Source organism: Drepanopeziza brunnea, assembly GCF_022702325.1.
Source record: "Drepanopeziza brunnea f. sp. 'multigermtubi' strain 214-2 chromosome Unknown ctg7, whole genome shotgun sequence".
Lineage (NCBI taxonomy): Eukaryota > Fungi > Ascomycota > Leotiomycetes > Helotiales > Drepanopezizaceae > Drepanopeziza > Drepanopeziza brunnea.
In genome coordinates, this window is record NW_027094070.1 from 791,155 (window position 1) to 1,348,501 (window position 557,347).

At 44.0% G+C, this 557,347-nt stretch overlaps 123 protein-coding genes across 128 annotated transcripts; 60 read left to right on the forward strand and 63 right to left on the reverse strand.

Annotated features, from left to right (window-relative positions):
* Positions 1-15,990: 15,990 nt before the first annotated feature.
* On the forward strand, positions 15,991-19,110 carry L3040_004703 (uncharacterized protein; the record flags this gene model as incomplete). The annotated part of the gene is made up of 3 exons (XM_007291161.1): positions 15,991-16,644; positions 16,731-17,305; positions 17,370-19,110. The coding sequence occupies 3 exons, from the start codon at positions 15,991-15,993 to the stop codon at positions 19,108-19,110; spliced, it is 2,970 nt and encodes a 989-aa protein (XP_007291223.1).
* Positions 19,111-19,925: 815 nt separating this feature from the next.
* Positions 19,926-20,369, reverse strand: L3040_004704 (uncharacterized protein; the record flags this gene model as incomplete). The annotated part of the gene is made up of 3 exons (XM_066156304.1): positions 19,926-20,137; positions 20,201-20,214; positions 20,311-20,369. The coding sequence occupies 3 exons, from the start codon at positions 20,367-20,369 to the stop codon at positions 19,926-19,928; spliced, it is 285 nt and encodes a 94-aa protein (XP_066011720.1).
* A 645-nt stretch (positions 20,370-21,014) lies between these two features.
* L3040_004705 (uncharacterized protein) lies at positions 21,015-21,769 on the reverse strand (the record flags this gene model as incomplete). Its single annotated transcript, XM_066156305.1, has 5 exons — positions 21,015-21,093; positions 21,140-21,333; positions 21,389-21,402; positions 21,490-21,701; positions 21,756-21,769. The coding sequence occupies 5 exons, from the start codon at positions 21,767-21,769 to the stop codon at positions 21,015-21,017; spliced, it is 513 nt and encodes a 170-aa protein (XP_066011721.1).
* Positions 21,770-22,875: 1,106 nt separating this feature from the next.
* On the reverse strand, positions 22,876-23,873 carry L3040_004706 (uncharacterized protein; the record flags this gene model as incomplete). Its single annotated transcript, XM_066156306.1, has 6 exons — positions 22,876-22,983; positions 23,066-23,129; positions 23,179-23,377; positions 23,523-23,594; positions 23,651-23,695; positions 23,768-23,873. 6 exons carry the CDS (start codon positions 23,871-23,873, stop codon positions 22,876-22,878), a joined length of 594 nt encoding a protein of 197 aa, XP_066011722.1.
* Positions 23,874-24,128: 255 nt separating this feature from the next.
* On the forward strand, positions 24,129-25,482 carry L3040_004707 (uncharacterized protein; the record flags this gene model as incomplete). The annotated part of the gene is made up of 3 exons (XM_066156307.1): positions 24,129-24,145; positions 24,206-24,329; positions 24,379-25,482. 3 exons carry the CDS (start codon positions 24,129-24,131, stop codon positions 25,480-25,482), a joined length of 1,245 nt encoding a protein of 414 aa, XP_066011723.1.
* A 388-nt stretch (positions 25,483-25,870) lies between these two features.
* Positions 25,871-26,542, forward strand: L3040_004708 (mitochondrial 37S ribosomal protein uS12m; the record flags this gene model as incomplete). The annotated part of the gene is made up of 3 exons (XM_007291157.1): positions 25,871-26,026; positions 26,093-26,386; positions 26,471-26,542. 3 exons carry the CDS (start codon positions 25,871-25,873, stop codon positions 26,540-26,542), a joined length of 522 nt encoding a protein of 173 aa, XP_007291219.1.
* A 610-nt stretch (positions 26,543-27,152) lies between these two features.
* L3040_004709 (uncharacterized protein) lies at positions 27,153-28,570 on the reverse strand (the record flags this gene model as incomplete). The annotated part of the gene is made up of 4 exons (XM_007291156.1): positions 27,153-27,220; positions 27,275-27,563; positions 27,616-28,446; positions 28,520-28,570. 4 exons carry the CDS (start codon positions 28,568-28,570, stop codon positions 27,153-27,155), a joined length of 1,239 nt encoding a protein of 412 aa, XP_007291218.1.
* Positions 28,571-29,297: 727 nt separating this feature from the next.
* On the forward strand, positions 29,298-31,996 carry L3040_004710 (uncharacterized protein; the record flags this gene model as incomplete). The annotated part of the gene is made up of 3 exons (XM_007291155.1): positions 29,298-29,470; positions 29,586-31,655; positions 31,708-31,996. 3 exons carry the CDS (start codon positions 29,298-29,300, stop codon positions 31,994-31,996), a joined length of 2,532 nt encoding a protein of 843 aa, XP_007291217.1.
* Positions 31,997-32,656: 660 nt separating this feature from the next.
* L3040_004711 (uncharacterized protein) lies at positions 32,657-33,564 on the reverse strand (the record flags this gene model as incomplete). Its single annotated transcript, XM_007291154.1, has 4 exons — positions 32,657-32,770; positions 32,853-33,050; positions 33,156-33,284; positions 33,385-33,564. The coding sequence occupies 4 exons, from the start codon at positions 33,562-33,564 to the stop codon at positions 32,657-32,659; spliced, it is 621 nt and encodes a 206-aa protein (XP_007291216.1).
* A 3,996-nt stretch (positions 33,565-37,560) lies between these two features.
* L3040_004712 (uncharacterized protein) lies at positions 37,561-40,415 on the reverse strand (the record flags this gene model as incomplete). The annotated part of the gene is made up of 5 exons (XM_066156308.1): positions 37,561-37,707; positions 37,851-38,021; positions 38,182-38,882; positions 39,774-39,781; positions 39,832-40,415. The coding sequence occupies 5 exons, from the start codon at positions 40,413-40,415 to the stop codon at positions 37,561-37,563; spliced, it is 1,611 nt and encodes a 536-aa protein (XP_066011724.1).
* Positions 40,416-41,797: 1,382 nt separating this feature from the next.
* Positions 41,798-43,007, forward strand: L3040_004713 (uncharacterized protein; the record flags this gene model as incomplete). The annotated part of the gene is made up of 6 exons (XM_066156309.1): positions 41,798-41,831; positions 42,099-42,144; positions 42,217-42,308; positions 42,457-42,509; positions 42,589-42,593; positions 42,770-43,007. The coding sequence occupies 6 exons, from the start codon at positions 41,798-41,800 to the stop codon at positions 43,005-43,007; spliced, it is 468 nt and encodes a 155-aa protein (XP_066011725.1).
* An 8,965-nt stretch (positions 43,008-51,972) lies between these two features.
* L3040_004714 (uncharacterized protein) lies at positions 51,973-55,245 on the reverse strand (the record flags this gene model as incomplete). Its single annotated transcript, XM_007291151.2, has 10 exons — positions 51,973-52,060; positions 52,111-52,164; positions 52,222-52,337; positions 52,387-52,473; positions 52,520-52,784; positions 52,932-53,019; positions 53,071-53,235; positions 53,287-53,546; positions 53,601-54,726; positions 54,774-55,245. The coding sequence occupies 10 exons, from the start codon at positions 55,243-55,245 to the stop codon at positions 51,973-51,975; spliced, it is 2,721 nt and encodes a 906-aa protein (XP_007291213.2).
* A 653-nt stretch (positions 55,246-55,898) lies between these two features.
* L3040_004715 (uncharacterized protein) lies at positions 55,899-57,467 on the forward strand (the record flags this gene model as incomplete). The annotated part of the gene is made up of 3 exons (XM_007291150.1): positions 55,899-56,406; positions 56,542-57,304; positions 57,356-57,467. 3 exons carry the CDS (start codon positions 55,899-55,901, stop codon positions 57,465-57,467), a joined length of 1,383 nt encoding a protein of 460 aa, XP_007291212.1.
* A 1,735-nt stretch (positions 57,468-59,202) lies between these two features.
* On the reverse strand, positions 59,203-60,940 carry L3040_004716 (uncharacterized protein; the record flags this gene model as incomplete). The annotated part of the gene is made up of 3 exons (XM_007291149.1): positions 59,203-60,609; positions 60,781-60,808; positions 60,855-60,940. The coding sequence occupies 3 exons, from the start codon at positions 60,938-60,940 to the stop codon at positions 59,203-59,205; spliced, it is 1,521 nt and encodes a 506-aa protein (XP_007291211.1).
* Positions 60,941-61,155: 215 nt separating this feature from the next.
* L3040_004717 (uncharacterized protein) lies at positions 61,156-62,169 on the forward strand (the record flags this gene model as incomplete). Its single annotated transcript, XM_007291148.1, has 1 exon — positions 61,156-62,169. The coding sequence occupies one exon, from the start codon at positions 61,156-61,158 to the stop codon at positions 62,167-62,169; it is 1,014 nt and encodes a 337-aa protein (XP_007291210.1).
* Positions 62,170-62,478: 309 nt separating this feature from the next.
* L3040_004718 (uncharacterized protein) lies at positions 62,479-64,518 on the reverse strand (the record flags this gene model as incomplete). The annotated part of the gene is made up of 4 exons (XM_066156310.1): positions 62,479-63,507; positions 63,604-64,009; positions 64,060-64,088; positions 64,480-64,518. 4 exons carry the CDS (start codon positions 64,516-64,518, stop codon positions 62,479-62,481), a joined length of 1,503 nt encoding a protein of 500 aa, XP_066011726.1.
* A 243-nt stretch (positions 64,519-64,761) lies between these two features.
* On the forward strand, positions 64,762-65,374 carry L3040_004719 (uncharacterized protein; the record flags this gene model as incomplete). The annotated part of the gene is made up of 3 exons (XM_007291146.1): positions 64,762-64,888; positions 64,971-65,272; positions 65,339-65,374. 3 exons carry the CDS (start codon positions 64,762-64,764, stop codon positions 65,372-65,374), a joined length of 465 nt encoding a protein of 154 aa, XP_007291208.1.
* Positions 65,375-66,269: 895 nt separating this feature from the next.
* On the reverse strand, positions 66,270-66,752 carry L3040_004720 (uncharacterized protein; the record flags this gene model as incomplete). The annotated part of the gene is made up of 1 exon (XM_007291145.1): positions 66,270-66,752. The coding sequence occupies one exon, from the start codon at positions 66,750-66,752 to the stop codon at positions 66,270-66,272; it is 483 nt and encodes a 160-aa protein (XP_007291207.1).
* A 474-nt stretch (positions 66,753-67,226) lies between these two features.
* L3040_004721 (uncharacterized protein) lies at positions 67,227-70,206 on the forward strand (the record flags this gene model as incomplete). Its single annotated transcript, XM_066156311.1, has 3 exons — positions 67,227-67,498; positions 67,545-70,026; positions 70,084-70,206. 3 exons carry the CDS (start codon positions 67,227-67,229, stop codon positions 70,204-70,206), a joined length of 2,877 nt encoding a protein of 958 aa, XP_066011727.1.
* A 1,512-nt stretch (positions 70,207-71,718) lies between these two features.
* On the forward strand, positions 71,719-73,433 carry L3040_004722 (uncharacterized protein; the record flags this gene model as incomplete). The annotated part of the gene is made up of 4 exons (XM_066156312.1): positions 71,719-72,037; positions 72,088-72,201; positions 72,258-72,390; positions 72,437-73,433. 4 exons carry the CDS (start codon positions 71,719-71,721, stop codon positions 73,431-73,433), a joined length of 1,563 nt encoding a protein of 520 aa, XP_066011728.1.
* A 2,010-nt stretch (positions 73,434-75,443) lies between these two features.
* Positions 75,444-75,842, forward strand: L3040_004723 (uncharacterized protein; the record flags this gene model as incomplete). Its single annotated transcript, XM_007291141.1, has 2 exons — positions 75,444-75,652; positions 75,707-75,842. The coding sequence occupies 2 exons, from the start codon at positions 75,444-75,446 to the stop codon at positions 75,840-75,842; spliced, it is 345 nt and encodes a 114-aa protein (XP_007291203.1).
* A 1,696-nt stretch (positions 75,843-77,538) lies between these two features.
* Positions 77,539-80,343, reverse strand: L3040_004724 (uncharacterized protein; the record flags this gene model as incomplete). Its single annotated transcript, XM_066156313.1, has 11 exons — positions 77,539-78,540; positions 78,590-78,746; positions 78,816-78,886; positions 78,933-78,947; positions 79,027-79,101; positions 79,147-79,228; positions 79,344-79,415; positions 79,469-79,731; positions 79,779-79,870; positions 79,924-80,099; positions 80,180-80,343. 11 exons carry the CDS (start codon positions 80,341-80,343, stop codon positions 77,539-77,541), a joined length of 2,169 nt encoding a protein of 722 aa, XP_066011729.1.
* A 720-nt stretch (positions 80,344-81,063) lies between these two features.
* L3040_004725 (uncharacterized protein) lies at positions 81,064-82,486 on the reverse strand (the record flags this gene model as incomplete). The annotated part of the gene is made up of 4 exons (XM_007291139.2): positions 81,064-81,087; positions 81,137-81,315; positions 81,368-81,393; positions 81,582-82,486. The coding sequence occupies 4 exons, from the start codon at positions 82,484-82,486 to the stop codon at positions 81,064-81,066; spliced, it is 1,134 nt and encodes a 377-aa protein (XP_007291201.2).
* Positions 82,487-82,704: 218 nt separating this feature from the next.
* L3040_004726 (uncharacterized protein) lies at positions 82,705-84,213 on the forward strand (the record flags this gene model as incomplete). The annotated part of the gene is made up of 3 exons (XM_066156314.1): positions 82,705-83,109; positions 83,163-84,047; positions 84,100-84,213. 3 exons carry the CDS (start codon positions 82,705-82,707, stop codon positions 84,211-84,213), a joined length of 1,404 nt encoding a protein of 467 aa, XP_066011730.1.
* Positions 84,214-85,297: 1,084 nt separating this feature from the next.
* L3040_004727 (uncharacterized protein) lies at positions 85,298-85,775 on the forward strand (the record flags this gene model as incomplete). Its single annotated transcript, XM_007291137.1, has 3 exons — positions 85,298-85,402; positions 85,453-85,514; positions 85,589-85,775. 3 exons carry the CDS (start codon positions 85,298-85,300, stop codon positions 85,773-85,775), a joined length of 354 nt encoding a protein of 117 aa, XP_007291199.1.
* Positions 85,776-86,750: 975 nt separating this feature from the next.
* On the reverse strand, positions 86,751-87,162 carry L3040_004728 (uncharacterized protein; the record flags this gene model as incomplete). Of its 2 annotated transcripts, none has more annotated exons than XM_066156316.1 (3): positions 86,751-86,804; positions 86,865-87,040; positions 87,111-87,162. In XM_066156316.1, 3 exons carry the CDS (start codon positions 87,160-87,162, stop codon positions 86,751-86,753), a joined length of 282 nt encoding a protein of 93 aa, XP_066011732.1. The 2 variants fall into 2 exon arrangements, with proteins under 2 accessions (XP_066011732.1, XP_066011731.1); XM_066156315.1 differs by having other exon boundaries at positions 87,102-87,162.
* A 3,023-nt stretch (positions 87,163-90,185) lies between these two features.
* L3040_004729 (uncharacterized protein) lies at positions 90,186-92,966 on the reverse strand (the record flags this gene model as incomplete). Its single annotated transcript, XM_007291135.1, has 1 exon — positions 90,186-92,966. The coding sequence occupies one exon, from the start codon at positions 92,964-92,966 to the stop codon at positions 90,186-90,188; it is 2,781 nt and encodes a 926-aa protein (XP_007291197.1).
* Positions 92,967-93,254: 288 nt separating this feature from the next.
* L3040_004730 (uncharacterized protein) lies at positions 93,255-94,409 on the forward strand (the record flags this gene model as incomplete). Its single annotated transcript, XM_007291134.1, has 1 exon — positions 93,255-94,409. The coding sequence occupies one exon, from the start codon at positions 93,255-93,257 to the stop codon at positions 94,407-94,409; it is 1,155 nt and encodes a 384-aa protein (XP_007291196.1).
* A 1,710-nt stretch (positions 94,410-96,119) lies between these two features.
* Positions 96,120-97,714, reverse strand: L3040_004731 (uncharacterized protein; the record flags this gene model as incomplete). The annotated part of the gene is made up of 2 exons (XM_007291133.2): positions 96,120-97,179; positions 97,443-97,714. The coding sequence occupies 2 exons, from the start codon at positions 97,712-97,714 to the stop codon at positions 96,120-96,122; spliced, it is 1,332 nt and encodes a 443-aa protein (XP_007291195.2).
* An 829-nt stretch (positions 97,715-98,543) lies between these two features.
* On the forward strand, positions 98,544-102,038 carry L3040_004732 (uncharacterized protein; the record flags this gene model as incomplete). The annotated part of the gene is made up of 1 exon (XM_007291132.1): positions 98,544-102,038. One exon carries the CDS (start codon positions 98,544-98,546, stop codon positions 102,036-102,038), a length of 3,495 nt encoding a protein of 1,164 aa, XP_007291194.1.
* Positions 102,039-104,000: 1,962 nt separating this feature from the next.
* On the reverse strand, positions 104,001-107,372 carry L3040_004733 (uncharacterized protein; the record flags this gene model as incomplete). Its single annotated transcript, XM_007291131.1, has 1 exon — positions 104,001-107,372. One exon carries the CDS (start codon positions 107,370-107,372, stop codon positions 104,001-104,003), a length of 3,372 nt encoding a protein of 1,123 aa, XP_007291193.1.
* Positions 107,373-107,809: 437 nt separating this feature from the next.
* L3040_004734 (uncharacterized protein) lies at positions 107,810-108,433 on the reverse strand (the record flags this gene model as incomplete). Its single annotated transcript, XM_007291130.1, has 1 exon — positions 107,810-108,433. One exon carries the CDS (start codon positions 108,431-108,433, stop codon positions 107,810-107,812), a length of 624 nt encoding a protein of 207 aa, XP_007291192.1.
* Positions 108,434-109,353: 920 nt separating this feature from the next.
* On the forward strand, positions 109,354-109,935 carry L3040_004735 (uncharacterized protein; the record flags this gene model as incomplete). Its single annotated transcript, XM_007291129.1, has 1 exon — positions 109,354-109,935. One exon carries the CDS (start codon positions 109,354-109,356, stop codon positions 109,933-109,935), a length of 582 nt encoding a protein of 193 aa, XP_007291191.1.
* A 1,374-nt stretch (positions 109,936-111,309) lies between these two features.
* L3040_004736 (uncharacterized protein) lies at positions 111,310-113,312 on the forward strand (the record flags this gene model as incomplete). The annotated part of the gene is made up of 5 exons (XM_066156317.1): positions 111,310-111,579; positions 111,640-111,772; positions 111,822-111,882; positions 112,143-112,277; positions 112,352-113,312. The coding sequence occupies 5 exons, from the start codon at positions 111,310-111,312 to the stop codon at positions 113,310-113,312; spliced, it is 1,560 nt and encodes a 519-aa protein (XP_066011733.1).
* Positions 113,313-113,576: 264 nt separating this feature from the next.
* Positions 113,577-117,157, reverse strand: L3040_004737 (uncharacterized protein; the record flags this gene model as incomplete). Its single annotated transcript, XM_066156318.1, has 9 exons — positions 113,577-113,648; positions 113,806-114,581; positions 114,763-114,942; positions 114,994-115,014; positions 116,122-116,298; positions 116,371-116,570; positions 116,827-116,860; positions 116,919-117,040; positions 117,102-117,157. 9 exons carry the CDS (start codon positions 117,155-117,157, stop codon positions 113,577-113,579), a joined length of 1,638 nt encoding a protein of 545 aa, XP_066011734.1.
* Positions 117,158-118,968: 1,811 nt separating this feature from the next.
* On the reverse strand, positions 118,969-119,366 carry L3040_004738 (uncharacterized protein; the record flags this gene model as incomplete). Its single annotated transcript, XM_007291125.1, has 3 exons — positions 118,969-119,072; positions 119,129-119,189; positions 119,268-119,366. The coding sequence occupies 3 exons, from the start codon at positions 119,364-119,366 to the stop codon at positions 118,969-118,971; spliced, it is 264 nt and encodes an 87-aa protein (XP_007291187.1).
* A 2,507-nt stretch (positions 119,367-121,873) lies between these two features.
* On the forward strand, positions 121,874-122,663 carry L3040_004739 (uncharacterized protein; the record flags this gene model as incomplete). The annotated part of the gene is made up of 3 exons (XM_007291124.1): positions 121,874-122,080; positions 122,194-122,411; positions 122,459-122,663. The coding sequence occupies 3 exons, from the start codon at positions 121,874-121,876 to the stop codon at positions 122,661-122,663; spliced, it is 630 nt and encodes a 209-aa protein (XP_007291186.1).
* A 749-nt stretch (positions 122,664-123,412) lies between these two features.
* Positions 123,413-125,018, forward strand: L3040_004740 (uncharacterized protein; the record flags this gene model as incomplete). Its single annotated transcript, XM_007291123.1, has 2 exons — positions 123,413-124,036; positions 124,086-125,018. 2 exons carry the CDS (start codon positions 123,413-123,415, stop codon positions 125,016-125,018), a joined length of 1,557 nt encoding a protein of 518 aa, XP_007291185.1.
* A 1,970-nt stretch (positions 125,019-126,988) lies between these two features.
* On the forward strand, positions 126,989-128,413 carry L3040_004741 (uncharacterized protein; the record flags this gene model as incomplete). Its single annotated transcript, XM_007291122.1, has 2 exons — positions 126,989-128,192; positions 128,289-128,413. 2 exons carry the CDS (start codon positions 126,989-126,991, stop codon positions 128,411-128,413), a joined length of 1,329 nt encoding a protein of 442 aa, XP_007291184.1.
* A 1,471-nt stretch (positions 128,414-129,884) lies between these two features.
* On the reverse strand, positions 129,885-131,499 carry L3040_004742 (uncharacterized protein; the record flags this gene model as incomplete). Its single annotated transcript, XM_066156319.1, has 4 exons — positions 129,885-130,381; positions 130,515-130,658; positions 130,767-131,115; positions 131,317-131,499. 4 exons carry the CDS (start codon positions 131,497-131,499, stop codon positions 129,885-129,887), a joined length of 1,173 nt encoding a protein of 390 aa, XP_066011735.1.
* An 847-nt stretch (positions 131,500-132,346) lies between these two features.
* Positions 132,347-135,182, forward strand: L3040_004743 (uncharacterized protein; the record flags this gene model as incomplete). 2 transcript variants are annotated; one of them, XM_066156321.1, is made up of 5 exons in its annotated part: positions 132,347-133,671; positions 133,727-134,337; positions 134,505-134,630; positions 134,991-135,040; positions 135,093-135,182. In XM_066156321.1, 5 exons carry the CDS (start codon positions 132,347-132,349, stop codon positions 135,180-135,182), a joined length of 2,202 nt encoding a protein of 733 aa, XP_066011737.1. The 2 variants fall into 2 exon arrangements, with proteins under 2 accessions (XP_066011737.1, XP_066011736.1); XM_066156320.1 differs by lacking the exon at positions 135,093-135,182 and adding an exon at positions 135,090-135,092.
* A 94-nt stretch (positions 135,183-135,276) lies between these two features.
* On the reverse strand, positions 135,277-137,716 carry L3040_004744 (uncharacterized protein; the record flags this gene model as incomplete). The annotated part of the gene is made up of 7 exons (XM_007291118.2): positions 135,277-135,313; positions 135,396-135,841; positions 136,071-136,135; positions 136,196-136,396; positions 136,772-137,037; positions 137,084-137,456; positions 137,509-137,716. The coding sequence occupies 7 exons, from the start codon at positions 137,714-137,716 to the stop codon at positions 135,277-135,279; spliced, it is 1,596 nt and encodes a 531-aa protein (XP_007291180.2).
* A 436-nt stretch (positions 137,717-138,152) lies between these two features.
* Positions 138,153-138,935, forward strand: L3040_004745 (uncharacterized protein; the record flags this gene model as incomplete). The annotated part of the gene is made up of 1 exon (XM_007291117.2): positions 138,153-138,935. One exon carries the CDS (start codon positions 138,153-138,155, stop codon positions 138,933-138,935), a length of 783 nt encoding a protein of 260 aa, XP_007291179.2.
* Positions 138,936-145,926: 6,991 nt separating this feature from the next.
* L3040_004746 (uncharacterized protein) lies at positions 145,927-148,728 on the reverse strand (the record flags this gene model as incomplete). The annotated part of the gene is made up of 4 exons (XM_007291116.1): positions 145,927-146,687; positions 146,736-148,204; positions 148,316-148,486; positions 148,559-148,728. 4 exons carry the CDS (start codon positions 148,726-148,728, stop codon positions 145,927-145,929), a joined length of 2,571 nt encoding a protein of 856 aa, XP_007291178.1.
* A 4,815-nt stretch (positions 148,729-153,543) lies between these two features.
* On the forward strand, positions 153,544-155,747 carry L3040_004747 (uncharacterized protein; the record flags this gene model as incomplete). Its single annotated transcript, XM_066156322.1, has 8 exons — positions 153,544-153,651; positions 153,713-153,935; positions 154,016-154,111; positions 154,197-154,367; positions 154,504-154,792; positions 154,846-155,185; positions 155,287-155,451; positions 155,580-155,747. 8 exons carry the CDS (start codon positions 153,544-153,546, stop codon positions 155,745-155,747), a joined length of 1,560 nt encoding a protein of 519 aa, XP_066011738.1.
* Positions 155,748-157,427: 1,680 nt separating this feature from the next.
* Positions 157,428-159,452, forward strand: L3040_004748 (uncharacterized protein; the record flags this gene model as incomplete). 2 transcript variants are annotated; one of them, XM_007291113.1, is made up of 1 exon in its annotated part: positions 157,428-159,452. In XM_007291113.1, the coding sequence occupies one exon, from the start codon at positions 157,428-157,430 to the stop codon at positions 159,450-159,452; it is 2,025 nt and encodes a 674-aa protein (XP_007291175.1). The 2 variants fall into 2 exon arrangements, with proteins under 2 accessions (XP_007291175.1, XP_066011739.1); XM_066156323.1 differs by having other exon boundaries at positions 157,920-159,452.
* Positions 159,453-159,810: 358 nt separating this feature from the next.
* L3040_004749 (uncharacterized protein) lies at positions 159,811-160,564 on the reverse strand (the record flags this gene model as incomplete). Its single annotated transcript, XM_007291112.1, has 3 exons — positions 159,811-160,330; positions 160,381-160,424; positions 160,484-160,564. The coding sequence occupies 3 exons, from the start codon at positions 160,562-160,564 to the stop codon at positions 159,811-159,813; spliced, it is 645 nt and encodes a 214-aa protein (XP_007291174.1).
* Positions 160,565-161,442: 878 nt separating this feature from the next.
* On the reverse strand, positions 161,443-161,886 carry L3040_004750 (uncharacterized protein; the record flags this gene model as incomplete). Its single annotated transcript, XM_066156324.1, has 1 exon — positions 161,443-161,886. The coding sequence occupies one exon, from the start codon at positions 161,884-161,886 to the stop codon at positions 161,443-161,445; it is 444 nt and encodes a 147-aa protein (XP_066011740.1).
* A 1,602-nt stretch (positions 161,887-163,488) lies between these two features.
* L3040_004751 (uncharacterized protein) lies at positions 163,489-163,849 on the reverse strand (the record flags this gene model as incomplete). The annotated part of the gene is made up of 2 exons (XM_066156325.1): positions 163,489-163,646; positions 163,723-163,849. 2 exons carry the CDS (start codon positions 163,847-163,849, stop codon positions 163,489-163,491), a joined length of 285 nt encoding a protein of 94 aa, XP_066011741.1.
* Positions 163,850-165,213: 1,364 nt separating this feature from the next.
* On the forward strand, positions 165,214-166,304 carry L3040_004752 (uncharacterized protein; the record flags this gene model as incomplete). The annotated part of the gene is made up of 5 exons (XM_007291110.2): positions 165,214-165,217; positions 165,275-165,417; positions 165,471-165,523; positions 165,580-165,634; positions 165,699-166,304. The coding sequence occupies 5 exons, from the start codon at positions 165,214-165,216 to the stop codon at positions 166,302-166,304; spliced, it is 861 nt and encodes a 286-aa protein (XP_007291172.2).
* Positions 166,305-166,696: 392 nt separating this feature from the next.
* On the reverse strand, positions 166,697-167,610 carry L3040_004753 (uncharacterized protein; the record flags this gene model as incomplete). The annotated part of the gene is made up of 3 exons (XM_007291109.1): positions 166,697-166,879; positions 166,977-167,229; positions 167,306-167,610. The coding sequence occupies 3 exons, from the start codon at positions 167,608-167,610 to the stop codon at positions 166,697-166,699; spliced, it is 741 nt and encodes a 246-aa protein (XP_007291171.1).
* A 21-nt stretch (positions 167,611-167,631) lies between these two features.
* L3040_004754 (uncharacterized protein) lies at positions 167,632-169,785 on the reverse strand (the record flags this gene model as incomplete). The annotated part of the gene is made up of 7 exons (XM_007291108.2): positions 167,632-167,650; positions 167,699-167,707; positions 168,206-168,341; positions 168,667-168,719; positions 168,910-169,138; positions 169,191-169,529; positions 169,587-169,785. 7 exons carry the CDS (start codon positions 169,783-169,785, stop codon positions 167,632-167,634), a joined length of 984 nt encoding a protein of 327 aa, XP_007291170.2.
* Positions 169,786-170,372: 587 nt separating this feature from the next.
* Positions 170,373-172,392, forward strand: L3040_004755 (uncharacterized protein; the record flags this gene model as incomplete). Its single annotated transcript, XM_007291107.1, has 2 exons — positions 170,373-170,756; positions 170,809-172,392. 2 exons carry the CDS (start codon positions 170,373-170,375, stop codon positions 172,390-172,392), a joined length of 1,968 nt encoding a protein of 655 aa, XP_007291169.1.
* A 1,586-nt stretch (positions 172,393-173,978) lies between these two features.
* L3040_004756 (uncharacterized protein) lies at positions 173,979-176,820 on the reverse strand (the record flags this gene model as incomplete). Its single annotated transcript, XM_007291106.2, has 2 exons — positions 173,979-176,488; positions 176,541-176,820. The coding sequence occupies 2 exons, from the start codon at positions 176,818-176,820 to the stop codon at positions 173,979-173,981; spliced, it is 2,790 nt and encodes a 929-aa protein (XP_007291168.2).
* A 2,349-nt stretch (positions 176,821-179,169) lies between these two features.
* On the forward strand, positions 179,170-180,124 carry L3040_004757 (uncharacterized protein; the record flags this gene model as incomplete). Its single annotated transcript, XM_007291105.2, has 4 exons — positions 179,170-179,212; positions 179,263-179,397; positions 179,490-179,570; positions 179,625-180,124. 4 exons carry the CDS (start codon positions 179,170-179,172, stop codon positions 180,122-180,124), a joined length of 759 nt encoding a protein of 252 aa, XP_007291167.2.
* A 579-nt stretch (positions 180,125-180,703) lies between these two features.
* Positions 180,704-183,126, forward strand: L3040_004758 (uncharacterized protein; the record flags this gene model as incomplete). The annotated part of the gene is made up of 2 exons (XM_066156326.1): positions 180,704-180,829; positions 180,877-183,126. The coding sequence occupies 2 exons, from the start codon at positions 180,704-180,706 to the stop codon at positions 183,124-183,126; spliced, it is 2,376 nt and encodes a 791-aa protein (XP_066011742.1).
* A 297-nt stretch (positions 183,127-183,423) lies between these two features.
* L3040_004759 (uncharacterized protein) lies at positions 183,424-184,371 on the forward strand (the record flags this gene model as incomplete). The annotated part of the gene is made up of 3 exons (XM_007291104.2): positions 183,424-183,629; positions 183,720-184,119; positions 184,171-184,371. The coding sequence occupies 3 exons, from the start codon at positions 183,424-183,426 to the stop codon at positions 184,369-184,371; spliced, it is 807 nt and encodes a 268-aa protein (XP_007291166.2).
* A 1,872-nt stretch (positions 184,372-186,243) lies between these two features.
* On the reverse strand, positions 186,244-189,487 carry L3040_004760 (uncharacterized protein; the record flags this gene model as incomplete). Its single annotated transcript, XM_007291103.2, has 6 exons — positions 186,244-187,693; positions 187,741-188,188; positions 188,238-188,735; positions 188,785-188,805; positions 188,944-188,956; positions 189,233-189,487. 6 exons carry the CDS (start codon positions 189,485-189,487, stop codon positions 186,244-186,246), a joined length of 2,685 nt encoding a protein of 894 aa, XP_007291165.2.
* Positions 189,488-189,761: 274 nt separating this feature from the next.
* On the forward strand, positions 189,762-191,260 carry L3040_004761 (uncharacterized protein; the record flags this gene model as incomplete). Its single annotated transcript, XM_007291102.1, has 4 exons — positions 189,762-189,790; positions 189,973-190,207; positions 190,263-190,713; positions 190,863-191,260. 4 exons carry the CDS (start codon positions 189,762-189,764, stop codon positions 191,258-191,260), a joined length of 1,113 nt encoding a protein of 370 aa, XP_007291164.1.
* Positions 191,261-191,437: 177 nt separating this feature from the next.
* L3040_004762 (uncharacterized protein) lies at positions 191,438-192,798 on the reverse strand (the record flags this gene model as incomplete). Its single annotated transcript, XM_007291101.1, has 4 exons — positions 191,438-191,689; positions 191,815-192,275; positions 192,394-192,521; positions 192,641-192,798. 4 exons carry the CDS (start codon positions 192,796-192,798, stop codon positions 191,438-191,440), a joined length of 999 nt encoding a protein of 332 aa, XP_007291163.1.
* A 2,168-nt stretch (positions 192,799-194,966) lies between these two features.
* On the reverse strand, positions 194,967-195,768 carry L3040_004763 (uncharacterized protein; the record flags this gene model as incomplete). The annotated part of the gene is made up of 2 exons (XM_007291100.2): positions 194,967-195,701; positions 195,766-195,768. 2 exons carry the CDS (start codon positions 195,766-195,768, stop codon positions 194,967-194,969), a joined length of 738 nt encoding a protein of 245 aa, XP_007291162.2.
* Positions 195,769-197,498: 1,730 nt separating this feature from the next.
* On the forward strand, positions 197,499-197,876 carry L3040_004764 (uncharacterized protein; the record flags this gene model as incomplete). The annotated part of the gene is made up of 1 exon (XM_007291099.2): positions 197,499-197,876. One exon carries the CDS (start codon positions 197,499-197,501, stop codon positions 197,874-197,876), a length of 378 nt encoding a protein of 125 aa, XP_007291161.2.
* Positions 197,877-202,792: 4,916 nt separating this feature from the next.
* Positions 202,793-204,173, reverse strand: L3040_004765 (uncharacterized protein; the record flags this gene model as incomplete). Its single annotated transcript, XM_066156327.1, has 4 exons — positions 202,793-202,828; positions 202,883-203,281; positions 203,333-203,859; positions 203,909-204,173. 4 exons carry the CDS (start codon positions 204,171-204,173, stop codon positions 202,793-202,795), a joined length of 1,227 nt encoding a protein of 408 aa, XP_066011743.1.
* Positions 204,174-205,057: 884 nt separating this feature from the next.
* On the reverse strand, positions 205,058-206,617 carry L3040_004766 (uncharacterized protein; the record flags this gene model as incomplete). The annotated part of the gene is made up of 5 exons (XM_007291097.1): positions 205,058-205,096; positions 205,148-205,594; positions 205,643-205,989; positions 206,039-206,408; positions 206,462-206,617. The coding sequence occupies 5 exons, from the start codon at positions 206,615-206,617 to the stop codon at positions 205,058-205,060; spliced, it is 1,359 nt and encodes a 452-aa protein (XP_007291159.1).
* Positions 206,618-207,322: 705 nt separating this feature from the next.
* L3040_004767 (uncharacterized protein) lies at positions 207,323-209,780 on the forward strand (the record flags this gene model as incomplete). The annotated part of the gene is made up of 5 exons (XM_066156328.1): positions 207,323-207,832; positions 207,880-208,458; positions 208,512-208,733; positions 208,783-209,465; positions 209,513-209,780. 5 exons carry the CDS (start codon positions 207,323-207,325, stop codon positions 209,778-209,780), a joined length of 2,262 nt encoding a protein of 753 aa, XP_066011744.1.
* Positions 209,781-211,589: 1,809 nt separating this feature from the next.
* Positions 211,590-212,796, forward strand: L3040_004768 (uncharacterized protein; the record flags this gene model as incomplete). The annotated part of the gene is made up of 5 exons (XM_007291095.1): positions 211,590-211,758; positions 211,833-211,906; positions 211,960-212,146; positions 212,198-212,310; positions 212,368-212,796. 5 exons carry the CDS (start codon positions 211,590-211,592, stop codon positions 212,794-212,796), a joined length of 972 nt encoding a protein of 323 aa, XP_007291157.1.
* A 6,107-nt stretch (positions 212,797-218,903) lies between these two features.
* On the forward strand, positions 218,904-221,233 carry L3040_004769 (uncharacterized protein; the record flags this gene model as incomplete). Its single annotated transcript, XM_007291094.1, has 8 exons — positions 218,904-219,218; positions 219,312-219,351; positions 219,449-219,516; positions 219,576-219,647; positions 219,733-219,998; positions 220,129-220,288; positions 220,392-221,057; positions 221,144-221,233. 8 exons carry the CDS (start codon positions 218,904-218,906, stop codon positions 221,231-221,233), a joined length of 1,677 nt encoding a protein of 558 aa, XP_007291156.1.
* A 1,580-nt stretch (positions 221,234-222,813) lies between these two features.
* On the reverse strand, positions 222,814-225,461 carry L3040_004770 (uncharacterized protein; the record flags this gene model as incomplete). Its single annotated transcript, XM_007291093.1, has 4 exons — positions 222,814-223,548; positions 223,597-224,119; positions 224,173-224,802; positions 224,866-225,461. The coding sequence occupies 4 exons, from the start codon at positions 225,459-225,461 to the stop codon at positions 222,814-222,816; spliced, it is 2,484 nt and encodes an 827-aa protein (XP_007291155.1).
* Positions 225,462-226,993: 1,532 nt separating this feature from the next.
* On the reverse strand, positions 226,994-228,110 carry L3040_004771 (uncharacterized protein; the record flags this gene model as incomplete). The annotated part of the gene is made up of 3 exons (XM_007291092.2): positions 226,994-227,746; positions 227,796-227,876; positions 227,925-228,110. 3 exons carry the CDS (start codon positions 228,108-228,110, stop codon positions 226,994-226,996), a joined length of 1,020 nt encoding a protein of 339 aa, XP_007291154.2.
* Positions 228,111-230,647: 2,537 nt separating this feature from the next.
* On the forward strand, positions 230,648-231,935 carry L3040_004772 (uncharacterized protein; the record flags this gene model as incomplete). Its single annotated transcript, XM_007291090.2, has 3 exons — positions 230,648-230,753; positions 230,823-230,992; positions 231,201-231,935. The coding sequence occupies 3 exons, from the start codon at positions 230,648-230,650 to the stop codon at positions 231,933-231,935; spliced, it is 1,011 nt and encodes a 336-aa protein (XP_007291152.2).
* A 1,612-nt stretch (positions 231,936-233,547) lies between these two features.
* L3040_004773 (uncharacterized protein) lies at positions 233,548-237,090 on the reverse strand (the record flags this gene model as incomplete). Its single annotated transcript, XM_007291089.1, has 3 exons — positions 233,548-233,847; positions 233,898-236,943; positions 236,996-237,090. The coding sequence occupies 3 exons, from the start codon at positions 237,088-237,090 to the stop codon at positions 233,548-233,550; spliced, it is 3,441 nt and encodes a 1,146-aa protein (XP_007291151.1).
* A 1,383-nt stretch (positions 237,091-238,473) lies between these two features.
* Positions 238,474-239,633, reverse strand: L3040_004774 (uncharacterized protein; the record flags this gene model as incomplete). Its single annotated transcript, XM_066156329.1, has 2 exons — positions 238,474-239,054; positions 239,108-239,633. The coding sequence occupies 2 exons, from the start codon at positions 239,631-239,633 to the stop codon at positions 238,474-238,476; spliced, it is 1,107 nt and encodes a 368-aa protein (XP_066011745.1).
* Positions 239,634-239,987: 354 nt separating this feature from the next.
* Positions 239,988-240,591, forward strand: L3040_004775 (uncharacterized protein; the record flags this gene model as incomplete). Its single annotated transcript, XM_007291087.1, has 2 exons — positions 239,988-240,045; positions 240,194-240,591. The coding sequence occupies 2 exons, from the start codon at positions 239,988-239,990 to the stop codon at positions 240,589-240,591; spliced, it is 456 nt and encodes a 151-aa protein (XP_007291149.1).
* A 271-nt stretch (positions 240,592-240,862) lies between these two features.
* On the reverse strand, positions 240,863-242,437 carry L3040_004776 (uncharacterized protein; the record flags this gene model as incomplete). The annotated part of the gene is made up of 5 exons (XM_007291086.1): positions 240,863-241,155; positions 241,208-241,474; positions 241,521-242,196; positions 242,246-242,353; positions 242,402-242,437. The coding sequence occupies 5 exons, from the start codon at positions 242,435-242,437 to the stop codon at positions 240,863-240,865; spliced, it is 1,380 nt and encodes a 459-aa protein (XP_007291148.1).
* A 583-nt stretch (positions 242,438-243,020) lies between these two features.
* L3040_004777 (uncharacterized protein) lies at positions 243,021-244,475 on the forward strand (the record flags this gene model as incomplete). The annotated part of the gene is made up of 1 exon (XM_007291085.2): positions 243,021-244,475. One exon carries the CDS (start codon positions 243,021-243,023, stop codon positions 244,473-244,475), a length of 1,455 nt encoding a protein of 484 aa, XP_007291147.2.
* A 2,108-nt stretch (positions 244,476-246,583) lies between these two features.
* L3040_004778 (uncharacterized protein) lies at positions 246,584-247,766 on the reverse strand (the record flags this gene model as incomplete). The annotated part of the gene is made up of 2 exons (XM_007291083.1): positions 246,584-247,640; positions 247,705-247,766. The coding sequence occupies 2 exons, from the start codon at positions 247,764-247,766 to the stop codon at positions 246,584-246,586; spliced, it is 1,119 nt and encodes a 372-aa protein (XP_007291145.1).
* Positions 247,767-248,738: 972 nt separating this feature from the next.
* On the forward strand, positions 248,739-250,737 carry L3040_004779 (uncharacterized protein; the record flags this gene model as incomplete). The annotated part of the gene is made up of 5 exons (XM_007291082.1): positions 248,739-249,094; positions 249,179-249,349; positions 249,408-249,686; positions 249,731-250,557; positions 250,607-250,737. The coding sequence occupies 5 exons, from the start codon at positions 248,739-248,741 to the stop codon at positions 250,735-250,737; spliced, it is 1,764 nt and encodes a 587-aa protein (XP_007291144.1).
* A 4,106-nt stretch (positions 250,738-254,843) lies between these two features.
* On the reverse strand, positions 254,844-256,212 carry L3040_004780 (uncharacterized protein; the record flags this gene model as incomplete). Its single annotated transcript, XM_007291081.1, has 3 exons — positions 254,844-255,539; positions 255,583-255,811; positions 255,992-256,212. The coding sequence occupies 3 exons, from the start codon at positions 256,210-256,212 to the stop codon at positions 254,844-254,846; spliced, it is 1,146 nt and encodes a 381-aa protein (XP_007291143.1).
* A 2,481-nt stretch (positions 256,213-258,693) lies between these two features.
* Positions 258,694-261,238, forward strand: L3040_004781 (uncharacterized protein; the record flags this gene model as incomplete). Its single annotated transcript, XM_066156331.1, has 5 exons — positions 258,694-259,129; positions 259,179-259,313; positions 259,361-259,466; positions 259,758-260,549; positions 260,611-261,238. 5 exons carry the CDS (start codon positions 258,694-258,696, stop codon positions 261,236-261,238), a joined length of 2,097 nt encoding a protein of 698 aa, XP_066011746.1.
* Positions 261,239-262,776: 1,538 nt separating this feature from the next.
* L3040_004782 (uncharacterized protein) lies at positions 262,777-263,508 on the reverse strand (the record flags this gene model as incomplete). The annotated part of the gene is made up of 1 exon (XM_007291079.1): positions 262,777-263,508. One exon carries the CDS (start codon positions 263,506-263,508, stop codon positions 262,777-262,779), a length of 732 nt encoding a protein of 243 aa, XP_007291141.1.
* A 330-nt stretch (positions 263,509-263,838) lies between these two features.
* L3040_004783 (uncharacterized protein) lies at positions 263,839-266,509 on the forward strand (the record flags this gene model as incomplete). Its single annotated transcript, XM_007291078.1, has 5 exons — positions 263,839-264,011; positions 264,058-264,434; positions 264,480-264,698; positions 264,747-265,996; positions 266,072-266,509. The coding sequence occupies 5 exons, from the start codon at positions 263,839-263,841 to the stop codon at positions 266,507-266,509; spliced, it is 2,457 nt and encodes an 818-aa protein (XP_007291140.1).
* A 305-nt stretch (positions 266,510-266,814) lies between these two features.
* Positions 266,815-267,773, reverse strand: L3040_004784 (uncharacterized protein; the record flags this gene model as incomplete). The annotated part of the gene is made up of 3 exons (XM_007291077.1): positions 266,815-267,502; positions 267,562-267,687; positions 267,754-267,773. 3 exons carry the CDS (start codon positions 267,771-267,773, stop codon positions 266,815-266,817), a joined length of 834 nt encoding a protein of 277 aa, XP_007291139.1.
* A 228-nt stretch (positions 267,774-268,001) lies between these two features.
* L3040_004785 (uncharacterized protein) lies at positions 268,002-269,007 on the forward strand (the record flags this gene model as incomplete). The annotated part of the gene is made up of 4 exons (XM_007291076.1): positions 268,002-268,106; positions 268,164-268,626; positions 268,687-268,826; positions 268,897-269,007. 4 exons carry the CDS (start codon positions 268,002-268,004, stop codon positions 269,005-269,007), a joined length of 819 nt encoding a protein of 272 aa, XP_007291138.1.
* A 1,119-nt stretch (positions 269,008-270,126) lies between these two features.
* On the forward strand, positions 270,127-270,924 carry L3040_004786 (uncharacterized protein; the record flags this gene model as incomplete). Its single annotated transcript, XM_066156333.1, has 3 exons — positions 270,127-270,512; positions 270,763-270,827; positions 270,881-270,924. 3 exons carry the CDS (start codon positions 270,127-270,129, stop codon positions 270,922-270,924), a joined length of 495 nt encoding a protein of 164 aa, XP_066011747.1.
* Positions 270,925-271,014: 90 nt separating this feature from the next.
* L3040_004787 (uncharacterized protein) lies at positions 271,015-272,306 on the reverse strand (the record flags this gene model as incomplete). Its single annotated transcript, XM_007291075.1, has 3 exons — positions 271,015-271,380; positions 271,434-272,016; positions 272,092-272,306. The coding sequence occupies 3 exons, from the start codon at positions 272,304-272,306 to the stop codon at positions 271,015-271,017; spliced, it is 1,164 nt and encodes a 387-aa protein (XP_007291137.1).
* Positions 272,307-274,986: 2,680 nt separating this feature from the next.
* L3040_004788 (uncharacterized protein) lies at positions 274,987-277,320 on the reverse strand (the record flags this gene model as incomplete). The annotated part of the gene is made up of 4 exons (XM_007291074.1): positions 274,987-275,895; positions 275,944-276,024; positions 276,072-276,197; positions 276,250-277,320. 4 exons carry the CDS (start codon positions 277,318-277,320, stop codon positions 274,987-274,989), a joined length of 2,187 nt encoding a protein of 728 aa, XP_007291136.1.
* Positions 277,321-283,254: 5,934 nt separating this feature from the next.
* On the reverse strand, positions 283,255-284,345 carry L3040_004789 (uncharacterized protein; the record flags this gene model as incomplete). The annotated part of the gene is made up of 4 exons (XM_007291072.1): positions 283,255-283,751; positions 283,796-284,019; positions 284,067-284,119; positions 284,169-284,345. The coding sequence occupies 4 exons, from the start codon at positions 284,343-284,345 to the stop codon at positions 283,255-283,257; spliced, it is 951 nt and encodes a 316-aa protein (XP_007291134.1).
* Positions 284,346-284,562: 217 nt separating this feature from the next.
* On the forward strand, positions 284,563-286,147 carry L3040_004790 (uncharacterized protein; the record flags this gene model as incomplete). Its single annotated transcript, XM_007291071.2, has 3 exons — positions 284,563-284,633; positions 284,705-285,193; positions 285,241-286,147. The coding sequence occupies 3 exons, from the start codon at positions 284,563-284,565 to the stop codon at positions 286,145-286,147; spliced, it is 1,467 nt and encodes a 488-aa protein (XP_007291133.2).
* A 564-nt stretch (positions 286,148-286,711) lies between these two features.
* Positions 286,712-289,636, forward strand: L3040_004791 (uncharacterized protein; the record flags this gene model as incomplete). The annotated part of the gene is made up of 2 exons (XM_066156334.1): positions 286,712-287,455; positions 287,507-289,636. 2 exons carry the CDS (start codon positions 286,712-286,714, stop codon positions 289,634-289,636), a joined length of 2,874 nt encoding a protein of 957 aa, XP_066011748.1.
* A 294-nt stretch (positions 289,637-289,930) lies between these two features.
* On the reverse strand, positions 289,931-291,358 carry L3040_004792 (uncharacterized protein; the record flags this gene model as incomplete). The annotated part of the gene is made up of 4 exons (XM_066156335.1): positions 289,931-289,960; positions 290,053-290,093; positions 290,142-291,073; positions 291,126-291,358. 4 exons carry the CDS (start codon positions 291,356-291,358, stop codon positions 289,931-289,933), a joined length of 1,236 nt encoding a protein of 411 aa, XP_066011749.1.
* Positions 291,359-291,925: 567 nt separating this feature from the next.
* Positions 291,926-292,475, forward strand: L3040_004793 (uncharacterized protein; the record flags this gene model as incomplete). The annotated part of the gene is made up of 2 exons (XM_007291069.2): positions 291,926-292,231; positions 292,302-292,475. 2 exons carry the CDS (start codon positions 291,926-291,928, stop codon positions 292,473-292,475), a joined length of 480 nt encoding a protein of 159 aa, XP_007291131.2.
* Positions 292,476-294,494: 2,019 nt separating this feature from the next.
* L3040_004794 (uncharacterized protein) lies at positions 294,495-295,704 on the reverse strand (the record flags this gene model as incomplete). Its single annotated transcript, XM_007291068.1, has 6 exons — positions 294,495-294,870; positions 294,975-295,042; positions 295,115-295,170; positions 295,226-295,443; positions 295,514-295,589; positions 295,644-295,704. 6 exons carry the CDS (start codon positions 295,702-295,704, stop codon positions 294,495-294,497), a joined length of 855 nt encoding a protein of 284 aa, XP_007291130.1.
* A 2,821-nt stretch (positions 295,705-298,525) lies between these two features.
* L3040_004795 (uncharacterized protein) lies at positions 298,526-300,539 on the forward strand (the record flags this gene model as incomplete). The annotated part of the gene is made up of 9 exons (XM_007291067.2): positions 298,526-298,617; positions 298,688-298,945; positions 298,998-299,472; positions 299,530-299,618; positions 299,860-299,873; positions 299,932-300,017; positions 300,155-300,199; positions 300,253-300,361; positions 300,490-300,539. 9 exons carry the CDS (start codon positions 298,526-298,528, stop codon positions 300,537-300,539), a joined length of 1,218 nt encoding a protein of 405 aa, XP_007291129.2.
* Positions 300,540-300,593: 54 nt separating this feature from the next.
* On the reverse strand, positions 300,594-302,568 carry L3040_004796 (uncharacterized protein; the record flags this gene model as incomplete). The annotated part of the gene is made up of 4 exons (XM_066156336.1): positions 300,594-301,270; positions 301,369-301,454; positions 301,504-302,355; positions 302,486-302,568. The coding sequence occupies 4 exons, from the start codon at positions 302,566-302,568 to the stop codon at positions 300,594-300,596; spliced, it is 1,698 nt and encodes a 565-aa protein (XP_066011750.1).
* Positions 302,569-303,979: 1,411 nt separating this feature from the next.
* On the reverse strand, positions 303,980-306,014 carry L3040_004797 (uncharacterized protein; the record flags this gene model as incomplete). Its single annotated transcript, XM_007291065.1, has 6 exons — positions 303,980-304,810; positions 304,862-305,302; positions 305,353-305,442; positions 305,500-305,713; positions 305,770-305,892; positions 305,953-306,014. The coding sequence occupies 6 exons, from the start codon at positions 306,012-306,014 to the stop codon at positions 303,980-303,982; spliced, it is 1,761 nt and encodes a 586-aa protein (XP_007291127.1).
* A 1,447-nt stretch (positions 306,015-307,461) lies between these two features.
* Positions 307,462-307,956, forward strand: L3040_004798 (uncharacterized protein; the record flags this gene model as incomplete). The annotated part of the gene is made up of 1 exon (XM_066156337.1): positions 307,462-307,956. One exon carries the CDS (start codon positions 307,462-307,464, stop codon positions 307,954-307,956), a length of 495 nt encoding a protein of 164 aa, XP_066011751.1.
* A 368-nt stretch (positions 307,957-308,324) lies between these two features.
* Positions 308,325-308,935, forward strand: L3040_004799 (uncharacterized protein; the record flags this gene model as incomplete). The annotated part of the gene is made up of 3 exons (XM_007291064.2): positions 308,325-308,446; positions 308,502-308,837; positions 308,893-308,935. The coding sequence occupies 3 exons, from the start codon at positions 308,325-308,327 to the stop codon at positions 308,933-308,935; spliced, it is 501 nt and encodes a 166-aa protein (XP_007291126.2).
* A 463-nt stretch (positions 308,936-309,398) lies between these two features.
* L3040_004800 (uncharacterized protein) lies at positions 309,399-312,608 on the forward strand (the record flags this gene model as incomplete). Its single annotated transcript, XM_007291063.1, has 10 exons — positions 309,399-309,509; positions 309,620-309,823; positions 309,928-310,087; positions 310,205-310,278; positions 310,386-310,445; positions 310,532-310,543; positions 310,662-310,832; positions 310,917-311,288; positions 311,339-311,996; positions 312,067-312,608. The coding sequence occupies 10 exons, from the start codon at positions 309,399-309,401 to the stop codon at positions 312,606-312,608; spliced, it is 2,364 nt and encodes a 787-aa protein (XP_007291125.1).
* Positions 312,609-393,405: 80,797 nt separating this feature from the next.
* L3040_004801 (uncharacterized protein) lies at positions 393,406-395,679 on the reverse strand (the record flags this gene model as incomplete). Its single annotated transcript, XM_007288516.2, has 6 exons — positions 393,406-394,262; positions 394,318-394,937; positions 395,002-395,104; positions 395,211-395,456; positions 395,544-395,581; positions 395,642-395,679. 6 exons carry the CDS (start codon positions 395,677-395,679, stop codon positions 393,406-393,408), a joined length of 1,902 nt encoding a protein of 633 aa, XP_007288578.2.
* A 477-nt stretch (positions 395,680-396,156) lies between these two features.
* Positions 396,157-400,218, reverse strand: L3040_004802 (uncharacterized protein; the record flags this gene model as incomplete). The annotated part of the gene is made up of 4 exons (XM_066156338.1): positions 396,157-396,655; positions 396,706-399,767; positions 399,814-400,115; positions 400,167-400,218. 4 exons carry the CDS (start codon positions 400,216-400,218, stop codon positions 396,157-396,159), a joined length of 3,915 nt encoding a protein of 1,304 aa, XP_066011752.1.
* A 1,008-nt stretch (positions 400,219-401,226) lies between these two features.
* Positions 401,227-404,102, forward strand: L3040_004803 (uncharacterized protein; the record flags this gene model as incomplete). The annotated part of the gene is made up of 6 exons (XM_007288517.1): positions 401,227-401,372; positions 401,440-401,467; positions 401,528-401,680; positions 401,732-401,914; positions 401,962-403,813; positions 403,888-404,102. The coding sequence occupies 6 exons, from the start codon at positions 401,227-401,229 to the stop codon at positions 404,100-404,102; spliced, it is 2,577 nt and encodes an 858-aa protein (XP_007288579.1).
* A 726-nt stretch (positions 404,103-404,828) lies between these two features.
* On the forward strand, positions 404,829-406,477 carry L3040_004804 (uncharacterized protein; the record flags this gene model as incomplete). Its single annotated transcript, XM_007288518.1, has 4 exons — positions 404,829-405,007; positions 405,060-405,590; positions 405,654-405,742; positions 405,798-406,477. The coding sequence occupies 4 exons, from the start codon at positions 404,829-404,831 to the stop codon at positions 406,475-406,477; spliced, it is 1,479 nt and encodes a 492-aa protein (XP_007288580.1).
* A 488-nt stretch (positions 406,478-406,965) lies between these two features.
* L3040_004805 (uncharacterized protein) lies at positions 406,966-407,597 on the forward strand (the record flags this gene model as incomplete). The annotated part of the gene is made up of 3 exons (XM_007288519.1): positions 406,966-407,010; positions 407,071-407,199; positions 407,298-407,597. 3 exons carry the CDS (start codon positions 406,966-406,968, stop codon positions 407,595-407,597), a joined length of 474 nt encoding a protein of 157 aa, XP_007288581.1.
* A 2,140-nt stretch (positions 407,598-409,737) lies between these two features.
* On the forward strand, positions 409,738-410,268 carry L3040_004806 (uncharacterized protein; the record flags this gene model as incomplete). Its single annotated transcript, XM_007288520.1, has 1 exon — positions 409,738-410,268. One exon carries the CDS (start codon positions 409,738-409,740, stop codon positions 410,266-410,268), a length of 531 nt encoding a protein of 176 aa, XP_007288582.1.
* Positions 410,269-412,631: 2,363 nt separating this feature from the next.
* Positions 412,632-415,170, reverse strand: L3040_004807 (uncharacterized protein; the record flags this gene model as incomplete). 2 transcript variants are annotated; one of them, XM_066156339.1, is made up of 5 exons in its annotated part: positions 412,632-413,538; positions 413,596-414,190; positions 414,238-414,250; positions 414,331-414,445; positions 415,115-415,170. In XM_066156339.1, the coding sequence occupies 5 exons, from the start codon at positions 415,168-415,170 to the stop codon at positions 412,632-412,634; spliced, it is 1,686 nt and encodes a 561-aa protein (XP_066011753.1). The 2 variants fall into 2 exon arrangements, with proteins under 2 accessions (XP_066011753.1, XP_007288583.2); XM_007288521.2 differs by lacking the exon at positions 414,238-414,250 and having other exon boundaries at positions 414,267-414,445.
* A 384-nt stretch (positions 415,171-415,554) lies between these two features.
* On the forward strand, positions 415,555-416,472 carry L3040_004808 (uncharacterized protein; the record flags this gene model as incomplete). The annotated part of the gene is made up of 4 exons (XM_007288522.2): positions 415,555-415,708; positions 415,797-415,855; positions 415,926-416,044; positions 416,178-416,472. 4 exons carry the CDS (start codon positions 415,555-415,557, stop codon positions 416,470-416,472), a joined length of 627 nt encoding a protein of 208 aa, XP_007288584.1.
* A 794-nt stretch (positions 416,473-417,266) lies between these two features.
* On the reverse strand, positions 417,267-418,265 carry L3040_004809 (uncharacterized protein; the record flags this gene model as incomplete). Its single annotated transcript, XM_007288523.1, has 1 exon — positions 417,267-418,265. The coding sequence occupies one exon, from the start codon at positions 418,263-418,265 to the stop codon at positions 417,267-417,269; it is 999 nt and encodes a 332-aa protein (XP_007288585.1).
* A 1,835-nt stretch (positions 418,266-420,100) lies between these two features.
* L3040_004810 (uncharacterized protein) lies at positions 420,101-421,792 on the reverse strand (the record flags this gene model as incomplete). Its single annotated transcript, XM_007288524.2, has 6 exons — positions 420,101-420,448; positions 420,506-420,929; positions 420,987-421,116; positions 421,212-421,395; positions 421,449-421,572; positions 421,716-421,792. 6 exons carry the CDS (start codon positions 421,790-421,792, stop codon positions 420,101-420,103), a joined length of 1,287 nt encoding a protein of 428 aa, XP_007288586.2.
* Positions 421,793-422,267: 475 nt separating this feature from the next.
* Positions 422,268-423,274, reverse strand: L3040_004811 (uncharacterized protein; the record flags this gene model as incomplete). Its single annotated transcript, XM_007288525.2, has 3 exons — positions 422,268-422,420; positions 422,514-422,601; positions 422,649-423,274. The coding sequence occupies 3 exons, from the start codon at positions 423,272-423,274 to the stop codon at positions 422,268-422,270; spliced, it is 867 nt and encodes a 288-aa protein (XP_007288587.1).
* Positions 423,275-423,583: 309 nt separating this feature from the next.
* On the forward strand, positions 423,584-425,555 carry L3040_004812 (uncharacterized protein; the record flags this gene model as incomplete). The annotated part of the gene is made up of 3 exons (XM_007288526.2): positions 423,584-424,148; positions 424,199-425,424; positions 425,478-425,555. The coding sequence occupies 3 exons, from the start codon at positions 423,584-423,586 to the stop codon at positions 425,553-425,555; spliced, it is 1,869 nt and encodes a 622-aa protein (XP_007288588.2).
* Positions 425,556-427,081: 1,526 nt separating this feature from the next.
* L3040_004813 (uncharacterized protein) lies at positions 427,082-429,098 on the forward strand (the record flags this gene model as incomplete). Its single annotated transcript, XM_066156340.1, has 3 exons — positions 427,082-427,174; positions 427,258-427,798; positions 427,861-429,098. The coding sequence occupies 3 exons, from the start codon at positions 427,082-427,084 to the stop codon at positions 429,096-429,098; spliced, it is 1,872 nt and encodes a 623-aa protein (XP_066011754.1).
* Positions 429,099-429,863: 765 nt separating this feature from the next.
* L3040_004814 (uncharacterized protein) lies at positions 429,864-432,978 on the forward strand (the record flags this gene model as incomplete). Its single annotated transcript, XM_007288528.1, has 4 exons — positions 429,864-431,214; positions 431,357-432,446; positions 432,520-432,837; positions 432,894-432,978. The coding sequence occupies 4 exons, from the start codon at positions 429,864-429,866 to the stop codon at positions 432,976-432,978; spliced, it is 2,844 nt and encodes a 947-aa protein (XP_007288590.1).
* An 841-nt stretch (positions 432,979-433,819) lies between these two features.
* Positions 433,820-434,926, reverse strand: L3040_004815 (uncharacterized protein; the record flags this gene model as incomplete). The annotated part of the gene is made up of 9 exons (XM_066156341.1): positions 433,820-433,885; positions 433,939-434,019; positions 434,070-434,150; positions 434,204-434,299; positions 434,354-434,434; positions 434,486-434,581; positions 434,635-434,715; positions 434,766-434,801; positions 434,855-434,926. The coding sequence occupies 9 exons, from the start codon at positions 434,924-434,926 to the stop codon at positions 433,820-433,822; spliced, it is 690 nt and encodes a 229-aa protein (XP_066011755.1).
* A 2,186-nt stretch (positions 434,927-437,112) lies between these two features.
* On the reverse strand, positions 437,113-438,113 carry L3040_004816 (uncharacterized protein; the record flags this gene model as incomplete). The annotated part of the gene is made up of 4 exons (XM_066156343.1): positions 437,113-437,186; positions 437,260-437,571; positions 437,633-437,740; positions 437,810-438,113. The coding sequence occupies 4 exons, from the start codon at positions 438,111-438,113 to the stop codon at positions 437,113-437,115; spliced, it is 798 nt and encodes a 265-aa protein (XP_066011756.1).
* A 681-nt stretch (positions 438,114-438,794) lies between these two features.
* L3040_004817 (uncharacterized protein) lies at positions 438,795-440,141 on the forward strand (the record flags this gene model as incomplete). The annotated part of the gene is made up of 3 exons (XM_007288531.2): positions 438,795-439,435; positions 439,549-439,944; positions 440,075-440,141. The coding sequence occupies 3 exons, from the start codon at positions 438,795-438,797 to the stop codon at positions 440,139-440,141; spliced, it is 1,104 nt and encodes a 367-aa protein (XP_007288593.2).
* Positions 440,142-465,158: 25,017 nt separating this feature from the next.
* On the reverse strand, positions 465,159-465,922 carry L3040_004818 (uncharacterized protein; the record flags this gene model as incomplete). Its single annotated transcript, XM_066156344.1, has 2 exons — positions 465,159-465,301; positions 465,427-465,922. 2 exons carry the CDS (start codon positions 465,920-465,922, stop codon positions 465,159-465,161), a joined length of 639 nt encoding a protein of 212 aa, XP_066011757.1.
* A 1,063-nt stretch (positions 465,923-466,985) lies between these two features.
* L3040_004819 (uncharacterized protein) lies at positions 466,986-468,426 on the reverse strand (the record flags this gene model as incomplete). The annotated part of the gene is made up of 3 exons (XM_007288533.2): positions 466,986-467,715; positions 467,770-468,169; positions 468,240-468,426. 3 exons carry the CDS (start codon positions 468,424-468,426, stop codon positions 466,986-466,988), a joined length of 1,317 nt encoding a protein of 438 aa, XP_007288595.2.
* A 681-nt stretch (positions 468,427-469,107) lies between these two features.
* L3040_004820 (uncharacterized protein) lies at positions 469,108-474,657 on the reverse strand (the record flags this gene model as incomplete). The annotated part of the gene is made up of 2 exons (XM_007288534.2): positions 469,108-473,322; positions 473,404-474,657. 2 exons carry the CDS (start codon positions 474,655-474,657, stop codon positions 469,108-469,110), a joined length of 5,469 nt encoding a protein of 1,822 aa, XP_007288596.2.
* A 657-nt stretch (positions 474,658-475,314) lies between these two features.
* Positions 475,315-476,823, forward strand: L3040_004821 (uncharacterized protein; the record flags this gene model as incomplete). Its single annotated transcript, XM_007288535.2, has 3 exons — positions 475,315-475,617; positions 475,671-476,345; positions 476,407-476,823. The coding sequence occupies 3 exons, from the start codon at positions 475,315-475,317 to the stop codon at positions 476,821-476,823; spliced, it is 1,395 nt and encodes a 464-aa protein (XP_007288597.2).
* Positions 476,824-478,330: 1,507 nt separating this feature from the next.
* On the reverse strand, positions 478,331-480,471 carry L3040_004822 (uncharacterized protein; the record flags this gene model as incomplete). Its single annotated transcript, XM_007288536.1, has 4 exons — positions 478,331-479,163; positions 479,214-480,079; positions 480,131-480,153; positions 480,199-480,471. The coding sequence occupies 4 exons, from the start codon at positions 480,469-480,471 to the stop codon at positions 478,331-478,333; spliced, it is 1,995 nt and encodes a 664-aa protein (XP_007288598.1).
* A 282-nt stretch (positions 480,472-480,753) lies between these two features.
* On the forward strand, positions 480,754-481,712 carry L3040_004823 (uncharacterized protein; the record flags this gene model as incomplete). 2 transcript variants are annotated; one of them, XM_066156346.1, is made up of 3 exons in its annotated part: positions 480,754-480,852; positions 480,918-481,399; positions 481,451-481,712. In XM_066156346.1, the coding sequence occupies 3 exons, from the start codon at positions 480,754-480,756 to the stop codon at positions 481,710-481,712; spliced, it is 843 nt and encodes a 280-aa protein (XP_066011759.1). The 2 variants fall into 2 exon arrangements, with proteins under 2 accessions (XP_066011759.1, XP_066011758.1); XM_066156345.1 differs by having other exon boundaries at positions 480,918-481,396.
* A 257-nt stretch (positions 481,713-481,969) lies between these two features.
* L3040_004824 (uncharacterized protein) lies at positions 481,970-483,241 on the reverse strand (the record flags this gene model as incomplete). The annotated part of the gene is made up of 2 exons (XM_007288538.2): positions 481,970-482,280; positions 483,049-483,241. The coding sequence occupies 2 exons, from the start codon at positions 483,239-483,241 to the stop codon at positions 481,970-481,972; spliced, it is 504 nt and encodes a 167-aa protein (XP_007288600.2).
* A 2,014-nt stretch (positions 483,242-485,255) lies between these two features.
* On the reverse strand, positions 485,256-486,661 carry L3040_004825 (uncharacterized protein; the record flags this gene model as incomplete). The annotated part of the gene is made up of 3 exons (XM_007288539.1): positions 485,256-485,954; positions 486,007-486,366; positions 486,425-486,661. 3 exons carry the CDS (start codon positions 486,659-486,661, stop codon positions 485,256-485,258), a joined length of 1,296 nt encoding a protein of 431 aa, XP_007288601.1.
* Between the last annotated feature and the right edge of the window lie 70,686 nt (positions 486,662-557,347).

Genomic DNA, 557,347 nt, shown 5'->3' on the forward strand with positions numbered 1-557,347 from the left:
ATTTAGTATTGATTTCTTTATTAAAAGTTAGTATCGAAGTCGAGAAAAGACGTATAGTTAGCAGAATAGCGAGGCCTCGAGTATTAAAAAAGTCACTTAATAAAGTGCGGTTAATACTTGTAATTAATCCTTTTTATTCGATTATAGATTCAGTTGTAAGGTCGATTGCAAGTTTAATTGTAAGCTCGATTGCAAGTGTAATAGCAAGTGCAAGTGCCGCCGGCGTAATAGTAAATACCGTTATTACTTTATTTTTAACGTGCTGCTTTTGCTTAAGTGCTATTTTCTTAGCTTCTTTAACTTTTTGTTCCGCGATGATCTTGTTTTTAGTATCTTTATAAATAAAAGTCTATAGCTTTAGCTCGTCTTTTTAGCTTAAAGCGTAGAAGATTGATACTTAAAAGATACTTTTAGCTAGTTTGATCTATATTTTACTTATTACGAAGTGTTTTCGGAGCTAGCGGCAGATCGATCGGTAAGCGTGTCTTTATATCTTAGTCGTTTATCTATTAAAATCTTATAAAAAGATTTCGAAAAAAGACTCTCTTTGCTTGCTATTGTACGTGTTTTTATAGCTTTTTAAATATATAGCGATATAGCTATTGATTGTAAAAGGGTTTATAACTTAAGCGGGGTCAATAAGGTCAAAGTTATATCCTTAAGTAAAAGGGTTGATCTAACATTTTAATCTTAATAGTATAAGTCTAGCTGATACGTTCGGTATGGCCGAATAGACGGACATATTAGCAGCGAATTCGTGTGTGAAAGAAGGAATTCGTAATAGTTGAAGGTAAGAAGGTGTAGTAGTAGATCTGCTAGCTTGTTAGCTAAAGAAACAGTTCTTTGAAAAAAGTAAGAATCGTGCTCGCAAAGAGTTGTCCGCTTCTTAGATCTTTCTCGCGCGTAATAGACGCAATCGATTCTTGTAAAAAGTTGTTCGATTTTCGATTCTTAGCCGAAAAACCGATAGTAAGTATCGTTAGTACAAAATGAAAAGCGAAGTTAATAAAAACTCTTTAGACTTAATCTTATCTCTTCTAGACCTTGCGAATCTGTGGTTTATTTAACTATTAATTAGTGTTGATACACAAGTGTTTGATAGTACTATCGGTTTAAGTATTAGTTGTGTTGTAGATGTTTAGTATTGTTATACTAGTAGTGGCGGTCCTTTAAAGGGACCGCGGGTGCACGTGCCACCTTCACGTGCTAAGTCCATTATTATCCTTATCGTTCCTTCCATTCCTATCCGCTGCATGCTTGTAAAGGCCGTTGTATTCCGACATATAAGCTTATTGCTTACTTAAAACCTTTTTAGCTTTTTAAATATAATAATAATGCTCGAGTGATTGCGATTAAGTACGACGCTAATATTAAACGATTCGTAAACCGTAGTTCACGAGTAAAAAATAGAGTTTTAAATTATTATTTAATGCTTTACGGCGTAAAGAGCTAGATCGGAAGCTTAGCTATTTAGCTTAAGAGCTACACTTACGATACAACCTTTAGAAAAACTATTAAATAAAAAGCTTTTAAACTTAAGTCGAAGACTTTAAATGCTTTTAAAAACATTGCGCTACGCTAACCTTTCGTTATAATTAACGATCTCGCTACTTTTATATTCGTTATTACGAAACAAAGTGTTTTCTTAAATATAAACGCTTTTTAGAATTCTTTTTACAAATAAGCGGTTTTCTTTAATAATTATACCGCTTTGCTAAACGATAATACTTTAAAAAATAAAATCAGTTTTGCAAAGTACGCTTACACGATCGTCTTAAAACGCATGCCGCTAATCTTTCGGTAAAGAGTTATTAATAAATTAAGCTAGCTTTTCGCCGTTATAATTTAGCTGAACTACGTCAGTTACGTATCGAAAGCTTTAATTAGAAAAATAAACTAAAACGAACTTCGAGTAGTAAAAGAATTGATCGCTATCTTTATTATATTTCGGACTTAGTTTTAAGAACACTTTATTAAGCATAAGAAGAAGTTGTTTTCGGCATTTAAAAAAAGATTTATTATTATTTTAAATGCTAAAGCTAAAACTTACGGAGCTAAGTCCTTTTTTAAAAGCAAAAGCCGCTAAGCTAACGACTTTATAAACGCCGATAAGTTAAAGGATTTTAAGAAAAGCATGCGACCGATTGAATTGTTTTTTAACGACTTCGATTCAAGTGTAAAGATCAATTTAAAAAGTACGAAATCCATTCGTGAACTACGGTTCACGAGCTAAATCGACGACTTTAAAGCATCGTCTTTTTAATCGGAATTTTTAAACCGCGCATTCGATAAGGTTATAAAAGCTTTAAATAATTTGCTTAAAGACGAAAACGACTTAATTAATAGCTTTAAACCTTATTCTAGCTTCGTTGATTTTCCGTCGGCTAAGTTCACATTTATCAACGATGCTATTAATAACAAGCGCAAGAACGACACGCGCTCTTTTACTTTTAAGAATGCTGCTGCTAGCACGTCATCGTTTAATGTTAGCTTTACTAAAAGAAAAAGACTTTTTTAATTTAAGAAAAACGAAAGAGTTAAAGACGTAAGCACGAAAAAAGACTATAAAGAAGCTGCTAAAGCGTAGTTTAAATGTTTAAAGTTTAAAAATAAAATACTCCCTTTTTTTTTTATACATTAGATTTTTCTTTCTTTTATACCCTTTTCTTTTTTCTTTTTTTGCTTAATAATAAGCGAAGGCGCTTACTTATTTTATAAAAGGACGGATATAAACACCTTGCTTAATAAGGTACTTGCTATAGCTACTAAAGCCACACTAAACGGACCTATCTTTTATAAAAGGGCACATATCTTTTAGCTAGAACAATTAACGAGCTTTCCACTTATCTTTTTTAGCACTTCCTTTAAGAGACTATGAGGTTTAGCTTCAGAGCCAGGCTTTTATACGGCACATCTTTTTAAGTGCTTCTACACTATCTTTAGCAATAAAGCTTACGTAAATGAAAACGAATTTATTTTAACGAGTAATATCTTTTATTAAGTGTCACAAAAGTGCAAGAGAGTGATAAAAGCAGTATTAGCTTTTAAGCTATACGCTATATCTTTAAGTATTAATATAGCTAGCTGCTATTATTATGTCGACGACCTTTACTTAAATCACAGCTTAGTTAAAGATCTTTAATTTCTTTATAATTATGTGTACTGACTTTTACTCGCTTTACGAGTGTATAATAAAGCTAAGAATTATTAAAGAGAAGCGCTTTATAATCGATATTATAGCTATTCGAAAGTCATACGAAAAGCAAGAGCTCTTTAAAGTACGTTAAATCGAAAGCAAATCTAACCTTGCTAACGCTATAACTAAAATCGAAGCTAATACCTCTTTGCAAGAGCTAGTTTTAACTAATACCTTAAAGGTGCAAGTAAACGGATAAGTAAAAAGGCCGTTATAAGAAAAAGAAAAATGAGTTTTAATAAAATGAGATTGTTTTTCTTTTATTTAATCACTTTCTTTTTTTTTTTCGGTCGATATAATAGTTAGCAAAGCATTGCTTGCTAAAAAAAGAGTTGCCGGTGTCGGTATCTTTATATCGACCTTAGCTAGCTAGTAGTAGTAGTTGAAGAAAGCTTACTCGTGAATTATAGTTTACGAGTCACTTAGCATGCCTCGCTTAGCATGTCAGCAGTTAAAAGACCCTTAACTTAACAAGTAAGCTTATTAGTTAGCTAATGCACGTAATTCCTTCTAATCATATAAAAGGAATCAGCTCCTTTGAGCTTTAAGGAGCAGACAGAATTCAGATACCTTATCAATCGAGTGTTTTGCAATTGCAAGTACTTTAACGACCTTACGAAGTTACGAATATATTCTTAATCGCTTAGAAGCAATCCAACACAAGCGATTAAGAATATATTCGTAACTTCGTAAGGTCGTCAAAGTACTTGCAATTGCAAAACACTCGGTTGATAAAGTATCTGAATTCTGTCTGCTCCCCAAGGCTCAAAGGAGCTGATTCCTTTTATATGATTAAAAGGAATCACGTGCACTAGCTAGCTAATAGGTTTACTTGTCAAGTTGGGAGTCCCTTGACTGCTAACATGCTAAGCGAGGCATGCCAAGTGGCCCGTGAACCCTGGTTCACGGGTGAGCTCCCCAACTACTACTACTACTAGCTAAGGTCGATATAGATATACCGACAATAAAGGCTTTTGTAATGCGGCGAAAACAAAAAGCATTCGAAAGTTAAGGGTCGTATTTGAATAAGTCTCGTAAGGCCGCTACAGCACACGTAATAGCCTTAGTTGCCGCTACAATTATATCTACACCATCGTTATTAAAGTTAGTTTTGCTTCTTTTTAAGCGAATGATTAAATGCTCGTAGTTGTCTTTAAAAGTGATATCTCTTTTTGTAAGTTTAATAGCTTCGAAAATTTTTGCGTCTTTTAAGTCGAAAGTATCGTACGTGAATTCCTCGCTTTTTAGCTAGCCTCCGTATGCTAGTTTAGCCGCAGCTTCTTAATTAAGCTTATTAATTTGCTCGTCGGAGAGTTTCTTTGTTTTTGTTTAAAACAAGAAAGTTAGAGTTTTTAAGAAGAGTTTCTTTATTATTAATTCAAGTAAAAAGGCTGCTTTGATTTTTTCGATCTCGATATTGCATCTTTTGATTCCGTTAAAGATCCGTAAGACCCGTAGACTATCGAAAACACTTACGTTTAAGCTTCGATCGATATGGATTGATCGTAAATAAGCTTTATATTAGCGCAAAGTCTTTGCTTTGCAGCGTGCTAGCATTCTATCGATGCTATAGCCTTGTCTTTTTGCCGTTAAGTATTCTTTTAAAGCTCGTTTTTATACGAAGAAAAGAGTAAGGCTATTCAAGCTATATTAATAAGTATATGCTTTCTTTATAAAGTTGTAAGTTTTTCGTAATGCAAGGTTTAATCCGTAATAGATAAACTTCGCATATTGTTCCGTAACTTTTTTTCTTAAAGCAATATGCTAATCTTTTAAAGGTTTTTTAAAGTTAAGAAGTCTTATAAATTTAAGCATATATTAATAACTTTTTCTTAATTAAAACGTAAAAGTGCGTCGGCTAATTTATTTTCTTTTTTAAGAATCTATTTTGCTTTTAGCTTAATGTTGTGTTTTATAGCGAGTAAAATTAATATTCGGAAGTTAACGTTAGCAAGGCTAGCTAAAGATTGTTTTTAAAAGCTTAAGAAAGTGATAAAGTTGTCGATATAAATTAATAGATATTAACTAATCCATTTAGTTCTTTATAACTTTAATACAGTTAAGACCGCTTTCATTTCGTAAATATTAATATCGAATAGAGTTTTAACGTTAAAAAAGGTTTGAAAAGCAAAAGTAGTATTAAAAGTGATCTTGTTAATAATATGTTTTTAAAGGATTTCGAAAAGGTATAAGAAATAGAATCTTTTTAAGCCGAAACTATATGCGTCGGTATAAAAGAAGTTTTAAATTCGTGATTCGTAAAAAAAAGTAACGCTATTAAAGTTTGTTATTAAAGTGTTTTATTATACGATATTAGCACGAATAGTAAAAAGGATTCTTGATTTCAAAAAGAAAGAAGTATTTAATAAAAAAGTAGCGATAAAGAACTATAATTGCTTGCAAAATACTTAATTTAATTATACCGCAAAAGCATATTAAAATAAAAAGCTAAAGAGCTCGCGAGCTGCTTTTAATGTAATAAAATAATAGGCTAAGAAACTAAAGGTCAAGCGCAATGCTTTTTTTAGTTTTTTTAATAATAAGCTTAAGTAAAAAGTGTTAGAGTTCACTTAATAGCTAAGTATAGCGATCTCGGTTCTTTGCTCGTTCTTTAAATCCTTTTTTAAAACTCTTAAAAGCAAGCATAACTTATCGTAGCAAATAATAAATCTTACGAGCTTATTAAAAATAGCTTCTGCTGCGCTAAACACTTAAATAAAGTCATTTAAATAGTAGAAAAAGCGCTTTTAATCAAAATAAAAGATCAATATCTAATAGAATCTTTTTTTAAAAAGGTTAAAGAAGAAAAGGAACGTCTTAAGACCGAAAAGAAAGCAGCGGTGTTTATAATATTAGCTTAAAAATTCGTACTTTAATAACTACTAATCATTAAAAGCTATAAGTATATTGCGAAAAGCGTCGGCTATGTCTTTTTTTATTATAAAAGCTCTTCGGCCAGCTTGAACTATCGATTGTAAGATCTCTTTGATCTTAATGTATTTAAAAGTTCCGAATTCGAAAGGTATATCGTCGTTGATTAAAGTCTTAAGAAAAGAAGAAAGGTCGGTAATTTAACGTAAGCTACTATCGGATTTTAAGTGGAAGCCTTAAAAAAAGCAAATAAAGAGAAGAGTATTGCTACACTTCTCGACTCGTAGTTTTTAAAGATCGTCTTTAATTCGTTTTGCGAAAATAGCGAAAGCGTCTTTTTCTTTTATCGAATTGTAATTAAAAGCGAGTATTTAAATGTCTCGTAGACCCGTATAGCTTAATAAAGCGCTGTAGCGTAAGATAAAGATTACGTAATATCGTAAGGCTTTTAAGCAAGGTTTTAAAAGCTCGTTTTAAGCTTCAAGTACGAAAAAAGAAAGGGATTTGATTAAAAAGAGCATAAAAGAATCGTAGATCAAGTATTTAAAAAGAGTATTTAAACGAATAAAAGCAAGAACGCAAAAGAAACGTTGTATGAAATTAGCTAAAGTTAAACTAACTGTTCTTTGACTTTCTATTGCTAACGTAATCTTTTAATCTTTTGCTTTAAAACTTTATTTTTTAATCGTAGTCTCTCTTTAAGACTTGTAAGATCTTTTGCACTTAAGGTTTTTGCAACCTTAAGGTTTGCTATCGTTTTCACAAGCTACAAACGGGTTGTTTATAACCGGGTCGAAAAGCTTAAGACTTAGTCTATTACTACCTCGAGTACTTCTATATCTTTCTTTTTGATTATTAACAATAAAAGATCGAAAAGAGAGCTATAAGCTTATGCGGACGTAGCTCTTATAAAACGACATGATGAATCTCTTAAGAAGTTCTCACTTAAAAGCAATATAAAAGGAGTTCGTATTAATGAGCTTCGTATAATAAGACATTGTGTTGCACAGTGTGGTCCTTGCCCCACGTGCTCCTCACGTGCTGCCAAGCTCCTTAAAGGCCACGTACCATACATGTACATATCTACAGTTGCTCCCGTGCTCCCTTGAATAGATCAGACACTTTTATCGCCATCTCTTAGACCTTGATCTGCTCCACCTACCTAGGTATACGCTATCTGTCACCATACATTGCTATAAGAAGTACGGCTTTAATCTAATCGTATATGTATACTAGCTGCAAAACTTCATTATAGAAGTCCGATTAAGCGTACCGTACGTTAAGAAACTCAACCTTATAAAAGCTAGAATCGATATCCGAGAACTTAAAAAACCTTTTAGACTAGATTAAAAAGGTATTGCCGAAATCCTTTAGTTTCTTAGCTAGTTTTTGCTTTTTGACCTTATTCTCTTTTAAGTCAATTACCTCTTTTTCTTCGTACTTAATAGAAGCTTTAAAAGTTAGTTTAAACAAGTTCACAGGCTTGAATTTGCCGAAGAAGATCTAAATTAAATACGACCGATCGATAGTATCAAAACGAAAGAGTATAGCTTTAACTACTTCGGTTAACTTGCCTTCGTTATCGTCCGCGGTAATTTCTACCGTAATAAAAATAGCGAGAAGAGCGGAAGCTCTAGTTAAAGTGATCTAATAAAGCTCTTCCGCTCTTTGTTCGTCTGCTATAGCTTTGTTTAATAAAATCTTTAATTCCGTCGCTTCTTTAGCGCTAAAAGCTATTATAATTAGTCGTTCAAGTGACTTTAAGACTCGATAGTTTAAAAAGAGTGATAAGGTTTTTATAATAAAAAGGTAATTGTTTAATAAGTTGCTTATCGTATTAAAAGACGAAGAGTATTCGCTTGAAGAGTCGTAGTTATTTAAGTAAAGAGAGTGTTTATAAGTGCTTGTAGCTTTGATCGATTGTTAGTATAATCCTCGTGCAATATCAAGAAGGTCTAGTATAGCAGAAAAGGGCCTCTTAAGTGGCTAGAAGCGTAGCGTAGCCGTAGAGTAGCAAGCGGTGAAAGGCAGTTATATAAAGAGAAAATGACTTCTAAGCAATCGATCGTTGCTGAAGACCTTTGACTCTGGGAAATTACCATTGTAATATAGCCTAAACTGACCAAAGACCTTTATCTTGTATCTTACCGATAGCCTTTCAAGGCATTGAAGGTTGTAGCCCGCTTCCTCTTTTGAGAGCATAAACACAAACATTTTACTACTGCTCGCTTATTTCACGGTTCACTTCTGCGGCGGAGATGTTACCGTGGGGAGGAAAAGGAGGGGGGGGGGGGGGTGGGGGGCGGGGGGAACCGGGGAAGAAAAAACGGATTAATTAATGGTTATTAATTACGGGCGTTGTACAGAACATAATGTGAAACGTGAGGTACGTCTCTCGTCCCTTTTGAAATTGCTCGTCGACCATCGATCGGAGAGAGCTGCGGAGGAAAGCCTGGCTTGTAAAGGAGGAGCCGTCTTTCAAACTTTTGTTCACGAGCAGAGCCGGGTCGAGAGGTGAGGCAGGCGGGCGGCAGCCAGGGACGGAAGCGGGAGCGGGAGCGGGAGCGTACGCGATATCGTAAGCGAGCCCCCCCCCCCCCCCCCCCCCCCCCCCCCCCTTTCTTTGGCAGGTCGCTGTCGCATTTTACCTGCGAAGAACTCCCGCAGTTCGATCCGCCGGCGGGTCGACCACCGGGTCCGGGTCAGCTTCTTCGGGAAGGGAGGGATACCTAGCTATTTCCCGTGGGCGGGGTCCCGAAAAAATCCCAGGCCGGCGCGACGGAGTGCCGGGAGCAGGTCGCGAGACGGATGCTGGATAGTATTTCGTGACCGCCGCCTCGGCTTCTTTCCGAGACCGTCGCGGCCGCGCTATAGCGACTGGGGGCCGGAAGAGCGGAGATTTCGTCGAGTGGCGGCATGGTGCCTATGCTATGATCGAGCCTGGCGAGATCGTCAGCGAGCGAGCGTGGCCTCTGTTGCGTTCCGGCCGCCCTCAGGAAGCACAATCTCGGCACAGACACCGACCCATACGACGCGATCGCCGCCGAAAGCAGCACACCGATGACCACAGCCCGTCAGCTCCAACCTGGGGGCACTCAGCCAGCTACCTACTGTAAGAACCCATATTGACTGTATCGCCGGGCCACACAATCCGAGCCCGAGCCGACCCTGCCGGAAAGCGACGAGGCCCGAGCCCGCGCGACCTTTCACCCTCTTGCGCGAAGCCGGTCAGCGCAGTCGCGGCTCCCAAGAGGCGGCTCGGCTTCGTGCCTGCCGAGAGCCCTTCCCGCGTCGGCTCGACTCCGCGCCGAAAACGGGGTACGCGCAATCCCAACTCGTGACGACGCCGCACGTCTGTATAGCGGCTGCGCCGAACCACGGTACCAAAGCCCGTGTCCTCAGGGTGGGAGGGATGGACAGGCGATCGCGGATATCACCCATCCATGGCGTCTGGAATTGGAACTGGAACTGGAACGGGAACGGGAACGGGAACTGGAACGCGCCGGGATGGCGACGAGCTTGTTGCGAGAGTCGCGCGGAAAGATGTGGTACAGTCACCTCCAACGGCTAATAATGTAATGAATGCATAGACTCTTATTTCGCGTCAGAACTCGTACGTTAAACAGCTTGAACTGTGTACAACTGGGAAACGAAATCTAGAAAGTATTTAATGAAAGGGAATAGCTCAATACCATAAGATGATTTTATCTGATACGAGTGTTTAAGAGAGTCAATCAGAGCAGAGGTGTAGAAAGTTGGCTTTCGTCTAGCTTTAGAAGAAGAACTCCTGAGAAAAGGAGCGACTTCCGCTTTTATCTTTTGCATCTAGATCTATTCACGAAGCAGATCTAAGCTGGACGGTGTAATCAACTAGTTCCCGAAGACAAAATTAACAAAATTAATAAGCTCCAGCTGAGGTTGATTTCCCCCCCTCGAAGTGTTGGCCCTTAGTTTTGGTGCGAAAAGGGGTTTTCTGCATTAGGAGTTGGCTAGTACTATAATAAATAGCATCGCTCACGCAGAGAGCTAGTAACTCGAAGCCGTGCTTGCAATGCGGTCTGAGCACAGAAAAAAGGCAATGGATCCTCGATATATCGTGTCTAGGAGCAAGATTCGATGCGAGACGTACTCCGAGAGATCCAGTCGCCCCGGTAAGAACTTGTATTTTCGGTCCACACACGTGTTGGTCAGCTATGGAAGGGTTGTTTGTAACTTGCGATGCATTGGCCCTATTTTGCAGCCTCGACTTCGACAGGATAGTGTGCATCGGAGATGAAGTACCACGAGGTCTTGCATTTGGGATCTCGTGGATTTGGCCGGTGACATACCACTTATTCGGTAGCGATATAGTTCGCTGGCGAGCGATGGGATAGAGATAAAGTCGAAGATAATATTTGAAGTCAGAGGCTGCCCAGAAATATTGATGTTCTTGCCGATTGTAGAACCGATTTGTATTGCTTGTAGGGAATCGACGCCAATTGAGAGCAGATCGGTTGTGTCTTCGAGTAGGATGGAAGTCGAAGAGAGGAGAACCTTCCTGATTTCAGCGTGTAGGAATCAGCATAGTTATAGCTTGATAAGGCACAGTTCCCGGGACGGTGCTTCCGCATTATCGAATATCTCCTCGATCCGGGCATGAACTTCGCGGTAGAAGGCAGGCCGGATAAGGCTACCTTTTGCCTGTCCGTGTATATCCCGTGTCATGGGGCAACATCATGATTATATCTGAACCTAGCTCAGCATAGGCTGGCATCAGCAGCTTATTGGCTTCAGCCAATAAAAGGGGAAGCATTAACATAATCTGATCGCCATTCCGATTCGAGCTTTGCTAATACCAAATGTAACTGCTTCGGACACGTACTTGCTATCACGGTCGTACTGATCGAATTTAATAGGCATGACTTTCGCTCCGATTATCAATACGACTGTGTCATCCAATCTAGCCAGATACTTCCATGCATCGAGTATCGTGAGATATAGGGTGAACAGGTCCTTGGTGGCATAGGAGCCATACAGCCTGTTTGACGGCAGTCCCTCAAGCCCAGCTAGTTCGTAGGCATTCGCACCCCTGGGCTCAAAGCGTATCAACAGCTTAAGTGCTGGCGGAAGACGAACATAGTCCCAAGCGAGATCTGGAGGGTCTCGTGCTGATGTCACGAGTCGGCCTTTCTTTATACTAATAGGGGGATTCAGCAAACATAAACCGTTGCGGTTCGCAATTGACTCACGTCCTACAGTGACTGACGAGATTGACGCCGTTCTGCACTAGCGGGTCAACCAAGCTCATCTGGACAAGCAGAGCCCCGGAACATTACGACCTCCAGTGCCGCCAGGGCCCGTATTCCATATTTACTCTCTCCGAGCAGCTTCAGCGCGTACGGATCCCCGTAGAAAACATGGACGTCGTATCGTTGGAAGATGTCCAATAGATATTGTTAGGTGAGAGGCAGGTCGGCGTTGTATATGTAGATCTGGTTCTTAAACTAAATCCGAGGAAGCGTTTCTTCATGGGATGAGTTTGCTCAACATCTATTCAATTCGTGACGCGAAGACGTTGAGCTGATAAAATGTATAATCGACGTACTCGGTTTCGGATAACGAATAGATTACGATAACCCACTACGCAATTCCGTTACGCAAAATCGTACCAGCTCGTCAATAGTGAGAGGGCTTCTTTACTCGGTACTCTATTCGTGGCCAAGTTGACCTGGGCTCGGGAGATTTTTATCTGCTTCTTGAAAGACGAAGCTTCTTCGCTTGGCGGCAGTTCCGTAGATACCACCTAGGGAGTTATGACTATGGAAAGTGTGGTGATATGCACCAGTGTCGTTCCTAAAAATGCTGATAGCTTTATTTTCAATGTACGAGGCTAATCAAATGTCTATTCGTCTATCTCCGTATGAGAAAATGCATCATCTTATGAATCGTCTGTGAAAGCACAAGCAACGTCAATAAACTTGGCAACAATTCGATCTTTGCCCAATCGGACGGGGTGAAGCTTTTTGGTAGGTACTTTGCTGCATGTCAATCCCCCCCCAGGCCGATCACCATTTCAAGTCTCGGAAAAGAAACCTCGGAAAAGGGACTAGGGGGCCTGGGCCAAGGCCACATGGAGAGATGCCGAATACAGCATCAGTTATCTTTATTGAGCGGTAAGAAATCCGATCCAAGATCTGTTCCAATTCCGTCGAGCCAATTAAGCGCCTGTCGGTTCCAGCAAGTGGCGCACGCATCGTGTGTATTACGAGATTCAGTTAGCCGGGCCACTCACGCAGAAATCAAACTCAGACCAGCCCATCGGCTCGCGCTGCGTCCTAAGCATCCCAAAGTCGTCCAGGATATCGCCGTATGAAGGGGCCGTGCTATTCAATGCTTGATTTGAAAGATAGCACTGCGAGTAATCTGTGCGTGGATAAAGAACGCTTCATGTCGAGCGTCGACAGGCGCCGACAACGGTAGTGGCGCTTCTTGGCCGGCCCCGTCGATGTCTGGGTTTCTCGCGACAGAGATAGGGTCGGGCGAGAAGCCAGACCTTCTTCCTCGTTTGTTCTTCTTCCAGACACAATTCTAGACTGCACCACGCAGTCGGAGGCATTTTCTAGTCCGATTATTGTGGGGGGGGAGGAGGGGGATTGGGCGTCTGGTATCTCGTCTCAGTACTGATAGATGGGTATAGACGTGGGAAAGGCTAAGAAAACCCTGAAATCAGAGATAGAGAAGGAGATGCGTGGAGGGTACTCACGATGGTGCATCGCCTCTCTCTTCAGCTCATCCAAGATGATGTTGTACTTCCTGAACGGCGAAGTCTCTGCGATCGTTTCTGCAATGGTAAGCTGAAATCGCTCTGCCTCCTGGAAACTCAGAGTGTCCGGATCCGGGCAGCGCTCTCTCCGTAGAGGGACGGCTCTGGCGGGAATGTGCTGGGAGCAAGCAGCACGTTGATGGAAGAAGGTAGGTGGAGAGAGAAAAGAGATCTGGTGCGGGATAGCCCACACAACACCACGTGCAACGATATATGTACGGATGTTGCACCTGGCAGACCAGCTGCAACCTTGTAACTCTCTCTTGTTCTCTTCAAAACGGCATACATACCTATTGATGATCAAAGTACAACAAATGGTACACCAGTCGACTTTCACGCCCTCGAGATTTCCCGAGAGCGTAGATATAAGAAATCGGTGCACGTGATGATGACATTGGCTCTCGCTTATCTACCGGTACCTACCTAGTAGGTACCTTTTCTGTTGAGGATACCCATTTCATAGGCACCTAACACCTAACACCTAACAAGGGGAGAACGAAACTGTAGACTACAGGTAGCTTTTCAAGCAAGAGTACGAGAGTATGCGAACGGTAGCTGTCGGTGTCACAGGTACCGAGTGAGAAGTACGAGTATAGGGTGGTACCAATTGTATTCGTGAAGTCTGAAGAGGCTCAACTGTACGAGCCGAGGGAGAGCTACCGGTATATGCTGATGCCTGGGCCGGCATACCTAGTTAAGCCACGTGACCTGGTACCTATATTTCCACGGATCGCGATGCCAAGCGGATGGCTTGAGCCAAGCCTTGGGATGGAATGCGATGTGCAACAAAAGCGTTGAAGGGTGTGTACGGAGCATGAGATGCGCTGAATGTGGGAGTGGCGAGTTGAGAGATCCGATGGGGAAAAAAGAGAAAACGTTAACGCACCGAGGGAGAGGAATCACCGTAGACGGCGGAGGGTTGGAGGGATCACGTGGGCTAGAGTACATATGCCTCTTAAAGCTTCTGATACGGGCAAAGAAATGATTGATTATCAGATGATGGATGGAAAACTGTCGAGCGTAGAAGAGATCAGTCAGCTAAATGTAATCAAGAAATATGTTTCGTACGGAGTATGCAGACGAACAATGCAATGCGAGACGATAAATATCAACGGCCCGATAAATCAAGCTGATCGGGTGAACGATTCACTACTGACTCGGATATCCGTCCCAGCTCAGCACTTGGAGCTCAGAGAGAACAGGGACCAGCTATAATGGCACGGCACGGCACAGGAGGGCTGAGCCAGAGCCGGAGCCAGAGCCAGAGCCAAAGCCAGAGTCAGAGCCACAGAGCCAGAGCCAGAGCCAGAGTCCTAGAGCCAAGAGCTAATCGTACCCCTGGTCGGAGTACTAGTCAGAGGCAGGAATGCGGTTCCTAGTACCCTTCAGTAATACGGTCAATTTTCAGTAATACGGTCAACTTTTTCGTGATTCTTCTTTTAATATATATATCTATTACAACTTTTAATAGAAAAATTATTTTTAAAATATAATATTATTCTTTGAGAATAAACCTACTCTAAGAAAAAATTTAGAAGCTAGTAGGATTTTAAAACGCGATTATATGTGTATATTAACCTCGTCGGCGGTATTTAAATAATTTTTAATTAAGTAAATAATTAAATAATTAAGCAACTACAAATAATTATAAGTAACCTTTTAAAAAATAATAATTGATAGCTTTTAATTTATATTCTTTTTCAGTTTTAATAGCTTAAAGCAATAATAGATCGATCGGTTAAAGGTTGTAATGAAATGAGCGGCTATTTGAGTAAAAATGCGAGGCTTTTAGAATGGTCGGCGCACTTTAAAATTTTAAAAAGTACGGCGAATACGCAGAAACCGATCGAGTTATTATTGCGTTAAGCTATTGAAAATAAGGCAGAATAAAGATTCGAAGCTGGCGATTACGATTTTTTAAAAGGTTACATGTAATTATTTGTAGTTGCTTAGTTATTCAGTAGTTCACTTAATTGAAAGTTATTTGAACAGCGCCGACGAGGTTAATATATAAATATAATCGCGATTTAAAATCTTATTAACTTTCAAATTCTGTATTAAAATAATTCTATTATTAAAGAATTATATTATATTTTAAAATTAATTTTTCTATTAAAAATTGTAATAGATATATATGTTAGAAGAAAAATCACGAAAAAATTGACCGTATTACTGAAAATTGACCGTATTACTGAAGGGTACTAGGAACCGCATTCCTGCCTCTGACTAGTACTCCGACCAGGGGTACGATTAGAGCTAGAGCTAGAGCTAGAGCTAGAGCTAGAGCTAGAGCTAGAGCTAGAGCTAGAGCCAGAGCCAGAGCCAAGAGCCAGAGCCAGAGCCAGAGCTAGGAAAATATCCATCCCGAGGGAAAGGAGAATTGGAATTGAAAGTCCCGGAAGTCCCGGAGATCTAGTTATCCAGATGTAAAGATATAAATGAATATAAATATAAATGAATATAAACGAACAGCCGCTGCCCACGACACGGACGAAGTGAAACAACCACCATGTACACAAGTGCACCCCTTGAATCACATGCAGGGTGCATGCCTACATCACGTGTCAGCCAATCCTTACACGGCTTTTCTAACCGCCGTCCGTTCCGTTCCGGCGATCGAGTAGCACAACGGACGCTTATCAATTCGATTCAATTCAGGGGCCGGACAGGGGGGGCGATAAAAGAGGGCTGGGCAGTTCTTCTTCATTGCTGGAACTCTTCTTTGAAAGTATGTAAGGGAGAAGCAACGACGAGCGACGCATGTTGGCCAATCAGCCAATCAGCCAATCAGCCAATCAGCCAATCAGATACGGATATTAGGGATATCCAGTTATCCATTAATTGTCGATAGAAGGAAGGGACGGAGTGTGATTAGCGAGGCCATGCTAAGACCACACCGGAACTCAATTCTCCTCTCCATCCATATTCCTGAATGTCCAACTTCGTCGACACCTGTTTTCTTCTTCCATTCTTCCTCGAATCGTCAGCTTTGACACGACACTCGCTTTCCAGCCTGTGACCCTATCCCTACCACGGCTATCTCATATTCGAGAAGAGGGAAGAAGAAAAACACCCCCCAACTTACCGAATCCACGAAAGAGAAGACACAAACAAAATCACCATGTCGACGCCTAACAACGAGAAGGAGCAATATTCTTCCCCGGCCTTCGCCCTCAATCGACCGGCCACCATCGACACCGATCGCTCGTCGGACGAAGATGGGACATTGCGAGGCCACGAAGCCGAGGACGAAGTCGACCGGAACCACCTGCGAGCTACCACAAGCCATGTCTCGGGCCGGCAGAAACTTGCGGATCTCAACTCTCCCAGGTCCATATCAGCACAAAGAGACCAGGCTCGCCGTTTAGACGATGACTTGGCAATGCTACAAGCGGAACGAGTTGTTTCCAACGCAGCAAATTCGGAAAATGACGTCAACCTAGGACGATCGAAGTCTATGGCTAGATCACGCTCAAGAAATGCGTCAGAACCCGTGGACGATTTCGATATCGATACCACCCCGATACACGAAAAGACGAAGATATACAAACCACCTGCTCACCCCACTACAAAGTTCGCCAGAGTATTCAAGAAAATTCACCAATCAGTGTTCTTTGTGCGCTGGTTCTTTTACATTGCGCCGGTGGCGGCGATTCTCTCGATTCCGATTGCTTTGGGTTTTGCCCAGTTCGACCGGGCTTCGGTTGGAGGTGTGGAGCTGGCTTGGTTTGGGATCTGGCTCATGACTGTCTGGCTGAACCTATGGCTCGGCAGGGTGAGAAAATCCCCCATTCTCCTAATTCTGAAAGCTCATTCATCACGTCCCATTCTCCCAACTCTGAAAGCTAACTCATCATGTAGCTGATCGCAATGTCTCTGCCTTACCCAATGGGTCTGATATCGAGCACTTTCACGAATAACAGCAAGAAATGGAGAGACCTAGGAAAGGCTCTCGAAGTCCCAGCTACCCTTTTCTTCTGGGCCCTGGCCGTCGAGATCTCATTCCTGCCCACCATGAAGAACCACCACTTGAACGGCGATAAGAGCACCAGGCCATGGGAGAAAACGGTCAACAAGCTCCTCATCACACTGCTTGTCGGACTGACTCTGAACTTTGTCGAGAAGATCATCATTCAATTGATCGCCATTAGCTTCCACCTCCGGACATACGCGGATCGCATCGAGGTGAACAAGTTCCAGATTTCGAGTTTGGTCAAGCTGTATGTGTTTTCCAAGGATAAGATTGCAATGGAGGACTCGGAATTTGAGGTTGATAGTTCCGGAATGGATGCTGGAACGCGAACTCCAATGCAATATGTCAATAAGGCCCAGAAGAATGCCCGTCAGGTCTTTAACCGGGTCGGAGACGTTGCAGGAAAGGTGGCGGGGGATTTTACGGGTAATGCTGTCAAGTCTAGTACCCATCCCCATCAGGTGTATGCTTTACGACATGGCCCCCATCCCCCATCCTCCATCATGTACCCGGCTAACCCACTCCAGTGTCCTTCAACTTCTGAACAGCACCAACGGATCCCAAGTCCTTGCTCGCCGTCTTTACCGCACCTTTGCGCAGGAGGACTCGGAAACAGTTCTTTCCGAGGACCTTCGCCCCGCGTTTGGCAACGATGATGAAGCCACTGCGGCCTTTTCCATGTTCGACAAGGACCTCAACGGTGATATCTCCATGGAAGAACTGGAAGCAGTCTGCGTCGAAATCGGCCGCGAGCGCAAAGCCATCACGGCCTCGCTCAAGGATCTCGACTCCGTGGTCTCTAAGCTCGACGACGTCTTCATGTTCATTGTGTTCATCATCACCATCATTGTGTTAGTTTCCATCATCTCGACTTCCGCGTCCGGGGTTTTGACCTCGGCGGGCTCGACCCTCCTCGCTCTTTCCTGGCTCTTCTCGGCCACCGCACAGGAATTCCTGCAATCCTGCATCTTCGTCTTCGTCAAGCACCCCTTCGATGTCGGAGACCGAGTGACTATCTATGGAAACACAGGGTCCCAGCTGAAAGGAGACGACTACTTCGTCAAAGAGATCGCCTTGCTATACACCGAGTTCAAGAAGATGGAAGGCCACGTCGTGCAAGCGCCCAACTCCTACCTCAACACGCTCTTCATCCTCAATCAGCGCCGCTCCGGCGGTCTCGCCGAAGCCGTCCCCGTCACCGTCAAGTTCGGCACCACGATCGACCAAATCGATACCCTTCGCGCCCGCCTTCTCGAATTCGTTGGCTCCGAAAACAGGGAATACCAACACAACATCCTGACCGAACTCCGCGAGGTCTACGAAGCGCACTCCATCACGCTCAACGTCATCTTCTTCTACAAGTCCAACTGGCAGAACGAGCTCCTGCGTTTGCAGCGCCGCAACAAGTTCATCTGCGCCCTGATGGTCACCATGAACGAGGTCGGGATGGAAGGACCCCGTATGCGACTCGCGGGAGCTAACGCAAATTTCCCCATGCACTTGTATGACGCGTACCCCCATAAAGAGCAGAACCCTGCCAACGACCCCCTCGTCCCCTCCGACCCTGGGCCGCGTTCTGGTTCTCTGGCGCGAGAGACCCATTTTGATGCTACTGCTCCTCAACAGCCTCAACGCCACACATCCATCCTTCGCAACAGAGCGGATTCCCAGGCTCGCCAGCGCGGAGAATCTATCGGCGCGATGAGCAAGCGTGTCGACTTCTCCCTCGGCGTATCCGCCATCTCTAGCGGAGCTGATTTCGGTGACGTCTACGAAGACCGTAAGCCTATCGTTCTTCCCCCCCGCATAACTACCACCGAGCCCCCTTCGACAACCCGCCATAGTCACGACCGTGGGAGCGAAGGTCACGGCCTCGACAGAATGTCCACGCACGAGTCAAGCAACAGTAACGTCCTGAGCACGGCCGGATCGAACAAGATCCACCGCAACCGCTTCTTCGGGCGTGGCCGTGGCAGGTTCGGCATGGCGGAAGACGGGACCCTGCTCGACGATCTAGAGGCAGCCGGCATGAGGGCTGTCGATGACTTGCCTGATATTCCCGAGACGAGTGGGGCAAACTCGGGGAACATGGCGGGACAGTTTAATCGCCAGGCCAACCAAACGGGCTCTGCGGGACGTATCGACCCTCGGACTGGCATGGTCAGCCCTCAAGCCGTTGCGAGGGATTCTGCGCACGAGAGAGGGGAATTGCCGACGGTGGGTAAGAGGCCGCAGAGGACAATGACAGAGATGTTTAAGAAGAGGTAGTTGAGGAGAGGGGGGTAAGGCAATAAGCGAGGAGACTCAGCTTGATGGGATGAGGGAGTAGATGCATAGATGGGCAGGTTATCTTCGGGGGTGGTTGACCAGCTGGCTGCGTATTTCCGGCAGGTGAAAAACGAATTTTTCTCTCCCTCCCAGTCAATGGATGGGGGAGGTTGGTATGTAGGTAGGAAAGGTGATGCGAGGTAATATACACACCTCAATTGGTGGTCCGTGCGCCCTAGCGCACCTTGTAGAGGTCCACCACACTCCCTATCTCTTGTCTCTACGGACTCAGCAGGCTTGCAAAACAGATACAGCATAGAATGAATAGAGTATTATAGGATAGCATGTCTCGACTGCTTTGTCGATGATATAGAGGATAGACTTATCAATAGAATAGAATAGAATTTTTTATATCGTATCTTTACTTCCTCTTCTTCCTCTTCTTCCTTTCTCTTCTTCTTCGTCCTTATTGGCGTTTTCTTCTTCTTTTTTCTTTTCTTTACTGCTTAAGATAATCTCGTGTAGGGGGATGGGTATTTGTTGTTTTCTATGTAAATAGATAGGTTGGTATAGAGATGGGTAGATGGGTAGATAGATGATGATTTGGAAGAGTAAATCACCTAATATATCCTCAACTTCCGATCCAAGCAAGGCCTCAAGCGTAAGCTTTCAGAAGATAGACATTTGTTAACCGTTATCAGAGGCTAGGCTTGTAGTCTGTGTCCTTAGCATGCTCGTCCTCTTATCTTCAATGTCTTATTTGTTCTTCCCGCGACTTTGCTCTAACCCGCTTGTTCATAAACGAAAACTTGGAATCAAAGTCTTTCCTCGTTATCATCTTCTTTTCTCTCGGCACTGCACTTCTCTGCCTTCTCAAAGAAGACACACATTTGCTGGGCCGAAATAAGGACAGCTCCGTGCGGGGGTGCCCCTTCCCAGTTCTTCTCGGGTGCGAAAGTCCGTAAAGGTATCCCGAGAAATCTGTTGAGAAAGGAAGTCGTTTCGCCGTTGCTGGTGCGGAATGGTTCTGCAGAGATCAATTATCTATTGTCCAGTGACATGGATAAACAACTCCAGATGTGTGATATACCTGTGGATCCATGACTGCCTTCGCAATTAGGCACTCATTCCCTTCTTCGTCCACCTCTGTCGCTGGCATCCGAATTGGCACCCGTGGTCACCTTGCCCTTGGGCCCATACTCTAGCTTTTTGGAGATGTGATCTGGTCGTCGACGGCGTTTGCGTGGACGAGCAGACATTGAGCTGCTGAAAGAGATGGGAAAAACGAAGAGGGAGAGGGAGACAAGAGGATGATGATGGTGCTTTAGGGCGAGTTAAGCTGCGGAGGAGTTGTCGTAACTAATTGCAGAAGGAGAGAAGGTTGGCAAAGAGCGGATGAACGACTCGGTTGGAAGACGTGAGCAGATAACCTTCCTGCTGACTAGCTACATGTAGTGCGTCACGGTATCACGTGGCTAGTTATGCCAGCTTCGCCCTGATGTTATGCTTAGGAGGGAGACATTCCGGGCAGTGGAATCTAACGTCGAAATGGAAACTAAAATGACAACAACTTCTCCGGAACTTTATATATTGCCTCCCACCACGCATCACCAACACACGCTTGTCCTTCTACACGGCACATCCATGACCGGACCGTCGTTCGCATCATCCTTTCTGCCCACCCAGTTCTCGTCGCCAAAGCGATCTGAATCGAGACTTGAGGCGACCAAGATTACGTTGCCCATGTACTTTCCACATTGCAGATTCGTCTTTCCGACAGGAGCACTCAAGGAAACCACGGTCTTCGGTGGGAAAAAGACTAACGCTTGGTTCGATATCACGGATTTTAGCGATCGTACGAAAGGCGAGGTGGAAATGATAAAGGGTATGAGGGACAGTACTCTCTACCTATCCAGGTTGATCAAGGATGAGATCGAGCTTCTGTATGATGGAGAAGAACGAGGGACCAAAGGAAAAGTGATGCTGTTAGGTTTCAGTCAGGGGTCGGCAATGGGCATGATGCTCCTACTGGGTGGCGAGTTGCAGCGTATGGGAGTCTCGCATGGCTTTGGTGGGTTTGTTGGGCTGAGTGGATGGCTCCCATTTCGGCGTCAAATCATGGACGCGATCCTGGACGGATCCCCAAAGACATCCACGGCAGAGGATATCGCTACCCACGGCGAGAGTGCGATGATCTTCGTCCGAAAATTGCTTGGTCTTGATCTTGCTGGCCAAGAATGGAGGCCGACGCCGAAGGCATTCGATGTGCCAATTTTACTTTGCCATGGAGAGCTTGATAGAAAAGTCAGACTGGAATGGGGAACGCAGCTAAGAGATGTTTTGCAGACGTTAGGAAATAATGTCAGCCTGAAGACTTACCACGAACTAGCTCATTGGTGGTCTGAAGATGAGATGAGAGACGTGGCAGAATTCCTGGATGAGAGGTGGCAGGGCAGAGAGGAAAGGGGCGAGTAGGCTCATAGTATTTAACGAGACTGCGTCGACATGTCTGCTCGGGACTGATCACATTGCGATCGGCAGCTGTTGAAGCTGTTTTCCTTGCGTAGAAGATGTAAAGGGTGAACTTGAGGCTAAGGTTTGATGGAGCCTCAGGATATTCTGTTCTCTCATCTCGGCTCTGCAACTAATCAGTGGCCATTTTCGCGGTTTCCCACGAGATTCCTCCTCGTGTCGCAACACACAAGCCACTGTCTTATAGCAAGACTATCGCGAAGAAGCGTCTCAAGTATTTGCATTGAGTTGTAGCGAAAGCAAATCGAAGTTTTATCAAAAAAACGGAATCGATATAATGCTTCGCAGCAAAACTGGTCGGTCTTTTTTTATATTACGGCTAGTAAAAGTAATATGATAATAGCTATTAGACGTACGCTACGTAATATGAAAAAAAAAAAAAAAAAACGAGGAGGGAAGAATTACAAAACAAGACCGAATGTATATGCATCCCTTAGAGCGGGATGTTTATATGACCTCGGCTGACTAATCCCACAACCAATCCCTGGAACCATGCCAAGACCTGCCAGGACCGTAACAGCTAGGTAGTTTACAAACGATATTTCTTATCGGGCTACGCCTACGAGATATTGCGAAACCAATTGCGATCCAAGAGCAGCATAAGGACTATTTCTACAATAACTTGGCTTTCAAGTTGGCTCGAGAGCAAGTGTTTCTTTTGGTTAATATAAATCCTTGAGAGAAACAAACCGATTACAGTTTGTTTCTCTCAAGGGCCGGCCTCGCGGATTAGCAGATGACCTTCAAAGAATTCGCCGCCAACACCTGGTCCGTCTGTTCCAGTTTCCGTCCACTTACAAACAAAAACTCAGATTCATACCTGTAGATAGTTTCAAATCAAGTCAGAAGAATAAAGAGCACCGCGTGAGCGGCCAAAGGTAATGCAAGGTAGTCTCCGTCTACGGTTTACCTTTATCGACGCCCTAGCATGCCCATCGGAGTCGACTAGCTTTCGAGAACAGGCTCTCCCGAAGATAAGAAATCACGACTGTAAATCTACCTTTCAAAGACCAAAAGGTAGGGTGCCGTTTGGAGTGACACTGCCCTATATCAAGATACATTGTAGCTGGCATATCATTGGCTGGGTTCTTTGAAGATTTGGGGTTTCCCGAATCGAGCAGGCTTCCATTTGGCCAGGACCTTATATTGAGACCCAGACTTCAGTCTATATTGTACACTTGCGCAACGCGCAGCCTGGATTCGATAGTTTCGCAAATTGCCTGCCAAGCTATATCAAAATAACTGGACTTCCAGCAGCTCATCCTCGGACGGACCATTTGCCATGCCGCAATAAATCCTCGAGGGAATGGGCAAACATGCGAAACAAAACAGACCGAGATCCTGCAGCAACTTTGTAATCAGCAGCGGACAGAACACCAGCTCCTTCGACCAAATATGAAGTTTGGAGCCGTAAGAAACATACAGCCGCCACGCCAATCCCAACGATGGTGATATCACCTATCAAGCCCTCATGGCGGTTTCGTCCGCTTTTCGTCACTACTCGAGCTTCCGAAACCCAGAATTGCTCCTACCAACCCCCCTGGTTTCGGTACCGGACATTCTCTCTTCCCTCTCTTTGCTCCCGCGTCCTCCGCATCATCACTGCTCTCCTCCGTCGCAGACCCATCCTTCAAACTTGCACCGTCGTCCCTGATCTCATCAATAGGGAACTTTCGCTTTCTCCGCCTCCTGCCCGACTGTGGATTTCCGTCATCTGCATATGCAACCCTCGGTGCTGGACATGGCAGCGCGTGTGGGAGGGCGACGACGAAGAAACTCGCAAAAAGAGTAGTTGCGAAGAGAGAGGAGGTGAGTCGGCTCCGCGGGTGCATATGAGGTGGCATAGAGCCGAATGGCTGAGAGAAGTAGATAAAGGTAACTTTGAAACCAGCCTGTCCTGCCGATGGAGGCGGCGACGACCTTAAGCTCGTGAAAAGTAGGCGATCGGTGCTCTGTTGCTTCGTCAATAAAAAAACGTACCAACTGCCCAAATTAATGTTTAGAATACCTATCGCGGCAATGGAGACGGGGAAAATTTCATGCCGTGGTGTTTCTGGTTGTAGATATTTTTAAAGGATGGAAATAGGATTGAGATGATGGCTCGGGTGTTGCGGTTGAAGCTTACCTATTAGACTAGCGCCGGGCCGTAGTGGAATGCCGATGCACGAGGCCAAAAGTTCCACGCCGATAAGTCCGTAAATACCATGAATCGAACTCACACGCAAACTCATTCCACAACTGCCTGATTTTTTTTCATCACCTTCGTTTGTCCATCTTCCGTCTTATACTTCGGTAGTGCAGGCCCGCAATCCAATTCAATCCGACATCTTGCAGCTGCAAGCCGACGTTCGTTGACCTGAACTAGGCCTCGATGCGCCGGGGGCTCTGTAAGCTTCAACCCAAGACCAGGGCATAGGATAGAGTCTTGCGCCACAACACTTCACAGGCGTCCGCCGACCCGCAGTGTTCATTCCAGCAAAGCCGAGATGAGTGACTTGGATAGGTAATGCAGACTGACACCAAGACGTTCCTTATCCGAAAGCATTCTCCTAACGCTCGACAGAGCGATTGCGCAATTGCGCGCATGCCGACCAATTCCAGAAGCACAAGTCCGAGAGCTATGCCACAAAGCAAGAGAGCTGCTGATCGAAGAAGGGAACGTTGTGACTGTGACAGCGCCAGTAACAGTATGGGTTCAAGTCGTATACAGGGAAAGCTGTACTGACGGCATCGCAGATATGTGGAGACATCCATGGCCAATTCCACGATTTGATGGAACTCTTCCGGGTCGGCGGTGATGTTCCAGATACGAACTACCTGTTCATGGGCGATTTCGTAGACCGCGGCTTCTACTCTCTCGAAACCTTCCTCCTCCTCTTGTGCCTCAAAGTCCGATATCCAGACCGAATGACCCTGATCCGAGGCAACCACGAGTCCAGACAGATCACAACAGTATACGGCTTCTATGATGAGTGTCTCAGGAAGTATGGAAGTGCAAATGTCTGGAGATATTGCTGTGAAGTCTTTGACTACCTGGCCCTAGGAGCTCTTGTTCTCGGAGCCTCCAGCAGCCTTGAGCCCTCGAAGCACAAGGTCGCCGGTAACAAATCGAACAGCCTTACTTCCACGCAGGAGATTATCGATCCTGATACAGAGATTGAGGTCTTGAATTCCGAAGGGGGTATCATAAGTAGCATTCCAAGACGAAAGGGGAACACCACATCACCAGCGAAAACAGGCCCACCAGGTTCAGGAGCTTCAGGGTTCAGCAGAGGGTCAACGGGAAATCCCAGCGGGGCCATACTTTGCGTTCATGGAGGTCTTTCGCCATTGATCGACACGATAGACAAGATCCGATTGTTGGACCGTAAGCAAGAAGTCCCGCATGAAGGGGCCATGTGTGATCTCCTCTGGTCAGATCCGGACGAGATCGATGGATGGGGCTTGTCGCCACGAGGGGCAGGATTTCTGTTCGGAGCCGATATCGTCAAAGTCTTCAATCACACAAACAACCTCTCCATGATTGCACGAGCCCATCAGTTGGTTATGGAGGGTTTCAAGGAAATGTTTGACAACAGTATCGTAACGGTCTGGTCAGCTCCAAATTACTGCTACAGATGCGGCAACGTAGCTGCAATCCTGGAGCTGGGCGAAGATGGCACCGGCGACGGTATCGTTCAACGAAGCAATGGGGATGTAAACAGGAGTGACGGTGGACTGAAGGAAAAGCAGAGGGTTCTGATGAGTGGTCCAGCCAGAAGATATCGGGTCTTCCAGGCGGCTCCACAAGACTCGAGGGGCATGCCAGCAAAGAAGCCTGTGGCTGATTATTTCCTTTAGTTACGATGCGATGACGGCGAAGGAATGCTGAGGGAAATGAATGATAGATGGCTCATGATTTCATATATGCAGAAAAGAGCATGGGCGCATGGTGTATTGGTGCTTCTAAAGCTCCAGAGTGTGTAAAATAACATGATTTTCAGGAAATCCAATATTCTTGTGCCCACTAAAGGTGTAGTTGGACTTGGAGCAGTAATGTCCTGATTCAATGCAGTATTGACCCTGACTGCCACTTGCGTTTTTCGGTATCGTATCATCTGAGCAGTCCAGCATTGAATTCACATTGGTAACTGGATCATTTGGATGAGTGTAGATCACATGACGCATATCTTGACTGCTCTCGAAAAGTCTCTGGGAGTCGTCAACGCGGAGCCCTTGGACAACAACGATGCCCACCACCACAACTGTCGTGCCAATGCTCCGCAGGATATTTACACCATCCGTACGGATGCCTATTCTCACGCCCTTCCCAACCCCTCCCTCTCTAAGCCGCCGCTTTTCTGCAACTCCAACCCCATTCGCAACCTACAACCAAGTCGCCAAGGTCAATATCTTCTCCTAATGTCTTTTTCCCCTTTCCTGCTACACATACTTACAAGAAGCAATGTAGGGCTGCCGCGTCGCCCAACGCGCACGAAAAGCCGTCTCCCCCGCCCTGCGCGATGTTAACGCCCCCGAACTGAAAGGCGTCTGCCTCAAAGTCGGCATCACCAAACCCAAGAAGCCCAACTCGGCAGAACGCAAGACGGCCAGGGTCCGATTGAGCACAGGGAGAGTGGTGACGTGTTATATCCCGGGGGAAGGTCATAATGTGCAGCAGCACTCGGTGGTGTTGGTTAGAGGGGGCAGGAGCCAGGACTGCCCGGGTGTGAGGTATCACTTGGTCAGAGGGGCTATGGATCTGGTGAGTCGGGAATATTGGGGAGAGAGAGGAGAGAGAGATTCAGTGAGGCGTGGATCGAATTGGGGCTAACAACGGGTCCTGTAGGGTGGTGTTGGGAACAGAGCGACGGCACGGTCGAAGTATGGGACGAAGAAGCCAAAGGCTGCTGCTACGTAGAGCGGGCGATGGGAGAGAGGCGGCGGGAGAGAATCCTGGTCATAAGAGGACAGGGCGAAGGCATTGATGGCGTTGTTGGAATCTCGAATGGGTCTGTATGTTCACATACTTGTACAAAAAGGAATGGGAATGAATAGGAATGGCTTGATAGAGAGCAATAGAGGCCAGACAAGTATTGCGTGAAGCGTCGCTTTGTGAATCAATTTTAGCCTTAGATTTGCATAAAATTCTTGATATCTTGTCAAGCCGTCACAGGGAGGAGGACCTCCTACTAAAATCGGTTGAATGGGGGGACGCGTCGTGGTAGAGAGGAAACCGGGTCAGGTGAGAGACAGACTCAAGCTCAGGCTGCTGCAAAAATAGCCCTGAAGACGACTGAGTGCAGAACAAGACCTAGCCAAGTAGATCAAGCAAATAGAACAAGCAAGCAGAACTCCAAAGCTAGTTTTCCTTAGCCCAAGGTATTCCAACCCCTGATATTTTCTACACACCCGTATATCATACAGAACACACCCAACGCCGCCGTTCCATGCCCGGGGATGAGTCCCTAGATCCACGTCTCTGAAGGAAAAAGAAGGCCCCTCTCTTTTTAATCATACACAAACGCTGCTTAATCTTGCTGGTTCTCATACCCCTCTGGCTTCTCCAAACCGTTTATGTCAAAGAATCGAGACGTGCCTAAGAACTTAGTGTTAGAGACGTTGTTGAGCGCGAGCCCGTGCAATTACTTACAGGAGTATCCTTTCCAGTCAAAGTTTTCCTTTGGATTGCAGTGGCATTTCAGCTCCAGTCTCGTCTTCTCCCCAGTAGGACAGTGAGTGAAAGGTACGTGATAGTATGCAATGTCATTGAAGAAATGAATTTCTTCTTTTTTCAACATCAGACCGGCGGCAATTGAATGGACCGGGGCATCACCCCATCGTTCGTAGAAAAATCCTCCGTCTTGGTCAAGAGTCTCGAAGTAGTCAATGTATGCCTTGGACCGGAGCCAGTCGAGGTTTCCAACTTCAAAGTTGGACCACTGTATAGTTGTGTTAGCCAAGCTGCAGCATAGACTCCGGCAAGTGGCTTACCATGTGGCAGTTATTGTAGGAATCTCCACCGTCATCACTCAGGAATCCCATGGAGTTTCCTTCTGCAATGTGTTCGGGGTGTGCCTTTATATACTTCTTGGTACTTTCCCAGAGGGTAGGGATGGTCTCTACGTATTCGTAAAGGCTGAGTACGAAACTGTACTTCTTCTTGTTGTCGGCCATGAACTTGAAGACATCATAATTGATGTCGCAGTACAGCTCAATGCTTGGCTCGACTCTCCAGTACCATTCGTAGTTGTTCATCAGGGGCTGACGAAAGAAGAAGCCAGACTCGAACCTGCACATGTGACGGTAACTGATAGAATCTCCATAGATGATCTTCCTCTCCGCCATATCCTCTCGAACCTTGCGAGCCCTGTCCTGGTCAATGTGTTCGGGGAATGACCAATGCTCCCTTGGGATCTCTCCATAGTGGGTTTTGCCTGAGCAAAGGGACGCTGTGACTTTCTTGAATGTGGCGTCGAAGGGCTTGTCATTCAGGAAGACCCAGTCGTAGTGGAACTTCCTATTAAACCTGTCTTCGACCTGACGGATGGATCGTGCGATCTCCCAAATGTCCGAATTTCGTGCCAAAGTGACAAATGTGGCATTCATCCGCGGTCCGTCTGCGGTTGCGTCTGGGAACCCTCCCGGTACATTGGGCGTGAATCCAGTCGCAGAAGGAGCAGCAGCACCTGCGTCTGCGTCTGCACTTCCGGGACCGGCTTTCGTAGGCGCATTACTGTATTCCTTTCCATTGCTCAAGAGATCATTCGTGCTCGGTAATCGTTGATCTGAGGAGGAGGATATGAAGTAAATGACCGTGAGCAACTACTGAGAGTGAGCATGTGCTTTGCAAGGCCAGCTGGCACACGGAGGTAGGAAAGGACAGGATGAGACGTACGAAGAAGGTGAAGAGAATATATCTCAGATATCTTGCGGTTCCTGTTGCCATATTTTAGAAGATGTGAATGACGACAATAAGGAAAATCGAGGACCCGTTGGGTTGGGTTTGGTTGAGTTGAGATGAGTTGTCGCTTCGTTTCGTAACCAAGAACGAGTCCGCAACCGGCGGTTGTGAGCTTGACCTGAAGCTGGTGAGCAGTAGAAGACCAAAGGGAGAGAAGTCGTAGAGAGTGAGCTCTCTGATCTCGAGTTGTGGACAGACTCGCCGCCCCGTGTATGCAGGGGTAAAAAGTATTGCTCAAGGGTGTGGCTTCGGCTGGGGGTGGGGGCGACTAGGCTAGATCGGGCTAGACCAGGCTAGACCAGGCTAGATCATTCTGCTTCAACATCTTCATTTACATTCACCACAACACCTATCTCTAGTTCGACCTCCACGTCTACATCCACATTTCTCAAACTCGAACTCGAAGTCGAACTCGAACTTGAACAGCTTTTGACCCTCGAGAAACCAAAAACGAACAAACAAACAAAAAATCCATACAGATATACACATACAAATACACCCACACATCAACACACACCTGAATTCCTCCTCGAATTGCGCTAAGCTCCGAAAACTCCCTACCCACCTACCTACCTATCCTACCTCCTACCTACCTACCTACCTACCTACCTACCTACCTACCTTGGTCTTACCTTTGCTTTCTTCCTCCCTCATGGGCCCTCCTCGCATCGAAGCATTCCCAAGATAACGCCACACCACGACGCTCGTGGCCATGTCTTTCTTCGGCTTTGACTCCTCCCTCCCCCGCCATCGCGATTACGATCAAGATCACGGCCACAATCGCAACCACAACCCCGTCCACAACCACAACACTGCCGCCCCGGGCTTCTCACAGGCTGCAGACCCATTTGCAGGCCTCTCTCGACATGAAGATGACGATGATGCGTGAGTTGGGCGCTCTCTCTTACACCTCCACCTCCACTTCCACTTCCACCTTCACCTCCCCCCTTCCCCCTCTCTTACCTCCCTCCTAGCGCTGATCAGGTGGCCTTCTCTGCAGACTCAACTTTGATGATACATATGATGGACTTGGGGACCAATTGGACGAGACGGATGATGCCTTCAACGACGATACCTTTGGTGGCGGTCCCTCGGAAGCAGCTCCTAAGCCTGTAGGCAAGGACTTTGATTTTTTCGGTCAAACTGCAAAAGTCTCGGACGCCATCAGCGAGGAGCAGGCGCGCTTCACTCGACAGCAGCCCATCTCGAAGGTGATCCCGAATCCTTCGGCACATGCGCAGCAACAGCAGAGACCGGTACGAACTGGCTACGAACGATATAATGAGCCGGAGTACGTCCCCGACATGCAGGTTGACGCCAATTTGTGGGGTGTTGCACCCAAACGTAATGCGCATGTCCCAGCTGCCGAATCTCTTCCAACCCCTGGCCTCGTTCCTGCTGGCCGAAAGATGATGAGTTTGGAGGAAGTTGAGGCGGCCATGCGAGCCCAGGTCAAGAAGCCAGCTCAAGCACAGCAGCAACAACAGTACCTAGCAACCAGCCCTGCTCAGCATCCACAACAATACATTCATCCTTCTCAACATTCTCAGCCGTACATTCCACAGCAGTCCCAGCCACAATTCCCTGTGCAAGCTCGTGGTCCTCAGCGCGACGGAACGAGCCCAGCGCCAGCTGGCCAGCCTGTTCACATTTCGCACCGATCGCAACAGCAGCCATCCGCGCAATCCGCTAATCAAGCAGGTCCATCCCCGCCGACCTACATCTTGCAAAACCCGAACCGTTTCCCTACTGAGCAAAACAGACCGCCCCAAGCTGGACGGAATCCCAGTCATCAGCAGCAACATGGCCACCAGTCGCGACACTCTGGTTCTCGGCACATTATTACTCACCCTGATCAATTCACTACCATGTCCGAGGAGGAGAGAGCTGTATTTCTTTTGGAGGAAGCCAAGAGAGCGAAGCGAAATCACAAGATATTTCTGCTTTCTCGGGATAATGGGCTGATGACCCCTCAAGACAAGAACTTCATTACCCGAATCCAATTACAACAGCTCGTCACGGCGACCGGCAATCCCAACGAGCACGGAACCGATTTTGGCCTGTCCGAGGATTTCTACTACCAAGTGCATAATCAGATTCGTGGAGGTCCCCGCCAACACCCTGGCCAACCGCTGAGCAACTTTGCGCAGACCTACCTTTTTCAGACTGGAGGTCGTCACGGTGGTATGCGCCGACAAGCTCGAGGTGGTGACAACCACATGCAGCGCATGGAGCAACAAGTCCAACGAGCTGTTGAAGCCGCCAAGAACAAGCCCAAAATCAAGCAGTTGGTCATTGAGGGAAGCTTGGGGAAGATCTCTTTCAGCAATGCTAAGACACCAAAGCCGCTCCTCAACATCAAGCGCACCGATAGCGGAACTGATGCAAACCGACCCGGAAGTTCTTATCGTGACCGCAAATCTCATCTTGCCGGCGTAAGCGGTAGCGACAGAAAGACTGTTCTGGCCGACATCGAGAGCGTTTACAACACTCTGATGAAAATGGAGGACCATGATCGGCACATTCCTCCACCGCTCAACGAGGATATCAACCCAGAACTTGTCGGGCTTCACATGAATTGGCAAGAAAAGGCTCAAAAGCTGAACAGTCAACTCTGGTTCCAACTGAAGGTTCATGAGCCTATTGGCGCCACCACCACTCATCCTTTCATCGCTTTTTTGTCGTTTGCTAAGGGCAAGAAGGCCATCCCCCGAGTCTTCCGACACGTCTCGCAAGAGCAACGCACCACTATTCTCACCATGATCGTCATTCACCTGGATCAACTTGATGTTGTTCGACATGCATTGCTGTTGCCAGGCGAGACCCAACTCAACGCTACGGTGCGCGAGAGCATCGACGTCTTCTCTTTGGCGGTGATGCCCCCTCTTTTCGGGTATCTCAACGAGGCGGGATTGGATATTGTTACAGGAGTTCTGGGACTCATTCTGAACATCAACGTTGACATGATTGCTCGGACGCGAATTGGTGTTAGTATGTTGACCATGATTTTGAGTCGGGCAGAGCTTATCAAGCAAGCTGGAAGTGTCGACGAACGAGAGTGGCAAGAATGGTAAGCTCCCACGTACTGAGCGCTTCAACGAACGTTTTCTAACCAGGAACAGGGTGGACAAGTATAACGCATTCTTCGATGCTCTCGAGCCATCCCTTCCCAGCATCTTCCCGGGCACTGTCAATACCGGCGAGGACATCTACGTGTGGCAATTCCTCGCGGCCATTGGCATCGGTGCGAGTCCTGAACAGCAGCAACGTCTTGTCATGGCTGTCAAGGATCGTGTCATGGAAACTGTCAACCTTGCCAAGACCCTCCCTCCAGCGATGTCGAGCCAGCGATTGGCAAACGTCAACCTCTTTATGCGTTCAATTGGATTGGATGTTGAGTTACTTGCGTGACGGAAACGATACGACGTGTTTATTTAAATTTACCAGCACTAAATTTTCGATTATTAGAGGATATCTCAAGGATCGAAAGGAGGGAATGGTCCGGGGGAGATATGATGGGCATACTTTGGCTTTCGGCATCAGCATTGCCTTGTTTCAGCGGAGCGATTACTGCAGAGGCTGAGCTTATGGATTGAGGACAGGGATGAAAGCGAGGGCTTACGATTTTGGCGGCTGGAAGCAGTATAATTTATGATCCGGTTCATTTCGGATGTGGTTGAGATGTGCTTCACTGTCTCTTATCAGACCGTGTGCCACTGGAAGGTGTGGCTGCGGGCTGGGGCCCGAAAAATGAACAACATGAAATGAACCCCTTTTTGGGCCAACACTTTTCATTTTGATTCTTAATCTAAACTTGTGTCTGTAAATTTTCCGCGGATTGCTGCGCCGCTGTTCTTCAAATTATTTCTTCCTTTGTATCGTCGATGGACAGACACTAAGTATTCTCTCGGCTATGAGGTTTTCTTGAGCGCTACTTCGTACATAAACACATCTCCGAAGGTAAAGGGTAGTCCCCTTCAAAAGTCCACCCAACCCTCCACCAATCTTTCCCATTGTTATCCTCATTGTCATCAGCCTTGCTGAGCCCACCCCTGTTCATGAACAGATCTTCTAGCAAGTATCCAGCATGCTAGCCAAAGCTTCCTTCTCCTCGTCCGTAATGGTCAAGTTGTAGGCTGACTTGACCTTCGTCCAGGATTTGGCGTAAGTGCAGTGGAATGAGACCTAAATTGACGCCAAGATTAGGCGTGATCAGCAGGTCTTCTTGAAATGAATCTAATCGGAGCATGAAATCAATGCTGCTTACCAACGGGGGCTTCCAGAACGCTTCCTCGCTGTCCTCCTTCTCCTCGTGGATGTCGTCGGTCACGACCCAGAGTTGGGGCTCGTTCAAATCGTTGGCCAACTTTTCCCTCTCCTGCGTCGTCCATTCTGAGGCACCGGACCTCCAGGCGTTGAGCAAGGGGACCATCTCATCAATTTCGACATCCAGTGGAAACGTCGACTGCAAAGAGCGGTTAGAAAAAAAACATTAAAAAGCTTGTACGACTACGACGACGATGACGACGACGACGATCAGGGGCAGACGGGGTAGTGGGGCTCTTCTTACGTTGATTCCGTCATACGGAGAGTACCATATCCCGGAGACCGGGGCACAGGCTTTGTTGACGACGACGTCGATCCCGTCACGCCGCAGGACCTCCTCCCTGGCGTTGCAATTCTCTACCACGGGATCCCACTAGATGGATGGATCGGGGATGTTAGCCATGGCAACTGGGTCCGCTTCTTAATTCCACGCATGGGGGGGGGGGGTAGTAAGGAGGGGGATTCTTGCGTACGAGAGGAAAGAGATCATCGTCGAAGCCATCTGCGGGACCCTGGGGTGCGACGACCAGCTGGTCGAGGAGCGTCTTTGCCGTCTCGGTGGTAGGGATATCCGGAGGTGCGTGAGGTTCGGGACGTTCCGAGAAGACGCCAGTTGACAGGAGGAGGGTGCTGAGGAGCGTGAGGGAAACCATGATGATGCTGGGCCGGCGTCGATTTATTAAGGTGAAGTAAATTTTCTAGTTTGGCTGGCTTTCGGGGGTTGGAGAGGAGGAGAGATGGGGGCGAGATGGGCGAGATTGACAGAGCAAACAGTATTCGAGGCGTGAAGGGAGAGCGGGCTTTTATATATCGTACATCCAATTCGTTCACACAGCCCCTGGCTATCGAATCTCGAAGATGTCGCTTTTCGTTGCTTTGCTTTGCTCTGCGCGTGCTCGGCTATGCTGAAAGGTCGTCACGTCTGGTTTGTTATCCCTCGAGAGAATTGCGTGCTGCGACTCTCTTCATAAAGTAATGGCTTCGTTGAAGGTTCCCACCGGCTTTGATAGATAGGTCGAGCGTCACCGGCATCCCGATTGTCCCCCCTGGACCCCGAGTCCCTGTTCGAAGGATCAGAAACATCATCGGGCACGTCAATCTTTGTTGCTCCCCCCGACCCACGTGCACGACTTGGCGCTTTCCAGACCTGCTCCTTTAGGTTGGCATTAGGAAGTGGTGGCGCGAGGAAGTACGTAGTATCGTGCCCTCCGAGATCTGCAACGTGAAACCGGCAAGGGTGGATATATATATATATATATAGATCTACATGTATGTTTGTTTACATATACGTGGTACGTGTAAGACTATAGGTATGCGACTATAGGTACAATCCTCTAGGTATATGGATACATGTGTAATATTATAGCTATATAGGTGTGCCTACCATCTTCTTTTCAAGAAGACGGATCTGAAACCTTCTCAAGTCAGTCAGCGCCCTGTCAAAGGCCGGATTCGGTATTTTTCACCGAACACAGGCTTGTTGTCTGGGTCGTCTGTTGTATTCGTGCCGAGATGAGCGAGTATAAATTGCGGTATCCTGACTGTACTACCGTACCGCTAAGGTACCTACGGCTTGTACCTTAAACGCTTGATCAATCCAGATTCCAGGATCGGAAACTCAATGCCACGTCGACCCTCCGTAAGTCGCAGAAACTCTCGAGCTATGAATCATTCTCTGGGTCGGCTCTGGTCCTCAACATCATCATCACGGGGTCCGTTTGGTCAGTTGGACCTTGGTCAGCTGGTCCTAAGTCAGTCGGTCCTTGGTCAGTTGGTCAGTTGCGGTCGGGAATTTAGGAGAATTTAGGTAATTGGCCTTCGAAACCCGAGCCCAGCGCTGCAAAGGTGGCTCGGCCGCTGAGGATTGAAAGCTTGGGATCAAAGCTTGGGATCGAAGCTTGGGATGAAGCTTAGGATTGGGGGCTGGCTTATACAGCTACCGGTGGGTTACATAAAACTAGAGGTTAATCAAGGTTCAGAGGATCATCTGAAAGAATTCGGGAGTTCAGGTTGGGTCAGGTTATCTTATCTACCGTTGACACTACTGAGTGCCAGCCGTTGAAGCGCCAAAAAAAACGAGAAAAAAAAAAAAAAAAGGGTCCCGGAAGCGATTTTCGGCAAAGAATCTACCTTTTCATCTTTAATTAAAGCATGGAATCCTTCGGGAATACAAGGCGATGGCCGTACACGTGGGCCGCTGAAAAAGACTTGGATCCCTCAAGTGGAAAGGAATCCGAGTCAAGCGCGGTTGTTTCATCCTGTCGATGACATATTAATATCTTTTCCTCTTTCTTCTTCATACGAGAAGTTTGTATGTATGTTGAAGATACCGGTATATTTTGCTGCCGCTGCCGCATACTACGTGATTGATAACCCAACGGTGGCAGCAGCTCTCTCGATCGTATCAAGATTATTCAAGATACCTCCTACCTACACACGACCAAATATACTCGTGTTAGGATTTCTAAGCCTCCCCCTCCTCCCCCCCCCCGTGCGTTCGTTGCATTGGCCTTCCTTCCTTTCCTTTCTTTTCCTTTCCTTTCTTTTCCTTTCCTTCCCAACGGATGCGATATCAAAAGTACTGATACCGGATTTTCGTATCGGTTCGATTCGCAACAGCCATCCTTCTCGAGAGAACCGCAGTCGGAGTCTAAAATGCCCACCTCGAGACGCGGATCAGGACGGACGGGCTCCTGGGCCGGTGAGAAGCGATCGACCGGAATTTCAGTCCGACGTTCCTCTATCTACAGAAAGATAGTATTGCCGCCGAGATACCGGAACGTGCTACCCAGAGAGAGATATCCAGACTCTCGCCACCTTCTTCGATCGCTCTACACCCAGTACCTGCCTATCTATGTTCGAGCCCGGGACCGGACACAGGTCCAACCTCTCTCAGTTGCAACTCCAACCGACGCAGCCGGTGTCTATCGATCCTTCGTTTGACTACGGTAGTTATGAAACAAAACGTCCGAGGTGGTCACCCCCTTCCCAAATTTCGGCTCTGACTCTTATCTCTCTCTATCTCGCGTATAGATTGTAGATTTACCCGCGTATCCCTCGCGTAATCCCTCAACCCGCGGCTCCGTCCTCGACTCCCGTCCAGTGTCATATCCGAAGCATGCATGACTTCCGAATCCTCCCTTTTTTTTTTTTTTTTTTTTTTTTTTTTCCGAAGAAGAACAAGAAGGAATCCCAAATTCAAGAATGCTGTCTATCACTACTAGGTACCTACCTACCCCTCCCTCCCGTCTTCTAAAGCCGGGTCGAGAAGTGCTTGCCAAAAAAAAAAAAAAAAAAAAAAAAAAAACCCCACTACTCTGCTCTTTGGGTTTTCCAAACCCGCAGGAGATCAGCCCCAACGAAGAAGCCCTGCAAATGCCATTCTACAACCCAGAGTCTAAGGATCTCAGGGGAAAAGATCGCGCCTCGCAACGACGACAAGTAGACGTGGTACCACGCATGGTAGGAAAGGGGGGCGCCCCCCGGCGGGTTTTCCTTCCGACAGCGTCAAGGAAAAGACAGAAGCAGATCCGTGAGGGTACATACATACACACACACACACATGGATGGGATCCACCAGTTTCCCGCCGCCGTGCGAGACATGCGGGCGTCGATCACTGGACTGGACTTGAACCTGACCGGACTTACGTGCATCACCGACCGGCAGACGAGGTCTGAGATGTTGCCAACAGTGAAGGAGGAGAGGTAGCGAGAGATGTAATATACGCTAGCCCAGTGCCCGTCTGGTATTGCAAGTGCGTGCCGGGGTGGCGTGAAGCCTGCTCAAACCAACAGACTCGGAACGGGTATGTATTATGGCTCGATCTGGGCTCTCTTGTCTTTTTTTTTTTTTTTTTTTTTTTTTTTTTTTTTTTTTTTCTTCATAGGGACGGATAGCCGAGCGAGAGGAGCTCCAGAGCGAGGAAGGCGATACTACCGGTACCTACCTACCTACCCGGTGGGTTCGGCATCGAGTAAGGCTGCTCGAGCAGGCTCTGGTTATGATCGGTCTAAATTAGTACATCTGATAAGCGAGGCGAGACGGGACGAGCGGAAAAGGAAATGGTAGGTGCGGCTCACCTGGACTCACTCTGATAGGGTACTCAATATATAGATTAATATATAAATTGATTCTACATTCAATAAAGTGGTCATGGAATCTAGAAACCCCCTGCTGTGTGGTTGGGCGAGTGCGAGGGAGGAGGTAGTCACGTGAGAACATCCCGTTCGGAGAATTTCATCTGCAACTTGTTTTACGTACTAGGTAATTACTACTGTATCCGGCTAGCAGCCCTGCCGCATCGACATCTACCGCACGCGTACCGATTATGCATTATCAAAACTTGGTCGCGCCTCCTTCTTCTCCCAAGACTCCTCGATGCGGTGTGATGATGTGCCGCTCTGTCTGCATCTTGGTCTCTTCTTACTTCCCCCGCCGGCTCATGATCTGCTCTCGAATGCGAAACGCCCCCCACTCAGCCACCCCAGCGCTATAGCCCGCGTGATATACAGATGCAACAGAATCAAAAGTCGAATACATGGTGGTATCTTGACGCAGCTAAGGACGAGGATATGGTACAAGAAGTGAAGGACTATTAACGGCTCTGTGCCGAGCAAAAAGGACCGCATGTACAGCGCCGAAATTCCACTCACGCTCCCCTGCGATCCGACCCGGGCTGTTCGAGAAGCCCGCCAATATCGACGCGGCCACTCCTATCATCCCTTCGGCGCGTAGGACACGATAGAAGCTCCCCTCGCTGGTCCCGGATAGGAGGCAGCTGGAAGCCATGCGAAAGCTGTGAAAGCTGTGGCTGTGGCTGTGGCTGTGGCTGTGGCTGTGGCTGTGGCTGTGGCTGTGGCGGTGGCTGGACCTGGACCTGGACCTGTGGCTGTGGCTGTGGCTGTGGCTGTGCCTGGACCGGCGCATGTGGCAGCTCACTCCGTGGCGTCTGGTAGGGAGCGGGGCCTTGGGGATAAGCAGACTGCGCAAAGGAGGCCCCCGGTCCCAGAGGACCGTTCGCCCTATAAACAGACATCTCATTGCGAGGGTCGCCGCTGAAGCCGGAAGTTGTTGATACAAAAGGCGACGCCCCAGGAGTTGGTTGGTAGCCTGGTTGAGGTGTTGGATGTCCATATTGGGCATCCCGAGAAGACGACTCGCGCGAATAGGGAGATGATGACGGTTGATGGTACATCTGTGGCGTGGATGGCAGAACCAGCAGGAGGACAATGAAATAAGTCGACTCTCTCTTCCCCAGTCCGAGGCGAACCTGGAATGTTCTTTGTTGCCCATCTGGAGCTTGGAACGTGAACATTTCCTGCCGATCGATCCTTAAGGACCCAATGTCTTCTGGTCCAAACCCGATAGTCTGGATGACGTGGTCCTCTTCGAATTTGGTAAGGTAGATGGGCGGGAGATAGTTTGGTTCCCTCCCCCGACGCTCCTCTTCGAGATCTTTCTGCAGGCACGCAACCTTGTTCCGGTCGTTGGCACTCACAAGGTCCTGCAGCCTTCTCGATTGGATGGACTGGACTCCAATCGTTTCACCAAAGCTCTGGGTCGTTTTGACGAACTGCATCTCCATGGTGAGATATGCACACGGCGGTTCGAAGCTAGAAGTCATCCTCGGTGGCACGGGCGCCCCATACATGTTCGCATCTGCAGAAGAGGCATGGTCCGTATATCTCGGCCCCATGGAACCGCCACCCATTAGCCCTCCGTGAGATTTCAGAACCCTATACGAGCCGGGTCTTTGAAGAGTATCGGTAAACGAAGCAGGGTCAGTCGAAGGGTACATGGACAGTGGACGTCTCATTGAATGGTCGACAGGTGGAGGATAGCCAGCACCCACAGCCTCATACCGAGGTTCTCGCTCATCGCGTAACCGTGGCCGGCCTCGTTTCTTGTGCTGCACATCGATGCACGTCTCTTCCTTTCCATTACTCAGACAACGGGAGCAAGGACGCTGAGCTGCAATCATACTTGTCAGCAGACCTCCACACAAGCGACTCGAAAGAAAATCAAAAAGAAAGGGGGTGCCAAAGTGATGATCTGCTGAACTCTCCCGGAGCGGCACACTAGTGCTGGATGCAGCATTCGAAGCAGTGGGAAAGACGCCGCCTGAGAATGCTCACCGTGTCAACCCTTAAAAGAGCCGGAGCAGACGGTAGGATGCGACATGGTCGTCCCAGGGCGTCTAAGGATACATATAATCCACATGTGACAACCTAAGTCGCTCTCGTCGTCGTAGAGGTGAAGCCGAGTCTTCTCTCGACCAGGATGCCCTCTGCTCGTGGGTGTTGATCAGCGAGAGAACAAGACGCTCGCTAGTCAGCCAGGTGTGGGATGGAACATGAGGAAATTCCAGGACCAGGGCAGCCCCTTTGGCCACAGGTACCCAAAACAATTGAAGCTAGGGATAGGAGTCCACCACGTTGTGTGCAAGCAGAACCTCACGTTCAGTGCCGGCCCAAGAGCAGCGGATGGGACGGACTTTGAAGAAAACATGCACTTGGCTCTGGCACAGGCACCATCACGGCCATGATCTCTCCCGCGACCTTCGGCTTGACAAGAATGCGATACTGCTTCGCAGTGCCCTAAGGCTACCATCGACTCTTGACTTGACACTGGCGCTATACGCACGATGGGGATCGTAAGCCGGAAGAAGTGCCAATAACAGCGCACGGCCATAGAACCTTTGTCGGAATTCCCATGGCTAATAAACATAAACAAGAGCCCGCTAGAACTTTCTAACCAAGACGGACATGCACCGCAGAACACGGTTCGCATCTCGGCATGGGGAGGAACAAAAACAAAAAACTGGCAAGCAGCGAAGAGAGACCATAGCTGAGACAGGCATACCATCACATCTGCGTAGGGTTAGTTCACTTGCAACACGTATCAGATGAGACATACATACCTGAGATGCGCCCTTTTACAAGGCACACACGCCGACGCGACATGGCCTTTGGTCTTTCTCTGCTGTTTGGGCGATTCAAATCCGGGCGCCTCCATTACTGGTTGCCTGTCGGGAGCTGGAAATTGTTGTAAAGCTTGCGGATGTGGTGCGTAGCCGTGATGCGGTTGCGGTTGTGGCGGTACTTGGGGAAGCGCCTGCTGGTATTGGGCCTGCGTAGGCCCCATCTGCTCTGGTCGATAATGCACTGGATAGAGCATCGAGGGCGGTTGTTCTGGCATGTAGCCTCTCAACGGTGACCCTCTCGATTCCATGTGATCCATTTGAGGTGTTTGCAGTCCCCGATAGACGTCCTGTCCACCCGACCCATAGCTTCCATGACCACGATCGCTGGATTCGAGGTTTCGTCTTGGTGGAAGCGGCGGAGATCCTGACATGGGCGGAGAGGGGTATGCCCTGGAACGAGCACTGTCGGACGCCGCTCTGGTCCAACTCAGATCAACAGAGCAGCGAGCCAGGTCTGACTTGTCTCGACGTTGGCCGAGTGATTTGTGTGAGGTATCGCGACGAGCTGTTGAGGGTGGCATGGAAATCTCAGCGCCCACTGGTTGTGGTTCCAGCCTGGAGCGCTCAAGTCGAGACTCGAAAAGATAGCGAGTGTTCACTTTCTGTTTCGAGGTTGTATCTTTTTTTCTTTTCTTTTCTTTTCTTTTGTTTTGTTTTCTTTGCTTTGCTTTTTTTTTTTTTTTTTCTTTTTCTTTCTGAGATATCAATATGTTCTGCCTAGGGGGTTAGGTAGTCCTAAAAGGGCACTGCTTTCATGACCTGCTGCTGCTTAGCCTACCACCGGGGAAGTTCAACGCTGTTCAATGCACCGACCTCTTCTTACTCCTTCTTCCTTTTCTTTCTTTGCTCTGATCTTTTATTCCTTTCTTTTCCCACTTCGAATTCGGAGAATCTGCACACAAGCTTGGTTGTCCGGGTGGATCCAGTGAACAGCGCAATGGCTCGCTTGGGATAAGGATCCTATTTCCCTTTTTCTCCTTTTTTTTTCCCCCCCCTCTGTGAATAAGGCCGTAACCAATGGTCGTCGACAGGGCGAATCACCTCTTCTTCTGATTGTCGGGAATGTCCAGGAAGACGAAGTGAATAGAGGCGAGAACGTACGAAAGCCCAATTGACCACGGGTCACGAACAAGCAGATGGACGATGGACGGCGGCCGGAGATTCAAGCGTGGCAATGTTCGCGAAGCACTGGACGGGGAGGTGCAGGAGCAGGAGGAGTAGGAGGAGGAGGAGGAGGAGGGTGTAGACGTATCGAATTTGAAGCGACGTTGCTATGGACACGTTCTGGGGGGGGGGGGAGGGGTCACAGGCTGAGTGAGGGCTGAGGATTGAGAGCTGAGGGCCGGCTGGTTTGCTGATTTGCTGGTTTGCTGGTTTGCCGATTTGCTGATTTGCCGATTTGCTGGTTTTCTGGTTTGCTGATATGCTGATTTGCTGCTAAGTATTCTACAGCGGCAATTTTCTTGGAGGGAGAGGGAGGGATGTTAGAAGTATGTATATTATTATACTGTAAGTACAGTAGGAATGTTGCAGGGGAAGGGGGAGTGGGAGGGGGAGGGGGAGGGGGAGGGGGGATGGGGAGGGGGAGGGATGCTGGTTGTTGGATGCTGGATGCTGGATGCTGGATGCTGGATGCTGGATGCTGGATGTTGGATGCTAAATCTGCTAAAGGCTAAATACTACAACTAAATACTAAATGCGACAGTAGTGTACCGTACCTAGATGCTGGATTGCTGCAAGGGCTTCCAGGCCTAGAAGTAGAGGGTCCGCCGTGTGGTGTGGTGCGGGCGTGGGCGTGGCCGTGGGCATGGGCCCGGCCTTGGGTCGTCGGAAAAACGTTGTTACGTGGCTGTTCTGGCAAGGGCAGCCGATCTGATCCACCAGCAGTCAATAAGTACAGAGTATGAATGCGATGTACTACTACTACTACCGTACTAGTAAATGCAATGCAATGCAATGCAGTCCGATGCGATCCGATACAATCCGATGCGACCAAATCTGGACGGAGATATTGCTTGCTTGCTTGCTTCCCTGCCTCCTGTTTTTCCGAACGAGCCCAGTCCAGTCAGTACACGATTATCATTCATCGATCCATCTCTCTATCCACTTTGATATCACGGCACGCTCTTGGGAATCTGTCAGTACAGTACTCTCGAAGTCCTCTCTGTCTGTCCTGCTCGAGATATTTCCACGGAAAGTTGCAGAGGGGGTCGAATCCAAGCGGGCGCCTGCATACTCCGTACATCCTACGTACGTACATGCAGCTGAGTACAAAAAGCCGGGCTGCGTGCATACCTATCTGTATACTAAGTGCATCTACAGAACTACGGACTTCAATCTTCATGCTACGAACGGCTTGGGCTGCAAGATGGGCTCTCCGCCATCCCAGCCTCCAATCGCTGGCTGTCTGCGTCGTGCGTCTTGTCTGCATCTCTCAAGTCCCCTCCGCCGCTCATACAACAACTACCGTCGTAGTCAGTAGTTAGTTGTCCATGCTTTGCTTTTCACTCACGATGCGCGGCTCAAAAGCCCTGACCTGACCATTCCTCGTCTGGAAAATAGATCAAGACATCGGTGCAGGTCTAAGCGAAGGAACTACAACTACCTGTAGGAAGGTTTGTCGGATCCATTCCCACGTTGGTACAGGCATTATCGATTTAAACTTCATTACCTCGTCTGATACTTATTAACCAGGGTCAGTCAGTCAGTCAGTCAGTCAGTCAGTCAATCAGTCAGTCAGTCAGTCAGTCAATCAATCAATCAATCAATCAATCAATCAATCAATCAATCAATCAATCAATCAATCAATCAATCAATCAATCAATCAATCAGTCAGTCAATCAGTCACGTCACGATTTGAGAAATCATTATGCAGTGCCATCATCGCAGACACCCGACAGTTGGGAGCTCGGACATCATCCACACCTTGCTTGATCTTGAGTCAGTCCGTCAGCTCCGCAGAGATATTGCGTTATGTTGATGGAGAGTACCTGGTCTTTTGCTCGCAGTTGAAACCTGCATCTGTCTGCAGCCTGCTGCTGGTGGACCCGGAGACCACGCGATGCAAGTTGCAACACACCACCGCACGGACGGACGTCCCCTATACTCCGTAGAAGACGGCGAAACTCTATCGGCTCTCTCTACCTGGGACATTGTCAAGGACGTGCGCTGCAGATGCGCGGCTGCAATACGACAAAAAAAAGTATCACACGGGGGATTTCTGGATTAAGATTCTGGATAAAGATATCTATTATCCGGGGCCCCGGGCGGGTAGGGTCGCGAGTGCGTGTCCAGAGCCTGTCGTCGGAAGTGGTCAGCGGTCGAGAATCACGGAAGGCCGATGGATATGACCGGAGATTCTCGTCATGCCTCCGCTTCCTGCCCGCCCTTGCGTTTCCTCCGTTAGTTGTATTAGGACTACGTATTTGGACTTGGGAGTCTGGAAATCTTATTACTCCTCCGTGCCATGTACGGTACGGCACGGGCAGGGTGGCTGGCAGTTGAACTCTGAAGACCCCTTGCGGTCGGCATTCGCTTAACCAAACACGCCGGGTAGCCGGAATGTTTTCTTTTTCACAGGATCTCTCTCTCTCTCTCGGTGTCTTTTTCTCTCTCTCTCTGTCTCTGTCTCTGTCTCTGTCTCTGTCTCTCTCTCATCGGCCGCTCTCTGACTTGGTATTTCTATTTCGAGCTCAGACACGCGCGAGAAAGTTTCTTTTGGGTAAACGAGCAAATCACAAGCTGATCCGAGCTTTCTATACGTACAGTAGTAAAAGTACTACTAGGTACTACGTACGTAGGTAGTACTTCAGCAGCAGTAACTCACTCACTCACTCACTCACTACCTGTCCGGCTTCATTCAGCCTTGCTTGCTGGCGGCAACCAGCCACGCCCGGGCCTTCGCTCTCGCGCAACGGCCGCGAAGTTTAAGTAAGAGCCAAACGATCATCGAGTCATCAAATCTCCTAAATAGATTAATTCGATCTTTCCCCTTCATCAAGATCGCACCGGCCGCCGCGGCCCTCGTCACGCGTACGGAATCCCTTCCTTCCCACCGCGTGTGGGTGTGGGTGTGCGTGGCATCCAGCGGAGCCTGGCTACCCGCCCGCCATTTATAGTAGTATCTATCTGACGGACGTCGGAAGTCTTGTGGAGACGATCATCCCTCGTCGGAAAAAAAAAAGAGAAAGAGAAAAAAAAAAGGATAAAGAAAAGAAGAAAAGAAGAAAAGAAAAAGAAAAGAGAGAGGGAAAAAAAAAAGAAAAAGATCAAAAGAAAAAAAAATCTCCTGCTCAAGGATGCACCCCGTCTACGACCACTACTTCTGGTTATGCCGGCGTGGCGCACTCGCGTCATCCGTACGTATTCTGCGACCGGCACGGTACGGTCGGTAGGGTTCGAGCGAGGTGAGAGGTGAGAGGTGTGAGATGAGAGCGAGAACGAGAGAGAGTGAGAGAGTGAGTGAGTGAGTGACAGAGAGAGAGAGAGAGAGTTTGTGAGTTTGTGAGTTTGTGAGTTTGTGAGTTTGTGAGTTTGTGAGTTTGTGAGTTTGTGAGTTTGCAGCGCCTGAACCGGGAATTACAACATGCAGAGCTGCGGGGAATGCATCGAGAGCGCACCGTGCGAGACAGCTGGCATTTTATCTGCTGCAGGGAAGGGGGGAGGAGGCGAGGAGGCGAGGAGGGGAGGAGGGGAGGGGAGGAGGGGAGGAGGAGGAGGGTCCGAGCATCCACCACGTACGTACCGGTAGTGTAGTAGGTACGTACTACGTATCTACAGTACGGTAGCGACCGACCGTATCTACTCGGTCCCGGGACCTACGTATCTGTGTGTGGCGTGGTGTGTGTGTGTGAGATTTGGCGATTTACGGAGCAGCAAAGTGCTAAGCACGCATCGTATCGTATCAAACTCCCGCGGCTTGATACAAAGGACGTAGTAGTAGTACTGTACTACGTACACGGCGCCGGCCGCGAAACGTTTACTTATTAATTTGCATCGCGGGTCGTGTCACGGAACGTGTTTGGGCGGTCACGGTCAGAAGAATCGTGAGAGCCGGCCGGACCGGGGGGGGGAGCTTGGCGATACGTGGGGCATGGGAAAAATGTGTCCAAAGGCCGCCATGCTTTTTTTTTTTTCCCTATCTAGCTTTTCGACGGCGATATACTTTACCCTGGACACGTCGGGGGGATTTTGGATTTTGGATTTTGGATTTTGGATTTTGGATTTTTTTTTTTTTTTTTCTTTTTTGGTCGTTCCTTTTTTTCTCTTTTTTTTCCTTTTGGTTTTTGGTTTTTGTCTTATTTTCCTTTCTTTGGGCTCTCTCTATCTAGGTTGCTCGCTAGTGCCGACACGATGCCCAGCAGCCTCGGCCGGGCAGCGTGTGGGAGGAGTTACCTACCTACTACTATCGGGCTTTGATACCGTATACCTACTACTACCGTACCTATCGAGATACCTACCGGTACCTACCACGTCGACGACGCCAAGGCTAGTGCATAAGTACGGAGTCGAAATGTGAACGGTGTGGCGCAAGGCTGGACGGGCGATGAGCGGCCCTGGTTAGGGTATTGGTTCGCGAATCCCATCTTCACTGCAGTCCGGCACAGCCTAGTGTTGTACCCGGAACATCGCCGCCTACATTTGAAGCTATTCCCACCTTCACATTCAGAGCATAGGGGCGAGAGGATGTGGTTGCAGCCTGATGGAACCACATGGGCGTTATCACCTCGTAGTCGTAGAGATGAGAAGGACGTACGTGGTACGTGGTGGACGAGACTGGGCGGCCAGTACTTCGGTCAGCCAACTTGCGATCCATGTATTTTCACTTTCTTTTTTTCCTTTTTTTTTTTTTTTTCTAAATCTTTTCTCTTCTTCTTCCTTTTCCCCCCCCGATCGTTCGATTTGACAAGTTTAAGATCATGCTTTTAATGTGATCCTGCCACGTGAGGTGGGTAGCCCCGCCCCTCTCGTGCACGTCCTCGATATATCCAATTATCCAAGCTGATATTATTGATTACACACTGATACTGTGGCAACCAGGCTCAGGAGAGGGGACCTCACAGGCAGAGATGGGCGGTCATTGGAACCGTCCACGGATCCTTTCCCTTCTCAGGAGACGGTCATTGGACTGCGTGAGATCAGCGCTGCTTTTAACCTCGGAATGGTTCACTTCCAAGACCGTGAAGCCAGAGAGAGACCCGTCCCTTGACCGTCCCCCCTCCCGGCCGTTCCCGTTCCAATCTTGAAGCTATACTTTCTCATGGGATGATCTAGTGATCGTCTGCAGCGAGGTATAATCTCGAATATCCTACTACTACTACTACGACCGGTACTACTCCGATCGCTGTAGAGATTTGATGCGCTTACTCTCTCTTGAAATAAGATTATCAGGGCGGATAAATCCGTGCGGAGATAGCTCCTCGGTCTCGCTACCACCTGACGAATATCAACGCTGTCGTCGATTACATGTTGATATCGATCGACTGAGCGAGATCCGACTGGTCCACCGCACGCAGGCTCTCGATCACTCGTGCAGGAGAATAGGGAAGGAGCAAGAGGGAGGGAGGATGCCATGGACCGAGATATGGTACTTGCTTACTAACATCAGCTTTCTGGCGAGGGGAGAGAGACGGACGTATATAAACGACGATCCAATCGGTGGAAATGGTCTGTCTGTCTCTGTTCAATGACAATCTCTTTCTAAAAAGAGGGCTCTTGTGAACGACAATCAAATTACTTGAATCGGTTCCGTGTCAGCTACGGTTCAAATCACTCGAACTGTCATCTATGAGATACAGTGTTGCGATCCATCCACATGTTCGTTTCCACGTCGCTCTCTCTGACTTGGACCTCTTGTCCCTTTCATCGGATATATGTTGCCGCTTGCTTAGGTACCAGGTTGGGTTTCTTTCATCCCGTCGAGGAACAGGTGGGATTTGAGTATCTTTTGCAGAACAACCTCGTCAACGCCCCGAGATGTTGCGTTGGTGAGCCGTTCGCTACTCCATCCTCTGACCAGCCAGCAGAGATTATCCATTTACTTTTTCCTGCCCCCTCCTCCTCTGCGTCTTGATCCGCCAGCCAGCCGTGCGAGATCCAAGCCACCGCTGCGCGGCCACGGCAAGCCCACCCGTTGAACCTACGGACGACACTTGGGCCTTGGCTCGCTCTGATCTGGTCTGGCTGCGTCGGTTGCTGGGTGTCAGTAGTCGCAAGAATCGTAGACCGGCGGCCGACCTGGAATCCAGCCCGTCCCTCGCTACGGTAATCAAGCGTACTCGGATCAGGACGAACGCAGCGACCAACGAGCGTTTCGATCTGCACCGAGAAAAGCGCAACGCTTTGGATTCTTCCGGCCTGGCTTGACGATGGTTGACATCTGCTGCTATCCCGCCGCCAGAGTTAGAACCTGCCCGCCTCCTCCCTCGCCAGACCGGCGTGGTGGCTGGCGATCGCTCAGCAGACATCACATTCCCCCCCGTGGGAGCTGCCACCCCAGCTCAAGGGTGCAACCAACTGTCGTGCTCTGCTTCCATCCGTACAGGATTTGGCAAGTCCGCAGGCCTTATGAGAAACCCATAGCGTTGTCTGCTCCCTCGCTCCGTCCCCCCTTCTCCGCTCCCGGTTTGGATTTCCGAGATCCACGGTCCGTTCTCCTCCTATTTCCCAGCTCGCTGAGAAACCTGCGCATCTTCAGGTACTTACCTACCTCTCGCGCCGTCTACAGACTCCTCAAGTCTAAAAGCACCAGACATGGATGCCGGTATCCTGTCCGCCCGTCCCGTGGACTGCGCCCATCACCGCGCGCCCGTGCTTGGCGCCGGCACTCGACTCGAGCATTCGAGACCTACCGGTAGTCCAGGCGCAAGCCTCGACCGAGACTCGCGCAAGTGTATAGAGGTGGTTGACACCTTTGGCACCTACGTTCCTTCCCTGCTACTCTCCCGTATTTCGGAGAGCTGTGCATAAATGCAGCGATCAAAGGGCCTCCTCGACTTTCCCGGTATATCATCCGTAGGGCCGAAGGCCCGATCATAGCCTCTCAACAAGACGACCGCACGCTCGTCGTCCCCTACCAGACTAGCGGCCATGGTCCTATCGACGATCTCTCGCCATTGCAAGTCGGGCGGCGTTAGGACTCGGAGACACAGCTCGGGAAGGACGAAATCCAAGTTCGGAAAGGGGATTCCTTTGTATATATATATATCTGTACATATCTGTGTATATCTGTATATATATTTATATATATATATACATATCTGTATATACATATATTCTCAAAGAGCCACCCCCTCACTCACTCCCACCCAACTCCCAGCTCAAGACGGCCTCAAGAAATTTCTATCTCATCTTATTCTCTTCTATTCTATCCTAGGAGCTCTTCCGCTTGCGTCATGCAGTATCAGGGAAGTGTGCGAGAAGAAAAGCAGCCCACCTCGGGCTCTCCAGGTTCTGTTTCCGAGGCGTTAGTCAGTTAGTTAGTTCGGTACTCAGTTAGTCCGTCAGTTAGTCCGTCAGCTACGGTAGTCAGTTAGTCATTTAGTCATTTAGTCAGCTTACCCCTTCCGCGGATCGCCGGCCTATCGCTCACTACCTCTCTCGAGGAAGGTAAGGTAAGGTAAGGTAACCTCCCTCTCTACTTAGTTGGTAAGCGAGCTCGTTCTCGTTCTCGTTCTCGTTCTCCATCCATCCATCCATCCAGCTAGCTAGCTATCCATCCATCCAGCTATCCATCCATCCATCCAGCTAGCCCTCCCCATACCTCCTCCACCTCGTCAATACCACGACCCCTCCCCGCCCCCCGATCGAACGAACCCAGCACCGCCGCACCGCCGCAACCAAGCCGCAGCCAGGTCTCGTTCTCGTCCTCGTCCTCGTCCTCGGGATCTTCGGCCGGCCAGAAAGATCTATCTATCCGTTCGTCCGTTCGTCTGTCTCTGTTCGTCCGTCCGTCCGTTCGTCTGTCCGTCCGTCTGTTCGTCCGTCTGTCTCTGTTCCCCGAACGCCCCCGAGACAGAGAGACAGATAGACAGACAGACAGACAGACAGACAGACGCTCGTAGGTAGGCGAAGGTAGGCTTGGATGCGGGCTTTTTTTATCTTCGCTTCTGTGCTGTGCTGTGCTGGTGAGGACTGGTGAGGACTGGTGAGGACTGGTGAGGACTGGTGAGGACTGGTGAGGGCTGGTGAGGACTGGTGAGGGCCAAACTAGAGGCGAGGTGGGAAGGAAAGGATTCTTTGCTTCTGCTTTTGCTTCTGCTTTTGTGGAGGAGGAGGGAGAGGGGGAGGGGGAGGGAGGGGGAGGGAGGGGGATGGGGAGGGGGATGGGGAGGGGGATGGAGATGGAGGGGGAGGGGGATGGAGATGGAGATGGGGAGGGGGATGGAGGGGGAGGGAGAGGGAGGATGGAGATGGGGATGGATGTATAAAGCGGGCGGGGGGGGGAGGGAGGGAGGGAGGGAGGGAGAGAGGGAGAGAGGGAGGGGGGCGCGCGTGTTGCTGGCTTGGGGTGGATAGGTAGAGAGGGGATAGGTAAAGAAGGGATAGGTAAAGAAGGGATAGGTAAAGAGAGGAAGGAAGGAAGAAACGCTTCGAACCCTTCATTTTTTTGCCAAGTTTTTTTTTTTTTTTTTTTTTTTTTTCCATATATATATATATATGTATATTTTTTTTTTCTCTTTTTTTTTTGCAAAAAAAAAATTAAAAAATCACTGTTCTTATTATTTTCCAGAAAGAAGAAGAAGAAAAGAAGAAAAGAAGAAGAAGAAAAAAAAAAAAAAAAAAAAAAAAAAGAACTAAACTGTGTTAAATTAAATTAAATCCCCTCCGCTCTTCGGCTCTTCATTTATATACATACATACAATGCAGCCCCATCATCCATCCATCCCATCTCGGCGTGCATTTATATGCCAAGAAAGAGAGAGAGAGAGAGAGAGAGAAGATATGACCTCCTTTTCTCGATACGTTTAAGACGGATAGATGGAGATTAGACGAGATCAGACGAGATCAGACGAGATCAGACGAGACCGGATCATATATATATATATGTATCTTAAAAAAAGACATCAACTCAACTGTTGCCCGGCGGTAGACTCATTTCCCCTTCCACTTCCCTTCACTTCCCCTTCCCACTTTCACTTCTCTTCCACTTCCCACTTCTCTTCCACTCACTCACCTCACCTCACCTCATCACTTCACTCACCTCATCAACCAACCAACCAACCAACCAACCAACTAATCAAACACATATAAAACAAGCAACACCAGGCAAGCCCCCCCCCCCCCCCCCCTCTCTCTCTCACGCGCACGCGCTGGGGGACAAGAAAAACTTCAGAAAAACCGCCGCCGCCGCCCGTCCGTGTGCAACGGTGCTAACGGTGCCAATAGTGAGGTGCCAACGGTGCTAACAGTGAGGTGTCAATAGTGTCAATAGTGCCAACGGTGCCAACAGTGAGGTGTTAACGGTGAGGTGTCAATAGTGCCAACGGTGAGGTGCCAACGGTGTCAATAGTGAGGTGTCAACGATGCCAACGGCGCTAACAGTGAGGTGTCAACGGTGTTAACGGCGCTAACAGTGAGGTGCCAAAGGTGGCAACGCCAAAAAAAAAAAAAAAAAAAAAAAAAAAAAAAAAAAAAAAAAAAAGAAAAGGAAAGAAAGAAAAAAGAAAGAAAGAGAGAAAGAAAGAAAAAAAAGGCGAGAGGCTGAATTTTTTTTTCATATCGTGTGAAGGAGAAGAAGAAGCGGGGAGGGAAAGGGAGGGAGGAGAGAGGGGAGAGAGAGAAGAAGGGAGGGAGAGGGAGGGAGAAGAGGGGAGGGGAAGGAGAGAGGTAGAGGTCGAGAGAGATTATATAAATTATGTAAATTATTTATATTTTTGTTTGGAGAGGGGGGGGGGGGGGTGGGGCGAGGGAGGAGAATCTTTCGCAGTGCAAGTAGGTAGGTAGGTAGGTAAGCAGGTAAGAAAGCAAAAGAAGTATCAACTTTGCCAAGCCAAAAATAAATAAATAAATAAATCCCTAATCAGACACGAGAAAAAACACGCCCCCTTGGAACTTTGCACAATAACCAAAGCTTGGTGGTCACAGACGGACGAGCGAGCGGAGGCGGGAAAGCCCTCTTCGGAGGTCTCTTTTGTCTTCAAGCACCTACAGGACAGGACAGGACAGGACAGGACAGCAACAACACCGAGCAACAACACCGAGCACCGAGCACCGAAGACAGATAGATGCAAACGCAAACGCAAATGCAACGCAAACGCAAACGCATGCTGTCAATCTATAACCTCCGTACCGGTACCGGTCCTTGCTGCGGTACCGGTACCGTGCATGTCCAATGCATGAACGCCGTCCCCCCCCCCCCCCCCCCCCCCCCCCCCCTCTCTCCCTCCCTCCCTGCCCTGGCAGTATACTCCTCTCGTCACGTACCATTCCCTCGAATGTTCATCTATGCACACACACACCCACACACCTAGCCGAGCCACCTTCGAAAACGCGTCTCGGTCCGTCGCCGGGCGTGGGCAAGCCAGGTCTGCCACCCACCAAAAGCCCCGGAGTGTCCCTCTGGCTGTGGCGCCCACATCATCGTCCGCTTCAGCTGCACCGCGAATCCCCAGTACGAGCCGGCCGTACCACAAGGAGGAATCTGGGGTGACAGTGCACCGACCGGTGTCGTGCATGCCAATGCAATGCGCACTGGCACCTGGCTGCATGAACCGAGGGGCCGAGCTTCTCTGGGGCCGTAAGCGAGAAATATAGGGGGTGGAGTGACCTATTGAAACAGTGACGAAGGCGGACATTTCTGATTCAGGGAGTCGGAAGGAGAGGAACAGTTCAGGCTAGAACATAACGGGCATCGTATTGAAAGAAGATCACATCAAAATGAGTGTAGCAGAGTGTAGCAGCACACACCAGAGCTAGGCCGTGATACCTATTCTCGGCCAAAACCCAATCGATTCCCCGCGACTATGCTGCGGTGGGCGAGAGGGAGAAAATCATGAGGGAAAACGCATAGTACTGCATTCGTGGGATCTTCAATGCTTGATCGAGAAGAATCACTACAGTTCCGGCCTGATCACATCCTTACAACCGACTTTCTATGCCCGCGAAATTTTGCTCTCCGGGCCAGTGAGCTCCTGGCCAGACGTGGTGCATAGCTTCCCAGATGTGACTGATGATGGAGTTAGTACTGCATCTTGACGGGAGGCCCGGGAAACTCACCTGACGTGGATGATCTCCAGCCCATCCTTGACCTCCTGTGGCAGGTCCTTGGCACTGCGAAGCGTTAGCTATCCTGTAATCAGCCAGATATCTTGCAGGAGAGATCCTTACTCTTTCTTGTTCTGAGCTGGTAGCAAAACCGTCTTGACGCCGGCACGGAGAGCACCAATCAGTTTCTCCTTGATTCCTCCGACCGCAGTCACACGGCCTCGAAGAGATATCTCGCCCTAGACGTGGTCAATTGAGCTCCCTGAACACGAGCCAGGCACGACTTACGGTCATAGCCATGGTTGGAGGTACAGCCTTGCCAGAAAACAGGGAAATGAGCGCAATGGTATGCGCCATCCCGGCTGAAGGGCCATCCTGACAGTCGTGAGCAGGTGAATACGACTTGGGCATGGAAAAATACCTTGGGGATTGCCCCCGATGGACAGTGGACATGTATACTTCGGTTCTTCATGATGTTCTCAGAAGGATCGGCCGTCAGACCAAGCTCGTAAGCATGAGCCTTGACCCAGCTAAGTGCTACCTCAACGCTCTCTTTCAGAACGTCACCCAGCTTCCCTGTGAGCTGCACACTTCCGCTACCCGGCATGTCGGCGACTTCGATGAAAAGTATGCTGCCGTTTCCACCTGAGCTGTAGGCCACGAGACCCGTCACGATTCCTGGACGACTGACCGCAACCTGTTAGCATTTGCTCCGCCACATCATAAACTCGGAGATTTTGTATCTCCTGTCTTGCATCTCGCGCGGTTGCCCGCGGTATTGGGTACACGACGTCGGAACACGAGTTTAGGGATCATCGGACGAGGGGTATTACCTTGTCTTCTCAGCAATCTCCTCATCATACTTTTCGATTCCGAGAATTTCCTCGATGTCGTCCACCGTTAGTTGAGGTTTGTATTTCTCTGCAATAGTGTTTAGTTTGCAAATCCATTTCACAGCATGGAAGGATTTACCGGTGTGCCCAGCATCTTTAGCTTCAGCATACTCTACGGCCTTGGCACGACACACCGAGCCAATCTCCCGTTCGAGGTTTCTGACGCCTGATTCTCGCGTGTATGACTCGATTATCTTGGACACAACTTCGCTGTTAAACTCAACCTGTCCATCCCCGAGACCATCTGTGCAAAGTTAGTATGGGACCGGTGTGTGAAGGAGGACCACCAGCTTACTTGTCCGAATTTGTTTTGGGATCAAGTGTTGTAGAGCGATATGGCGTTTCTCGAGAGTAGTGTAGCCCGAAAGAGATATTGTTTCCATGCGGTCCAACAAGGGAGGAGGAATTGTATCCAAACTGTTCGCAGTTGCGATGAAGATAACCTTGCTGAGATCTATAGGGATATTGACGTAGTGATCTGTGAAGGTGTGATTTTGCTCAGGGTCCAACACTTCGAGCATAGCCGCCGAAGGGTCGCCGTGAAAATTCGACGTGCTGTATAAACTATCAGCCTTGCAGGGAAATCGGGCAAGCAAAAGCACAACTCACCCAACTTTATCGATTTCATCCAGAAGGAGAACAGGGTTTGCCACGCCGACCTTCTTCAGACCTTGCACAATGAGGCCAGGCATTGCCGCCACATACGTTCTCCGGTGGCCTCGTATCTCTGCCTCGTCTCGCACGCCCCCAAGAGAGATACGATGGAACTTTCTTCCAAGAGCTGTGGCCACGGACTTGGCCAAACTCGTCTTTCCCACACCTGGAGGACCAACCAAAAGCAAGATTGGTGACTTGTCAATCATCCGCTTGCTCTTCAAAATCTCAACTTTTCCATTAGCCTTCTCATCTTCTGCCTTTGTGATTTCCGCATTGACGTTTTCATTGATGGCTTGCTTGAGTTTCAGAACGGCCAGGTACTCAAGCAGGCGCTTCTTTACCTTTTCAAGGCCATAATGGTCATCATCTAACTGCTTTCTGGCTCTTGTCAAGGTCTCCACGCCGAGTTGATCTTCTGTCGTGACAGACCAAGGAATTTCCGTCAGGTTTTCCAAATAGTTACGAGTGACTTGGTATTCTGCTTGAGCGGGAGACATCTTCTTTAAACGCTTGAGTTCTCGATCAGCGACCTTTGCAGCTTCCGGGCTCATTTTGGCATCCTCGATCTTCTTCTTCAGCTCTTCTATCTCGTTTGGCTCCTGCTCATCATCACCGCCACCCATACCAGGAAGTTGCGGTAATGCCATCCCATTTGTACCGGCTCGCCGTCTTTGATTGTTGATTCGATTCATCTGATCTAGATCCATATTCCCAGGAAGGTTCGTACTGGTGAAAGTTGCAATGCTGACGTTGTTCTTGATGTTACCGACCTGGCGTTGGAGAAGCGCAATAGCTTTTTCCAAACGGTCCTTGACGTCCACAGCAGCCAGTACCTCCAGTTTTTCCTCAGAAGAAGCATCGACTATATTTGCCATAAAGTCTGCCAGGACGCCCCCATCCTGTAGACCCTTTCGTGCAATGTATAATTCGAGCCGGCGAGCGAGAACAGGGGAAAGACCCGAGGAGCCAGTAGTTCGCGGTAGCAAGGAGGAGAGTCGGAGTAGCGTCATTAGCTCACGGGAGAGCTGCTTGAGATGGGCGAAAAGCCCCTGCATCGCCACATCTTCGAGAGAGATGACTACGAAGATGTCAGCACTTCTCCAGAACTTTGCATAGTATCCATACCTTCGTCGTGTTCATATGTAACTTGGGCCTCGAAGAAAGGTTTCTCCTGCGAAATCCTGTCGATTCGAATTCTGGCCATTCCCTCAACCAGCAAGGCAAACTCTCCAGTACCCCGTCCCTCAACGCCTGATATCTTTGCCGCAACTCCATATCCAAACAAATCCTGTTTGGTAGCACGCCCAGGATCGATATCGAGGCGTTCTTTCGGGGGCGGATTTTTGTCGTCTCCAGCGATCAACCTCTGCCCATGATTCGATAATAGAGGGGAGTTGAGCGGGACGCAAGCTATATTGACATTATCGAGTCGTTGGGCAAGTGTCTTCGAAGCAGCTCGACTGTAGACATGAGAAAGTAGGGCCGGGATATCGGCTCTGTTGCCCGAGACTGGAATTCGGAGAACAATGCCAGGCAGTAGAACAGTGCCCTTGTGGAGTGGAATGAGAGGAAGCGTAGCCTTTTTGGGCGGTGCCATAATGTAGATTAGATAACTTGAGAGATGGATATTGGTATGTTGGAGTAAAAGATGGAAGGCTGGCTGAGAGGTTAGAAGATGGGTGGAAGCTGGTCGTGTTCTTGCTGTTGTCTTGGGAGGGATAAGGTGGCAAGGCGCTGATGCCGAGGTCATAAGTAAGTATACAAAGATAAGCCGACGAGCACGAGTCGACTGTAGTTACGGACCCAGGAATCCAATCAGATACCGTCCTCTGGACAATGGTGTAAGATGGATCTATTTACTTCTGTTGCTTGTTTTCCTATAAGCATTCTGGAGGACGAGATAGTTGGACGGGGAGTCGGTCATAAAGCACATCGCAGTCGTCGGTCTTCTTTGTATCTATGTATCCGTATTACCATAGCTAGTGACTACTCGGTATTTTCCATTTGGATATATCTAGGTAAAGGAAAAGCTAAGTTGCTGATCGGGACTCTCAGGCAGACCTGTGTGAATTTGAAGATAGCACACGATAATAGACAAGCAGACTTCGAGGTTCAAGCCACGTGATAAGTATAAACTCTTTCATGATTATATTACCGTGTACCAAAACCAACCTCTACAAGATATTATTCATCTAACTCGACTACCCAGATGTAGACAAGATAAACTTATAACGCTTCCTGTCCGCAAGCATGACTTCCAGCCTGACTCCAACCATCACTAAATCCTGGCTTCAGGATCTCAAGAGAAACGCTTCAAATGGAACAAGCTCTCTCAATTACTGGGCCGTGAACCAGTCGACCCTGATAACAACTTCTCAGCCGATCTTTTTCAGCCTCGGAACAGGCGCGCAGATCCTCGATGCAACCGTCTCCAAATGTGAAGCAACCAATCATGAACTCATCATCACGACCTGTTTTTGGGCCAAGTCATCGTCACAAGAAGCAATATCAGCTCTACTCATCAAGTTGTCTGCCAAAGCCATTGCCCAGAACCGTAAAATCCACGTCCGTATATGTTTCTCGTCCTATTCCATTACACAAAAGCTATTCCAGACATCATCACTGAGCGGGAAGATATACCCCCCATCAAGCTGGACAAATCTCTGGCTACCGTCTCCTGAGCAGTTGGCAGGTTTAGATATGGAAGTTAAGAGCGTTTTTGTACGGCCGTTCAGCGTCATGCACCCAAAGTTCATCCGTATGTTCATATCCTCTCCTGTTCTCCTCAATGTCATGGTCCTCGGCGTCCAAGAACCGCTTAGGGAGTTGAATATCCACAGACGTGGTCCCATGTGCATGAAAAATACTCGATACAGTGCTGAACGTTGAATAGTGGTCGACCGCAAACTAGTATTCATGCCCTCCTGCAACGTCAGCTGGGAAGCCTGGTTTGAGGGATGTATCGAGATGAAAGGCGGCATTGCAGAAAAGCTATTCGACTTTTGGGTCACCTTTTGGGCACAGGGGAAGACCTCTTTGCCCGCGTTCCTTCCCGATGAAGTTGAACCCGATCAGACATCGCACCCGGACCCAGGAAAGAATACACCCTCTCTCATAAAGCAGGCAGACTTCTCCCCTGAACTTATGACACCGCAAACAATCCTCCTCCCCTCGCCGCACCATCGCAACCCTCGCTTCCACTTCAACTTCACCACACCACCGCCCTGCCCGCCGACCCCTCTCAACCTCTTCCTCCTCCAGATATTCGCGCAAGCGAGACGGACAATCTTCATCCAGACACCAAACATAACTTCCGCGCCAGTAGTTGCAGCTCTTCATTCAGCACTCACTCGTGGTGTAGATGTGCACCTTGTAACCAGCAGAAAACTGATGATTCTCGAGCAACTCGTCACAGCTGGAACGATCACTGAATTCGAGATTTGGAAACTCCGACGATGGCATCGGAAGTTGCATGCAATGCATGCTAAGGGTGATGCAGAACTTGGGTCGCAGAGACCGGGTGGTTTGAGAGTAGGTTACTACCATGCCAGGGAAGGGGTCAGGGACAAAAATGAGCCAGTCAAGAGTCACTTAAAGCTTGTGATCGTGGACGAGGAAGTTACGGTGCAGGGCAGTGGGAATATGGATCGTGCTAGGTAGTATTTCCTGAACGGCCCCCTGGAATCGGTGCTAATTTTCTATGTTAGTTGGTATACCAGTCAAGAGCTTGGTGTCGCATTTTTCTCTGCGGATATCGCGACTATGACCCGCGATTGCGTGAATGAGGGTTTGATCGGGAGAGTCGATTATGTCTCCTAGCGGGAAGGAATCCGAAGGATCAAGCGGTAATCGATAGATGTAGTACTCTCCTCACTGTTGAGGATTTTCATCCAAGTGTTGATAGACCATAGGAGATTCCCGCAATCACAGATTGCAAAGCCACAACCCTCGCAAGTCTGCGTTAGCCTTGCGCAACTGCTTCAATTGCCGAATCACAGACAATCGGCAACTTCTATTTCGCGCTTTGTGGTAGAAGAATGCAGTAAACGGGCTATTTGCGACTACTTACAATAATCTCCCGGTAAAGTAAATACGTCGCGAGCTTTGATGAATGCAAGGAGCCGAAAGATGCCAGCTTCTCAATACTTTGTTTGATTACTTCAGCGCTCGACCTTCTTGCCCTCCTAGTGATAAGTCCATGCCGGGGCAGGCACCCCCGCGCCGACGTCAACAAAACCACTCGCTTACATAAACCAATTACATCTATTCATTCCAAAATCATTAAAAAGAACTGCGATGTGCAAAAAAAAAAAAAAAAAAAAAAAAAAAAAAAAAAAAAATTCATATCAATCAAGAAAAAATCAAGAAAAAATCAAGAAAAATCAAGAAAAATCAAGAAAAAATCAAGAGAAAATCAAGAAAGAAAAAAAACCCACTCTCTTACAGCCTTCTCCGCTTCCCTCGAATGTCAAATGAGATGTAGCCTATACAGGCTTCCGAAGCAACAACCAAAAGAGGTAGCCAAACTTCAAGAAGAACATCATCACACGTCGCTGCAAGCAGCCACGATGATTACTTTCTTCCTACCTTCTTCCTACTTTCTTCCTACTTTCTAGACCTGCGCTAAGCTGAGCTGAGCTAAGCTGCAGACGCGAAATGGCACAAACCACGACGAGTAAGGATCATCCTAACGAACATCCATCCACACAGACAAAAAAATAAAAAATAAACCGAGCTCCATCTTCCCCAGAAACTCAGCAGGCGGGATGGCTGACGTGAGAGGCGAGAGCCAATCTTTAAGATCAGACTGGACGAACGACAGGATCGATTCGGTTAGGCCCTCGGAATCCGAGATGCGAAAAAGAGAAACGAACCCCCCCCCCCCAAAAAAAACTCTGCGGAGTTACCTACGTGTGATATATAGAGCCCCGTATTGCTGCTATAAGGACTCCGAGTGATTTTTTTTCCTTGAAAATTTGTTTTTCCTAGTTCCAAAATAAGTTCTTTTGCTCAAAGATGTCTTCTCTCTTACCCCCCCCCTTTTTTTTTCTCTAGTTGTTTTCTTCTTCAATTTGAAAAGGATTAGAACCAAAATTTTGCTTTATTTTTTGCACAGGCTATTGATATTGAACATACTCTCTCCTCAAGCGTAGGAGTGCGAACATCATGCCATTCCCAAAGCAAGAGCCGACAGATTACCAGACAAGATAGAATGGGTTGCAGACGATAACACCCGTAAGTACAATGCTGTCAGTCCAATTTACTCCCCTTTCCCTTACCATCTCCCGACTCCAAATGTGATATGCATCTTACTCCGTATCCCCCCGTTTCCGTGACATGCCACTCTCGAACTCCCCGTACTCAGGACGAACCACTCACACCCAACGCCAAGCTACTTCAAGATCCCCTTCGATGGTGGAAAGAACTGCGAAAATATTCAGGGTGCGTAGGATGTGGTTTCTAAACCAGCACGAATTCGGGATTTGTTCTCGAAACAATGCCGTTGGCCTCTACACACCCTGAATGTATAGTCGGAGCGATAGATAATTTGAGCCTACCAAGCCCAGGACCGTGAGCTTGCAGCAAATACCGGTGGCTTCCACTGTATCAAATCAGGATTGATGACTCTCTTCGGCTTCGTCTTCTGCTTCTCCTTCATGGCCTCGTGACGTTTGATGAGATGCGTCGGAAGAATGATCTTGTGCTCGCCCTTGTGATACACCTGCATCTGCAGAGCTTGCAACGTACTCTCGACATCCTGAGCCGTCATAGCCAGCGTGTTGGCTAGACTGTCGATGCTAACCTTCTCGTCTTTCGCATTATGAGCGAGTAACACTTCGACCAGGTTCTCGGTCCAATATTGTCGGTATGAGAGGAGACCAAGATCGGACAGGGGTTTTTCGGGAGAGCCAAGCTTGTTCTCAATGCTAGAGAGTTCGTAGGAGAACTGAATGAGAAGGCGACCGTAACCCTTTCTTTGGAACTGGGGGAGGGTTAGAATACAAGCGACGTTATATCCGTCAACGCTCTCCTTTTCCTTAGAGAAGTACCCAACCAGGTGGTAACCTTTCTCGTCTCTGGCCGCCATGGCGTAGAACAGGAAGGGGTCGACATCATAGTAAAGGGTCTTGTGATCGAGGAACATCTTGGACAGCAGACATAGGTTTCGGCACCATTTGCGTTGACGACGGCCGTCGATCTCGAAGAAAGATACGTAGTCGTCCCGGTATATCTCGTTTCCAGGAGGGTGTTGCAGGGTACACTTGTGTCGATGGCGAGTAAATGACTTGGCATCGGCAAAGTAGCATAGGCAGAACTCGCAAATGTACATGACATCTTCTTGAGTAAAGGCTTCCGGATACGGCGAGAAGTACCAAGGGAAGAGGTCGTATTTACCGAATTGGACTTTCGAGATGTTCCGAATACGCGAGATCTCGGCTTGGTTCTGAGTCATGGAGCCTCCAACTCGAAGTTTCTCAATCTCCTCCTCTCGGCTGTAATGCTCTGCTGGGTCTGCTTTCGCTGATACGGCTTCTCGTACGGCTTCGTCGACGTCCATGGCATCATTGTCTTCAGCACCTGGCGTGTTGTCCAGATCGAGTTCGAGAGTAAGCTTCTCTTCTCCCTCCGGATCAGGTGTCGCTTTCTGCGAATCTGGAAGCTCTCCCCACGGCCGGTGATTGCTACTGGTTTCTGAAGCTACAGAGGCCTCCCGCGTCCTAGTAGGTCGCTTCTGGCCTCTCTTTTGGGAAACTGTCTTCCTCGCGACAGGAGCAGCAGCTTTCTTCGTTTCCTTGGGCTTCTCGGGATTTGGCCACTCCACATCTTGTGTGAAGTCGACGCGAGCCACGGGAACCCACTCATCAAGACGCTTGTTGAAGTTATCGAAATTGCAGTAGAATTGTCGACCACTTTTGGTTTCCTTGATACTCAATATTTCTGCTTTCCGAGGTCTGCCATCCTATTTCTGAGTCAGTGAAGGGGGTTCGTGTACATGTCAGTGGCGATATGGCAAAATAAGAAAATCATCTCGAAAATCAAAATCGAGACCCAGAAAAAGATTTCAAAAGGGCAATTTGCTCCATAAGTCATTGAGGAGTGAGCTGAATGGTGTGGAGCGGTTAATACTGACTTTCACCACCATGGCAATACAGCCGATCCTGTCATTGTCAGTGAAGCACATGCGACCACGGGTCTTCAACCTACTTCAAAGAATCCACCGTCGCCCTACTCTTCATCCGTGGCGCTGGAGGTCCCGCAGCATTGTCTTTATCCTGCGAGCCACCCGCCATTGATAGAAAGAATAATTACTTGATTGAAAATAATTCTTACGCGTTTGATTTGAGGTTGACGCGCCGATGTCCTACGAACGAGGGTTGGGGGGGCTCTAGCGCCGGATATCTGAGGCTGCCGCCAAAATTTCTTTTTTAGGAACGCGAACTGAGGCGGCTCCACAGACTCACTTCCCCCCCACCAGACCTGGTTCGTGAGCCACGGACATCACGAAATGGCACCAGAACTATCGAGCAATTGGAAGAAGCTACAGGCGACATTAAACGCGGAGTCTCAGGCCAGTGCGGAAAGGAAGAGGAAGGCGGTGCCGACGGAGCGACAACTGAATACTCTCGCGAAGCGCCGCAGACTAGAGGGCAAGCCAGTCAAGGTGGCAACAGGCGTCAAGCAGAGCATCGTCAAGATCAAAGAGAAGAAGGAGAAGAAGAATAAGATGGGCAGTGCAGTCAGCGCGGAGGAGGCGGTGCCATCGCCACGACCGTCAGAGGAGCCAGATGCATCCGCGCCATCTGCATCACTTGCTCTCTGGGCGGAGGATAACGACATTTCAGCCAAGGATCTCGCCGAAGCATACGGAGGAAGCCTGAAAGATACTACGATCAAGGGCACGATGCCGGATATCATCAACGGAGGGTTGATTGAGGGTGTAGAGATTGGCAAATACGTCGGGATTGACTGCGAGATGGTCGGCGTGGGCGAAGGGGGCATTCGGTCAGTCTTGGCCAGAGTCAGTATCGTCAACTTCCACGGCACGCAGGTCTACGATTCTTTTGTGAAGCCGAAGGAGCTTGTCACAGATTGGAGGACGCCTTTCAGTGGTGTGTCCCCAAAGAACATGCCGACGGCAAGGGATTTCGACCAGGTCCAGAAGGAGATCGCCGCGATACTGAAGGGCACGATTTTGGTTGGGCATGCGATACAGAACGATTTGGCAGCAATCATGCTGGGCCATCCGAGACGGGATATTCGGGATACGTCGAAGTTCTCCGGGTTTAGGAAGTACAATAATGGAAGGGCACCGAGCTTGAAGAAGCTGGCCAAGGAGCTTCTGGGAGTAGATATTCAAGGAGGGGAACATTCCAGTATTGAGGATGCCCGTGCTACTATGCTTCTCTTCAGACGTCACAAGCATGCCTTTGATATGGAGCATGCCCAGAAGTATCCCACGGCGAATCCGGCATCCAACAAGGCGAATACACAGAAGAAGAAGAAAAAAGGGAAGCGTTGAATCATACGAGTATGAAATCAGGTACAAATGCAGGATCGGAAAGTTGGTCCAATACCGTAGGATAAGGAGCCGTTCTACCTCTTCGAAGTGAGATATAATCTTTTATATCTGCTTCTTGCCGCCGGACCAAGGTCGGGACCTGCGAGGTCTACAACAGCAATTGCTCTACGATACCAATCAAGGTCAAAATCAGGTCTTCCAGACTCCACGCTCGAATCGCATGCACGCTTGCCCGCGGCCAAAGTCACAGCCGACGTTGATAACACCTACCTCTCTACCCTCACCCCCTAGATCCAATCCAGAGCCTCACTACAAAGGAATGCCCTCCATAGTCTCCAGACCGCCTTCCCGCGATACCGTAATTATCGCGTCACCCAAGGTCTTGGTCCGGAACCCAGCTTCGCAGTAGACGAAATAGTAGATCCACTTTCTGCGGAATACTTCAACCTCCTTCTCACCCATATTATCATGCTCGTTCATCAACGCTGGCCTGATCCGTGACTCGAAGTTCCTCAGGAACTCTTCCCGCCACAGCCGCAGCGTCTTCGCGTAGTGACCCCCAATGTTCTCAATTTTTTCGACCACAAGCGTGCCGTCCGACCCCTTGCTGATATTTTCCACCAGCTGGCTGATCGATGGTAGATGACCGCCCGGGAAAATGTACTTGCGGATGAAATCCTCTCCTTTCGCATACGCTTCATACCGCCCTTCTGGCATAGTGATGCATTGGAAGACGGCAATACCATCCTTCTTCAGAAGTCGGTGTATGCACGAGAAATACGTCTCCAGGTACTCTGCTCCCACGGCTTCCAACATCTCAATGGAGACGACTTTATCATAAAGCACTTTCGGAGTCGGGAGAGCTCGGTAGTCCATCAAGAGAATCTCGATCTTGTCGGACATTCCCGCCGCAGCGATCCTCTTCTCGGCCAGTGCCTTTTGCTCAATCGATAAAGTCAAGGTAGTAACTCTGCATCCTGTCTTTCTCACCGCCTCCATTGCGAAAGATCCCCAGCCGGTACCAATCTCCAGAACGTGGTCCGTGGACTTGATTCGTGCGCCATCGATGAATCGGTTCAGTTTGGTCATCTGTGCCGCTTCGAGAGATTCCTCTTCTGTGTCTGCGCTCGACACAAGCTTCCAAATGGGACAAGAGTAAGTCATGTCTGGCGATAGGAACGCGGCGAACATTTCGTTACTAATATCATAATGTGCTTGTATATTCAGCAGAGAGTTGGATAAAGTGTTGGTACTTCTGGCCAGCCCAGTGATGGTTGCTGCGATTGAGGACGTCAACGTCGTCGCATTAGCTAGCTGGCTGCGGTTGAGGATGAACAGCTGTGTGAAAATGTCAGCGATAACCCGTCGATGTCTCCTTGTCCTAAAGAAGGAAGGATGGAACTTCAGGCGGGCGGTCTCGGAAAATCCACATACCTCAAAGAAGCTCGTCAGATCCTCGCACTCGAAGTCCCCCAGCATATACGACTCGGCGAACCCCATATCGGCAAACAAGAACAGCCGAACCCAGAACGTCTCCCTCTTCACCACCAGTTCGACGTTGCGAACTCCTCCGGCCTTCTTCGCTGCACCGTTGACTCCATTAGTGCCATTGGACTTCTTGTGGTGCTCCTTTGCGAGCTTCTGCCCATAGGTAGTTTTCTGCCCAGTCGTCTCGTCGAGTATAGTCAATTGGCCAATCTCAATCTTCTTCAGGAGGGAGGTAACGGCAGCTTTCGAGACGGAGAGCGCGGGGCCCCAAGTCACTCCCCCGAGGGCACCGCGAAGCAAGTCAGCGCCTTGCACCAATGGTGTTGTGACGGCTGCGGGGAGGTAGGACGTCCTATTCAATGGTCAGATATGAAATGTCACCAGAGTAGCTGGAGCATGTACATTTCGAGAGTTGTAGCAGCTTCGTACTTCTATTATTTGCTATCGCAGGACCGGGGGTATCTATTTACTACCCACACAGAGCAGACAGGCGAGAGGAGAATGGACAACGACAGCGACCGTGACAGCGACAACGACAGTGACAGCGATCTATACAACAACAGGCAATGGAGAAGGGATGACGGGAAAGTCGAGTCCGAGGATGGAATCTTTCTACTGCGCAGTCGCAGTCGCACTCCGGAACCCTACCAATCAATGAATGACGCTGACGAAAGTCTAATGGGGACCAGGAAGGGCTGGTGTTTTGTTTGTCCGGACCCAGAAAATGTGTATGTAATCTACAGGGATCTTTTTTGCTTTTTAGCAGCCGCACCGGGCACCCCAACTACTGTGGTACCAGTACGGTACTGTACCAGTACGTACTGTTACCGCTTCCCCTGCACGCTTGGCCTGGGTGGGCATAGATCCGATTCCGATCGCATCTCCCGCCCCGCAGCGCTGATCTGGGCGGTGAGAGAAGATGGCAGATGGCAGATGGCAGATGGCAGTCAATTAGTCAGTCAGTCAGTCAGTCAGTCCGTCACGTCGCGTCTCCTGCAACGCGTGAAGCCGACCTCCCTTCCACCGAAAAGCCCTTCCCTCCCCCATTCTCTCCTCACCTCGCCTAGACAACAGAGCCCTGTGAAAAGAAAAAAAAAGAGAAAAATGCTCGCCCTCGAGAAAAGCGAATCCCATCGCGGCAAATGCTGTCCCAACGTGTTGCCCTGCAGAATCAACCACAACGGCGCAGTCAACACCGCGAAAAGATACTGGAATCCGACTTCACAGCCTGGTATCTCCTCTCCTCTCCTCACCCGCCCGTCCGCCCCGCTCCGCCCCTCCTCTAATCCTACTAACAACACGAACTCCCACAGATGGGAAAAGGGTGGCCTACTTCCGCGGTCGCAAACTCCACGGCAAGACCCTCACACTCCCGGAGAACTACCGCGGCGTTGTGGTATCTACCACAGAGCGCGTGTTACCACAGGAGACCCCGGGAGGAGAGGAGCAAGGAGATGAGCCGGAGGGAGAACGAGAGGAGGAGCCGGAAGTGAAGATTCTGGAGGAGCAGTCTGGCTTTCAGGAGATGGTGGTCTGGGGACATGAGGTGCTGCCGGATGGGACGGCGGATCCGTATGTAAGGGGTGTGGAGGAATGGATTGGGTTCGCGGAACAGGTGAGTTGATGGGTGGCCGTTGGGTGGGAAGATGGGGGAAAGGTGGGACGCTGACGTGGGTAGTAGATACATTCGTATGATGAGGTTGTAAAGAAGAGTTGAAAGTTTGGGATTCGATTGGGGTGAGGCGTTTGGGCATGGTGAAGCGCTGAGCATTGTCGACAGGTAAATAAAAATACGGGCTTGCATTGAAAACAGAATACAAAGATATACTCCTTCTTCGTCCGTCCTCATAGCAAAAAAATAACGAAAAAGGTGATTCAAAAATTGTATACATAAAACAAAGTAAAGCTGCAAAACTCAACTGGAAACTCATTTCTTATGAGGTTCCAGTTTACAAACCTAATTGAATAGGTTTTCCGATGATAGTTGTTGCATATGGGCTTTATGGTCTCACGAGAATCTACACCAACTGGACAGGAACCTAGAGCATAAGCCGTTGAGCCACCACCTCGAGTTCCCGCCAGTTGATGGAAGACCAGCGCGAAATATTTTATACAAAGTAAACGAAAGTTTTTTTGAGCGGGAAGTTGAAGCGAGCAGGAAATCTCGAAAATAGTTCTTTATGATAAGTCAGCTCTTTTTTTTAAAGGACACCCTCGAATCATAAATCCTGAAGCTATAAGCTCTTGTAGTGCTTTATGTTATTTTGAAATTGACTTGTCATCGCTAGGAGTTGCTTATCTGATCAGGAAGGTCCACACACACCCTCTCTCTACCTATCTATACCCCTTGCCTAGCCAGCTCAATTTCAATTCCCATCCACGAGGACTCGCGATCCGCAATGCCTCACCTCCATATTATGGCCCTCGCCTCGGGACTCTATAGCAGTTGGCCACATGTGCTCTATACTCTATTCAACTGCTCTCGGGATCGTTTTGGTGTTCCCCTCGAGCTCCCGACCGAGCCTCATGCTGTGCCTAATCCTACAAAAAAGCAAGACGGCGATTTTGATCAACAACAATCACCGTCTTCGGCTACTTCAGCAGCAACCCGCTCAACAGCCAGACTCTTCCTCCTTGGCCCAATCCTTCTGCTCCTTCAGAAACGCCCTCTTCATCTCCTGGTAGCCCTCATGCTCCTTACACCTTTCCCACACCTCTCGAAAAATCCGACTCGCCTCCTCCTTCTCGCTCTTCCCCGCGTGTCCCTCGCTTCGCTCATTCTTCACTCCCTTCTCCTTCCCCCCAGCAGCATACTTCCTCCCTCCCTTGTAATTCGCGTACCGCTTGGACCGCGTCATGCCCATCTGGATGAACTTGCGCGTCATGTCCATTCCGACGAAGTCGTCGTGGTCGTAGAATTCTAGGAGCTTGGTCCACAGAGTTTGGGAAGAGGTGCGCGCGATGGGGACGGTGCGGAAGCGCCAGAGGGGGAGGATATGGGACTTGTACGGTTCGAAGGTCAGGACGCCTTGTTCGCCACGGCCGATGCGGTAGGTCATGAGCTGTGACTTTGGGGGCTTGGTGAAGCCCTCCATATTTCAAGTAAAGTTGTTCAAAATCAAAGGATGGAAGAAATATATAAGTATGATAATCGCAACTAGAAATCTTGAGAGGAGGGATCGATGACGTCGAAAGAATCAAATAGTCGGCAAGATATGTTCCTCTCGTTCTCAATTGAACGCAATAATGCATGCGTCCGTCTTACTCACAGCCTACCCGAATAAGAAATAGATGGCTTTCTACAAGCCTCAGAAGGGTACTACAGGAAATTTCCGATGTGAATTTGTTCCTGTGTTTTGATTTAGACGAGATGGCCAATGCAAGTCACTCAACCCCTTTTTCGCGAAAACCACTTTATTACGGTGGCCGTAATCCTTCGACGCGTCAATTCTCGTTTTGTGACGCGAATCGTATTTTGGTTCTGCCTCCTCAGCCCAAACAATCCTCCCGAAACCTCCTCGAAGTCAACACCAACGTCACCACCATATCAACTCTAGCAATCGCACAAAATGGCTTCAGTCATGATGTCCGACGCCATATCTGATATCGGCATGTCGAGCAGAATCGGGACCCCAAAACGACCCTTTCAGAGAGACTCTTCACTCAGACCAAGGGGCCCGCCCTCTGAGAGTGTCGCGCCTCAGAGCGACATTGAGGGATTCGCAGATGATCAGGTACCGCAAGGAACTGGCCGACCAAGGCCCAAGGATCGGCCAGTCCCTCGTGTCGAGGATGCGGTCGGACAGATTGTCCAGGACAACTTTGAAGATTTCCTGGAGGGGTAGGCAGCGCTCGTAACAATCGCAACATCCTACTGACATGCCCAGGTTCATTGAAGAGCCGTCTGCATCCGGAGCGCCTCCATCAAGTGCTATCACGACAGATAAATACTACATAGCGCAGATCCACGGCTTGAGAACATACCAGCTCTCTACGCTCTATGTCGACTTCAACCATGTCTCCCAGTTCAAGGGCGGTGGGCTCGCAGATGGAATTGTAGCGGAATACTACAGATTCTTGCCTTTCCTGACCAAGGCTCTACACAACATGATCGCCAAATACGAGCCACGATACTTCCGGGATCATCGTCAGCCCACAGCCTCCAGTAACCAAACTTCCTCCGGTGCCAGTAATGCTGCCTCTGCAAGCCAATCCGACTTTCAAGGAAGCAAGACCACCAACCAGCAAACCGATAAACTCTTTGCTTTGGCATTCTATAATTTGCCCCTCGTTTCTCGAGTTCGTCACTTGAGAACTGCCAACATTGGACAACTTCTGTCAATTTCTGGCACCGTCACGAGAACTTCCGAAGTTAGACCAGAGCTGTCCCTCGCAACCTTCACTTGCGAGTCCTGCCGAAACACCATTCCCAATATCGAGCAGACATTTCGATATACCGAGCCCACTCAATGCCCGAACGTGACCTGCAATAATCGTCTAGCATGGAGACTGGACATCAGACAGAGCACCTTCGTGGATTGGCAAAAAGTCCGAGTCCAAGAGAACAGTTCCGAGATACCTACAGGCAGTATGCCTCGAACAATAGATATTATCCTACGAGGAGAGATTGTGGACCGAGCAAAAGCTGGTGAGAAGTGTATCTTCACCGGCGCTTTGATCGTGGTTCCAGATGTCAGCCAACTCGGTCTTCCCGGTACACGCGCAACAGCTGTACGAGAGAATCCAAATAGATCCGGAGATGATAGTGGAGTGTCAGGTCTCAAAGCACTTGGTGTTCGAGATCTTACCTACAGACTTGCTTTCTTGGCCTGTATGGTCACTCCAGACACCTCTACCACTGGATCGGCTGTAAGCCAACAGTTGAACGGCCAATCGAGCAATATTCTCGCATCTCTCAACCAAACTGCCCCCATAGACCCTAACGAACCTGGGGACCATGCCCAGGAGGCTGTTTTGGCATCGATGACCCAAGCTGAAATTGAGGACCTTCGTAAGATGGTTCACACTGATCACATCTACTCTCGACTTGTCAACTCCCTCGCACCCACAGTCTATGGGCACGAGATTGTCAAGAAGGGTCTTCTCCTTCAGCTTATGGGTGGTCTAAGCAAGACGACTCCAGAGGGAATGTCACTACGCGGTGATATCAACATCTGCATCGTTGGTGATCCATCAACGTCGAAATCTCAATTCTTGAAGTATATTTGCTCCTTCTTACCTCGCGCTGTTTACACATCTGGAAAGGCCTCCTCCGCAGCTGGTCTTACAGCTGCGGTCGTCAAGGATGAAGAGACGGGCGAGTTCACTATCGAGGCTGGTGCTTTGATGTTGGCAGACAATGGTATCTGTGCTATCGACGAATTTGACAAGATGGATATTGCCGATCAGGTAGCCATCCACGAAGCTATGGAACAGCAGACCATCTCTATTGCCAAAGCTGGAATTCAGGCTACTTTGAACGCCAGAACATCTATTTTGGCGGCCGCAAATCCGGTCGGGGGCCGGTACAACCGAAAGACCACGCTCCGAGCCAATATCAACATGTCTGCTCCCATCATGTCCCGTTTTGATCTCTTCTTTGTTATTCTGGACGAGTGTAATGAGAGCGTAGACAGACATTTGGCTGAGCATATTGTTGGCATTCATCAAATGCGTGATGAGGCCATCCAACCCGAATTCACTACCGAACAGCTTCAACGATATATCCGATTCGCAAAGACGTTCAAGCCCGAGTTTACGCCAGAAGCCAGAGAGATCCTTGTACAAAAATACAAAGAGCTTAGAAGCGACGACGCTCAGGGCGGTATCGGCAGAAACAGCTACAGGATCACAGTCCGTCAACTTGAGTCTATGATACGATTGTCCGAGGCTATTGCCAAAGCCAACTGTGTCGAGGAAATCACCCCAAGCATGGTCATCGAGGCATTCAACCTCCTCCGCCAGAGTATCATTTCGGTTGAGAAGGACGATGTTGATGTTGATGAGGATGACGAGGAAGTCTTGGGTCCCAACGGTGCCAGCCGCCGAGACACTGATGGCGATTCTCCCATGGGAGACGGAAATGACGAGGAGGATGGGGATGATGGGCCAGATGGTGGCGCAGGAGCCAGCGGCGCCACACCAGCTCCCGATAAACCCAAGGCGAAGATCTCCTACGACAAGTACATCAGCGTCGTCAACCTGTTGGTCCAGAGAGTCAACGAAGACGAGATGACTCAAGGAGAGGGTGTTGCCGGGGATACTCTCGTCGAATGGTATCTAGAGCAGAAGGAGGATGAGTTGGCAGGCGAGGAAGATTACCACGCCGAGATGGCACTGACGAAGAAGATCATCAAGAGAATGGTGAAGGTATGTGGCAATTCTTTCCCAGTACCACCGATCCAACCTGCTAATCAAATCGCGCAGGAGAATATTCTGATGGCTATCCGTGGCCAAGGCTTAGTTGGTGAGGGTGGCGAGGGTAGCTCGAGTGCTGCAGAGAAGATCGTCTACGTCCTTCACCCGAATTGCGCGGTCGAAGAGTACTAGGTAAAATGTGACGGGTGATGTTCTACGAAATCATGTTGGGGGCACGACTTGATGCGTGGGGGGGGGGGGGGGGGGGGGGGGGGGGGGGGGTTGGAAAGGATACCATGCTTTGTGGACGGGTGTTTGGCGTTACTTAATTTAGAGACTTTGTTGCCTACGTCTATCTACTATGAATACTTGATGAAAGCCTTGAAAAAACAACCGGCCTACGCTCAAAGTCAAGAGGTCTGTCTGTCTTGTCTCGTAGCCAGACGAAGAAGATTCGAAGTTTCTTGCGTCTTCAACCTCAACCCAGCTCTTTTATCATGGTATCAAACATGGCGATCCGACCAGTCAGTCCGTCAGTTCTACAAAGCACTTATTGATTCTAGGGGACTAAAAAAAAAAAAAAAACCCCCCCCCCCCCCCCCCCCCCCGGCGCGAAGAAAGTCGTCGACGACTCTCTCCTCACCTTGGTTATCGGGAGGAGATCGGGAGAGAGAGGGCCTCGCCTCCAAAAACACACGCACACACACACACACACACACGCACACACACACACGCACACACACGCACCGTGTCCATCGCTCTTTCTCGGTTCCTAGGGCTGTGTTGATTGGGCTGGGATTTGCCCTGCCCTGCCCTGCCCTGCCCTGCCCTGCAACGCCAACGGTCCACGCGTTATACTATTTGTTGCGTTGCGTTGCAACAGCCACCCACCGTGCCGTACCAGCGTACCACCGTACCGTACCACCCACCGCAACGGTATGTATAACCTATACCTCTGACGCGTGGGGGACATGCAGGGAGGGGGTCACGCGCCGTTTGGAAGAGAAGAAAGAAGGAGAGGAGGAGGAGGAGGAGGAGGAGGAGGAGGAGGAAGATGAAGAAGAAGAAGCGCGGATGCAGATGCAAGTGTGGCTGGCTCGGTTCGCTATGCCACTATGCAGGTTGCCGATGGGTGGTGGTGGCGGCTGTCACTGGACGGACGCGTTTTCGTTTCTTGGATTTTTGGCACCCTCTTTTTTTTTCTTAGATGATGGATGCCTCACACGCATACACACCCACCAGCAACTCTCAAGCTCAACAAGGAGAGGAAATGTTTCAGCAGCAGCAGCAGCCTGACCGATCATCGCCGGATCGCCCACCATCGTCGGGAAAGTCCTTTGGATTCGGGCACGAGAAGTGCAGCAGCAGCAGTCGCAAGTGACGTGTCGAGAAGTCTGCTCAATCATTCGGTGGGGGTATCAGCAGATAGCACGGCAATGGGGGGGAGGCGGTCCTTCCTTATCTCGTGTTACCCAGCCTCTGCGTGGTTTTCTTTTTTCGCTGGGTTGTCGCTTCTGCCTCATATTCTCTCGCGTGTCAATATACTGAGGCATGCAAAAGAAGGACGTATGTAAATGGCATTCTTGCCCTCGAGGGGGAAAAAAATAATAATAAAGCTCTGTCCCTTTCTCGCTCGCTCTCATCTTCCTCTGTCGTTCGTTCTCCTCTTTTCGCACCTCCAAAGTGAAGCGCGCCTTGGTCAAGATGTTCAGAGAACTCAAGAGGAGGGTTTCCGATATGCCCGAGGAGCTCAAGAGTAGGGTCTCCGGGGTGCCAGACAGAAGGTCGGCTCTGGTCCCTGCGGCTTTGATTATGACGTTGAGCTCTCTGGGCGCGATTTTGCATTCCAGCGCTCATGTGTACCTGATTGAGCAAGCTATATGCAGGGACTACTATGCGTCACTGGAGAATATCGGGATGGGGGGTGGAAGCCTCATCGACGAGACGATTTGCAAGATTCCGAATATCCAGTCGAAGGTTGCTTCGACGTATGGGATCTACAAGATGCTCACATACGTTCCGGGTGAGTCCAGCGTGTACGGTTCAGATGTCAAGCAGCTAAGCAACATGCAGCATTGTTCCTGGCGGGTCCGTATGGTAAGATTGGGAGGGTGATAGGGAAGAAGCCGGTTTTGATCTTGAACATGGGAAGCCTGGGATTTTCGGGGATCTTCTTCGCTGCTGTTTGTAAGTGGATGACCCCTGAAAAGGAAATGCTGTACCGCTTACTGACTGTGCGTCAGGCTATTATCACCAGGTGTTTGACGTAAGATGGATCTATACAACGCCTCTGTTCGACGTCCTTGGTGGCGGATGGATAATTCGGTCGTCGTTTACCTACGCCTATGTTTCAGAGAGTGTCGACCAAGATGAATTGTAGGAAGGTTTCCGCTTGTGGGATTCTGTCACTGACTGATGTCAGGAGCCACGTCTTTTACAAGCTGAGCGCTTCACAGATGCTTATATCGTTCGTGGGCCTATGGCTGAGCTCTTTCCTTCTGCGGCAGAATGTCTGGCTGCAAATCTTTGTCGGCTTCGTCACCCTCATTATCGCCATTCCGGTCTGCTTCATGTTCCCAAATTCGGGGAAAGCGTCGACCCAGCCGGAGACAAAATCGAACTTCTCGAGCAGTGAGTTCCAGCAATCCACGGAAACTTCGTCCCTTATCAGCCCTGCCGGTACCCCACTAGTCCCCCTAGCCATCGAACCCGAAGGGGGGACAGTCTGGATCGTGCTGAGCGGCCTGACAGCAAGCACAACACATTCTCTAGAACTTTTCCGAGAAATGCTGTACTCCTCGCCTCTCTCTCGGACAACGCTCTTGGCATTCTTTTCGTTCAGAGCAGGCACTAGCATTGACGTGATTCTCAAGCAATGGCCATGTATCACGCATGGCTGGGTCATTGCTCAGGTGAACGCCATCAACGCCTATGAGATGTCGGTGGCTTCCGTCATTCTCCTGACGCTGCCCGCCATCTCCCGTCGATTGCTCCAACCCCGCTTCGGAGGCTCAGTCTTGGATGTCGATCTCTATGTTACGAAGATATGCACTTTGGGGCATGTTTTCGGTGTTATCTGGATGGGGTTTGCACCAGGCAGGGTTGGATACATTCTCGCTATCACTCTATGGAATCTGTCGTATGGCATGACGGATGCGTTAAGAAGCTATGTGACGGGGGTAATCAGAAACAAGGAGGAGGTTGAGCAGTTGTATTTGGGGATTGGAATGGCCGAGATGATGGCCGGCATAATAGCTTCGGCAGCTTGGGCTGGTGTCTTTGCGAAAGTTGTCGGGAGCGGTTATTTGTTGACCAGGTTGCCGTTTATAGGGAGTGCGATTGTATTTGTCGGCTGTTTTACCTGTGTGTGGGCATTGGGTCGGTTCGACGACAGACGGAAGGGAAACGAGCAGGTCTAGCGAGTTTGAACTCGATCGGCTGGAGCATTTGAGCGAACGGGGCGTCTTTTGCTTTGCACAACAAGATCAGCGGTTGTATACTGGGCAAAGAGCAGAGTGCGTTTCGAGGGTTCAGATACTACCAAGTGGTTTCGGATTGTTTTTGGGAGTCTAGAACGGAGGTTTCGTTTTGTACAGTACGTTATCATTATCTGTTGCCAGCTCCAAGATCGCGTTCGCCGCCAACCCCTGTGCCATCAAAAGTACTATGACCAGGCGCTACTATATTGTGCCGGTGTTTTTTGAGCCTCTTCTCCGTACAGCCTTCTAAATGAATCGTTCGTGCTCGGGAGATTTCGTTATTCCGATATTGGACGTCGTTCACACGCCGCCACCTACCCAGAATGACCAATTAGCCTCACCCGATTGATATTCTGATATTCGAATGGCGGATCGAGCTCTTACCACTCCTTCCCGGCGCCACTGAATAGTTGTAGTTCTCTTTTGTGCTGGTCTTCTTCGCGGCCTCACTCCTCGCCAGGACGGCTTTCCATTTCAACCCTATGAAAAGAGCGCCGGCCCCTATGGCGGTTATGACGAGAGGGCCTTTCTGACGCCTGGAACCGGACATGGCCATCAGCAATCGACTCTTCTGGAATGCTCCCCAAGGTCAAGCGGCTCCTGTGTAGCTTCATCACTGTTTGACATACGAGGAAAACGGCCGCTGTGGAGGCATATTGCCTTTCGTTCCTATCCAGACCCTTCCCGATGACTGTAGTATGTGTGCCGGGAATCTCTCCTAGAGCCCGAGATGCTTTCGCAGATTTCGAATATATACGTCTGAGGGCTGGCCGTGTGGTTGTTTAGGGATGTTGAGCTATGTGTGGCTGAAGAGTCGAGGAAAGCTTTCCCCACACTCTTGAAGGAGATCCCGTATACCGTATAAAGGTTGGGCGCTAACCACAAAGAGGGGGACGTTGCCGAACCCCTTTTCATACCCGAGACTCATCATATACCTACTCCAAGACCACCGGTGCTCATCGCATCTCATACTCTAGCTGGAGTACATGGCTAACTTGTTTGCTTCGGCTGGTCTGCTCGTTTTTCCAATGTCCCAATGGACAATAGATGGTAGGCGACGAGTCCTCACTAGTGAACCCTCGGGTGTCGTCGTATGGCCTCTGCCTTCTCTTGCTCGTTTCAATCAACGTCGTCGTTCTGCTGGCTAGTAACCGCGCGTACGTGTTGTTGTTCTTGTTCCTCATCCAAGAGCCGCCTTGTGGCATTACTATGATTGAGTCTGCTCCTTCGATGTTACATCAATGATTGTCGTATGATGCAATGCCACCGCTATTTGCAATAGCGGCCTAAGCAGATATCGTACACCTGTTGGATGTCGTTTTTCATCGGTACCGTTCCGTCTCGTGGAGGCTCGTCTAGCTCCATAAAGTGACGTTGAATTTAAGAGCGATTAGTTTATTACACACGTGACCGGTACGGAATGATCCATAGTCCTTATATTTTCCCAGTCTTTATGTACGGAGTGGTATTGTATTGTAGTTGAGATCAAGGGCATCTCTATAAATGCTCTTGCATTTCTTGGTTCGTTTCATTCAGATTTGAAGAATGGGACTTATTGAAAATGCCCTTTGGTTCGCCTCAAATTCATGCGCCCGTGCAATGCATCCCGGCACTGCAATCTTTTGTCAGCACCTCCGCCTTCTTGTTATTTCTAGGTGCACTTTTGAGGTTATCGTTGATAGGTTTCTAGTCATAGGTTTTCCAGCTCTATTGCCTAATTAGCAAGGGTCTTTTCTATTTTGCACCTTCTGTTACAGTGTACGGCTGACAGCTTCCCCAATAGCCGTAAGGACGTGGAACTGTCACATTTCTCACGCCTGAAAATTTTTTTGAAATTCGCTTGCAATGCTCTAATTTCTCCTTCATCCTGTATGTTCCCATGTCAAGGATCCTCCGGAGCAAATAAGCCTTTCAGTTGCCATATCTTTACGAACCTCAGCCCCTGTCATCATGCCTCGCAGCACTGTACATTTCGATTTACAATCCACAAGCTCTATGAATTTACCTTTGACGGTTGCCTCAAAATCATCAACACGTACGAAGAATGACCAAAAGTGGGATGCTTATAAGCATGATATCTACCGCTTTTACGTAGAGGAGGACAAGACTCTAGATGCAACCATACAGATGATTGAAGCAAATAGTGGCTTCAAAGCAAGGTCGGTTGATATCCTTCAAGTCTATACTGTGACTTACTAAGTCTGATCCTACAGCTCAAGAAAGTGGAAGATGAAGCTGAAGGAATGGAGATTCGAGAAGAACTTATCCAAGCACGACATGGAATTAATCATCGCCAAAGCTCTCAAAAGATCGAGGGAAGAGAGCAAGGATACAGTATTCTTTCACTGATCAAGCCAGATACGTCCAGAGCGAATTGAAAGTTTCAAGAACAGGAAGAAGGCAACTGGAAACCACAGCTCACCTTCCAGATCCGGTGAAGAAATGCTCCGTACATTTTATCGCAACATAACTTAACACTCTACTCCTGGCAATAGACACGCCGGAGAACGTATCGTACCGCACACCGAGCCCGGAATGCTTTCCGGACAACTTAGCCGACGACATTTCCGAGATCAGCTTGAATTTCAAAAATAGGTGATTTTCATTCTGCCTCTTATTGCTGCTACCAAGTCCTCGAGTAGTGTCAATGTGGAGCTTGTCAACGCAGCATAGAGCCTAGCGAAATGGATGTTGTGCCGGTAGATTTTCAGCCCCTGACACCTGAGCGCCGGCTGAACTACTTCCTAGAGCTTGATGGTTGGGCGGTAATATCCCGCTACGACAGAAGTGGTCGGGAGTCCAGCTGAGAAAGATCTCGTTGGTAGCCTGCTCTTGTCCCAACCCTACCCCGAGGGGGTTTTCTATGACACACCCCACGGGTTGTGATCGAAGTTTTTGCCTTTTTTTTTTCTCCAAGATTTTTTTTCCAGATTTATGTTTTTTTTTTGGGGGGGGGGGGGGGTTGGGGTGAACAAACCCCAAGCAAGTTAAGCGAGATACAGCTGCTATTAAGATGCTTGCATGTATTTATTTTTATCGTTCTCGATCGCCCATAGACGGACAGACCATGGACTATCTTGATCTTCAAAAAGTGTACCATAACATGCTTTCAAAACCCCGTGGAACCAAAAGTTCACCGGGAGTAGAATACCAGGCGAGATGCCGTCAGGACCATTCGAAGAGGCCCCAGAAACAAACAAGATGTATCAAGAAGCCAGGAAAAGCCATCACTTTTCTCACTTCAACCACCCACCTATCCATCTACATCACTCCATATCTGCACCCGTCACGTACAACCACCACTTGCCACTTCCGAAATATATGGCGTGTTCGTCGAGCCTCAATCCTTCCCACTATGTAACAATAACAAACAACATGGCTTATATTAGTCACGTCAACACTCAGCTCGCTGCTCCTGCATGTCGATCTTCACTCCCTCCCTCTCGCTACTCCGCCCGATAGGCGCACCACACGTAAAATGCATTGCGCAATTTCACGCTTGACTGTGGTCTGATATCAAAGTCCTTTTCAGCTTTGCGTGAGATATTGAAGTCGATGAAACAGCCTCGAACTCGCTTCCGCCCCCTGTATTTAAGCGAGCGTCGGGAGCGACAGTGAGCACGAGAGGGCCTCATATATGTCCACCATGCTACCCGCGAGATCTAAGACACCTACCTACATGACACGTGTGCTCCGGGTGCCTTGGGGATCCGCGGACATATCTCAAGTCGCGAAAAGTACGAGCGCCGGCTATTGTCAAGGCCGCGCCCAGGTGACACGATGGCCCACTTCTTTCAATTAATGATCGCTCGAAACTCCGGAGACGTGGATGACATTATAGCCACTATAGGTAGTTCTGTGATTACTCAAGATGCGTACTTGTTGAAGCTCATTGCTCATAGCCGTTCCGTTCCCCGCCTGTCAAGATGCCATCCAGCCTAATCCAAGCTCCATAGCGCCTCTCTAAGCTTTTTTTTATAGCTGATGATCGATATATATTTATATACATAATATCGTGTAGCGTCCACCACCATATTGACTCGCCTTATGGCTTGGCTGATAATGCGGCTACACGAGCCTGATCCAGAACCACTTCTGCCCTTTGAATTAAATTGTCCAGTGTTATTAGCCAATTCAGCATATTATCGCCGTGTACACTTAGAACAAAGGCTCGAAGTTTCGTTAGCGTACCATGCCCCCGGGTCGCCTGTGTATATGTATCTTGGTCTAACGGTAGCTCGCTTTGAATCACCCTCACCGCGGCGTCTGCGAACAGGGAGCAATCGGGCGAGGTGATGGTTGGTGCAACGGCAGCCTTGAACGCTTCGATATCTCCTGCATCCTTCAGTCTGTTGGCGGCGGAAAGGCAATCAGTTTCGGACTGGTGGCCTGGCACGAGGCTTTTCATGATAGGATGGTACAGGAGCATACGGCAGAACTCGAGATCGAGGATGGACTGCTCGAAAGCAGCCGTCTTCGTGTAATCGATGTCTGAAAAGGCCAGGCTGTAGCATCCCCTCGCGTAGATTCTGGCACCCCGGTTCCAGCGCAACAAGTCGTCGTGGCGATCTTGGCCCCTGAGCTCGTGCGGTAGCGCAAGGAAGCTGTTGATCTGACTGAGGTGTTTCGCCGAGGCGGCCTTCAGAAATGCATCAATCTTGTCCAGAGCGTCAGCTCTCGCAGCTCGATTCTTACCACTGAGCGTATACTCTAAGGTGTCCATCACCGTGCTCAGAAATCCTCGCAGCGTTACGCTTGTGAGCCAGAACGCTTCTTCCCAAACGGCATTGTCCAGCATCGCTTTCCCGAATCGGAAGTTCTCGAGCTCTTCGAGGCTCATCCTGTGACCTGAGGCTTTGAAATACTCGTTGAGTTTTCGTCTGAACTCGCTCAATCGCACATCGGGCTCCTGGATCCTTGCTAAGTATTTCACCGCGACCCCTCTCACTCGGTTGTTAGGCCCTAGCCCAGAATGGGTGACTTGAGCTCCCTCAGCCAAAGTCCGGGCATGCAGACCTGACATTCCCAACATCCCGATGCTCACTCTCTGGGAAGAGTCAGTATATCTTCGAGTTGGGGGGAAAAAGTTTACTGACCCAAAAGCTCTCCTGTTGAATGTTTTCGAAGAATTCGGCTTTTATAGGGAAGTAGGTTTGGATATTAGAGAGTGGGGGGTTTATCAAGATGGTCTGGGTTGTTCTCTCGCAGTGATCGAGGCTTATAATTTCGGTGCTGAGCCAATAGCCGAGGGGACTACGATGATCGAGGAATGAGTGTTTAGACGGAGACGGACAGAGGAGACAAATGAAAGAGAGACGTTACCATAAAAAAGTACCCCGTAGCATGAGCCCACTAACACCGCCAAACACCTCACGCTCCATCACATACCCTAACTTTGTACTGTCAGACTCCTCATTATATGGGAAAAGTACTACTGACCTCCGCGAGCGGTTCCTGTTGGTCATAAAATCGAGATTAGTTATGTGTGCAAGGCCGTCGATATGTGGTGATCATAGCCGGTACATCCACTTACATTCTTAAAGTAAGGCTCGTTTTTCTCAAGCAGCTGGCCAGGATACTCTAAGCAGTATCCGTACCATACAGCGTGCTACCTCGTTATTAGCCGGGTAGATGATGAAGATGAATTACTCACGCAGATTTCATGAAGAAGGACGCTTGCGAAGTTCCATTCACAACCCATTCGTTCGGCATCAGACAGATCATTCCTCAGAAGACTGAGTAGCAGGGGTGTCAGCAATTGCCATAATCCGGGGAGATGACCAGAGGTATCAGAGCCTCAGAGGTACCGGGAAGATTAAGAGCGAAACGAAGGGCGCTCTCAATACCTACGGTTCTGCCAAATTGTAACCCAAAAAGATGGAGACTGTCCTGCTGTTGAACAACTGCGTCACTCCTATTTGACTGTGGCATTATCAGCTCCGGTCGGTCATTGCAAGAGACTTCAAGACACATACCTGAACTCCCAAGCCGGGATATTGTTCCAAGGATCAATCGATTGGTGTTTGAATCCAAACGTAAGCTCACCAGAGCCCATCAAATTCTCCAGAATTCGATCAAGTCGCTGTCTCGTCAAACTTTGAAGTGCCTCGTCGAATGGAACCTTTGGTGTGAAAGACCACATGTTATCAAGCTCTACGAACGCTGGGTCGAAGAAATCTCCTCTGTGTATCCTCTCGATGGGAATTTTCGTTTTCCCCGGAGCTAGAAGAGCAGCGAACTGGACGGTCAGTGGAAGGAAATTCCATATTCAATGTGAGGGCTTACCCATGCTAATAGATGAACACTCGCGAGGACCCTAGTGGCGATTTGTAGGCTGGGATAAATTGCCTTCCATACAATCTCATTGTCCGCGATCCCTAGCGTTTTCCAATCAGGCTTGCATTGAATTGTCTGTATACATTGTGCTTACAGTCGCCAGAGAGCCCTGGCCAGTCAGGAAGAGCATACAGGTTCAGTCTCTCATGTTCTGGGGACGGAGTCTTCTCCCACCTCGACTTAGCGAAAATAGGATGGATGCCGTTCAAAAGCGTGCTTCTCTTGAGAGGTCGAGTTGTGATAACATCCATGCTTGACAGTTCGCGGGTACTGAGAAATGAATCAGCAGGTGATCGTTCTTGGACAGGACAAGAAGAGGTTAATCGCATAAAGATGCGCTTGAAACCTACGTAAAGCCATGTAGCAGTCTGCGCTGATACTCTTCATATCTCGCGTTATCCGCCGCCTCGGGCGGGAGCGGGCTCGAAAAACCTATGGAAGGGAACTTTGATGCTATAGGAGTTAACCCGGATCTCCCGTCTGCGAAAACCCCAAATTTGGGTGGCAATGCCATCTTGCCTCACTGCGGCCTGGTATTGAGAGTTGCTGTGCGAGATGCAAGGTCACAATGGCTCGCGAAAAACAAAAGGAAGTTATCTGCAGCACAAGCTAACTGACACATGCATTTGTTCCTATGGGATATTATTTTCTCTTTGTCAGAATGCAAAACATCGATAGGTAGCAATTCCGAACGCAGACGGAAGTAAACCCGGATATAGACTAGCCTTAAATGCCGCTGCTTAACCGGAAGTCAAGGTATCAAACAGAAGAAGCATTAGTATTTTCACAATATTGATTAATACTTTGAAACTGATGGTCTCAAGATGCTATATCCGCACCGTTGACCAGCATATGGAAAAAACTTACAGCCTATATCAAACATCTGTCTTTGACGCATGCTAGCATAGGATTGCTTGCTTGCCTTGAACAAACATATAGCTGCAGTGGCCAATGTAAAACATAAGGAAGTTGGCTCTCACCATAATACCTTCTAGCCAAAACGCAATTGAAAATCCCCCCCCCCCCCCCCCCCCCCCCCCCCCCCCCCCTTCCATTCCTCTCCTCCCTCCAACATCAAGCGTCTCCAAAAATGACATTACCAGGCAAAGATTCAGGAATACGGCTTTTGTCTTCACTATAAAAAAGGAAACGACAAGTAATCCAAACAAAGTTGTACCGGGTTTAAGCCAGAGGGTTCCGATCCAAAGATCATCAATCCAAATTTGCAGAACAGCTATTTCTGGGAAACGATCGGTGCCTAAGCAGGAATGAGTGCTGGCAAATTTCACGGGCACTGGTGGAAGTACTTGCTTGACCAAGACCGAGATCAAAAACAACCATCCGAAATTAAAGGCTGATCTTGACAGATTTTCGAAGAAAAGTTCTCGCAGCGATATGGTCACCTTGGACCAAGGTCTGGAGACGATCGCAGTTTGGCGAGGGCGAATAATGGAACGCTGTGAAGATACAGAGCGGCATGTGCACACTTTGACAAGCGTTAGTATGGCGGAGATCTAAAAGAAGGCCAGTGAACTTGCCAAAGCTATCATGCAGCCGCAAAAGACTATCTAGAAGGCTTTCAGTCAACCGAGTCATTAGGCTGCTAGAATCCCTCAAACGAGGTAGGATGCCCTCGCAGATTGGCCAAAAATTGAATTCATAGCTGTGCTGGCCAGGAAATCCATTCAGATATTTGAATTCTAGAAGATCTTGCTCAAGACCCTCTTGACTTGCTCTGGCTGATCCTCTGACCTCTTCTTGGTCGCTACTTGTGTCTGTTTGAAATGCCGTGGCCGTTCTCCGCCTTTTTTTAAATCAATAGCAGCTCCCTCGCTCGTGGCTTCATCCAGATTCTTCCTTCGCTTCGCAGCCTTCTTCGATTCTATAGTCTCCAACATCTTCGCTCTTTCCACGTTCTGCACGAATTCCTTATTCTCCTTCGTCGTCTTGCTGATTTCTGCCCTCATTCTGCTCGCCCTCTCTGCGTTTTCGGAGGCAATCTGCTCGGTCAGATTATTCCACTTGAAGCCCTTCAGATACAGCAGGTTCCAGACGTCATCGTGGTAATATGTGCCCTTCTTTCCTCCGATGGTCTTTGCATTCAAAAGCTCGCAAACATGCTTCGCATGGACTTTGCTCACGAATTCTACCCATCCGTCCACGAACGACCGCTTCTTGTTCCCTCCGTTGCGTACTCGGCGGGTATGAGAGGCGGGATCCTCAGGCGTCATAAAAATGCGATTGATAGGGCCGTACGGCTCGAGGAGTGATCGAAGCTTTTGGGGTTTCATGAACGGCGGTATTCTGGATAGATAGACAACGCCAGATTTTTTGATAGCTGCTGCTGTTGCAACAAGGTTCTTTTTGGTGAGGGGCTTCGATACGCCGGGAAGCTCTGCAAAATCATCCTCCGTACGATGCTTATCCTTCTTCTCCTTCACTAGACCTGCATTTTTCGATTCCTCTTCCTGAAGCTCCTGGTCGGAATCGTCGTCCTCTTGTCCATCTTCGCTTGCAGCACTGTCGACCTTCCTACGCTTTGGACCCCTCCCGCCCTTCTTCAGATCTTCAAGTTCTGAGTCATAACCATGGCTCTGGTCATTGTCGCTCTCGCCAGCGCTGGCATTGAGAAACTCGTTGTGCGTGCGCGTCGACATTTCGTGGGATGCTGATGAAATTGAAAGTCGCGGACGGATAAATCCAGAGAGCTTTTGACTCGGTTCCTTCCTCAGACTAGCTAGTCCCACTTTTCTTCACCGCCCGAGAGGCCGGGCACTACTCGGTGATCTGGCGGGGAGGAAAGTGGGGGTAAGGCCGATACATCCCACCATATTATTCTTTATATACTTTCTCCCTCTACTTCAACCTCTTTAAAATGTCTCTTGAAACGATCACCACCATATCCCCAGTTACTAACAAGCCAATCCTGACCAGAAATGGGCTCTCGGCCTCGGATCTCGAGCTGCTTCCGCAAGTGGCAACCGAGGCGTTCCTGAGCTTCAGCAAGACCACCCTCGCGGAGAGGCAGGCAATTGTTAAGAAGGCTCTCGAACTCTTGGGCGACAGGCAAGATGAGTTGGCAAAGGAGCTTACGGAGCAAATGGGACGACCAATTGCATATACTGCCAAGGAAGTGTCGACTGCCGTGAAGAGAGGAGAATATCTCTTAAAGATCAGTGAAGACACTCTGAAGGACACAGAGGGCGAAGCAGAGAAGGGCTTCAAGAGATTCATCAGAAAAGTTCCCGTTGGCCCTGTTCTTATTCTTTTTGCATGGAACGCGAGTCATCCTCTGATAGCTTTGCTAGATCACTGGCTAACGAACTCCAACAGTACCCATATCTAATTCTGGTCAACTCCCTCATACCTGCTCTCCTTGCTGGAAATTCTGTCATCCTCAAGCCTTCGCCACAAACTCCGACCATCGTCGAGCATATATCCTCCATATTCTCAGAAGCTGGCCTGCCTTCAAATGTTATACAGTACTTCCACTGCGGATCTCCCACAACAATCGAGACAATCGTCAGAGACCCCAAGATTGCCTTGATCTGCTTCACCGGATCAGTAGCAGGTGGTATTGCCGTCCAGAAAGCCGCGGCAGACCGCGTTGTAAACGTTGGCCTGGAGCTTGGGGGTAAGGATCCTGCATACATCAGGTCTGATGTGGATGTTGCGTGGGCGGCCGAAGAAATTGTCGATGGTGCAATCTTCAACTCGGGCCAAAGTTGCTGCAGTTTGGAGCGTATCTATGTCGATGAAAAAATCCATGACGAGTTCGTCGAAGCTGTCCAGAAGGTTCTTGAGGGGTACAAACTCGGCGATCCCTTCGACAAGGAGACTCATGTCGGACCTGTGGTCTCAAAACGATCAAAGGACGCAATCGAAGCCCATATTAAGGATGCACTGGACAAGGGTGCGAAGGATGCTACTCCGGAAAATGAGTCGTTCTCATCTACCCCGCCTGAGGGTAACTACGTCAAGCCAACGCTCTTGACGAACGTTACTCACGATATGATCGTTATGACCGAAGAGACATTTGGTCCTGTGATTCCAGTTATGAAGGTGAAGAGCGAATCAGAGGCTATCAAGTTGATGAACGACAGTGATTTTGGTCTCACCGCCTCTATATGGACCAAAGATACCGACAAGGGGGCTGAATTAGCGGAGGAAGTTGATGCAGGGACTGTCTTCGTCAACAGATGCGATTATCCAAGCCCGGTAAGACTAAAAATTCTCCTTGTCACGATTCACAGGGCTGACTTGCACGCAGGATCTGGCTTGGACAGGCTGGAAAAACTCTGGAAAGGGTGTTACGCTGAGCAAGTTTGGTTTCGACCAATTTGTCAAGCTGAAGAGTTTCCACGTCAAAACCTACCCAAAGTAGACGAAAGATCCTCGCCAATATCTCCCGCCAACCAGATTACCCCGTAACACCAGGCATCGGGAGTGCTACACATCGGCGCTGATATTGCTAATGGAGCATGGAATTAGTTTCGTGTTGATTTGCCTCGTTGGACGTGTAATTGCGGCACGAGTTGGCTTTGAGCCTTTCAATTAACGAATTTAAATATTAGAGATCTTCAGAGAGCTTCCAAATCCTTTGGTTGCACATAGGGATACGGGGAATGCTGACCCCTGGCTCGCTTAGAGATTCGAATGCGATTCGTCCAATTAAACGCCATCCCTTAACTCACGAGAGGACACGCCTTACAGCAAGAGATGAGAATCAGGACATTGTTGTACAAGATAAGCTTCGTCCCGTCAGCCTGGGTTTCAATTACATTCTTCCTCAACCCTTCCCGCGACCCCCTGCCGCCGGTATTTTGGGAGTCCAAATAACGTCTCGCAGTCCACAAGACAATTGACAGGCTCTCCTAAACCCTGGCTGTCCATAATACTGGAGTTTAGGCCTTAAACACCACAAGTCTCCTCGTATGAGGTGACGATGTCAGCATTCCATGTCTCAAGTGAGCTTCATCAGCTATGGCAACCCGTCTCTGGGCACTCGTCTCTGGGCGCAAGGAGTATTACAGATCGTAATATCCGTTGCTCCGCGACTTCAAAGAATAGCAAGGCTAGCGCCACAGTTTCCTTTGTATTGTGTCACAGACTCACGCTAATTTCAGGATCTCGATATCGCGTTGCCCCTAGCAGCAAGTTTCCATCTCGCTCAGAATTCTCTACACATGCCCATATGCATGTATATATGTGCCAGGCATTCCCGCACTAAGATGAGTATGTTTTTTTCCAGCAGTGCGGCTTAAAAACTTGCAATCACAATCTTTTCTGGCGGTCTCCTTTATTCTGTCTTTCCCTCCTTAGTATATCTGTCTTTCCGTCATTCGTTTCATCAGCCAGCGTCTTTTGTCCTGTTTTGATGTAGTACTATCTTCTTCGACCACTGCCTTTAAAAACATACCAAATCCGAATCTATAATTTTGCGAGCATCGTCATAGTCACGCTACGATATGGATTCCTTTCCAAGAGTTCACACCTTCTTCTCCAGCATTAGCAACCGCTGTCTCCGCATGCTCTGCTTGAAAGCCCACCCACCCTCTAAACCGATCGAAATCGTACGTCAGTTCTTCTGCCTACCCTCCAAATTATACTTATAAGATCCCAGAGTGCACCATTCAACTTCAAAGAAGGCCCCGCAATGCAATTCCCCGGCTACAGCGAAGACGAGTAAGCTTAGAATGCCCCGCCGCTGCTCGTATTTGTTCACACCCACCATCTGATCTTCTGACGTTGCAGCGCAGCATCTCCCTCATGCGCGAGAAAGCGCTCGCCTCCACCGCAATAGTCGAAGATGGAATATTTGACTCTGCGACGAGGAAGGTGGTGCCTGGGACATGGGGAGGAAGTTCTAGCTGTGAGCTCGTGGAGAGAGCGGTGTTTAACCCAAGGAGGGTCAGCAAAGGGGTGTTTACACTGAGTGAGGGATAGGGTAGGTGGAGGGTTGAGGCAGAAAGGCGTATCTATTTGGCTTGGGAGTGTAAGATTGGATGCTTCAGGGTTCGGAGTTGAAAAAGATTGGATAAAATTGGATATGGGGTGGACGAAGCCGTCGTGCCCTCTCTAAATCTGGGCGGAGTTGGATCTTGGCTTCAGACTGTTTGATTCATTATTTAGGAATCGGATCTGGGTGATGAGGATGATTATTTAATGGCTAAAAAGCCGAACAACTAAGAATATTGTCGCAAAGACATGGAGCAATCTAGGATGTGTTATTTAGAGTATTAATCTATATGTCTCCTTCAAAGTGAATGCTGTATGATAGCCTGAGGAGAGAAAGCTTTTTGAAAGCCATTGGCTAAACTGGCTTTCATATTTTATAATACCACGTAACCAACCAGGCCTTAAGTTCGGACTAATATGCCACGCCAGGCCGAATACTCAGCAAGCTAGGCTGCATATATCCATCATCCCAAGCAGGCGATAACCAACCGAGTGCAATATTCATTCTCCCAATGTGAAAATTCCCAGATACCGTCCTTAAGAGGCAGGAACGACATGAAATGAAAAAAGTTGGCATTTATCTTAGGTAAGAATAGCTTGGGACTATTGTCAGCCTCTAAATTCATATCAATGCGCAGATTGGATGTCCTTTCGTCAAATCAGGCAAGTAGTGTTGTTTATTCTCAAGTCGAATATTCTGACTTCATCTCCCTTTTGATTTTCCCCTCTCTCCTGAAACTCACCAGTCCCTTTTCCTGAGAACACAGTTCGACAAGGAGAGAGAGCGAACAAGAAAGCTGGGAAGAGAAAGTTGTCGCCTGGCGAATCGCGAATCACAACGGAAGAAACGGAGCCATATTTGAAGCCGCGGAGAACGAATCTTCATTCATTCGTATGTGTATTCCGATTCCCAAAAGCACAATTGGTATCTTGTCCCCCAAACGCCGCCTGAAAATCCATCACCTACCCCCAAAGCCAAAGACTTCCACAGCCCATAAATGCGTCCTGAGCACCCTTCTAGTAAGTAGCACTTCAAGTCAGATCCGATCTCACGATAAGAAGGGGGATGGTACGTACCTTGAAGGGGCGCCTATTCGGGGCGGGCTTAGGCCTATCCATCCGATCCTCTCCTCCTCCAGCACCTATTCCTCCACTCTCTCCCCTCGGGCCGTCATCACTCAACAGGAGCTCCATGTTGCGGCGAATGGTAGCCAGTTGCTTGGCGGTCACCTCCTGAATGAGACGAGCAGGAGCTGCAGAGAGAGTTAGCATTATCCTCCCTGAGATCGATATCTGAAATAGAGAATTTCTTGCCGTCAGTACCCTTGCTGGCAGTGCTAGGAGTGGCGTCTTGGGCATTGGCTGGGGAGGGCATGTTGTTGGTTTAGGATGTGTGTGGAAGGAAATCTTGGGTTTTTGTGTTGTTCGTGGGCTGTTTGAGGAAAGTGTAAAGTAGTGAGGGAGGAGGAAGAGATCGAAAACGAGAATTTGGGAGTGGATGAGAAGGGAATACCTGGTGGCGCCTTGGCCGGGGTGGCGGGGCGAGCGACAACGGGAGCGACAGGAGCGGCAGCGGAAGGAGGTGGTGGTGTTGGAGGACCAGCACGAGGGGCAGTGGATGCTGCGGGGCAATAAGCCAGCCGGCAAGCTTCGTCTGCTTCAACCCATCGAGGCCTGAGTCTTGAAAATTCGTCAAGGCTACGATAGATTAGCTTAGATCGAAGATAAATGGTCAAAAGATTGTGATCTATCGATGTTCAATCCAAGAGCACTCACGGTTTTTTTTTTTCCAAGAGGCATTGTTGATCGTTGTTGTTGGTTGTTCTTGGTTGTGGAGATCGAAAGCTTCGTTTGAAGAGATCGAAATCTTTGTCAACTGATGATGCCAAGGAGAAAACATCAGAGTCAGTCGGGTGTTTATGTAGTCGGAGAGCAGCTTCCTAAGCGAGATTTCGGTAAAGTCAAACTAAGCTATTGTGATTATGTCATTAAATAATATTATTGAATATGATAGCCAAACACGTTGAAGCCATTTAAAGAACAATCTCTAAATTCACTCATCACTCAAGGTCCGGAAGGCTCTCGTTCAGAGCTACACGACCTTTGTTGACATTCTTAATTAGCCGAGCGGCGATTTCAGGGGTCGAGAATAGTGCGAGTATCTAAGAGCAAGGAATTGCGGGCTTCAGAATCAAGCACTCTGGAGTCAACGCTTTCAAATCCAAAAAGGGATCTTGCTAACCAGTATATAAAAAGGGACATATTGGAATAGGAATCTTATGGTCGCTTACCGACCACGGGATCGTATGCCCGAAGCTTAGCCGAGCATACCAACTTTTTATACGAACTTTAACCTAATAGAACAGATCATCAATCAATTTTATTATCAACTAAAAAACCATTTCACTCGATTCATCAGTGTATATATGTATACTTATCAACCACCTAACTGAGTGATTCCAACAGGACAGGAGGTACTCAAGCTAGCAGGGATATCTATGGCATGACAGTTCCCAGCCACAAAAGCAAAGCATAAATCAGACATACAAAGCAATTTACAAAGCAGCTTTAAAGATCAGTTATTGGACTTCACTGCAACCAGAATATAATTCTCATCTATTACTACAGATCGGCATTTGGACAAGCTTGCTCGTACCTGGTCCTGGGAAATGACGCCTTACCCAGCTAATACCGAGCACACATTAAGGTGTCTTGTTACCACTCAATCATCAGTAAGATCGACGAAATCATAATACGTCGTCTTGGTCTCCACCAGTGTACTCACTCGCTTCTCGTCTTTGGAACCTAGGCGGCTGTGATCTTGAAGAACATCATGAATCGCATGCAAACCTTCAAATGCTTCATACACAGTTGAACAAAAACCTTGTGGGAAAAATGGGAAAGATTAGCGAGTACAATAGTCGCTTCTCGCGGTATCATTAGCTTAAAAGATCAAACAAGGATAGTTGTATAAAGTTTTCCGCTAACACATTGATCTTAGCCGTATCGAAGAGGTTTCAAGAGGCAATCTTGAAAAGAATAAACTATACCTGCGAGGCTCGCTAAAGCCTTGATCCTTGCCATGTCGAAGAGGCCTCGAAAAAGGGGAAATTGTAGATCTCAAAAAGCAGCCCCAAGAGAAAGAAACTCGAAGTTGAACAATCGTCAACTTATTGAAAGAGGCGCGTAGAGATTTTCGGGGAGAATAATTGTAGCAGCGATAGTTGAAGATTTCGTCAACAAAGGTTGCAACGATAAAAAAGAGCGCTGATCGCAATCGACCTTGTTATAGCGAACCGAGATGAAATGGAATCGATAAAAGAAGGTTAAAAGCGTAGAGCTCAGAAAAGCGTAGAGCTGGATAGAGGCTACATTCATCTAATCGATAAAGATCAAAAAACGAAGATCGAGCTGGGTAAGGAGGAAAGAAGAACTGATGTCTGGAGGCCTCCTTCTATATTGTGAATCGTGCCTTGCCCGAAGCAGGACAGAACAATCTATTTATACTGCTGACGTTTGTTCCATCAAGCAGTTTTCCAACATCTAATAGAGCTGCCAAGATCGACTCCACCGCCTCCAAGCGCAGGATCCACTTCCATATTGGCATCTGTTTTCCAACACAACTATGTTTGCAGCATCGACAAGAGCATTGGTGGCATTATGCGAGTCCACGTACTCCAGAATGTCGAAGGTAGCACAGCGAGGTGCATACGTTACAGCTATAGCAATTACAATCAGTACGTGCAACGCATTGATTTCGGCTTGTAGGAGGAGATTCCATCGCAGTTTCGAAAGCACACATTCTTGTTAAATGAGATGCTTGGTCCGTCTGCTGACCTCGTTCGTGACCTGATTCTACATTCTCATCGAGTGCCTTGTAGAGATATGATTGCCACCGTGAGAAAATTACGACGGCATTGGTCGATATCTTCTTGGACGCAGCCAGCATATGACTGAGAGCATTCACTGGTCTCTTTACAGTGTGCGTTGATCGGGCAGCGAGTGTGGATGGCATGTCCTCCTCGAACTCTGGGTGAGACCGTTTCTGGGGGTAAGGGCGCGGCTTGATACCCAACAGCATGGATTGCGGCAGGTACTATATCCCTACCTCGTTTACCTATACTCTCCTCTTCCTGTGGATTAAGCTTCTTTCACCAGAGGCCTTCTCGCTGCTGGCTGGCTTTGAGAGCTCTTTCTGGGATCGGTGAAACGCCCTCCTGTGGAATTTGGTTTTTGATCTCCATTAGAGTACAAAAGTTCTTCCACCAATGCCATGTCATATACGGTGGTGGTGGAAATCCAAGTCTTCTGATCACGATTTGCTGCAGCTTAGAGGACATAGCAGATTCTGGATTGGATGGGTATCTGACATTTGATAGCATCTAGTGATGGGCCAACTCAGCCAATATTGAACTCGCTCGATACCGACATGTGTTCCTTCATCTTCTTCTTCATCATCCTGGCAGCATCATTACCGTTGACACTTGGCAAATCCCTATCCAGCTTCTTCTGCTTCCGTACCCGCTCTCCCTCAGGAGCCTTGTCCTCCACCTCTCCTCTCTTGGCTTTCCTCGCAGCCACACTTCTGTCGGCCTTGGTCATCTTTGCAGGTCTTAATCCAGGTACTTTGATGCTACCGGGCTTGTCCCGCAAAGCGAATGCTTTGGCCAAATGTCCCAGATGCAGAGTCTGCATGTTGAAAAATTTGCGCTCGCTAGCTACGTGCGTTGCATAGGCACGAATATGACTCTGGTACCCGCGACGCGCCATCTCCAGGTATTTCGGCGAATCCTGGGCCCAGCGTTCGATGTCTAATTGCCATTCCGTGGCACGTTCTTCCCAATCGTTCCCAATTCCGCCAAATCCTTTCTGTAGCAGGTCTGTCGAAGTGTTATGTGTCAGGGATTTCTTGCCGTTTCGGTATCCAGATGCGAGTACTTCGACGTATTCTTCTTCTTCACCAGGCATGAGGAAGATGAGGGCTCGTCCGTCCTTTCCAGCTCTTGCTGTTCTACCAACACGATGGAGATGGTCATCTGCGCTGAAGGGAGGATCATATTCTATGACATAGTCGACGTTCGGTAGATCCAGACCTCGAGAGGCGACATCAGTACAGATCAAGACGCAGGGTTCCGAAGATTCGGTGAATGCTTTGAGGGTTGCTGTTCGGATGTTCTGTGCCAAGGAGCCATGGAGTTTGTGTAAAACAACAAAGTTGGTTTTACTTGAGATTTCTGTACCGAGAGCGATAGTGTCTTTGGTGAGATCGTTTCTAGTGATCGTCGGAGGCTTGACTGCTGTCTCTCCATCCTCAGGTGATAATTCGAGGGGGCGACTGAAGAGTGAAAAATGAAAATCGACCGAATCTGCGCAGGATATGAATACAATCGCCTTCATCACAGAACCTCGTCTAGCAAAGGCTCGCTTCAGGATGGCGGTCAATGTAACTAGTCGCAGCTTGGCTGGCACGACAGCGTAAGCCTGCTTAAGTTGTGCAGGAGCCGAGAACTTCTTGTCGTCTGCTTCGACCCCGGCTTGTTTGTCCTTGGCGGCCTCTTCTTCAGAGGGATCCGCCTGAATGTGCACGGCGTCCTTCAAACTGATCTCTCCCAATCTTTGAACGTTCATCTTCATCGTGGCGGAGCAGAGGACGGTGATTCTTCGCTTGGGCAGTTTGGCGAGGTCCAGGGTATGTCTCTTGTTCACGACAAGCTCACTCTTCCCGATCTTCTCAACAATTCCCTTGATTTCCTCTTCGAATCCCAATTCCATGAGTCTATCACCCTCATCCAATACCAACCACCTGACTTTACTCACATTCAGGACTTCGGTGTTGTCCAAATGGTCTGCCAGTCGACCAGGTGTCGCAATCAAGATGTTTACACCTTTCCGTAACCGAGCCTTCTCCGACTGCTTGCTCTCTCCTCCAATGACAGTCGTACTCACGATCCATGGAGCACATCGGAGGATCTTTTCCAGAACTGTTGCAATCTGCTTGCACAATTCCCTGGTAGGTGCAAGGACCACGGCAAAAAGACCAGAATCTCTATGTACCTGCGTATCCTTAGTGCTCATGCCCATAATCCGCTCAACAATTGGTAAAAGATATGCCAGGGTCTTTCCAGAACCAGTCTCAGCTTGTATGAATGCATCGCTGTCATCTTTGAGCATTTGAGTGATCGATGCTTTCTGGATCGCTGTTGGTGCCTTCATGTCCATTTTCGTTGACAGATGAGCTGCTAATCTTATTGATAGTCCCAGGGCCGTAAACGTAGCCATCTCTGGAGTGAGCGGCGCATTAGAAGGCTTTGCTGGCTCTGCCTCTTCGTCGGGTGCCTCAAATGCTGTCTTTCCAGAAGGATTGAACGAGAACAAGGACGAAATGATTTGAGTGGGCTTCCCACCACCTCCAGTATTAGCTTTTCCAGGTACAAATGCCGGCTGATAGTCATCCTCGAATTTAGTGGTCTTTTTCGTTCCGAGGTTAATGCTTCCGGGTGGCAGTTTTCCAGACACAAATGCAGGCCGTGTCTCTTCTCGCACCGTGGCTTCGCGTCTTTGTGCAGGTCTCGTGTCGTCCTGGAAAGAAACAGATCTCTTGCCGCCAGTTTTTATACTCCCGGGAGGTAGTTTTCCAGCAACGAAGGCAGGTCTTGAATCGTCCTGGAAATATGTAGATTTCTTCCCGCCAGTACTTATACTTCCGGGAGGTAGTTTTCCAGCTACGAAAGCAGGTCGAGTATCCTCTTTCGTCCATCCTGCCTTTTTTCCACCACCATTGATGCTTCCAGGAGGCAATTTACCAGCCACAAATCCAGACCGGTAATCTTCCTGGGAAGACGCCCTCCTGTTTTCTATGCTCGTAGATGGTGCCTTTCCGGGGCCGAGCGCAACACTGTTCGCACTGTTCGACTTTTCTCCAGTGTCGTGGTCAACTCGTTGCCGTTTCGGTGGCCTTGGTGCTGCTCCCGGGCCGATGTACTCCTCCACCGCAACATCATGCCGTTTCTCCTGGAACAACTCCCTATCGGCAGGATTCGTTGATCGCGCCAGTGCCCTCTTCTGTGTAATTTTCTTCGCTGCCAGTCGATCCCTCCATCTCCCTCCTTGGAAGACCTGTTTAGGGATCAGGGGCGCATCCCCGAGGTCGAAGTTCATGATCATACCATCGTCCGCCATTGTTGCTGATTTCTGTTTGTGGATGTCGCTGAAAGTCGCTTCAAAAAAAAAAGTTCAAAACATCCAATGTCGCGACTAAAGATTATCCGTCCCCCGCAGCGAGCGCTAGCCGGATTAACTTTCGGCTGTGAACCGCAGCGACACTACCGGTAGATAACATCACAGGCTTATATGTGCGCCCTAGATACCAACACAGATGGATATTCGAAAAGATGGAATCTAGAGGGGCAGCTGAATTGAGTCGTGGAAAACTTGTCCCCAATTCTGACGAAAATACGAACCGTAATCATGGGGCTCCCAGCTGCCCAACGATTTGTACCTCTCTTTGAGCGAAGAGTAGCTCCCTCGAAATTTATATTCAGCACTTCCCGAGCTTTCTCTGCCACTGCCGCTGGGCAGGCGCGAAAGAGCGACCAAGTAATACCTAACACATCTATCAAAGTCTTCCGCGAGATACCAGCCCTTCGACAATGGCGCTCCAAACAGCTGCACGAGTACAGGTCCGTTGGTCTTGTGCCCACCATGGGAGCTCTTCACGAAGGCCACCTCTCCCTCATCCGGCTAGCAGCTAAAGAGAATTCGGCTGTGGTGGTCAGCATATACGTCAACCCGACCCAGTTTGGTGTGCACGAGGATTTGGACAGCTATCCCAAGACGTGGGAGAAGGATACGGAGATGCTGCGAGACTTGGATAGAGAGCTGGCTGCGGATGGTGGGAATTTGGGGAAGATCGCAGCAGTGTTTGCGCCGACGACGGAGGAAATGTATCCCAGTGGGCCACCGAGCCAGGAAGTGGATGGGAAGGGGAGCTTCGTTACCATCACACCTGTTGGGGAGGTGCTGGAGGGCGCTAGCCGGCCTACCTTCTTTAGAGGGGTTGCTACGGTCTGCATGAAGCTTTTCAACATTGTCACGCCTGAGAAAGTGTACTTTGGTCAAAAGGATATACAGCAGACAGCAGTTATCAAGAAGATGGTCAAGGATTTCCGGATGGATACGCAGGTTATTGTCGGAGAGACGAAAAGAGAGCCTGACGGGTTGGCGTTGAGCTCGAGAAATGTATATCTCGGAGTTAGAAGGAGGGAAGCCGGCACGGTACTCTCACATGCCTTGAGAGTAGCCGAGAGAGCGTATTCATCAGGGTCACGCAGAAGACGCGATATCTTGGATTCGGCAAACAAGTTGGTTGAATCGCGATTGGAAGAGCAGCTCCACATGGGGCCCGAGAAGCAGGTCAAATTTGAGATCGACTACATCTCGTTGGCTGATCCTGATACCATGCAGGAGCTGGACGAAGTGGACGACACCAAGGGGGCTATTCTCAGCGGAGCTGTGAAGATGCTGCCTGTCGAGTCCCCGCAGGCAGGGGAAGATATCGGCTTAGCTGGTGGTCCACCCGTGAGGTTGATTGATAACATCGTCCTCAAACCTGTAAAAGTATAACCATCGTCGGAATACAACCCCAAGAGCATCTCGGAGGCGGCGCCGGATCTCAACCACCCGTTCTGTTAGCATTTTCGACTGATTCATGAATTTTTGGACCCAAAGTAGCTTGATTGCGCTGCAATCGTTCACAGTATTTGGGGTATCTTTGCTACGACTTGTACCTTTCCTTCTTGCTTCAACTCTTCCTCTTCTTCTTCGTCTCCTTCTTTTTTCTTCATTCACCCAACTTTTTTCATCTTTTCAGAGAATAAATAAATGTTCTCCTGCCCGCCACTCACTCACTGATCATCCTGTACATACCCCAGTCGCAGCCCTGCGAAAGCTCCATCGACTTGAATGCAGAAAGCGCAAGAGTCATTAGCCCTTAATCGTGTACTTCCTCCCCCTTCTCCTTGCGCCAAGGAAAACCCCCCCCCCCGGCATTGTCATGCATGAATTTCGGGCTCTCCTCTGCTGACTCCTGAGGTTATCAAGCGGAGGATTCCGACGACGGTCCGTAACGCATCAGAGGGGTAAGCTCATCAATTGTTCACTAGAGCTCATCCGTAGTTCGCGTCAATCTCCACCTTTATTAAGGACAACCCCCATGTTTACTACAAGCACACTAGCCTCGCTTGATCACGTGTCGCTTAGAATTGTATCATGAAATACAATTTAAAGGTGAATGAATAAGTCACGTGTGAAGTATTAGTTTTTCACATCGCAATCGTATTACTAATTTAATTATTACTCGGACGGAATCTGTCAAGTAGGTTATTAGTTGTAATGACTGAATATGCGTTGCATATAAGGGAGTCGATAAGAATAGAAAGTTAAAAGTTTAGATTTAAAAAATTTACGCGAACTATGGATGAGCTCTAGTGTACAATGGATGAGGTTGTTCCTGTAACGTAACGCATCGCATCGCATCGCATCGTCGGGGTATCTATCCACAGCGCAGCCAGGTAGATAGATAGATAGATGGATAGGTAGGTAGGTAAGCCGCTTTCCTCATCATCAAGGCAAGGCAAGGTTACTCGTCGACTCGCTTAGGTGGGCCTCTCTCCCCTCCTACCATCCTTTCGAGCCGACGATTATACCGTAGAATTGGCGTCACCTACCTGACTGACCGTGCTGCTCGAGTGGATACAGACGGACTGGGTAGTCAGTCATGTTTTCGTCAACATGCTGTAGGAATCTCCCGCTCGGAACTTTCTCGGCAGGCTTCTCTTCTCCGTAGGCGGGCGGTCCTGGACATACATGCATAGAGAGGGGATGGATGGATGGATGAATAACAATTGAGCTACGACAGGGGATGATGATGAGAATGTAGATGTTGGCAGCGTGGTGGAGATCCCTATTTATGTATGTACACGTGAATCGTGTATCGGTGGGAAGATACCTAGTACGGGGTGTGGGAAGTCACTGGTGACGTGGAAGCAGCGAAGCCTGTGGAGTCTTCGTGGTATTTACTGTACTCGGAGCCTGGCTGATCCACGGGTTGGTCGTGTTTGGCTTCCCCGTGAGGTGGGTGGTGCGACGAAGGGGGTTATGGGTTTAGCCTGCTCGATAGGTATGAACGCGTGAAGAGTTTCTTTAGGGGGGTTTTTTTTCCTGTTCGAAATGATTGACGGTCGATCAAAGCATCTCGTCCGGACAACACGCGATGCAATCTCCAATGCATTGTTTCCTCGCTAAACCTTTGCCCGACTGAGGAGATATTACTCGCTAGAACGTCCCATACGACTTTGCATCCTCCTCTCTCGCCCCCTCCAACTCCCCCTTCGCTTTCAATAGCTTCACATTCCCCTTTCCCTGCACTTTCCACCGCTCCAAGAACGCCGTCAGTTCCCCTATCGTTGCCTCGTCATCACGCACCAACAACACAATCGCATCATACCCCCCCGCACCAGGCACCACACCCCCAATCACCCCCCCGACGGCCTTCGTAACAGCATTCAGCAGCTCCGTCTGCTCGTCCGGCTCAATCGGTACCCCGCTCGCCAGACTCATATCCTTGATCAGCGCTCTGATGGCCACAAAATCCTCCTGGAGCTCGATCACACAGCCCTTGCCCAGCTGCTCCGCTAACAGATCATTGCAGCCTTGCAGATCATCCCACAGCATCTTGGCGTCGGCGGGCTGCGATGTCCGCCACTCCAGGACCTTCTTGACCATGGACACGGTTTGGGAGCCGCAGTCGACGTCGCACATCACGAGGGCCATGCCCGGGGGGATCGCGACGCCGTTCTTGGAGATCTCCGTGTCCCATTTCTGGGGGCCGGTGTCGTCGACGATGTTTTGAAGACGGGTTGCGAAGCCCGGAGACTTGGGCTCGCCAAGGGAGGAGAGGATGGAGGGTGAAAAGCGGCGGTAGATGCAGGTTCCGTAAACGGCGGCTGCGACGTCGAAGCCGGAGCCAACTTTGCCTTGGGCAGCGCAGTGGGCGGCCTGGGCGAGATTGTGAAGTTTGGAGCGGCTGGAGGGGATGGAAAGGGTGAAGGAGGGAATATAGTGGGTGAGGAGGGCGCCGGTGAAGGCTGTCACGAGAGCGGCGGAGGAACCGAGACCGGTTTTGTGGGCATCTTGGAGGCGGACAGCGAAGTCAGTGAAGGGGGAGGAAGGGAGAGTTGAGTTGGATGTATTGGAGTAGTAGTCATTGTCGGCGAGGATGGTGATATTGGTGGGTCTAAGGGTTGCGTTTGGGAGGAGCGTCGAGATGTATGTTAGAGCGTAGACGAGGGCGGTCTCAACGAAGGGGTTGCGGGAGAGGGGGATTGAGGAGTTGCTGTGACATGTCAGAGTGATATTGAGGGTAAGATGATCTTGTTAAAGAACAGACGACTAAATCGGAACGGATATAAGTATCGGAGCAACCGAGCAGCCAAAAGCGAAAGAAAACAAACCAATCTCTGGACAACCTCGCTTTTCCATGCCAGTTCCACGTGATACAGAGCTCGGGGTCGGGGGTAATAAGAAAAAAAAAAAAAAAAAAAAAAAAAAAAAAAAAAAAAACCAGGAAACAGTCCGTAGACCTATCTGTATACCTACCCTTGCAACTGGGTAACTTCAACCCCACACTGATCTCCGACTAGACGATAGCCATAATCCCATGTGGCCTCCCGGAACTGCGGACTCTGCACTACAATCTTCGCGAGCTCGACGCCCGAGCCCGTCACGATATCCTGGACCACGACGTGAATGCGGGCGCTAAGGCCAAACACCAGACCGGTGTATTCGCGATCTAGGACGAGGTATCCGCCTGCGAGAAGGACTTTGCCTGGCGCGGAAACGGCTGTGGGAAGAGTAACGGTCGACGACATGGTTTGGGTTGTCTAGTGTGAAGGACTCGGCTCGCACGGGTTTTTGGCCTGACTTTGAGCTGGCTGGTGGTTCCGGTAGGTACCTAGCGTGGGTGGATGAGTGGAGTGAGAATAGTAGGAGACTGGGGGTAGTTGTAGTAAGTTAATAAGCGCGAGTTGGGGCTGGCTGGCGTCTGGACCAGTACAGCCGGGTGGATCTGATAAGGAAAGTATGCCTGTTGATCCCGCTTTCCCCGACTGGATCCAGCGACGCAGATCAGAGTTCCACTTTTCCTTTTTGGAAATGATGACTGTTAGATGTTTTGCCTTGCTCCATAGAAAAACTCTCTTATCCCGTCGCATCTGCCTTCGACTCCTTTTTTTTCCGTGACGCACACCATCTCGAGGCATCGCGCCAATAATCAACTTTAATATTCCTCTCCATTCCTTCCATCATCAAATTCTTCCAAGCCCTCGACCTTTTCGACATCTTCGACATCTTCGACACTTTCGACATCTTCGGCATCTTCGGCATCTTCGACATCTTCGACCTCTTCGATATCTTCGACCTCCACAACCGCCATAACCTCCACGACTCCCTCTCACCCTCGAGTCCAGTCTAATACAACTAACTGTACAGCTGTCACCAAGCTCCTCGCCGTCGACACCTCCCCTCAATTCAATTAAGCGCGTTTGTTTGACGGCCTGGCTGTCAGATGAACCTGCACTCGCCGATTTAATTGAGATTTAATGTCAGTCCCTCCATCTCTACCTCCCAGTGCCAGAGCTGACCTCGCTCGCCCCCCTACAGTCTCCTCTCAGCCAAGTTCGAGAGGTCCACCGTCACTAAATGCCAGTTTATTCGCAATTCGCAGCGACTCTTGCACGTCAAGGTCCGAAAACCATCACTCACGGTTACGCGCAGTCCTTCGTCGCCGCCACTCATCCCCAACTCTACGCTACCTCCAACCGTCCCGGCTTCGGTCTTCGTCGTCACCCCAGCAAAGCCGGATATTTCGTCCCATACACCTTTCAAAATGCTTTCCACACCAGCTCAAAGCTGTCGACTGCTACCCAAGTCGTGCGTCACGAGAAGCGCGATGGAGGTCTAGATGCATACTTCGAGGCTTGGAGGAAGCACCATGTCCCTGGTGAGCCCGAGAAGGAGTGGGCTCAATTTCAGTTCCCCAAGCTCATCGAGTGGAAACCACTGATCGAGGTTGATGGAGAGGGTCGAAGCAATGTTCAGACGGATGCCGTTGCAGAGGCCCCGCAGACTGTCGAGAGATCGTACAGTGCCAGCGCGGTGGATGACTACAACAAGTTGGCCGCCGAAGAGGAGGCTGCCCTGGCTAAGATCGATGCTGCGATTGAGAAGGAGATCAAGTCGCGCAATGACCAGGCCATCTTTGAGGCCGAGTTGAGCGTTGTCGCCACTCGGGTGCCTACACCACCACGAACCTCGTCTCCCGCTCTCTCCTCCAACGAGTCTCTTAGATCCCCTAGCACCTCGGTGACCACCCTCAGCACCGCTTCCGAGCTCCAATCCCAGAGCTATGCAGAGCACCTCTCGAAGCTGTCCAAGGATCGACGATACAATGAAATCCCAGCAGTCTTTGAGGCGATGCTCGTGGCCAACATCCAACCTAATGCTACAGCCTACAATGCACTCCTCGATGCGGCTGCCCATCTCCCAGCTGAGAGAATCCAAGTCGTACCGAAGGCCCTTGATGTCTATTCTGACATGCTTCGACGCAAGGTCCTCCCCAACACGGCCACCTACAACAATCTGATCAACCTGATCTCTTGCCGGTCTATCGAGGTTTCTTCGCTGAGACAGTCTCTGGAAGAGAAGCGTGCTCGTTTCGGTGGTATGGAGGAGGCTGGCAAGTTCATGTTCGCTTCTAGCGAATTTGAGTTTGCCATTCTCGCCGAGGACGATCGCCTAGATCTTGCCGTGCGCATGTTTGAGGCTTCCATCACCCTACGCACCGATCGATCGTACCCAGCCGAGACGTACCACAACCTAATCACGGCATGCTCAGAGGTCGGTAAGATTCCAGAGATGATCAGATTTTACCAGCATATGGAAGCAAGCAAGGTTACCCCACTCGCTGGCACTTTTGCGCCTATGATTCAAGGATTCACCCAAGTTGGCGATCTGCGCAGCGCAGTTGAGTGTTATGACGAGTACAAGCAGCTCGCCATCAAGAACGACGAAGGTGAGATCGATCTTAGTGACAGACAGGACGCTCAAGTCTACGCCGCACTTGTCAAGGCATACGTCAAGTCCGACAGAATGGAGGGAGCTGTCCAATTCTACCACCGTATCCTCGAGGCCTACCCCGATAAGGTCACTGAGTTTGGAGATTGCGTCATCAACGAAGGTCTCGTTCAAGGTTTATTGGACAAGGGACTCTTCTCAGAGGCATTTGGCTGGGCTGAAGCTCTCAGTGGATCTACGAAGAACCATGCCATGGGCAAGATTGCCAGTGCGGCAGCTGACCAGGGTGACAGAGCTGTTGCGGTAGCTGCCTTTTCCCAGATCACTGTGAACACAGCTACTCCAATTATGGCCATGTTGGCCCTCAGCATCCGCCAGGGTGATGTCGCATCAGCTCAGAGATACTGGCAATACTTGTCGGCCTCCGACATGCGTGTCACATCGAGCTTCATTGAGCCCGCTGCCATGTATGCTGTTGCAATGATTGGATCTGGCCAGGTGCTTGAAGGGCTCGTACAATCCGAGCAGATGTTCAGCCGAATCCGCTCCTCGGTCGAGCCCACACAGCATCTCCACGATGAGATTGAAGAGGGCGTGGAATTTGTCAATAGATTCATGTCAACTCACGGTATCATGGATCCTCGCCTCATCGAGGCAACTGTCTACCAACAGCTCCCACCGTTTGTACCAGCATACGAGGATACGTTTGACCCTTACTCTGCTTCGACCGACTTCAAGGGCTCTGCTCTGATCGCTGATGAGCTTGAGAAGAGTACCAACGGTCGCGGTAAGGCTTCCCGTCTCAATGAGGCTCTCGGTCGTTTCAGAAACATCCGCCGTGCTGGGCGCCACCCCCGCTACATCACCTACGCCAAGCTCATCTCTGCCGCTGCCAGAGAGGAACGCATGAACCTCGTTCTCGACGTCCTTGGTATGGCTAGATCCGATGTCCCGCTTCTTCTGCAATATCCCGTCGTGCGCTATGGCTGGGTCTCGATTCTCGATGCTATGGTTGGAGCTTGCCTGACTCTCGGCAACCGCACTCTCGCTGCCCAGCACCACCAGGAGCTCCTTGACATGGGCGCTGCACCATCCGCCAATACTTTCGGCCTGTATATCACCACAATGAAGGAGTCGACCAAGACCTTCGATGAGGCCACTGAGGCCGTCAAGATCTTCCACCGTGCCCAGTCTGAGGGTGTCGAGCCATCTTCTTTCCTGTACAACGCTCTCATCGGCAAACTCGGAAAGGCTCGACGTATCGATGACTGCCTCTTCTACTTTGCTGAGATGCGCGCTCTTGGTATCCGACCTACCAGCGTCACCTACGGCACGATCGTTAACGCTCTCTGCCGTGTCAGCGACGAGAAATTTGCCGAGGAGTTGTTCGACGAAATGGAGTCGATGCCAAACTACAGGGCTCGGCCTGCACCCTATAACAGCTTGATGCAGTTCTTCTTGACCACCAAGCGTGACAAGAGCAAGGTTCTGGCATATTACGAGCGCATGAAGAGTAAGGGGATCCAACCAACCAACCACACCTACAAGCTTCTCGTCGACACGCACGCCACTCTTGAGCCAGTCAATATGCCTGCTGCTGAAGCTGTCCTCGACGTCATCCGAAGCACTGGTCAACGCCCCGAGGCTGTTCATTACTCGTCCTTGATCCACGCCAAGGGATGTGTCTTGCACGACATGGAGGGAGCCAAGGCTGTCTTTGATTCAGTTATGTCCGACTCCTCCGTGCGTCCCCAGGCCTGTCTCTACCAAGCACTTTTCGAGTCTATGGTTGCCAACCACCGAGTGGTCGATACCGAGCCTCTCCTTCGCGAGATGTCTCGCCGAGGTGTCGACATGACTCCATACATCGCCAATACTCTCATTCACGGATGGGCCAATGAGCTCAATATTGACAAGGCAAAGCACGTCTTCGCCTCCGTCAGCCGCGAGATGAGAGAGCCAAGCACTTACGAAGCCATGACCCGCGCCTATCTTGCCGTCGAAGACAGACTCGGCGCCAAGGTCGTCGTTCAGGAAATGCTAGGTCGAGGATACCCTGGAGCCGTCTCCAACAAGATTCTCGAGTTGCTCGGAGGTGGCCACGCTGAGAATGCCGCCTAGATCTCTCCTTTGGATGGAAGTTTTTTGCATGCCTTTTCCACCTTTCAGTTGTCTATACAATGCATAGATGATTGGCCTTTTACATTTTTCCTTTGTCACATTGATACCCGTGCCTTTTTGCACACTTTTGAGATTGCGGATTGGGGGGTATCAGGGTGGTGGGGGTTAATTGATGACCTGATTCAATATTCTAGCTGATCTACAAGTGCTCTGTTGCGTTCTATCAACATTGAGCGGGCGTTTGGAGTTATAATAGAGAGTATGCCAGCACGGGGTATGTTTGGAGGTTTCCATGTAGGAAACAAAGAAGGAAAGATAAATCTCAACTCCTCATCTAGCAACGGATGGATGGCTTGTCGGTCATAAAGATTGATCTGATGGACGCGTCTTGCGGCTAGCTCAAGATTGTATAATTTTAGAGCAAATAGATACCGGCCAGAATGGCGTGGTACATCTAAACCAGTTAGTACTTGCGCATCCTGGCCTTTTGATGTGCTCGCTGGGGGCCTTCATCGAACGACCCCTACTCGTTTACCTACAACGTCTTTTACCACAAGGCTTCACTGCCTAACCTCACCTGCTCATTTCCCTAAACAAGTCCGACCCAAGGAAGGACCCACTCATCCACCCTATCAGTTTCAAAGCTTGACTGAATCACCTACCCTTACTTCCTCTAACCTACTCCTCTACTGAACAAGGTCATGCATGATGTCCTGAATAAATCCTATTGAGAGACGGACCCTCCCTCTCTCTCAGGAGTTTTTTTTTTTTTTTTTTTTTTTTTTTCTTTGCTGAAGATATGGCTTGATTACCAGATCCTTATCGCTATCCTATGTTCATTGATTCGATTCCTTGGATGATGGGGGATTTGGATTGGATTTGGTTTGGATTGGATTTGGATTGGATTGGATTGATGACTGGGTGAGTGGCTGGGTGAGTGGCTGTGAGGCGAGCAAGAAAAAGGAGAAGAAGAAGATGAAGAAGAAGAACGAGAAGAAGAACGAGAAGAAGAACGAGAAGAAGAACGAGAAGAAGAACGAGGTGATGATAAACAGGCACGGCAGCGTAGCATAGCATAGCATATCCAGCTTGTCAAGCACGGAACAGCAGCGCGGGTAGCACGGAACAGGCAGGCAGGCAGGTTGGTTGGATTGGATTGGATGGGATGGGTTTGATTGGATGTACTTGGGCAACGAACGCAACGCGACGCAACGCAACGCAACGGGGGAAGCAGGCTATGGAGGGAGTAGGGTTGGAAAGCTAGATAGGGCGATGGAGAGGTGGAGATGGAGAGGTGGAGGGATGGGTATGGGTATGGGTATGTGTATGGGTGTGCACGCGTGATTTATCTCTTTCTCTCTCTTTCTCTTCTCACTCTCTCTCTCGGTCTATTCCATGATATCTTCTCTTTTTTTAAAAAAATAAATCATGCGATCGATCTGTTTTTTTTTTAAAGAGGGAGGGAGAGAAGGTGTGAGAGAGAGCAGGTGAGAGTGAGGAGGGGGGGAGAGAGAGAGAGAGAGAGAGAAAAAATAAATCAAAATTCAACATCTAAGAAAAAGAAGGATAATAATATGATAGATATTATAATTATGTGATACTAACAAAGACCCCCCCTTTCCCCCATCCGCCCTCCCCAAAAAAAAAGAATCAAAGAAAGAAAACAAGAATTCAAAGAAACGATACTATGATAAGACGAGATGTAGGTGAGTAGCAGATTGATTGATTGATTGATTGCTTGACTGATGATTGATTTGTTACTCTCTTTAGCTGTGCTCAGAAAAAGGCTCTGGAAAGTGTTCAAACAGAGACAGAACAGAATATATATGCATATTTGCGAAAAACTAAATCAGCTAGGGCCAACGCCAACGCCAACGCTTGGTATTGCGCCCAAGGCCCAAGGCTCAATATCAGCAAAGCAAAGTCGGATTGATACATACACACAGCAGCCATGATGCCACTTCACTCATCTTCATCTTCATCGTCATGTTCAAAATAGTGCGATTTTAATGCCGTCTCGCTCTTCCGCGCAGCCTGCCTCCTCGGGGTCCTGCGAGGGGCAGCATCGGTAGCCTTGGCCCGCGAGATTGCATGCCTGCGTTTCTTCTGGGGCGGCTCTTCTTCTTCTTCCGATTCCCCCTCGTCCAGAGGGGGCGGCGAGGAGAGATCGTCGGTCTCGTAATTCTCCAAGTCGTGCATCTGCTGCTTCTGCTTCTGCTTCCCCTTGCCGGCAGGCTTTTGCAACGCAAGGGGGCGCTTGGCGATCGGCTTTGTTGCCGTTTTGCTGCTGCTGGATCCAGCTGCTGGCCGTCCCCGCTTCTTCGGTGCTGGAGTAGTCGCCTTCTCATCTCCCGTACCAGCATCGTCTCCTGAGGCGGCGCCTCCTTTCGAACTGATCTCGAGTGACTGCGGCGTGGCATATGCCTGGCCAGCCTTTGGTCTTTGCTCATAGTTCTCGACAACAAATCCACCACCTGATTCCTCATCCTCGTCCTCACGAGTAACAGGAAAGAAGCTTTCTCTTTGCGGCGGCTCTGTCTCCTCAGCATCAAAACCCTCCGGCAAAAACCCACCGGCCATATCCTCATCATCCCGATCCATAATCTGCTCCTGGGCTTCCGCTTCGCGATCATCGGCAGTCTGCTTCTTCTCTCTCGTCCACGGATTCAAAACATCGGCTTCCTCATCAGCATCTCCAAACTCCCCTCGGACTCTCTCCACAATCCGCAGTCCCATCAACATCTTCCTCCATGTATGCAAGACCATCTTCCGTGACTTCTCGTCCTCTTTCCTTACACGCTCAGCCTCTTCTTTGTGCCACTCTTCCATGATCGTATCGTGGTGCTCCTCAGCGACTACGACACCCGAGATGATCGGCACTGCCATTCTGTGGCCAAATTCAAAACCAACGACAGCTTCCGCATAGTCAATTTCAAGCCTCTTACAGATCTTGACAGTAGCCCGCAGTGGGATGTGTACTGCTCCTGCTGGAAGCATGCTATCAACATATAAATCAATATTACCGAAAGCGTTTTTGGGGATGACTCCATTCTCGATAGGGGGCGGAATGATCCAGTCCGTTTGCTCCCGAGAATACAGGCCCTGCAATACCTTCTCTCCACTTGCATGTTCTGCTTCAGCGAGCTCACGTCTCCGATTCGTAGTCGCAGCTCGATACGGGACCCGCTTCAAAGGCTGTTCCCCCTCTTTCGGGGCCCGACCCTCCTTATGCCAGGTCTCTATCGTCTTACAATTGACCACATCTTTCCGCCGAAAGACTTTTTCTTCCGTGCTCGCTTCCCCTTTGCCCTTCACAGTAAACATCTTGACGTGCTGTGCTTCAGGGAGCAGGGCTTCTTCCCTCTTTAAATGTCGTTCAAGGACGAAATCTGGCGAAGATTTGTAGTACTGTAACGTCTCTTTACCTTCTTCGACCTCTTTCCTTTCCGCCTTCACAGGTTTGAGATCAGCCGCTTCTTCATCATCGTCGACTTCGGTTCGTGGACACTTCTTTGATCCTCGGACGTAGCCACTCATGACTTGCTTGAACCAATCCTTCTGCTCGTAACGTTTGACTTTGCCATGTCGGTTGTATACGGGGACCTTTTCGACAGGCAACCGGAATCCTTTCGTTCTGCCCGGCCAGACATGACGCTTGAGATACCGAGTAGTGACATCCTTTGCCGTTCCGTCCGGAGAATGCCCGATGATGTAAGCTGTGACCTGCTTCGCTTTCTCTGATTTCGCACCGCGGGTCTCGAATTTCTCGACGAGTTGTTGGTTGTAAGCGCATACGTGGAGGACGACCGGATCAACAGGTGTGTACGTGTTGGTCACTGGTGATAAAACTTCCGTCCAATAATGAGGATGCGGCAAGTCCGTATCATATGCCAGATCTGGTCGTTTCGCCGGCCTGCGTCTTGGCGTGACATCTTCCACTCCATCACTGTCCACGTCCAGATCTTCAGAGTCCGAAAGATCTATTGGCGCCTCTTTGACGCCACTATCTCGGGATGGCTTGCCAGGCCTTGGGGTAGGCTTTTGTAGCTTCGTCGGCTTGGCTGGACCCTTTCCTTTGTTTGCAGGTCTGCAAGATTCATCTTCTCCGCTGGAGCTAGTGTCATCTTCGGGATCGTGATCGGCAATATCGACGGGTTTCTTGGTTTTCTTGACCTTCAAAACTCGAGGATTCTTCTCCATCGCCTCCTCCACCTGACTCCATCCAAATCCCAGTGGCTGCAGACTTGCCACTAGGCGAGCTTCGATTCCCAGACCTCTCAATAAACCAGTAAATAGCTGAGAGCTAACATCGCGACTACCCTCCATCGCTTCTGCACACTTCCGGAATTCCTTGAGGTTTCGTATCCGTTCGCCGTGTCGCTCCGGATCGTGCTCATCTTCCTTGAAGCTCTTGGTCTCCTCGTCTAATCTCTGAAGCGACATGTATCCCAGCTTTCTCAAACCAGGTGCCTGGATACTGAATCGAGTTCTCCAATACTTCATCAAATGTTTCATCAGCGTGAAGAGTGGATCGCCCGCACTCATGTTGACCGTCCCTTCAGCCAGTCTCCCAGCAGGTTCACCCCAATCCCTCTGACTTCTCGGATCAGCCTTCTTGCCCTTCGCAGCCTTAGCTTTCCCCTTCCCCTTCCCTCCTGTCGACTGCACATCCTCCCTCGAGGCAAGCCCACTATCACGCCTCCACTTCTCCACAGCCTGCGCTTCACGAGGCGACAGCTGCTTCACCAGAATCTCCTGCAGCTCCTTGTCGCAACACCACGCATTGCGTAGGGCATTGTGGAACATCAGCGCTTGCACATGCATCTGGTGCGTCGCAACTCGAATCCCCCTCTCGATCTTACTCGGTCCCTTCTTGGAGCCCAGCGGATTCGTGATCGAAACCCGGTCGTCCTTGTGCAGCACCAATTCGAGATCGCCCGAGGGTTCGGGGCCGGCGGATCTGGGTATGGGATTTGTTTCCACATCCTCGAATTCCATATCCTCCTCGTCATCTTCGTCGTCGTCGTCGTCGTCGCCCTCCTCCTCGTTGGGCCTCTGCCGTTTCGCAACAGGCACATCTTCGAATTCTGGCTCCGAGAGCGAGGAAAGAGAGCTTTCGTCGTCTTCGTCACCGGCTGCCAGTTTCTCGAGGATTGCTTTCTTGTGCGTGGCACTTCTCTTTGAACCAGTTCCCGCGTCTAGGTCGTCGAAGAGGGTGGGTTTTCGGGGAGTGGTGGTTTTGGACTTGGCCTTGCCCCTCGCCGGCGCGGGATTTGAGGGTCCGGCTTCTAGTGATTCTGATCGCAGACGTTTGCGGGGGAGGAACGGGGGCATCTTGTCACACAATAAACGCGGTGGTTCATGAATTGGCGGAACGACGCGTTGAAGTGTGTGTATTGGGACGAGTGTCGCGTTGGGAAAAAAAAAAAAAACACCTGCATCCATGCTCCTCCATGAGATCATCGGTGGCTCTTTACTCTACTTTAGCGTCAGGGACGAGCTTGAGGCTGGTGAATTGTGAAACCCTCATTTTTGGTTTGCATACAGTAATTAAGGTCATGGTGGATTTCCAGCCCCATGTCCGACGGATGTTTCAAGACCTTGTAAACCCCTCTAAAAAGTATTGGCAAGACAGCAGCTATGCGGGTAGGTTGTCGTGGATTAAATGGGCGTCTACTCGTCGGCATCTAAACACATTTTCGTCTTCTCTACTTATGGGATATCATCTAACCTCAACGCCATGCCAAAATTCCAATACACATCCCGGCCCTTCATCTACTGGCATCGGCCGTCGTCACATCGTGTCCATGCCTCTTTCTCCACTCCCTCACTCCCTTCTCCATCTCCCGATTCGACACTCCATCCCTCACCAGATACATCGTTACCCCCAGGCTCTCCACATTCCTATTCCGCGCCTCATCATCAAAAAACAGCATATCCTCGTATGGCAGCCCCGTCGCCTCCTGCAGCTTGTTGAAATGCGTAATCTTGTTTCCGGGGTAGATCTCCAGGTGGTCAAAGAACTCAATCGCCTTCGTCTTCTTGCCCTCCGCGTCCGCCACATGTAGAAGCCGCAGCATCTCTCGTCCTAGATCCGGGGCGGACGTACGGGATGCGGCGGCGACTGTGATGCCGGCCGATCGGAGGGAGGAGAGGATGGAGGGGACGTCGGAGTAGAAGGCGAAGGAGTCGCCGTGACGGTCTCTCACAGACTCATGGGTCGGCGCTGCTTTCAGCGGGGGGGTAACGTGGGTATCTACCCAGAATGGCCAGAGAGTGTAGTCAAGATCGAAGACTATGAGTTTGGGGAGGGCGCCTTCCGAGAAGCTGGATGGAGGGCCTGGATTTGAGTGTGCAGAGGAGGGGTCTGCGGATTTGCTGGGTTTCCTGACCATCGTGGATAGCAGAAGGAGGATAGCGAGGGAGTGGGATTTCGTCGTGGGTGTTGTTGTTGTTGTTGTTGTAATGCGGTGTGAGTAATAGGAAGCAGATACAACATTTCTGATAACCTTACTTACGAGTATTTCACGGTAGGGAAGCTGTACGTCACTCCTTCGTCCGGTGTTTTGGCAGGGGTGGGTAGAGGGATGGAGGACGGAGTTAGGTAGAAACGGCCTTTACTTACTGTACTTACGGTACTTACGGTACTTACTGTACTGACTGATCTTACGGTACTTATTGTACTTATTGTACTTACTGATCTTCTTGTACTTACTGATCTTACTGTACTTACTGTTCTTACTGTACCAAATTACCGCAGGGTCATGCAGGGTTGTCGCGTTGGGTATTTATCCGAACTTTTAGGCGTCAGCATTTCGTCCGTGTTGGTGTCAGTGCCCTTGGTTCCAATCTACTCTAAACCAAAAAGAAAAAAAAAAGAAAAAAAAAAGAAAGAAAAAATTATATATACTACTATATATAAAAAAGCAAAAGAAAAAGCAAGAGCTAAAGCAAAAGCAAGAGCTAAAGCAAAAGCAAGAGCAAAAGCAAAAGCAAAATTAAAAGTAAAAGTGAAAGTGAAAATACAAATACAAATACAAATAAAAATAAAAATATCGCCATTCCAGGTTAGAGTCAATATAAACCAACATCCATCCCCGCCACGTGCGGTCCAGGCTTCTTTTCTTTTTCTTCTTCTTCTTCCGCTGATACGCACATACGGAGTACAACCCTCCACCGCAGACCACAGAAAGCAATCGAGAGAAACGTCTTGTATCACTTGCGTATCCTACCATCTCCTCCCTATCCCTACCTGTCCACCATTTCTACGCAGGAATTCGAATTCCCCGATTCCACCTCACTTGCACACTCCACCATGCTCGATTCGCTCACCATCTTGGCCATGGCCGCTGAAGCCGTCCAGCGGTCGGAGAGCCTGGAGATGGATCGAGAATTCATCGTTCGCAGACCTCGAACCTCCGACGTTCCTCTTCTCGCAGACGTCGAACGCTCTGCAGCTCAGCTTTTTCGCAATACCGATTTCGAGGCGTACGCTGATGGTGCCACCCTCGACCCGTACGTCCTCGCCAGTCTGGCAAACGCAGGCTATCTCTGGGTCGCAGCAGACAGATTCGACCATCCCATTGGATTCCTGGGGGGCAACTATCTGAATGGCCATTTCCACATAATCGAGCTCTCCGTGGCAAAATCCTACCAGGGGCGTGGCATCGGCAGCGCGTTAATGTCCACTATGGTGCAGCAGATTCGACTCGAAGGCTACAGATCCATCACCTTGACGACATTCAAAGACCTGCCATGGAGCGGATGGTACGCACGCATGGGATTCGCCGAGGTGAAGGCACAGGAGATGGGGAGAGATTATGAGAGACTGGTCGAGCGCGAGGCACAGCATGGGCTCGATCCAAAACGGCGCTCGCTGATGCGCAGAGTGTTCTGAGTGCACCATCTGCACCACGGGAACTGCGCCTGTACACAAACCAATGTTCCCTGGCTCCTTGACTCCCGACGTATCGGAAGTGAGCCACGTGAGCTTTTCCGTACTCCGAGATGCAAGACGGAGACGTACGATGTGTTTCAAGGAAGCAGACATGGACAATCTCCGATATATTATCCGGTTGTGCGCGAGACGCAACCATTGTGTGGTCATGTACGATCTGCGAATCTGAGAGGCCTGGCTGCTGTGGAACTTGATCGTGTCCTGACAGCAGCGTGGAGGATGCTTTTCATTCTGGCTACCGGCAGCAGGAAAGAAGACCCCGTCCAAATACCTCGAAGCTTTTCCCAGGGCAGCTATTGTCCAGAGTCGATGCAAGAACGAGCGGCCAAGGCAGTGCGGTGTTGCGCGACCCAGCTAACAGTCATACGAGGAAACGCGGTGGTCACTTTGCAAAGTTGTAACGTAGAAAGGTGACGGAAGCTCTCCTGTCTCGGCGGAAGAAGTAGATTCGCTCATTCGCTCTCATTTTGTATAACGACCTATTATGTAAGGATTCAATGTCATGTTGTATAACGACCTATTATGTAAGGAGTTGGACAAGAATGAAACGCCGCGGCGCCTTATCAGCACCGAGCGCGATATCCCTCGTCCTTGACATTTCCCGAATGTTTTCTTTTTTATCGTTCGTCGCTTAGCTGAATTGATATCAGATTGATCAGTCAGATTGTTCGTCTGAACTTTCTCATCCTCCTCCAGTAAGCTTTCGGGATTCTACCCACAGTCTTGATCTTGAGACGGATGGCTCCGATGTACGTACTGTACGTACTGTAACGGCAGGGGTAACACATGGCAGCAGCTGCACCTCTGGACCAGAATCTTTCATCGGACAGCTGCAGCATCTTGCTTTGTTGAAGTATCGTAAGTATCTCGGCTCTGCTCCTATCGATCCCGGTAGGTATACTCTCTCTCCTTGGCATGCGACTGTATCTTTGGCAATCGCAGCGACAATCGTTCACGACCCTAGCTTCGTTCCCGGCTTCCCAGATCCCAGATCCCGCCATGTACGTAGAGTGCATCGGCATGCGTGGCTAGCATGGATATCTTGATATATATACTGGAGTCACGGCCGAGCGTTGTCCCGTTTTGTCCTTCTGTTTTGGTTCCCCTTCGCAAGGACGTTGCTCGGCGCGCTATTGTTTTCTTTTTCTCGGCTGAGTATATAGATATCGTACGCGAGGCCAGCCCAATTCCTCGTATATACGCCTTGCTCCAGATCGACAGAACGATCTCTTCTCTTCGGTAACTGCCCTCCGAATCGCCGCCTCGACCCAAATCGCTCTTCAAAGCATGAGGACCTTCTCTGAGAGAAAGACAATGCCTTCCTTCGACTCCGAGAAACGCATCATGCCACCCAACGACGACGCGCCTCACGTCTTGAATATCAACGAGTCTGGCCACATCCAAGAGCTCGAGCGTAACTTCTCCCTCTTCTCGATATGTGCCGTCGGCATCGTCACAGGAAATACGTGGGCTGCTCTCGGTGGCTCGATCGTCGTTGCCATCTACAATGGCGGACCGCCTGGCGTCCTGTACGAGTTCATCGCTGTGTCGATCTTCTACTGGTTGATTGCGGCGTCGCTTGCTGCAAGTATTTACTTTCTGGAGTAACGGGCAGACCTTCGGTACTAACACTTGAGCGGATAGGAATTGGCGAGTTCCATGCCGAGTAGTGCTGGTGTTTATCACTGGGCTTCTATCACTCCGGGTCCCAAGTATGGCCGTATCTGTGGATGGTTCGCTGGGTGGTGGAATACATTTGCTTGGATGTGCGGTACTGGTTAGCTTATCAGATCCCATGATGTTGGGATAGGGCTAATCTATCTAAGCCACCATGGCGAGTATCAGCGGCCAGATCGTGATTGCGATGTACGGTCTCTATCATCCCGAGTAAGTTGGTCGGAGCATAGCCAATTCTTGCTGTTTGACTGTGGATCCTGCTCCCGAGGCTTCTCTCGAGACACCAAAAGCGAATATTTGCTGACTTGCCACTTGAGATATGTGATGGAGAGATGGCACGTATTCATTGCCTATCTGATTATCACCTGGTCAGTCCGTCTTGCTATTCACTTCGGCAAGCGAGGATATTTCACCCTGGCAGACTTATCCTCGCTCCCAATCGACAAGTAGTACGCTGACATGCTGGATAGGTCCTGCTGCTCCGTTGTGCTCTTCGCCAACAAAGCGCTTCCAATGATCAACCAGATCGGCCTGTTCTTCATTCTTGCGGGCGTGATCATTACGATCATAGTCTGTGCTGTCTTGCCGGCCAGTGCTGGAACCGGGTGAGTGGTATTTCGGACTCCTTTGTCTAGATGAGCAGTCTTGTCGGTTGGCCAATCTCTGACTCTCATCGTAGACATGCATCCTCATCCTTCGTCTGGGCCGACTGGTCCAACCAGACCGGATACTCTAGCAATGGTTTCGTCTTCTGTCTTGGAATGCTCAATGGCGCCTACGCTGTGGGAACACCTGACTGTGTCTCCCACCTCGCAGAAGAGATCCCAAACCCAAAACGCAATGTCCCGTTCGCAATAGCAGCACAAATGGTAACTGGCTTCGTCACCACCTTCTGCTACGCCATTACCATCTTCTACGCCATTTCAAACCTCGACGACGTCCTCGCAGCGACCTCCTTCCCCCTCGCAATCATTTACCGCCAAGCTACAACCACCAAAGCCGGTACGATGGGACTCCTCTTCCTCATCCTCATCCCTATCATCTGCTGCTGCATTGGAACCTTCATCACAGCCGGCCGCTGTCTCTGGACCATCGCGCGCGATGAGGCAGTTCCCTGCTCAGGCACTTTCAGCAAGATCTCCCCGCGGTTCAAGAACCCTTTCAACGCTACCGTCTTCTGCGCCGTCTTCTGCACCATTCTCGGACTCATCTACGTCGGTTCCTCCACGGCTTTCAACGCCTTCGTCGGATCCTTCGTAGTGTTGACTACGCTGTCATACCTCGCGGCCATCCTCCCATTCATCCTCACCCGCCGCTTCTCTCGCGAGTCCGCTCCGCCGGGTCCATGTATCAGTAACATCTCCCCAGGGCCTTACCAGATGGGCCACTACCTCGGCTACGCCGTCAACACCATCGCGTGCTCGTACATCGCCGTGTTCGTGGTGATATACTGCTTCCCGTTCTCGCTCCCCGTTACCGCGGTCAACATGAACTACGCGTGCGTGATCGCAGGCTCGCTGACGATCTTCGCAGGCGTGTGGTGGCTGGCTCAGGGCAGGGCCTACGTCGGGCCCCGGGCGCTTTTGCACGAGGATAAGGGCATCTCGCTGGTCGTCCTTGGACGAGAACAAGCCGGCTGATCCGATCCGCCGGAGAACCACGTCCGAGACCTCGGCCTCACGGTTCCTGCTGTCGGTGACGCTGGATCGAGAAGAGCTGGCTCAACCTTGTCGCGATTTGTTCGTCTTGTGAATACTAAGCAGGCTGGTAAAAGTAACGTAAAATGTAATATAGCGAGAAACGCGCCCGAAGGAAGAAGAAGAAAAAAAACACCACTTTTATTTTCTGCTAGCTACCCGCTCGATTATGCAATGTATGTGATCCCTCACTCTCTCTCTCTCTCTCTACCACGGAATGACAGCCCCATTATACGATACGAACGATCCCGAAGTCGTCTTCTTCGTAGCCTTGTCAATCTAGCACCCAAGTCAGCACAAACTCCTCTCTTCTCCTCTCCTCTCCTCTCCTCTCCTCTCCTCTCCATCCCATCCCATCCCATCCCATCCCCCCCCTCCTTCTTCTCCTTCTACCGCATGTAACAAGAGAGAAAGAACAAAACAAAACAAAACATACCTGCTCCATCACCCCCCTAGCACTCTCCTCCACCCCCATCGGCGGCTCCAGCACGCCCACACTATCGGCAAACACCTGCCCACTCCCCGTCTTGACCCAGCCCGGGTGAACCGCCAGCGTCACAACAGCGTCCTCCTCAAAATGGACCTTGCGGATAAAGTAGTTCGCCGCCGCCTTGCTGATCCCGTACGCTAGACTCGGGGCCGCGCCCCTGTCCTCCTGCTCCTCCATCGATCCGATGCTGCCCAGCGAGCTGCTGATCAGCACGAACTTCTTTTCGTGGGGTCCTGCTGCTGCCGTTGCCGTTGCTGCCGTTGCCCCTCGGCCATGATCGGTGTTCGAATCGGTATCCGCATCGGTATCCGCATCGGTATCCGCATCGGTATCCGCATCAGTATCCGCATCGGTGTTCGCGCCCGTCAGCATACCATACAGCGTCTGGAACAGCAGGATAGGGCCGAGCGTGTTCACGTCAAAATGCACGCGCAGCTCCGCGGCGCGGGTGCTCAAGGCGGAGGCGAAGTCCAGGGCGACGCCCGCGTTGGCGATGACGACGTCGACGCTCGTGACGCCCACGACGGTCAGCTCCACGAGGAACTGCGCGAGGGAGCCCGGCGCCGTGGAGGTGAAGTCGAGCGCCTGGATGACGAGGCGGCTGCTCGCCGCGGTGGGGAGCGCGCGCAGGGCGGAGGCGGAGGTGTTGGGCTTGCGGACGGTGCCGATGACAAGGGTGTTGGGTCGGAGGAGGAGGATTCGCGTTAGTGCGAGGCCGATTCCTAGAGGTTTCGGGGGGGAGGTGGTAAGTCTGCGTTCTGGAATTGGGGTTCTGGTGGGGGTTCGGGGGGAGGGAAGGGGGGAGTTTTTGGAAATGAGGTGGGAAACAGAAAGGGGCCCATAATGACAAGCGAATGTAAACAAACAAACGATGCGTCGAAATGGGGGTTTGGGCGCCTATACCTCTGTTTGCGCCAGTGATCAGGTACGTGATATCTCCCGACATCCCGCTCCGTTTCCTCGCAGGTGAGAGAGTCAAGGGCGTTGGTGCTAGAGCGTTGACGAAGTGAAATGGTTCCCAGGAGAGGAAAAGTTTCGTGGTGGGGTGCGCGCGCGCGCGAGAGACAGAGAGAGAGAGGATGCCTCAGGGAGAAAAAATTAGTGCAGGCTCCTGGGTGTTTTTGTTTTGCGTACCGAGAATGTTTCCGCTTGTTGCTAAGTGTTGGCAGGTTCTTGTATTAGCCGCTGTGGCATGCGTGGGCTTCGGGGGGTTGGATGTTTGTATGCTATGCGGTTGTGGAATCAGGGGCGGTGAGGGAGGAGGGAGAGGGAGAGGGAGAAGAGGGAGAGGGAGAAAAGATTCACCTTTTTAGGAAAGTGGTCAGCTGATCGGCCTCAGTCGCTCAACCCATTCCACTCTTCTGACCCAGCTGCGTAGCTTCACACGTAGTGTCAGGTGGGTGAACGGGCAGCGAAATCTGCACCCTGAGGTGAATGGAGAGAGACGTGGAAGCGTGAAGGATTGCCCGGCGGGCAGAAAAATGGTTTGGTTACAGAGCTAACATGGATGGCTCCCCCCGTCCCAAAACAAGACCCGAGGACTCTCTAGGTAGATAGCGTAATAGTTACATGTTGAAAATCCAGCTTTCAATAGTTGGAAGCACGTCGTCAGCCTTTCCATTCTGCGGCTCAGAAAATATGCCGACTCGTTTTTTTTCAGCCCCGGTACTTCGTCTCTGCTGTACTCTTTCTGATGATCCTCCTCTACACCCATGCTGATAATTGGGTTGCTTCATACATCCCTGGAGGAGGATACGGCGGTCTGCTTACTTGCTTGCTTGCTTGCAAGGACAACTCATCTCGATGTAATATATTTACGAGCCACGGCTGCTAGTACTGTATCCAGTCTTTCGGCCTTGGACGACTGAGAATGATGGGTATTCAAAGCCGCGAGGTCTACTTAGGGCTGGTTCGTAAGCCCGCCGATGTACCTTCCAGCGAACCGGTAGCCTGGTACGGTCTCAGGATGACGAGAGGAAATGATAGCTTCGTTCAAAAGACAGCGGTCAGAGTTAGTCGATGGCTAGACTCACAGAACCCACCCGAAGAAGAGACCTCACGTCTTCCCGTATTATTCCAGTGTATCTGTCACCGCCCTTGAGAATGATGTTAGATCATTCCTGCCTGGGTAGCTGCTTGGATCCGGGTACGGGGATATGTATTTACCGTTGAATTTTACTTGAAAGCACTTCGTTTTTAAAGCCCAAGCCACGGTGACGCAGAACGACGTTCTGTACTCTCTCGATTCTCTCTCCAATGTACAGTACAGAAATACAACAACAATCTCCACCGCCCATTCTTTGATCAGCAAGAGCGAAAACCATGTCCCTGGCATCGACGCGCACTCCTCCTTTCCTTCCTCCACAATTTCCTCGATCTCCTTGACTTCAACAGAATATGTAGCGGCCGGCCGCTGGGCCTCCTGAGTTCTGGATATGTCTGAGCAACACAGGAGGTCAGCAATAGTCCAGTCTCTATAAATCTGTGCATGACCAGGAGTAGAATACGTACTAGCCGTCGCGGATGGGACGGGTCGTGGGGTAGCGACTAGATAAGGCGGTGGTGCACTCTCGGATCGAAATCTCTGCTTGTTTGCAGTCCATAACGGCATTCCAGGAGGAGTGGGCTCAATCTCCCTATTCTTTCCAGTCGTGAGTCTGTCTGACCATGCTCTGGTTTTCGAACCAGTCTTCCGGGTCGTCCATTTCGGCCTTTATCTCCTCGTTGACCAATACAAAAGTTCTCTCGTCTTTGTAAAGTCCAGTTTCAACGATCCGCTCTGCGCCCTCGGTCGTCTAAAAGCTCTGCATAAACTTCCACTCTGACATGTAAGCCGTCTTGAAACGGCCATCTATAGAGCCGGGAGGTCTAGGAAGCCCTCGACGCCGAGGAGTTTCTGCCCAGCGTGGGCCCGGCAGTCAATATTTAAGGATGGATCGGATCGTGCGAGAGCGTTTGTTGTAGTACCACATTCCCTCTCCGGTGAAGAGGAGACTCTTAGCTGGTTCGAAAGTCAGATTGCGCCGAGACATATAGCTCGACGCATTCCTTCCTCTCACCCAGATAGTCGTAAGTCATGAAACCCTCTGGTAGCCTTCCCTGGTGGAGTAGTATCACCATTGGACTGTCCTCTGGAAGGAGAGTCCAGTCGAAGTCTCCGAACATGGCTCTGAAGCCCTTGCTGACGGGTATCGGGATCTAGCTCGAGCCGGAGCCGGACCCAGAGTCGGACTCGGGCTCACGAGATCCTGCTCAACAGACGTTTATCGGGCTTTCCATGGTTGTAGTGAGGTGACATGATGTTCTGAGGACTGGAGGAGATCAGGGCTCGGAGGATTTGAGGGGGTAGAGTGACAAGTCGTTAGTTAACCCCAGGTCGCCGCCTTCCATTCCTAGTTTAAGCGAAGTAAGGATATATATAGGGAAAGGGGGCGCTATTAAGTACTAATAAAAAGAAAGAGAGAAAGAAGGCTATTCGCCCACTAATATTAGCCTTCGGAGATGGTATATCAAAGTTTTAAGACGGTCTTGGAACGGCTCGGAGACGGTCTCTAAACGGTCGAGAAAATCCTCAAGACGGTCTCTGGCAAAAAAAGAGGGACTTAAACAAACAACGATCTATAGGAATAATCGCTTTCTCGTTAGCTACGAGAAGGTATGATGAGGCTAGCAGCTTCTCTAGGACGTGAAAGAAGAGTAGCCAAAAAGAAAGACAGATAGATGATATACGGAGATGCGAAAGGGTACGGTAAAGTATATCACCGCCTCCACCTCTGCTCTGCATACTGTAGCAGAATCGACAGCAGGATACTCACCACCCAAAACCAGCCCCGGCCGACCCGATCGCTGGCGCAGGCGGTAAGATAACTGGGCCTCTCCACCGCTGCAGATCTCGTCGCGAGAGAGGATCTCGTTTTTACATGTACGAAGCCAAGGCAGAGAGGGCTCAGACATCACGACGTGAGACACCACGAAAAGATCGCTTCCTTATTGTCTTTCGCGGTCCTTCAATACCGAAAGGAAGATTAGCTAAGAAGTCCTAGGACCGCGCAACTAAATAGTTGGTTTTGCCTCTTTCTATCGGTTCCCTATCATCGATCTCGTTCGCCTGACGGAGTGGACATGTCTCGCTTAGCGAAACATGCTTTTGAGAAAGCCCCAACTTTCTTGCCAAGGCTGTGTGTTATATGGCGAGAGCGTCACTCGCAGCTGTGCAGCTTAGCTTACTATCGTACTCTTTCCCACGATACGTCTTTGCGGTAACTGCATAGCTATCTATCTAGCTCCCCTCATCACCCCCTAGAACGCCCATCGAGCTACCTTCTCCTCCTCCTTCGTCCTTCTCCAATCTTATCCAAAGTAAATCATTGACTCACCATCAGCAACTGCCATACAGCTCCTCATTAAGAAAAAAGAAAACTACTACAGATTAGCTCTTGTCGTCTACATCCCCCATCCCAGCGGTATATATATTTCTCATGTCTTGAGTTTGCCAGTAAGCAAACGCATAATAACATTATGTTTACTTGCTTTTTCATCTCGGTTGTAGGTCGCTGTAAGGTAGGTAGGTTGGTAGGCTGTGTTGATTGATTGCCCCTCCTTCTAGAGCGAACGAATGATGCAAGTAAGGCTGGCATTTTCCGCCATCAATGCTTGGTTGGTTGGCTACCTTACCTAGGTAGGTACCGTGGGAATATTTGGACTCATCTTTGTACCACTAGGCCATGCATGACGAGAATAAAAATAGATCAAAAAAAATTGGAATGAGCTGCTTGGAACTGAGAATGCAAAGAACGAAATGAAACTCTTCCGTTTCAAAACCATGCTGAATCAAAGCCCAATGCATGAAGACGCTTTAACTTGAGCAGTTCGATAGAATCAACGAGCAAAGCTCAACAGCTGTGATCAGTAGGTCGGCAGATTCTAGCGGCGGCATGAGATTCATTGGGACATGTGAATCTGTCTGTCTGCCTGCCCGTCAACCAGTTCCTTCTTCCAAGAATGCAGACCGCGAATTTCTATTTTTCATCACCAAAGCATAGCCTGTTCCATGTACCGCTCCTGGTAACCAGGCCAACCCTCGAGATCATCAAGACGGTAGTTGTTCATCTACTTCTTGTAGACATTGCCGTTGGGAGCCGTGTAAGTCGCAGAACCCTTGCCATCGTTGTAGTAAGTGGAGGAGTTGCCGTTTTGGTAGTAGTAGGAACCATCTAGTTAGGATTAGAATGAGAATCAGTCAAAGAAGCCTTGCAAGAGGGGCTCGTACCGCTGTTCGAGTAGTGGTATGCCGATCCACCAGGTTGAGTGCGGGTGTCGTAGTTATTGCCCTATGAGAAGATAAGTTGTTGGTGTTCCTCGCAACGCGATATGGGGGGGGGGGGGGGGCGCATGGAAAGAAGCCTCACCTGACTGTTGGTACCGCTGCCCGTGATAGTGTAAGGGGTGTATGAGTTACCGTACGAGCCGGACGAGCCGGAAGATCCAGATTGACCCTTTCCAGACATGCTGTTGAAGTGCTGTTGTCACGGCGTGAAAATAGTGTAGGAATTGTGGTTGTGACGGGGGGCAGTTGATTTGAAGAAGAAACCCGGCGTAGACAGTGTGTATAAGAAGGAAGAAGGAGGGCAGGATTTCCTGGAGGCAGCAGACCCTTCATATACCGACGAAGTTCCTCGCTTAACTACCTATTCACTCCCAGTGTTTGCTGTCGGGTGAATTCGCGGTCCGGCAGGCCCAAAGCGCGTACCAAGTCGCGTGGGGGTTGCGACCCGTCACTTACTGGCATGATACCTGCTCTTTTCCTCTTTTCCTTCCGTTGATTGGCCTGCAGCTGGCCGGAGGAGCTCACCGCTCGAATACCAAAGTCTTGAAATGTCCAAGTAAACGCCCATCGTTACGCCGAGCTGACACGATGTCACGTTTCCCCGACGTAGGATGGGTCTAACCCTTCATGATGGTCCACTTTAGACACTTTAGACACCTTCGGTAATCTCCTCGGGGTTGGCAGAACTCAAAATCGTCTTCAGTTGCAGTCCGCAGACTCATACCTTGTTGAATGATATACCGTAATCGTCGGCTCGCTTAGGTGGGCCTCCTTTTATCCTTTCAGTCTTAGTCGGCATAACCGATTGCGGATCGGAAGCGAATGCGGATTTTTTCGAATATATTAGAAATTAAGAAATATTTATATAAATAATTAATCGTTTGTTATACCGTCTTTCGAAACATTTAAAATCGTATCATCCGATAAAACATTTAACTATCGATTATTATTTTCATTAGAATTTGATTCGTCTCTTACTTTACGCAACGAATCGTTTGAATCTCTATTACTATTAGAATTGAAGCTATCGCTATCGATATTAATACTAAGAAAAAGCATAATATTTTGCTTTAAAAAAAGGTCTCTAATAATATCGGTTGTAATCATTAGATCATTATCACCGAGAAAAGGTTTAAGTTGAGAAAGAGTTGGTCGAGGAATACCTTTTTTACAAGGCCGTAAAATTTAACGTTCAAAAAGTTATTGCATCCACTAAATCTCTTCCGAATCGAGAATTAAAATAAGTATTGAATCGTCGTTTTTAACAATTAAGCTTGCAGCGTTTTCGTATAATCTTTTTACGCTCGCGCTTAGCTTTGCGTAAATCGATTCCTTTACGATATTCAGCATCTTTATTTTAAATTTTATCGGTAATTTATTATTATTTTGCACCAGATTCAATTTTTTTTTTTTAGCTTGCTGCTCAATAGCAAGCTTTTCATCGATTTAAAACATCAAACTATCGATATATAAATACGTTTTCGGCTTACACTTAATAAAATACAATTGAATTATACGATTATAAATTAAAAAGTAATGTTATAAGTTATATTTTGTATATAATAACTAGCAATAAAAGAAAAATCCGCATTCGCTTCCGATCCGCAATCGCTTATGCCGACTAAGACTGAAAGGATAAAAGGAGGCCCACCTAAGCGAGCCGACGATTAGATATAGAGAGCTTTTGCGACTGCAGAGGTGGACAGAAAAGCTCACAACGATGCCTTTCCCAGCTTCCTTCTTCCACCAAGCGTGCGAACGAAAATCCGATTATCAAACGGACAGAGAGAGAGGTTTGTGAAGCGACTGCCTCTTCTCTATATATGTTGTTATAGCTGCCGGCCTTAGGATGTCTGTCGTGCTTCAAATGGCGCCTGAAGACTCCAGCCACACGTGGGCTGGGATATAGATGGGATCACTCATGCCACAGGTGGTAGAGTCTGAGTAGCTGCTATCAGCAGGTGAGGCTCCGATGTGTAAACCTTCCATGTTTGGGCAACATATTGAAACTGAACTAGGTAGCCTGCTCTACTCATTCTTGTTGGGCCTTCTGATAAGGAGCGGTAATGTATATATATATATAATCAAATATTGAATCGGGCGACGATGCTTCCATACGAGAGTGATCCTCGGGCAGAGGCCGAGACCGAGATAGAGAGTCACGAGGTTGAGGGTGCAGATGAGGGTGCAGGTGAAGGTGCAAGTGAAGGTGAATTCACGTTGTGTCGCTCCTGCCGATTCTCGTTGTTTCGATTTGTCCTTTCCCGATTTGGCCAGTCCACCTTGAAATGGCATCGAGCCTTCCCACCTTCGCACCATCTCTACTTTTCCTTTCGACCTTCCCACTTTCACACCTTTACACCTTTATACCTTCACACCTTCATACCTTCACACCTTCACACCTTCACACCTTCCTACCCTCCCGACCTGCTCACTTTCTACTTCCCGATCCCTTCAAGTTCACTTTCTCGTTCACGTCCGCGTCTTCTGAACCCTCAACAACATACTACAACACATCCAGGCTTTTGGAAAGAAGTCGTTACCCGACTACTTCTACTTCTACTTCCCCTTCCACTTCCCCTTCCCCTTCCCCTTCCCCTTCCCCTTCCCCTTCCCCCATTCATGTGATCGGGAAGCCACGCCACCCCACGCCAGGAAGTTCGAGAGAGAAGAAGCAACCGCAGCATCATGGCCACGACCATGTTCAGGTTCGAATACCAACTCGCCCAATACCTCCAACTCATCGAACTCGTCAGTCGATGCGTCTGTTTCTTTCTCGCCCTCGTTACCTTGATCCTAGCCATCATCATGTCGATCTACGCTGTCAAGTATGATCTTGAGGGAGATCCCGAAGCAAGTGGTAGCATGTTTCCTCCGCTCTTCACTTTCATCTTCGTATGTATCCATCCATCTACATCTACTTTGACCTCGACCTCGACCTCTACCTACCCGCCCCAGCAATGCTTGATTTATTATCATTGAGATGCGGTCCTTCTGATGATTTTCAGGTCTGCGTCTCTCTACTACTCAACTCCGAGCAAATCATGTCGCGCGCCGCCTGCTACAGTACCTCTCGCCTCAAGAGGCTGCATCCTGTCTTCGTCGTAGCCATTGACCTCATGTGCGCGCTGGGCCTGCTCTTCTCCGCCTACATTGTCATTCCGCCTGTTGATTTCATGCGTTTTCCGCTGATCGGTGCTACAATTTGGGTCTCTACGGCTCTTGCGTAAGTCGTGCCTCCTTGATTGCTGGAGAGTGCTGACACGGAAGCAGAGCTACGCATTTGTTCGCGTCGGTCTTTGCTTGCATCGAATGCGACAAGAAGAGGTTGGCCTACAGAGAGCAGAGACGACAAGAGTTCCTCAGGGTAGGTAGATTGAGGGCATTGAGGTCGGCCCGTATGCGAACCGATCTGCAAAACGAGCTCGCGGCCCGTATACAACACGAGCTCCAGGTGCAGGACGATCTTTCACACTGATAAGATGGGGCGGAGTGGATGGAAAATTTACGTTCGTGTATTGTATGTTGCACCGAATGGTATTCTCGAAGATAGAAGTTTTGCACATCGAATTCTCTACCAATCGAACATTTGACGGTATCCAGAAGTAAATTCTTTGTCACTTTTGAATTTTATCTAGCATAGCATTGTTTATGCTAGCCTAGTATAAAACATTATTGTAGGGAAATAACTACGTACCTATAGACGGAACAGAGAGTACTAGGTATCCTGAGGGAAGAAAAATAACACCGGAGATATCGATTGCACAAATCCGGGGGGATCGATACAAAGGGGTCCGTATAGAAGCCCCATGAGCAAGCCAAAAAGCAAAAATGAGGTGGGTAAAGTACCTAGTCACGAGGCATCGTGGCTAGTTGGCGCTAAGTAAGCAAGAAGTGGGGTGTCCGCCTTCAGTACTTACACGCTCTTACACTCCGTATACATTCGCACGCCCGCATACTTATCACGTCCAGTCAAAAATTAATATCTTCAATTCTTGTCGTCAGACAGCAGGACTGTTTCTTGTGACACGACCTAAGAGCAATTAAAGGTCGTCCCAACGCCTGCCTACCACGCGTGGCTCATTCAGGCGCGCCCAGAATATCTCCAGCCACCGGCTTTGACCGCATCGCATTATTCTACACGTCCTCCGCATACAGACGAAACCGACACGATACGGACCCGACGCAGATTCTTCTAGACATCGGCTTGGAGACTACGCTTTTCCGATGGAGATTCACCAAGTGGCTCTCGCCGCTCTCGACAAAATACCCCAAGCTATGAAGACAACGAGCACGAGTCATCGCGATATTGGGGCCAGTAGTAGAGTCGCATCAACGAGCGCGACGACGGCTGCCGGCATGCGCTCTTCCGCGGCGAACAAAGAGATTGTTGGCGACGCTGTCAACACCCCTGAAAGATCTCAAGCTCTAGGAGGAAGCGATAGATATATGCGGCTATCCGGGCAAGAAAGAGACGGTCCCAGTGGTGCGCAGCAGGCCCTGAAAGTAACAACATCGGGTGACAATTCCCAATCTACCACCGACGGTCACGAAACCACTTCGACCCCACCAACTTCGGCATCTGATGGCTTCTCTTCGCAGAGCACTAATCCAGACGGGCAGCTATGTCATCTATCACAGCTGTCGCAGCTAGCAGCGACGCAACAACCACTCGGCAATGCATCTTCGACGCGACCGATGCTCTCGATAGCTCAGACAGCAGGCCAGAAGAGGACTGCGGATGGGCAGGTTAAGCCTCTATCTGTATCGCCTGAAATTCCCAAGGCGCGTGGACATTCCAGGAATACTAGCGCTATCAGCAACGCATCTTCTGTTAGCAGGATTGGGGAGGTAAGACACACGCAATGCCCACCGCAACCCATCCACTGACACTCTCAAGCTTTCTTCTGAACTCCGAACGCGTCTCTCATATGCAATGGTCAAAGTCAACAAAGGATGGCAGTCCAATTCAATCGATGAGGTCGAGTCTCTTGCTTCCCAGGCTGGCTCTCCAACGTCATCTACATCTACCTTGCCTAGTCGTCGCGCTTTCATCACCTCCCCTCGTGCTGCGATTGCGACTTTACAGGCTCAGTCGAGCAATTCCAGCAAAATGTCGCAAGACTTCGACCTTTACCCCAGGGGCGAACCACCTTCTTCCCAAACTTACGAATCGTTCTGGCGCAGCCATTCGACACCCAACTATACTGCCCAGCCGCAAATTTCTCGCGCACCTATAATCTCGCCTCCTCCCTCGAAAGCCTTGGGACCCCCCGCCGATATCCGTCCTGCTGTACACTCGCGCCGATCTGGAACACCGAAATACAGTAAACCGCCGAACATGCCAGGTCACGGATCAAATTCTCCCTACAACGGTACTCCTGCTCCCCGGACACCACTTCGTACGGATGGCAGGGATCATACGATCATCCAGACGCCTGTCCAAAAGACCATCCAAGAACAAGCCGCTATCGAGACCTTGATTTTCATGAGCAGCCCAGGGAACTCGGGCAATATGGGCCACACGTTTCCTCCGCCTAGAATCCAAGGATCACCGCAACAAAGCCCCCTCCGGTCCGAGTTCAGTGCACATAATCGCGCTCCGCACGCAAGAAGAGTCGAGTTTGATCCGGCGGTGCCCAATGTGAGCGCAGGTCGCAGTGAAGTTGCAGAGTACAGGAGCAAGATCAGAAGCCAAGGGGTGAGCCAGAGCGAGGCAAAGAGTGAGGAGATGAACCGATTCTTGGACGAGATGCGGGATTCCAGTAGTGATGAAGAGGATATACCCCTCAACTATTCCAGTCCAAGGAGAATTGCTCCAGGAAGAGTCTAGCTTGGTGGACGGCGTTTCTCCAAGTACATACATAGGGACCACACAGGGACGATTACATATACGGGGACGAATTCACGGCATCTACATACGGAGTTGTTGCTTGTATCTCTAGTGTCACGGAGCTTTTGGGCGTCATGGGGACACCCTTCTCGCCCTCGGAGACTTGTGATCAACGATCTCTTTCTCGTCCATCGAGGGCTGAACGTGGACTTTAGGAGTTCTTATGGGATAGGATGGGTTGGCATGGGACGGGACGGGATGGGACGGAATAGGTGCATCTTCTGCTGGTGGTATCGCGTGATACCTGTGGATTTTGGGGATTAATGACTGTATCCTGGATAACATCTAGGCGTTACATTCTCTGGCACACTAGATGCACATGCAGTCTTACAGCACACACATTGACGTTGCTCTTATCTTGCTTCAGCACCGATCTCATCTTGGTAGGAATCTTAGCCAAGGTTACCTATCTTTCCATCCAGCCTCGCGCGAGCAAGTTAAGTAACAAGTCGTTCCTGAAGGGCAATGCCGATCTGATCACGGCTTCTCCCTAGGCCGCGGGCACGACCGACGTCACGCGAAGCAAAACAACGACAAGGTCAAAGGGTCAAAGTTCTTACGAACCGACGATTCGCAATGCGACGGATGGCCACATTCCGAGCTAGTTTCGGAGACATGCTGTGCGCGCTCTACCGCTCTCACTGTTTATGCCAACCCACGTCCAGCCTTAAGCCGTCCCTTCATCGATCGGTACGATGGATGGCCCGTCCGATGTCCTGGTTTGGTTTGGCTGGGATACTCGCTCGTATGGACGTCGCGATTTGATGATGTTCATGATCTGCGCGCGCAATGAGACAATAACTGCTACAGCAAAGAGAGGGATTTGGCAAGAGCAAGCCTTTTTTTTTTTTTTTTTTCCCTCCCCCTCCCCTGGGTCGATCATATCAGCTCGGCCAGCCGCCGATCGATCAGTCACGTCTCTACTCAATCAGAGCGGCCTCCTAGTCGACGCCAAAGCTCCCGAACACTTGACACGGATGTTCCGTTCGCCTCTTTTCCAAGGAGAAACGCGTGTTTCAATCCGTCAATATCTCAGACGGACCAGCCAGGGCTCGGACCGAGGCACCAACAATATCATACAAGCTCACAAGCGAGACTTGAGACTTTGAACTTTGGACTTGGCTTTCAGCCTCAGATCTGCATTGCATGTACAGCCACAGCGGCAGCCACAGCTACAGCTACAGCTACAGCTACAGCCACAGATGGGCCCTTGGGTGGACGACGAACTCACTTCCGGCTCCTGGTACTTGTCATCTCAACTCCATCTCGGAATGCCCTGATTCCTTCCTTCATGCCCTCGTGCCCTCATGCCATCACCCAGCCCCAAACATGTCCCCCCTTCGTGCATGTTCCGCGGATACAAACTGACCGGTGGACATGTCGACAATGTCTACAGACAGACAGAGACGAGCTTGTCTGTCGGTCCCTCCCCTCCTACCTTCTTGCCACACCCTATGTCTGAGCTCTGCAACTCACACGTTTTACCCTTTCGAGGCCATCCTATCGAAACCCTTCCAAGACTTAATGCGTAAAACATCTTCTGCATTTCTCCTTCCAGCCGCGTAATCAGGTGTAGGTGCACCTCTTTTCCTATTTCGATTCCTTGTCTTCTTCCTCTATAACTATCATCATCTCTTTGCCCATTCATATTTTTACTCCTGCATCTTTGTTTCTGCATCTCTATTCTCCTCTTGTTTCTTTTCGCCATTTCTGGGGCGGGTATCCATTCTCATATATATTTACATATTAATATTGTGCTGGGCATCTATTTTTCTTTTGTTTTCTTCCTCGCCCAATCTTAACTGCATCTATTCATTCATTCATTCCTTCTTTGAAGCAGACGGAATCTTCGAGCTCGACCCCTAATTTCTTGATTCTACCACCTGGTGTGGATTTTACAAACTCTCACGATGCTTTCCGTAGTAGCACTTCAGACGCTCCTCCTCCTCGGCCTGGTCACACTCGCCCTCGCCGCCCCGTCGCCCATACAGAAGCGCAGCTTCAAGGTCGTTCGTGTACCCAATCCCGTATTTAATGGTCGCAGTCCCGGTGCAGGTACCAGGGCGCTCATCAAGGCGCACAGAAAGTATGGCGTGGCACTTCCTCAGGGCCTGGTCGATGCCATGAACGCCGCCAGCGCTGCGAACGCCCCCGCAACTGCAGATACCCTCACGAACTCGGCTATCGCCCTTGATGCCACCAAGAACAATGCTGCCGCCGCCGCACCAGCAGCCACCAACGCCACCGGCGCAGGAAACGGCCTCGTCACCGCGACCCCCGAGGCGGGTGATGTGGAGTACCTCTCTCCCATCATGGTCGGTGGCCAGACCATGAACATGGATTTCGACACGGGATCTTCTGATCTCTGGATGTTCAACACGCAACTCAATCCTCAGTCCCAGACTGGTCACACCAACTTCGACCCCAGCAAGTCCGCCACCTTCCAGCCGATGGCCGGCGCGTCGTGGCTGATCTCCTACGGTGACGGATCCGGAGCCGCTGGCAATGTCGGAACGGACACGGTCAACATTGGAGGTGCAACCGTCACCAACCAAGCCGTCGAGCTCGCGACCGCCGTCTCTTCCTCGTTCGTCAGGGACATGAACTCCAACGGACTCGTCGGCCTCGCCTACTCCAAGCTGAACACCGTGCAGCCCGCGCCGCAAAAGACCTTCTTCGACAACGCCATGCCCTCCCTCGCCATGCCCGTCTTCACCGCCGATCTCCGCAAGGCCTCCGTCGGATCCTACGAGTTCGGCAACATTGACGAAACCAAGTACAACGGCACCCTCAGCTGGGCCGCCGTCAACACCACCAACGGCTTCTGGCAATTCTCCTCCAGCAAGTTCGCCGTCGGCACCGGTGCCCCCATGGACATGCCCGGCGGACAGGCCATCGCCGACACCGGAACCACCCTCATGCTCGCCAGCGCGCCCATCGTCAACGCCTACTACAGCCAGGTCCCAGGCGCCGCCAACAACCAGACCGTGGGAGGCGTCACGTTCCCCTGCAACACGCAACTGCCCGATCTGATGGTCGACGTCGGAGGAAACTACATGGCCAAGGTCAAGGGAAGCGACATCAACTTTGCCCCTGTTGACGCTGCCGGAACAAGTACGTGTGATTCGAATCCTCCCCACCTCCCCACCTCCCTTCTCCTTTCCCATTCTTGCGGTTTCCCTCATGCTAACCACCCTCTTCCTGCTGCAGCTTGCTTCGGTGGTCTCCAGGGCATCAACAGCGACCTCCAGATCTACGGAGACATCATGTTCAAGTCTCAATTCGTCGCCTTCAACGGAGGCAACAACTCCCTCGGCATGGCCCCTCACCAGTAGAGTGAAGTAGCGTAGCGTAGAGTTAGAGTACAGTACAGTAGAGTAGAGTACAGCACCGCCGCATAATCAATAACAGACCCGGAGTTCCTATTCTCTCTCTCTCTCTCTCTTTTTCCTTTTTTTTTCCTTTTTTCTTTTTTCCTTTTTTCTTTTTTCCTTTTTTCTTCTTTCCTTCTTTCTTTTTTCCTTTCCTTCCCTTTCCCTCTGCTCTTTGCGTCGTCATGCTAGCGAGGCGAGGCGAGAGATATATTTGGGGGGCCTGGGGGGGGAGGGGGTGGGGGAACGGGGGGGACGTCATCATTGGGGAGGTTGGAGGTGGTAATGTCTACTCTGGGTACGAATCCACGACGGAAGCGTTGCTGCTGCTGTGTTTTTTGCTTGCCCCTGTATAAAATCTCTTTTTTTTTTTTTTTCTCCTTTCTTTCTTTCTTTTCTTTTCCCATCATCATCAGCATCATCATCATCATCATCATCACACCTAGACAGGGGGAAAAAGGAAAAAAAGAAAAAGAAAAAGAAAACAGAAAACAGAAAACAAAACACAAAAAACATACATACATATATACACAGAAAGGCATTGCCTTGAGTGGGATGGATAATGGGGCTCTAATATATTAATCTGTAATCTGACTACATACATAAAATAAGAATACATCGAAATTTTTCAAAAATATTTGGCAGCCTTTTCTTCATCTTTTTTTTTTATCTTTTCTTTTCTTTTCTTTTCTTTTCTTTTCTTCTTTCTTTTCTTTCCTTCTTTTCAGTCAGCCACTCACACGCGTGCGACAATCTCCGCCTCGGGCTGAAACTTGCCACCAAGACCGGCCGCGAGTGATACCGGTACCGTACAGTATCACGTCCTCAGTGAGACGATAATACTGTATCAAGTCATGTCACGACCATTCATTCGATCTACGAATCGTTGCGAACGGGTGAAACAGCGCCCGAGCCCCGGATCCCAAACAAAACAACCAATACAACGATGATGATGATGATAATGATGATGATGATGATGATGATTCCAAAACAGAAACAGAGGCAGGCAAGTGCTTTCTTTCTTTCCCTCAAAAAAAAGAAAAGAAAAGGGGGGGGGGCCTGCTTCAGCCCCTCGATCCAATCCAATCCGTACAAGAAACACGAAGCAATCACTTCAAACACACCTCATCCATCTTTCTACCCTCGCCGGGACAGTAATAATAATTTATGAACAAACACAGGCGCAAAGCGCAAAGATGGTGCTTTCCTTTCCTTTTCCTTTTCCTCAAATAAAGCAGAAGAAATAGTAAAGAAAGAAAGGGCTGAAGAGAGACAGCCCACCAGCACCAACGCCCAATGATCCCTCTCTCCGGCTGTAATCCAAACACGACCATGAAAAATGAGAATGGAAAGGAAAAGGGATGCTCTGCTGGTAGGTACAGTTCGTAGCCGACCGAAATACCCCCCCATAAAAGTACCTACCCCATCACCCGAGCTAGTTAGTACATAAGTTACTCATTCCGCAGCGGGCGCGCGATCGGGGATTCTTTTTCTCCCTGTCGCCGGTTCCAGTCTGGCGTCGTCTCTTCGCATTCGGACCCTCCTCCAGCCCCAGCACCAGCCCATGCCCAAGCCCATGCCCAAGCCCAAGCCCAAGCCCAAGACCGGCCGGGCTCTCGGTAGCAGCCTTTCTCTTCGCCGTACGCCGAGCCACGGGCAACGCTGCGCCCCGGAAATCCCGCAGCTTTGGCATGTCGTACGGGATGTCATCCTCGGTATCGTCGTCGTCGTCTGAGTCGGCCTCCATGCCTCTCAGCAACTCATCAATGTTCATTGCCGCGTAGTTACCAGGTGAGCCGGTCCGTTCCTGACCGCGTGAGGGCGAGGCAACGGAGCTGTGGGCTTTGCGTGGGGACGGGGGATATTCTCTTCTGCTTCGCCTTTTGCTGCTCATCCGACCCTCGTGGTGGGGGGGATCCGTATCGAGATCTACTTGATGGGGGGAGTCAGCAACTCTCTCACCATGGGCATGGTTTCGGTAGAGCGCAAAGGTCGGATGTCCCCTGAAATTCCAAATAGGGACGGACGGCCAAAGAAGGAAAAAGGGGGTTTCGTCGATACGTACCGTGGTCGAGGTAGTTGTAGTCCAAGTCGTAGATCGGCTCCTCCCGCTCTACGTTGGACCGTCCCCCATCGTCCTCGGTCCAGTAATCCTTCCAGGTGATATCAAGTCCACGGGAAGGGTCGTGGGGTAGCTTCAAGGGGCTGCCTAAATAGCATGACAGTCAGCAAGAGCCTCAAGAATTATGTCCGTCTCGAGATAAGACATATCACCAGAAACCGCAGGATAATCAAAGTGAGCCCCTCCGATACGTACGGTTAATAGTCTGGTGGTCTTTCAACTCGACCGCTTTGCCCTTGCCCTTGACGTCTCTATTCTCAATGGCGTCCCTCTTCTCAATACCCATCAACGCGTAGTCCATCTCCCGGTGTTTGACAAGCCTGGCTGCATCATTCTCGCCACTGATCATGCTGTTTCTGCCGACACCAACCAAATCGGCACTTTGTGGACATTGAGACACAATGGTATCCTTCGCCTTGGCGCGGACGTTTCCAGAGCGTACAGACAGGCCGGCCTGCTTCATTGGAATCAGATATTCCAGCTGGCTTTGACCAGAGACGGAAGGAAGATCAGATGACAAGTAAGGCCAATCCGCGAAGACGGTCTACTCAGCAGATTAGCTCGTTCGTTCGTCCGCTATCTTTTTTGCACATCACACCCCGGGAAAATCGTAGGACTGTCTTGTCTGTCTTGTCTGTCCCACACTCTTTCTGATCTCTGGTTGAAATTTGGCTACAAGTACTTGCAGGATTTGGGATCGGCAGCTGGGGGGGGGGGGGGGGGGGGGGGGCGGGGAAATACTGACCTCGTCACAGGAGTAGATTGAAGACGGAGATGCCGGGCGCGAAGATGCAAAGTCAGTGCCGTAAGCTGGGTGATAGATGGGATGCGAGCTTGTCAATCCGGCCAAAGAGGACTGGCCGTTGTTGTACGATGCAGGGCGCAGCAGTAGTCCGTATTCCCGGTCCGGGCTATCGAACTGATTCATATTGATAATGCGTATCAATGTTGAAGAGATGTGATACCCTTGTGTTTGATATTCGTGGATGAGAATAGAATGAGGGCGGGGGGGGGGGGGGGGGTTGTTAATATGGTAGCTAGCGGTGAATGTTGTTGTGCTTGTAACTGGGAAGCCGTGGTGAGAAAATGAAAGATCGGCTGCGGATATGGAGAGGAAGGAAGGAGCTGCTGAGATATTGACACAAAGATTAGCCAGCTCTTGGCTTGGGAAGGTGCTACGTAACTACTTTGTTAAGGACTCGGCTGCCATATTGGTTGACGGTACTTCCAATTTGGTCAGCCATATGGTGGGGCCTGTCTGGTTTGTTTACAATCAGAAGCTTAAGCGAAACCTTGTGCGGATGGGCAGAGGAAGGACCAGGCAGATAATTATTTCAGGTCATGGAGAACTATTGCCGCACAGATTTTGTCTCTAGACGTATTTTGGATTATAAAGCGACAGAAACTGAACTACTCATCGAATAGAATATTTATACGAGACTACAGAATATCAAGGGTGGTAGAAGGGGCTAGCGAGACGTATCTCTCTAAATGCCAAGCCCGAGTACGATATATATCCTATTGCTTTTTAGGATGAGTTCGTCTAGAGTATTTATAACCGCTTCTTAAAAGCTGCGCATAGGGAACCTGAACCCCTATTTAAACTTTCTTATTCACCCACTTGGCAAGTTTCCTACAACATCAATCTGGGGTTCTCGTTCTCCTCAGCAAGCTTCGAAACACACCCTCACCACTCAAACGAGACTACTTGACAAAAAATAGCTCCGCTTCCTCTACACCTTATTCCAAGGCCAACCCACCCCCGAGATCCAATCATGGCAGGCAGCGCCCCGAAATGGACGGAGGAGCAGATCGCTTTCATTATGGCGCAGAGCATTGCGGGAACCAAGAACTCAGAGATCGAGAACAAGGTGAAAGAGAGATGGGCAGAGAGAGCAGTAGGAAAAGGGGCAATCGCGGGCTTGATCAGGCGTCAAAACAAACCCAAAGCCAATACCGGACGCTCTCGAGAGAGCTCAGTCGCTGCCTCGTTGCGATCTGAAGCCCGGGAGTCCACCAAGGCTACCAAGCCGCAGCCACAAGATATCTCACCTTCACTTCCAGAGGCACCACAAGTTCAGGATCCGGCTTCAGCCAGCACATCCCCGGCCACCGCGCGATTCTCGAAATCGAACTCTGGAACCTCACCAGAAGTTTTGAAGGCACATGATACTCCAGAGACTCCTGATGCCTCGCCCCAGCTCCCTCCCAAATCACACCCACGATCTCCCCCAATTCCTGGACTTGACAATCGTCAAATTGAAGTCAATAGCAGCCCAGTATCTAGCCTGCCTTCTTCCCCGGTTGTCCAAAGAACTACGAGTCCAGCTCCTGAGGCCGAAAGATACGGAGCCGAGAACCGAGCGAGCAGTACTTCCCCATCGTTACCTCCTCTGTCTTTCACAATCCCCTCAATTTCAGTCACAGGTGCTGCCACAAGAGAGCTTATCGACGAGGAAGCCGAAGCCGACATCAAGGAGCTTTCGTTAGCAGCACCACCTCACGAAGTCCCTGAATCAGCCCAGCCACCATACGATTCCCTGGTCCCAGGATCGGTGAATCCAAGCCTGTCACGCGAAGTTGATTCCCAAGCCACCGTACCAAATTCACCTGTCAGCGCGAACGAGCCAAAAAAGGAGGCTATCTCTAGCGCCGAGACAGCTGCCCCCACCATCGTCGAGGAAACCTCACCAGCACCACTCCCTGCTGCTCTCGAGGAGACAGACCGAGAGATTGCTGACTCCTTCATCGAAGACTCATCGGTCAACATACAAGCAGAGCTTCCCGAGCCAGAGCAGCCTGCTGAAGAAGAGCGAGCATCAAAGAGAGTCAAGACCAGCCACGAGCCGAACGAGTTCGAGATTGACATCGAAGCAGAGATCGAACAGCCCGAGTCTACCGACAAGATGGAAGTTGAGACCAAGATGACCCAAGCTTCAGACCTCTCTCCTCAAGCCACTGCCTCCACCACCGTCCCTGACCTCCGCACCACCACCAAAAACAACCAAACGACCCGATCCCCATTCCCGTTCTCACCCCCAAAGATGATTGTTCCGCAGGCAACCCCCATCATGCCAGTGGTGGGCGGCACCCTCTTCGAGTAAGCCACCCACCACCTCTTCTTGACAATCAACTAGCTAACAAAGCAACCACAGCTCCCTCGGGTCGGAGATCGTCCACTTCATCGTGGGCCCCAAGCGAAAAGACTGCCCAATCCACACCAACCTCCTCACCCAAGCCTCCCCTTCCTTCAGCCAGCTCCTGGAACTCCAGACTCCCGTCCCAGGCCGCGCCGAGTACGCCCTTCCAGACTCCGACTCTGACGCCGTCGCCTTCGTCTTCAACTACCTCTACCGCCAAGCCGTCGACCTCTTCCCCGGCATCAACTCCCCCGGCACTCTCGGGCAGCGAGGATCCGACGACGACGACGACCACCACCACGGCTACGACGGCTACGCCAATTTCACCACCGCCGTGGCAAGAGCGATCGAAGTCTACATCCTCGCTGACACGCTCAGAATGGTGCACCTCGCCGATACGGTGATTACCGCCTTGGGAGAGGCCTACCGCCAAGGCAAGACCTACCCAGCCGCCGCCGACATCGCCCTGGTCTACGCTCGCTCCCCCGCCGGATCCCGCCTCCGCAAGTTCATGGCCCGCTGCTACCAGGTGCTCGCCGATTTCGAAGACGCCGATATCGAGACCGCTGGCTGGTCGCCCACCGAAGTCCACCGACTGATTTCCGAGGTCCCGGAGCTGTTTGTCGGTAAGCATGAGCGGCCCATACTCGATAGAAACAACCCCCCTCCCCCTTCCCCCCTCCCCCCTCCCACCTTTTTCTTTCCCTTTCCTAGTGTCCCAGGTGTATTTTTACTCCTTGATATATCCCCAACACATCCAACAGCGAACGATGGCTAACCTCGCGACCACCAGACTGGAGAGCTTTGAACCGCAAGAGCAAGGCCTTGGAGTCGACGGAGCTGAGCGCCGATTTGGTGTGTGCGTATCATCTTCACGGACCGGATGCGGAGTGCGAGTTCAAGGGCTTGGTTTTTAACGGTATGTTGGAGTCCAGATGATGACTGGGATGGTGACTGATGCTGCGCGTTAGACATGGGGCGATAAGCATGGCCATTACCGCATCTTCTGCTAAGCTTGATCATGGCGTTCAGGGTGACTGGATGGATGGATATGCTTCGCAGGATAGAGCGGCATTGTGTCTCTCGCGAAGCCCCGGACACTATTCGGTTCTTCGGATATGGACAGACTGGTAGTTTACTTCTTTTCAATCTCCTGCAGCTCCTTGCTTCGGAGAAATGAGTCTCGGATCAGTCGCTTGACTGAGCATAAGATCGCGGCAGAAAGTATAGAATTTCAAAATAATGCACATATTTCCCCTTCTTAACTCTTCAAATTCAGCTGTCCACTTCGACCATGAATCAACATTAGCGAGAAACGGCATGGAGTCAGTAAGTGTCGGAAACTTCCAATGCTGAGTTTGATTTTCTTATTACGCAGTAGAGTCCCCGTCTACAGGGCACATCTCAAAAGACACCAATCATCCGCCCGGCTCATCAAACCGCTCTTATTAAAATAGAGCCGTGCGGGTAAGCAGGAGCTGAGAGTATCGTATCGTACGCAAAACATGAACAAGAACCACCAAAAACAGATGCGCCAAAGAAAGCCGGGTATTTCATCTCCAAATCTACTTCTTCGGAGGGTACTTGTTCTTGAAGAGGTATCTATGACAGGTCAGATGCCCTTCTCTTCTCTCAAAACTCATACTTATGATCCAAAGTGAGGAGGGAATCTGTGCAGACTTACTGGCTCAAGAAGTAGTCCCCAGTAGCAAACAAACCAACAACACCAGCCCAGGCACCAGCCACCTTCCACGTCAACTCTCCAGCAGCATACTTTCTGTACGCACCAAAGCCCAACCCAGCGCTCAAAGCAACAACTGCAACAGCATTTCCAATGTAAACCGGGTTGTCCCTATTGGCCTCCAAGTTGCTTCGGGCCTTCTTCGCCTTAGCCTTGGCCTCCTTCTCTGCCTTCTCAGCCTTTGCCTTGGAAGCTGCGTAAGCCTCCTTCGCGCGTGCCTCGATGACCTCGGCTTCGTGCTCGATGCGGTCTCGTTGGGTCTCTGTTTTAATTGTCTGCGAGGCGAAGTCTGATGGGACTGTGTGTACGGACTCGGTGTCTACATCGATGAGGGAGACTTCAACTGGGGAATCAGTGTGCTCGAGCTCAGGAATGGCGGGGGCACGCTTCTATCGTTGGATATTAACATTTGTCTTAAGGTGGTTCATGTGGCCGTATCTGCCGATATTATCGGGTCTCTTGATGTCGGGGTATAATGAGTTGCGCCCTTAGTCCATGCAAAGGAAGTTATCCAGCTTTATTGCATCTGCTCTTCTCGGCGATGCGACGTCGATAAGATCAGACACGGCCCTGGCAGATTATGCATGGCTACTCAATTGACAAGTGAACTGAACGTACCTCCTCTGCCGTTTGTGAGGGGCCACTGGCTGCTGCTGCTGCGTAGCTCATGATTACTATGTTGTCTAGGTATTGCGAGCAGAGGTCAGCAAAACAAGTGATTGCATTCGCGAGTTGAAGCTTACAGTAAGGAGAAGGCTTTGAAGAAAGTAGGGGATGAGGTTGTTGATGAAAGAAAGTGATCTGGTGAGGTTGAACGGGAGGAGTGGGTTGAGACCCAGGAGAACGAATCCTGCAAGTTCTTGTGGCTGGAGACTGAGAGACTTGCACCAGAACGGAAAGCTGGGCGCCTGACGTAGGCGGCTCCCAGAATAGTGGATCTGCATCTGTGCTCAAGTGTCAAAAAAAAAGTATATTTATATTTGTATTCAACGATTTACTGCGATATCTAAATTGCATTTTTATATTTTGATGTTTTCTTCGTATCAGGAGCGAAAGTCTTTGACAATATATGGGTATCCATCCACATTTCACTGGGAATAAATCAGAATAACCAATGAATATCCCTAAGGATCAGCCAGCTAGCTGTACGGCATGAATGATCAGGGACGAAGATCTTCAAGTACAGAACTCATATCATAGGAGCTTGTTATTCCTAATGTACAGTTGCATACAGTACTCCCTCCGTATGCCTCAAGTGTATATTACATGTCCAAAGCTAGCATCCCATCAATTCGATGGTGAAGCCGTGTTTGACACACTCGCAGCTGTTAACTTGCCGCTGTCATGATGTGACTCCTCCGCTGGCTTGTTCTGCTCAGCTTGCTTTGCGACCGCCGGCTTCTTCCCTTCGGCAGGTTGCGCAGCGCTGTTCTCAGAGGCTTGGGTCGAAGGACTTTTCGAAGGCTCTTCTCCGGATTCAGCAATGCTTTCTCGAGCCCGGATCTCCTCCTCAACTTCATCCTCGTCATCCTCCATCTCGGACCCATACTCCTCAGGGTGCTTTCGGAAACAGTCTTGCATGCCCCTACACAGAGTCAATAGAATCCTAGGTATCACTCCCAGTTACTCACTTGAACTTCTCTATGCACTCTACTCCCTTGGGCTCTTCAGTCGAGTACACAAAGCAGCTGAACGCCGCCTTGAACTCCTCACCGCAGGTTCCGTGTGCCATTCCTCCCAAGCAAGGACAATCCCAATTGATCTCCCCCGTTTCTGGATTGAAAGCCCCTTGTTGACCCGCCTCCTCTTCCAAATCCTCCAATTCCTGCTCTCCGTCCGCCTCTCCCTCAGTCGTAGTAGTCCCCTCAGCAAGCCGTTGCTTGTTCTCCTCTTCTGCAATCACTTGGGCTTGTCTCCGTCTCTTCTCTTCCACTATCGCATCGACCGTCGGCTGTTTCGACTCCTGAACATTTTGTATCGACTCATCAAGCTTGTGGATAGACGCTGCGAGCCCAATCAGCTCATCTAATCATATTATACCCAACCTTCAACCTACCTTCCGGCTCCTCCTCAAACAGACTGCTCGTATTATAATAGTACACTCCCGCACCCGCCAATGCCCATCTCACAGCACTGCTCTTCCAGCCCCTTGACTTTTGCGCTGGTGGCGCCGTGCTTAAAAATCGTCTTGCCGGGCTTCGTGTAAGAGTCGTTCTGGAGGATGCGATACGCCGGGGCGCTTCTCGGAGCGCCGACTTGAACATTCCGGATAGATTCGCAGTCGAGTGCAGAGATTCAGCGAGCGTATAATTGGACAAAGGAAATGTTTGTGGTGGTCATTAGAGCTTAGAGCGAGGATGTGTTTTGTAAGCGTCGGGATTTTTTTTCTCCCCAAGATGGATCTAGCCACGTGATACGATTAGGATCTCGGCCTCCTAGTAACCGACTTCCTATTGTCCCACTGTAACACTTATCGATGAGATAATTAGACTCATTCTTGCCTTTGTATTTAGATCCCTTCTTGTCTTTTGCATTTAAATTTCCTCATCTTCATAGTCGTCGTTCATTTTGCCCAGAATTCCCTAGACTCTGTCGAAATGGCATAAACTCAACCCCATCTTCAAGTTTCTTCCCACAACATCCCCAGAGATATCTTAGTCTTGGCTCCCTCCTACCTACCACAACGTACTACTCTCCCCAATGGCTATGGACCCAGTGACCTCCTGGCAACCAGCAGATATCTTCTCTGCCACCCCCAAGAACCACAAACCCTTCGCCATCATCATCCTAAATCAAGCCCTGGGTCTACCAGCCTCCGTCTACGCCCGTCTCTGGGCGAGCTCCATTTTCAAAGTCGCCGCCGACGGTGGCGCGAATTGCCTGCACGATCTGAACGCCAAAAATGGAACAGACCTCAGTGTCGATGCCGTAATAGGTGATCTGGACTCGCTACTTCCTGAGGTCAGGAAACACTGGGAGGAGATGAGCATCCCGGTGATTCATGACCCGGACCAGTATTCAACCGACTTCGGGAAAGCTGTCAAGTATATCCGATCCTCGCCTGATCGAGCGGCTATAGATATCGTGGTTATTGGCGGCCTAGGAGGGCGTGTAGACCAAGGCATGGCTACGCTCTCCCACTTATACACCTTTCAAAAAGAGCCAACTTATGTCTCTGGACGGATGTATCTACTATCCAGCGAAAGCATCACCTTCGTTTTGAAAACGGGTAAGCACCGGATTAAGGTCAAGGAAAGGTACGAGGGGATTGAATTGGGGAGGCACGTGGGCATTATTCCGCTGAAAGAGCCGAGTGTGATAAGTACGCAGGGACTGAGATGGGATGTTAATGAATGGGGGACGGAGTTCGGGGGACAGATGAGTACGAGTAATCATGTCAAGGAGGATGAGGTGGAAGTGCAGACGACGAAGGATGTGTTGTTCACCATTGACTTGGATACACCGAACGCGAGTCTAGCTTAGATTTAGTAGGTTGCTATGTATCCAGACTGCTGAAGCACTTGGCTGGTATTCTACAGGATACTACACATAGATAAATAGATGGATATGTTTCATCGGTCTTATGAGCAACTGACAATCTGCCTCAGCTTACGAGACCGAAATAGGAGGCCTTAGACGAGAGAGAGAGAGAGAAAGAGAGAGAGAGAGAGAGAGAGCATACAAGATCAATGATGTGATACGAAGATAGCTAGGCAAGGGCAGGCCCGAGACTTGAGCTAGAGACGCGGAGAAACCAACCCAGACCGTAACAGCAGTGATAGCTATCCTACACCACGCTCATACAGAGTTCCGTAGATGTTTACCCAACAGACATACCTGCAGTATGACATGGCAGTCTTGCGTCGAGATGCATAAGATAGCGTTATACGTTTGCGAGGCTAAGCGATTCTTCCTTGTCTTCGGAGTTCCTACCGTTGATCGCGCTCAAATCTTAGATTCCGACTCTCGTACTTTGATTTTCAAGTTTCCTGCACTTTGTTCGTCGCATAGAAGGGTTCGATTCAGCATTGTATAGACCAATCGGGTTGGTGGTATTCATTTGGTCTGCAAACCCCTGGTAATTAATTGATTTAACTCCTCCCGTCGACGATCAAGAGTGAAGATTCTGACGATGGTCCCAAAGGCTTCGTAATCTGCCCGGTACAAGATACGATATGAAAACTCTGATCTAATCGCTTTCCTGAAGCGAATCAGTTGAAACCTGGCAGCCCGAGCAAGTCTAAACAGTAGCAGTGGTCCAAAATCCCAAACTGGGCGAATTAGAACTCAAGGGGTATGGCTGGTAAAAAAAAAGGTAGGATCAACTAGTAGCGGAAATCGTGGACAGATATTCGAATCCCTTCGATGTCTCCGATGTAGAGATGTATTCAGAAGGGGTGAGGGCTCGTTGATATATTATAATATATTATAATACAGCTCATCAATTATTGTGCGCTAAGCACCATATGCTTACCAAAAGCTGTTGGAAATACATCTCTAAATCAATATTAGAACACTCCCCTTTTCTACACCGCTCCGACCATCACCCTACGCATCGTCAGTATATAAGGAAATGATCTTCATCCAAGGGGCCCTCACCAGTTTGAAAGGATATGTTTATCGATCGCGTTCAACGCCCGGATTAAGCGAGCGCTAGCGCGAGCAATGGATGAGCTCCGGTAAACAATCGGAAAGGTTGTCCCTGGCCCAGGGACGTGTTCAGCTGAGTGAATTGGCGAGAAAGACACGTAAATATCTGCAAACAAACCTGCCAAGGTTACAATTACTACTCAAGAAAAGTTAGGAGATCCGGCTAACAGAAAATGCAAGATCTGCGTAGTGATTTCCTGTCGTCTCGTTGAATCATAGGTTAGAACTTGCCGATCCCAAACCTCACAGATTTTCAAGGTTTGCTTTGACAGGAATCTCGCGTAGGTGTACTAAGTGTATAGAGAAGCGGAATCCTAGCGAAAATGATCCGCCCATTGATAACAGAATCGAAGATGATAGCAATAGGCTCCCTACAGGTCGTTAGTTTTCCCTTGGCAACAGGTAATCGCTGAGCACCCGCGAAAGCATACTTCTATCATCCGGCTAGAAGTATCCAAACACTTTAGTCTCTCTTCCATCTTCCTTATGCAAGTATGTTACAGAAAGAGAAACACATATTCCAGCGACCTCAACTGCGCAATGCAATAGAACCTATTCGTCATCTCAAAGGCTCAACTTCCTGAAATGTTTGAGATTAGATGCAGGTATAAATGTAGAAGCGGGAGTAAAAGTAAAAATGACCGCGAGGCTTCCTTCCTAGTCAAGAGACAACTACGGGGTCTTGGTAAGTGAATATTGAAGGGATTTGTCAAAACCTCTTGTAGGGCTACTTGAGGAAGATGAACTTGTTCTCGGTTCAGAAAAACAAAGAGAAAAACATGTATTCACCAGAACGATTCTTGCTCACAGCTGCGGGCTGCCTTGATTACCCCAGCCCTACCGCTCTCTTATTCATACTTAATCAAGTATTAGGCGAAATTCAATACAGTGACCTAATTATCCATCTCAAAGCAAGATATTCCATCTGAGAAGCAATACCGGAGTCAGCGTCTCTCCTATATATTTCCTTCTTCGCCGAAGACTGATTCCTCAATCGAGTCGCCAACTCGCTGTATCAGCGCCTTGGTGCCTCGCCACCTGGCAAGGGGAGTATTTATGAGTCTCAACCTTTCAAGTTGGGGAGGATTCTAGAGTAAGAAGGACACCGTCTCTGCTACCCCTCTTATGGTCTGATAATATTGGCCGGCAATGAGACGTGCATACAATCTCCCTGATCGAATTTTCTTCCAAATGAAAGAAGAATGTAAAGAGAGGGAGGTATCTGCTAGGTAAGCTATAAACTAAATGTTGGCAGCTTAGTGGTGACAGCCAATGGGATCTTGGCAGTAATCAGAACGGATGCGTGCGTAAGTATCGTAGTGTCTTGATAGTAATGGTGTAAGAACTTCAGGGTTTTTCTTAAGAAGTTAAGTAGCTAATAATAGTATTATTATTATTGTTACTGTTGTTACTGTCGTTGGTATTTTTTGGCTATTTCTTTTGGCTGTTGTTTGACTGGGAATCAAAAGGACTATAGGTTCGGTCCTTGCATGTAGCACTACTTTTATGTAAAAGAAGGAACGCCTTGTGTAAAGAGGATGATATTTTCAAGTTCTCCTTGGTAGGAGAAATCTATGTACCCCTTTAGCGCGCACGTGCGCCTGGGAGGCCTGATGGCCTCAGACCATTACAGTTAGTTACTTTTTCGAATTTAACAGCTATCGCAAGTATTCAAAAGAAAAAAATACTAGTCATCTAATGCAACTGAAACTTCGAGTTGATAATTAATTCAAGCTATTTATAGCTACTAAAGCGCGTCAACATGTTATCGTGTTTGTTGTTTGCAAATAATTATTAGATAAAACGTTTTGATTTTGCGAAGCATGTGGTTTTTTAAGGAGTACTAAAGCCAGGTATCCCTGAGCTATAGAATCCAGAACGCTGATCAAATTCTCTAAAACTATGAATAAAGATGATGAACTTCAAAGTAAAAGACGTGGTGAAAGAATGATGCAATACTATTCCATGAGCAGTCCTTCTCTGCCGTTCCTTTTCCATCGTATTCTCCCTCCAGAGATCCCTCTCCTTCTCTCTCTCTCCGCCTCTTCTCGCTCGCCTTCTTATACCATATTTCTCGCCTGGCGAACTATAAGTACTGTTAGTTAATAGGTGAGTAATATTAGAAAACTCGATAAGAATTGGCCATGGTATTGCCTAGTGAGCCATGTAAGGCTCCGGTTTAGTAATGGTTATAATAAAATAGAAAGGACCGATAGCACTGTATCAGCCACCGATATGACTTATTTTGAATGCGTTATATACTTTGCCAAAAAGAGGAGCTTTAAAGTAAGATTTATAATGGTGGTGTTAAGTATTAAGTATTATGAAAGTAGTGTTAGTAGCGATAGTCATAACAGTGATAGTGGGCAGAGGATCGCTAAAGGGGAAAGGAAAAGGAAAGGAAAGCAAGACTAATCAAGTACTATACTCGGAATAGAATATAAATCAAGACAGAAGAAGCCAGCCTGCCTACTTACTGCTTCGACCAGGTCACAATGGCTAGTCCGGGTCACAATAACCACTACACTTGCACGCGTAAATGAGCTGCTACTGCCATCCTGATTGTGGTCGGGGGGAGGATAAGGAGGAGAAGAAGAAGGAGTAGGGCTCACCGTCTTTATATACAATCCATGAATACATACCTAGCCTTAGTCTCCTGTGAATTCCAAGAACTCAATTACAACGAGTAAACGCCTAGGAGTTGCAGTCGCATCTGGAGGTACGTACCTACCTACGTACCCCTTTACGGCCCTTAATATTGCCTCAGAGGCGTCAAAGGTTTTGGCTCTTATTTATTTTCTTTGCTTACTCCCTCTTCCCGCCCTCATCTTTAGTCCTGTAGTCCCCAGCGCTTACAATGGGGATCAAAACTGCGCAGCCTTCTGGTGCAGGCCCTGCCCTAGAGCACAGCTTTAAATCGTGCACAGTCTTCCGTCAGTCGCCTACTCGCGTCTCCTTTAAGCTTGGAAAACCTAGAGGAACAGGCTTACCCCCTGCTGGCCAGAAGTATAGATAAGCCTGCTCGATTCGAACCGGTGACTACGAGTAGGAGAGAAGACAACACTTCCGGACGATGATAGCAATGATGGACTGACAACTTCTCCTCCTCGCTCTTTTACTAGAGCAAGCCTACACAAGAGGTACGCATTCCTTCCCAGAGAAGAATAAATCCTCTCTTGGGCTGTTCATGCACGCAGCACTGCTACCAGCTAAGTAGACCCAAAAAACCCCTCCTCGACTGGATCCGAATTCCTCTCCTCTTATTCTCAAGTTGTGCATGGAACGCATGGAATGGTTTCTCTTATGACTAGAACCGGAGAGTGTTAATTTATGCATTCTCCAACAATGTGAGATCTAGAGCAATACTTCCTTCCACACGTCAATACGCAGCACACTCAAAAATCTATCCACCATTCACCGAAACGCCAAGGAATTTCCCAGTCTTTACTTACCGGTACTGTACCACCTGCAGCTTCACCAGTACAGCATGAAGTCTTACCGAATATCCCGAAAAAAAAGGTACTTATCATTAACATAAAAGCCAAGGCCGAAACACACAGAGAGAGATCGTCAGGAAACCGAATCAAGAGCCCGATCACACTTACGGCGAGATCTTGCTCTGGCCCGATAATTCAATAGCAGTCAGTAGGTATGACCATACTGGACCTCAGTCCGAAACACATGACAGCATCTTCCGAATCCGAATCCAATTGAAAGCTACCATGAAGCGTGCGTTCCGCAAGAGGATTATATAATATATATATATATATATTTATATTGGCAGCGAGAAGAATAAATGACAGTATCAAAGCCCAGGAAACTCTTGACAGCGGAATGACGCACAAGGAGTACCCTTATAGGAAACACATACTTCTCTTTCGACGGCGCGAGATGATCGTATCCTTTCTATACCGTCACCTCATACGTGAGTGCCGCATCTATCTACGCTTCGATCAGAGTGATTGATCAGAGGTCTAGAACCCTACCCGATTCGTCTTATGCTACTGTATAGAAGTAGCTCAAAGAGAGATGAGGAAGTGAGCAGCTCCTTTTCATTCCTTTCCCGTCCCCCCCGCACCCTCTCCTTTTTTTTCCTCCTCTTTCTTCTTCTTGTTTTGTTGGAAAAGTAAACGGCATCACAAAACGAAGACTTCATCATGAGAAACAAAACAAAACAAAACGGATTACTAAATAGGAAAGCTCGCGATTCCAAGAGAAAGACCACAGGCTGACGATCGATCGTAGGAGGGAACGCTCAGAAGAACCGAACTGGGATAAGGGAGGGAACTACCGCTAACCTCCCCTCCGTATACAGTATCAGTGTATATATACCAAAGACAGGGATGGGATCCAGGTATCTTGCCACCCTTCTGCGTATACCTGTTTATCATCTACACGTGACGCTCGGCTCGGTTGGCCCCACTACCATGGAAGTCAACTTGAGCAGCGAAATAGTAAAATTGGAAATACTACTACTACCTACCTACCCCTCCAACCCCCCCTTCACATCCAAAGTAAATACAGTAACAAAAACAAGAATTTGAATAATCCCATTCCCAACAATCAAATCTTAGCAAGTCCCATCTCCCCCCCCCCCCCCCCCCCCCAACCCCTCCCTTCACATCCAAAGTAAATACAGTAACAAAAACAAGAATGAAAACAATCCCATTCCCAACAATCAAATCTCAGCAAGTCCCATCTCCCCCTCCCCTCCCTCCCCCCAAAACCCCCTTCACATGCAAAGTAAATACAGTAACAAAAACAAGAATTTAAATAATCCCATTCCCAACAATCAAATCTCAGCAAGTTCACTCCCCCCCCACAAGGCCCCCCCCCACAAGGCAAATCAAACCAAACCATCGCTCACCCCACCTCACCCTCCCTCACCTCCCTCACCCTCCCTTACCTCCTTCACTTAACCTAACCTAACCTACCTAAATTAATCGTAGCTCCACCATCCACTTTCTAACCCCATCCAAGCCCCCCCTTTCCCCCCTTAAAAACACTCTCTCTAATCCAATCCAATCCACTCCCCCATAAAAAAAAAAAAAAAAAAAAAAAAAAAAAAAAACAGCGAACCTTTATCAACTACATCAGATCACAAATCACCTTCTTATTTCTAATATATATACACATATACACATATATACATATATACATATTTATTTATATATATATACAAAATAGTAAATATATAAACACATACATACATAAACAATCTCGCCACCCTATCCATCTGATCCCGATGGGCTTCATCTACACCCATCTGTCTATATCTTTATCTGTATATACCTACCTATCTATATCTTTATATATATATACCTATCTATATCTTTACATATATACCTATATATATATACAGTTTAATGTATAGTTCGCCCTAGAGGTTGCTTCATCAGATACGCCGTTAGCCGAAAGAAATCTTGCCGAAGCGAAAAGCAAAGAGAGACAACGAAAAAGGAATTGAGGGTGCAGGGGGATTCAAATAGAAAAGTCGGCATATCGTTTCATTCATTTCCAATTCAACACTACTCTATGGGTATCTACGTTTCCGCCTTAGCCAAACTCGCAAGTATTTCTGTCCTTCCATATCAAGTGCGCTCAGCCGTCTCGAGCGATGCATCCATGCAAGCACGCATCCATTCATCTAAGCCAAATGGGCCATCGCGCAAAAACATTATGAAATCCATCAACTCCCATTCCGTCGGAAAGGTATTGGAGTGCAGGGATCCTCAATTAAGTAAACAGCGAACTGATATTCACCATCCTCTTCTCTCTGACTACTTTCGAGTTTTGGTACGTAAAGTCAAAGAGACCCTGCAGATCAGTAGTAGATCTTCGGGCTCCACAGAGGTGGTCTCGCGCCCTCGGAATCCCACGACAGCTTGTTCTTCTCATCGAGCATGCACCCCTCGTCCGTGATCGGAATGACCTTCGCCGTGTGCGAGATCTCCTGTCTGGAAATCCCAGACTGATCCCGCGGTATCCACAAGAGAGGAGTGGGAGAAGTGACCGAAGGGGGGTGGTACGCGTTGTTGGCGACCGTTTCCTCGTACAAGTTGTCCGGGTCCAGGAGACCGTGGGGCACCAGGCGGCGGAGCGTCGCGTAGTCGGAGTAGATGTGCGGCTTCAGGAACTTGGAGATGAAGTTGGGCTCCTTCTGCGCTGCTGAACCTTCGGTAATATCTCCTCTCTTCTCCCTGTCTGCCGATGCAGGGTTGGCAGCTTCGATGGATCCACGGAGGAACTCTTCTTCGGCTTCGAGGGACTTGGGAAGGTTGTAGAGGAGGGGGCCGAGAGCCTGGTTCAGCGAGAAGTGGAAGAGGACGGTGAAGACGAGGAGTATGACCATCAGGATGAGTGGGCCAATGGTGGTGGCGATCGAGAAGAGACCGATCAGGCTGATCTCGGCAAGGTAGACGCCGGTGAGGAGTTGTTGAAGTGCACGGGGGTATATTAGACCCTTGGTGTCAATCTGGGAGTCGGTGACGAACAGGATGTTGTAACGGAAGGCGAGGTAGAAGAGGGACATGCCGATGGTAGCAAAGCCGAGAACCAAAGGTGCAATGCAGGAGTAGACGATACCTGAAGGATTGTTAGACCATACTCGACAACTCTTGGCATATTCCTTACCAATAACGGCAATGTTAGTGAACACTGGCAGGGTGCTTCCCCATGAAATGGCGCTGAGACCGGACCACTTGGTGTACATCTTTCGAGGGGTATTCGCGAGAAACTTGTAGATCAGGGTGAAGATGACGAAGCCTACGACTTGAGACAGGACGCTCGCGGCAACCGTCAGACCTTGAACGATAAAGTACGAGATGTAGAAATTTGATGCCGTTGGAATGCGCTCGGCGAGTAGAGAAGTGATGCTGCCGGGGTCATTCTGGAGTTGCTTGATTAGCGCAGAAGCAGATGCAGCGAGCGTGACGACCAAGAACACCTGAATGACCTGGAACATGAAGTAGGCATTCTGGGTGAAGAGTTCGACACGGGATGTGGATGGCTCTCCTGCGAGTTTTCCGCATATGCGCATCACGACCGGAACCAAGGACATGAGGATAGCGAGCAACACCGAGGGCAACAGTCCGCTGATGACACCCATAATCACGGTGGGGATATCGTCCAGCCATTGCAGCCACGAGTAGGACTTGAGGTACGTTATATTCGAGACGAGACCGACAAAGGCAACGGGGATGGCCCAGAAGATGATCATGGCGGTGATGAATCCGATCACTACAATCCGGCGAATGACCTTCTGCCACCAGGGAAAAGCCAAGGACTTCCAGATCACTTCGTTGGGGTTGACGCCGATGTATCGTGGAGACATGTGCAGAGCCTGGTGGTGGGAAAGGGTTTGGAAAGCCGCCTGAGCATCGGATTGGCGGGCAAACTCGATAAAGACACCTCCCACCGCCTCCGTCTCGCCAGCCAGGTACGCAGCTTGCGCCGCATCGACCTCGGGGATCAGAGCCTCCAGCCGGGATCGGCACCAGTCGATAGTGTCGACCTTCTTTCCCACCAAGCCGAACTTGCCAAGCTTGTGAGTGGGTCGCTTCTTCTGCGGAAGCCAGCGTGCCGCAATAGATCCCGACTCGGCATCTAGAGGTGTTTCGAGGAGTTCCTCCTCAGGGTTTGGTGCACCGTTCTTGAGCGCCTTCAATCTCTCGGCGTTAGCGAGCTTAATAAGCTTGATTTCCGCAGCCTCGAGCATATAGGCGACCTTGTCACGTTCCTCCACCAGTTCATCCACGGCCGTGGTGTCGGCCGTGATCCAGATATTCTTAACCGAGTCCCCGAAGACCTTGCGGAGCCTCGCCTGGTCCAGGTAGGGCTCCGGGACGGAAGTAAACAGCACCGTCCGGGCCGAGATGCGATTCGCATAGACTGGCGAGAGGAGGAAGGCCTGGCGCAGATTGATGTAGAAGATGCTTTCGCGCGTCACCAGGAAGAGGACAAAGCCAAAGAAAGCCCATGCGGCGAAGCAGTGAGCGAAGTACTTGTATTTTCCATTGCTCGCGTTCTTGTCGACGTTGCTCATGGAAAGCTTGTCCAGCTGCTCACCTCCTGCCCCACCAGTGATATTAATGGGGAACAAGCTGTGTCGCGAGTCAGCGAGTCAGTCAGTTAGCGAGTCAGTCAGGACTCAAGAGTCCAAAACCGGTTCGGCTGTTTCTGGAGTGGGTGGTGGTGGAGGAGGTGGTACGTACATCGGCCAAGTGATGCAAGAGCCCACGAACATGATAAGCACCGTCATGCGCAGGAATCGAAGAAAGAGGTAGGCATCGAGGGATTGATGTTGGAGAGCGTAAATGTCGGGGATCTTCCAAAAGGCGCGGAACCAATTCAACAGTCCGTTTGGCAGCGGGGCAGTGCGTTCCCTGATGGTGTCAGTGGTTGATTTTCTCATCAAATGCAAAGGTATGCTAGATATACGCATTGAAGATACATACTCCTCACGCAGAGTCCCGAGGTAGGTCCTGGGGGCGTAGAATCGACGCTGGGTCTTTCGCAACACCAAAAAGATGAGGAAGTAGACAGCAGCGATGACGGCGGTTGGCACGAGGGTAGCCACCAGACCCGAGAGGGAGACATTGTCGACGTTTTGGTCGGGAGTGCTCATGCTTGCGGAGGGTGAGGAGGATGAGATGGGTGAGGAGGGTGAGATGAGGTGAGGTGAGGTGAGGTGAAGATATCTCCTTTCAATCTCGAGAAATCGAGAAGTAAGAGCCCGGAGAGGTGGACTTGCAGAAAAAGGGAAGAGCAGAGAACGAAGGGAATTATGTAGGTGGATCGTGGTGGCTGATGATGCCAAGGGGGCAGGGGGGCAGGGGGAAGGACGTGGATGGGGAAGGGATGAGAACGCGCGGGCCAGGTGCTGTCTGTCCCCCGTTGCCCCTTGATAAAGTTGGATGGGAAGGTGCGACTGACAGAATGATTGGATGGTTAAATGGTTGGATAGCTACATGATTGGATGGCTAAATGATTGGATAGTTAAATGGTGAAATGATTGGAAAAATGGTTAAATGATTGGATTATTGGATCACTGTACTCTATCTCTGGCACTCCACCACCGAGGCCCCCCCCCATTGACCAATCGGCAGCATGTCGGCACCCGCTCGCTTCAGGACGATGGGCTGACAGCAAGTCTTGGAGAAGCTTGGCCGGCCAACGCAAATAAATCTTAATTACTGCCAGATTCCGTACACCAGAGACATATGAACATGTGTGTGTCTATATATAATCAACTCCAACAAGGAGGACGAGGTGAATCTCGAAATCAGGGAAAAAGCGAGAGAAAAGATTCATCACGGCCGTTCCGCTGTCTTGCCCCGGACCCGGACCCGGGACCTGGGACCTGGGACCTGGGACCTGGGACCATCCGTCGAAGACCAACGCTAGGTGTGGCTTCAGCCACCGCTATACAGAAAAGAGGTCCACCTAAGAGTGGGAAAAGAAGAAGAATCTTCGTCGAAGAGATGCGGAAAGTCTATATACTTCTTACGTGCGGTATCTAGTGCGACTAGGAAATGGTGACGTAATTAATATCGGTGCTTCCTTCTACGAACTCTCTGCTATAAATACCAGAGAACTCCGCAAGTTGACGCACCACAGTACTACCTAGGTACGTAGTAAGTACTGTACAGCCCTACGGAGTACTACTACTACTAGTAGTAATTACCGCCTGAGGGTCCGAGGGTGGCTCAAAACTTCAAATCTCCACTTTAAACCCCCTGGCTTCTCAGCCCTCGGGCCTCGGGCGGTAAGAATGTACGTAGTACTACGTGCTACTACTTACTACCGGTAGTGCTGAGTAAAGGGCAAGGAGCGTACGTAATCCCGAAGCGAGCTCGGGTGTTTTACTTCTACAGTACTACTTACCAACAACGTACGATCGATACGCGTAAGAGTAATGCGTACGTTTTCAAAAGGCTTGCTTATTTGTATCGTTTGAAGTTCAGAATAACAGTATCTCTCTGATCTTCCATTTTTAATCCATCTCGTTGCGGTCACTTAAACGTGACCTCTATCCACATTAATCATCCTTAATAACGTGATCCAATCTAATTTTGGATTAGCGAAAGGGATATGCCAAAGAAGGCGACGTGCTCCATAAGCCAAGTTTATAGTTCAAGTTTTCGAAACCTTGGCAACCGGAGATCGAGAGTAATCGGATAGCTTTTTAATGAGGAGGCCTCTCAAGCTCTTGGTACAAGAGACCTTCTCAATTTGATAACGTGATCATTAGCACTCAAATTCGTGCTTAGGTATCTTGTCTGCTAAGTAGTATCCTGTAAGATTTGTAAACAATGATAGCGGAGGCAATAGTAAGAGGGAGCTGGGTGCGAGTACAAGCCACATTCCTTAACTGGAACTCGGGTGTTCAAGGCGTTTTTCGAAGGCATGGCTTCTACCTATTATTAAACAGGATTTGTAGTAGTAGTAGTAGTAGTAGTATTGTTTTAACGCCTGCTGCGAGTCTGAAAAAGGAGTCCGACTTACCACCTCCCTAAGGCTATAATGGCGTGCCGGCATTAGGTCCCACCTATAAGCAGGAACAACCTCATCCATAGTACACTAGAAGCACTCCGCAGAAGCAGGTGGTATCCTAACTAATTGAATAGTTTTTTAAATACAAAGTCTATCTACACCGATAAAGTAAAAACCCGTAAGAAAAAGACCAAATCGATATAAAGTCTCGGGTCTCTGACCCCGCGGTATTGCAGCTTTAATACTACGTATATCTTAGTGCTTTTTGTTAATAGCAGATTTGGTTAAGAAAGTGTTAATTGCTGCGGTCGCTTCTTATTGCGATTAGTTATCAGCAGCTCGACACACCGTCTTTCCGACCATTTAATCGAATATCCGATTAAGATCCTTTTTTCTTTTTCTTTTATTGTTCGGCTTTTTGTATTCATGATCGATTATAGTTGTAAGTGTCCTCGGGCCAGCCTCTACTAAAAGTTTCTCTACCGTATAGCAATCCCGAGAGTCTCGAAAGCTAGGCCGCCACCGTATCTACTTCGTTTTTTTAGCGTTTTTATATAAATCGATCGTAAATACCGCTTATCGTGTCGAGGTCGAGAAAAAAGGGTCGAATTTAATCGTTAGATAAAGTCATCGAGCTGGTCGGTAAGATCGGGTTCGAGTTATATACGAAAAAGTATATTGTAATACTTATTCCGTATCTTTAACCGTCGTTCGTTCCGTCGGCAGATACGAAAAATACGGCTAGCATCAGAGTGCATCGCCTCGATTACCTTTCGAAAAAAGTACGTTTTCTAATCGGCTTTACGAATATTATTAAGATTATCGCAAGTTCGTAGCTAGCGCTACGTACAAGCTCAGAAATCCGTCTTCGCTGGCCAACAGGATTTGTAGGAACTCGCCATTAAAGGGGAAAGTATTCCACAAGCTGTAAAAACGATATCCTCAATCATTATCAATTGATATTCAAGAAGTATAATAGTTGACGCGATCAATCGTGCAGTTGATACGCGTTAAGATACCGGGAAAAGGAGCGGGGATAGTCACAAGTCGCGGGCGCTGTTATTTAAGATTCTGCCGCTTGCTGTTAATCATCGAGAATCACGTGGCAATCACGCTGTACTCTGTACGTCATTTTAAAGTTCTGCTACCCGTTACCACGCGCACTGTTTAACTAAGCAATCAATCACGTTCGCTTGAAAAGTTTATTTGCACTTTCTTATAATACCTAACCTAGCTCCGATGCAATCACAACAACAGCGATAACAACAACGATAACAACAACGGTAACAGCAGCAACGATAATAACGACAACAACAACGATAATAAAAGCGATACTAATAACAACAACAATTGTAACGATAATTATAACAATAACAAAAATAACAATAACAATAACAGCGATAATGACAACACCAATAACAGCAACAATAACAGCGATTACAACAACGATAATGCCACAAACAACAACAACAACAACAACAACAACAACAACAACAACAACAACAACAACAATAACAAGGTTACAGAGATTCAATCTCGATTGCTCTCTGCTGACCATTGCACAAGCAAGATAAGCACGAGGTATCCATACTCGCTTTGCATTAGTGATTCACATAAGGCTCGCAACGGAGACTCCATTAATTCTGCTCGGTTGGTTATCACGTCTCTCACACTTGGCTCTCTCTCTCTGTCTGCATTTCCTCGTCTTCACTCGCCTCGCTCACAAGAATCTTGATCTTCTTTTCACCTACCTTTGTACCTATTTCCTACTCTTTTTTATGCCAAGCATCTTCTCAGTCTCCTGGTATTCTGGGCACTCCGTTCATGCATACGTCGTACATATCTTCAATCCGCGAAATCCGAACAAAAAGACACCACGCAATGATTTTTTTCTTCAAGCACGTGTATACTTTTCGCGCCTGGTGTAGGTGTATTTTCGTTGCTTCGACAGTTCTTTGGGATCGAGAAATCTCTTGTTGATAGGGAGGCTTCAAAAGTCAGAGGGAGTACCGTAATACTCTTGGTTGCAAGGTCATCCATCGGCTCCTGCGGAATCTCTCGTGTTTTGAGACAGCTTGCGATCTTCTATGACGACCTCAATTCCTCTTCAATCGTCTGATTGTACGGTGTATACTCCGCATATGCTACCGTCTTCTCTTGGTACTGCGTTTTGCTTGCATGCATGGTGCTCCTCAGCACGCGAGCCTGGATCTTCAAAGGGGAATTATCGCAGCGATGTTTAGCCCAGGTGAGTAGACTACGTATGCCTCCGCGATACTGCACGCAAAAGCAACTTCCCCCGCTGTCATGCGTATCCTACCCACTCTCCCTTTCGTATTTTTTTCGTATTTCTGTCGTATTTTTGTCGTATTCTTTTCGTTTTTTTTTCTCGTATTTTTTTCGTATTCTTTTCGTATTCTCTCGTATTTATTTCGTATTCTTCTCGTATTATTTTCGTGTTCTTTTAGCAAGCCAGCAACTCGTTGACAATATACTGCACGAAAAGCAATACCCACCGCTGCTACTGTATCCCCCCTTTTAATACATGGGGAAAGTAGAATTTGGCATGGGCTCTTACTAGGGCTTAAACCAATCAACCAAGGAGTAGTATTTGGGGAGGGGAATAGTATCATGCGTCTATCCACTCTCCCTTTCGTATTCTTCTCGTATTCCTTCGGCAAGCGCGCCAATCGTCAACAGCACGTCCGAACGTAGGGTATCGATCCACAGATCGCCTGTGATAGAACGGTGGCCAACGAATGTGTGAAAGATAGCAGCCGACAGCTTGCCTTATTGGCGCACGATTGACTCTTGGGGCTGATCCGAAGTCATAACACAATGTAGTTGAATACATATCTGAGGAAGAAACCCGCCTTCCATCCTCGCCATCAGCTCTTTTTTTTTTCTTTTTTGGTCAAGCTGGATCATGTCTTCGGCGACCTCAAACATGACTTCTTGGGCAACCTCAAACATCATGTCTTCAGCGACCTTGATCATGGACAACATCAGGGACAACTGCAGCGTATCCGGACTGGTGGCGGGTACAGCAATCGCAGTAAGAGAACTCGGCAGAAGGGAAACCGATGCTCACATTACACTTGAGCTAACACGTCCAGTACATCTCCTACTCGCTCCTTACAGCACTCTACAATCTCACTCTCCACCCGCTTGCCAAATACCCAGGCTCCAAGCTCTACGGTGCTTTCTACTTCCCCGCCTATTGGGACATTTACCAGGGACACGACAGTGAGATATACAAGCAGCAGCACGAGAAGTACGGGCCCCTTGTGCGCGTGAGGCCCAACAGGTTGTCTTTCAGCACCGCGCAAGCTACCAAAGGTAACCCATGAGCCTGCGAGCCACCATGTGCGGTGGCCCAGTAGAAGTTCGCTCGCTCGCTTACTGACCCACCACAACAGACATCTACCTTACAAGACATGCAAACAATTACACGCTCGCCAAGGACCCCGATTTATTCTCCGAACCGATCGAAGGCACCCCCAGTACGCTTGCAAGTAAGTAGAGCCCAAAGCCCAAGAGGCTTAACGGTCTATTCTTCCTCTCTGTTTGCCTTATTGAAATCATGTGTGTGATTTTCAGATGTCGATGCCCAGAATCACAAGAGACAGCGACGCGTGATAAGTCATGCCTTCTCAACGGCGGCGCTACGGGATCAGGAAGATATTGTGCACCGGTATACCGATATGCTCATCTCGCGCTTGCACGAAAAGGTCACCGGTCCGGAGAAGGGAAAGGTGGAAATATCTCTCTGTAAGTCCTGCCCCCCCCCTCGAAAGATTCCCCCTCCACGCATCGCTGGACGTGGGCTGTCTAGCTGTGCATTGCAATTCTCAGTGACCCCCTTTCATTATCTGCCCGGGTTACTTTCTGAGTCGACCTCCCCCAGGGTTCAACTTCATGGCATTCGACATCATCGGCGACCTAGCATTTGCCGATCAGTCTCACTCCCTCGAGACAGGCGAGAACAGCTCGTGGATGACAGCCTTATACGAAAACCTCTCAGCTTCCATGTTCCTCCGCGTCTGCAGAGCGTACCCGCTTGCCCACTTCGTCGTGCAGTCCATCATGAAACTAAGCCCCGCCGTCGCGTCAATAATCTTGAAGGTCAAAGACGATTCGACGAGCAAAATGATGAAGCGGTTTGAATCAGATACAGATAGGAAGGACTTTACTAGGTGCCTATATCCCATCATCCTGTTCTCTTCGGGGTATAAAGCTTACCAAAAAGTCATTTCTTGAAACACAACAATGGGCACATGACAGTCGCCGAGCTCACCGCGAACGCTGATTTCTTTATGATTGCCGGCTCGGAAACCACCGCAACCCTCCTCAGCGGCATGTTGTACCTCCTCACACAGAACCCCACAGCATTTAAAAAGCTGCGTGAAGAGATCGATGCCAACTTTACGAGCATGAGCGAAATGTCTTTCGTCAAGGAATCTCAGCTACCATACCTGCACGCCTGCACTGAAGAAGCGTTGCGATGCTACCCCCCGGTCCCCCTCGATCTCCCACGTGTAACGCCCCCCCAGGGGGCGGTCATCGACGGCATCCACGTACCAGGAAACGTGAGTATCAAAATAAACATTCAAAATGATTCCCCCCCCCCCCCCCCCACCCCACAAGAGAACACACACACACACACACCTCCCTCTAACGCGAAGACCAGATGTCCGTGGGAATCCACCATCTGAGCACGTTCCACTCGGCTCGGAACTTCAAGAACCCAATGGAATTCCACCCGGAGCGCTGGCTCGGCGACAAGGAATACGCGGGCGACGAGCTGGCTGTGCTGCAGCCCTTTTCGATCGGTCCGCGCAACTGCCTGGGGAAGGTAAGAGTTTTTTCTGTTCTTCTTTATTCTCCTTCTTTTGCTCTCGCCGATCCGCTTCCCACGGCCTCACACAGGCAGCAGTCGCAGTCGCAAGTCGCAAGTCGCAGCAGCTAACAGGAGCCGAAAAGGGCCTCGCCTACGCGGAAGTCAGAAGCATCATGACGCGCTTGTTGTGGAATTTTGACGTTGAGCTTTTGCCCGAGTCCAAGAACTGGATGGTGGGTCAGAAGTCGTTTGGTCTGTGGAAGAAGGGCCCGTTGTGGGTGAAGTTGTCGGTCAGAAAAGATCGACGATGAAGGGAAGACGAGTATAGATGGGGGTTTGGGTTTGGGTTTGGGTTGGTTTATTACTCTACCTACTTACTCTGGGTCTCGTTTGGTTCAACACCAAAGTTATACGTACAACCTGGCTGCCAAACTCAGGTTGTACAAACCCTTACCTTACAGGGAGGTAAGGGGTTTGTTAGATCGGTCAGCTAGTCATCCTATAACAATCACTTTTTCAAAGACGGTCCCAAGGCCCCGGAGATTGGCGTAGTCAGTCAGTAGATATCACTTCAGGTTTGTGTAAAAAAAATTTCTCTTCAGATTCGAATGAATTCCGAAAATATACGATTTAAAGCTGTTCGATTCGTAACACTCCCTCACTCACTGATTTTACGAAGAAGAAGGTCTAATTAATAACCGTCTCTCTCTCCTAAGAAAACAGGGTCAGAGAGAGGACTATTGAAATAACCATAGCCCCTTTTACTTGCTAAAACCTGATAATTCAAAAACAACGTTCTGGTTTCCGTCAAGATAGATAATCTTCGGTTACCTTGAATTTAATTCGAAAGAATTGACCGACTTGCTGTAGCAAGTCGGCACCCACCAAGGCGAGACAGTACTACTACACCACCTATCAAACAATAACTACTAATATAAACAATAATATATATATATATATATATATATGCCCGTACCAAGCATTACTTTATAAACGTATATTAAGAATATAAAGATACCTTTAATTGTGATGACCCGATATATTAAAACATAATGAGAATATGTCTAAAAACTGTTCCAAATAATTCAATTTTACTTTGTCTGCTTTGAATATATTCATGACCACAACCTCAGTTTTTTTAGAAGAAAAAAAAAACGTCCCATAAATCGAAAATAAATAATCTAATATAACATGTTACAAAAGGTACTAATGATTAAATAGAAGTTGACAATGATGCACGTGTTCCTTCAAGAGGTTTTAGTAGAAAGTCCGATTTTCGTGTTCCTCGCTCGTTCTAGTATTTACACGGCAATTCTAACATACCGTATACCTACCTAGGTATACGGTTGGATTTGGAGGTCTTGGCTAGCGAACAACTTTATCCGTATAATCTGACTGTACGGATGACAGGCAGAGAGATCAAAGGTGGTTTGATTGATTGATTTGTACAGGCTGTACGGATTTGTATGGGATAGGGTGGCGAAACGGGTTGTACGGTACAGTATAACCAAGGTTTAGTATAACAATCGATTGTGACTAAGGCTGAAACCTAACAAACAATAAACACCGAACGAGCGAGCACCCTCCGTAGGTAGGTTCCGTATGATACAGGCAAGGGTTGCTGTACAACCTCGGTGCTGATTGAACCGAACGAGCACTTTCTTACTGTAAGCGCGCGCGCGAGTGAGAGAGGGGGTGGAGAACAATAGCCTGCATTCCAATTGTCTCACTTGTTTGCGATTGAGGGAAGGATTGATTGTTGTTGTTGCATTCCTCGTCAAGGGTCCCTACATTCCTCAGCCTGTCAACAAGGAGCAGAGGCCAAAGGATCGCTCTCCAAACTTGATTGAACAATACCCCCGATTTCTCCAATTTTTTCCATGTCCCGATTTCCTGTTCCCGAGTTCTGATTTTTTTTTTTCGTTCCGCAGACATACAAGAAGCCATCATCGACCTACCAGTCGACTGGAAGGAAGAATCGCATTGACACCATGGCTCACCATGCTCACCACCATGCTCACCACCATGCTCACCACGCGCAGCCCGATGGCCCCCTGCCTTTGGGCATGACACAAGATGAAGCCCAGAGGGCGGCCGCAGCGCAGAGGCAGAACCCGGCCCAGCTGGGCAACCCACCATCCGGCCCCCTTGACTGGATCGGCCCAACAAGGTGGGCGCCGACGTACCGCTCCATCTTCACCAAGATGGGCTCGAACGACACGATCGTCGTCCCGCTCATCGGGCACGTCAACTGCAGCTACCTCTCGACGCGCGGTATCGTGCCGTCCCTGCTGGACCTCAAGAAGCACGCGCAGTCGCTCGTAATCCTCATCAAGCAGATCACCGTGTCCAGCCAGCAGGGCATCATCGACAACGCCAACAGCCCGGGCGTCGCGGGCGCCTTCCCGTTCAACGACGCCGAGACCTTCGACTTCCTCAACGACCTGACCCGGGCGTACGAGGGCCCGAAGAATCCGGCCTTCATGCGGAGCCACCAGCTCCCGCTGACGTCGCTGGTCAACCTCCTCGAGCAGACGGAGCAGACGGGCGGCCCCGTGCTGCTGCCGAACGGGGACAGCTATGTCAATCCCGAGCTGGCGTGGGTGCAGAACATCTGTCCCATGCACGAGGCGCCGCCTACGGAAGTCATGGGACCCGGCCTGCCGTACTCGACCGTCGAGGCGTTGATCGACCACGCGAACGAGGTGCTGGAGCGGCTCGACCACGAGTACTCTGCCAAGGGCGGCCTGTTGGGCATCCTGCCTCCCAAGGAGGAGAAGGAGAATCGCGCCTTGGCCGAGACGACGCTTCTCGGGCAGATGGTCCTGTACATGCAGCGCCTAGTCCAGCGCCTGCATGATCTAGAGCGGCTGTATGCCAACGCGCAGGACTGTCTCGCGACCGAGGCCGTAGCAGTACACCAGGCGCTCAGCACGCTTGGTCCCGACGGCCGGCAACCCCGGGAAATGGTGTACCCACAGGACCGCTTTGTGCTTGTCAACGCCGGCGAGGAAGTCTGGAAATACCTGACAGACCAGTTCGACGCCCAGGACACAATGGAAGAGACTGTCGCGCAACATTACCGACGCAAAGGCGCTGCCGCAGAGTCATTGTGGCGCACCGGTGAAGCCGGCAAGATCTACTCGAGAGGCATCACGGCCATTGATATCAACACACGGTACTACCGCCTGCGCGAAGATCCGCTCAAGACCATCTTCGTCATCCCCGCTCATGGTAAGCACCCTGGTGTGAGCGCTACCCGCAAGATGGAGAAGGATCCAACAGTCGTCAGCGTCGTGAAGCCCGTATGGCCGGAACGAGCCAGCCAGTGGGAGATGAACCACAGGCAAGAGCTGGCGCAGGCTCGCCTTGACAGAGATGCCCTCAGGAACTTGCAGGCAACAACCGACCAACTGATAAGGGAGAGGGATGCTGCCGTAGGGAGCAAAGCCATCGCAGTTGCCAAGGCCCGTGACATAGAGAAGACGCTCCACAATGCAATGGAAGACCCCAATACGAACCTGAAGCAGTGTCAAGAGGCTCTGACGAATCTCAAGGTCCAAGAGACGAGACTAGCCGAGGAACGGAAGCAGCTCGATGAGCAAAAGCATCTCTTCGAAGAACAGAAAAAAGCCCACGCCAGGTTGGAAAAACAACTCAACGAGACGGCGAAGCAGCAGGATGCGGCGGCAAAGAGAGCCCAGGACGAGGCTGCAACGAGGGCGGAGAATCTGAGACGGATGGATAGGGAGGCAGCCGCGTCGGGTCACGCGCTAACAGAAAAGCTTCAAGCGCTATGGTGCAAGCAGCTCCAGGAAGTGGCTGAGATGAAGGCCCATCTGAGTAAGAAGGGGGTGGCCTTCAATACCAATGAGACATTAGACCCTCTCACACCAAGAGACGATGCTTTCATTACCCAGCAGATCAAGGACATAGTTGCAGCACAGAAAGCAGAAGACGAGCAACGAAACAGAGGAACTGACGACGCCAGAGACTCTCAGATGGGCGGGACTTGATTGTTGTTGATGTTCAAGGCAAGTGACTGGAGTTGGCTGGCTTGCTCGGGTTTGTTTTGGTGTTTGTCAGCTCTGACAGGAGGCTGATTTGGAGACATACCTTTATTTAATTTTTTATAATTCTTGCTGTTTGGATGTTCCATTAGTATTTCAATTACCACCAGAATCATCATTGCAAAGTTTTTCGGGTCTGCAATCGGTGATACTGACCTTCGAGCCAAAATTATATCGCTGTATTAGGAGATAAAAAATTTTGAAGCATCGAGGCCTCATGCGCGTATAAATTTGATACTCCAAACAGACCTAAACCCTTTGCAAACGCCACTGACCTTTGAAGAACCCGAGCAGATCACCCGCTTTAACCAATGGGCTTCGCCTTCTTCTTCTTCTTTTTCTCCCCGCCCTTCTGAAAGTCCCTCCAGCTACCGATCCGCTGCTCCCTCGTACTCTCCCAGTCCTGCTCATGTTCCCTCTTGCGCTTCCGCGCCTCGAGCTCCTCATCCTGCTTCTTCTGCTCGCGGCCCTCCTCCTGCATCTGCGCCTTGACCTGTCGGCGTCTCCTATGCTCGTTATCAATCAGCACCATCTTGGTTTTCTCCCGCCAGTCCTTCGCAAACTCGGCCGTCTTGAGCTCGGGGCTGTCCACCGTCCACTTATTCTCGCGGATAAGGAGCATGCGTGCGTCAGCGATGGCTTCATCGAGGCGCTCGCGGTGCTTCTCGTCCATCAATTCCGTCTGCGCCTTTTTCAATCGGTCGAAGGCCTCCGGAGCCTGCGCATTCTTGGTTTTGTCCGGATGGATTAGGAGGGATTTGGTGCGGTAGCATTTCTTGATGTCGGATTCGGGCACACCAGGTTGGAGGTCGAGGACTGCGTAGCTGTGAGCTGGTTAGCAGGGTGGCGGGTGCCCGTTTGAGGGTATACATACGCATCTAGACGGAAAGCTTTTAAAATTCGATCAATCTCAGCATCCTGTGAGGAGGGGGGGAATCAGTAAATGTGGATGGTAAGGCTGTCGTGGGTAGACTCACTTTCAGGTACTCTTTCTCTTCAGACTCTAGAGCTTCAAGTGCGTCGATATCATCGTCAGCTTTCACAGGCTTGGTAGTCATGGCTCACCAATTATTCCACAAAAGAATAATCTTCCTTTCGATGTTGTGCGATTGTGATTGAGCAATGCTCGTGAGAATGGTGGCGAAGACAGGTCAACGGCCGGGCGAGATGCGCGTGGTTGGGCTTGTTGGTCACGTGGTCTGGTCAAATATAGCTTGCTAGCGCGTATAGAATATTGCGGCTTCGTCGAGTAAGCAAGTGATGCATGCTTAAAGATGAATTGTTCATTGTTTAGTTATAGCAAAGAGTAGGGTGCTGGGTAGTAGCGAGCTAGAGAAAAATGCATACGGTCACTTCTAACACCAAGTCTCCTACAGCGCTGCTATGTAGCGCCTGTTACCGACGAAAATTACCCTCTCCTGTCTGAGTAAAATATTGAATCTGAGCTTTCTTTGAGATTGTAACTAATTTTATTGTTACGGGCGAACACTATGGTATGATCATTAACTATAGCATAATTAATATAGGAGTGGATTTTCCGGAGACCTCTCTGAATTGTGAGTATCACAAAACGATATGTTCTCATTTCACGAAATTATGATAGTGGCCAATTTTTCATAGCTCACTGTATCACCTTTTGTAGACAAGATTGATCTAACTTGTATCTGAGGTTAAGATTTTTCTAGTCATTTTTTTTTCTGCGACCTCGCTTAACTGTTTACATATATCCGAAACAACTCCCCAAACAGGTTACAGTATGCCATCTCTCTATACCACCTTCAGCCACTCTAGGCTGCCTTCTAACGAAATTTTCTATCGAATGATAAAATGACTTATTGCCAGATCAATCCCGAGAGGAGCAATCGGACTTCGCAAGCTTATTGCTGCTCGAATGGTTCCCCTTCCGAATTGAACAGGAAGTATTTTGGCTTCCAGTCTAGCTCCGAGCGAAATCAGGAGCAAATATTTCAGTGACATTATGAACGGTCTGTTTACAGACAAGGGTGATGGCACTATCACAAATAGCCAACTCAGGAATGGCCACTAAAGCTTGAATGGTCATCCAAGCTTCTTTCAGCAGAGGTGATGGGAAGCCGCCATTTACAATTCCGCTTGCCAAGCCGAATTTCCACTTCTCGAAGTCGGCGTTGGTACCTGGTGTGATATTATCGATATACTCTTTGATATGTGCTGGGGCGTGGTATCTATGGCCGTCAGCCATTGAAATATAATCAGCCTCGTGGTTGAATGTACTGATCGCAAGCCACTGTCTTTTCGGCAGCAATATCAGCAGATACCAGCCACTCGTGAGCGGTTTCAACAGCACCCTGAGAAGGTACAGAAATATCTGCAAACTCCTCAGCATAAAAGTGTTGGTCATACCTCTTAGAAGTGGGGTGTGAGCTGATAGCTGGCCAGAACCCTCTGGCGTAAATTGAACTTGGGTGAAGCATACACTTTCTGACTTCCATCGAAAAATCTTGACTATTATCCAGAATGCTCTGGGTCATACCAGGAATATAGGTCGCAGCTTCGACCCGGCCTATCACCAACCAGGATTTGGGGATATGAACACGATTCTCATATAAAAAATGGCTGGAAGCAGAAAGAGTTGCTGCGGAATATGCGGTGTGGGCTCACACTTACAAGAGAAAGAGTTGTAAGAGTCGCATGGTGGGGATGCTGAAATTAAGGATCTGTGCCCACCTCAGAGGAGAAAAGAACTAGCTTGAGATATCATACTCAAGGATTGTTGATGTGAGAGCCACCAGAACGGTAACTACGGTATGATGTCGGTATCAATGTCCAAGGGCTACATTAGTATAAGTAACTAAGAGAGTAGGCTGTGCTTGAAAAGGATGTGGAACTCGTCCGAGGTTGTCAATTTTCGACTGCCCTTGGCTAGAATGAATCTAGGACGTACAGCTGCGATTTTCTCGGCCAAGAGAAGCTGTCTAAAGGAAACTACCGAAGAGTAAATCCGAATTCGTACATGCTATCTTGAGTCAGATGCCGAGTGAGAGCAGCGCAGATCTCGAAGCCTGAATCCAAACCCGCCAGCCACTCACCGCTATAGGCTTCAACTGGAGCAGTTCTTATTTCGTGGCTGCAAAGCTTGTGTGCGAATTGGCCGGTATTTGAAAGGGAAAGCAAGCTGATGAAGCTTTTTTTATATTAGAATGTTGAGGCAGGGCGTCGAAATTGGCAAGGCTTGATATGCTTGGGAGGGGAAAAGGCGCGCACAGTATTAACGACCCAGGCTAAACTCGACGGAATGATGTCTCTCTCCGGGCCCCTCCCCGCAGAATGGTGTCGAGGTGATATGGCTTACTGTAGATTATCTGCCGGAGACGAGCTACGAAAAATAGAAGTAAAGAGGGAAATGGAAGAGCTCGATTTGGCAATAAAACAGCCCAGATGTCTGGAAATTCCCGTAGAATAGACAGATAATGCAAGACTAGAATCACTCCATCGTCCTAGGAGGAGCAAAGAACGCTTTCCGTAGCAGGATACTTGGTTTGGATTTGAATTCGAGAATCGAAGAGCGTCCAAAAGAATATTCACGAGATAGGATAGAGGCGTTCAGATCTTGGCTCCATAAACACATGGGACTCAGCTCCTCAAGATGAGCACGGCTGCCTAGCTTATAACAACTCATCTTAAAGATTATCTGAGCCCTAAAAAATAGTGAGAAAGACCTCGCTCGACGTCACTAACTAGATATGAATGAATATTTCCTAGGAATCAAGCCATCCGATGCCAATCGCACGTCACGACACCAAACATTCGCACCCTCAGAGTCACGAACATTTCCAATCAGGCAAGTTAAAGACTTAATGACAACGGACTCAAGGGAGCTCATAACAATGACTACTGGCAGGCTGTACCGATTGTTATCACTCCTCTCACGGTATCCTCTCATTTTCGTAAAGCCAGCATTTCGCGATGTCGCAAACGGACTGTTGCATGGTGCTCCCGACTTTCAGCATATGAAGTCCACATTGGATTGAATACATTCCCCCAGAGTGTTGAACGGACTTCCATCCCAGCACGTAGAACCAGGTGCGTTGAGGCAACAGTAGATGAAAGGCCGCTCGAGGGATCGAGGGCAATTTGAGGTCTCGTGGCAACAAGTGAGTGCTAGAAACAGCCATGCCATTAGCCCATGTTTCCTGAAGACGACTGTACGGAGGAGAAGATAATTTAGGTTTTTTACTTTTGTGAAAGCCTCGTGGAAGATGGACTGGTGTAGAGATAGCGATGGAAACAGCGTTCTGCGCTGCTAGAATGGCCATCATCAATGTTTGGAAGATGCTCGATTTGGGAGCCATTTGGCGGGTCATCGTTGGCCTATGTTACCGCAGTATCTTGCTGCTTGGAGAGCCTGAGGACGAGATTTATACGTAGGGTTCCCCTTTAGATCAGAAGGAGGCTGATACCTCCTGAGCGCGGGTAAATATATGCCGATGAATCCTCGCAGCTCGCAATATCAGCAGGCAGAAAGAATTTATACGCTAAGGGGGAGTCTGTCTCCAAGTTTAATAGGAATACCACAAAAGCAATAATTTCAAAACACAGCCTTTCAACTCCTGCAAGGCTCGACTAGAGAACGAAGTGTTATTGTTGCCTACAAATGCACCTTCATCTACTACATACAAGGCTGCTATAAATCTGCATGTGCAGGAATAGATTGGACCTGCACTCTGGTACTTCGTTATCCTTTCGTTGCAGGAGGAGATAGCTGATCTCGTGCGATGCAAAAGCATGTCGTATTTCTTCCGTCTTGGGACTGAGCCGACCAAGCCGATATTGAAAGATGCCCAGGAGGTCCAGACAATAAACAAGTACAGGCCCGTGTACTCGAGAAAGGCGGACGGAATTCTGTTCTTGGGGTGACCTTGGGGAATTCCTCGACGGCTGGGGACATGAAACGAAACGGCTATGTGCTATTCCTTTGCAAGTACCGTGGCACTTGTGGCACATTGATGGAGGTGACGATCCGAGACCCAGCGTCGCTTGCTGGGTTGACTAGAGCGTATTTTATAGTGCAAATTTTTAAAGGAGAAGGTATCGGAAATGGCGTGATGTTGATTCAACTCGTCAGCATTGCCTATCGAATTCAAACCGAAGAGTAAAAAGGGACTTGGTTTCAACTAGAGTCCGGAGAGAAATGTATGGTTGCAAGTATTGGAGAGCAATGGCACTCCAAACAAATAAATAGGCTATGAGACGGCTACTTCACCTAGACTTGCAAGCCATAAGTCCTTCAAATTGCCGGATGTGCCATCGGCGAGGATGTACCAAAGAATTCTGGACCATGGAGCACGATATACAGGCGAGTCGAACAAAGTGCGTAATGGTCGCCAATGTGAAGATCTCAAGCTGAGAACGAAGAGGCTGATGTCGTTGAAATGACTACGAGGCGAGCTATAGCCTCATACCTGTGGTGGGGATAGATTTGCAAGGAAACAGATCGCGATTAAAAATATCATGAATACTGTAGAGGAATTGTTTGAATACTATAAAAAAACGGGACATATCCCATTCCATATCCGAAACAAAATATAAACTACCAGAGATTGTCATAGTCATGTGACTATAATCTAGTTACCAACCTCTTTACGCGCTGTTGACGCGTCTCGCGTCGGGTCGTCCTTCAGCAAGTCAGCACATAAACAGCCCTCAACATCACAACCAACCAGCAACCATGTGTATGTCCAACGTGTCCAAATCCCGAGGCTAAGTCGAAAAACACTGATAAGGAATAGCAAACTATGGATACAGTGGTGCTGGCAGCGGTGGCGGCGGCGGATACTCCACGACCTCGTACGGCGCACAAGGCGGGGCCGATGGAGGAGGATTCATGGGAGGTTCACAACAAGGGAGTCAGGAAAGTCCAGGAGGAAATAAGGTATGCTAAAACCCATATGCTTAGTAGCACATTCATTCTGACAATCTGCCGAGACCTACGGAAAAGATACATTACGTCCAGTCACCATCAAGCAGATCATCGATGCGTAAGGAGCCTTCCTCGACACGAAAAAAAAAACCCCCTCGACTAACACCATAACAGCCAGCAACCCCATCCCGACAGCGACTTTAAGATAGACGGCTCAGAGGTAACCCAAGTACGCCCCCCTCTCTGCCGACTCCCCGAAAAAAAGTAAAGTGTAGCTAGCTAACACCACCCAGCTAACATTCATCGGCCAAATCAACCAAATCTCGTCGCAAGCGACCAACACGACATACAAGCTCGACGACGGCACGGGTCTAATCGAAGTTAAGCAATGGGTCGACAGCGACGCCGATCCGGACGCCGCGAAAGATTTCCCCAAGGAGGGCGAGTACCTGCGCGTCTGGGGCCGCCTGAAGGCGTTCAACAACAAGCGCCATGTTGGCGCACACATGATTCGCCCCGTCAAGGACTTCAACGAGGTTAGCTACCACCTGCTCGAGGCCACGGCCGTACACCTGTATTTCACACGTGGCCCGCCAGAGTTGAATGGAGTGAAGAGCGAGGGCGGCAATGGCATGTTTGTGGATAGCAACGCGGGCGCCAACGGGGCAATGGGCGGCCAGACGAAGAAGCTGCCGCCCAAGATGACCTCCATTGCGAAGAGGGTCTATGAGGTGCTGAAGAACTCTCCGCAAAATAATGAAGGGATGCACGTTCATCTTATTGCGTCGCAGCTGGGGGTCAATCCGAACGAGGTCTTCAAGGCGGGTGATGAGCTGCTTGGCGAGGGAGCGATATACACGACGGTGGATGATGAGACGTGGGCCGTGCTGGAATATTAGAGGAGTGGATCTGGGCATATGGCGTTTGGGGAAGGGGCCTTGGTAGGCATGTGCAGATGTTTGTGGGTAGATGTTTATGGGTAGGTGCCCGTCAGTACCCAAAATCATGAGAACTATGAAATATTCAGAACGTTTACGAATTGCATTGCGATGTTTACCATAGTGTTGCTATGAATCCACCCATGTACGAAAGCTCACTCAAAGAACCCAAAGCGAAAGAAAATCAAGCTGCAAAGAATGCCCAAATCCGCAACTCAAGCTTATGTATCCAATCTGATCCTCCTCATCAAAAATCCAAATAGCCCTCAAAATCGCGACCCGTCACCCATCTTTCATCACTCATAACCGCCGGTCCATGTTGATAGAGAGATTTCCTGGTTTCCACGATCTGCTCAATCCTTCATTCCATCCACCATACTGCCCCTCGGCTCCCGAACCATAATGTGCAACTTGATAGGCTCAGGGCCACGCTTGAGCTCGATATCCGAATGATGCACGAACCCGTATCTGCGGTAGTAAGGCAGGTTGCTCGCAGCGGAGGACTCCAGGTAAGTGGCGCGGTTCTCACCGTCGGCCTGGGATTATCATTATACTTAGCAATTGCTTTTCGCGTCCGTGTCTGTTTGGAATTCGGGAAAGGAGCTGAGATCAAAGGAGGGTGAGGAGACGTACGATGACCGTCATATGCTCGATCAACTTCCTCGCGTATCCCTTCCCCCGGGCGCTTGGCTTAGAGCCTAGGTAGACGAGGTAGTAGGAGTCGTCGTCGCGGTCACCCATGACGGCGTGCTTGGTGTCGTGGAGCAGCGGGAGGAACTCATCGTAGAATCGCTTCTTACCTTCGGAGGAGAGTTTGTACCAGAGGCGCCACATGCCGGATCGGAGGATGGTCCAGAGGTCATCCATGTTATTTCCTGGCGGCATCCTAGTTGCTTCTGCATGAGTTGTATGTTCTTACAGCGGATGTGTCTGGTAAGAAAGAGACTGGTACAGAGACGTACCAGAGCGCAACAGCGTCGTAGTCTGGCCCAATGGTCGTCACGATGCCTTTGTAGCAATGAGCTGCAGTGATGTAGCGCAAGATATCACAATGCAAATTGTACTTGAACTCTTCTGAGTAAGCATTCATGTCCGGGGTATCAATGAAGTACCTAGCCACTTCATCGACAGCAAAAGCTTCAGCGAGAGACTTTGCGGCCTGCTCGTACTCAGCGATACCAACGACTCGGACTTCCTCGCTTGATGCAGGAGAGAGACTACGCTTCTTCTCGAGAAGGACGGTGGAATTATTGTTATTCTGCGCCATGACTGCGGTTTGAATTGACTATCAAGTGGGACGGAAGTTTCTCCAGACCATTAACGGCTGAAGTGGTTGACAGATGGGATCTACGCACATGGTTTGGCTGGTCTCGTTAAATCACCTGTATGCTGTTTAGAGAGCTGCGTTCTCGACACTGTTTCGTATCGAGAAGGAAATCGTAGGCAGTTGAGACTTTGGCGTACGTCAACCGACATCAACGTTGAGTTTCTGGGGTCCTGGGGAGATTGGGGAATGGATGGGGATTGATCTGTCGGACGAGAGTTGACTTGTAGATCAGACGAGGGAGTGAAGAATGGTATTTCTCGAAGTAGAGCAGTGGAGCCGAACTACAGTCGTTTGCTTCTGGATGAGTTTGTGAAGAGCAGATGGGAGCTTTTCGCAAGTAGTGCAGAAGTAGTGGTGGTGGTAGTGGTGGAAGAGAGCGATGGGGCCAGGGCTTTATGTAAACAGATTCGCGACCCTATCGAGGGATGGGAGGAAAGGAGGATAAGAAGGATCTCGCCTGTTGTCTGACAGCCCCACCAAAGACGCCAGACCAGACCCAGGATGGCTTCTCCTCGTATCCCACCGTCCAACCAACCACAGACATCCCACGCATCCCGCAGATACGTAGTAGATACTGTAAATCCGTCCCGAGACCCTTTGTGACTTGGCAAACCGATCATCTCCCTTGCGCCTGGGCACTTGCACGTCATGCGGAACCGAATTGGCCAATACTGTACTCGAATTAATTGATCAACAAAGTATCTTCGAATGCCTAACAAGGTGCAAGTGCACGTTGGAGTGGGGAGTACGGTATTGTCTGGGGAGTGGGGTTTGAGAGGCCTCGGCTGGACATTCTTGTTGCGGTTTAGCAGAGATCTTTGGGGTTGGACCCCTGGAAGAAACAAGAATCAAGCATCCCGCGACCGTTGTGCTGCTCCGTTGGACCGTAGGGAGGTGAGACCGATCGATAGCAGGTTATGCAGAATTCCAGAAATGACAATGGAAATAACATAATGATTAACGGTGATAGAAGGGGAGGGGAAGAGGAAGACCAACCTGACAACTTGTTTTGAACCGCCTCGAGAACGAGAAAGAGCCACCCATTCAACCTAGTCAGTGGGAGTGTTTGCAAAGCTCGTGTATTGAGTCTGTCTGCGGGGTATATCGCCTGTCCTCCAAATCAATCTGAGGCAATCCTCTCCGGTGCGAGGCTTCAAGAACCCCTCCCAATCTCCAAAGCCTACCCCGCACTGCCAACGCCTTGTGTGCCGGAAACGGAGTTAAAAGCAGCATGATTACATGCGTCGGATCTCGGTTTCGTTCAAGTATTTCTCCAATCCCTCGTCTAGATGCTCCCACCACTCAAACAACAACGAATTGCAGATGAGTTTGAACCACGGCGTAAATTTCAGAGTAGGATCCTCGAACATTGACTTCAAATTCGCCGCAGAAACGTACTTGGTATCTCGGACTTCGTTCATATTGGGCTTCATGTCGACATCGGCTTTGATGAAGAGGATATAGTCAACTGGAATTCTGGAGTTAGTTTTTACCATCTACAGATCATCTTGGCGACTTACTCTCGTGCTCGCCCCATTTGCCATCACTCGGCGCCTTGTAATGAATCCTAGTCAAGAACTTGAATTTCTCGAAAGGAACCTGGGCCGCTGGGATACCAAGTTCGTGATCAAGTTTGCGAATCGCCGCGTTCTTCACACCTGAGACAGCCTCCTCCAGTTCGACACCACCTTCACCTGGGATCCCAAGAGGGTGAGAGCAGCATGTGTTCGTCCACATATCTGGAAAAGTAATCTTTTCGGTAGCGCGCTGTTGCAAAAGTAATTCATTGTTGGAGTTAAAGAGGAAGACCGAGAATGCGCGATGGAGAAGACCTTTATCAATGTTGGTCATGAGATGGCCTGGGAGTATTAGTGAACGAGTAACAAAAGCTCAAAAGTCCAAGATAAAGGACGTACAAATCTTCTTGCTCAAATTTCCAATAGGCTTGTCATTCTCGTCGAGGACAATGCACACCTCATCCATCAACCTGATCTGCTCAGCATCGTGACCATCGAGCTCCGCAGAACTCGTGTCGATGTCGGGGAACAGGCGCAAGATACTTTGCGCGGTGATGGGCTCGGGCTCGGGCTGGGAAATGGTGGTTGTAGTCGACATTGCGAGGGGAGAAGGGATGCAGAGGTCTTAAGTCTTCGTTGCGATGCGTTGCGTTGTGTTGGGTTTTTCCTTGCGGGCTGACTGCTCACAAGATCCTTCTTTCACACGTGGACTGAACTGGCCGACAAAGCAGCCGCGGGGTCGCTTATTGGAAGGGGGTGTGTTTCTAGTAGGAAGTGCCCCTCATTTATAGGCAGGTACTTGTGTTATACCTACCGGTATACTGGTACTTACTATCACCGGGATTCCCTAAGAAATAAAGATCCAAGATGACCTAGATATCAACCACTGTGAAGGTTGGTGTTCATAAATTTAGTTCTCGAATGAGATTCAATCTCCCTCCGACCATAGGTACTACTCTGTCCAGCGCAGAGTATCCACTCGGGCAGTTACTGTACGTAGGTAGTTGTACCCCTCCATCAAGCTACCGGTAGTTCAAATCTGCACGGCTGCTATCCGGAAGGGGAAAAAAAAAACCCCCCTCCCCGAAAAAGTTTTGGCAAGATCTAAGTGACAGCTTCGAGAGCAACCCACCACCGACTGCAACACATACACAGTATTTCTACAACACATCGCACTCCGCAACTATGGGCAAATCCAAGCCCAGAATTCGGAAGAAGAACCGCTCGGATCCAACCGCGAAGCCCATCGCAGATCCCGAGCTTGCTGCCATCCGTGACCAACGCATCCTTCCCGTCCTCAAGGACCTGCAAAGTCCCGACTTGAAGACCAGATCTTCTGCTGCCCGTGCGATTACGACCATCATCGAAGACCAGAAGTTCAGGAAGCTGTTACTAAGAGAACAGGTCGTGCGCATCCTTTTGGAGCAAACCCTGACGGACTCGAACCTGGAGACCAGAACAGATGGATGGGGCATTCTGCGGAACCTGAGTCTGGAGGAAGAGGCAGACTTTTGCATACATCTTTATAGACAGGATATCTTGACAGCAATCGAGGGTGTCGTCAAGACGGTAAGATACTAGGGCTCTCTTGTCAATGTCTCACATACTTACAGACATTCAGATTATCGACACAATCGAGAACAAGGAGGTCCCCTTCGATAAACTCCCAGCTGCCCAGCAGGAACTTCTCTGGAATCTCACGGCCTCAATCGTCAGCCTTGTGACTTCCCTCGCCGAGTCGCAGGACGAGATTGCCGAAGCAATTTCAAAGCTTTCTACAATCATAAATTCCTTATTCAGTGTCTTGGCTTTCAAGACCACCCCCACCAAAATTCAGAATGGGGTTCTCTCGTGCCTTGCTGCTTTGACGGAGGACAACAAGCTACTCGATAAACTAATTGTGGACAAAAGCTGGTTTGGGGAACTCGTTGGAATTGCGGAAGGTAGAGGCATTAATTCAATTGCGGCTTGCGCTGTGCTTCACAACATTTTCGTTACGATGGAGTGGTTCGACCACAACACACCAATCGAACGCGCCTCGGACGCTATGCTGATTCCTATCCTGGTTGAGTATATGGCACATGTCAAGCCACAGAAGCCCGAAACTAACGGGAATGTGGAGCCGTCGTCGCCCGATCAGGTCCTCGTATTGGCTTTAGAAGTCACCGCTTCTATCGCCACCAGCCTTCAGGAAGCTTTAGAACATGCAAGCCGGAACGAGAAAGAATTCAAAGGTTTCGACGACTCGGTGAATGGCGACATGGACGAGATGAATCTGGGGGACGATGATGCAGACGTCAAAGAGAAATATCCGGATGATGAGATGACCGTTGATGAGATTGAGGCCGAGATGGAGATGGTACTTGGAGATGGGTCCGATAACGATGACCTGCCCCTTGAAGAGGTCACGCTCAATCTTTTAGTCACCCAAGCTGCACCCAAGCTGGTTGCTGTAGCAGGCCTCTTTGATGGTCCAGTCCGGGAGCATGCCCTGTCGGCACTGAACAACGCAGCATGGACTATCTCAAGTATCGACTTCTCCCCGAGACATTTAAGTGGCCTTCAATCTTGTTGGGCTTCCTGCGCTCGACTCATTTGGAAAGATGTCATTTCTCCTGTACTGGCGTCCAACACCGCAGACATCGAGCTCGCTTCGACTATCACAAGCTTAGCATGGGCTGTCTCTCGTAGCGTCAAGGGCACTGTTCCTCTCCAGCCGGAAGAACATAGAAAGTTTATGGCACTGTATGAAGCATCAAAGAGCCTGAACGGAGTTTCGAATGGCGAACCGAAGTCAGAAGAAGAAACCGATGCATTTCAAGGCTTGGGTGTCAAATGCATCGGGGTTTTGGGAACTCTCGCTCTTCATCCTGCGCCTGTCGAGCGTAATCAAGAAGTTGGAGTATTTCTCCTCACAGTTCTCTCAGGTCTGCCTGATATACCTGCTGCCGATGCAGTAGAGGCTCTAAACCAGATTTTTGACATCTACTCCGACAAGGCCTACTCATTCGATGAGCCTGTCTACTGGGGCAACGATTTTTCGAAGCACCTCGAGGATGTCCAACCAAAGGCCAAGAAATTATTCAAATCTATTGACAAGCGAAAGTTTGGCGAGTTACGTTCAAGAGCTGATGAAGCTATTCTCAATCTCAACCGATTCCTTATCTACAAGAGAAAGGAGAGAGCGAATAAAAATCTCGATTGATCGTTGTGTGAAGGCTTTTGTGGATTTGGAAAGTGTTCGTTGGAGTATGGATGGGAAAAATGATACCAGATCTGGAGGGCCCATTAAACTAGAGCAGAGTGGTCGACGCGCATTTTCGACCTTGCATGATTGACGAAGCATTATGAAAACCAGGATTGCTGCACGAACCTAATTTAATTGAAAGCTGACCTCCGGCATCAACAAGGCGCATAGTTTAAGTTGAGGCTGTGCGTGATCCATGGGCTCTGAATTTTACAACCTGTGCCTGAACTTATGGCCATCAAGAGTTCCCCATGGTCGCCACTCGAATTCGGGGCATTGGAATATCTCTGAGCCCAGAGCTGCGCCTTCTTGATTTAATATATCTCTTCCAGTACCCGCCGTGCTTTTATTCAGCTTTATAGCAGCCAGTTCGTTACTTGCTCCTTCTTTTAAAAAGCCTTGAAGCTCTCCAAGAGTATTGTTAGGATGGAGTCATCTGAGCATCTCAAATCCCTTTCTGAGTTCTATATTTTAACTGCTTCGAGTTTAAATCTTCATCGGGCGGCTGTCAGGATTCATGACTGTGCCTACTATTCTGTTTCCATCTCGTGAGCCCTGCTTTATCAATGAGGTCGTCATTTACATGGCGGGGGGCAAGCCTCAGGGTATCAAATGCACATAATACATAGTACATAGTGGAATGGAGAACCTGGCATTTGGTGGTTGGAAAGCCAGTGAGTGGCGTTTGTTATTTCAATGCCACTCCGGCATTGTAGTGTCTGTAAGCAAACGTGGACTGCCTCCACTTTCCATCGATTTTGCTATTCCTGTTATTGCATTCGTTTGTGCGCGGGCAAATCTGTCTAATGATTCAGTGGAAGTATTCTTTCTTTCCTTCCTGGGCGCATTGCTCGTTCGACCGTAGAGTCTTGGTCCTTTTTTTCTTTTTCTCTTCGAGCATGTCTTCGCCAGTGTACCGATATCAGCTTTCATCGGTATTGCGCATCATGCAACCACGCAAACACCGGCCCATGGATGTTTGGAGTACAATGAGGTAACTTTTGATGCCACTGGATTCTATTCTTGACGCGGCCGGGAAGGGAAGCAACATTTCCGAGTTACATCGTCGCACGCCGGAACTGGATGGCGTACGGGCCGCTGTCCGTTGAGCCAGGTCCGAGTCCCACGATCTCGAAGATGCACAACTGCACACATTACTAGAGGTGCGGATCGGGATAGTACAGCTGGTGGACTGGGTGGGGGCAGGCTGTTTGGGCGTAGATTGGTGGGGCTGCAGTTTGGTTGGCGTCAAGGCTGTCGGTCGTGCAAAGGATGTCTACAATAGGGGAGCTCGCTTCGCTGGGATGATGACAAGGATAGAGGTACACAGTACTCCTTTTGGCAACATGGCTTTCTGAATTACTGCATCCTCTTTAGACGTAGCTGCTTCTGGCTCACACACACTTCAGAGTACGTAGACTTTTGTCCCAGCACAACATTCAGATATCAACATCTTCCATTAAAAGCATTAGACCAGATAAAGAAAGGGACGATACTCGAGGAGAGGGTATCGGCAAGAAAGGCAACCTCTCAAATCGACCCGGCTACCTCTTACCGCCCCTCTTCCCCTTCCCCACAGGTCGCGCATTCTTCGCCCTCTTCCGCTCCGCCACCTGTCTCTCCTTATGAATATCGCCCGAGCTCTTAATTTCGCTCTTTCCAACCCCATCCTTGAACACACCGATCCTCTTCTCCTTCGCCTCTGCCACCCTCTTCTTCCTTACATGGAAATCATCACGGTAGCGATCCGCCTCCTTCGGCGCTTTCTCCTGCTTGTGCTTGTACCTCGTCCCAAAGCCTCTGCCCACAGCACCCGCACCCTCCCGCTCCGCTTCTCCCGTACGTGGTAGGCGGTCTACTTTATGCGCTTTGCGCCATCTGTCAAAGCGTCCGCTCTGGAAACTGGCTGCGATTTTCTGCCCGCTCTCACCACGTATCATTTTCTTTCCCTTAGATCCGTCTTCGTCGTTAGCGCGGGCGACGTATTTACTGTTCTTTTTATCCCAACGCATGCCCTTTGCTCTAGACGGCTCGGCAAAACTCTTGGCACCGTCGTCGTTCGCGAGGTCCATCGTCAAACCTCGTGCTGCTTCGACAAAGTTGGAGTTCTGCGACGCGGTGTTGTAGGAGCCGGAGTGTACACCGTAGCCACGCTCTTCGGCTACGTTGAGATTCTTGGGCGTGTATGACATGAAATTCTCGGCGTCTTTGTAGGATAGCGTGCGGCCTTTACCTTTCTGAGAGGCTTTTGAGAAAGTCATTTCAAGGTCGGCTTCAGAGGCATCGGACATGTTATCCTTGCCGCCACCAGTTACTGTTACTTCCATATCATCGTCGTCGTTGTCTTCGTCTAATTGGACCGCGATATCAAAATTGGCCGAGCACTCCATATCGGTATCTCCTGCGGCCTCAGCCTTCGCAGCTGCTTTCTCGTCCTCTTCTTTTTGTCTCCTTGGGACAATCTTTTCTCTGCGATGTCGCATCATCTCGGCTGCCTCGCCATGTCCTGCTTTCCCTCTGGTTCCGATCTCGAAGACTGTTTCCGCAGGTCGGAAACCACTGATACGTGCAAGCATATCGATTCGGGCTTGCTCGGTAGACGTTGTCTCGTTATTGAACAGGGGGTGCAATTGCATCCATCCCTTCGATGCCACTACTTCCTTTGCTCTGTTCGCACTTTCGCTCGATGCCGAATTCCTCGTCCTGATGTACTGCTTCTCTCCCTTCACAGCCACACCCCGCAGAGCACTGAGATCATCGTCGTCTCCAAGCAGTTTGGTGATCCATTCCGAGGTGGCTTCAAGCTTATCTCGGAAAAGGGCTCCAACAATCACGTCTTCCGCGTAATTTGGCGTGTCTCCACTGTCTCGACCTAACAGCAGCCGCTTTCCGAGGAACAATTGTAAATCGAGTAGGTACGGCGCATCCGTATCTCTGACAAGACTATAAGACCAACCTCGCTTACCTGCTCTTGCTGTACGACCAACACGATGAACAAATATCTTTGGCTGAGGCGGGAAGTCATAATTGATGACATTGGCCAAAACCGGGATATCTATACCTCTGGCAGCGACATCCGTCACAACCAAGATATTACTCCTTCCTGTCCTGAAATCTTCAACTTGCTGGTTTCGTGCCGTCTGGTCCAGAGATCCATATGCGTGAGAAACGGCAAATCCAGAGAGACGTAGAAGTGAAGTGATATAGTCGACATGATGCTTGGTAGCGGCAAAAATAATCGTTGAGTGCTCTGTAGGCTTTTGTCTTGGGTTGGGTCCGTCGCGCTTCCGCTTCTTATTGTTCAGATCTTCAGCTGCCTTTATGGCGGCATCGGGTAGTCCAGTAGGCATCTTTATCAAATCATTTAAGATATGAAGCAATGCACCTTCCTTCTCCGCACTCTTGATACTGAAAAATGCGCTCTGAAGATCCGGGGAGACCTTGCTTTCGGCGTCAAGACGAACGAGTGTGGGTTCCTGCAGACCAGCCCTTGCAAATTCCACTAATGACTTCGGTAGTGTGGCGGAGAACAGAAGTGTCTGTCTAGATGTCGGTAAGGCGTGGAGGATTTCGGTGAGCTGGGCAGCGAAACCCATTTCGAAGAGTCGGTCGGCTTCATCAAATACCACATATTTGACAGATGATAAATCCAAGGACATCTCAACCTGCAAATGCAGAAATCGACCTGGTGTGGCAATGACGATATCTGGGTTCCCAGCCATAAATCCGAACTGCTCCTCCAAACTGTCTCCACCGACCAACAAGACGCATTTAAGATCAGTGCCTCTGCTGAATTCCTTGACAACCTTCAGTGTCTGTAGCGCCAATTCTCGAGATGGCGACATGATGATAGCCCTAGCTCCTACTTTGACACTATGCGACTTCAATCTTTCAATCATTGGGATCACGAAAGCGGCGGTCTTTCCGGAACCAGTTCTAGCCATACCCACAACATCTTTGTGGTCGAGGACGAGGGGAATGGTTTTTCGTTGAATTGGTGTAGGTACAGAGAATCCCTTTCTGCTGATAGCTTTGAGCAGATGGGAATTCAATCCTGTCAAATGTCAGGTACTGTCTTTAACTGGTCCCATTTTCATTATTTTTACCCATTGCTTGGAAGCCACCACCCTTCTTTACGCTGTTGCCCTTGACATTTGAAGATTTTCTATTCGAAGCAGCTTGCTTTGCGGCAATAAAAGCCTCGTCTCCTTCTCCATCGCTTTCCAGGTCCAGGTCCAAGATTCCGCCCGCGTCGAGTGTACCCAAATCCTTGCTGCTCGGGAGCACAAAGTCCTCCTCGTCGCTGCCAATATCATCTTGAAATAACGATTTCGTAATATCGAATTCGTTTTCTGACGCGGCAGGGGAAGGGGCGCGGTGAGGCATCGCGTTGGCAGCCGATTTCGTCGGGTCGAGGTGGGATGAATGTATCTATCTGCGCACCTTATCGACCATTTCACTTTTTTCTCCATGCCTCCGCGCTAATAAGTTTAGCGCATAACCTTATTATCTGCCAGCCTTCACCGACGCATGGTGATTTTCCCAAATACCCACGTCTCACTCACAATGCGCATCCACCTCGACAACGCATATTCCTCCGATGAATTGATTCGCAAATAATACAAGAAAACCAAGTGGAATTACGCACGCGATATCTTTCAAATGCCAAATTAGGCCAGCATCAGGGGATCGGAAACCCGCAAGCCACAGGAAGATCGTCTTTGGACTAACATAGAAGGGGGCTTCATCAGAAAATAAAGAGCTTGAATGCACCCCAGAGTCTATATCCAAAGAGCTAGAAGCCTCAGGTGTTCCTCTACATCTTATTTTGAGTCCACTTGTGTGTCAGATCGCCGCGATTACAGCAGATGGACTTCGTCCCTATGTCTATAGCACTCGGATTGGCAACCGGACCACCTCTTTTTTTGAAAATCTATCCTTCTAATATCTTTATCATATGTATTGTTGCAATTTCTGTCTTTTTAAATGTCCTCCTCACATTATTTGTTTTGTCGTATTATGTCGAGGGCTTACAATTGAAAAAAGGACATCTTTCTCTAATCTGTTGTTGTGCCAGTGCTCCCCTTGCTTTCACAGCCAGGGCAGGGGTCAATGATGAGGATGTGTAAAAACGTAAATCAATATTCTCATGTGTTTGTGGAGCAGCTTGCAGTGGCGAATCTAGTTTTCGGCTATTTTGTCGACAGATCAACGTCCCGTCAACTACCACTGCTCCTTGGCCTGCTGGAGGAGCTACGGCCATGCTTTGCGGAGGAATCTCGCTTCCGATCCTTATTGCAATAAGTATACGTCAGGGACTGTCTGCAGTTGTTGCTTAGACTGTTGGCTTGGCTGTCTTATTTGATACAGCATTGGAAGACGAGATAGGCCAGGCAATGTAGTACAAGGCTGCTGCAACCTGTATCGGATCATTGGCTGGACTGCTCCTCGGAGGTGCAGTTTATGCTCATTCTGGATGCTACTCTGTGTTTGCAATTGGTTCCGCAAGAGTCGGATTGGATACCTCGTTCCGATTGTTGATGATTAAGAGAAGTGTTTTTCGGCAATGGGCCGTGGAAGATTCACTGAACGAAGAATCAACCCCCCAGCCTCTGGACGAAGTACGGCCTGCACCAGTATTGGACGAGTCTACCACATTAGAGAAGACAAAAGCCACGGAAACTATAAATGTGCCTCCTCTGACTAGCTGGATCAGAAGACTTCCGCCTGTCATACTGCTTGGGATTCCTCGGCTTGATGTAGCACTTTTCGGCTGCCTTGTTGACTCCACATTTTTAGCATCATTCGATCCAGTACTCCCAATTCATATCAAAGATACATTCAGATGGAACTCGGCTAGGGTTGGTTTGATCTTCTTCTGCCTGGTCATCCATCGTCTGTATTCCCCGCTGGTTGGAACAATCTCAGATGGGTATAGCTCGCGAGATCTCACGACTATGAGCCTCCTGGTTTGCATTCTCTTTTGGGTTTCCTCACGTCTCGTTACTTACAACTCCATCGGCCAGAACCTCCTTCTGTGCGCTCTCCTTGTTCGCTGGGATTGCCGAATGGCGTTTTTGCGACTACGACTTTTGTTTGAACCGGCGAGAGGATTATGCTGAAGGGTGAGGAGAAACGTGATGGCACAATAAATGATAATTTAAATGATGATAAACTGCTCCATTCAACTCCACGTAATGATACAGGAAGGCCAGCGAGCACTACTTACTTCACCACGTTGCCAATCCAAGCTTCTTGATTATTCAGAAACAAAATTTTATAGTTTTCGAAAATAAAGCCTCGGTTAGTTGATTTCCCCACTTTTGACCTCAACCTCCAAGGTCAAAGCCTAGTCAAATTTTGCATCAAAGTAGCAGGCGTGAACATGATTTTTTTCCTGTTTAGGTTGGTTGGAGCGGTTTCGTCGCTCTATCCATATCCCTCACAATACCCCAGCTTGAGTATACCAGAAGATGGTGAGTATTTTTCACGTTCTTTCGCCATCTTCATCACATTTTATTCATTGATATGCGATTAGCATCATCCATATATTTCTTAACCAATATTCTTTTCTGACTGATAGTAGCGGCGATGATCCCGATTGCCCCTCATGGTGCAAATTATATTATGTCCAATGACGATGGCTGGGCTGAGATAAACATTCGAACGCTATACCAGCAGCTGAGGTCTTATAATGAACGGATGAGTCTGATGAGCCAAGGCTCAGATAACTCGATGGTTGTGCTCTCCGCTCCCGCACTGAACAGATCAGGTACAGGTGCGTCTACTGGTCTCATCATAAGAGTTCAGCAACTAACATATATTCAGGCTCCCTGAACGGTACCGCAAAACCGGTTGAGCACGGATGTGAATTCAAAAGTTGCTCCCCTGGGAGCCCAGCTATAGGATTCAACTCATCGGATCCACATCTGAACTACGTTAATTCTTTCCCCGTGACAGCAGGTATGTGCTAATCTCTAATTTGCGCCAAACGGCGAGATTCCTTCGGTAAGGGAGGGGTCTCTCCTGTATAAACCGTGCTAACAACACCAAAGTGTCATACGGAATATTGACGCTGGCTCCCAAGTTCTTTGGCGGGCCACCGGACTTGGCTATCCTAGGTCCCAACGTTGGATGTTCGTATTCCCCTGGCCACTTAAATCATATTTACGTGCTTACTGTAGTCACAGCAAACCTTGACGTTCAAATTCCCTTCTCTGGCACGGTCGGTTCTGCGGTTGCTGCCACCAATCTCGGAGTTCCAGCAATTGCTTTCCATGGTCGTACCGGCTCTCACACAGCATGGAACTTCCGGCCTGTACCCAGGTACCCCAGATTATATGCAAAATACGCAGTCAATATTATCGCTACCTTGACACAATCAAAGAAGCCATACCTTCCGACGGGCGTCTGGCTCAACGTCAACTTTCCATCCGTCGAGCCTGGAAAGTGTAACGAGAACAATGCCAAGTACGTCTTAAGTAGAATTTATCCTGCTATCCCGGTTTTGGATCCTCCGGATGTGACTACTTGCGGCAGTAATCGTTTGCCACTGGAAAGGACGGTTGTGGATACCGATGGCTGCTATGTATCCATCAGTGTTGGCAATAAGAACAAGCTGGATGCCAATAGGGACGCTCAGGAGGCGGTGTTGAATAGGCTGTCAAAGATTTTGAGCTGTCTGCCTTGAGATTCAGTGATGGGACGATGTTCGTGCAGTGGGGTTCTGTTCTTTTCGCGCGATAGATATCCTTGGATGACAGTTGCCGTTAATGTCCATTCTTGCGTTGTTATAATGTTCTGTAAACTCGCTCTGCCAATAAGGAGGAGCCGCCATAGCTCCCTGACTTAAGATCACAAATCTTCGCAACCAATATTAGGGAAGAAGAGCTCCGAGCAAGTGTCGCTCGCAATTATAAGACTTGCGAAAATGATCATGATGATCGAAGGCCAGATCAGGCCGAACATGACGCCTACACCAACGCGTCAAAGCGTATATCCATGAACATATTTCCAAGTCTCTCTTTTTTTTTCTCTTTTTTTTTTTCTTTGCAAAGATATGCGAGAGGTAAGTAGGATTGGCTATGGTGCCTTTGTAGGTAGATCCAGTCTTCTCGCTGTCGCAAAAGTTGGGAAGGAAGTGATGAGTTGGGGCCGGGGGCAATTAGAAGCGGCCGCTAGTACATGACTAAGTAAGTGCTTGTACCGCTTCCTTGCTCAAAATTTATTTTCGATCCTCACGAATTTTAGAACCCAACACAACCAAACCATGGCTTCGCAGGCAGACAGGCGCAATCCCAAACCTCCGAAAAAGGCCAAGCATGTTTCCAGGACCCTCAAGAGAAAACGAGATGTCGACGAGCACCAGACGTTGGGGAAAGCAATTGAAGAACTGGTAGGCTCCCCCATACCGTCTCTGGGCGCAAATATTGACGACCCCAGGATCCCAAAGCTGAAGTAAAGGAATTTTCCAACTTGCCTCTATCCAAACCCACGTCCTCTGGTCTCGAAGTTTCTCATTTCAAAACTCTCACCGACATCCAATCGAAAGCCGTGCCACTTGCGCTGAAAGGCAAAGATATCCTTGGCGCGGCGAAAACAGGCAGTGGAAAGACGTTGGCATTTCTGATACCGGTTCTGGAGAACTTGTATAGGCAAAAATGGACGGAGATGGATGGGTTAGGTGCCTTGATCATTTCGCCAACTCGAGAACTTGCGACACAGATCTTCCAAGTGCTGCGAAAGATCGGTCGCAATCATTCTTTCTCCGCCGGGTTGATCATTGGAGGACGAAGTCTGCAGGAGGAGCGGGAGCGCTTGGGACGGATGAACATACTCGTGTGTACCCCCGGAAGAATATTGCAACACATGGACCAAACGGCGGATTTTGATGTGAGCCATCTGCAAATGCTAGTCCTGGACGAAGCCGACCGGATAATGGATATGGGCTTCCAGAGAGACGTGGATGCTATTGTCGAACATTTACCGAAAGAGAGGCAGACTATGCTTTTCAGTGCGACTCAGACGAAGAAGGTCTCTGATCTAGCAAGATTAAGCTTGAGGGACCCGGAATATGTGGCAGTTCATGAAGCAGCCACAAGTGCGACTCCGACGACATTACAGCAATACGTTGTCGTTACACCTTTGGCTGAGAAGCTCAATACGTTGTTCAGTTTCATTAGAAATAATCTCAAGGCCAAGATCATCGTGTTCATGTCGTCTGGGAAGCAGGTTCGATTTATCTATGAAAGCTTCCGACACATGCAACCTGGTATCCCGCTTCTACATCTTCACGGCCGCCAAAAGCAATCAGCTAGACTCGATATCACATCAAAATTCTCGTCATCCAAGAACTCGTGCATCTTCGCAACGGATGTAGTTGCCAGAGGTCTTGATTTCCCTGCTGTCGATTGGGTAATTCAATTGGATTGTCCCGAAGATGCTGATACTTACATTCATCGGGTGGGCAGAACGGCTCGTTATGAGAGAGCTGGTAAGGCGGTGTTGTTCCTCGACCCGAGTGAAGAAGAAGGAATGCTCAAGCGACTCGAACACAAAAAAGTACCGATTCAAAAAACCAAACCTCGGCAAAAGCTGCAACAGAGCATCAAGAATCAGCTACAAGACATGTGCTTCAAATATCCGGAAATCAAGTACCTCGGACAAAAAGCGTTCACGAGTTATGCGAAGTCAATATATCTGCAAAAGGACAAGGAGACCTTCAAGATAAATGAGTACGACCTGGAAGGCTTTGCGGACAGCATGGGTCTTCCTGGGGCTCCAAAGATCAAATTTCAGAAAGGCAACGATACGAAGGATCTCAAGAACGCGCCCAGAAGAGCACTTTCGAGCGATGATGATAGCGAAGAGGAGGGAGCAAAGGCTCCCAAAAAGGGAGAGGTGCGGACCAAGTATGACCGAATGTTTGAGCGTCGCAACCAAGATGTTCTTTCTGGCCATTACTCGAAGATGATCGCGGATGACGGTCTAAACGACGAAGATGGGCTTCAAGATGCAGATGAGGATCACGATTTCTTGTCCGTCAAGAGAGTGGTTCCGGTCGATGATGAGAGCTCGCATGGAGGGGATGTCGCAGTCTCAGGGCCCGCGGCAAGAGTTATTGAAGGCATTGGCAAGCAGCCGATTGTGATCGATTCCAAACGAAGAGAGAAGATGTTGAAGTCCAAGAAGCAACTACTGAAGCTCAAGGAGAAGGGTACGAGGATGGTGTTTGACGACGATGGTAATGCCCATCAGCTGTACGAACTTCAAGACGAGGACGACTTCCGAAAACGTGGAACAGCTCAGGAGCAGAGAATGAAATTTTTGGAGGAAGAATCTGCAAGAGTCCGTGAGGCTGATCTTGACGACAAGCAGCTCGCGAAGCAAAAGAAGAGAGAGAAGCGGGAGAAGAGAAAGGCAAGGGAGGCTGCGGAGCAAGCCGGATCAGACGATGAGGCTCCTGAGCTCGTCAACGAAGACGATGACCACGATCCGATGGCCCTCTTGGCTTCATTGCCAATTGCTGGCGAGGACAACGAACGTCCTGCGAAGAGGCCCAAGAAGTGGTTCGAGGACGACTCTGGGGACGAGAAGAAGGTTGCTAAGCGACAGGGTCGCGTTATTGAAGCCGATGATGAGCCAGAAACACTGGAAGATTTGGAGGCTCTTGCAGCGGGTCTTCTCAAGTGACCTTTGCAAACAAGACGCAGAAGCCGTAGAAATTATAACTTTTTGATACCCCTCTATCTGAGACCCTTATCTTAGGAACCCTTGCCAATAACTTGGCCCCCCGAACCCGAACCTCTCGAGCCCCCTCTATGAACCCCACCTGCTGCATTTTGCCGCGCTAGAATTGGCCACCAAGTCCGAGACCGAGACCGAGCCGGCTTCAACCTTATGCTGACAAGCCCCTCCACCTCACAACGCCAAAATGAGTCCCTTCTCTTACTTTGCACGCAGCAAGACACATGGATTGCAGTGATCGAGATGCCACTGCGTGCACCAGAGGATTCCGGTGACATTACGCCCACCGTCAACGGGCACAATGAGAGCATCCTACCGATCTGCGCCAGGCTTGCAGCCCGTGTGAATGCCTTCCTGGAGACCGAGGCGCCAACTCCTCTGTTAAAAGCGGTACAGGAGCAAACCAGAGTCGCTCTAGGAGTTATAAGTACGGCCTTGGAACGATACAGGTAACTTATGCCTTGGCCGAAGCCCTCTGCAACTCCAGCAGCTGTGTCCAGATCTAGACATCTCGTGCTGACTCGCGCCAATGGTACCAGTTTAGAAGAAATCTCCCTCTCTTACAATGGGGGCAAAGACTGCCTTGTCCTGCTGATCCTCCTCCTCTGCGCCCTTGCAACTTACAAAAAGAGCCCCCTCCCGAAAGCGCTCGCGACCGTGTACATTATCTCTCCACATCCCTTCGTGGAAGTCGACACCTTCGTAGACGAGTCTGTCGCCGAATATAACCTGGGTCTGGCCCGGTATGCTATGCCGATGAAGCAGGCCTTTGAAAAATACTTAGAGGAGAATAAGAGGGTGAAGGCTATACTGGTGGGAACTAGACGGACAGATCCACATGGACAGTGCTTGACGCATTTCGATGAGACAGATTCTGGATGGCCGAGCTTTATGAGGGTTCATCCTGTGATAGATTGGCATTACACGGAGATCTGGGCTGTAAGTGTTATCGGAAGTCTTGGGATTTTGGGACAGCCTAACTTTTAACAGTTCATTCGACATATGCAGATTCCTTACTGTCCATTATATGACCAAGGATACACCTCTTTAGGAGGAACCACTGATACCCACCCCAACCCAGCATTGAAGGCAGAAGAAGGCCAACCAAGCGAGGGCAAAGTAGCCGTGTTCAAACCCGCATACGAGTTGATGGAGGATAATGCTGAACGGTTAGGGAGGGATTGGAAGTGACGGCACATCCGCATCACAGAGTTTATCTGTCGTCTACTTGTTGGCTAGGTGTTTTACATATTTCTCCCCACGGCCGAGTTTGCTGATGTCAAATGGAATGAATGGCGTTTGATACCAGTATATTGGCCCCTATTTCACTGCTCGTCGGAACATTTGAATCAAGACTTGGCCTCGAGCCCTCAAAGCCCTCGGAGCCCTCGGATTTCCGGCAATCGTGTGCTGAAGTATCAGCAGACCATGACCGGCGACTTGATGTCTACGTCTTTGCCAGGCTCATGGCTCGTTTCAACATCCTAGTTGTCCAAATGAGACAAATTCTCTGATCTGTGGCACTTTTGCTATTGTCCCAGACCATGTTGTTGTTCAACGGTAGGGGAAGTCCGAACGGACACTGTCACCTAGGTTGTGCTGTGGCAGAGTATCGAGGTGTCTGTATTGCCGAGTCCCATCTTACTCGAGAATCCATAAGGATCAACAGATCATTCTCCTAGAGAAGTATACCCTCCTTCATCGAGCCTTCCATGGTGTTGCCAATCACTCATATCATTAGAGATGTATTTAAGATATTTGTCCACGAAGTCGTTGGCGCGTCATATTATATGCTACTTTTTTCCTCTTTTCAGCCCACCAAGAACCTTTCCTTCGTCTGAGAGTGTCGAGGATCACACTCCTTGATCCATCCCGAGTCGGTGAAAGCAGGTCAAGAATTTAGGGGAGGGGGGGGGGTATAGGTACTGGCTCGTAACTAACTATATCTATCAGATACGGGCTCCTCGCTACCAGGTCAATTCTGCCTGCTTGCCTGCTTGCCGCCACGGAGATACGAAGATAACCCAAAACATGTATTCCCCCCAGGCGAGGTTACGGTAGCTAGGCAGGTAGGAGATGCGCCTAGGACGGAAATGTCTTCCTTTTAGGTGCGCCTCGTGAGTGAGTCCCGCGCGAGGATCAGGAACGGTCGGGTCGGGATTACAGTTCCTTCCATCCTTCCACATCCCCCCTCAAAGAGCTCAAGAAGCGTATTGCGTGCACATCAAAGGGGGGAGTAACGAGCGTCGGAATTTCAAACAAAGATCCATCTCACCATCGAACTCGAAGAATGGGAGAGAAAGGAAAGAGACAAAGAAAATGTAGAAGAGAAGAAGAAAGAAAGAAGGGAAGAAAGAGAGAGAAAGAAAATCCACCTCGGTCTCTTACGGGGGAGCCCCTCGATCCCTCACGCTTAATCACTGCTACATCCTTTGCTCTTTGGATTTGCCCCATGCCATGTCTCGTATACCGGCCAGAATCGTGGGAGGGAGGCTGGTGGGAGGGGGGGGGACCGGGGGATTTTGAATATCTTTCCATTCATCAAGTCGACCACCTGTCGTTTTGGTTAAAAGAGTAGGCTTTAGAGTGACCTTATAGGTTTACCTGTGTGTGTATGTACCTATACTTAAGATTTCGCGGCATGGGCATGGCAGCCTGGGCGAGAGAGGGAAGGACGAGGAATGTGCTTGCTCATAAGAAGGGACAGATTGAAGATCACGAGTAGCAACTGGAGAGTCATGGTATATTTCAAAAGCAAGCACTGCATTCATCTCAACTCTAAGATTGCCATCCTGTCTGTATACACGCAACGGGGGTATTCCCTTCCCAAGTTCCCACCCCAACGCCATTTTCACAATGATCGACAGGCTGAACCTCAGATCCACAAACACCACTTCGCAGTACTGAAAATAAGGAAAAAAAGAGAAAAAAAAACATTTCCGTATCCATCCACGCATACTTCTATCCCTGACTATGCTGATCCTGATTTGATGCTTCTATCAATAGAGGCCAGGAGTAGCGAGAGCGTCACCATGGACACCGCAGAGGCAAGTAATGCTTCTTTCAGGAGAGTCCAGGAGTAGCCACAATGGGACCATGGACGCGGACGCGGTAGAGGCAAGTGTAGTCAACAGTCTCTGCACCCCAGTTGTTCTTGCTACGGACGATGATCCTGTTGGTGTGCGCTCCCAGAGATTTCATGTCCAGCTGCACAGCGAAAGCTTGAATGTTCTGCCGAGTCTCGATATCGTAAGTCCAGGTGCCGATAAGGACGAAGCCAAGGCGTTGGATAACGTCAGCTTGGTCTGGGAAGATGGCGTCGGACATCTTCTTGACAGCTTTGTAGAGATCAGGATCGGAAATCCAGGCGAGAAGTTCCATATCTTTGGGTGCAGCACCGGGTTCCAGAGAGGCGGTCGGAGAGATGTGCTCGACGACGACTTGTTCGGCGTAGATGCTGCTGCCCATGATGACTCCGAGACTGGTACCAAAGCCGTCAAGACCCTTTGCGGGGGAACACCAGCAGTCGCCGTGCTCTTCCCACTTGATGAGGGCGGTATCAGGACTGTTGGGGGCGGGGATGGGGTTACCAATGAAACGTTTCGCGATTTTCATTGGGAGCCATACGTTATGGCTGGGGAACATGTAATTGGGTGATGTAACAGTAATATCGACGATGGCACCTGTTCCTTTTGAGAAGTGGTTGATGCGAGTGAGGCCGTAGTTGACATTGCTCTTCAGGTTAGCAGACGCTAGAGCATCGATTTGGCCACTGGAGATGAAGTTCTTGAGGACTTCGTTAGCGATGACCGCTGACTTATCCTTGAACTCATGTTGAAGTTTGCTGATCTGGCGAGTTGCCTGGTGTAGCTTCTTCGTGAGATCACTCATCTCGGATCTAATTTCAGATTTGTTGTCTTCCCAATTGAGGCGAACAAGATCCAAGACTTCAGACTTGGAGATGACTTGATTTTGCTTCAGGAGCTCAGGGAACTGACGAACAAGTTCGCTGTCACGGAGTTTGATGATCTCAGCTTCATTTTGCTGGCTCCACTTCTCCCACAGCTTCTTGGCCTGGAATTCGGGCATCTCGCTGTGGCCGCCGGATTGTTTACCAACCGACTCGGCTTGGTCACGGAGTAAGGAGTCTTTGGAGCGGACCTTGTCCTGTAGAGCTTGCCAGAAGTTGTCAGGGAGGATTGCTTTGCCGAACCTATCCTTCTTGACGACAAGGTTGTCGGGAAGCATATCTTGGATGGCCTCCAGAGCCTTGGGATCAAGATCGGATGGGCGGGTCGAGAGTCGGCCAACCTTCCACTCGAGATCGCTCAATCTCCGGTTGATAGCTTGTACGTCCGTGGGCTTGTACCACTCACGTGGATTGCCGACCTTGTATCCCAGATTGGAAAGTGACTCTGGCATGCTAACGCCTAGGCCAGACAGAGCACCCCTGGAGGTCAGGGATAAGCACAGGACCGCTACGAGAGCAGGAATGAGGTAATAAAGAAGGTTCCTTCGCATTTGTAAGTGAGGGTCTGTATTCGGAGAGAGAAGACTTACTTGAAAACATGTTCCAAGAGAGGGCCAAGGAAACGGGTACCCTTGACGTTGTCAATCCAGTTCAGGTACGATTGTCCGTTCCTGGCGCGAGCCGCGTGGAGACGACCATTTGCAAGGTTAGCTCTGGCGATCTCCATGACGCGCTCCTGCTCAGCAGCAGCATTGATATCATCCATGGAGTTAGGTGGGAGGTCTTCATGCTCATCATCCTCATCATCCTCATCATCCTCTGGCTCATCGAGCTCCTCAATCGGGTTGAGTTCATTCTCAAGCTCAGAGGGCTCAGAGGACTCCACCCCTGCAAAGTTGAAGATGCCCTCCTCGTGAACATAGCTCTTGTCTCTGGCAGCTTCCTCCTCCGCGGCGGCGGCGGCAGCGGCGGCGGCGGCCTCGACTTCCTTGGAGGTCCTCTTGGTCGACTTGGCACGAGAGACTCGGCTACTCGCCCCTGAAGAGTTGTTAGTACAGTAGACGCGACAGGGTTTTGATGGACTTACTGCTGTTGGCCTTGGCGGGCTCAACTTGCTCACCAATGATTTGTTCAATAGTGCGGTTCGTTATGGGTCCGTCTCGTGCCGGGGGTGGGACGGTGTTGCTGCCATACGCAGTGCTCTGGCGGGCTCCAATGGCTGGGAGGGAATTTGGTGAGCCAGCGAGTAGCGATCGCGCTGCTCTTCTGGCGGAAGTTCTTGGAGTTGGGGGAATGTTGGCAGTGGAGACGGATGGAGAAGGGGCACCAGTGCTGCTGACAGCTCTGCTAGCGCCACGGGTGGATCGTCGAGTCGACATGATTTTCCTTAGTGGAAGTCGAAGTGGTGTAGAGTAAGATTGGGAGAAAGTATCGAGATGGTTTCCTTTTGCTGGAAGCCGAGATGTGGGAGGCGGGCAGTAGTGCGGGTGTTGATGATCGGATGGTATGTCGAAACCAGAGAGCTCGGAGAAAGCGCTGGAGTGAGACTCTGGACTTGCGGGACGAAAGTTGTGTTCTTGGAGTTCTAGTAGGTGTTAGCTGCATCCAGTAATGTGATGGATGGGGAAGCTGACTCTTGAATGAGGTCTTCGTTGCTGTTGTGTCGAGTATTTGCGTCAGCGGTTGAAGGTTGCAAGAAATTTGGGGGAAAGAAAAGAGACGAGTTGAAGAAGAAGAGCGTTTCTGAAATAATTCGCAGGGTGCGCTACTGGGATCAGCGAGAGCTGACTTACTATTGTGCTGGAGCTGGTATTGTGGTAGTGAAGCTATTCGCAATCATTCACCGAGGACAATAGCAAGCAAGCGCTCTCTAGGCTGCCCCCAACACAAGCACAATATCAAGCACAATTGCAAGACTACGCGTCTGTATGTGTAGCCCACTCAATTATGACTTCGGAACGATTATCGAGAGTTTGTGCGCAATGGGGGTTGGGTGGGAGCTGGGTCTGGCGCAAAGTTGGATGGGATGATATGTATATCCTCGACTCGACTCGACCGACTCGACGCGGATGCGCGACAAACAAAGACTCGGGATGGGACAATAGGAGGCCATTTAATGCTTGCGGTGAGTGGCTGCTCCCGGAGTAGCAACCTGAGCTGGGTAAGTTCTGAATTCCTCAAAGAACACAATAGGGCATGGTCGGGCATTGGTTCCTGTTTACATTCCAGGCCGGGAGCAGGACGTTGGAAAGCTCTGGCCTTTGTCGCGAACGAGCGAACGCGACGGAAGGTGGAGTGTGAGGTGCACGGTGCGGTGGCTGGCTGGACGGATGACATAATCGTGGCGAGGGGGTGTGGCTCTAGGCGTGGCTGGAGGTGTGGCTGAGTCAGCAGACATGAGGCGCAAATAGGGTATTGGAATCGGAATCGATTCCGCTGCTATACTTACCGGTACTTTACTTACCTACTTTACCTACTTTACCGGTATTACTGACTTGGCCTGTCTCTCGGTCTTTCTTAATTCCGACCCGCTATCTCCCCTCCTAAAGTAAAACCACAACGCCAACCTTCTCTTCCCGCCCGCCTCCCAGCCCACCCACATCCCGAGAACATGGTCGTCGGAACCGTATTGATCACCGGGTGAGTTGGGAATGTTCGTTGTTTTTTCTATCATTGTGTTGTCTCCTTGGAACTGCGGCCCAGGGTTGCAACGCAGTCCCTCGTAGGTAGCAAGAGAGTTTGCGAGGTGCCTTGCTACCCCGCGATACTTAAATAAAAGCTGCCGGTGCAGATAGATGCAAGCTGATGCTTGAAATCCACAGAGGTACCGGATACATTGGCTCCTTCACCACGCTCGCGCTTCTCCAACACGGGTACCATGTCGTGGTTGTCGACAGCCTATACAACTCTTCCAAGGTGTCTCTGGACCGCATCGAGCTCCTCTGCGGAAAACGACCCGATTTCTACCAGGTCGATGTCACCGATGAGGAGGCCTTGGACAAGGTGTTTGCAGCTCACCCCCACATCGACAGTGTGATCCATTTCGCCGCTCTCAAGGTTTGCTCAAAGCTTCGTCCAACTCTGCAGGCGCATGCATAGCTGACCGATCCAGGCTGTTGGCGAATCCAGTGAGATCCCAGTCGAATATTACCGCGTGAACGTTGGCGGAACCATCGCTCTTCTCCGCTGCATGATCAAGCACGATGTTCCCAACTTCGTCTTCTCCTCCTCTGCCACAGTTTACGGCGATGCGACTCGAGTGCCGAACATGATTCCCATCCCTGAACACTGCCCGATCGGCGCGACGAACCCATATGGAAGAACGAAGAGTATGATCGAGGATATCGTTACAGACCACATCAACTCTCAGCGCGCGAAGGCAAAAAAGGAGGGAAAGTCGTTTGAGAGGTGGAATGGAGCTTTGTTGAGATACTTCAACCCTTGTGGCTCTCATCCCAGTGGAATCATGGGTGAAGATCCACAAGGTATACCATTCAACTTGTTGCCATTGTTGGGCCAGGTTGCCACTGGGCAAAGAGAGAAGCTGATGGTGTTTGGTGATGGTAAGCGCTTTCCCTTCCCTCAGGGTTTCTGGCTTCAGACTGGAGTTGTTTGTCAAGAATGGAGCATTCTCTCAGCTAGAGAGGGAGGTTCCGCTTTCAAGCGCGAGGTGTTGCCTATGGAATAAAGTAGCAGTTGACTGAAAACCCAGACTACCCCTCAAGAGACGGCACCGCAATCCGCGACTACATTCACGTCGTCGACCTCGCAAAGGGCCACCTGGCAGCGCTTAACCACCTTCGGGAGACCAACCCCGGCGTCCGCGCCTGGAACCTGGGCTCTGGCCGCGGCTGCACCGTCTTCGAGATGATCAACGCCTTTCAGAAAGTCGTCGGTCACCCCTTGAAATACGACGTCGTAGCAAGACGCGCAGGTGACGTGCTGGACCTGACGGCCAATCCGGCGCGTGCGAACAAGGAGTTGGCGTGGAAGACGGAGCTAACGCTCGAGGATGCATGCGAGGATCTGTGGAGGTGGGTGAGCAATAATCCGAAGGGGTATCGTCAGGATCCACCCGAGGCGTTGCTGGCTGCTCTCAAGGAGAAGTAAGTTAAGCTTGATGGGCGGGTGTCATATTTGCGTACTTTGCATCATAGACAAAAAGAGAAAATGGCGGCTCGAGAAAGATACCTTGCGAATGAGATAATCTCACAATTTTCACTTCATTTCATCATGTTCAGTAGCGACATTCACGTGTCATTCAGCTTTCCTACGCTTCACCAAAATCTACGGCCTCAACAACAACTTTCCCGTCGTCTTCCTCCCTTCCAGATCCGTATGCGCTCGCGCTACCTCCTCCAGCGGATACGTCTCGTGCACCCGGACATTCATTCCATACTTGGCAATGAAGTCAAACAGCTCCGCAGTGTACTTCTCGTACTCCTCGCGCGTGTGGATGTAGTTGAACACCGTTGGCCTCAATACGGCGACGTTCTTGCCGGACAGCTTGCTGATGGCGAATGGGGGCACGGCGCCGGACTACGTCTCACGTCAGCGTGGGGTGTGTTTTGTGTCGGTTTGTTTACTTCGCTGTAAGCGAGAAATGGAGAGCAGAGGAGAACAGGAAGGTAAGAGTAGTGAGAGAATGGGGGAGGGAAACGTACCGAGTTGCCGTAGGAGACCACGGTCCCCTTCCTCGCGACAACCTCCAGATCATTCTCAAACTGATCCTTCCCCGTACTGTCGTACACAACCCTGACGCCCTCCCCGCCGGTGATCTCTCTCACCTTCCCCACCAGATCCTTCTCCTCCTTGTAGTTCAGCATGAACTCCGCGCCGTTGGCCTTCGCCAGCTCGATCTTCTCCGCCGTGCTCGCTGTCCCGATCGTCCTCGCGCCGACGGCCTTCAGGAGCTGGCACAGCCACAGCCCGACGCCGCCCGCGGCCGCGTGTACGAGCACCCAGTCCCCTTTCTGGACGAGGTACGCTTCCCGGATCAGAGTCAGAGCCGTCAGGCCCTGGAGTAGGGACGCGGTCGCGATGCCGGGGGCGATGGAGGAGGGGATCAGGTGTGTTTTGGAGGCCGGGGCGCAGGTGTATTCCGCGTAGGCGGAGGTACCGAGCCCTGGGAAGAGAGGGGGTTGGTCAGCATGTACGTTTTTTTTTTTTTAAGACTTGGGGTGGTGCAGGTGTTAGAAGTGGAGTGGAGTGGAGAGCTGAGACTGGGAATGGTGAGGCCGTACAGACGACGCGGTCGCCGACCTTGAAGTCCTGGAGATCACCTGAGGGCCCGAGGGACACGATGTGGCCCTCTGCTTCGCGGCCGAGGATTTGCGGGTTCGCGGAGGGATAGAGGCCGGTGCGGAAATAGCTGGTGTGGATTGTCAGTAGGGTTTCAGTTGATCTCTTTCTCTGTTCATTTTTCGGAGTTCTGGATACTGCTGGACTATTAAACTCGGGGGGGGGGGGGGGAGAGAAAGGGAGACACACGTGTCGATGTAGTTTACACCGATGAAATCGTTCTTCACCAGCACCTCCCCGGCTTTGGGCGTAGGGACTGGCAAGTCGGTTTTATACTGCAGCACTTCCACGCCGCCTGTCTTCTCCATCAAGACGCCCTTCATGGTCTTGGGGATCGAGGTCGCCATGGTTCTTGGCCCTTGGAAGTGCTTGTGTAGCTGTGAGAGACGGATCGAGGGCTGAGCTCTGGCGAAGAGACGGAGGGGCATGCGGCTCAAATACGGAGCAGGAAGGACTCAATTCGATTTTGTAATTGCGGAAACAAAAGATACGACGGGAAGGTGTTATGACCAACCAAACCAAAAAAAAAAATATTGGCCGACCCCTCCTCAGTACTAATAAGCTCAACCCGACGACGCCTGTGCAAGGATCGCCAGGTGCGGAACGGTTCCCTGACCGGATCCCGCCCTACGCTGAATAATCATGTGGGTTGGAAGGTGATCGGTACAGCAATCAGTACGAATTCCTGTTTTGAGAATTTAGATTTGCGTAAGTAGCGCGATTACCTGTACGGAGTGCGCGGTAGGGCCATGATGATTTAGCCCGCAGAATACAACGTCGTAGGACGGAAGCGAAGCATGTTGATACTTAGTCATCATTTCCTGCCAAGCGGCCACTTCTCTTTGCCATGCACTCATTTACTCTGTATACCAGAGAGTACGAGAGTAGTAGTAGTAGTAGTAGTAATAGTAGTAGTATTGTTTTAACGTCTATAGCGGCTCAAAATGAGTCCGACTTACGACCTCTTTACGGGTACCGGTATACCGACGTGCCACGAACAGCTAGAAAACTAACAGTACAAGAAGCATATAGCGTAAAGGCAAGATCTTGGATATCGAGAGCAGCGTCGTTTCCTTTTACCAAAACGGTGTGCTTACAGCTTCTTACCGAAAGCCGATTGAAACCCAAAAGCAGAGCATTGCGTCGCTCTGGGATTCCCGCGGTGAGTCCAAAGTCTCTTCGATAAGCTCCGAATGATAGATAGGTACCTAGGGTTGAGCTCTCACCGACTTCGGTTATTTTGTTTTAGCGCACATGTACCTACTACGTAGGTATAACCGAATCCCAGATCCCAAGAACTCTTCCGACGAGCTCTCACCGGCCTCAATCCCGTCTCATCGCCTCATATTCTAAATCGTGCGAGGTAGAAAGTCAACCCTTCATCTCGCCGCGATCTCTTCCGTCCTTCTAGAACCGTGTGTTCATTCTGATCTTTCCTCGCGGGTTCGGCCCGTCCGGAGGAGATATAACGTCGGTAGGAGCGTGTAAGAAAGGTTCCCTTTGACGAGCGAGGTGGTCGCGTACGTAATGAAGCAGTATACCGTAAGCGTGAGAGAAAAAAACGTAGTCAAAGGTCGTTGAAGAGCGAGGCGAGGCGTCGAGTTGTAATCGTAATAGCGGAGGTTTGTTTGAGATGCAGAACCTCGATAGCTCGACACACCGACTTATATCGGGTTCGAATATATGGTAGACGAAAAAAATGCATTAAGGTTTCGTCTATTTCGTCTTTTTAAACCGTCTATCGTTCCGTCGGCAGGTACGATAAATATGGCTAGCATCGTGTGCACTGGCCGAGCATCCAGAACATGGCTTCACGACTTCACGGCTTCACGACTTTTACGCGCGAAGATATACCAGGAAAGCGCAACCCCTCCCTCCCGCCCTGGATCCAATCTCTCCACAGGCAGGATGGATCAAGTAAGGATGTAGCTATCATAATCCTGTGGACTCTCCTGCTAGACCTGGCAGGAGCCGTGGGCGAAGGGGTTAAGTGCAGGCTCTCTCACATCGGATATCTTCGTGTGGGCTGGCTGGCTATTCGAGGACCGGTTGTTCAAGAGGGGAAAGGATGGCCTTTTGAGGGGAAAAGGAAATAGGAGGGGGGTGGGGGGGATATTGTGTTGAGCTTGGGGGCTGGGTGTTGAGGTTGGTATTGAGCTTGAGCTTGATGGAGTGTTGTGTGTGCATGTGGTTGGCAAAGAGGGAACAGAGAAGGGAGAGAAGGGAGAGAAGGCGGAGAAGGCGGAGAGAGAAGAGAGAGAGAGACCATGCCATGAACTGTATGTGTACAAGAAAACTTGTGATGCAATGAAAGATGTGGTGCGATGCAGACGAGGAATTCTCATCTACGCAGTATGATGATTTGTAAAGCAGATTCCGTGGTATTTGCCCAACCACTGACCCCCGAACGCCCTGCTATAACGCACATGGCCAAAAAAATACACACCTATTCTCCTCTTCTCCTCTATCCTGCTCGCAAGTTTCACCTATCCCCATCCACCTCCCCACGACTGCATCACCGCAAGTAATGCAGCACCAGCCAACAGAACCCAAAGAAGATCAGCACACCCGCCCAGAAGATCCACTTATCCTGCTTCGCTCTCCGCTCAATCATGCGTATCGTATCACCGCTAACCCCGAGCGTGTTGGCGACGCTGTACAGCCTTCGCTGCGTGCCCTTGAGCATCTCCCTCTGCTGTCCCAGATCGCCCAGCACGGCCTGGCCCCGGGCCAGGTACTCGTCCAGCGCCGTGTGCGTGTTGGCGAAGAAGTTCTGCTCCCGCAGCGCGTGGTCCTCCCGCGCCTGGTCCCCGGACTGCATGCTCAGACTGCTCTGCCCGCCGTGTGCCGGCGCCCAGGGCGAGGCGACATTCGCACTGGCCGAGACGGCGGCGTTGGAGTACGGGTTGTCGGGCGTGGCGGTATGGTGCGGGCGCCGGCCGAGCAGCTCCTGCCTGTTCACGCTGTTTTGCACATCATCGTTCTGCAGCTTCAGCTCCTTGAACTCTTCCCGGAAGGACTGCAGCTCGGCGCGGAAGGACCTGAGGCGCTCTTCGGCCTTTTCTTTCTTGGAGGGGTTGAGTTCCGTCTTGAGGAGGTCGGCGTAGGAGTCGAGGGTACGCGAGAACGAGGTCAGGGAGGCGGAGATCTGGCCCAGGAAGGAGGGAGAGAGCGGTTGGCCTGCTGCGTGCGAGGAGAGGTCGCGTTTGAGAGAGGTGGATTGCTTGAGGGCGGTGTTGAAGAGGGTATTCTGGATTGCGGGTGAGCTGGGTTGGACGGGGCAAGTAGTTCTGTTATATCCAGGTGCTGCATACCATCTTGAAAGCCGAAGCCGACACGTGGCGAGTGGAGTGGTGCGGGAATGGCAGGTTGGGACGGAGGGTTTGCTATCTGATCTCTGTCTGTCTGTTCCTCTTGCGACGACGGAGTACGGAGGAGTGTTGGTGGGGGGTTTGAAAGGCAGAGAGGATGCAGGTTGTCGGTTGCAGGTTGTCGGTTGCAGGTCGCAGGTTGCAGTGTTGAATCCACGACGATGACTCTATTTTCCGTATAATGCCATCGATATGAGAGGACAACCCTGGCCAGCCCAGCCCAGGCCAGGCTGGTGCGTGTGCTTGTGCTTGTGCTTGTGCTTGTCCGGAGCTCTCGACTTCTTCTGTCACCCTCGCAGTCTCAGCCTCTCACCAACGTGGCTCGAAGGCGGCTGAACATCGGGACAGCCACACGGGGAGGAGAGGAGAGGAGAGGAGAGCGGCGCTTGATGACTACGGTACGGTACTATAGCCGTATCAATCCAGACTCAGATTCGTAGTACCCGTAGTATCAGAGTCTCAGAGTCACAGAATCACAGTTGCACACGGGGTACGCAGTCTATTGAGTAGCTAGTAGTATATGCTATATATGCCATATATGCCATATGCTGGGAGGCCCGATGTCTTGGGGTCTGGACTAGCAAGTCAAGTCAAGTCAAGTCAAGTCAAGTTTCCACGCCAAAGCCGAAAAGCATGCAGAGTCCCCACCCCACGTCTGTCCCCTGCAGCCTCTCTCGCTCGCTCTCTCCACGCTCACGCTCATGCTTACCTTTGCCCTCACCCTCACCCTCACCCTCACCCTCACATGCCAGAACCCTTCACTTCCCCATCTCCTCTCGCCTCTCTCCTCCCTCTCCTCTCCTCACAACTTACATCGCTCACCTCCCCTGACGAAAATCCCAATCGAAAAAAATAAAATAAATAATTAATAAAAAAATTCAAAATTACACCAACAAATAAAACAACCCAACCTCTACCGAGAACCCTTCCCATCAACTACCTACAGAACAGAACACAACACAACAGACCAGACCAGAGCAGATACCTTCCCTACCTACCTATACCACCTCCGCCCTATCCAATACTCAAAGCTTCCCCGACAGCATCGACATAACCTGCACTCGGTCACTCAATTGCGTCGCTTCGCTCCCTTCCTTGGCCTCTACGTGTGGCATCCTATTCTCCGTATCTCTTTTCACTCACCGAGCTGAGCTCTTCCTGTTGCGCTGCGCTTCCACCACACCTCGCCAACCTTCATCTCGCCCATCAGCTATACATCAATCACCCAACTGTGGAATCAGCGTGCTCTGCTGTCTTCCCAATTGCGCCCGGCATTCATCTCTCCTGCACAGGATCTCCCGAACGGACAAAAGTGCCACGACCGATCACCGATACCATCTCGTGCGCACCATTCAGCCTCCCCCGACAAAAGGCAGCTCAACTCCCCGAGGAATGATAGCATTGACCGCAAGTCATTGTGCGTCTTCTCTCCCGAAACTCTCTCAAATCCTACTGACCAGGATCTGAAAGCCGCCCTACTGCCCTGATCTCCCAAGATGCCGACCATCACCTCGAACTACATCCTCCCCGCCATTTTCCTCAACCCCGCCGTCATCCTCCACCTCATCAACACCTTCCTCTCACATATCATCCCTCCTCCACCTTCCATATCGCACTCCCCTCACCCGTTCTTTGAGAGCCTCGGGCCCCTCCGCAACGCCGCCGTACAACTCGACATGCACGCCGACGACCAGCTGTGCTGGAGCTATACAGCCCTCATGGTCCTGGTGCAGATCCTGGCCTTTGGCCGCGTCAACGACAACAGGGTTCGGAGGAACGTTGCCAAGGCCGCGATCCTGGAGCGCGAGAGGATCAGGAAGGAGAAGACGGACGAGGACCGGAAAACCGCGGCGCTGAAGGGGCCCGGACTCGCGAGTGGGGGCCTGGATGGCACTTGCGACGTCTCTACCGAGCCCAAACCCAAGGTCAACGGTGCGGCGGAGGCTGGCGCGAAGCGAGAAGCGCCGACGGCGCAACACCGGAAATCAGACTCTGAAAGCGGAACATCAGGCGGTAACCTGTCTGAGACGAGTGAGGAGGAGCAGATCCACTAGGCGGGGTGCGGGAGGGCGGGTGTACTATACCAGTTTGCTTCGATGGGGGACCAGTCCGGCGGATAGATTGGATTGGGCGAGAGAGAAAAGCTGGACAGCATGGCGTTCATTGGGTGTTTCCAGGCGTGATTGGCAATTCGTACAGTACCGGAGGGAGTATTGGAATTCCGCCTACGGGCATGGGTAGGAGTGAGCACTACAGGCAATGAGAGGGGGCATTCCACGTCCAGAGGATACGGCTAGAGGGTGCTTCTGGAGCCATGTGACAAATTCAGAGACAGCGAGCAACGGCACCCTCCGAGTGGAGCGGCAGCAGCATTTCCCAATTGCAGTGCAGATGAGGATGAGAGAGGAGAGAGCACGCAAGCCGGAATGAACCCAGAGACGGGATAAGCTCATGAGAGGCTATACTAACGCCTTTGATTGAGATTCCGTATAAGCCATACAACATGTAACACCACCACATCGGGACAGAGCTCTCAAGGTAGGTAAGGTAAAGCCAGGGCCTCGCTACGCGTGCGTCCCCGGCATTAGTGACTGCTTTCCTGGAAGGGGGTATATACATACCAAGGTATGTATGTACGTATGTAAGGTACGTATGTACGTATGTATATATGTATATATGTATGTATATATATATGTATATATGTATGTATGTACGTATGTATATATGTATGTACGTACGTATATATCCATCAACCTCCCAGGTCCACAGGCCACAGTTTTCCACCGCTTTGAATGTGTGAACGTATCAAAGCTATTTCCTTCCTTCTCTTTTGTGCTTCACACCCGGGAACGGAGGTGGGTGGGTGGGTAGGTGGGTGGGTAGGTGGGTAGGTGAGTAGGTGGGTGGGTAAGTGGGTAAGTGGGTAGGTGGGTGGTTAGTTAGTTACTCGCATAGACTTCAATCGCTTCGTTCGTTCGTTCGTTCGTTCGTTCGTTCGTTCGTTTGTTTGTTTGTTTATAGAGGTAGGTAGGTAGGTATGTAGGTATGTAGGTAGTTGTATATAGTCAATCCACCAATCTGGTTTGATATCGTGCTTAGGTAGGTAAGGTAGGTAATTGGTTAGTTGGGTAGGTAGTTGCTTAGATGCTAGTTGCTAGTTGCTAGTTGCTAGTTGATTAATTTTCTTTCTTTCTTTCTTTCTTTCTTTCTTTCTTTCTTTCTTTCTTTCTTTCTTTCTTTCTTTCTTTCTTTCTTTCTTGGTTGGGATAAGGTTAAAGTGGTTGGTTGGTGGGTTGGTTGGTTGGTTGGTTGGTTGGTTGGTTGGTTGGTTGGTTGGTTGGTTAGTTGAATAGATTAGATAGATCACAGGGCACTCTCTCTTTTTCTTCCGTCGTGGAGGGGTATGATATGTTGGTAGTGGTGGTATCATTCATGGGTGGACTTTTTCAGAGGATGATTGATGGAGTTTGGATCGGGATGGGATGGGGGATAGATAGGTGTTTTTTTTTTTTTTTTTTTTTTTTTTTGGTGTCGTTTTTGGCGCTTGGCGTGTTGGCTCTTGGGTTCTTTGGGGTTTGGGGTTGGAGGTTGGAGGTTGGAGGTTTGGAGGTTGGAGTCTGGAGTCTGGAGGTTATTGGGCTTTGGGCTTTGGTTTGGAGAAGGGAAGGGAGAGGGCGAGGCGGGGGCGGGAAAGGGGAATGAAATGAGAGAGGGTTCTCTGGTAGTTTGAGAGAGGTAAATTTTGAGATGGGGATTAGTGAATGGTGGAATGGGGTTGGGAAAGTGGGTTGGGAAAGTAGGTATCGAGCATGGGATTCTTGATGACTACCTCTAGGTGTTGCTTTTGGGTGTGTACGAAGTAGGTAGGAGGTAGGTTGTGGATTGTGGATTGTAGAGGCTTTTTTTTTTTTCATACCTTTACGGGACGGCGGGATGGGCGGCTTTTGCTTGGTTTCATTTGTGGCTAGAACTAGGTGCGTGGCTTGGGTATAAAGAGAGGTCGGTTACGAAAATATATATACATATGTTTAGTAATTTCGTGACTTGAGGATAGATAAAGAACGATGTTTTAGATGAGGTTTCTAAAAAAAAAAAAAAAAAAAAAAAGACGAGCTTTCGAGTCTTCAGTACGATGCATATGAGATGCTGAAAGGGATTTTAATAATCAATCGCTTTACTGACTTTGAAGCCCTACCGTCTTTAAAAGAAATAAATGAACTAAGCGAGCGTTATCTTCGACGCTCAGTCAGAGGATAAAATCTTACTCCTTAGCCTTTCCGATATCTGCTCTTGTTGCCAGCTCGAGCTTCACCGGAACTAAAGGTTCCTGTAACCGGCGATACTAAAGACGAAGGCGAGGAAGACGATACTCCATCCGAGACCAGATGATCTTGAGCAGAGATCAAAAAAACGGGAGATCCTGCAATTCTGAACTGATCAAGCGCTAGCTAGCATTGCTAAGATCGAGAAGCGAGAAACGACATTGTGATTTGTTACGGCTTTTCGAAAGGGTGCGGTGGTACCTATTTTGAAGAACAGGCGGGCAGCTAACCGGCCGTTTGATCGAAATTGGTGATATTGCGGTCGGTCTGGTCACATCTACTCCGTCACATCTGCTCCTATAATCTTTTCGCTACCGATATTTTTGCGGCGAGAGATCGGACTCGCCGTGAGGACTTGCCGCTCTTACTACAGCAAATATGAAATTGTAAGGTGGCGTTTGGTGATATCGAGGAAGCGTGAAATAGATACTCGAAGAAAAAAAAAAAAAAACCCCTGAAATTGAAGATCTTGGAATTGATTTTAGCTATGAAATCGATGCCTCTTGCGATTTCATTTTCGATTGCGTTCTGATGACATCTCTTTCAGATCTAGTTTCGAAGGTCCATTTATGGTAAATCGCAACGCTGAGGATCGTTCATCCTACTTTATCTTAGTACGAAATAACTATTCGCAGCATGATCTAAGTATGTGAAACAGGAAAAAGCGCGATTATTGTAGTTCAGATAAAAGAGTAGGACCTTTGAGAGATGAGCAAACAAATCAAAAACTTGCGGACTCCATACTTTTCGTCGATCGCGGCTGAGAGCTGGTATACTGAATATCAGGGTCCGTATGCATTCAAATCATCACGCCGAGATGTAGTGAGAAGAAAGGAGAATTAAGGAGTAGAATGGTATTATCTGTGTAAGATTTCGATTTGTGGTTGTTACGCGGTTGAAAAGTGATAGTTGAATGTCTGATGTTGATTTTGATGTTCTCGCTTAAGTGGCCAACAGCAGTTGCCTGGTACTGTACGTTGGGCTACAGTCCCAGGCGAGGAGGAGGAGGCTTCGTGACATTATCGCGAATCTGATATTGCGAAGACTTCGCTAATGCATATAGGCGGGAGCGATGGTCTTGATGCATAGGGCCACCGATCGACTTCTTGTAAGGATATTTTTGAAAAGTGTACGGAAGAGATGGTGTAGAAATCGTGCTGCACAAAGAGCAAACCCTTTTTGGGCATGCATTTGCACAAGCAAAAGGCTGCAGTCGAAGAACCTTAACCCTAAGCCACGATAAAGCAGCTTCTAGCGGCGCCGCGCTCGAGCATACATCGTTGGAGGTGTATCGCGGCAATACCAGATCCTGGGATAGGATTGACCGGCCGTGCCGCGCACTTGCAGGAAGATATGATATGTGTACTTCGCTATGACTTAGAGCATTATGGTCAATTAAATGTAGTACAATTGCTTCGCGGTGGATTGAACTGAGCCTATTTCACATAGACCTCGATATTGATCGTGTGGAGTCAATAGCCCCAACGCCCACTTTGTCGAGCTTATGCGGTACCGATAGTGCTACGCAGATCGGCAGGTCAATGAACGCTATCTCCCGAAACCGTCCGTCCCCCTTACTACCCTCTTAGCTATGGCGTTGACTTTATAATAGTATCTAGGATAACTCAGTACGTTCACTCGGCTTCGAAATCCATTCATTTGGATGGCTAGCTAGCCAGCTAAACCAGCAACCAAAAGCTGCAGCTCACGATTGATCTTGTGTCAAGACATTATCGGAACGTGGTCAGACGCTCCTGCCTGATTGAGAGACGGCGAGTAGGTCGGCTGCGTTGCCACTCAAGTCCTCCGCTAACCTTTGAATTTTTTAATTCCCAGTTACGGAAGTACTCCCGTGCATGAAGAACGAGCCTCTATTCGTCTAGGTGGGGGCTTTGAGGTCGCTTGGTCATATTAAAGAGCCCAAGATGGGTTGGAGGGGGGGGTTCTTTCTTTTTTTTTTTGCTGCGGCGGTTTTATCGAGCACCGCAATACAAATGGTAAGCACACAGCTCTTATAGAGGCATATCTTTACAATATCAAGGAGCAGAGGTCGGTCGCGAGGTCTGTCAATGGCTCGCTCGGGTTGGCATCCGCATCTCCTCCTTGAGTCCTCTTGATTTGACCTGCGCCCTCGAGCCCCCCAGCTAATGTACCGGCTGTAGCAATGCTATCAAGACCTTGGATTGCCTGCGTTCTACAAGTGCGGTACGCTTCAACTTCATAACGTCCTTATCCCGACCCGGGTGGAGCAGCTAGCAATTCTATATATGTGTAGTTTGGATTGCTTCACTAAATTTTATGGAAGATAAAAATTATCTTATATTTTTCTTGTGGAAGTGCAGAAATTCAAAATCTATCCTGCAACGTTCTTACCTCCTTGGCAATAGCTTTGCGCAGAGCTACCTGCAAACCAACCCGCAAATCTCACCTAAAAATCTTGCTAAAGACCTCTACTATTCAACGGAAGAAATCTCGTCAGTAACGGAGGCATTAAAACCATGAATTTACTTTTCTCTAGCCAGGTGCGTTCCACTAGAACCATCCGTCACGCCTGAAATTTTCGTTGCTGATATTAAAATAAGCCTGGTGATGTGACAACGTTACGGCAAATATCTGCTAGCTCCAGCTCTTCATTGCCAATGATTCCATCACACCCTCTGCATACCTACCTTCCTCTCCTTCCACTGCCGAAAAACATCGTCAGAATTATGCTCACCTCCCGAGGTAAAAAAACTTACATTGAAAGCAACCTGCACATCGCGAAAAAAAGGCTCCCCAACGATCCAAACATCTGCCAGTCCGTTGCCACCCACTGCGTTCACAGATCCCGCTTCACTTCCAGTAAAGGCCGTTCCGACACCCATCCTGGACTCAATGACGATACCTATGCAGTAGCCACTACCAATTGCCTGACGACCCAGTGAGAATCTTCCTCTTAGCGAGTATGTACCCGTATCTCTCTTCCCTTTCAAGACCTGGACGTTCCCTTGTTCAAATTCGAAGTGTATCTTTGGACGATTGAAACAAGGATAAGCGTAAAATTGGTCATATGGAGCCGGTAATTGTTTGCTTCCCGAGATCGAAGAGTAGAACACGCGAGCTGCGAGAGGGGGAGCCACGATGAAAGGCGTGTTGACCTGCTGCGTGTAAGACTCCGGAATACTTGTGAAATCAAGGTGTTCACTGACGTCTAAGATAATAGGCTGATTCTCCAGTACTTTGATGCCATCCAACCATATTCCTCGCATCAAGAGCTGCCACCAACCTTCAGCCCCCTGAACATTCATCCACCTCCATTCCTTGCCCGGGATATCTGCCGCCTCTGTCTTGACTGTGTCTCTTCCAGACTGGTCGGGTTCTCCTGGATTGCGCATCTCGCTCGTCTCTTTCTCAATTCGTCTTTCCGAGGCTCCTGAAGTCCCTCCAATGCTAAAGATGCCTTCTTTGCCATTGATCAGCAGTAACGACCAGACAGGAGTGTCGATTACGTCCTGGCTCAGCAACTGTTGGAGGAGCCCTACAGTCCTCGTCTGGCTTAATGATGCGGCGGGTGCAAGTCCCAGGTACGCTCCCGATGGTAGCAGCGCTCGAATCCACTGCTTTGCGGGCCTGCAATGTGCGAAGGAGATCGCAGTTATCCGATGAACAGTAGGTAAGTGAATGATATCTGTGGGCTCCCGACAAGTCGGAAAAGCGATTGGCGCTTCGGAATCTACTGCACATTATCAGCATGATTCCCAGAAGCCTAACAGAGCTCGGCTCACCATAGGTCTTGCTGTTGAAGTCCAAAAACCAGCTGCCTTTCGAAGAACTCGTACTGAGTACCCACCAATCCGCCGTCAACATATCAAGGTCCATGTCTACTGCCTGGGCAGGGTCTCCTATATTCAGGTTCGCGAACCAATTGCCTTCTCTTCCTACCTCTCCTAGTAGTATCGAGCTGGCCTGTGTCCCACGGATGCGCTTCGGTTTGCGTACGATCTTGTTGCCATTGAAATCGCGCGTCGTAGCATTGAAGCGTGCCTCCATGACTTTGAGTTCTTCAAGCAGGTACGTCAAATTCGCTGTGTCTGGTGCTGGGAATCTACCCGAGCGGCGTGAGATTTTGTAGTGTATTGGCGATAGTGCGGGAGCTGGCGTTATTGATGCAGCTTCTACTGCTGATACGAAGACCAGCCATGTGAGAATTGTTTTTACTAAGCGGAAGCAAGCCATTGCTGATGGGAATGTTGATTGTCGAGCGAAGGCCAGGAAAGAAAGAATACCACGGAGGGCAATCATTTTTTTTTCTTTCAAATGCATAATAGAAGACCCCGAGTTTCCGACCCTCTCATGGAAGGAGCAGCTGTTCTGAGCAGGATTCGATCTCGTAGCCCGGATAGGAAAGAACGATCTGGAATGCGTTGACAAAGAGCTAAGAAAAATCAGAAACCAGAACACAAAGAGTGAGCGCCTAAAGAAGGCTGATTGCATTTGAAACAGATACCACAGATATTCTTGCACATCGAGCAGATCTGAACGCAGATGGAAACTCAGATTATGAGTCTTTCACATCACGTGGGAGAAGTAATGCAATTGACGGCCTGTGAACATCCCACGACGTTGGACAGACAAGCCAGCGCTTTTGACTTTTGGTATTCCCAAGGCATTACTAAGGACCCGTCAACATCAACATATTTTCCAAGCACCCACACTGGACGCTCTCTATGCTCATTTACGCCGCCTTGAACCCAGAACCGATGAAAAAGCAAAATAAAATCGTGTTCCTACTCATTGACAGAGAAGCCCATCTGGAAATGAAGAGGTACCCAAGGAATTATAGGCATATCAAGTAGAAGGGTATTTTTACACAAGAACCCAAACAATCCACGTGGTTAAAACTCATCAGTCGTAATGCAGGAGCCAGGCAAGTCTCATCTCCTCCGTACTGCGAGGTTCAGACAGTCCAGTACCTAGGAAGAGTCAGGAACTATGACATCGAGAGGGATCAAAAGAGGACTTACTCCTTCCGGAATAATACCCTGGTTGTAGAGATGCTTGCTGATACCTTTGACCAGCTCCATTTGCTCCTGCGGAGTTAAACCATTGATCGCGCTTTCGATGACACCTCCAAGCGACACCTTATAGACTGCGATGAAGCTATGGTAATACATGTATGCGAAGAATCCCATGATGAATTGACAGTCCATGCGATCAGTGATTCCACCGTGACCAGGGATCGAGTCACCGAAGTCCTTGATCTTGAAAGTACGTTTGAGGCCCGAGGCGAAGAAACCACCGAAGGGAGCAATCAGGGAGGCAAATGTTCCGAAGACCAAGATGTGGACTTGCATGGGGGCCATGGAGAAAGACTTGAAGAAAGGAAACCAGATTGGTAGGTGGTAGAGGCTTGGAAGGAAGACGGGATTTGGTGTGCATTGAAGGCCGGTCCAGATGTTTGCTCCCAGATCCTAGGGAAATTTAGCGAGCCGCCCTATCGTGACTTGCCTACTACTCACATTTACAGGACAGATAAAATACTTGTATCTCATCAGGACATTGGTCATGCCAACACCAAAAATTATTGTTAAAATCCAAGCACCAACAAATCCTTCAACTGTCTTCTTGGGTGACAGCTTAATGAGCTGCGTTCGGCCAAAAGTAATTCCGCAGATGTATGCAAAGATGTCGTTGCAGATAACCAAGGAGACGGGCAGAAAGAACCAAATCATTCCCTCGAAGACGTTGTTCATGATGAAATGTGCCTGCACCACAATGAGGTAGAGGGCCATATGGGTCCAAGCGAACTGTGTAAACTGAAATCGGTAGTGCCCAGCTTGTAAGGAAGCAACGAAGAATACAAATCCTAGGATATGTTAGTACCTTTCTGGTTGTGCCCTTGACAATGGAATTACCTATAACGTAGAGCATGAAACTTATGAATCGGTGATGGGTCGCAAACGGCAGAAGCACCTTGTCGACCAGTACGATATGCTTGAAATAGTAAATCACACTCTCCCCGTATAAGAAGTACATTGTCGTTGCCAACCAGTACCAATTCAGGGCCTTTGTGAATTTTAACCTTCGCGCTCGACTGGGGACATTGGCAATCGCAATGACCTCCTTGAAAGAGACGATCTGCACTGCCGTTACAATAGCAATAATGTAAATATGGCCCATGAACATCGCCCCGAAAAACGCGCCGATCATAACGAATGTCCATATCGATCGAGTGATAAAGGTCGCCTTCTTCTTCTCGTACTCGGACACCGGGGGCTCCTGGGACTTGCAGAGAAGTCAGTTGGATATCGCATGACCTGCAGACTTGGATTCCTTACATCTAGCGTGCCATCATTGCCGGTCTTGGACTGGGTAGGAGAGCCTGGCTCTGATGCAGCTTCACTGATATCCGAGAAGCTGCTTCTTCTCCCGTCCATCCCGGAACTGTGACCATTTCGGTGGTTGAACTTGATGCTGCGGCGTGGTTTCGCCATCGTACCTGTCTGTATCTGATAGGACGTCGAGTGCGATAGTCCCCTTTCTTCCGCTTGGTCGGAGGTTGTGTAATTTTGCTGCCGAGGCGCGAATGCTTTCTATGCCCCGGGCGTAGTCATGAAGTTGCTGCGACGTATCGTGAGTCTCGTATGCCGGAACTGACCTAGGTTGATCAGACTTTGACGAAGGGTTTGGTTTGGGTCGAGTTGTCGAGAAGTCGCTGGCGTTGGTGTTGGCGTCGTGAAAGTGGAAAGGCTGGTCGGGGCCAGTGACGTTGACGTAAGTACCTATCCTATTTGGAGAGCTTGGTAATTCGTTTATTAGGGGCGGCCCATTACAGGTTTTCTCCGTGGGCACAAGATTCGGCCGGGTTGTGGAAAATAAAAAAGATAATTTTAATTAAAGAACGCACGGATGTGATTGGATTTCAAGAAGGAAAATCCTACATATTTTAGTAGTACACATTGAATATCGGCTTACTTGGTTCAGTTGTCATCGTCGTCTGATGACCCCCGGCAAAGTTTAAAGAAACAATCGGGAGTGCTGATCTTCCGGGCCCGAAGGCGGTGGCAGAAAACGCGTCGCCAAACCAAACGTCGCGGTCGATTCAACTCAGCTTGAAGTTTCTACACCAAGCCCGGGCCCTTTGTCTATGACCACCGATAGAGCCCGCCGCCAATGCAATGCTATGAGTATCCCACGGTATGGCAGGGTACGACGATGGCGATAGCTTCTTCGGTGACGATGATCTCGACGCCTTGCCAGAAGATGCGCTTGAAGAGCTAGAGAACAATGCCATCCAGTTTACACAAGCCCAAGCCCAGACCCAGGCCCCACGATACCAACCTCCTCCTTCCTCCGACTATGGTGACGAGTTTGATGATGAAGATCTGGACGATGCCATTGTAGTTGACGAGTCTCGAAGTACGCCCGCCTTGACCCATTACCCCCATCGAAGCATCCCGGGCCAAGCGTCCCAGCGAGAACATCTGCGCCCCTTTCCGCACGGTAATACGAATCACATCTTGGCCAATCGACAATGCCCGATTCCTCCTACTGATTCCAATCAACCTCTGCCCAGCCATCCCGTTCGATCCCACACGCAGTCTCGAGCTGCGGTTCCTGAGGATGATTCCCTGCGAGTCGAGCAAGGAAGCGCTGCCCAAACGGAAGCCAACTCGGAAGTGGAACGACTAAAGCGGATGGTCGAGGAGGTTCGAAACCCCACCCACTGTTCTTAGAATTTTCTAAACTTCTGTAGTTGAGGAAAGAAACAAACAGTCTCAAGAATGAAGTCAACGCTAAAGCCGGAGAAATTTCTATCGTAAGAAGCAAACACGAGACCACGGTCAAGGAATACGAGCGAGAAATCGCAGCGCAACGCAAGCTAGGCGAGGAAAAACTGGCAAAGCAACAAAAGGCTCTGGAGGCCGCCCGGATCGCCGAGAAGAATGCTGCCACCGAGAGAGACTTCATCAAACGGGATTTGGCCGAGGAGACCGAGAGGGTACGGAAGCTGAACAAAGCAAGGGAAGTGGAGAGGAAAGTAAGCGATTTGACGACGACTCCAAAAAAGAAAAAGGCTCTCCCCCATCGAGATGGATTCGATGATGATGAGATGGATATCTTGTCACCATCTAGGATATCCCCATCGAAGTTTCAGAAACGAAATACTCCATCCAAGCCAGGAAAAAGGAAACGCAAAACTGTCGAAAGTCCGGCCGGTGCTTTACATGTTATCCATCCAGAGGAGTCTTCATCCACGGACCCGGGTCAACAGGCCCCCGTACTTGACGAAGCTCTAATAGCAAGATTAGCAGTCCAAGATGAAAGATTCGATGTATGCTCTCCCATCATCTCCATGTGTCCTACTTGGCTAATTCGATATTGCAGTTTCTTGGAATTATGCTAGATCATCGCATCGACGGCAAGAACTTGCGCACCTTCGAGGAACTAGGCAAGCATGCATATCCATCTGCTCCCAGCGAGTCATTTCAGTCTATCATACTATGCAAAGTTCCATCTCTGGGATTTAAGAAGCTATCTAAAGATCTTGAAATCGATTTTTGCGAGCTTCTTATCTCTATGTGGACCAGATGTATGGACGAGGAATACGTAAGTTAATATGGCTCTCGTGCAAGGCGAACCTAACCGGTGCTCATAGTACGAACCGATGTATTTATTCATGGCTATGTTGACGTCTGCTTTGGAGCTCAACACATCGTCAATTGCTCCCTTCATCATCGACACATTGCTACCAATCACTCAGCGAACTGCTGACCGCGTTGCTATCCCTCGATTCAACAGGACAGCATACGACGATAGGATCGATTGCACTACGTGTATGTCTCTCATGTATCTCGCCGCTCAAGGCTGCATGTCCAGCCAGGAACATATACTTCGCTTCTGGAAGCTGATGCGCTGGGACCTCGTCCTATTTATGCTCAGTCCTAACCAGGGCCCAACGGATGTCGAGTTGATGCTGGATCTCTTGTCAACGAGTATTATGAAAGACAGCTTCGGAGCATTCCCCGGCGATGAAACAATGCATAATCAGCCAGGTTATATCATCGATCGAATCTCTTTCTGCTTCACCGAGATACCGAGAAAGGTTGTTCTTGCCACCAAATGGGAAGCTCCGAACAAGCCAATTATTGGCGAAAAGTGGGCTGCTAGTGATATATCGCATCTGCAGATTCGATCTCTCCTTCTTCTTATTGGAATGACCCGTTCTCCCTACGCCAGTAACGCTCTGGCCGCTCATCAGCATCTGCTTGGGAAGCTAGTGTCTCTCATAAGCGACGAAATGGATAGTCTGTACGATTATCAATCTGGCCGTGAAGACAGGTAAGATTCTTCAACGTGACCAAGTCGCTGAACTAATACAGTCTCAGTGCCCGAATTGTGACGCTAGCTACGCGACTGCTGTATTATATTGTAACGAAGTACGAAAATCTCGACCTTCAGAAGAAACTATCCACCATACCTGGCGGCTGCCAGAAATACCTCCTCTGCCTCTCCAGGCTAAACTTCTCAGAAGACGACCTCGTCCTGGAATCCGGTATCGAGCCCGACGTCGCGGGTCTTGCCTTTGAGCTACTCGGTTTACGTGTCACACTCGAAGAAGGCGACGCTATCCATGACGCCTTCTCAAGCTCGTGAATTCTGATTGTACATAATGTGTAAAATGGGGCCTCTGGACAGGCAGGCGATCGCATTCGGGTTTCCCCACGTGGGCTCTGCGGCATTTCTGCTAGGTGCCATATAGCATTAGATAGAGTACGCAAGTCCCCTTTCCCAGACAAGTTTCATCACTGCATATACAGACCAAAAATCTATCATATCCTTTTTGACATCATCGTTAGTCACATCTTCCTTTTCTCTATTTCGACTGCGCTCTTAAAGAAGACACTATAATACCCTTGACATCCTATCGATTGCACATATCTCCACTACCGTTGTTCCTCCAAGGTAGTAATCTTGGTTCGCTAGTTAAGCAAAGTCTTTGTTAAAAGCTGGCTGAACTACATGCGTCGCTAGTTAGTTTTTTTTTCTTTGGTGTCTCCGGGCATGTCTCCGGCTCGTATGTAGGCTGTTGAGGGTCCGCTCTGAAAGTCCGAGCGATTCGACGCCGTATACCTTCACAGTACGCATCAAGTGTTCCTGTCTCAGCGCCCGCCGCGCCTACTTTTTCTAGCGAGATCGCCAAGGCCGATACGCAAATAGAGCGAACACCTCTCGCCACTGTGTAAGCAAGTTAAGCGCTTTCTCAGCAAGGAGGAAACCCCAAACCTCGTATACTTGATGGGTTTGCGAGCCCAACGCTCGTCGTATAGCTCACAACTTATCCGAAGTCGAAGGAAGCAGACACTGAAAAAAAAAATAGTGCGGGAACTGTTTTAGAGTTCCCGAATGTCCAAAACGGCGCAATGCGCTACGCGGGCCCGGGAGGGTCCTTGCGAGCGCTTGCCTAACCCGGCAAAGGGCATTCCGATTTCGATTTTGGGGATTGCTGCTTTGGGAAGTCGCAGGGATATGGGTAACTAGGTAGGTGCTGACTCGATGTTTATTCATTGTTTTGGTGTCGAGTTTTATTTACGAGGAAAACCGACTGTGAAAACTCGGTGGTGTCCTCGCGACCTCCCCAGAATGCGTTTATCGCTGTCGATGCTCTTTCAATTCGGAAATGTCTCCGTGTATACTGCACCAAGATAAAACGATGATCGGATAAGAAATCGGCTTCCCTACCTTTCCTACAAGCAACATCCCTCTACCGAACGCACTGCCCTTGGCGCCTAGCCCCCGCTATGTTGGTCACGTGTATATCTGAATTCGGTAGACTTCAGAGTTGCGAACTTGCGATGAACTCTATTATACAAGCTATATACCGTACAAAATGCAGTAAAGTACCTACGGTACAGCCACAAGAGGAAGCGAGCACGGTAGCCAACTCACCAGCTTCAACTCCCGATACCATGATCCCCAACCTGGGTGTCCTTCTAGGACCTCGACTCTCTTCTCCCCTTCACTGACAAATGAAGGCCCGAATTAAAGCAAAGAGATTCGAGCTGGTCAGATCCAGCCAGTGATACGGAGAAGGCCGACATTGCAACAAGCATGAAAGCATGAAACATGTGGTGCTCCATCTCGACACGCCGCCAAGAAGAGTTCCGTTGACGAAGAAGATAGGCGACTCGGCTGGGTGAAACCCAAACGCTCCTCAAACAATACCTTAATCCGACTTCGACTTTGACCTCTTCATACTCTGGAAAAATGCCAGAGTCTCATCCTTTATCTTGCTTGCCATTCCCGCTGCCCCATTTCCCCCCGAAGTTCTACACCTAAGATAACGCCGGCATCATCTTGAGATTCGCTGCTACACGAAAAGCCCTGGACGGACAGCTGGATCCTGGCCTGCCGACATATTGACCTCTGCATTCGAATTGCGCTGGAGGGCACGAGATCGACAAGATGACGACGCGGGATAAAGGCGACGGTGTGGAGTTGTCCGTATTGCAAAAGCAAGAGTCGGCCCAGAGCCAGACAGTGAAAGGGAAGGCGCAGCCCGATGTCGAGGAGATGCAGTACGAGTTCAAGGACTTCAAATGGAAGGACCCGTTCACGAAGAAGAAATATATTCGTGCGTGAGCCCGGGCTGACCGCCCTCCCGGCGCAGCGAGGGGAGTGCAAGCAATGCTAAATATGTCTTCGCAGCCCACTGGATCTTCGCTGTCTTGCTCAGCGTGCTTATCGCGCTCGTCACCATTAACCACACCAAGATTGTCGAGGTTTGTGCTGGGCCTGGCGAGATTATGAGGGGGTCACTTGCTGATCTTAGCAGGCGTTACGGCCAGCATCGTTCAAACTCAAGGAGATGCCCGGCGGCTTTATCATTCCGATCATCATCCTCATCATTATTTCGTTCCCCCCCCTCTTCGGCCACGAGATCATCGGTCTGCTCGTGGGGGTTGTTTGGGGACTCTGGGTAGGATTTGCCATTGTTGCCGTTGGAACATTTCTCGGTGAAGGTAGGCCAACCTTCCGACCCGCTTACCGAGAGTGGTTGCTGATCCTGGTAGTCGGAACCTGGTATGCTTTCAAGTATGCTTTCCGGAGAAAGGCCATGAAGCTCGAGAAGACGAACATCACGTACGGCGCCCTGGCCCGGTTGGCGCGCGACGGAGGATTCTGGGTACGTATCACCGATCCTCTTGGGCCAGAACGGCGACGTTGACCCGTGACCATCTAGATCATCCTGCTGATCCGGTTCTCGGTCATCCCGACCCATATCTCCACGGCCGTCTTCTCGACCACCGATGTCAAGTTCTGGCATTTCGCGATGGCTACCTTCCTCACCTCCCCCAAACAGATCACCATCGTCTACGTTGGAGTGCTCTTGACGCAGGAGAGACAGGATCCGTTGGTCAACGGCCTCGTGCTCGTGGGTACCCTCGCGGTCACTCTGGTAGCTGGCGTCTACATATACATCCGGATGCGCAACATCAAGAAAGACATGCGAGAACAGCAGGAGGCCAAGCTGGCCGAGAAGAAGAACGAACAGGAGCGACAGGCGCAACTGGAGCGACAGGCTCAAGAACCGCAAAAATACCAACCGCCGCAGCAATATCCGCCGCAGGAGGTCGATCAGTATCGACCCACGGAGCCTGCGTCTTTCTGATCTCGGGAGCGATCGATGGCAGCGGAGCGAGGCTCGTGGTCTGTTGTGACCCCCCGTCTGGGATTCTCTCTGCTGTATTGTGTATTGTGCCACCCCGGCTCCCGGCTGCTTCTTGTTATTTCGCGGGGGGTCGTTGGCTGGAGCCTGGGGCGGGAACAAACGTGGGCTGTGCCTGGCACGTCGAGACGATATTATTGCCTGGTCGCAACGGCGGGGTCCGAAGATCGTCGGAGGGGTATGAGAACGGAACGGAATAGACCGACATGTGTTCTCAGAGATACCCACTAGGGTCTGCATCACGGCGTTGATTACGGAGTTTTTTTGGATTTTTTTGGGGGTTTTTTTTTTGTATTTTTATCTTTTTGTATTTTTTCTACTTTTTTATTATCGGATACGGCGGACCGGGACAGGACTGGGAAAATCTATGGCCGAACCAGAAGTATTACTTAGATATTTGGATGCAAATCGAAGAGAAAAAGGGGGGGGGGGGGGAGGGGTTTATTGAACCTCGACGGAAGTTTTCTACCTTAACCCACCTTAATAGAGCACGTGCTGTACAGTAGCCCTGGCTCTCACTCTTTTCGCTCTTTTACCTCTTTCCTCTCCTCTCGCCACACCGGGGGGGCTTGCCCATTCGAAGCCCTAAAAGCCCGTGCAAGCACGTGTACCGGTATGCATGCGTGCATGCGTGCATGCTTTGCATGGCATGCACTGTCTGTGTCTGTCCACATGACCCCAGCCGCGCGACGATACTTACCACACCATACTACATTATATCCGAAGGCGTCACGTCACGTCATTCCCATCTCTCGCTCCTTTGTTCTCCCCAGCCACGTTGGCGATTGCGGGGAAAGGGGAAAGGGGACCGATAAGTACCGGTACTGGTACAATAGTAAGCACGTAGTAAGCACGTCATTTAATTACTACGGAACTACCTAACTACTATTACTGGTATAGTATTGACTACCGACCGGTACATTTGCCCCCATTCCATTCCATCCCTATCCCTATCCCGCTCCATTCCAGAGTGGGGCAGGCGAAGGAGGAAGGGGAAAGGGGAAAGGGGGAAGGGGAAAGGGGAGACTTGGGTTGGGTGTCTCAGATGCGATGCGATGCGATGCGACGCGACGTGACGAGGAAGGAGCTGGGAACAGCTCAGCTGAGAGAAGAAGAAGAAGAAGAAGAAGAAGAAGAAGAAGAAGAAGAAGAAGAAGAAGCCTTTGGCTTTTGGCATTTGGCCTTTGGCATTTGACTCGATCGCGCGACGGCGGGATGTAGTAGTACATACCTACTGGTACATTCATCCATAGGTATGTAGTAATAACTATCCCTCGCCCCTCCTCCCTTCCCTCTCAGCGCGTAGGGACCTACGTACGTAGTGAATCCAGTAAGTAAATCCAGTAATAGTGGGCCTTGACGTCGCAACTTTTGGGGCCCTTCCCTAAAATGGGCGAAAAAATTATGTCTCGCGAAAAAATTATGTCCCGCTTCAACGCCAAAAATCGCGGGGAACGTAGACACTTCAATAACACTTCAACACAACATTTTCCATCAAACATTGACTTACGTACCCAAATAAAAATAGGCAAAAAACGCGCGCGCGCTCTTGCACCTCCTGATCCTAATTCTGAATACCAGAAGCTCTTAAAAGCTTCTTAATATAAGCGAATACAGCTAGCATTCGAATGGCTCTTCGAAAACCCTTTCGAAACACTTTTTACTGCGAGTCGCATTTATATAATAGAAAAGCCTAATACTTTAAAGCGAAGATAGAATAAGTATCAAGCTAAATAAGCTCGATTAAAAGAAAGGAAAGCGCTATAAGTAAAGAGGCCTATAGTTCTATCAGCAGCATAGCACAAAGCTGTTTTAATCTACGCCGCAGATCAAGCAACTAAAAGAAGGAAAGGAGCTATTAAGCGTATGCTTTATCGATGTATTTGCTACCTTAAAATACAAGAAAATAAGCTAGAACCTTCTTAGCGTTAGTTTCAATCTTGATTGAGAAATATAATAGAACTCTATGCTATACGAACCAAACCAATCGCATCTCATCGCGTCGATATGCATATCGAGAAATCTCTTTCTAATTAGTTCCATATCGAGCTTGTTTTTGCTATCCAGTTTTGCGGAATTAGGCTTAAAGATAAGCATAGAATCGCAAATATAAATGAGAAAGGCGCGCGGATTTGTATGCCGGCTAGAAAAGAAGTTATCGTACTTATCGGAATCAAAGAGATATATATAAAAATCTATAAAAATCGATTATCCGTAACTGTAATCGAAGCTATTCTTGCCGATAGAAAAGCTATTCCTCTAATGATTATTATGCTCGGAAAGCAAATTATAGCGTCTTGGTTTTCCGAAAAGATAATTAGATATAAAGTTGTCATTATTTCCGAATCCGATTATACAAACGATAAGATTATTATAAAGTGGCTTAAGCACTTTATTAAGTATACCGATCAAGGACTCGATAAATCGTAAATAATATTATTACTTAATAGTTAGCTTTGCTACGAAGCTTCAAATTTCATTTTATTAGCTAAACAAAATCGTATATAGCTTATTAAATTCTCTTTTTATTAAACTTATCTTTTACAACTTTTCGATATCGGCTGCTTTCGTATTTAGAAACATAATCAATAATATACTATTATAAATGCTATTCGAAGCTTCGAAGCTAAATATATTATCTCATCGTTTATACGAGACCTTTTTTAAATTCGCGAGCAAACCTTTACAACTCGGAATATCAAATACGCTTTTCGAGATGCAAAAATGTAGCCGATCAGCTTTTCTTAAATTCAACGCAAATTGAAAGAGTATAATAAAAAGAGTAAAAAAGAAGCGGGATTGCATATACTCGAGTACGGAGAAACGTTTGATTTTAAAAAAGATAAATATTCTTTTTCAATCGATAAGCAACCTAACGAATTACCTTTTCTTGCGCTACCTCGACCTTTTTAATCTTTTCAAGATTGTGTAAAGCAATTCGACGATTTAAACGATAAGATTAAAATAGCTCTTTCTTCTCTTAACCGCTAACGCTTCGATATCGCGAAACAAAGTATCGAGACTTAATTGTTACGAAGAAGCTTTAATTAAGCAGAACTCGATAAAAATCAAAAGCTTTAGCGCGATACATATCGAAAAAAGCTAATTAAAAGGTCGAGTTTGCAAACGGAAAAGAATATACTAGCTTTTAAAGCATTCGAAAAAGTTAAGGCTATAAAAATAAAAAAGCAAGAAGCTAGTCTTAAGATAGCGAACGCTAAACTTAAGTTAGCAACGATTAAAATTCGAAACGATCGTTATAATCAAAGAGTTCTTAATCGGAAAGCCGAAAAAGAGCGAAAGAAATAGTTAAACGAAGCGTATAAGCAATAAGGTCGAAAGATTCTTATACACATTCCACCCGAACGAGAAGTCCTTATTCGAGACCGCGAAAAGCAACCTATAATAAAAGAACTAAAAGCTGATAATATTAATCTGATTTCTTTTCGAAACGCAATTGCAAACGAAGAAGCTGCGTTAAAAAAAGTTCAAAAAAGAAATCTTATTATATTCGCGGACCCTTCGTATTCAATCGATCTTTAAATCCTTACAAAAGAAAAACGCTTTCGAATTAGACAAAACCTATTATCTTGCATTCAAATTAGCGATAACGACGAAAATAAAAGATTAAATACTTTACCTTCGTCTCTTTTAGCAAAAATGATGCTTATTAGATAAGAAGAGCCTAAAAAAGAGCTTAAAGAGAAAGAAGATTCGATGTCGATTCGATCTATAGCATCTTTTAATTCAATTTAAAGGATACGCGGTGAAATAATTTTTTCGTAGCTTAATTAAAAATAAATAACATTATTAAATATATATATATATATATTATTGCAACGTTATGAGCAATGTTATAAGCAATATAAGTGTCTACGTTCCCCGCGATTTTTAGCGTTAAAGCGGGACATAATTTTTTCGCGGGACATAATTTTTTCGCCCACTTTAGGGAAGGGCCCTAAAAGTTGCGACGTCAAGGCCCACTATTAAGTAAATCCAGTAAGTAGATCCAGTAAGTAAATCCAGTAAGTAAATCCAGTAAGTATGTACAGTACGTACGCACGCACGTAAAGAATACCTACTTAGGAGGGAGCTTTCCGATTCCCGATCCAGACCCCCACCCCCGATTCCCGATCCGGATCCGGATCCGGATCCCAGAACCAGGGCTCTGGGAGAGATCACCGATTCTCCACTGCGCGGGGACGGGTGGAGAAGGGGAAGGAGGGCATTTAAGGTACCGTACCGTACAGTAAGGTACCGTTACAGTAAGGTACGTAAGGTAAGGTAAGGCAGGGTAAGGTAAGGCAGGGTAGAGAAGAGAAGAGAAAAGGGTGGTCTAGGTAAGGTAGCGTACCGTACCGTACCGTAGCGTAGTCCGAGACCCGAGCCGAGAGACTTGGGGGGTTTTTTAAGTGGAGCTTTTTTTTTTTTTGACGTCGCTTCGTGGAGTGGATAGATATAGGTGGTGTATGTACCGGTAGGTGTGTGTCTATATATATATATATGTGTGTGTGTGTGTGTGTGTGTGTGTGTTGGATACCTAGGTATGTGTATAAATAACGTCGAAAGCGATCCCCGCTGGGAGCGTCACGTCTTTTCTTTTCTTTTCTTTTCTTTTCACGTCGTACGAGGAGGACGAGGAGGACGAGGAGGACGAGGAGGACGCTGTCAGGTATTCCGAGGAACGAAGAAATATGTAGACGAGACCACCTGGTTGGCGTCCCGGCTCGTTGCTGGTGCGACTGGCTTGTGTGACCCGTCGGGTCCGGGCTGGTATGAGGGGGGGTGAGGTGAGGTGAGGTGAGGTGAGGTGAGGTGGGGTGTGACATCCCTCTCACCCTTTGGATGCCCTCCCGGGTGCAGCTTGTAGAGAGAGAGGTGAAGAAGGTGAAGCTGAAGCTGAAAGTAAACTCAGCGCGCACGCAGACAAGCAAAGCAAGCAAGTACCCGATGGATATCCATCTATCCATCCATCTATCTATCTACCTCCACAAATGGAACCCAAGTGCGTAAGGGCGAAACCAAACAAACTTGGGCAATGGCAAAAGTGAACCGCACAGTCGTCCATCACCGATTCCCATTCCCCAATCCCCAATCCCCAATTACCGGCAGAGTGACCGAGCTGTACGACACGACTGAAACCGTGGGTAGGTGAGGTCACGCTGTGTACACGTCGGTTGCCTGCGTACCGGGACCGAAGATCTGATATATATGTATATGTATATATATCGCGACCTGGGTGAAGGAAGTCCCAAGCGGCTCTCTGATGAGTTCGTTCGCGGGGATGAGAGAGGGGGAAAAAAAAAGGGGTGCTTCTGGGTGACTTTCCATGCTATGTTGGATAGACCAGGTCAAGTGATAAGGAGATCGGATTGATTGAGTATCTGTGAGTAACACGCGCTAGAACGAAGGCCGAATGAGAGATAGGGAGAGAGACAGAGACAGAGACAGAGACAGACGGGTAACACCGACTGATGTTCGCAGGATCTTCTCAATCTCCGGGTAGATGAGGATGGGCGATCCGCGTTCAGATAGCAGAGTCGGAGCAAGTAGTAGAAAAACAAAACGTGGTGCGAATCCGAATCCAACGTAAGCCGCAAGCGTACGGGACATGTCTGGCTTCTCGAAGACCGAATGTCTGTCACCTTGGCCATCGAGTCTGGACCATTCACCATTCGCCATTCACCATTGATCGCGGATTGACCTTGACCAGAAAATCTGTTCAGAGTCACAAGACGCAACCGGTGACACAGAGCTAGTCCAAGTCGCCGGCTCGCTTTCCTTTTCTTTGTTGTTCTCGGGATACAAGTAGCGTAGCCCGGCCGGCGCGTCACGTCCCGCTTCTGTTTTTCCCTCTCCACTCCCTCTCCTGCAACTTCAACTTCAACTTCAACCTCGACCTCGACCTCCATCTCAAGATCGATCTTAAAACATCCCACGACAGATCCCGACAAAACCCGACACAGTATAATACAAGACAATAGATCCTCCTTAACTGACCTTCACACCCTACGAAAAAACCCCGTCCGCGCAGAGACGCACCGTCGCAAATGGCGCTTGGTAACCTGGTCGGCACGGCCGACGTGGGCAGAATTGAAGCTCCGGTCACCATGAAGGCCTACCTGATGTGCGCTTTCGCCTCGTTCGGTGGCATCTTCTTCGGTTTCGATTCTGGCTACATCTCTGGTGTCATGGGCATGAAGTACTTCATCAACCTGTACACCGGTATCCCCATTCCCCTCCCTGGCGCATCGCAGGCCGAGAAGGATGCTTTCACTCTCCCCGCATGGAAAAAGTCCTTGATCACCTCGATTCTCTCTGCGGGTACATTCTTTGGGGCTCTGATTGCTGGTGACCTGGCCGATGTAAGTGCTCGCTCTACCCGTTCCGTCGCGCACACGCCGATGCGTCCACGTTCGTAACCTTGGAGACTAAACATGTTTGCTGACTCTCTGTAGTGGATTGGTCGTCGGGCCACCATCATCGCGGGCTGTCTTGGTATGTAGTTGAAGAGCTCATTCCTTCCTATTCCAGAATGTCTTAATTCGCCCTCCAATCGGGTCTAGGCGGTGACTGACCATCTGGTGTCCGACAGTCTTTATCGTCGGTGTTATCCTTCAAACTGCCTCTACTGGTCTCGGTCTCTTGGTTGCTGGTCGTCTCGTATGTACAAACCATCAGCCGCTTCGACCCATGTTAAATGAGGACTGATTTTTGTGAAGGTCGCAGGATTTGGTGTCGGTTTCGTATCAGCTATCATCATTCTTTACATGAGTGAGATCGCTCCAAAGAAGGTAGGGGATAGATATCCATACCCCGAGAATGCGGGGTATTTCCCTACTTTTTTGATTGCGCCGTTGCTGATCACTACTTTCCCAGGTTCGCGGTGCCATCGTCTCCGGTTATCAGTTCTGCATCACCATCGGAATCCTTCTCGCATCTTGCGTTGACTACGCGACTCAAGAGCGACTCGACACCGGCTCCTACCGCATTCCGATCGCAATCCAGATGTTATGGGCCATCATCCTCGCCATTGGTCTCTTCCTCCTGCCCGAGTCGCCCAGATACTATGTGAAGAAGGGTAACCTTGATCGCGCTAGCCATGTCCTGGGCCGTCTTCGTGGTCAACCCGAGGGATCAGAGTTGTAAGAAAATTCGGGCTACAACCCCATCTCTTTTCTTTCCAGCGTCTCATGAGTATTCTGCGCTGCTCCTGAATTACCCCCAGAGACACTCGGATATGAAAGAACATCTGCTGACTGCTCGACCATCCAGTATTCAACAGGAGCTGGCTGAGATTGTTGCAAATTTCGAGTATGAGCAGTCGGTAATTCCACAAGGCGGATATTTCAAGACCTGGATGTCCTGCTTCACCGGCGGCCTTCGCATGCCCTCCTCCAACCTGCGCCGAGTCATTCTCGGCACCTCCCTTCAGGTAAGCTTTCGCTGCTCGAAGCCCCAGTGGGATGCTGCCCTCTACGGCTTTGCAGCCCCGTGAAACTTCCGAGGAAGCCCGCGTGCTGACTTTTCTTGGGTAGATGATGCAACAGTGGACTGGCATCAACTTCATCTTCTACTTCGGCACCACGTTCTTCCAACAGCTTGGCACGATCAGCAACCCCTTCTTGATCGGCCTCATCACCACTCTCGTCAACGTCTGCTCCACTCCCATCTCCTTCTGGACTATTGAGAGATTCGGCCGTCGTACAATCATGATCTGGGGTGCCTTGGGCATGCTGATCTGCGAGTTCATTGTCGCCATTGTAGGTGTCACCGCCGGTCGCGAGAGCCAGAACAACCAGAGTGCCGTCTCCGCCCAGATCGCCTTCATCTGCATCTACATCTTCTTCTTCGCCACCACATGGGGTCCAGGAGCATGGGTGCTGATCGGCGAGATCTTCCCACTTCCAATCCGCTCTCGTGGTGTTGCGCTCTCGACCGCTAGCAACTGGCTCTGGAACTGCATCATCGCCGTCATCACCCCGTACATGGTCGGAAAACAGAAGGGCGAGGCCAACCTGGGCTCTCGCGTCTTCTTCGTCTGGGGTTCCCTCTGCACCGCCTGCTTCTTCTACGCCTACTTCCTCATCCCCGAGACCAAGGGTCTCTCCCTCGAACAGGTCGACCGCATGCTCGAGGAGACCACCCCTCCCCAATCCGCCAAATGGGTCCCCCACGACACCTGGGCATCTCGCGCCGGCAACGTACGTATCAACCACCCTGCTGAAACCCAAAGAAACACGCCCCAAAAGAGAACATAACTAACTTGCAAAAATAAAACCAAAAACAGGTCGACAGAGAGAAGATCCCTGCCCACGGCAACGTAAGCAAGGTCGACCACAGCGAGCATCTCGATGACGAGACCTCTTCTATCGTCTAAATCTGCGACTTTTGCGAACCCGCGGTCCTTCTAGTAACTGTACGGGCTGTCCCCCCCCCCCACTGGGACTCAGCATGAAACGAAGGCTTGTGCATACGAGTATATGAACGGATGGATGGATGATGGATCGAAAGACGGATAGCTAGTAGGCTAGTATCACTTCAATAGTAGTCGCTTTCTGCTGTAATCTTTTCTGTGCCCTCCCCCTCCTGCAGTGAGGTAGATGTGTGTGTGTGTATGTGTATCTGTCCTGTCCTGTCCTGTTCTGCTCTGCTCTGTTCTGTGACCACCACTGGTGATATTACGCGAAATGGACAAAAAAAAAAAAAAAAAAAAAAAAAAACCTGACACTTCAAGACATGAATAATGGCGATGGCATGCATGCATGCACGCAACTTTCGATACGATACGATACAATACAAACGAGACGAAAAAGAGATCGAAACAGAGATAAAACCACACCCATCAAAACCCACCACCACATAGGAATCGCCTGATGGGATATAAGTAGGTAGGTAGGTAGGCACCAAGCAAAGTAGACGACGACGACGAAAAAAAGGAAAGGAAAGGAAAAGAAAAGAGAGTGTTTGAGACAGGGAAAAGTCTATCGTGGTGAGAATTAGTAAGTAGGTAGGGCGCGAGAGATGGCTTTTCGATGGTGACGTATATATATAGGTATATATAGTAGGTAAGGTAGTATTATATAGGTAGTGCTAAACCCAGACGATCCGATCCGATCCGATCCGACCGGGTCCGGGTTTGGGTCCGGGGCCGGGGCCGAGGCCAGGTGCACACTTCTACAGTACAAGTAGTACCGCCTGGGACGTACCGGTAGTAGGTAGGTACCGTAGGTAGCTATCCGCTAGGTAAGGTCGGTGCTAGGCTTGATGATACGATCGATGATAAATAATACGATCGATAATGAATAATACGATCGATAATAAATAATACGATTGATAATAAATAATACGATCGATTATAATAATGACAACAAGTATCTAGGAAAGCCGTGAGTAATCCGATTAAGTAAGTAAGAGAGAGACAGTGAGAGAGAGACAGTAAGAGAGAGACAGTAAGAGAGAGACAGTAAGAGAGAGACAGCAAGAGAGAGAGAGAGAGAGAGAGAGGGCTTCACTAGCGTCCATGGATAAGTGAGCAAGTGAGTACCGGTATGTACGCACATACGCACATACGTACACACGTACACACTGACTGACTACTGACTACCTAACATTTGTTCTGCAGCTCTTCGTTGTCTTGCCATCCTTTCTAATGGGGAAGGCTCCAACCTTCGAGTCTACCGTCTCCAGATTTGAGGTTGATGAACATGTGCAGGTACAAGCCGGGTAAGGTCTATTTATCTATCTATGTATCGATCGATCATTCATTCACTCGGAAGAGGAATTCTATCTCATCTCATGTCATCTCCATGAAACGCCGCGCAGGCATCCAATCGTCGCTGCCAAAAAATGCACCCAAAAAAAAAAAAACAGCGCGCCCAAAAAGATGACCCATTCCGTATATATGAGCCGACCGAATACACCCATGTCCAGCCACGAACTCTAGTCTATCCTCCGCCCTCACTCACCACCGGTAGAATGGGCATACCCACCACCAAAATCGCCTCCGGAACCCATTTCCGTCAGCCTCAACGCCTCGCCGACATCCGAGACGAAGTGATCCTTGCCGCCGCACAGCTCCAGGATGCCGCTCCGGCGGAACAGCTCGTAGATGGGCGTCCCTTCCGCGGGCCCACGGGAAAAGAAGACTCGCACGCCGCGGTCTCGGTATTTGCGGACGATCTCTTCGAGGACCTGCGTTCCGGAGCCGTCGAGCCCGGTGACACCGTGGATGTCGAAGATGACGTTCTTGTTGTGCTCCGGGGAGCGCACGCGAGGTAGAGCTGGGTGAGCACTCGTCGTCCCGTAAAGCTCAAGCCGTCGGAGACGATTCTTCAGTTCTCCAGTGTTGGCGAATGTCAAGGGCTCCGGAATCTTAACTATCAAGCAGCCTTCGATGAACTCCAAGTGATCCTCAGGCTTGTCTTCGGCGTTTTCGAAGCGGTTTGTTCCTGGTATCCTGCCCAGGATCTGGATGCGTGGTCGGGTGCTGTGCTTGATGACGGAAAGGAGGGACAGCCCTACTCCGATTGCCATCCCCAAGGTAAGAGAGTAGAAGATTGTTGCTGCGAAGATAATGATCATCAGGCCAAGCTCCGTGTATCCCCGGATCTTGATGAAGAACATGATATCATGTGGAGCTTCTTCTATAAGAGACCATGCTACGACAGTGATCATAGAGCTTAGAACAGCTTTCTGTTACAGCTGTCAGTCGAGCCGATATAAAGATCGAGGACAACTTACGGGAAGGTAGTGAAATGCCGGTAGCAGAAACAAGACACACAGAACAGTGATTATGCTCAGAAAAACGCTGCTCATCGGCGTCTTGCCTCCGGTACTCGCATTCACTTTACTTCTTCCGTAGCCACCAAAGGCAGGAAGAGCACCGAAGCATCCACCAACCAGGTTCGCAACACCCAACGCAACAAGCTCGCGATTAGCACTCAATGCGATTCCCTGAATCCCATCCTTTCCATCCCCACCGCCGAGACTCTTAGCAGCTACGGACGATTCGAAGAAGCCGAGCATGGCGATTAGAAATGAAGTTGACATTGCTTCTTGGATATGTTTCATGTGAGAGATCTGGAATGGCCATCTGAAAGTGAACGGACTCCCAGCAATCGTTTTGACCTCCCCCAGGATCTCGAGTCCCTTCTCGTCCCATCGCAATTGCCAGGTCAAGACCGCTGCACACACAACGACAAGAAAGCGATCTGGGAAGTACGCAACGTTAGGGTAGCGAGGTTGCATTCGCTTCTTCATTTCTCTGCATTTTGTCAGCGTCATGGTCTGCAGAGCTCACCAGGAGTTTTAGCGGACCTGAAAATCATGATAATCAAGAAGCTCACACCTGCAACAGTCGCGGTGATCTTAGAGGCATGCTGGAAGTTTCCGAACAGAAATTCCAGTTTGGCCACACTGCTGCCGTGACTTACGCCACTCTCCTCTGCCAGATCCGCCAACCCCAACTCTGGGATGAGCTGGTCCGCCATAATGACAAATCCAATGGCGGAAATAAAGCCTCTCAAGAAAGGCCTACTCAGAACACTGTCCAGGAATCCCAACCGGGTGAGGCCAGCGATGAAAATCATTGCTCCGGCCAGTCCCGTCACAACTCCCGCAATCCTGGCATGTATTTCGTCGTCGTCCTCTGGTGTTTTCCCACTATCCACACTGGACCTTACTACGGTGCCGACCAAAAGACTACCAGCCGCCTCAGGACCAACCACCATCTGTGGACAGCTACCAAGTATCGCATATATGAAGGGATTGAAGACGAACGAGTATAATCCATTGATCGGCGGTATGTGGGCAAGATTCGCAGCATACGAAAGGGCCATAGGCAAGTAGAAAGATGCCATGGTGAGGGCAGCCACAAGATCCCCCTGCAGATGCACCCATCTGTATTGTGGGATCCAGGCAAAGAAGGGAACATAATAAGTCAGGTACCTGTGGAGGCGCGGAGATCAGCAGATATTTCGAGGAATACCAATGATTCTCCACCAGACGTACATCGTTTTTGTATTCGTGATTCCATGCCGCTCAGCCAGATAACTCGTCGTGCTCATTTTCTTGTTCGGCCTCATGACAGCAAACATGCTCCTGTATGCCCCTCCGGCGCCCTCTCCAGAGTCCGTTCTCCTCGGAGGGGATCCTCCAAAGCCAAATCCACTGTTCGCGCTCCTCACGCTGTCCGCCCGGCTCTCGAGTCTGGGGGAGAACGTCCCATGGTTACATGGCTCGGTATGCGCAGGCGTGCTAGCTACGTACTCGAAAGGCTTCCTCAGGAGAGCCGTAGTCTCCGTTATGGCCTGGCTCCCAGTCTTATTTATACCCTGCGACTTGCCATCAAGGCTCTGCTCGTCCGCGTCAGGCTCGTAGTCGAGTTGCGAAGGGTAGGTGAGCGGCGATGTCACCGAGCTGGGCCCTGCCTTCCCGACATCCTGAGTATCGCCTGGATCTCGCACGCCTTCTGGCGACTGGGTCAATGTTGACGATTCCCGCAGACCGCTCGGTGTGGCCGGGGCATGGTGTTGAGACTGGCTGACCGAGGGGTGTCGAGAGGAGCTGCTCGAGGAGGCTTGAGGGGAAGTCGAGCTTCGAGACATGCTGCTGATATGGCAGGTCTAAGGTCTATTCGAGGAATGCATATACTCTGTCGACACATCGATCTGCAGACGGAAGCATACAGAGGGCCGTTCTGGGAGGGTTTCACAGCGTCGGGTTCTTGGTCCTTCGTATTGAGCTGGTTTGCTTGTTCTGAGGTGCCAAGAGGCATAACATTATAATGCCTGCGGACGATCATGAAAGGTAATATCCTAATATCGACGGCGAGGTTGAAATATTATCATTACATACCAGCACACTTTGTCTTCGCCGGGATAATACTGAGAGTCGAGTTGCCCAGCTGCCACAAGATGAGACGGGAATGGTCGTGTGGGTGACCAATAAGTGCATGTCTTGATGCATCAACAAAAGCTTATTTGCTTTAGTGCAGCTGTATGAGCATGGCTGCATGAGCTTCCCTTACGAAGTCTATATATATACTATATATATACTCTTTTCATTCCAGAAGCGACTGTCGATATGCAACTACGAAGCAATATGCGAAATTTGAAATAAATGATTACAAAACTTCTCAACGTTTGAGCGGTTCTGACGCAGATATCAGTGACACCGGCATTGCGCAGCTGATCGTCGGTTGCCTTAAACTTAATTCGAGAAAAATTGATCCGACTCGCCACGTCGGGATTTTTCACAAATCAGATCTGAGGTAACCGACGATTACTAGCATAGACTTTTGGAACCGGGTCCGGGCCAAAGCCAATGAGAGTATCTAGCGGTATCCGCAAGCCATATCAGAAGAGGAGTGTGACCAGTACTGAAAGTGGAGTGCACCATGGTGACTTAGACATACTACGTAGCTGCTATCATTAATCCGAAGCGGAATATCTACATCACACCTAGGACACTCACTTGGCTTTGGACTCTCCATTAGACGGCAAACTTGCGCACAAGCATCACAATAACGAGGGCAGTTGAAACTCTAGGAGTTCGACGCGACTGCTACTAAGAAAATAATCCAAAATGTTTTCAAAGGCGGCTTTGAGGAGAGGAACTCAAGGTACAGCTTTGGGTAAGTTTCATCGGGGTTAAGAGAGCCAGAGGAGAATAAATGCTTGCGGACAGATCCCTTGTGATTAGCGACTTTGAGTGTGAAATATACAATCATCTCAAGTATAGTCTCAGCTAGGGCCTCATACGCGGCGAGACTTGACAAGATGAAGATGGTCATTATTAGAGGTACCCAGTGATAGCCGTGGCAATTCGGGACTTGACTTACTGAAGCAGAGGAAGATCTGATCCAGGCTTGAAGCGCTAGCCACGCGCGGAGCTTTATTGAGGAAAGGGATTCAAATACCGATTACGAAGAAGACTGGTCTTACGTGGTTTGATGGATGGATGCAGTTCAGGTTCTAAGAATGCAGAGGCGGTTGTGATCCTCTCAGACCCCCTCCCCCCCGCCAAAAAAACCGGTACTTGAGAAGGCATGTATTCAATGGAAAAGGTGCCGAGATACAAGCATGACAATTATACAATAGTTTCCACCAAATATGGTCCCCGCTAGCTCTCTATACAATCACTCCACCATAACCAGGCCCTTTTCAGCAGGAACATGTTCTTTGAAGACAGTGTGAGCCTTGTACCACGCATGATCTGTACCCAAAACCCGCACCGATGTACACGATTCAAAGTCAGAGATAGCACCGACGACAGTAGTGACAGGAACCAGGACGGAACTAGCCACATATTCGATGATCGACTTCCAAGTCTTCTTGAGGATAGCCCGTTCCGCCAGCAGGCTTCTAGATCCGCTCAGCTTCTTGTAGAATTCCTTATCGGGCTCTGAGCTTATGCTAATGTCCAGGAACTTGACTCCGAGGGCAGTCCAGGTGTCCGAATGGCCACCTGTATGCATTAGCGCATAGGCGCATCCAATGCTAGTGATGCAAAATCTGTCTGCAGCAGAATTGAAGTAGAAGGGAGTTGTGAGTCTGCCGGAGCGAAACACCTTGTACGACTTGAGAGAGATCTCACGGCATTCCTTGTTGACGTGAAGTATGGCTGGTGGTGGGCTTGAGACCTTGCACCAAGCTTGGGTATTGCGCTCGGTGGAGGATGATTCGTTGCGGCGATCGCGGGCGGTGGTGATACCCGTGTGGGAGACTTCGACATCCGAACCGTCTTCGATGAGAAATTTCAAGATCATGGCGCGAAGCTCCACTGGCAATTTGCGGAAGCGCTGGAAGGCCACTGCTGGGGCCACAAAGCACTCTTCAGTCTCGGGAGTCGAAGCATCTTGAGCGGGACTTTGGGTAATAGTTTCCGGGAACTGAGATGTGTGTTAGAGCTGAGAGACACAACGACTACCGGCTACTTACTGCTGGCAAAACAGAATCTGGGTCTGCCAGAATTTCCGAGGCAAGTTCAGACGGGACAGTCTTTATGATAGTTGCTGGCGACTTTGCCATGTTAGAAAGAGACTTGCGAAGGATTTGGTTATGACCTACTCTTAGCGACAGGGGAATGAACCTAGTACGCACTGGCGACGGACTTGGGCTGATGGATAGGATGGAATTGCATCGAGCGCGGGCTGACAGCGTATTGGGACTTCTGGATTGCAGAGGAACGAATTGAGTACGTCTCGGGGGGGTGCAAGGGACAGCCTGGGGTTGCGTAGTCGTGGGAGTGGTCATGTTGAGGTTTTTCGAGACCTGCTCGAATCGTCAGAATTGAGGTCCACAGAGAGCATTCAGTCACTTACAGTTGGTAGTACAGAAGTAGCTGATTTAATAAGGGAACAATTGGTCGGGGCCGCTGGGAGAGAGAGCAAAGCAGTGCGTAGTTCGCGGTGAAGATGGTTTGTCGTCGGTTGCGTTGAAGAAATTTTCGAATGGAAGAAAAAACTTCATGAAGAAGATATACTAGTGTTGTGCGCTAATACTGTATACGAGTATGATAGTTCAAGGACAGCGAGGTGAATTTTGGCGGTGGCTGGGGGTTAAAGTTGAAGTCGTCGCCATCTCGCGAAGACATTCACTCCGCGGGTTAATTAGGCTGGTTGGCGACGAGCGCAGCCGATCACCTTTCAGACCTTCCAACGACTCAGCTCGCCTAGAGGAGAAAGACGGAGATACGCATAGATGACAGTGTCAGCAGCCAGGACGTACCTTCCGCTTTCGGGCAGGGAGGTACATACATCGTACTGTACATCGAACACGCGAGAGCCTCCTACAACATAGTCACGGGCAAAGCTCTAGCCGACTAAATCTCGGATACTATGACCGTTTTAACGAGGATCAGATTGCCGGAGTGTGCAATTTGCTTCAATATCCTCCAAAACGCAGGATGACAGCAACTTTGTCTGAAATATGGGAGACCAAGTTAAAATCACACTTATCCCTATGCAATTATATTAGACTGTGAGGAACAAACTGTCATCATACTTTGAGCGTGGATGCTCAGTATCTCTACCTATACCCAACCCATTCCAAACCTCCGGGCAGCCGACTGTATATGGGCTGCGCATGTAGGCATATATATACACCCTCAAAACCTCAGAGGGCACGTGGACTAGCATTCATGTGGGCCCAGGGGAACAGAAGAAGATCGAGAAATCAGATCATGCCCCCCACGGACAACACAGTGTATAACATAGTGTATAGTTCTTCTGAAGCAAGCTGTCAATCGCTGTGCACTAAGAAGGTACCAGGGACTGAACTCACCAGCAAACAGCAATAGCAAACAGCAAACAGCGGCATGGCATGCATAATTAGTGCAGGCGGCCAATACCGAAAGCTCGTTTCCATATCAGCCTGCATTGTCCACGCCGATAGATTTGGTCCCTTCAAGGGCCCTGATCCAGGTATGCCTCGATACCAACATTCTATATATACTGTAAGGGAAACATGCTTTCCGATCTTGCTGAATGTTCCAGCTTGGAGGTTCATTGGGTAATGGCATCAACCTTTCCCGCGAGCGGGTGATGCTAATTATTCTTTGAAACTAAGGCAATCGCCGGTTTCCAGAGTATGATACGTAATATTTCCTGGTCACATCAGATTCTATAGAAGACACACTTTGAAAGCCAAAGATTAGTGTGCAGTGATCACAAAGGACCAGGTACATTTGAGGTATGAGCAGAGATCACCTTTCTCCCATGTTTGATATGATAATCTGACTGGTCAAGTAACCAAGCCCATGATCGAGAACACAGGTAACCCTAACAGTCCACAGGCCATCGTTTCCTGGATTTGGGCTTAACCAGATTTTTGGTTCGATGAGCGAATGTTCGCAGATGGCAACATTAATGGTGAAGTGAAGATCGTGGTACCCGACGATGCAGAGGACGAGAGCGGCAGTACGACGAGTCCACTCGGGTACGGGCTCTGGGGCTACGAGCCTTTGGTGAGCTTTCTCCAAGACAAGTATCTTCAGCCATTGCTCGTCAACGAAAAGCAGGTAGGTTCAGCTGTGGCACAATCTCTCAGCTGAGTCCATCGTATTCTGACTCTTCATCCAGCGAGAGGAAGCCCGAGCATGTTGGCGTCATAGATAAATGCGTTCCATGGTGAAGCGTCACAGGTAGACCGACTATAAATAACCAGAAGGTAGAGCTGTCAATCTTTCTGGCATTGCATTGCATTGCCCTGTAGACCATGACATTTCTTCCCGGGTGATTTGGTTTGATTGCCCAGACGTCTGTCCAGACACGTGATATAATCCCGCCAAGTCACGTGGTGTGGCCCAGCCCCACGGAGCTACCTTGCTCCATTTGCGAACGTGAAATTTTCTTCTCTGACCGCACAACCTCTTCTTCACTTCTCTTCGCGACTCTCAGTCAATACAACACAGCTTAATTTTGCGCAATGACACAGGTAGGTGCTGGCCACGGCTCTTGCAAGTGCGAATGCCTCTTCCTCGATCCAATGTGATGTCGAACGATATCGCAGGCCAGCAAGATGCTCCCACTTTCGCATGCTCATCATCATCGACCGGGTGCTCGGCCTAATTCCATCCTCTACCTACTTGCAATTAGCCTGTCGCCTTCTCTTCCCTTCTCCTCCCCATCTTCCCCATCTTCCCCGCCTTCTTACCTCATTCCATCCGAACCAGCCACTAACCCTCCCTACCTACTCGTTCACTCATTCGCATTGTACCGGATTGTACTCGAGACTCTCACATTGCAGCCCTCCCTCCCATTCTGCCTCATTCATTCACTACCACGACAATCATGAGGTCGAACACCATACGCTCTGCACTGCATTTCCAGCGCAGGGCCTACTCCGCAACAACGGGCAGACGAGCACAATGGGGCTTCATAGGCCTGGGGCAAATGGGTACGTGAAACAAAACGCGCCCGCGACTCTCCGAATAGCCTCAGTTCTAACCAACAATGACCACAACAGGCTACAACATGGCCCGGAACCTGCAAGCCAAGCTCCCACCCTCCGATACCCTTCGAGTCTACGACATCAACAGTGTGTCAGTCGAGAAGTTTGCAAATGATACAAAGGCGTTATCGGGTGGAGCTTCAGTTCACGTTGCGGCCAATGCCCGAGAAGCTGCTGAGCATTCTGTGAGTGTCTGGGACACACCCAATTCCTCTTATCAATCTTTATATGATGAGTTTGTCCACCCATGATCTAAGTTGGGGTCACTCGTCTTGGGTGATCTTTTCATGATTTTAATATTTATACAACAAAGCCAATCCTCTGATACTTCTCCACTCAATTCAACTGTTATCTCAAGTCGTCGTACTGGCCGAGACTAACGGCATTCTCAAGGCAACAACGATCACTGTTCTGCCCGATTCCGTACATGTAAACAATGTTATGGGCCAGATCCTCAAGCCCCCGCTCTCCGAGTCTGTCGTCGCCAACCCCGATCGTCTATTCATCGATTGCTCTACAATTGATCCATCCTCGTCACGAGAAGTTGCCAACGCCTTCCACGCCACACAGCAGGGAAAGTTCGTTGATGCACCCATGTCTGGAGGCGTGGTAGGAGCTGAGGCTGGTACTCTCACTTTCATGCTTGGCGCAGCTGACTCGATGATCTCTCGAGTCGAGCCAGTTCTAATGATGATGGGTAGAAAGGTTGTACATTGCGGACCGCAAAGTGCTGGCTTGTCTGCAAAGCTGGCAAATAACTATCTTCTAGCTATCAACAACATCGCTACGGCAGAGGCCATGAATCTCGGCATGAAATGGGGTCTGGATCCCAAAGTACTAAGCAACTTGATCAACATCAGCACTGGAAAGTGCTGGCCAAGTGAGGTCAATAACCCCGTCAAGGGTGTCGTGGATGGGGCTCCTTCATCCCGAGATTACAGCGGTGGCTTTGGTGTGCATTTGATGAGAAAGGATCTCAACCTAGCAATCACTGCTGCTGCTGAGGCTGGTGCAAGACTAGAGCTCGGTAACAGAGCGAAGGAGGTCTATGAGGCAGCCGAGCAGCAGGAGGATTGCAAGGGAAGAGACTTCTCTGTCATATACAGATATCTTGGCGGGGCAGAATAGGCCGCTCGCCTCTTGCTTGTATCTGCGGAATAGCGTTGGACTTACGTAGCGATAGCAGGCCGTGTTGCATGATAGATAAAGCGGGCTTTACTCAGCCAATGTGACGACCATAATATTTCCTCGATCGGAATCGAAGGTCAGGCTTAAAACTGGCCGGGCTTTGTTATTTCTAGCCCGCTTCGTCAAATTATAATTGCCTCTACCTGGAGTTAGGCGGTTTGCATCAAATCAAATCGCATATAGTGTTCGCCATTCACGCGAATCTACTACAATATCCTGAATTATCATCAGCGATCCAGATATTTCAGATATTTCAGATATTTCAGATATTTCAGATATTTCAGATATTTCAGATATTTCAGATATTTCAGATATTTCAGATATTTCAGATCTCAGTGATATCCTAAAGGTAGAAGAGGCTGGCAGCCTCACTATTACTTGCGACTGGCTCAGCTTCATCCAGGCACTTGTTCTCTGCACCTCATATGAAATTCCCTGGAGTATAGTATAGTAAGTCGGCCTTTACCATTCCAGTCCTCAGGTTAGGTATTCATTCGATTGTGAAAAGCCAGTTCATGAGCCAGATAAAACAGCAGGCAGTGAACGAATGAATGATCGCGCCGCGCAGCATTTACCTGCGTCGATCCGAGGCCCACAGCGAGAGAAAGGGAAAGAGAAAGAAGATAGATACAGCGACATCTAGAAAGATAGAAAAGCATGCATTAAAACGAAAGGAAGCATCACTCGCCTACCGTAACAGATGGTATCTATCTATCTATTATTATTCCCTTGTGAATAAATATCTCTGTTTCAAAATCAAAATCAAAATCAAAATCAAAATCAAAATCAAAATCAGGATCAGGATCAGCATTAAAATCAGTCCTCCCTCCTCACTCACTACACCAGCGTACTCCTGAGCTTTCATTCATTCATTCATTCATTCATTCATTCCTTCATTCGCCTCGCCTCTCCTCCCCTCCCCTCCCCTCACCTTGCTAGTCAGTACCGGTATAGCAATAACCTGCCTCCGTCATGCGGCGAATGCACGCAGAGGGATACCGGTATATATATATAATCGACGCGGGCGGGCTTCTCTTTCTAGGACGGGGGGTTTTTCTTTCTTTGCGGGTTTTGGCTGGGTTGGATCACCTCTACGCTTTTGGTGGGTGGGGGGAGGGGAGGAGGGCTTTCTTTGGTTCTTCTTCGTTTTCGCTGGATTTTTACCTAGTCGGGAGGAAGTAAGTCGCTTGCTTGGCTTTGTTTTTTTTTGTTTGGCTGTACTGGGGCTGGGTTTCGGTTGCTGTTGCTGGTTGGTGATTCTTGAGATTGGGAGAGTGCAGTAGTACCTAGGTCGGGAGAGAGAATGTTGGAAGCGGTGGATCTGAAGTAGTAGTAGAATAAAGCTCAGCAGTAGTCATGATTTGGATTCTGGAAGTAATTGTACATTGATCAATGTCAAGTCCTATAACCCCGTTCCATGCACTCACTGTATGCATGCAGAGCCCCAGAACGCCGATGGAATTTCTGTCGCTCACACAAAATCATCATCATATTTCATTTGTCATTTGGTATCGTTAACAACCACCATCTATTCATTACCCCCAGGAGATTTTTAATGCAGACGCTTCAGATTCTCGACAACATCGCGGATAGCTTCGACGGTGTATCCCAGCCCCTCACAGATCTGCTGCTGCATATCTTCGCTCTCGTCTAGGAATCGCTCTATCAGCTCGCCGTCTACGAAGCGGTAGGGTTCTTCGGTGGTGCGCTCGGCGCTCTTGAATGAGCGGTAGGTCTTAAAGTCGAGCCTGCCGAGTGTGTCAACGCATTCTGTTATATTTTCTTGCAGTCGCAAGAGGAGGTCTTGGGAGCCGTCAAGGATGGTCGAAAAGAGGTAGATTGAACCCTCGGTCTGTGTTTAAGTTAGTACGGTGAGAAGTTTGGTAGGGTAAGGAAACGTACAGTTGCCAGGAATGCCTTGGGTACAACCATGGCAGTTGGCGAAGGGTCTATCGCAATCTTGCGTATCATATTGACCTGCTCCCCGAGATTCATCTCTCCAGTGATCCGCAACCTCTGTTTATCTTCAAGTGTTATACCATCAATATTGCGCTGCAGTACCAACAAGTTCCCGTGATGATCACTCTCCAGCCATGAATTGTCGCCGATGTCCGTCACGGCGGTCCCCCAGCATGTTTGATAGTCTCTTGCTACCTGTTCCAGTTTATCCGGCATACCCTCTTTCCCCGGGGTATATTGCACTATCGATACAGATTGCATCATATCAGTTATAGCGATGATATTTTCCGTAATAGCAATGTCTATTGGGACAGTAGAGCTGCGGAAAGTGGCTAATTTTTTGAATTCGCCTGCCTTCTCCGTTATTTCGACGTACTTGAACATGGCGACAGTCTTGTTGAGTACCGCAACAATCTTGCCGTCAAGCATAGCAACACGTCGGCAGGCACATTTGAGATTCAGCGAGGCGACAAGATAGGGGTTCTTCTTTGGATCAATCCCGAATACAAGAATCCGACCCTTGATATTGGGGTCGGCAGATTCCTCATCAAGGAAGCTGGTGCCGACGATGAATCGCTCTGCAAGATCCTCGCGGGCGTTGAGAACCTCGGTGCGTATGATATATTCGATGAGTTCTGTTCCATTCTCGTCGTCGAGGGGAACCGGGTTGCCGACCTCGGCGAACTTCACGTCTTCGACAAGGGAGAATGTACTGGTGTATCTCTCTTCTTTATCCGCCATAGTGCGTTCGATGCAGCCAATTCCGAATGCTCGTTCCGCACCAGAGTAGGCTATTCTTCTCACCGTCTTCCCTATATGCACTGTTCGCACATGAGTTTGTCTCTCGTCGTCGATCTTGGAGATCTTTAAGGATCGCTGGGTAGCCACAACGAGGGAGCCTGGATATTCCTCGCTGTTGAAGGGACATGCACATTTAGCGTCGTCCGCCGTCACTGCTGAGTAGACGATTCGGCCTTCCGAGGCGTAAATCAGGGTAGGATGCTCGCAAGTAGCCAAGACATTGTTAAGTCCACCTTCTCGAGGTAACAGATGAAACTTAGCATGCTCCGTTCCAAGAACGAGGCTTTTTCTACCTGAGAGGGAAAAGGTCGATTTATCCACGTTGAAGGTCAAGACAACTCCATCTTCCATTGCGACAAATAGTGTTGGCCCGGCCGCAACCGCTGGAAGAAGCTGAGCCAATATAATATGCCTTGGAATGGAGGCGTTGTTCTTTCGTCGGAGATCCTCTGATAAGATGATTTCCAGGTTGCTGAGATTGAGAATCGAGATTGAGCCAGACTTCCAAAATCCGACGACTCCAATGTCAGAGAGGTTTCTTGGTACGTACACGCACGCAACTTGGTCTGCAGCCTCCAGAGGCTGAACTGCAACTTCCTTCAACCCTTGTCCAATGTCCAACGACACAAGAGTAGTGCCGCTTACCGAAACCAAGACGTAACTGTCATTCGCAGAAGCGTCCGTGATGTATTCTCCGGCGGGAGGCGTCCATTTCGCGGCCACGTATGACGGGCCAGGTCCCAAAATTTTGACGGAGCTTTCAGTAACTTGCAACATCATGCCATTTGAAAGACCTGATGCTAGCAAAGTCTGGCAATTCAGTTCTAGGCCTCTGAACTCAGCAACCTCCTCAATCTCTCCAAGGAATGTAAACACGCGAGTTTCTGTTGGCAATGAGACGACTAGAATGTCATCGAAATGTGTACCTGCAGTAGATCGCATAGAATAGACATCTCGAATATCCCCTATCTCGTCAACGAGGATGCCGATGTCTTCTAAACCCACACCACTCCGTACGCTTCTGAGACTCCCGCTTTGGAATGCGCCGCTGCCAGTAACCAAACGAGTCTGTCCCGTGGAGTACTCATTTGATTGACTCTCCCCCTCCCGGTTTCCCATGTCCATAACGGCAAGATCGAGGATAGGAGCTATATTTTGCATCGTCTGAATGATCGTGATATAGTGATCTTTGCGGTCGAGGTCGACTCTGATGACCTGTGATTCTGCTTCATGTGAACCAACAAAGAAGACGCCGTCGCCCAAATTGACCATCGTGGTAGCTTTTGAAATCGTACCCAGAAGCATCAGATCCATTCCCATCACTTCTCCGTCATGATTGCTTAATATGGAGAGGAGGTGAAGATTGCCATAGTCATCCCCAAGAAGGTACCGTTGGTCGTCGACTTTGACCCATGCAACGAAAATCGCCGCGTCATTTAACGGATAATCGAAAGCCGCTTTGCTCTCGTCATCCAGATATGTAAACTTCGTCTCGCCTACAACAACAACCCCACCAAGATGCGCCTTGGCCACTGTTGAATTGCGTACAATGTATCTCTTCTGGCCGGCATTCTTGGGAATCGGAATAAGATGACTAGCACCAGGGTCCAAGTCTGAAATTTCGTTTTCCCGATCCTTACTAGGATCGAATCTCGACAATGTGCCTTTTTCGTCCACCAATCTGTACGTCGCCATCCGAACCTCGCCCCCACTCCCATCCTCGAACAATAAGGCGATTTTGGGTTGTTGCGTCTCAGTGTATAGAAAAGTCGTCGCCCGCACCCTCAATTCGGTGATTCTCACCTGTTCGGGCTTGTCGAGGACATCCTCCCTGCCTTTTCGCGGCCTCAGAGGCTTGAAACAACTCAAGATTCCTTCAAAGAGCTCCAGCACCACATACTTCCCTGCAGGATCAACCAGGACCAAGTCCCGGCTCTGGGAATCGATCATGTGCCTCTCCGACACATCCACAAAGTTCTGTCTTGTTTCCAACGCTTGGGTCTCTTGATTGTAGGCAAGGGTGAAGTACTGGAAGCGGGAGGTGCCCACGAAGAGCTGGTCGGCGCTGTGGGCGATCTCAGGGCGAATTTTTGCGAGCATGGTGATGGTCCCGTAGATTGGTTTGGACGTAAGCATCGTAAGACTGCCATGTTCTCCGGATTGCCATATCTCTATCCGGTTTCCTCTCCTGCCAATAATTCAGTGGTTGAGGTTGGAGAGTTGGATTCGAGCGTACTTACCCAAGCACGAGGCATTCTTGATCCTCACTCACCAAGCACAGCTTCACCGCGTGCCGTACGCTGCTGGGCCGATGTATTGGGGCCAGATAGGACATTGTACAGCAGGTCAAATGATGTGAGAAATTGTTGCAGGAGTGATAGGTTCAACTGCAGGAAAACGAGCGATGAGGCCCCAATCCAAAGTTACTGAGTAGCCGCGGTCGCGTCTTCCTTATCGAGCTCCCATCTTTCGGAGTTAAGATCTGATAAGCCGAACAAACCATACGGCTCATATATACAGCTTCACCAGCACTTCCCCACGATTGCATCCCATAATCTATCGATCGTACAACCGTCATCGTCTGCACTACCTATCATCGTACCCGCTAGATCTCGAATCCCTATCCAGGTAGCAGCTTCATAACAACCCCCCGACTAGGACACTCTGCGGAATTCCTCAAATCGTCTGCACCAATACCTACCGGTATGCGACTGCAATCGCAAGCGCCCTCCAAGCCTCCGCTACCATCCCCGAAGATCTGGCCGTCATATCAACCCAATTAAGTCAACTTACAAACCAAGTCTTGCATAAGCAGATGGTGATCATGATAGAGCAGAACAAGACCTTTGAAAAGAGGAAGACATAAAGCTAGATAACTGCTAGATAACTAGCAGCAAAGTCGGAATGACTTGCAGCAAAGTACTACTCTTCGATTCGATATAATATACCGGTAGGGCTATCTCCCCCTTCTATCCCTTACGTTATATCATCTCGAATCGTACTGCAAACTTTCTATTGACGCAATACCGGTATACCACGCAGGTCTATTAATATCAACGCTTGTTTCTGCAACGCGAAATTAAAGAAGAGCACAGACCAAGTCCGCGAATTAGTGCATACAACAACAAGTAGCCTCCCTATCCCGAACTTCCCTAATACACCGGCAGCCTTAAATGGCTTGATATGCAAGTCAAAATGCATATATATCTTTCTCTCACCGAGACGGCCGTTATGATACTTTGCAACGCGTTCTGTTACTAATCGATTGGTTTCTAATAAGGCCGGCCCAGAAAGCGCTCCGAGAAAGCCTCGGCATCCTAACTCCCATTAGGTGGCAACGCACAAGGTACGAAAGACAGACATATTTCTGATCTGAGGGCGAACATTGGGTTGAGGCCCGAACGTTTGACGCCCGCATAAGTAGAATTTGATACGTGGTGGAATAGTTCCAGAAAGATGGACGGTCTTTGACTGAAGTCCTAAGTAAACACATCCGACTACCTTTATTGTTCCGTAGCAACTGCCTACAGGGAGGGAACGTCCTGAGAAATGCAATCGCGAATATCATTCCGATGATCGTACATACATAAATCGCTCATGAAGTCTAATCTGGGTATTTTCCAGCTCCAAGTGATGCGGGGTATCTTTTGTTTTTCCGGCCCGAAAATGCAGAAAGGAAAACCCGTCCCAAGTTTATCTCAAACTCCATATCCCGGCCTCAGCCGATTGGGAGAGATCCGTCTTCAGCCTCACTGTCAGTGTCAGATAACGAGGGGTCAGACATGGCGTCCAAATCATCGCTCTCAGCTTCATCTGCCTCAGTAGCCTTCTCCTTGCCTTTTCCCTTTGCCTTCTTCAGCTTCTGGTTCCTGGATAGCTTGGCTGCGTCGTTCGGCGCACTGATTGCGTTCATGTACTCGGCGTTATTTAAGGTGCTGGATAACCTAGGTACTTTATCGAGCAGTTCTTCGTCAATCTCAGTTCCGCCAGCGCCCACGAACAAATTGGCGTTGTAGCCAATCCATGTTTCTTCAGCGTCCTCGTCAACAAATCGGTGGCTCTTCCAAGCCTCTGATTGCGCATCCTGAATCCTCTTGTCCATGCTTTCGGTCGTTGCTTCCTCGCCATCGATAGTTGATTTGACAGTCATATGCACGACACGAGCTTCAGGCGCAGTTCGAGCTCCCAATGCTGCGTCACGTCCTCGGATTGCTCGCTCTTGCTCGGATTGTGCGTCAATGTGATGGAATTGAGGGCGCATCTGGACAACGTTGTCGACTGGCGTGAGATGCAGCTGGTCTGAGCAATCTTAATTAATATATAGATACTGAGCATAGGCAGTGCTAACTTACCATTCAAGAACGTCCCGATCATATACTGTGGTGTTGTTTCTTCGTTCGAGATAGCTTGGCCTCCCAAAGTCTGCTTCACCAGGACCTGTTCCCTCTGAATGGCATTCTCAAAATCCTCCAGAATCTGATCTTGAACTGCTCGCACATCCTCAATTACTCTCGCTCCTCTGCCTCTTCCTCCCGGTGGTGGTGCGCCTCCAATGCCAAATCCACCTGGCAAGCCATGACTCCCAGCTCCCTTGGTCTCCGCGCTTTTCTTTATAGCACTTCCCCACGTTGCACCTTTTCGCTGGTCGTAATTGTTGCGCACATCCATCGGGACATCCAACTCGACCATGCCCGCTTTTGGCTTTATACGCATCTTCAGAGGCTCGGCGGCGTTCTTCTTGCTGTAATTCTGCCTGGCGTCGCGATTGGGGAATTGAAGGACATACATCTGCTTGTCTGCAGAGAGGTAGGGCTTGATGAAGACCTCATATGAGGCCTTGATCGGATCCGGGTCATTCTCCATATCGACGTCCTCCATGCTGTTATCCAGTGGGGTCGAAGCTGCAGCAGAAGCCAAAGATGCAGATCCCAAAAATTACTTTCCAGGTTCTTAACGGTCACCTGAGCTCCATAATCGAGGGGTAAATCGACTAGTCCGTTTTCAGACTAGCCGAGTCATTTTGACTTAGCTTGGTTTGCTCAGCCACAGGTGACGAGTTCGAGACAGTCAGGCGAAAGAGTTCCATTCACGAGACTAGCCGACCTGAACTTTTCTTTAATACTACTAAAATAGACACTCAGCATCCGCCGTTCTTTGCCCTCTTCATACTTCAAAAAAAACAAGACAAAATATCTACTGCAAATCAGAACAGAAAGCAAACCTACATACAGGATGTGTTCCCCAGATATCTTCCTCGGTTTGATCGCAATCCTCTTCCCGCCTCTTGCTGGTAAGGACTTGACTTCGCCCCTTTGAGGGGATCATCCTTCTTCATTCAAGTTCAAGTTTTCTGAAGCAGATACCCTCGATGGAGAGCATCTGTTTGAGGATTTGAAGACGGCTCTCTTTTGATATTAAACATGGCTAACAACATACAGTTTGGGTCAAGACAGGCCTTTGTTCCGCCGACTCCCTCATCAACATCTGCCTCTGTATGCTAGGCTTTGTTCCCGGGCTCCTTCACGCCTGGTATATCATCGCCAAGTTCCCCGAACATAACTACGAATCCATACCCGCGGATCAAGAGTCCGGGAGAGTGACCTACATCGTTGTTGACGGCCATGGAGCTCGCCGCGCAGTCAAGCCCAACGCGAGACTCCAGCAGGGACACAGTGGCGGGTACGGCACTTCGGCTCCTATGGCCCCTCCGGTCCACCAGGATCAGATTACCGGCACCTGGAACAATAGTGCCGCAGAAGGAAGTAGTGGAGGTGCGGTTCCGCCTTCCTATGCTGAGGCTGTGAAGGGAGACCACAAGATCCAGACGAGAGACTAGAGAATCTTTTCTAGAGTGTGAGCAAATTGTACATAGGGGGTGTGACAGAACAGGAAACGCATCGAAACCGCTGCGGCATGTGGTACGAATCGCCGGATGACCTTGGGTGGGAAGCAAAGGAGTTCTGGATTTTATCTGTATTTGGCTGAGAGCAGAAACTAAGCTCGTCTTGAGACCTGTCATGATTATTCTGAAACGTGAAGATTTGAAGTAATGGCACCTAAAATAAGTTCTCCAACAACCGTGTAAGACTTCGCCATATTCATTATCATTAACCTATCAGACTAAGTGAAGCCTCTGGCCAGGATCCCCAAATAAATGGTCTGTCCGTAATCTTGGTATTCATCGGAGCTAGCACCTTGATTCTGCTTCTCTTCTCATCCACTTCCGTAACGAAAATGAACCCCATCACACTTGCATCCCGAATCGTATCCTGAGAGTCGGTCGTTGATGCATAGAGAATAGCCAGCGTACAGTAGAGCATCGAGGCATTTGGGTCGACTTTCTCGTAGATTTGCTTCTCTCCTTCCTCCTCGCCACCAGGCATGAAAGACTGGGCATCCGCTGTGACATATTAGGAAAGTCAGTGGTGGAGGTGGGGGGGATTGGTGCGTACCTCCTAGAATCTTGTAGATGAAAAGATCGGCGAAATTGAGTTGTTGGGTGTGAGGGCTCAATGTCGTCTTCAGGTCGCCGAAGAAGTACTCCTTCAATGCTGCTTCTCGAACTTGCTGCATGAAAGACTCGTCTCTATCAACACAGCCACCGGACTTGTCAAGCTTGACGAGAGTAATTGACTCGTTGCTAGATGTCTTGTAGGTAGAGAAGCGGCGTTGCATTTCGCTATGTAGTCTCTCTGAACCAATGACCAGAATCACGTTCACTGTTGTTATCAGTAACTGCCCAGTCAGATTCCAGAAAGAACTGACCTGAAAACTCGGAAACAATATGCGATATCAAGTCATAGCCTCCCTTCCCTTGGCTTATTACCCCAGGGGTATCAAGAATCATTCCCGTCGACTTGATAACCGGGTCCTCAGAAAACCTGCTCATCGCCGCCAATGCCAGCCTCGAAACCATTGTCTTATACAGCTTCGAATTATCCTCCGGATTTGGCATCCCATAGTAATAGCACAACGGCAGCTTCACCGGTACAGGGTTTGATGTACTCGTCGGACTGCTCCCCCAGCCCTGCTCCACGTCAATAATCGAAGCAAACGGCGTCGCTGTCAGCGTCCCAGCTATAGACAGCAACCCCTCCTTCGAATCCGTGTTTATGACCATCGGTTGTCTGCCCATTCTTATCGCATATGCCGTCAGCAACTTCACCAAACTCGTCTTCCCAGCATCCGTCGGCCCTACGATCAGCACCCTAGGCCCATCCCGTCCATCGCGCTCAGCCTCATCCCGTAGCTTCTCAAGTGCGAAATGTGTGTTCGCGTATTGTATCAATGGCGTCTCTTCCGCGGTGTATTCCTCGCAGGAACCAGTGACTTCGATTTGGCAGCCGTGCCATGTGAAAATGGCAGCTTTGATGCCCCGGAATGTGTAGATGTGGTTCAAGGCGAGCTCTGTTCCAAAGATCTCGGCGGTGCCTGAAATGATCTAATCTGGATCAGTTTTGTCTTGCAATTATTTTTTCGGTTGATCTGACCCTGACGCTAATTTTCTGCTCGATTGCGACTTCAAAGCGCCATTCTGAGTTCTGGTCGAGGTTGTGAAAGACCGGGTTTAGCTTGGTTGCTGGCGCAGACAATGCAGCCTGTTCTTGTTAGATTTCATATTAATCAGGAAATAATGCGATACTCACTGCAGGTACAGCTTGTCCTAAGCCGGGAATCGACATTGTGTTGTTCTGTAGAGGTTGGCCTCGTCGTCGACAGCAGCCTTTCGAGGTCAAACTAGACAAGGATGAAGCTTCAGCCTTGTGGGGCTTCAAGTATTGACTTTCACACTCAACGCTTGATCCACTGTATAATGCGACGTCACACATAGCGTCTTCAACGCTCGTGTACCTGTATGTTGCAATAATGATGTCTGACAAAGATACTGAACACGACAAAATCCATTCATCGCGGATTACCTATATCCCTTTACGAGAAACTCTCATCAAAGCTGGAGTCCTTCAGCCGAGATCTGCCAACATACCCAAAAAGTCATTACAAGGGGACACGAATATCAAATCAGAGGATCCTACTTCACCAGAGCCATACTTGAAGAAGAGGAAGACTGAATTTTTGAATGGCTACCAGTCCCTGCCTCTCACTGGGTATCCATCGGACAAGCCAAGACAAGCTCTTCCAGCAGGTTTGAGTGCGCTACCATTGGGGTCCACCGAGAGCCCCAAATCTTTGGCTCCTCAGCTACCATACTATCGGGTCCCATTTGGAAAAAAAGTACCAACAGATGTGAGATTACTATCTACCAAAATGATACCACGAGCTCCCATTCCATCTTTCACACCGCTCCAACGAATATCGAGCCGTTTCGTCTCCAGTGTAGACCTGGAATCCTCCGAGTTATTTGATGTGCCACCACCCCGTTCTACCCGATGGAATGTTCAAGGCGTGTATGATGTGACCTCGGTTGTGGATGGGTATGTTGATACCGCAGGTTTCTCTCTTAGGCTGTTCTACTATAATCTTGGAGACCAAAGCCAACTATTTGCCAAATTTGCCTTCGACAAACTTGAAGGCATGATGCGGCTCTGTCCCTATGAAGCGGTATCAACGTCCGGAGTCAAGCTTGAGCTTGAGGAATTCGAAAAAGCGTGTGACCTACCGCGGCAGATGGAACCAAGCCCACTTAGACGTTCTTGGTGGATGAGGTGGAGAGCCAAGGACGGGGGAATGCGACTTGGTGAACTTGTTGGTGGGCTTCCAGACCTAAACTACGAGTTCAGCTTCGAGGAAGAGGAGGGGTCCGCCTCGAAAGACAACATAGGTTTAAGAATACTTTTTGTCATGGTCTACAATGAGAATCACTTCGTCTTCCGGGGTAAGAAAGTGGCGAATTTAGAAGATGAGACTGCTCCATCTCGATGGGAGCAGAGAGCATTGTGGAATAGCCTCTGGAACTGGGAATGGGACCCTGTACCCGATTCATGGTCCGATTCATCGTCCGATTCAGACGAGGATTTTGTTGCTCGACTGAGAAGAGGAGGGAGTTCTATTCGGGAGAACAAGAGTAAGATCAAGAGGACGATCAAAACCAAAATTCCCACCGGACCTTCCGGATTGAGTTCAGCCTCCACTCCAATAAACAAGCACATCGAGTTGCCTCCACTAGGAGCCTTCGATGTGACAGGAATTTGGCAGATCGAAGCACAGCATTTGCGAAGCCATCTGGGGATAAGTGACAAGGACGGAAATAGAGGTTGCATGTACATTACGGTAAAGATGGCAAACAATCCTCGACATCACAAAATAGGCCGTCAGCTATGGGCTGATTTTCGTCTCGGCCCAAGAGTATGCGGGGTCATGCGGTTCTGTCCCCGGCCAAATTCAGAGGAGGAACAGCGCATCACGCTTCCCCTCAAAGAATTCGAGAAAGCCTGTGTTCTTGAATCTGCCTGCTGGCCTGGACCTTCCCCGGAAGGTAAGGGAGAGTGGTATATGCGATGGAGAGGTGTGTATAAGAGCCGGGAAATCAGTCGTGACCAGGCAGATTACCGAGTCTCCTTTAAGAAGGACGATGATGGGAAGGTCAAGATGAGAGGAGTCATCGAACTTGACTCGTTGATGTTTCCATGGACAGCCGAGAGACTATTCGCAGCGATGCCACCTGCGCGTAACGAGCCGAGTGTTACCAAGACCTGGAGTGAAGCTCGGCCAGAGCACGACAGGATTCTATCCCGAAGTGAGTGGTTCACAGGACTAGTATAGGTAGTTGGTGGGCTTGTGATTTTGAGGGTCTATTGGCTCTTTTAGTCCTTTAAGTGTAGTAGTATGAATCTGGATATGTTTACTTGATTTTGAGTAGATTGGTCGGTACTCTTATCTCGACGCTGTCTGGATATTCATTCATGGAGTTTGAGGTGGGTTTGATATGATATAGTAGGCTGGTATTCGGGATCTTTGGAAAGTCGGTACTTCCTTCTGGCAGCAATTTCGGTACAAAAACCACAAGTCCATCGCCGTAGTCCTCTTCACGACTCGAGATTTATCCAGACTCGAGACTAACCGCTGGATACACGAGGGGATGCTGGACTATACACAGTTGCGATGTATAAAATCACGAATGAATACCGAAAGTTGCCTGGAGTCCGCCAAGGCAAAGAACTTCTCTGAAAAACGACTATACAAGCTGTTTAGCTCCATTGTGTAATGCAGATTGTATCTAATTTATCATGAAAGTATGCAGACTCATCAATGAAAAATGGGAATGTTCAATAGTCGGATACGGATATTGCACCTCCATGCTGCGCGTTTCGAGCTGAATGAAGCCCTCGGAATAAGATCACCAAGGCTCATCCGGGAAATATTCGAATTACAGATGCCTGTTTTTGCGCAGTTCAATGTTCATTCGATTGGATTCTTGGCTATAGAGTCGCGTAGTACCCGGAGCAATCTGGGATAGTTTCGTCGACATAGGGTCACTTCTAGTCGAGGTGAAGATGGTAGAGTTTCGCTAACGAATGAACAATACCGATATATTCCGGCGTTCTTTGCATATCTGCCCAGCAACACCCAGCAATCTATTGAAACGTGAATTATTGAAAGCTTCCGTACAGCCAGCGCATTGTAACTTTCAATAACCATCGCTCGTACATGTCAGTAATCGAATATCGTTTCCAAGCACATGATTCAAAGATTGATTTATTTCTGGCACCAATGGCATGGCCGGTGCCGCCAAGCTTTGCTGACTTCCGCGCCCGCCCCCCTAAGCTGCATCAGAGCCATTCCATAAGTTCGTCACAAGTTGAAAAGTATACCTACCGTATATCCCTCACCAAAGTGTCTCGGCCTAGCAAGAGCGCAGCCGAAGCGCCTACACGTAGGTAACATCAGATGCACTCCAGCCGAAATCAGCCAGCATGCCGAGAAGACGACGACAAAAGCTCAGTGCTCACACATCAACGCTCCCAAGGAGACAGCGCAAAGAAGAACTAGCAAAGAAAGAAACAAAGTCTTGCTGAAGGAGTCGCATCGACGTGCAAAAATTCTAATACTCCGAATGAGGTCTAGAGCTGGAATGTTGCCGGTCGCTACCTGCTCGCTTGTACAAATAAACACGATCCGGTACAGTAAAAAATATGCCTCTGGATGATCCCTTGGCCTATATCACAAGCGATATTTTATTCACATTCGTGCCACCTCCGGCCCCCGAAATCCGAAGTGCATCCATCCATCATACAATTATCTCCCAGGAAGGCATTCTCCCAGGTTCGGGATCTGTACCCTCCGCGAATCCGAGGCAACTTGTGAGCTGGACGACAAGGCCCACGGCCCCTTACAGAACCGAAAACAACAGAGCCGATATAGCAAATATGTCAGGCGAATGGTTTCCCGTGCTTCATAAGGCCAATTCTCCGGGTGGTGAACTCTTCGGTTTTAGGAAGCTTGCGTTTCTGGATGACGGTGTGCTTGTATGGCCTATTGCTACGATTCCTGGCGTCCGAAAAGTGGCTCTTTTTGGTGGAAGCTTTGAGGTCAATTCCGGTAGCCAGGATCGAACAAGGTGGTGACTTTTGCACTTTTACTGCCGTGATCACAGGAGGAGCGACTCACTTCTTCAGAGCCCGTAGAGAAATCTGTCGCTGGTGACCCTGTGGAAAACATGGCACGTTCAGAGTCTTGAAGAAAAGAGAAAACATCGTGTAAAATTTCGCTCTAGTAGCTGCTCCCAATGCTCCCAGTGGGTATCCATGGCACATTTCCCTTTGAACTCCAAAATCCCGGTATTTCATATGCATATCCCCATTCCATCCCAGCCCCATCCCAGCCCCTCCTATCCGTAGGCCCGATGTCGGGCTCTTCGCAGCGAAGGCCGCTCAAGCGTCCGCAATGCTCTGCAAGATGCGAGCAACGCTCCTCACGCCCGTCAGCGAGTTCTCGTCCGGGCCCCGCCCAGGCGTCCACTCAGCATGCGCAAAGTCGATGACGTTCACAACGTATATCTTCGGTCCCAGGACCTCATCTTCGTCGTCGTCCTCGGACGTCTCACCATCGCCGTTTGTCAGTTTTGGTGGAGTCTGGCTGGCCTCTTCCATGGCGTTTCTGAGAGCTGCTCCGTCGCCTTCGTAAACGAACAGGAGACTGGCGGAGAACATGCGGCTCTCTTGGCTTTCCAGCACGGCTTGAACTCGCTTCACGTCTGTGAGCAGAGCTTGCGCAATTAACTTGCCCAGTTCTTCGTCCACGCCTGCTCCTGGCGAGAACAAATAATTCCTGAATGCATCCTCCACGTTGGATGTCTGGACCGAAACCCTTCCGTAATTCTTATTAAATACTTTGTACCCTTCCTTGTCGATATCATTGCCTGTAGCTCCCTCACCCTGCCAGACCCGCATGCCAGCTATTCTGAAACCGAGATCTTTATGTGTCGTCTCCGCGGTGATCTTGTCGAAGCGTATGCGCTTCTCTTCGGCGGCATCATCAGCCCATAAGCGCACGCCCAATTTAACATCCAAGATGTTTGGCCGGACAAAACCATGGGCGGCGTTCTCGAGCACCACGGCTTGGTTCGTCACTATCTTCTTGCTGGGTTTGGCTGGCGCAACAGGCTCAGCTGCATGTTTGGCAATCATAGCCGCCTCTGCCTTGTCCAGCGCCTCCTCATTCCGCTCGTAGATGGCAGCATTTTCTATGCTTGTCCCATTATGGTGCTCGTAGTGCTCGGCTACGGGATGTTTGGCCAGCAGGGCAGCACCTGCTTGCTCTATCGTCGTGCCGTTGGAGTGTTCGTCGAGGGTCAAGGTGCCCATGTACGTAGGCATAAACTGGGCGAATTCAGGATGTTCTGCTACGGAGGCTTCGTAGAAGGCTATCTCAGCCTGGGTGCAAGGCTTGATGAAGAGCTCACCGTCAACATCGCTGAGCGTTCCGTCACTGCGCAAATGATCAGCAGGGACTCTCGCGAAGGGGAGGGGGGTGGATTGTTTGTGCGACGTACTGTCCCGCGACGGCATAGTTGTAGTCGATCAGCTCTGCGTGGGAAGGTAGGGGCTTTGCCATTTTGCGGACTGGATTGAGATGGGACCTGCTACGACTCTATCATGATGAGAGAGAGAAGGGGGGGGGGTATTAATAAATAGTAAAGGACGTAAGGAAGTGTAGAAGAGTAGAAGGGTACAAGTCAGGGCGCGGGTAACAGGATTCACCCTGGGCGGGGTGATTGTTATCGCGGCTTCACGCGCAGGGCGGGCGGGACTCTTAGAAGTATGCACTGCGGAAAAGAAATTGACTGCAACTCAGCCACTTTTTCATGCGACGGACTGTGAGCAACACCAAGCCGTTTGCCTCTACTACATCTGCATCCGCATTCACAGCCGTAGTGGTTCATCATTATCAAGTCAAGGATCGGATTGGAATCCGCAAGACAGCAATCAAAAGGTGAGAAGCCGAGAAGCCGCCAACGCAGCCGCCTATAGCTACGGTATAGGAAGGATAGGAGAGAATAGCTAGCTATAGCTTCGCAAAGCTACAAACCAACAAACAATCAGACCACGTAATAACAGGATCTCTCTTTTTTACTGATTCTATCCTTTCTCTCTCTCTATCTCTCTCTCTCTATCTCTCTCTCTCTATCTCTCTCTCTCTCTCTCCTCATTCCTCTCGCATTCAATTATCTGCCAAGCCCTCACTCAATTCATTACCTTCAACCTTCACTTGTCCTATCTGTCTCTCCCTTTCCACGCGCATCATTTCATTCACCATTCACCATTCACCATTCACCATTCACACCACTTGGAAGATCCGAAGCCATCTATAACAAACCTCCCTTCTGATCATCATCATCTCTCCATCTTCTCACTCACATCTACAACCTCCCCCTACCTACCTACTTACCCATCTGCACAGCCTTACTTCACGGTACTACACCACTTCCACATCATCTCCCTCTCACAAATTTCTATCAACTTGATACAGCGGCTGACCCAACGCCCGTCTGACCGGACCAGACCAGCCCAGACCGGACCAGCCATCATGTCGAGCCCTCCAGACCAGGACCAGCACCAGCACCAGGCGACTTCGCTCTCCAAGGCAGTTAGCCAGATTGACTTGAACGCCGCCCTCAACGCCGTGCAAGCTGAGGCTGCTACCGGCCTGCGTTACACCCAGGATACCCTTCTTGCCCTGCGCCCCAAGACCAAAGATGAAAAGAGAGCTGAGGTCGAACACGTGGAAGTTGCTGCCCTTTCGTCACCTGATGGAGATCAAGGGATCATGACCCCTCCGTACAGGGACTCTCCCGCGCCCCCTCCTCCAACTCCGGCTACGCCTCTCAGCAACGGAGCAGAGCCTGTCGCCAGTACGGATGTCGCTGGAGCCAAGAGCACAAGGTCAGTTAGTCGGATCTCGAGAATCTGTCTGATCCCCTTCAACATATCCCATGAACGGCTGCTGATGATCTTGACCTACTACAGCGTGGCTGTCGGAGTTGAAGCTCCAAAGAAGAAGAAGAAGAAGGGTGGTAGTGGAAAAAACAAAAAAGCACCTGTCACCGGCTTTGAGGAATTCTACGCGGATCCTCCCATCACACCCGCCGAGCAAGAGGAGGAGGAGGATCTTTACGAGTGGTCACGCCCAGTTCCAGAGTACGTGCATAGCCAGTAGATATGTCATAGACGTGAGTGACAACGCTGACTTGGCTAGGCGTATCGAAACCGCCATTCAACGGTATCGAGGTCGTCGTAAGCTTGATGAGCATCGCTCCAACATATTGACCAAGTATTTGATGCTCGGAGGTGTTGAAGCTACTGCCAAGGCCTTTACTGGTGGTCTTGACAAGGAGACGATTGAAAACTCGACAGCCGCGGAGATTGCTGCCATTCAGGCAAGTGATTATGTTCAGGCCGGCACTAAGAATTCGAAGTACTACGACGGATCCGATGATTGGGTTGTCGATTTCGAGGGGGTCGCCAAGGGCTTTTTGTAAGTATCGTCTTCTGGTCACAATTCCGGCTGACATCTCCTAGTTCCCACAGAGTCCCTCGCATATTTCCCCTCGACTGTGAGAAAGATATCATGGCCATTACGAATGTCATCCGCAATTTTCTCAACTACATTCTGCAACACGAAGTCGTCCCAGAGTTTACCAAAGACATCATGGCTGCTCGAGCTCTCTGCGATCTTGCTGAACAGGAACTCTGGGCAATTCACGTGCTCAATTTCAAGCTCCCAGGTGATTTTGGCATTGCGGCCTCAACCCTGTACGGTGGTCGATTTAAGGGCCTCTGCTTGGAAAACGAGGGGTGGGTAAAGGAGGACCCAAATTTTGCCGAGATGATGAGCTTGAACCAAGGCTTCAGCGACGAGAAGGCCTCGCGGATCTTCATGACCAGCGTTGCTTTTGCCGGTGATGATGAACTCTTCGTGAAGACATCGGAAGGAAACCTCCGCATTGTCAAGACCGAAGTCAAGTTTCTCGAGGCCATCAAGATCAAACGCGCTTCTGTCGAGAGCATTGAAACATACGCGGGTGTCACTGACCACGAGGGCAAGCCTGGTAAGATCAAGCCACTGGGTAGCATCTGGTACAAGGCATGGGAGGGACCTGGGTTTGACGACGAGGATCTAACGGATGAGGAGATCGAGGCCGCAAAGATCGCACTGGCGACCGCACCTGTCGAGAAGTTCTGGCTCGAGGACGATATATTACAAGACTGCTTCGAGGGTATGAAAATTGAGGCTACCGTTCATGAGCTTAACACCGGCCTCAAGTTCATTGATTCGTTCAAAGGTGTCTTCTGTTCGTTCCACACCATTCTTCCTAACGAAAAGCTGGTTGGCTGGAAGGAGCCAGGTAAGTCACGGTCCTCGGGACCCTTTGGATCAATACTGATTCATGAAAGTTCCCAACACTCGCCCCCCGCCAACAGTTGACGACCCCGAGCTCGAGGAGCGCGCGATGGAAGCTATCATGGAGGACGATCTCAAGCACGAGGAGAAGGAGTTCGCGAAGGGATTCGAGGGCAAGAAGTAAACACGCAGCCTGGTCTCTTCAGAGGTGGATCTTGGCTGTTCTATTTGCTGCTGCGGTTGTGTCTTGGGCGTCTCTGGTTTGGTGTCTGCTTCCATCTTGCACTTCGCTCATATACCCCCTTGAACTTTATTCTCTTCGATGGATCTGGCCCCTAGCAAAGCATTGCAAGGCATTGTATGGTGATTTCTGGCGCTGGTAGGAAAAGCGGTTTGAAAATCTCCGTTCTGGGACACTCAAAGGGAGAAGGCGTTGTCTCGTTCCTGTCTCCCACCAACGATCATGCAAACTCTTTGTTCTCCCCATTCCGTCCCGTGTGTCTACTGAGCTCATCTGTCTGTGCTATGTATCGCTCGCTTGAGACTCACCCGCGCAATGCAAGAACAGGAATTCAAACCCGGGGCGTTTTGAATAACGAAGCATTCGATATCCTTTCCGTTCCTTCCCTTTTCGCCAGGCCGAGCGAGCCCCACCCCCAGTCAGCATCGTGACGCTTAGCCATTTATATATATATATATATATAAGGTATATATATACGCGTCTAACAACACAACTCATGTCTCTTATGCGGCTAACCAACGACTCCCATTCTCCGGGTATCCACGGTTTTCTAGGGGAGACATTCCGGGGGCAGACAGACATCTAGCAGGAAGATATTCTCATGTCCGAGAAAACGCGATCCAGGCCGCGACTTTTTTTTTTTTTTTTTTTTTTTTTTTTTTTTCACGAAACTTTTTACCAAGGCCGAAGAATACCACCATGAAGGGAAAAAGCGATGCGAAGCAAGACAGACCCACATTTTTGCCTTGCTCGATCTATTTATTGATTTATTTAGTTATTTATTTATCCATTCATCGGCTGCCACTGGTGAAGAGGGGGGGGGGGGGGGTAAGAGCCCCCGCAGAAGGAAACCGTTCGTCGATAGCGGCAGTGTCGCTCTCGCGAAGGTGGCTGACGCGGTGATTGATTACACAGAGGTCGCGATGCGCGGTTTGTAGAGTCGGTGGATGGGGATATGTGTATGTGTGAGGCATGATTGGTTGGGACTTTCTTTCTTTCCTGTCGTTGCGATTGTGTTGATTGAAGCTGCTGGGGAGGGATTCGGTGCGGTGGGCGAGAGGGGAGAGGGAGAGTGGTAGGTGAGACCGTGTAGGTCGGGCAGGCAGGCAGGCGGGCAGGCAGGCAGGCGGGCAGAAGAGTACCTACCGGTACCTATGAGTCGATCTACCTGCTTGCTGCCAAGCCAGGAAGGGAACAGATACGCTACAAGCTAGCTACGGCAGTCAAGAGGACTTGGACGCTGCGCGATGGGAATATGGCGCGTAGCTCACGGCGTGACTTGTCTGGTCTCGTTTCGTCTTTTCTCTCTCTCTCTCTCTCTCTCTCTCTCTCTCTCTCTCTCTCTCTCTCTCAGGGTTAGTTGTTACTACCGAAAACCCTCCCCGCCGCCCACCGTCCCCTAGCAGTGACTGACTTACCGGCAGAAGAGATAGTCGAGCTAAAGGGAGGCCGGCCCTGGATGGATGGCAGCGGCAGGACGAGCAGAGCAGACAACACGAACGCGTCGCTCGGGGGATAGCATCTCGGGAAGGGCCGCCCCAACGAACGGACTCTTCCTCGCCGCTTCAGGATCCCGGGGTTGGGAATCTGCTGTCGGTAGATCGCTGGCCGAGAGCGTCGCGGTGGGGGAGCGTCGGCCTCGGAACGGCTGGCTGCTGACGCGCCGAACCTTTTTTGTCGTTTGCGCACCGGAAATCTCGACGACCGTAGGCTTTGAGAGGTACATAAAGAGTTACACACCTGTTGAATGACAGGGAGGGGATTGGAAGTCGAAGACGATTGCGGTTTTTGTCTTTCGTGATTTGAGAGAGGTGATCAATAGACGGTTGGCCTTCGCTGAACTTTAGAAGAAGTCTTCAGGAAAAAAAGAAAAGAAAAGAAAAGAAAAAAAAAGAGCGACTTCAGCTTCATCTTTTGGATCTAGGACTATTCCAAAGCAGATTCAAGCTCGACGGTACTAATCAACTACTTCCCCGAGGACAGAACTAATGAACACCGGCTGATGTTGATCTTCTCGGAAGTGTTGGCCCTTGGTCTTGGTGCGAAAAGTGGTTTTGTACTACTACATCAGCAGTTAGTTACCTACTACCACCTAGTACTGTGTCTGCGCCAAACGTTATCCTTGCATCTTGAACATAAGTACGGTAGGCAAGTGAGTTAAAAGGCAGGTTCCCCCCCTCCCGACTACGGTAGGTATTGCAACGCGTCGGGAACATCACTGCGATGCTGCTATTACCGTAGTGAAAGAAACCACCCGTGACGGGAACGGCCGAAAGGAGACAGTGCCTGCAGCGAGGAGACGGTCCCTCTGTTGATCTGCTCGTGCCTTCGTCCCAGGCCGACAGATACTACTTCTAGGAAGGGGTCCAGGCTCGGCTTCGACCGCGACCAGAAGAGAACGCAGAACCGTACGTGTGGCGATGGAAATGTGCCCGCCCGGCCGGTGGGTGCTCTCAGGACGTCTTTCAGCGACGGTGTACCGTCCGCGATCGAGCGTCTGTCTGTCTGTCTGTCTGTCTGTCTGTCTGTCTGTCCACACGGCGATTTCTCGTCTTCGTAGGGACGGGCCGCTGACATCAAGGCAGACAGACGGCACGCAGGAAACGACGACGATGTCAACAGCGAGCCTCCTTTCTCTCGAGGGAGCTACCTACCTAGCTGGTTCCGAGGGCTTCACACCACGGAAGATGAAGTACGGTAGGTAGGTACTGATTAGCTCGAGGGAGCGTGCGCAAACTGCTCTTATCCCAGGTTCCATGGCGACACCCACTTGACCCTGAGACTTTCCGTATCGACACATTTAAGCTTTCGGACGGGCGCTTGTACGAAGTACTACTAAGTACTATAGAAGGTAGTGGTACTACGTAGCTTTTCCAAACATGCTCGTCCGAAGTAATTATCGATCCTGACCTCTCCGCTACGGTAAAGGAGTAAACTCCTCACCGCCCCGTCCTCGATCTCGTCGACGAGCAGGTCATCAAACCATACTGTACTGTACCAGGCACGCGTCGGCTTGTTGCCATGTACGTAGTACTTACGCAGTACTGGTACCGAGGAGAAGGTGGCTCGATTTTCATTCGGCGCCAGCGGCAGGCACGATAAAGACAGAGGGCGGTGGGCGGTGGGCCCTGCTGTGTTGGGCTAACCGAGCCCCCTGGATCCAACCAGCAGTCAGGCCTCAAGGGTACTACTTACTACTACTACTACCGGTACTACTCCTACTCCTACTCCTACTACGACTACTACTACTACTACTACTACTACTACTACTACTATGTACCTCCGCTCCTAGCTCCTGCTTGCTTGCTTACTTACTTACTTACTTACTTACTTACTTACTCGCCCATCCCCAACCCCTACCCGGGCAGCAAAGAATGCGAAAGACGGACGCTGGACGCTGGACGCCATCCAAAGCCACAGCCACAGCCACAGCCACAGCCACAGCCACAGCCACAGCGGCGTAGCAGACGCAGCGATGCAGAGACGGGGGCGGTAACGCGAGAGAGTTGAGCCGACGAGAAGGTGATGAGCGCCGTCTGAAGCAGCGAGGTTAGCGCGCGACGGGCTCGCTCACCGCTACAGTAGTACGGTACAGTAGTACGGTAACTTACAGTAGGTAGGTACCTAGGTAGGTGCAAGTACCGTACGGGAGGTAGGTATGAGGGAGCTCCTTGTCTGATTCTGCTTGTGGTGTCTTGATAGGTGAGTACGTAGTAAGTAAGTAGAAACCGATGGGGTGCGTGCGGATCTACGTCTATGCATCTGTATGGATTTATATGCATCGATATGCATCTGTATGCATCTACTACGTACTATATATGCATCGATATGCACGAGGCCAGGCAGTGAGTGGGCGGGTGGGCGCCCGGCGTGCATCCGCCAGACCGAGGCTGGTGGCCTTGATGAACGACCCTGGGTCGTTGAAAAGACAGACGCGCGGGAAATAAAAGACCTCGACACCCGGCGTTCGGGCCACTCATCATCGGTCAACAAATACTACGTACGATCGCCGCATTGCGCATGCGCAGCCAGGCTCAGGTCAATTTAATTTAATAGATGTCCCACAGGCTGACCTTCCCGTCCTTACTCCCAGCAGCGAGCCAGTGCGCCGTTTGAGCCTTCCACAGCCTCTCCTCTTTCACGGTCAGGGCACCTTCCCTCCGGGCTAAATCCATGCTTTCTTCCCCCGTATCCTTCTCCCTCACAGCCTCAGACTCCACGTCGGAAAATGCGACTGAGTAACACCCTTCCTTATGCCACTTCAGCACCGCCAGCTCCTTGAATGCCTTCACAGAGTAGACTCGAACTCTCGAGTCCCACCCCGCAGTCGCAAACACCTTCCCGTCATTGCGGATCACCAGACCCTGCTGGCCAGAATGCCTTGTTTGGAGAGTCTTCAAGGGCATATTCTCGACAGCCATCGTGATCTTTTCGGCTGCACAAGGGATAGGGTGTTGGGCGATAATGGCGTCGGCGGAGGACGTGAGGTAGAAATCTTTCGCAGAAGAGACATCGAGGGAGAGAATGGGTTGCGCGTGAGCTTGGGATATGTAGAGAGGTTTCCATGTTGCTTCTGAGAACTGAGAGACTGTTGTGTGGCCGCTTTCGTAGCCGGCCACGACGGTCAGAAGGCCTGTCTGGGCATGTTCGAAGATTGATACAGCCATCACCATGCCGCCCTTCAGAGACGGAGGATTGGGTACCATGTGGATGCGTTTGGAGGACGGTAAGTGGAAGATATCAACCTGGTCGTGTCAGAAGAGGTCAGCTGGGTGGGTAGGAACGTACGGTCTCGGAGCTGAGCGTGTTGGGTACCGCTAGTAAAAGTTCTGCATCGGATCTTAGTAGGGACCATTGGGCGAACGAGCAGAAGTTCATGGTGTTGACGTAGAGGACGTGAAGAAGCCATGGTTCTTTGCGTGGTACGGGTGGTGTTTCGACGGGGAGGACTTTGCTCATGGATTCTTCGTCTTCTTCAGAGAGTTTCCATACAATGAGCTTGTTGTCTTTGCCGTGTCTGTGATGGTGTCAGAATGTTTGCAAGACTTGAGACATGGTTGGAAGGACATGTCGGAAGGGCAATAAAGACAACTCGGTATCGAAGCGGAGTTGCAAGCTTCCAGAGAGATATAAGTGAAGACAAAGGCATCCGCTCGGAAATACACCCGGCAAAGGGACTCAATATGTAAGTACTGACGTGATAATCTTTTCGGACCCCCAAGCCCGGACCGCAAGAACGGCAGCCCCATGAGCTCTCCAGACAGCAGTCGGTCTCTTGGTCGCCAGACTCCAGATCACAATCCATCCATCCGCGTCAGCAGTCACGAGCCGGCGGTTGTATCGTATGAAAGCTGTGGAGTGGATTTGAGAGACGTGGCCACGCAGGATGTAAGCTGGCTGAGCCGGAGGCAAGCTCATTTTGCAGCAAGCAGCTGGGGAAGCTGCTTTCCGTATCGAGAAATATTTACCGTGTTCGGGGTGGCGTTGATGGCGGCTCTTGAAGGGGGGCTTAGTTGGGATGATATGTACTGTATGGTAGGTAGGAAGGTAGATAGGCAATAAGTTATTGAGGATTCGGACTTCATATGCCCGAACACCATGATCATGATTGCGAGTGATACACTATCTATATTTATATATGTATATATATAAGTATTGCTGTGAGGAAAACCTCAAGCAGAGATTCGCTCTATAGGTAAGCTAAGGTAAGGAAGGTATGGTAAGGTGAACAAGTATAAGAGCTGCAAATGAAGCCAAAAACACCGGCCAGAGGTTCCTTATCCTTATCCTTATCCTTATCCTTATCCTTATCTATCATTACCATATCAACACGTGACCATACCACAATTCAAGTTTAGTACAATCGTGACCCCACCGATTATTTCCATTTGTAACTGGATCATCTCGTTGACTTCCCCGCCGCAGGACACCTGAACCCTGGAAAACAGACAAGCAATGAAGCTTTGACGAGCTGGCTATGCAGAGCAGACGACATCGAGTCGACGTTGTTGGGTATTTCCCGGGCCGCTCATGACATCTTCGTTACTTTTCCCCAGAACGGGAACCTCCGGGGCGCACCGCGATAGCCACAACCACAACCACAACCACAGCGACAGCGACAGCGACTGCAACTGCAACTGCAGGAGGCGTAGGTAGGCAGCCGTTGGCGTTGCTGGATCTCACAATCTCACAACCACACAACCACACAACCACAACCGCGCTGCCCATCTCGAAGGCTTCCTGCAGCTGACTATCAAATCAAGTCACAAGCGGCTACCCGTCGCAGTCTCAACACTTTCTCCTCGTGGTCCGCATCTCTCTCCCCTTACGGTTCCCGCTGCAGATATTGTATGTCTCTGGCCGGCGAGGGAGCCTTTCTTACCGCGTCGCTTTGTATCAACGGGTTGGGGGTTTCAGGAGCTATGGCACCCGGACCCAGTACATAACATAGGTTGGTAGGGCAGGTACTGATAGCATGATTGACCAGCTATAGCTGTGCTATGGTGTGCTATGCCATAAGGAGTACAAAAGGGTCACTGCCGGGCCGCACATTGTCCCTGCCATATTGCTAGGTCGTCCCGGTTGCCTGTCGAAGCAAAGGCTTCTTGATCTGGCTGCGGGCTTAGGGGTCCGGATGAATGTTGATTGAATGCGATATAGTATCTGCTGTCTGGAATAGACAGCAGGGGAGAGTATTGATCGTTTATTTTTAGGGGCGCCTGGACAATTGAGTTGACGGCCCAAATCCTACCTGGTCGTATGTTCTGGGGTAGTGCAGCCGAGACGAGCAGCCAAGAATGATAAGAAAACTAATCGGATTCAGAGTCGCTTATACCTGTGGCAAGCGTTGGTTGGTAACGGGCACTCCTCTTGAATCCGAGTCGCAACAAGGTGTTATAGATGATATTCTGCTTGTTTTCTCCTTCTATCTCGCTTCTTCAAGTCTTGCCGAGGGGAGGTGGGTCGCACCAGATGGATGGATGGATGGATGCATGCATGCATGGATGGATAGATGGATGGGTGGATGGATGGATGGATGGATGGATGGACAGATGGATTGTAGCAAGAGTACAAAAAGACTTACTTAGCGATGCATCGGTCCGACATGATATTCAATTGCATGGTTTACTGTTACCCATCCATCTTGGGACCTCGTGGCAAAGGCAAAGAAAGGTAATGGCGGGCAAAGAGAGGGCACCCGGTTAGGTTTAGTAGCTACTACTACATTTTTCTGGGACGTCGTAGTACAGTATTTATTTACTACTACCTGGCCGGAGTTGCAGCGGCGAGTACTCATCATCACCGTACGGAGTACAACCTACGGACACCTACCCACGACCGTGACAACACCACCCACCATCCGACAATCTTCTCGCTTTACCTTTATTGTCTCTACTCTACTCGGCACAACAACGAAGCCTCTTGAGACTTGAACAGAGCTAGTAGTAGCTTACTCTGGTCCACAGAGTATATCGGCATTGAGCCAAAGCTTTAACTGCAGATGCCACGACCACTACCACACTCCTGCCACACCAGCTTGATTTGTTCGTGGTCGCCGGGAAGGTTTCAGTTGTCGAGAGTCGGTCTCGGTCTCGGTCTCGTCCTCCTCGCTCGTCGTAAGGCAGGGTGGGCAGGGTAGGGTAGGGTGGGCTAGGGTGGGGCTAGGGTAGGCTAGGGTGGGCTAGGGTAGGCTAGGGTAGGCTTGGGTAACCAGGGTAATCAGGGTAATCAGGTTACTTCAACCGTCCATCGGATCGTCGACTCTCCGCGTTCCATCTCTCTCGGCAACCTGAGCTTTGCTCATCCTGCACCCCCATCCCCCCCATCCCCCCCCATCATCCATTCTTTATTTACAATCTACCTTGACACTAGAAGCCCAAATGGGAGTGCCAATGTCTGATGCAAGGACCCAAAGCATCTACCACCACCTCCGCCAGCAAGGTCCTCACTGTCATCGCGCAGGGCCTTTATACAGTAGTGGCCGTCTTCGATAGCCAAGCCTACCTCGCGCTTGGAATCAAGGGAATCGGCTACCCTTTCCAACATCAACAACAACATTTACCCTTTTACTTGGCTGCTACTGCTTCAGAACTCACGCGGAGCGTGGACCGGCAACTCTCTCTACCGCTCTCTTCCGACAGATATACCTCGCAAACTTCACCTCTGTATCCACAACAAAACACGCAGCATACACAGAGAACATACTCGATGACGGCTCTCAAGTCGTCAGAGCTCACGGAGGATGGAGGGCCTATCCAGCCGGCTGCCAACAAGCCGAAGAGAGTCAGGACGGGATGTCTCACCTGCAGAGAGCGCCATTTGAAGTGCGATGAAGGTCGGTACATGCCCGCAGATGCTCGTACGCCCGCTAATCCTGTCAATAGGTTACTCTGCGAAAAATAAAGGCTGTGCGAACTGTCGCAAATCGAGTCGGACATGTAAAAGGGGGGTACGCCTCAATTTTATAGATACCCAGGTTCAAGACCCGCCGATAATACCACCGACAGCGGATTGGAAAGGTCATATTTGTCACGCCAGTCGACCTTCAATTGCTGATTGAATTTAGTCAAATTCCAAGATGAGAGCAGAGAAATCGCGTCCGAGTACCAAGGAGGCCTGCGCCGATACGCCCACCTCGACCGGACGATTACACCCCCTCAAGAGCCATCACAGTACCCAGTTCGAGCTATGGCTAACAACAACTCTTTGCCTCCTATACAATCCACAGGACCATATTCAGAAAATGGACCAAGTGCCTCCCATTCGACCCACTCAACCCATTCAACGCACTCAACACATTCAACCCATTCAACCCATTCAGCCCATTCAACCCACTCAACCCACTCAACCCATTCGAGACCACCCAGCCACCACCGTTCCGTCGCTGGCAGCGAGTCATTTCTGGCGCCGCCACCATCTAGTTACAGTAATCCCGAGCCACCAATCCCTAATGAAACCCGCAGATATCTCAGTTCGCCAGAGGAGGTTCTCTTCATGCAAGTTTTTGTTGAGGAGGTCGGTCTATGGATGGACAGCATGGATGACCAGAAGCACTTCTCGAGAATCCTTCCTTTCCATGCTCTCTCAGAATCCATGTTGCTCAACGCTTTTCTTGCATGTGGTGCTCGTCACTTGACCTTGGTTAACCCGATGTACCACGAAGATAAGGCGCTCTATTACTACGATACGGCAACCACCCAGCTCCTAAAGTCTTTGCAAAACCCGGACCGAGATACCGTCTGCTGCGCGACAACGGCAGTCATCTTGAACGTCTACGAGATCATGTCAGAGCGAGCAATGCAGCGCATGAATCACATTGCTGGTGCGCGAGCTTTGATCAAGGAGTGTGGATGGAATGCGAGAAGCACAGGAATTGGTGCAGCATGTTTCTGGTTGAATGTGGGCATGGAACTTCTGAGCTGTCTTCATTTCAACTGGCAAGTGGCGTGGGAGCCAGATCAATGGGGCTTAGACATGAACCTTCAAGCAGAGACAGAATCCGGAAAGGAGGAGATCTGGGTACACCGAATGCTCTACATCGTTGGAAAGATAGCGAATTTCCGCGCTTCTGTACCACGATTCCAGGAGGCATCACCGCATGATGAGCAAGTCAGACTCCAGACCAGGTTTTCAGAGTGGAAAAGATGGAAGGACCTGTGCGACCGCTGGAATGCCAATGTGCCGAGAACGATGCAGCCGATGGGATTCTTACATCCTCCACAGACCACCTCGAAATCCGCCTTTCCGGAAGTCTGGTAAGTACCAACAACAATGGTCTTTTTTGCTTTTCTGTAGAAGCAAGCTGACAATACTCAGGCTGATCAAACGTGCTACAATCGTGGGTCGCTTGTTCTACCACACTGCCATGTGCCTGTTGGCACAGATTAACCCGCTGATGTCCACGGACACGGAAGAGATGAACCACATGCAGATGCATCATGCTCATCTGATCTGTGGGATCGTTGCGCACGTGAAGGATAGGGGCGTTGCCAGTGTTGCACTTAGGTCTCTCGCGATCGCGGCCGAGTGTCTCGTCCACCGCCGCGAGCAGGAGGAGGTCCTTGAGATCTTCGAGAAGATCCGCAAGGAAACCGGCTGGAAAGTCGGATTCATCAGCACCGATTTGAAAAAGAAATGGGGGTTCCCGAGCGACGATCTACAGCAATCACCAATGGCTCCACAGAGCAGCAACTCCCTCGGCCAGTTCTTCCATAACACACAAGCACCGGCCACGAGCAGACCCCCGGCGCCACCTCCATCACGACCTGCGCTGCCAAGTGGAATCTTGAACCCGCTGCTTGCCAAGGCTGATTTCTCGCTGCCGAATCACCCCTATCAGCAGTATTACCAACCGCCTAACCAGATCGTGCACCATTCTCAGAACCACTTCGGCCCACCACCTCCGCAACACAACAACAACCACTATCCTCCACCCTATGCTTGAGAGCTCGAGTTTCAGAATCTACAATATACACACTTGGCTTTTCAGGCGAAGCTTGCGTGATTCTATGAACATAAGTTGAAGTTCATACTAGACAGGCACGAAATGATGGGGCTTCAACTCGCCGACCCCATATATTCAAGTAAAATAGATATCAGCTTGGGTTCTAAAATTTTACCTGAAATTAACCCGCATTTTCGGGACTCGAGCTAGAGAAGGCGGGTCGGGGAGACCGGACAACGACACTATCAAAGGATGAACGATGACTTTCGTGTTGAGCGTTGCGTCGCTTGCACTTTCTGGATCTGTGCACATGGCGAGCATTGCATTTATTTTGGATTAGGAGACAAAAAATGGGGCATTTGCTGAGCATGGCGTTATGGCGTTCACATTAGAACAAGATAATTTCTTGGAGAGGAACGCCGAAGCATAAGGGGTTTTTTTGTCTTGGACTTTATATCCGCAGTTGGTTGGGGCGGGGTGGCGGGCTACTGAACCGGCGTTAAGGGGGGCATATGGCTAGATCTGGTGCGGAAAATTTTGCCCAGAAAGGTAGATATGACTAGCTGGGCTTTTGGGAGAAGGGAGGAGCTAGGGCTTGGAAAGTGAATGAATGATACCGTTCTGTGCGTGGCATACTGCAAAGAAGATAGCAATCGGGTACCTGTGGTGAGTAAGTATGCTCTTTGAAATTTGCTGCCTCATATATGTCATGTGTCGTTGTACTACGTCGCAGGCGTAAGTATTACCCCTCGAGGGTAGGGAAAACAGGGGGTTTAAAGTGGAAACTAAACTTTTAAGGCACCCTCGAGGGGTAATACTTAGGCCTGTACCGTGGTATCTTTGCCATCTCGTGAAGGGCGATAGATGTGCTTGCTCGGTGGGAGAAAGGTCGTGGGGGGGGGGAGGGCGGAGGTGGGGGTTTAGCGGGCCCTGAGTTGAAGGGGTTATCTTTAAAGTTGGCACTGGCGGGGGGTTTTTTTTTTTTCAAAAAAAAAAAAAATTAAGCGAGAAGCGGGTGAACGGTACGATGTCTGGCTTCTCGGAGAGAGAGAAAACGCCTGGCTGTGTAGGTGGAATGGTTTTTTGCATTTTGTTTACCATCAGGTGCAAGCGAGTTATCTGCGGCTGACCCGGTGTGGGTGGAATGGTTTTTTGCATTTTGTTTACCATCAGGTGCAAGCGAGTTATCTGCGGCTGACCCGGTAGACCTCTTGCTGGCCTGCTGCTGCTGCTGCTGCTGCTGCTTCTGCGTCGTCTTTTCTTGGCATTTGCGCGCACGGTATCCATAGTTCCGATGTCTGGTCTTGGTGGCTGTGAAGTGCTGCGTTGACACAGGTGTAGCTTCTGAGATGTTTCGTCCGTCCTTCTCTCAGCCTAGGAGTCCCAAGCTTCCCAGCTTCCACCTGAGTATACAGCAAAGCTGTGTACTGTCGGGTCAGAGCATATCTTGTAGCTCCTTCTGACCACTTCCTGGACACTGGAGTTTCGTATACTCTTTTTGGGTGTTCGCTCGAGCTGTAGCCCCAGGTAGATACCCTTCAAAGATCCTTCCGGAAATGCAACTTGAACTTCTTACTCGCCCGAACCGCGGCCCGGAATTGAAATTCCTCTCCATGCAATTCAAAGACCAGATCTCTATCTGGATCCTCCTCCTCGCCTCCAGCCTGTTCCTCATCTCCCGCGCCAGACTTCTCGTCGACATCTCTGTTCCTCGCCGGCCTCGGCACCGAGAACCTGAATATCGTATGCTCCTTTGGCAACATCTTCACCACGTCCCTCTTCGTAACCACCTCAAAAGTGCCCCTCGAGTCCCTGATCACTATCCCCTTCGTGCCTACCCTCCCCACACACCTGCTCCTCACAACCTCCACCTCAGCCCCATGGAAATCGGCACTAGACAGCTTTGCAGCTGCTGCAGGCGTAACCTCCCGCATGATACCGTCCTCCCACAGGAGTTCCTGGATATAGCCTATCCACATCTTATGCAGCGGCTCGTAGATGGCGTATTTCTGCTGCAACTTGGGGACATCGTAGAGACATAGACTTCGTTTTTGGCGCGCAGATAGGGGGGCCGGCTTCAACTTCTTCCTCCGTGAGAGCTTCTGCTGGCGGGCCAGTCGGCGGGCTTGCTGCCCTGTGGTCGTGAAGGATTCGGTGGGTTTGAGGTGCAGAGGGCGCGTCTTTACTTTCTCGGTGAAGATTCTGCTTGTGGTATCGGGGGAGTGAGCTCGTTTCAGGAGATCGCGCGCAATGTTCTGTTTGTCTGACATGGCGAGGCTGTCGCCACTGCCTCTCCGGAGAGTGTTGCGAATCCGGGTGCGGATTGAGATGGTTGTGCTGGGGAGTGCGACAGGAAGCTGCAGGGAGCTTTTCACAAAAGCTTACCTACGGTGTTGTTGACTCCACGCTAAAGTCGGCTGAGCTCCGGCTAACCCCAGATTTTCAGACTTCCACCGAGGCTGCGCTCCCAACTGTCACAGCCCAAGACTTGATGCGTGCCCCACCAACGTATACCATGAGATTACTACTCAAACCACTCGCTCGAAGAACTGACCTCTGACCCTGCAAGTATATTCAACTCGGAACGGGAAATAGAAACAATGGTAGACTCGCAGAACGCCTCTGGCTCAAGAGCCTCGGCACCAGACTTGGATATTCTGGGGGACCAAGTTACGCTGCACCCGAGTGGCTATATCGAGCCCCCCGACTCGCAGAAAGATGGAGACCGGAACCTGGTGGAAAACATGGCGAGGTTTAGATCGAGTCCTCTAGAGTACGTACGCTTTCGTTCCGTTCAGAATGGTATTGACAGCTTTTAGATTCCTAAGAGAAGTCTCCCTTCACGTTTCCGGGACTGGGTGGCGTGCCTACAACAACTTCATCGGACAGCCAATCTTCTATTCTGGGTTCTCGGAAGCCATGACACAAGCTGTCCTCTCCACCCCTATCTTGCAAAAGCGCATAATGGAGTTGGCGGAGAAGAGAATCGCGGTTGAGGAGAAGGAAGGATTGTTGAATAAGGATGATCCGCTGTACGCAGGCAAAAGGACGCAGAGGAAATTGGTCATTGTGCAAAGTTTGCAAGACCTAAGTGAGAAATGGACTGGAGATATGATCTGTAAGATGGAGAGCAAGCCATTCATCAGGTCGGCATACTATATGTGCACCCAGCTTCTGACGAGGGCATATCACCAGGGTGAGTATTGCGACAGTGCTGATTGAGCCATGCTTATATAACCAGGTATACATGTCTCAAGTGAGGAGGTTATTCGACTGCGGACGGTAGCGGAAAAGGCGGAGAAGAATAAGCAGAGCATTATTTTTCTACCTTGCCACCGTTCGCATGTTGACTATGTCTCGATGCATTTAATTTGCTATCGTCTCGGTCTGGGCCTTCCCACAGTTGTGGCCGGTGACAACTTGAACTTCCCCGTCGTAGGGAGCTTTCTGCAGCATGCTGGTGTGTACTGGAAGCAAATCTTTGGGCTCTAATACTGAAGGTTTACAGGAGCAATGTGGATCAGACGGAGCTTTGGCGACGACATTCTCTATACAACTTTGGTCCAGTCATACATTGACACTCTCCTCCAAGGAGGCTTCAACTTCGAATGTTTCATCGAAGGTGGAAGATCGAGAACCGGCAAACTGTTACCTCCGAAATTCGGAATTCTGAGCTTCATTTTAGACAGTATCCTTTCCGGTCGAGTAGAAGACACAATTATCTGCCCAGTAAGTACGCAGTACGACAAGGTTATTGAGACGGAAGGATATGTCACAGAACTGCTGGGAATGCCGAAGAAGAAGGAGAATCTGGCAGACTTTCTGTCAGCATCTTCGGTGTTATCTTTGCAACTTGGACGGGTTGATATTAGATTCCACGAGCCATGGAGTCTACGAGAATTCATCCAGAATCAACAGTCTCGGACTACGGCTATTCCTAAAGGAATCGATATGAAGAGCACTATTGATCCCGCTACGAAACAGAAATTGCTTCGAACGCTGGGCTACAAAGTTCTTTCGGATATCAATGCCGTATCTGTGGTCATGCCGACTGCCCTGATAGGCACTGTGCTCTTGACCTTGAGAGGGAGAGGCGTTGGGCAGTCTGAGCTGGTCAGGAGAGTTGAGTGGCTCAGCGATCGAGTACGGTCCAAAGGTGGACGAGTCGCTCATTTCGGCAAGACACCAACGTCCGCAGTCATTGACCGTGCTCTGGGTGTCTTGGGCAAAGATCTTGTGGGTCGCGTAGAGGGCTTGCCTGAGCCAACATATTACGCTGTCGATCGATTCCAGCTGTCTTTCTACCGAAATATGACCATTCATCTCTTCATCACGGAAGCTTTGGTCAGCGCCGCCATGTATACTCGTGTCAAGCGCGGAGGTGGTCCTGACAATCAGAAAATCTCACATGAGGCCCTGCGAGAACAAGTCTTGTTCCTATCGCAACTTTTCAGGGCAGAATTTATCTACCCTACCGAAGGGCTTGAAGTGAATCTAGACAAGACTCTCAAGGGGCTGGAGAGTGACAAAGTTGTTGCCCTGGACTGGGATGACAGGGGCAACATCATTGCTGTCGGTCTAGCAGAGGAAGAGCGTGCTGCAGGCCGCGAGAACTTTGATTTCTACTGCTTCTTGATCTGGCCATTCGTTGAAGCGTTTTGGCTCGGTGCTGTAGCATTAATGGGATACACTCCGCCGCTAAATTACAAAGGAGACGGATGGCTAGATGTCAAGAAGTGCCAGGATAGTGCACAGCTTGTAAGTCTTCCTCATCATCATGCCATGCCATGTCATGTAGATTCCCCCACTAACATACACGTACGTGTTGTTTAGCTTGGCAAAACCCTGTACCACCAAGGCGACCTCTCCTACTTCGAAGCCGTCAACAAGGAAACGCTCAAGAACGCCTGGGTCCGCCTGGAGGAAGAGGGCATCGTCATCGTGGCCAAGAGCCGCGACCCCAAGATCCTGCCTCGCTCCAAGCTCGCGCCCGACTGGACCCCGGACCGCAACTCGGACACCGGCCACATCGTCGCCCAGGGCCGGCTGTGGGATTTCATCGAGAGGATCGCACAGTCGAGGCGGGAGGGCAAGAATCGACGGGATGGCGCCACGGTCTCGACGCGCGTGCTGGGCTTGACGGAGAGAATTGCGCAAAAACTCTTTGATGAGGCGGCTGGGGAGATGCTGAGCGAGGAGGATCGGACGGACTTGGGGAGGAAGCAGCAGAAGAAGAGGAGGCAGGCGATGCATGCGAGGGCGCATCTGTAGTAATCTAATATTCTTTAATTTGTTGGATGGGCATTGGCAATATGAATTGGACTAGACTGGGGGCTTAGAATCTATGAAGGGGAGGGGCCGGGGGGATGGGGGGGTTTTTAGAGATACCAGGGGGGAAAACAATGTACACGGGCTTTGGGAGACATTTGGAGCAGTCCTACCTTGATTTTCTATTGCTTATTGTTTATTCGATCCTCGCTTATCTTTATCGTGTCCGTCTTCGGCCGCTGGAAGGCTGGGAGGGCAGTGGTATATACGTAAAAAAAAATATGTGGTGCTTCAGAGTACCCATCAGCTCACTTCACCACAATCCCATACCTCTCATACGGAAAGGCCTCCAAACTAGGCAAATAGTCAGCCCAGCCATCTCCCACCTCGCCCACAAGATGCATATCCACCTCCCCCGCCTGGCCCGTCTGACCCGCCAGCACCTCCCCCTCCCTCCCCTGGAACTCGCGGTACAGCTCCGGATGCGGACACCACACCACGCGCATGCCGGCCCTCCTGCCGGCCTCCACGCCCGGCACCGAGTCCTCAAACACGAGACACTCCTCGGGCCGGATCTCCTCCTCGCCGGCCGGCCGCGTGGCGTTGACGTCCGCCAGGGCCAGGAGGTAGATGTCCGGACTCGGCTTCCCCCGGCCGGGAGCGATGCGCGCGTCGTCGCCTAGGACGCGCCGCTCGGCTGGGAAGACGTGCATGAGGTCCTGCTCGAGGTGGCGCGTCTTGAGCGCGAACGTGTGCTGGTGGCTGCTCGTCGCTAGCGCTAGGTGCAGCTGCCGCCGCGGGGGGGTGGTCGTCGTGGCCGTGTGCAGGTTTCGGAGGAGGACCGGGACGCCGGGTAGGGGGGCGCAGGTTGGGAAGAGGCTTTGCTGGAGGGCGTGCACTTCCGAGGCGTACTGGGCGCGCGGGATGGGGAGCTGGGCCCATTCGTGTAGGACGTCGCCGGCGGCTGGGCCGGGCCGGCCTTGGAGTTTGGCTTTCCTGGAAGGGGGGGCGGTTAGGAGGGGAAATGGAAGGAAGGGGAGGCGAGGGTTATGTACAAGGACCATGGGATGTTGGGTCTTCCGTATTTGTTCAGGATGGTATTGGTACTGATTGTGTATTTGTCCTCCGAGTCGATGAGGAGGCCGTCCATGTCGAAGAGACAGGCCCTTACGGGTGGGAAGCTGTATACTGGTGTTAGCACTGCTCTGGGGAGGCATCTCGGATAGGGGGAATGGGGAAGGCCACACTCAGTCTTCGGCTTTGCCATATCTGGAGTCGTTGACGTTTGCAACGTAGGTATCAACAAGAGGTAGGTGAGTAAGTGAAGTGTGGGGGAGGGGTAGATAGATCTCGAAACTCGACTCCCACCCCACTACGGTGACCTGAATGAAGCTCAGGGTCGGAGGTCAAAGAAGCTCAAACGGAAGTAATTCCGCAACATCTACGTATTTGCACCCTCGACCCAGCCAGACGCAACATCGTTTGCAAGCTCAACATGTCGTCCAGAACAGAGCGGTTCCAGCGCAAAGGTCGGGACAAGGCAGATGTGAAGGCGGAGGAGCCCGAGGAGGTGATCCGGTTCTCTGCCGAGGAAGAGGCTGTACGTACTGTTGTATTGGTGGTGAGTGGATCTGGGACAGCTGCTAACCCGGACCAGGCTCTTGTCGAGGAATCGAATACCGTGAAGAAGGAAGCCAACGAGCTGTTTGCCAAGTCGGATTGGAAGGAGGCGATCACGACGTACGATAAAGCGCTCGCGACATGCCCGAATTACCTGGACTACGAGATTGCGGTACTGAAGAGTAATGTGGCGGCGTGTCACTTGAAGCTGGAGGATTGGAAGGAGGCTGTCAAGGCTGCTTCTGCGGCGCTGGATGGACTCGATAGGCTTCAAGGAAGGGGGAGGGCGGAGGGTAGCGACGGCAAAGAGGAGGTGGAGGCCGAGGCAGAGGAGGCTGATGAGGAGATTATTAGTGAAGGTGCTATGAAGGCGGAGGATACGTCTGCTAAGGGGAAGAGACAGGCGGATATTGAAAGGATTAGGGGGAAGGCATTGATGAGGAGGGCAAGGGCTAGGAGTGAGCTGGGCGGGTGGTCGAGTTTGCAAGGGGCCGAGGAGGGTGAGTTTTTTTATGGTTGGATGTTATGGCAGAGGTCTGTCTGGCTAACGGGTGCCACAGATTACCAGACGCTAGAGAAAATGACCAACCTGACGGCGGCGGACAGGAAGCTGGTACAGAGGATGTTGGTGCAGCTTCCGCCGAGGACGAAAGCTGCGCAGGAAAAGGAGATGGGGGAGATGATGGGCAAGTTGAAGGAGGTAGGTGCTCTCATAGATAAATACATCGGGACATTGGGACTTTGGACCAACACTGACTCGACTTGAATAGCTTGGGAATGGTATCCTGAAGCCTTTTGGCTTGTCGACTGATAACTTTCAGATGCAGAAAGATCCAGCTTCAGGCGGGTACAGCATGAACTTCAACCAAGGAGGCAAATAGCGCCCTGTCTTCGGAGGAACAATACCCTGGTTCTCTAAACTCAAGCAATGCAATAAGTCGTCAATGTGGTGGTGCTCTGAAGATGGTCCAGCGTCTCCCGTCTCCCGGATTCCTATCCAATCACCCGTTCTGGTCTCTGACACGTAACGATGTCAACACACGTAGCGATGTCAACACACGTAGCGATGCCAACACACACGTAGCGATGTCAACATACAATTACTAAAATACCCACCAGGATTCTCCCATGCCCTCCATCTGCCCCTCATTGTGATTGTGAACAACAAACCGACCCCGCCATACTACTTAAGCGACAGCCATTCCCCAATCCCGAATGCCCAATCCCTGCCTTTACTGTAAGTACATCGGCCCCCACGCTGCATCCCGGACCTACCGCAGAAGCAACCACAGGTGGGTCACTGGCAGCGGGAACTCCCTTTACTGTATGGCAACAAACTACATCCTCTCCGCTCTTTTGATTGGACAAGACAGACACCATCCGGATGGGGCCGAGATGCCAAGCGGCGGATCAGATGACCCCCACCAAATCCTTCCGTATAGTAATCACTCACCCATGTTATCCAACTATAAACAACAACCGCTACTTTTTCCCCTCCGTACACTATTTTCACATCAGTTCACCAATTCACTTATCTATCAACCACTTCAGAGGACATACGTTGTACATTCCATTCGTGCACTATCTCCTGTCTCCTTACATATTTTAGTCGTACTTACATATATGGATATCCGAAATCCTACGCGCCCAACGCAAATACCACCGCCACCCCGCGCCTCGGCTACCAGACGAGATCCAGAAACTTCCACACAGGCATCACCACAGACCCAGCCAAACAACCACATTCGACACTCGAGATAGAGAAAGAGAGAGAGAAGACGAGATTAAAGAAATAGACACCCGATCGCAAATTGCAAATACCCAGAAGAGAACACCCGCACACCACGATTCACCGCCTCGGCCAAAAAAAGAAACATTTATATATATATATATATATTTATATTTGTATATATATATTTATATATATTTACATATATAAATTATTATTAAAACTCATGTCCATCCTCACCATCGCCCCGACGACGACGCCAGCATCCAACATGGCCTCTTCCTCCTCCTCCTCCTCCCACTCATCCACCTCCGTCCGCTCCCCAGCACGGAACCACTCCTCCCCACACCTCGCCTGGACAGCCCACCGCCTCCTCAGCAGCACGACCCTCTCCCTCCTCCTGAGAGCCTACCTGCTCTCCCTCGCTCTCCTCCGCAGCTCCCTCCACGCCGCCCTCTACGCCGCCGCGCTGGGTCTGTGTACCGCGCGCGTCGCCCTCGCCACGGCCTGGACGGCGACGGAGAGCCTCCGGCGGAGGGTCTTCTTCGAGGTCATGGTCTTCCTGCTCGGCGGCGGCCAGGGCGTCTTCCTGGTGCTGTTTTGGCCCGGCTGGGTTTTGCTGACGGGGCTGGGCGTTGCGTTGTGGACTGTTTATGGGTGACTTGGTTGGCTCGCTCTACCCGATTGAGAAAATGGGGAAGAAACTATCGCAGCTCACTCAAACTGTGTGGACGGACCGCACCGTGAGACTTCAGTCACGTTTTTGCTTCTTGGGTATGCGCTTGGTTCACGGTACGCCTGGCACCGCAGCGCAAATCAAATTTGAAAAGAAAAAAAAAAAAAGAAAAAAAAAAGCGTATGGATGCGCTGGAACCTATGCATTGGGAATCTAGCTATTCCTTTCTAGAGACTTGGATTTGGGAGGATTGGTGCCAGAAATTAGGGATACACCCACGCAAGAATCTTCGACAGGTAAGTTTGTGACCAAAATCTTGGTGCCCGGGTATCTAGCTGAGACTTCCTAGAGCCACCTTTTTTTTTTCTTTTTTTTTTCCTCCGCAAAGGATGACTGACATGTTGTCAAAAGCGGCATACACGCAAAGATGACAATATGCAATGCGGGACGGCTATCTGGCTGGGCAGGCAAACCAAGAGAAAATCAAGAGAAGAAGAACGCATTACCACCACGGTCTCGCTTGATCTCTTTCTGGTAGTCCTTCTCCGGGTCGAATTGCTGCCACACGCTGGCGGGATAGATGTGCTTGTTCCGTTCATACCACCGGCGATCGACGACTTTGGTTATGGTTGGATCGTCTTTGTGGCCTTCGAGGTCTGAGTTGTTGACAGGCTCGTTGGGAGAAGCCTTGGGTTTTGTTGACGGGTTGGAAAGGGGGTTGTAATTGTCGAGGTCTTGGGGTTCGGAAGACGCTATTCCGGTCGTTGGAGGATCGGGGGAATAGTCGAAGAGGAGAGAGCCGTTGGGACCTTTGTTCTTGTTGATAATGAAGTAGTAGAAATCGTAGTGCTGCATACAATATCAGCTTGTGTCCATCTGTTGCCTCCAGATTCAGTACTCACATGGGGAATAATCAAGCTCCCTCTCACCAGCATCAGATCGTCCACTCCAATCTTTGCCCACTCCCTACTGCTGTTGACCTTCTCACCCACCCCCAACTCTGCACCCACTTTGCGACTGCGATCCAAGAACACCCAGATGAAATCCCCTTTCTTGATCCTGCATACCCCGCCCGGAATATTCGTGCCGTCGTAAAAGACAAACGGGATCGCAATCTCCGTCATCTTGACCGCCTCCTGCAGCACCATAAACTCCTTCCTCAAGCTCTCCCTCGTCTGCGCCTCTCGCAGCAGCGCACCCTTCGTCAACGCCTTGGCCACGACACCCACCTTCGCATTAGCCCCCATCTTCTTCTTCTTCTTCGTCTCCTTCTCCTTCACCGATCCTTCGCTCGGCGTCCCCGATCGCGGAGACGCAGATGTCGATGCCGCAGTCGCAGTCGCAGTCGCAGTGGCGTCACCACCCTCCTCCCCCTCCTGCTCCTCGTCCTCCTCATCCCCAAAAGATAATTTCGGTGCGCCGCCTCTAGCTTTCTTCTCCTGCTTCTTCTTCTTCTTCAGGGGTGGCTCGGTGGGCGTGGATGCGCTGTACTATGCCCATCAGTCCTATCCCCTCGTCGTCCGCGCCTCATCTCCAAGGGGAGGGTGGGTGGTGACTCACCCGTCGCTGGTGGGCGTTGCGCGCGCGCTCACGGCCCCCAAGATCGCATCTTGCACGTCCCGCTCCTTCTGCTCGAGGGCTTCGGCGCGCCGCTTGCGGTAGTCGGAGAGGTTCACCAGGCCGACGGTCTGCGTGCTGAGGAGGTCTTCGGCCGTCTTGGTTTGCGATGTGAAGCGCGGGTTGGGCGTCGCTGCGCCGGATGCGGGGTTCGGCATCTTGGCTACTGATGGAGGTTGATGAGATGAGGTTGTTGGTTGTTGTTGTTGAGGTTGGTGGTTTGCGCAGCTTCAAATCGGTTCTGGGTGGATAAATAAATGTCTGATGGCGTAGGTAAAGACTGAGCTAGCAGGGGTCTTTGCAGCGAGGCTGAATGGGAATAGGGGGTTGCAGCTCGTAAGCGAGGAGCCCCACCGAAAGTCAACAAGTAAACAAAGCCCCCAACCCCTCCGATTTGCACAATCGATTCGACTACGATAACTATTGTGCCCCATCACACCTAAGTATTCCAGAAATCTTCAGAGGGCTCGACGATTTAAACTTGTAGGCAAAAATACCTACCTCATTACAATGTTGTGGCATTCGTCCCGGCTTCCGAAAAAATTCTATAAACAGAAGCGAACTTGCCGTAGCCAGCCTCGTCAAGCCAGCCAGCCAAACAAACAAAACACAACCCGTTTCTTAGCCGTCAAGAAGCTTGTCTGTCAAGCCATCGGCCAAGACCACTGCCCGCTCTTCGTCATTCTATATCCTACCTACCTGCTACCTACCTACCCAGCAGTGAGTGAAGTCTGGGTGCAAGCTGCTAGCTTATTATTTGTAATAGCTGATTACTATACCGTCAATTTACCGTACTGCATGCACTCCGCCAGCCATTTCTGTAAAGGCCATGGAAGAAAGCTGCTGGCTGAATGGATCGAGAAGAGGGTGGTTATAACAGACGTTAAAATAGACGTACGTACCTCTGTGGGCTTTCCAGGATGTGGTTGATTGATACCAGAGCCCTGATATACCATCTCTCGCCCGAAAACAGCAGGTAATTTAGTAAGAGTTCCAACCCGGGGCCCCTGAGGGCTTACACTCATCCAGCTCTGAATTAAAATATATATGTATGTATATATACGTAGCATGTCCCCCATACGATCAGCTCTCGTAATCATTAATCCAAACCTTTACCCTCCTCCACATCTCATGTTATTCCTCATCGCCTGCTGCGGCTCTTACAGAGAGTATATAAGTATACCTCTATCTAGTCTAAGTTTCGAGATCATCAATACCGAAAATCCCATTCCCGTACCTGAGTCACTCAGCCCTTCGCTTCTCCCTTCTCCCTTCTTCTCGCTTCTCCCGCCCCACACACACAGAGAAGCAAACAAAAAAAATTATATCCACTCTATAGAAGCCAACTCCCACCTCCTCCTCCATCATCAACCTCGAGGAATGGCATGGTGGTTTAGTGGCTACAAAGCCTGCTGGCCGCTTCCAAGTACACAGGTTGTTGGTGAACGGAGAAACCTATTCGATTAGGTTTGTAGACTTGGAACCTCATACCATTCATACCCCATGAAATGATGAGTTTCCAGTTGAGTTTTGCTGGAATTTTCTGTTTTTTGATCCTTTTTTGGCCGGGGGGGGGGAGGGGGGAGGGAGGGAAGGTGTGGGGAGAGGTAATCTTTTCTTTTCCATTCTACTCTATCTGAAAGTGACCTTCCGCCGGCTAGCTATCAAGTAAGCTTAATCTATCTTCTCCTTAAAATGCCAGAGAAAAAAAGATCTTGCTAGATACAGTCCCTCTCCCTTCTCCTCCTCTTTTCTCCTCTTCGGACTCCTTGAACGGGTTATCTGCGACCTACACACACACCCGCACACATCGCGCACGGAGAGGAAGAGGGAGGAGGAGGAGGAGGAGGAGGAGGAAACCGAGAAGCATCGCTGTTTGAGTCCGCCACCTCGCCGCGCGGGCTTTCGCGCGGATGGAAGCAAATTGGGCGAGCCCGACTGGCGGACGCTGGTGAATTCGGTCGGGGACTACGTGCGAGATTTTGGATTTCGGACTTCCATGTCTGGTGGTGGTGTTTGCTGTCTATCTATCTAACTGTCTGCTTGTCTGTCTGTCTGTTTGTAGGTGTCACGAGAATCTTTGTCGCGTGGGAGATCGGTCTAGAAGAGAGGTGTCTGTTTGTATGTCTGTCTATCTGTCACTTGAAGACTGTGTCAAGTGTTCTCCAGAGGGAGGGTATCGTTTCCCGGACCAGGACAGACGGAGAGTATAGAGGAGGTGGATTGGATGTGGACGGGACTGGATTGTTTTAGATTAGTTTTCGGAGAGGGAGAAGATGAAGGGAGGGAGGGGTTATATATGTTCGGAACCGAATGAAAATGTTGTAGATAGAGAGAAGATACGAGTAATAATCGGCTCCCCCCCCTCTCTCTCTTCTGCTCGGGGGTTGAGGGGAAGTGGGTATTAAGATTATGTCGATGCGATGGATGCAGCTGCCAAAATATATAACAGCAAAGTTTCCGATGATGTTGGCTCTACAGAGAGGTTAGCTTTACAGAGACTGCGGCACATTCTCACCAAGGCCACTCGCTCACGAGCAGATCACAGACCGATTCTCAAAAATCAAGGAAATATGGCTTTCTTTCTCATTCGACTATCTATCGTGGCACTCTCTGTGCCCCGCCAAAATCCATTCGCAATGTATGCTCCAAGAGAAAATAGAGGAGGCCAAAATCTAAAGGGGGTATCATCGCACTCGCACGCTTCTCGAAAATAAAAAAGGGACCAGGCAGGACCAGACCGCCGTGAAACCAACCCATCCTATGAAAAACGCCCGCTTTGCCCAAATGCCAACCAAACTCCAAGTCATGCCATGCCTCCAAATTCCCAGCAATCATCTAACCACCCCAGATTCCGAATTGGTTCGGCTCCAGGCCCATCGCCTGGCGGGTTTCGTGTGGAAGTTGGTGCCCATAAAAGGCACGAGCACGGGGACTTGCCGTTTCCATGTTTGCAAGGTCACCTCGAGCTCTGGCCAAGGGCTCTAGCTTCTGCAGCGCCGGAAATCTCGTCAAGTGCATGCTGATCTGGCCCCCCCCAGATCTCGCGATCACTAGGTGACCATGACCATATTCATCACTGCTCAATTCGTGAGTGTGCCATTGGTTCCCAATCTTGTCTTCGTTATACGCATATGCGTACAATCGGAGGTCACCTAACTCGAGAGAATCGCCGTAGGTCCGAACAACACCAAGCGTGTCGCAAATCAGCTCTTTGTAGTGCTGATTGCCGTCGGTGATTTCCGGGGCAGGGGGGAGGAAGGAGTTGCCCATGCTGAGAGCAGGGTCGATCGGAGTGCCAAAGTTATTGCCCATGCGAACCGGCTGGTAGTTCGATGGGCGGCGGACCACGAGGCGACGTGCAGAGCCGCGTGTTGGAGTGCTTGTTGGAGTCACATACTCCTCCTTTATCTTGGTCGGGGTGCTGGCTGGAGTTTTCCTACGCTTGCTCGTAGGTGTTGCACCATCGACGTTGGTTCTCTTTCTTGTCGGAGTCTTCGGCGGCGGCATCGACGAATTTGGCTCCTTTTTGGCGGACTTCTTGGCCGACTTTTTGGCCGACTGAGGAAAGTTCTCATCGGCACCTCCAGCAGCCTCTATCTCTCGCTTGATTCTTGCATCCTCCGCGGCCTTCTCTCTGGCCATTGCATCCAGACGGTCTTGGTCGAGCCCAGCCTTCGCTGCTACACGACCAGCGAGGTTCTGCTTGTCCCGCCTTCCGTTAATGCGCGAGTTTCCGACTTTCATCTATTCAAGGTCAGACATGGTTCTCGAAGTGAGGGAAAATATGCTTACCCGAAGTTCGGAAATCGGGGCATTCACAAGACGGTTGCGGAATGGTGCATCCAGCACTTGCTTACACGCGGCTTTTGAGCACTATGAAAATCAGTAATCAACACTGGAAAATCAAGGGGAAGACCTACACCAATTGTGTCGATGACCGCGTTGAGGCGGTCATAAAAAGTTGGGTGGACATCGAACGACTCGAATTTGCCCTTGTGATGTGTCTCTACAAGGGACACGCCGTAAGAGGCAACTCTGCAGTCCTCCTGTTCCAGATATCAGCAACGGGAAATTGAAAGAGGAAAGACTGTGACTTACAAAGATGCCCCATGCTGCCATTTCCAGTGCCTCTGTTTTATAGAAGCCTCCAGCCATTCGATTCACAGCCTGGGCTGGTCGTCCGTTTTTGTTCGGCTTGTCCTTGATGATACCGTCTTTGGTAAACTTGAGGGCTTCATAGATGAGTCCTACTAAGTTTTGAATCTCAGTAGGATCAGTGGGACAGGTATCCACAAAGTCCTTGTCATTTCGTCTGTTCGCAATCTCAGAGTTGATTCGCTGGGCTGCTGCAGCATGGTATGCAGCCTCGCTGGTGATAGTGAGACGGTGTGAAGCCTGCTCGTTTTGAACGTTGCTCTCGTAGCGTGAGACCGCCAGTTTGGCGACACTTTCATCTTCGGTGTCTCCCTCGGAGGAGTTCGCACTGCCCTCCTGCTTGAATTCGTCGTACTCTTCAACTTCATCCTCATCCTCATAGTCCTCACCTTCAGTGTAAGGCACAACAGGACCGAAAGGGTTGTACTCAGTTTGAGTACTTTGGCGTCTTGGCAAATCCCCACGCATGGCTGGGTCACCATACTGGGGCGATTGCTGGGGCAGGCCATCTGCAGAGAAGGGGATTTCGAAGTTGGGTGATTGATGGGTGGCTTGAGGGTGGCCTCGATGACCAGAGGAGGAAGCATTTCGCTGGCTGAAATGCATGTCGACGCTGGGCTGGCGAAGATGGGCGTAGGCTCGGGGGGTTTGGGCATTATTGAAAGACTGGGTGTGTCCATGTTGGCCATTGGATTGCCCGCCTTGTTGAAAAGATCGACCATTATCAATACTGGCGCCGGTTTGATGGAAGGTGTTGGAAGGCTGATCCTTCCCATAAGCATGCTGCAAGGCTTGTGCAGCTTCCGCGTCGTAGAATTGACCACCTTGCGGATATTGGCCTTGAGCTCCGTATTGGAACTGATGGCCGGCATTGTCGTTGAAGACGTATTCTTCAGGGTGCATGGCGTGGCCCGAACCTCGATTGAAGCCCTCGTATCCAGGATGCATTGTTGGTGCCTGCGTCTGTTGTGGCCGGCCACCCTCAAAAGTCGTGTTTTGGATGTATTGAGACATCTTTACTTGCAAGAATGTCAGAAATACCCAGGCAAAGATTCTGGGGGCAAAACTTACATTTATCTTGCTGGTTTTCTTTTGGTTGGTTGGTTGGTGGCTTGGAGAACGGGTTTTGGTGGGCTGGAGAGCGGTTTTTTGGTTGGCAGGAAGAGCGCTGTTGGAAAAGATGTGTTAGCTTTGCAGTGCACCTCGAGACCTAAAGAAGAATTGCTTGTGGAGGACGTAACGCGGAGGTGGAGGGGCTATATAGTAGCGAATAGGAAAAGGGGGAGGAAAAGCGGGAGCCGAGCTACAAAAATGCTCAAAACCACAAAGGTGAATTGAAGAGGACTTGGAAGGTGAATTTGTGGGTTCTAGAATTGCAACGATAGCCCGAGATATGAGATGATCAGCTTCATTCGCTTTGAGGTATGCGAAGATCGCGCTGCGCTACCCGCGTATCTTGGGTAAAAGCTTGTATGCAAGGACTCGGAGATGAAGGCTATTGGACGAGGATTGGAAGTAGGAGGTTCGAGGAGGTAGAGGTGTACGTACAGTCTGCTTGTGCGAGTTAGCTTCTGTTATGTCAAAGAAGTGTGTGTCAATGAATAAGACTGTGATGAGGCGCTTGAGACCAAAAAGGAAAGGGGAAGATAGGAAAAAGAGATCGATGAAGGATATAGAAGGGCTCTGGAAAACCCCGACCCTTTCAGCCTTGCCTTGGGAGGAGGCTATTGTGGAAACTTGAAGACCTGAACAAGCAGATTGTTGGGGCGAGATAGGAAATCGATCTTGAGTGCAAGGTAAAGCCGAACTGAAAGCAGAAGAAGCACTGCTCTTCGAGGGAGGTCTCAAGCAAGATAGACCACTTGCAAGTTCGCCTAGTCATGGGAGGAGACTCCAAAGATCTGAATTGTGTAAAGGGAATGTGCTGTGTAGATGCATGTGTATTGATGTATGATGAAGATAGATGAAAGGGGTAAGTAGAGAAGCACGTACTTGGAAGGTGTTGTTGTTGATGTTGTGTATGGATGAAGAAATGGAGGGAGAAGAGGCAGAGAGGGATGTTTATACCAGCTCAAGGAGGCACTAGTTCCTCACAACTGCCGCTAGTCTTAGCGACCCCGATTGGGAGAAGAGGTGAATAGGTCGGGTTTGGAGGCACTAGCTCCTCACAACTGCCGCTAGTCTTAGCGACCCCGATTGGGAGAAGAGGTGAATAGCTCGGGTTTGCGTATTCACCTCTCGACTCAATGATTCGGTGAATTGGAAACCAAAATCGAGGTCGGAGTGAATAGACAGGGAATCGGAGTGGAGCATTCAGGTTCAGACAATGGAGCAGGCAAGAGCTCCAGATGAAAACGGAGCCCACTTGGTCTCTCCTTTTCCACGCTGGAGATATGCTGCTTTCTTGCGAGACTTCAAAGGGGGGAAGGGGGAGAGATGATGCAGTTATTGACTTGCCACCGGTGCCAGGGGAGATCGAGCATAGAATGCCCGAGGAAGAGCTCGTACAAGGTCATGCAGAGGTAAACAAGAGCCTTCGGGCATGTGTAGAGAGAGTGCAGAGGGTGTAGAGGGTGCAAAAGTAGGAGAGCAGTGCTGAGGAGACATACCTTTGTCGATCTATCAAAAAGGAAGCTGTCTTGATCGAGCAAGAACCACCGGCGCGTGTACAAGATGGCAGATGTCTGGAAAGATTCGAAGTGAGGTAGTAGGTAGTACTGTACTTGATGGTAGTTGAGAAGAGGATGTTGTAGAATGAAGATGTTGTAGTTGAGGTTGAGTAGATGAGGTAGAAGTCGGGGAGGTTGTCGTGGAGAGGTCCTTATATGCGAATAGCGACGACAAGCTCGAGCCACTTCCATGGTTCCGCCGAGGGGGCTAGCGCTAGCGGCCTCCCAATGGAGCAGCTTCACCAATCTGGTGGTCGTCATTCTTTCGGGAGACTGGTCTTGAAGGTGATACCGAAAAATTGCTTCCAACGAAACCATCAACAGCTTGATCCACAGTCTTACGGTTTGGTTCCTCCACCACCAAGACACCATGCTTTGATCCCGTACAGGTCTATATAGAAAGATAGGTACGCAGACTTCGTCTTAAAGCGCTCACTCACAGAGCTTCACAGCTCCCCAGAAAGTACTGAACAAACCTCTAAAGCGGTATGCAACCTCGAGACCCCGAGCAACACCAACACAACCAACAACAACAACGAAGTATATGGCAGACTCGACTCGGACAAGTTATTCGGAGGACAGGAGGAACAACATAGCCAGAGGATGAGATCAAAGCTTCTAGCACCCCCTCAACAACCTCATACTTTTGCCCCCGCTTTCAAAGATCCTCAGTCATGGCCAAAATTGGGCGGACAGCCAGGGGTGATGAACAAGCGAAGTCCATGCCAAGCAAAACAACAGATCGCTGAGGTCTGCATGTACATACAACCCGACCCTCCACAAATATTCTTCTCTCCGCTACATATCTGCAGATAACTGAGGGAAAAAATCAACAGTCTTGACCACCACTAGCAGATCTTCCGATTAATCCTCAATTTTCGAGCTGATCAGCTGCAAAGGCCACGACCGAGCCGCGAGGCCGTCCTCGTACTGCAAGTCAAGCTCGACTGAAACGCCGTGAAGGCAATGGCTAGACTCAAAGCCATACCGGCGGATACTCCTCAATCTCAAAAACAACAAACAAGACAGCAAAAGTACCAAACGCAGGACCTTGAATCCCCGACACAGCACAGTCATATGACAGAGAAAAATTGGTCTCCGCACAGCTTCAACAAGAAATATGCAACACTTAATGCTCCTATCCAACTGCCTGCGGAGAGAACCAAGTCTCATGGCTGGAAATATTACCCCCCGAGTATTGTTGCCAGGTTACAATGAACCAATAGAGTTGGGCGAAACCGCCTCTTACAGAATTGCTGTACGGAAAACACAATACTCATTGCTCCTCAGTCCAGCTTTCCATGTCTCAATCCCTGAGACATAGTCCAGGCCTTTGCCACACACCCATGTGTGTCGGGCAAGATTGCCTAGTACAGAGGCTGGACACGCAGTATGCAGTACGCAATGATCTTCTCTTCAAAATCTGCCCAGTATTGAGCACTAACGTAAAGAAAATCAATCGTAGTACGAGCTATAATGATACCAGGGAGCGAGAACTCTCGATATAGAGTGAGCAAAAGGGAGTTTGCAATGCTTATTGCCCCCCCACCCTCTTCCATATAAATTGCTGCCAGCATTCAATCCAGGGCCATCGAGAACGGACACCAATTGCTTCTTGGGTTGGCTCCAATTGCTGGTTATTATGTTGCGGGAGGTTTAGATTAGGAATAAGCTCCTAGCAGTATTGCAGTCAGCAAATAACCCAGTCAATATATTGCATTCTGATTTCAAACAAACAATGTGCCTTCGTATATATATAATTAGCGCTCTTGTATAGTGCATGAAATTTTCTAGCCCTTTTTTAAAGCCCATCTCAGGTCCGCAACGTATTTGCTTTTATTGCAGCGTTTGTGATGGCACATACTCTACGTACCAATGCAGTCTACTTCCAGGGGGCTTTCTTGAAGGATCCAAAGTCGGGTTCAGGACAGTGTACTTGCTATAGGTGTACTCCAGTGACCTGTTACTCGGAGAATGAGACGTCGAAGTCGGGATGTGTCTGCAAGAGAAATCATGGAAAATGCCATCCTGGATCAGAAGTTCAAGAGGCTTCTGTCTGTATGATCATTGCGGAAGCAGTATTCGGGTCGCTCATACCATCGAGGCATCGAGGGAGGGAATGAGCTTCCACTGAAGTCTTGCACCCGAGTCTGTCATGAATAAGATCAGCGCAGTTCCATACAGTCTTCGTATACTTTGTCTTGTAGCTAGCACTCGAGGGATAAAATACCGTAAGTTGTACATCTCCCAAGCTCTCTTAAGCTGCCACTCTTTGACATTTTATTGTGTTCGTAGCAGGGAGATCTCGAGCTATTGAAGGAGGTGACTGCTATAGAGCCAGCAGAGTTTCAATTCTCCAAAGCCAGAGGATCCATGGAATAGTGAGTAACTCCTTCATTGCTTTTCGTTCGTCATATCTCACGCCATTGAATGCAAAACGGTCTTTGTAAAATGAACAAAAGGGCTTGGGGATACATCGTTTCCACTTAACAGAAGTCTGCTGCACTCCAATATCCTTTAAATGATCTTTCAATCTCTGTGAGCACATCAGGATGCCTCTTGTCATCTTCTAAACCTCGCTTAATTTCGATCAATCTCGTCTAGAAGGGGATATATGTAATCTAGAGATCTGAGCTCTAACAAGGTTTAGAGCGTGGTGAATGCGGCATCGAAACGCCAGCCAAACCCTATCGGATGTTCTTTAATTACGCTGTGAATTCACGAAATGCTGAGACTTCGACGCAAGGCGCCGTAGATGATCATGCAGCCCAGAGGGCAGTAAATCATTGGAGTGGTTGAAAGAGACCTTAAAAGACTTCTGAGGTCGCCAACAAGAGCGCATCCAGGTTACAACAAGACAATGAACTCCTTGATATGGGACGGTTTAAAGAGGTAAGCAGCAGAACACCTCTCTGCCATCTCTCCGCACCCTCTTCTGCTAATGTCGTCATCATCAGCTGAGCTCTTGGCATTGCCCAAAACCCCGTGACCTCGCGATGGTAGCTTGCGTATCCCATGCTTCCAAAGTCGGAAAGAGCTCTGAAGAGGGATATGGATTGTGATTTCGAAGGGATTCACGGGCACTTTGTGACATTGCGAGCAGTGCATATATATGAGCATGACTATTAGCTGATGATTGTCAAGAAGCTTCAAAATTCATTAAAGCTCAAGATCGGAATTGTGTATACCAGGCAGAAAGCTGAATGAATATATATGGATTCAATGTCCAGCAAATGTATATTCTTTTCCACTTTATTGTCCAATCAAGAATGTGACTAATAACCAGTGAAGAAAGCAATTGTACTTCTACAATGGACTCTGAGTTTCATATTGACAAGTACTCTTACTAGGAAGCACAATTCGAGTCTGTATTGAATTGGTCGATAGAGAATACCGCAATGACCAAACAATCAAATATCATCAATCAAGAAGAAGTAAGAAACAGGCAGATAGACAACATTCAATTTCACGAACGGAACGCAGAGGCATGATATTGCTTTCATTTACAGTTGCAAAGAACTCGCATGCGAGGAAAAAGCAGAAGCAAAATATGAAGCATGCAGTAACGATTATGAAGTCAAGGGTGTATTACTTACCTCTTACAAGTGATAAGTCTCGGCAAGTAGGCTACAAATTTCGACGTATGTGAAGGTTTGGCACCAACACAGCATTTAAAAGATAATGGATAGAGCGCATAACTAGGATCTCGGAGCTCGATTGAGGTGCTTGACGAGCCAGACAGATGCTTCTGTGTTGATTTGGTGAGCGTTAGCATTGGATCATACTGGTAGAGCGGTGAAATTTACCGATATGTCAATCAACGGTGACACGGGGGAACCGCAAAGATAGGTGAATGAATGACTGGTTGATTGTCTGCTGAACTCAGGGAGAAGCCCTCTACTTATACATCTGGAGAGGTTTTGACGCATGACAGGTCTATCATCTGATAACATCCGACGTATATTCGGGAGTCTGGGTCAGCAGTGCTGGTTCTTTGCGCTACCGGATATGACCCCGGAGTGTGTCCTGATTTGAGGGGCAGAAGGAAGAGAGGAAGTAAAATGCTCGCAGAAATATAAGATCTAATATCAAAAGCAGCCCAGTAGAAACAGCTGCGTTGACATCACTCATGGAGTATCATGATTCAAAATCATTACGCAAAACCAAAAGACATGGAAGGGAAATGCAGAAATGGTCATGTAGTTATGACCTGGTTGCCTAACGAGCCGACTCCAGACCCAATTTGCGATGCATCCGAAACGCCCCATGACTTTTAGAACTACCACCCGCCTCTCCTCCCGCCGCGTCCCCTCCCAAAGTTCCCACCACGATTCCTGTTGTCGGCGCCCTGATCATACCCATACTGATTCTGGCCCTGACCAAAACCCTGGCCCCCAAACCCCTGGTTCCCACCTTGCGCACCACCCGCAGCTCCCTGACCAAACATCGCAGAAGGATCACCCATTTGACTCGGATCCATACCCGCAGCCATCATAGCTTGCATCTGCTGCATCATCTCGGGTGTCATGCCCTCCATACCTGGCATACCTGGCATACCAGCCCCGCCCGCAGCTCCGGGGACCATACCCGGCATGCCCATCGACATCATCATCATATCTTCCATCATCTTCTTCTGGTTCGTAGAGCTGAATTCGGAGCGAATAGTTTCTTGCTTGCTTGCGTAAAGTGCCCATGTGAACTCGTCGAAGCCGTAGTTGAAGAAGTCGCTGACGTCTGTGCCAGGTCGGCGCCAAGGTTTGTCGTTCTCGTTCAGATCTGATATGTTAGCTGAGGACTGCACAGAGAAGAGATGAGCTGACCTTCGTCGATGTTGACTTGGGTGATTGGCTTCCCTGCAGGTTCATAGATGGGCTTCGCGTTGACATCAATCTTGGAAGTTGAGATGCCTGGGAGATCAGCACCTCCAGTGGGCAGCGCAGCGGTCTTTGTAGAGGATTCCTTTTTTACCACAGCAGGCTTCGTAACTACATCGCTCGAAGTCGTCCTTGTGTTGATATTTCGAATCTCGTTATATTTGGGCTGGCTACATCTGGTCAATCCTGTCCGGCAGTCTGAAGCGGATGAACATACGAAGGCGGGGGAGCTTTTAATCCATCTTTTCGCTCGGTGATGATATCTATGTCCTGATCCAGCATCAGTATTTGTCCTGCATATCTCAATACCTGCGCATACTGAATCGCTCCCATCCTCGTCCGCCTCGTCTTCCTCCTCGCCCTCCTCGAGATCTCCATCATCCTGCGCCGGCTTGGCAGTCGTTTGAGGGGTTTCTGCAGCTTTTTCGGGTTCTTGAGTAGTCTCCTCCCCCCCTTTCTCATCAGCATAGAAGTCATCATCTTCATCGACATCCATCTTGGCGGCTCTGTAGCACTCGTGTTGCGACAGGAAATGGAAGCTTTGGATTGACGTCGGAGCTGCAAGGTACTTGGCAAGCTTGCTCGCTTAGCGCATCTCCAAAATCCCAGCGACGCGTCTCCCCAAAAGCTAAGGTTCGAGGTCGCATTCCAACCAGCACCCACAAATTTCACCAGCCACTGAAGTTATACCATTGGAAGGCGCATAGAAGACTATGACCTTGGCTCGCACACAAAGTGGACCCGGCGGACTCAGCATCAATACCAACTCTGCCAATTCAATACCGTAAGCATCCCCGGACCGCGAGGACCAGGGGTCGCAAAGCTCGGGATCTGTAAATCTAACAGCAGACCTAGTGGCTCAGTTACAACATCTGCAACCGGCGGAATGTTTGCAGGCTCTACGACAACATCTGCTCCGCAGACGGGTGGGCTCTTTGGATCCGCAGCGGCGACGAGTGCACCAGCGGCAGGAGGATTATTTGGAGCAGCACCAGCTCCAGCGACAGGAGGATTGTTTGGAGGAGCAGGGACGGCTACTACTCAACCGCAAGCTGTAGGGGGACTCTTTGGATCGGCCGCGACGACGACACAACCGCAGACTGGGGGGTTATTTGGAACCGCGCAAACTCAGTCGACTGGGGGGCTATTTGGAAATGCCTCTTCTACGCAGCCAGCCCAGACGGGTGGACTGTTCGGGGCTTCAACTGCAGCATCCCAACCTCAGCAAGCTGGCGGCCTCTTTGGCGCAGCTGCTACGGCAGCTCCAGCTCAAAACAGTGCTTCTGGTGGTGGGCTTTTCGCTAGTCTAAATGCCAACCAGAACAAGCCAGCAGGATCTATGTTGTACGTGTATCAACTCCTTTGTTGGAATCTTAGCTAACGGAAAAAAGTGGCGGAAGCACAGCGCAAAATCAACAATCCCAAAACCAGCAACAGCCCAACTCTATGTCTAACCAAAATCAAGGCTCGGGTCTATTTGGTGCTCCCTTAGGCGGCGGACTCTCTCTAGGACAATCTACAAACCAACAACCTCAAACCGTGCCCGGAGTCCGAATCGATGCCAGCCAGATCCGAGGCACAACCCGTTTCAACGACCTCCATGACGAGCTGCAAAAGCAAATAACCCTCTTTGACAATGTCATCCAAGGGCAAATTAGACTCAAGGCCGACTGTGACGCCATTATGCCCGCGCACGACAACCAACTCGCCCAGATTCCCAACGATGTGGAGTTCTGTCGCCGGAAACTCATTGGAGTAGAGAACTCGCAAGATTCTGACGCACAAGCCATCTCCGTTGTCGGACGCTTCATCAAAGTCGATGCCGAGCACGCAAAGCTAAGCTTCAAAGCCATCGATAACTTGAAACTGCCTCCGCAATACCACAATCAAGGCGTTTGGGCGCAGAATTCTACTTCAAACAGCAACGGAGGAGCCGAGAACGGGGATTCGGATGCGCAGGATATCGTTAGCTTTTTTGCGAATACTGCTGATGAACTGGCTGCTACGCTCAACACCTACCATAAACACATTGTTGAAATAGAACAGCATCTGAGATCTGTGGAAGCCAACAGCGCGCAGCAAATCAATGCATTGGTAGCGAAGCGAAACGGCATGTCTACTGGCCAAGAAGACCACGAAGGCGAGCTATTCGGCGTACTGCGAGATTTCGAGGGCGGGCTGTTGAGTGTGGCCGGCAAGATTGGGGGGTCGAGAGAAGGTGTTAGAAGCTTGCAGCTAGGACAATTTCATTCTGGGCAGAGTGGGAGGACGAATGGTGCTAAAAATGGGTTGTATTGATTGGAAATGTTGAATGGAAGGGCAATCGGAGTCTGGTGTTCAGGCTGTCATACTGCATGAGAGCGAGGATGGGCGAGCATCTACCGTAGGTGTGGTAGAAATCACGCTTTTGATTATGCAGGTATCAATGAAAATTGAGATCGAGTGTACAAACTGACCCATCTGGACCTCGCATTTCCCTATTCATACCTCCGAGTCACTGTGTGCATCAACCCCTATATCCTGGCACGAACTTGCTGGGGACTGAATAGAGATAGGGATGATAGAAGTTTTGCACTTCTTAACTTGTTGCGTTAGTCTGCGCAATCGTTAATGACGATGTCGAGAGATATTCTGTGCTCTCTTGACGAGTTCCTGCCCTTCTCGGTTGTGACCCCCCACCGGACCACGTGTTCGAGTCGACAATTTCGCTTCTCTTCCATCTTCTATCTTCCTTCTCACATTTTCATCTCCATCTCTATTCCTATCTCTATCCCGATATTTCGCAGCTTCTTCCGCGACTTCTTCCGCAACTTCTGTATGATTAGACCCTCATTTAGGCCTCGTCCCCGACCACATGAACATATGCGGGAGGCCATGGATGATTCTTCCAAAATCCAGATGCTCGAGGCAGTCCCATACGCCATGGAGCGTTTCCTCGAGGCTCCATTGCCACAGGTCCTTTCGGCACCACCAGACATGCACCCACAATCAAGTGAGCACGAAGAGGATGAGCTCCCCCCACTGCTCTATGCTCGCCAGCATGGACTTTGTCGTGATTACCTCCAGGCTCCTCTGGGATGGTCTGATCTTCAGGACCTCCAGAGAAAAGCAGCTGGCGCCGTTTACGAGGATTCCAACCTTCCGCTCTTTAATTTTGGTGCGGAGCTTAAGATTGAAGAGCGCCTGACTTGCTCGAAGGAGGCAGCTGTGATTTTGTCGTGGGTCGCAAATGAGACCTTTGCAAAAGATGGCGACGCTCTCATCAACGCCCACTTCAACGCTCCCAGCAGCAACCGGATCCAAAAATTGGAACTTCCCCTGCTGAGGACTGACCACGAAACTGACTGTAGAGACTTTGCCAATAGAGAGGGATTCGAGATCAAGCTTCGCGATGTCAAACTTCCCCTGGAGGCCGTTAGGGATGAAGAGGGCCTTGACTGGACATCGAAGTTTGCGCATCTAGGTGCTGAGGTATCACAGGAGCTGAAGCAAGAGAGAATCGGCATTACCAGAGATACGATGAGTTTCCTGCAGCAATCCCTGGCCGTTTTCCTGACGGAAGACGACGAGAAGAGCCTGTGGGATACGCAGCAGACATACAAGAGGGTGAGTAATGCCCCCCAACCATGAAAACAATTGTTTACGGATTCTTTGCAGAAAACTATTTTCGAGCCTATCACCCCTCCACTTTCGCCATTGCCTGTCAAGCCTGAGCCCTTCGAACCCGCTGAAGATGACCCAGCATTTCATGTTCCAATCCTCTCCGATGCCATCTCACCAACTAAACAGGATCTTGAGGCAATCGAGAAAGAGCTATTCCAACAGGACATCCCGACTCCGCCCCGACTGATAGTACAGCCTAGCCTGAACAATTTAGATAGCAGTTCGGGGACGATGAGCCTAGAAGAGGTTTATCCACCACTGGCGTCTCTTGATAACAGTCCGAAGATCAAAGAAGAAAAGAGGGTCAAGCTGGGAGATCTCAAGGTGGAGGAGCCAATGACACCAAAAATGCGGGCTCCGACTCACAAATTTGTTCGCTTCAGCAATATCATTGAGCAGCTAGATATCAAGCCAAGCAGCAGCCCACGTACGCCTCCTGGTACGAGCACCTTTTTCAAAGAGGTATTCGGACCTGCATACGAAAGTGTGAACCAGCAACTTGAGCAAGAAACGCTTATTCGAGCCGACACCACAGCCAGAGTCGACGTTCGTGTCATGGACTTTCGAAAGCCAGATCCACCGTGGCATAAATTTGACCAGATCAAGGAGCCGTCAGCACTGCTGGAGTTGCAGAAGTCCTTCATTCGAGAAACGGTTAGAAGCATACCCACTTGGCCCGGATCTGGGAAAAGAGATAGCAGTCTACCGTGGTCTCCCTTCACTTCCGAATTTGCAAAGCTTGCTCTCGAAGAGGAGTATCAGGACAATAATAGCACTTGGAAACCGTTCGTGAAAGATGACCAGGATGCTATCGACAGCTCAAGTCTGATCTGGAAGCAACCCGGACTGAAGATCCTGAGAGATGGCAAAGACGACGACGACGACGAGATCGAGCCTGGTCAAATCCAAACAGACTCTCCTCAAGACTTGTCGTTCATCGTCAAGAAAAGGAAGATGGAGTTGCAAGAGCGAGACAACTTCAGAAAGAACAACCCCGTTGAGGGTAATAATGTCCCAGCGGTATCTGGGTTTACTCCAATCAATAAGCCAAAGCATTCTGCTTCCACTAGTAATTCAGCGACGGGGCAGCTTGTTAGCGGCGAGCTGGGAATGCTAGGGAGCCAGTTCTCGGCAGAAGCCTCTCTCAACCACTACCTTGAACTTCGTGGAGCGAAGAGACCGAAGCTTACAGACAGTATCTACTTTGGAAGTACCACCAAGGCTCTTGTACCGGGAAGTCAGCCATTGATAGTCGCCACTCCTCAGCAGGCAGGCATACCGATCCGAACATCTCCCCTCATGAAACAAGAGAAGTTGCCTATCCCGATCATAGCTCCATCCAACACGGCAGCCAACATCATCATCTCGTCCACACTGCTCAAGAACCGCGCCTTGATCAAGCATATTGAGAGCCAGCTCCCCTCCCTCAAGCTCGTCGAGCGAGACTTTACAGCCCACAACACCAGCACCTGGATGCCCGGCTCCGTGACCCGCTCCCCCGTGAAATCACCGCTCGACTCGGAAGCCGATCTCATCCTCTCCCCCACCACCGGCATCATCCTCACCACGCTGCAGAAGATCAAGCAGCGGGCCCTCCCTGGCCAGTCGCAGAAGTCCAAGCCTGCGATCCGCGAGCGGCTGGAGAGAGTCTGCCCGAGATACGAGAAGCTCGTCGTGTTCGTCAGCGAGGGGAACCTGGACGAGAGCACCAACGGACTGGACGACAGCGATTGCCTCGCCCTGGCGGAGTTCATCGGCTTCGCCTCGGCCTTCGAGACCGCTGTAGGCGTGCACTTTGTTGGAGGCGGCGATGCGACGCTGGCCCGGTGGATTGCGAGTGTTGTCGTGCAGCATCCTGCGGACACGGAGTTGTTACCTGAAGAAACACACTGGGAAATGTTCCTCCGACGGGCGGGATTGAATGCCTTTGCGGCCCAGGCAGTCAGTGCTGATCTCAAGGCCCCGGAAGGTGTAAATGTGGCCAGTCCCAGTCAGGCCGAACGATTCGGGCTCGCGGCTTTCATGAAGATGGGCAGGCAAGAGCGCATCACGAGGCTGGGTGGTCATGTTGGACGGAGGGTGTTGGAGAGGGTTGGTGCGGCTATCGATACTGCTTGGGAGTGATATATAAGGCGTGGAGATTTCATGAGATAAAGCTTGGTATGTTGCTGGGTGGTTTTTGGGTTGCTATATTTGCTGATGTAAGATGATCTGGGAATTTGCCGCTAAGCGGGTCAAATAGGGGTTTGAAATGTCACACATGCAATAGCGTAGCTAGATAAGGGTCATAAACTCCATACTTTAATGCTGTTATCGGGAGACCTAGAGACTGGCTCTGGCGATAGACTTGAAGTTGACGATAGCCGAGAGCTAGAGCCGGAGCCAGAGCTTCCTTCTGAATCCGTCTCTTGTTCTGAATCAGAATCTCGTTCCGAATCGTCCTCGGGTCTTTCACCGTCAGAGCTGTCGCTCTCCTCGCTCTCGGATCCATTACTGGACCAAAGCTCTGGAGAAGATCTCTGCCCGGAACAAGTTGCTACCACCGTTCCGGAAGAGTGTACCGCCGTTGACGATACAGGATCTGCCGCCACGTTAGCCGAAGCCCATTCATAGTTCATCTCAGACATGCCATCATGAGCCTTCCACTCCCAGCTCCTCTCCATAGCACCCTCAGTCATCCCCACGCCCTCCCAAACCCTAACAACGCCATCAGTGCCCCCAGCCCAAACCTCGGTTCCCTTCTCCCCTTCGAACAAGCCCACCCCCAACCTCTGATTGGTTTCCGCCTCTCTGCCCACCAACCAAGAAACCAGTCTGCCCGTAACCCTAACATCGTAAACCAGAAGCCCCCTACTCTTCCTCTCCACCACAAACAAGTAACGGCCGCAAGCACTCCACCCCGTCTCGCTCACCCCCGTCCCTCCAATGCCCGCCTCGCCATCAGCAGCCTCCTGGATACCCCACGTGGCAACCGTACCCCCCATGCCACCGACATCATACAGCCCAACCCACCTTGTCCAGGTTCCCGCAGCCAGCATGCCCGCATCGGCGTTCTCGGGCGACGGCTGCTGCGAGAGCGCGGACACGATGCCGCGCATGCCGACGCCGCCGCCTTTCATTTTGTGCCGTTTGCTCGGGATGGTCGGCATGCGCGTGGCGGGGCCTTCGCCGGAGCGCGAGACGTCGAAGCACGCGATCAGGCAGTCGGTGCCGGCCAGGAAGGAGTTTTGCGTGCTCCAGAGCAGGGAGGAGGGCGTGTAGTAGGCTTCCGTTGTGGGGGATATGAGGTTGTAGGTTGCGACGGGGGTGGTGAGCGGGGAGAGGGCGTTGAGGAGGCGGATGGGGAGAGAGGAGGGCGTGCTGAGGTAGAGGGTTGTAGAGGGGTCGGAGAGGGCGAAGTACGGGTAGGGTGTTAGACGGTTGATGGGGGTTGGGAAAGGGTGGGTTGTGTAGGACGTGAGGGGTGGTGGGGAGGTATCCGTGAGGAGATCTGGCGGAAGGATGAAAGTCCGGATTGCGTTGTCGGCGGAGGAAGTCAGGAGGGTGGTACCGTCTGGAGTCCTGTTTTCTATCAGAAAGAGTTTTGTCTTGAAAGAGAGGTAAAGGGGCTTACCATTGGGCGCTCTTGAAGTAGTTGACTTCCACATCGTCTTCGGTCCTGATTCCCCGCCCCCTTTTTGCCAGAGTTTCTTCTTTCGAATTTAGCCCCGGGTCCAATCCCTCGCCAGTGGTTACGCCATTATATTCCCGCCGTTCGCTTTCGCGGATCCGGGAGTCAACGATGGAGCAGCTGTATGTATTCCCTGTGGATGCTACCAGCCGCGGAGCTTTCGAATTATCCTCCATGATGCGAATTGATGCTACATTTTTATCTACTAGCGAAACTTGTGCGCATTCGATATCCAAAGCATTGGTAGAGCCAGGTAGCGAAAAGGTGCCGTTGTTGATGTCGCTCTACACAAATGCTGGGAAATTTGTTAGATACAGGACGTCGGGGTCAGGAGGTGTCGTCGGGACACTCACGGCCGGCCCGGCCCATAACGGCCCGAGCAATTCGCCAAGTTATATTTACCAGCCCGATTTCCTTGACACAAAAAAGATAAAAAATCTTCACAGATTGCAATACAATTTCAACTTGTAGCTGACTCTCAATAGCTCAGCATGAAGAAAGATGTAAGACGTAATCTGTCTCGCCCTCCCCCTCGCCCTCGCCCTTGCAGTGTATCAAAGCCCAAGTGACGAACGAGTCCCGTGATCATCAGAACTATTCGCTCCTTCTCTCTTTGGATTTTGGGAAGTTTTCTCCTTCTCCTTGACCTCTTCCTTCACCTCTTCCTTCACAATCTCCTCCATCTTCACCATCATATTCATTCGTATCGTGCATTGCCATCAATCAGTCTACCACTTTGCAAGATGTCGGTGGCCCTTCATAATATGGGACGCCGGCTCGACCACTCCTCAAATAATGTCTTGGAGAATATCGACAAAGGTCCTGTAATCTCCTTCTCCTCAACTCTGATCCCGGATGTCCGGATTATGGTCTTTGACAAGGAATACCATCTTCACTCTGCCATCTTACGGGTGAAGTCTGGTTACTTTCGAGCCTCTTTCGACCGTCAGGATATCGGCCCAGGACCCCGGTCAGCCCAGTTTCTGTATGAGTACATATCGGTCTTTGATAAAGAGGGGATTGAATGGTCCCTCCAGCGAGTAAACAGGGTATGCTTTTTCGGATCCAGATTTCTTCGGCTTTGCGCAGTCTTATAGATTAACTGCTAATACATTACAGGATTTCCCCACGCCCGAAACATATACCGGACCAGCTATCGGATTCCGCGAGAAATCCGAAGCGACCGCATTCTTCAAGCTTCTCTGTGCAATTTATACCCGCCCTTACAAGATCCAAGATGTCGAGGAATTGGAGACCATGACAAATCAAGCTGAAACCTACAGGGCTTTGTAAGTAACTCTCTGGTGACAAGAAACGCATGTCAGGATATTGCCCGATATGTTAAGGACCAAGTCTCGTGAGTAGACTACTGACTTCAAACAGGCCAGCCCTGTCGAACACACTCACCATTGGTCTTTTCCGGAGCCCTATGTTTGTATCATGCTTCTTTGATTTATGCTGTTGTCGGGCTTTGCTCATTGCAAAGAAACTGCGCCATCCGCTATTATTCAGAGAGGCATTCATACATGCGGTCGGCAGATGGCAAGAATCGATAGAGGGTCAGGAAGTATATGAGGAGTTGGTAAGGGCGGACTCCGAACTTGCAACGCTTCTCGACAGAGCGTGGATAGGTCTCAGTAAAGACGTCCTGAAGATCCAGCAAGTACTCATGTGGAAGATGAGCATGGATTCCGCCTCGTTCATCGATCTACCAGAGATATTTTCGCAATCGGATTTGGAAAGGGGTGACCAGATGACAGAACGTGCTTTGTTCTACAGAAAATTGTATGACTACTTGAGTGACTGTGTCGATAAGAGCGATGGCGGCTTTCTCCGCCTTCCTGGGTATGACTCAGATTCAGATTCACTCCGTGTTATCACGAATCAAATCGAATCCGATCTCTGTGTTCCTTTGAGAAAAATACTGGAAAACAAGCTCTATTTTGATTTACGCCCTCAAGTAAACTGTGAGTCGACCATCCTCAGTCTCAGTGGATCTTGTTCCGCACATCCCGCCCCGAATTCCCACGACTTCTCTTCCTGAATATGCAGCTGACGAAACCTTGCCATTGTAGATTGGCGTCAGCAGCATTTCCTCTCTATCGATATCAAAGAGGAGGACATGCCCTGGGACAAGTTGGAGACTGATTGGTAGCTCACCGGTTGTGTGTAGTCGCGAATAATGGCACCTTCAGGAGGGTATAAGAGAGTCCCTTTAATAGGCATTTTTGGGGGGCGGAGGGGGGAGGAGGGGAACCTTCATCTTGGGATTCGAAGTTCGCAGTCTACATTTTGATTATACCACCGACGGACAGCATGCGGTACTCCACAGCTGGCTCGTTTCACCAGGAGGCTCGTTTTCACTCATTCAGCGAGCGGCAACGCACTTTGCAGACAGCGCTATCCACTACAGTACCTCTTAGAGTATCGTAAATTCAGGATTGAATGAAGAGCAAGTTCATGTTCGATAGGCGAGGTCTCGGAGGTTGGCAGGTTAAAAGCTGATAGCAAATGCAAGTAAATGCTATGGTATTATCACTCTGAAGGCGAGGGATTCTCGAGTGTTGAGCGCTACCTAAGTACGTGAGAGGAATCAAATTTCTTTTTGTGGTCAAGTAGTAGGTGGCGTTGATAACCTTCAATCATTTTCATCCTTCATTTTTCTTCCGGCGCCAGGTTGATTGGTTGGTTGGTTGGTTGGTTGTGGTATTCGAATTCTGAATTCTGAATTCAGCCCCTCTCCTTGCTGAAAGCTAAACAATTTTTTTGTGTTTTTGTAGCAGCATATTTTTTCAGGTGAATAAGAGATAGCCTTTCGGGGGGGGGGGGGGGGGGGAGAATCGCTTGGAGATGGATTGATTGGCTTTTAATAGTTAATCGAGTATAATGCTTGCTTTGCTCTGCTTACTCGCTTACTTTGCTTTGCTTGTTAGGTGGTGCTATCGTTTCGTAGAATCGCATGCAGTGGGGGGGGTTTTTTTTTTTCTTTTTATTTTGAAAGTAGTAAGTAATAATATGGGATTATTCGGCTTTTTGGGGGGGACGGGGAAGGTTGGTTTTTTTTTTTTCTTGCGGCTCGCTTCGCTTCGGTTCGGTTAATTTTGTTGATTATTGGTTAATTGATTAATCTAGACGATTGAAATTCCGTATTGGCGCACTGAAATCACGGAGCAGACATGGCGATGGAATACATGAATGTTCGTATCAACTTGGTTTGATTTAATTCTGGGTTGAAATGTAGGTCATCTATTCGGAAAGAAAAAAAAATACCAGTCAGTCTGTCTTGCCCATCTCGTGTATATGAATCAGAGTTCAGTGCCCCTCGTTGTCGACGTCGACGTCGACGCCAGCAACCCACTCCAGGGCGCCGGTCAGATGGCGGACGAAGTAGTCCTCGGCGTAGCTCGCGTTCGTGTGGCCCATGCCGGTGTAGAAGGCGCGGGCCCGGCCCTCGAACAGGTGGTACCAGGCGATCGGGTGGTTCGGGTGCATGCGGATGACGGCCGGCGTGTACTGGTCGATGTACTCCTCGCTCAGCTCGGCGAGCACGGTGTAGGCGCTGCCGTTCAGACTGGGGTTCGTCTTGTACGTGTACCACTCGTCGGTGCGGCGGTGGGAGGGGGGGAGGTGGCGCGTGGAGGGGTGGGTTGTGTCTGTCAGGTTGACGGTGTCGGGTCGCTCGGCTCCGCTGCGAGGAGAAAGAGAGGGGAGATTAGCCGGGTGTCAGCAGGGGTGGGAGAGGGAATTTTCTGGAGTTTTTGAATTTTGGGGGAAGGGAAAAGTTTCTTTTACTCCGGAGGGTAGAGTTCGCGCTGCTTGTCGGAGCATAGTTCATCAGTTACGCAGGGGTGGTAGGCAAACTAGGGGAGTCCATCAGCGATTCTCCCTTCTTTATTTTCCGATCGTGAGAATTTCGTTCGCTTGTTTCTTACCTGGGCCCCAACAAGTTCGCCGTACCATTTCGGCATCAGATCTCCATAGTCGCCAGCTGATACTCTGTAAGCTACTGGCTCCTATGACAGAATCGTGTGTCGGAGACTCACCTGCGTGGACGCCCAGCCAAGTGCCGCCGTTCTGCAAGAACGAGTAGAGAGCGTCGGTCTCGTTGCGTTGCATAAAGTTCCCGGTCGTCTGGAGGAAGACCAGGGTTGTGTAGTTCGCCAGACCCTGTGCGGTGAAAACAGACGAGTCCTCGGTGGCCGCGACGGACCACCCTTTCTGTCTCGCGATGGATGTGACAAGTTTGATGCCGCTGGGGATGCTGTTTGACTTGACATGAGCAGCTGTCCAAAAGACCCTACAGTCGACTACAGGATGGGGAGCGTGCATACCTGTCGTGTCTCCAACCTTCTGTCTTGGAGAAGATCAGAAGACTCGGAGTAGCATGTCCGCCATGGGGCGAGGTAGCTGCGAGGAGTCAGAATCTGGTTGGATGAGGCGTTGCTTTGGTAGTTTGATTACCAGAAGAGTTGATTTTGCTAATTGCAGATGCAAACAGCATCAGAAGTGTAGAGGCTTTCATTGTCGACAGCGGTAGACAAGATATGGATTGGTCTTGAAGTTAAGAGGTAGGGGCTCTTCGGCTAAGATGGGGCCGAATTTGGAATGAGCGATAGGATTCGAATTTCGAAGAGTAGATGGGCGACTTTGGAACGAGTTAGAGAATTCGAAAAACAGATTGGGGGTAATTATATACTAATGCTCACCATCTTTTGGGCGGAATCTTGATTGACCGACCGAACGCCATCCAAGTTTGCAAGTTTGAGAGGACTCCACTGCTCCGAATGATGATGATCCAGGAGTACTGGTTTTTGGTTGGCCGGCACCGACTGGACGTTAATAGAGAAAGCCGGTGTATATCATGGCGAAATTGGAATCTCCCACAGGGGGAAGGGATGCGACTTCAATCTGCCTACCCCGGACTCTCCATTGTCGTCACCATTACAACGCTGGACGGTGGAACACGAGGACTCGTTCCACCTCCCGGATTTGTTTGCTGCTTATCTTACCGTTGGGTGGAGACTGTTCAGGACACCCGGGACTCGGAAAATGATATACCGTGGTATGGGAGCATGAGAGCATGGGATCATGGGACCGTGGGAGTATGGGAGGAGCATGGGAGGAGCATGGATGGAAGAACGTCGTTTGGTCAAGCACTATATTTCGCGGCGGATCCCCAACTTGGCTTTCGGGCCGTCGAACGAGATCCGCTGATGCCCGAGACATGGCCATATCAAAAATTTACCGAAGCAGGTTGCAACTCACACGAAGTCCCGGCTACAGATCAGTATATATGGTGTGGAAGTTCTTGGACGATGGGTGGAAAGAGGCATCTCGGTAGTCTCGTTGTATTAGGCAGATGAACTTCAGAAAAGTTGTTCTTTAGATCATGTTTATCCATGTAGAAATTTATTTGCTGACTGGGAATCATGTGTTTCCATGACATCGACCCTATATCATGATGAAATATTTCGGTATACGTAGGGATAGCTATGATCTAGTACTTGCCGCAAGAGCAATACAGAAGCTTATCAGGGAGACGAAGCCGACCTTCCCACACGCTTCGTCTTGCAAATAGTTATATATCCGACCCTAGTACGTACGGATTCCCAACAATATTTACAAACCAGGTTCCACCGAAAAAGAGCCAGAGATCAGGGTCTACTCACCGTGAAGTAATAAACTTTATTTCAAAAGAAGCAATGGCTGACTCTGTCGATCACATAGGTATTCGACTCATAAATAAACCACTATAAAATGATATATAAATATCCTCCCGGTCCCAAAAATACTACCAAGCTGCTCACAATTCCATGTTAGCCCGCAAACACGTCTACAATCCCGTCAAGCCGGATTCCACGATAACGCAGACTTAAAGACTGATTATTCGATCATTTAAATTGGACTGATACGGAGCTTACAGATGGCGAGCTATCCATCCATGCAAATCTAGCCAACGGAATATGAGCTTGATTTCGACTTACTGAATCTTTGTTTTGGGCAGAAGATGGGGCGCCGCCCATCTTTCCACCCTGGGCCGGCAGATTTGGTAGTCGTACATCCCTTAATTCTCCGGGCTCTGGAACTTCGGCGATCCATTTTTTTTCGAGCTCCGAAAAGTGAATCAGGATTAGTTGTACAACGACAGTATACGTAGTATACGTAGTATATGAGAAGTATATGAGAAGTATATGAGAACGTAGTATATGAGAAAACTGGAATCCCGAGGCTTGGCGACCCAGGACCCTTCGCGAGATAAGCTTTCCCGACTGCAAAGAAACGACTGACTGCCGAATTCTCGGCCTCGCCGAGACGTTACTCGCATCCGGTCCGTATCCGTCCATACATGCGTAATTCCTGTTTTGGCAGCACATGGCGAGTGGCGACGACGAGCGGCAAACAGTACAACTCAACACATTTGGCTATGATTTGATATTTGAATTGCAACTCAGCGGAACAAAATTTAACTGATAAACGATTAATTCTGAGATTTTTAATTAAGGCGCGCAGCTAAGGTCTGAGTTACTACGTAGATCCTGGAACTTGAGGGATGGTAAGAACCCTCCGCATTCGTGCTGTTTTTGTATTATTATTAAATAATTGCAAGGTGGTGCTCGATTTGGCGTGTAAGAGGTGCGTTTGTTACGGTATTACTGTTCAATTAGTGGCTGCCTTGCAGACCCGCTCCCAAATCAATGGGTCCCGGGTGACGGTCAGCGTATCTATCCCCATGCGTCGATCATCCCCAAGGACCGAGTTCCGTTTGACCCACTGCCTCTTCCTGTATTCCGACCATGGGTACGATTAACGCCCTGAATAGTTATGATAAAAACGGATGAGATGGAATTCGACTAGGGACAAATATGCTGGCCGCACGATGTGATTATGTACTTCACAGCGCTGCTGTACCGTAGACGAATCTTTAAGAGAGAGAGGCAAGGGGTGGAGAACTCGACTCGTGATACCTGCGACATTCGACAAAAACTTGCAAAGGAAGTGACGAATTAGTGATCATCTGTGTTGGAAAACCTCCAGAATGTACTAGAAAAATTAGTGAACAGCATCCAGGCCAGGCTGGAAAGTGTAGTTTATGTGCAGCTCTCAGGCATACAGAGTGCAAAATGCAGAGACAACCTCTCATTGTTGACTTTGACTTTTGCCTCGCTTGGGGAAAGGGGTAAAGTGGGACTCAGACGCGGCCGCGTTTTAGTGCTTCCCCACACGTCAGGTACCTCGTGAATTAAATGTGTAGGCCCTCGCTGTCACCCAGCATCAAGGCCTCACTTTCTCTAGAACACCTCGACATCAACCCCTAAGCCATCTCGGCTTTGACGAAATTGAACATGGATTTCTTTCGCGACCTCTCTATCGAGCTTGCCACCAGCCGCTGCGAAAAGCTCCAGGCGCCGAGCTACCTCAACCTGACACTGTCCATGTGAGTAGACACATACCAACCAACGACAGTGTAAGTATCTGCAGGAGCTCTCGCCTGACAAGCCAAATAGCTTTATACTCCTAGGCATTCTTGTTTCCTACCTTCCTCAGCATTATCGAATCATCGCGCGCGGCACCTCTGAAGGAATATCGCCTTATTTTATCCTCCTCGGAATGACCTCTGGAACATGCGCCTTCGCCAATATACTGGTACTGCCGGCTTCTAGAGCAGATGTGGGATGCTGCAAGACCATCAGCACATTCGAGTGTGCAGCGGGTCTGCTAGGGATTGCTCAGGTTGGCGTGCAATGGTTCTGCTTCAGCGTCATGTAGGCATCCTGGGCCGATGGAATGTAAACAGCTCACTAAACAGCGGAGCAGCTTACTTCTCTTCCTGATCTTTTTCCCTCGAGGCGCAACGCTGCCGAATAACGATGCCGAAAAACAGTACACCTGGCGGACGGCTGTCACGGTGGCATTCCTTTGTTTACTGCACGGTCTGGTTGTCATAATCATCAGCATGGCTCTGGTCATCTCACGGCCGCACCACCTAGGCACATGGGCCAATACATTGGGAATCATGGCTACAGCACTGGCCGGAATACAATACATCCCGCAGATCTGGATGACTTGGCACCTGGGTCATATTGGGAGCTTGAGCATTCCCATGATGCTTATCCAGACTCCCGGAAGCTTTGTTTGGTCTGGGAGTCTGGCGGCAAGACTCGGTCTCGAGGGTTGGAGTACGTGGGGCGTTTTCTTGGTTACTGGGTGCTTGCAGGGCTGTTTATTGGTTATGGGTATTTGTTTCGAGGTCAAAGCTCGAAGGGAGAGGCAGAGTGCCGCGATCGTGGGGGTAAGCATCACATGTCCTAATCACAGATACAGCAATATTGTTGCTAACACCTCACAGGCAAGCGAAAGGGGCAGTCACGAAACTGACGATGAAGGAGGAACTGTCATTGAAGATGGTTGGAGTGAGAATACCCCGCTGCTTAATGGGTCGAGAAAATCATCTCGGATCCCGGCTCCAAAATGAGCTTGTAAGATGCTTCAAAAGCAGTCACTCCTCGAATGCATGAATTACCACGTTATCCGCTCCTGTGTCTGCTCCATACTTCTTCTACGTATGTATGGTGCTTGCCGCGGTATGTATGGCAAGCCGGTTTGTGATCGCCCCAAGGGCGGGCGGATTTGCATTTGGAAAGCTTCAAATAGATCGCGTTTATCGCTTCTAGGGTAGCCGCGAGCTAAGAGGTAAGCATTCCATCCGGGAAGAAATGCTTTTTGAAAAACTATGCCAATCCTTCGATAGCCTCTTGCGCAGCAAAGATTGCTGCAAACTACCGCGCAATGTCCTGTCCGAGGAAGTTGGGGGTGATGTGGGAAGAGACGTGCGGAGTAATGCGATGATAGATGGGTGGAGCAAGCGCTGGAACTAGGAGAGATGAGCTTGAGGTTGTGACTTTTGGTCGGTCCTTCTGCCTCTCTAAGTAAGCTTGAATGTGTCGGTGGTTAGCTATGCAGTGGCAGTACAGCAGCCTATCGATTCGATCACAGATGCGGATCTGAGCCCTGATATGGTCAGTTTGCAAATCGCCAATGTTACTCTTGAAGACCTGCTAAATGCTACTAGGTTGTTTGTCGATGTATAAACATGCTCCTAGATTCCGCAATAACGATGGTCAAACATCGCTGTGAGGTTGACGGTTTTGTGGTTGTCCATGATTTCGAGTACATCTATGGTATGTCTTGGGGATCGCACTTAATTCAATGGCCTTGCTTGACCCAGGCTCTTTCTGCAACATATCTCTAACTCTCCACTCTCCCGAAAAATCTCCTACCTTTCAAATGCTGACTGGATATTGACTAGGCTTCTCAGACGTCAACCGCTACTCCCAAGATACTGGAGCTGCAAGATAGTAAGTAGTAATTATAGCTAGCTGGTACAAAATTCCGTTCGTCTAAGATCCAGGATTACAAGCGGCAGCCTACCGTGTGGAAAGGTTGGTCAGATCGTAGCGCAGCCATCAAGCCCAACGGAACGATGAGATCATCTCCCAGACCCGGCCTCCTCTCGACACTCCCACCATCTCCACCATCTCCAGCAACAACGACATCAACATCGTAGTCCGCGGTCCGGGCGCACACCCCCAGATCATCGAGGTACCACGGCGTCCCTGAATTCATCGTCCGCATGACCACGTTCTTCTCGCTGGTCCCGCTCCACCGCTTCCCGCTCTGCTCCTCCACCTGGGCGTCCGTCATGTTATCGGTGCGGAAGACGGTCATGAAGGGCTGGTAGTAGCAGGCCTGGGAGAAGTAGAAGAGGTTCGGCACCTGCAGTCGCAGCTCGGGCAGCGTGACGTGGTTTCCCGAAGCGTACCAGCTCCCGCTCCGGACCGGCGGGAGCCTCTTGGTGCCCCGGAGCATCCGCCAGCGCTGCTCGCGGAGATCAAAATCGATGGCCATGTCGGTCCCGTGGAGCTTCCCCTTGATGCGGACGAACTTGCGGAAGCCCTCGTGGGGACCGAGGCCGTAATCGGAGGCTTGCTTGATCTCGAACAGTTCGTCGGGGGCGGTCCGGGGATGGCTTGCTGATTTGTTTCGCGCGGTGGGATCCGGGAGCCGAAATTCCGTCGGCGGCCGTCCGACTGGATTGATTCAGTTAGCAAAAAAAAAAAAAAAAAAAAAAAAAAAAAAAAAAGAGGGGGGGGGGAGGCATGTTGGAGGCGCGGGGATCATAACTTACGGTCGCCCAGGTTGACATGAGTGTCGAAACCAAGGCAGCTGTGTTCCATCTGATGGCTAAATGCAGCCGAGGGAAGGGCGCAGAATCTACCCTCCGAATTAGTCTCAGCTCAAATTCTGCGGTACTGATGCTTACAGGACAGGGAAAGCCAGGGCTGCGCAAGCTGCGAAGGAGATAAGGAACAGGCGGACCACGTTCCGGTCAGTTGTGTGGCGCCAGATCCTCAAACGCTCGCATATATTATGAGAAAAAGGAGCGAGGAATCTGAAGGCGAAGAGCAGGCCTGAGACGCCACTAATTAGTGTCCCACCCACCATGGCCAGCACCAATTCGGATCTTCTGCGCCCCTCCGTATAGCCTGGATATTGTAATGGTTTGATTGCACGGGGAACATGGTCGAAAGCCCACACTAAGAGAATGCCCTGGATAAAGAGGTGAGCCACGAATGATGGCTTGCAGACGGGCCTGATGCCCGGTGGAAGAGCTCGTTGAGCTGGTGGAGTCCCCGTCAGATCGAGACTTTGGCTACTCTCAATGTCGAATCTACTCTCAATGTCGAATACGTGAACGACTTGAGGTACATGCACCTCCGATGGGGTTCGCAGCACTCTGGTAGCAACTCGTGACTGTACATCCTTTACCGTGGCGTCAAGTACGGCTTTCCTCCGACGGCAGCTGTCCATACACACAACCTCATCGCAGGGGCCCGGGTGGCACATCTGCGAACAAACCTTGTTGCAGAACGAGCCGGGCACGGTGCATTGTTGGACCTTGAGGCAGATCGTCTCACAGGAATTCGTGGGAAATTTGCCGCCGTTGTAAGGGAACTCGCCGCACCAGCACCGTGGCTCCATGTCCACGTCTTTCTCCCTCAACGTCTTGCACACGGGGCATGGCCACCAGCCTCGGCTGTACGAGTTGAGCCATTTCTCTGTACAATCGTGATGGTAGACGTGGTAGCAGGCTTCGCACGACCAGACGGGTTCTCTGAGCGAGATCAGATCTGTGCAGATCGAACATTTGTATCTATCGACGTGAGTGATCTGCTTTGCTCACTTTCTCTCTCTCTATATGTGTGTGTGTGTGTGAAGCATCATATACGATGGGTGAAACTTACTCCTTGTTAGCGATCTTGTCCAATATCTTCTGACCAGGAGTCGGGTCAGACGCCTCCATTGACGATGCACCAGGCTGTGCCATCTCGACACCCCAATCCAGCCGAGTATATGTGGTGATCTTATCAATATCCACAAGGTCGGAGACACATTGCGTGCAACGTACTGAATTAAAAATGAGAAGTCCTCCTCCCAGAAGGAAAAATGGAGGGTTTATAAACAAGCGGGCTCAACATAGTGGTCATTCACGTAAAGACACTCTTTCGCCCTACTACTCAACTACCCACCATCTAGTGCATCTCTCTATCTAGCCATACCTTGCCTTACCTAGGTAGTCTGTCTGTCTTTCACGCTCCGAATTTTTTTTTTTTGGAATAGTAAGCGTCATGAGACGGGACCGGGAGGGAAATTTCCTTCACGAGATAGAATGATGGATGCAACTAAGGTACGTAAAGTCCGCCGGCGAGCGAAGAGTCTGGAAATAGAAAGTCTTGGAACGTTGACGAGGGGAGGTATTTCGCGAACTGGGTCATCACTCCGCGCGAGCGAAGCAGGAAACGAACATGTATGGTTCGGTTGGACTTGGACTAGACCAGACTAAATTAAGATAACTCATTCGCAAGCAGTACGTAGGGTAGTCAGAGGGTTCATTTGGCTCGTTAGCTAGATTGGTTTTATCGGAGTATCTGAAGATCCCGTCCAACCCCCCCCCCCCCCTCCCCCCACCCCCTCGCTCTTTTTCATATTCCAAACCTGCTGGTATCGCCGGATTTTATCTTATCGCTAATATATATCTTCTCTCTCTCTCTATTCTTCTTCTTCTTCTTCTTCTTAACCAGTATTCCGTAACATACATCTTGTACGCCGCCAAACCAATCCGATCCAAACCAAACCAATCCGATCATCTCATCAGTCCCCCTCGATATATATATACCTCACCTAGCAGTTAAGTTGACCGACTTTGCACCGATCAGTGAGCTAGCTGCCTATACCCTTGACACCTCCGCTCCGTACTCCGTCGGTATTAGGTGGTCAGAGAGCAGAACTAGGTAGGTAGGTACGTAGGTACGTAGGTAGGTATTCCCCACTTAAGGACACATTTCCACGGGGGATAGGTTTTTGAGCTGATGAAATCGATGATTAGTCGGTTTTCATGTGCGCTTAGTTTGGGTTGGTTTGGTTTGGATTGTGTTTGGGTTTTTTGGGCTGTGGGAGGGGTGGGGGGTTCGGAGGGGTTGGGGAGGTCTGGGTGAGCTGGGTTGCGTGAGCTGAGGGGAGGGAGAGGAGGAGAAGCTGGGTTTGGGTGAGAGGGTGAGAGGGTGAGAGAGTGAGAGAGTGATTGAATAAGTGAATAAGAGCTGAAGAGGCCCATCGTGTTCGAATTGAACGTATTATCCTCTAGACCGATCCCTAAGTCCAAAAAAAAAAAAAAAAAAAAAAAAAAGACCCCAATTTCACTACCGTTCAAATCTGCCCTGTTCTGCATCTCAAGGTCCTCATAACCTCGTCGTCCCAGAGATACTTAAGCCCTTGATCAGATCCGCCGCCTTCTCGCCAATCGCATAGGCCGGCATCTGAGTATGGCCTTGGTTCAGCAGCGGCATCACGCTGGTGTCCGCGACTCTGAGACCCCGGACGCCTCTCACGCGCAGCTCGGCATCCAGGACCGCCATGGGATCCTCCCCGACGCCCATCTTGCAGGTTCCGCCCGGGTGATAGCAGGTCGTGGCGTTGTCGCGGACATACGGCTCCCAGTCCTCTCGCCGGGTGTGCGCGTGGTGGGTGAGGTGAGCAGGCCAGCTGCCGTCCACGATATCCCGGGTCCCCCTGCCCTGGGTGACGATCTCGTTCGCGAACCGGCAGGCCTCGCTCAGCACCAGGAGGTCGAGGTCTGAGGACAGGTACTGGTGGTCGACGACGGGGTTGGCCGTGGGATCTCGGCATCTGAGTGTGACGGAGCCGCGGGACTGCGGCGCGAACAGCTCCGCGATGATACTGAATGCATGTGTCGTGTCGCCGTCGGGGTAGTCGGCGTACTGCTTGGGTCCGCCGTAGCACTCGGTGGAGAAGAATTCAACGTTCGGCTGCGACGGGGTGAGACCCATCGGGTCACGGCCTTCTTCTCGTGCAGCGGAGTTCCAGAGGGGGTCATGCTTGAGCCGCGCGTCGAGACGGGCGTAGCCGAACGCTCCGAAGGGAAAAGTGCTCAGAGGTCCGCGCTTCTCTTCTTTCCACTGGCGGTAGGCTTCCCCGAGAGCGTCTGGCTTGTACAGAAGGTGGTCGTTCGTGAGTCCGGGCGTCTTGGTGAGGTAGTAAATGAAGACAATCTGGGGACTGATCAGCAAGTGGTGTTCCATAAGGGCAGAGTCGAGGCTCACCATATGATCCATCAGATTCTTGCCGAGGCCTGGAAGGTCAACCTTGCAGTCAATGCCGTGCTCAGCTAGCTCTGCTTTAGGCCCAAGGCCCGATCGTAAGAGGATGGCTGGAGAACAGTACGCGCCACCCGAAATGATGACCTCTTTCCTCGCCTTGATCTCCCTGGTGCTGCCATCCTTCTCCATGACCTTCACACCGGTGGCCTGGAGATCCGATCCACTGCCCTCCAAGATTACTTTGTCAACCGTGGTGTCGGTCTTGATCGCAAGATTGGGTCCTTTGTGGACAAAGTAATCCGCAGCAGTGGTTCTGTCTCCCTTGTAGACTGTTCTTGGAGCATGGCCACACCCGTGCGGGTTGTCGCCTGTGGTAAACATATCGTCCTGGCGTCGCAGACCTCGATCCGCCATGGATTCGAGAATCATATTTGAGATTGGAGCCTCTACCGCTTAGCACAGACTCATTCTTTGGGAAGTGGATGAACACGTACTAGGTCATGAGGCTCGGTATGAAGTAATCCTTCGTGACCGTGAGCCTCTTCATCCGCCTTGAACCATTCTTTGCCGTGGAAATTCTCCGCCTGTCTCAAGATGTCAGCACAATGCTGCTGACCGAGATCAGCTCCAGGCCTCTATACCTTCTTCATGTATCCAAAGACTTCTTCTCCGCTCCATCCAGGTATATGCCAATCATCGTAGTCCTGGGGTGTTCCTCTAATGCACAGAGTTCCGTTCAAACCACTAGACCCTCCCAGGAACTTCCCTCGGCTGACTTTGACCTGTCGTCCATTAGCTCCAGGGGATGGCTCAGTAGTAATGTTCCAATCGGCTTCCGTGTCAAAATTCTTCGACCTGTGCAGAAAACACTCAGTGGAATGTCCGATTTCCTGCGGGTGCTATTTGCTTACCATCCCCCTACCATCAACGTATTCTCGAGAAGTGAGTTGTGCTGGCCCGCCTCGATGACGAGAACCGAGAGGTTAGGGTCCTCAGCAAGACGAGCGGCCAGAACAGATCCGGAAGTTCCTCCTCTGTGATCACAAGTCAGATGATACACTCAGCGTGATGCCGGAATCTTCTGAGGTACCGACCCGCAGACGATATAGTCGTAGGACGAGGCAGTGGCATCGGGCTTAAGAGTGATGTTTGCCATCATGGATTTGTTTTACGTTCTTTTCATTCCTGCTTCGTCTTCTCGAGGGGCGCGAGGCTAGATTTATACGAAACTACTTTGAGTGACAATCCGGGAATACGAAGTAGAGGGCATACACAACCCAACCCCACCTCGCCTCGCCTCAGCCCGGCCCGACCCAAAATCCCACTAGCCCCTTCATAACCTCAAACACTAGCATCGATTATATCAAACTGGTAGGTGTGGCTCAGTGGTTCAATACCATGAGCCAGTAACATCCGTAGTCGTAGTACAAAATCCAGTTTGATACCCCAATATAACCTATTCAATTAGGTTTGTAGATTGGACCCCTATAATAGTACATGGGCGTCCAGTTGAGTTTTTGACATTTTTTGGTTTTGTTTATTTTGCTCGCGCTACCTTTTTTTCCGGCTTTGTTTTGGTCAAGGAATTTGCCGAGGTTTGTCCCGCTCGCTTAAACAACCCCCCCTTTAAAATGTTGTTGTTGCCCGCTCCTCCTCTCTTCTTTAACATGTGGAAGATGCTCCTCGGGCTCGGAATGGTTCCGCCGGGATCGGCATGCAGGTAACGCAGGTTATTGACAACGTATATCATGTAGCACAATAGCATTGTAGCATTGCAGCTGTTCCGCGATCCACGTTGCATTGCGCACCTCTTCCGCGGAGTAGCAGGCCATAACGAGTCTAGAACCAGAGCCAGTACCAGGTTAGAAAAGGGGTGATGCTTGCTGTCCCAATGTCATGCGGTCGGACGGATGGGTTGATAGATGGATGGGATCAACAATTGACTTTACCCCGCACCAACTTGGAACACACGGGGTCTGGGGCTACTAATCAATGAGCTGAACCAAACCACGGACTCTAACCGAGTCCCTGTTTATATCCTCGAGCTCGGGTTCATAGATAGATAGATAGATACATATATACATGTATATTACGGCGGAGAGTAGAGAAAGAATTCTATGCAGGTGTCGGAGATATGATCATTGGAAGTCGGGTACAGCCATAAGTGCATTTACCAAATTTATATGTAATATATATTTTATGACGTACGAAGTAATATATATATATTTCAATAGCAGTGAAGTCCATCTTGTCCCCAATCTCGGTATCAAAGTGGTAGTCGGCAATTCAGTAAAAAATACGAAGCATGTCTTTCAAATCTAATAATCTGTTCTTCTCGATCAACCCACACGCTGAGACTTGAGGAACGTTCTTAGAAGAATCACTGTAGTTATGGAGATCCGCTTGAACTCGGTTCCTGAATCTAGCTATTTTTCAAAACAAAGTCTCATTGTTGCGTGCCCGTTTGCAGCTGCAGCTGCATCTACCATAATCACGACAAAGAATCTCTTGGCTGACAGATCTGCCTTCAGCAACCCCAGAGTCTTTGCTGCCTTCCAACCTAACAGAACCTTTCAATTCAGATTTTGAAATATCTTGGGAACATGGGGAACGCAAATGTACCCAGAAAGGCCGCAGGGAGCTCGCGGCGGTCTCCGAAAGCCTCGCCAACGAAAAAGGCTTCCGTGCCTCGTTCGCTGAACATCCTAAAAATGTCGAGCGCAAAGTACAGGCGTGGTTTGGATTCCGAGAACATTGTGCGATGCGCCAGCCAGCCTATAGCGACCCCGAACAAATATGACGAAGACGACGTCGAAAGCATTCGGACGGATGTTGATATCGCCATCACAGGAATGCAAATATACGAGAACGGATCAGCCCTCCACGTAGCAATCGCAAACCGCCTTCCAGACTCGAGCCATGCTCAAACATTGCGTATATCCTCGGATCATCTCGAGTCTTTCGTATGGACTACTCCACCCGTTTCGCCGAGCTTGTCCGTGTCTTCCTCAGGAGCACCAGTGTTACCAAGATTCGATAAAGATCGGATCAGATACCTGAACAGAGTCTTGAACGCATTGATCTACAAGATATGCTAGTCTTTGATACCAAGTTCCACGAAATCATGTCCGAAATGACCGGCATTCGAGAGTGGTGGAGCATCAATCGCGTGAGATGAAGGAAGCACGAGATGATTACCGCTCCCTCAGAGGAGCTCTCCAATCAATACTCATTAAATCAAGTATTGCAGAGAAGTCTGGGAATGAAAACAAGGTATTATTTCTCAGAGCCCTATACGTTCAACAGAGAAGTAGGCTGGTATCCAAGGCGAAGTGGTTCCCGGAAAACAAGCATCTGACAAGGCTTGTCCGGAAGCAGTTCAAGCAGATCAAGCAGATCCAGGCACGAACCCAGCAGTTGGAAGGCGCTATCTCGGGCTCTGTTACTTAGAGGCCCAGATCGCGACATGACCGAATCTGCACTGCTAGATATCTACAGAAAGAGACGCCCTTCAGGTCAAATTCTCACGCTAGCGAAGCTTCAATCGTTCCTCGGTTACATGCACTACACTGGCCAGTTGTACAGATAGTAAGTATCGCTCAGGATGCCCATGGGAAATGATTAGATAATTGCCTATCTCCAGCACGGATAGAAAATCGAGATCCGGACGAGTTCTTCTGCCCCGTATTGACAACGGCTGGGGAGAAATTTCCCTTCAGCAAGAGTACGATGCTCTCTACAAGAACCCCGAGCCTTACTTCGCGCAGATCAGAAGTCTGATGAACCAGCCCGATGTCAAAGCTGCCTTACAGAAGGCGAACTCGTTCGCCCCCATCAAATATGAGAGCGGTCTGTATGATGTGTTGGCGCCTTTTCTGTTTCTCGGGAGTTCTTGGCCATGGGGCGGCAAAGTCGCCGTCACTCGGCACAGGTTTCATTTGTTTTTGAGATGGTGCGACCAAGCCCGAGATCAATTGGAGTAAGATTCTCTGCCTCGCGATTATTTCTTTGATTTCCTGACCTGATTTTCTTAGACTTCGCCGGGACGGACTGGTTAGCATGCTTGACGAGAAGTGATGATCGTAGGAGTACCAGCGTTTCGCCCTTCCGGAATGAGTTGAATAACATACGAAGAGTTGTGATCCTAAGTATTAAAACTTTCAAATAATTATTCGAGAATTTTTCATTGATCTATATTTCAATGATTTAAAGCAATCAAATCTAAGAATCGCTGGAAATCTCCAAGTGATGGCTTCGCATTAGGCTCGGTGTTTTGTCGAGCGGGTGTAAGCCTGAAAATCATAACGAATTGTACGTATAACGATCTAACCGCTTGCTGAGAACCGCATCCGGGGGCTCAATTTTCTATACTTTCATTTTCTTTGTTATTGATATCCATCTAAGAAGGTCTGTTTCATTAACAAAGGACACCGACAATTTCCATAAAGCACAAGCGCTATCCGAAGTCAGCAACTTATCTTGAATTGTGCTGTAGAAACCTGACAAACTCAAGGTTTTATATGGAGATAGTCTTGCCAATATGAGTAACTACGAAATTCCAGTCCCGAGAAAGGGAGGGCTCCGCATTAACCCCTTTCCGCCTTTGCGTGAGCGGCCACCTACTACTATCTCAAGTCTTCCCGTCAATCCGGTAAGTCAAGACCTTGCTTCTTTCTCCTACGCGTGCGTCCGTCACAATCTTCGCCAAGGACATTCTTCAGATCCCGATGTGATGCTGTCACGTTGCTAACCATCTATCAGGGCTTGTTTCCATACCCGGGCAATCTAAAAGTGACCGAATTCGCATTGAAATACCACATACGACCGCAGCTGCTGCAATACAACGACACTCTCAACTTCACCGACCCTGGGACCTTGAAATCTTTCCTTACGCCCATCCCGTTCCTTCCACCGGGTACCTCAGATGAAGTCTACCGAAAAGCATTCAATATATCATATATCCAGGTAAGTAGCATGATTCTGGCGCCTCATAGCCTGGTGTATACAGCTCCCCGAGGTCAATCACTGACTGGCTTGAATCTGCAATCGCTGACCTGCTGAAATTCCAGACATCTCTCATGAAAGGAAATTCGAGCGCGGCTCTTTTGGATCGCGAGGTATTTACTCCCCGACAACTAAAGGCACCTAACGCCGTCTGTCCGATACACCCCATGCTTGCAAGACACAGATGGAGTACGGTGGAGCCGGGCGGAGTTTTGTATCCCATTTGTAAGCGGCGCCCTGTGTCAAAAGACCACTTCTGTCGCATATTTTCGTATGCATGGATTCTCCGGTGTTGAATTGCAAATTGGATGTCGTGAACTGATGATCGTGCCCGCGAAATAGGTGATAGCGAGGGAAAAGTGAATGACGACGGCACCAGAGTAACCTACGGAGTGTGGCATGGCAGTTGTGATCTCGTAAGTATCTGGAGTCTTTTCATCCAAAGGGTTCGAACTTACAAGAGTTTCAAACACTGGCAGCCCCCGAGCTGTCTAGCTGATCGTTTGCTGACCTGGAAATACAGGCCTGGGATACCCTCCAGCCTTCACTGGTGTTGGCAAGTATAATACTGTCGACTATACATGTATGTATCACCGCCTTGCAAGCAAAGCTCTGCAATTAGTGTGCTGCAGTATATTGTCCAGTATCATAGGCTAACAGTTCAAACAGGAGCATCCATGGGTGAGTTCCGCCAGAATCTTGACACTCGTTTCAACATCGAATATCAAATTGGCGACGGGAAGTCCCTGAACATGCCATGTAGCCAAACCACTCAACTGATCATCGCTCACTATTGTAGTTCGATGCATTCATGCTGGGAGATGAATTGCCCGTGGATCCCAACAGTTACCCGCCTGCCGCGATGCTCGGCGAACAAAACCATCCCACAAAACACCGAAATTTCATATTGCGCCCGCCCTTCCCCGACAACTTCGCAGAATGCAAGGCATACAAAGAAGAGCTCGAGCAGGTAAGTTTAAGAAAACAAGAATACCCGCCATCCAACGTTCCGAGACACTGATCTGTATGTATGCTTACTCCCCCCTTCCATCAGTACCACGGGCTCGCGGATATGGCCTGGGGCTTCGCATCCATGGATCGTGCATATAACAATAACGAATATAGCGGCTCCAAGAGGGTTGACGGCTATTCAACTTGGAATAGATATACCAACAGCTGTCACCTGTTTCTGTCCTATGAGAAAGTGGCGTTGCTCCTCCGAAAAGACCTCAACGACGCGGACCGTCTGACTCTGCAGTTCGAGATTGCCAATACCATCATGCACGAGATGATGCACGCCTACGGGCTGGCGAAGCGGCAACGCTACCAGGTCCAGTCAGGGCACCCAGACACCGTCCCATACATGGACGAGCCGTACTTCCTAGACGAGCAGTGCGCTGAGCTGGGCCTGTCGATGGAGTCCGCCGTGAGTGTACTAGCCCCCACTGGATCTTCCCGTCGCTAACACCGCTGCAGCTTTGGGGCGGCTGCTTGCAGAATGTCACAGAAAAAGGCCTCTCGCCACCGCTGGGACTGGGCCTGTACCGGCCTCCGATGCCAGACCTCTGCTCCGATCCTGTATTGACCAAGCCTCCGATTCCGACGCACGATTTCTTCAGGCCGATACAGGCAGAGTTCTACGAAGGCATCCACCAGGCCGACTTTTGGGACTTCCGATACCGCAGCTACAGGACGGCCAAGCCAGGCCCGATCAGGAGAAATGGGCAGATAGCCGACCTGTACTCGACCAAAGACAAAAGCAAGGCTGGTCCATGGAGAACCATCATGGACCCGCAAGAGTACCAGCAAGCGATCCAGCTGAGAAGCCTAGCGCATATCATGCTGAACAATGTCTTGAGGATGGGACCTGCAGACAGAGCTGATTTTGCAAGGAGGTCGCAGCAGAAGGCAGACTACGATAAGGTGATCGCGCTCTTGGAGGAGCGGAAACGGCAAGTCGGGGCGCTGTGGGACCAGGCAGAGATACTGTCCAGAATCGACATCACGCAAGGGGGGTACGACACGGCCGTCGGCCTCCAGTCACTTCTCACGCTCTTTGACCAGATGATGTCCAAGTCGTTCGACGTTCTCACGGCGATGCAGAAGCTAGACAGCGATGGTGCACCCTATGCTGGTATGTTGATGAGCGGGGAGGAGGGCGAAGGGGGAAGGGGGGTTTGGGATCACCGCTAACGCGACAACAGGATGCCGATCAGGCTCGCAGGAATTCTGCCACGGCCTCCGGAACATGGTAGAAGTCATGGAAGGCAGCGGCATCCGTTCCATCGAGGCCCAAGTCGCACGCGCCTCGGCAGCCGTCGACGACCTGTGGAGACAGCTGACGCTCACCCCGGAGAACCCCGACGGGACGGGCGCCGCCGACGAGAGGAGACGCGCCTCCGACGCCGAGGTCGGATACATCCAACTCGCACAGAACGCCCGCTCTTATCTGGATGCCGACCGAAAGCAGGACTCGCTGAATATCTGCACCGAGCTGATCAGTCACATGTCGCCGAGTCTGCTGGTCAAGTGTTCGGCGCGGGTTACCGTGGCGTACAACGACGAGGTCGAGCTCGAGGAGCGTATCGCCATGGCGGAGAGGGCGGTGACTACGCTCAAAGCCACGCGCGCGCCCCCTGGCCGGGAGGCCGAGCAAAAGCAGGTGTTGGACCTGGGTGTTGAGATTCTGAAGAGGCTCGCCATCGAATTGGAGGCGGAAGACTCGGATGAAGATATACATACATAGAAAGATAGTGATAGTGTGGAGGGAAAAAGCTCCGACATATACCCAACGTTAAATCAAAAGATATATGTGAATATAGTCATGGTAGAATCGTAAGTGAATAAAAGGAGAGAAAAAGGACGATCGAAGGACACTCGAATGTGTGTTGTGAGTACGTGTATTATATTGTGTAATGATGTAATGCTAGTTTAAAGAAGAACTAACTACTCGTTTATATAAGAGCTTACACGTGACTTAACTACGTAACTTAACTACGTGCTTAGCAAAGCTAAAGCATGCAGCGCACCTACGTGATAAAAGTGCTTAGCATTAGTATTATATATATAAACAAAACAAATACAAAGCCGCAACTTTATTATATACGTCTTTCTTTCGAATCAAACTCGCTTTCGAGTCACCTTTTATTAAAGTGGTAAAGTTGTGTTTGCAAGACGAGCATATAGCCGAATTGCATAATCGCAATACGATCTTAAAGTACTATTTAAAGATGCATCGCCGGATCGGTGTTAATACAAAAGCGTACGTAATATAATAAAAAAGATAAGAATAGCAACGAAAATGCAAGATAATCTCTTAAGTTTAACTTTTTTTTATATCTTTTATAGCACTTTTATTTAATTACAAGAATAATATTAACTCGAGCGTTAGTATTATTATTAAGACAAGCGTGCGTCGGTTTAAGCGGTCAAGTAGTGACGCATTACCGAATCGGTAATAGCGCGGAGCTTAAAGCGGTAACGTAATAAAAAAAACAAAAGCGGTAATATATACTCGAGATCTTATTATAAATAATACTTTCTTTTTATATCAACTTTATACTTTTTTATCTTTTTTTCAATATTATCACTTATTAACTTTATCTTTTACTATTATGTTTTCGATTTGCTTTTAATGCGTAAGCTACGCAAGCAAAACTATCGATAATACTGCGAGTCGGTGCATCTTTTTTTTCGATAAATTTATTAAATACAAGCGTTGCTATACTATTAAGTTAACTTGCATCTTCGTAAGTTATTTTACTTTTCGTTTTACATTCGTTTTAACTTCGATTCGATAGCTTTTTATAAAAGTCGTTAGCGCCGATATAGTTTTAATAAATGCGATAACGGTTATAAACAATAAAACTAAAACGGCCGACGACGTTTTTCGTAAAAGTATAATTACAAATAACTTTTTTATAAAGACTCGCCGTGCTTTTGCTTTTCGAGTTAATAATGCTTTTTCTTTTCTTCGAGCTCGTATCGCCGCTATTTCTTTTGCCGCCGCTAATGCTAAAGGTCTTTTAGCTAGCTTAAATTTCGTCTTAGCGTTACGCTTACTTGCCGTCGCTGCTACCGCTGATTTAGCTTTATTAAACTTACTACGTTAAATCTTAATTATAATAAATCGAAACAATACTTTGTTAAGTAACTTCTTTAATTACGTAAGTGTATATTACGAACCTTTTGTAATTCTCTTTCGATTTGATTACGATAAATTGCTAAAAAGTCTTTATCTTTTTTATTTTCATCTTCGAAATCGTTAATACTTTTTATTGCGAAGAAGCTCCGCCGAAGTGCTCGCTAAGCTTTTAACCGCGATAATACCGGTAATTCTTCGAAAGGTTCGAGTCGTAATAATATTAATAAAACTTCGAAAAGTAAAAGCAATACTTAAAGTATTGCGAAAAGCTTTTGTATTATTTCATTTAGCTTTAAATTGTAAAGTTAAAAAGGTTTTTTATTACGTATCGGCAGTTTATTAAATAGTTAATATAATAAATTTTTCGTATGCTTTTCTTGATCAGCCTTCGAATAAAGTCCGCTTTATATATATGATATGCTCGTATATAATAGATCGAAAGCATATAAGTGTAATAACGTAAAGCTTTTTAATACAAAGAAAGAAATAAAAAGAGTATAAAAAGAAAGAAAATAAAAAAAACTAAACTTAAATAAAAAAAAAATTAAAAATCAAATTTAAACTCGTTTTTCTTTTACGAATAATTATGCTTTTATAATTTAATCACTTTTTATTGCTTTTTTATTATTGCTTATAAAGATTCTTACGTATTAGCTCCGTTACTTTTTCGTAAAACTAAGTAATCGAATAATAAATCTATTTAAGCGCTTGATTTAAAAGCCGGATTCGGCTACTTTACTTAATAAAAGCTGTTTTAAAAATCTTTTTATTTAAAGCTTAAAGCGAAGTAATAACGCTTCGAAAGTATATCGCACGTAAAACTTTTTTAATCGATTGTTAGCAAATGTTTTATTTAGCAAAGCTTCGTTTTCTTTTAGCTTTTTTAACTTATAATATCTTTTAGGCTGCTCCATGGGGCCCTATGGGGCCCCACGGAGTTTTGGGTCCTCCCCACGGGGGAACCCACGGGGGGTACAAAATTCTGCCCCTCCTTATAAGGAAACCCTATAAGGCGTAAGGTTACTTTATAGGGTTTATATACATAAAAATATGCATATGCATAATTACTAATCAGGTTTACTAATTATATTTACTAATCATATTTACTAATTACATTTACTAATTAAAGACTTAGAGTATTAGTCAAATTTATTAGTTACAAAGGCCTAAGGGTTAGTAAAGACTTGTTCTTTAGCTTAAGTCTATTAGTTATAAAGAGTTGATAAAGACCCGTCCTTTTGCAGTTACGTAAAATACGTTCAACTCGGTCTCCGCTTTTGGCTTAAGCTTTTGCTTGTAAGTATAATTTAGATAAATCTCGTCTGACTTAAGTAGCTCTCTTAGCTTTTAGCACTTATTACTTTACTTAAACTCATTTTTATTCGAGAACTTAAAAGTGAAGCGTTTATATGCTAAAGTGTTATCGATAGTAAAAGAGTATAGCATTAATAACTCTTTTAAGATGCTTTTAACTTCGGCATGATCGCTATCGAAAAGCTTAAAAGTAAAATCACTTAAGATCAATCGAACCTTGACATCTTTATAAGTGAATTGCTTTCTAATTAAGTTAAAGAAAAAGACAAAGTAATCGAGGAGATAAAAGATCTAAGCGCTCTCTTTTTAAATAAAAAATCAATTAATAATTATAAAATATAAATGTTATTATTAACTTTGTTAACACCGTAATGCTTAATGCCGAACTTATCGATAAAACTTTTGCGACCTTTCTATTCGTAATCGAAGCCGATTAATTTTAAAAATAAAGCGGTATCTTCTTCGTTATAGCAAGTAAACATTGAATTAACAACGTTATTATTAGCATAAACGACTACGAAATCTTTATAGCGACTAAGTATCTCGTTGATTAGCTTGTTGCTACCGGTGCTAAAAAGGTTGACTTCGATTATAGCGTTATAAAAGAAAAGAATCGATATTGCTAAATAAAGAAAATAATTAGCTTGAAGCAAGGAATCAAAAAGCAAAGAATCAAAAAGAAAATAATTACTTAAGTTGAGTATAGTTATAATTGAGTATTAAAGTTAATTAAAAAGTTGAGTATTAAAGTTGAGAAGTTGAGTGTTGAAGTTGAGGTTAAGAAGTTAAGTGTTGAGGTTAAGAAGTTGAAGTTAAGTATTAAGGTTAAGGTTAAAAAGTTAAATAAAAAGTAGTTGTAATAATAATGAAAAAAAGAAAAAGAAAAGGAAAGAAAGCGAGTATTTATATAAAAATAAAAGTGTAGCTTAATCGTAATCGAAGCATTGCTTCGATTTATTAAAAGTGAATTATAATATTTAAAACAATAAATCAACGCGGAACAAAGAAAATAACGCGTTTTAAAACAATAAATCGACGCGGAACGAAAAAAAATAACGCGTCGCTTAATAATAATCGCAATGCTTCGATTTAACAAAAGTGAATTATAATATTTGAAACACGAATTCGACGCGGAACAAAAAAAGAACGCTTCGCTTAATAAATCTAATTAATAAATCTAATTAGTAAATCTAATTAATAAATCTGATTAGTAAATGCTATACGAAAAGAAACCTTGTATACTGCACGTCCTTTTGCTACACGTGCTTAGCTCGGCTATAGCTCGGCTATAACTCGGTTATAATACGTGCTTTACCGTACGTAATCTAATTAGTAAATTTGATTAGTAAATCTGATTAATAAATGCTGTATAAAAAGAATTAACGTACTTAAAGCTGCTATACGTAACTTACGTAAGGCTGCTATACGTAACTTACGTAAAGCTGCTATACGTAACTTACGTAAAGCTGCTATACGTAACCTACGTAAAGCTGCTATACGTAACTTACGTAAGGCTGCTACACGTAACTTACGTAAAGCTGCTATACTTAACGTACTTAAAGCTGCTATACGTAAACTACGTAAGGCTGTTATACGTAACCTACGTAAGGCTATTACACTTAACGTACTTAAAGCTGCTATAGCTCGGCTATAGCTCGGCTATAATACGTGCTTTACTGTACGTAATTTAATTAATAAATTTGATTAGTAAATCTAATTAGTAAATCTGATTAATAAATGCTGCACAAAAAGAATTAACGTACTTAAGGCTGCTATACGTAACTTACGTAAGGCTGTTATACGTAACTTACGTAAAGCTGCTACACTTAACGTACTTAAAGCTGTTATACGTAACTTACGTAAAGCTGTTATACGTAACTTACGTAAAGCTGCCACACTTAACGTACTTAAGGCTGCTATAGCTCGGCTATAGCTCGGCTATAGCACGTGCTTTACCGTACGTAATCTAATTAGTAAATCTAATTAGTAAATCTGATTAGTAAATCTGATTAATAAATGCTGCATAAAAAGAATTAACGTACTTAAGGCTGTTATACGTAACTTACGTAAAGCTGCTATACGTAACTTACGTAAGGCTGCTATACTTAACGTACTTAAAGCTGCTATACGTAACTTACGTAAAGCTGCTATACGTAATTTACGTAAAGCTGCTATACTTAACGTACTTAAGGCTGCTATACGTAAACTACGTAAAGCTGCTATACGTAACTTACGTAAGGCTGCTATACTTAACGTACTTAAGGCTGCTACACTTAACGTACTTAAAGCTGCTATACGTAACTTACGTAAGGCTGCTATACGTAACTTACGTGCTATATCTAACGTACTTAAGGCTGCTACACGTAACTTACGTAAAGCTGCTATACGTAGCGTACGTAAAGCTATTACACGTAACTGACTTATGAATTATGGTTTACGAGTAAACTCTTCTTTTAACTACTACTATCGGTATTCTTAGCTAGTTAGCTAAGGTCGATATAAATATATTAATAATAATAAAAAAACTAAAGATATCGATAAAAAAGAATTTAATTAATTATTATAATTAATTATAAATAAATAAATATAAAAACTTAATAATATAAAAAAAGCAATTTAGTAAATAAAATCAAAGTCGCTAATTATAAAACTCAGCAAAAGCGATACTCTTTGCAATTAAACGCTTGATTTTAAAAAAAGCTTTTTTCCTTTTATTTTGTATTAATCCCGCTTTATTATTTTCTTTTTCTTTTATTCGTTTACGCTTTAAAGTTGATAATAGATTTGTAATTCGTTCGCTTATAAAAGTATTAGATTTAAAGTCGTTAAACTTATATATAATAATTGATTTACTTTGATTTTAAATAACGATTAAAAGAGTTTTAAGTTTCGAAATATTAAGTTTCAAGGTTTAAGCGGCATTTAAAGTTTTATAAAATAGCGAAGCCGAGTTCGGTATTTTATCAGCTTTTTTTTTACTTATTATCTTTTTATCACTTTACTTAAAGCTTAATATTTCTTTCGCGTTAAAATAATTTTGTTAAGAAATATTATTCGAATCGTTTTAATCGTATAAATTTGCTATCGCTAATATTTAAGTTAGAATTTATATTTAAATAAAAGCGTATATTATATAATATCGTACTTCGTTGCACTTTATTTTTATGATTTATATAGCGTTTAAAGCTAATCGATTCGTTCGTATCGTTCGAATTTGAATTTTTTAAATCGTTTTCGTTTTTTATATTATTAAAAACGTTTTAATTTATATCATTTTAAGTTTGCTTATCGAAAAGTAAATCCGTAATTACTTTCGATTGATTTACTTTGCTTGGTTTTCTTTATAAAGAATATAATCGATTTGCTACGACTTTGCTTTAAAAAGCGGAAGAATGCGCTTTATATAATCTTATATGATAGTTAATAAATCGATTAGTAAATCGATTAATAAATCGATTAGTAAATCGATAAAAAGTAAAAATATCGCAAGTAAATTAATTTACTTTTTAAATGCTTTTCGTAATTTAAAGACTTTCCGTACCGTAGCTATCGCATTTTAAACGAAACATTTTTATTAATATTTTAAAACTTATTTAAGTTCTTTTTTATTTAATATAATTAATAAATATTTATAAAATCAATATTATTTAAACTTACGTGATTCTCGCACTTTAGCTTTTAATATTATCAACTTAACTTTTTATTGCTTAAAACTTATTATTCGAAAGTCTTAATCGATCGTAAGATTATCGCAAGCAAATATATATTTAAAATAAAATAAGCTTTGAAATTAACGATTTTATTATTCTTAAAACTTTTGTACTTTTTATTCGAATTCTTTTTTAAGCTAATCCTTATTTAAATCATTATAATTTATTAAAATCGATTCGAATAAATGCCGAGCTTTATTTAAGCGAGTATTATATATCTTGAAATATAAAGCAATTATTTCTTTTGCGATTATTAATAGCAATAAATTATCGCGATGATAATCGCAAATATCTTTTGCAATATTAAATACCTTTTTTACGCAAATATTAATTAAAAAGATGCATAGAAAATCTTTAGCTATTCGAGCTAAATCAAGGTATCGAAGCTTAAGGTTTCGTTAAGAAGTTAAAATCTTTCGTTCGTCGACCGTTAAACTTAATTAATAAAAATCAATAAAATTAAGGTTTTAAATTAAAATTTCAAACTTACGAGCTAAAAGATAATTATACACTTCCGACGATTCGTGATTTGTATTTTCGAAAGAAGCTTATAAAAAAGAACTTAGTATTAATTTGCCGCGGAATAATAAAGCGGCTATCGGTTAACGATCGATTGCTTTAATATTATTAATACGTTAAGCTATAAATATTAAAGACTTATAATGTTCGTTAAAAAGCTTTTCGAATTTCGCTCGATATATTACAAATTAATCTTTATTTTCGTAAAGCTAAAAAAAATTTAAATCGAAAGTCTTTAGCTTAATAGCAAGATATAAGATTATCGCGAAAGCAAAAATATTTTTTAACGGCTCTTGCGTTTTCTTATAATACTTATTTAATTTTTCGATAGCATTGATAACGCTTTCTTTTAATTATAAGATCTATTTAAAATTATTACGATCTTCTTTCGAAATCTTTATATATTTAAATTTTAATTGTGCTTATGCTTTATTTAAACGTTCGAATATTTTATTAAACATTAAAAATCCGTATTAAATAGTAAGACTAAGCTTTTTACTTAAGTGCATAATTAAAAAGTGAAACGGTCGAAAGATATCGATTAGTTATAAGATTTGCTTTTATTAAATATTAAATAATTTAAAAATACTTATCTTATCGATCTTTATATAATATCTTTAAATAATATTTTTAAAAGTTATAAATCGATTAAGCATATAAAATATAGAATCTTATCTTATAACAATATTTAAAATAAGCTTTAAGCTTTTCGTTAAAAGATGCTTTAAATCGTCGATAAAAGCTTTTATCGTTTTATTAAATCGCGATTTTCGAAGTTAATTAGCCGTAATACATTTAATAAACTTCCGAACTTAAGTACGTTAATTAATAATTAATAAATATAATTAATAAATATTTTTTTTTTAAAAAAAAAACTTATAATCGCAAGTATATATATAATCTTTCGTTTATCGCGTCTTTTTACTCTTTTTAGCTCGTTTATATCAAAATCTTCTTCTTAATGCTTTTTTAAGCTTTCGTTCGTTAGCGATAATCGCAGTCCGAGCAACGCTTTAAAAGATAATTATAAAACGTAAGCTATATACGAAACGTATAAAATCTCTTAATTTATAAAAAGCTTTTTTTTAAATACATCTTCGACGCATTCAAACAATTCTTTTATTATTATATTATTCGAAAATGCGTTATCCGTTATAATCGCGATTATCTTTTCTATTAAGCTTAATTTAATAAAGCGTTCGTAAATAATTCTTGCTAATTCTTTTTTTGTATAATTGAACTTAACGTATATAAATTTAAGCATAAGCTAAATCATATGTTAATCTTTTATAATTGCAATTCCGATTATATATATAAAAGAATAGCGCTTAATATTAAACTAATAATCTAATAAAATGCTAAGTTTTTAATTAATTAATAAATTGTTTAATAAATAGCGATTAATTTCTAGAATCTTATCGTCGAAGTCTTACTTAATAATTAAAGCATTAAAAAGCTTAAGATATAAGTTTTATAATTCGCAAAAAGATTTTTAATCCGAGTTATTAACTATTCGAAACGAGCTTCGCGTAAATAATATAACATTTAAAATACTTTTTCGAAATGCTGATTTTAAGTCTTAATACAAAAGCGTTTTTCGTAATAGATATATCTATTAGATATTAGTTTTATTATTTATTAATTAGATTTACTAATCCGATTTACTAATTAGATTTACTAATTAGATTTATTAATTAGATTTATTAATTAGATTTACTAATTTGATTTACTAATTAGATTTATTAATTAGATTTATTAGATTTATTAACCGAATTTATAAATAAAAACAAACGTATTAAATTGCGTTAAAAAGATTTAGATTTTAATTGAGTTTGCCGAAGCTTTTGTTTTGGCTTACTTACGACGCGTTTGCAAATATCCGTTTTTTAATAATCGGCTAATGCTTTCGTTTTAAAAGCCTTTAGCTTCGAATGCTTTAAAGCTCGGTCGTACTTTTTACAGCATATTACAAGCTCTTTTATTGATTTCTTAATTGCTTAAACGAATCTAGTTTATATAAAAGAAGTTTTCTTTTTATTTTAATCGATTCGTAAAAGATTTTGATTAGTTTTTTATTATTAAGAATATTATAAAGTTTATAACTACTAAGTATTAAAAGTCTTAATCTTTTTAACGTTTTAAATATAATATTAATTAAAATATTTAATAATTGCTAATAGTATTAAGCTAAAGAAACTAATTGTAAAGCTTTCGAACTCTTGATTTTAAAATAGATCGGTATCTTCGTAAGTAATTAAAGTAATTTAAAATAAAAACGAATCAATAGCTTAAAAAGATATGTTTAGATTCTAGCGAATTTGCTATTAAACTGTTGATTTAAACTTATATATCAACGTCTTATATACTTAAATATTATATAATATCATTTTATAATTTAAATATATTTTATTAAGTTAGTTTATTTTTAAAAAAGGTTTTGCTTACGCTTAATTCTTTTTAAGCAGTATTCTTGCGAGCGTTAAGTTTTAATTAACGGTTTTTTTTTTATCTTTTCATTTCTTTTTATTTCTTTTTTATTAAAGCTTAATTATAATTATATTTTTTAACACTTTTAAGCTCTTTTTACTTAAGTTGATTATTACGAACAACCTTCTTATATATAGACCTTAATGTCGGTATATCTATATCGACCTTAGCTAGCTAATAGTATTTAAAAGAGTTCACGGGCTATTTAACATGCTTCGCTTAGTATATCATATTAGTTAAAAGACCTTTAACTTAATTAATAAACTTATTAGTTAGCTAATGCGCGTGATTCTTTTTAATTATATAAAAAGAATCAGTTCTTTTGAATTTTAAAAAGCAATTAAAATTCAAATACTTTTATAACCGAATGTTTTGCAATTGCAAGTACTTTAACGACCGTTACGAAGTTACGAATATATTTTTTAATCGCTTAAAAGGAATCTAACATTTAGTTTTTTTTAACTTTTACTTTCGATAATTATTAATTTCAAATTTAAATAATGATTTTATAATCTTCTTAAGCTTTATATAATCCTTTCGCTTTTTTATAAATTCTTTAAATAATCGCTTAAGGTCGTTATAACAAATACTTACTTAAATTTATTAAGGTTTAATTAATATATAAAGATAAGGTACTTATATAAATTTTAATTTAAATATAATCTTTATAGCTTTCTTTTCGGCTGCTGCTATGCGGTAAATAAAATTAATATAATCTGATAAATATTAAAAATAAAAGCATTTAATTAAAAATTTATTATATAAAACGATAGAATACTTTATAATCGTATTAGCTTATAATTATATTTATAAGCTCGAATATCTATTATAACTAAAGAATAAATAAAAGAAATTTATATTTTAACGGACGCTTGCCGATTTATTTATAAATGCTATTTTATTATTTATATATTAATCAAATTATTAATTTATTAAAGATTGCAAACTAATTAAACTCGATCTTTATCGAAGTAGATAATAAAACTTATTATTCTTTTTCTATTAGACGAACGAACGGTCGAAACGCTCGGTGTGCAATAGAAATGCTAGACGAAAAAAAGCGTAATCGTAATTAATTAATTAGAATAAACGAATATCGAGTTAAGCGGTTTTTAAATAACGATTATAAAATTAAGCTATCTATTAAATAGATTAGTAAAAACGAATATAACGACGGATATTATAGAATTAGTATTATTAACGGGCAAAAGACTTTTTATATATAAAAAAGAAGTATCGCAAGAAAAGAAAGTAATAAATTCGATAGCTTGCGAAAGCCTTTTGAATTTCATTATTATAAATTAATAGATAAGTTTATATAAATAGTTTTAAAATCGTTATTATATTAAATAAAATATATATATGATTAACTTTAAATATAATTTATAAATCTAAATATTAAAATAATTTATTAATATATTTATATCGATTTTAAATACAGTAAGTCGGTTAATTCTTTTTATTTAAAACTTCAAAATATAACGACCTTAAGCGATTACTTAAAAGAACTTACGAAAGCGCGAAGGTTTATATAAGAGCTTAAAAGAATCTTAAAGTAATAATTTAAAATCAATAATTATCGAGTATAAAGGTCGAAAGTAGCTAAGATTTATATACACGAAAGTAGAAGCGCTAAAGACTCGTAAACTATAGTTTATAAATCAAAAGCGAAGAATAAAAGAATACGAAAAATACGAAAGAAAAAATAAAAAAAATAGCTTAGCGCATGTGAAGTGCGTTTAAAAGACTTATAACGACTTTAAGCGATTACTTAAAAGAACTTACGAAAGCGCGAAGTTTATATAAAAGCTTAAAAGAATCTTAAAGTAATAACTTAAAATTAACAACTACTAAGTGTAAAAGTCGAAAGTAGCTAAGGTCTATATATACGAAAGTAAAAGCGCTAAAGACTCGTGAACTATAGTTTATAAGTTAAAAGCAAAGAATAAAAAAATACGAAGAATGCGAAAAAAAAAAAAGAAAAAAGTAGCTTAACGCATATAAAGTACGTCTAAAAGACTTAGCGTATCGTTACAAGACTTAGCGTATCGTTACACAAGAAACCGACGATTAGTAAATGTAATTAGTAAATATGATTAATAAATATAATTAATAAATATAATTAGTAAATATAATTAATAAATATAATTAGTAAATATAATTAATAAATATGATTAATAAATATGATTAGTAAATATAATAAGTAAATATAATTAATAAGTATTATTAATAAATATAATTAATAAATAAAATAAATAAAAGTATTTTTATAAAATACAAAATTTATAATTAATCGTAAATTCTATTTTATATAAACTTAAGCATTGAGTTTAAGAATAATCTCAATTCCGTATCGCTATCCTTAACGCCGTAAAACAATTTCGGAGCTAGCTCGTCTTTTTTCTAAATCAATTGTATAACGCATTAAAATAAAATAAGATCGCAATTAGCTTCTTTAAATTCAGTATTCTTTTCGAATCTTTTTATATTCTATTAAGCGGCTAGACTCGGCAATTCGTATTTAATCTTATCGATATTTGCTTTAATTTTAGCTCGCTAATACTTCTTTTTATTAAAGGAAAAGTAAACGTAAAGAAGCTTAATTAAATAAAGACTAAAAGTTATAATATTAATTTAATTAATTAAAAGCATAATAAAATGAATTCTTATTTAATTCGTTTTAAAACCGTGCTTATTAAGTCTTAAGTTATCAATTTAAAAAAAGCTTTTTTACTTTTTAAATTAGCAGCTCGGCACTTTTTTATTAAAGACCGCGCTACACTTTGTTAATAGCGACGAAATTGCTAAACGGTTATTATATAGCGTAACTTTATATTATTAGCAAAATATAAATATTTAAATAAAATAAATGCTTACTTATGCGTGCTAACGTGCTAATTACCGAGTGACCTTTTTTATCTCTTTATCGGTAATCGAAACGTATTTATCGCGAAGTATATTACTATTTTCTTTTTTGTCTTTTCGCAAATTAAATTCTTTATAAACCTTTTCGTTTAAATTAAATGCTTTATTAATTTAATCGCTATTCAAGTATTTTCTATTATTAAATTTAATTGTAAAAGAAGCGGCTTGTATAATAAGATTATTCGCGTAAATGCTTCGATTCTTTTTAAAATCGATTAATAAATTACTTAATAAATTAAAGAAAAGAAAAAGTACCGTTCATTTATAAGATTCTTTCGCATTTCGGCTTATCGAGTTTTCCTTTTAGCTTTTAATGCTTAAAAATATTTTAAAGTTTGTTTTTAAATTATAAAAAGCTGATTAGCGGCCGCTTGATCTCGTCCTTTAGCTTTTCGAAGCTTATTTGCTTAAAGATCTTGTTTCAGCTTTGCTATACGAGCATTAGCCTTTATCGTATAAAGATTAGTTGATAATTGGCCTTTCTTTAGCCTTTTTTTTTAAGAAAAATTAATAAATTAATAAAAGTTAGAATATTACGTAAAAAAAATACTTATTTTACGCTTGCTAAAGTTTTTTAACACCGGATTGCTTGCCGCTACGATTGCCGTCGTATCGGCCGCATTTTAAGAAAGACGTTTTTAATTAGTAAATAAATTAATAAATAAAAAAATAATTTTTATTATAAATTTTTCAATCTTTTTTATTAAATTAAGCTGATTTGTATTTGTAATAATACTTTTTATCGAATCAAGCTAATAAGCGGCCATATTAAATAGTATTATAAAGAAGCTAAACGTTAAAAGTAATTATTTAAAGTAAAATCGAAAGTAATAGAATAAAAGTGTTAAAATTAAAAGTAAACTTGTATATTTTATTTTTAAAACATTTTAGCGCGGCCGTTAATGAATTTACGAAGTGATAAAGCAGCCGCAGCTAAGATAAAGCGGCCGTAATTAAGATAAAGCGGCCGCTTCGCGCAATTTTTACTTTATAAAGTAAAGTCTAATTCTTTTTTATTATTACTTAATAATCAATTACAACTATCGCTTTCTTATTTATTACGCTTTTAAATACAACGCTATTTATTGCTTTATAAAGTCGTCTCTTTCTTGTTTAAAATTATCAACTTACTAATCGTAAACTAAATTATCGCGATTAAGTCTTTTTATTAATACTTTTAAATAGCTTTTTTATTAAACGAACCTTTGCTTTCGGACCGACTTCTTTTTACCGATATATTAAGCATTACGGCTAAAAAAGATAACGCAAGCTAAAATAAGTTAATTAATAAAGTAATTAAGAATCAAGCGATTAAAAGTTAAACGGCTAAAGGTTAAGCGGCTAAAGGTTAAGCGGCTAAAAGTTAAGCGGCTGAAGGTCAAGCAAATAAGGACGAAGCATAAAAAGATAAAGCAAATATAATACGTAGCGAAAGCGTAAAAAAAAAAAATTTAAATTTATAAAGTAAATAAAATAAGTTTATATTTAATTAATCGAAGTATTATTAATACTTTTTCAGTTACTTTGCTTAGCGCAAATCCTTATCTTTAGTTTAATAAAGCTCAATTAGCTACGGATGCGCTAGACTTTACTTTTGCTAAGCGCTGCGCTATTATAACTCGATAGCTATCCGGTTAATATTTAATTAATAAATTAATTAATAAATCAATTGCAAATAATTAATAAGCATTTACAGAAATTCTTAACTTTACTTTTATTAAGCGCCGCGCTATTATAATTCGACAGCTATCCGATTAGTATTTAATTAATAAATTGATTAATAAATCAATTGCAAATAGCTAATAAGCATTTATAAAAATTCTTAAAACCTCGCGCGGTATTGCAAGTTTATAATAAAGAACCGATTTATCTTCGTCCTTTTTTCGCCGAATTTCTTAAAGTTAAGCTAATAAGTATTAATTACTTTATTAATTAATAATTGCTAATTTCTATTATTTTAAGTGACGCTTTTTAAATACTAACAAACTCTCGCGCAAATACAAACTAGCACTTATTATCTTTTAAACTTCGATCTAGTAATGTTTTTAACTTATAATTAATAAATATTTACTAATTAAATTTTTCTTTAGCAAACGCAATCAGATTTATTCCGGCTATTCAATCCGAAATAAACAAAAGCATCGTTCTTAATAATACTAGCATAAATATTAACAGCTTTTAATAAGTTTAATCTTTTTAAACCTTTTTCTTTCGTTCGTTAATTGTTTTAGAATTGCTTTAAAAGCAATATAATAATCGACGAGCTAAGCGAGTGCATTAGCTTAGCTTTAAAACGAAGATCCGTTTTACGACTTAAATGCTAAAAACAATTCTTTTGCAGCTGTTAAACTTTTTTTTGCTTTTATTAGCAATCGTATTAAAAAAGCTTTCGCGTAAAAAGCTTTTAAAAAGTTTTTTACTATCCCGGGCCTAACTATAGCTATAAAAACCGCGACGAAGACGATGCTTTATAATAATACAGATAAAGAAAAGCAAAGCGATAATAAAGAAAACTCAAGTGAAAATGATATTTTTTTTTCTTAATATAAAAGAGCTAAAAAATCACTTTCGACGGCTAGAGCTGCTCGTTCCGTTCTATTAGCTAGCAAATCACTTTCGATAATTAAAACTTCTTTTCGTTAAAAATCTAAAAAAAGCAAGTATCTTAAAAAGTCTATAATTATTGCGAAAAAAAGAGGTTTAAGCTAACGAAAGCGCCGTCGCTATAAGCCAAGAAGTAAGTTTAATTAATTAATAAATTGATTCTTAAATACAATTACTAATTTATATAGCTATTGCGTTAAAAGAAATCCGACGATATTAAAAAAGCATCGAGCTTCTTATCAAAAAGACTCTTTTTTAGCGTCTTGTTCGAAAGATCACTTACGATTTTAAACAAGATTTTAAATTTTAAAGCGATGCTTTAAAATATTTATAAAAAGCTTTAAAAGCATTCTTCGTAAAAGAGTTTAAAAGTAAGTACTTATATATTTATTTATTAATCGATTTATTAATCGATTTACTAATCGATTTACTAATTACTTTTAATAACGAACTTATATATTATTCACGCTAAACGAGTAATAATTTAAAACAAAGATATAGCGTTAATTAAGAAATTGCGGGAAATCATAATTAGAAGTTTTGTTTAGTAATTTTAGTTTATTATAATATAATGTAATGTAATTGTAAAGTATAATATATATAATTAATAAATATAATAAATAAATATAATGATTAAGTAAAATTAATAAATATTCGTAAATTTGTTTTATTTTTAACGGCTTTACATATATTATTTTTAACTATCTTACTTTAAACCCATAAGGTTTCTCTATCCTCCGTAAGGAATTTGACTTAAAAAAATCCTTTTTATAAGGTTTAAAAAAAAAAGTCCCTTATCGGCCAAGACCTTATAGGAGGAATGGGGAGGAAAACCCTATGGGGCCCCCACCCCATGGAGCAGCCTAATATCTTTTTATATTTACCGACGAAATTTAATAAAAGCTAAGCTATTGAAAATCTAACTTCTTAACGTTAAATATATTTATTTTACGTATTAAATCGTGTTTAAAAACTAAGTCGCTTACTTTTAAAAATCTAATTCGAAAGTTCTTTTTATTATTAAAAGCATCTTTTCCTTTTTAACGGCAGCGAGTTTTCTTAAGTATAGCTTTCGTAGCATCTTCGTCTTATATCCGGAATTAGCGTGCTTTTAACTCGATAAGCTTAATACGATTAATTATTAGCTTTTAAAATAATATAGCTTAAAACTAAATTCGAGTTTTAATCGAAAGCATTGCTTTTTTGCCGTATATTATATAAAAAAAAGTGAATCCGATAAAAGTATATACCGAAGTGCGGTCGGCGAATAAAACAGTTAATAATTGCGCAATCTAATCGGTGCTTTTAAGCTTATTTAATACGTCTTTAATTAATCCGTAGCCGCGTTTTACTATTTTATTCGCTTAAAAGTAGTATATTAAGACTACGACTCGATTGATTTTTTAATTGTTAAGTAAATCGATTACTTTTTTTTTAAACTTTAAACTTCCGTCGACTATCAATTAAAAGAAAATCTTATAGCGGTAAATAATATCTTTTTAAATAAATTTAATTATCGAAAGCGAGTCTCGAGTCCGAATTGCTTTCGCTTCGACTTATTTACTTATATCATTTTTAATAACAATTAAATAGCTTTTGCTATTGCGTGCAAGTAAATAAATGATATCGATAGCTTAACGTTTTATTAAGCTATTAAATCGAATAAGATACAATAGTTTTTCGAGCTTATTAGCTGCTCGGTGTTAATATTTTTTATAAGTCTTAACGAATCGTTTAAAGTTCGTATAATATTTATTTTAAAAGTAGCGTTAAAAAACACGATAATAAATCGATTCGCGGCTTTTATAATTACTTTTATCGTAATAAGCCGTGATAATATCCGTCTTAATCGAAAGCTTATCGATTATTAATCGAAAAAAAAGACTTTTCGTCGAAAGTCTTTAAAGTTTTTTATCGTTCATTTTATATTTAATAGCTTTCTTTTTAAACTTACGGCATTTTACTTTATTTAAGTCTTTAAGTCTTCGTAAAGTCGTTAAGAAAATAGCTATTCGAATTAATTTTAAAAAGTATTCGATTAAGTTTAAAAGACTTTCGTAATCGTAATCGTCGTTAAATTCGTTTAAATTTGCATTTTCCGCTTTTTTTAAACGTTAGCATATGTTTTTGAAAATAGATTAGCGAATATTTATTAAAAAGTCCGTCGAAAGTTTTTTAAAGCCGTCTCGAGCTTTAATAAGTCTTAAGTCGGCTAATAAGCTATTATCGAATTTATTTTTATCTTTTTCGCTTAAATTATCGAAGTGTTATAATCGTTTCGATAATGCATCGGTAGCGGTATAATCTTTATCGAAAATATATTAAATTTTAAAGTCGAAAAGATTAATTTAAGTTAACTAACGTATAATTAAAGCCGAAAGTATATTAATAGCTTTTCATCGAAGCTAAGCAACGAGTACTTTAACGTTAATCTCGAAGATAAAATGCATTTCGATAATTTATAACTTAAGTTTTTTAAAGATCTTAAGTACTTCGCGGCATTCTCGTTTAATAGCGTTATAATTTTGTTTTGCTTCCGTTTAAGCTTCGGACTCGTATCGAGCCGATTATACTTTATTAAAAGTAGTTTTGCGTTAGCTGATATATCTTTTTTATCTTTTTAAGCTAACGTCCGTTCTTATTATTATCTTTTTGTTTTAATTCTTATAATCGATCTTAATTAAAACCGAAGCCGTTATTAAAGCGTTTTATAGTATTCGTATAACTTTCGAATACGTTTCGGTCTATTGCTAATCTATATCTTTTTTTATAAAATTATAAAAAAAGTTAATAATATATGCGAATCTTTTAACTTAAATGCGAAAGTAAAAGTAAAAGCTTAAAAATCTTTTAACTTTAATAACGTTTTCGAAAGTTTTTTAATTATTAATTTTAATAACTTTATTCGCAACGAATTCTCGACTTTTCGAATTGCATACGAATCTTATTATATTTATTTTATCTTAATAAAACTATGATTTTTTTTCGATTATAACATTAACGCGCTTAATCCGTTTTAAAGTTTTATCGATATTTTAAATATATTTAAGTACGAATCGGCGTATACTCGAAAATACTTTTTCGTCGAAATAATTAGTTTATAATCTTTTTACTTTAATATCGTCGATAAATAATATAAAGACTTTAAGTTGCAAAAGCTTTAAAATAAAATTAATTATTCGGACGAATTAAGCTATCGAGTTTATAACACTTTATAAAAAGGTAGTATATCGGAAAAAACTTAGCGGTATAAAAAAAGCGGTAAAGTTTTTACTCGATTAATAAAGTGTTTGCTAATTATAACTCGAATAAAAGTCGATTAAGCTAGCTATTTAACAACTAGAAAACTCTTTAACAAACTTATTTATAATTAAAAGTAGATTAGCGTCCTTTCGTATAATTGCATTAAATAAAGTTGTTAAGTTGATAAGTCGGTACTAGCTCGGCTGCTTTTTAATTATTAAAAACTATTAATTCCGGTACGGTCTTTCGTAATACTTTAAAACTCTTTTATCAAGCTTGTCTTAAAGCATTTTAATAACAATAAGCTATAAGGCTTTCGGATACGAATAGTTAAGAGCTTGCTAAGCCGTGTATAAGATAGTTTTAAGCTTAATCGGTAATAAAACGTCGTTGTAAAACTTATCGTACTCTTGCTAAGCGAATGCGATTGATTTTTCTTTGCTTAATATTATCTTTTTAAACAAATCCTTTTTTTTAAGCTATAAAGTATTACCGATATTTAAGTTCGTTATACGTTCGAGTGTAATTCGAAAGCTTTTCGGTATATTAACAATACGCGAAAAGAAGTATTGCTTGTATTCTTTTACTTGTTTTTATAACGTATCTTTAACTTTCGATAATTCGTATTAATTAACTTTGCTACTTAATACTGCTTTTACGCCGTTTGCTTCGTTAATTAGCTTGATCTTTTTATTTTTAGTTTTATATATGTTAAATACTTTAGCTAAATTTAAAAAGATCTTTTTTCGAATCCGATAAAGTGTCGAATTCTAATAGTTAATATAATCGTAGCAGCGAGTTATAAGGTTATCAATGCTAACGGCATTTATTTAATAAGTTATTAAAAGATCGTATTTCGTAAAAGCAAAAATATCGATAAACTATTTTTAAATAATAAAGTCGTCTTTTTTTCGATGTTATAACGTTTCGCTTTCGAAATTAAGCGAATAGCAAAAAGCTTTTAATATACCGACTTCGGCGCTTTTAATAAAGCCAATTATTAGTTTTCCGAGTCGTTGCCGCTATTACTCGAAGACTTATCGTAATAAATAAAGCTTATACTTTGCTTTTTTAAGCGATCGACGGCTTCGTCGTATTGATTCGTTTTATCGCTTACTTTAGCTTAAATAACTTAGCTTATAAACGGATTAATAATTATTGCAATAACAAAGCTACTTTTATAATCCGAAAAGTATCGAAAACTTATTTTTATTTTGTATATGAAAAAGTAATCGAGTATAAATCGAAACCTTAGCGAATCTATAACGTAAAATCGAGTACGGATCGTAACACTTTCGATATTAATAGATACGTTATCGGCGTATTCGATAAAGCGTAATAATAAACCGATAATTATTTAAAAGCTTATCTTTTAATCGTAAGTTATAAAGACTTCGAATTTAATCGCGGCGTTATAAGTGATAACGCTGACTTTCGTATTTGTATCGAGTGTAATTCGCGTATTAATAATAAAAGATTATTCGAATATATTAATAATGATTTTAAAAGTTAACGAATAATAATAAAAGTATTTAAAAAATAATTAATTAAACGTCGAAGTTAAATCGATATCCGTTAAAAAAGGTTTCGTATTACTCTTGATTAAGGTCCGCAAAGTACGCCGATCTTTACGAGTAAACTAATCGAGAAAAAGATATTAAAACTAAAAAACATTATAAAACACAATTATAAAAAGAATCGAAATAAAGCTAATAATAAAAATAAAGTAGAACCGCTTTTAAATCGAAAGAGCTTCGAGTATAAAAAGCGTATTGCGTCGGCGGTGCTTAATTTAACTATTACGAATGTTCTTTTGTAATTAAAGCTTAATTATTTAAAAGAATTCGAATAAGCGTTTAAGTTAAGACCGTTAAGCAATAACATCTTTATATAAGATCTGTTTTAATCGAGCAAAGACTTATATAAAATCCGCTTTATTAGTAATTCGGCCGTAAGTCGAAGTAGCAAAAAAAAAAAAAAAGAGTAAATTCTTGCGATAAAGCGCTTTACCGATAAAGCGACTTATAACTTTACAAAATAAATCGCTATTAAATAAAAAGATATTACTTTTTTTTTAAATAAGCCGTTAAAGCTTCGAAGCAAGTCCGTCTTTTATTAGATTATCCGTTGTTTTCGATATAAGCTTGCTACTTATAATCAAGCAATCTTTTAAAGCTTTCGTAACGCTAACCGTAGCTTAAAAGCAATTAATAGCGCTTTCGCTAATAAAAGTTTATTAAATCATCTTATCGATTATATTTTCGAAAGAAAATCGTTTAAAAGTAAAAGAAGTAGCGAAGAACGCAATAGTCTTATTAAGAGTTAAGTTTTTAAGTAAATCGCGCTTTTTTAAAAGCTTAATACGAGTCGCTTCGTAATTTATTCTTAAAAAAGAAATCACTTTGCTAAGCTTTTCGTATGATTTAATAATCTTAAAAAGCTTGGCCTTAAGCTTAAGTGCAGCTTTAAGAGCTTTTAGCAATATAACGAGCAGATTTCGTAAGTCTTTCGGTCGTAAAGCGTTTCGGTTAAGAATCGCGGTATAAGCGGGCTTGAGTTTATTTATTTTTATTAGCTTAGCGAAAGTAACTTTAAGCTAGTTATAAATAGATTAGACTTTTGCTTTTGCCGAAAGAGCGTTTTTTAACGAGTATAACGTAATTCGAAAAGCTGCGTTACGTGCTCGAGTCTTTATTAATATAATAATAGCTTTCGTATTAAACACGCGAGTATATAAATCCGCTAATATAATATATCGTTAGCGAATTATATCCGAAGTATTAAAGTCGTTAATACGAAAAGCTTTCGTATTGCCGCCGTTAACTGCTCGAATAAGCGCTTTAGCGCGTTCTTATGCAGTCTCTTTAATAGATTTTCGTTATGCTTTTAAAGCTTTATAACGACGCTTAAAATTAAGATTATTTATTATTTTACGAACTTTTTTTAAAACTTACTTGTATTTAAAAGTATCGTTTCGGAATTAAAATAAAATCGATAATATCTTTTTTCGATACGGTCTTATATATATTAAGTCCGCTTCGTTAAAGTAAAAAGCTAATCCGTATTAAAGCATAAACAAGTAGTATTGATTTTAATATTTATAAAGCTTTTATTAATAGTTAAGTAGATCAAAAGTCTATTAGTATTAATAGAAAATGCAAGTAAAATCGTTTAACGACCGTTTCTTTTTCGATATAGCGTAGCTTCGATTCGAATAAGTGTTAGCCGTATTAATTTCGTAGATTCGATGCAAAACGATCTTTTAAGTCTTTTTGTATTAAACTGCTTTTAATAAGTTTATATAAGCTTTTTTCGGTATAAAAGCGAAGTTATCGATAAGTTTTAAATAAATATTAACTTTCGCTAGCTGTTTTATAAAAGCTTCGATTTTTAAGTTAAGATCGATAAACGAAGTAATCGAATTCGCAACGGTAATGCTTGCGCGATAAAAAAGAAAAGCATAAGTACTATCGAAGTAAGTGCTATAAAAGAGCGAAACGTATAAGTTTCGTTTGCTTTCGAAAATAATAAACGATATTTAAAAACGAAAGTTTTCGTTTTAATAAAAATCATAACGAGAAAAAGCTTTAAAGATCTCGGCGTAATCGTATTCTTTAATCCGTTTTATAATAATTTATTCTTGCTTAATTAAATCGCTAATTATAATATATATGTTGTGCGGAACAAGCATAGTTCTACCCAAGCTACATATGATATGTCATGTAACCTCGCTTAATAGCGCCCTTAGCATACTAGAGCTCTTAAGTACATGTACATAGATCTTGACGAGCTTCTTAAATAGAATATACCAAGCTTTATTCAATCTATAAAATCTCTTCTTGATCTTAATGCTAATAAGCATTATAATTAAGAGCTATATTCGCACTTACGAGCTATTTAGTTAATCTTTAACAACTTTCGAATTAATCGAAAGCGGATTTTATAAGTCATTTCAACGCTACTTTGCTATAACTTTCATTTTTGCAATCTGTCTTTTTTCAATTATATTTATTTTTTATAACTAACACTTACCACTCTTAAGAACTTTAACTAATTTTTAAAAGCTTTAATTATAAAATCAATTGCTATAACAATAAACGACAAAGTAAAAAAAGTTCTCTTAATTAATAAAACGAACTTTACAAATCGTAGCGACTTTTTAAGATAGATTACGAATTATAAATACTTTATTAAGCGCTTTAATATAAAACAATACGCATCTTTTCGTATTAGCGTAAAAGAACTTGCTCTTTTTATTAAGCAGATTAAATTAAAAACGAAGTCTATTATAAAGATAATAACGGAGCTTAATAACGAATAGTTTTAAAAGTAAGACCGCTAACGAAAGGCTTAAGAAGAACTGCACTTAAAAGCTTTTGCAAACGATCTTAATAAACTTTTAAAGCTAAAAGACGCTAAGTTCGAAGACGTCCGAAAAGCGTATAACGATAACATAAAAGAATACAACTTCGTTATAAACAATTAAAAGGTCTTAAATAACAAAAGCAATCAAATTATAAACTAGATTAAAAAGACGATTAAGAGCTTTATTCTCGAAGAAGCGATCTTAACGGCTTTAAAAAAAAACAACACTTTTATTTAATTCTTAATAAAAAAGCTTTAAGAAATATACCGTTTATTCGATTCGAGCTTTAAGCTATCGATAGCACGAGACTATAACAAATCCTTATAAGCAACTAAGCAAAAGAGCGTCTTTTTAACGGTATAGATTAAAGAACATCGAGCTATTTATAAGTTAGCGAAGATAAACAACTTTTACGAAACGACAAGTATACTCGCGATAAAAGCATTCTTAAAAGTTATTAACGAAAAATAATTATCAACTTAAGCGTCGTTAAAGCTCGCAAAAGTCATTCGAAACGACGAGTTATCATTGCTTTAAAAGCGCACCTTTTACGATTACTTTAATTAATACGAAAGCTAAATCGAAAAAAAGATTAGCAATCTGAACTTTAACTTTTTTAACGTATTCGTTATTTTCGAAAATCAAACTACTCGCAGCACTTTCGGAAGTAATAAAGCTAACGATATTGCTTTTAAGCAGTCCGGTAAACGCTTCGATAGCTTTAAAAGACTTGCTAAAGGTTTTAAGTGCTCGTGCTTTAAAAAGAGAAACTATTATTAAAACGCAATTAAGTATAAAATCTTTCGCTATTGCTTTAACGGTTTTAACGAAAGTAGATTCGCAAAGCCGAATCGAGATAATATCGTCGCTATAAAAAAGAGGCTTTAAAAGCTTAAGTTTAAAGCGCTTTAAAAAGAGATTACGAAAGAAAGTTAAGTACAAATTCAAGTCGATAAAATCGTTTTAAAAAGTAAAGAAAAGCAATCGAATAATAGCGATAAGTTAAAATATTTTAAAAAAGTATTAACAGCTATCATCGATCTTAAGCTTTTTAATACGCTCGATAATCTTATTTTTAACGGTCTTTATAATACGGCTAATAATAAGCACTAGTTATCTAATAGCACTTTTCTCGACAATTGCAGCGCTATTTACTTTATTAACGATAAAAATCTTTTAAAGCTAAAGTCAATTTAACGCTTTCGCTTAACCGACTTCATCGAAGCTAAAACGAATAGCTTTTTAATCGTCGAGCGAAGTACTAAAGTCTTTAAAAAAGCTTTAAACGGACTAAATAAAACTAAAATAAAAGATTTAAAGTTAAAAAACGTCGCTATCGTTAAAAGGTTTAATATTAATATTATTTCGAAAGCTCTTTTAAGCAAAGCTAGCGTATAATACTCGAGATATAACGCAACTCTTCGCTACGAAAAAGTTAAAAAGAACGTCGTATTAAAAAAGTTAAAAAAGAAGTTCAACTTTACGTTTTTTAAATATAAGCTATTTAATTATTCTTTACTTTAATTAATTCGTAGCTCTTTTTGCTTAATAATGTTTTTTACAACTTAAAAGCGCTTATAAACACGCTACAAATTCTAAAAAAGCAGTGTCTTTCGAGCTTTAAAAAAAGATTTATCGGTACTTTAGTATTTACGAACAAGTCATTTAAGCAAAAAAGCGCTCGAAGCGCTAGCTTATAATACTAAAAAGGTAAGACTTAAAAGAATTATTAAAGTTGAATATAAAGTATATATTATTACGCACGCTTAACAAGTTATATTTCGCCGCACGTTAAACAATAAAGCAGCTAAGCTATTTTATAAAATCGCTTAAGATCTATTCGACTTTCTTAACGGTTTTAATAAAAACAAATAATTATTAATAATTAAAGATGAATACAATAAAAAGCTATTCGGCTTTATATTAAAAGACAAGTTGCAATTAACGGTTATGAAAGTGTTAAAAGAATTTAAAGTATAAACGAAACGCAAATATAGTCTTTTAATAACTGTTATGCGTTATAACAACGATTCTTTAATAATCGTAATTAACGTTATCAGCTTTACCGAATATCAAAAATAAGCGAAAAAAGTTAAGATCGAGTTAAAGCTCTTATTATCTTTTAATTACGAACCTAATAAAAGAGCTAAGAAGGTTAAGAGAAAAGTAATAGAACGGTCTATTAAAATGAAAATAAAAGCAAAGCTTTTAAAAAAGCTTTAGCTTAAAACTATACTAGCCGCTATCTATCTTTACAATATAATACCGAAAGCTAAGAGCTTTATAAAAAGTCCGAATAAAGTGCTATAACTTTAATTTAAGTAATATTTTAAATAGTACGATCTAGCGATCTTTATACGGATCGATACCGACTTAAGACTAAATTATAACGGTTTAGTTGCGTATAGCGCTCGTGCGTACTTAATAATTAAAGACCGAAAAGCTCTTCGTAATAAAAAAGCTTTTAAAGTTAAACTAAAAAGATATATAAGCTACTTAATTAGATATATAGCTTTTAACATATATAAAGTTTATGTTCTTGCGTTTTATAAAGTGATTATCATACGTAACGTAACGTTCGATAAGATTTAATTTTATCTTAAAAACGAGAAAAAATCGGTCGGCCAATCGATTAACGAAATTAAAAGCATCGTTATTAAATTAAAAGATATTAAAAACTTTAGTTAAATAAAAGACGCTTTATTTAATATAAAAAACGTTGTAAAAGATCGCTTAAAAAAGACGAATGCAACTAATGTAAAAGGTAAGCAGCCGTTAGACTTTATAGAAGTTGACTTAAAAAGATTTAATTAAAGCTCAAAAGATACGACCTTATTTAATCCGAGCGATGCACAAACGTTAAAAGCTTTAATTTTAATTAAAAACTTTATAAATACGTTTATACTAAAAGCAATTGCTTTACGAAACGATCTAATAGACTTTAACGATTCGAATTATACCGCTAAACGTCTCGCTAGTTCTTTAGCTAAGAGCAAAAGCGAAAGTGCTTTAAGACTGTTAAAAGTAAAGAAAAGTACCGTAAACGAGCAAAAACTTAGTTTTAATAAGAAAGCGCGCAAATCATACTTTTAAGTTGTTATTTAAAGCCGAAGCTCGAAAAGCTAAGCTATAAGCCGATTAACAAAAGCTTTTACGTTAACAATTAGCAAAAATTTAAATCGAACAATTAAAAAAGAACTTTTAAACTCTTTTAAAGCGAGCATTAATAATAAGAAATTAGATTATAAACACTTTAAATAAAATTCCGACTTTAATAAAAAGCACTTACTTATTAGTAGCCGCATTAGAAAACGCGCGAAAATATACGCAAGTGTTAATAAGATTCTTTTAAATAACTCTCGCGCCGATTTGAATCGTTATTCGCGCGTCTTAGATTTTATATCGACTTTTTAAGCTAATAACGAACCCGTGCGCGAAGATAATAAAGATTACGAGATATTGTACGCTATTATAGCAGCTGCTACTTCGTTTAAGCTATTATTAAAACAACTTAACTCGCAAGAACGAAAACATTTAAAACCTTTTACTTATTAAAAAGAGCTATAACGATACTTATACGGCAAAGAGTTTAAGGACGAAGCTTTTATAAAGCTAAATAATCTAAAGAAAAAGAACTGCTAAAAAGTTATTTTCGAAAGCGAAGCTAAGTTAAAACTTATACTTCTTAAGTAAGTGTTTATATACAAAACTAGCTCGTCCGAAAAGATCGTAAAGTTTAAATCGAAAATTATAATTAAAGACGACTTTTAAAACGAATCTATTATCTATTCAACCTACGCTATTACGCTAGCAGCTAAATCGTTTAAAATAATAATAGCTATAGCAATCGAATTTGATTTAAAAGTAAAACAATTCGACGTCGTTAACGCTTTTATTAACGTTATAAAACATACGGACAGCGTCTTAATCACGTATTATCTCTTTAACGGTTTTAAACAAAAAAGTATACTCGTAAAAGTCGATAAAGCTTTATATAAACTTAAAGACTCGCTAGCTTTATAATATTTCGACTTTATAAGCACACTCGACAAATTAAAGCTTATATTATTCGATAAAAAACCGTGTATTTTTACGAATTTAAACAAAACGATCTTTATAGCGTTTTACGTAAACGATATTCAACTTATATACTATCACTTTAATCTTTTTAAAACGCAAAAGATCATTAACGGTCTTAATAAAGCGTATAAGATCGAAGCGATAAAAGATATTAAATAGTTTTTTAATATAAGAGTCGCTCGAGACCGTTAGCGAAGAACGCTAACGCTTATGCACGACGCTTATATTAAAAAAATAACTAAGAAATTCGAACTTACGGACGGACGCTGTTTAACAACTTTATTATCGTTTTATAACTTAATTAAAAATGAAAAGATAGCTTCGCGAAAGCAAGTAAAAGAGTATTAAAAGAAGGTTAGATCCGTACTATATATAGCGATTATGCTACGCTTAAATATAGCTTTTGCAGCTTTTTAACTCTCTTATTTTAGCATTAATTTAAGCGCGGAGCATTTTCGAGCTATAAACTAGTGTTTGCGATATTTATTTAGCTCGCGCTTTAAAAGTATTTAATATAGCTAGTTTAACAAATCAAAGCTGATAATAGCTTTTAACGCTTTTTACGCCGATAACGAAAAGACAAAGCGATCTTTTTAAAAGTACATTGTGTTTTTATTCGAAAGTACGATCTTTTAAAAAGCTTTAAAGCAAGATACAATTATTATATTATCTATTAAAGCGGAGCTTCTTAACATAGCCTTCACAATAAAAAAGATTATAACGCTTTAACGGTTTTTCAAAAAACTGCACTTTCGTTTTGCAGCGCTTTAAATAGTTTATTATAATAATTAACAAACAATTAAGCTTATAGCTAATAAAAAAGAGCGTTGTAAACACCCTGCCTGATGGGGTACCTGCTATGGCCACTAAGGCTATACTAGACGGACCTATTTTCTATAAGAGGGCACACATCTTCTAGCTAGAATAATCAACGAGCTTTCCACCCACTTTTTTTAATACTTCTTTTATAAGACTATAAAGTCTAGCCTTAAAGCTAAGCTTTTATATAGCATATCTTTTTAAGTGCTTTTACATTAATGACTTACGCAAAGATTCAAACTTTTAGTCTTTGTCTTTATACAGCTTATTACAATCGCTTAATTCGCAATTAAGTTGATCTTCGTTTATCATTTAGCACTTTATTTTATAATTATAATATCAAAACAATCAAAACCTTATTCTCGATAAGTTCGGATACCGAAACGCTAAAATAGCCGAAGTGCAATATTTCGGCTCTTCGGTAAAAACTTTCTTTTATTATTAATAAAAAAGAATTTTCATTTATTAATGAAAATATCTTTTCGTACTTTAGCTTTTATCTTAAATTAAAGCAATTGATATAGTCCGGAGTTGTTAGCGAAGTTAATCAATTGATTTTTAAGTTTTTTATAATTTTAATTTTAATTATTAATTTACTTTTGCAAAAGGTTTATTCTTTTTAATCTCGGATCGAGAATACTTTGCGAAAATCGCTTATTTTACTCGTAAACTCGGTTTACGAGTCAAAATCAAACAATTTAAAAACCTTTTATCAACTCGATTATTCTTAATATATATATATATTTAATTTTTAAAATATCGAAAACTTTTTTAAAATTTTTAATATCGAAGTTAGCGCAAAATCACTTTTCTTTTCGTTAAAATCTTTTAAATTTATTAAATCTTTTAATCGTATTCTTATAAGCTTCGGATTATCTTTATCTTATTTCGACCTTTAATTAAAACCTTTACTTTTATCGGAAATACTTGCTTCGAAAATGCTTTTTAAAATAAACACCGGTCTTAAGATCTATACTACTTTTTTTCTTTTTATTCTTTTTGCTTTTCTATTAAGCTTTGCGTTAATTATAATCGACTTTGCTATCCTTTACGTCTTTATGACTACTCGCATGCTATTGCTAAGTGTCTTAAAAGCTCTTTGCTTTAATAGTGTTAATATTACCGACTTTATTAAAAAGTACGAAAAGACTTATAATAACTTTAATATTTTTAAAGACGATCGGTTTATTAAGCTTTTTCGTTATTGCGATAACTTTCGCAAAAAGGTTATTAAGAGCTTGCTTGAATAAAAAGCTAAGAAAGATTAAGCTGCTTTCGTTAAAGCTTTAAGAGCCGAGTTTCGTAAGAACGATACTTAATAAATCAAGGACTCGATCGCTTTCTTATAAGAATTTGCTATATAAAAACGAGATGTTAACGACTTAAAAAACTATTATCGCACTTTTTCTCGAGTCTTCGAAAAGCTTACTTTTATACACCTTTTGAACAAGACCGAATAAAGCCGCTTATTCTTTTTCGAATTACTCGTCGAAATCCGAAACAAAACAATTAAGCATTGCAAAGTCGACGAACTCGACTTAAACTTTTATACCGCTTTCGACGACTTCGCTGCATTCGCTTTTAAGACCGACTAAAGTGCTAAAACTATCGAAGCTATAAATCGGAAAAAGTCTTTTTTAACCAACTTTACTAAAGATATTCGGACTTTAATTAAAAATCACACCGAGCTAGCTAGCGTTCTTAAGTCTGCTAAGAAAGCTTTAATAGTAATATCGTTTACCCGTGAATTACGATTTACGAATAAAAAAGAAGAAATTAATAAAGTAAGTTTTATAATTAAAAAGTTTTCTAATTTGTAAATCGATACGATTTATAATCGAATTGATTACTTCGAAAATTAAATCGTTAACTTAATTTTTCGACGCTTTATTTAATCTTAGCTTTAAGTTCGATTCGAAGATTACGACGAAGCTCTTATTAAGTATACCGCTTAAGATGCTCGAAGTAAAATCAGCTTCGAAAGTAAAGTTTAAATTGCTGCTATCGGCTACGGATTATAAAAACGAAAAAGAAAAAGAAGTAAAGAATACGAAAGCTAAATGCAAAACTATAGCTTTTACGAGAACTCCGAAGATATAACTCAAGCTTTTTATTAATATCGAGATGAATATAAAGCTTTTAAAGATATAATTAATAAAAGATATATTTATATTAATAATTACGAACGCCTTTGCTTAAAGCTTAAAAGGATCGGCGCTTTTATCATTTAAAAAAAACAAAAAAAGACTTAATTTAGATCTATCGTGCTAAACGTTCGTAAAACGGAATACGATAACATCTTAAAGAATCGATTTATTAGCGGACTTAAGACTTATAAATACTTGCTTTCTTATTAACAACCAATTTAATAGCTAGCTTAATATCAGCCCGATTAAAATGCTTAGCAACTAACTAACTAGCCAAAAGAGCTTACTATTATTCTTAAAAGACTAATCGATATTAAGAATATTAATGCTATAAGATAGATTAATACGTTTAGCTATTTATTTAATATAAAAGTTGCTTCGATCGAAATTAATATTATCGTAAAAGACAAAGTCAAAAAGCTTTTTTCGCTTTCGAAAGGATTTAAGCTTATTAAGATTAAAAAGAATATCCGATAACAAAAGGAAAAGAACTACGGCACTTTTAAAGCTCGTATTTCTTAAAAATCGAGTATTGTTATAAAGATAAATTCGAAAGATAAATTGTTCGATAATATAATTAAAAAAGAGTTTTTTAAACCTTTTAAACTAATTAAAGCCGACGAAGTTATAAAAGATATAAAAAGAAAGGTTAAGATTATTTAACGAGTGCTAAAAAAAAAGAAGAAAAGGACTTATAAACGAAAGAAGTTCATTGACCTTTACGTTATTATTAAAGCTTAAGAAAAAGCAATAGCGGCGATTATAAAATCGAGAATCGAAGTTTAAATTAAAGACTTGTTCGAATTCAGCTTTCGCTTCGACAAGCTATTAAGCTATTATATCTTAATAGTTTTCGATGTTAAAGAAAACGTAAAAGTCTTTTAAAGTAAGCTTATTCTTATAAACGCTTTAATTGTTAAACGTTTAAATCGGAATAAAAAAAGCAAGCTAAACTTTTTAATAACGCAAATCCGTAAACAACTTATCGCTTGCAATTGCTTTAAAATAGCGATAAAAACTTTAAAAGTTTTTATTAATATCGATAGTATAATTAAAAGCAAATCTTTTTTCGATAATAGATTTAAAATTAACGTAATGAATAAAAAGGTAGTTAAAATAATTAAACTATTTATTATAACGGATCGAGCTTTAATTTATATTACCGTGTTCGAAGATCTTTATAACTTCGATAAATAAATAAACGACGTCGAAGTTATTATTAGCGGAATTATTAATTACGCCGATTTCTTTATTATTAACAATAGCAATTACGAAGTTATTTTAAGCATGCTTTTCTTTTCAGAATCTTAACTTTTTTTTTTTTATTTCGATAATAGCACGATAAAAGCTTTTTTTTAAAACTACGATCGATTTATTTAAAGACAAATTACTATTATAAAAAACAAGTCGGATTTAATCGAAGACCCGAGAAACTAATAGCTAGTATGCAAGCTAAGATAGATGCTAAACTAAAAAGAAGCTTAAAAAAAAGTTTCGCCCGTAAATTATAATTTACAAGTAGATCAGCATAAAAACAATAAAATTATAAAAAAACAATTCAATTTAATATTAAGCAAAGCTTATTAAAATTAAAAACATTAAAAATATTTGCAATTAAATTTAATAAATCGAAAAATTTTATATTTATTATCGATAACGATAAAGACTTTTTAAAAAAGAATATAATAAAGATTAATACGATGTATAAAAAGAAAGCGGAGAAAGTTAAATCGATAGATTTAAAAATATCGGATAAAAAAATACTTAAAAGAATCGACGATTAGTTTAAGCAAAATAAAAAATCAAGACCTTTTAAGCTTAAAAGACTTTTTTCGGAATACTTTATTAATAAGTTTTTAGATTTAAAAGTTAAATCAAGATTAACGAAAAAACGATTCGAAGCACTTACGATTAGCTTTTAAATCATTTCGGAAAAGAAAAAGCTGCTTTATTAATGCCTTTTAAATCGAAAAGAAGCGATAGCTTAAGATTTTACTTATTTTAATCAAGTCCGGAAAGAAGTTATACTATTTTAAAAGATTAAAACGATACTTTACGAAGCTTAACAAAAGAAAACGTTTACTATGCTGAAAGCTTTGCAAAAAATAGTTATCTTTATACTAAAAGAACGATTAAAGCAAAAGGTCTTTGAATTATATTAAAGCTTTTATCGAAATAAGTGATTTATTATAATTAAAAAAAAAAAAAAAAATACAAGTTAATTATTATTATAATTAAAATGAACCGTATAACGATTAAAGACGTTAATATTGCTTCGAACGTAAATTAATTTTCGAATGAATTTGCTAGTTTTACGATAGTTACACTCTTAGACTTCTTTTTTAAATACGATTAATTCTTTTTCGACGTTAAGTCTAAAAACATAATAGCTATTCAAACGCTTATTAAACTACTTTAAATAATTCGAATATTTATAAAAGCTATTAATTCGATCGCTTAATTCGTTAAAGTTATTTATAAGATTTTTATAAATTGCATTCTTAACGTCTATTTACTTTATATAAATAACGTAAAAGTTAAAAGATCGCGATCTTTTTATAATTACGAAAAAGTTTTACTCGAAATATAACGATTCGTTTTAAAACATATTTAAAACATCGATAAAGTGCTCGTAAAGTTTAAAAGAGCTAAGACGACCGTCGAAACGAAGTTTTAATACTATATGCTTAGCTTTAATATCGTTAAATTCGTTACGGATAACGAAAGACGCTACTTTTAAACTGTTAAAATTAAAAAAATATTAAAATAAACTAAATGCGAAGATGTATCGAAAGCTCGAGCTTTTATTAAAATCGTAGTTTATTATAGAATCTAGATTAAAAACTTCTTTACGATTGCTATTTTAATTTACGCGATTATAAAAAAAAGAATCGAATTCGAATAATTAAAGCTTTAATAAGAAGCGATAAGGCTGCTTAAAAAAGCTTTGCTTTTTGCTTCCGTTTTTATTAAAATCGATTATAATAAAAACGAAAAGAAAATTTACTTAACGGTAGACGCTAGTCTTAAAAGATAAAGAATAATATTATAATAAAAAGATTCCGATAAAAAGCGACACTTTATTAAATTCGAAAATAGTTTTTAAAACTTTACGAAGAACAAGTACGACGCGATTAAGCGAAAATGCCGCGATGCTTTAAAAGCTATAAAAAAGATAAAAAGCGAATTATACGAGGTTCACTTCATTTTAAAAACCGACGCTAAAGTATTAATTAATCAACTTAACGGATTAGCGAGCGATTTGCTTAAAGCTTTCGTTACGAATTAAATTACGTAAATAAGATTAATAGACTTTAAAGTCAAGTATATCTTTAAAATTAAAAACACGGCAGCGGACGGTCTTTTTAAAAAAAGAAAAAAGCATTTTTTAAATATTAAAGAAAAAAAAGAAAAAAATATTAACGATTAAATTATTAACGAGCTAAGCATTGTTTTAGTATTCTCGGTTAAACGACTCGTAAATTATAATTCACGAGCTAAAAAAAGAGTTTTAAAGTACGATTACTCGCTCGACTTTAAGCTTATTGCTTAATTCTTTATCACTTTTAAACGCTTTCTTTCGATTAAGACTTACGACTTTTAAAAGTTTAAAAACAAAGCATTTAATTACTTAATTAAAAATAATTACTTTTATAAGCGAGCAAACAATTCTTACTTGATTAAGCTAGTTATCGACGGAACTTAAAGACGTTATATTACTATTTCCGACTCTTATCGAAAATCCGGATATAAAAAAGCTAAATTAACTTATTACCGTACGTTAAAACTCTTCTTTTAAAATAAATATTACGAAGATTGTAAAGCTTTCGTTTAAAGCTATAAGCCTTATTAAAAACGCAAAACTAAACGAACAGAAAACCTTTTGTACTCGACTTAGCTTATTTAAATATAATCAAAAGTCAGCTTAAACGTATCACGAATACTTATTATCGATAAAAGAATGATTTGCTTCGTATTAACTAAAAAAGATTTATTTAAATAACTAAAAAAGCGATTACTTCGATCGGCTAACGCCGAATCTATTATTAAATTTCTTTAAAAAGATATCGTTTATTATTACGGATTATTTAAAAGATTAATTATCGATAAAAGACTCGAAAACAAAGCTATTATTAAAGCTTTCGTTATTAAGTACGAGATTAAAAGGGTCTAGATCTCGAGCTATAATTTAAAAGCAAATAAAATAATCGAGAAAAAATATAAAGACATTTTAAATAGCTTATTAAAAGTCATAAATAAAAGATTTAAAAATTAAGTTCGTAAATTTAATAAGATGCTTTTTACGGTCCGGACATCGATATACGCACTTATTAAAGTTACTTTTTTTTTTTTAAATTACAAACGAAAAGCTAAGCTGCTTTTAAAGTTACGATAGCTAGTTTAAAAGCTATTGTTATAATAAAAGGTTCGATCTCGCGCTAACTTGCTTGCTATAAGATTTAAACAATTAAAACTCCGAAACAAAGATATCGACGAGATTATTTTAAAAAAAAAACGCTATCGGCTTGCCGCTAAAGCTACTTAAGAACGAATCAAAGTCTTAAAGTCGGAACTTATTAAAAAAAAAGACTTAATACTGCTTTACGACGTTAAACGCAGCATCGATATATCCGCGGATATTAAACTAGATTACAAGTAGCTAAAACCTTATATCGTTTTTAAAGCTTACGATAAAAGATATTATAAATTTTAAAAAACCGATAAGATTAAGCTTAAAAGCATTTTTGCAGCTAACCGTTTTAAACGATTCTATTGCTGCGATTAAACTTTCTTTCTTTTTAATAAAAACGACGAAAAAAAAGAAAAAAAAGATTCGGATTTTTTAAATAACTCGGACCTTAACGAATACGAGCTTTCCGACGACGGCAAAAGTAAATTACTTAACTTAAAAGTAATCTCGAAACTTAAGTTTATTAACTTTTAAATTATTCTTTTAACACTTTCGAAAAAATAAAAATTAGTTTATAAAACTATTTTTTAATTTGTTTTTTTATTTTGTTTTTTTTACTTTCTTATCTTTTCTTTGTTTTATATTTATTTTATAAAAAGACGTGCTTTTAATAATTATTCTTTTTGTTTTGGTAAAGAAAAGTATTTCTTACGTTTGTTCTTTCACTTTTAAGCTTGCTTTTTATTATATTCTCTGTTCTTTCTTTATTCTTTTCACTTTACTAGCTATTCACTTGTTTTATATAAATTGTTTTTATTGTTTAATTATTTTTTTTACTTATTTTAAGCTTATACGGCTATTTCTTATTTCTTATTTAAAACTGTTTTTTTGTTTTAAGCGTGCTTAACTACGTATATTCGAAAGTGAATTGCTATTAAAAAGAATAAGTCCTTTTTATAAATATACTTATATAAAAAAGCCTTCTTTTTTTTCTTCTTAACATTTTCTTTTTTTATATAATAACAATTATAATAACACTATTACTTCTTTTTTTCAACTATATAATATTATATTAATATTAACGACTTTTAATCATCACTTGATTAATTACTATTATTATTAACTTTTTATTCCGTTATCTTATGTTTAGCTCGTAAACCGTAGTTTACGAGTTAGATATGCTTCTTAAGTCAGCCGCCGCTAAAGAAAAAGCTTTTATCCGTAATACACTTTTTAACTTATTAATAAGCGAAAAGCAAGCTGCTTTAGCTTGATAATCAAGTTTCGAATTGAAGTTCGAAAGACGAGTTATTAAGACTTTCGATAAGTTCTTTTAAACTTACCGTTAAATAAGCAACTTTAATTAATTAATTATACTTAAAGTAGCAACTTCCAACTTTAATAACAAATTAAGTAAAAAAGATAACTTGATCTTGCAATACGATTAGTTTTTACGAGCCGAATACGTAAAAAAAAATATAAACGCTAAAAACCTTTTTTCGATTTATAATTAATTTATTATTAAAGTTACCGCTATCTATTCTTTACGTAATAAAAACGTTAAAAGATATAAACGAATTAAAAAAGCTTTCGACGGCGCTCGAAAGCAATTGCTATATAACGATTACTTTAAAGTTGTATGCACTTTAATCCGTAGCGCTCGCTAATTAAGCGTTATTCTAAAGAACTGCACTTTTAACGCTTACGTTATTTAAGTTATTAATTATTATATTATTACTTACGTCGCTTTTTAAAAGATTATAATTAATATAACTCGAAAACGTAAGTTCATTAAGCTTAATGCTACGATAGTCAACTTTATTTGCTAAGCCGTAAAAAACAAAAACAATATCAAGTAAAAAGATAAGATCGCTATTCTTAACGAAAGACTTTTAAAAAAGCTAAAACTAAAAGTCTTATTATATAGCTTATTGATTTTAGCTTTCGATAATATTAAAAGCGAATACGACGAGCTTAAAGAACGTATAAAGTTTGCCGACGAGAATTAAACTTAGAATTTCGTTTTATAAAAAAAACTCGAATTCGAAATTCTACTCGTAAATTATAATTCACAAGTAAAAAATAATTTAGCAATTAAAGCGAAATTAAATCAACCTTTTGCGCTTAAAACCTTTTTGCTTAAATTACTTATTACGCGCTTTTCGCTATTATTAACTTTGTTTTAAAGATCGACGTTATCTTTTGCTAATAAGCTTTCGAACGCTAAACTAGTTGCTTCGATTATATTTATTTTACGCAAGTCTATCGACGCGAGTTCTCTTTTAGCTTTTAGACTTAAAGTATAACGCGACCTTCTCGAGAACTAGCTGCTATTAATACTATTTATTAAAGAAAAAGACAGCTTTAAATACGAACTAATTAAAGCTATATCGAACCGCTGCTTAAGACTCGTCGAGATTAAAAACTTTATAAGTATAGACGTAGCTTTTATTAACTTTTGTTAAGACTTTTATTAATTAGCTTTCGATCGCTTAAACTTAAACGAAAATATCGATAATGCTTTTTAAGTTGCTGCGGAATCAATTAAAAAAGCTATTAACTAGATCCGCAAGCTTTTAAAAGACGAATTTTTTAATAACGCGATCTTACGACTCTTCGACCGTCGTAGCTAAGTAAAAATAAATAAAGAAAAAAGCAAAGTAATAAACTACTTCTTATTATCCGAGATCTTTAATTTAAGCTTTAATAACGACGATTGCGATTGTATAAAAGTCTTTTAAAAAGTAAAAAACGTATTAAAATTTAAAGATAAATTTAAAGAACTCTTTAACTTAAACGTTTAAACGAAGCTCCGCTTTAACCGCAAAGTCTTACCGTCCGCTATCGATTTATTAAATAAAGTCTTTTACGAAGTCTATACTTTCGAATACGTTAAATACTTTAAGCTAGCTACGAAAAGCTTTATAATAATAATGATCCGTTTTAATTTATATCGATTCATCGAAGCCTTTTAAACTAACGCTTTTAATAACTTTATATTTTATTCGAGCAATTAATCGATATTCGTTATTAAAACCAAAAGCAATACTTTAATTAAAAAAATATTTAGCTTAAGCTTTTTTAAGTTTAAAGCTAAGCCGATGTCCTTTAACAAATTGAATTAAAGCATTAGCTTAATAAGCATTACTTAAAAGAATAGCTTTTTTAATATTATAAATGCGAGTAGCTATACGAAAGTTTAGCTTATATTAAAAGCTTTCTTTTTAAACGATAAGCACGGCAACTAAACCTTTTTTACTATTATAAATAAAAAGATCTAGATATACTTATACTACTTTCGAATTAATAATTTAAAAAGAGCTTCGATTAATACATTTTTTAATATAATGCACTCTTTGACCTAGCAAGTCTTTTAAAGCTATTATAAGCTATACCTTGCTGCTTTGCTTAATCGCCGAGACGGGAATTATAAGCTTATCGTTTACTCGGAACCTTTTCAGCTTTTTAAATACAATAATAATGCTCGAGTGATTACGACCAAATACGACGCTAATACTAAACGACTCGTGAACCGTAGTTCACGAATAAAAAACAGAGTTTTAAATTATTACTTAATGCTTTACGGCGTAAAGAATTAAATCAAAAGCTTAGCTATTTAACTTAAAAGCTATACTTACGACACTACTTTTAAAAAGACCGCTAAATAAAAAGCTTTTAGACTTAAGTCGAAGACCTTAAATGCTTTTAAAAACATTGCGCTACGTTAACCTTTCGCTATAATTAATAATCTCGCTACTTTTATATCCGTTATTACGAAACAAAATGTTTTCTTAAATATAAACGCTTTTTAAAATTCTTTTTGCGAATAAGCAATCTTTTTTAATAATTACACCGCTTTATTAAACGATAATACTTTAAAAAATAAAGTCAACTTTATAAAGCACGCTTGCACGATCGTCTTAAAACGCATGCCGCTAACCTTTCGATAAAGAGTTATTAATAAGTCAAGCTAGCTCTTCGCCGCTATAATCTAATTAAACTACGTTAGTTTCGTATTAAAAGCTTTAATCGAAAAAATAAATTAAAACGAACTTCGAATAGTAAAAGAATTAATTATTATTTTTGTTATATCTCGAACTTAGTTTTAAAAACACTTTATTAAGTATAAAAAAAAGTTGTTTTCGGCATTTAAAAAAGGATTTGCTATTATCTTAAATGCTAAAGCTAAGACTTACGGAGCTAAATCTTTTTTTAAAAGCAAGAGCCGCCGAGCTAACGACCTTATAAACGCCGACAAGTTAAAGGATTTTAAAAAAAGCTTGCGATCGATTAAGTTGTCTTTCGACGACTTTGATTTAAGTATAAAGATTACTTTAAAAAGTGCGAAATCTATTCGTAAACTACGGTTTACGAGCTAAATCGACGATCTTAAAGCATTATTTTCTTAACCGGAATCTTTAAACCGCGTATTCGATAAAGTTATAAAAGCTTTAACTAACTTGCTTAAAAACGAAAACGACTTAATTAATAGCTTTAAACTTTATTTTAGCTTCGCTAACTTTCCGTCGGCCAAGTTTATACTTATTAACGATGCTATTAACAAACGCAAAAACGATACGCGCTTTTTTACTTTTAAAAATGCTGCTGCTAGCACGTTATCGTTTAATACTAGCCTTGCTAAAAGGAAAAGACCTTTTTAGCTTAAAGAAAACGAAAAAGTTAAAGACGTAAGCACGGAAAAAGATTATAAAAAAGCTGCTAAAGCGTAGTTTAAATGTTTAAACGTTTAAAGTTTAAAAATAAAATACTTTTTTTTTTTTTATATACTAGATTTTTCTTTTTTTTATACTTTCTTTTTTTTCTTTTTTACTTAATAGTAAGCGGGGGCGCTTACTTATTCTATAAGAAGACGGATATAAACACTTTGCTTAATAAAGTACTTGCTATAGCTATTAAGGCTACATTAGACGGACCTATCTTTTATAAAAAGGCACACATCTTTTAGCTAGAACAATCAACGAGCTTTCTACTTACTTTTTTTGACACTTTTTTTGTGAGACCATAAGGTCTAGCCTTAAAGCCAGGCTTTTGTACAGCACATCTTTTTGGGTGCTTCTACAGCGTATCTTTACTAAGCTTCGCTACGTCGATATTCATAATATATAGCTGCGCTAAGAGTATTTTAAAAAGAGCTTTTAAGTTTAATATCTTTTTATTAAAGAAATGCACGTTAACGGTCTTATAAAGAACTTGACTCGACAAAAGTTTAAAAGCTTTATTAAGCTTTTAAATTTACAAAACGCTCGCGCGTTAGTCGAAAAGCTTTAATAGCACGCATATACTATTCATTTATTACATTTCATTTTTTTTTTTTTTATACGTAATTTAAAAGAAAACATCTATTTAGCAATCTTAACCGTTATTTTATCTTATCTTATACGCTTTTACTTTTCGCTTTTTATAATAAAAAATCGATTAAAGCTTTTAGCAATCTCTTTACTTTAGCTTAGCGCTTCGTAAGAGTTATAGCAACGGCGAGCGCCGCCGCGAGAGCGGCAAGCGCAACGACTAGCGCAAAAAGAGCGACGATAATAAGTGCGACGAAAGCGACAGGAGCAGCGAAAGCGACGGGAGCAATAAAAGCGGCTAGCGTAAGCGCAAAGGCTGCTATAGCAGCAGATTAAAGCTTTTGCATAAAGTTCGAAAGGAAATTTTAATTAAAAGGAGCTGCTTAAATTAGATCATTTCGTAAGTTAAAGAGCTTGACTTACGAAAAGGTAATATGCTCGAAGCGCTCCGCGTCACTAGACTACAGTTCGCTATTATAAGACTATTTAATCTAATAAAAGCTACATTTAAATTAAAAGTCTTAAAAGCAAAAGCAAAACTTATAAAGCTATCGAAACTACTTTTAAAACCTTTATTTTTACTCGCTAGACCGCCCGGACTATTAGCAGCACTTCTTAAAAGAGCAGCATCTAAAGCGAGTTATTATCGCATAGCATTTCGGAGACTCCGGCGAACTCTTTATATAGCACTATTGTCTTTAGCGCTTACGAAGTTATCGAAAGCGGTATTAATAGCGGCAAAAGCAACGGTGCAGTTGCTATAGCTACTTTTAGCATATCGGAGACAGCGAATAACGCTCGTATCGCAATTATAATAGTTTTTATTAGACCTCGATGTGATCTTATTATTAATGCACTTTATATATCTTAAAGCTTTGACGGTCGTTAATATAAGCAAGCGCTTAATAAAAAGGTTTAAAAGAAAAAGCGAAGCTTCGAAGGTAAGAGTGCGTAATATAGCCGCTGCAATCGCCGCAATTGCAGCAGCAGTAATAGCTAAAGCAAAGAAAAGATTCTTTTAATAATCAGCATAGATATATTAATTTATTAAGAGCACTTACTTTTAGACGGCCTCGGCCGCGCTTAACGATTCTATTAGATTGAGTTACTTACTTAAAAAGCATTGTGTAAATAAATAAAAGTTAAGTGTTTGTTATAAAAAAAAAAACGCGCTTTTACTTATATAGCAACGCGATAAAGACGGCGCTAAAGACTTCCGCTACGTGATAAGACCGATTTAAAAAAGAATTGTATTTTTAACTAACACTCAATTAATAATAACAACCGCTATTTGTTTGTTTAAATTGCGATAACAATCTCTTTTGTTTATATCGAGTTTAAAAAGCTTAATCACTTATTTTTTTTCTTTTCTATTTGCTTGCAGCTCAATAGCTACGCTACTAACTTAAAAGATGTATTATGCGAAACAAGCATAGTTCTACTTAAGCTATATATAACATATCATGTGACTTCGCTTAGTAGCGCTTTTAACACACTAAAGCTCTTAAGTACATATACATAGATCTTGACGAGCTTCTTAAATAGAATATACCAAGCTTTATTTAATCCATAGAATCTCCTCCTGATCTTAGTGCTAGTAAGCACTATAATATATTATATTATACGTTTGCAAGTGATCTTCTTTAAGTTTAACGTTTTTTTAAGTCCGATTCTATATCGATAGTAATAAGCAATCGAAGAACTTCTACTTTAATTGCTTATCGGTAATATCTTTATTAACGAAGCAAGTAAAGCTCGTAAAGTTGAACTATCGGGTGAACTATAAAAGCTCCGCTTTAAAAGCTCTTTCTTTTATTATCTACTTATTACTTAAGTCGTTCAAGAAGCTAATACTATCTTTTTACTTAGCTAAGTCGAAAGCCTTATACTTTTTTTTAACTATCGATTTAAAGTCGTTTTAAATTACTTTCGGATTCGAAAAGCCGCCGAAGCTTTCGATATTACAACGTATATTATAATCGAAAGGGCTAGAAATATTATATTTAGCAAAGCACTGCTTCTTTTCCGAATCGATAACGATATTATAGTCCTTAAACGCTCGTTCGAGCTAGCGAATATAGTCCGTAATATTAGCTTTATCGAAAGCAAGTATTTTAAAAGCTTTAAGTTTAAAAAGAAGTCTACGAATACTTACGTAATTCGAAGCATTTACGAAAGGTGAGTGTCGGTATCTCTATATCGACCTTAGCTAGTAGTAGTAGTAGTAGTAGTAGTTAAGGAACTCACCCGTGAACCATGGTTCACGGGCCACTTAGCATGCCTCGCTTAGTATATCAGCAGTTAAAGGACCTCCAACTTGACTAGTAAAACTATTAGCTAGCTAATACACGTGATTCCTTTTAATCATATAAAAAGAATCAGCTCTTTTAAGCCTTAAGGAGAAGACAGAATTCAAATAGCTTATTTGTCGGTATCTCTATATCGACCTTAGCTAGTAGTAGTAGTAGTAGTAGTAGTAGTTAGGGAACTCACTCGTGAACTATGGTTTACGGGCCACTTAGCATGCTTCGCTTAGCATGTCAGCAGTCAAAGGACCCTCAACTTGACTAGTAAAACTATTAGCTAGCTAATATACGTGATTCTTTTTAATCATATAAAAAGAATCAGCTCTTTTAAGCCTTAAAGAAAGGACAGAATTCAGATACTTTATTAACCGAGTGTTTTGCAATTGCAAGTACTTTAACGACCTTACGAAGTTACGAATATATTCTTAATCGCTTAAAAGCAATTTAACACTAATTAATAATTAATTTATTATTAAGTGATCAATTATAAAGAAGCTAAGAATACTTTATAGCGAAGATACTTTTTATTACGATACTTCCTTCTTTTTATAACGGAAAAGCGATTCCGTATTAAGTCGCTTTTTATATTATCGATTTTCTTTATCTTTACGAAAAAGTGATTCCGAACTAAGTTACTTTTAAAACAATAACTTCAACGCTATAAAAAACGCACTTGTTACATATAACACTTTAACTAAATTTAAATCGACTTATATATATATAAATAATAATTATAACCGATCGAGCAATTAGATTTTTAAGTAAAGAGTTTAGCCGATAAAAAACAATAAAGTATTATACTTTTCGAATCTTTTTATTACTTACGGAACCTTTAGTTATTTAATTAAAAAGACTATTATACTTAAGATTCTTAAGCCTTTCGAAAAAACTAAACGACGAAATGTTAAGCATCTTATTTAACTTAAACGAGCTATTATACGCAAAGTTAAATAATAAGATTACGGCTCGAGCAATAGTAAAAGACTTTTTAAATGCAAAGTATAAAAAGCTAAAGGATTACGACTTATAAAGCTTGTTCCGGCACGCTTTCTTACGTTAAGATTAAACGAGTTTTACGATAACGAAAGATAATACGAAACGAAGCTTTAAGTTTATTACTTTTATTAACTTTAAAGAACACTTGCTATTTAAAAGCGTATAATGCTTTTTAAAGCAAAAGGGCTACGCTAATAAGATGGTCAAGCTCTTAAACGACGAGCAGCAGCATTAGTAGACTTACGAAGAAATAAAAGAGCAATAAACAATACTTTTAAGCTTCGATTTAAAATAAACCGCCGAAAACTTTACGAACGACGAAGATATTACACTTCAATTTCTTTTACTTTCGCGAAGCTTAAAAAAGAAAGAAAAAGAGACTTTAAGTAAAAAAAAAAAAGAAAAAGAAATCCGAAAGTTACGAAAAGAATTTTTAAAAAAGAAAAAAGATATAAAACGAAATATAAAAGCTATAGCAAAGCAAATAGCGGAATTACGAACTTACGCTATATAATTTAACGAAAAGCTACGACGAAGCACTTTAGCGTACTCGACGCTTTTAATTTATCAATCGCTACGCAATACGCTAATCATATAAAAAAAGCTAAAATCATTTTAATAGCTTTTAAACTTTTTTTTTAAAAGCTATAACCGAGTTTCTTAAAAACTAAGACCGAGTAATAATAACAACGGCTTCGAAAATATAATCGAGCTTAATAATACGCAAAGCAATAGCAGTTATACGTTAAAAAAAGACTCGTTAAAACTTAAAAGCATTCCAAATAAAATTAGCTTTTATTAAAGATAGCGTGCAGATTTCCGTGCTTAACTTTAATAATTCGAAAAAAAGATCTAGTACTTTCGAACGTATCGATAAGCTTTTTAAATCTTTTAATAAGCTACGTATCGATAAAAAAGATATTAAAAGTATAAGAATCGCTAAGAGCGCGCTTAAAAGTACAAATACTATTAAGCTAAAGCTTTAATTAGTGATTCGAGTAGCTTTAGCGATCTTAACGATAATCGACGAAAAAAGAACGAAAAAGATTAATAAAAAGATCGAAATTATAAGTACGGAAAAAGTAAAAACGGTTTTCTTAAACTATTAAAAGGATTCGGAAACGGACTTTTAAAAGACTTCGAATTCGGAAATGAGCCTTTTAAAGACTTTAAAAAAAGACGGACTATTAGCAATTATATCGGTAACTTTTTACCGATCAAATTATTAATTAAGCATAATACACTTGCGTACGGCACTTTAAGCGCTTTTAACGATAATAAAAATAATTTCTTTAAATTAAGAATAGCAGACCTTTATTTAAAAGCGAAAGAATTAGCTTTATTCGCGTAAAGCTTTTTTAAAAAGCTAAAGTATTTAAAACCCGACGATAACTTTAAGACTTAATTAAAGATTTTTATTAATTAAGCAAATCGATACGGTTTAATTTCCGACGATTATTTAACGGCGTTCTCGATTATACTTATAAAAGAGATTATAACCTTTTATTATAATTACGTTATTAAAGCTAAGCTTTCGACTTTTAAAGCAAACGCTATTGCAATAAAAGACTATTTCGAAACTAACTACCGGCGGCAAGTAAAATACGATTGCTAAAAAGAAATTTCGTTAAATTTAATTAAAAAAAAGAATTTAAAAACCTCGCTTAACGAGTGCTTCGAAAAGCTCGTTAAAAAGCTTAAAAGGATTTAAAGCTCTTTACGACTAAGTTTAAAAAATGATCGAAGTTTTATTAACAAGCTATATTCAGCTTATAAAAACGTATTAAAAACTACGATTATACGAATAAACTTTGCTTTTACTTTTATCGCGGCAATTGCTAATATTCGTCGAGCAATTGCGTTTATTATTAAGACTTCTCGACTTTTTGCTAAAGCTAAAGCTTACGCGAGCTTTAACGAGTTATACGATCACACTTGCTTTTATAACACTTTAAAAGCTAACTCCGATTTAAACGAAGAATACGAATACTTTATTTAAAACCGCTAATACTTCGAAAGTAAGAAAGCTGCTAAAGCTATTAAAAGTAAAAAAAAGTGTTTTGCTTATAAAAAGCTAAGTTGTTAAAGCATTAACTATACTTTTAACGAAAGAAAAGCATCCGTCGTTAAGTTCTAAGCTTTTAAAGACGCAAAAAAAGTGACGAAAAGCAAATTCTTTTAATACGTAGCATCGATTAAAAGCTTGCTACTTGTATCTACGAAAGAATTCGATTAGTTCATCGCAAGCTTATTAAACGAGCCGCTCGAATCGAGCAACTACGCTAATATATCGAAAGGTTTTATAATTACTTACGACACTTTTAACGCTAACGAAGTATATAAACAACTAAAGATTTAAATAACATTTTACGCTTTTACTAGCTAAGTAAAGACTTAAAAAATGCTCGAGCAAGATCCGCGTATGCCCGCGAGCAAAGCAAAGACTTATATAGCTTTTAAGTACTTTGAAAACGTATTTATAAGCTTTATAATTAATAGCGGAGCAGCTAATTTTTTTACCGCTAGCTTGCTTTAACTACGAGCACTTTAAAAGAAGTACTTCGAAGTTTAATTAAATACATTTCGAGCAAAAAAAAAGTCCGTTAAATACGAGATCGGCTTTATTATTTCTATTAAAGCAATTACTTTAAGTACTCTTTTAAATCAAGTAGAGTTTTACGTTATAAAAAACGACGTACTTTTTTTATTTTTATTAGCTAATATAAATAAGCATAAAGTAATTTTAAATAACTTATAAAACGTGCTAGTTTAAAAGAAAAAAGAAATATTAATAATAAAGATGTTTAAGTACGTATAAATGCTATTAAGTAAAGAGCACGCTGCTACTTATTATAGCACCGAAAGCGAGACCGTCTATTATTACTTTACGGAAAAGCAATTAAAAATTATCTATAAGCGTTTTAATTACTTTTTAGCAAGTCGATTTGCTGCCGTTCTTAAAAGGGCCGAGCACGAATTTAAACGGGATTTGCTTTATAATATCTAAAAGTTTTGCTATTATTATTAAATATTCAAACGTTCTTCGAAAAAGTTTAATATTAGACTTAAAAATGATATTAACTTTAATAATACGGTATACGTCGATATAATGCACTTAAACGGCAAGAACGTATTATACGTCGTTTGCGATTTTATTAATTTTCAAGCCGCTACTTTCTTTAAAAGCATATCCGCATAGCACTTACTTAAAAGATTTAGTCGATATTAAGTTAATACTTACGTCGAGCTTTTTACAAACGTAATGCACGATCTCGAAACTAATTTTAATTTAGCGACGTTCCGAAAGTACTTTAAAAGTATTAAAAGCATTCCGAAGCAGATGCTTATAAAAGCTTATTATAACGTCGGGCTAGTAAAACGCTACTACGTCTTTGTACGACGCGCTTTTAAGATCGTTACAAAAGAGCTTTTAAAAGCCTTAAAAGAAGACCGGCTTTAAATAGCTATTAAAGTTATTAACGATACAGCTAAACTTAATAGCTTAGTTCTTATACTCTTCGTTTTTAAGACTTTATTAAAGCTAACGGAATAAGATCGACTTGCCGCGTTTATTTAAAAGCGTGCTGCTGCTATTAATAAAGCTATAAAAGAAGTACGAAAATGCTACGCAACGAAGCAGATTAAAAACGCGCTTAAGAAAAAAAATAAACTAATTACGAAGTATACTTTAGACTTTTTTATTAGTTTACGAATACTCGTATAATAAGAAAATTAAAAGTAGAAAAGCCTTTTTCAATTGCTTAGCAAGCAAAAGCATACGTACATAATAGCATATCCGAAGCTTACGGAATTTAAGTCAACTTTAATAAAACCTTATTACTTTAAAATTGAAAAGCTGTTAAAAGAGTTGCAAGTACTTAAAATAAAAGTAAAAGAAAAAGTAAAAGAAGATTAAAGCGAAAGCGAAAAAGAGCTAGAAATACGAAATTCGCTTAAACCTTAATATTCGCTTAATCTATTAAAGTCGCTTAATTTAAAAAGCTCGCTAAGATTAGCAAATAGCTTTCTTAACTTTTAACTTATTAATTCTTAAAGACTAATAATACTAATAGTCTAGATACTTTATTAAAAGTATAATCTTAATATCTCGACCGTGCTCGACGAAAAGAAAAGCGATTCTTACGTTTTATTTATTAAAGACTTTAAAATGTTTATTATTAATAAAGAACGCCGGGATTATAAGCTCTTAATTAAGCTACGAGCCGAAGGAATTATTAAAAGCCTCGGAGTACCGTTTTAAAAGTTTAAAGCAAAAGAATTAATAAAATTAATAGCTTAAAGCATCTTTTAAGTGATCTCGAGCACCGATCTACGTATTAAAAGCGCTAAGATCTTCGGATCTAAGTTTATTAATAAAATTAAAAGCAAAAGAACACTTACGCTATACAAGAAGTCTCGTATAATAATCTAAGCTTTTTAAGATAAAAGCAAAACGAAAGTACTTATCGAATCACTTACGATATAACGAACGAGTTAAAGACTTTATTATGCTTTAGCTTTTTCTTTAATAAAAGACTACGAGTGTCAAGTAGGCTGCTCCATGGGGCCCTATGGGGCCCCACGGAGTTTTGGGTCCTCCCCACGGGGGAACCCACGGGGGGTACAAAATTCTGCCCCTCCTTATAAGGAAACCCTATAGGGCGTGGGATTACTTTATAAGGTTTATATATATAAAAATATGCATATGCATAATTATTAATCAGGTTTATTAATTACATTTATTAATTACATTTATTAATCACATTTACTAATCATATTTACTAATCACATTTACTAATCAAAGACTTAAAGTATTAGTTAAATTTACTAGTTATAAAGGCCTAAGGGTTAATAAAGATTCGTTCTTTAGCTTAAGTCTATTAGTTACAAAGAGTTGATAAAAACTCGTCCTTCTGCAGTTACGTAGAATACGTTCAACTCGGTCTCCGCTTTTAGCTTAAGCTTTTGCTTATAAGCATAGTTTAAATAAATCTCGTCTGACTTAAGTAGCTTTCTTAGCTTTTAGCACTTATTGCTTTATTTAAACTTATTTTTATCCGAGAACTTAAAAGTAAAGCGTTTGTATATTAAGGTGCTATCGATAATAAAAGGGTATAGCATTAATAGCTCTTTTAAGATGCTTTTAACTTCGGTATAATCGTTATCGAAAAGCTTAAAAGTAAGATCACTTAAGATCAATCGAACTTTAATATCTTTATAAGTGAATTGCTTTTTAATTAAGTTAAGGAAAAAGACAAAGTAGTCGAAGAGATAAAAGACTTGAGCGCTCTTTTTTTAAATAAAAAATCAATTAGTGATCATAGAATATAAATGTTATTATTAACTTTATTAGCATCGTAATGCTTAATACCGAACTTATCGACAAAACTTTTGCGACTTTTTTATTCGTAATCGAAGCCGATTGGTCTTAAAAATAAAGCGGTATCTTCTCCGTTATAGCAAGTAAATATTAAATTAATAACGTTATTATTAGTATAAACGACTACGAAATCCTTATAACGATTAAGTATCTCGTTGATTAGCTTATTGCTATCGGTGCTAAAAAGGTTGACTTCGATTATAGCGTTATAAAAGAAAAGAATCGATATTGTTAAATAAAGAAAATAATTAGCTTAAAGCAAAGAATCAAAAAGCAAAGAATTAAAAGGAAAATAATTACTTAAGTTAAGTATAGTTATAATTAAGTATTAAGATTAGTTAAAAAGTTGAGTGTTAAAGTTGAGAAGTTAAGTGTTAAAGTTAAAGTTAAGAAGTTAAGTGTTAAGGTTAAGAAATTGAAGTTAAGTGTTGAGGTTGAGGTTAAAAAGTTGAATAGAAAGTAGTTGTAATAATAATAAAAAAAAGAAAAGGAAAAGGAAAGAGAGCGAGTACTTATATAAAAATAAAAGTGTAGCTTAATCGTAATCGAAGCATTGCTTCGATTTATTAAAAGTGAATTATAATATTTAAAATAATGAATCGACGCAAAACAAAGAAAATAACGCGTTTTAAAATAATGAATCGACGCGAAATAAAGAAAATAACGCGTCGCTTAATAATAATCGCAATGCTTCGATTTAATAAAAGTAAATTACAATATTTAAAATACGAACTCGACGCGGAACAAAAAAAGAACGCTTCGCTTAGTAAATCTAATTAATAAATTTAATTAATAAATCTAATTAGTAAATCTGATTAATAAATGCTGCACGGAAAGAAACCTTGCATATTATACGTCTTTTTGCTACACGTGCTTAGCTCGGCTATAGCTCGGTTATAGCTCGGCTATAGCACGTGCTTTACCGTACGTAATCTGATTAATAAATCTAATTAGTAAATCTGATTAATAAATGCTGCATAAAAAGAATTAACGTACTTAAGGCTGTTATACGTAACTTACGTAAAGCTGCTATACGTAACTTACGTAAAGCTGTTATACGTAACTTACGTAAGGCTATTATACGTAACCTACGTAAGGCTGCTATACGTAACCTACGTAAGGCTGCCATACGTAATTTACGTAAAGCTGCTACACTTAACGTACTTAAAGCTGCTACACGTAAACTACGTAAAGCTGCTATACGTAACCTACGTAAGGCTGTCACACTTAACGTACTTAAGGCTGCTATAGCTCGGCTATAACTCGGTTATAGCACGTGCTTTACCGTACGTAATCTGATTAGTAAATCTAATTAATAAATTTGATTAGTAAATTTGATTAATAAATGCTGTACAAAAAGAATTAACGTACTTAAAGCTGCTATACGTAACTTACGTAAGGCTGCTATACGTAACTTACGTAAAGCTGCCATACTTAACGTACTTAAGGCTGCTATACGTAACTTACGTAAAGCTGCTATACGTAACTTACGTAAAGCTGTTATACTTAACGTACTTAAAGCTGCTATAGCTCGGCTATAGCTCGGCTATAACACGTGCTTTACCGTACGTAATCTGATTAGTAAATCTGATTAATAAATCTGATTAATAAATTTAATTAATAAATACTGCATAAAAAGAATTAACGTATTTAAGGCTGCTATACGTAACTTACGTAAAGCTGCTATACGTAACTTACGTAAAGCTGCTATACTTAACGTACTTAAGGCTGCTACACGTAACCTACGTAAAGCTGCTATACGTAACTTACGTAAGGCTGCTACATTTAACGTACTTAAAGCTGCTATACGTAAATTACGTAAAGCTGCTATACGTAATCTACGTAAAGCTGCTACACTTAACGTACTTAAAGCTGCCATACTTAACGTACTTAAGGCTGCTACACGTAATTTACGTAAGGCTGCTATACGTAACTTACGTGCTACACTTAACGTACTTAAGGCTGCTACACGTAACCTACGTAAAGCTGTTATACGTAGCGTACGTAAAGCTATTACACGTAATTAACCTATGAACTATAGTTTACGGGTGAACTCTTTTTTTAATTACTATTACCGGTATTCTTAGCTAGTTAATTAAAGTCGATATAAATATATTAATAATAATAAAAAAACTAAAGATATCGATAAAAAAGAATTCAATTAATTATTGTAATCAATTGTAAATAAATAAATATAAAAACTTAATAATATAAAAAAAGCAATTTAATAAATAAAATTAAAGTCGCTAATTATAAAACTTAGTAAAAGCGATACTCTTTGCAATTAAACGCTTGATTTTAAAAGAAGCTTTTTTCTTTTTATCTTATACCAATCTCGCTTTATTATCTTCTTTTTCTTTTATTCGTTTGCGCTTTAAAGTTGATAATAGATTTGTAATTCGTTCGCTTATAAGAGTATTAAATTTAAAGTCGTTAAACTTATATATAATAATTAATTTACTTTAACTTTAAATAACGATTAAAAGAGTTTTAAGTTTCGAAATATTAAGTTTCGAAGTTTAAGCGGCATTTAAAGTTTTATAAGATAACGAAGCCGAGTCCGGTATTCTATCAGCTTCTTTTTTACTTATTATCTTTTCATTATTTTGCTTAAAGTTTAATATTTTTTTTGCGTTAAAATAATTTTATTAAAAAATATCATTCGAATCGTTTTGATCGCATAAATTTGCTATCGCTAATATTTAAGTTAGAATTTATATTTAAATAAAAGCGTATATTATATAATATCGTACTTCGTTGCACTTTATTTTTATAGTTTATATAGCGTTTAAAGCTAATCGATTCGTTCGTACCGTTCGAATTTAAATTTTTTGAATCGTTTTCGTTTTTTATATTATTAAGAACGTTTTAATTTGTATCATCTTGAGTTTGCTTATCGAAAGGTAAATCCGTAGCTACTTTCGATTGATTTACTTTGCTTGGTTTTTTTTATAAAAAATATAATCGATTTGCTACGACTTTGCTTCAAGAAGCGGAAGAATGCGCTTTGTATAATCTTATATGATAATTAATAAATCGATTAGTAAATCGATTAATAAATCGATTAGTAAATCGATAAAAAGTAAAAATATCGCAAGTAAATTAACTTACTTTTTAAATGCCTTTCGTAATTTAAAGACTTTCCGTACCGTAGCTGTCGCATTTTAAACGAAACATCTTTATTAATATCTTAAAACTTATTTAAGTTCTTTTTTATTTAATATAATCAATAAATATTTATAAAATTAATATTATTTAAACTTACGTGATTCTCGCACTTTAGCTTTTAATATTATCAACTTAGCCTTTCGTTATTTAAAACTTATTATTCGAAAGTCTTAATCGATCGCAAGATTATCGCAAGTAAAAATATATTTAAAATAAAATAAGCTTTGAAATTAACGATTTTATTATTCTTAAAACTTTTATACTTTTTATTCGAATTCCTTTTTAAGCTAATCTTTATTTAAATTATTATAATTTATTAAAATCGATTCGAATAAGTGCCGAGCTTTATTTAAGCGAGTATTATATATCTTAAAATATAAAGTAATTATTTCTTTTACGATTGTTAATAGCGATAAATTACCGCGACGATAATCGCAAATATCTTTTGCAATATTAAATACTTTTTTTACGTAAATACTAATTAAAAAGATGCATAAAAAATCTTTAGCTATTCGAGCTAGATTAAAGTACCGAAGCTTAAAGTTTCGCTAAGAAGTTAAAATCTCTCGTCCGTCGACCGTTAAACTTAATTAATAAAAATTAATAAAATTAAAGTTTTAAATTAAAATTTCAAACTTACGAGTTAAAAGATAATTATGCACTTTCGACGACTCGTAATTTATATCTTCGAAAGAAGCTTATAAAAAAGAACTTAATATTAATTTATCGCGGAATAATAAAGCGGCTATCGGTTAACGATCGATTGCTTTAATATTATTAATACGTTGAGTTATAAATATTAAAGACTTATAATATTCGTTAAAAAGCTTTTCGAATCTCGCTTAATATATTGCAAACTAATTTTTACTTTCGTAAAGCTAAGAAAAATTTAAGTCGAAAGTCTTTAGCTTAATAATAAGATATAAGATTGTCGCGAAAGTAAAAATATCTTTTAACGGCTTTTACGTTTTTTTATAATATTTATTTAATTTCTTAATAGCATTAATAACGCTTTCTTTTAATTGCAAGATCTATTTAAAATTATTACGATTTTCTTTCGAAATCTTTATATATTTAAATTTTAATCGTGCTTATGCTTTATTTAAACGTTCGAATATTTTATCGAATATTAAAAATCCGTATTGAATAATAAAACTAAGCTCTTTATTTAAGTGCATAATTAAAAAGTGAAACGGTCGAAAGATATCGATTAACTATAAGATTTACTTTTATTAAGTATTAAATAATTTAAAAATACTTATCTTATCGATCTTTATATAATGTTTTTAAATAATATCTTTAAAAGTTATAAATCGATTAAGCATATAAAATATAGAATCTTATTTTATAATAACATTTAAAACAAGCTTTAAGCTTTTCGTTAAAAGATGCTTTAAATCGTCGATAAAAGCTTTTATCGTTTTATTAAATCGCGATTTTCGAAGTTAATTAACCGTAACACACTTAATAAACTTCCGAACTTAAGTACGTTAATTAATAATTAATAAATATAATTAATAAATATTTTTTTTTTAAAAAAAAAATTTATAATCGCAAGTGTATATGCAATCCTTCGTTTATCGCGTCTTTTTGCTTTTTCTAACTCGTTTATATTAAAATCTTTTTTCTAATGCTTTTTTAAGCTTTCGTTCGTTAGCGATAATCGCGATCCGAATAACGCTTTAAAAGATAATTGCAAAACGTAAGCTATATACGGAACGTATAAAATCTCTTAACTTATAAAAAGCTTTTTCTTAAATATATCTTCGACGCATTTAAGCAACTCTTTTATTATTATATTATTCGAAGATGCGTTATCCGTTGTAATCGCGATTATCTTTTTTATTAAGCTTAATTTAATAAAGCGTTCGTAAATAATTCTTGCTAATTCTTTTTTTATATAATTAAACTTAACGTATATAAATCTAAGCATAAGCTGAATTATATGCTAATTTTTTATAATTGCAATTCCGATTATATATATAAAAGAATAACGCTTAATGCTAGATTAATAGTTTAATAAAATGCTAAGTTTTTAATTAATTAATAAATTGTTTAATAAATAGCGATTAATTTCTAGAATCTTATCGTCGAAGTCTCGCTTAATAATTAAAGCATTAAAGAGCTTAAGATATAAGTTTTATAATTCGTAAAAAGATTTCTAATTCGAGTTATTAATTATTCGAAACGAGCTTCGCGTAAATAATATAATATTTAAAACACTTTTTCGAAATATTGATTTTAAATCTTAATGCGAAAGCGTTCTTCGTAATAAATGTATCTATTAAATATTAGTTTTATTATTTATTAATCAGATTTACTAATCTGATTTATTAATTAAATTTATTAATTAAATTTACTAATTAGATTTATTAATTAGATTTACTAATTCGATTTACTAATTAGATTTATTAATTAGATTTATTAGATTTATTAACCGAATTTATAAATAAAAATAAACGTATTAAATTGCGTTAAAAAGATTTAAATCTTAATTAAGTTTGCCGAAGCTTTTGTTTTAGCTTACTTACGACGCGTTTATAAACATCCGTTTTCTAATAATCGGCTAATGCTTTTGTTTTAAAAGCCTTTAGCTTCGGATGCTTTAAAGCTCGGTCGCACTTTTTATAGCATATTATAAGCTTTCTTATTAATTTCTTAGCTGCTTAAACGAATCTAGTTTATATAAAAAAAGTTTTCTTTTTATTTTAATCGATTCGCAAAAGATTTTGATTAGCTTTTTATTATTAAAAATATTATAAGGTCTATGACTACTAAGTATTAAAAGTCTTAATCTCTTTAACGTTTTAAATATAATATTGATTAAAATATTTAATAATTGCTAATAGTATTAAGCTAAAGAAACTAGTTATAAAGCTTTCGAACTCTTAACTTTGAAATAAATCGGTATTTTCGTAAGTAATTAAAGTAATTTAAGATGAAAACGAATCAGTAGCTTAAGAAGATATATTTAGATTCTAGCGAATTTGCTATTAAACTATTGATTTGAACTTATATATTAACGTCTTATATACTTGAATATTATATAATATTATTTTATAATTTAAATATATTTTATTAAATTAGTTTATTTTTAAAAAGGGTTTTGCTTACGCTTAATTCTTTTTAAGCAGCATTCTTGCGAGCGTTAAGTTTTAATTAACGGTTTTTTTTTTATCTTTTCATTTCTTTTTATTTCCTTTTTATTAAAGCTTAATTATAATTATATCTTTTAACACTTTTAAGCTTTTTTTATTTAAGTTGACTATTACGAATAACTTTTTTATATATAAACCTTAATATCGGTATATTTATATCGATTTTAGCTAGCTAGTAGTATTTGAAAGAGTTCACGGGCCATTTAATATGCTTCGCTTAGCATATCATATTAGTTAAAGGACCTTTAATTTAACTAGTAAACTTATTAGTTAGCTAGTACGCGTGATTCCTTTTAATTATATAAAAGGAATCAGCTCTTTTGAATTTTAAAAAGCAATTAAAATTTAAATACTTTTATAATCGAGTGTTTTGTAATTGCAAATACTTTAACGACCGTTACGAAGTTACGAATATATTCTTTAATCGCTTAAAAGGAATCTAATACTTAGTTTTTTTCAACTTTTACTTTCGATAATTATTAATTTCAAATTCAAATAATGATTTTATAATCTTCTTAAGCTTTATATAATCCTTTCGCTTTTTTATAAATTCTTTAAATAATCGCTTAAAGTCGTTATAATAAGTACTTACTTAAATTTATTAATGTTTAATTAGTATATAAAGATAAAGTGCTTATATAAATCTTAATTTAAATATAATCTTTGCAGCTTTCTTTTCGGCTGCTATTATACGGTAAATAAAATTAATATAATCTAATAAATATTAAAAATAAAAGCATTTAATTAAAAATTTATTATATAAAACGATAAAACACTTTATAATCGTATTAGCTTATAATTATATCTATAAGCTCGAATATCTATTATAACTAAAGAATAGATAAAAGAAATTCATATTTTAACGAACGCTTGCCGATTTATTTATAAGTGCCGTTTTATTATTTATATATTAATTAAGTTATTAATTTATTAAAGATTGCAAACTAATTAAACTCGATCTTTATTAAAGTAAATAATAAAACTTATTATTCTTTTTCTATTAGACGAACGAACGGTCGAAACGCTCGATGTGCAATAGAAATGCTAGACGAAGAAAAGCGTAATCGTAGCTAATTAATTAAAATAAACGAATATCAAGTTAAGCGGTTTTTAAATAACGGCTATAAAATTAAACTATCTATTAAATAGATTAATAAAAACGAATATAACGACGAATATTATAGAATTAGTATTGTTAACGGACAAAAGACTTTTTATATATAAAAAAGAAGTATCGCAAGAAAAGAAAGTAATAAATTCGATAGCTTGCGAAAGCCTTTTGAATTTCATTATTATAAATTAATAAATAAATTTATATAGATAGTTTTAAAATCGTTATTATATTAAATAAAATATATATATGATTAATTTTAAATATAATTTATAAATTTAAATATTAAAATAATTTATTAATATATTTATATCGATTTTAAATATAGCAAATCGATTAATTCTTTTTATTTAAAACTTTAAGATATGACGACCTTAAGCGATTATTTAAAAGAACTTACGAAAGCGCGAAAGTTTATATAAAAGCTTAAGAAAATCTTAAAGTAATAATTTAAAATTAATAATTACCGAGTGTAAAGGTCGAAAGTAGTTAAGGTCTATATATACGAAAGTAGAAGCGCTAAAGACTCGTGAATTATAGTTTATAAATCAAAAGCGGAGAATAAGAAAATACGAAAATTACGAAAAAAAAAAAAAAAGAAATAGCTTAACGCATGTAAAGTGCGTTTAAGAAACTTATGACGACTTTAAGCGATTACTTAAAAGAACTTACGAGAGCGCGGGGTTTATATAAGAGCTTAAGAAAATCTTAAAGTAATAACTTAAAATCAATAACTATTAAGTATAAAGGTCGAAAGTAATTAAAGTTTATATATACGAAAGTAAAAGCGCTAAAGACTCGTAAACTATAGTTTATAAGTCAAAAGCGAAGAATAAAAGAATACGAAAAATGCGAAAGAAAAAAAGAAAGAAATAGCTTAGCGCATGTAAGGTGCGTCTAAAAGACTTAGCGTATCGTTACAAGACTTAACGTATCGTTATATAAAAAACCGACGATTAGTAAATATAATTAGTAAATATGATTAATAAATATAATTAGTAAATATAATTAATAAATATAATTAATAAATATGATTAGTAAATATAATTAATAAATATGATTAATAAATATAATTAGTAAATATAATAAGTAAATATAATTAATAAGTATTATTAATAAATATAATTAATAAATAAGATAAATAAAAGTATTTTTATAAAATACAAAATTTGTAATTAATCGTGAATTCTATTTTATATAAATTTAAGCATTGAGTTTAAGAATAATCTTAATTCCGTATCGCTATCTTTAACGCCGTAAAACAACTCCGGAGCTAGCTCGTCTTTTTTCTAAATTAATTGCATAACGCGTTGAAATAAAATAAGATCGTAATCAGCTTTTTTAAATTTAGTATTCTTTTCGAATCTTTTTATATTTTATTAAGCGGCTAGACCCGGCAATTCGTATTCAATCTTATCGGTATTTGCTTTAATTTTAGCTCGCTAATACTTTTTTTTATTAAAAGAAAAGTAAACGTAAAAAGGCTTGATTAGATAAAGATTAAAAGTTATAATATTAATTTAATTAATTAAAAGCATAATAAAATAAATTCTTATTTAATTCGTTTTGAAACCGTGCTTGCTAAGTCTTAAGCTATTAATTTAAAAAAAGCTTTTTTACTTTTTAAATTAGCAGCTCGGTACTTCTTTGTTAAAGACCGCGCTACACTTTGCTAATAGCGACGAAATTGCTAAACGGTTATTATATAGCGTGACTTTATATTATTAGCAAAATATAAATATTTAAATGAAATAAATGCTTATTTATGCGTGTTAACGTATTAATTACCGAGTAACTTTCTTTATCTTTTTATCGGTAATCGAAACGTATTTATCGCGAAGTATATTATTATTTTCTTCTTCGTCTTTTCGCAAATTAAATTCTTTATAAACCTTTTTGTTTAAATTAAATGCTTTATTAACTTAATCGCTATTTAAGTATTTTTTATTATTGAATTTAATTATAAAAGAAGCGGCTTGTATAATAAGATTATCCGCGTAAATGCTTCGATTCTTTTTAAAATCGATTAATAAATTGCTTAATAAATTAAAAAAAAGAAAAAGTACCGTTCATTTATAAGATTCTTTCGCATTTCGACTTATCGAGTTTTCCTTTTAGCTTTTAATACTTAAGAATATTCTAAGGTTTATTTTTAAATTACAAAAAGCTGATTAACGGCCGCTTGATCTCGTTTTTTAGCTTTTCGAAGCTCATTTGCTTAAAGATCTTATTTTAGCTTTGCTATACGAGCATTAGCTCTTATCGTATAAAGATTAGTTAATAATTAGCTTTTTTTTAGCCTTTTTCTTTAAGAAAAATTAATAAATTAATAAAAGTTAAAATACTACGTAAAAAAGATATTTACTTTACGCTTGCTAAAGTTTCTTAATACCGGATTGCTTATTGCTACGATTGCCGTCGTATCGGCCGCATTTTAAGAAAGACGTTTTTAATTAATAAATAGATTAATAAATAAAAAAATGATTTTTATTATAGATTTTTCAATCTCTTTTATCAAATCAAGCTGATCTGTATTTATAATAATACCTTTTATCGAATCAAGCTAATAAGCGGCTATATTAAATAGTATTATAAAGAAGCTAAACGTTAAAAGTAATTATTTAAAATAAAATCAAAAGTAATAAAATAAAAGTGTTAAGATTAAAAGTAAACTCGTATATTCTATTTTTAAAACATTTTAGCGCGGCCGCTAATGAATTCACGAGGTGATAAAGCAGCCGCAGCTAAGATAAAGCGGCCGCAGCTAAGATAAGGCGGCCGCTTCGCGCAATTTTTATTTTATAAAGTAAAGTCTAATTCTTTTTTATTATTACTTAATAATCAATTACAATTATCGCTTTTTTATTTACTACGCTTTTAAATACAACGCTATTCATTGCTTTATAAGGTCGTCTTTTTCTTATTTAAAATTATCAACTTATTAATCGTAAATTAAATTATCGCGATCAAGTCTTTTTATTAATATTTTTAAATAGCCTTTTTATTAAACGAACCTTTGCTTTCGGACCGACTTCTTTTTACCGATATATTAAGCACTACGGTTAAAAGAAATAACGCAAGCTAAAATAAGTTAATTAATAAAGCAATTAAGAATCAAGCGATTAAAAGTTAAGCGGTTAAAGGTCAGGCGGCTAAAGGTTAAGCGGCTAAAGGTTAAGCGGCTAAAGGTCAAGCAGATAAGGACGAAGTATAAAAAGGTGAAGCAAATATAATACGCGGCGAAAGCGTAAAAGAAGAAAACTTAAATTTATAAAGTAAATAAAGTAAATTTATATTTAATTAATCGGAGTACTATTAATACTTTTTTAGTTACTTTGCTTAACGCAAATCTTTATTTTTAGTCTAGCAAAGCTTAATTAGCTACGGATGCGCTAAACTTTACTTTTGCTAAGCGCCGCGCTATTACAACTCGATAGCTATCCGGTTAATATTTGATTAGTAAATTGATTAATAAATCAATTGCAAATAGTTAACAAGCATTTATAAAAATTCTTAACTTTACTTTTATTAAGCGCCGCGCTATTACAACTCGATAGCTATCCGGTTAGTATTTGATTAGTAAATTGATTAATAAATCAATTGCAAATAATTGATAAGCATTTATAAAAATTCTTAAAACTTCGCGCGGTATTATAAGTTTATAATAAAAAACCGATTTATCTCCGTCTTTTTTTCGCCGAATTTCTTAAGGTCAAGCTAATAAGTATTAATTACTTTATTAATTAATAATTGCTAATTTCTATCATTTTAATTGACGCTCTTCAAATACTAATAAACTCTCGCGCAAATATAAACTAGCACTTATTATCTTTTAGACTTCGATCCGGTAATGTTTTTGATTTATAATTAATAAATATTTATTAATTAAATTTTTTTTTAATAAACGCAATTAGATTTACTTCGGCTATTTAATCCGAAATGAACAAAAGCATCGTTCTTAATAATACTAGTATAAGTATTAATAGCTTTTAATAAGTTTAATTTTTTTAAACCTTTTTTTTTCGTTCGCTAATTGTTTTAAAACTACTTTAAAAGCAATACAACAATCGACGAGCTAAGCGAGTGCATCAGCTCAGCTTTAAAACGAAGATCCGTCTTACGATTTAAGTGCTAAAAACAATTCTTTTGCAGCTGCTAAACTTTTTTTTGCTTTTATTAATAATCGTATTAAAAAAGCTTTCGCGCAAAAAGCTTTTAAAAGGTCTTTTACTATCTCGAGCCCAATTATAGCTATAAAAACCGCGACGAAGACGATGCTTTATAATAATATAGATAAAAAAAAGCAAAGCGATAATAAAGAAAACTTAAATGAAAATGATATTCTTTTTTCTTAATATAAAAAAGCTAAAAAATCACTCTCGACGGCTAAAGCTGCTCGCTCCGTTCTATTAGCTAGCAAATCACTTTCGGCAGCTAAAACTTCTTTTTATTAAAAATCTAAAAAAAGCAAGTATCTTAAGAAGTTTGCAATTATTGCGAAAAAAAGAAGTTTAAGCTAACGAAAGCGCCGTCGCTATAAGCTAAAAAGTAAGTTTAATTAATTAATAAATTGATTCTTAAGTACAATTACTAATTTATATAGCTATTACGTTAAAAGAGATCCGACGATATTAAAAAAGCATCGAGCTTCTTATTAAAAAGACTCTTTTCTAGCGTCTTATTCGAAAGATCACTTACGATTTTAAACAAGACTTTAAATTTTAAAGCGGTGCTTTAAAATGTTTATAAGAAGCTTTAAAAGCATTCTTCGTAAGAGAGTTTGAAAATAAGTATTTATATATTTATTTACTAATCGATTTACTAATCGATTTACTAATCGATTTACTAATCGATTTACTAATCACTTTTAATAACGAACTTATATGCTATTCACGCTAAACGAATAACGATTTAAAACAAAGATATAGCGTTAGTTAAGAAATTGCGAGAAATCATAACTAGAAGTTTTGTTTAGTAATTTTAGTTTATTATAATATAATGCAATGTAATTATAAAGTATAACATATGTGATTAATAAATATAATAAATAAATATAATAATTAAGTAAAATTAATAAATATTCGTAAATTTGTTTTATTTTTAACGGCCTTATATATATTATTTTTAGCTATCCCACTTTAAACCCATAGGGTTTCCTTATCCTCCGTAAGGAATTTGACTTAAAAAAATCCTTTCTATAAGGTTTAAAAAAAAAAGTCCTTTATCGGCCAAGACCCTATGGGGGGAATGGGGAGGAAAACCCCATGGGGCCCCCACCCCATGGAGCAGCCTAGTGTCAAGTCTATAGCAAAGATATCACTTAAGCTTACACTTAATTAAGCACGAAGCTTATTCGAATAATCGTCGTACGACTACTTAAAAAGATCACTTATCGATTCCTTTTCGGCACTTTGTTTTTTATAACTAGCTTTTTATATAAGATCCTCGAAGTAAGAACGCATTAATATAAGCGTTTTTTAAAGCATTTTACGAACAACTTCGAGATAAAGCAATCGAGCTTTGATTCTTACTTTTTTATATTAACTAATAAAGATCAGCTAAGAATAGCTGCTTTATAAACGGATAATGTTTTTATAATTATCAATTTAACTATAAAAGCAAAAGAAGAGAAAAAGCTAGTTAAATTTAAGCTAAAGAGCAAAGAAATAAAGATCTTTATATACGCTGAACCGATGATTTTCAATAAATATAAGCTATCTTTAAATAAAGACGGGTTCGGACTATCAATTAAGCAAAAAAAGCAAAGTGAAAAGCTTGTAATAATCAAGCTCGATTCAGCTACACGAGCTAAAGAGTATTTAAAGCAACGTGCTCGAAAAGTGTATTTAGCTACTATTTATTACTTAAAAGCATCTTGCGCTCTATCGATAGCTGCTTAATATTAAGAACCGAAGGACGAAGACTATAAGGCCTTTAATAAAGTGATCTAGTAGCTAATCGATTACTTAACTCGAAAGATCTATTACGTGCTTTTAAACTTAAGAACGGCGAAGCTCTTCGTATTCGTAGACGAAGCGTTTGTTAATAACGCTAATCTTAGCTTTTAGATCGGTTTCGTAGCTATCTTTAATAATAAAGCTCACGTAAGTAAAAACGAGTTCACTTTAACGAATAACATCTTCTATTAAGTGTTATAAAAGTGCAAAAGAGTGATAAAAGCGGTATTAGCTTTTAAGCTATACGCTATATCTTTAAGTATCGATATAGCTATTATTATATCGACCACTTTTGCTTAAATCATAGCTTAATTAAGAATCTTTAATTTCTTCGTGATTATGTACATTGACTTTTACTCGCTTTACGAGTGCATAATAAAGCTAAGAACTATTAAAAAGAAGCGCTTTATAATCGATATTATAGCTATTCGAAAGTTATACGAAAAGCGAGAGCTTTTTAAAATACGCTAGATCGGAAGCAAATCTAATCTTGCTAACGCTATGATTAAAATTAAAGCTAACACTTCTTTGCAAAAGCTAGTTTTAACTAATACTTTAAAAGTGCAAGTAAATAAATAAGTAAAAAAGCTGTTATAAAAAAAAGAAAAAGGAGATTGTGTTTCTTTTGTTTGTTTAATTACTTTTGCTTGATTACTTTCTTTCTTTTTTCGATCGATATAATAATTAGCAAAGCACTGCTTGCTAAAAAGAGAATTGCCGGTGTCGGTATCTTTATATCGACTTTAGCTAATAGTAGTAATAATAATAGTAGTAATTAAAGAACTCACTCGTAAACTATAGTTCACGGGCTACTTAACATGCCTCGCTTAATATGTCAGCAGTCAAAGGACTCCCAACTTGACTAGTAAAACTATTAGCTAGCTAGTACACGTGATTCCTTTTAATTATATAAAAGGAATCAGCTCCTTTAAGCTTTAAAGAGAAAACAGAATTCAAATACCTTATCAACCGAGTGTTTTGCAATTGCAAGTACTTTAACGACCTTACGAAGTTACGAATATATTCCTAATCGCTTAGAAGCAATCCAACATTATTAATCGAGTATTTTGCAATTGCAAGTACTTTAACGACTTTACGAAATTACGAATATATTTTTAATCGTTTAAAAACAATCTAACACTAATCAATAGTTGATTTACTATTAAGTAATCAATCATAAAGAAGCTAAGAATACTTTATAATAAAAATACTTTTTATTACGATACTTTTTTCTTTTTACAACGGAAAAGCGATTCTGTACTAAATCGCTTTTTATACTATCGATTTTCTTTATTTTTACGGAAAAGTGATTCCGAACTAAATCACTTTTAAAATAATAATTTTAACGCTATAAAAGACGCACTTGTTATATATAGCACTTTAATCAAATTTAAATCGACTTACATATATATAAATAATAATTATAACCGATCGAGCAACTAGACTTTTAAGTAAAGAGTCTAGCCGATAAAAAGCAATAAAGTATTATACTTTTCGAATCTTTTTACTACTTACGGAACCTTTAGCTATTTAATTAAAAAGATTATTATACTTAAGATTCTTAAGCCTTTCGAAAAGATTAGACGACGAGATGTCGAGCATCTTATTTGATTTAAACGAGCTATTATACGCAAAACTAAATAGTAAGATTACGGCCCGAGCAATAATAAAAGACTTTTTAAATGCGAAGTATAAAAAGTTAAAAGATTACGACTTATAAAGCTTATTCCGACACGCTTTTTTACGTTAAGATTAAACGAGCTTTACGATAACGAAAGATAATACGAAACGAAGCTTTAAGTTTGCTACTTTTATTAGCTTTAAAAAACACTTACTATTTAAAAGCGTATAATGCTTTTTAAAGCAAAGAAGCTACGCTAATAAGATAGTCAAGCTCTTAAACGACGAGCAATAGTATTAATAAACTTACGAAGAAATAAAAAAGCAATAAGCAATACTTTTAAACTTCGATTTAAAATAAACCGCCGAAAACTTTACGAACGACGAAAATATTACACTTTAACTTCTTTTACTTTCGCGAAGCTTAAAAAAGAAAGAAAAAAAAACTTTAAGCAAGAAAAAAAAAAGAAAAGAAATTTAAAAGTTGCGAAAAGAATTTTTTTAAAAAAAAAAAGATATAAAACGAAATATAAAAGCTATAATAAAGCAAATAACGGAATTACGAACTTACGTTATATAATTTAACGAAAGGTTACGACGAAGCACTTTAACGTACTCGACGCTTTCAATTTATTAATCGCTACGCAATACGCTAATTATATAAAAAGAGCTAAAATCATTTTAATAGCTTTTAAACTTTTTTTTTAAAAGCTATAATCGAGTTTCTTAAAAACTAAAACCGAGTAGCAATAATAATAGCTTTAAAAACATAATCGAGTTTAATAATACGCAAAGTGTTGTGCGGAATAAGCATGGTTCTACCCAAGCTACATGTAACATATTATATGACCTCGCTTAGTAGCGTCTTTAACACACTAGAGCTCTTAAGTACATGTATATAAATCTTAACGAGCTTTTTAAATAAGAAATATCAAGCTTTATTCAATTTATAAAATCTCTTCTTGATTTTAATGCTAGTAAGCATTATAATTAAAAGCTACATTCGCACTCACGAGCTATTCAGTTAGTCTCTAATAACTTCCGAATTAATTAAGAGCGGATTCTGCAAATTACTTTTACGCTACTTTATTATAACTTTTATTTTTGCAATCTGTTTTTTTTTAATTATATTTATTCTTTATAATCAACACTTACCACCCTTAAGAACTCCAACCAATTCTCAAAAGCTCTAGTCACAAAGTCAACTGCTATAATAATAGACGACAAAGTAAAAGAGGTCCTTTTAATTAATAAAACGAACTTTATAAATCGTAACGACTTTTTAAGATAGATTACGAATTATAAATACTTTATTAAGCGCTTTAGCATAAAATAATACGTATCTCTTCGTATTAACGTAAAGGAACTTGCTTTTTTTATTAAGCAAATTAAACTAAAAACAAAGTCTGCTATAAAAATAATAACGGAGCTTAATAACGAATAGTTTTAAAAGTAAGACCGCTAACGAAAGGCTTAAAAAGAATTGCACTTAAAAGCTCTTGCAAACGATTTTAATAGACTTTTAAAGCTAAAAGACGCTGAGTTCGAAGACGTCCGAAAAGCGTATAACAATAATATAAAAGAATACAACTTCGTTATAAACAATTAAAAAGTCTTAAGTAACAAAAGCAATCAAATTATAAACTAGATTAAAGAGACGGTTAAGAGCTCTATTCTCGAGGAAGCGATCTTAGCGGCTTTAAAAAAAGATAATACTTTTATTTAATTTTTAATAAAAAAGCTTTAAGAAATATACCGTCCATTCGACTCGAGCTTTAAGCTATCGATAGCACGAGACTATAATAAATCTTTATAAGCAGCTAAGCAAAAGAGCGTTTCCTTAGCGGTATAGATTAAAGAACACCAAGTTATTTATAAATTAGCGAAGATAAATAACTTTTACGAAACGACGAGTATATTTGCAATAAAAGCATTTTTAAAAGCTATTAGCGAAAAATAGTTATTAACTTAAGCGTCGCTAAAGCTCGTAAAAGTCATTCGAAACGACGAGCTATTATTGCTTTAAAAGCGCACCCTTTACGATTATTTTAATTAATACGAAAGCTAAATCGAAGAAAAGACTAGCAATCCGAACTTTAACTTTTTTAATGTATTCGCTACTTTCGAAGATCAAACGATTCGCAGCATTTCCGGAAGTGATAAAGCTAACGATACTGCTTTTAAGCAATCCGGTAAACGCTTCGATAGCTTTAAAAGACCTGCTAAGGGTTTTAAGTGCTCGTGCTTTAAAAAGAGAAATTACTATTAAGACGCAATTAAGTGCAAGATCTTTCGCTATTGCTTTAACGGTCTTAACGAAAATAGATTCGCAAGGCCGAACCGAGATGATATCGTCGTTATAAAAAAAAGGCTTTAAGAGCTTAAGTTTAAAGCGCTTCGAAAGAAGATCACGAAAAAAGGTTAAGCATAAATTCAAGTCGATAAGATCGTCTTAAAAAGCAAAGAAAAGCAATCGAACGATAGCGATAAATCAAAATACTTTAAAAAAGTGTTAACAGCTATCATCGATCTTAAGCTTTTTAGCACGCTCGATAATCTTATTTTTAACGATTTCTATAGCACGGCTAATAATAAGCATTAGCTATTTAATAGCACTTTTCTCGATAATTACGGCGCTATTCATTTTATTAACGATAAAAATCTTTTAATGCTAAAGTCAATTTAGCGCTTCCGCTTAACCGACTTTATTAAAGCTAGAACGAATAGTCTTTTAATCGTCGAGCGAAAAACCAAAGTCTTTAAAAGAGCTTTAAATAGACCAAATAAAGCTAAGACGAAGGATTTGAAGTTGGAGAACGTCGCTATTATTAAAAAGTTTAATATTAATATCATTTCGAAAGCTCTTTTAAGCAAGGCTAGCGTATGGTACTCGAGATATAACGCAACTTTCCGTTACGAAAAAGTTAAAAAAAGCGTCGTATTAAGAAAGTTGAAAAGGAAGTTCAACTTTACGTTCTTTAAATATAAACTATTCAATTATTCTTTGCTTTAATTGATTCGTAGCTCTTTTTGCTTAATAATATTCTTTATAACTTAAAAGCGCTTGCAAATACGCTATAAATTTTAAAAGAGCAATATCTTTCGAGCTTTAAAAAAGGATTCATCGATACTTTAATATTTACGGATAAGTTATTTAAGCAAAAAAGCCTTCGAAGCGCTAACTTACAACGCTAAAAAGGTAAGACTTAAAAGAATTATTAAGATTGAATATAAAGCATATACTATTACGCACGCTTAATAAATCATATCTCGCCGTACGTTAAATAACAAAGCAGCTAAGCTATTTTATAAGATCGCTTAAAATCTATTCGACTTTCTTAACGGTTTCGAAAAGAATAAATAATTATTAATAATTAAAAATAAATACAATAAGAAGCTATTCGGCTTTATATTAAAGAATAAATTATAATTAACGGTTATAAAAGTGCTAAAGGAATTTAAAGCATAAACGAAACGTAAATACGGTCTTTTAATAACGGTTATGCGCTATAATAACGATTCTTTAGTAATCGTAATTAACGTAATCGGCTTTATCGAATATTAAAAATAAGCGAAAGAAGTTAAGATCGAGTTAAAGCTTTTATTATCTTTTAATTACGAACTTAATAAAAGAGCTAAGAGGGCTAAAAGAAAAGTAATAAAACGGTTTATTAAAATGAAAGTAAAAGCAAAGCTTTTAAAGAAGCTTTAGCTTGAAACTATATTAGCCGCTATCTACTTTTACAATATAATATCGAAAGCGAAAAGCTTTATAAAGAGTCCGAATGAAGTGCTATAGCTTTAATTCAAGCAATATTTTAAGTAATACGATCCGGCGATCTTTATACGGATCGACACCGATTTAAAACCAAATTATAACGGTTTGATTGCGTATAGCGCTCGTGCGTACTTAATAATCAAAGACCGAGAAGCTCTTCGCAATAAAAGAGCTTTTAAAATCAAACCGAAAAGATATATAAGCTACTTAATTAAATATATAGCTTTTAATATATACAAGGTCTATGTTCTTATGCTTTATAAAGTGATTATTATACGCAACGTAACGTTCGATAAAACTTAATTCTATTTTAAAAACAAAGAAAAATCGGTCGGCTAATCGATTAACGAAATCAAGAGCATTGTTATTAAACTAAAGGATATTAAAGACTTTAATTAAACAAAAAACGCTTTATTTAATATAAAAAACGTTATAAAAGATCGCTTAAAAAAGACGAATACAATTGATATAAAAGGTGAGCAGCCGTTAAACCTTATAAAAGTTAATTTAAAAAGATTTAATTAAAGCTTAAAAGATGCGATCTTATTTAATCCGAGCGATGCACAAACGTTAAAAGCTTTAACTCTAATTAAAGACCTTATAAATACGTTTATATTAAAAGCAATTGCTTTACGAGACGATTCAATAAACTTTGACGATTCGAACCATATCGCTAACCGTTTCGCTAGCTCTTTAACTAAAAGCAAAAGCGAAAGTGCTTTAAGATTGCTAAAAGCAAGAAGGAGCATCGTAAACGAGCAAAAACCTGGCCTTAATAAAAGAGCGCGCAAATCATACCCTTAAGTTATTATTTAAAGCCGAAGCTCGGAGAGCTAAGTTATAAGCCGACTAACGAAAGCTTTTACGTTAACAACTAGCGGAGATTCAAATCGAACAATTAAAAAAGAGCTTTTAGACCTTTTTAAAGCGAGCATTAATAATAAGAAATTGGACTATAAACACTTTAAATAAAATTCCGACTTTAATAAAAAGCACTCACTTATTAATAGCCGTATTAAAAAACGCGCGAAGATATACGCAAGTATTAATAAGCTTTTCTTAAACAACTCTTTCGCTGATTCGAATCGCTATTCGCGCGTTTTAGATTTTATATCGACTTTTTAAGCTAATAGCGATCTCGTGCGCAAAGATAGCAAAGATTACGAAATATTGCACGCTATTATAGCAGCCGCTACTTCGTTTAAGCTATTATCAAAACAGCTTAACTCGTAAGAACGAAAACATTTAAAACCTTTTACTTATTAAAAAGAGTTATAACGACACTTATATAGCAAAGAGTTTAAAGACGGAGCTCTTATAAAGCTAAATAATCTAAAAAAAAAGAACTGCTAGAAAGTGATTCTTGAAAGCGAAGCTAAATCAAAACCTATACCTTTTAAATAAGTATTTATATATAAGACTAGCTCGTCCGAAGAGATCGTAAGGTTTAAATCGAAGATTATAATTAAAAGCGACCTTTAAGACGAATCTATTATCTATTTAACTTACGCTGCTACGCTAATAGCTAGATCGTTTAAAATAATGATAGCTATAGCAGCTGAATTTAATTTAAAAGTAAAATAATTCGACGTCGTTAACGCTTTTATTAACGTTATAAGACATACGGATAGCGTTTTAATTACGTATTATCTTTTTAACGGTTTTAAGCAAAAAAATATGCTCGTAAAGGTCGATAAAGCTTTATATAAACTTAAAGACTCGCTAGCTTTATAATATTTCGACTTTATAAGCATACTCGATAAATTAAAGCTTACTTTATTCGATAAAGAACCGTGTATTTTTACGAATTTAAATAAGACGATCTTTATAGCGTTTTACGTAAACGATATTCAAGTCATATATTATCATTTTAATCTTTTTAAAGCGCAAGAGATCATTAACGGTCTTAACAAAGCGTACAAGATCGAAGCGATAAAAGATATTAAATAGTTTCTTAATATAAAAGTCGCTCGAGACCGTTAGCGAAAAACGCTAACGCTTATATACGACGCTTATATTAAAAAAATAGCTAAGAAATTCGAACTTACGAACGGACGCTGCTTAATAACTCTATTACCGTTTTATAACTTAATCAAAAATAAAAAGATAACTTCGCGGAAGCAAGTAAAAGAGTATTAAAAGAAAGTTAGATCCGTGTTATATATAGCGATTATGCTACGCTTAAATATAGCTTTTGCAGCCTCTTAACTTTTTTATTTTAGCATTAATCTAAGCGCGAAGCACCTCCGAGCTATAAATTAATGTTTGCGATATCTATTTAGCTCGCGCTTTAAAAGTATTCAATATAGCTAGTTTAGCAAATCAAAGCTAGTAATAGCTTTTAACGCTTCTTACGCCGATAACGAAAAGATAAAGCGATCTTTTTAAAAATATATTATGTTTTTGTTCGAAAGTGCGATCTTTTAAAAAGCTTTAAAGCAGAATACAATTATTATATCATCTATTAAAGCGGAGCTTCTTAGCATAGCTTTTATAATAAAAAAGATTATAGCGCTTTAACGGTTTTTCAAAAAGCTGCACCTTCGTTTTACGGCGCTTTAAATAATCTATTATAATAATCAATAAACAATCAAGCTTATAGCTAGTAAAAAAGAGCGTATCTTTATTAAGCTTCGCTACGTCGATATTCATAATATATAGCTGCGCTAAAAGCACTTAAAAAGGAGCTTTTAAATTCAATATCTTTTTATTAAAAAGATGCACGCTAACGATCTTATAAAGAACTTGATTCGATAAAAGTTTAAAAGCTTTATTAAGCTTTTAAATTTACAAGACGCTCGCGCGTTAATCGAAAAGCTTTAATAGCACGCATGTATTATTCACTTATTATATTTTATTTTTTTTTATTTATACGTGATTTAAAAGAAAACATCTATTTAGCAATCTTAACCGTCATTTTATCTTATCTTACACGCCTTTACCCTTCGCCTTTTATAATAAAAGATTTATTAAAGCTTTTAGCAATCTTTTCACTTTAGCTCGGCGCTCCGTAAGAGTTATAGCAACGGCGGGCGCTGCCGCGAGAGCGGCAAGCGCAACGATTAGCGCAAAAGAAGCGACGATAACAAGTGCGACGAGAGCGACGGGAATTACGAAAGCGACGAGAGCAGCGGAGGCGACGAGAGCAATAAAGGCGGCAAGCGCAAAAGCTGCTATAGCAACAGATTAAAGCCTTTGCATAAAGTCCGAAAGGAAGTTCTAATTAAAAAGAGCTGCTTAAATTAAATTATTTCGAAAGTCAAAGAGCTTAACTTACGAAAAGGTGATATGCTCGAAGCGCTCCGCGTCACCGGACCACGGTTTGCTGCTACAAGACTATTCAATTTAATAAAAGCTATATTCAAATTAAAAGTCTTAAAAGCAAAAGCAAAACTTATAAAGCTATCGAGACTACTTTTAAAACCTCCACTTCCACTCGCTAAACCGCTCGGACTATTAGCAGCACCTTTTAAAAAAGCAGCATTTAAAGCGAGCTATTATCGCATAGCATTTCGAAGACTTTAGCGAACTCTTTATATAGCATTATTATCTTTAGCGCTTACGAAGTTATCGAAAGCGGTATTAGCAGCGGCAAAAGCAGCGGTACAATTGCTATAGCTACTTTTAGCATACTAAAGACAGCGTATAACGCTCGTATCGCAATTATAGCAGTCTTTATTAAACTCCGATGTGATCTTATTATTAATGCACTTGATGCACTTTAAAGCTTTGACGGTCGTTAATATAAGCAAGCGCTTAATAAAAGGGTCTAAAGGAAAAGGCGAAGCTTCGGAAGTAAGAGTGCGTAATATAACCGCCGCAGCCGCCGCAGCTGCAGTAGCAGCAATAGCTAAAGCAAAAAAAGGATTTTCTTAATAATCAATATAAATATATTAATCTATTAAAAGCACTTACTTTTAAACGGCCTCGGCCGCGCTTAACGATTCTATTAAACTAAGTTACTTGCTTAAATAGCATTGTATAAATAAATAAAGATTAAGTGTTTATTATAATAAAAAAGAACGCGCTTTTACTTATATAACAACGCGATAAGGACGGCGCTAAAGACCTCCGCTACGTAATAAGACCGACTTAAAAAAGAATTGCATTTTTAACTAACACTTAATCAACAATAACAACCGCTATTTATTTATTTAAATTGCGATGATAATCTCTTTTATTTATATCGAATTTAAAAAGCTTAATCACTTATTTTTTTTCTTTTTTGTTTGCTTGCAGCTTAGCAATTACGCTGCTAACTTAAAAGGTATATTATGCGGAACAAGCATAGTTCTACCTAAGCTATATATAACATATCATATGACCTCGCTTAATAGCGCCCTTAGCATACTAGAGCTCTTAAGTACATATACATAGATCTTGACGAGCTTCCTAGATAGGAAATATCAAGCTTCATTTAATCTACAGAATCTCTTCTTAATTTTAGTGCTGATAAGCATTATACAAAGCAATAGCAGTTATACGTTAAAAGAAAACTCGTTAAAACTTAAAAGCATTCCGGACAAAATCAGCTTTTATTAAAGATAGCGTGCAAATTTCCGTACTTAACTTTAACAATTCGAAAAAAAGATTTAATATTTTCGAACGTATCGATAAGCTTTTTAAATCTTTTAATAAGCTACGTATCGATAAAAAAGATATTAAAAGTATAAGAATCGCTAAAAGCGCGCTTAAAAGTACGAATACTATCGAGCTAAAGCTTTAGCTAATAACTCGAATAGCTTTAGCGATCTTAACGATAATCGACGAAAAAAAAACGAAAGAAATTAGCAAAAAAATCGAAACTACGAATACGAAAAAAATAAGAACAGCTTTTTTAAACTATTAAAAAGATTCGGAAACGGACTTTTAAAAGACTTCGAATTCGGAAATAAGCTTTTTAAAGACTTTAAAAAAAGACGGACTATTAGCAATTATATTAATAACCTTTTACCGATCAAACTATTAATCAAGCATAGCACACTTGCGTACGGCATTTTAAGCGCTTTTAACGATAATAAAGATGATTTCTTTAAACTAAAAATAATAAACCTTTACTTAAAAGCGAAAGAATTAGCTTTATTCGCGCGAAGCTTTCTTAAAAAGCTAAAGTATTTAAAACTCGACGATAACTTTAAAACTTAATTAAAGATTTTTATTAATTAAGCAAATCGATACGGTTTAACTTCCGACGATTATTTAATAGCGTTCTCGATTATGCTTATAAAAGAAGCTATAACCTTTTATTATAATTACGTTATCAAAGCTAAGCTTTCGACTTTTAAAGCAAACGCTATTATAATAAAAGACTACTTCGAGATTAATTATTAGCGGCAAGCAAAATACGATCGTTAAAAAGAAATTTCGCTAGATTTAATTAAAAAAAAGAATTTAAAAACTTCGCTTAACGAGTGCTTCGAAAAGCTCGTTAAAAAGCTTAAAAGGATTTAAAGCTTTTTACGATTAAGTTTAAAAAATAATCGAAGTCTTATTAACAAGTTATATTTAGCTTATAAAAACGTATTAAAGATTACGATTGCACGAATAAACTTTGCTTTTACTTTTACCGCGGCAATTGTTAATATTCGTCGAGCAATTGCGTTTGCTATTAAAACCTTTCGACTTTCTGTTAAAGCTAAAGCTTACGCGAGCTTTAACGAACTACACGATTACATTTGCTTTTATAACACTTTAAAAGCTGACTTCGATTTAAACGAAAAATACGAATGCTTTATTTAAGACCGCTAATACTTCAGAAATAAAAAAGCTATTAAAGCTATTAAAAGTAAAAAAAATTATTTTGTTTGTAAAAAACTAAGTTGCTAAAGCATTAACTACACTTTCGACGAAAGAAAAGCATTCGTCGTTAAGTTCTAAGCTTTTAAAGACGTAAAAAGAATAACGAAAAGCAAATTCTTTTAATACGTAATATCGATTAAAAGCTTGCTATTTGTATTTACAAAAGAATTCAATCAATTTATCGCAAGCTTATTAAACGAGCCGTCCGAATCGAGCAGCTACGTTAATATATTAAAAGGTTTTATAATTACTTACGGCACTTTTAACGTTAACGAAGTATACAAACAATTAAAGATTTAAACGGCATTTTACGCTTTTATTAGCTAAATAAAGACTTAAAAGATGCTCGAGCAAGATCCGCGTATGCTCGCGAATAAAGCAAAGACTTATATAACTTTTAAGTACTTTAAAAACGTGTTTATAAGCTTTATGATTAATAGCGGAGCAACTAATTTCTTTACCGCTAGCTTGCTTTAATTACGAGCATTTTAAAAAAGATACTTCGAAGTTTAATTAAATATATCTCGAGCAAAAGAAAAGTCCGTTAAGTACGAGATCGGCTTTACTACTTTTATTAAAGCAATTACCTTAAGTACTCTTTTAAGTCAAGTAGAGTTCTACGTTATAAAAAGCGACGTACCTTTCTTATTTTTATTAGCTAATATAAATAAGCATAAAGTGATTTTAAATAACTTGCGGAACGTGCTAGTTTAAAAGAAAAGAGAAATACTAATAATAAAGATGTTTAAGCACGTATAAATGCTATTAAGTAAAAAGCACGCTGCTATTTATTATAATACCGAAAGCGAAACCGTTTATTACTACTTTACGGAAAAGCAATTAAAGATTATTTATAAGCGTTTTAACTACTTTTTAACAAGTCGATTTACTGCCGTTTTCAAAAAGGCCGAGTACGAATTTAAACGAGATTTGCTTTATAACATTTAAAAGTTTTATTATTATTATTAAGTATTCGGACGTTCTTTAAAGAAGTTTAATATTAAACTTAAAAATAATACTGATTTTAATAACACGGTATACGTCGATGTAATGCATTTAAACGGCAAAAACGTATTGCACGTCGTTTACGACTTTATTAATTTTCAAGCCGCTACTTTTTTTAAAAGCATATCCGTATAACACTTACTTAAAAGATTCAATCGATATTAAATCAATACTTACGTCGGGCTTTTTATAAACGTAATATACGATTCCGAAACCAACTTTAATTTAGCGACGTTCCGAAAGTATTTTAAAAGTATTAAAAGCATTTCGAAGCAAATGCTTATAAAAGCTTATCATAACGTCGAGCTAATAAAACGCTACTACGTCTTTATACGACGCGCTTTTAAGATCGTTACAAAAGAGCTTTTAAAAGCCTTAAAAAAAGACCGGCTTTAAATAGCTATTAAAGCTATTAACGATATAGTTAGACCTAATAGCTTAGTTCTTATACTCTTTGTTTTTAAGACTTTATTAAAGCTAATAGAACAAGATCGACTTGCTACGTTTACTTAAAAGCGTACTGCTATTATTAATAAAACTATAAAAGAAGTACGAAAATGCTACGCAACGAAGCAAGTTAAAGACGCGCTTAAAAAAAAGAATAGATCAATTACAAAGCATATTTTAAACTTCTTTATTAGTTTACGAGTACTTATATAACGAGAAAATCAAAAATAAAAAAGCCTTTTTCAGCTGCTTAGCAAGCAAAAGCATACGTGCATAATAGCATATCCGAAGCTTACGGAATTCAAGTCAACTTTAATAAAACTTTATTATTTTAAAGTTGAAAAGCTATTAAAAGAATTGCAAATACTTAAAGTAAAAGTAGAAAAAGAAGTAAAAAAAGATTAAAGCGAAAGCGAAAAAAAGCTAAAAATACGAAATTCGCTTAAACCTTAATATTCGCTTAATCTATTAAGATCGCTTAATATAAGAAGCTCGCTAAGATCAGCAAACAGCCTTTTCAACCTTTAACTTATTAATTCTTAAAAATTAATAATATTAATAGTTTAAATACTTTATTAAAAGTACGATCTTAATATCTCGACCGTGCTTGACGAAAAAGAAAGCGATTCTTACGTTTTATTTATTAAAGACTTCGAAGTGTTTATTATCGATAAAAAACGCCGAGATTATAAGCTCTTAATTAAGCTACGAGCCGAAAGAATTATTAAAAGCTTTAAAGCATCGTTTTAAAAGTCTAAAGCAAAAGAATTAATAAGATTAATAATTTAAAGTATCTTTTAAATGATCTCGAGCACCGATTTACGTATTAAAAGCGCTAAGATCTTCGAATCTAAGTTTGTTAATAAGATTAAAAGCAAAAGAACACTTACGCTATACGAAAAGTCTCGTATAATAATCTAAGCTTTTTAAGATAAAAGCAAGACGAAAGTATTTATCGAGTTATTTACGGTACAACGAGCGGGCTAAAAACTCTATTATACTTTAGCTTTTTTTTTAATAAAAGATTACGAGTGTCAAGTTTATAACAAAGATATTACTTAAGCTTATACTTAATCAAGCACGAAGCTTATCCGAATAATCGTCGTACGACTATTTAAAAAGATCATTTATCGATTTTCTTTTAACACTTTATTCTTTATAATTAGCCTTTTATATAAGATCTTCGAAGCAAAAACGCATTAATATAAGCGTTTTTCAAAGCATTTCACGGATAACTTCGAAATAAAGCAATCGAGCTTTAATTCTTGCTTTTTTATATCAATTAATAAAGATCAGTTAAGAATAGCTGCTTTATAAACGAATGATATTCTTATAGTTATTAATCCAGTTATAAAAGCAAAAGAAAAAAAAGAGCTGGTTAAATTTAAGCTAAAGAGCAAGAAAATAAAGATCTTTATATACGCCGAACCGATGATTTTCAATAAATGTAAGCTATCTTTAGATAAAAACGGGTTCGGACTGTCAATTAAGCAAAAAGAGCAAGGTGAAAGGCTTATAATAATTAAGCTCGATTCAGTTATACGAGCTAAAAAGTACTTAAAGCAACGTATTCGAAAAGCGTATTTAACTATTATTTGCTACTTAAAAGCATCTTGCGCTTTATCGATAGCTGCTTAATACTAAGAACCGAAGGACGAAGACTATAAAGCTTTTAATAAAGTGATCTAATAACTAATCGATTACTTAACTCGAAAGATCTATTACGTGCTTTTAAACTTAAGAATAGCGAAGCTTTTCGTGTTCGTAAACGGAGCGTTTGTTAATAACGCTAATCTTAGCTCTTAAATCGGTTTCGTAGCTATCTTTAATAATAAAGCTTACGTAAGTGAAAACGAGTTCACTTTAACGAATAACATTTTTTATTAAATGTTATAGAAATGCAAGAAAGTGACAAAGGCGGTATTAGCCTTTAAGCTATACGCTATGTTTTTAAGTATCGATATAATTATTATTATATCGACCACTTTTACTTAAATCATAGCTTAGCTAAAAATCTTTAATTTCCTCGTAATTGTGTACACTAACTCTTATTCGCTTTACGAGTATATAATAAAGCTAAGAACTACTAAAGAGAAACGCCTTATAATCGATATTATAGCTATTCGAGAGTCATACGAAAAGCGAGAGCTCTTTAAAATACGCTAGATCGAAAGCAAATCTAACCTTGCTAACGCTATGACTAAAATCGAGGCTAATACTTCTTTGCAAAAGCTAGTTCTAACTAATACCTTAAAAGTGCAAGTGGATAAATAAGTAAAAAAGCCGTTGTAAAAAAGAAAGAAAAGAGATTGTGTTTTTTTTATTTATTTAATTACTTTTGCTTGATTACTTTCCTTCTTTTTTCGGTCGATATAATAATTAGCAAAGCATTGCTTGCTAAAGAAAGAGTTACCGATATCGGTATTTCTATATCGACCTTAGCTAATAATAATAGTAGTAATAGTAGTTAAAGAACTCATTCGTGAACTATAATTCACGAGCCACTTAACATGCTTCGCTTAGCATATCAGCAGTCAAAGGACCTTCAACTTGACTAGTAAAACTATTAGCTAACTAATACACGTGATTCCTTCTAATCATATAAAAAGAATCAGCTCCCTTAAGCCTTAAGAAGAAGACAGAATTCAAATACTTTATCAACCGAGTGTTTTGCAATTGCAAGTACTTTAACGACCTTACGAAGTTACGAATATATTCCCAATCGCTTAAAAGCAATCCAACAGTAAGAAAGCTTAAATTCTCTTCACTTCGTCTTCGGTTAGCTTGCGAATAATATTTTCGTTAAATCCGAAATCTTTTTAAATCGAAAAAGTCATAGCTCTTTTTGATTTTCGAAAGCTTTAACGTAAAGCCGTTAAGTTAAGTTTAATAGATATCGATTAAAGTATAAATGTATTTCGAAACAGATACGAAAAGAGAACGAGAATAATAAAATAATATAAATGTAAATAAATAATAAAAATAAAATAAATACAATTTGTAATAAATATTAAATACGTAAAGAAATGTTATAAAGATATAAAATCTCGATGCGTCGAAAGTGATTTATTAAAAAGTCGAGTATCGATCGCGTCGAGCTAAATAATCGAAACCGAATCGATATATTAAATGATATTAATAATACGTTTGATTTTCAAACGTAAGATCCGAATAAGCGAAAGAGTAATTGCCGAGATTAAATGTATCGAAATAAAAACGAAGTCGAGTAATAGTTAAGCTTTTATGCAAGCATATAGCTTGCTTTTAATATAATACGATACCGAAACGGTTTCGAATTGTATAACACTTATTTCCGCTCGTCGTATCTTTTATTTGCTAAAGCGAAAGATATTCGAAAGCAATTCGAAGTTTTTATACGTAATTTCCGTTACGAAGTAAGTGTTGAATTTTTAATCTTTTAAGCTTAGCGTAGTATTTCCGGTACTTAGCTATTGCTTACTCTTTTAAAAAAGAAAGAGTAGTAGACTCGTATTAAAATCGATGTTGAATCGAAAGAAATAAAGTATATTAAACGAATAGTATTTCGAGCGTATCGCTATGCAAAGTAGCTTAAGTAAATAAAACTTTATAGATACCGAATTGAACTTTAGCTAGCTTGATCTTCGAACTAAAGTAACGACTTTTTAAGTAGTACTTATCGAGTATATCGAATAGCATGCTCGACGAATACAAATCGAAAGAAGATCGCTTTTAAAGCAATAGCTTTAAAGCTTATATGCAAAAGCACTTGACTGTTAGCTTAGCATATATCGAATACTTTTTAAAAGAATACCGTAAAAGCATATAGTCAATAGCTTAGCGTATAACGTAGACTCCGAATATATAGCTTTTCGCAAAAGAAGCAAGTTTAAAAGAAGTATAAAGACCAACTTTTGATTCGATTCTTTGCGTAAGTCATTAAATATATATAAAAAGAAAGAGCTTTGATATATACTCAACGTTAAATCAAGAGATATATATAAATATAACTATAATAGAATCGTAAGTAAATAAGAAAAAAGAAGGAAGACGATCGATGTGACAGCCTGCCTTGTTACCTGCAGTCAGCTGATCACCCATTCAGGCCTAGCGCCTGTGGCCATGTATATAGACCTTCTTGAGCTCTCCTGAGCTTCCTGTTTTCCTCTCTTCACTTTGTATTCTAAGGTCAGAATTCATCAGTTCGTCACATTATACAAAGTCCTTCGATTAAGTCGTCGTATTACAGCTTATTGTTATTGATTATTGCTTATTGTTATAGATTATTGCTTATTGATTATTGTTAAGAACGGAGTGAGTTACTTGTTGGGTGCTCCACGGTCTTCTTTTATTGCTTACAGATTATTGTCTTTTTTACGACCTCACCTCTTCCTTAGCTCTTCCGACCTAAAAGAGCTCCCCTCTCAATTTTTGCACTTCGGTTGCAAGACGAACTCTCTTCCTCACTCTTTTCCTGGCGTTTCCGACACTCAAACGCCCCCCCCTCCCTCCATTTCCACCACTATGTCCTCTCACGAAGACGACGGCCCTTCCCCCCTTACGAGAATCGCTCAATTGGAGTCTCTCGTAGAGCAATTACGAATGGCCCTTCGCTAGCGCAAATGCGTCCTTCCGGATCCCGATAAGTTCAATAATACGGTCCTTATTCAACGCTTCAGTTTAAGACTTCGGAAGTTCGGAATTCAATTACAATATCGGTATTCTCGGACCAGTTAGCTTTCGCTTACGGTACGGTTCAGCGATAAGATGCTAGGCTCCCTTCTCTCACGGCCCAGCTCCTTATCGGCGGTAAAGCTTTTGGCGGACCCACTACTCAACTCAATTACGTTTACGGTACTTCGATACGGCTCTCGGTCTTCATTCAATCAATTTGAACTCAATTATACGGACTCGCTCAAACAGCCAAATTGACGCTCTTTAACGTATACCGAGTACGCGCACGTCATTCAGCAACCTGAACGCTTTTCCGGCTCTCTCGGCCTTCCTAGCTTTTCGGTTCGTTTTTACGGGTTCCTTTTTCCTTCCTTCCGGCCTTCGGCTTTTCGGCTTTTCGGCTTTTCGGCTCTTCGGTTCTTCCGGTCCGTTTGGTTTTTCTCCCGGCCCGTCCTACGGATTCTCTTCGTCTCTCGGCCCTTTTCGGTCCCTTAAAACCGCTTTCGCACGGCCACGGGCCCTTCTCTCTTTCGGCGACTTAACCGACCTCTCGGTACTCAAGTATTTGCAGCACGTCATTTGCAGCTCGAGCACTTGCAATACGCTTTCGGTTCTTTCGGCAATCAAACAAAGACTTAGCTCTTTGGAAGATCGAAATCCCACCCTTTAGCATGCTCTTCACAGCTCCCTCGATCAGCAAGCTTATCAATCTACCCGTTGTGGTGCAATCAATTTGGATTGCTAGGTGCTCTTTCCTTTTAGCTAAGCTTTGAGTTCTTTTCGAGAGAACAAGGGTTTAAAGGGGTTTGATTCAGACGAAAAGGAGGATATTTTAGCGGATTTAGAACGCTTTTAGAAGCTACGATCGGTAGCTTCGGCGTATTTTTTGGTTTTTTTTAGCAATTCCACCCGTGAACCATGGTTCACGACTGAATTTTTTTATTTTTTCCTTTATCTGTCAGATACTTTTAAGAGAGCTGGGACAGCTCTTTAAGGGGGTAGTATGACAGCCTGCCTTGTTACCTGCAGTCAGCTGATCACCCATTCAGGCCTAGCGCCTGTGGCCATGTATATAGACCTTCTTGAGCTCTCCTGAGCTTCCTGTTTTCCTCTCCTCACTTTGTATTCTAAGGTCAGAATTCATCAGTTCGTCACAATCGAAAGACATTCGAATATGTGCTATGAGTACGTGTATTGTATTGTGTAATAATATAATGCTAGTTCAAGAAAGAACCAACTACTCGTCTATATAAAAGCTTGCACGTGACCTAACCACGTGACCTAACCACGTGCTTAGCAAGGCTAGGGCATACAGCGCACCTACGTAACAAAGGTGCCTAGCATCAGTACTATATATATGGACAAAACAAATACAAAGCCGCAACTCCACCACAATAGTGATAGAAGTAAGTTAGTAGGAATTGCATTTCGAGCCATTCTTAGGACCCTTCAAAAAGTGGTGCAGGGTGCATCAGAAGTTAAGAAGTTAAGAAGTAAACAATCTAGCGAGGATCCCTAAGCGAGGGCCGACGCGGTCCATAGTCTGTCTAGGTACCTGACAGAATCCAATCCATCTGCTAAGAGCAGTTCCTTCCGATCAGAGCCTTTCCAGGTAAGTATCTGTATCTGTGAAAGAGTAAAGACGCGGTACAACCACCCCCCACCCCTCCCCCCCCCCCCCCCCCCCAAAAAAAACCAAATCATGCACTTCGGCAGCCCTTGATACCAGAAATAGTAATCTGATAACCTTTATGGTGAATCCATATAGTAAGCCATCGCCTGTTGGTCTTTCCGAGCGCATTGGTACCTATCTATCGCATCTCGCGAACTATTCTACAATCCTAGCTGAAAGCTGACGGGGATAGGATCGCCGAATCTTGGTAATGTGGCAGCGAGATGGTCTGCTTGGAAAATTGCATGTCTAATATTCGTTCGGAAACGCAGCAGCAACCTCTTGTATTTCGTCCCCTATGTTCGCGAGTTCTAAGAGATCGAAGTTGGTGGGCACTTCAGTCAAGCTAGGAAGTTGGTGTAATAAGCCTTAGCCCGAAGGATCTTAAGCCGCAAAGCCAAGGGTCCTCCCCGTCTCACATCCCGTTCGACCCGCTACTCCTGTTAACCAGCTGCAGCAATAGTTCTTTCATCTCCTTGATCTCCTCCCTCAAGACCTTGACTTCGGTAGTCGCCTGATCCTCCTCGATGTTGGGTTTTACCATCGCAACCTTCTTGTCCCACCCCTCGCCTTCAAAGTCAATCTCGCCAGCCATCTGCTCCCACTCCTCAACCGTGTCATCGTCCTCGTCTCCCCTCTTGCGATTACTCCTCACCTTATTCGCGCTTCTTGTCTCAAACCAGGCGGCTATTATCAACAGCGGGGAATACAGAGTAGCCATAACGTAGTCGTTTATCTTGGCGTATGTCTTACGCGGCAGCCACCACTCAAACGGAATAACCAAGCAGAAGATTTCCACAAGGTTGAGCGGTGCAATAAACACGTTCTCATCTGGCGCCCTTACGAACTGCATCGTCTTCTGCGCGAACAAGGCCATATACTCGTCGATCGCGTTTCCAGTGATATCTTCGTATGCCGAATTGTATAACGCAATCAAGATATTCAGCAGGACGACCATGATAAGGAAAGCGAAGATGTAGTAAAGGATGATGCCAAAGGGGGGCGCGAAGTTGTCGAAGCCAGAGAAGTCGGGGGATTGCATAACGGCGTTGGCCATGGCCTGCAGGATGAAGGTGGTTGCGTCTTTGTTCGTGTCCGCGTTATCCAAACCAATGAAGGCTTGCAGGAAGCCGATTATGATAACGACGAGGAGGGCAAAGAAGATGAGAGATTCTTTCATCATCACTTTGAGCACGACGAGCATGGCACCGAAGAAGCGGATGGAGTCGAGATAGAGGAGGAGACGCATCCAGAACATTGGGGCCGAGAAGGCTGTTTGCTCACATAAGCATTATTTCTCGAAGTGTTCAGAATTCGGATCACTTACCCAAGAAGTTGTATGACAGTTCGTTGAAATCCTCTCTACTACCTCTCTTCCCATCTTCATTCAATGGGTGGCTTAGCGCGATGAATCTCGTGACCAAAGAAGTAGTGAGAAGCGCATAAAGCACCATATTGAAAATGTTCCAGAATCCAATGTAGAATCGTCCAACCTTCCAGAACTTGGAGAACTCGTCGCAGATGAACCCTAATGTGAAGATATACAGGATGATTTCGACGATATCCAAATCTCCGGTAGGATTGACCGTGTTGATGGCACCAGTATAGAGAGCCAGATAGATGACCGAGAATACTACTTGAGTAGCGTTCTGGTATACCGGCGCGCGCATACGGTCAGGGTCAACATGAGTCCAGTATCTCGTGTCATCCTTCTGCTTGTACTCAATGAAGCGGCTGGGATCGTTCTCGTCTTGAATAAGCCACCCGCGCCACAGGTAGTTCACGCACTTCTGATATCCTGAGGAGCCCGTAACTCGCAGAGCATGCAAATCAACGGCACGTTCGATTACATTGGCTGGTTGGGTTTGCTCTCCATCAATCATGACCGAGTAGCGCTTGAGTAGGATATCTTGCAGCAGGTACTCCTGATCGTCCTCTGTCTCGATCCTACTCTTCATTAGCCTCTTTACACACGAAACCAAATTCCATCCCTCCTGAGGGGTGTACCCACAACTGCTTTGCAATGACCTCGCACGCCACGGCCCGAACATTATGCAGATCTGCATCCCACAGCTCCAGCATCGCCTGCTTCTTGAACCACCTCTTATTGACCACTATACCAGCATTAGCCACGATCCGCCAAACCCTTACTGTCGCTCCTGTCCTCTGTTCCGCTGCATCCTTTCCATGCAGTACGGCAACCCCAATGAGTATACATACGTAAGCAATAGACTACACAGCTCCCATAATCCTTTCGGCCCCCCTCCACCTCCACCTCCCCCGCCTTCCGCGCCGCCTGGATCACATTATGCGTGATGACCCTGCTATGGCTCTCCGTTATCTTGGACTCTTCGAGCTCGCATGGCACACACTCTTCGATCAGGTAGCGCAGGCGGAGCGCGACTTTGGTCACTTCGGGGGCGGCGATGGCGGAGGGCAGGCCTTCTTCGTGGAAGGAGGGCAGGACTGTTTGTTTACTTTGTCAGCAAGGGACGTGGGAGAGGGTGGAATGGGATTGAGATTGAAATTGAGACTGGGACTGGGGATCATTACGAGCGCGCGCCTCGTCGCCCCAACGGTGGTGGTCCTGGCTGAGTTTTCCTTATCAGCTGGTTCCTATTTGTTTGCGGGAGAGAGCGGACGAAGCTTACCTGCCATCCAAGCCGAGCAGTTTCTTCCATTGCACCATCTTGCTATCAATCTACAGTTGAAGTTGAAGTGAGAAAAATTCTTTGACTTTAATATTCAGCTGGCAGGCTCCGAGACATTCACGTTGGCCAGCTTATCTCCGGACTTTCCACCTCCTTGATGGTTGCAGCTTGGCGACTTCATCAGCCGCTGTAATTGGCACCGTACGTCATGGGTGCAATGCGGGCGCTTACTTGTCTGGTCTGGCAATACCTGCCTATTTGCTGTGATTGCAAAGTATCAAGATACCTAGTTCACCGGTAAATACCAATCGCATGCCAAATGTATATTGAATGAGTGGTGGCAGACTCGATCGATTCACGGGATTCAGCTCCGTAATGGTCTCTTGCCGAGGCTTAACAAGACAGCGAATAACAACAATAATAATAATACAGAATATACTGCAGTAAGATCAACTTGCATTCTATGCTACAGTCTATAAATACTATACACAGAACATTCCTTCTGTCTATTCTACTCACCGCTTTATTCCCAACTTTGCCTCCAGATCAGCAATGGCCTTTGCAGTCTTTATCTCTTCCAACCGGGCCCGCTCCATCTTCTCAGCGTCCAGCCTCTTCTGTTCCCTCGCCAATTGATCTGGTCTCCTCACCGCAATATCCTTCGGCTTGTAATCGCTAAACAGCATCTTGAGCGTCTTCTCAACCACATAGCAGCCAAGGTAATCGACAATCATGGTGATGGTCATGGTGCTCTTAAACTCCGAGCTGAACGGGACTAGACGCATTTTCTCGTTGATCTCGGGAATGAATTCCGTCGAGCAGGAGAAGGCGATGCCCGAGACGCCGAGGATACCCCAGTACATGCCACGGTTCTCGGAGAGGGACTCGCGGAACGGACGGCCTTGGTAATTGATGGCGAAGGTAGAAATTTGTTGGATGAGTTGCAGGAGGTAGACGGCGCTGTTTAGCAATGAAGGTTGGAATTCGCCCTCTAAATCAACATCTGGGTCACGTCTTGATCGAGTGTTAGCTGAGTCCATGAAGTGGGTGCAACTAAAACTTACGGAGCGAGCTTATCGCAGTATCGGGCGATGTAGATCAGAGTGACAATGTGGATTGCAAACTGGCCCAGGATCGATCCGATGATGTAGAAGTTGAAGATGTTGGGCTGAGGACGTTCCTTGGAAAGACCCTCGACCGACTTGGCTCTCGAGATTGACAAGAAGCAGACGCTCATTAGCATACCACTGATTGTGACTTGACCATCTCCAAACTTGATACCCTCGAGGTAGAGCACACTGAGACTGTAGGCACTGATCAGGCAGTTGAGAGCAAGAATCTTGTACATCTGGATGGTAGCGACCAAAGTGCATCGACCTTGTCGGATGATGTTGGGAATTGCAATAACATTGCTGAGTTTACTGGTGAATGGAGCGGCGACGGAAGCATCACCGAGCTTAATAGTTGGGGGCTCGTCTTCATCCACCTCGGCATCCATCATGCTTTGTGTCAATTTATCCGCCAGGTTAGAAGCCTTCTTCTGGCCTGCGGCTTGCGTCTGTTGGCTATCGATAAGAGCTTGAGCACCAGGCGAAGTGATAACCTCTACAGGTGCGGCCGCAGTCTCGTTGACAGCAACAGCAGTCCCCTTCTTCTCAGATTCTCGCTTGAGGGCAGCTTCGTAGTGTGGGTTCGTGGGCCCAGGAGGATACAGGTGGGCGATCAAAAGAGGCACAGGCGGGCTTGGTTGATTGAAGCGCTTCATCATACCTACTTGCTTCTCGTACAGCTCCTTCATCTTATTATTCCTATGATGCTCAGCGATTCTGTTGAGGTCGTCTTGAGATCCGTTAAGCAGAGCGACACCAATATGGGCTTGCTTCAGAGCGCCAACATCGTTTGTACCATCCCCAGCCATGAGAGTGTGGTATCCAAGATCCTTGAGCCCCATCAAAATTTCTTCCTTTTGCTTGGGGGATACACGGGCATAGACCCATGTGTATCGGTAGATTGAAGACAGTGCAATCTGATCCTTGAATTTAGCCAGAGCGTAGCCAGTGACACAGATGTCATTGTTTGCAATTATGGCAGGGTCCAAGGGCTTGGTAGGATCAACCGGAATCTCAATCAGATCGTCGATGCTTCTCCATACAAGCTTCTTACCAGAGTCATCCTTCTCTGGGGCATCAAGAATGAGGACATCTCTGTCGACGATCTCGACTTCACGGGCAACGTGGCAAGCAGTCAGAGGGTTATCGCCAGTGATCATGACAACTCTGTGGCTGCTCTCGTTCAGCATTTGGACGGATTTCTTGGCATCGTCCTTGAGAGGGCAGTGCAGAACCAGGAAACCAGCAAAATGCAGTTCAGCTTCAACCTGCTCTCGCTTCAACTCATTGATCTTACCAGATCCGACTTCTTGATCGGTTGATAGATGCTTGTAGGCAAGAGCCAGAACACGTGATCCCTTCCTGGTGAAGTACTTAAACGTCTCCTCGTAGTCTTTGGGAACTGTGACCAACATCTTCATAATAGTTTCGGGGGCTCCCTTAACACCAACGAATGTGCTCCTAATCTTCTTTCCAGTCTCTGGGTGCTGGGCAGTAATGGTAGCAACTGAACTTTGACGCTTCAGAGCAGACGAGAATTGGAAGCGACGCTTGATCTGAACACTATTGTCCGCGATAGCCTGGCCTTTGGAGATACTCATGTGCTTACTTGTAAGAGTATCGTTATTGCCAAGACTCCAACCCAGGGATGTCAAAGTAGCTTTCTCCATTGGGTCTCCGACAATGTCGCCTTCGTCCAATTTGACCAGAGCATGGGCGGTTGCCAACACAAGGGTGGTCTCAATTCCAGCTCGGAGAACCGGAGTGATGTGGCTATGGGCTCCATCATTCTCGCGTGGTGTACCAGTTCCAGAGTGGCCGAGCCCAAGGCCAGCAATTCCCTCAACGACAAGGTCTTCTCCGGTCAGTGTGCCAGTCTTGTCGAAGCAGGCGACATCAACACGGCCAGCGAAGGGAATACGGAACGGTTCGGTACAGTAGATAGCATAACGACTCAGTGCAGCAAGACTGGTGTTGACTGCAAGACTGAGTTCCATGGGAAGTTCCGGAGGCACAACACTTGTGACAATCAAGACACAGTCAAGAAGAAGCTTAGACCGTTTTCTGTCTTTCTTGACACCCTCGTCCCAAACGTACCAGGAAGCGGCGATCGCGAAGATCAAGAGGAAGAGAATGAAGAACAGAGCTTCGGCGTTATTCGCCGACACACGCTCCGTAGAGTAGATCATAGTACGTACCAAGCTACCCTGGGAAGTCTCAAACCCTGTCTTCACAACAATAGCCATGGCTCCGTTATCCGGAGGGTTTGGGACACCAGATGCCAGCTTTGGTCGCTCTTCGTCGCTGTTCCCATGGGTGATTTGAAGGACTTTGGTCCCTCCGTATAAGAACGAGTTCTTATCGAGTCCTTCTGGCTCGAGGTTGGCTTCGGATGGACGTAGCTGGACCGAGTCCTTCAAGAGGGGTGTACTTTCTCCTGAAAGCATGGCCTCGTTCACAATGGCGCTTCCCTCCACCAGCACCATATCGCATGCAACACCACTGTCATCCTTGGTACGGCCAACCGAAACAAGGTCTCCAGGAAGCAGCTTATCGCTCTGAGTCTCCTCCCACTTACCCAGTCTAAACACCCAGATATCGTAGGGTTTGATAGCCATTCCGCGGAATTCGTTCAAAGTTCGCTGACGTTGCCACACAACCGTGCTCTCGAATACGACCAGCATGAAAAGCGTGAACAGAGAGTAATACCAGTATTCGTCCAACATCCACAAGCCAACACAGAAGATCTGGAATACGAAGAAAGGCGCAACGGCATGCTCTTTGAAGAGTTCGGTGAAAGTCGGGACCGGAATATCGAAGGTGTTGTCGCCATAGTGCTGGTGGATTCTGGATAGCTCGATGGGGCTTGTAATTCCCCGGGATTTTTGGAACTCGGCGAGGAGGGGTTTGGGCTCTTTGTCGAGGGGGTACTCCAAGGGCGAGAAGGAGCCTTTGGCGGCATCGAACAGAAATCGGCGTTTCTGGAAGAGGAATGAAATGCTGGACTTGCCCCCGGCCTGCTTCAATTAGAATCTCCTGTCGACTCCGACACAGCGGACTTACGTTGTCCCGAACAATATCGCAAATATCCGCAGACCCAGCATTCGCAACCGGGATAATCTTGATGAGTTTCGCGTCGTCGACTTTAAGCGCAGAGGTGGAGGTGAAGAGCGACTTCAAGTTGACATTCCAGTGTGTGCACAGCCAGACCAAACTCTGCGCCGTGATTATGGTGCCGCACCATACAAAGGTCCATTCCTGCCCGTTGATATGCTTCTCGTATAATTCATCTGACAGGTAGAAGCGGAAGAAGATAGGCCAGATGACGGCAAATGGCCAGATGTAAGTGTGAAGGTAGAGAGGCACTGTACCAGATTAACTTCTGCGCCTGGCTGCCGGGGAATAGGGATACCAACGCGGGTTGTGCAACGTTGCGGATGCGATCAGAGGATTATCCACCAGAGCCATGTTTGCGCATGCCAATCCCAGAAATGCGCGTCTGAATGATGAGGTTTTTCGGAGACAGTATCTTTGTGAGAAAATAGGTGGCTTCCCGACGCATCTCGACGCGGCAAAGACGTCAACGTCCCGAGGCCGTGCCGGAGCTAGTCTATATCGAGCTGTTATATAGGCGAGCAAGTATGATCCGTGTTGATACAACTTTGTCCAATATCCTCGCCATGAGCTCTACTTTTTCTTTTCTTGATGTTAACTCCATTTCCAGGCTCATTTGGTATCATTCTTAGTTTAAGACTTGTGTATCTGCTCAGATTCTTGCTACTAAATTGCAGTAAGGGCGACCTATTGACTGGCAAGTAGTTGCTTTGGCTCTGGGTTTATCGGACAGAGTCCCCGTCGAAGCTCTCTCCGATGCTACAACGTATGTTGTGACTTGCTTCAAGAAAACACCTCTCGCGGGGCATCCAAAGCTTGAAGGGGTCGATGGACGTTGCCTATCATTATCCAAATGTCTTTTTCGATAAAACGTGACCCTGCCGACTCGGTTTCCCCTTATCCCACCGTGTACGTGTCCTACCGTGTAGGTGTACTTACCTATACTTACCTATCGTACCGAAATCACGGAATGGAACAACAAAATTTGGAGATGATACAATACTGTAATGTGCATCAATCGGTACTTTACTTCGAATCCGACTTGAGCCTTGCATGCCGATTCAGATCCCTAGCCAGTGACGTAGGTAACAAATTCCTCGATTACTTGGACGGACCCCCCTTTGTAATATATATTGCTAGGGCAGGGCAGGGTCGAGTCCCAAAGCAAGCAGCACACAACAATCCAGCTGAGCCTCAGCTCGACACGTGCTGGCGGACTACTTTTACATAGCTGCTGCTGCTCATTGCTTCTTCATCTAACCTTCCTTGCGGCCTATGCCTCTATGAGAAGCTGCAAGCTGCACTCACTGTCACAATTCGAGGTTCGACCTTTACACCCCGCCTGTCACCCCCCGGCTCACCATGACTACCGCGGCTCCGTCAGATGGGGGCAGCAGTGGGAAGAAGGAGGATTTGAAGGAGATGCTGAAGAACCCCTTCAATAGCATGCGCGAGAAGTTCCGAGATTCATCTCTCTATGATCTGAAAGTTGGGCTCATTCATAAGAAGTACATCACATATAACCCATGCTCGACCTGCGCGAGTTTCGCAAAGCTAACAAACATTGCCCTCCAGGCACGAACTTGGCAAATTCGCGAACCTGGTGTGTTACCTATTCTGCTTCAATTGACTCGTCCCATATCCTACTAATCGTGTCTGCCAGATCAATCCAAACCACAGACACGATGAAGAGCACGAGAAAATCACCGATGAAAAGAGGACAAAGATCGCCGAGTCCCACCGATACCAATCCTTTGCGCCCGAGAGACCCGGTAACAACATCAAGTGGTATGTCGATGGACGGGACTACTATTGGGTAAGACTAACCAAACCTGCAATCCGGAGTCTCATTTTGACGGGAACATAGGCTGTGTCTATAGCCTTAGAGAATGCGAAGGAGACAATCTACATCGAAGATTGGTGGTTGTCACCCGAACTCTTCCTGCGTCGACCGGCATACTATAATCAGGAGTGGAGACTTGATCAGATCTTAAAGCGAAAGGCAGAGGCGGGTGTCAAAATCTTTGTTATTGTCTATCGTGAAGTTGAGGTACATACCCTCGATCCAATGGCCATGCGGGTGCTAATTTTTGTGAGGCCGCTCTTACTTGCAATTCTTCACACACAAAACACGCATTGCAAGCGCTGTGTCCAAAGGGAGAAAAGGGGCATGGAAATATCGTGGTTATGCGACACCCCGATCATAACGTCCTGGAGAACGCCGCAGATATGACATTTTACTGGGCCCATCACGAGAAGTTCATTGTCATTGACTACAACACCGCCTTCATCGGAGGCTTGGATCTATGCTTTGGAAGATGGGATAATCACCAGCACCCTTTGGCTGATGTTCACCCCGGAGGCGTAGCAGACGAGATATGGCCTGGCCAGGATTTTAACAACAACCGTGTTATGGATTTTCAGACCGTCGACGACTGGAAATCCAACGAGCTATCCAAGGCCGAGTACGGCCGCATGCCTTGGCACGACGTCGCAATGGGTGTGATAGGAGACTGCGTTTATGACATTGCAGAACACTTCGTCCTGCGCTGGAATTTCGTGAAACGTGACAAGTACAAGCGAGATGGCCGATACGATTGGCTGACCCTGGAAGGCCGAGAGGGAGAGCACGAAGATCTTGTGGGTGTTCAGCGACCGAAACATCCGGTGGGAGACTACATACACCATCCAGTGACACCATTGAGTGGAAAAACTCTAGGTGATCAACAAGGCACTGTCCATGCACAGATTGTCCGCAGCAGCGCAGATTGGTCGAGCGGGATCATCCCTGAGCATAGTATCCAAAATGCATACTGCGAGTTGATCAGAAATGCTCAGCATTACGTCTACATCGAGAACCAATTTTTCATCACGGCTACAGGCGAGGAGCAAGCACCGATTAAGAATCAGATTGGCAGGGCCATTGTCGACGCGGTTGTGAGAGCTGGCAAGGAGGGCAGAAAGTTTCGCGTCATTGCCGTCATTCCATCCGTTCCTGGATTTGCAGGCGATCTCCGAGAGGACGCAGCACTTGGAACAAGAGCGATTATGGATTATCAGTACAAGTCTATTTGCCGTGGCGAGCACTCAATTTTTGAGCAGGTGAAAGCTCAAGGAATTGATCCAAAAGAGCACATATTCTTCTTTAACCTGAGATCATATGATCGATTGAACGTCACTCCAACCATGAAGAAGCAAGAAGAAGAGTCTGGTGTGAGATATCAGGATGTCCAGAGAGCGGAAGCTCAAGAAATCATGGACTCCAGCGTTCAAGACAAAACTGACGATAAAGGCCTTCGGATGAAACGTGCACTTGACCCTCGTAATGATTCCGCTTCTAGTTCCGATGCTGAGTCTGAGAAAATGGACGCCAAACGACGCTTCGAAGCAAAGGCCAAAAAGAGTGCTACCGAGAACAGGCCGACGGATAGTGTGGCACATAATGCCATGCTTAATCAGCCAAACCTTGTCGACGAGAAGTGGGAAGGCTCTCTCGAAGGCGAGGCCGAGAACTGGATCCAGGAGGAACTCTACATCCACGGCAAAGTTCTCATCGTCGACGACAAGACCGCCATCTGCGGGAGCTCTAATCTGAACGATCGCTCGCAACTAGGAATCCACGACAGTGAACTCTCCATCGTCATGACCGACACCAAAGTCCTCAACTCGACGATGAACGGGGTGCCATACGAAGCGGGCCATCACGCAGCGACACTTCGAAGATACCTTTGGAGAGAGCATCTCGGTCTCCTCCCTCCTCAAAAACATGATGGCAAAGATGACCCCAATTGCCAGCCTCCCGACGTCCCAAACGACCCCCAAACAGGCGAGACTTTCGAATTTGTAGCTGATCCTTTGGGCGATGAACTCTGGGAAATGTGGACGACGCGTGCCTCGAGGAATACCGAGATATTCCGCCAGCTGTTCCATGCTGACCCTGATGACTATGGTAAGTCCACCCCTCATGCTTGTGTTAAATATATATATATATCAAGAACAGACACGGGGCTAATGCAGCGACAGTCAAAACCTTTGAAGACTACGACAGGTTCCTGCCCCCTAAAGGCACCAAAGCAGGGCACATCTACGACAAGATGATCCCGCCTGAGGAGATCCGTCACAAGCTTGACCAGATTAAAGGTCATCTCGTCTGGATGCCGCTGGATTTCTTAAAGGATGCGAATATGGCCGAGCAGGGGCTGCAGGTCAATCAATTTACGGAGAGCATCTATACCTAGACTATGCAAACGAGCTTGGGATCTCTGATGGGAGTTTAGGTCTAGGGAATCTTAGTATTTATTTCTTGATAACTTTTAGGTTTGCACCGCGCTGGTATGGGGTGGAAATATGAGTGGCGGTAGGCAGAGAGAGTTCATCATAAGTTATTAGCGACGTCTTATACAGTGACTGGGTCTTATGCAACTCCTCCAGGCTGGTTTCTTGAAGCGACAGTCGCAAGAGAGACGCAGAACCCACCGTAACGAATTGAACGGCATTGCACCTGTGCTGTTGTCTCTCTCAACTGCATACGGGAAGTTTCGGACGCTACCATGTACTCGTGAGTGAAGTGTTAGCTCCCGCTTTGAATTCGGGATGCGCTATTATCTTCCGGTTGTGGATATCTCGCACTCTAGGCTTTACAGATGAAAACTAAAGCTAAGCAGATTCTGTTGGTTGGAGCTAGATCGAGGCCGTTCTCTTCAAGTGTTCAAACTAGGTGATCTTTGGGCTAGCGGGTCACATGATAGCGCTTGTAGCCCAATCACAAGGTAACTAATTGCATCGACGATGGCTGCGCTCTTTTTCACTATTGCAACTTCTGGAGTGAATTGGAAATCATATCTTCCACGACTAGTTCTTCTAATATTGGAATCACATTCTTATTGAAGGGATCTCTGAATCTCTTGCAACGCCCAAATCACCAAACACCAATCAACCACTATCCATGGAGAAAAGCTGTCACTATGCGTGTCAAGACCGACGCAGGAAGCGTCACCGTGGACAGCGCCGTTGAAGTGAAGACCTCCCAAATCAAAGAGTCGCAAATACAAACCTCAGATGTGCAAGGCAGTTCCTCGAACCCAATCCCTGCAACGGGTCAAAAAACCAAGCGAGAACGAGTTCGCCATGTCTGCCACCATGAGTAGGTCCTCAACCTATACCTAAGCACTTGGAAAAAAGCTTAAATATCACAGGCTCGACTGCCAATTCTGCGCAATAAATGCCTCTCGGGTTTGCCGAAACACTTCCAAGTCAAGCGCGCTCGCCAAGGATCCTCTTGAAGATTCGGTCTCATCGCTCATCGACTCTAACAAGAATCCCAAGATCTCGGTGATGGGTGCCAGATATCAAGATAGGCTCGCCCATCGATGGAGAAATATTGACCCGAAGCTTGCGCGCAAAGCTCTGCTCTGGACTATGTGTACCCTTGCTGCTCAAGCCGCTATTATCTTGTGGAGTATCTACCGCATCCACTGGTACACGAGACCATTGGAGAACCAGAAGTTTACTGGGCATTCGAGAGACACTGAGAGGATCTTAGCTTATGTATTTGCAGACTGCGTGGCTCCTGTGCTTGCTGCTTATTGGGCTTTTTATGGTCTGGAGCCTCTGTACCTGATTCTTGTTCGATTCTTCGACCTCAACCGCAAGCTCTGTGTACGAGTATCCATAGTTACTCTGTTCGCTTTGGTTGCGACCACAATAGGAATGGTACCAATCCTCTTGTGAGTCATTGATCTCACCGGTCCTGCGATGGAAACGATGTTTAGAAGCTCACGTCTAGGCAGAGTGAATCTAGGTCCTTCTCAAGCCTGGTATGACCAGATGCGAGATACTTGCCGTGGATTTGAGACAAGAGTAGAGTTTGACGACTCAAGTGTGTTTTTTTGAGAAAATTCCCTCTTTCGAAAGAAAAGCTAACGCGATTATAGACAACATTCCAGCAGAACTAATTTCTCTGTATCGACCAGGCCATCGAGATCAAGAAGTACGATACTTTGAGATCACTACAGTTACGGCCCCAGGTATCGCTTCGACTGAATCTTTCCAAAGTTTCTACCGCGTATCGCGAAGAACTTCATCGCTTACGGGTGGGTTTGTCGTCGACCTTGATCTCAAGAATAATGAATGGCGTCTACTTAACCTAACGGCCGACACACCGATATCCGCGATCCAGGCGAGCGTCGTCCAGGTACCTTTGTTGATCAGAAATGGGACCTGGTCCAACAGTTCCTTATCAAGTCCTCATGCCACCTTCCCCGAGCTCAACATCGAGGTGCTAAATGTGCATCTCTTTGACAAAGACTGCCATTTCCAGCCCTTCGTCACTGTTTTCCAAACAGAAGGGATGGCCGATGCCGAAGTCAGAAGCCAACGCCAAGAGAAGTGGACTCCAGGAGGGGCCAAGAATGTGGTGCTACGAACCGCGGACTTCGGCCACAACATGCACGGACTGGAAGCTTGTATCAAGAGCGATCTGCTGAATTTGGCCGACGGAGGGGAGGCCGAGACGGCTGCTGATGTCATGGTACCGCTGAGTCTGCTTGCCGTGTTGAGGAGCAAGATGAAGGACGATGGGCGGTATGGGGGGAAGTGTAGCCTTACTAGTTAATAGAGAAGTCTGTGATCTATTTGTATTATCAATTGTGGCTTTCTTGGTTGCTGTGGTTTTCGTGATGTGTGCATGCTGGCTTATTAACCAACTCACCAGAGGAATGTCTATTTAGCCATCTCAGTCCGATCCAGAATCAAGCCCTCATCGGCGATATACTTTATTTATCCTTGACACCTCCGCAAAGAGACCTAACCAATCATCTAACCAGTTTTGGCGCAAGGGGAAGCTAGAGATGGTATCTATGACGTCAAGTATTTACCATTCATTCTTAATTTTGACAGTTCTCTCATTTTCCCCCTTCTTCAGCTACGGGCAAAGTACAAAATACACATTAAAATCGATTATTTACAGATGCTTCGGTGACTTCTATCTGCTAAGTATGCACGGACCAGGCTCATTACTTTATAACCTCCCCCCTTCGTACAGAAATACATAAGTCCTCTGTTTTGACCACAAAACAGTTCAATCCAGATTTCTCCATCAAAATGGCCTCCCTTTTCGATAACACGCGTAATTTCTCGCTCTACACGGTAACTGCTCCACACTATATCGCAACCAATATATATACTGACTGATATCTCGCCTTGAAGATCCCCGCTGCTTGGCTCGTCGCCTTCATCCCCCACCCTTATGCCGTCTCCCTCTCCCAAAAGTTTGACAACCGCAGCCCAAGAACCTATATCAAGAGTCTCGAGAGTGATCAAACGATCGATCAAGCTGTACGCTGCAAGCATTCCCTCCCACTGCTCCCTCCCTCCCTCCACATCACCTCAAGCGGTTGACTCTTTTTTCTTTCTTTTTTCTTCTTCTGCCGCAGACCAAAGACCGCATCATCCGCGCCGAAGCCGCGCAGACCAACGGGTTCGAGAACCTCGGTCTCTATGCTGCTGCCGTCGTCGCGGGCAACGTCGCCGGACTCCCGGCGCGGACCATGAACACCCTTACCGCTGGCTATCTCGCGAGCAGGATCCTGTACAACTACATCTACATCACCAACACCACCCAAGCTGCCGCTAAGTTGCGGAGTCTGGCGTTCGTGTCTGGCGTCGGGATGATCTGGACCCTGTTCATCAAGAGCGGCAACGTTTTGAGAGAGAGAGCGGCAATTATCTTGTGAGCAAGCGTCTCCTTATCTTAGCGATAGAAGGGGTAAATTGCGTGTTCGAATAAATCAAACGTGCATCTTCAAAATCATATATCGCTTGTGGAAAGCCACCGCATGTGCTCCAATACATATTTGGTTAAGGTTTTCGATGTAGACCTATCATCCAACATTAAGGAAACATCATCGATGTACAGGTATATCATGGGTGAGCACCAATCTTCCCTCTTTCCTGGACGGACGCACGTGGAGCATTCATTCAGCCTAACAGAAATCTTCAGCCTCTCACAAAGCGTACTAACCAAAGAAGCCATTCACTCTTCGAATTCTGAAAAATGTTTCGCTATTCTCTCGTGCTCCTGATCTGTTCCACCCCATCGAGTCTACCGGACAGTATCTGTCTATTATGGCTTAGCCTCTAACCTCTCACATCCTTTTTTCCCCCTTTCTTTCCTCTCCCCTAACCTGTCCGTTCTTACCTTCGGTACGACGTGGAGATTTCGAAACCCCCAAAAACATTAATCCAAAGGAAGACAAAGTGCAAATCAAGCCCGTCGTTCGCTTCGTACCCCTCTTCCCATCCCTATCCCTACATCAATTCAAACGCACGCAAGATCCTGCCTCGAACGTCTCGAAAAAAGAAAAAAAAGCCCCAGCGGTAGATTCTTCGTTGTTGCTGACACCGCCTCGTCTAGCGCGACGAGGTAGGCACCGTAACCCAGGGGTCGAGGTGAGAACGAGGCTTGAAGGTTCACGGTTAAGCTAAGCGACAGCACCCCCCCTTTTTTTTTTCTTCACTTCATGACCCGTGAAAAGATACATAAATATATATACGTGCACTTGGGCTTCGCACTACTCTGATTTAATCCGAATGAAAATCGTTTGTCACCAGAGAGGTTTGGAGCTCTCTTTTTCTTTTTCTCTTTCTCTCTCTCACGGGGGTTGTAAAGTGAGATCGAGAGGAAGGAAGGAATAATTAAAGGGAGTGAGTGGTTGGCTCTTGTACAGTAGAGCACAGTAGAGTAGAGTAGAGTAGAGTAGAGTCCGCATACGCAGCTCAGCGCTTGGCGCGTCTCTTGGGAGTGGGTGAGTGCACTTCTTGCTTCTTCGATTTTTCGATTTTTCGATCCATTCATACATACATAGGTACACATATACAAACGGAAACTCATCCTAAAGAATGTCCGACGTAAAACTCTGGCAGCCGGCAGGCAGTTGATTGCAACGAGAACATCCCATCCTCGTGCATAGACAGAGAGATAGCCAGACAGATAGCCAGACACCTACCTACCTACCTACCTATCTAGCGCGAGCGCCTATTCCCCGTCGTAGAGGCCGGAGTAAGAGCGTCTAGGTATCCGTACTGTGAACCCCCCCTTTGGGCGAAGAAGTAGACATAGGAATAGAGGGGGTACGAGCTGATGTGGGAAGACGATCGCTACCTACCTACCGTATTCGTCTTATAATTTGCTGGCTGGGAGGCAGGTTAGAACGTACGTGCTTAGCCACTACGTTCTTCTGCCCGCCGTTTCGCGTCGGTCCTGACGTCGTGCGCTTCATTCTGATATACGGTGCGGGAGATACATAGGTACCTGACATACCGTACATACGGTACATACAGACCCCTGTTCAGCGTCGCTTCGCTTGGTGTATCCAATCACGATTACTTGCGTTGCGTTGTTTACTGATGACTGAAACACATCTAAGGAGGGAGGAAAACATCGCACGGGAGGCGGGGGAGGCGGAGAGAGAGAGGAGACGTCATGATGTTTGATGTTTTGATGTTTTGATGTTTTGATGTTTGATGTCTGATGTTTTGACGTTTGGTGTTTGAGGCTCATCGACCTTATCCGAAGTACCTGGCTGGCTAGGGAGAGGTGGAGAAATGGCAAGGTCATGTAAAAGGTGAAGGAAAAGAAAAGGGGGGGGGGGGGGGGGGGGGGGGGGTCGAGGAGAGATTATATATACTATACGAGCTTCCATCCATCCATCCACACTCCGTTCGAAAAAGAGAAAAGAAGAAGAAGAAGAAGAAGAAGAAGAAGAAGAAGAAGAAGAAGAAAAAGAAAAAGAAAAACACAACCTCGTCTCAATCAGATCAGACCAGATCAAATCCGAACGCCTTTATCTATCAGTCAACACGAACGGACTCACCATGTGCTGCAAAAACAGCAACAGCAACAGCAACAGGCAACAAATGCGTGAAGCCCGCCGTCACGCCCGCGGACCACCTTGCAGCCGCCGATCCCATAGCCACGCCGTCGTCGTCGTCGACCAACCCGCTCCCTCTGCACCAGTAGTCTTCTCCCGGTTCCAGCGCCGCCAGCCTGTGGCTCGAGCTGCCGTCGGCAATGATCAGATGCTCGTACACGTACAGCACCTCAACCAGAGCCGCCATGCGGCTCATCAGCAGCAAGCCGCCTACAACGCTCCTGTGCAAGCTGCTTTGGAACCGACGCGCCAGAGCCGCCGCTCCTCGGGTGCGGCGGGTGCGGCGGGCTCAAAGGAGGAAAGAGAGCGGGAGAGGGAGAGGGAGAGGGAATTGGCGTATGCTGCGAGATGGAAGAGTGAGAAGAAGCGAGAGCCGATGCAGATGAGGAGGGAGATGAGGGGGGAGAGAATGGACGATGGCCTGCCGCCGAGTTATGCGGAGGTTATGAAGCAGCAGCAGCAGCAGCAGGCTTAAGCGGATGAAGGGCAAGAGGATGCGAAGAAGAGCTAAGCGGGGAGATTAAATCAAGAAAAAGCGTAGGATCGAACTTGGGGATTCTGGGATGGGATGGGATGGCGGGAAAGAAAGAAGGCGGTGCGTGATAGCTGGCCGCTGTCGTGGGGTGATTGACTTTGCGTGGTTCGAATTATAACCAACCATCGCTAGGACTCTCCCTCGCAGATGCGTGAGATGTCTTTTCGAAATCGAGTCCTCTTAGCAACACCCTAATAATTTTTCAACCTGTTCTCGGGTAGGAAGTGCAGCCATTTTTTGTTGTGTATACACTGACTGGTATACAAGTAATTCTCGAACATGTACCAGTAAACAAGTAAAGCAGAGCTACCTAGTCACCTCCCAAACTCGTCTCCAGGACCCGGACGCAATGATAACAGGGAGGAAATACCCAACAAGATCCAGCTAGCCATATCACAACTCTAGAACGAACGCTAAAAATAACAAGACCGAAAAAGGAAAAAGAAGAAAGAAATGGCTCTTCGATCCTGTCCACCAGCCAGCAAAACAAACCCTTCAGAACTCCATAACTCAATCTAAAAAAAAAAAAAAAAAAAAAAAAAAAAAAAAAAAAAAAAATTCATTTCATCCATATCTAAACCCATCGCGAACGGACTTTTAACCCTAAATTCACCTGACCCAAGGAACCTGCCTGCCCTCGTTTACCTTCCAGCAACCCAATCAGACAGCCGCCTTAAACGCAAAAATACTACGTAAATCCCCAAAAACTCCGACGAAAGACAAAAACGTCAAACCTCCGAAAGAGACTTCTCCTTCTTTTCCTTCCTATCCATCCTCATTCCCCATGCCGGGATCGGAACGCGCCGTGGTACGTACGTAGTACGTACAGGCACCTCCAACTGCCACAGTGAGTGATGCGTCAACTCTTCTCCCGCACCAGAACTATCCACGTAGGAAGTACTACTACATTTGACAGCTGAAACGGTCTGAAACCAGGAACTCTGAAAGGCGGGTTAAAAAAAAGAATTATATATATATATGTGTGTGAATATATGTGCATATACCCCGTTTGATGACAAGAAGTAGCTGCTGATAATAAGGGCAAGACGATTTTCATCTTCCACCTGATTGATTTGTTTGATACGTAGAGTTGATTAGGGCAGAGATGTAGAAACTTGGCTTTTTCGCTTAATGTTAGGAGAAGAAGTCTTGCCAAAAAAAAAAAAAAAAAAAAAAAAAAAAAAAGAAGGGGCGACTTCAGCTTTATCGTTTGTGCTTATCTGGGTTCTCTCAAACGAGCAGAGTCAAGCTCGACGGTTTGAGTTAACGACTTCTTCCCCGACGATAGAATCACTAAACACCGAGTCAAGGTTTTTTTTTTTTTTTTTTTTTTTTTTGTTGTTGTTTTTGTTGTTGTTGTTGTTGTTGTTGTTGTTGTTGTTTACAAAAGTGGTGACCCATGCATGAGTTTTTGGTGCGAAATCGACAGGTTAGTAGTTACCTAAAAGAAAGATAGTATTATACTATATTATGCTATACCATACCATACCAGAAATACCAAAGTACTCACCTACCCACCCAGCTAACTAAATACCAAGACCAAAAAAAAAAAAAAAAAAAAAAAAAAAAAAAAAAAATCAACCTTACGTACCTACCTATCTACACACATCATACTAAACATCATACATACATACATACACAACTCACAAACCCACAAAGCTAGCTCGCTGACAGAGATTCCCAGACATTCAGTACATCAGTACAATACTTATTGAAAAAAAAAAAAAAAACAAAAAAAAAAATTACAAAAAAAATAAAAAAAAAAAAAAAAAAAAAAAAAAAAAAAAAAAAAAAAAAGAGAGAGAGCCGTGGATCATGCATGTCCCAACCCAAGCTACTACAAGATCAAGATCGAGAGATCATGGCGTAGGTACCGGTACCGGTATACCATTTCTTACTACCTTATATTTCCTCATGCTGAAAGGAATAAATTCCCCGCCGCGCCACGCCACGCCACACCCACGCCACACCACACCCACATCACACCCACGCCACATCACGCCACGCCACGCCCGCTTGCTGGTTGCAGGATCCCTTCCTTGTTGGTTATCCTTCTCTCTGATATATAGCATAGCATAGCATATAGGTAGTATAGCTATGAAAAAATAGCTTTTCCTCTAGATCCCCCCCCTCCCCCTCCCCACATTGGATATTTACCAATGAGGATTGTTCTTTCGGTCTGTCTACCTACCTACGTATCATCTAACTTCCCCCCCCCCCCCCCACCCGTGCCGAGTTTTTCCATCATTTCCACCAGCTTCTCAGCTTCCCAGCTTCCCATCCCCTAACCCTAACCCTCATCCTCAAGAACTCGACCACAGCCGACCCTGCGCAACGCAGCCCCTCGCTCTAACCCCGTAGGTCTCCTCAAACGTCTCATCCTCCCCAACGAGAACCCGGTAACTCACCACCGCCATCTCCCGCGCCATCTCCGCCCTCCTCACATCCCGGAGGACCGCGTACGCCGTCCAGAGCAGGACCCAGCACTCCACCAGGTGATCAACCACCAGCCCCCACTTCACCACCGCAATCACCGAGTCCGCTCGAGCTGGAGGGAAGCTCGCCCCTTCGATGGCGAAGCCGAGATTCTCGAGGACCTTGAGCACGCTCCAGATGACGTTCTGCGGACGGCCGAGGATGGCGTACATGCGCGTCAGGGCGAGGTACGGGTCCCAGATGCCGGTCCTCGGGACCTCGATAGCAGAGCTGGAGTAGGTCTTCTCCAGCAGGCCCAGTGTCTTTTCGAGCCTCCCCATGTCGACCTTCCCGCAATCGAAGCCTCCCCTCACACTTCCCGCTCCGAAAGCAGCCGAGAGCTCGGCCCTCAGTGCCTCCCTCTTCTTCAGCATCTTCTTCCCCGTCGCCTTGGCATCTGTGCAAAGCTCACAGGCACAGATGAACTCATACTCGGAGAGGGATTTCTGGGTGGCGTCGTATTCGTGGTCTTTGGCTGCGGGGTTGCGGTAAGCCCATAGGAGCTCGGTGTCAGCGGGCAGGTCTTGGGAGGCGCGAATGATTAGCATGTCGCCGATGAAGCTGCGGCGGCAGTTGCTAAAGCAGGAGTGATTAATTGTTGCAGCCAGGATCCAGAGACCGCTGGAGTGGCCGGAGGAGGCGGTGGGAGTGAGAGTGGATGCGGCGAGGTGAGAGGAAAGGCTTGTGAGGGAGCCGCCGAGGGAATTTGTGGTCAAGATCTTGTCTACCAATTGTCTAGATGTGGTGTAAGTAAATAGGCGATCGAGTAAGCTGGGACTAGATTCGACTTACGGGTCAACAAATGGCTGGCCATCGACTTCGAGTTTCGGGACATAAGACCCATGGTAGACAGAACTGAGTGCGGATAGGGAGCCCGGATTCTCGCCGAGCTTCCGGAGAGTTGCCTCCCGAAGAGCTGCTTCCGTTCCCGCTAAGCTGTCGATGTAGCAATACGAGAACGCCTTCTCGCATACGAGCAAGTCTCCCGCTTTCACAGCCGACTTGGTAAAAAGTCCTCTGCCCGTAAGCTGCGAGTTCCGTACTTCCACGGGTTCAAAGTACGTCGCACGATCAAGTCGAGGGGGACGAAGCTTTTCCACTTCGGCGTATAATGACTTGAAGTTGTAACCGCCTCTTTGTTGCTCCAAGAGCCGGAAGATGGTCTTGGTCAGATCTTTCTTGGCCTGGCTGTTTTCGGGATACTCTTTGCACAGAGTCTTCAGAATTTCCGAGGCGTCACGATATTCACCCTGTGAATACAGAATCTCAGCTTGCCTTAAGGATTCCCGTTGAGAGTCCAAGCCTGAAGCATCCGGGATACATGTCCCCAGGCCTGAGTTTTCGGAGTCGAGCCGTCTCGGGTCGTTAGGGGCACGTTGTAGGTTACCTGTTTCCATTATTATCATCGGCGGTTTTGAAGACGCTGAGTGTTACCGTAGTCGTAGGACTATTTATATACGTACTTCTGGATATACGGATAGCAGTAGGTAGGCACCTAGGTAGTTGTATCGAGTCCTCCGTACATACTTTGGCATGGGTCCAGGGCTTACTCCGGATGATGCGGGTTGCAGGTGGCAAATTGCAACTCGCTACCCAACCAGCAGCTTGGGAGCTCGTATTCTGCGCCTTGGGAAGGAGCCGGCTATGGGTAACACGCGTCAGCCATTCTGTGATGTCAAACCTCACATTCATCTGGATCCAACAATCTGGATCTGAGATCTAATTAACGGGGCCTAAACCGAGGTGGTTTTTTCTGGCGGTGTGGCCTGACAGCCTTACTAGAGATCCTCGACTAGGTAGAGTACCGGTAGATTGTAGGAAGAATCGGTGAAGATAAGGTACAGATTCCATAGCCGTTGGTAAGGATGTTGATAAGTATAGTAGCTGGGCCCTGCATGATCTCGGCGTGGCTTCGGTAATTGCGAACTGAACTGTTTGAATGCAAATGTGCGAAGTAAATAAACAGAAATATCAAGGCAGTTCGAGTCGACATCCTTATTCGGTATAACGAACGCAGTTGCATAGCCGACCACGATTTCAAGAAGAAGAAGAGATTGCAAAACGAACGAGGAGGCAAACGGCAAAAGACGATGGGAAAGCAGAAGATGACTAACCAGGCCATACTACAGATAATACTACAGATAATAGACAGAAATCCTCCATTGGGAGAGACATGGCTCGCATTAACGAAACGGGCATGCCTTACTTTCGGAGTGAACTCCACAGACAAGAATCTTTGAAAGCTCAAGGTTGTCTAAGCTAAGACAAGATCGTTGCCAATGATATACTGTAGTGGCCGAAGTATACGTACGTACTGTGCCATATCTCCTTGAGAGGTGGTCCATTTGAATTCCGTCGTGCTGACATTGTGGGATAGAGAGAGTTATGAACTCCTCAGAGTGCCAAGAAGTAATACGGAATGTTGATCGATGCTGTGGTTGCAATGAGGTGTTCTCCCATCAGTGCATCATTGAGAGCCTTCAAAGTTTCTAGCAAGTGACTGGACTCGCGAAATTGTTGAAGAAAGGAGAAGGGAGTCCAGTCCAGCTATCCAAACGACGGAGCTCGGTCCAGACTCCTGAACGACCCCTCGCGGCACGTGATCAGATGGGGGGGGGGTCAAGTCTCAGAGATGCCCCACAGCCTTCACATCTCTCCAGCTTGTTTCCTTCACCGTCTATACAAGATCCGGCCTCCTCCTCTGTCATCTCTGATAAATCCAATCCCAAGTCTAAACCAACAACCGCAATCATGGCCGCAGCAGTAACCGCATACCCCCCAGGAGGAACCTTCCTCGACACCCTCGAGGTATCCTTCACCAACGTGCCCGTCGACAAGGAGAAGGACAACGCCGTGGCCACGACCGAGTTCCTCAAGGCTGCCGAGTCGTTGACGACTCTATTCGGTATTTTCCCTTTCCTTCCGTCCCCATCTCTCAAACATCTACTGCAAACATGCAAGTCCAAGCAGATCCTGACAAGAAGATTTGGCAGACGTTCTCGGCTCGATGGCATTCAAGCCCGTCAAGAGCGACATGGCCGGCAACGTTGCTGTATGTCCAGACCTTCCAAGGGGGTAGTGGGGGTGCAATGGGGAGCTATACAGCCTAACGGGCCCCGCAGAAGATCAGAGAACGCCAGCTCGCCGCCCCGGCCGAATCGGCAACCCTCCAAGAGCTCGTCGTCAACGAGCTCAAGACCAAGAAGCACGTCGCCACAGAGGGCCTCGTCTGGCTCGTCCGGTAGGTACCTCATCCGCGCCCCCCTTTACTGTCCCCCCCCTCTCTCTCTCTCTCCCTCTTCACCTCCCCCTCACCCCTCCCCTCCTTCACCCCAATCAACAACTAACATCTGCCCCTCCCTCCCTCCCTCCAGCGGCCTCGACTTCACCTGCATAGCGCTCTCGCAGAACCTCGCCCAGCCCAGCGAGGAGCTCGCCGCCTCCTTCCGCAACGCCTACGGCTCGACCCTCAAGCCGCACCACTCCTTCGTCGTGAAGCCCATCTTCAGCGCCGCCATGTCCGCCTGCCCCTACCGCAAGGACTTCTACGCCAAGCTGGGCGAGGACCCCGACAAGGTCGCCGAGGAGCTGCGCGTCTGGCTCGCGAGCCTGGAGCAGATCCTCGCCATCCTGAAGGGCTTCCTGGACAGAAAGGAGGCGAAGTGGTAGATGATTGGGATGGGGTCCAGACCAGAGAGGTGGCGCCTGATGGCTGGCTATATGGCGAACGCGGGTGGTGGTGGTGGTGGGAAGGCGTATTTATCGGTGGGAGTCTGGGTTGACATTGGCATAAGCACGCATAGCACTCGGGGCTAAAACTGTCCATTGGAGGCTGTCGGGAGGTCATGATGAATGCACTTGATACGTTGGTTGATGCCACTTCCCCCACGACTCAATAGGGGAGGGCGATGGTGATGTGGTTAGCTCGTTCCCCAGGTGCCAACTAAAATGATGTGGATGCAGAAGATGAAATTCGCTCTCTTGGTTCCCGTTCAATTTCTCTTTTTGCTCGTGGTCATAGAAGTCGTTGTATCGTTACAAAAAGCTCATCCGTAGCCCTCCAGTGCCAGAAGCTCCCCAACTCCAACCTCCTAGACAGTAGAGCGCCCCGCGCGTCGCCTTGCGCGCAACCATCAAAAGCCGATCCTCAAGCCAACATTTTAACGCCCAGGCAAAAAAAGCACCAGCCCCCCTCGCCATATAAGCCCATCCGCATCAGCCACGAAAATCATCCCGCCGTTTGGTCGCCATTGAGTATTACCCATCCGTACATATACATGATCCGCATAACCCATACGCCTAAAAATAGAAAATTAAAGCTCGTCTTTTTTTGTCGTCCTATCGAGTCCGTCCGTCCATCGGTTGGGTTCAGTGGCAATCTCAAGCCCCCACAAACCAAGCAAGCTTAGCCCCACCCGTGTTTCGGATCGTACGCCCCCCCCCCATGTCCTTCCGAACCACGATCAGAGTCTCCTGAAAACCCACCTTGGCTTGAGCCCCACTACTGCACAGCTCTTCCTGAATGCATAGCGGAGATCCCCACGGAGGAATGGCTTTCTCTTGACCTTTGCAATGACCATGCTCGGGACACCCGTCTTGTCGGCCTTGAACTCATTCTCCAGGTATCTCTGCATAGGATCAATCATGACATCCATTATGGTTTGGCGCGCATGACTGAGTGCAGGCTGCTCGTTGCCCGACGGATCGGTTGGGAAGGGGATCGTATGCAGGCTGGTGCCGTTCTCCCCCGGCCAGACAGAGGTGCGGAAGCGGGTCTTTCCCTTGGAGTTGCAGTCGAATGCAATGATGAGTTCCTTGAGAGCCGGGAACACAGCTTTGAAGCGGGGTTGGGGAGCGTGCCCTGCATAGCCAGAGAGAAGCGTAATGAGCTGTGCTCGCTCGGCGTCGAATGCGACCCTTTGCCAGCCTTTCATAACGCCGAGGCCTGTCAAGCCTAGAAACTCCTCCTCGTCCTCGAGCAGCATGAACATGACAAAGAGGCCCATGAGGCTGTTCAGTAGCAGGGTGTCCAGCTGGGGGTTGAAGTAGAACCTCAGTATGCCCTTGCCAGTCCTTCCGCGATCAGGAGGTGCGTAATCCATCAGCTCGTGATGTTGTAATGCTATGTTGCGAGATTCGGAGCAGACATGGAAGATCGAGGGGGTGAGGCTGCTGTTGGATCGGAAGGTCATACGTTCGTTGTAGAGCTTGGAGCAAGGATGCAATTCGTGGACGCGAGGTTTCATGGCCGCCTCCCATATTTGAAAACGGAGCTCCATAGGCAGACGATTGAACTGTGGAAAGGAGGCTGGTTTGCGGAAGGGTCGCGTAATGGACTCGGATGCTTTGAGGAGATTGGATGGTTTGAAGAAGATAGAAGGCGGAATCGAGGAGCTTTGGGAGTCGACAGGAACGGTCCCAGCTTCCTGCTGGATAGGGATCAACGCTTTATTCTTCACCATCTTGTTGATGTCGATGTCGAGGGATTAGTTTTCGAAGGATAGGTGTCGATGGGGGGGGGATGTTGGTCTGCGGTGAGGAGGTTGTGCAGAGCGAGAGCGAGAGCGAGAGACGTCGACGAGAATATTGACTTGGGGTAGTAACAGCTTGCGATTGGCGCTTTCTTCGATCGATGATTATCGATTGGCAAGAGGCCAAACCTTGTTCGCAGAGATCTTCACGTCTTGGGTCTTGGTCGACTTGAGGAGATCTTTTGGTTCGGGAAGGTTGTCGATACTTATTGCCGCGGCTATCCTGCGGCGTGGTGGAGTTGCAGCACAGTAGTCCAGTTTCGGGAGGGAGGGCGGTCGGACAGCAGTGTCGACTGAAGCCCCGTGACAAACGCTTGGGTTCCAGTCAGACGTCGTCGTCAGTGTCAGTGTCGGTGTCAGTGTCGGTGTCGGTGTTTCACGTCGAGAATTGGATTTGAAACTGAAGTGAACGGATGGGAAAGAAAGCAATATACGAAGTAGGTGGTTGGGGATTGTAAGGGTACATCTTCTACTCTGTAGGTACTCTGTATCTGTAGGTACTCTGTATACTGTATATGTAGGTACCGGTACCGGTGCTGTACGTACCGAGGACTCGTAAAGTGACCTTGACCGTGGCTGATGGACTGACTAATCGGTTAGAGCTAGCGCAGTTGCTGGCTACCGATACGAAGATAAAGTTCAAGATGGAGATGGTGCATTTCGACTTTCCAAAAATCACTAATCTCAACAATGTGACATGTCTTGTTGCACTCATACTGGACAAGTAATGCCCAAAATCAAAAACCCCATCCTCTTTGCTCACAAATGACTGCTCGGATCTAGTCAGTGGATTAGTAACAGCACCTATTTATCCGAAGTATGGTTCAGTGCTGCGCTCCGCCGGCATCTACCTTGTACCTTTCTTTACTGTACCTGGTGGTTGTACTTTGGGGGTCCATTAGATCAGACAAGGGCCGGGATAGAGTGGCATGGAAGATATAGTAGTACTAGTACGACTACTCCTCTACTCCGTACGGAGTACCTACCGGTATACATGCAAGTCAACAGTTTGCGCATGCCCTAAAGCCCGCTCATTCATAATGCTGTTTCCCCTTTTTCAATTTCATTCCATGACTACCGGACCGTATTTCCTCTCCTTTTCAGACACGGCGACGCCCCCCACCTAACCCACCTACCGTATGTTCTGGCCCGGCGGCCAGCTATCATACAGTAGCTAAAACACGCGTCCGGCATGGTTGGTGCAGTTGCTGAGTGTCCCCGCACGGGCTGGTGCTTGTGCGGAGGGAACATTCATGTCGTCTGAACAAAATGACTTGGTGCCTTTTCGTTCTAGCCCTTGGTTTCGTAGGTCGTGCTCGTGGTGTTTGTTGGGGGTGCTAGGAGGTAGATATGGATGTGGATGCACTTGTGGAGTTTGAGGAGGAGAGCTGATCTGGGCTGGCCTGGGCTGGCCTGGGCTGGGCTTGGCTGGGCCCGAGAACATGATGAGGATGGCGGTTGAGTAAGCCACACTTGAGATCACTTGAGACCCTGGCCTCTCTATACATCCATAGTCTATCGTATCACACAACAAGCACAACAAGCCGTTCCGCGCCTTTCTAGCCATCATACAACAGTAAAGGTGTGCTGCCAACCCCGGCAATCAAACAGATCATGTCGCCTGCCTATAACAAAAAAAAACGCTTGATATGGTGATATCGACGTTGGATCAAGGTTGTTGCAAAAGGAATTAGAAGCACACTTGGTTGATCACTCAGAGCTTGAGAGAGAGTTGCAACTATGCTACCAATCATGACAAGCTCGTATCACTTCACCTCTTCCTCGATCTTCCTCTTCAGCATGCCGCAGAAGCTTTCGAAGAGGACACTATCGTGTCCCTTGAGCCATCTGATCGTGATTTTCGATCCACCCACGCCTCCTGCATTGGCTTCGACCTGGACTTTGCACCCAAATGCCATTTCCTCTTCATCGCTGTCGTCCTCCATCGCTGCGTCGTGACTCTTCGTAACATGTCGACGGGCAGCACGAGACCAGACAGCCTTTCCGCTGAACCCAATGCCAGTGTAGATTGTAGATTTCCACCTCCACTTCATAGGCAGCTGGCCCAGGATAGTGTTGATTTTCTGCCCAACATCTGCCTGATTGCTCCTTGACTGACTCTCGTCAGCTTATCCGACATGAGAGCATATACACGGGTAAATACGACTCACCGTAATCACATAATCCCCCGGAAAAGGCAACAAGCCCTTCTGCAAAGTCCCTACCCCCCTCGCGATACCCATACCTGGCCTAAGATCCTCAAAACTCCATCCAATAGCCCACCTCCTCGTCTTACTCCCCTGTACAAACTCCGTCACGGCGTAATTATCAACTCCACTGCCTTGCAGCTTCTTCACTAGCACCTCAATACTTGAGAACTTCCCAAGCATAGACGTATACCACTGCACGCGGTCCTTGAGCACGAGACTTTCGTCTATCATGCGGGACGCAAAGGTGACTTCGCCGCCGGGAGTGACCATCTCGGATTCGGAGCCCGTGCAGGCTGTAAAGGGGGGCCGTTGCTTTGAGGCGGCCGAGGCGAGGAGTTCGGTGGTGGATGTATAGAAGGGGGGGTTGCACATGGTGAAGTCGATACTATGGATCCATCAGCAATGATGTATGGCATGCCAATCTAGAGAGGGTTGTACAGACGAATCGAAACCCATCTGGTCTAGAGGGAGAAGTAGGCCATCGGGCTGGGTCTGGAGGAGCTTGATTCGGGTCTGGAGGCCGTTGTCCTGGACATTTTTCTTGGCGAATTGGAAACTCCTGTCATCGGTATCTATAGTGACATTAGTACGGCTTTTAAGAAAAATTTAAATATATATATATGTATATATATATATATGTTTTTTTTTTTTGGTAGTTACAACTTACCTGTGCCAGCAAATCTCCAGTTTGGACGTTGAGAACATCCTAACAGCGGATAGATACAGCTCGCGCCGGTGCCGACGTCGAGACCGAGAACTTCTCGCTCGGGATCATATCTATCGGTGTAGCTGTCACTCGTGCTATCCAGTAGACTCTGAATCCAGAGTATATAATTCAGTCGATTCGGGACCTTGACGCCATTAGCATGCCGGTCATTGATAGACCGGACGCTACCTTGCTCACAGGAGGGCACAGCCGGTCAGGAGGTAACGTGATCTCCAAGCTAAAATCGCGCCTTAAGAGGGACTTTGTAAGTTGCTGGACAGATTCTGGATTGCTGAAATCGAGCTGTCCGTTTGGTTTCAGGCTGTTTGGTGTCAGCTCTCTACCCTAATTATGTAGTAGAAGTGGATGGATGCGTGTTTCCTACGGAGGGGTAACGAGGCGCAGAGCTCCCCGCAATGGCTCAAGACAAGTACTGAAGTATTTCTACTCCTACTGCTGACTTACACTTTTGCAAAATCTCTATCCTGGAGTGCCAAAGTGGAAAAATCAATGTCGCCTTTGTAGATGCTCTTTTGCGACATGTTAGCTGGGCGTAAAGTTTGGAGGTGAGCACTGACGATGGCGGGGTCATCATAGCAGCAACGGAAAGCTACGTAGAGCTTCAGTTTTTTTTTGTTTGTTTTTTTTTTTTTCCAGAATTTCGGCTGTGACTCTTTTGAAGCAACACCTCGGTACCACTCTCTAGATTTTCCTTCGCTTGGGCAAGGTCCCGACTTCAGAATTGTCTGTGGCCATAAGGAAGATAGTTTCGGAGCTTGGGGATTGGCGTGGAGGAGTTCTGAATGTCTCACACGATACAGGGAGACTGACTACAAGCAATTCATACGCCTTGAAAGAATATGGCTTTTTGTTGTTGCACTTTGGTAAAGTAAAACTGCTATCATCCCCCAGAAAATCAATGCTTAAAAGTGCTCCTGACTCCATACCCATACCCAACTCCCCCCAAGTGTCGGTATCAAATTGGTATCATGCCGTTCCCCAAGGACTAATAAGCCTCTAAAGCTTCTGCTCGTCATCGCTCGACTTCTGCTTTTTCGTTGCAGGGCCGTCATTCACTGGCTCTGTGGTTGGGACATCTGGAAGTGTAACTTTGGCCTCTTCATTCTCCTTCGCGTCAGAGTCCTTTGCAGCTGGAGTATCTTCCTTCTCCTGGTAAAGTGTTAGCCATCGTTCATTAGGAGTTGAACGAAAAGTCGTGAGATGGACTTGGGCGATGATAAAGCAAAGTAATAGGATACATACGGCTGCCTTAGGGCCATTTTCCGCAGACTCTCCAGCTTCAACTTCCTCCCAGTCACTCTCTGACTCTTCGGTAGATGGGAAGAATCGTCTGCTACTATTAGCAAAGTAAGAGCCGGGTATGACGACGTCACTTACGGCAACCATTTGTTATACGCATCCACATCCTTTGAAACAAAAGTGCAGAAGATGACTTTCTCGAGCTTGTCTCCGTCCTTAGCTTGAAGGAAGTCCTTAACAGCCTTAATCGCAACAGGGGCTGCATCATCGCTGGGGTATCCGTAAACACCAGTACTCAATGCGCTGAATGCAATGCTCTTGCAGTCGTTCGCAACTGCGAGCTGCAGACTTGTAGTGTAGCATCCGGCCAGGTCTTCCTCGCTCTCGTCCTTGAAGCTGGAATCATAAACAGGACCAACTGCATGAATGACCTTCTTGCAAGGCAAATTGTATGCGTTTGTGATCTTGGCCGAGCCAGTATCGCAACCTTTCAGCTGGCGGCACTCTTTGACCAGTTCAGGCCCAGCAGCTCTGTGTATAGCCCCGTCTACACCTCCCCCTCCAAGCAGCGAATTATTTGCAGCATTAACGATAGCACCAACTTCGAGTTTGGTGATATCTCCTTGAATAAGTCCGATGCGATCGTTTAGGGATTGGGAAGGCTTCGGGGCTTCGGTTTCAGTGTCGAATGTTGCTGGAATGAGCTTCTTGAGGTGGTAGAGGAGTGATACTGTTGGTATCTCTGATACCGGGATGGTCGACATGATCCTTCTGGTAGCAGTGAACATGCGATCGAAATATCCTGTGTTTTATTAAGTTTGGAGTCATGGGAGCTTTCAAAAGAAGATGTGAGCGCTACCTATAGGCAAGGCTGCGCAGGTGAATTTTAGTCACGTGAAAGTGAGGGGCATGCCGGCAGCCTTGCGACAAAGAAATTTAATCCCGTGTTGACTCACAACCACGGAATGGTTCCCTCGCCCCTACTACAGTCCACGAAACGAGAGCAAATGTACTGGTGACGGAGCCTACGAATCTACTGACAACTCAAGATAACCTGCCTCGAAGGCGCAATCATGGCGGACGCAGTTGCAGAAAATGTCGCGAAGCTTCAACTCGACGAGGAGACGGGGGAGATGGTCTCGAAATCAGAATTAAAGAAGCGCCTGCAGAAGCGTGCGAAGAAGGCTGCTTCAGCCAAAGCAAAGGCTGAGGCGCCTGCGAAACCAAATACCGCGGCTCCAAAATCTACACCAACGAAGGGCGAGGAGGTCAAGGCCGAGCCCATGAGCATGTTTGCTCAAGGATGGCTTGACGGTGTATACAAAGAGAGACCAGTCACTCCAGTGGTTACGCGTTTTCCCCCGGAACCGAACGGATATCTGCACATAGGCCACGCAAAAGCAATCGCCGTCAATTTTGGCTTTGCTCGATACCATGGTGGAGAGTGCTATCTGAGATTCGACGATACCAACCCGGAGGCTGAGGAGGAGAAGTACTTTAAAGCTATCAAGGAGATCGTATCGTGGCTGGGATTCACACCAAAAGAAATTACATACTCCAGTGATAATTTCGACAAGTTGTACGAGAAGGCGGAGAAGCTCATAGAACTGGAAAAGGCATACGTTTGCCATTGTGGAGGTATGTCGCACATGCTAGATAATGAACCATACATATTGATCGAACTTCAGATCCTGAGCTCAAGGCCCAACGAGGAGGCGAGGACCACGGACCACGATTCCGGTGCGAGCATGCCAGCCAATCGATTGAGGTGAACCTGGAGAAGTTCCGGGCCATGAGAGACGGAAAATATAAGCCTCGAGAGGCGTTCCTGCGTATGAAGCAAAATATCGAAGACGGAAACCCCCAAATGTGGGATCTGGCAGCGTACAGAGTTTTAGACGCGGAACATCACAGAACTGGTCCGAAGTGGAAGATTTACCCAACATACGACTTTACTCACTGTCTCTGCGATAGTTTCGAGAAGATTACCCACTCTCTCTGTACTACCGAATTCGTCCAGTCGCGGGTGTCTTATGAATGGCTGAATGACACTCTGGATGTCTACCGGCCCATGCAAAGAGAATACGGCCGTTTGAGTATTGAAGGAACTGTATTGTCGAAGCGAAAAATCATGAAGTTGGTGAACGAGGGCTACGTTCGTGGCTGGGATGACCCAAGACTTTACACTCTGATCGCAATCAAGAGACGTGGAGTTCCACCTGGCGCAATCCTCGAGTTTGTCAGCGAACTTGGTGTTACGACCTCTCCTACCGTTATCCAACTCGCTCGGTTCGATCAAACCATACGCAAATATCTCGAGCGTACCGTTCCACGATTGATGTTGGTTTTGGACCCTGTTCCTGTCGTCATCGAGGATGCCGAAGAGCTGGAGCTTGAACTCCCGTTCTCGCCCAAGGACCCTGCTATGGGTAGTCACAAGGTCAAGTTTACAAAGACTGTTTACATTGAGCGCACTGACTTCAGAGAGGTTGACAGCAAGGAATACTTCCGTCTTGCTCCTGGGAAGTCTGTCGGTCTCCTTCATGTACCCTTCCCGATCAAGGCTGTTTCGTTCACGAAAGATGACGACAAGGTTACGGAGATTAGGGCAGTCTTTGATAAGGAGGGAAAGAAGCCGAAAACATACATACACTGGGTTGCTGAAGGATCACGAAACGTCGAGGTCCGCATTCAAAACTCATTATTCATGAGTGAGAAGCCGGACAATGCCCCAGGTGGATTCCTCAAGGACATCAACCCCAACAGCGAGGAAATCTGGCCAAATGCGATCATCGAATCCGGGTTCGAGGAGGTCAAGAGACGTGCGCCATGGCCTGAAGCTGCCGGAGAGTCTGAGCTGGGCAAGGGAGGTCTCGAATCTGTGCGATTCCAAGCAATGCGTGTTGCTTATATGGTAAGGCAACAATCAAAAATCACTTCTTTTTACGCAAAACTGATATTTTCAAGGCGATGGACTCGGATAGCACTGACGACAAAGTTGTCTTGAACCGCATTGTCAGCCTGAAAGAAGACGCTGGGAAGTAGCCCTTGCCACGGAGTAATGAGACTCACGAATTTGGTCAACGCATTGCTGGAGTTTGGGACAACGATTGATGAACACTGATTGTAGGGGCGCAACTAAATGGTGGGATAGCCGTTCTCAGATTATCAACAAATCTTGCCAAGTCTCAAGTTCCAGACTCGGAAGATACAGATTGAGGTATGCCAATACAAAGGAGTAGAGCCTTTGACAAAGCAGCCTAGTTTTTGTGACTCCTCCAACTTCCGCTATACGTCGCTTGCGGAAGTTGGGGATCATCTAACAAAGACACCTTGAATTTGATATCAACAGTGCCAGTGTAGTAATCCAAAGTTAACCTTCTCCCCACAAAGTTGTGGAGTAAATATAACAGCATCCACTGACTGGCTAGGCTCAAATTCATGAAAAAATGGCGCCTCCCCATGATCCACCGTTTCCCAGGGCTGGGCCGTCTCGCAGAAAATCAGGCGTTGAGACAGCGGATAGAGTGAGCAAAAATCGAGGTGCTATCGGAAGGAGCAGACCTAGTGCCCTAGATTTCGCGAGGACTAGAAGAAGCTCTCACGAGTTCGATAGCGATGATTCGTTGCCCAGTCATTCCGATGATGAGCACAGTTCACGGCAATTCAACATTAACTTGGCTGCTCGGCAGCTTGAAGGTGCCGTTGATGCTACTCATATTGAGCTTAGCCGGAGAGCAGCGATAACTGATTCCCCTTACGCCGCCATTGTTTATAAGCATCTTGTTGCAACGACTCCACCCAACTCGCCTACTACGCCGCCTAAACCTCAGCTTTCTCCGAGGTCCAAAGCGTTTCAGGAAATTTTGAAAGGCAAAGATTTTCAGGCTGTAATGGACTTGGATAAACTTCTTCATAATCGATTGACGGATCTGGATGTAGCTAGACTCTAACCTTGGTACTTTTGCTAGTCTAGCTATCAATGCAGAGATCATATTCGTCAGTGGGTACGTACATTAGCCTTCCTTCACTTACATGGTCTCGATTCTTTATAAATTTATCCTCAGGTGTCGATACTCTGGCCACTGGGATACTAATCATCTTGAAGTGGACCAAGAATCGACAAGAATGGCAAGAGAAGAGGGACGCGCTGGACGTGACTGACGACAAAATCGGAGGTATGCTGTCCCGGGGAGGTCGACGTGGAAGTCGAGCCTCGAGAAGATATTCTTCAACGATGAGCAACAATCTCGGCTCGCAATTGCGTGAGATTGAGCGATTGCAAAAGTCAAATTTGCCGCTTTACAGATGGTTTCACCCAAACAAGTTCCTCATGGATGGGGTCTACGCCAAGTTTTAAAAACTCGAAGTGGAAATCGATAATAGCTCTTAACACTCGACCGACGACTATGTTATTCAATGGACGTGTGACCACGGCCCAGGTGAAGACATCACAACTTTCGATTTCTTCCGGAAGAAAAAGGTTCAGTACCTGGCCCAGGCCTGCTTTCAGTGATATTGAAAATGAAATACGCAAGCTTGAGAGGGAAAGCGCTAGCACCTATTCCACGATGGTTGAGGTAAAAGACTTGAGAGACTTGCTGCCAAAAAAGATTGACAAGGAAATTGTAACTTCTTACAAGGAAGACTTAGAAACCGAGAAGGTAAGTAAGAGAGAGAGAGATTTCCCCCTGCGTGTTTTCCGGAGTCTTAGATGAGTGGTCGCTAACCATCTCGCTATCTATAGGCCGTTTTCGATGAGGGTCAGGTTCAAAGCCACGGTTTCGAAGCCAGGATCGATCGCATCCTGAACGCGCGATGCGACGCCAAGATTGCCGAGATTTCTTTTGCAGCTGGGCAGGAAGACAAGGTTTGTCTCTACAATTCAAAGATCACAGAGTTGACTGCGCTCGATGGGCTCTTCAGAGGCGCGCGGCTTTTAAATCGGATCATTGGCCAGATACTCAACTTCGTTGCAGAGGGCGTGGAAAATGAAATCTTCGACTTTAGTACTAATGCGGGTGTAGACTTCTTCGAGAATCTCTACTATGCTTGTTACCACCACCACCATAAGCAAGGTGAAGTACAGGAACAGAAGTCCGTCTTCAAGAACGGCGAGCATCTATCCACTCGCGAGAGGGGAAAGATTGTCAATCGTATCGAATCTCACTACACTTTCGATAAAGAAGATCGCCGAGATCTGGAACGTCTTCAGAATCGGAAAGCATCGACATTCAACAGAGATCTCGTGAGACTGCCAAAGGCTTCGTCAAGAAAGAGCAGAATCGGTACTCGGGACTGGTCAGATATACTGTCGCCATTTTCAGGGAGAGAGATCTTCCACCTACAGCCCGGGTCTTGGAACCTGTCCCGACGCCACCCCCAGCTGATCATCTGTTGCGGCCTAAGCGGTCACTATTTTGGACCGGTCTGGAGTTAGCGGCTGCCGAAAAATATCTCGTCAGCTCGTCGGGCTCTTTCATACCCAACTGGAAAACCGACAGAGAATACGATCAGAAGTCGACAAGATATCTCGACGTGCTCGAAGATTTCTTCATATCCCCGGACGTCTTTCCCGACTTCGGCCTGAGTGGGGACACATGGAGTCTCAGAGAATTTATTACTGCGGTAAACAACCATCTCTACGCCCCCGTTCCAGAAATAGTTCTTGAAGCGTTTGTTACGTACTGTCATCATACTAGTCAGCTGTTCTACATCGGTGCCCAGTCCCGAAGGATCGCACCAATCACCCGAAAGTACGGATGGGTCAACTGCCATGAGGAACCCGTCGGCGGTCCTCGGAGGAAAGTGACCTATGATTCGAAGAAGAAACCCAAAGGACTCGCGGACCTCGAGGAACTGGTGCTTCAGAGCCTCCAAATCGACCCCACAAAGGCACCGTTGTATCTCGCGTCGGCTATGCTGGGGGCAATCAATGCCTGGAAGAAGCCAAAGATCCTCGGCTTCGTACCCAAATCGAAAATGGACCTAGCGACCTACCAGAAGCATCTGCGGTACTGGTCTGCAGCAGGATCCTTCTTCGTCTATCGCACCATCCACGACGACAAGATTCTCATCCGAGTCAACAACGGATGGCCCGTGCCTCTCAGAGGCCCGCCCCCCGCCCCCCGCGCCCCCCCCTCTGACTCCCGCCATGATCGAAACACCGCCGCGCCTCCTCTCCCGCATCGCACGCGATGTCCTCAGCCGGCGAAGCAAGCAATATCGCCAACGCCCTGCCGAGGCCGAGCTTCCACGCGGACGCCATCCCGGAATGGCAACTGTACGTACGACCTGATATACAACCCCACCCCCACCAAGCAGAGCCGTAGCCGTGGCGTAAGCTGGAAGGGTCTCGAGACGGAGACGGTCGTCCCACCTCTTCCTGAGGCGTTTGTTGCACGACGGCAGGGACACTGTTCGGGTAAGGGAAGAGCTTTCCGCGGTGCTTTTTTCCTGGCTTGGGTCCCCGTGCTTGCCTGCTCTCGCGGATCCCGTTCCGTTCGGGATTGTGCCGTTGGCTATAACGCGTTTTCGTGGGTAGGCTGGACCGCAATGGGGCGGTCGTGGTATCGTCGGGTGATTTGAGCGCGCTGGGGTCGCGGTGAGAATGCTTCGAGGCCGTTCTTGTGCTTTAGCTTGTTCCCTGCTCTCATTTCGCAGACACGTTGCGCAGGATTTGGAGGTTGGAGTTGGGAATTGATATTTTTTTTTTCTTCTTTTTTTTTCTATCTTTTTTTTTTTTTTTTTTTTTTTTTCTCTTTTTCTTTTTTGACCAAGTTCTCGTTCAAGCTCAACTGCCTCCCTCGCCTGGAAAATTCCAAGTATCAGTCAGTTTGAGGGTGGCGACTGATATGAGAAAGAGATGACTGTCGATATTTTTGTTGATTTGGGACAGTGAAGATAGTCTGAGGCACATCCATTTCATTTCAATTCATAGCGTCGCCCCGCTGTGAAGTTGTCTGCGCTGGATCCGTGAGCTAGAGTCCTCGAGGCATAGAATGCTCAATTTTGCATATATATTGTCGTGCGGTGTAGGGTTACAGTACTGGAAACTGCAAATGTGCATTGCAGGTCTGCTTTGGCACAAGATATAGTATAGAAACACACTATAGATTATGAATCTTTGGGACAGTTCTGTGTTCGAACTCTCCTCGTGCGAAGCTTTTTGGCTTGCAATCTGGACTTCCGCATCCGGGGACAAGACCGTTTGCAGCAAAAGGCGTCCGAGTAACAAAGAATCCCGAAAGATGAAAGCCGTCGTCTTGCCTGGAGAACCGTATATTCTTCCCCTTGCCTAGCAACTGTGCTTCATCGTTCTAGCATCATCTAGCATCATCTAGCACCGTCGCAATGGCGCCTTCTCGCGATCTGAGATCTCCTCGGGCTGGATCATCTAGTCCGCCCCCTATTCCCCCCATCTCCTCAGGTCGATCTGCACGGAGGCCCAGTGCCGTGGTCGCACCGCTCAATTTGGGCAAAATCAGAAAGACCAGAGCTGAAGCGACCCAAAAGCAGAGACCGGACCCGTTGGCTCTCCTTCGCGCCAGTCATCCTCCCGAAACTCGCGCCGATCATGTTGACGAGCATGCGGCTGCCGACGAACACAGCCCAGCACAGTCCGAGATGTCTCTCATCGATCAAGAGATTCGGGAAATCCTCGAAGCCAGCCACTCCGAGCTACAGTCGAGGCTTGGCAATGCTGTATCGACCTCCGAAGCCGACGCGATCCGTAAGCATCTGGAGTTCGCGACTCCGCCTAACAGTCCAGCCAACCCGGGAAGTCCTCCTCTCAGCCCGAACAGCAGGCGATTGAGAGAACGCCTGCAGTGCGACACGTACCAGAGTCTCATCGCGTCCGATGGACAGCTCCGCCTGTACTTGGGCAACCTGCAAGGAATGAAGGAGTGGTGGACAGCAAACAAGAAGGCATGGGCAACGAGAAAGTCGGAGTACAATACGATTCAGCATCAGATTCTTTACCTCCTGGACCAGCAAGACCAGCTCGGTCAGCATGACATCTACGCGTCTCAAATCAAACAGCAAGAGCGTGAACTCGTACCGCTGGCCAAATGGTTCGTGAAGAACAAGCTTATCATGAAGCAAGTCTGGCTCAACTTCAAGAGGCTGGAGACGGCAACAAGGACAGTCTCCCGAGGAGGTCCACCAGCACCGCAGAGACCCAGGTCCGGGTTGTCCTGGACCAGAGCGGATCGAGCCCCGGAAACCTTCACATACGAAGTCCCGCCCAAGAATGACGACGTCCGGACATTTCCGTGGTACAGAACCGGCCTCGAGTTCTGGGTGACGCCGGCGTTGGCTGAGCTGACGCAGCGCAAGCGTGCTCTGCAGCAAGATCGAGCCAACAACCTGGAGATCCAAGACAGGAGCAACGAGATCATTCGTGGTCTGGAGAGGGAGATCAGGAGTCACGAGCGTCTCTGCAACGACAGAGATGAGATGGTGCAGAACCAGGTACACGTGCTTCGCCAAGCGAGAGCCGCCGGTTATCGAGACGACGTTGAGACTCTGGAAGGGCATCGAAGCCGTGAGATGGAACAGGAAGCCGAGCATCATCGGGAGCTCAAGTCCCTCTTGCTGGCACAGCAGACGAAAAGCTACGAGTCGTACATCAACAACGACACGATCGTGGATCATCAGTCACGGAACGACCTCGTCGTGAAAATCCTCAAGTGGATGTCGGGTAAGCACCTCCTGGAAAAATTTTCTGCGGGCGATGACGGGGAGCGGTTCGCCTTGATTCATGCTCTAGAAGCATTCCTTTCCAGCTCACGCTTCCAAGAACGAATGCCATCTCCAGGCGAGACCGTGCTGACCAGCTCCAGATCTCGCCGCGACCACTCGTTACAGGGAAGATATACCTGAGGAAGTCAACCATCCTCAATCTATCAACTACATCTACAAGACCTGCTTTTTCCACGATCGCAAAAGTACACTCTTGGCGAGATTAGACGACCTCGTTGTCGAAGGGGATCTTTCCGTCCAGCAGCGGAGCGAGATATTCGAGCTCCTGGCAGCGCATCACGAATCCATCTCCGTCTACAACCCGTGGCTGGTAACGGCGAAGGATCCCTCGCGATACTCCAAGGACGACTTCCGGGACCTGGGAAATCTCTTCCAGAAGGAATGCGACGACTTTGAGAGTTTCCTTGCCCGGGCGAGGAAGATCGGCGAGGGGAAAGACGTCCCGACGAAGCTGCCGAGAGAGAGGCACGGGGAAAGGATCCCGAGGACGACGATCCAATCGATGCTAGGCCCGGTGGCTCCCATGTTCGGTAGCAAAATGGCATTGGAAGATGCCATCCGTCTTCTGGAAGAGCGTCCGATGATTCCCACGGCGCCGATGATCGGAGAGGGGAGATTCGGCGAGTCGCCGGACAACTGGGCCACATTGCTAGCTCAATTCTTCACCTCGCCCGACATCTTCCCGCTGCTCGATGTGTTCCATCCCGACGACTGCGCCGGGTGGACGAGAGCGGAGTTCTCCAAGCTGGTGAACGATCGGCTCTCGTTCAGCCCTGGTCTGAGCCCCCTTGTGCCGAAGAAGGTCCTCGAAGCATTCCTCGTCTATTCCCACCGCGCGGGCCAGCTTTTCCGGATAAGCCCCATCACAGGTAAGGTATTCCTCGTCCCGGACGGGTGGGAGACGTGCACGGAACAGGGCGTGCAAGGCCCGCCTCGTCGCCTACCCTTTGCACTGAGCAGGCGGCCCCCCGGCATCCACGACGCGGAAGGCATCATCAGACGCTGGATGTACCGCCTCTGCGTCGAGCGCGGGTCGCGAATCACGGCCGCGACGCTCCTCGAGGAGATCAGGACGAAGATGGTCCAGCCGCTGCCCGCGGAGGTCTTCCAGACGTACCTCTGCGACTGGTTCCTCTACGGCCGATTCTTCGTGTCCTCGGGCTCCGATAGGTACGTGTGGCCGGATCTGCCCCCTCCCACGCCGTGACTGACCGACCGACTGACTGACATTTATCTTCGGAAGCACGGCCGAGATGCGGAAGCCCCTCTCGGCGCAGCTGCTGATCATGGTCGAGAACGGATGGGACCTCCCCCGCACGTGGGACCTCGCCCCCCTGAAGAGCCGCGGCCTCACCCCGGCGAAGTGGGCCCGCATCCGGAACGACACCCTGCGCGCCGATCTCCCCGGCCTGCTCTCGGGCCGCGGCCGCGGCGACCAGCGGGCGGCCGACGAAGCCGAGGTCTACCACGTGGTCTACGGCGCGGCCCTCCGCTGCGACGTCACCAGGCATGACTTCCACCTGTTCCTGAGACTGTGCAACGAGAGAGAAGAGCTGCTCCGGTGAGACGTCCTGCAAGCCCAAGCCCGATGCACCCCCCTGACTGACGACGTGACAGCCTGGGCCGCGACGGGAAAGTGGCCATCTTAGGTCATCACTGGGACGCCGACGTGTGGCCAGCTTGGATGCGGGCGAACCAGTAGGGCTACCGGTATCGGTACCAGACGCCCATGTTATGTGTCTGATTCCGAGATGGTCGATGCGTGTCCTCGTTCTCTACTCCTCCCTTCTAGTAATGTTAACCCTCGAATTGAAAATTCGGCGCATGCGCCCTGAATACCGTAGATGTGTCTCTCTCTCACACACTCTCCCTCTCCCTCTCCCTCTCCCTCTCTCCTTCTCAGCCCACAGACGAAAAAACACAAGCAGATTCAAGAACAAGAACGGTGTAGGTAGATCTCGCTGGCGCCGTTACTGTAGGCCTTGCTTCTGCTGGGCTGGGATGGGCGGGGATGGGCGGGGATGGGCGGGGATGTCGCGATGGGTGGGTTGGGTTTGGGTTGGGTTGGGTTGGGTTATCAGCGCAGAGTGAGCTTGTGCTGATTGATTGTTTACTTTTGCAGGGGGGGGGGGGGGGGGGGGGGGCGGTATATAGGTATATATGTATATATGTTAAGCGAGACGAGCCGCCGACGGTGATGATGGAGGCTGCCGCCGTTACGGAGGGCGTGAGAAGGAGGTATTTGGATGTTGAATCATTCAGGGAAAGGAAGGGAAAGGAAAGAGAAAGAAAAAGAAAGGCTGGTAGACGCTAAGTATTTCCATTATTATTCTATTTCGATGCGGTGACCTCTGGCCCGACGCCACTTCTCAGAATCGTGATCCATCTCGACATTACCATCAATAGCTTAGGGATAGTGCTCCTGCATCGATCAATCAATCAAAGAAAAAATGGCGGTTCCGTGGGGAGGGCAGACGGCGCGGTGTCGTGTGGCGACGGGTAGATAGATAGATAGATAGGTAGCCTGCTTGCTCTTGGTTGGATCAAATCATGACCTCGCGCTTGTCGGCTCCGCCTCCGAGGAGTTTGGCAAGGCCACCGCCGGCTCCCTATCTTGGTATTAGCTTCAGCGCAGGTAGAAGGGATCCGAACGATTGCTGACCTTGTGGTGGCGAGCCTCGATGTCGACCTCACGCTTGTCGGCTCCGCCTCCGAGGAGTTTAGCGAGTCCACCGCCAGCTCCCTATCTTGATGTCAGCTTCGGCTCGAGTAAAAGATATTTCGAATGCTGACCTTGTGGTGGCGAGCCTCGATGTCGACCTCACGCTTGTCGGCTCCGCCTCCGAGGAGTTTGGCAAGGCCACCACCGGCTCCCTATCTTGGTATTAGCTTCAGCGCAGGCAGAAGGGATCCGAACGATTGCTGACCTTGTGGTGGCGAGCCTCAATTTCGGCCTCTGCGGTCTTGACCTCGCGCTTGTCGGCTCCACCTCCGAGGAGTTTAGCAAGTCCACCACCGGCTCCCTATCTTGACGTCAGCTTCAGCTCGGGCAGGAATGAATCCGAATGATTGCTGACCTTGTGGTGGCGAGCCTCGATGTCGACTTCACGCTTGTCGGCTCCACCTCCCAAGAGCTTAGCGAGTCCACCGCCAGCTCCCTATCTTGATATCAGCTTCGGCTCGAGTAGAATATATTTTCGAATGCTGACCTTGTGATGACGAGCTTCCAAGTCAACAAACTCGACTGCGGCCTCACGCTTGTCGGCTCCACCCCCCAGGAGTTTAGCGAGGCCACCACCGGCTCCCTATCTTGATATTAGCTTCCGCGCAGGCAGCAGGGATCTGGATGCTGGCTGACCTTGTGGTGGCGAGCCTCGATCTCGACCTCACGCTTGTCGGCTCCACCTCCCAAGAGCTTCGCGAGTCCACCTCCGGCTCCCTATCTTGATATTAGCCGTAGCTCGAGGGGAAAGACTTTGGCGTACTGACCTTGTGATGTCTGACGACCAAGTTGCTATCTTCGATCTGTCCCGGTATTAGCCGCCAGCACGTCTGAACTGTAGCTATGCCATACGTACAGGTGCAGCTTGGATAGGCGTAGCAGCCAGCATGGCCACCGCCAAGAATCGAGCGACGTGTGTCAATTGCATTCTGAAAGATTAAATTGATTGATTGGAGTGACTGGAGCAGAGAACTCGAAACTGGCTAGCAGAATCTGAGTATAGAGAGTGGAGAAAAGAAAAAAAAAAAGACCGGTTGGTTCGATATTATGAAAATGACTGCCAGCAGGAATGTGGGAGGGAGAGAATGGATCGATGTGAACAAGTGAGAAGGAATGAGAAGGAATGGTTTGATAACGAGACGTCGACTTGGATTTGAGCAAGATACATATAGCGCCCACCTCCCCGCCGCCCGCAGCCCGGGTCGTCATTCATGCCACGAGCAGCCATATCTGGAACCACGTCGAAACTGCGGCTCACACGTCAACTCCAGCTGATCGACTTCATCGAATAGCCGATGTCCATACGGCTGCCGCTATTGGTGTGTCGTGTCTCGGCAGAACAGATCAACAAGACCAGGCTGGATACGATTCGCGGAGCGTTCACGAGAGAGATCCATGTCGGACTCTCGAAAAAGGTCAGAATAGCGATCACTCTAGTTTCACTCCCCGTTCGAACAGCGGAAACTGTTCAGGCCTCGGGCGGCATCCGCAGAGGCTCAAGATACGCATCAGGAAAAACCGGTTGTTGCTTGTTTTGCCGCCCCGTAGCAAACCAAACAGCTGAAGACGTAGCGAGTGCCCCAGATGCGAAAACGGTCCTGGAGGATGCCGCTCGGTGCTGTGCTTGGTCAGTCGAAGCTAGGCTTGCGTGCGCGGCGGGTAGCTTGTGCGAAGAGAGTTCCGTCGAACTGCGAACTGCGAACTCTGACGTGGGAAGTTACGGCAGAGGGTATGATGGTCGTGCGAAAATCTCGCTTAGGATGCCTATCTTGGAAGGGTAAGCGAGCCAGACCGTCCTGAAACCAAACCGCGCCAGATATGAAGTGTTGCGGAGCGCGTCTCTCCGTTTCGGTTTCCAACTCAGCACCTTCCGCTCAGGTCAAGCGACGTGAGTCTGGTATTTTTCTCGGCGTGTTTTTATATTGCAGCGGCTGAGGAGTGTTGGGACGGCTAGCTGCAATGCTCTAGCTATGTCGTAATCGCACTGGTCCGGGCTTCTCGCGGTAGGAACAATATGGAGAGCAAGAGAATACAGTGACAGGCAAGTCGAAATGCTTATACAAAAGTGTCTACAACATCTACCGTTGAGAAGCAGGACAAGTGTATAGTCAGCTTGGGCTTGAACAACAGGACCCCTTTTCAATCACAGCAGATACACCCATCTACTCCTGCGATCTTCGTCCCTCGATCATCGCTTTTTGACCATAGATAAGTAGCCACTAGCCGTAACCCATACCCTAAACCAGATCTCCGTCCACCCCAAGTAAACATTATCTGAAATACTTGGCGCGCTCACCATATTGATCTACAAGAGGAAATCTACCGGTACACAGGATAATAACATCCCAAGTTCCGATGCGATCCAGGTACAAACAACGATAGCACGGGAGGGATGGAGAAGAATATACCCAGCACCACCTCCTTTCCTCCCCATCCCAACGCGAAGTGTATGTACTCCCCGCGTCCTGATACCCATCAAGCTCTCCCCGAAAATGCAGACTCCCGACCCCGGGAGAAGACCCAAGGACGGGGATCCGGGACATTCCCGCGCGTGGGGGTCGCCGCCCCGACGGCTCACCCGATCTTGGCAACGGCTTGCAATCTTACCGCGCTCGTTACTCTACCTACCGGTCGTTTTGTTTCCACCGCAGGGCGGGACGTGGTTGGGTGAGCGATGGAGGCTGCGGAGCCGTGGATGGGGGCGCGCTTGAAGTCGAAGCCCCCGTCGTGTTCGGTTCTCCGATGTTTGTTTCTCCCTCGCGCAGGATGTCCCTTCGTGGAGAGATACTGCGTGAACAGAGATAGATGCCGTATAGGCCAAGGAAGGGGGGTTTCTCAGACTCAGACGGAGGATGGAGACCGTGGCGCACGTGGCCGAGAGCGATGTGTACGTTCGAAGTGGAGTGGAGTGGAGTGAAAGGGGCTGGCTGGCTGAAGAAGCGAGCTTTCGCTCTGGCTACTCTACTTCATTTGCAAAGCGTGATATCATTACACTAAAATTTGTGGCTGGGGACAATAGCCTCTTCCTACACGACATGCATCCTCTGCATATCCAGATCCCAGACTCCATCCGAGGGTACTCTTCTGCACCATCTTCCCCAGATCTGCCGCAGCTCAGTAAATCTGTTGGTCGTTGTACGCCCGAACGCTCTCCAAGTAGTCGATCACCGAGCCGTAGTTTTTGCAGACTGCCGCGAGAGAATAACAGTCAGTATTCTGTTTCGTTCCATACAAGCGCACTGGGGATCTGATCGGACTTGCCATGCTTGGAGTCCCAGCCATCCGAGCCTCCGTTGTGATCCGGGAAGGTGGTCTCCAGTCCTTCGAGCGCCATGTCGGCCGAACACATGATCGCTTGACGCATGTAGTCGAAGCAGTGGATCATGTGCCAGTGGTGATCCTCGGGCAGGGTGATATTGGCCTTCAGGCCCGAGTAGGTCTGGACGACGGCGAACAGACAGTGCAGCTGGTGGGTCATGGACGTGGTGAAGACGGTCCCGGTGGGCCAGATGATGGGCGTGGGCAGGTCGTGGTATTTACTCGTGTCGTTTATCATCTGGAAACCCATTCCGACTGAGTGTCTGGTTAGCGGACGGCCCTCATTAATCCACTGCCCGGCTGAGAGGATAGTTACTGGGCATCAGCTCATTCCAGGCCGTCAACACTTCTTCCTTGAAAAATTCGGTGGTGTTGTAGGGAGCGAACGTCTGGTTGATGTGGAATGTTTTGACCTCGGTGGGGACTAGAGCACGGTCAGAAGTCACTCATCCTCTTTTCTTTCCATCATATCTCGGCCGCGGAATATCCTTACGATGTGGTCCAACTCCAGTAAAATCTCCACCAACGTCGCGCTCACTACTTTTGGGAACGGCGGCCTCCGTCTGGTTTCGTAGCAGCAAGACAATGATGACAAGGAGCAGAATTGTATCAAGGAACCATCTCCCTTCCTTAAGTATCGACAAGCATGATGCGGCCTTCGATTTCTTATATCTTGGTCTGTATTGCTCTCCGTGCATGTGCTTGTCGTCGCCCATTACAGAATCGTCCACGTCGGTAATCGACGAGTCGTCGTTGTCGCTTAGACTAACATTCTCGTACTTGGGTAAAGCTGTCATAATTAAGGAGAAGATGGGGGTATCGGTTTTTTTCTTTTTTTTTTTTTTTTTTTTTTCTTTTTTTGGGCGCCAGCGTCTAGAGAATGGTTGAGTGAATTTGAGAAACCAAAAAGGGACTGTCCGACTCCTAGGGATAGTCTTCAAGATCCGGAGACGAGATGACTGATCTGAATTCGCATGGAGTTCCTCTCGCCGCCCCAAGTGTTGACAGCGCCAGAGACGAATGACGTTTCGGGTTGCAGCCGTGGTGTTTGGCGTTTGGCGTTTAGCGAAGCACTTCCTCCCTCCCTCCCCTTTCCTCCCTCCCCAACCAAACTTGTCTCGGGCGGCGAGCAACACCACCGCGATGGTCGGGGCTTTCCATGACCATGAATGAAACATCGTGCAAAACCGCAAGTGCTCGAAAGCCATAGCAAAGGTGCACGCTGCCGTTGTTGGCACGGATCGCTTCCCTAAGCGAGCGCCGTCCGACGCTTTGTTGAATCAGATGCTCTCTGTCCGCAGCTCTGTTCGCCGTGGAAACCCTCTCGAGATGTTCCACGCGTCTTTGATCCAGCTCAAGAATTCATATCAAAGGCGATACCTACTGGCGCCCCCACCTTCTCCTCTCGATTGCTGATCCCGAACTGCAAAAAACCATTTGCATCCCGCCGCACGAGTTTCCATGTCCCCAGCCGAGCCATGAAGAGCCGTTGCCTCGTTCTCGGAATCGGAGAGTGCATTCCCGCCGTTCACCTGCTTCTACACAGTCTGCTCCTCGTGGCGCACGCATACACGCCGCTCAACGAGGCCTTCCTCACGAACATCTCGGCCGGAGTGCTCGACTCGGACTTCAACCCTGCCACGGGGAGCCTCCTCTCCCCGATCCTGGTGCCGCGCGCTCCCGGCTCGGCCAACCACGCGGCGGTGCTGCAGCACTTCGTGGGCTTCTTCAGCACCCAGCTGCCGAAGTGGAAGATCGAATGGGCCAACTCGACTTCCACGAACGCGGCCGGGGTGGAGCTTCCCATCGCGAACCTGGTCCTCAGCCGCGAGCCGCCGTGGACCCAGGCCGGACAGGCGAACTGGTTGACTCTGGCGGCGCACTATGATAGCAAGAGCCTGCCCGATGGCCTGGTCGCCGCGGCCGACGGGGCCGTGCCGTGCACCATCTTGATGCACGCTGCCCGGAGCATGGATCGGTACATGACGCAGATGCACGACGAGATGGACGCGCTGGGAGAAGGCGGAACCGTCGCGATGGACATGGGAGTGAAAATCGTATTCATCGACGGGAAAGAGTCCCTCGACGGAGGAAAAGAAGCGGCGTTGTACGGATCGAGGTGAAAAAAAAAAAAAAAAAACCTAACGGGAAGCAACAGCAACAACAACAACAACAAAAAACAAACACAAGGGAGAAACCGCATTTGCTAACCATCCCCCCCCCATCCCACAGAGATCTGAGCACAGTCTGGGAGAATCAGAAATACCCAGCCGGCGCCCAATACCCCAACGCCCTGAGCCAAGTCCGGCTCTTCGTCCTGCTCGACTTCCTGGGCGCCGCCAACCCGACCGTCCCGTCCTACAGCGTCGACACGCACTGGGCCTTCAAGAAGATGATCGAGCTCGAGGCCCGCCTGCGGAAGATGCAGCTCCTCGAGAGCCGCCCGCAGGCCACCGCCTTCACCTTCGAGACGAGCGAGGCCACGGGCCGCGCGGTCGCCGCCGCGGATTACGTGCCCTTCGCGCAGCGCGACGTCCCGTTCCTCTACGTCGCGCCCTATCCCCTCCCGGAAACGCGCCACACGGTGAACGACACGGGCGCCCATCTCGACATGCCGACCGTGAGGGAGTAAGTTTTTTTTTTCTTTTTTTTTCTTTTTTTCTTTTTTTCCGGGGCTCTCTCGAGACCCCAGCCCTCCCGACCGCAACACAGAACCCTTGGCTGACTCTCCGATTTTCTTCTTCTTTTTCCCTTCCAGCTGGGTCAAGATCATCACAGGCTTTACATTCGAGTGGCTGGACATGATGGAGGTCTGGCCCGAGTAGCGGGTAAATCTCGCCCGATCCCATCCCTTTCAAACTCTATCTGGGACGTATCTCAATCAGGCGTGAGTGCCCCTGGGAGGACGCAAGGCAAAGAATCACCTGCGGAGTCTACAGTGTCATGGTCCCATCGACCCAGGCCCATTCGGGTCTCGGAGTCAAATTCAGCTATGGCATAGATGGAGCCGTGCTGAAGGCTATCGATGACCTGGAGAGATAGCTTGTGCGTTAATGTAATTTTCATCGAGAGAGATAGAATCGAGATATAATCAAGATAGGCTGGATACTGGTCAAGATTACTATACCCTTCTCCGCGCCTAGATGTTTACCAGCCGCTTCCGAACCGCAGTATAATCAGCATGTATGCTTCGTATCATCTTCCGTAAATAAATCATGAAGCAGCCACCGAGTAAATACAAATGCTTCATCAAGGGTCCGTGTAACGCGGTACAACGGAATCTTCAAAATATCAATCTTTGAAAGCATTAAGATATATGAAGAATTTGGTAAAAGCTGCAATTGTCGAGATCCTTCATGCACAAGTGTATGCCGGGTAAATTTTACTATATACTATGGTGGAGTTAGGGCTCTGTATTTGTTTTGTCCATGTATATAGTATTGATGCTAAGCACTTTTGTCACGTAGGTGCGCTGCATGCTCTAGCCTTGCTAAGCACGTGATTAAGTCACGTGTAAGCTCTTATATAAACGAGTAGTTAGTTCCTCCTTGAACTAGCACTATATCATTATATAATACAATACACGTACTTATAACATATATCCGAGTGTCTTTCGATCGTCTTTTTTCTTTTCTTTTATTTACTTACGATTTTATTATAGCTATATTTATATATATCTTTTGATTTAACGTTAAGTATATGTCGGAGCTCTTTTCTTTTATATATATTTAATAACTTACGCAAGGAATCGAACCGAAAGTTGGTTTTTATACCCTTTTTAAATTTGCTTCTTTTACGAAAAGCTATATATTCGGAGTTCACGTTATACGCTAAGTTATTAACTATATGCTTTTGCGGTGTTTTTTTAAAGAGTATTCGATATACGCTAAGCTAATAATCAAGTGCTTTTGCATATAAGCTTCGAAGCTATTGCTTTAAAAGCGATCTTTCTTCGATTTGTGTCCGTCGAGCATACTATTCGATATACTCGATAAGTATTACTTAAAAAGTCGTTACTTTAATTCGAAGATCGAGCTAGCTAAAGTTCAATTCGATATTTATAAAGTACTATTCACTTAAACCACTTTATACGGCGATACGCTCGAAGTACTATTCGTTTAATATACTTTACTTCTTCGATTCAACATCGTTTTTAATACGAGTCTACTACTCTTTTTTCTTAAAAAAAGTAAGCAATAGCTAAGTACCGGAAATACTACGTTAAGCTTAAAAAGTTAAAAATTCAATACTTACTTCGCAACGGAAATTACGCATAAAGATTTCGAATTGCTTTCGAATATCTTTCGCTTTAGCAAATAAAAAATACAACGAACGGAAATAAATGTTATGCAATTCGGAACCGTTTTGTTATCGCATTATATTAAAAGCAAGTTATATGCTTGCACGGAAACTCGGCTATTACTCGACTTCGTTTTTATTTCGATATACTTAATCTCAGCAATTACTTTTCCGCTTATTACAAATCTTGCGTTATAAAGTTAAACGTATTATTAATATCGTTTATTATATCGATTTAATTTCGATTATCTAGCTCGACGCAATCGATACTCGACTTTTTAATAAATCATTTTCGACGCATCGAGATCTTATATTTTTATAACATTTCTTTATATATTTAATATTTATTACAAATTGTATTCATTTTATTTTTATTATTTATTTATATTTATATCATTTTCGTTCTTTTTTCGCATTTATTTCAAAATACTTTTATACTTTAATCGATATTTATCAACTTAACTTAACGAGCTTACGTTAAAGCTTTCGAAAACTAAAAAGAGCTATAACTTCTTCGATTTAAAAGGATTTCGGATTTAACGAAAATGCTATTCGCAAGTTAATCGAAGACGAAGTAAAAAAGATTCAAGCTTTCTTACCTTTCGTAAATGCTTCGAATTACGTAAGTATCCGTAAACCTTTTTTTAAACTTAAAGCTTTTAAAATGCTTGCTTTCGATAAAGCTAATATTACAAATCATATTCGCTAGCTCGAACGAGCGTTTAAAAACTACGATATCGTTATCGATTCGGAAAAGAAGCAATGCTTTGCTAAATATAATATTTTTAATCTTTTCGAGTATAATATACGTTGTAATATCGAAAGCTTCGGCGGCTTTTCGAATCCGAAAGTGACTTAAAACGACTTTAAATCGATAATTAAAAAAGAATATAAAGCTTTCGATTTAACTAAGTAAAAAGATAGTATTAGCTTTTTAAACGATTTAAGCAATAAGTAAATAGCAAAAGAAAAAGCTTTTAAAGCGGAGCTTTTATAATTTACTCGATAATTTAACTTTACGAGCTTTGCTTGCTTCGTTAATAAAGATATTATCGATAAGCAATTAAAATAAAAGTTCTTCGATTGCTTATTATTATCGATGCAGAATCGGACTTAAAAAAACGTTAAACTTAAAAAAGATTACTTGCAAACTTATAATATAATATATATTATAATAAGCGATTTAATTAAGCAAAAACATGTGACGACCTTAAGCGATTACTTAAAAGAACTTACGAGAGCGCGAGGGTTCATATAAGAGCTTAAGAAAATCTTAAAGTAATAACTTAAAATCAACAACTACCGAGTATAAAGGTCGAAAGTAGCTAAGGTTTATATATACGAAAGTAAAAGCGCTAAAGACTCGTAAACTATAGTTTATAAGTCAAAAGCGGAAAATAAAAGAATACGAAAAATACGAAAGAAAAAAAGAAAAAAATAACTTAGCGCATATAAAGTGCGTTTAAAAGACCTAGCGTATCGTTACACTACTTCTTCGTCCGAAAAAAGCTCGTTTTCGAGCGTTTATCTATTGCCTTATCATTGCTCAAGTGATCGTAATTATTAATACCGTTTAAATAAGCTTTGATTTATTCGAAAAGCTTCGCGAAAAGGCCGAAAAGCTTTTTATATTTTAAATAAAAGTTACGTATCTTAAAAAAAGCGTATATAAAGTCGAAAGCGAAGTATTAAGTAAAGTCAATATTGCGGCCGAGCTAAAAAGCGCGGTACTTAAAATGCTTTTTAATTTAGCGTACGACTAAGATATTCTTTATTTTGTACTTAAGTTCGCTAATAATATTAATCGAATTAAGTTTAAAAATGATTTGCTCGAAAGTAAAGTCATTAAGAGCTTTTCGTAATTGTTCGAAATAAAAAACTAAATGAACTTTTATTAACTCGAAGAGCTTGAGTTTAAAGCTATTATAAATATTATTAATAACTTCGAACGATCCGTTTATTAAATTATCGAGCTTTTTTAACGGTCGTAAAATAAAAAACGAGCGCATATTTAATTAAACTTTATTATTAACGTCGAAATCAATCGAGCGCTTTAATTTATTAGCTTGTTTAATTATGCGATCTTAAGCGCGTTAGAAATGTTTTTTAACGAAGTTCTAAGCTTCGAAGTAGCGGTTAGCGTAAGCGCGAGCTTCGTTTTAATTAAGCTTACGAGAAAAAGTTTAGTCGTTAAGTCGTTTTAAGCTTTAATTCTAAGTGGTCCGAGAAGCGTAGCTATAGATTATTTTAAAAAAGGAAAAGCCGTCGAAAAAGTCGTAAAAGAGCGTTAATTAAGCGAAGTCTATTATAAAAAAGAACTCGCTCTAATCGTTTTAATAATAGCTTACGAAAAGACGGAAGCGTTTCTGCAAGTATTAGTTATAGATTTCGGTTTAACCGTTAATCTTAAAGTGTACGGCGATATTAAAAGTCAATTTAATGCCGAGGATTTTATTAAATTCTTTTTAAAACTCGGACTAATATTAAAGTCCTTTATTAAAAGTCAATATTAAAAGAGCTTTAAAATACTTATAAATATAATAAATATAAAGCTTAGCGAAGCTTTTAATATCGATAGACTTATAATAAAAGATCGAAATTGCTTGCTTAAAAAAGCGGTCGATTATTATAAAGACGTTGTCGTAGCCGTATTTGTCTTTATTAAAGCTGCAAAAATCTATAATAACGTACTTTTAAAAGCGTAAAAAGATCAAAAGAAATTAAAGCAAACTAAGTTTTTTATCGCAAAGCATTAAAGCTCGTTTACAAGCGTAGCAATTGCGATAATATTAATTAACGAATCTAGCTATGCCGTGCTAATAGTATTATATTGCAAAAAGCTTATAAGTTTTGCGAAAGCTAAAGTATATTATAAATATTTAATTGTAGACTTTTCGAACGAGTAACGAGCGCAAGTTTTAAACGTCGAAAACTAATAAGCGACCGTTATAAAGCAGCAAATCGCTTTTTATAATAAGTTTAGCTCGTAAACCGTAGTTCACGAGTAAAAGCTTAGCTTTAAAAGCTTGAATTCGAAGTGCTATAAAACTAAAAGCGGTCCGATTAGCTTTTAAGATTTAATTAATAACTCGGAATATTAATAAAAGCTCCGCGATTTTTTCGATAATAACGGCGGTCTTCGAAAATATAAATTAACGTAGCTCTTCGATCAAGAGTCGTAAGTCAACGTTATTAGCGCAAAGCAGCGTTTATAAGCGCTAAGTACGCTTAAAGCTGTTTTAAAAAAAGAGCTTTTCGATGCGACGTATTAACGCATTAATTAAAAAGTTATCTTTACTTAATTTATACGTAATAATAAAGTTGTAATCGAAAAAAAGCTTTGCTTAACGTACTTAACGAGCGTTAAAAGTTTTAAAAGTTATAAAATACTTTAAAGCCTTATAGTCGGTGATTACTTAAATCTAATAAAAAGAGCCGGCGAATTTAACGCAAAAGTTATTAAAAGAGCGTATAATAGCTAGCATCTCTTTATCGTAAACGACGTAATTAAGCTTAACGAAAGCTATAGTTTTAAAGTAGTAAGCGATTAATAGCTAATCGAGATTATGCTTTTAAAAAAAGATTAAAGCGATTACGCCGTTTAAAGCGTTAGTTTTTAATATATAAAAGAGGTTTTAATTGTAATGCTATAAGATTAGCGTAATAATTAAAGCGAGCTTTAAAAAGTCGAAGCTCCTTTAATATTAAGAATTAAATAAATAAAAAACGTTAGCTTTAATCAAGTATATTAAAAGCTTTGCGATTACGCCGTAATCTCGAATGAATCGGCGGTAAAAGTTATAAAATCTAAAAAAGCTTTAAACGCTTTTAACGGTTATAAAAAGCGCTTAATGCTTTATTATCGACGTTTTATCCGGATCTACTTTTAAGCTTTCGATAAAGATAATAAAGCTTAAGTATTTTACTTTAATAATATTGAATTCGCATTTTTTAATATCAGCTTAAAAGCTAGCGTCGTCGAATCGTTAAAGAACTTAGCGGACGTAATAAGCGTGCTTTAAAAGATCAAAAAAGTAAATTAAAATATCGTTTAAATATGCTATATAAAAGATGTTTAAAAAGTCAAAAAAGAAGTCATTTATATAGCGTTAATAAGTAGCGGGTCTATTAATTAATTCGAATAAAAGAACTTTGCACTTATAAGTATCGTAGCGTATTTTAAATATTATAAGCTTTTTTAAAACTAAGTTTATTCGTATTTTATAAAAAGCTTGCTAAATATCGAGTTTCGTAAAGATTTTAGCTTTTAAAAAACGTACGAAAGTCTTATCGATTAAAAAGAAAAGGTACCGATCTTTACGAATAAAATTGTTTAACGCGTAAAAATCAATATAAAAGCGGAAAGAACCGTCTTGCTTTTTAACAAAAAAAACTAAAGTTGCAAATAGCGCTATTAAAAGTTCGATAAAACTTTTATTAAGATTGTCGATAAAGTAAGCTTTAATAAGCTCTAGCTTAAAAATCGATATTTTATATAATAATAAGTATCAAAGCGCTTTTTTTTTCTTTTCGAAAAGCTTGATTTTATAATCGTAAAGCTTATATAATACTAGCACGTTGCTAGCGGCTTTAAAAAACACGTATGCGTAATCGAAGTACTCGAAAAAAATAAAAAAATCGTTAATAAGCTTTAATAGTTTCGTTGCAAAGTCAATAGCAAAAATAAAGCCGTTAATAAAGCGTATTAGCGTTGCTTAATAATCAGTTTAAATAAAAGCAATCGTTTAACGCTCGAAGATTAAGCAATCGAGCTTATAAAAAGACGTAAAAAATAATTTTACGTCTTTTTAACAAGCGATTATATAAAAAGCGTATTCGAAAACGCCGTTGATTTTAAAGTTTCTATTAATTTTATACTTAAATATTTAACGAAAGCGTTTAACAAGTAAAAGAAGTTCTACGGAAACGATATCGATTAATAAAAGCTTACGGTTTATTTAAGATATTGATTTAACGTAATTTTTAAAAAAAGTGTTTTTTATAAAGCGAAGAAATAACGGCTTTGCGAAAAAGTAAATAAAAAAAAAAAGTTTAACGATCTTAAAAGAAAAAGCGAAAAGAAAACGACTTCGAAAAGAAAAAAGTGATTTTACGATTATCGTTACTGCTTGATCCGCTTATAAATTATAGTTTACGAATAAATTAACGTCGTAAGCTTTTTAAAAGCGGTTTAAAGCTCGATTACGTTTGTTAACGTCGTATTAATAACGAGCGTTTACTTTACGCTAATTAAAGTACGTAATTTTAATAAGTTTAGCGTAAGTAGCGGTCGGAAAGTTAAAACGAAGTTAATAAAGCTTATAGCGCGCGCAATTAAAAAGAATTTAATACTTAGCTAGCTATGCTCGTTCGAAGATCACGCTATGATTTTTAAAGTTAATAATAAAAAAAAAAGTAAAAGATTAAACGCGCTTATTAATCGTAAGGTTAAAAAGTGCAAAATATAAAATAATAGCTTTACGAGCTTTATTATATGATTTAATAAAGAATAAAGCCGAAAGAAATTAAATTAAAAGTTTAAAAAAAAAAGAAAGTAATTTAAGTAGCGCTGAATCAATTAGCGCGTACTTATTAGCTTTTAAGTCGAGCAAAGCAAATACTTTATACGAAAAGCTATTTTTAATAAAAGTAACGAGTATAGTTATAGCTTTACTATTAAGTAGCTTCGTAAGGTCGAAGTATCGTATATCTCGGAGCTAGCTTAAGAAAAAGGCTTTGCTTAAGCTTCGACGTTTTTTTTATTATCGAAAGCGTCGGAGTTAATAAAAAAGAGCTCTTAATAATCCTTAAAAGCGTTAAAGTAAAGCTTATCGTCCGAGTCATTCGAATAAAAGCTGTATTCGAGTTTAGCGCCGTATTTTATTTCGTTAATTAAGTAATAGCGAAAGAGCTTTAACGTATTTAGATTTTTGCGAAACGATCTAAAAGTTTTAATCGCTGATTTAAAAGCGTTTTCGAAAAAAAAGAATTTATTAAATCGATTAAATCGATTTGCATTAGCGCTAAAGCTATTAAAGGTTTAGCGTTAAAAAATAAAAAAAAAGACGGAAGCTAAGCTACTTTAACGGTTTTCGTAATAAGTGATTTGCTTAACCGCTGCTTTTTAAGCCGAGCGAAATTCGTTACGAGCTTTATTATAAAAGCTTTTTACGAATTAAGTATTATACTTAGCTTATAAAGCGTCGTAAAGCTTTGCAAACGCGTATTAGCTAATAGCTAATTGTTAAACGGCGGTTTAAAAGTCCTTAAAAGTTATAGTCTTAGCAAATTCTAAATAAAGCTAGTCGCGCAGCGTCTTAATGATCTTAAAACGCAAAGCTTTACGTAATCGATCTTCGTTTTTAATTTCGGCGATAGCAGCAAGCTTCGAAAAAACAAAGTAAAAGTTTTAAAATTGCTAATTAAGCTTTATATAAAGTTTTTCGAACTTAATTAACGCTTTAGCTTTTTTAATAAAGTCGTTTAAAAACTCGAAAGCGATCTAAACGAGTTTCGAAGCGATTACGAAGTTGCTACGATTTATAATTAAAAAGACTAAAAACAAGTAAACTATCTTTTCGGTTTGATTAAAGACGTAATTCTTGCGTTAGCGTTTTATAAAAAAGTATTCTTCGAAAGCTTTTAAGTTATCGAAAACGCGAGCTTGCTAATAACGTACTCGATAGCTTACACTGTTTAAAAACTTTTGTTTAAAGTTAAAGATCCGCTCGATACGAGCGCGACCTTAAGAAGCTAAAGAAAAAGCTTTAAAGGTATTGAATTTAACTAAAGTGCGGAAGTTAATTAGCTTATAAAAAAAAAAAAATTTATCGTCGTCGGCGAAAAAGCGGCGAAGGTTAGCAGTTCTATAAGTAAAAGAAATAGTTTTGTCGGTATATCCATATCGACCTTAGCTAGTAGTAGTAGTAGTAGTAGTAGTTGGGGAAGCTTACCCGTGAACCATGGTTCACGGGCCACTTGGCATGCCTCGCTTAGCATGTCAGCAATCAAGGGACCTCCAACTTGACAAGTAAATCTATTAGCTAGCTAGTGCACGTGATTCCTTTTAATCGTATAGAAAGAATCAGCTCCCTTAAGCCTTAAGGAGCAGACAGAATTCAGATACCTTATCAACCGAGTGTTTTGCAATTGCAAGTACTTTGACGACCGTTACGACTTTACGAATATATATTCTTAATCGCTTAAAAGCAATCCAATACTGATCAATGGTTGATTTACTATTAAATGATTAATCACAGAGAAGCTAAGAATACTTTATAGCGAAGATACCTTTCATTACGATACCTCTCTTCTTTTACAACGGAAAAGCGATTCCGTACTAAGTCGCTTTTTATACTACCGATTTTCTTTTATTCTTACGGAAAAGTGATTCCGAACCAAGTCACTTTTATACAACCTTTAAAGCTGTAAAGCCGCGCTTGCTACACATAGCAAACCTAACTAACACGATCGATCTACGTACGAGCAGACAACAACTATGGCCGATCGAGCAACTAGACCTTTAAGTAGGGAGTCTAGCCGACAAAGAGCAATAGAGTATTATACCTTTCGAGTCTCATCACCACTTACGGAACCCTCAGCTATTCAGCCAAAAGGACTATTATACTCAAGACTTCTAAGCCTCTCGAAAGGACCAGACGACGAGATGTCGGGCATCTCATTTGACTTAAACGAGCTATTATACGCAAAGCTAGATAGTGAGATCACGGTTCGAGCGATAGTGAACGACTTCTTGGATGCGAAGTGTAAAGGGCTAAGGGATTACGACTTGTAGAGCTTATTCCGGCACGCTTTCTTACGCTGAGATTGGACCAGTTTTATAATGACGGGGGACAATACGGGACGAGGCCTTAAGTTTGCTACTCTTATTAGCTTTAAGGAACACTTGCTGTCTAAAGGCGTATGGTGCCTCTTAAAGCAAAGGGGCTACGCTAATAGGATGGTCAAGCTTTTGAACGACGAGCAGCAATACTAATGGACCTTTTAGGAAATAAAAGAGCAGCAGGCAGCACCTTTAGGCTTCGATTCAAGGTGGACCGCCGAAAACCTTACGGACGACGAAGATAATACGCCTCAACCACCTCTACTACTTTTACGAAGTTTAAAAGGAAAGGAAAAGGAGGTATCAAGGAGGGAAAAGGAAGAGATTCGGAGGTTACGCGAGGAATTTGCGAAAGAAAGGAGGAATATAAAGCAAAATATAAAAGTGATAGCAAAGCAAATGGCGGAGTTACGGACTTACGCTATACAATCTAACGAAGGGCTACGACGAAGCACTTTAGCGTACTCGACGCCTTTAATTTAGCAACCGTTACGCAATACGCCAATCATACAAGAGCCAAAATCACCTTAGCGGCCTTTAAACCCTTTTCTTAAGAGCTATAACCGGGTTTCTTAAAATCCAGGGCCGAGTAGCAACAATAACGGCTTCGAAAACATAATCGGGCTTGACAATACGCAAGGCAATAGCAGCTATACGCTAAAAGAGGACCCGCCAAAACTTAAAAGCATTCCGGACAAAATCAGCTTTTACTAAGGACAGCGTGCAGATTTCCGTGCTTAACCTTAGCAACCCGAAGGGGGGATTTAGCACCCTCGGACGTACCGACAAGCTCCCTAGATCCTTTAATAAGCTACGTATCGATAAAAGGGATACTAAAGGTATGAGGATCGCTAAAAGCGCGCTTAAGGGTACGGATATCACTAAGCTAGAGCTTTAGCCGGTAACCCGAATGGCCTTAGCGATCTTGACGATGACCGACGAAAAGGAAACGGGAGAGATTAGCAAGGAGATCGAGGCTACGGGTACGGAAGAGGTAGGAACGGCCCTTCTAGACTATTAAAAAGATTCGGAAACGGACTTTTAAAAGACTTCGGATTCGGAAATAAGCCTTTTAAAGACCTTAAAAGAGGACGGACCACCGGCAATTATATCGGTAACCTTTTACCGATCAGACTATTAGCTAAGCAAAGCACGTTTGCGTACGGCATTTTAAGCGCTTTTAACGATGATAAAGACGATTTCTTTGAACTAAGGGCAGCAGACCTTTACTTAAGAGCGAAGGAATTGGCTTTATTCGCGCGAAGCTTTCTTAAAGAGCTAAAGTATTTAAGATCCGACGATGACTTTAAGACTTAATTAAGAATTTTTGCTGACCAAGCAAGTCGATACGGTTTGACCTTCGAGGACTACTTGGCGGCGTTCTCGATTATGCTTACAAAGGAGGTTATAACCTTTTATTATAATCACGTTATTAAGGCCAGACTTCCGACTTTCAAGGCAAACGCTATTGCAGTGAGGGACTATTTCGAAACTGACCATCGGCGGCAAGCAAAATACGACCGCTAAGAAGAAATTTCGCTGGATTTGATTAGGAAAAAGAATCTAAGGACTTCGTTTAGCGAGTGCTTTGAAAAGCTCGTTAAAGAGCTTAAAGAGATTCAAGGCTCTTTACGACCAGGTTTGAAGGATAATCGAAGTCTTGCTAATAAGCTGTATTTAGTTTATAAAAACGTGCTAAAGACTACGATTGCACGAATGAACCTTGCTTTTACTTTTATCGCCGCAGTTGCCGATATTCGCAAGGCTATTGCGTTTGCAACTAAGACCTTCCGACCTTTTGCTAAAGCGAGTAGAGCTTACGCGAGCTTTAACGAGCTATACGATCATACCTGCTCTTAGCACAACACTTTAAAGGCTGACTCCGATTTGGACGAAGAATACGAATACTTTATTCAAGACCGCCAATACTTCGAAGGTAAAAAAGCTGCCAAGGCTACTAAGGGTGAGAAAAGGTGTTTTGTTTGCAAAAAGCCAGGTTGCTAGAGCACTAACTACATCCCCGACGAAAGGAAGGCATCCGTCGCCAAGTTCTAGGCTTTTAAGGACGCAAAAAGAGTGACGAGAAGCAAATTTTTTTAATACGTGGCGTCGATCGAGGGCTGGCTACTTATATTCACGGAAGAATTCGATCAGTTTATCGCAAGCTTATTAAACGAGCTACTCGAATCGGGCAGCCACGCCAATATATCGGAAGGTTTTGTGATTACCTACGGCACCTTTGACGCTAACGAAGTATATAAACAGCTGGAGATTCAGACGGCATTCTACGCCTTTACTAGTCAAGTAGAGACTTAAAAGATGCCCGAGCAAGATCCGCGTGTGCCCGCGGGTAAGGCAGAAACTTACATAGCCTTTAAGTACTTTGAAAACGTGTTTATAGGCCTTATGATTGATAGCGGAGCAGCTAATTTCTTTACCGCTAGCTTGCCCTAGCTACGAGCACTCCAAAAGAGGTACCTTAAGGTCCAATTGGATACATCTCGGGCAAGAGAGAAGTCCGTCAAATACGGCATCGGCTCTGCTACTTCTATTGGAGCAGTTACCTTAAATACTCTTCTAGGTTAAGTGGAGTTCTACGTTATAAAGAGCGACGTACCTTTCTTACTTTTATTAGCTAACATAAACAAGCATAAAGTGATCTTAGATAACTTGCGGAACGTGCTAGTCTAAAGGAAGAAAGAAATACTAATAGTAAAGATGTTTAGGCACGTATGGATGCTATTAAGTAAAGAGCACGCTGCTACTTATTATAGTACCGAAGGCGAGACCGTCTACTGCCACTTTACGGAAGAACAATTAAAGACTATCTATAAGCGTTTTAGCCACCCCTTAGCAAGTCGATTTGCTGCTATTTTCAAAAGGGCCGAGCACGAATTTAAGCGAGATTTGCTTTATAATATCTAAAAGTTTTGCTACTATTGCTAAGTATTCGGACGCTTTTCGAAAAGGTTTAATATTAAACTTAAAGACGATACTGACTTTAATGATACGGTATACGTGAACGTAATGCACTTTAACGGCAAGAACGTATTATACGTCGTTTGCGATTCTATTAATTTTCAAGCCGCCACTTTCTTTAAAAGCATGTCCGCATAGCACTTACTTAAAAGATTCAGTCGATGTTAGATTAATACTTACGTCGGACCTTTTACAAACGTAGTGCACGATCTCGGAACTAACTTCAATTCGGCAACGTTCCGAAGCTACTTTAAAAGTATTAGCAGCACTTTAAAGCAGATGCTTGTAAAAGCCTATCACAGCGTCGGGCTAGTAGAACGCTATTACGTCCTTGTGCGACGCGCCTTTAAGATCGTCATAAAAGAGCTTCCAAAAGCCCTAAAGGAAGACCGGCTTTAAATGGCTATCAAAGTTATCAACGACACAGCTGGACTTAATGGCCTGGTTCTTACACTCCTCGTTTTTAAGACTTTACCGAAGCTGACGGAGTAAGATCGACTTGCCGCGTCTACTTAAGAGCGTGCTACTGCTATTAACAAGGCTATAAAAGAAGTACGAAAATGCCACGCTGCGAAGCAAGTTAAGGACGCGCTTAAAAAGAAGAATAGCTTAATTACGGAGCATACCCTAGACCTCTTTATTGGCTCACGGGTGCTAGTGTAGCGGGAAAACCAAAGGTGAAAAGGCCCTTTTCAGCTGCTTAGCAAGCAAGAGCACACGTGCACAGTAGCTTGTTCGAGGCTTACGGAATTCAAATCAACCTTAGTAAAACCTTACTACTTTGAAGTTGAAAAGCTGCCAAAAGAGTTGCAAGTACTTAAGGTAAAGGTAAAAGAAAAGGTAGAAAAAGAGGTGGAAGATGATTAGAGCGAAAGCGAAAAAGAGCTAGAAATACGAAATTCGCTTAAACTTTAACATTCGCTTAATCTACCGAAGTCGCTTAATCTAAGAAGCTCGCCAAGACTAACAAACAGCCCTTTTAACCTTCAACTTGCTAATCCTTAGAAGTCAACAATACTAATAGTCCAGATACTTTATTAGAAGTACAATCTTAATATCTCGACCGTGCTCGACGAAAAAAAAGGCGATTCTTACGTTTTATTTACTAAAGACTCCGAGGTGTTGATTACCGACAAAGAACGCCGAGACCATAAGCTCTTAGCTAAGCTACGAGCCGAAGGAATCATCAAGAGCCCTAAAGCACTATTTCAAGAGTCTAGAGCAAAGGAATTGGCTGGATTAATAGCTTAAGGCATTCTTTAAGTGATCTCGGGCACCGACTTACGCGTTAAAAGCGCCAGGATCTTCGGATCTAAGTTTGTTAATAAGATCAAAGGCAAAGGAACACTTACGTTATACGAGAAGTCTCGTATAGTGGTCCAAGCTTTCTAAGACAAAAGCAAAACGAGGATACTTACCGAATCACTTACGGTGCAGCGAGCGGGCCAAAGACTTTGTTGTGCTTTGGCTCTCTCTTTGATAAAGGACTACAAATGTCAAGTCTATAGCAAGGATATTACTTAAGCTTATACTCAGTTAAGCATAAAGCTCATCCGAATAATCGTCGTGCGACCACTTAAAGAAATTACTTATCGATTCCCTTTCGGCACTTTGTTCTTTATGACTAGCCTTTTATATAAGATCCCCGAAGCAGGAACGCATTAGTATAAGCGTTTTTTAAAGCATTTCACGGACAACCTCGGAATAAAGCAATCGAGCTTTGATTCTTGCCTCTTTGTGTCAACCAATAAAGATCAGCTAAGAATAGCTGCCTTACAGACGGATAATATTCTTATAGTTGTCAATTTAGCTATAAGAATAAAAGAAGAGAAGGAGCTGGTCAAATCCAAGCTAAAGAGCAAGGAAATGGAGACCTTTACACACGCCGAGCTAATGATTTTCAATAGATGCAAGCTATCCTTAGATAAAGAAGGGTTCGGACTGTCAGTTAAGCAAAAAGGGCAAAGTGAAAGGCTTGCAATGATCAAGCTCGATTCAGCTATACGAGTTAAAAAGTACTTAGAGCAACGTGCCCGAAGGGCGTATTTAGCTACCATTTGCTACCTAAAGGCATCTTGCGCTTTATCGATGGCCGCCTAGCACTAGGAACCGAGGGACGAGGACTATAAAGCTCTTAATAAGGTGATCTAGTAGCTGATCGATTACCCAACTCGAAGGATCTATTACGTGCCTTTAGACTTAAAGACTGCGAAGCTTTTTGTGTTCGTGGACGGAGCGTTTGCTAACAACGCTAACCTTAGCTCTTAGATCGGTTTCGTAGCTATCTTTAGCAATAAAGCTTACGTAAGTGAGAACGAGTTTACTTTGACGAGTAACATTTTATATTAAGTATTACAAAAGTGCAAAAGAGTGATAAAAGCAGTATTAGCCTCTAAGCTATACGCGATGTCCTTAAGTATCGATATAGCTATTGCTATATCGACTACCTTTGCCTAAATCACGGCTCAGCTAAGAATCCCTAACTTCCTCGTAATCGTGTGCACTAACTCTTACTCGCTCTACGAATGCATAGTAAAACTAGGGACCACTAAGGAAAAGCGTCTAATGATCGATATTATAGCTATTCGAGAGTCATACGAAAGGCGAGAGCTTTCTAAGGTACGCTAGATCGGAGGCAAATCTAACCCTACTAACGCTATAACCAAAATCGGGGCTAATATCTCTTTGCAAGAGCTAGTTTTAACTAATACCTTAAAGGTGCAAGTCGATGGATAGGTAAAAAAGCCGCTGTAAAAGGAAGAGGGAGATTGTTTTTCCTTTGTTTAATTACCTCCTTTTTTTTTTTTCGGTCGATATAGTAGTTGGCAAAGCACTATTTGCTAAAGAAAGAGTTGCCGGTGTCGGTATATCCATATCGACCTTAGCTAGTAGTAGTAGTAGTAATAGTAGTTAAGGAAGCTCACTCGTGAACCATAGTTCACGGGCCACTTGGCATGCCTCGCTTAACATGTCAGCAGTCAGGGGACCCCCAACTTAACAAGTAAATCTATTAGCTAGCTAGTGCACGTGATTCCTTCTAATCGTATAAAAGGAATCAGCTCCCCTGAGCCTTGAGGAGCAGACAGAATTCAGATACCTTATCAACCGAGTGTTTTGCAATTGCAAGTACTTTGACGACCGTTACGACCTTACGAATATATATTCCCAATCGCTTGGAAGCAATCCAACAAGTTTAAAAGACCGAAGGCCTATATAGCTCTTTGCTTTTAAAATTATCTTCGAAAGACACTTAAAGAAGCTTTAATAAGCGTTCCGTAATTAGCAAGACCGCTTAAAGCTAATTCAATTCTTTTCGAGCTCGACGGGCCTCTTTTTTAGCTCTTTTAACGAAGGTTTTTTGTTCGTTAACGCTTTTATCGAGCTTTTCGTTACGAGTTTTTATATTTACGAAAAGCTTCTTAAGCTTAGCGGCCTTTCGTTAAGACTAAAAGAGAGCTTAATATTAAGCCAAAGCTTTTTCGAAGTTAATAAAAGCCGAAAGATTATCTTTATCGTTTTGCTTACTAATAGCTTCTTCTTAAGTAAAAGAAATTATTAATTAAGCCGTAAAAGAAAAGAAAAGAGCTACTAAAGCAGCTTTAAAAAGTATGCGAAAGATTTTATCCGCGGGGCGAAGGTTGCTATATTATATAAGTGCTATCTTTCAAGTTATACTTAAAATAAACTTTCTTATGATCGTTAGAATCGTTTAAGTGTTTTAACGTCCAATTACTAAAGAATTCTAAAAAAAAAGAATATTATTAAAGCTGTTCTCGGCGGAGTAAAGTAGTTATTAATAATATAACGACTTTAAGCGATTATTTAAAAGAACTCACGGAAGCGCGAAGGTTTATATAAAAGCTTAAAAGAATCTTAAAATAATAATTTAAAATCAACAACTACCGAGTATAAAAGTCGAAAGTAGCTAAAGTTTATATACACGAAAGTAAAAGCGCTAAAGACTCGTGAATTATAGTTTATAAGTCAAAAGCGAAGAATAAAAAAATACGAAAAATACGAAAGAAAAAAAGAGAGAAATAGCTTGGCGCATATAAGGTGCGTCCAGGAGACCTGGCGTGTCGTCACAAAACAGATCATTACGAAACGGATTAAAAAATACGGCTACGCTAAGATCTTCGAAGCTTTTTCTCGCTATGATCTTTATTAAAACGAAAACTCTCGTTTTTAAATACCGTTTATTATTTTCGAAAGCAAGCGAAACTTATACGTTTTATTCTTTTATAATACTTACTCCGATAATACTTATGCTTTTCTTTTTTATTACGCAAGCATTACCGTTATAAGTTCGATTATTTTATTTATCGACTTTAATTTAAAGATCGAAGCTTTTATAAAATAGCTAACGAAAGTTAATATTTACTTAAGACTTACTAATAGCTTCGCTTTCGTACCGAAAAAAGCTTATATAAACTTATTAAAAGCTACTTAATATAAAGAGACTTAAAAGATCGCATTGCATCGGGTTTACGAGATTAATGCGGCCGATACTTATTCGAATCGAAACTACGCTATATCGAAAAAGAAACGGTTATCAAACGATTTTATTTGCATTTTTTATTAATGCTAGTAGACTTTTAATTTATTTAATTATTAATAAAAGCTTTATAAATATCAAAATCAATACTATTTGTTTATGCTTTAGTACGAGCTAGCTTTTTACTTTAACGAAGCGGACTTGATATATATAAAACCGTATCGAAAAAAAATACTATCGATCTCGTTTTAATTTCGAAACGACACTTTTAAGTACGAGCAAGTTTTAAAAAAAGTTCGTAAGATAATAAATAATCTTAATCTTAAGCGTCGTTATAAAGCTTTAAAAGCATAACGAGAATCTATTAAAAAAGCTATATAAAAACGTATTAAAGCGCTTATTCGAGCAGCTAACGGCGGCAATGCAAAAGCTTTTCGTATTAACGACTTTAATATTTCGAATATAATTCGCTAGCAATGCATTATATCGGCGAATTTATATGCTTACGTATTTAATACGAAAGCTATTATTGCATCGATAAAAATTCGAGCGCGCAATACGGCTTTTCGAGTTACGCTATACTTATTAAAAGACGCTTTTTTAGCAAAAGCAAAAGTCTAATCTACTTATAATTAGCTTAAAGTTACTTTCGTTAAGCTAATAAAAATAAATAAACTCGAGCCCGCTTATACCGCGATTTTAAATCAAAACGCTTTACGATCGAAAGACTTACGGAATCTGCTCGTTACGCTATTAAAAGCTCTTAAAGCTGCACTTAAGTTTAAAGCTAAGCTTTTTAAGACTATTAAATTATATAAAGGTTTTAGCAAAGTAATCTTTTTTTTAAAAATAAATTACGAAGCGATTCGTATTAAGCTTTTAAAAGAGCGCGATTTGCTTAAGAATTTAATTTTTAATAAGATTATTACGTTTTTCGCTGCTTTTTTTACTTTTAAACGATCTTTTTTCGAAAGTATAATCGATAAGATAATTTAATAAACTTTTATTAGCAAAAGCGCTATTAATTGCTTTTAAGCTACGGTTAGCGTTGCGAAAGCTTCGGAAGATTGCTTAATTATAAGTAATAAGCTTATATTGAAAGCGACGAATAATCCGATAAAAGACGGACTTGCTTCGAAGCTTTAATAGCTTATTTAAAAAGAAAGTAATATCTTTTTATTTAATAGCGATTTATTTTGCAAAATTACGAGTCGCTTTATTAATAAAGCGCTTTATCGCAAGAATTTACTTTTTTTTTTTTCTTTTACTATTTCGATTTACGGCCGAATTATCGATAAAGCAGACTTTATATAAGTTTTTACTCGATTAAAACGGATTTTATATAAAGATACTATTACTTAGCAGTCTTAGCTTAAACGCTTATTCGAATTCTTTTAAATGATTAAGCTTTAATTACAAAAGAATATCCGTAGCAATTAAATTAAGCACCGCCGATATATTACGCTTTAAGCATTCGAATTTCTTTCGATTTAAAAGCGGTTTTGCTTTATTTTTATTATCGGCTTTATTTCGACTCTTTTTATAATTATATTTTACGATGTTTTTTAGTTTTAATACTTCTTTTTCGATTAGTTTACTCGTAAAGATCGGCGTATTTTGCGGATCGCAATCGAGAGTGATACGGAACCTTTTTTAACGGAAATCGGTTTAGCTTTAACGTTTAGCTAATTATTCTTTAAATACTTTTATTATTATTCGCTAACTCTTAAAATTATTATTAATATACTCGGATAATCTTTTATTATTAATGCGCGAGCTATATTCGATACAAATGCAAAAGTTAGCGTTATCATTTATAACGCCGCGATTAAATTCGAAATCTTTATAACTTATAATTAAGAAATAAGCTTTCGAACAATCACCGATTTATTATCGCGCTTTATCGAATACGCTAATAATATGTTTATTAATATCGAAAGTGCTACGATCCGTATTTAATTTTATATTATAAATTCGTTAAAGTTTCGATTCGTATTCGATTACTTTTTTATACGTAAAGCGAAGATCGGTCTCCGATACTTTTCGAATTATAAAAATAGCTTTATTATTGCAATAGTTATTAATCCGTTTACGAGTTAAGTTACTTAAGCTAAAGTAAGCGATAAAACGAATTAATATAATAAAGCCGTCGATCGCTTAAAAAAGCAAAGTATAAGCTTTATTTATTACGATAAGTTTTCGAATAATAGCGGCAGCGATTCGGAAAACTAATAACCGGCTTTATTAAAAGCGCCGAAGTCGATATACTAAAAGCTTTTTGTTTTTCGCTTAATTTCGAAAGCGAAACGTTATAGCATCGAAAAGAAAACGACTTTATTACTTAAAAGTAGTTTATCGATATTCTTGCTTTTACGAAATGCGATCTTTTAATAACTTGCTAAATAAATGCTATTAGTATCGATAACTTTATAATTCGTTATTACGATTATATCGATTATTAAAATTCGATACTTTATCGGACTCGAAAAGAAATCTTTTCGAACTTGATTAAAATATTCGATATATATAAAATAAAAAATAAAAAGATCAAGCTAATTAACGAAGCAAACGGCGTAAAAGCAGTATTAAATAGCAAAGTTAATTAGTATAAGCTATCGAAAGCTAAAAATACGTTATAAAAGCAAATAAAAGAATATAAGCAATACTTCTTTCCGCGTATTGCCGATATATCGAAAAGCTTTCGAATTACATTCGAACGCATAACGAATTTAAATATCGATAATACTTTACGGCTTAAAAAAAAAGATTTATTTAAAAAGATAATGTTAAGCAAAAAAAAATCAATTGTATTCGCTTAGCAAAAGTGCGGTAAGTTTTACGACGACGTTTCACTATTAATTAAGCTTAAAATTATCTTATATACGGCTTAGCAAGCTTTTAATTATTCGTATCCGAAAGCTTTACAATTTATTATTATCAAAATGCTTTAAAATAAGCTTAATAAAAGAGTTTTAAAGTATTGCGAAAAACCGTATCGAAATCAATAATTCTTAATAGCTAAAAAGCAGCCGGGCTAATATAGACTTATTAATTTAATAACTTTACTTAATATAATTATACGAAAAGACGCTAATCTATTTTTAATTATAAATAAGTTTGTTAAAGAGTTTTTTAATTATTAAATAGCTAGCTTAATCGACTTTTATTCGAACTATGATTAGCAAATATTTTATTAATCGAATAAAGATTTTACCGTTTTTTTTATATCGTTAAGTCTTTTTTAATATATTACTTTTTCGCAAAGTGTTATAAACTCGATAGCTCAATTCGTTCGAATAATTAATCTTATCTTAAAGCTTTTATAACTTAAAGTCTTTATGCTATTTATCGACGATATTAAAGTAAAAAGATTATAAATAAACTATTCCGACGAAAAAGCACTTTCGAATATACGCCGATTCGTGCTCGAACATATTTAGAATATCGATAAAACTTTAAAACGGATTAAGCGCGCTAATATTATAATCGAAAAAAAATCATAGTTTTGCTAAAATAAAATAAATATAATAAAATTCGTATGCAATTCGAAAGGTCGAGAACTTATTGCGAATAAAATTATTAAGATTAATAATTAGAAAACTTTCGAAAACGTTATTAAAATTAAAAGATTTTTAAGCTTTTGCTTTTACTTTTGCATTTAAATCAAAAGATTCGTATACATTATTAACTTTTTTTATAACTTTATAAAAAAAAATATAAATTAGCAATAAATTAAAGCGCATTCGAAAGCTATGCGAATACTATAAAACGCTTTAACGACGGCTTCGGTTTTAATTAAAATCGATTATAAAAATTAAAATAAAAAAATAATAATAAAAATAAACGTTAATTTAAAAAGATAAAGAAAATATATCGATTAACGCAAAACTACTTTTAGCAAAGTGCAATCGGCTCGATACAAGTCCGAAGCTTAAACAAAAGCAAAACGGAATTACGACGCTATTAAACAAAAGTGCCGCAAAGTACTTAAAGTCTTTAAGAAACTTAAGCTATAAATTATTAAAATGCATTTTATCTTTAAGATTAACGCTAAAGTGCTCGTTGCTTAACTTCGACGAAAAGCTATCGATATACTTTCGGCTTTAATTATACGTTAATTAATTTAAATTAATCTTTTCGATTTTAAAGTTCGATATATCTTTAATAAAAATTATATTATTATTAATGCATTATCGAGACGGCTATAGCACTTTAATAATTTAAGCGAAAAAGATAAGAATAAGTTCGATAATAGCTTATTAATCGACTTAAGACTTATTAAAGCTCGAAACGGCTTCGAAGAACTTTCGACGGACCTTTTAATAGATATTCGTTAATTTATTTTTAAAGATATGTTTTAACGCTTAAAAAAAGCGGAAAATGCAAACTTAAACGAGTTTAACGACGATTACGATTACAAAAGCTTTTTAAACTTAATCGAATACTTTTTAAAATTAATTCGAATAATTATTTTCTTAACGATCTTACGAAAACTTAAAGACTTAAATAAAGTAAAATGCTGTAAATTTAAGAAAAAAGCTATTAAGTATAAAGTGAACGATAAAAAGCTTTAAAGACTTTCGACGAAAAGTCTTTTTTTTCGATTAATAATCGATAAATTTTCAATTAAAACGGACATTATTATAGCTTATTACGATAAAAGTAATTATAAAAGCCGTAAATCAATTTACTATTATGTTTTTTAACGTTACTTTTAAAATAAATGCTATACGAACGTTAAACGATTCGTTAAAACTTATAAAGAATACTAGCATCGAGTAGTTAATAAGCTCGAAAAGCTATTATATTTTACTCGATTTAATAGCTTAATAAAACGTTAAGCTATCGATATCATTTATTTACTTGCACGTAATAGCAAAAGCTATTTAGTTATTATTAAAAATAATATAAATAAATAAGTCGAAGCGAAAGCGATTCGGACTTAAGATTCGCTTTTAATAATTAAGTTTATTTAAAAAGATATCATTTGCCGTTATAAGATTTTCTTTTAATTAATAATCGACGGAAGTTCGGAGTTTAAAAAAAAGATAATCGACTTACTTAATAATTAAAAAATCAATCGAGTCGTAATCTTAGCATATTACTTTTAAGCGAATAAAATAATAAAACGCGGCTATTAATTAATTAAAAACGCATTAAATAAGCTTAAAAGCATCGATTAAATTACGCAATTACTAGCCGTTTTATTCGCCGACCGCACTTCGATATATACTTTTATCGAATTCACTTTCTTTTATATAATGTACGGCAAAAAAGCAATGCTTTTAATTAAGATTCGAATTTAATTTTAAGCTACGTTATTTTAAAAGCTAATAACTAATCGTATTAAGCTTATCGAGTTAAAAGCACGCTAGTTTCGGATGCAAAACGAAGACGCTACGAAAGCTATATTTAAAAAAACCCGTTGCTATTAAAAAAGAAAAAATGCTTTTAATAATAAAAAAAACTTTCGAATCAAACTTTTAAAAGTAAATGATTTAGTCTTTAAGCACGACTCGATACGTAAAATAAATATATTTAACGTTAAGAAATTAGATTTTCGATAGCTTAGCTTTTATTAAATTTCGTCGGTAAATATAAAAGGATATTATAAGTTAAAAAAGCTAAAAGAAAACGAAGCTTTGCTAAATAAAACATTTGCTAGCAATCGATTAAAAAAGTTTTACGTGCGATACATTTTTAAAGCGTTATTATTTCGCTTTAAGCTTTAAATAAAAAGATTTTTAAAACAGCTTTTATTAAATAAAGTGGCCGAGTCCGGCTTTTAAATCAAGCGCTTAAATAGATTTATTATTCGATTATTTAGCCTTACGAAAAAGCAACGAAGCTAATACGCAAGAGTCTTTATAAGCAATAATAAAAAAGCAATAAAAAGTAATTAAGTTATAAAAGCATAATTATACGTAAAAGAAAGACGAGTTTAAATTTGATTTTTTAATTTCTTTTTTTATTTAAGTTTAATTTTCTTTATTTTCCTTTTTCTTACGCTTTCTTTATTTCTTTTTTTATATTAAAAAACTTTACGTTATTACATTTATATGCTTTCGATTTATTATATACGAGCATATTATACATATAAAGCGGACCTTACTCGGAGGCTAATTAAAAAAAGCATACGAAAAATCTATTATATTAATTACTTAGCAAGCTGCTAATACGCGATAAAAACCCTTCCGACTTTATAATTTAAAGTTAAGTAGAATAGTACGAAAATCCTTCGCAGCATTTTAAGCATTGCTTTTACTTTTCGAAGTCTTACCGATATTGCTACGACTCGAACCTTTCGAAAAACCACGAATATTATTATAATTAGAACCTCGCGAAAAAGAACTACCGGTATTGCCGCGAATAAAAGCTTAACGAGTATTTCAGCGGAGCCTTTTCGCAAAAAGCGTAAAAAAAGCAAAAGGCGTAAGAAAAGCAAGACGTATAAAAAGTAATAGCGATAACGATAATAAAGATAAGCGAAACAAAGACTTTTCGGTAATCTATTATAATTAAATCGGAAAAGAATTATAAAAGGTTCGTAATATACATTTACGCAGCTAAAGAAATTACTTAGCAAAGTATTGTTTCGATTTATTATAATTAAGATTTAACGCAGCAAATCTAGCGAAGCTAGATCGGCGGTAATAGCGGCGGCAAATAAGCGTAACGTTAAAATAGAACTTAAGCTAACTAAAAGACTTTTAGCATTAGCAACGGCAAAAGCAACAGCAGCGATACGAGCTCGAAAAGAAGAAAAAGCATTATTAACACGAGAAGCAAAAGCGCGGCGGGTCTTTATAAAAAAGTTATTTGCAATTATGCTTTTACGAAAAACGTCGTCGGCCGTTTTAATTTTATTATTTATAGCTGTTATCGCATTTATCAAGATTATACTAGTATTAACGACTTTTGCGAAAAGCTATCGAATCGAAGTTAAAACGAGTATAAAACGAAAAGTAAAATAACTTACGAAGATGCAAGTTGACTTAATAGCACGGCAACGCTCGTATTTAATAGAAATGTCGAAAAAAAAGATGCACCGACTCGCGGCATTATCGATAGTTTTGCTTGCGTAGCTTACGCATCGAAAGCAGATCGAAAATATAATAATAAAAGATAAAGTTAATAAATAATAATGCTAAAAGAAAGATAGAAAAGTGTAAAGTTAATATAAAAAAAAAGTATTATTTATAATAAGACTTCAAGTATATATTGCTGCTTTTGTTTTCTTTATTACGTTACCGCTTTAAGCTTTACGCTATTACCGATTCGGCGATGCGTTATCATTTGACCGCTTAAACCGGCGCACGTTTATCTTAACGATAATACTAACGCTTAAGTTGATATTATTTTTATAATTAAATAAAAATGCTATAAAAGATATAAAAAAAAGTTAAACCCGAAAGGTTATTTTGCATTTTCGTTGCTATTCTTATCTTTTTTATTATATTATATACGCTTCGTATTAATACCGATTCGGCGATGCATTATTAAGTAATACTTTAAGACTATATTGCGACCGTGCAATTCAGCTATATGCTCGTCTTGCAAACCCAACCTTATTACCTTAATAAAAGGTGACTCGAAAGCGAGTTTGATTCGAAAGAAAGACGTATATAATAAAATTAAAGCTTTATATTTGTTTTATCTATATATATAATATTAATGCTAAGCACTTTTGTTACGTAAGTGCGCTGCATGCTTTAGCTTTGCTAAGCACGTAATTAAGTCACGTGCAAGCTCTTATATAAACGAGTAGTTAATTCTTTTTTGAACTAGCACTATATTACTACATAATACAATACACGTACTCATAGCATACATCCGAGTGTCCTTCGATCGTCCTTCTTCTCTCCTTTTATTCACTTACGATTCTACTATAGCTATATTTATATATATCTTTTAATTTAACGTTAGGTATATGTCGGAGCTCTTCCCTTCTACAATACTGTTTACAATCATCCTCTCGCTAAAACAAAACAGAACAAAACAAAAAATATACCATGATTCACAAAGATGCTTATGCCAAAAAGAAAATCTAAAAATCCAACTACCATCTACCATTTCATGAAATATGATACAAGAGATTGTGTAAGAATTTATATTATATGTAAATTTATACAGAGAATGTAAGTCTATAGAAGAAAAGCAGAAACTCGATCAACAATCGAGCTTTAACCATTGCCGAAGAGACCTCCCCCCGAAAAGAGAATCTAGCTAATTCTTTGCGGTGGCAATCTTCTTCTCGAACTCCTCGCGCGAGAGCGTCGAGTTGGTCGTCACGCCGTGGTGCTTAGATGGCTCCTGGATCTTCTCGTGGATGTCGACGCGCTTGTGGGTCACGCTCGGGTCAATGACCTCTGAAAAAGACAACATCACATTAGCATATATTTTTTTTCTTCATCTTTCTTCATCGACCCCAATCCAATTCCAAGGTGTGAAATGAATATGGAGTGGAGGAGGAGTGCATCTGGTAAAGACGTACCCTTCTCAATGACGGGCTGGATCGTCTCGTGCAGGTGGTGGTGAACATTCTCCCCCACCGTCGTCGGCTCGACCGTCTTGCTCTCAAAGTTCTTCTGGTCGGCCGTGCTCGCGAAGCCGGCGCGGTCCGCTTCCGCCTTGGCCTTGGCGGACCCGTCGTCGCGGTTGATCTCGCGCTCCTTGGACGTCTGCGTGTAGTCGTGCTTCTCGGGCAGGACCTCGTTGTCGGTCAGGGGCTGGACGGTGGTGTGGTAGTGGTCCTGGTGCTTCTCCTTCTCGACATTGGTCTGCTCGCGGGTCTCGTGCGTCTTCTTGACGTGGGTGTGCTCGACGGCGGGTGCGACCTCGGCGTCGAGCGTGGTGTCTACATCGCGGCCGGTGGTAGTGTTGCTGGTGTTGGTATTGGTGGAGGATGCGGTGCTGGCCTGGTTCTCCTCAGGATTGGTGCTGGAAGCGGCCTTGAACAGGCTGCTGACGGCGTTGGCTGCGTTCTCCATATTGATGTTGGTGATGAGGGACTGCGAGAGATGTGTTGTCGATTTGGGTGATTGGGTAATGGGGGATTTGGGTTTTTGGGTCTTTGGGTCTTTGGGTCTTTGGGTCTTTGATAATGGAAGACGAGAAGACCCGAGTCCGTCGTCTATTATACTCACTTGGACGTCAAGATGCCAAGACTGCCCCCAATGCATTCGGCCTTTGAACTGCGCGATTGCGTCACGAACCCCCGTGTCATCATCCAGTGCGGCGGCGCCATCTTCAGGCAGGAAGGGGCAGGAAGGGGCAGTTTGTTGGTGGGAAGGAAGTCCAACCATTGGCCGAGAGGTCCTTGCCCCTTGGATTTAAAGCGGGGAGTCCCGCGTAACTTGACAGGAACACTGGTCAGAGCCCTCTGAGCACATGGCAGCTAGACCGAGCGACTGTCAAGCCCCGTCGTCTCTTTTTTTTTTTTTCTTCCCAGAATCGGCGCTGGGAAAAGTTGGAAAACTGGGTTGTGGAACGTGTGGCGTCATCGTCTTCGCCACCCGAGGGGCCAGGCGAGACCAGTGCGAGAAGAGAAGCAGAGCACGTGAAGTGAGGATCTGGTCCAAGGGACTTTCTTTGGTGATCAATTCTGCGAAGAGGGACTGACTGGGCATTGGGCTTGGGATTGATCTGTTGCGGTGTAGATAGTAGTCGCTATCAGGCCCAGTGGCTAGAGTTCACCTGCTTGGGGGGGACTTGAGGGTTGGTGGAAGAAGGAGAGGGAGAGGGAGAGGGAGAGGGAGAGGGAGAGGGAGAGGGAGAGGGAGAGGGAGAGGGAGAGGGAGAGGGAGAGGGAGAGGGAGAGGGAGAGGGAGAGGGAGAGGGAGAATGAGAGTGAGAGTGAGAATGAGAAGTAGAATGAGAAGTAGAATGAGAAGGAGAGTGAGACAGAGAAGAGAGAGAGAAAATTAAGCAACGATCAACAGAACTCAACGCAAGCAAAATGCAAAGCAACGTGAAGAACAGTAATTCATGAGACAACAGCCAATACCTCCCCAGGACGATACAATACTAGCATACTCTCTCTATCCTCTTCCATCAAATCCTCGAATCAATCGGCATCATCCCCTTGGACATCCGCTTAATCTGCCCAGCGAAATAGCCAGTCTGGACGCCGGTGCCCACAGCCTTGATCGGGATCCAGCTCACCCAGCCCGGGACCGGCGGCGTCGCCACACTGACCCGAGCCTCGTCGTCGGGGATCTCCGCGTTCAGGAGGATCTCACGCGGCAGCTTCGGCAGCACAGTCGCCGGTCTCCCCAAGCCGATCAGATCACACGCCCCCGACTCGAGCGCAGCCTGCATGCCGAGCCTCGTGCGGAACCCGCCGGTCACCATCAGCACGATCCGGGGGAAGCGGCGGCGGATCTCCTGCGCGAAGTGCAGGAAGAAGCTCTCGCGCAGGAGCGTGCTCGGCTTGGGGGTGGCGGCGGCGGTCGTGCCGGGGGCGTCATTCACGACCGCGGCGCGCGCGTTGGGGTCCTGCATCATCAGCGGTCGCTCATACGTCCCGCCCGAGATCTCGAGGAAGTCCACGCCGGCTGCCTCGATCAGTTGGACCTGCTCCATGACGTCGTCGAGGGATTCCGAGGACGAGGCGTCGACGCTGTTGAGCTTGATGCCGATGCAGAACTCCGGGCTGGTGGCTCGGCGGATGCCGCGCACGATGCGGAGGACAATCTCCACGCGCGTTGCTGCCGTGCCGCCGAACGCGTCGCTCCGGTAGTTGGTGTCGGACGACATGAACTGGGCCAGCAGGTATCCGTGGCTTTTGCGAAATCAGCATGTATGCATCGCCATCCCGCGAGCCAGAGAGACGTACCTGGCGTGGAGCTCCACACCTTTGAAGCCAGCGTCGAAGCATTGCCTCGCTCCAGTAACAAACTGCTCGATAATCCCTTCCTGGCCAGCAATTTCCTCCAGAGTCAGCTCCCGAGGAGTTCCAAAGATCAGAGAGACAAGAGCGTGGGCAAGCCAGGAGTCTCCCATGCTCAACTTCTTCGGAGAGGGCGCCACAGCTTTCGTGAAGAGCCCATGTCTTCCGGCGCCGAGGGGCGACTGACGCCCGGGATGGTTGAGCTGAACGATCGCAGGACTCCCAGATCTCTGGCACACCGCGGCCCAGTTCTTCCATCGGGCCTTTTGCTCGGGAGTCTGGCCCTGGAACGATGTCTCTACGTCTGCCGCCGAGCCGTGGTACAGCTCTGAAACTATCACGTTTCCTGACCAAGTGTCACTTGGTTTGTTTTCTTGAGACTTGTAGATGTAGCCGAGGAGGAGGGAACTCTTTACCTGTCATCACCATCCCCCAACCTCCATCTGCCCAGTTTCCATAGACCTTTGGGAAGGCCTCGTTTGGGTCGTGAGAAGGCGCCATGCTCTCGGCCATTGCAGCCTTTGCGAGTCGGTTTGGAAGCCGCAGACCGCATGGCAGCGTAATCGGCTGCGAGAGCAGCATGTTGGGTTCCCGGGAATCCATGATCGGTTTTAATACCGGAATCCCTCGGATCCACCGCGCGTTGTTGACTCTTCAAGTACAGAAAGTGAATTAAAATGTAGAGGATAGACAGCTGAGGCGCGGTGTTTGAAGTGGGTCCCGATACCGTATCAGCTTTCGAGTTTCCGCTGGCTCCGCTGGGCGCTACTGTATTAACGCACTTCTGGAATCTGGAGAGGAAAAGATTCGCAGAGAATTACGGACTCTATACCTTTCTATCAACCTGAATAAAGAAACTCGCTTCGAACAAAAGTCGTGCTCTCCTCCGGTGAAACGTCGACGCTCATTCTTCTTCGCCAATTCCGACCTTCTGCACGGCAACTCCGCGGGAGCAATGAATGCAATTATCCGAAAAACCCAACCGCTAGGTTGATACAAAAAGTCTACAACTATATCTACGAGCCAACGGTATCGATACATCTCATCTCGTACACAAAAACACCCCAGGAAAAAGGATAAGCCCCAATCTCAGTCTACAGACAGCGAACCCCTCGCTATTCCGGGAAAAGCAAGCCCAGCCTCAAAACTCCCTACCAAGTGGTCATCTCAGAGACTGCCCTGGGCCGCCTCACTCTCGGTCTGGGGTCCATAAAAAATACCTAACTGACTGAATGCCACGCTCAAATAGCAGAACCAAACCATCCTCCCCTGCCCGTCTCCCGCTCACCGGAAACTGGACCGTCTCCTCATACGCGTCGCCATCGCGCTTGTTGGACTTGAGGAGTCGTCAGGCCGCCGCTCAGGAATGCCGAGTTTGATTTCTCCCACCCTCCTCAGCAGACCTTGCAAAGCCATGCGGACTTCGGTTCCCATGTCTCTATTCAAGAGATCGGTGCCGAGGGGATAGAACGTCTCAATGTACCTCTCAAAGTCTTCGCGTGGGAAGTTCACGTAGCCTTCCAGCACATCCACCACAACCGGTCTCCACGCAATGATGTTCCTTTGCTGAGACTCTTCCTCTAGCTGCGTGAAGCCGCGAATTATATCCGCGCAGAGCGGCACAAGTGCAGCTTCCGTGTCGCCGCGGTTACGCTTTCGCTCCTCGCTGTCGTCGTGGTACATGCGTAGCAGGATGCTGACGTACGTAGCGGCGCTTCCGCTCTCCTGCTTTAGTAGGTTGGGGGGCTGCTTCATGAAACCTTCGCGCCACAGACGCATGCGCAGCTCCTTGTTCTCGTTAAAGCGCTTGGCGAAAAGAAAACTCTTCTTGAGGAGGCCCATGAGGCGGAGGAGTTCGGGACTCGGGATTTGTGTGTACACGGCATCGTTAGAGAAAAGCTCGTTGACAGTTTCGATCATTAGGAGTTGAAGGACGCATTTCGTGATGATCTTGTTGAAGAATCGTCGACGGGCAGCGGTGACGACGACTGGCTGTTGCTGAAGTCCTGACTGTGGTTTGTAGTCTTCCAGGTCGGTGGCTGTTGCTGCTGTTGGCGTGATGGATGCGGCCTCGTTGATGCTTTCTGCGTCTGATGCTAGGCCGTGGGCTGTTACAATCCTCAGAGATTTCTCGTCTACTGTCGGCTCATCTATGGGAGACATTGCACCATCTAATCCCCCAGCGGCTGAGCTAGTAGCGGAGAAGAGTTGAGATGCCGTGGTCTTCTCGAAGAGTTCCACAAAGGCTCCCACAATTTTCGACCAATGTGCAGGCTGGAACCTCGTGACATTCTGCAGGATCAGCTGTTGGAGACAATTGCTGCCAATGCGAGCGATCGTATCGTTTTCTTGACAAATGCACAGCGTCAACAGATCCAAGAATCTGTCGAGCATGTACTCGAGTGATTTGAAGTAATAGGTGAAGAGGGAGATCATGTTTCGCAAGGCTTGGATCATGGTCGTTGATAGCCAGACAGATAGTTCCTCCTGGGTAAGGACATTGGACATCTCCGAATTTGATTTCAACACCATGAAGATCGGATAGAGCAGCTGTCGCCAGAGTATATCCCAGAAATCGTGTGGGAAGTTGCGACCGTAATTGATGAGAGACTCGAATAGATAATTAAGTGCGTTTGATCTCACTTCCAAGTCCTCACCCGTCATCAGAACATCGTGGAAGGCGAAGAGGACTGGGAACCAAAACGCTTCTTCTTGCGACGTCCTGCTTATTTGATTGGATGCCAGGTCTGGGGACTTGATGGAGCCGTCGGAGTTTACGTCCGATTTATTCGACAGCGGGCACTCCGGTGTCTTGAGCATCCTTGGGATGATCGATTTGAGAGTCTCCATAGCCTGTAGACCCTTCTTCTGGAACCTCATGTTCTTCGAGAACTCTGTCAAACACACGACAAGGTCGGCGAAAGCAGCTTGGGAGATGACCATGCCAAAATGAGTCTTGTAGACTTGATTGACATTATCGAAGGCAAGGTTGACGATGCTCTCGTATGGTTCTCGAGCAGCAACAGTGAACACGCCAAACATCGTTCGCCATCCGGAACGAATATTCGCTCCTCGCGCTTGGATCATCTGAATCAGACAGCGGAGGATCATATCTTTGACGGTAGAGACGCTGCTGTTCGCCATGACATGTTCGAACGGCTTGAGGAAGTCTTTCTGGAACTTGAAACCGGGTAGCTCTTCAATCTCCATGAATCGCATTGACAATTGGCGCAACGAGTCTAGAGCGAAGAAGACTACGCGAGTATTGTTGTAACACCCAACCCGATTGAAGTGCTCTCCTAATACCGCCCAGATGTTGGTCCACTCGAATCTGACTCTGGTCATGTTGTAGTAACTGATCTCAACCAGTTTTTGGAGACAGTATGTTCTAGGATTTTCGGTTTGACCTCCTGTCCTGATCTCCTCCCAGCTCACTTCAGTTAGGGCCCTGACAAAGTGAACGATGGCTTCACCCGATAAATTCGCACTGTTGGTGAAAATCCGGTCCACGCCCCTGATGACCTCCTCTGAGCGACTCTCCATGGCAATTTCCATCGAGTAGATCGTGCCTGAAGTCGTGGAGCGAGGCCTTGGACGAGCTGGTCTTGTTGATTGACTCGATTTTCTCGAATTTATGGATTGTGCATCGGCCTTCGACGCAGGCACGATCCTGGCCTTGGATACATCTGGGATTGAACCCTCGTCAATGCCGTCGGATATCAGCTGCAATCTATCCAGCTGACTGATACACATCAGAATATCCCGCCATGAGCCTTTTAGGAGGCCACCTTCCGTCTGCCCAATCTCGATCAGAACCTTGAGAGCCTCGACGTGCTTCGCTTGCATCTCTGTTGGGTTGTTAAGGTTAGTGGCGTTCTTCAATGCCGAGACGAAGGCCTCTCGCGCGGTTTCCAGATCAAAGAGGCATGCAATGCGGACGGCGAGTTTCATGCCCTCCATGCACAGCCTGACGATCTCAATGTTGTGAGCGTGTTGCATTTGACCTGAGAATCCAGAAAAGAACGACATCCAAGTGACGTCAAACATCGGACCAACGTGCTTAAATGACGTGGCAGGGATGAACTTGATACCCCCCGATTTTGCGGCATTCTTGCGTTGGTTGCGGAACAAGTTCTTAAACAGCTGTTCAGACCGATTCGAAATCTCTTCAGATTGTTGCAAATAGGCCTCTCGCTGTAGATCCCGACCAACAGTAGCCAGAGCCTGACCGAGACCCGCCGCAATCCCACCCGACTGCTGAGGTATTATTCCCATGGCTGCGGCAGCTTCCCTCTCACTTTTTAAAACGATCTCATTCGCATGAATCTCTTCAAAAATACCATTGAGATACTCGTCCGGAAGGTTGGCATTATCGTTGATGCCTCGATTGTTCTTAATGAAGTCTTCCTTGGTCATACGCTTGACGACTTGTCGACTATGCGCATCGGTGTTCAACATGATTACCGAGTAGGCAAGCACGTAAGCTGTATCTGCATTGGCAAAAGCATTCGGGTTGCCGGTCACATATCGATTGGCAAACTTCAACATGAAGCGATCGATTTTCTGTGACTCTCCTGGCAGGCGGAAAGACTGGAGAAATTGTCTCAAAGCATCGACGAAACGACGTTTCGTGAAGTCCATAGTGTCAACGAAAGCATGCATGATGGCGATGTTCCGCTCGTCGCCCTCACCAAGGTATTCTCCGATTTGAGCCTTATCCAATCGTTCTTCGGTGATCAAGAAGTGTGCAATATCCACAGGAGTATCACTTGGGATAAACCCTTCATTGAGCAGTAGCTGAATTCCACGCTTAGGCTTGAAGTTAAATTGCTTGATTGCATTGCTCAGAGCCGTTTTCCTTTGCTTCTCCTTTTCAAGTTGATTCGGATCATCATCGACGATTGGAGTAGAAGGCGGCATAGGTGTGTCGCCGTTCGTGATTCGTGAGGAGGTCTCGATTTGCGACGGGTCAAGCGACTGCCGTGCGTCTTCCGAATGCCTCCCTTCTCCATCGGGGCTCCCAGTGACTTCGGCAATACCCTGTTGAGACCAATTGACCATCGATCTCAGCGTTTCCACGAGACAGTCCAAAGCGAGACGTTTGATGATGTACTCTTTCGGCACTTCATCATCAACATTCGCATGCCGATCAGTTAGGTGAGCAGTCGTCAATGAAGGGGGAAGAGTCCCCCGAGCTTGCCAGTCTGACCCTGAGCCATTCAGAGCCCCTTTTACAGCTCGCTCTTCGTACTGTTGTTGGTGAAGCGGGCTGACCATAACAGCTTGACTCGCAGCTTTGGAGAGATCCTCAATTAGAGTCTGGAACATGTTATCAACATTCCTGTCACAATCATAATTCAAATACGTCTCGACTAGCGCGCGTGGATCTCCACAATATCTCTGAAGGATACCCATGAAATACAGCTTTTGGGCAACGGGAGCATTACGCCGCTCCAGAAGCGCCAGGTAGATCTCATTGAGGAACACCTCGATTTCTTTCTGTCATAGGGTCAGTCAGGCAGTCAAAAAAAAAAAAAAAAAAAAAAAAAAAACTGGTCCAACGAATTGTGCACAACGCACCTTAAATGGAGCTCTCATATATTTCAGCATAAGCCAAAATATCTCGCAGCACACTTCAAAAACTCTATCCACCGAACTTGCACCGTTGCGAGTGATGCTCAAACACAGGTAGAACTTGATAGCCTGCAAGAATCCCGTGGGCTCGTTGCTTTTGCTGTTGGTGATGGTACAAAGAGGAGAAGTGAAGACGAGCATATTATTATTTAGTAAAGTGTGAATCAAGTGAAGCGAAATCAGTTTGGACCGCATGGCTTGCCCCTTTAGATCGTAGAGTTGGTCGGGCGGGAGAACTTTAGTACTGAGATTGCAAAATGATCGGAATACCAGATATGCGTCCCTGATGTAGACCTCGTCTTCGTTTTCCTCAGAGTCCATTTCTTCGTCCATGCAGTCCTCAGTGGGTGTAGTCTCCCCTGCTGTGTATTGAGGTGCTGGCTGAAGATGCTTCAACTGCGTTACCATTGTTGAGCCGTCTCCCATTTGTGAATCGTCAAAGCTCTTGCGATGTTCGAGGTCTTTCAACGTGAGTTTTGGCCCCTCTTCTTCAGACGGCATTTCTGAAGTGACGCTCTCTTCCACGGACTCCTCTCTTGCATCACTGCTATGGGGCTCCGCCGAGACATCGACAGTATATGAACTTATGTTGCCTGGGCTCTTGTCTGATTTCGAGAGGTTCAATCGAGCTTCCTTCATGTGAATCCGTGTCTTGACCCGTTCAAAGACTGTCCCGACCATCTGCGTCAAGGTTCCTTGAGCCACCTGCTGATTCGTACTGCTCCTCGAGAGAAGGAAGACATTATAGACCTGCCGTACGGCTTTAAGTAAACCAGCACCATGCACCACAATTTTATCGTTCAACACAGCTGCCAGTAAGGACTTTACAATCTGGAGTTGTATCTCCACCGCCGTGGTCTCTCCTTGAAAGCAGTCGCATATCGTATTGATCGCTCGGTCGATCAGAGGCTCTCGGGAAGCCTCCTTGTCGGCGTTAGGAGAAGATGGGACGGAGAAGTAGGAATAGCTGATGAGCTTTCCAATGCAATCCAGAGCTGTCGTGGTCAAGGGGATGCTGCCGGATTTGGTGGCCCATTGCAACGGCGCAAATATGATCTCGGGGTCGGGCAATTGGGGCGCATGCTCCTTGATATCCTTCAGGGCTTTCTGAACCGACTCGGAGAGCGGTTTGCTCTTGTTGGCCTCTTTGGAAGCCGCAATAGCTTCCAGCGCTGACACTACAAAGACGATGGAGCTCATCGTAAGGTCGTGAATAGGCCGGCTCCCATGTGTAGTAGTAGGTAAAAGAAGGACTGGCTGTCACGGGCGCTGTCGCTGTCGCTGTCGCTGTCACTGGATGTGTTGTCTCGCCTGGAGATAATTCGAGGCTGAAGTAAAGTGAGACGGAGTTGCAGGCGGGTCGGGTCGGGTCGAGTCGAGTTCGTGTGTTGAGAAAAGAAATATTCCCAGTCTGATTATTGAGTAGGTGTTGTAGTGTAGGTATTTACCACGTCTCCCGCATCATCCCCTTTGCGTACGAATGAGTGGTGAAATAAAAGAAAGAAGCTGTCCAATCCCCGATAAGCTATGGCCGTAGCCCTGAATCCCTGCGTATGTAAGCGCGGCGTCTGCTGGGCCAATTGCATGCTCCGTCCATCAGGGCTTGACGATGGGGGTAGCTAGACTCTACCTACTGCAGAGTAGCCCCGGCTCCGCTAGGTCCGACCGAGAATTTATTCTCAGTCTCAACGAATTTCGCCCGGAACTCGCATCCTCTATCCCACATCATCTTCCTCTTCCTCAACCCTCTCGTCCGCGACGCTGCTGGTCCACGACCTCAATTGTCTGGACACTTCTACTCTCAGTTCCCTCGTTTTATCTCTTCTGAATTCTTTACTACGCTCAAAGCTCGACAAGATGTTCGCTGCGGTCCTGAGACGGCGCGCAGTGCAGTCCTCCCTCCCCTTCCAATTCGCTCGATGCTATGCCTCCAAGTCTTTTCCGCCTCATACGGTGGTCACAATGCCCGCTCTGTCGCCCACTATGACATCCGGTAATATCGGGACGTGGCAGAAGAAGGTTGGAGACGCGGTCGCCCCGGGAGATGTACTGGTTGAGATCGAGACCGACAAGGCGCAAATGGACTTTGAGTTCCAGGAGGATGGCGTTCTGGCCAAGATCTTGAAGGAATCGGGCGCGAAGGATATCGCAGTTGGTAATGTACATGCCCAATGCAGCTTGATTCCTACTCAGTACTAAACTGACATTCCTAGCCCATCGCTGTCGTGATCGAGGAGGGCGCCGATGCTTCTGCCTTCGATGCCTTCACACTCGAGGATGCTGGAGGAGAGAGTGCACCTGCACCACCACCAAAGGAGGAGGCCAGTCAATCGTCCGAGACCGCAGACACACAATCCGGAACTGCTCCACCAAAGGCCAAGTCAACACCAGCCCCCGAACAACCCGAGTCGAGTGGTGGAAAGTTAGAACCGGCTTTGGCGAGAGCTCCGAATGCGAGTGCTGCGGCTATCAGATTGGCAATTGATTCTGGTGTCAAAATCACTGGTCTCAAGGGTACTGGAACTGGTGGGCAAATCACTGAGGCCGATGTCAAGAAGGCTTCCTCAGGAAGCGCTCCAGCTGCCCCGGGTGCGGCTCCTACAGCTTCATACGTCGACACCCCCATCTCCTCCATGCGCAAAACTATCGCCAACCGTCTCACCGAGTCTATGAACCAAAACCCCCACTACTTTGTTGCAGCCACTGTATCCGTTAGCAAGCTCTTGAAGCTCCGAGCTGCCCTCAACGCTTCCGCAAATGGCGAATACAAGCTCTCGGTCAACGATTTCTTGATCAAGGCTGTCGGTGTTGCATGCAAGAAGGTGCCTACTGTCAACTCCAGCTGGAGAGACGGTTTCATCCGCCAATTCAACAACGTTGATGTCAGCGTAAGTTCCACTCTACAATGTATACGTATATACCACACTGAACGCTAATCCAATTCCCAAGGTCGCTGTCGCAACCCCCGTCGGCCTCATGACCCCCATCGTCAAGAATGTCGAAGGTCTCGGTCTGTCGTCCATCTCCGCCGCCGTCAAGGACCTCGGAAAGCGTGCGCGCGATGGTAAGCTCAAGCCCGAAGAGTACCAAGGCGGAACCTTTACCATCTCCAACATGGGCATGAACTCCGCGATTGACCGCTTCACCGCCGTCATCAACCCACCCCAAGCCGGTATCCTGGCCGTTGGAACCACCAAGAAAGTTGCCATCCCTGTCGAGACCGAGGAGGGCACTTCGCTAGAGTGGGACGACCAGATTGTAGTCACGGGCTCCTTCGACCACAAGGTTGTGGATGGTGCGGTGGGTGGTGAGTGGATCAAGGAGTTCAAGAAGGTGGTGGAGAATCCCTTGGAGCTGCTGCTGTAAGTGGGTGGATAGGGATGGGAGACGGAGAAATGAGGCGTAGGTGGGAGACTGCGTTGTAATTGGCATAGAGAGATTCCCCATGTAACCTTGTACAATGACCCCCGTGCTGCCTTTATTTTCGTAAATAGACCCGGGGGAGGGTAACCGGGGAGGGGGATCAAAATCGACTATGAAAAATCCCAAGTCCACTCATCTAATACCTACCTACACAACGCAAGAACTTTGTCCAAGGCTGCCTGGAACACTCACCCAGTACAACCATTCATTCACACGTGAAATAACACTTGAGAGCAACACTCAATCGCCGAAGGAGAAGAGAGGGAGAGGGAGAGAACGGAAAGAAAGAAAGAAGAAGCGCTTCAAATTCATCTACTTTTCTACTTTTCTACTTTACTCTACTTTACTCTACTTTACTCTACTTTACTCTACTTTACTCTACTTTACTCTACTTTACTCTACTTTTCTTTACTTGATTCGGTATCTCCTCGTAATTCCTTCCTTCCTTCCTCCTACTGCACCGTAGCACTGTACAGCACAGCCTCCATGCTGTCGACCAGACCATACCATACCATACCAAACCATACCAAACCATACCATACCAAACCAAACCAAACCAGACCAAACCAAACCAGACCAAATCAAACCAGCGTCCATACCCAACTAAGGAGCAGGTAAGAATACAACTCCTTTCTTAATCACCTAGGTACTTACTTACATACATACTTACTTACTGACTGACATACTGACTGACTGACTGACTCCGTTAGCAGCAGTGCAAGAAGATGGGTTCTCTGTATGTCTCTCTGTCTCTCTCTCTGTCTCTCTCTCCGCACACACAGTATACTTACTATACCTACCATACACGATATCATACCATAGCATAGCATACCATACCCTACCACATCCTAACGATTCCTCTCTTATCTTGCCCTTCCCAATCCCCAATCCCCAATCCCCAATCTCCAATCCCCAATCTCCACCCTTCAATCTCCAACCTCCATACTCAAGAGCCCAGCCAGTCATGTACCTACCTATCTCTACACATAACATCATAACATCATAACATCATAACATCATAACATCATAAAATTGTAAAATATTATATTATTCCGTGTATACAAACCACGCTCCGAGACACCTACACCTACACCTACACCTAGGTACCCCTCCCTCCCTTCATCCCAGCAAACGACAAGGGAGGGAAAAAACAAACACCCTCTTCCCAAAAGAATCAGTCAGTCCCACGCACCTACGTGATTTCAACGCTTCCCTTCTTTTCGCGACTCGGAGAACGCCGCCCAATGCCGCTTGTTTCTGTTTCTTTTTCTCTTGTTTTTTTTTTCTTTTGGCCTAGGCTGCCTGCCAGTAGACCTGGAGACGACTGTAGAATGATATGATACCGAGACGAGATAGGAATCTGCTTCCCTCATGGACCGCCAGCACACCCCCCCAACTTCCCAACTTCCATGTCTTTATTGACACTTCTTCCAAGTAAAACAGGTAGAGCCTATTTCAATAACCTCAGGGCCCTGTTCCCATTCCCATTCCCATTTCCATTACCATTCCCACCCCCACCATAAACCCCCGCAAAGTCCAACTGCCCCAGCATCCCACTCACCTCATCAATCTCCCGCCCCAGATCCCCCATATTTCCGCTCAGCGCAGCAACCTCATCGAACCGCCTGGCCTTCTTCGCGGCATCCACCATCTCCGCGACCAGGAACTTTTGCTCCTCGAGCACTATCAGGCGTTCCCTGAGCTCCTTCTCTTCGGCTTCGATGGCCGAAACGGCGGAGCTGGAGCTGATTTGCGACGCCGAGTCAATGTCGTTAGACTTGACAGCCGCCAGGGCGCCACGGCCATTGGGAAGGCCGTTAGCCCCGTGCGGAGAGGCGTGTTTGAGGATCTTGGGGAGGGATTTGAGGGGTAGCATGTGGATACTCAGAAAGTTGGCTGCTTGTTGGTAGATGGCTTTCTGCAGCTTCGCCTGCGCAGCACTTTTTGTAGGCAAGTCACGTATGCGTTTCGCAGCCAAATCGTACTTGCCAAAGCTATCGATCAGGCGTTTCCGGACTTTGGACGCTTCCGTCAACGTCTGGTGGGAGGGCGGTTTATCAGGGTCTTGCAGGGCAATGAGAAGCCGTTGAAAGTTGGGGAGGAGGAGGCGGATGCCTCTCTCAAATTGTAGGAGGTTTTCGTAGGCGCGTTGATCGGGCGGTTTATGGGAGACGGAAGCTGCGAAGTCCTTTTTGTTGAATACTGTTGCTTTGCAGTCTCTGCACATGCGGATGTCGATGCTGAGTTCCGTGGTTCCGTTCTTTTCGGACTGGAGGTTAGTTGCTGGACATTGTCAGCCGCTGAGAATCGTGAAAGCGGAATGTGCAATTTACCTGCTGTCACGTTCAGGCCTATCTCCATTGAGCAGCCTGTTCGAAGGTCCGAGCAGACTACTCTTCCACATAATCGGCAATGGTGCCGCCGGAACGACCAAGATCCGAACTCTTGTTGGCAAAATGGACATTTTGACACTTTCGCGTCTTCCTCCCAAGTCACTACCGATTGCTCCAGTATCTTCCGCTGGTTCTTCAGCCCTGAAATTGACAGTATCCCACCATTACTTCCTGACAAGTCTTCAGATGGCGTTGCCAACAATTGGGTTAGCTTAGTGAGCCTCTTCTCCAATCTCGATATCTCCAGGTATTCCCTGTCCACTTTCTTCCTCCGCATCGCCATGAAATTGGCAGAATCGTCTCGTATGAGTCCATTATGGTCATTATACCATTCCCTTGACTTGAAGCAAGTCTCGCAGGTCCTGCACCACAGCCCTCGAACTGGCTCATGTTGGGCCGACCTCGAAAGCTTCATCTGGTACATAGTGTGATCCTCGCAGAACAATCGCCCGCACTTCCTGCAGTTTACACTTCCATTGACAGCTCCGAGCCTCTTCCCACATGCTGGCTCCGTACATAGGTCGCTGAAACCCGTCCTCTGCCAATGTGCCCTAGTAACTACCTCGTCGGGATCGATCATCCTAGCTGGCTCTGGCGTTGAATTTCGGTTGCCTGAGTGGGAGATGGGAGCGGAAGCTGCCATGGACATAGACTCGTTCGATTCGAAAACATCCAATCCTTTCAATTTTTGATTGATCACTGCCAACGGCTGGAAATTCTTGGCTTTTATAACCTGCTTGTCGAACCAATTCTTGACCTCATCCTGCTCGACTGCTGGCAGTTCCTGATGGTTGTCGTCCAGATGTCTGCAGACTATTAGCGATTGTGCGTCGTCAAAAAAGGATAGGTCCTCTTACCGATTGAGTTGCAATAATGTCATCTGTAATCGTCAGTATAGTTTTTCACAGTGTTTCAAGAAACTTACCATTTCGTCGTTACAGATGGGACAGAGGAGCCTGCTACTTGCCCCCGTACCTGCCGACCTTCCGTTTTGCAGAGAGACTACAGATCTCAAGTCCTGTCCATCTGGTATGGGCGAGGTACCCAGAGGAGAGGCAGACGACCCTCCAGACGAAACGGTGCTTTCCGCCGTCGAGGAGATCAGCGACGAGGTTCGCTGATGCGCCGGGGGAATGGGAGGTGCCAGCGACTTTCCACTCCCCAGAACCCTCCCGCCTCCCAGTTTCCTACCAGACATGGCGGGAGTAGATGGACGGAATCCGGGTTCCTCAGAAGAAGCAGAGGCCTGCCAGACCAAGGTGGTTTGGAAGAATGGCCGGCCTGACCTGGGAAACTGCGGCGGTTGCAAGCGTTACCGAGGGTCAGTCAGGCAATGGGTGAGGCGAGGATGCCGAACGATAAGCTCCGTAGGTACTTACTTAGTCTTATCGGGCTGGTGCAAGGATCTCCACCAAAAAAACGTTCGTGAATGTACTAGCAATACTTACTGCGATACTTACTGCAATACTGACCTGAAGACATGGGCGCCGATAAGTTTCCTGAGGTTGAGGGCGGCGGCTCCTTGATTCTGGCATGGCAGATCCGTAACAAGAGGGTTTTGGTGGTCGGGGGCGGGGAGGCAAGTTTCCAATGCGCCGCCGGGCAACCCACGCCCACGGATTGTTTGTTGACTGACTCTGCTAGGTTGCGGCAGGACGGATCCTGAACGTGCTCAATGCAGACGCCAAAGTCACCGTGGTGTCTCCCCGCGCAGGCCTGAATCCCGAAGTGGCATATCGCATCGAGAAGGGCCAGGTCGACTACGTGGACCGGAAGTTCGAAGCGGCGGATCTCGACAATGTCGATATGGTCTTGACGGCAGTGGACGATCCGGTCGCCTCGACGGAGATATGGAAGCTGTGCAAGGAGAGGAGGATTGCAGCCAATATCGCCGATGTGCCACCTGAATGCGACTTCTACTTTGGAAGCATACATCGGGATGGACCGCTGCAGATCATGGTCAGCACCAACGGCAAAGGGCCGCGACTGGCGAATATTGTGCGGAGGTCCATCGCCGAAAAGCTGCCCCCGAACATTGGAGATGCGATCTTGAAGGTTGGGCGGCTGAGGCAGAAGCTGAGACAGGTCGCGCCCAACCCTGAGGAGGGACCCAAGAGGATGTCGTGGTTGGTGGCAAATCATCGTTCCTTGGTGTATATACTAATATGTTATGCCAGGATGATCAAGGTCAGCGACGCCTACAGCTTGGAGGACCTATGTGAGATGCGCGAAGAGGACATGGAAATACTGCTACGATTCTACGGCCCGGATAAGGTACCTCGATTTGGTTGTCTCAAGGCTATTGAAGGGAACGATGTGGAAACGCTGTTAGCACCTTATGCTCCTGGCCAAATACCTCCGGCCGGCTGTCCCAAAGCTCTGGAGAGACAGTGGGATGCTTTTGACGGCTCTTTTGGATTCTGTGTTGGGTGCGGATAGGAGGATAGGACTGGAGGGGGGGGGGGGTTGTATTCTGTATAGCCACGGAGTTCAGGCCTGGGTTGGGGATACACTATGGTACATTGTAGTACACCGGACAATTAGGTAGGGAAATCGGAAGTGTAAGATGACGAAGAAGCAATGCCCTTTAACAAGACATCTTCAAGGAAAGCGAGCCGACCAAAAGCGTCCCTTCTCTCGCACCACCTACCTACCTATATACAGTGAATACCCTCACTCAACTCACAACTCACAACTCACAACTTCGCCTTCACCCTCTCTCCATCACCACCACCACCACCACTCCCGCCGTGCAGCACCTCCCTCAACGCATCCACCCCCGCCTGCACCACCAGCTGATCCTGCGCCGGCGTGCCCGTACTCGCCCCAATACCCCCAATGACCTCCCCGCGCGCATTCAGGATCGGCAGCCCGCCCCCGAAGGTTGTGAACCGACCGCCGTTACTGTTCCCCAGGCCGTACGCTGGGCCGCCGGGCCAGACGGCTTCCTTGTACAGGTGCGTGCCGAGGCGGTGGCCTGCTGCTGTGAAGGCTTTGTCTATCGCGACTAGAGAGAGAGAGAGGGGGGGGTATGTTAGACGGGGTTGGATGTGGGTGTGGGTGTGGGTGGGGGTGTTCTTAGGGGGTTGGGTGGAAGATTGAGGGATCGAGGGGACGAATGAGAGATGGAAATGGAAATGGAAATGGAGAGAGGGAGAAGGGAAGGTAATCCGTTTGGGTTTGGATGAAGGGGTGGATGGATAAGGAAACGAGTAAGCAAGTAAATCGATCGAACTATTCATTCAAAGCTTGGAAGAAAGCGCAAGAAAGAGCCAAGAGAGAAGAAGAAAGGGGAGTAAGAAAGGGGGGGGTGGCTGGGGGAGAATGATGTTCAACAATCAATATCAACATCAACTTCTACTACCTCGCAGGCGTGATCGTTACACCCTTGAGGGTAGGGTAACCAGGGGGTTTAAAGTGGAGAGTTAAACCTTTTGAGGCACCCTCAGGCGGTAGCAGTTCGGGGGGGCGGAGTGGTACCGGTAGATCAACATCAATCAGCACCAAAGAATCAAGAATCAACAATCAAAACCAAGAATCAACCCCTTTCCTTCCGTTTGACACGCCCCCCTCCCCCTTCCCTTCCAAAGATCCACCCAACCACAAAACCCCTCAAAAAAAAACCCCTCAAAAGAAACCCCTCTCAAAATCTCCCCCAAAACAATTTTTTTTTTAAGAATGACTAAAAGAAAAAGAAAAGAAAAGAAAAGAAAAGAAAAGAAAAGCAAACAAATAAACAAAAAAAAAAGAAAGAAAGAAAGAAAGACACACGTACTCCCAATACTCGTAATCTTCGCCCCCGGCATCCGCGCAAAGCAGAGCAGGTGCGTCGCCCCGTCCACGACGGCAATGTTCATGCCGAGACCGAGCTCCTGCGCGCGGCGCTCGGCGGCGGCAAGGGCGAGGCGGGCGCCGGCGAGGGTGAGTTGTTCGTGGGTTTGGGTTGGAGGGGGTGGTGGGGATGACATATTGAGATGGTGGAGAGGGGGGGGAAAGGGGGATGGGATGGATTGAGATTGAGATTGAGGTTGAGGTTGAGGAGGGGGGTTTGGATGGAGATGGAGAGGATGGGATTGAGGCTGAGCAAGCGGGTCTGGATGGAGGGTGGAGGTGGAGATGGAGATGGAGATGGAGATGGAGATGGAGATGGAGATGGAGATGGAGATGGAGATGGAAGAAGGGGTTGGGTTTCGCTTAGATGGGGATGGATTGGGCTGGACTCGACTTGACTAGCTAGCTCGCGGTGAAGAGACTCGGCCTTTTCTTTTTTTCCTCTTTAATTTACTTTCAACGACTCGTACGTAAGGGAACAGCTTCCGTTTCCACGGCTGTAGAAGAAGCTTCTCCTCCTTTCTTCTCCCTCTCACCGTCTCCCCATCTCTTATTTCTCTTCCTATTTGCCACTCCCGGTTTTCAGTTTCTTGGTTTTCAGTTTCTCGGTTGTCGGTTTTCAGTTTTCGGTTCTTAAATCTTCGGTTCTTGAATCTTCGGTTCTTAATTCTTCGGTTCTTAAATCTTCGGCTCTTGAATCATCCTTTTTTTTTTTGGTTCCGCTGCGGAGGATTTTCCTCCATTGAGCTCCCCTTCCCTACGTACCCACCTACCTGCCTAAGGTTTCAGCTCCGTAGTGGGGTCCGGTCGGGACACGTACCGGTACATACGGAGCATACATACAGTAACGACATAGTACCTACCGGTACATAACCGCTACGTATACCTTCATCCGTACGGCTGCCTTGCATCCGCTCCGTACAGTATTGGCTTGCTTATATTAAGGCGTGTATGTGCAGAACGGGCTTGACAGAATCTTGTCAGGTCAAGTCAAGTTAAGGTAAAGGTAAGTTAAGTCAAGTTAAGGTAAGTAAAGTTAAGGTAAGGTACGTTAAGTTGGGTTAAGTGAATTTAAGGTAAGGTAAGGTGAGTTAAGTCAAGTTAATTTTAGTTTTTGACCTTAGGGTTTTGGATATCGAGTTTGGGTTAAGGCTTTGGGTTTTCTCTTCTTTGGGTTTTAGTTAATAAGAAGCTTGTACGCGTGAAACCGGCTGTGAATACGACGGGCTTAATTTAGTTAGGTTAAGGTACGATTAGACTTTTAGCTCCTGAGTTTTCGGTTTTTAGGGTTTCAGTTAGTAATGAGCTTGTATGAGTGAAACGCGTTGGTTTGAGTTGCAGACAGGTAAGCGGGCAGGGAGGCAGGTAAGCGTTTTGTTACTATATGTGGATGGGATGGGGTAGGATTGGACACTAAACTTAGATGGGACTCAATTTTCATACAAGTCTTGCAAGATGTATATGAGGCCATGTAATACATGATACGTCACGTAACGTACCGTAACGTCACCAATATCCAATTGAAAACACTTAGCTTAGCGAAGGGATGGGAATAGAGCGTCGGGGAATGATCGAGACCGAGATCGATCGATCGTTGGACGAGCGAGGCAAAGCAGACAGACAGGACTCCTAATCCCATCCCTAGCACCAACCAAACCTAATAGTAAGAAACATCTCACAAAGGACTCCATCAATTTATATTATTCAACATGCAAGAAGGCGAAAAACACATGTGAATTGTTTGAATTTTCAAGACAGAGACGTAAAACGTAAGCATTAGTCCTGTTGCACATGTTCGTTGGTTTGTTGATGGGGTAAATCCTTGACATATATATACACGGAAAAGGCCTTCTCCAACCGCCCAGCCTCTAGCCTGACCTCGCAACAGAGACCTCAGGGTATGCATGTACTTATAATGTGTGTGTCCGACAAGAGGGGGGAAGTAAAGAAGGAAAAGAACGCTCTTGTCGGGTTTTCCGCACAGCGGAAAAAAGAAAGGATGAAAAGTACAATGCGTGCCATGATTAGCCTCTCCCGCTGGCGTGCTGGGTGTAGGGTTGAGCCGAGCCGAAGGTGAGAAGGGGGAGGGGTTTGTGGTGGTAGTCGGGGTGGTCGTGGTGGTCGTGGTTATCGGGGAGAGGAAGCGAACGCTTACAAGCATTGGTGGTAGTAGTCGTTGAGCTTGGTGCAGCTACCGGAAGAGCAGCTCGTGGGACCGGAGTATTCTAGGCCTCCGCATTGGCCGTAAATGGCCACGCCAGAACCGCCAGCGCCGCCAGTTCCGCCATTTCCACCACCAGATCCGGGCTTCTCACCAGTGGGATATCCACCATTTCCACCATTTCCACCATTTCCACCAGTTCCGCCATTTCCACCAGTTCCGCCATTTCCACCAGTTCCGCCATTTCCGCCGGGGGTTTTGGTGGGGGAAGGTCTAGTTTTGGTGACCATGGTGGTTTTGGCCTTGCAAGAATTCTTCTTGGGCTTGGGCGTGGTGGGGCCGGGAGTGATTTCTGGGTTGGGCTCGTAAACAGGCGTCCCCTTATCCTCTCCAGTGGGGGGAGTGGTGGGGGGAGTCTTGTCCTCTCCAGTAGGGGGAGTGGTGGGTGGAGTCTTGTCCTCTCCAGTGGGGGGAGTGGTGGGGGGAGTCTTGTCCTCTCCATCGGGGGGTGTCTCGTCGTATACAGGCGGTGTAGTATTGTTACCGCCTGGCGTTCCACCGGTCGCTCCGTCCCAGACCGGTGGGCCTGGAATGGTGTACTCGCCGACAGCGTTGCCGTAGATGTTGAACGTGACTCCTGGGTCGGCCTCAGTGTACGCGCCTGGGATGGCGACACCTGCTGGGAGTTCCTATCGCTTCGTTAGCCCACTGCGGTCGTGTCGTCTGAGACGAGGTGCTTACGGTGGTTCCGGAACCGGTCACCGAGATCTGGACACACTCCATGTAGAACTGGGCACCCCGAGCCTGATTCGCGGAGTAGGAGACATCACCCTCGTGTAGAGCAATGATCTCGCCACGGAGGAGGTACTCGCCCGGGGCGAGGGAAGCGGGGATGGTGAGTTCCTGCTTTCCCCTGTCTGCCCTCAACTTGTCGACGCCCCATGTGGTCCCGTCGTAGCCAACTTCGGACAGCTTGACCCACACGTCTCCAGCTCCATTGGAATCCATTGGGGCGATATAAGAAATCACGGGTCCCTTGTGGGACTCAGCGATGATGTCGTCACCCGGGGTGTTGCCCTCGTGGAACCACTGGAGGGTGACCTGGAGAAGAAGTTAGTCGGAGTCAGAGCGCATTGGGACCAAGATCGTTGTGACGTACGGCGGAACCGGCGGGGACTTCAACTGTCTTCTCCGCGGGAACATTGTTGACGTTGCAGGTCATGTCAGGGGAATCGACTTCCTTGACGGGACTGTTGTTTGGTGGGTAACGAATGTATCCGCCCGCTACGTTCCCAGGACCTTGGTCCACCCCGTCCACAGATATGCTGTGGATAGTGGCATGGGCATTGGCCAGAGCGAACGTGGCCGCGCCCGAGATGATTTGCGAGTACTTCATTTGGAACTTGGGTAACAGCGACTAGCGGAGTTAGTTCGAGAAAGGGTCCGGTGAGGACAAGGTGGTAGAAGAGCAAAAGTGAATGAATGAGTTGTGTAAAGGAAAGACAAGTGAATTGAGAACGTAAGAGGTGCAAGAAAGTGCAGTGGAGGGGAGCGACTGGCGCGATGGAGAACGAGGATGAAGAGGAGAGTCGAGGAACGGGACGTTGCATAGCTATATACTTTCACTCCTCCGGGGAAAGACAACAGAGATAGATGCCAAGTGATGATATAGACAGCGACGTCGTAGAATTCAGATGAAGTCAAATTTTCCTTGCAGCGCGGCCAGCGGATTGCAGCGGATGCGGCGTCTGATCCGCGCGACGTCCTCCATGGGCGCTCAATCTGGGGGTCCATGAAACCCTCAACACAGGCCATCCAATATATCAAGCTCTCGTTAACGGGGTCGCTGTCGCCGCCAAGGGGGTTCTGGCAAGATTACGGAGCTTTTGTCGTGGCACTGCAATGGCACTTGTTTGTGTAGTATCTGTTAGTTATTTTCGGTCGTGTCGTGGGTCCGAGGCGCGCCCTTCCCTGCACCACCTCCTTATATCACGCATGGCCGAGGCATCGGGGCCCATCACGTATAAGATCACCAAGATGAGCACTGCACCTCTTAATTTAGGACCCGCCACGTTTCAGACCGGGGGCAGACGAGAGAAGAAGGATGTTTCCGGGAAACTTCGGTGGATGGGGATGGGGATGGCGATGGCAATGCGATGGCGATGAGATGATGGGGATCGGATGGGATAATGGGGATGGGATGGGATGGGGATGGGGATGGGGATGGGGATGGGGATGGGGATGGGGATGAAAAGCAAAGAGAAGAAAGAAACAATAAATGAAAGAAAGAAAGTAAGTAAAAATAAAAAAAACTAAGAGAAAACACGTGACGCGGGGAACCAAGACGGAGATGGATTATTGATTACCCGTATCCTATAAGTTAAACTAAGAGTAAAACTACGACCTCGGTTCATCTGCAGCGCTATACGATATCTTCAATTCGACTCGACCGCCAGCGACACACATACACATCGATAAGTACCAATATGCATCATCATTACCATCATGTCGTTTTCATTATCGACATTGATTTCCGCTCGAGACTTTGTTTTGCTTGCTTGTGCTCGTACCGGTACTAGGTACTACCGTACTATCCGTACTAGGTACTGGTACCGTACTACTACGACTCCTGCCTACGACTCCTACTATATTCCTACTATACTTTGGAACACGACGAGCCTCTGCGAGTCAGTTGCCAATTCCAATCCCCACCCTAGAGGCAGCGGCACCGGTAACCGGTCATATTCCGACCCGAGCGAAGCATCGAGAGGTTCCCGACTCTATTTTCATTTCGTTTTTCAAATAATTCCGCCCCCCTCCCCCCACCTCCGGAGAAAAAAAAAAGGAAAAACAAAAAAACAAAAAAACAAAAAAACAAAAAAACAAAAAAACAAAAAAACAAAAAAACAAAAAAACAAAAAATAAAAATAAAAAACAAAAAACCTTGCGAGATACGTCCCTCCGTTCCCCGGCCAGTCCATGCGCCGAGGGTGGGCGGTGATCGACGCCCGACGAGCATGAGGTGAGGCTGGAGGTACGTAGTAGTAGGTCCGTCTCCGTGTCAGGGACAGATCTTCAGGGCGGGCGGCTTCTCGATCGTAGAAACCAGCGAAAAACCTTAAAACCTTCACAAGAAATTCATTTCCCAGCGACCGGGCCAGTCTGGCTTTACTCGCTCGCTGGCCAGCACTATTACCGCTGTGTTTAATTAATCTGCATACCGTCGCTCGTCCGAATTTCACGGCGCGAGTTGCGGCCGTAGAGTGGGCGGATGCTTTACTCTGTATGATCTTCATAACTGTCACTAACGGTGACCCAGGATAAGTTCCGGGGGTTGTTGTAACGGTAGTGATGAGCCATGTAGTTAGTCACGTGAAGCTATACTATGCAAGCCTATGCAGGATTTATAATCAGTGCCAAGAGAAATGACGGCGAGTCATCTTAGATCACGGAACGGGTCGGCCCGAGTTATGTACCACTGAGGCTGCCTTCAAATTTTAAATCTCCACTTTAAACCCCCTGGCTACCCTATCCTTAGGTAAAGGTGTAACACTGACGCCTGTGACGTTATAGTAGTACTACAGTACTATATGATACGGCTAAGTTTAATCCAGCCAAGTGGCTGGACAGCCGCATGACGTATCAGCGCCTGAAACAATCATGAGTCATTCACTCACGTGTCATTATTTTAATAAGCTATCGTACCGCGGCGCATCGAGGCGATATATGAGTGCACATGCACGGGCCACCTTGTTTGATCTTTTATAGAGACTCGTCATTTGTATAGAAGTGCATGAGCCACTTCGCAGCGGCCTCCGGGGCCTCTCCGATATAAAGCGTGTTTGAAGGGGATCCCTCTCTTACAATAACTTACCGAATGAATTATTTTGTCCATAAAAATCCTTCGGTGTATATTTGGCCTATGCCATTATCCATTCTCATAACTTTAATCTAAATATGTGAAGGCATCTTATATATATCGTTGAGTTTGAGATTGTTATCGTCGGTTACCTTGAATTAAATCTGTAAAAAATCCCGAAGGCGGCACAGTAACGGTATACCACTTAATAAATAACAACTATTAATATCAATAGGTAAAAAAAAAAATCTTGCTATGCTTGGAAAACTTTGCTTTACGAGCGTGAATTAAGGGTAGAAAGATGCATCTATTTATGGTGACCTGATACATTAAAATACAATGAAAATACAGCTAAAAACTGTCCTAAATAATTCCATTTTACTTGTCTGATTCGAATGAATATCTTAATAACCACAACCTTAATTCACAAAAACGCCCTACAGATCGAAAATGAATTATCTAATATGCTATATCGCTGAATGTATTAATTATTAAATAAAAGTTGGTAGTGATGCACGTATTCTTTTGATGGATTCGAATAAAAGTCCCATTTTCGTGTTCCTCGCTTTTTCTAGTATCTACATAGCAATTCTGACATATACGCACTACCTTAAAAAGCAGGCAGGAGGTTACTCAAACCGTCACCCGATAATCGGATGACGGTCTCTTTAAAAGATGGTCTTGAGAAGTGAGCATCAGTAGTGGATCACTTTAAGCCGATACTTAAGATTGAATAGAATCTGAAAACAAAGGATTAAAATTATTTTAATCGAGTAAACCGTCTTTTATCAAAGCTCGTCTTTTCGCCAAAAGATTATTACTAAAATAAGACCGTTTTGATCGATTAGATCGTCGTTTACAAAAGTCGGTCTTTTTACGAAAAGACCGTCTCCGATCGTTTTTGGATCATATTAGGACCGTCCTACAGCCGTCTTATAGCCGTCCTAAGGCCGTCCTTGAATTTAAACCCGTTTCGGGAGGATTTAGATTAGTAAGCAAACAAGTCACAAAATATGCTTTTCAGCTCCCCATTCCTCTTACTTACCCCTTTCTATATTTATCCTATCTCAACCCTTACTAAGCGAAGGAGCTGCACGACGTGCAGTAAACTTTTGTCAAACCGATCGATTCCGATTATAGAAATTTTAAAGCGTCAATAGATAAGCCGTTGCAGCGATAATCGTCGGTTACCTTGAGTTTAATCTGTAAAAAATCCCGACCTGGCTGCTGTTACGATACTGACAGCCCTCAGGCCTTGGCACGGTTGGTTAGAGGATTAAGGATTAGTCAGCTGCCCTAGTCCCTTCCTAGACTAGGCCCCCGCTAGCGGCCGCATCGGGGTACATGACCCCTCGCCTTTCTTGTATTATAGTTCTTCTCTTCCTCGTCTTTTCTTCTTATTACTTAGCGTACTAGTTGGTAATAGTACAATACAATTAGCTATTAGCCGTAATATAAGAAAAGACCGACCACCTTCGCTACGAAGCATAATATCGACCCCGTTTTCGATATACTTCGAACTGCCTCAACTGCAATTCGAAGGTCCTTTTAAGTTACACTAGCTCTCGCTTTCTTTCTTAAAAGTTTAAGTACTTTGATCAAACATCCTCGCTGATTTCATAATCTTAAAGAAAGCTGGACTTTTAAGCTCGAACTGCTATCGTTGCAATTCGACCTTCACCTCTTATTTTCGCTTAGACTGCTTTCGCTATAATCCTTTCTTTCTATCCTTCTTCGAAACCTCCGAAAAAACTTTATAAATACGATATATACATAAAAAGGATTCCGAAGCTTCTTTATTAGAACGGCGACTGATACTTTTATACAAACTTTACTCGAAGGCTTAAAGAACGTGCACGCTTCGCTTGTACTGATCTTTTTCTTTTTTATTAGTAATCATTGTTCAGCTTTAAGTCTTTCTTTCTACTGCTTAATTGATAGCTAGCCCTTCCGTTATGTCGTACCTTATACAAGCTAGATTAAAAGATTAAAGCTATAAAGATCACGCTTGCTTTAAAGAAACTTCTTGAACTTGAATGCTTTCTTTTTATTAATGCCGCGATCTACTGACTTTTTAATCACCGCGCGTAAGCTTTACGCGTTCATTTCTATAAAGCACTTAATTGCTACACGCGTTTTAGCGCTTTTAAAAACACTAGAAAACGTTGTAAAGCATATCGAAAGTTACTTTTCCTTTTAGCTTTTATCCGAGCTCGCCGACCTTTCTTTCGATTTTAATATTAAATAGACTAAAAGTAAAAGTAGCAAGTTTATACGCGCTTTAAATGCTTAAGTAAAGATTGCAATCTTAAAAGATATAAATAATAATAACGCACTTTCCTTATTTAACGACGCACTCTTACTTAAGCTTTAGCTAGATCTTTAAGCTATTGTTTTCATTATTAAGCGTTAACGATACGTCTTCTTTCGATTTCTTATTAGCTTAATCACTCTTTTTGCAGCACGACTTTTTACGATTAATAAGCAATTCCTTAACAGTTCAATACTCGAACCAGTCTTTATTCGCGACCTTTCCGTTAATATGTCTGCTTTTACCTTCGTTTTTACGGCTGCTTAGCAAGAACTTAGAAGCTATAATTAACGCTATCATAGCTATAGTTACACAAGCCTTAAGAAAAGAGCGCGCTTTTAAGCAAGCTTCTCCGACTACTCAACTTGCGGTCTAGCAAGCTACGAAGCCTGCCGCTTTAATAGCAGACTTATAGCTAGTCTTCGAGTACTACTTCTTAATCTTAGATCCTTTTGTACTCTTTATCGAGAGCAATAAGGTCAAATAGCCTCGCTCTTAGTTTAACGACTATCGAAGTAACGTCGACTACGACGCATAAAAGATAGATATAAAGTTTTTTTTTAAAAAATACTCTAGCAACTTCTTTATTAGCTCTTCTTAAGTAAAAGCTTATTTTAAGTGCACTTTAAGAGAAGCTAAGACGATGATTTTAAAACACATGTCTTTTGACTTTGCTGATATTTGCAAAGATTCCGCCGATATCTTGCGTATCTTAAACTACCGCTTTTTTAACCACAATCGTATCTAATCTGCTCGCAAGAACTATTACTAGCTTACAATAAGTAAGAATATGTTTTACAACGATTTCCGAACCAAGTTCACCGCTTTCGCAATCATTAGCAAGATTTCTTACAGCCGATAGTTCGAAGACTTATATAAGAAAGTTTCTTTAGCTCTTAAGACTCACTTTATAATCGAAAAGTATAAGATGCAAAGAAGCTATGAACTCTTAAACGAATACTTAGCTATTATCGATTGAAAGTCTCGTAACATCAAGTCAAAAGAAGCTGCTATTGCACGCCGCTATACTGCTTATGCTACCCTTTCGAATGTTACTTTCACTTTAAGCGTTAGTACTTCGGGCATACGTAGCATTTTAAAAAAAGAAAGCTAGCGCTTAGCTTTAATTTCCTTTGCCCTTCGTGCTACGTCTTTTGCTACATCTTTTGTTCCTTTTTTTTCGAGCTCCCGCTCGACAAGTCCTTTTGTTACAGTCTGTTACGGCTGCAAGAAGCCCGATCATATTCAACGTAAATGCTTAGACTTTAAGCTTAACAAGAAGATCGCAAAGATGACTATTAGTCAAGATCTAGCAAACTGTGACGAACTGATGAATTCTGACCTTAGAATACAAAGTGAAGAGAGGAAACAAGAAGCTCGGGGAGCTCAGGAAGGTCTATATACATGGCTACAAGCGCTAGGCCTGGATGGGTGATCAGCTGACTGCAGGTAACAAGGCAGGCTGTCACACTACCCCCTTAAAGAGCGGTCCTAGCTCTCTCAAAAGTACCTGACAGAGGAAGGAAAAAAATTCAGTCGTGAACCATGGTTCACGGGTAGAATTGCTAAAAAAAACCAAAAAATACGCCGAAGCTACAAATCGCGATAGTCGTTAAGGTCAGCGTCGTAGCCTCTAGAAGCGTTCTATTCCGCTAAAATTTCCTCCCTTTCGTCCGAGTCAAACTCGCTTAAACCCTCATTTTCCTTGACAGGTCGGTCCGAAAAAGGGTCCTAGAGAACTCGCTTCTTTGTCAAGGGCTTAGCTGGGAGGAGGGTACAGCCAGCTATCTAGTGGTCGATTGCACCGCAACGGGTATAGCGATTTGATTTGCGCTAAGCTTCGCGCTGATCAAGAGTGCTGTGAGGAGCATGCTGGAGAGTGGGGTATCGGTCTTCTAACAGCTGAGTTTGGTTAGCCTCGTGAGCGTCGATAAGCTCTATAGCGCCGAGCTCGTTGGCGTGCTGCAATTGCTCGAGTTGTTGAGCGCGGTCGACTGCCGAAAGGTCCATTGGGTCGCCGGGAAGAGGGCCCGTTGACGTGCGAAGGCGGTTCTGAAGAAGGGGAGCCGAAGGTCGAGGGAATCCGTGGGACGGGCCGGAAAGACCGGAAGAGCCGGAAGAGCGTCCAAGCTGCTGAGTGACGTGCACGTATTCGGTATACGTGGTCGGGAGAGTCAATTGGCCATTCAGACGGGTCCGTATAGTTGAGTTCAGACCATTGCGGAACGCAATAATCTTATTAGCGTCGGGCTAAGTCTGACAGCGAGCAGCGTGCAAAAGTCGTTCGAAGCGTAAGACGTAAATATAAAGAGCGTCCGTACCTTGCTTGCAAGCAAGCAGCTTATCTTCAGCTTCTTGAATTTTGTTTGGATTGTCGTAAGCGAGAGCGAGCTGATCTAGAAGAGTATTGTAGTCCTAATTGCCGGAGTCTTGAGCTGAGGCTAATTGAGTCAAAACCATTGCTTGGGGACCGGGTTCCATATTAAAGTAAACGTAGTAGAACTGCGCAGTGGGTCCGCCAAGAGCCTCACCGTCGACGAGAAGCTTGGCCTTGATTGAGGGGAGCCAGGTATCCCACCGCTGAACCGTACCGTTGAACTTATCGGGATCAAGAAGGACGCATTTGCGCTAGCGAGGGGCCGTCCGTAATTGCTCTACGAGAGACTCCAATTGAGCGATTCTCGTAAGGGGGGAAGGGCCGTCGTCTTCGTGGGAGGACATGGTAGTGGAATGAGAGGGGGCGTTTGAGTGTCGGAAACGCCAGGAAAAAGAGTAGGGAAGAGAGTTCGTCTTGCAACCGAAGTGCAAAAAATTGAGGAAGGGAGCTCTTTTAAGTCGGAAGAGCTAAGGAAAAGGTGAAGTCGTAAAAAAAAAAAATAATCTGTAAGCAATAAATGAAGACCGTGGAGCACCTAACAAGTAACTTATTCCGTTCTTAACAATAATCAATAAGCCGTAATCTGTAAGCTGTAACAATAATCAATAACAATAAGCTGTAATACGACGACCTAATCGAAAGACTTTGTATAATGTGACGAACTGATGAATTCTGACTTTAGAATACAAAGTGAGGAGAGGAAACAAGAAGCTCGGGGAGCTCAGGAAGGTCTATATATATGGCTACAGGCGCTAGGCCTGGATGGGTGATCAGCTGACTGCAGGTAACAAGGCAGGCTGTCACACAAACGACCTCTTTTTAAGAAACTTTTAAGCCGTAAAAAAAACTTTTATTACAACGTAAGCTATGATATATAAAAAGAATTGCGATTTGATTTCCGGTCTTTTATTAAAAGACCTTAATTCTTAGTTCCGATAGAACTAGCACGTAATAGATTTTTTATTAAAACTACTGTATATATTAATAGCGGAGCAAACATTTTTAACGCGATTAAAACCTTTTTAGCTTTTTAGCTCTCTTAACGATTCGGTAATAAGTTTATTACTTTGCTTTACTTAATCGTCTTTACTAAGTATAATAGTGCTCCGAGTGATTTAATCACTTATGCTATACTTTTCACTTTTATTATTGATCGTCGCCGCATCAATTTCCTTTTTTTAATTACGAAGCTAAGCTTTATAAACGTTTTAATTAGTCGGAAGTTCCTCGTATACTACGATATTAACTAGCGATTTAATGCTAAACCTTAGTTATACTAGCTTTCGGATATGCTTATTATTCTTTACTTTAGCACCCGGATCTTTCTAGACCTTTTTCATACAGCTATTAAGCTTAGTTATCAAGCTGATACTTCTCGGCGAAACTAATTACTCGACGAATAAAATGCTACCTTTCAAATCAATACTCTTTAGCTTACTTTTGCTACTTTACAAGTCAAGTCGCTTAAACGAAGCTCCAACTTCGCCTGCGATCTTTAAAAACGCTTAACTATAATAAACAAGTACTTGCGCGGCTTAGCTAGTATAAATAAGCAAGATCTTATTAAAAACGGACAAAACTTTACTTTTAACGCGCACAAAAGCATCGTTAATATCTCTTTAATCGGTGCTTTTTTAATAAAGCGTAGGCTGCTCCATGGGGCCTTATGGGGCCCCACGGAGTTTTGGGTCCTCTTCACGAGGGAACCCACGGGGGGTACAAAATTCTGCCCCTCTTTATAGGGAAACCTTATGGGGCGTAAGGTTACTTTATAAGGTTTATATACATAAAAATATGTATATGCATAATTATTAATTAGGTTTACTAATCACATTTATTAATCACATTTACTAATCACATTTACTAATTACATTTACTAATCACATTTATTAATCAGAGACTTAAAGTATTAGTCAAATTTATTAGTTATAAAGGCTTAAGGGTTGGTAAAGACCCGTTCTTTAGCTTAAGTTTATTAATTATAAAGAGTTGATAAAGACCCGTCTTTTTGCAGTTACGTAGAATACGTTTAACTCGGTCTTCGCTTTTAGCTTAAGCTCTTGTTTATAAGCATAGTTTAAATAAATCTCGTTTGACTTAAGTAGCTTTCTTAGCTTTTAGCACTTGTTGCTTTACTTAAACTCATTTTCATTCGAGAACTTGAAGGTGAAGCGTTTGTATGTTAAAGTGCTATCGATAGTGAAAGGGTATAGCATTAATAGCTCTTTTAAGATGTTTTTAGCTTCGGCATGATCGCTATCGAAAAGCTTAAGAGTAAGATCATTTAAGATCAATCGAACTTTAATATCTTTATAAGTGAATTGCTTTTTAATTGGGTTGAGGAAAAAGACAAAGTGGTCGAAGAGACAAAGGACTTAAGCGCTCTTTTTTTAAATAAAAAATCAATTAGTGATTATAGAATATAGATATTATTATTAACTTTATTAGCACTGTAATGCTTGATATCGAACTTATCGATAAAACTTTTGCGACCTTTCTATTCGTAATCGAGGCCGATTAGTTTTAGAAACAAAGCGGTATCTTTTTCGTTATAGCAAGTAAATATTAAATTAATAACGTTACTATTAATATAAACGACTACGAAATCTTTATAGCGATTAAGTATCTCGTTGATTAGCTTGTTGCTATTAGTGCTAAAAGGGTTGACCTCGATTATAGCGTTATAAAGGAAGGGAATCGATATTGCTAAATAAAGAAAATAATTAGCTTGAAGTAAAGAATCAAAAAGCAAAGAATCAAAAGGAAAATAATTACTTAAGTTGAGTGTAGTTGTAATTGAGTATTAAAGTTGGTTGAAAAGTTAGGTGTTGAGGTTAAGAAGTTAAGTGTTGAAGTTGAGGTTAAAAAGTTGGGTGTTAAGGTTAAGAAGTTGAAGTTGAGTGTTAAGGTTAAGGTTGAGAAGTTGAATAGAAAGTAATTATAATGATAATAAAAAAAAGAAAAGGAAAAGGAGAAGGAGCGAGTACTTATATAAAAATAAAAGTATAGCTTAATCGTAATCAAGGTATTGCTTCGATTTATTAAAAGTGAATTATAATATTTGAAATAATGAATCGACGCGGAACAAAGAAAATAACGCGTTTTAAAATAATAAATCGACGCGAAATAAAGAAAATAACGCGTCGCTTAATAATAATCGTAATGCTTCGATTCAATAAAAGTGAATTATAATATTTAAAACACGAACTCGACGCGGAACAAAAAAGGAACGCTTCGCTTAATAAATCTGATTAATAAATCTGATTAGTAAATTTGATTAGTAAATCTGATTAATAAATGCTGCACGGAAAGAAACCTTACATGCTGCACGTCTTTTTATTACACGTGCTTAGCTCGGCTATAGCTCGGTTATAGCTCGGCTATAGCACGTGCTTTACCGTACGTAATCTGATTAGTAAATCTGATTAGTAAATCTAATTAGTAAATGCTGCACAAAAAGAATTAACGTACTTAAGGCTGCTATACGTAACTTACGTAAAGCTATTATACGTAACTTACGTAAAGCTGCTATACGTAACTTACGTAAGGCTGCTACACGTAACTTACGTAAGGCTATTATACGTAACTTACGTAAGGCTGCTATACGTAACTTACGTAAGGCTGCTATACTTAACGTACTTAAAGCTGCTATACGTAAACTACGTAAAGCTGTTATACGTAACTTACGTAAGGCTGCCACACTTAACGTACTTAAGGCTGCTATAGCTCGGCTATAGCTCGGCTATAGCACGTGCTTTACTATACGTAATCTGATTAGTAAATCTGATTAGTAAATCTGATTAGTAAATTTAATTAATAAATACTGCATAAAAAGAATTAACGTACTTAAAGCTGTTATACGTAACTTACGTAAAGCTGCTACACGTAACTTACGTAAAGCTGCTATACTTAACGTACTTAAAGCTGTTATACGTAACTTACGTAAAGCTGCTATACGTAACTTACGTAAAGCTGCTACACTTAACGTACTTAAAGCTGCTATAGCTCGGCTATAGCTCGGCTATAGCTCGGCTATAGCACGTGCTTTACCGTACGTAATTTAATTAGTAAATCTGATTAATAAATTTAATTAGTAAATCTAATTAATAAATGCTATATAAAAAGAATTAACGTACTTAAGGCTGCTATACGTAACTTACGTAAAGCTACTACACGTAACTTACGTAAGGCTGCTATACTTAACGTATTTAAGGCTGCTATACGTAATCTACGTAAAGCTGCTATACGTAACTTACGTAAGGCTGCTACACTTAACGTACTTAAGGCTGCTATACGTAAATTACGTAAGGCTGTTATACGTAACTTACGTAAGGCTGCTATACTTAACGTACTTAAAGCTGCCACACTTAACGTACTTAAAGCTGCTATACGTAACTTACGTAAGGCTGCTATACGTAACTTACGTGCTATACTTAACGTACTTAAGGCTGCTACACGTAACTTACGTAAAGCTGCTATACGTAGCGTACGTAAAGCTATTATACGTAATTGACTTATGAACTATAGTTCACGAGTGAACTCTTTTTTTAATTACTATTACCGGTATTCTTAGCTAGCTAGCTAAAGTCGATATAAATATATTAATAATAATAAAAAAACTAAAGATATCGATAAAAAAGAATTCAATTAATCATTGTAATCAATTGTAAACAAATAAATATAAAAACTTAATAATACAAAAAAAGCAATTTAATAAATAAAATCAAAGTCGCTAATTATAAAACTTAATAAGAGCGATACTCTTTGCAATTAAACGCTTGATTTTAAAAAAAGCTTCTTTCTTTTTATCTTATACTAATCTCGCTTTATCATCTTTTTTTTCTTTTATTCGTTTGCGCTTTAAAGTTAATAATAGATTTGTAATTCGTTCGCTTATAAAAGTATTAAATTTAAAGTCGTTAAACTTATATATAATAATTGATTTACTTTAACTTTAAATAACGATTAAAAGAGTTTTAAGTTTCGAAATACTAAGTTTCGGAGTTTAAGCGGCATTTAAGGTTCTATAAAATAACGAAGCCGAGTCTGGTATTCTATTAGCTTCTTTTTTATTTATTATCTTTTTATCACTTTGCTTAAGGCTTAATATTTTTTTCGCGTTAAAATAATTTTGTTAAGAAATATTATTCGAATCGTTTTGATCGCATAAATTTGCTATCGCTAATATTTAAGTTAAAATTTATATTTAAATAAAAGCGTATATTATATAATATCGTACTTCGTTGCATTTTATTTTTATAGTTTATATAGCGTTTAAAGCTAGTCGATTCGTTCGTACCGTTCGAATCTGAATTTTTTAAATCGTTTTCGTTTTTTATATTATTAAGAACGTTTTAATCTATATCATTTTGAGTTTGCTTATCGAAAGGTAAATCCGTAGCTACTTTCGATTGATTTACTTTGCTTGGTTTTCTTTATAAAAAATATAATCGATTTGCTACGACTTTGCTTTAAGAAGCGGAAGAATGCGCTTTGTATAATCTTATATAATAGTTAGTAAATCGATTAGTAAATCGATTAGTAAATCGATTAGTAAATCGATAAAAAGTAAAAATATCGCAAGTAAATTAACTTACTTTTTGAATGCCTTTTGTAATTTAAAGACTTTTCGTACCGTAGCTATCGCATTTTAAACGAAACATTTTTATTAATATCTTGAAACTTATTTAAGTTCTTTTTTATTTAATATAATTAATAAATATTTATAAAATCAATATTATTTAAACTTACGTGATTCTCGCACTTTAGCTTTTAATATTATCAACTTAGCTTTTCGTTGCTTAAAACTTATTATTCGAAGGTTTTGATCGATCGCAAGATTATCGCAAGCAAAGATATATTCAAAATAAAATAAGCTTTAAAATTAACGATTTTTCTATTCTTAAAACTTTTGTACTTTCTATTCGAATTCTTTTTTAAGCTGATTTTTATTTAAATCATTGTAATTTATTAAAATCGATTCGAATAAGTGCCGAGCTTTATTTAAGCGAGTATTATATATCTTGAAATATAAAGCAGTTATTTCTTTTGCGATTATTAATAGCGATAAATTACCGCGACGATAATCGCAAATATCTCTTATAATATTAAATACCTTTTTTACGTAAACACTAGTTAAAAAGATGCATAAAAAATCTTTAGTTATTCGAGCTAGATCAAGGTATTAAGGCTTAAAGTTTCGTTAAGAAGTTAAAATCTTTCGTCCGTCGATCGTTAAACTCAATTAATAAAAATCAATAAAATTAAAGTTTTGAATTAAAATTTTAAACTTACGAGCTGAAAGATAATTATGCACTTCCGACGACTCGTAATCTGTATCTTCGAAAGAAGCTTATAAAAAAGAACTTAGTATTAATTTGCCGCGAAGTAATAAAGCGGTTATCGGTTGACGATCGATTGCTTTAATATTATTAATACGTTAAGCTATAAATATTAAAGACTTATAATATTCGTTAAAAAGCTTTTCGAATTTCGTTCGATATATTGCAAACTAATCTTTACTTTCGTAAAGCTAAGAAAAATTTAAGTCGAAAGTCCTTAGCTTAATAGCAAGATGTAAGATTATCGCGAAAGTAAAAATATCTTTTAACGGCTTTTGCGTTTTTTTATAATACTTATTTAATTTCTCGATAGTATTGATGACGCCTTTTTTTAATTGCAAAATCTATTTAAAATCATTGCGATCTTTTTCCGAAATCTTTATATATTTAAACTTTAATCGTGCTTATGCTTTATTTAAACGTTCGAATATTTTATCGAATATTAAAAATCCGTATTAAATAATAAGATTAAGCTTTTCACTTAAATGCATAGTTAAAAAGTGAAACGATCGAAAGATATCGATTAGTTATAAGATTTGCTTTTATTAAGTATTAAATAATTTAAAAATACTTATCTTATCGATCTTTATATAATGTCTTTAAATAATATCTTTAAGAGTTATAAATCGATTAAGCATATAGAATGTAAAATCTTATCTTATAATAATATTTAAAACAAGCTTTAAGCTTTTCGTTAAAAGATGCTTTGAATCGTCGATAAAAGCTTTTATCGTTTTATTAAATCGCGATTTTCGAAGTTGGCTAGCCGTAATACATTTAATAAACTTTCGAACTTAAATACGTTGATTAATAATTAATAAATATAATTAGTAAATATTTTTTTTTTAAAAAAAAAACTTATAATCGCAAGTGTATATATAATCTTTCGTTTATCGCGTTTTTTTGCTCTTTCTAGCTCGTTTATATCAGAATCTTTTTCTTAATGCTTTTTTAAGCTTTCGTTTGTTAGCGATAATCGCGGTCCGAGCAACGCTTTAAAAGATAATTGTAAGACGTAAATTATATACGGAACGTATAAAATCTTTTAGCTTATAAAAAGCTTTTTCTTAAATGCATCTTCGACGCATTTAAGCAACTCTTTTATTATTATATTATTCGAAGATGCGTTATCCGTTGTAATTGCGATTATCTTTTCTATTAAGTTTAATTTAATAAAGCGTTCGTAAATAATTTTTGTTAATTTTTCTTTTATATAATTGAACTCAACGTATATAAATTTAAGTATAAGCTGAATCATATACTAATCTTTTGTAATTGCAGTTCCGATTATGCATATAAAAGAATAGCGCTTAATACTAGATTAATAGTTTAATAAAATGCTAAGTTTTTAATTAGCTAATAAATTGTTTAATAAATAGCGATCAATTTTTAGAATCTTATCGTCGAAGTCTCGCTTAATAGTTGAAGTACTAAAGAGCTTAAGATATAAGTTTTATAATTCGCAAAAAGATTTTTAATCCGGGTTATTAATTATTCGAAACGAGCTTCGCGTAAATAATATAACATTTAAAATACTTTTTCGAAATGCTGATTTTAAGTCTTAATATAAAAGCGTTTCTCGTAATAGATATGTCTATTAGATATTAATTTTATTATTTATTAATCAGATTTATTAATCCGATTTATTAATCCGATTTATTAATTAGATTTACTAATCCGATTTACTAATTAAATTTATTAATCAGATTTATTAGATTTATTAACCGAATTTATAAATAAAAACAAACGTATTAAATTGCGTTAAAGAGATTTAAATTTTAATTAAGTTTGCCGAAGCTTTTGTTTTAACTTACTTACGACGCGTTTGTAAACATTCGTTTTCTAATGATCGGCTAATGCTTTCGTTTTAAAAGCTTTTAGCTTCGGATGTTTTAAAGCTCGATCGCACTTTTTATAATATACTACAAGCTCTTTTATTGATTTCTTAACTGCTTGAACGAATTTAATTTATACAAAAAAAGTTTTCTTTTTATTTTAATCGATTCGCAAAGGATTTTAATTAGCTTTTTGTTATTAAAAATACTATAAGATCTATAACTATTAAGTATTAAAAGTCTTAATCTCTTTAACGTTTTAAATATAATATTAATTAGAATATCTAATAGTTGCTAATAGTACTAAGCTAGAAAAACTAGTTGTAAAGCTTTCGAACTCTTGACTTTAAAATAGATCGGTATCTTCGTAAGTGATTAAAGTAATTTAAAATAAAAACGAATTAGTAGCTTGAGAAGATATGTTTAAATTTTAGCGAATTTGCTATTAAATTATTAATTTAAACTTATATATCAACGTTTTATATACTTAAATATTATATAATATCATTTTATAATTTAAATATATTTTATTAAGTTAGTTTATTTTTAAAAAAGGTTTTGCTTACGCTTAATTCTTTTTAAGCAGCATTCTTGCGAGCGTTAAGTTTTAATTAGCGGTTTTTTTTTTTATCTTTTCATTTCTTTTTATTTCCTTTTTATTAAAGCTTAATTATAATTATATCTTTTAACACTTTTAAGCTCTTTTTACTTAAGTTGATTATTACGAACAACCTTCTTATATATAGACCTTAATATCGGTATATCTATATCGACCTTAGCTAGCTAATAGTATTTGAAGGAGTTTACGGGCCACTTAACATACTTCGCTTAGCATATTATATTAATTAAAAGACTTTTAACTTAACTAGTAAACTTATTAGTTAGCTAGTGCGCGTGATTCTTTTTAATTATATAAAAAGAATCAGCTCTTTTGAATTTTAAAAAGCAATTAGAATTCAGATACTTTTACAACCGAGTGTTTTGCAATTGCAAGTACTTTAACGACCGTTACGAAATTACAAATATATTCTTTAATCGTTTAAAAAGAATCTAACACTTAGTTTTTTTTAACTTTTACTTTCGATAATTATTAATTTCAAATTTAAATAATGATTTTATAATCTTCTTAAGCTTTATATGATCCTTTCGCTTTTTTATAAATTTTTTAAATAATCGCTTAAAGTCGTTATAACAAGTACTTACTTAAATTTATTAAAGTTTAATTAGTATACAAGGATAAGGTGCTTATAGAAATCTTAATTTAAATATAATCTTTGCAGCTTTCTTTTCGGCTGCTGCTATGCGGTAAATAAAATTAATATAATCTAATAAATATTAAAAATAAAAGCATTTAATTAAAAATTTATTATATAAAACGATAGAACACTTTATAATCGTATTAGCTTATAATTATATCTATAAGCTCGAATATCTATTATAACTAAAGAATAAATAAAAGAAATTTATATTCTAACGGACGCTTGCCGATTTATTTGTAAGTGCTGTTTTATTATTTATATATTAATCAAATTATTAATTTATTAAGAATTACAAACCAATTAAACTCGATCCTTATCGAAGTAGATAATGAAACTTATTATTCTTTTTTTATTAAACGAACGAACGGTCGAAACGCTCGGTGTATAATAGAAATGCTAAACGAAGAAGAGCGTAATCGTAGCTAGTTAATTAAAATAAACGAATATCGAGTTAAGCGGTTTTTAAATAACGGTTATAAAATTAAGCTATTTATTAAATAGATTAGTAAAAACGAATATAACGACGGATATTATAGAATTGATATTGTTAGCGGGCAAAAGACTTTTTATATATAAAAAAGAAGTATAGCAAGAAAAGAAAGTAATAAATTCGATAGCTTGCGAAGGCTTTTTGAATTTCATTATTATAAATTAATAGATAAGTTTATATAGATAGTTTTAAAATCGTTATTATATTAAATAAAATATATATATAATTAACTTTAAATATAATTTATAAATCTAAATATTAAAATAATTTATTAATATATTTATATCGATTTTAAATACAATAAGTCGGTTAATTCTTTTTATTTAAAACTTTAAGATATAACGACTTTAAGCGATTACTTAAAAGAACTTACGAAAGCGCGAGGGTTTATATAAGAGCTTAAGAGAATCTTAAAGTAATAATTTAAAATTAATAATTACCGAGTATAAAGGTCGAAAGTAATTGAGGTTTATATATACGAAGGTAAAAGCGTTAAAGACTCGTGAACTATAATTTATAAGTCAAAAGCAAAGAATAAAAGAATACGAAGAATACGAAAGAAAAAATAAAAGAAGTAGCTTAGCGCATATAAAGTGCGTTTAAAAGACTTGTAACGACTTTAAGCGATTACTTAAAAGAACTTACAAAAGCGCGAGGTTCATATAAGAGCTTAAAAGAATCTTAAAGTAATAACTTAAAATTAACAACTATTAAGTGTAAAAGTCGAAAGTAGCTGAGGTTTATATATACGAAAGTAGAAGCGTTAAAGACTCGTAAACTATAGTTTATAAGTTAAAAGCGAAGAATAAGAGAATACGAAGAATGCGAAAGAAAAAAAGAAAAAAGTAGCTTAGCGCATATAAAGTGCGTCTAAAAGACTTAGCGTGTCGTTACAAGACTTAGCGTATCGTTACACAAGAAACCGACGATTAATAAATGTGATTAGTAAATATAATTAATAAATATAATTAGTAAATATAATTAGTAAATATGATTAGTAAATATGATTAGTAAATATAATTAATAAATATAATTAATAAATATAATTAGTAAATATAATAAGTAAATATAATTAATAAGTATTATTAATAAATATAATTAATAAATAAAATAAATAAAAGTATTTTTATAGAATATAAAATTTGTAATTAATCGTGAATTTTATTCTATATAAATTTAAGCATTGAATTTAAGAATGATCTCAATTCCGTATCGTTATCTTTAACGCTGTAAAATAACTCCGGAGCTGGCTCGTCTTTTTTTTAAATCAATTGTATAACGCGTTGAAATAAAATAAGATCGTAATCAGCTTCTTTAAATTCAGCATTCTTTTCGAATCCTTTTATATTTTATTAAGCGGCTAGACCCGGCAATTCGTATTCAATTTTATCGGTATTTGCTTTAATTTTAGCTCGTTAATACTTCTTTTTATTAAAAGAAAAGTAAACGTAAAAAGGCTTGATTAGATAAAGATTAAAAGTTATAATATTAATTCAATTGATTAAAAGCATAATAAAATAAATTCTTATTTAGTTCGTTTTGAAACCGTGCTTATCAAGTCTTAAGCTATCAATTTAAAGAAAGCTTTTTCACTCTTTAAATTAACAGCTCGGCACTTCTTTATTAAAGACCGCGCTACACTTTATTAATAGCGACGAAATTGCTAAACGGTTATTATATAGCGTGACTTTATATTATTAGTAAAATATAAATATTTAAATAAAATAAATGCTTACTTATGCGTGCTGACGTGCTAATTACCGAATAACTTTTTCTATCTTTTTATTAGTAATCGAGACGTATTTATCGCGAGGTATATTACTATTTTCTTTTTCGTTTTTTCGCAAATTAAATTCTTTATAAACCTTTTCGTTTAAATTGAATGCTTTATCAACTTAATCGCTATTTAAGTATTTTTTATTATTAAATCTAGTTGTAAAAAAAGCGGCTTATATAGTAAGATTATCCGCGTAAATGCTTCGATTCTTTTTAAAATCGATTAATAAATTGCTTAATAAATTAAAGAAAAGAAAAAATACCGTTTATCTATAAGATTCTTTCGCATTTCGGCTTATCGAGTTTTCTTTTTAGCTTTTAATACTTAAGAATATTCTAAGGTTTGTTTTTAAATTGCAAAAAGCTAATTAGCGGCCGCTTAATCTCGTCTTTTAGCTTTTCGAAGCTTATTTGCTTAAAGATCTTGTTTCAGCTTTGTTATACGAGCATTAGCTTTTATCGTATAAAAATTAGTTAATAATTAGCTTTTCTTTAGCTTTTCTTTTTAAGAAAAATTAATAAATTAATAAAAGTTAAAATACTACGTAAAAAAAATACTTACTTTGCGCTTGCCAAGGTTTCTTAGCACCGGATTGCTTGCCGCTACGATTGCCGTCGTATCGACCGCATTTTAAAAAAGACGTTTTTAATTAATAAATAGATTAATAAATAAGAAAATAATTTTTACTATAGATTTTTCAATTTTTTTTATTAAATCAAGCTGATCTATATTTGCAATGATACTTTTTATCGAATCAAGCTGATAAGCGGCTATATTAAATAGTATTATAAAAAAGCTAAACGTTAAAAGTAATTGTTTAAAGTAAAATTAAAAGTAATAGAATAAAAGTGTTAAGATTAAAAGTGAACTCGTACATTTTATTTTTAAAACATCTTAGCGCGGCCGCTAATGAATTCACGAAGTAATAAAGCAACCGCAGCTAAGATAAAGCGGCCGCAATTAAAATAAAGCGGCCGCTCCGCGTAATTTTTACTTTATAAAGTAAAGTCTAATTCTTTTTTATTATTACTTAATAATCAATTACAACTATCGCTTTCTTATTTGCTACGCTTTTAAATACAACGCTATTCATTGCTTTATAAGGTCGTCCTTTTCTTGTTTAAAATTATCAACTTACTAATCGTAAATTAAATTATCGCGATTAAGTCTTTTTATTAATATTTTTAAATAGCTTTTTTATCAAACGAACTTTTGCTTTCGAACCGACTTCTTTTTACTAATATATTAAGCACTACGGCTAAAAGAGATGACGCAAGCTAAGATAAGTTAATTAATAAAGCAATTAAGAATCAAGCGATTAAAAGTTAAGCGGTTAAAAGTCAAGCGGCTAAAGGTCAAGCGGCTAAAGGTCAAGCGGCTAAAGGTCAAGCAGATAAAGACGAAGCACAAGAAAGTGAAGCAGATATAATACGCGGCGAAAGCGTAGAAAAAGAAAACTTAAATTTGCAAAGTGAATAAAGTAAGTTTATATTTAATTAATCGAAGTACTATTAATACTTTTTTAATTACTTTACTTAACGCAAATCCTTATCTTTAATCTAGCAAAGCTCAATTAGCTACGGATGCGCTAGACCTTACTTTTGCTAAGCGCCGCGCTATTACAACTCGATAGCTATTTAGTTAATATTTAATTAATAAATTAATTAATAAATCAATTGCAAATAACTAATAAGCATTTACAAAAATTCTTAACTTTACTTTTGCTAAGCGCCGCGCTATTACAACTCGATAGTTATCCGGTTAGTATTTAATTAATAAATTAATTAGTAAATCAATTGCAAATAGCTAATAAGCATTTACAGAAATTCTTAAAACTTCGCGCGGTATTGCAAGTTTATAATAAAGAACCGATTTATCTTCGTCCTTTTCTCGCCGAATTTCTCAAGGTCAAGCTAATAAGTATTAATTACTTTATTAATTAATAATTGTTAATTTCTATTATTTTAAGTGACGCTCTTTAAACATTAATAAACTCTCGCGCAAATATAAACTAACACTTATTATCTCTTAGACCTCGATCCGGTAATGTTTTTGACTTATGATTAGTAAATATTTATTAATTAAATTTTTCTTTAGCAAACGCAATCAAATTTACTCCGGCTATTCAATTCGAAATAAACAAAAGCATCGTTCTTAATAATACTAGCATAAGTACTAACAGCTTTTAATAAATTTAATTTTTTTAAACCTTTTTCTTTCGTTCGCTAATTGTTTTAAAACTGCTTTAAAAGCAATACAACAATCGACGAGCTAAGCGAGTGCATTAGCTTAGCTTTAAAACGAAGATCTGTTTTACGACTTAAGTGTTAAAAACAATTTTTTTATAGCTGCTGAACTTTCTTTTGCTTTTATTAGCAATCGCATTAAAAAAGCTTTCGCGCAAAAAGCTTTTAAAAGGTCTCTTATTATCTTAAGCTTAACTATAGCTATAAAAACCGCGACGAAAACGATGCTTTATAATAATACAGATGAAAAAGAGCAAGGCGATGATAAGGAAAACTCAAGTGAAAATGATATTCTTCTTTCTTAATATAAAAGAGCTAAAAAATCACTTTCGACGGCTAAAGCTGTTCGCTCCGTTCTATTAGCTAGCAAATTACTTTCGGCAATTAAAACTTCTTCTCGTTAAAAATCTAAAAAAAGTAAGTATCTTAAAAAGTTTGCAATTGTTGCGAAAAAAAAGGTTTAAGCTAACGAAAGCGCCGTCGCTATAAATTAGAAAGTAAGTTCAATCAATTAATAAATTGATTCTTAAGTACAATTACTGATTTATATAGCTATTGCGTTAAAAGAGATCCGACGATATTAAAAAAGCATCGAGCTTTTTATTAAAAAGACTTTTTTTTAACGTTTTATTCGAGAGATCACTTACGATTTTAAACAAGACTTTAAATTTTAAAGCGGTGCTTTAAAATATTTATAAAAAGCTTTAAAGGCATTCTTCGTAAGAGAGTTTGAAAGTAAGTACTTATATATTTATTTACTAATCGATTTATTAATCGATTTACTAATCGATTTACTAATCACTTTTAATAACGAACTTATATGCTATTTACGCTAAACGAGTAACGATTTAAAACAAAGATATAGCGTTAGTTAAGAAATTGCGAGAAATCATAACTAAAAGTTTTGTTTAGTAATTTTAGTTTATTATAATGTAATGCAATGTAATTGTAAAGTATAATATATATAATTAATAAATATAATAAATAAATATAATGATTAAGTAAAATTAATAAATATTCGTAAATTTGTTTTATTTTTAGCGGCCTTATATATATTATTTTTAGCTGTCTTACTTTAAACTTATAAGGTTTCCTTATCTCTCGTAAGGAATTTGACTTAAAAAAATCCTCTTTATAAGGTTTAAAAAAAAAAGTCTCCTATCGGCCAAGACCCTATAGGAGGAATAGGGAGGAAAACCCCATGGGGCCCCCACCCCATGGAGCAGCCTAATAAAGCGCAACTTGCTCCGTTTCCGCAAGAATTATAAAGCCGCTATTGTAAAAGCACCCAAAAGGATGTACTGTACAAAAGCCTGGCTTTAAGGCTAGACTTTATAGTCTTATAAAAGAAGTGTTAGAAAAGGTAAGTAAAAAGCTCGTTGATTGTTCTAGTTAAAAAATATGTGCCTTCTTATAGAAGATAAGTCCGTTTAATATAGCCTTAATAGCTATAGCAAGTACTCTATTAAGCAAAGTGTTTATATCCGTCTTTTTATAAAATAAATAAGCGCTTCCGCTTATTATTAAGCAAAGAAGAAAAAAAAGGAGGTGTAAAAGAAAGAAAAATCTAGTGTATAAAAAAAAGGAGAGATATCTTATCTTTAAACTTTAAACATTTAAATATTTAAATTACGCTTTAGCAGCTTTTTTATAATCTTTTTCCGTGCTTACGTCTTTAACTCTTTCGTTTTCTTTAAGCTGAAAAAGTCTTTTTTTTTTAGCAAGGCTAGTATTAAACGATAACGTGCTAGCAGCAGCATTTTTAAAAGTAAAAGAGCGCGTGTCGTTTTTGCGCTTATTAATAATATTATTAATAAGTATAAACTTGGTTAACGGAAGGTTAGCGAAGCTAAAATAAAGTTCGGAGCTATTAATTAAGTCGTCTTCGTTTTCGAGCAAGTTATTTAAAGCTTTTATAGCTTTATCGAATACGCGGTTTAAAGATTCCGGTTAAAAAGAAGATCTTTTAAGATTGTCGATTTAGCTTATAAATCGTAATTCACGAGTAGATTTCGCACTTTTTAAAGTGATTTTTACACTTGAATCGAAATCGTTAAAAAACAACTTAATCGGTCGCAAGCTCTTTTTAAAATCTTTTAACTTATCGGCGTTTATAAAGTCGTTAGCTCGGCGGCTCTTGCTTTTAGAAAAGGACTTGGCTCTATAAGTCTTAGCTTTAGCATTTAAAACGATAGTAAATCTTTTTTTAAATATTAAAAACAACTTTTTTTTATACTTAATAAAGTGTTTTTAAAATTAAGTCTAAGATATAGCAAAGATAACGGTTAATTCTTTTACTACTCGAGGTTCGTTTTAGTTTATTCTTCCGATCAAGGCTTTTAATACGAAACTGACGTAGTTTAGCTAGATTATAACAACGAAAAGCTAGCTTGATTTATTAATGACTTTTTATCGAAAGGTTAACGGCATACGTCTTAAGACGATAATACAAGCGTGCTTTATAAAGTTGACTTTATTTTTTAAAGTATTATCGTTTAGCAAAGCGGTATAGTTATTAAAAAAGATAGCTTATTCGTAAAAAGAATTTTAAAAAGCGTTTATATTTAAGAAAACATTTTGTTTCGTAATAACGGATATAAAAGTAGCGAGATTATTAATTATAACAAAAGGTTAGCGTAGCGCAATATTTTTAAAAGCATTTAAAGTCTTCGATTTAAGTTTAAAAGCTTTTTATTTAACGGTCTTTTTAAAGGTAGTGTCGTAAGTATAGCTTTTAAGTTAAATAGTTAAGCTTTCGATTTGATTCTTTACGCCGTAAAGCATTAAGTAATAATTTAAAACTTTGTTTTTTATTCGTAAATTACGGTTTACGAGTCGTTTAATATTAGCGTCGTATTTGATCGCAATCACTCGAGCATTATTATTGCATTTAAAAAGCTAAAAAGGTTCCGAGTAAGCGATAAGTTTATAGTTTTCGTTTCGGCGATTAAGCAAAGCAATAAAGTATAGCTTATAATAGCTTCGGAGGACTTGTTAAGTTAAAGAATGTATTATGTTAAAGAGTGCACTAGTCGAAGCTCTTTTTGAATTATTAGTTCGAAAATAGTGTAAGTATATTTAAATTTTTTTATTTATAATAGTAAAAAAGGTTTAGTTGCCGTATTTATCGTTTAAAAAAGAAGCTCTTAATATAAGCTAAACTTTCGTATAGCTACTCGCATTTATAGTATTAAGAAGGCTGTTTTTTTAAGTAGTGTTTATTAAGCTAGTGCTTTAGTTCAGCTTGTTAAAGGACATCGGCTTAGCTTTAAACTTAAAAGAGCTTAAGTTAAATATTCTTTTAATTAAAGTACTGCTTTTAATTTTAATAGCGAATATCGATTAATTGCTCGAGTAAAGCATAAAGTTGTTAAAAGCGTTAGTTTAAAAAGCTTTAATAAATCGATATAAATTAAAACGGATTATTACTATTATAAAGCTTTTCGTAATTAGCTTAAAGTATTTAACGTATTCGAAAGTATAAACTTCGCAAAAGACTTTATTTAATAAATCGGTAGCGGACGATAAGACTTTACGGTTAAAACGAAGCTTCGTTTAAACGTTTAAGTTAAAAAGTTTTTTAAATCTATCTTTAAATTTTAATACGTTTTTTACTTTTTAAAAGACTTTTATATAATCGCAATCGTCGTTATTAAAGCTTAAATTAAAGATTTCGGATAGTAAAAAGTAATTTATTACTTTGCTTTTTTTTTTATTTACTTTTATTTAATTACGACGATCGAAAAGTCGTAAGATCGCGTTGTTAAAAAATTCGTCTTTTAAAAGCTTGCGGATCTAGCTGATAGCTTTTTTAATTGATTCCGCGGCAACTTAAAAAGCATTATCGATGTTTTCGTTTAAGTTTAAGCGATCGAAAGTTAATTAATAAAAGTCTTAGCAAAAGTTAATAAAAGCTACGTTTATATTTATAAAGTCTTTAATCTCGACGAATCTTAAGCAACGGTTCGATATAGCTTTAGCTAGTTCGTACTCGAAGCTGTCTTTTTTTTTAATAAGTAGTGCTAATAACAGCTAGTTCTCGAGAAAGTCGCGTTGCATTTTAAGTTTAAAAGCTAAAAAAGAGCTCGCGTTAATAAATTTGCGTAAAGTAGACATGATCGAAGCAATTAGTTTAACGTTCGAAAGCTTATTAATAAAAAATAACGTCGATCTTTAAAATAAAGCTAGTGATAACGAAAAGCGCGTAATAAGTAATTTAAGCAAAGAAGTCTTAAGCGCAAAAAGTTAATTTAATCTTGCTTCGATTGCTGAATTATCTTTTATTCGTAAATTATAGTTTACGAATAGAATTTCGGATTCGAGTTCTTTTTATAAAACGAAATTTTAAGTTTGATTTTCGTCGGTAAACTTTATACGTTTTTTAAGCTCGTCGTATTCGCTTTTAATATTATCGAAAGCTAAAATTAATAAGCTATATAATAAGACTTTTAGTTTTAGCTTTTTTAAAAGTCTTTCGTTAAGAATAGCGATCTTATCTTTTTATTTAGTATTGTTTTTGTCTTTTACGGTCTAATAAGTGAAGTTGATTATTATAGCATTAAGCTTAATAAACTTGCGTTTTCGAGCTATATTAGCTATAGTTTTTTAAAAAGCGACGTAAGCAATAATATAATAATTGATAACTTAAATAGCGTAAGCGTTAAAAGTATAGTTTTCTAGAATAACGCTTAGTTAGCGAGCGCTACGGATTAAAGTGCATACAGTTTTAAAGTAATCGTTATATAACAATTAGCTTCGAGCGCTGTCGAAAGCTCTTTTGATTCGTTTGTATTCTTTAGCGTTCTTATTGCGTAAAGAATAAATAGCGGTGACTTTAATAATAAACTAGTCGTAAGCTAAAAAGAGGTCTTCGGCGTTTATATTCTTTTTTACGCATTCGGCTTGTAAAAACTAATCGTATTGCAAAATTAAATCGTCTTCTTTATTTAATTTGTTATTAAAGTCGGAAGTTGCTACTTTAAATATAATTAATTGATTAAAGTTGCTTATTTAACGGTAAGTTTAAAAGAACTTATCGAAAGTCTTAATAACTCGTTTTTCGAACTTTAGCTCGAAACTCGATTATCGGGCTAAAGCGGCTTGCTCTTCGCTTATTAATAAGTCAAAAAGTATATTACGGATAAAAGCTTTTCTTTTAGCGGCGGCTGATTTAAGAAGCATATTTAACTCGTAAACTACGGTTTACGAATTAAATATAAGATAGCGGAATAAAAGCTAATAATAATAATGATTAATTAAGTAATAATTGAAGTCGTTAGTATTAATATAATATTATATAGTTGTAAAGAAGAAGTAGTAATAATGTTATTATAGTTGTTATTATATAAAAAAAGAAAATGTTAAAAAAAAAGAAAAAAGAACTTTCTTATATAAGTACATTTGTAAAAAGGACTTATTCTTTTTAATAATAGTTTACTTTCGAATACACGTAGTTGAGCACGCTTAAAACAAAAAAATAGTTTTAAATAAAAAATAAAAAATAGCCGTATAAGTTTAAACAAGTAAAAAACAATTAAATAATAAGAATAATTTATATAAGACAAGTGAATAGCTAGTAAAGTAAAAAGAATAAAAAAAGAACCGAGAATATAATAAAAAGCAAGTCTAAAAGTAAAAGAATAAACGTAAGAAATACTTTTCTTTATTAAAACAAAGAGAATGATTATTAAGAATACGTTTTTTTATAAAATAAGTAAAGAACAAAAAGAGAATACGAAAGTAAGAAAAACAAAGTAAAAGAAAATAGATTAAGAAACAATTTTATAAACTAGTTTTTGTTCTTTCGAAAATGTTAAAAGAATGATTTAAAAGTTAATAAACTTAAGTTTAAAAATCACTTTTAAATTGAGTAATTTACTTTTACCGTCGTCGGAAAGCTTGTATTCGCTAAAGTTTAAGTTGTTTAAAGAATCCGAATTTTTTTTTCTTTTTCTTTATCGTTTTTATTAAAAAGAAAGAAAGTTCGATCGCAGCGGTAAAATCGTTTAAAACGGTTAATTGCAAAAGTGCTTTTAAGCTTAATCTTATCGGTTTTTTAAAGTTTATAATATCTTTTGTCGTAAGCTTTAAAGACGATATAAAGTTTTAATTATTTATAGTTTAATTTAATATCCGCGGACATATCGATGTTGCGTTTAACGTCGTAAAATAATATTAAGTCTTTCTTTTTAATAAGTTCCGATTTTAAAACTTTAACTCGTTTTTAAATAGCTTTAACAGCAAATCGATAGCGTTTCTTTTTTAAGATGATTTCGTTGATATCTTCGTTTTAAAGTTTTAATTATTTAAACTTTATAGCAAGCAAGTTAGCGCGGAATCGAACCTTTTATTATAATAATAACTTTTAAATTAATTATCGTGATTCTAAAAGTAGCTTAGCTTTTCGTTCGTAATTTAAAAAAAAAAAAGTAACTTTAATAAGTGCGTGTATCGATGTTTAAATCGCAAAAAGCATCTTATTAAATTTGCGAACTTAATCTTTAAATCTTTTATTTATAACTTTCGATAAGCTATTTAAAATATTTTTATATTTTCTTTCGATTATTTTATTTGCTTTTAAATTATAGCTCGAGATCTAGACCTTTTTAATCTTGTACTTAATAGCGAAAGCTTTAGCAACTGCTTTATTTTCAAGTCTTTTATCGATAGTTAGTCTTTCGAATAGTTTATAACAGCAAACGATATCTTTTTAAAAAAACTTAATAATAGATTCGGCGTTAGCCGATCGAAGTAATCGCTCTTTTAATTATTTAAATAGATTTTCTTTAGCTAATACGAAGCAAGTCATCTTTTTATTAATAGTAAATACTCGTAATACGTTTAAGCTAACTTTTGATTATATTTAAGTAAGTTAAGTCGAATACAAAAGGTTTTCTATTCGTTTAGCTTTGCGTTTTTAATAAAGCTTATAATTTTAAACGAAAGCTTTGCAATCTTCGTAATATTTATTTTAAAAAAAGAGTTTTAACGTGCAATAATAAGTTGATTTAACTCTTTTATATTTAGATTCTCGGTAAAAGTCGGAAATAATAATATAGCGTTTTTAAGTTCCGTCGATAATTAATTTAATCGAATAAAAATTGTTTGCTCGCTTATAAAAGTGATTATTTTTAATTAAGTAATTGAATGCTTTGTTTTTAAACTTTTAAAAGTCGTAAGTCTTAATCGAGAAAGAGCGTTTAAAAGTAGTAAAGAATTAAGCAATAAGCTTAAAGTCGAGCGAATAATCGTGCTTTAAAACTCTTTTTTTAACCCGTGAATTATAATTTACGAGTCGTTTAATTAAAAATACTAAAATAGTGTTTAGCTCGTTAGTAACTTAATCGTTAATATTTTCTTTTTCTTTCTTTTTAATATTTAAAAGATGCTCTTTTCTTTTTTTAAAAAAACCGTCCGCTGCTATGTTTTTAATCTTAAAGATATGCTTGACTTTAAAGTTTATTAATCTTATTTACGTAATTTAGTTCGTAACGAAAGCTTTAAATAAGTCGCTTGCTAATCCGTTAAGTTAATCAATTAGTACTTTAGCGTCGGTTTCTAAGATAAAATGAACTTCGTATAGTTCGCTCTTTATCTTTTTTATAGCTTTTAAAGCATCGCGGCATTTTCGCTTGATCGCGTCGTATTTGCTTTCCGCAAGGTTTTAAAAACTACTTTCGAACTTAATAAAATATCGCTTTTTATCGGAATCTTTTTGTTATAATATTGCTTTTTATCTTTTAAGATTAGCGTTTACCGTTAAGTAAATTTTCTTTCCGTCTTTGCTATAATCGATCTTAATAAGAACGGAAGCAAAAAGTAAAGCTTTTTTAAATAGCTTTATCGCTTCTTATTAAAGCTTTAACTATTCGAATTCGATCTTTTTTTTTATAATCGCGTAAATTAAAGCAGCAATCGTAAAGAAGTTTTTAATTTAAATTCTATAGTAAACTACGATCTTAATAAAAGCTCGCGCTTCCGATACATCTTCGTACTTAATCTATTTTAGTATTTTTTTAATTTTAACGGTTTAAAAGTAGCGTCTTTCGCTATCCGTAACGAATCTAACGATATTAAAGCTAAATATATAATATTAAGACTTCGTTTCGACGATCGTCTTAGTTCTTTTAAACTTTACGAGCACTTTATCGATGTTTTAAATGTGTTTTAAAACGAATCGTTATATTTCGAGTAAAACTTCTTCGTAGTTATAAAAAGATTAAGATCTTTTGATTTTTACGTCATTTATATAAAGCAAGCAAACGTTAAGAATATAGTTTATAAAGATCTTATAAATAACTTTAACGAATTAAGCAATCGAATTAATTGCTTTTATAAGTATCCGAGTTATCCGAAGCAGTCCGATAAGCGTTTGAATAGCTATTATATCTTTAAACTTAACGTCGAAAAAGAATTAATCGTATTTAAAAAAGAAGTCTAAGAGTATAATTATCGTAAGACCGGCAAATTCGTTCGAAAACTAGTTTACGTTCGAAATAATATTAGCGTTTTTAATTGTTATACGATTTATTTTAATTATAGCAGTGATTAGCTTGTATTTTCCTTTCTCTTTTTTTGCTATAATAAACTATTTATTCCGGTAAAAGCTTTAGCATAATTCGAAGACTTTTTGCTTTAATCGTTTTTTTAATATAAAAATAATTATTTTTTGCAAAGCTTTCGGTATAATAAACGTTTTCTTTTATTAAGCTTTATAAAGCACCGTTCTGATCTTTTAAAATAACATGACTTCTTTCCGGACTTAGCTAAGATAAGTAAAATCTTAAGCTATCGCTTCTTTTCGATTTAAAAAGCATTAGTAAAGTAGCTCTTTTTTTTCCGAAATGACTTAAGAGCTAATCGTAAGTGCTTCGAATCGTTCTTTCGTTAATCTTAATTTAAGTTTTAAGTTTGAAAACTTATTAATAAAGTATTTTGAAAAAGGTCTTTTAAGTTTAAAAAGTCTCGCTTTTTTATCTTGCTTAAATTAATCGTCGATTCTTTTAAGTATCTTTTTATTTAATACTTTTAAATCTATCGGTTTGACTTTCTTCGCTTTCTTTTTATATATCGTATTAACTTTTATTATATTCTTTTTTAAAAGGTTTTTATCGTTATCGATAATAAATATAAAATTTTCCGATTTGTCGAGTTTGATTGCAAATATTTTTAATGTTTTTAATTTTAATAAGCTTTGCTTAATATTAAATTGAATTGTTTTTTTATGATTTTATTGTTTTTATACCGATCTATTCGTAAACTATAATTTACGGGCGGAATTTTCTTTTAAGCTTTTTTTTAGCTTAGCATTTATTTTAGCTTGCATGCTAGCTATTAATTTCTCGGGTCTTCGACTAAATCCGATTTGTCTTTTGTAATAATAATTTATCTTTAAGTAGATCGATCGTAGTTTTAAAAAAAGGCTTTTATCGTATTATTATCGAAGTAAAAAAAAAAGAGTTAAGATTTTAAAAAGAAAAGCATGCTTAAGATGATTTCGTGATTATTATTATTAATAATAAAGAAATCGGCGTAGTTAATAATTCCGTCGATAATAACTTCGACGTCGTTTATCTACTTATCGAAGTTATAAAGATCTTCGAATATAATAATATAAATTAAAGCTCGATCCGTTATAATAAGTAGTTTAGTTATCTTAGCTACTTCTTTGTTTATTACGTTAACTTTAAATCTGCTATTAAGAAAAGATCTGCTTTTGATTATACCGTCGATATTAATAAAAACTTTTAAAGTCTTTATCGCTATTTCGAAGCAATTGCAAGCGATAAGTTATTTGCGAATTTACGTCGTTAAAAAGTTTAGCTTGCTTTTTTTATTCCGACTTAAACGTTTAACAGTTAAAGCGTTTATAAGAATAAGCTTACTTTAAAAGACTTTTACGTTTTTTTTAACATCGAGAACTATTAGAATATAATAGCTTAATAGCTTGTCGAAACGAGAACTAAGTCCGAATAAGTCTTTAATTTAAACTTCGATTTTTGATTTTATAATCGCCGTTATTGCTTTTTCTTAAGCTTTAGTAGTAACGTAAAAGTTAATAAACTTCTTTCGTTTATAAGTCTTTTTCTTTTTTTTTTTTAACATTCGTTAAATAATCTTAACTTTTCTTTTTATATTCTTTATAGCTTCGTCGGCTTTAACTAGTTTAAAAAGTTTAAAAGACTCTTTTTTAATTATATTATCGAACAACCCGTCTTTTAAATCTATCTTTATAATAGTACTCGATTCTTAAAAAGTACGAGCTTTAAAAGTGCTATAGTTCTTTTCTTTTTATTATCGGATATTTTTTTTGATCTTAATAATGTAGAAGCACCCAAAAAGATGTGCTGTATAGAAGCCTGGCTCTAAGGCTGGACCTCATGGTCTCACAAAAGAGATGTCAGAAAAAGTGGATGGAAAGCTCGTTGATTGTTCTAGCTAAAAGATGTGTGCCCTCTTATAAAAGATAGGTCCGTCTAGTGTAGCTTTAGTGGCCATAGCAAGTACCCCATTAAGCAAGGTGTTTACATCCGTCCCCTTATAGAATAGATAAGCGCCCCCGCTTACTATCAAGCAAAAAAGAAAAAAAAAGGGTATAAAAGAAAGAAAAAATCTAGTGTATAAAAAAAAAGGGGGGGTATCTTGTTTCCAAACTCTAAACATCTAAACTACCAAACTACGCTTCGGCAGCTTCCTTATAGTCTCTTTCCGTGCTTACGTCTTCAATTCTTTCGTTTTCCTTAAGCTAAGAAGGTCTTCTTCTTTTAGCAAGGCTAGCATTAGACGATGACGTGCTAGCAGCAGCATCCTCAAAGGTAAAAGAGCGCGTATCGTTCTTGCGCTTATTGGTCGCATCGTTGATAAGTATGAACTTAGCCGACGAAAGGTCAGCGAGGCCAGAATAAAGTCTAGAGCTATTAATTAAGTCGTCTTCGTTTTCGAGCAAGTCACTTAAAGCTTTTATAGCCTCATCGAAAGCGCGGTTTAAAGATTCCGGCTAAAAAGATAATGCTTTAGATTCGTCGATTTAGCCCGTGAACCGTAATTCACGAGTAGAATTCGCACTTTCTAAAGTGATCTCTATACTTAAATCAAAATCGTTAAAAGACAACTCAATCGGTCGCAAGCTTTCTTTAAAATCCTTTAACTTATCGGCGTCTATAAGGTCGTCAACTCGGCGGCTCTTGCCTTTAGAAAAGGACTTAGCTCCGTAAGTCTTGGCTTTAGCGTCTAAGACAACAGCAAATCCTTTTTTGAATGCCGAAAACAACTTCTTTTTATGCTTAATAAAGTGTTTTTAAAACTAAGTCCGAGATATAGCAAAGATAACAGTCAATTCCTTTACTACTCGAAGCTCGTTCTAATCTATTCTTCCGATCAAAGCTTTTAATACGAAACTGACGTAGTCTAGCTAGATTATGGCGGCGAAAGGCTAGCTTGATTCATTAATGACTCCTTACCGAAAGATTAGCGGCATACGTCTTAAGACGATAATGCAAGCGTGCTCTGCAAAGCTGATTCCATTCTCTAGAGTGCTATCGTTTATTAAAGCGGTATAATTATTAAAAAAGATAGCCTATCCGCAAAAGGAATTCTAAAAAGCGTTTATATCCAAAAAAACACCTTGTTTCGTAATAACGGATATAAAAGTAGCGAGATCTATAACTATAGCAAAGGGTTAGCGTAGCGCAATATTCTTAAAAGCATCCAAGGTCTTCGATTTAAGTCTAAAAGCTTTTTATTTAACGGTCTTTCTAAAAGTAATATCGTAAGTATAGCTTTTAAGCCAAATACCTAAGCTTCCGATCTGATTCTTCACGCCGTAAAGCACTAAGTAATAGTCTAAAACTCTATCTTTCACTCGTGAACCACGGTTCACGAGTCGTTTAGTATTAGCGTCGTGTTTAGTCGCAATCACTCGAGCACTATTATTGCATCTAAAAAGCTAAAAGGGTTCAAGATAAGCAATGAGCTTATAGTTTCCGTCTCGGCGATTAAGTAAAGCGGCAAGGTATAGCTTATAATAGCTTTAAAAGACTTGCTAAGTCAAGGAGTGCACCATATTAGAAAGTGCACTAGTCGAAGCTCCTTTTGAGTCACTAATCTGAAAGTAATAAAAGTATATCTAGATCTTCTTATTCATAATAGTAAAAAAGGTTTAGTTGCCGTGCTTATTGTTTAAGAAAGAAGCTCTTAACATAAGCTAAACTTTCGTATAGCCACCCGCATCCAAGATATTGAAAAAGCTATTCTTTTAAGCGGTGCCCATCAAGCTAGTGCTCTAGTTCAGCTTATTAAAAGACATCGGCTTAGCTTTAAACTTAGAAGAGCTTAAGCTAGACATTCTCTTAGCTAAAGTACTGCTTTTAATTTTAATAGCGAACATCGATTAATTGCTCGAGTAAAGCATGAAATTATTAAAAGCGTTAGTTTAAAAAGCTTCGATAAATCGACACAAGTTAAAACGGATCACCGTTGTTATAAAGCTTTTCGTAGCTAGCCTAAAGTATTTAGCGTATTCGAAAGTGTAGACTTCGCAAAAGACTTTCTTTAACAGGTCGGTAGCGGACGGTAAGACTCTGCGGCTAAAGCGAAGCTTCGTCTAGACGTCTAAGTCAAAGAGTTCCTTGAATCTATCCTTAAATTCTAATACGTTCTTCACCTTTTAAGAGACCCTTATACAATCGCAATCGTCGTTATTAAGGCTTAAATTAAAAATCTTAGACAGCAAGAAATAGTTCATTACTTTGCTTCCTTCTTCATTTACCCTTATTTAGTTACGACGGTCGAAGAGTCGTAAGATCGCGTTATCAGAAAATTCGTCTTTTAAAAGCTTGCGGATCTAGCTGACAGCCTTCTTAGTTGATTCCGCGGCAACTTAAAAGGCATTGTCGATGTTTTCGTCTAAGTTCAAGCGGTCGAAAGCTAATTAATAAAAGTCTTAGCAAAAGTTGATAAGAGCCACGTCTATACTTATAAGGTCCTTAATCTCGACGAATCTTAAGCAGCGGTTCGATATAGCTTTAGCCAGTTCGTACTCGAGGCTGTCTCTTTCTTTAACGAATAATACTAGTAGCAGCTAGTTCTCGAAAAGGTCGCGTTGCACTTTAAGTTTAAAAGCTGCAAAAGAGCTCGCGTCGGTAGACTTGCGTAAAGTGGACATGATCGAAGCAACTAGTTTAGCGTTCGAGGCTTTATTAGCAAAAGATAACGTCGATCTTTAAGACAAGGCTAATAATAGCGAAAAGCGCGCAATAAGTGATTTAAGCAAAAGGGTATTAAGAGCAAAAGGTTGACTTAGTCTTGCTTCGATTACTGAGTCATCTTTTACTCGTGAACCATAGTTTACGAATAGAGTTCCGGATTCGAGTTCCTTTTGCAAGACGAAACTCTAAGTCTGATTTTCGTCGGCAAACTCTATACGTTCTTTAAGCTCGTCGTATTCGCCTTTTATATTATCGAAAGCTAAAATTAATAAGCTATACGATAAAACCTTTAGTCTTAGCTTTTTTAAGAGTCTTTCGTTAAAAATAACGATCTTATCCTTCCACTTAGTATTATTCTTGTCTTTCACGGTCTAGCAAATAAGGTTGACTATCGTAGCATTGAGCTTGGTAAACTTGCGTCCTCGGGCTATATTAGTTATAATCTTTTAAAAGGCGACGTAAGCAATAATATAGTAGTTGATAACCTGGATAGCGTAAGCGTTAAAGGTGCAGTTCTCTAGAATAACGCTTAGTTAGCGAGCGCTGCGGACTAAGGTGCATATAGCCTTAAGGTGGTCGTTATATAGCAATTAGCTTCGAGCGCCGTCGAGGGCTTTCTTGATTCGTTTATGTCTTTCGGCGTTCTTGTTGCGTAAGGAGTGGATAGCGGTGACTTTAATAATAAACTGATCGTAAGCCGAAAGGAAGTCTTCGGCGTTTATATTCTTTCTTGCGCATTCGGCCCGCAAGAACTAGTCGTATTGCAAAATCAGATCGTCTTCTTTACTTAATCTGTTATTAAAGTCGGAGGTTGCTACCTTAAGCATAGCTAATTGACTAGAGTTACTTATTTAGCGGTAAGTCTAGAAGAACTTATCGAAGGTCTTGGTAACTCGTCTTTCGAACTTCAGTTCGAAACTCGATTGTCGGGCTAAAGCAGCTTGCTCTTCGCTTATTAATAGGTTAAAAAGTGCATCCCGGACAAAGGCTTTTCCTTTAGCGGCGGCTAACTTAAGAAGCATATTTAACTCGTAAACTACGGTTCACGGGCCAAATATAAAATAGCGAAATAAAGCTAGTAATAATGATGATCGATTAAGTAATAATTAAAGTCGTTAGTATTAGTATAGTATTATGTAATTGTAAAGAAGAAGTGATAATAGTATTATTATAATTGTTATTATATAAAAAGAGAAAATGTTAAGAAGAAAAAGAAAAGAGCTTTCTTATATAAGTACATTTGTAAGGAAGACCTACTCTTTTTAATAATAGTTCACCTTCGAATACACGTAGTTGAGCACGCTTAAAACAAGAGAACAGTCTTAAATAAGAAATAGGAAATAGCCGTATAAGCTTAAACAAGTGAAAAACAATCAAACAATAAGAACAATCTGTATAAAACAAGTAAATAGCTAATAAAGTGAAAGGAATAAAGAAAGAACAGAAAATATAATAAAAAGCAGGTTTAAAGATAAGAGAACAAACGTAAGAAATACCTTTCTTTACCAATAATAAAAAGAGTGATCATTAAGAGCACGTCCCTTCATAGAATAAGTGTAAAACAAAGAGAGGATAAAAAAGTAAGAAAAAACAAAGTAAAGGAAACAGACTAAGAAACAATTTTATAAGCTAGTTTTTGTTCTTTCGAAAGTGTTAAGAGAATGATTTGGAAGTTAGTAGACCTAGGTCTAAGGGTCACTCTTAAGTTGAATGGTTCACTTTTATCGTTATCGAAGAGCTCGTATTCGCTAAGGTCCGAGTCGTTTAAAGAGCTCGAATTTTCCTTTTCTTCTTTTTCGTCGTTCTTATTAAAGGGAAAGAGGGTTTAATTGCGGCGGTAGAATCGCTTAAAGCGGTTGGCTGCAAAAGTGCTTTTGAGCTTAATCCTATCGGTTTCTTAAAGCTTATAGTATTTTTTATCGTAAGCTTTAAAGACGATATAAGGTCTTAGCCATCTGTAGTCCAGCTTAGTATTCGCGGACATATCGATGCTACGTTTGATATCGTAGAGCAGTACTAGGTCTTTTTTTTTAATAAGTTCCGATTTTAAGACTTTGACTCGTTCTTAAGTAGCCTTAGCGGCAAGTCGATAGCGTTTCTTTTTTAAGATGATCTCGTCGATATCCTTATCCCGAAGTTTTAATTGTTTAAACTTTATAGCAAGCAAGTTAGCGCGGGATCGAACCTCTTGCTAAAGTAATAATCTTTAGATTAGCTATCGTGACTCCAAGGGTAGCTCAGCTTTTCGTTTGTAGTTTAAAAAGAAAAAGGTGATTCTAGTAAGTGCGTGTATCGATGTCCGGACCGCAAAGAGCATCTTATTGAATTTGCGAACCCAATCTTTAAATCCTTCGTTTATAACTTTCGATAAGCTATCCAAGATGTCCTTATAGCCTTTCTTAATCATTTTATTAGCCTTTGAATTATAGCTTAAGATTTAGACCCTCTTGATCCCGTACTTAATAGCGAAGGCCTTAGCAACTGCTTTGTTTTCAGGTCCTTTATCGATAGTCAGTCTTCCGAATAGTCTATAGCGGCAAACGATATCCTTCTAAAAGAACTTAGCAATGGATTCGGCGTTAGCCGATCGAAGTAGCCGCTTTTCCGGCCATCTAGATAAATCTTCTTTAGCTAGTACGAAGCAAGTCATTCCTTTATCGATAATAAAAACTCGTAATACGTCTAAGCTGACTTTTGACCACATTTGAATAAGCTAAGTCGGGTACAAAAGGTTTTCTGTTCGTCTAGCTTTGCGCTTCTAATAAAGCTTATAGCTCTAGACGAAGGCTTTGCAATCCTCGTAGCATCTATTCTAGAAAAAGAGTTTTAACGTGCGGTAGTAAGTTGACTTAGCTCTTTTATATCCGGATTTTCGGTAAGCGTCGGAAATGGCAGTGTAGCGTTTTTAGGTTCCGTCGATAACTAGCTTGATCGAGTAAGAATTATCTGCTCGCTTATAAAGGTAACCATCTTTGATTAAGTAATTAAATGCTTTGTTTTTGAATTTCTAAAAGTCGTAAGTCTTGATCGAAAAAGAGCGTTTAAAAGTAGTAAAGAATTAAGCAATAAGCTCGGAGTCGAGCGAATAGTCGTGCTTTAAAACTCTTTTTTTGGCTTATGAACTATAATTCACGAGTCGTTTAACCGAGAATACTAAAATAATGCTTAGCTCGTTGATAACCTAATCGTCAATATCTTCTTCTTTTCTTTCCTTGATATTTAAAAGATGCTCCCTTCCTTTTTTAAAAAGACCGTCCGCCGCCGTGTTTTTAGTCCCAAGAATATGCTTGACTTTAAAGTCTATCAATCTCATCTACGCAATCCAATTCGTAACGAAAGCTTCAAGCAAGTCGCTTGCTAATCCGTTAAGTTGATCAACTAATACTTTAGCGTCGGTTTCTAAGATGAAGTGAACCTCGTATAATTCGCTCCTCATCTTTTTCATAGCTTTTAAAGCATCGCGGCATTCTCGCTTAGTCGCGTCGTACTTGCTTTCCGCAAAGTTCTAAAGACCACTTTCGAACTTGGCAAGATATCGCTTTTTATCGGAATCTTCTTGCTGCAATACTGCTCTTTATCCTTTAAGACTAGCGTTTATCGTCAAGTAAATTTTTCCTCCGTCCTTGTTATAGTCGATCTTAATAAAAGCGGGAGCAGAAAGCAAGGCTTCCTTAAGCAGCTTCATCGCTTCTTACTAAGGCTCCAACCACTCGAATTCGACCCCCTTTCTTATCGTCGCGTAAATTAAGATAGCAATCGTAAAGAAGTTTTTGATCCAGATTTTATAATAAACCACGATGCTAATAAAGGCTCGAGCTTCCGATACGTCTTCGCACTTAGTTTATTCTAATATCTTTTTAATTTTAGCGGTCTAAAGGTAGCGTCCTTCGCTATTTATGACGAATCTAACGATATTAAGGCCAAGCATGCAGTATTAAGATTTCGTTTCGACGGTCGTTCTAGCTCTTTTAAATCTTACGAGCACTTTATCGATATTTTAAATATGCTTTAAGACGAATCGTCGAATTCCGAGCAAAACTTCTTCGTAATTATAAAAAGATCGCGATCTTTTAACTTTTACGTCATTTATATAAAGCAAGCAGACGTTAAAAATGCAGTTTATAAAGATCTTGTAAATAACTTTAACGAATTAAGCGATCGAATTAATAGCTCTTATAAGTATCTAAGTCATCCGAAGCAGTTCGATAAGCGTTTGAATAGCTGTTATATCCTTAAATTCAACGTCGAAAAGAAATTGATCGTATCTAAAAAAGAAATTTAAAAGTATAGCCATCGTAAGACCGGCAAATTCGTTCGAGAACTAGTTTACGTTTAAAGCAACATTAGCGTCCTTAACCGTCACACGGTTTATCTTAATTACAGCAATGATTAGCTTGTATTTTCCTTTCTCTTTCTTCGCTATAATAAACTACTTATTCCGATAAAGGCTTTAGCATAGTTCGAAGACCCTTTGCTTTAATCGTTCCTTTAGCATAAAGATGACTATCTCTTGCAGAGCCTTCGGTACCGTAAACGTCTTCTCTTGCTAGGCTTCGTAAAGCACCGTCTTGATCTTTTAAAGCAGTATAACTTTCTTCCAAACCTGGTTAAAATAAATAAAATCTTAGGCCATCGCTTCCTTTCGATTCAAAAGGCATTAATAAAACAGCTCTTTCTTTTCCGAAGTGACTTAAGAGCTAATCGTGAGTGCTTCGAATCGTTCTTTCGTTAATCTTAATCCAACTTTTAAGTTTGAAAACCTGCTAGTAAAGTATTCCGAAAAAAGTCTTTTAAGCTTAAGAAGTTTCGCCTTTTTATCTTGCTCGAATTAATCGTCGATCCTTTTAAGTATTTCTCCATCCGACACTCTTAAATCCACCGGTCTGACCTTCTCCGCTTTCCTTTTATATATCGTATTAACCTCTATTACATTCCTTTTCAAAAGGTCTTTATCGTTATCGATAATAAACATAAAATTTTCTGATTTATCGAGTTTGATTATAAATATTTTTAATGTTTTTAATTTTAATAAGCCTTGCTTAATATTAAGTTGAATTATTTTTTTGTGATTTTATTGTTTTTATGCCGATCTACTCGTGAACTATAGTTTACGGGCGGAATTTCCTTTTAAGCTTCCTTCCAGCTTAGCATCCATCTTAGCTTGCATGCTAGCGATTAGTTTCCTGGGTCTTCGACTAAATCCGATTTATCTTTTGCAATAATAATTTAGCTTTAAGTAGATCGATCGTAGTTTTAAAAAGAGGCTTTCATCGTACTATTATCAAGGTAAGAAAAGAAGAGTTAGGATTCCAAGAAGAAAGGCATGCTCAAGATGACCTCGTGACTGCTATTATTAATAATAAAGAAATCGGCGTAGTTAATGATTCCGCCGATAATAACTTCGACGTCGTTTATCTACTTATCGAAGTTATAAAGATCCCCGGATACAGTAATATAAACTAAGGCTCGATCCGTCATAATAAGTAGTTTAGCTATCTTAGCCACCTTTTTGTTTATTACGTTAACTTCAGATCTATTATCGAAAAAGGATCTGCTTTTAACTATACCGTCGATATTAATAAAAACCTTTAAGGTCTTCATCGCTACCTCGAAGCAATTGCAAGCGATAAGTTGTTTACGGATTTGCGTCGCTAAAAGGTCTAGCTTGCTTTCCTTATTCCGACCTAGACGTCCAATAGTTAAGGCGTTCATAAGAATAAGCTTACCTTAAAAGACCTCTACGTTTTCCTTAGCATCGGGAACCACTAGAATATAATAGCTTAATAACCTGTCGAAGCGAAAGCTGAGTCCGAACAAGTCTTCAATTTAAACCTCGATTTTCGATTTCATAATCGCCGCTATTGCTTTTTTTTAAGCTTTAGTAATAACGTAAAGGTCAATGAACTTCTTTCGTCTATAAGTCTTCTTCTTCCTTCTTCCTAGTACTCGCTAAGTGATCTTAACTTTTCCTTCCATATCTTCTATAGCCTCGTCGGCTCTAGTTGGTCTAGAAAGTCCAAAAGACTTTTCTTTAATTAAACCATCGAACAGCCCATCCTCCAAGTCTATCTTTACAGCAGTACCCGATTCTTAAAAAGCACGAGCTCTAAAAGTGCCGTAGTTCTTCTTCTTTTGTTATCGGATATTCTTCTTGATCCTAATAGGCTTAGATCCTTTCGAGGGCTAGAAAGGCTTTTTAGCTTTATCCTTTGCGGCGGCGTTGATCTCGACCGAAGCAACTTCTATGCTAGATAAGTAGCTAAGCGTGTTAATCCATCTTATAGCATTAATATTTTTAATATCGACTGGTCTTTTAAAAATGATAGTAAGCTTTCTTAGCTAGTTAATTAATTGCTGAACATTTTGATCGGGCTGATACTAAGCTGGCTATTAAATTGGTTGTTGATAAGAGAATAGGTGTCTATAAGTCTCAAGTCCGCTAGTAAGCCGATTTTCTAAGATATTATCGTATTCCGTCTTACGAACGTCTAGCACGATAGATCTGAACCAAGTCTTTCTTTGCTTCTTTTAAATAATAAAAGCACCGATCCTCTTAAGTCTTAAGCAAAAGCGTCCGTAATCATTGATATGAATACATCCTTTATTAACTATATCCTTGAAAGCTTTATACTCATCCCGGTATTAATAAAAAGCTTAAGTTGTATCTTCGAAGTTCTCGCAAAAGCCATAATCTTGCATCTAGCTCCCGTATCTTCTACCTCTTCTTCTTCTTCGTCTTTGTAATCCGTAGCCGATAGTAGCAATTTAAACTCCTCTTCCGAAGCTAACCTTACTTCGAGCATTTTAAGCGATATATTTGGTAAAAGCTTCGTCGCGGTCTTCGAATCGAACTTGAAGTTGGGATTGAATAAAGCGTCGAGAAGTTAAGTTAGCGACTTAATCTTCGAAGTAATCAATTCGATTATAGATCGTACCAATCTGCAGGTTAAAAAACTTCTTAATTATAAAACTTACTTTATTAATTTCCTCTTTTTCACTCGTGAACCGTGGTTCACGGGTGAACGGCATTATTACTAAAGCTTTCTTAGCAGACTCAAGAACGCTGGCTAGCTCCGTGTATTCCTTGACTAAAGTCCGAATATCCTTAATAAAGTTGGCTAAAAAAGACTTTTCTCGATTCATAGCTTCGATAGTCTTAGCGCTTTAGTCGATCTTAAGAGCGAATGCGGCGAAATCATCGAAAGCGGCATAAGAGTTTAAGTCGAGTTCGTCGACTTTATAATACTTGATCGTTTTGTTTCGAATTCCGACGGGCAATCCGAAAAAGAACAAGCGGCTTTGTTCGGTCTTGCTTAAGAAGTGCATTAAAGTAAGCCTTTCGGAGACCCGAGAGAAGGTGCGATAATAGTTTTTTAAATTATTAATATCCCGTTCTTGCATAGCAAATTCCCGTAAAAAGGCGATCGAGTCCTTGATTTGTTAAGTATCGTTTTTACGAAACTCGGCTCTTAAGGCTTTAACGAAAGCAGCCTAATCTTTTTTAGCTTTCTATTCGAGCAAGCTCTTGATAACTTCTTTGCGAAAGTTATCGTAATAACGAAAGAGTTTAATAAACCGATTATCTTTAAAGATATTAAAGTTATTATAGATTTCCTCGTACTTTTCGATAAAGTCGGTGATATTAACACTATTAAAGCAAAGAGCTCTTGGGGCGCTTAGCAATAGCATGCGAGTAATTATAAAGGCGTGAAAGATAGCAAAGTCGACCATAACTAGCGCAAGGCCTAATAAAGGAGCAAGAAGAGCAAAAGGAAAAGGAGTGGTATAAATCTTAAGACCGGTGTTCATTTTAAAAAGCATTTCCGAAGCAAGTGTTTCCGATAAAAGTAGCGGTAAAAGTTTAAGTTAAAGGTCGAAGTAAGATAAAGATAATCCGAAGCTTATAAAAATACGATTAAAGGATTCAATAAATTCAAAAGATTCTAACGAAAAGAGAAGTGATTCTGCGCCGACTTCGATATTAGAAATCTTAAGAAAGTTTTCGGTATTCTAAAGATCAGATATATATGTGTATTAAGAATGATCGGGTTGATAAAAGGTTTTTGAATTGTTTGATTTTGACTCGTAAACCGGGTTTACGAGTAAAATAAGCGATTTTCGCAAGGTATTCTCGATCCGAGATTAAAAAGAGTAGACCCTTTGCAAAGGTAAACTAATAAATAAAATCAAAATTATAAAAAACTTAAAAATCAATTGATTAGCTTCGCTAACAACTCCGGACTATATCAATTGCTCTAATTCAAGATAAGAGCTAGGGTATAGAAGGATATTTTCATTAATAAGTGAAAATTCTTTCTTATTAACAATAGAAAAGAGTTTTTGCCGAAGAGCCGAAATATTGCACTTCGGCTATTTCGGCGTTTCGGTGTCCGAACTCATCGGAAATAAGGTTTTGATTGTTTTAAAGTCGTAGTTGTAAAGTGAAGTGCTAAATAAACGAAGATCAACTTGACTGCGAATCAAGCGATTGTAATAAGCTATATAAAGACAAAGACTAAAGGTTTAAATCCTTGCGTAAGTCACTAATGTAAAAGCACCTAAAAAGATGTGCTATATAAAAGCCTAGCTCTAAGGCTGGACTTTATAGTCTTATAAAAGAGATGTCAGAAAAGGTGGGTAGAAAGCTCGTTGATTGTTCTAGCTAAAAGATGTGTGCCCTCTTATAGAAGATAGGTCCGTCTAGTGTAGCCCTAGTGGCCATAGCAAGTACCCCATCAGGCAGGATGTTTACAATAAGCTTAGATCCTTTCGAAAGTAAAAGAGACTTCTTAGCTTTGTTTTTTACGGCAGCGTTAATTTCGATCGAAGCAACTTTTATATTAAATAAGTGGCTAAGCGTATTAATTTATTTTATAGCATTAATGTTTTTAGTATCGACTAGTCTTTTAAGAATAATAATAAGCTCTTTTAGCTAGTTGGTTAGTTACTAAGCATTTTGATCGGGCTAGTATTAAGCTAGCTATTAGATTGGTTATTAATAAGAAAGCAAGTGTTTATAAGTCTTAAGTCCGTTAATAAGTCGATTTTTTAAGATATTATTATATTTCGTCTTACGAACGTTTAAAACGATAGATTTAAACTAAGTCTTTTCTTGCTTTTTCTAGATAATAAAAGCGCTAATCCTTTTAAGCTTTAAGCAAAAGCGTTCGTAATTATTAATATGAATACATTCTTTATTAATTATATCTTTAAAAGCTTTATATTTATTTCGGTATTAATAAAGAGCTTAAGTTGTATCTTTAAAGTTCTCGCAAAAGCTATAATCTTGCATTTAGTTTTCGTATCTTTTATTTTTTTTTCTTTTTCGTTTTTATAGTTCGTAATTAATAGCAGCAATCTGAACTTTATTTTTAAAGCTAACTTTACTTCGAGCATTTTAAGCGGTATACTTAATAAAAGCTTCGTCGCGGTTTTCGAATCGAACTTGAAGTTAAGATTGAATAAAGCGTCGAGAAGTTAAGTTAGCGACTTAGTCTTTAAAGTAATCAATTCGATTATAAATTGCATTAATTTATAAGTTAAAAAACTTTTTAATTATAAAATTTATTTTATTAATTTCTTTTTTTTTACTTATAAACCGTAGTTCACGAGTAAACGGCATTATTATTAAAGCTTTCTTAATAGACTTAAGAACGCTAGCTAGTTCGATATATTCTTTAATTAAGGTTCGAATATCTTTAGTAAAGTTAATTAAAAGAGACTTTTCTCGATTCATAACTTCGATAATCTTAGCACTTTAATCGGTTTTAAAAGCGAATGCAGCGAAGTCGTCGAAAGCAGCATAAGAGTTTAAATCGAGTTCGTCGACTTTATAATACTTGATCGTCTTATTTCGGATTCCGACGAGCAATTTAAAAAAGAATAAGCGGCTTTGTTCGGTTTTGCTTAAAAAGTGTATTAAAGTAAGCTTTTCGAAGACTCGAAAGAAAGTGCGATAGTAGTTTTTTAAGTTATTAATATTTCGTTTTTATATAGCAAATTCTTATAAAAAAGCAATTAAATCTTTGATCTACTAAATATCGTTTTTACGAAACTCGGCTCTTAAAGCTTTAACGAAAGCAGCTTAATCTTTCTTAGCTTTTTATTCGAGCAAGCTCTTAATAACTTCTTTGCGAAAGTTATCGTAATAATAAAAGAGCTTAATAAATCGATTATCTTTAAAAATATTAAAGTTATTATAAGTCTTTTCGTACTTTTCGATAAAGTCGATGATATTAGCACTATTAAAGCAAAGAGCTTTTAAAGCACTTAGCAATAATATGCGAATAGTTATAAAAGCGTGAAAGATAGCAAGGTCGATTATAATTAGCGTAAAGCTTAATAAAAAGACAAGAAAAGCAAAAAGAAAAAGAGTAGTATAGATTTTAAGACCAGTGTTTATTTTAAAAAGCATTTCCGAAGCAAATGTTTCTAATAGAAATAGCGGTAAAAGTTTAAATTAAAAATCGAAGTAAGATAAAAATAATCCGAAGCTTATAAGAATACGATTAAAAGATTTAATAAATTTAAAAGATTCTAACGAAAAAAAAAGTGACTTTACGCCGATTTCGATGTTAAAAATCTCAAAAAGGTTTTCGATATTTTAAAGATTAAATATATATATATATTAAGAAAGATCAAGTTGATAAAAGGTTTTTGAATTGTTTAATTTTGATTCGTGAACCGAGTTCACGAATAAAATAAGCGATTTTCGTAAAGTATTCTTAATCCGAGATTAAAAAGAGTAGACTTTATGTAAAAGTAAATTAATAGTTAAGATTAAAACTATGAAAAACTTAAGAATTAATTGATTAGCTTCGTTAATAACTTCGGATTATATCAATTGCTTTAATTTAAGATAAGAGCTAAAGTATAAAAAAGTATTTTCATTAATAAGTGAAAATTCTTTTTTATTAATAATAAAAGAGAGTTTTTACCGAAGAGCCGAAATATTGTACTTTAGCTATTTCGGCGTTTTAATATCCGAACTTATCGAGAATAAAGTTTTAATTGTTTTAAAGTTGTAGTTATAAAGTGAAATGCTGAATAAACGAAGATCAACTTAACTGCGAATCAAGCGATTATAATAAGCTGTATAAAGACAAAGACTAAAGGTTTAAATCCTTGCGTAAGTCATTAATATAAAAGCACTTAAAAGGATATATTATATAAAAGCTTAGCTTTAAGGCTAGACTTTATAGTCTTACAAAAGAAGTGTCAGAAAAGGTAGATGGAAAGCTCGTTGATTGTTCTAGCTAAAAGATGTGTGCCCTTTTATAGAAGATAGGTCCGTTTAGTATAGCCCTAGTGGCTATAGCAGGTACCCCATTAGGCAAAGTGTTTACACTATTTAAAAGAGCACCTTTTTACTTAATGAGTTTATGTTCTTAGCTTTTATTTACGACGTCTAGCGCGAGCAAGACCGTCGTAGCATTTATTTTAAAGACGAAAAAACCATCTAAATTGCCGCTTTAAATAATATAGACTTTGCTTAAGCGCTTAGCGCGAAATACGCTGCTAATAACGCTAAAGTAAACTAAGAATTGCTTTTCGAATACGTTAAATTCAAAGACCTTTTCTTTAAAAAAGCTTCCGACGTGCTTGCAATTCGACGGCCTAAAGTAGATTACAAGATTACTTTAATTACTAACAACACTTTAATTACGAAACCTCTTCGCCGCTTTATAAATGACTAATTGTCCGAAGTAAAGCAATACGTTAAAGACTATTTTTATAAAAGATTTATCGAGCTATTTAACGCACTTTATTCAGCTTTTATCTTGTTTATTAAAAAGAAAGATAGTTTAATAAGACTTTGTATCGATTACCGGCGCTTAAATTCGATCACTTAAAAAGATCTTTACTTATTCTTTTTTATTAATAAAATGATAGCTCGAATCTCTTACGTTAAAATCTTTATTAAGATCGATATTCAATAAGCATTTTATCAAATTCGAATCTCTTTCGATTCTGAAGACTTTATTACGTTCTGTGACGACCTTAAGCGATTACCTAAAGAAACTCACGGGAGCGCGAAGGTTTATATAAAAGCTTAAAAGAATCTTAAAGTAATAACTTAGAATCAATAACTACCGAGTATAAAGGTCGAAAGTAGCTAAGGTCTATATATACGAAAGTAAAAGCGCCAAAGACTTGTGAACTATAGTTCATAAGTCAAAAGCGGGGAATAAGAGAATACGAAAAATACGAAAGAAAAAAGAAAAGAAGTAGCTTAGCGCATATAAGGTGCGTCCAAGAGACCTAGCGTATCGTCACACTACTTCCCCGTCCGAAAAAAGCTCGTCCTCGAGCGTCCATCCATTGCTTTATTACTGCTCAAGTAATCGTAATTATTAATACCGTCCGAATAAGCCTTGATCCACTCGAGGAGCTTCGCGAGAAGGCCGAAGAGCTCTTTGTGTTCTAAATAGAAGTCACGTACTTTAAAAAGAGCGTATATAAAGTCGAAAGCGAAGTACCAAGTAAAGTCAATATCGCGGCCGAGCTAAAAAGCGCGATATTTAAAGTGCTTTTTAGTTTAGCGTACCGCTAAAATATTTTCTACTTCGTACTTAAGTTCGCTAATAATATTAATCGAGTCAGGTTCAAGAATGATTTGCTCGAAAGTAAGGTCATTAAGAGCTTTTCGTAATCGTCCGAGGTAAAAGATTAAGTAAACTTTTATTAACTCGAGGAGCTTGAGTTTAAAGCTGCTATAAACGTTATCGGTAACCTCAAACGGTCCGTTCGTCGGGTTATCAAGCTTTTTTAACGGTCGAGAGGTAAAAAACAAGCGCATGTTTAACTAAACCTTATCATTGACGTCGAAGTCAACCGAGCGCCTTAATTTATTAGCTTGTTTAGCTATGCGGTCTTAAGCGCGCTAAAAGTGCTCTTTAGCGAGGTTCCAAGCTCCGAGGTGGCGGTTAGCGTAAGCGCGAGCTTCGTCTTAGTTAAGCTTGCGAGAAAAGGTTTAGTCGTCAAATCGTTTTAAGCTCTAATTCTAAGTGGTCCGAAAAGCGTAGCCGTAGATTACTTCAAAAGAAGAAAAACCGCCGAAAGAGTCGTAAAAGAGCGTCAATTAAGCGAAGTCCATTATAAAAAGGAACTCATTCTAATCGTCTTAATAATAGCTCACGAAAAGACGGAGGCGCTTCTGCAAGTATTAGTTATAGATTTCGGTTTAACCGTCAGTTTCAAGATGTGCGGCGGTGCTAAAGGTCAGTTTAATGCCAAGGATTCTATTGAATTCTTTCTAGAACTCAAACCAATATTAAAGTCCTCTGTCAAAAATCAATGTTAAAAGAGCTTTAAAATACTTGTAAATGTGGTAGATATAAAGCTTAGCGAGGCCTTTAGCATCGATAGACTTATAATAAAAGATCGAGATTGCTTGCTTAAAAAAGCGGTCGATTACTATAAAGACGTTATCGTAGCCGTGCTTATTTTTACTAAAGCTATAAAAATCTATAATAACGTGCTCTTAAAAGCGCGAAAAGATTAAAAGAAGTTAGAGCAAACTAAGTTTCTTATCGCGAGGCATTAAAGCTCGTCTGCAAGCGTAGCAATTGCGGCAGTACTAGTTAACGAATCTGATTATACCGTGCTAATAGTACTGTGTTGTAAAAAGCTTATAGGTTTTGCGAGAGCTAAGGTGTGCCGTAAATACTTGGTCGTAGACTTCTCGGACGAGTAACGAGCGCAAGTTTTAAACGTCGAGAATCAATAAGCGGCCGTCATAAAGCAGCAAGTCGCTTTCTATAATGAGTTTGGCCCGTAAATCGTAGTTCACGAATAAGGACTCAACTTTAAAAGCTTGAATTCGAAGTGCTAAGAAACTAAAAGCGGTCCGATTAGCTTTTAAAACTTAGTTAATAACTTAGAATATCGGTAAAAGCTCCGCGATCTTTTCGATAGTAACGGCGGTCTCCGAAAGCGTAGGTTAGCGTAGCTCTTCGATCAAAAGTCGTAAGTTAACGTTATCGGCGCGAAGCAGCGTTTGCAAGCGCTAAGTACGCTTAAAGCTATTCTAAGAAAGGAGCTCTTCGATGCGACGTATTAGCGCGTCAGCCAGCGGGTTGTCTTTACCTAGTCTGTACGTAATGATAAAGTTATAATCGAAGAGTAGCTCTGCTTAGCGTGCTTAACGAGCGTTAAAGGTCTTGAAAGTCATAAAGTACTTTAAGGCCTTATGGTCGGTGATTACTTAAACTTAATAAAAAGAGCCGGCGAGTTCGGCGCGGAAGTTACTAAAAGAGCGTATAATAGCCAGCATCTCTTTATCGTAGACGACGTAATTAAGCTCAGCGGAAGCTATAGTTTTAAAGTAATAAGCGACTGGTAGCCAATCGGAACCATGCTTTTAAGAAAGGACTAAAGCGACTACGCCGTTTAAAGCGTCAGTCTTTAGCATACAAAAAAGGTCTTGGTTATAATATTATAAGATTAGCGAAGTAATTAAAACGAGCTTTAAGAGGTCGAAGCTTTTTTAATACTAAGAATTGAATGAAAAAGAAACGTTAGCCTTAATCAAGTGCACTAAAAGCTTCGCAATTACGCCGTAGTCTCGAATGAAACGGCGGTAAAAGTTATAAAATCCAAAGAAGCTTTAGACGCTTTTAACGGTTATAAAAAGCGCTTAATGCTTTATTATCGACGTCTTATCCGGATCTACTTTTAAGCCTTCGGTAAAGATGATAAAGCCTAAGTATTTTACTTTAATAATGCCGAATTCGCACTTTTTAATATCAGCTTAAAAGCTAGCGTCGTCGAGTCGTTAAAGGACTTGGCGGACGTAATAAGAGTGCTCTAAAAGGTCGGAGGAGTAGATCAGGATATCGTCTAAATATGCCGTGCAAAAGATGTTTAAAAAGTCGAAGAAAAAGTTATTTATATAGCGTTAGTAAGTGGCGGGTCTATTAATTAGTCCGAATAAAAGAACCTTGCACTTGTAAGCACCGTAGCGTGTTCTGAATGTTGTGAGCTCTTTTGAAGCTAGGTCCATCCGTATTCTGTAAAAGGCTTGCCGAATATCGAGTTTCGTAAAGATTTTAGCTTTTAAAAGACGTACGAAAGTCTTATCGATCAAAAAGAAAGAGTATCGATCTTTACGAGTAAAGTTGTTCAGCGCGCGGAAGTTAATACAAAAGCGAAAGGAACCGTCTTGCTTCTTAGCAAACAAGACTAAAGCTGCAAATAGCGCTGTTAAAAGTTCGATAAAACCTTTGTTAAGATTGTCGATAAAGTAAGTTTTAATAAGCTTTAGCTCAAAGATTAACATCTTGTACAATAATAAGTACCGAAGCGCCTTCTCCCTTCTTTCGAAAAGCTCGATTTTATAGTCGTAAGGCTTATATAGTGCTAGTACGTTGTTAGCGGCCTTAAAGAATACGTGTATATAATCGAAGTATTCGAAAAAGATAAAAAGGTTGTTAGTAAGCTTTAACAGTTCTGCTGCGAAGTTGATAGCAAAGATAAAGCCGTTAATAAAGCGTATTAGCGTTGCTTAATAATTAGCTTGAGTAAAAGCAATCGTTTAACGCTCGGAGATCAAGCAATCGAGCTCGTAAAAAGACGTAAAGAACAATTTTACGTCCTTTTATCGAGCAATCATATAAAAAGCGTATCCGAAGACGCCGTTGATTTTAAAGTTTCTATTGATTTTATGCTTAAATATTTAGCGAAAGCGTTTAACGAGTAAAAGAGGTTTTACGAAAGCGATATCGGTTGACATAAGCTCACGGTTCATCTAAGATATTAACTTAGCGTAGTCCTTAAAAAAAGTGTTTTTCGTAAAGCGAAGAAGTGACGGCTTTACGAAAAAGTGAATAAAAGAAAAAGGTTCAACGATCTTAAAAGAAGAAGCGGAAGGAAGACGATTTTAAAAAGAAAGAAGTGATTTAACGATTATTATTATTGCTTAATCCGCCCGTAAATTATAGTTCACGAGTAAATTAGCGTCGTAAGCTCTTTAAAAGCGGTCCAAGGCTCGATTACGCTTATTAGCGTCGTGTTAATAACGAGCGTTTACCTTACGCTAATTAAAGTGTATGATCTTAATAGGTTTAGCGTAAATAGCGGTCGAAAGGTTAAAACGAAGCTAATAAAGCTTGCGGCGAAAGCAGTTAAAGAGAATCTAATGCTCAGCTAGCTATGCTCGTCCGAAGATCACGCTATAATTTCTAAAGTTAATGATAAGAAAAAGAATAAAAGATTAGACGCGCTTATCAACCGTAAAGTTGAAAAGTATAAAATATAAGATAATAGCTTTACGAGCTTTATTGTATGATTTGACAAAGAATAAGGCCGGGAAGAGTTGAATTAAAGGTTTAAAAAAGAAAGAAAGTGATTTAAATAGCGCTAAGTCAATCAGCGCGTACTTATTAGCTCTTGAGTCGAGCAAAGCAAATACCTTGTACGAAAGGCTATTCTTAGTAAGAGTGACGAGTATAATCATAGTTTTACTACTAAGAAGCTTCGTAAGGTCGAAGTATCGCATGTTTCGAAGCTGGCCTAAGAAAGAAGCTTTGCTTAAGCTTCGACGTTTCTCTTATTAAAAGCGTCGGAGTCAGCAAAAAAGAGCTTTTGGTGATCTTTAAGAGCATCGGAATAAAGCTTATCGTTCGAGTCATCCGAATAAAAGCCGTATTTAAATCTAGCGCTGTATTTTATCTCGTTGACTAAATGATAGCGGAAAAGCTTCGGCGTATTCGAATCTTTGCGGGACGATCTAAAAGTCTTGATCGCTAACTTAAAAGCGTTTCCGAAAAAAAAGAATTTATTAAATCGATTAAATCGATCTGCACCAGCGCTAAAGCTATTAAAAGTTTAGCGTTAAAAAGTAAGAAAGAAAACGAGGGTTAAGCTACTTTAGCGGTTCTCGTAATAAGTAATTTGCTTAACCGCTGCTCTTTAAGCCGAGCGAGATTCGGTACGAGCTCTATTATAAAAGCTCTTCGCGAATTAAGTATTATACCTGGCCTGTAAAGCGTCGTAAAGCCTTGCAAACGCGTATTAGCCAGCAGCTAATTGTTAGACGGCAGTCTAAAAGTCTTTAAAAGTTATAGTCTTAGCAAATTCCAAATAAAGCTAGTCGCGCAGCGTTTTAGTAATCTTAGAACGCAAGGCCTTACGTAATCGGTCCTCGTCTTTAATTTCGGCGGTAACAGCAAGCTCCGAGAAAACAAAGTAAAAGTCTTAAAATTGCTAGTTAAGCTTTATATAAAGTTTTTCGAACTCAATTGACGCTTTAGCCTTCTTAGCGAGGTCGTTCAAAAACTCGAAGGCGATCTGGACGAGTTCCGAAGCGGTTACGAAGTTGCTACGATCTATAACTAAAAAGGCCAAGAACAAATAAACTATTTTTTCGGTTTAATCAAAGACGTAATTCTTGCGTTAGCGTTTTATAAAGAAGTATTCTTCGAAAGCTTTTAAGTTGTCGAAGACGCGAGCTTACTAATAGCGTGCTCGGTAGCTTATACCGTTTAAAAGCTTTTGTTCAAGGTTAAGGATCCGCTCGATACGAGCGCGACCTTAAGAAGCTGAAAAGGAAGCTTTAAAAGTGTTGAACCTAGCTAAAGTGCGAAGGTTAGTTAGCTTATAAGAAAAAAGTGGTTTATCGTCGTCGTCGAAGAGGCGGCGAGGGTTAGCGGTTCTATAAGTAAAAAGAATGGTCTAGAAGACCGAGGGCTTGTATAGCTCTTTATCTTTAAAATTATCTTCGAAAGAGACTTAAAGAGGCTCTAACGAGCGTTCCGTAATTAGCAAGACCGCTTAAAGCTGGTCTAGTTCCTTTCGAGCTCGACGGGCCTTTTTTTCAGCTCTTTCAGCGAAAGTTTTTTATTCGCTAGCGTTTTTATCGAGCTTTTCGTTGCAGGTTTTTATATTTGCGAAAAGCTTTCTAAGCTTAGCAGCCTTTCGTTAAGACTAAAAGAAAGCTTAGTATTAAGCCAAGGCTTCCTCGGGGTTAATAAAGGCCGAAGGATCATCTTCATCGTTTTGCTCACTAATAGCTTCTTCTTGAATAAAAGGAACTGCTAATTAAGCCGTAAAAAAAAAGGAAGGAGCTGCTAGAACAGCTTTAAGAGGTGTGCGAAGGATTTTGCTTGCGGGGCGAGAGTTGCTATATTATATAAGTGCCATCCTTTAAGTTATACTTAGAATAAGCTTTCTCGTGATCGTTAGTATCGTTTGAATGTTTTTTAACGTTTAACTATTAAAAAATTCTAAAAAAGAAGAATATTATTAAAGCCGTTCCCGACGGAGTAAAGTAATTGTTGATAATGTAACGACCTTAAGCGATTACCTAAAAGAACTCACGAGAGCGCGAAGGTTCATATAAGAGCTTAAGAAAATCTTAAAGTAATGACTTAGAATTAACAACTACCGAGTGTAAAAGTCGAAGGTAGCTAAGATCTATATACACGAAGGTAAGAGCGCCAAAGACTTATAAACTATAGTTCATAAGTCAAAAGCGGGGAATGAGAGAATACGAAGAATACGAAGGAAAAAAAAAGGGAAGTAGCTTGGCGCATATGAGGTGCGTCCAGGAGACCTGGCGTGTCGTCACACGTTCCGCACTCGTTACGGTATATATAAATACAAAGTCTTACTTTTTAAACTAACGAACGGTCCCGCTACTTTTTAGCGGTTTATTAACGATATACTTATAAACTACTTAAATGACTTCTGCTCCGCTTACTTAAACGACATTTTGATTTATTCTATTAATAAATTAAAACATACCGAGCATATCAAGAAAATCATGCGCATCTTTAACGATCACGGCTTTCAAGCTGACATTAAAAAGTGCGAGTTTAATGTTTATAAAACCAAATTCTTCGGCTTTATAATTAATACTAACGGCGTTGAAGTAGACTCGGACAAGATTGCAATTATTATTAACTAAAAGTATAAAGAAAACGTGCGTAACGTACAATCCTTTTTCGGCTTTTACAATTTCTATAAAAGATTTATCAAAGGTTTTAACTAGCTTTGCAAGTTATTAAACGCCTTTACAGCTAAAGATACTTTTTTTCTTTTTAATTCAGCTTGCAAAGAAGCTTAAGACAAGCTTAAAGCTGCTTTACAACACGCTTTTATATTGTGCTACTACGACTTATATAAGCAAACACGTCTTAAAACTGATTCTTTTAATAGCGTAGTCGCTAGCGTCTTTTCATAGCTTTAAGACGATAGCTTTTATTACCCCGTTAAGTTTTTCTTTAAAACGATGATTAACGTTAAGTTAAATTACTTTATCTATAATAAAAAGCTTTTAGCTATTTTCCGCTCTTTTTAGCACTACCGACCAAAGCTCTTAAGTGCTTAAAAGTTAGTTTACGTATATATTAACCACCGCGCGCTTAAGTACTTTATAACGACGAAAGACTTTATAGTACGATAAGCACGTTAAGCCGAGTTTTTCGCTGATTTTCACTTCCTTATTATATACCGCACCGGTATCACGAACACGCTAGCTAACGCCTTCTTACGCCGTGATTAAGATATCTTTCTTTTAAAAGCTCGCTAGCGCGCGGTCCGCAAACAGCAATTACTCTTTGCTAATAAAATCTCTTCGGAAGTATTGCGCGATATACAGCTTTCTATCGATATTGTTGATTACAATCAACATTCTTTTACTTTTATATTATTGTCTATTCTTAACGAGCTCGCTTAATTCTACTTAATAAATAATTCCGTTATAATAATCTACTCTATCTTAATAGTTTTGGCCTTAATGCATAATATCCTACCGCCCTTTTTTATTTCGAAAGACGTATTGCTCGACGAAGACTTTTTAAACTACATTAATATAATTGCTTACGATATCGATAGCTACGATATTATCGATCGCGTGCTTTAAGCTAATGCTAATTCGCTTTTATTACAAGACATCCGCGAATCAATTACTTAAAGCTACGATATTGACTATAACTTATAAAACGGCAAGCTCTACTTTTAAAAGCGGCTAGTAATTCTTTTCGAACCTCTTAAGCTACGCATAGCTTTTATTCGCTATATCCATAATCAACTTTGCGTAGCGCATGCTAGTATTACTAAGACTAAACAGCTATTAAAACGCAAGTACTTTTAAAAAAAGCTTAGTGCAAATGTAATACGTTATATTGCGAATTGCAAGTGCGTTAAAATAAAAGCTAAACGCAATAAAACCTTCGGATTACTCGTGCTTTTTCTTATTCTAGCTCGAGCTAATCAACACTTTACAATAGACTTTACTAAATTGCTATTAAATAAAAAAAGTTATAATTTTAGCTTAGTAATTATAAATCGCTTTTTTAAACGCTTAATCACGATCTTATGCTATAAAGAGATTACCGCAAAAAGCTTCGCTAAATTGTTTTTGATCTATTAAGTGCGTTATTTCGGCAACTTCGACTTTATTATCTCCGATCGCGGCTCGCAATTTATATCTACGTTTTAGCGTAAGCTTTATCGCATCGTAAGAATTAAGGTCAAGCTTATTATGTGACGACACGCCAGGTCTCCTGGACGCACCTCACATGCGCCAAGCTACTTCCCTTCTTTTTTCCTTCGTATTCTTCGTATTCTCTTATTCCCCGCTTTTGACTCATAAACCATGATTCACAAGTCTTTAGCGCTCTTACCTTCGTATATATAGACCTCAGCTACCTTCGACCTTTACACTCGGTAGTTATTGATTTTAAGTCATTACTTTAAGATTCTCTTGAGCTCTTATATGAACCCTCGCGCTCCCGTGAGTTTCTTTAAGTAATCGCTTAAGGTCGTTACATTATTAATAACTACTTTACTTCGCCGAGAACGGCCTTAATAATATTCCTTTTCTTTAGAATTCCTTAGTAGTTAAACGTCAAAAAACATTTAGACGATACCAACGGTCACGAGAAGGCTTATTTTAAGTATAACTTAAAGGATAGCACTTATACAACATAGCAACTTTCGCTTCGCGAGCAAAATCCCTCGCACACTTCTTAAAGCTGCTTTAGCAGCTCCTTCCTCCTCCTTTACGGCCCAACTAGCAGTTCCTTCTACTCAAGAAAAAGCTACTAATAAGCAAGACGATAAAGATGATCCCTCGGCCTTTATTAACCTCGAAAAAGCCTTGGCTCAACATTAAGCTCTCTTCTAGTCCTAACGAAAAGCTGCTAAGCTTAAAAAGCTCTTCGCAAACATGAAAACCCGCAACGAAAAGCTCGATAAAAACGCTAGCGAATAAAAAACTTTCGCTAAAAAGGCTGAAAAAAAAGCCCGTCGAGCTCGAAAGAAACTAGACCAGCTTTAAGCGGTCTTGCTAACTACGGAACGCTCGTCAAAGCCTCTTTAAGTCTCTTTCGAAGATAATTCTAAAGACAAAGAGCTATACAGGCCCTCGGTCCCCCAAACCACTCCCTTTACTTATAGAACCGCCAACCTTCGCCGCTTTTTCGACGACGACGATAAACTACCTTCTTTTTATAAGCTAACCAACCCTCGCACTTTAGCTAAGTTCAACACCTTTAAAGCTTCCTCTTCAGCTTCTTAAGGTCGCGCTCGTATCGAGCGGATCTTTAACCTTAAACAAAAGCTTTCAAACGGTGTAAGCTATCGAGCACGCTATTAGCAAGCCCGCGTCTTCGACAACTTAAAAGCTTTCGAAGAATACTTTTTTACAAAACGCCAACGTAAAAACTACGTCCTTGACCAAACCGAAGAAACAGCTTACCTATTCTTAGCCCTTTTAATTATAGATCGTAGCAACCCTATAACCGCCTCGGAACTCGTCTAGATCGCCTTCGAGTTCTTAAACGACCCCGCTAAAAAAGCCAAAGCGTCAATTGAGTTCGAAAAACTCTATATAAAGCTTAACCAGTAATTTTAGGACTTTTACCTTGTTTTCTCGGAGCTTGCTGCTACCGCCGAAATCAAGAACGAAGACCGATTACGTAAAGCCTTGCGTTCTAAGATTACTAAGACGCTGCGCGACCAGCTCTATTTGGAATTTGCTAAGACTACAACCTTCAAGGACTTTCAAACTGCCGTCTAACAATTAGCTGCTAGCTAATACGCGTTTGCAAGGCTTTACGACGCTCTACAAGCCAAGTATAATACTTAATTCGCAAAGAGCTTTTATAATAGAGCTCGTACCGAATCTCGCTCGGCTTAAGGAGCAGCGGTCAAGCAAATCACTTATTACGAGAACCGCTAAAGTAGCTCAACCCCCGTCTCTTTTCTTACCCTTCAGCGCTAAACCTTTAACAGCCTTAGCGCTAGTGCAAATCGATTTAATCGATTTAACAAATTCTTTTCTCCCGGAAACGCCTTTAAGTCAGCGATCAAGACTTTTAGATCGTCCCGCAAGGACTCGAATACGCCGAAGCTCTTTCGCTACCACTTAGTCAACGAAATAAAATACAGCGCTAGACTTAAATACGGCCTTTATTCGAATGACTCGAACGATAAGCTTTACTCCGATGCTCTTGAAGATCACCAAGAGCTCTTTCTTGCTGACTCCGACGCTCTTAATAAAGGAAACGTCGAGGCTTAAGCAAAGCCTTTTTCTTAGGCCAATTTCGAGATATGCGATACCTCGACCTTACGAAGCTTCTTGGTAGTAAAACCATGACTATACCCGTCACCTTTACTAAGAATGGCCTTTCGTACAAGGTATTTGCTTTGCTCGACTTAAAAGCTAATAAGTACGCGCTGATTGACTCAGCGCTACTTAAATCACTTTCTTTTTTTCTCAAACTTTTAATTCAACTCCTCCCGGCCCCATTCCTTATTAAATCATATAATAAAGCTCGTAAAGCTACTATCTTACATTTTGCACTTCTCAACCTTACGATTAACAAGCGCGTCTAATCTTTTACTCCTTTTCTTATCATTAACCTTGGAAATCATAGCGTGATCCTCGGACGAGCATAGCTAGCTAAGCACCAGATTCTCTTTGACTGCTCTCGCCGCAAGCTCTATTAGCTTCGTTCTAATCCTTCGACCGCCACTTACGCTAAACCTATTAAGATTATACACCTTAATTAGCGTAAGGTAAACGCTCGTCATCAATACGACGCCAATAAGCGTGATCGAGCCCTGGACCGCCTTTAAAGAGCTTACGACGCTAATTCACTCGTGAACTATAGTTCACGGGCAGATTAAGCAATAATAATAGTCGCTAAATCACTTCTTTCTCTTTAAAATCGTCTTCCTTCCGCTTCCTTTTCCAAGATCGTTGAACCCTTTTCTTTTATTTACCCTTTTGTAGAGCCGTCACTTCTTCGCTTTACGAAAAACACCTTTTCTAAAAATTACGCTAAGTCAATGTCTTAAATAAACCGTAAGCTTATGTCAATCGACATCGCCTCCGTAGAACCTCTCTTACCCGTCAAACGCTTTCGCTAAATATCCAAGCACAAAATCAATAGAAACCTTAAAATCAACGGCGTCTCCGGACACGCTTTTTATATGATTGCTCGACAAAAAGACGTAGAACTGTTCTTTACGTCCCTTTACGAGCTCGATTGCTTGATCTCCGAGCGTTAAACAATTGCTTTTACTCAAGCTAACTATTAAGCAACGCTAATACGCTTCACTAACGGCTCTATCTTTGCTATCGACTTCGCAGCAGAACTATCAGAGCTCACTAACGACCTTCCTATCCCTTTCGAATACTCCGATTATACACACGTATTTTCTAAGGCCGCTAGCAACGTGCTAGCATTACACAAGCCTTACGACTATAAAATCGAGCTTCTTGAAAGAAGGGAAAAAGCGCTTCGGTACTCACTATTGTACAAGATATCAATCCTTAAGCTAAAGCTTACTAAAGCCTACTTTATCGACAATCTCAATAAAGGTTTTATCGAACCCTTAATAGCGCTATTTGCAGCTTTAGTCCTGTTTGCTAAGAAGCAAGACGGTTCCTTTCGCTTTTGTATTGACTTCCGCGCGCTAAACAACCTTATTCGTAAAGATCGATACCCTTTTCTTTTAATCGATAAGACCCTCGCACGTCTTTTAAGAGCTAAAATCTTTACGAAACTCGATATTCGGCAAGCCTTTTATAGAATACGAATGGACCTAGCTTTAAAGGAGCTTATAACATTTAGAACACGCTACGGTGCTTACAAGTGCAAAGTTCTCTTATTCGGACTGACTAATGGACCCGCTACTTATTAACGCTATATAAATGACCTCTTTTTCGACTTCTTAGACATCTTTTGCACGGCATATTTAAACGATATCTTGATCTACTCTTCCGACCCTTTAAAGCACTTTTACCACGTCCGCCAGGTCTTTTAACGACTCGACGACGCTAGCCTTTAGGCTGATATCAAAAAGTGCGAATTCGGCATTACTAAAGTAAAATACTTAGGCTTCATCATCTTTACCGAAGGCTTAAAGGTAGATCCGGACAAGACGTCGATAATAGAGCATTAGGCGCCCTTTACAACCGTTAAAAGCGTTTAAAGCTTCTTTGGATTTTATAACTTTTACCGCCGTTTCATTCGAGATTACGACGTGATCGCGAAGCCTTTAGTACACTTGACTAAAGCTAACGTTCCTTTTTTATTCAATTCTTAATGTTAGAAAAGCTTCGACTTCTTAAAGCTCGCTTTAATTATTTCGCCAATCTTATAGCATTATAACTAAGACCTCTTTTGTATGCTAAAGACTAACGCTTTAGACGGCGTAGTCGCTTTAGTCCTTTCTTAAAAGCATGGTTCCGACTAGCTACCAGTCGCTTACTATTCTAAAACCATAGCTCCCGCTAAGCTTAACTACGTCGTCCACGATAAAAAGATGCTAGCTATTATACGCTCTTTTAGTAACTTCCGCGCCGAACTCGCCGGCTTTCTTTACTAGGTTCAGGTAATCACCGACCATAAGGCCTTAAAGTACTTCATGACCTCCAAGACCCTTAACGCCCGTCAAGCACGCTAAGCAGAGCTACTCTCCGACTACAATTTTATTATCACGTATAAACTAAGTAAAGACAACCCGCTGGCTGACGCGCTAATACGTCGCACCGAAGAGCTCCCTTCCTAAAACAGCTTTAAGCGTACCCAGCGCTTGCAAACGCTACTCCGCGCCGATAACGTTGACCTACGACTCTTAATCGAAGAGCTACGCTAACTTACGTTCTTAAAGACCGCCGTCACTATCGAAGAGATCGCAGAGCTCTTATCGATATTCCGAGTTATTAACTAAGTCTTAAAAGCTAATCGGACCGCCCTTAGTTTCTTAGCACTTCGAATTCAAGCTTTTAAAGCTGAGTCCTTACTCGTAAACTACGGTTCACAAGCTAAACTCATTATGAAAGGCGACTTGCTGCTTTATGACGGCCGTTTATTAGTTCTCGACGTTTAAAACTTGCGCTCGTTACTCGTCCGAGAAGTCTACGACCAAGTATTTACGGCACACCTTAGCTTTCGCAAAACTTATAAGCTCTTTGCAGCATAATACTATTAGCACGGTATAGCTAGATTCGTTAATTAGTACTGCCGCAACTGCTACGCTTGCAAACGAGCTTTAATGCTTCGCGATAAGAAACTTGGTTTGCTCCAATCTTTCTTAATCTTTTCGCGCTTTTAAGAGCACGTTATTATAGATTTTTATAGCTTTAATAAAAACAAGCACGGCTACGACAACGTCTTTGTAATAATCGACCGCTTCTTTAAGTAAGCAATCTCGATCCTTTATTACAAGTCTATCGATGCTAAAGGCCTCGCCAAGCTTTATATCTATTATATCTATAGGTATTTTAGAGCTCTTTTAACATTGACTTTTAATAAAGGACCTTAATACTAGTCTGAGTTCTAGAAAGAATTCAATAGAATCTTCGGCACCAAACTGACCCTTAGCACCGCCGCACACCTTGAAACTAACGGTCAAACCGAAATCTATAACCAGTACTTACAGAAGCGCCTCCGTCCTTTCGTGAGCTATTATTAAGACGATTAGAGTAAGTTCCTTCTTATAATAGACTTCGCTTAATTAACGCTCTTTCACGACTCTTTCGACGGTCTTTCCTTTTTTGAAGTAATTTATAGCTACGCCCTTCGGACCATTTAAAATTAGAACTTGGAACGACTTGACGACCAAACCCTTTTTCGCAAGCTCAACCAAGACGAAGCTCGCGCTTACGCCAACCGCCACTTCGGAGCTTAGAACCTCGCTAAAAAGCACCTTTAGCGCGCTTAAGACCGCATAGCTAAACAAGCTAATAAATCAAGGCGCTCGGTTGACTTCGACGTTAATAATAAGGTTTAGTTGGATATGCGCCCGTTCTTTACCTCTCGACCGTTAAAGAAGCTCGATAACCCGACGAACGGACCGTTCGAGGTTATCGACAACGTCTATAGCAGCTTCAAACTCAAGCTCTTCGAGTCAATAAAGGTTCACTTAGTCTTTTACCCCGGACGATTACGAAAAGCTTTTAATGACTCTACTTTTAAGCAAATCATTCTTAAACCTGACTCGATTAATATTACTAGCGAACTTGAGTACGAAGTAGAAAACATCTTAGCGGTACGCTAAACTAAGAAGCACCTTGAATACCGCGCTTCTTAGCTCGGCCGCGACATTGACCTTACTTAATACCCCGCCTCCGACTTCATATACGCTCTTTTTAAAGTACGTAATTTTCACTTAAAATACAAAAAGCTCCCCGGCCCTCCCGCGAAGCTCTTCGAGTAGATCAAGGCTTATTCGGACGGTATTGATGACTACGATCACTTAAGCAATGATAAGGCAATAAATAGACGCTCGAGGACGAGCTTTTTTCGGACGAAAGAGTAATATGACGACACGCCAGGTCTTCTAGACGCACTTTATATGCGCTAAGCTACTTCTTTTCTTTTTTCTTTCGTATTCTTCGTATTCTCTTATTCCTCGCTTTTGACCCATGAACCATGGTTTACAAGTCCTTGGCGCTCCTACCTTCGTATATATAGACCTTAGCTACCTTCGACCTCTATACTCGGTAGTTGTTGATTCTAAGTCATTACTTTGAGATTCTCTTGAGCTCTTATGTGAACCCCCGCGCTCCCGTGAGTTCCTTCAGGTAATCGCTTAAGGTCGTCACATATTATAGCTTACAACCTTAATATCGATAGTCAAACTGAAGTAATAAACTAATATATTAAGCAACGACTTCGCCTTTTTTGCAATTACTACTAAGATAATTAAAGTAAACTAGTCCTTCTTATAAACATCGCTTAATTAACTTTACTTTACGAGTCACTTAATAGAATTACACCTTTTTAAATAGCTAATAGGCTGCTCCATGGAGTGGGGGCCCCATGGGGTTTTCCTCCCCATTCCCCCCATAAGGTCTTGGCCGATAAAGGACTTTTTTTTTTAAACCTTATAAAAAGGATTTTTTTAAGTCAAATTCCTTACGAAGGATGAGGAAACCTTATAAGTTTAAAGTAGGACAGCTAAAAATAATATATATAAAGCCGCTAAAAATAAAACAAATTTACGAATATTTACTAATTTTATTTAATCATTATATTTATTTATTATATTTATTAATTACATATGTTATACTTTATAATTACATTGCATTATATTATAATAAACTAAAATTATTAAACAAAACTTTTAATTATGATTTCCCGCAATTTTTTAACTAACGCTATATCTTTGTTTTGAATCGTTATTCGTTTAGCGTGAATAGCATATAAGTTCGTTATTAAAAGTGATTAGTAAATCGATTAGTAAATCGATTAATAAATCGATTAGTAAATAAATATATAAGTATTTACTTTCAAACTCTCTTATAAAGAATGCTTCTAAAGCTTTTTGTAAATATTCTAAAGCACCGCTTTGAAATTTAAAGTCTTATTTAAAATCGTAAGTGATCTCTCGAACAAAACGCTAAAAAAGAGTCTTTTTGATAAGAAGCTCGATGCTTTTTTAATATCGTCGGATCTCTTTTAACGCAATAGTTATATAAATTAGTAATTGTACTTGAGAATCAATTTATTAATTGATTAAACTTACTTCTTAGCTTATAACGACGGCGCTTTCGTTAGCTTAAACCTCTTTTTTTCGTAATAATTGCAGACTTCTTAAGATACTTGCCTTTTTTAGATTTTTAACGAAAAGAAGTTTTAACTGCCGAAAGTGATTTGCTAGCTAATAGAACGGAGCGAGCAGTTCTAGCCGTCGAAAGTGATTTTTTAGCTCTTTTATATTAAGAAAAAGGAATATCATTTTCACTTGAGTTTTCTTTATTATCGCTTTGCTCTTTTTTATTTATATCATTATAAAGCATCGTCTTCGTCGCGGTTTTTATAGCTATAATTGGGCCTAAGACAGTAAAAGACTTTTTAAGAGCTTTTTGCGCGAAAGCTTTTTTAATACGATTATTAATAAAAGCAAAAAAAGGTTTAACAGTTGCAAAAGAATTGTTTTTAACACTTAAGTCGTAAGACGGATCTTCGTTTTAAAGCTAAGCTGATGCACTCGCTTAGCTCGTCGATTGTTATATTGCTTTTAAAGCAGTTTTAAAACAATTAGCGAACGAAAGAAAAAAGTTTAAAAAAATTAAACTTATTAAAAGCTGTTAGTACTTATGCTAGTATTATTAAGAACGATGCTTTTGTTCATTTCGGATTAAATAACCGGAGTAAATCTAATTGCGTTTGCTAAAGAAAAATTTAATTAATAAATATTTATTAATTATAAGTTAAAAACATTACCGGATCGAAGTCTAAAAGATAATAAGTGCTAGTCTGTATTTGCGCGAGAGTTTGTTAATATTTAAAGAGCGTTACTTAAAATAATAGAAATTAGCAATTATTAATTAATAAAGTAATTAATACTTATTAGCTTGACTTTAAGAAATTCAGCGAGAAAAGGACGGAAATAAATCGGTTCTTTATTATAAACTTGCAATACCGCGCGAGGTTTTAAGAATTTCTGTAAATGCTTATTAGCTATTTGCAATTGATTTACTAATCAATTTACTAATTAAATACTAACCGGATAGCTATCGAGTTGTAATAGCGCGGCGCTTAGCAAAAGTAAAGTCTAGCGTATCCGTAACTAATTAAGCTTTGCTAAACTAAAGATAAGGATTTGCGTTAAGCAAAGTAATTGAAAAAGTATTAGTAATACTTCGATTAATTAAATATAAACTTACTTTATTCACTTTGCAAATTTAAGTTTTCTTTTTTTACGCTTTCGCCGCGTATTATATCTGTTTTACTTTCTTATACTTCGTTCTTATCTGCTTGACCTTCAGCCGCCTGACTTTAGCCGCTTGACCCTTAGCCGCTTGACTTTCAGCCGCTTGACTTTCAATCGCTTGATTCTCAATTGCTTTATTAATTAACTTATCTTAGCTTGCGTTATCTCTTTTAGCCGTAGTGCTTAGTATATCGATAAAAAGAGGTCGGTCCGAAAGCAAAGGTTCGTTTAGTAAAGAGGCTATTTAAAAGTATTAATAAAAAGACTTGATCGCGATAATTTAGTTTACGATTAATAAGTTGATAATTTTAAATAAGAAAAGGACGACTTTATAAAGCAATAAATAGCGTTGTATTCAAAAGCGTAGCAAATAAGAAAGCGATAGTTATAATTAATTACTAAATAATAATAAAAAGGAATCAAACTTTACTTTATAAGGTAAAAATTGCGCGAAGCGGCCGCTTTATCTTAGCTGCGGCCGCTTTATCTTAGCTGCGGCTGCCTTATCATTTCGTGAATTCACTAGCGGCCGCGCTAAGATGTTTTAAAAATAAAATATACGAGTTCACTTTTAATCTTAACACTTTTATTCTATTACTTTTGATTTTACTTTAAATAATTACTCTTAACGTTTGGCTTCTTTATAATACTATTCAATATAGCCGCTTATCAGCTTGATTCGATAAAAGGTATTATTGCAAATACAAATCAGCTTAATTTAATAAAAAAGATTGAAAAATCTATAATAAGAATCATTTTCTTATTTATTAATTTATTTACTAATTAAAAACGTCTTTCTTAAAATGCGGCCGATACGACGGTAATCGTGGCAGCAAGCAATCCGGTGTTAAAAAACCTTGGCAAGCGCAAAGTAAATATCTTTTTTACGTAGTATTCTAACTTTTATTAATTTATTAATTTTTCTTAAAAAAAAAGGCTAAAGAGAAGCTAATTATTAACTAATCTTTATACGATAAAAGCCAATGCTCGTATAGTAAAGCTGAAACAAGATCTTTAAGCAAATGAGCTTCGAAAAGCTAAAAGACGAGATTAAGCGGCCGCTAATCAGCTTTTTGCAATTTAAAAACAAACCTTAGAATATTCTTAAGCATTAAAAGCTGAAAAGAAAACTCAATAAGCCGAAATGCGAAAGAATCTTATAGATAAACAATACTTTTTCTTTTCTTTAATTTATTAAGCAATTTACTAATCGATTTTAAAAAGAATCGAAGCATCTACGCGGATAATCTTGCTATGCAAGCCGCTTCTTTTATAATTAGATTTAATAATAAAAAATACTTGAATAACGATTAAGTTAATAAAGCATTCAATTCAAACGAAAAGGTTTATAAAGAATTTAATTTGCGAAAAGACGAAAAAGAAAATAATAATATACTTCGCGATAAATACGTTTCGATTACTAATAAAGAGATAAAGAAGGTCACTCGGCAATTAGTACGTTAGCACGCATAAGTAAGCATTTATTTTATTTAAATATTTATATTTTACTAATAATATAAAGTCACGCTATATGATAACCGTTTAGCAATTTCGTCGTTATTAGCAAAGTGTAGCGCGGTCTTTGACAAAGAAGTGCCGAGCTGCTAATTTAAAGAATAGAGAAGCTTTTCTTGAATTAATAGCTTAAAACTTAGCAAGCACGGTTTTAAAACGAACTAAGTAAGAATTCATTTTATTATGCTTTTAATCAACTGAATTAATATTATAACTTTTAGTCTTTATTTAATCAAGCTTTTTTACGTTTACTTTTCTTTTAATAAAAAGAAGTATTAACGAGCTAAAATTAAAGCAAATACCGATGAGATTGAATACGAATTGCTAAGTCTAGCCGCTTAGTAGAATATAAAAGGATTCGAAAAGAATGCTGAATTTAAAGAAGCTGATTGCGATCTTATTTTATTTTAACGCGTTATGCAATTGATTTAGAAAAAGGACGAGCTAGCTTCGAAGTTGTTTTACGGCGTTAAAGATAGCGATACGGAATTAAGATCATTCTTAAACTCAATGCTTAAGTTTATATAGAATAGAATTCACGATTAATTATAAATTTTGTATTTTATAAAAATACTTTTATTTATTTTATTTATTAATTATATTTATTAATAATACTTATTAATTATATTTACTTATTATATTTGTTAATTATATTTATTAATTATATTTATTAATTATATTTATTAATCATATTTACTAATCATATTTATTAATTATATTTACTAATTATATTTATTAATCACATTTACTAATCGTCGGTTTCTTATGTAACGATACGCTAAGTCTTTTAGACGCATTTCATATGCGCTAAGCTACTTTTTTTATTTTTTCTTTCGTATTCTTCGTATTTTCTTATTTTCCGTTTTTAACTTATGAACTATGGTTTACGAGTCTTTAGCGCTTTTACTTTCGTGTATATAGACTTTAGCTACTTTCGACTTTTATACTCGGTAATTATTGATTTTAAATCATTACTTTAAGATTCTTTTAAGCTTTTATATAAACCTTCGCGCTCTCGTGAGTTCTTTTAAATAATCGCTTAAGGTCGTTACATCTTGAAGTTTTGAATTAAAAGAATTGACCGACTTGCTATATTTAAAATCGATATAAATATATTAATAAATTATTTTAATATTTAAATTTATAAATTATATTTAAAGTTAATCATATATATATTTTATTTAATATAATAACGATTTTAAAACTATTTATATAAACTCATCTATTAATTTATAATAATAAAATTCAAAAGGCCTTCGCAAGCTATCGAATTTATTACTTTCTTTTCTTACGATACTTTTCTTTTGTATATAAAAAGTCTTTTGCTTGTTAATAATACTAATTCTATGATATCCGTCGTTATATTCGTTTTTACTAATCTATTTAATAGATAGCTTAATTTTATAGCCGTTATTTAAAAACCGCTTAACTCGATATTCGTTTATTTTAATTAATTAGTTACGATTACGCTCTTCTTCGTTTAGCATTTTTATTGCACACCGAGCGTTTCGACCGTTCGTTCGTTTAATAGAAAAAGAATAATAAGTTTTATTATCTACTTCGGTAAGGATCGAGTTTAGTTAGTTTGCAATCTTTAATAAATTAATAACTTGATTAATATATAAATAATAAAACGGTACTTACAAATAAATCGGCAAGCGTCCGTTAAAATATAAATTTCTTTTATTTATTCTTTAGCTATAATAAATATTCGAGCTTATAAATATAATTATAAGCTAATACGATTATAAAGTGTTTTATCGTTTTATATAATAAATTTTTAATTAAATGCTTTTATTTTTAATATTTATTAAATTATATTAATTTTATTTACCGCATAACAGCAGCCGAAAAGAAAGCTGCAAAGATTATATTTAAATTAAGATTTCTATAAGCACTTTATCTTTATATATTAATTAAACCTTAATAAATTTAAGTAAGTACTTGTTATAACGATCTTAAGCGATTATTTAAAGAATTTATAAAAAAGCGAAAAGATTATATAAAGCTTAAGAAGATTATAAAATCATTATTTAAATTTGAAATTAATAATTATCGAAAGTAAAAGTTAAAAAAAACTGAGTGTTGGATTCTTTTTAAGCGATTAAAGAATATATTCGTAACTTCGTAACGGTCGTTAAAGTATTTGCAATTGCAAAACACTCGGTTGTAAAAGTATTTGAATTCTAATTGCTTTTTAAAATTTAAAAGAGCTGATTCTTTTTATATAATTAAAAGGAATTACGCGCACTAGCTAACTAATAAGTTTATTAGTTAAGTTAAGGGTCCTTTGACTAGTATAATATGCTAAGCGAAGCATATTAAGTGGCCCGTAAACTTCTTTAAATACTACTAGCTAGTTAAGGTCGATATAGATATACCGATATTAAAGTCTATATATAAAAAGGTTGTTCGTAATAATCAACCTAAGTAAAAAAAGCTTAAAAGTGTTAAAAGATATAATTATAATTAAGCTTTAATAAAAAGGAAATAAAAAGAAATGAAAAGATAAAAAAAAAAACCGTTAGTTAAAACTTAACGCTCGCAAGAATGCTGCTTAAAAAAAATTAAGCGTAAACAAAACCTTTTTTAAAAATAAACTAACTTAATAAAATATATTTAAATTATAAAATGATATTATATAATATTCAAGTATATAAGACGTTGATATATAAGTTTAAATCAACAGTTTAATAGCAAATTCGCTAGAATTTAAACATGTTTTTTTAAGCTATTGATTCGTTTTTATCTTAAATTACTTTAATCACTTACGAAGATACCGATCTATTTCAAAGTTAAGAGTTCGAAAGCTTTATAATTAGTTTCTTTAGCCTAGTATTATTAGCAATTATTAGATGTTTTAATTAATATTATATTTAAAACGTTAAAGAGATTAAGACTTTTAATACTTGGTGGTTATAGACTTTATAGTATTTTTAATAATAAAAGGCTAATCAAAATCTTTTACGAATTAATTAAAATAAAAAGAAAACTTTTTTTATATAAATTAGATTCGTTTAAGCAGCTAAGAAATCAATAAAAGAGCTTATAATATATTGTAAAAAGTGCGACCGAGCTTTAAAGCATCCGAAGCTAAAGGCTTTTAGAACGAAAGCATTAGCCGATCATTAGAAAACGGATGTTTGCAAACGCGTCGTAAGTAAGCTAAAACAAAAGCTTCGGCAAACTTAATTAAGATTTAAATCTCTTTAACGCAATTTAATACGTTTGTTTTTATTTATAAATTCGATTAATAAATCTAATAAATCTGATTAGTAAATCTGATTAATAAATCGGATTAATAAATCTGATTAATAAATCTGATTAGTAAATCTGATTAGTAAATCGGATTAGTAAATCTGATTAATAAATAATAAAACTAATATTTAATAAATATATTTATTACGAAGAACGCTTTCGTATTAAGACTTAAAATCAGCATTTCGAAAAAGTGTTTTAAATGTTATATTATTTACGCGAAGCTCGTTTCGAATAGTTAATAACCCGGATTAGAAATCTCTTTGCGAATTACAAAACTTATATCTTAAACTCTTTAATGCTTTAATTATTAAGCGAGACTTCGACGATAAGATTCTAGAAATTGATCGCTATCTATTAAACAATTTACTAGCTAATTAAAAACTTAACATTTTACTAAACTATTAGTCTAGCATTAAGCGCTATTCTTTTATATGCATAATCGGAATTATAATTATAAAAGATTAGCATATAATTCAGCTTATGCTTAAATTTATATACGTTGAGTTCAATTATACAAAAGAAGAATTAGCAAGAATTATTCACGAACGCTTTATTAAATTAAGCTTAATAGAAAAGATAATCGCGATTACAACGGATAACGCATTTTCGAATAATATAATAATAAAAGAATTGCTTAAATGCGTCGAAGATGCGTTTAAGAAAAAGCTTTTTATAAGCTAAGAGATTCTATACGTTTCGTATATAGCTTACGTTTTGCAATTATCTCTTAAAGCGTTGCTCGGACCGCGATTATCGTTAACGAACGAAAGCTTAGAAAAGCATTAAAAAGAAGATTCTGATATAAACGAGCTAGAAAAAGCAAGAAGACGCGATAAACGAAGGATTGCATATACATTTGCGATTATAAGTTTTTTTTTTTTTTTTAAAAATATTTATTAATTATATTTACTAATTATTAATCAACGTACTTAAGTTCGGAAGTTTATTAAGTGTATTACGGCTAGCTAACTTCGAAAATCGCGATTTAATAAAACGATAAAAGCTTTTATCGACGATTCAAAGCATCTTTTAACGAAAAGCTTAAAGCTTGTTTTAAATGTTATTATAAGATAAGATTTTATATTTTATATGCTTAATCGATTTATAACTCTTAAAAATGTTATTTAAAAACATTGTATAAAGATCGATAAAATAAGTATTTTTAAATTATTTAATACTTAATAAAAGCAAATCTTATAGCTAATCGATATCCTTCGACCGTTTCACCTTTTAACTATGCACTTAAGTAAAGAGCTTAGTTTTATTATTTAATACGGATTTTTAATGTTCGATAAAATATTCGAACGTTTAAATAAAGTATAAGCACGATTAAAGTTTAAATATATAAAGATTTCGGAAAAAGATCGCAATGATTTTAAATAGATCTTGCAATTAAAAGAAAGCGTTATTAATGCTATCGAGAAATTAGATAAGTATTATAAGAAAACGCAAGGGCCGCTAAAAGATATTTTTGCTTCCGCGATAATCTTATATCTTATTATTAAGCTAAAGACTTTCGACTTAAATTTTTCTTAGCTTTACGAAAGTAAAGATTAGTCTGTAATATATCGAGCGAGATTCGAAAGGCTTTTTAACGAACATTATAAGTCTTCGATATTTATAGCTTAACGTATTAATAATATTAAAGCAATCGATCGTTAATCGATAGCCGCTTTATTACTCCGCGGTAGATTAATGCTAAGTTTTTCTTTATAAGCTTCTTTCGAAAATACAGATCACGAGTCGTCGGAAGTACATAATTATCTTTTAGCTCGTAAGTTTGAAATTTTAATTTAAAACTTTAATTTTATTGATTTTTATTAATTGAGTTTAGCGGTCGACGGACGAAAGATTTTGACTTCTTAGCGAAACCTTAAGCTTCGATACTTTGATTTAGCTCGAATAGCTAAAGATTTTCTATGCATCTTTTTAATTAGTATTTGCGTAGAAAAGGTATTTAATATTGCAAAAGATATTTGCGATTATCGTCGCGGTAATTTATCGCTATTAATAATCGCAAAAAAAATAACTGCTTTATATTTCAAGATATATAATACTCGCTTAGATAAAGCTCGGCACTTATTCGAATCGATTTTAGTAAATTATAATGATTTAAATAAAGATCAGCTTGAAAAGGAATTCGAATAAAAAGTATAAAAATTTCAAGAATAGTAAAATCGTTAATTTCAAAGCTTATTTTGTTTTAAATATATCTTTGCTTACGATAATCTTGCGATCGATTAAGACTTTCGAATAATGAGTTTTAAGCAACGAAAAGCTAAGTTGATAATATTAAAAGCTAAAGTGCGAGAATTACGTAAGTTTAAATAATATTAATTTTATAAATATTTATTAATTATATTAAATAAGAGAGAACTTAGATAGGTTTCAAGATATTAATAAAGATGTTTCGTTTAAAATGCGATAG